We start from the raw sequence: 537,931 nt of genomic DNA on the forward strand, positions 1-537,931 counted from the left end.
GTTGCATGAGAAACTCTTATGAGAAGGGAATTGTTGGTGGAGACAGAAGTAAAGTGACTGCAATATTGTATACAGGTCAGATCTCCCTATGTAAGAAAGGATATACTTCCAGTAGATTGGGAGTGCAGCAAAGATTCACCAGATTGATTCCTGGGATGATGGGTTTGTTGTATGAGGGGAGATTACGTCTGGGTTTATACAGACTCTAAGCACAGCTTGATGCAACCACACACAAAGGCAACCATCTGGACGTTTTTCTTCACTTTCTCTGGAGACCTGTATATCATACCCCTACAGACATGGTCCAGTTTGAATTTCCCAATGAAATGGAAGAAGACTTGGATGAGTGCCTCAATGAAGGAGCTATGTAGTTTCTCTGAAATGATCAAATTTGGGCTTTCAAAAAAACCTCACAAATTTTCTTTGCTTGATGTTCAGTTCTATTCCAACTGAGGTCCTTGGCGTGTAAGGAATGAAGTTTGCTTTGCAGGTAAACAGCACTAGTTTCTGACAAGACAGATATCAGAGCCAAAGGGGACAGATTTTTGGCCAAAGAACCCAGCTGGGAAGTGAGCAGAGATTTCTCTGCACAGGGAGTTGTGATCCGGAACTGATGCAGACACAGCAGTCTTTGGAAATCTGAAATAGAAGAGAAAGATGGAAATACTCAGCAAATCAGGCAGCAACTGTGGAGGGGAAGAACTAAATTACCATTGCAGATGGATGACCTTAGAGCATACTTGGCCAAATCTGACATAAACTGGAAAGTCTGGTGATCTGAAATTGTTAAGTCCCATGGCAGTATTGTGCCTGGATCAGGATCAGAATCAGGTTTATTATCACTGATTTATATGACATGAAATTTGTTGTTTTGCAACAGCAGTACAGTGCAAAGACATAAAATTACTATAAATTACAAAATAAATAAATAGTGCAATGAAAGGAATCATTCGGTAGTGTTCATGAACCATTCAGAAATCTGATGGCGGAGGGGAAGAAGCTATTCTTAAATCGTTGATTGTGGGTCTCCAGGCTCTTGTACCTCCTCCCTGATGGTAGTAATGAGAAGAGGACAAGATGCTGCTCCTTAAGCATTGAAACAATGTAGGAGATAAAGACATAAGTCTTTGAGAATGCAACAAACAATAAACTGACAGGTGATTTGTGGCTGAGGGTCACTTTTGAACAGAAGTGTCCTGCAAAGCAATCACCCAATCTGCCTTTGGTTTCTCTAATGTAGAGGAGGCAACATCTTGAGCATCTAATTCAATGCATTAGGTTGGAAAAAGTGCATATGAACTGCTGTTTTACCTGAAAGGATAGTTAGGAGTCCTGGAGAGTGGGAAGGAATGAAGTACAAAGGCAGAACTTGCATCTCCCACAGTTACATGGAAAAGTACTGTGAGGAGGGGAGTGGTTGTTATCCTTGAAAAGGATAACTCCAGAGTTCATTTTCCAGGGCTGGAGGGGACTGGAACATTTCTGTGTCGTCTATGTTCTGCTCCCTTTTCTCTAGAACATAATACTTTCAGAATGCTGAAAGGAGAGGAAAGAGGAAGATGTGCCTGGTGATGGAATACCCTTGGAAATTATGGAGAATGATCCATAAAATGTGAAGGCTGGTGTGGTGGAAGGTGAGGTCAAGGGAAACTCTATCCTTGTTCTGGATAGGTGGAGAAGGGTGAGAGCAGAAGTGTAAGAAATAAAGTTGACAGCCCTGACAGAGGGTAAGCCATTGTTAAGGAAAAGGGAAGACATCTCATGAGCACTGTGGAAAGTCTTGTTATCAGACCAGAATAGATACAAAGGACATGGAGAAACTTCAAGAATGAACTGGTCTTTCCAGGAATTGTGGAGGAGGTATAGTCAAGATGGCAGTAGATGTCTGTGGGCTTGTAATGGATATCAGCGGTTAGCCTATCCCCTGAGATGGAGATAACAGATGTCAAGAGAGGGAAGAGAAGAGTCAGATATGGACCAAGTGAGTGGAGGATGGAAATTGACAGTAAAGGTAATTTCCTAATTCAACACAATAGTGTACCAAAAGAAGAGGCGTGGGAAAGGGCCTAGGCAGGACTGTAACAAAGATGGTTCCATGTATCCCACAGGAAAATGATTGGAGGCTGGTTTATATCTTGCAAGGTGCAAGGTGAAAGCATTAATTAATAATCTTGCTGTAAAGGGGAAAATGTGAGCATAATTTGACAGAATTTTTCACTAAATTTGAAAGTAATGTGGTTCATTTTGAAATCAGGGTATTCAATCTAACCAAAGGAAATTTCTCTACTTCTTAGGCATTCCCCTAGGACTGAGAATGACATGCTTCCACTCCATTTCCTGGGCTCTGAGGTCTCCACTGGGTTCTGAGGTGCTGATTGAGCTCAATGTGGGAACCAATAACTTTTCCTCAAATGGGGCAGGAGGTGCCTGACAGGGTGGGTGTTTAGTTTGTGAGGTAGTGTGTTCTTTCCGCTGTTTAATCTGGGCCTCCGTGTACTCTCAATGCATGGTATCAAAGTTATCAGTGCCATTCTGAATGCTCCCAAAATTCATGGGGATCTTGCATTTATTAAGGAAACTTTGAGAATATTCTTGAATATTTTCTTATGTCTGCCTGGTAGTCTCTTCCTGTGAGAGAATTCAGAATAGGGAGTCTGTAATGGGAGTCTGGTGTTGAGTTTGGAAGTAATACGCCCTGCCCAGTGAAGTGGAATGAATGTAATTAGACCTCTTTTCTGGGGATGTTGGTCTGAGAGAGGGCTGCTATGTTTATCCTTCCAGTGGATTTGGAGAAATTTGCAGGAACAACATTGGTGGGATCTTTCCAGTGCCTTGAAATGTCTGCTGTAAGTCACAGAAGTATATAGGAAGGCAGAGGTCATTGCTGCTCATGAGTTTTGGTCCAGCTTGAGGTGTGGACCAAAGGCTCTGCTGGTGCAATGAAGGTGATGTTGAATTTCATCACTGATGCTGCCTTCACCAATATATAGGAAGTGGGTCACATTTTCTCCATAAGAAAATATGGAATGCATACTGGCTGTGTTAGTTTCGGAATTGGAATTGGTTTATTATTGTCACTTATACCAAGGTACAGTGAAAAACTTGTATTGCATACCATTCATACAGATCAATTCATTATGTAGTGCATTGAGGTAGTGCAAGATAAAACAATAACAGAATGCAGAATAAAGTGTAACAGCAACAGAGAAAGTGCAGTGCAGGTAGACGATAAGGTGTAGGGTCATAACGACGCAGTTGAGTCAGTATCACTATAGCTCAGTATCAGCATCTGTGACCAATCTGAATTTGTCTCAGGAGCCAGAGTTAATCACAGCATGACTGAGGCCATGTTCTTTGACTAATGTTCTAGTTCAATTGATCCTTTGCTCCCTTCGCCATCACTGTCCAACTACCTGAAGGCGCTGGGAATCAGGTTTGGAGGACTCGGGCATGTGGTAAGAATTGACTAAAGCAGATAGCCAAGATGAAGCAGAATTTGGGAATTTGGGAGCTGTGCTTTCTCTTGATGGTGGAAAGAACCTGGTTATCAGGTGCGAGGTGCGAGGTGCTCTTGCTGTTGCTGTACATAGTGGAGGTGTGGCCCATACTGTGTCACTGGACCATCTTCAATTTCATCTGGAGATCAAAAATAAATCATGTCCAGATAGTCTCCAGAGACAGGGCAGAAAAAAAGTACCCAACATAGCCCTAAAGTTGTGCGTAGAATGCAGGTACTGAAACACTGAGTGTCACAGTGTGTTGAAGTTCTACCTGTCTCCAGTGTTGTGAAGAATGGGCCGGATCTCATTGCCAAAGAATATTCCATTCAGTTGGATCTTGCCACTCTACCTTATCCTTGTAAAAATGTTACTACAGAAAACACCAAAAGTCCAACAAGCAGTGGTCTGCACAGAATGTCCTGGAGGCCTTACAGGAGAGAGTGGATCCTATGGGAGGTTCAAAATCATTTCTTAGAATGCCTTATCACCAGAACTCACAAACAAGCACCAAGTTCTCACGTGACTGATGGTGACGGGGCCCTCCCCGTCAGATTCATCATGCCCGCCTTAGTCCCATCACACACTGCGCTCAAGGTGGCTGCTGTGCAGATGTGACGGTCAACCACCTCTTTGTGGACATCGTGTTTGACCAGAAAGTGAGGAAAGGGATGCAGCGGTCCTTGGTCTTCTCAAAATTTTTTACTCTTACAGTGTAAGGAGCGAACGGTGCTGACTGCACGTTCCAATGTGCAGGGATACATGCCGAGGGATGCACAGACTCAGTGCTGACACTGTAGAGGCTCTGTGGAAAAGGGCCACCATCTAGTGCCATTCTGGCACTAACACTGAGGAGCTGGGCCATCTCTTATTTGTTTTACTCATGGAATATTTGGAGATGAAAGGTAGTGACTCTGATCTATTGCAATTGAGAGCACTGAATTGCCTGGTACAGGGAATGAAGATGATTACACGTGCCTAATGTATTACTATATATTTTATGAATTAAGCATATTTTTTGGGGGAAAAAGCACATATCCTTGAACCTTGGAGTGTGCTGGGAACATGGTCCTGGATCAATTCTATCTGCATGTTCCCTTTTCTGTCATCTCTGAGGCATCTTGAGGAGCAAAACCCTTGCATCTGGATGAGGCAGACAGGAGCCCCCTGGGTTGTTGCAATATCACCCCAAACCAGCAGCAGCAAATGGATGAGTGGGAGCAATCTCAGGGAGGGGCAGTGAATTGAGGAGGTGAGAGGGATTGGGGCCAGAGGGGTTATGTAGAAGTCACTCTAGAGTCACATCGCTGGGGGGCTGGGGGGAGCATCAGGAGAGTAGTGAAGGTTAATGCGGCGTGGGATGAAATGCAGTAAGTGGGGCCGGGACAGTGAGAGACTGAGGTTACCGGGGCACGCGGTGCGAGTGGGACCAGGATCAATCCGGGACGGGAAGAAGCCAATTCTATGATAGCAATGCGCATGCGCGGCCGGCGATACGCGTCTCGGGAGTCGTAGTTTGTTTTACTGCGCAGACTCGTCGCTTCTCAGCGTCCCCAGGGACGAGACGTTATTACGTCATCGGTTAGCTCAGCGTTCGTGTTGCAGTGTCTTGTAGCGAGGCTCCGGGCAGGCCCTCGGCTCCTGAGTAGCTCGCCGTGATCGTATAGTGGTTAGTACTCTGCGTTGTGGCCGCAGCAACCTCGGTTCGAATCCGAGTCACGGCATTGCGGTGAGGCAATGGCACGGCATTGGGAGCCAACTCTTTTCATAATTTTTCAATGCAAAGGCATAATTTTAATTTACAATTTCAAAATAATTTTTTTCTAAGAAAATTTAATAAGAAAGAGAAGCGGTTTGACAATTTGAGGAGGAAGTGCCGATGATAAGTACTGAGCCTCTCCCATGGACAATCGAGCAGGATGAGGCCACTTGCCCCCTCGATTCTGCTCTGTCTGAATAAGATTATATCCGTCTTAAACAGGTAATTCTCTATTTTCAAACAGTGAGCCCAAATTAGAGATTTCCCACAAGACGAAACATCCTCTCCATCTCCACTCTGAGAAAATGTTTCTATATTTTTTGGGGGGAAAAACTGTCTCGTCAATTAATATCGTAGGTGGGTGGGTTAGTAAGTTCACAGGCAATACAAAGACTTGGTGGTGGTGTGGATAGCATAGAAGATTGCCAAAGGATACAGTGGGGTATAGATCAGCTGGCGATATGGGCGGGGAGATGGCAGATGGAATTTAATCTGGCCAAGTGTGAGGTGTTATACTTTGGGGAGATTAAATGTAAAGATCACTGTTAATGGCAGGACCTTTAACAGTGTTGATGTACACAGGGATCTTGGGGGTCCAACTCCACAGCTCCCTGAAAGTGACTGCACAGTTCGATAGGGTGGTAAAAAAGCTTGCTTGTCTTTATTAGTTGAGGCATTGGGTTCAAGAGTCAGGAATTTATGTTGCAGCTTTATAAAACTCTGGTTCAGCCACATGTAGAGAAAGCATTCAATTCTGGTCACCCCGTTACAAGAAGGATGTGGAGGCTTTGGAGAGGATAAAGAAGAGGTTTACCAGTATGTCACCTGAATTAGAGGGCATGTGCTATGAGGATAGGATGGACAAACTAGCGTTGTTTTCTCTGGAGCAGCGGAGGCTGAGGCGAGACCTGATAGAGGTTTATAAGATTATGAGAGGCATAGATAGAGTAGACAGCTGGTATCTTTTTCCCAGGGGCAAAATGTGTAATACTGGAGGACATGCATTTAAGGTGAGAGAGGGTAAGGAGATGTGCAGGGCAAGTTTTTTACCCAGAAGATGATGGTTGCCTGGAATGCACTGCCAGGGTTGGTAGTGGAGGCAAATACAATAGAGGCATATAGGAAGGTCTTAGATAGGCACATGAATGTGCAGAAAATGGAGGGATTATGGACATTGTGTAGGCAGAAGGGATTAGTTTAGCTAGGCATTTAACTACTTGTTTAATTAGTTTAGTACAGCATCGTGGGCCAAAGGGCCTGTTCCTGTGCTGTACTGTTCTATGTTCAGTTGTAGGGAGGCACAAGAGACTGCAGATACTGGAATCTGGAACAACAAACAATCTGCTGGAAGAACTCAGCTGGTCAAGTAGTATCTGTGAGGAGAAAGGAGTTGTTCACGTTTCGGGTCCTGATGTAGGGTTTTGACCTGAATCATCAACAATTCTTTTCCTCCCACAGATTCTACTTGACTCACTGAGTTCCTCCAGCAGATTGTCAGTTGTAGGGAGGCTGTTGAAAAAAATCTTCTTCAGTGAATCCCTCAGCACATACTCCTGAACCTTGGGAGGCGCCAGTCGGCAGTATTCCCTTATGGACATTATCTTGCACTGGATGACCAACAAGTTTTGGACAGACCAAAGTGCATCTTTCACCGAGTTGATGATCTTCCAGCAGCACTTGATGTCTGTCTTGATGCGAGTCGCTGGGAAAAGCCCATAAATCAGACAGTCCTCTGTCTCGCAGCTACTCTTGGTCTGTCCTAAATTCGTTGGTCTTCCAGTGCCACAAGATATCTGTGCGGGAATGGTGTTGACTGGCATATTCCAAAATGCAGGAATACGTGCTAAGGGATGCACTGAAGCTTGGTGAAGCCACCGCAAGGCTTTGTGGTGAAGGACAACAGTCTAAGGTTCTGCTGCCCCTGTGGGCCCAATAGGCAGTTGAAATCAAAGGATTTGGCAGGAGCAATCCCCACAACAATCTTTCCCTCCCTGCCTCTGAGACCTACCCAAAGACTTGTGGTTATCCCCACTCAGACACCTCTCTAAAATGGCATACAACACAAACTATTTTCTGTGTTTGCCTGCTGTAAGAAACTATGATTCTATGACTTGCCAGCAGGAAGCAGTGAGGAGAGAAGCACAGAGGCATGATTCTAGTGGACTAACGGTGAGTATTTAGGAAAAGAGATTCTGGACTACATTGACCAATTTGGTTTAGATCAGATGCATTGGCAAACTGCTCCATCTGCAGGGTTGCTGAAGGCATCGCAACACTTTGCCTCTAATTTTTCCAGTGAGGACTTTGGATGAGGCATTGAGTTTGATTAGATCCTGGAAACCTGAGTAAAAACAAATAATAACCAAAATAAACACCTGGAAACACTCAGCAAGTCAGGCAGCAACTGGGAAAAGATAAACAGTTAACCTTTTAGATCCTAAACCCTCCTGGACCTAAAATGCTTTCTGTTTTTTCTACTGAAAAACCTATTCAACCCTTGGTAGGTCACATCTCTCCTGCTAAGTAAGTATCTGCTAGATTGGATCGCAGGCAGGGTGTGAATGTGTGGCGCTGAATCCAAGGCCACCTCCAGCTGATGCAGCTGTCTTGCTGTAATACCAGCGGAAGCCAACAGATGTCTCCGGCCGGGAATTTCTTGTCGAACGGAACAGAGACAATTTATTTCTTTTCATGTGGCTGTAAATTCAGAAAGTTGATAGGAAGCGCGTCGCTTGCTTTTCTCGACTGTTACAAATAGATTAGATCCGGAAAACTGCCGGAATAATTTCGGATACAGAGCAACCAGTGGCTGGAGGCTGGTTGCTAATTTATGCAAATTTTTCATGCCTTCTGGGTAAAGTTTGAAGAATAGAAATAAAATTCCACCCCACACACACACTATTAGTAAGTTTAGAAAGGATGAAAAGAGATTTAACGCACTTTTCTTTAATTCCTTCTGGGAATTTGTAAATAGCTGAGGAGAAGGTCATGGGTCGTTGTAAGTTAAAAGTGTTTTGCTCGGATGGAGGGCAGCGCAGCGGCAATGCTGAAGTAAGACTATACTTTTAAGGATCATTTCTATAGTCAGTGACTGAGAATTGTGGCACTTAAAAGGTTCGGTCTAGTAACCATGATGAGGAGCTGCAGCGTTTTCTCCTGAGCGCGAAGCAGTCCCCGAGCTTTGCTTTATGCAATGGCTGGAGGACATTGATGACCGTTCCCCTCTCCTATTGCAGGAGGGGCGGAGGGAGAACACGCAGTCTGAATGGTTACTCTTTATTTTATAAAAACAGAAATCAGTGTTTTAGTTGTTTTCGAAGTGAGTTCGGAAAACCCGCGTAATACCGGATGCCAGCTTCAAACACACACGTGTTGAAATAACCGCAGCCCTGGGATTGATGTTATTTTCTCAGAATTTTCCTTCTCAGTCAGTCCATAACTGTCCAGCTTCTCTGTCCTCAAAATTAACTGGAAAGAATGTCTATATTAATTGTTCCAGCCTCTTCAAACTCCGTGGAACTTCTCTTCCTCCTTTCACTGTATCCTTTTTCCCCCAGTCCCATATCAACAACAAATTTCACATCATATGTCAGTGATAATAATTAAACACTCTGATGTCATCTACCCAACAATGTGCTCATCTGCATCATGGGCATCCAATCCTTCTACAGTTCGTGGATGGCCTGAGGGTCCTTCATTTCTGTCTTGGTTCGTGCCTTGTTGTGACTGATCTGAGTCACGTGAGAGGCACTGAAGCTGGCTATAAAGAAGTCTTTATTCATCACCACAAGCGTTCTCCTAGAGACCCTCTCAATAGTCTCACATTTTATGCCCTTAAGATCAAAGGTAACAGCAGGTGATCGAAGGTAACAATCTCAATAGTTACAATGACATCGTTTACTTCAATATTTTGAGTCTGATAAAAAGGTAACACTAATGAATGATCAGTACAAGAATGTAAAGGCTTGCACTGTTTTATAATTGTATATAGTTTGTCTTTTATTATGGAATAATAAAAAAAATTGAGTCTGACAATGCTGCCATTGAGTTACATATGGAGGTACCTCTGAATGTTCAAACAACTTTGCTGGGACAAAGTAATTGACATGGATGGTCTGAAAACGTCCGAGGACAGAGATACCAGACACCCAAAACTAATGTGAGGACTGACTCTCTAAATACACAAATATCCAAACTATTGATTCAGCAAATCTGCCTGTGACCATGTCTGATGTGCTGGGTGACAACATCAACCCGGTTTTGCCATAGTTGCCTGGTTTGCTGTCAGTCAATTAACACCATTGTCTGACGTTTGGCTGATGCAGAGGAGATCGTCTCATGGTTACTTCACCTTTGCAAACCATATCTCTTGAGCAGCCAGCCCCTGCTGTGGGCCTGCTCTGTGGACAGTGCTGTTTGTTTATAAGCTGTCCTTTTACCTTCAGACTGATTACTGCTCGCAGCTTACATTAACTGAAGACTGATTCTGGTTTGAATTAACTTCTGCTATATTCACAGTTCCATAACTCCTGAATCCCTAATGCACAGTGGTCCTCTGGTGTGGGCTTTAGTGAGCTTAGGGACTTTGGTCAAGAAGGGGGTGCTGGTGCTTGGGGTCCACAGAAGGATCAAAACAAAGCATTTGCTTTGACTTATCAGGTGCAAGTCAAGGAGTTGGGGTGGTGAGTATTTACGACATTTTTTGAAGGTAAGGCAGGACTGGCTGAGTCGAACACGCACCCTGTACCATGCGTACGTCTGCAGAAAGTGTATCCACCTGCAGCAGCTCAAGCTGCAGGTTCTGCAGTGGAGTAGCAGCTGGAATCACCGTGGCCGGATCTTCATGTTCAGCATGGGCCAGGGGGTGTCACCCCGCAGATTAAGACTGCAAAGGCAGGGAGGGAATGGGTGACTGCCAAGCAACTAAGAAGAGCAGGGAGGTTGTGCAGAGTCACTGTCAGATTTTCCTCTCTGGACTGCATTCAGACCATGACTGGTTCAGTTGCACAGGAGTGATAGAAGACAAGTGAGAGAACAACAGTGATCAGAGATTCAATAGCTAGAGGGTAGACAGGCATTTCTGTAGTTCCAGGGTCATCTGTTGCCTACCAGGTGCCAGGGTCAAGGATATCACTGAAGGGCTGCAGAGCATCCTGAAAGGTGTGGATGAACAGCCCAAGGTGTGGGATCTTCCCCGGGTGATGGGTTGCATCTCAGCAGGACTGGAGCCAAGATGTTTGTGGGGGGATTGCTAGTGCTCTCCGGGAGGGTTTAAACTAGTTTGGCAGTGGGATGGGAGCAAGAATTCAGGAAAGAGAAACAATACAGGAATTGTAAGATGGAAAAGTAGTTAGTAAAATAGATGGTAGAAACAAACATAAGTGGCAAATGAGGCCAAAGTAAGGAATGCTGTTAAAATGGCAAAGTTGAAGTTACCATATCTAAACACTTGCAGTATTTACACAAGATGGATGAGTTAACAGTATAAACGGGAACGATCTAATTTCCATTATGGAAACATGGCTGAAGGGTGACCAGAGATGGGAAATGAATCCGTCGCTCAACCCAACACGTCTATGCTGACCATATAGTACCCATCTGTACCAATCCCATGGCTGGGATTTGGTCCAGAGCCATCTATGCCTTGGTCGTTAGAGTGAATAAAATCTCCAGCTTGCTTTTTGCCCCTCAGTCAATTATGCCTGCACTACCATTTCCCCTTTTGTGGATTTCAATTTTGCTCCGATCTATTATATGGTACTTTGTCAAATGCTTTTTATCGTCTGTGTACACAATATGTATGCCCTATTCAACCATCTATTGCTTTTTATCTCCATTTGCAGATGAAAATAAGCATGGATCCAATTCCTTTCCATGCTCCTCGTTTCCAAACTCCTCCCGCTGCAAGGAATTCCCACCCTCTGGTTAACAGAATTCATTTTCTTAATACAACAAAGCAGTAGCACAGTAGCCTGAGGGGAACTGTGAAAGGCCAAGGTAACCCCCATCTCAGAATCGCAGGGAGTGTGGGGGGAGTGTTGGCAGCAGAGACAGACAAAAGCTTTAATTGAGGGTAAGAAACAGAGTGTTTGAAAGGACCATTAAAAACCATTTGTTGTTCTGAGAATTTGTATTGTCAATAAAACTAGGTCAAAGTCCTTACTTATCAACTTATCATTAAAATCTATTTTCCAGACACAGAGTGGTGGGTGCGTGGAACGCACTGCCGGCAGAGGTTGTGGGGGCAGATACATTAGGGACATTTGAGAGACTCTTACATAGCCACATGAATGATAGAAAAATGGAGGGCTATGTGGGACGGAACGGTTAGATAGATCTTAGAGCAGGATAAAATGTCAGCACAACATCATTGGCTGGCCTGTACGGTGCTGTAGTGTTCGATGTTCTTAACTCATGACAGATTGTCTCCTGCTACTGCAGGATCAGCAGATAAAGACATTGATTTCAAACAGGCAAATAGGGAGTTGTTTTCAATAATAGATTTAAACTTTACTTCCTTTTCAGCAAAAGGAAATGCCATTCCTCTCATTACAGATTCTAAAAATACTCGATAGTGAATCCAAGACAAACATTTTCTACAAACCTAAACCCTTTCACCTTCTGCCCAGAAAATAAATTATGTGCCATAAGATGCCACTGGATTTGAATCTTATTTTTCGCAGTCAGGGCTAGGGGTTTGGAGATGGGGTGGCGATGAGAAACCAAACATTGGTCCCACTCATACATGGAAAAGAATTAGCTGGGAAGTGGCTCTGGGGCACTCGTGCACCTCCTGTCATTGAGAAACATATCCTACTGTCCAGCAGCCTAGGCATCACTTTACAGGCTGATCCCCTGGCGAAGCAGTGGTGAAAAGACTAAAATATAAAACCTGCAGAAATAACATCAAAATAACCACACAGAAAAGCAACAGTTTTATGAATAATCTCATTCTTAGAGAAAACATGCAAACTCACAGAGAACCCTTTAGGTCAGGATAGAACCTGGATGTCTGGTGCTGTAAGGCAGTGGTTCTACTAGCTACTACCTTATTATTCCTCTTTTGCACTATCTATCTATCTATCTATCTATCTATCTATCTATCTATCTATCTATCTATCTATCTATCTATCTATCTATCTATCTATCTATCTATCTATCTATCTATCTATCTATCTATCTATCTATCTATCTATCTATCTATCTATCTATCTATCTATCTATCTATCTATCTATCTATCTATCTATCTATCTATAACTTATAGTAATTTTTATGTCTTGCTGCCACAGAACAACAAATTTCACAAGATATGTCAGTGATAATAAACCTGATTCTGAACTAATGAGACACTGTTCATCCTATAGTGCCTACACCTGGAACCAATGTTGCCCATGTCTCAGTAATCTAGCTGTAGCATACAGGTGACATTGTGTGTGCCTGGAGACTGAGCTCTAAGCCATTGACTCATTAACTGAAGCATACAAGAGAATAGGATTTCCACTCAGCGTCCGCGAGACAAAAGTCTTCTACCAGTTTGCCCTTTTTTTTCTTTTCAAAAATAAACTTTACTCATGAAAAATGTATACAAGGAATACAAAACGGAACATGATTTTCTTTACATTCACAGTGTTGTCCAGTCTATACCTTTGGAGGGATATAGGTCAAGTGCAGGTAGATAGATGTAGTTTAATGTGGCATCATGGTCAGCACAGACATTGTGGGCCAAAGGGACTGTCCCTGTGCTGCACTGTTCTGTAGTGTGATCAAGTTAGTACATTCTATGTACAAAGCACCAATGCCACTCATGGCCTCTTTGAACAATACAGTTTTCAAGTGTTTGCAAGGGGGTTGAGGTTAATCAACCTGTCCCTACTGCACAACCTCGTCCTGTGACAGCAAAGGTTCATGGTGCTAACTAGAAAATGTAGACTGCTTCCCATTTCTCTGGAGTCATCCCTCGGCAAAGACAGATATCAGTGGTGCAATTCACCATTGCTTTCAAATCACATTGATTGATGGGAATCCCTTCCCCATGGCTGCTCAGAGTAGAGAAGAAGCATTTGGGCTGCATTGGCAGCAGACAGAAGCCCTACACAAGGAGCGTACCACCCAACAATTTACCCAACTGCTGAGCATCTCCTCTCCAATCTGGAAGAATCTTCAGTTCCCATGTTCATTTTGTGGGTTCCCAAGGAACTGAAGATGTAAGTATAATATAATGAAAGTATAATGTTATAATAATTTGACATGTCCCCTTTGACACTCACCAATTTTTGACTGAAGTTCAAGCATCTCAGTGCATTTTCGTAAATACCTTTGCTCTGTGATGTGTTCAGGCTCTTAGCTCTCGAGTTTCTGATCATAAATTGAGCAAGATATTTTCCAGTAAATGTAATTGTTGAAAAGTCCTGTATTTGGCATCCTTTCAACTGTTGGTTTAATTGTAGTGCTGCACTTTTGGCCAAACATTTTGGAAGTATATTTTGCTAAAAATAGTAAGATATTGTTGTTAACTGAACAAAATGTGATAGCTTTTTTCTTTACGGCACACGGTGTAGTGTTCATGGGTTCATGGACTGTTCAGAAATCTGATTGCAGAGGGGAAGAAGCTGTTCCTGAAATGTTGAGTGTGTGTCTTCAGGCTCCTGTACCTCCTCCCCGATGGTAGTAACGCGAAGAGGGCACGTCCTGGGTGGTGAGGGTCCTTAACGATGGATGCTGCCTTCTTGACGCACCGCCTCTTGAAGATGTCCTTGATGATGGGGAGAGTTGTGCCCGTGATGGAGCTGGCTGAGTCTACAACCCCCTGCAGCCTCTTTCGATCCTGCACATTGGAATGTCCATACCAGGCAGTGATGCAACCAGTCAGAATGCTCTCCACCTGTACATCTGTAGAAATTTGCAAGAGTCTTTGGTGATGTACCAAATCTCCTCAGACTCCTAATGAAGTAGAGCCGCTGGCATGCCTTCTTCATGATTGCATCAATGTGTTGGGCCCAGAACCGATCCTCTGAGATATTGACGCCCAGGAACTTGAAGCTGTTCACCCTTTCCACCTCTGACCCCTCAATAAAGATTGGTGTGTGTTCTCATTAGTTCTGAAGATCAGCCCCACTCCTGTGGGAAGTTTGTTAGAGGTAAGGTGAACATTGAGGCAAGGAAGATTGAGAGAAGTGTTGTGACACCGTCTTCAGAGATCGGCTCTGTTGTAGACCCACTGGTTAGAATGGCAGTCTTACTTTACTGGTGGATTGCCAAGGCAGAATGAAAGGCTGGACTATCGAATAAAACCAATCTAAACTTTAGAAGAAACTGCACCATCTCTGAGAAACAACATAAATGTGACACATAGAACTAATTAAAAATAAACTAGATTTCTCAGAAAAAGATGAATAATTATCAAGTTACATAGGAAAGGAATTTAAGGTTACAAGGATAAATTTAGATCAATACCTCCCAGGTAAGTATTAATGTACAACACAAAGGACTTCTCGCAAACAATGACATAAGTATTGGTATTGGTTTATTATTGTCACTTGTACCGAGGTACAGTAAAGAACTTGTCTTGCATACCGATCGTACAGGTCAATTTATTACACAGTGCAGTTACATTGAGTTAGTACAGAGTGCATTGAGGTAGTACAGGTAAAAACAATAACAGTACAGAGTAAAGTGTCACAGCTACAGAGAAAGTGCACTGCAGTAAGTTGCAAGGTCACAATAAGGTAGATCGTGAAGTCGTAGTCCATCTCATTGTATAAGGGAACCGTTCAATAGTCTTATCACAGTGGGGTAGAAGCTGTCCTTAAGTCTGGTGGTACGTGCCCTCAGGCTCTTGTATCTTCTACCTGATGGAAGAGGAGAGAAGAGAGAATGACCCGGGTGGGTGGGGTCTACAATTATGCTGGTTGCTTCACCAAGACAGCGAGAGGTAAAGAGTCCAAGGAGGGGAGGCTGGTGTCCATGATGCGCTGGGCTGTATCCACAACTCTCTGCAGTTTCTTGCAGTCCTGGGCAAAGCAGTTGCCATACCAAGCCGTGATGCATCCAGATAGGATGCTTTCTATGGTGTATCGATAAAAGTTGGTGAGAGTCAAAGGGGACAAACAGAATTTCTTTAGCCTCCTAAGGAAGTAGAGGCGCTGGTGAGCTTTCTTGGCCGTCACATCTAAATGATTTGTCCAAGACAGATTGTTGGTGATGTTGACTCCCAGGAACTTGAAGCTCTCAACCTCAGCACCATTGAGGTAGACAGGTGCATGTACACTGCCACCTTTCCTGAAGTCAATGACCAGCTCTTTTGTTTTTGTTGACATTGAGAGAAAGGTTGTTGTCATGACACCATTCCACTAAGCTCTCTATCTCCTTCCTATACTCCGACTCATTGCTGTTTGAAGATACGGCCTACAACAGTGGTATCATCTGCAAACTTGTAGATGGAGTTAGAGCAGAATCTGGCCACACAGTCATGAGTGTATAGGGAGTAGAGAACGCAGCCTTGTGGGGCACCCGTGTTGAGAATAATCGTGCCAGAGGTATTGCTGCCTATCCTCAATGATTGTGTTAGAAAGTCAAGGATCCAATTACAGAGGGAGGTGTTGAGTCCTAGGTCTTGGAGTTTGGTGATGTTTGCTTGGAATTATTGTATTGAATGCAGAGCTATAGTCAATAAACAATAGTTTAACAGATGCTCCAGAGCTGAGTGTAGGGCCAGGGAGATCATGTCCGCTGTGGACCTGTTTTGGTGATAGGCAAATTGCAGTGGGTCAAGATTGTCTGGGAGGCTGGAGTTGATGCGTGCCATGACCAGCCTCTCAAAGCACTTCATGATGGTGGATGTCAGAGCCACTGGTCGGATGTCATTGAGGCATGTTACCTTGCTTTTCTTTGATACCAGGATGATAGTGGTCTTCTTAAAACAGGTGGGAACCTGAGATTGAAGCAGGGAGGTTAAATATGTCTGCAAATACCCCTGCCAGCTGATCAGCACAAGATCTGGGCACATGGCCAGGGACACCATCTGGGCCGGATGCTTTCATCATGTTCATTCTCCGGAAGACTGATCTTACGTCCTCAACGGCGATCTAAGGTTCAGTTGCATTGGAGGCTGTCAGGGTGGCTGTTGACAATCCACTTCCCTTCTGTTGTAAATAGAGTCGTGTTTGTTCCAAGTACCAATGGCAAACAGGGCTAGTATTACAGTATACTATCTGTTGTAATTACTTTACTATAATTGAAAGGACACAATGACAGTGACAGAAAACTGATTTCAAGTTGGCAGAAACCTAGTGACCTCAGGATTGAGGATGAAAATCAAGGATTTGGTTTGGATCAACAAGTTCTCCATTGGGTCCAATTGTTTTCGTCCTGTCCAGAAAGGGAGGGGAGGGGAGGGCTGCCTGTCAGCTGCCCTGAACCTTAATCACCACAGATACAAGGATCACCATGCACCACAATGAAGAACTGAGCAATTATCACCCGAATCTTTAAGTGTGCTGGATTATATTTGATAGTCACATTAGGTGAAGTGAGAAATGTCGTCATTACAGCCATTTTCTATTCTGCATTTAGAACTTAGGCACAGCCCATTAAATGGAACAAACTAACAATTAACCTTAAACTTAGTTATAACTTTGTTAGACAGAGTTAACCCATCTGTTAACGCTGTGCACAGAGTTTCCAGCATTTCTCAATGACGTGCAGTGAACTCAGTGATATAACAGGAGGAGGGAATACAGAACAAGGGAGGTCTGGGATCTACACGGGCAGGTGTTTAGGGCAAGGTCAGAGCTGGAATACAACACAGGGGAGGTCACTCAACTACTGGACAAGTAATTACAGTGAGGTCAGCAAAGTACAGAAGAACTCGCTTCACCTCCCTTGGTGGTTCAATATTTGTCCAGATGCTTCTTAGCTACAGAGAGAATTGACAGAAGGGGAGGAGAAGGACGAAGTGAAGGTACAACCCTTAATAACTAACAAAATTGAGGAATGACAGAACAAGAGCTGGAGCGATCTCAGGTAGTGTGTGATTAACTCTCAACCAGAGTTACAGGATATGGTGAAACAACATACAAAACTACAACAGAACCTTGGGACCAAGGGGTGGATGTGACTTATCTTACTAAAGAGCTGCAGAGGTTAGAAACTCTCTCCCTTTCTTTAGGCCCTATGATAAATCAGGGACACATACAGCTCCTATTGCTGCAATAGGGATAGGAACAGACAGGCTAGAAAGGTGTTTATTTGGAGTAAAGGGAAGGATGAGGCTCTCAGGCAGGAAATTGGAAGAATAAATTGGGAACAGATGTTCTCTGGGAAAAGTACAGAAGATATGTGGCAAATATTCAGGGGCTATTTGTGTGGAGCTCTGCATAGACATGTTCCGATGAGATGGGAGTCATGATAGGATACAGGAACCGTGGTGTACGAAGGCTATAATAAATCTAGTCAAAAGGAAAAGAAAAGCATACAAAAGGTACAGAGAGCTAGGTAATGTTAGCGACCTGGAGAAGTACAAGGCTAAAAGGAAGGAATTTAAGAAAGAGATTAGGAGAGCCAGAAGGGGACATGAGAAGGCCTTGGCAGGCAGGATTAAGGAAAACCCCAAGGCGTTCTACAAGTATGTGAAGAGTAAGAGGATGAAATGCGAAAGGATAGGGCCTATCAGGTGCAGCAGTGGGAAAGTGTGTATGGATCCGGAAGAAATAGCGGAGGTACTTAATGAATACTTTACGTCAGTATTCACCACGGAAAAAGATCTGGGGGATTGTAGTGGGGAGTTGCAGCGGCCTGAAAAGCTTGAGCATGTAGATATTAGGAAAGAGGTGGTGCTGAAACTTTTGGAAAGCATCAAGTTGGATAAGTCGCCGGGACCGGATGAGATGTACCCCGGGTTACTGTGGGAGGCGAGGGAGGAGATTGCGGAGCCTCTGACGATGATCTTTGCGTTGTCCATGGAGACAGGAGAGGTTCCGGAAGATTGGAGGGTTGCGGATGTTGTTCCCTTATTCAAGAAGGGGAGTAGGGATAGCCCAGGAAATTATAGACCGGTGAGTCTTACCTCAGTGGTTGGTAAGCTGATGGAGAAGATCCTGAGAGGCAGGATTTATGAACATTTGGAGAGGTATAATTTGATTAGGAATAGTCAGCATGGCTTTGTCAAGGGCAGGTCCTGCCTTACAAGCCTGATTGAATTTTTTGAGGATGTGACTAAGCACATCGATGAAGGGAGAGCAGTAGATGTAGTGTATATGGATTTCAGCCGTTTGATAAGGTACCCCATGTGAGGCTTACGGAGAAGGTGAGGAGACATGGGATCCAAGGGGACATTGCAGTTTGGATCCAGAACTGGCTGGCCCACAGAAGGCAAAGAGTGGTTGTTGAAGGGTCATATTCTGAGTGGAAGTCGGTGACCAGTGGTGTACCTCAGGGATCTGTAGTGGGACCCTTGCTACTTGTGATTTTTATAAACGACCTGGATGAGGAAGTGGAGGGGTGGGTTAGTAAGTTTGCAGATGACACGAAGGTTGGGGGTGTTGTGGATAGTTTGGAGGGCTGTCAGAGGTTACAGAGGGACATAGATAGGATGCAGAGTTGGGCTGAGAAGTGGCAGATGCAGCTCAACCCAGATAAGTGTGAAGTGGTTCATTTTGGTAGGTCAAATATGTTGGCGGAATATAGTATTAACGGTAGGACTCTTGGCAGTGTGGAGGATCAGAGGGATCTTGGGGTCCGAGTCCATAGGACATTCAAGGTGGCGGCGCAGGTTGACTCTGTGGTTAAGGCAGCATATGGTGTATTGTCCTTCATCAATCGTGGAATTGAATTTAGGAGCCGTGAGGTATTGTTGCAGCTATATAGGTCCCTGGTCAGACCCCACTTGGAGTACTGTGCTCAGTTCTGGTTGCCTCACTACAGGAAAGATGTGGAAGCCATAGAGTGGGTGCAGAGGACATTTACAAGGATGCTGCCTGGAATGCAGAGCATGCCTTATGAAAGCAGGTTGAGGGAACTCGGCCTTTTCTCCTTGGAGCGACGGAGGATGAGGGGGGACCTGATAGAGGTGTATAAGATGATGAGAGGTATCGATAAGGTAGATAGTCAGAGGCTTTTCCCCAGGGCTGAATTGGTGGCCACAAGAGGACATAGGTTTAAGGTGCTGGGAAGTAGATTTAGAGATGTCAGGGGTAAGTTTTTTTACTCACAGAGTGGTGAGTGCGTGTAATGGGCTGCCAGAAACGGTGGTGGAGGCGGATACGATAGGGTCTTTCAAGCAACTGTTAGATCGGTACATGGAGCTGAGTAAAATAGAGGGCTATGGGTAAGCCTAATAATTTCTAGGGTAGGGACATGTTCGGCACAGCTTTGTGGGCCGAAGGGTCTAAACTGTGCTGTAATTGTTCTATGTTCTATGATATGTATAGATATCCTGATGTTATGGGTTGGGATGAGGAATGTACCCCCTGTTGAATTAGGGCAAAGATAGCAACCCACAAAGGGATTTAAATGCAGCAGTTTCAGTGACCAGATGGAGTAGTCGTCTCCAACAGCACGAGCAGCTGTCTGATGCGACAATTAGGGGATGTGGAGGAAGGACACACAAGTGTTCCAACTGAGAGAAAAGGACAAAGGAAGTAAGTTTTCATTCATGCAAACAACCCACAGTAAATTACTGGGAGATGTTTCTTGCTGTTTTGAAAGCAGAAGTGGCTAAAGAAGAATGAGACAGCATTGCCCCTGCAGCAGGCATTCGATATACAAGGTCAGGGAATAGTACACTGTCTGCTCCTCTGTTAAATACACAAGTGAGGGAGACAGGATAGAGAATTTGTAACTCCATCTCTCAGGGGTGTGGCAGTGGTCCCAATAGATATGTAGTGAAGAGAGTCAAACCCAGAGACCCTAAGCCATGTGCACCATTGACCATCGATTGGGGTTCAGGGTACAGTGCTGGCTCTAATGGATACGGGACCCAAGCTTAAAATGTGTGATTTCACTCAGCCAGAGCTATAGTTCATGGTAATCCCAGGAAACATGAAGAAAAGATGAAGTTCCACGGCAGAGAGCAAATGAAAGACTTGAAGAGGATGTATAAAGATGGCAACAGCCTCTGAAGTAGCACGAGCAGTTCACTCGACTTGAGACAGAGCAACATTGGGCACTGTTGCTGGGAATGTGAAAGCTGGAGTGGGTGAACAAGTGTGTGAAGAGCTTGTTAAAACGTGGACAGCAGGGAACACAGCAACAACCTGCTGATTCGTTAGTTCAGCAAACAAATCTAGAATCAAGTACAGGCCCTCTCCAGGTTACGAACACCTGACCTACGAACAGTCTGTACATACCAAGGATTGTTTGGGACACCGGTGGGATGGATTTGCCAGCTGCTGTGGGACTGCACACATCATCCGCTGTGTGGCAAGTTGGTTTGCGGCTGCATTTCCAACTTGTGAACTGTTCGGGTTATGAACAGTTCACAGGATCGGAACCCTGTCATAACCTGGAGAGGACCTGTACCTTCGAAGGACCATGTTAGCATCGCGTGAGCCAGTGTGCATTTCATAGAGTCAGCCAGCACAGAAACAGGCCCTTCAGCCCATCACATCCAATGCTGATCATCAATCCCATTTACCAGCACTTGTTCCGTACCCTTTATGTATTGGTGATTTCAACTGCTTTTCCAGGTACTGTTTGAATGTTGTGACAGTACCTGCCTCCACCACCTCCTCAATCCATGCCTTCCAATTGCAACCACCCTTTGGGTGAAAAGATTCTTCCCCAGATCTCCTGTAAACCTCACCTCAAACATATGCCCTCTGATCTTAGACACTTCTGCCATGGGGGCATATTTACCCTATCTATGCCTTGTAATTTTGTAAAACTCTATCAGGTTCCCCTTTAGCCTCCTCTGCTCCAAAGAAAACAAACCCAGCTGTCCAGTTTCTCCTCATAACTGAAATGTTCCATCTCAGGCAACATTCTGGTGAACCTTCTCTGCATCCTCTCCAGTGCAATCACGTCTTTCCTCTCGTGTGGCGACCAAAACTACACATAATATTCCAGCTGCGGACGAACCAGCATATTACATAGTTGTACCAAGACCTCCTTTGCTCTTATACTCCACACTCCATGCCCCAGCTGCTGAAGGAAAGCATCCCATATGCCTTCTTCATTACTTGATCTAACTGTGCTCGCACTTTCAGGGATCATACACTGGCAAACATCTCATGCTTAACCTGCATGTTCAATATTTTGACTACTTCTCAACTGAGAGATTTTAGAGATAAAACTCACTCCAGAACCTGAGCTTTGTGCTGTCAGAGGTTTTTTCTTCTACACTGATATAAGTTGAGGGCTCTCTGCCTCTCTAGGTGAGTATAAAAGACCTAACAGCCTCATTAGAAGGTGGACATGGACTTCTGGTGGCCTGGTCAATATTTCTCCAAAATACCAGTGTTTGAGAACCACTGATTTCCTATATAAAACATATTGATTTGCACAAGTTAACTGCACTTCAAAAATTACTCATTAGCTGCAAAGTGATTTAGGAAGTCTGGGGATGTGAAAGGTGCTATTAAAATGAATTTTTTTTTTCTTTCTTAAGTAGCACTGTGATCTATTTGAAGCACGATCTTTGGTAGCAGTTTGGAAAAGCAACGGACAGGCTTTCAGAAATAACCTTCCAGCATGCTGCTGCTTGTCCAGGCTCACCGCAGTGAAAAACTGCCGCCCATTTTTGGAGATTAATCTGGAAACCAGTGGGTCTGACAATTCTATTTGGGATTAGAAAACCTCTCCAGGTTTTCTCCATCTAAGGAGGGCAGCTCTGTATAATGGGGAAAGGATATTGAAATAAAAAATAACGGGCTAAGAGAGAACCTGTAAATTACAAGATCATAAGACAAGGGAGCAGAAGCAGGCCATTCGGCCCATTGAGTCTGCTCCAAGGAAAGGGAAATAGAAATGAGAAATGGGGAATGGGGGAAGAAGAAGAAGAAGAAAAAAAACTATTCTAATCCCAATTACCGGCCTTATCCCCATATCCCTTGATATCCTGACTATTTAGATATCTATCTATCTCCTCCTTGAACGCCCCCACTGATCTGGCCTCCACTGCTGTACGTGGCAAGGAGTTCCACAAATTCACCACCCTCTGGCTGAAGAAATTTTTCCTCATCTCTGTTTTGAAACTGTACCCTCTAATTCTAAGATTGTGCCCTCTGGTCCTGGACTCACCCACCAAGGGAAACAGCCTAGCCACATCTACTCTGTCCTTTCCTATCAATATTTTAAATGTCGCTATGAGGTCCCCTCTCATTCTTCTGTACTCCAGCGAGTACAGTCCAAGAGCCGACAAACGCTCCTCATACGTAAGCCCTTTCATTCCTGGAATCATCCTCGTAAGTCTCCTCTGAACCCTCTCCAATGTCAACACATCCTTCCTTCCTAAGAATTAGGTATACCAAGAAAGAATTCAGTTGGAAATACTCAACCACAGATTTTCTGGTTGGGACAATCAAAAAGTAGGAGAAAATTCTTTTTTTTTAAATTTATTTTAATTTTTTTATAAATTAAATTAATTAAAAATAATTAAAAATTAGATTTCCATCTAATTTGTCAGTTGAAGGTATTTCTTGGGGCAGAAATAGTAATGATATGCAAAGCATTTCCAATGTTCTGGCAGGTAGGTTGATGATCTTAATATCCCAGATTATGAGGTGGAAGTAAGTACAAGTTGACATCTTTTAACGTTTCCATTTAATTCTTAGAATGGTAAACTTTCAGACCAAACTTACTTCTTTTTATTCTCAGCATCATTACTGCCTTCCTGATGGGAAAACCTCCAAGTGCCTGAAGAAGCACACAGAAGAAATTAGCAGGGTCTGTGACCGAGGCCAGATTTGGGGGCCATGGAAGGTGAGATAGCACAACAAGCCTGGTGCGAGGCTTAGTATTTTGTGTTAGAAATGGTTGAAATTGGAGCCTTGTTCAGGGAAGCTTGGGTAGGTCAGGGATGCCAATCAGGGCTCAGGGAGTTTGGGAGGGGTGGGAGGTCAATGATCAGGAGTTTCGGAGTTCTGGAGTTCAGGGAGTTAGAGAGCCAGTGATCAGGGTTGGAGGCACTGTGGAGGCATTGCCTCACAGCCCAGCACTATTGCCTGCTAGCCTCCAGTGCTGTCTGTGTGGAGCTTGTATGCTCCTCTGTGTCCATTGGGTTCCTCTGGTCTCCGATTTCCCCCCCCCATATTCCAAAGACATACCAGTAGATTAACTGTCTGCTGTAAATTACCCCTAGTGTAGGGGGATGCTATGAGAATTGAGTGGGTGGGGTGGTTATGAACATGAGAGAGAGACAGGGAAATTCAGTGGGGTAATGGGCTGAATGTGAATGCTTCGAGACCTGGACTAGATTAGCTTAATGGTCTCCATCTCTATTGCAATGTGAGATGTAGGAAATATGAGGGTGGGATTGGTGGGTGGTGGTCAGCAGTACAAGAGGATTAATGTCCAAAGGATAGAAGGTATGTAATGGACAGAGGACAACTAAAACCTAGTCACTAATTTTACCTGGCAGAGCTCCACAGGGATAAGTTCATGAGGAATGATGTCACTTGTTACATGTCAGATGTTCAAAGCACATCAGAAGGGCAAGCACAATCCAAACTGGGTGATGTCCAATCCAACTAACAGAATGAGGCAAAGTGACACAGAAAAGATTGTTATCAGATTTCACAAGGGAAAAGTCCACATTCAATTGAGTGGCACTGAAGTAAGCATTTCTTACTTTCAGCAAAAGTCTAGTTTCAAGGAGTTGAGTGTGATCACCAGCTACATCAACTGAAAGATTCAGTGTCTTAGACTGGAAATTCATTGACAGATCCCCAGTAAAAATGTGGTGCAATCAAAATTGGCTTAATCTGGAAGGGAGCAGTTTTGCATAAATTTCTGGGAACCCTATCATCTGTCAGGAAGCTCATCTCAATTTATTTTAAATGGGATTTTCATTCTCTCTGGAACCTTTTTTTCTGGCCTAAACTTCCCTCAAATGACTTCGATAGTCGTAGACAATGTAAAACTTATCTACAGTGAGAATCTGTCTGCCAAGCAAAAGTACATATTTATTCACAGTATAAACAGGTTTTACTAATCTCAAGGGTCAACACTCACACTTTGTCATTGTTGAGATCTGTGACCTCCTACAGCCTCAGATACAGCTTCATCTGCTCCTCTGCCTCGAATGCTTCGTCTGTCAGGTCAGGGTGACGGTCACTCAGGGTCAAGTCACCATCACTTTCAATTTCCTAGCCTCAGGCTGCTACTGCTGTTCCTCGTCACATCTCAATTTGCTGCACAAGGAGGTTACCCAAACCCCGCAAGCAAGGAGTGAAGACTTGGCCTACTTTTCCTTTAGCCCACAGATGAATGTGCTTATAGACTGATTCACATCCTGCAGAATCTTCCCTGGCAACCTCCTACCAGGAGCACCTGGTTGTAACCCTGGAAGATCTCTGTCACCCTGGAGATTCTTCGTGGTCCCCTTGCATAAACAAAAATACGCCACCTGAGGCACTATTCTTCACCAGCTTGCCCAGGTCCCCCTAAACCCTTAGGAGTTCTCACCTACTGCTGAACCCCTCCCACCACTACAGCATTCATTCATCCAGTAGCAACACTTCCCTGCACTGGTAGGACTGATGATTGCACTGTGGTCTGTCCCTCTGAGAGCTGGCTGTACCTGCTGGATTAAATGCTGACCACTGCAGGAACTGTGAGGACCAGAGTGGATAATTTCACCACGTCTGAACTGTTAAAGATGAAGATCTTTATCTGCAATTTCCCACAAGATAGCGGGAGACAACATTGTCACGTATTTGAAAGTGATCCAGTTATCCCTCAGAACCCAGAGATATTTGAAGACATTTTGTTTCAGTTGCTAAGCACATCCTGGGAAGGATGCAAGACCAGATGAATGCAGAACGATGGAGGTCAGTGGAAGGATTAATGGGAGCCTAGAGGAAACCTAGAAGACACTGGAAATTGTAAAAAAAAAATGTTAAAATGGTCAAGACTGGTGAGGTTGACCTATGAATGCCCAAATCATGAGAAAATTGCTTAGCCCCTGCATTGGAGAGCATTGAGAACATAAGAAGGAAGGAGCAGGAGTCTGTCACTCGAACCTGACCCACCAATCAACATGATGATGCTGATCTCCTCTTTTGTGCCAGTTCCCCAGAGGTCTCAACTCCCTGATCTTTTATAAACTTACCTACTTTCCCTTTAAATATCCCCAGTCATCCAGCCTCCCCATGAATTCCAGAGATTCACTACCCTCTGAGAAAAGATCAGCTTTAAATGATTACCCACAATCTTGTAACTGTGTTCTCTCTTTCAAGACTGTCCCACTAGCGGAAACATCTCAATATCTACCTTGTGCACCCCTTCATGATCACCCCTCATTCTTCTAAACAACAAAGAATGTAGATCCAATTTCTTTAGCCACTTACCCAAATTAAAACCCCTGTCCCTGGGACCTTCCAGAAAATTTCAACAGTCTGACATCTTTATTTAAAAAGTATGCTGCCAAGAATTAACACAATATCTCAGCTAAGATCTTATGCGATTTATAAAGCCTTTGCATAACTACTCACTAATGAATTCTGCTCATCTTTATAAACAGAAGGTGTCCTTATGCCTTTTTAGAAACCTTTCTATACTTGTTTCTCCTTACAACTCCAGGACTCTCCGTTCTTGTAATTCCCTACCATTGTACCGCTTAGTTCATATTTCCTTTCCCATTCTTGTTACTTGGATCCATCAATTCCTACTTTATTGCACAGTGGCACAGCTTGTAGAGCTACTGCCTCACACTCTGGTGACCCAGGTCTGATCCAGAGCTCAGATGCTGACTGTGTGGAATTTTCACATTCTCCTGTGACTACATGGGTTTCCTCCAGGTGTTCCAGTTTCCTCCTACTTTGTATGTGAGGGTTGAGAGGGTAATTGGTCATTATAAATTGCTCCTGTAGGTGACTGATGGAATCTGGGGACAGAGTTGATAGAAATATGGTGAGAATAGGTTACAGGGAAAATTAGTGGGAGAAGGATTGGAGCTGATGGGCAGAAAAAACCTCCTTCTATGTTGTATGAAAATGTGAAATTTGACATATATCTGCCATAAGGCAGCTCACTTCATCAAAGTCTTGCTGAAAACAGTTATCCTCTTCATTGTTTCATCTAGAAGCTTTGGCATTGTGTCTGGACATGCAGGTTCAGGTGATTTTATGTATTAGAAAGAGCAGAGGTCCTAATGTTGGGCCTAGGATGGGGAAACTGCTGTATATTTTTGCTCCTGTATGAATATAACCATTTACTACTGCTGTAAAGTTCTGTCCATTGCCAAATCTATATCAACTTTGCCCTGAAATTCCATGTTGCAATTTTTCTGTCACCAGAAGTGGACAAGAATGTGCTATCCTCATTAACTATAAGCTAAGACTGATAACGTCGAATTCCATATTAACATCAAAGGTGAGGGGAACAACATGTCTGTGACACAATCTGTGGTGCTACACAGTTTCTATGAGGACAGCGGGTCTTTTGAGAAATGATGATCTGGTTAGTTTGTCAATAAACCCTATTTTTATAGACACCCAGAAGTGTTCAATTCATCAAAATTAATTGCTCTGTGAACGTTATTTCTTAATAGTCCTGATTTCATACTTTACAACACTGGCTACACTTCAACAGTACCTGAGTGGAGCTAAAACATCCCAAGGCCATGGACAGAGCTGTAGAAGTGCAATCTCTTTAGTATGAGTGATACAGTCCATCAGTGGGAAGCCTGTCCTCAAGTGAGAGGGAGTTTGCTGTTCACCCCAGGCATGCCACACACAACAGCTGTTTCTGTGGAAGGTCCATTTTGGCCCACAGTAGGAACTGCTTTGTGCCTGGATTGTTGGTGGAAAAATCAAACAATAATTAATGAATTTGAAACAAACTTTAATAATATTCTTATTTTGGAACCAATGAGCAAAAATTAAATCTCATTGAGAAATAAACAATGTACTGGCAATTATGTAGTCTGAAAATCATTGTTAGTGCATTACATCAATTAAACAAGCATATAAAATATTAGAATAATGAATAGTATGTAAATTTCAACAATTGATGTCAGCCTAGTCACTGACCGAATTTAAATTGAATATTTGATTAATTATTGAAATGATAAAATCTCACTCATAAACCAGAAATTCTGAATTGATTAATTCTGTGTTTCCTGTATCACACACCACTGAACAGAGAAACCTCCAGTACAGATCCCCAACAGAACAGAACAATTCCAAGCAAATTATGCCAACTTTTCAGGTGAAAAGCTAAAACATTTTTTTAAAATCTCATACTGTTTTACTTAAACTGTCAAATGTAACTTCTTGTATTTTCAGTCAACTAACTTCTCCAAGGACAAATGTGCATTTTGCCAACAAGCATACAGTGTGATCTGATGTATATTCAATGCCCAGACCGAAGGCATGTGAAGTGCCCAACATCGATCTAATGCACACTTGGCACACAACACCAGAATAAATCCACATCAAGTACCCAACGACAGACCTACTGCAGCATAGTGCCTAGTGTACTGCAACCAACCTAATGTTAATGTGTGTACTGCCTTAAATCAAATTCATGATGGGACATTCAATGAAGTAAATAATGGTACATCTTTGGCATTAAAGACTTGATGTGGTGAGTTGGCTATTTTAATTACCACATCATTGGATAATATTTTAATTTTAACACAGTTGGTCTTGGGCACAGTTTTGCTGAGATTGTTAGATTTTTGTTGGGAAAGGATATTGAAGATTGTGGAGCAGAGGCAGATAGATGGTGTTAAGGTTCAAGTGCAGTTAAAGTCCAACTGAAGAGTCAAATTGACCAAGACTGATGACCTATTTCATCCTGTGCATCTGTAGTGAGACAAGAAGTTAGCTATTAAACATCAAATGTTATCAAAGCTATGCATAATATTTGCTCTTTTCCCTGCAGTAGTCTGATAAACACTAAAACAGCATCCAATCTCCAATTTCATTCAGTTAGATAAAGTGGATTTGGCAAAAAAAAAAATCACACTGTAAAATCCTCTTCAGTCAAGAGTTAATAGTGACACCTGCCTAATGAAACAAAGAACATGGAACACAATTACTGTGGAAATCTGGTTCCCACAAGTGACTGTAATTGGTGCCTAATCTAATGGCTGAAAGTCTTGGGACCAAGTGAAGCCAATGAACAGACAAACAATGGATCCCATGGTGCACACATAAAGCAATCCCAGACAGATGTGCAAACCTGAAATAGGCCAAGTACCCTCAGAGTTCCACAATGATCCTGGAAAAGGCTCAGTCCCACTTATTATTAAAATAGGAACAATTCTGCTGCTGACAGATCATTTGCAGTTCACTTTTCAAGCTTTATCCAATTCAAATCTAGACAAGAAATTATCCTAATTAGAATAAAATCTACCATTAAACTGCTGTGGTGTAACACCTTGCAAGAAACTGATTTTTACCAGAGATCCCCAGTGAGCTCTACATATCCACATATCTGCAACATTAATGAGTAAACAGTGAGTTGGAATTCACAAGTTGTGACTCTGTGTACAAGCACTACATCATCCGAGCACACCTTAACATGTTATCAGAGGAAAAAACATTCAGTTAGCACACCTTTGGTCTAAACCCACAATCAGCAGGTGATACTAGCAGTGCCACTCTCAATGGAATACCTACATAAGCAGTCTGTTCTGCGGCACTGTTCTGTGTACCCGCAATCAAAGGGGAAGTCTGGTTTAACAATGGCTTTGGCTTCCTTTTCAATGGTATGCACACCCCCAATGTGATTTCAGTTTCTTAATGCAGGTTTCTTAAAAACTGTGATTTGGCAATACTTGTTCTAATGAAGTCCAAATGCTGAAGAAACAATTCCGTGGACTTTGTAAATGCAGATGGTGTGATTCAGGTGCTGACAGCTCTCCAATGGCAGAGGATGTATGTGAACAAAAGCTGAAGTGTATTCCGCTGTTCTCTTCATTTCTGTTCCATTATGTTCTTCAGGCACAGTTTCATATGAGAGTTTTTATTGCTCATCTGGATGACACAGTCTCGCACAAGTTCAATGAAGATCTGTGGCCACAGCTTGTGTAGGGATTCATTTTTAACATCAATAAGGGCTGCATCTTTAACCAGTCCCTGCACGTATACTTGGCAGAACATCTTAGTTTCCTGATATTAAATAAGGGGAAAAAGTAAAGGATTACTGAATAAAAATTATTGTACAGATAAACATGACTTCTTTGACTGCACATTCCAAATCTTGTATCTTTGCTCTGAAATGTTAACTGTTTCTGTCTCCATAAAAGCAACCTGACTTGCTGAGTATTGTCAGCATTTTCCGTCTTTTCTCCTGACAGAATGGGTGAATCTTTGCCACTAGATCTGAGTCAGATTTAGAGATCACTGTTCAAAAATCTAAAAAAAAATGCAGCAAATTCACTTTAAGCTGTCCAATTGATGTGACATATTTGGACTTTCACAAAACCTTCAATAGGGGCTGCACAAGAGATACTTAAATAAGTGCATGCATTGGGGTAATATATTGGCATGAACTGCAGTTTGGTTAAAGAACAGAAAACAAAGGAGTAGGATTGAACGGGTCATTGTCAGATTGTGCCACAGGGATCAGTGCTAATATCTCAGTTGTTCGTAGTCTACATCAATTATTTAGATGAGAGAGTCAAGTATAATATATCCAAGTTTGCTGATGAAACAAAGCTGGGGGTGGGGGTGAGGGGCACTGTGAGCTGTGAGAAGGATACCAAATGGCTTTGGAAGGCTGAAGGAATAGGCAGGGCCAAAGGAATACAAAGTGGGAAAAAAATGAGGTAATCTATTTTGGAAGAAAAAATAGAAAGGTTGAATACTTTTTTAAAAGGCTAAGAGATAGAAAGTTGTTGGTGCCCAAAGGGGCAAGGGTGTCCTTAGGCAGGAATTGCTTGAGTGTTAACGCTCAGATACAGCAAGTAATTGGGAAAGGAAATGTCATGTTGGCTTTAATTGCAAGATGATTTGATTAACAGAGTAAACATGTTTTACTGCAATTATATAGGCCCTTGGTATCGGGAATACTGTGTGCAGGTCTGGTCTCTTTACGATCAGTAGAGGGATTACAGTGAAGGTTGACCAGATTGACTCCTTGATAGCAGGTAGGTCCCTATGAGCCAATACTCAGAAGAAAGGCAGATTTTTTTTTTATATATAGGTTTGATGCAGGGAGAAAAATCACATAAAATGCAGATGCTGAAAATCCGAAATATAAACAGAAAATGCTGGAAACACTCAGCATGCCTGTCAGCATCTGTGTGAAGATAAACAGAGTTAATATTCCAGGTTCGAGACCCTTCATCAGAACAGGATGCAAAAGGAGAATAATGATTGTGCACCAGCCTTGTAATGAGAATAAAAACACTGCTGCGTGACAAGGATTTTACTGATTAAAGAGAATAAAGAGTATGGGCGGTGTGATATGAATAAATAACATGCTCTATGCAATGAGAATAAACAATGATGGCCTTGCAACAAAATCTGCCAGAGAATAAGTACCTGTTTTCCAAGATCACTGAATTGCCATTTTATTTAATAACTTCAGAGTAAAGATTTTTGCATTAAAAATTTCATCTATTTCAGTCTAAACGTTCCAGTACAGCCCTCCAGTAAGCAGGCAGGATTTCATAATTCATGATGGAGCTTTAAGGATGAGAATACACTCCGTTCAAATGAGTTCAGACAGCAGCCGCAATAGCAACCCAAACCTTGGATTTTAATGAATGAAACACTTACTTTTGTAAAGTGCTAGAGGTTGACTAATTATTGGATTTGAAGGGAACCAAGGTACCAAAAACAGATGGGCACAGGTTTAGGGTGAGAGGAAGGAGTTTTAAAGGGGATTTGAGGGGCAAGTTTTGCTTTTACACAGAGAGTGGTTTATATCTGGAACATGGAGTCAGAGGAGGTGGTGGAATCAGATACAATTACTGTTAGGCATTTAGACAGATACTTAAATAGGCAAGATATCTAAGGATTTGGTCCCTATGCAGGTAAATGGGATTAGTGTAGATGGGCAAAGAGGTTGGCATGAATGTGGTGGGCTGAAGGGCCTGTTTCTGTGCTGTACAACTCTACGACTCTATTGATGTAGGAAAGTGGCCCCATAATGGTGAGCAGCCGTAATCTTACTGAGTGGCTGAGCAAATGTGAAAGGCCAAATGGCTTGCTCCTGCTTCCATTTCTTATGTTTCTTATCTGTCCTAGTGGCTGTTATATACATAGTATTTCCTTGCATTATGAACCTTAGTATATATTTCATCGCTCTCTTAATTTTAATGAATTATTAACCAGGCTGTGGTTTCCTTAAAATTGTAAAGGATCTGTTAATTCCCATTTTAAATTTCCTCTATCAGTAGACTCTGTAGTAGACAAACAAAACAGGTATTCTTCTTGTGATTGGCTTCCTGTTTTCTTAGGTATAAAGTTAATGCAGAAGTCTCTAACATTAGTTAACAATAGCTGTGAGATATAATCAAATCCGCAAGTAAAGCAACCCTTTCACAGTAATTAATTTTAAATATTCACTGTACTTCACTTTTCTATTAATCACTGCACTACAAAATGTGAATTTCAATATTGTTCAGATTCTACTGATGACTCTCTGGAGTCCTGTGCAGTTTTATTACAGTGTTAATACCACTTCAAACTTGGGTTGTGTCTGGTAGTGAGCATTCAGACTTTGACTCTGGGCTGCAGTATTGGTTGTTACAAGTGAATCACTGGGGGAAGCAGGAACTAGTGGGATGAAGCCTGAGCATTACCAAAAATCAGTATAATGTTTTTGCTGTGAGTCTCCCACAGTACAATAAGTGATACACACGGAGTGCACTAGCAAAAGGCAACAAAAACCCAATGGTTTGTAAGTCTGGGCTGCATTTACCTTTAATTGTTCTGTGGTGATGTCCTTATTGAAGTAATTCAGGACGGCACGACCTATGCTCTCGCCTCCAAGCTTTATGTTGTCCTTGCACTCATCCATCACAATGCCAGGTTTCTTTCCTTTCCCTTCCAGTATGAAATTCAGTTGCTTCTTTCTTGGAAGAAAAAATGTTACAATTTGAGGATTTCCTTTCCTGGGCTTTTGAACCACACACCTGTCATTGCAAAGTTTGTAATAAAGCACCTGGTCTGGAAACGCCAAAGTGATTCTGACAGGTGAAGTAGCAAGAATGGAGGTTATATTCCCTGAAGTGTGGGGCGATTTTGGTCTGGGAGGGGAGGGGGAAAGAGGTGTCTTTTGTAATTTGCGATGCTGGTAATTCACCTCATTTCACATCAATCTGCGCCATCATAAAGCACTCAACACCATCAGAATGTCTGAGCAATGGACTAATTAATCAAAGAATGAAATATACATGGTTGAAATATTGCAAGCTTTTAACCTTAGCAAAGTAAATATCAAGTTGCTACTACAGAGGCAGATGCTGGAAATCTAAAAACTGAAATGATCCTCAATCTGAAACTTTGAACTCAGTGGAGCAATAATATTGTTGAGGTTACGGCAAGATTGACAGTCCAATCTGATGATATCTCATATGAACATGGAAGTCCTGAAGTTCATGACAATTTTCACCACTGACCTTCTGATTGGATTCCTGCAGTGCAGCACCAACTTCCTGCAGCCTCCCAGCAGTTATCGAGTTAACTTAAATGCATTTACTTGTTTGAAGAATTTTCAACTGTAGTGCTTAATTATTTATCATAGTCTTCAAACCATTAATTGAAATTTAAATACTTAAGTATTTCTAACAGCATGATTAATATTTTAATGTTTTTAAACTACTTTTTAATATCTATGAGTGCCAGAGCCATTCAGAGTCTTCTGATATCAGGCAGTGAGCCAGGGAGAGAACAAGCAGCTGTCGAAGAATTTCTGGGAAGTGGATGGGACCTGCTATTTTCTATGAGAAATTCTTGGCTTCACCACTCAGATGCTGGCTCAGGGAACAGGTTACACAAAATGTAGGTGCAGGTAAGGGACTGGGCAGTCAGTCACAGGAGGGTCAACGCTCATGAGGAGGCCAGGTAGAAGCCTCCCATTGTACATTGAGCATCAGTTTTAATTGCTCACAGGATGAAGCCTGGCACTAACCTTTCCATTCCTCAGAACTGAATGTCTGGATGGTACATTTCAAAGTGGCATTAAGAGTCAGCTAAACTGATGGTATGGAATCACATACAGGGGCAGATTAAGTAAAGGCAGCAAGTTTCCTTCCCTAAAGAACACCAGTGAACTGAATGGAATTTCCATGATAATCCTGTAATTTCATGGTAATTACTGAGACCAGCTATTTATTCAAAATTTGTTGCTTGAATTTAGATTGTGCAGTTGCTGTGGTGTAATATGAAGAAATGTTTTTGGATCAACTGTACACGTCTCTGTACCACTGTACTCCTGACAACTATTTCCAGAACTTTCTGTGTTTGTATAAATTACTAAGATCCAGCTGCCTCTACTACCTCTCTCAGAATTTAACAGAGTTAATTGGCCCACCTGCCCCAACAGCCATCCTCCACACTCAGTAGAGGAACTGCTTCAATCATGGTGAAACAATCTGCTGCCATTGATTCTCTTACTGTGTCTAAATCTTCACCTATGAAGGGTCCCATCTGGGTCCTCTCCTACCCTTCATCTACATGCCTCACCCACAACACACTGTCCCATGCATACTGATGTTGCCTATTCTGCTGCACCATCTCTCAACCTCTCCACTATCTGTGTTGTCAAACTCAACAAGTTCCCAATTGCTGAAGATCAACCAAAGGTTCCCTCTGCTGTCTGCTGTATTCTTACTGATTAAAGCTTAATCATTTGTGTGTGATTTTTTTTCCCATTTATTTTGAAAATCAACCAACACAATGGCTCCATTCAGTCACTTTCTCAACAATGATCTGGATTACCCCAGATGGAATGGTGAATGATGAGTGATGTTGGGCTACTAAAATAGATCAGCCTCTTGTGATAAGTTTTTAGAATTCAGCTCTCATCACTGCCTGTAAAGTTGCATCAAGTCTTCTCTACTTTTGTGCTGCTTACTGTTGCAATGCAGGCCAAATTTCCATTAGCCTTTGAATTATTTCCTCATCTGCATGCCATCTTTTTGTGTTTCATGTACCAGGATCCTTAATCCCTTTATCCTGCTACATGTTAGAGTCTACTCCGTTCAAGTTATAATTTGATTCATCATTCTTCCTTGTAAAATGGTTAACCTCACAATTCCCCACGTTATATTCCATCTAACATCTTCTTGTCCACTCACTTATCTATATCCCTTTTCAGGCTCTTTGTGTCTTCCTCACAACTTGCCAACCAACTTTTCTGCTGCCTTGACAAGGAAGCCTGACTTTACAAAGACAGCACAGCCATACTCTCAATCGTAATTTCATCCCAGATATTTGTGGCCTATTGCTGTTTGTCCATTTGTATGCATCTTCCAAACAATAAACTGAATATTCATTTTCAGTGCACAACTTTGGATGTAACTGTTGTTTAACGATGGAGAGGGACTCAGTGTTGGCAGATACAAGAGTCAGTGCCAGCCCCAATACAGGCCCATAGGGCAACCCATGAGGCCATATTGGTCTTCAGGCTTGTTCAGTTATTGGAAGCTCAGTGAATGGTGATAGTCAGTCAGCAAGACTCCCAGGGCAGCAATGAGGATGCTCCCGCTGTAACTACTGAGAAATGTAAAGAAATAGAAGAACCTTGGAATACACACCCATAGATTCCTGAAGATAGCAGGACAGGTAGAGAGATAATTTGGGTGGCAGAGAGGACAAATGCATTTACTTGACGAGGCACAGCACAAAAGAGAACGGCTGTGTCCCATTCCAGTCATCTCCAGAATGGTGTGATAGCACTAGAGAGGAAATAGGGGAGATATACAAGGATATTGTCAGGATTAGTGAGCTTTAGCTACGAGAAGGGATTGGCTAGGTTGAGGTTGTTTTTTTGGAGACTCAGGGGAAAGACTCATTTCACTGGCAGAGAAGTTAAGGTTGTCACAGAACAGTTCCAAGGCGTGCTAAAGGGGAAAGGTAAGCAGCCAGAGTATATTGGTATGAACAACATAACTAAAAAGGGGGATGAGGTCCTGCACATTAAGTTAGGGTCCTTGATGGCAGATTAAAGAGCAGAGCCTTGAAAGTTGTTATCTCTGGATTACTTTTGGTGCTACTGAATATAGAAATAGGAGGATAGGTCAGATGAATGCGTGGCTAAAGGAATGATGTAGGAGGGAGGGCTTTAGTTTTCTGGATCACTTGGACTGTTTCAGGGGAAGGTAGGATTTGAAGAAGCTGGAGAGGTTGCACTAAACAACACCTTTATGGGAGGATTGTTGGTGATGTTAAGGAGCATTTAAACTAATTTGGCAGGTAAGTGGGACAGGAAAGGACCAGGCACATATAGAAGGAATAAGTCAGTTTAGCAATCAGAGTAGATATGGGTGTGATCGGGCTCATGGGAGGAATGAAAGAAAAAAATATATCTAAGTTAATGCAAGGAGTCTGACTACTCAGGCAGATGAAGTTAACGCATTGATCAGCAGATGGGAGAGTGATATTGTCAACATGGAGGCACAATTGAAAGAAGGGTGGGGCTGGCAACTCAACATTCCTGGCCTGACAGGGAGGGATGTAAAAGAAAAGGGGGGGGGGGGTGGAGAGAGGGGGTGGGGGAGAGAGGGTGGAGAGAGAGGGTGGGGGGAGGGGGGGAGAGAGAGGGGGGGAGAGAGAGGGGGGGAGAGAGAGGGGGGGAGAGAGAGGGGGGGAGAGAGAGGGGGGGAGAGAGAGGGGCAGAGTGGGGGGAGAGAGAGGGGGAGAGAGAGGGGGAGAGAGAGGGGGGGAGAGAGGGGGGGAGAGAGGGGGGGGAGAGAGGGGGGAGGGGGGAGAGAGGGGGGAGAGAGAGGGGGGGAGAGAGGGGGGGAGAGAGGGGGGGAGAGAGGGGGGGAGAGAGGGGGGGGAGAGAGGGGGGGAGAGAGGGGGGAGAGAGGGGGGAGAGAGGGGGGGAGAGAGGGGGGGAGAGAGGGGGGGAGAGAGGGGGGGAGGGTGGGGAGAGAGGGGGGGAGGGTGGGGAGAGAGGGTGGGGAGAGAGGGTGGGGAGAGAGGGTGGGGAGAGAGGGTGGGGAGAGAGAGGGGGTGAGAGAGGGGGTGAGAGAGGGGGTGAGAGAGGGGGGGAGAGAGGGGGGGAGAGAGGGGGGGAGAGAGAGAGAGGGGGGGTTTATAATATTGATTAAGGAGACCATTACTGCAGTAATGAGAGGATATCCTAGGCGGCTTTTCAAATGTTGCCATATGAATAGAGCATAGGAACAAAAAAAGGGAACAATCAATCACTTTGTTGGGGGTATACTACAGGCCTCTTAACATTCAGCAGGAGTTAGAGGAGCAGATTTGTAGACAAACCACAGAGAGTCATAAAAATAATAGGGTTATGGTAGTTGGGGATTTCAAGTTCTCCAGCACTGACCTCAGTTTTGCTAAGATTCCTCGGTGATTTACTCAGACAAGTACTGATATTAAGAGCAGCTACTCTTCCCCCTCCTGTGACATTCTGTTCTTCCATCTACGACTTTTCAAGGCTCTGAGGTTGGTGGAACCCTGAGTGGATTTATGTGGACACTGACGTTCAGCTCAGGGCAGAATTAGACAGCAAGATCGCACAAGGTTTTGTTGGATTTGATTGAACTTGAGTAACCACTGGAAAAATAAGAATGCTAATGGTTCAGTAGGCGTGCTGGGGAGTACAGACAAACAAAAGTAGCACTTGGGAGATGGGATGGGGGAAGGGAACACAGCAGGAGTAAAAGAGCTGAGAATGGCTCGAAAAAGGGGAATGGGAGACTTGGATCTGAAACAGCATCTAAAGAATATATCAGGACATACAAAAAGATGAAAACAAATCAAATTTTGAACATGGACTAGGGTAAGCATTAATGCAATATTAGATAAAAGAACGACTTATAAGGTGGTTTTAATGCCCCCAGGATGTTTCAAAGAACTTCACAGCCAAAACACTGTATTTGGTGACACAAGAAATTCTGCAGATGCTGGACTCTGGAGCAATACACAGAAAGTGCTGGAGGAACTCAGCAGGTCAGGCAGCATCCATGGAAGGAAACAGTCGATGTTTTGGGCCGAGACCCTTCATCAAGACTGGAAAAGGCATGGGGGGACTCATGGGCCAGTGAACGTGGCATCCAGCCAAGGAAACCGCTGAATTGTACTGGAATGTCAGCAGAATAATGTATTTGGACACACAAAGCAATGAAGAGTGGAATTTTCTTCTTGTTCCCCCTTTCTGCTTTCCCTCTCCTACTCCAGTCCTTTATCCTGCTCTTTGTTATTCCTCTGGTTCACCTGCATTTTCCAACATGCTGCTCCTTTTTTTCATTGCTCAAATCAGCTGACCTTGTGTGCAACGTCTTCCAGTGCATTCAGCTTTGGGACTTACATGTTTATTATGAGAATATAAAGATTAGTTTTAGAAAAAATAATAAAACTGCAGATGCTGGAGTCCAAAACAAATATAGAAATACTGGAAGTACTCAGCCAGCCATGGCATCTGGGGAAAGAGAAACCAGTTAGTGTTTTGGGGCAGTGACCCTTCCTCAGAACTGGGAAGAGTGAAGGGGTTACAGTTTAAAAACAGAGCTGGGGGGGGAGCGGTCAGCTGCAAGATATAAGACTGTTTGGAGATAGGTTAGAATACAGCAGCCTCCTATAGCAACCTGGGATATAACTCATCAGGCCCTGGAGATTTATCTTCCTTAATGCCTGCTTAGACATCTAATACCTCCTCTTTTTTGCATTTTAACACGCTGCACAGTTTCACAATTCCAACTGAAATCTCCAACTATGATGTCTTTCTCTTTGGTGAATACAGATGATTAGTAATCTAACCTGCTGGGCACAGGAATAGTTGTGCTGAACCAACTGCATTAGTAATAAAATTCCCAACTAAACTAATCCCTTCTGCCTGCACAATGTCCATATCCTACCATTTCCCTCACATTCATGTGCCCATCTAAGAGCTTCTTGAATGCCCCTATTGTATTCACCTCCACCACCACCCCAGGCAGTGCACTCCAGGCACCCACCACTCTCGTGTAAAAAAAAACTTGCCCCGCACATCTCCTTTGAACTTACACCCTATCACCTTAAATGCACGCTGACTGGTATCAGACATTTCAACCCTGGAGAAAAGATACTGGCTACTTATTCTATCTATGCCTCTCATAATCTTATAAACCTCTACCAGATCTCCCCTCAGCCTCTGCCACTCTGAGAGAACAACCCAAATTTGTCCAACCTATCCTCATAGCACATGCCCTCTAATCCAGGCAGCATCCTGGTAAACCTCTTCTGCACTCTCTCCAAAGCCCCGACATCCTTCCTACAATGGGGCAACCAAGACAGAATGCAATACTCCAGATGCAGCCTAACTAAAGTTTTATAAAGCTGCAACATAATTTCCCGACTCTTGAACTCAGTGCTTCAACTAATGAAGGCAAGCATACCATACGCCTTCTTTACCACCCAGTCAACCTGTGTAGCCACCATAAGGGAGCTATGAACTTGGACCCCAAGATCCCTCTGCTCATCAACACTGTTAAGGGTCTTGCCATTAACAGTGTACTGTCTCTTTACATTTGATCTCCCACAGTGCAACACTTTACATTTCGCCAGGCTGAACTCCATCTGCCATTTCTCTGCCCATATTTGCAACTGATCTACATCCCGCTGTATCCTTTGCCAGTCTTCTACGCTATCCACAACGCCACCAACCTTCGTATCATCTGCAAACTTACTAACCCACCCATCTACATTTTCATCCAAGTCATTTATATACGTCACAAACAGCAGAGGTCCCAGTACGGATCCCTGAGGAACACCACTAGTCACAGGCCTCCAGCTAGAATAAGTCCCATCGACCACTACCTTCTTTCTTCTACGGGCAAGCCAGTTCTGAATCCAAATGGCCAATTCACCGTGGAGCCCATGCGTCTTAATCTTCTGGATGAGCCTCCCATGTTGCACAACAATTGCTGTGAGGTTCTGACAGATAAGATGATAAGGAGCACGAGGACTGACTGTTAGTGAGGCATTTTAAAGAAATGGGTGAGAAGGGACCTAAGCAGGATAATGGGAAACAATGAGACAGCTGTTTACTTAAAGTTAGAAAAGTCAATGTTCATTCGATAGTGTTGCAAGGTGTTTAGATGGAAAATAAGATGTTGTTCTTCGAGTTTATGTTGGGCCTCACTACAGTCTTGATGGGGTAAATAAAAGAAACAGGTTGAATAATAATAATTGGGAAGTTGAACTGCTACTGGACCAGTGTTATAGCAATTCACAAAAGTTATCACAATATTGGTTGGAGTAATGGAGCCCTCTGTGCATCCATTAAACACGTTGTCCAGCAGCATATGTGCAGGAAACTTTGTTTCCTCGTGCTCATAGTCACAAGCTGCTCACAAGGTGAATGAGAATTGTTCTGATGAAACATCATTGACCTGAAATACTAATTCTCTCCACACAAATGTTGCATGGCCTGCGAAGGATTTCTAGCATTTTCTTATTTCATTTCAGATTTTTAGGATCCGTGATATTTTGCATTTGGACGACGGTGAACCAGAACCTGACCAGTTGTTTTTAAAGGAACTGAACAATGCAAACCAAATTGCTGTAACATTGGTGACAAATAATAGAAAGTCTGCACCTGTATCATCTGCTAATCCTCCTTGCCTCTTCACTTTCAAGAACATTAATTAGTAGTTCTAAGAGAACTATAAATTACAACAAATAACATACTAGCTAAATTAACAAGAAACAAAGTAAAACTATTGGATTAAGCTCATCTCTGATCAACCATCAGGGACCACAGCAGATTGTCTTAAAATAAAAAAGAACTATGCCAGCTCTTTCAATTGTAAGAAGCCCAATTCATTATCAGATAAATTTCACCATATGTCAGGTGCACTGTGGAAAAGCAGAATCTTATCTTGTTAAGAAATTTGAAATGCCTTAAATGCAAAATATTCCATTATACCTTAGACCTCCGAAAATGTTGGCCTCTGATACAAATATGATTATTCTCTTCTGTTAGCTCCACAGGAAAGGTTGTGAATTGAGCTGCTCATGCAAACAATGCTTCAGTGGAAAGCCAATTTATGGTTGAGATGGTTTGGAACTAGCCAATGACAGACTCTAAGTAGTGCTGTGTCTTCTATTGAGATAAGCACTCAATTCCTCAGGTAGAGTTGGCTTCCATGTCCAGGATGACCTGTACAGCTTTAAGAGAAATGCATGTTGTCTAAGCCTCTGACGACTGGATGCCTCCAGGCCCTATCACCCTGGCCTTCCCATGTTGCTGCTCCTGGGCAAAGCAATTTATCCTCAGTTGTTTTTACTAACCACACATATAAAGCAGTTGTTGTGCAAAATACACCCCAAACCCAGTTCCAACGATATCAATGGAACCAAACTTGGAAATAGAGTGCAACATACTGCTGTTACTGTATTATTGTACATGCAGGGTTAACAAAAGCAACTGCAGATAATTTCCAATCTCTTCAAAGAATAAAGGGATCCACGTGAAAACTGCCATCGTCTCCAATGACAAATGACAATGACAAATACTAAGGTGGAAAAAGAAAAAAAACCACAGCATCACAAGAAATTAGACACAAAAATAGTCTCAGCAACAAAGTAGAAACATCAGGTGGACCTTAACTCCATTTACCTGCAGCAACCAAGCAATTCAACACTGATATTCATCAGTGAGGTGAGTTACAGGCAGTCAGAGACACAGTGTGGAACATGGAAGTGTCCAGCTCCCAGTGACCAACATTTTGGTACCGGTGATATCATACACTAAGGAGGTTTTTAATGGATCAGGATTCAACAGCAAGCCTCCTCAGTCTATTTTTCCCTTTCAGCTATGCTAAATCACCAAACTAATGGAACACGCAAACAGACCCAAGTATTAGTAGCAATCATCCACAGATCAGCGATGAGGAAGAACCACATCTTTCAAATACTCAGAACATTCCAAAGGGCCAAGGCCAAAGAAGTTTTGGATGGCAGCCAATGTTGTTATGCAGGGAATGCAACACCTAATGTGCATAGGAAGCTCCCACAAACACCAATGAGATAAACACCAAATAAATATTCAACAGAAGACAAGAAAGTTCATGTGTTTTTTTTCAAATGGTTCCATGTTTTGTTTTATACCTACCAGGCAGGGCAGAGTGGTCCTCAGCCCATTCAAAGGACAACACCAAAAACATAGTGCCCCTAAATAATGAATAAGGTTAACAGACTGGATTTGGTGCTTCTCAGAAGTGAGATTTGAACTCACACTTTCGTACACATAGATTACTTGTAATGTATTCTTGAATATTTCTACAAATATAAGTAAACATGTCTATGGTATAGGAACCCATTGTTTAAATGAACCATCATTAAATTGAATTCTTACTTGATTTCTCCAAGTAATGAAAGTAGTCGAGGTTGGGGGAGATGTGAAGCAGCCACACGTGCTAATATCCCAAAGAGTCGTTCACCCATTACTACGTCCATGGGAGTTACCTGTTACAAATTATAAAACAAGTATTGTGCTTTAACCTGAGGATTTTAAGCCTTTGACAACAAATACTTTCACATCACAACAGAACAAGATACCACTGAAGGCTCCAGTGAATCTCATGGGAAGAAATTAACACAGGGGCAAACAGTTGTACACATTTCAGTCAACCTTGTATCCAAACAAGTGATGAGCAACATCCATAAATGGATGAAGTACTCTGTTGTATTACTTTGTCGTTGGTCACTAGTGTGATAGAGGCATGAGAGTGCCAGCTCCCCTTCTGAGATTCGATTCCGGTTACTTCAACAGAAAGAAATGGAACGCTCTAGTGTGGGAGGTTGTAGACTCAGACAGCTCCATCACCGGCACAGCCCTCTTGCCAGTGAGGACATCTTGAAGCCTCAAGGTGGTGGCATCCATCATTAAGGACCCTCACCGTCTGGGACATGCTCTCTTCACGGCACTACCATTGGGGTGGAGGTACAGGAGCCTGAAGACCCAAACTCAATGCTTCAGGAACAGCTTCTTCCCCTCTGCCATCAGATTTCTGAACGGTCCAGAAGCCATGAACACCACCTCATTATTCCTCTTTTGCACTATTTATTTATTTTTGTAACTTATAGTAATTTTATGTCTCGCACTGTACTGCTGCCGCAAAACAACACATTTCACGTCATATGTCAGTGATAATAAACCTGATTTTGATTCTATTCTCCATTAGTAACCCAATATATGTATGCACCGTTGAACATCAAAGTGCTAAATGAAGAGTCCAATATAACTCAAAAACAGAAGGATGGTAAACAAGTTAAGTTTATCTGGTTGGAGTTCGGGAGTCAGACTATAAGCTTGGTTCACAAGAAAGAAACTTTGTCCACCCAAAACACAAGAGATATCTACTCTAAGGAGAAAATAACATCAAAAACAATAAAAGCTAAGACACTGGATGTCTAGTTATCCATAATGAAATTTATGTAAATGGAACTGTTATTAACATAAGGGGAAGCAGTGAATTTGTCATAAAGGCATTTTCAGTGTGGTGTGATACACGAGGTCGTTACACAATATTCTGGCTCATGGGATTGGAGTATTATATTTGTGTGGGTTAGTCAATAAACAGGAGGGAGAGAATGTGAATTAGCATTTTATGGGTTGGCATCCTGTGACCATTCATGTACTACAAGGATCAGTGCTTGGATCTCAGTTATTCACAATCTATATCAACGAGTCTGAACAATACCTAACCGCTGCTGATACAAAAGCCTGGTGGAAAGGTCAGCTGTAACAAGAACACAAAGAGGCTACAATAAACTATAAACTGTGAAGGAATTAAAGAGAAAAAATACCAAAGGTGGAAATCTAAAACAAAAAAACAGAAAATGCTGGCGGCAGTCAGAAGGTCAAGCAGTATCAGTGACGTGAGGGGCAAGTTTTTTTTTACTGAGTGGTAGGTGCCTAGAATGGGTTACCATGGGTAGTATTGGAAGCAGGCAGTTTGGTAGAGTTTAAGAGGCTTTTATATAGACTCATGAATATGAAGGGAATGGAACACAAGATCACAAGACAAAGGAACAGAAGTAGACCATTCAGCCCATGCAGTCTGCTCCATGAGCTAAACTATTCTCCCATCTAGACCCAATTTCCGGCCTTATCTCCATATCCCTTGATACCTTGACTAATTAGATACCTATCAATGGAGGGATATGGATGATACACGAGGAGGACATTTAGTATAAATTGGCATCAAGATCGGCACAACATAATGGGCCAAATGGCCTGTCCCGTGCTGTACTGTTTTATGTTTATGTTTTAGTGAGGAGACAAAGAGTCAAAGATTCAGGTTAAGAACACTTCAACAAAACTGGAAAAGTGAGAAAGAAATCAAGTTCTATATAAAAAAAGAGGAGGAAGGTGGAGGGAAAAGGAGAGATCTCTGTGAAAGGTTGCAGACCAAAGTTATAAAGGCAACCATTACTTTAAAAAACAAGTTAGAGACAAAAAAGAAAGAAAGAGGAAATTGCCACTTCCATGGAGAGACAGGAAAAAAAGATTACTTGAAATTGTAAAATTTAATATCAAGTGGCATAGGTAAAAGATGAAGTACTGTTCATTGAGTTATGTTGGGTATCACAATTGGCTGAATCTTTTCCAGCCATAATGGAACAGATATAAATTGTGGCTCCATACTCAATCCTACCTACCCCCAGCTTTGCCTCTCATAATTTTAGATCTTCTGCTTCGAGGAAAACAAGCCTCATACCTGAAATGTTCCAACTGGTCAACATCCTAATGAATCTCCCCTCTCCAGTGCAATCATGTCCTTCCTATTGCGTGGCGATCAGAACTACACACAATATTCCAGTGGCATAACCAATGTTTTATTAAGTTGTATCAAGACCTCCCTGCTCTTATGCTCTATGCCCAAGCTAATGAAGGCAAGTATCCTAGCGCTTTCTGTATTGTTCCAAAGGCTGACTTGCTTACCTCTACACCATTTATTTTTTGAAGACCAAAATGATTGAGCCTGAAGAGGACATAATACTTCCAGAGACTGAAGTTCACCACTGGGTTCCCCTGAGGACTGACAGTGAGTTGGTCCAATCGGCGACCCAGTGCCAGTGCATTAAACTGCTGCAGTTTGTGAAGATTTGTATCTTGGAACTTGAAGTGCTGCAAAGAAATGACAAAGAAGTGTATTGGATGCAAACTGAAGTGAAAACCTCTCGGCTCAATTTTTTCATTAGGGTCACTAATGATAAAAGCTAACAATGTAGAATCGATAATAAAGAAACAAAAATCTGCACCAATAACTAAATGATTGTTATCACATTTAGGAGGAAAAAACACAATCAATAACGGACAATTTTTTCAAGAAAAACTATTGTTTTGATGTATTATTTCAGATGTTGATTGACATGTATCGTAGCCATCGATCATCATGAATGACTGAATACTCTATTTGTTCAAGATGACTTGTAGTGGAGTACAAATAAACTTTCTGAAAACAATCAGCAGGTGAGGGAAGATCAGTGGAGGAAGAAAGGTTGATGTTTCAGCTCAGTACTCTGCAAAATTACTAGTTCTGACTATGGGTCACCTGACCTGAAGCAAACCTTCAGATTCTGTCTGATCTGCTGAGTGCGCCCAGCAGCTTTTGATTATTATTTCATACTATCAGAATCCACAGGTTGGTGTTTTATAACAGGATGTCTATGGGCACAGAGAACTCCAGTGCCCATCCACAGAGAGAGCCGAGTCTTTTCAAGGGGACAAATTGAACCAAAAAAAAACTATCCTGTTGTGGGTCCATATTCAAAACTCAGTTTAATTCTGATCTACTCTCACTGAGACCATCTTCCAAGAGACCATCTTATTACACTGCATTCAGATGCTCCCTGGATCTGTCAGTATAAACTACCATTGCGGCAGGCAATTTCTATCACAATTCTTATCTTCTCCCCTAGAGAGAGCTAATTGCGGTTCATTTGACAGCAGCATTAACAGAAACCTGAGAGAAATAGTTAGACAACTAAAAGTTACTTTAAAACCCCCACAGGATTGCGTAACAAACTATAGAATGTGAATTCAAACTCCACCATAGATTAGCGTTTGGAAGACAAAATCGAGAAGGAATTACTGAGTACGTTGCAGGAACTGATCATCACTACAAAGTACACATATTCTCCTTATGCTAGTCTCATTCATTAACCCTTCCCCACTACCAATCTGGTAAATAAGGATGGAGCTTTAAATTTTTGATTTTGTCTTATTGCTCAGTGGGGATATATAAACACTGCAACTTTCTGCTGCTCGGTTCTCCTCCAAATTCTGGAGCAATATGGGTTATGTACAATAACAAGTAACACTGCACAACACATCCACAAAATGTCTCACTACCTACTAGAGCAAGGCCTAGGACTTCTAGGTGTTAAATGGGTTGAGCACTTCATGGTGCACACTGAATTCACAGTCAGTCAGCCTCTGTTAAGTGACCACAACTAAGTGATGAACTGCTGTAAGAGTGATCTTAACACAGAGTGATCACAAACAGAGTGGTCAAATAGCTTCTAGAATCACCTGTCATCCACAGATGTTTCCGAATCAGACACGTTTGTTAGTGCTCCATTTTTAATGGAAGGTGCTCCTTCCATTATCTGTTCCCAATATTACTTTAACTTCAAAATTCTTCCTATTGTCTCCTCTTTATTCCCTGTTTACCAGGACAATACCTACATCCTTGTAATTTCTCCATAAGCAGGCCTATGTAACCCCAGTGTCCAATCATTGGGACACTTTGGTTGTTGCTCTTGCCCAAAGCCCATCATTTCCACTCTTTCTCTGTATCACCCACAGACCCTCTCTTATCATTACATCTCCTTTCAATTTGACACCCTGCCCTCTCTCAATTCCTTAGCACCCAAAAATTCTTACCAAAATATTTGGGAATTTAATCCTTAAACGTGGTAACATGGGAATAATCTCATCGAAGTCAATAAACATGAAAGAGACTGTTGTGACAGCGGCAGCAGTCTGAACACCCCAGCTGCGTTCCAGGGATTCCAGAGCACCAAACCCATACAAGTGCAGCGTATCTCTTTCCAGCTCGGCCAGGTGAGATTCTGCAATCGATAGTCCTTGCACTCCAGAGATCAGCATCCCTTCAGGCGACCTACATAAAATACACAGCTTCAATTTCATTATTATTTTAACTTTTATCAATCACTTTTTTCTCTGAAGTGTGGAAAGGCAGCTTATAATATTTCATTGAGACTTTGGGATCTAAAATTTTTGCATCATTACTGATGCTTATTACTTAACTGTTCCCTGTTCAGAGAGGTGATTTCAAACAGCATTACTTTTCAAAGGAAGGAATATCCCATCCTACTCTCTGACAGACTGGAAACAGTTTCCTCCTTTTCAGTGGGAATCCAGAACAACTTCCTGCTAAATTTTCCAATTAGCACCGTTGTTCAGAGCACTCTTTAAAAAGTGATATTTTATCATCACATCAATGCTACGGAAGCTCTTCTAGGGTTACACCAAAGCCTTAGCTTTCGAATGAATCTAACAGGCAAGCAGCCAGAACAGTTCTGTTTGACTATCTTTACCCTTTTGTTCAATGTCCACACCTTGTTACCAGTGCATAAACTAACTAGAATCTTGGTAAGTGGCAGTGATTTCCCCATCCTCAATAGTAGTGGAGTCCAGTACCTGAATGCAAGAGGCAAATGTGAAGCAATTTCTAGCCAGAAATGGCTTGTGAACGACTTTCTCTGCTTTTTCCTGAGGCAGTCTTCAGCCAATTTGATACATTGCATCCTTTATTCAGTAAACAGCTGAGTGTACCGAATATGGTCCCTGACAACATTCCAGTTGTAATGTTTTGGTGTTCCTGAGCTAGCTGCACCTCCAGCCAAGCAGCTCATACAACTAAAATGGCACCCACCCAACAATGTGAACATTTACTGGGTATACTCTGTCTATAAAGCCAGTCAGGTTAATCACCAAGTTAAAAGTCTATGCATGTTATTAGCAAAAGGCTGAAAGTTACTGTTGACAGTGTCACTGTGCCACCGCTCACTCACCAATCACCTCGTCACCAGTGTAAGCTTCAGTTTCACCAGGAAAAATCATTTCCAGACCTGATTACAGCCTCGGTCCAAATGTGGACAAAGTGCTGAATTCCTGAGTAGATGTGAATGCCCTGTGTGATCCAGCTAAGTTAGGGGTCAGGCAGTACAAAGCACAGGGAAGACTTCCACAATGCTCTTTAATAAAATATCATCCTGGTGACACAAAATGGGAGTTAGCCAAGGTGCATTTATTGTTTGAGTTTCAAACACTTCCCAATACAATAACAGTATACAATTACTTCAAAGCAAATTGTGTGAACTAGCACACTTGCTGTTCTTAATTAGTCACCGATGTAAAATCTCAAATTAAACTCAAAAGCTTCATTTTTGTTTAAATCATTTCACCTTCATTTATCTTCCACCACAAGCACAATGGACTAGGACTTGAATCATATAACACACATACTTCAAGCACTACTTGATGATTTCTACCACAAAATTACTTGCAACATGTGAACTGCAAATAATAGGGCATGATAAGACTTCATCTGGGTGATATCAGGCACATGATGTGTCATAGATTCATACAGCACAGAAACAACCCCTTTAGCCCACCACATCCATGCCACTCACTGCAGCAATCTACACTAATCACATTAACCCTCATTACGTCCATAGCCTTGCCCTGGCATCTCAAGTGATCACCTTGATCCTTTTGAAATGTTGTGCGAGTCCCTGCCTCAACCACCCCCTCAGGCAGTATGTTCCTGATTCCAACCACTCTATGTGAGAAAAGATCCCCTCAGATCCCCTCTCACCTTAAACCCATGTCCTCTTGTTGTAGACACCAAGGGAAAAATATTCTTCTATCTATCCTTTCTATTTTCTTCATAATTTTGTGCCTGCAGATGAAGCCTGTACAACATACAGGTGAAATTACTCCCATGTACAATCCCCAATTGAAGGCCACCTGCTGAAACGTAATCAGGGACATGTGATTAGCACACCCACACAGGTTAGCAGGGTTTAATGACAGGGACCTGCCCTGCAATTGCACTGTTTGAAGGGATTATCAATCACTTGCAGGTTTGCTGGGGAGTCAGTTCCTGCTGAGCACACTGAACATTTCCAAAGAAACCCTTTACCATAGCTTGAGAAGCAATGGGCTTTGTTTGCCTCCTATTCCAGCTAAAATGACAAGTTCTCATTCTCGGCTTCTCATTCTTGATGGTGAGTCTCTCTCCATGAAGACAATGCTCCTCTTCCTGTTTGCCCCCTATAAGGAGGTGTACCCATCATTCTTTAAACTTGGCATAGATTTCCAACATGTGTCACCCAGTGTGGTGATGTCAACGTTAAGGCATCTGAGTTCCTGAGCTATGATATGATAGCAGAGCAGTGTTCAAGACTGGTGCTATTGGGATTATCCATTAGGGTCCTGGTGTTCCAGGACCCCAACCTCATACTGTAGAGTGGAAGATGTCAATGTGCCATTAACATTGAGTAGCTGTTGCACATCAGGTACCAAAGGGGCATACAGAACAAGGTATGACCCAGTGGTAAGGGGACAAAAGACCAGGATCTGCTGCATGAGTGTTAATGCTCATGTGTGGACACTTGATTAGGTACTGTCTGACATGTGCATACTTGCTTGTTCACAAAGGCACATGCACACATACACATGGGCTGAGGCAGAGTAGTCCTTGCTCACTTTTCACCCCGTTTATCACCTCCCCACCGGCCCCCCCACCCCAGCTCCCAATCCCGGAAGCACACCTGGTCCACATTCCCAACACCAGCCATACACCTGGCCCAGGTCGTTGACCCCCAACTCCAACTCTGTTAGTACATCCCTCGGACAGCACAGTACATCCGTACCACTCCACTGGTGTGTTAACCTCGAGTTTTTGATGTCAGGATGAACCCGCAACCTCTGGTTCAGAACGCAAGAACATGGGCAGGAGTAGGTTACCAGGCCCCTCCAGCCTGCCTACCATTCAATATGATCAGAGCTGATCCACTGCAGGTCTGAACTCCTCTGCTGTGTCAAATCCCCACAGACCTCAATCCCCGATCTATTAAAAATTTTTCTACCTCCACTTCAAATACTTCTAATGATGAAGCCTCCACAAGTCTGTGGGGATAGAAGATTTCAGCAATTCACTACCCTCTGTGGGGAGAAATTTCCCTGTATCTTGGTTTAAAATGACTGGCCCCTTGGTCTTGTAACTACCTCCCCTCATCTGAATCTCTTCCACTAGTGAAAATATCTTAACATCGGCCCTGTCAAGCCCACTCAGAATCTTCTAAGCTTCAATAAGATCAACCCTCATTCTTCTAAACTCCAAAAAAACTGCTTGAAGCAGCCTGCAGATGGGAATGCAAACCTCTAACCTGAATATATCTGCACACCGTCATCAAGTCTGCATCTAAGTTCTGGCAACTCTTTTGCTATCAATACTTAGATAGAACATAGAACAGTACAGCACAGACCCTTCAGCTCACAATGTTGTGCCGACCCAATTACATTAGTAATAAAATGCCCAACTAAACTAATCCCTTCTGCCTACACAATGTCCATACCCTACCAGTTCCCTCACATTCATGTACCTATTTAAGAGCTTCTTGAACGCACCTATCGTATTTGCTTCCACCACCACCCCAGGCAGCGCATTCCAGGCACCCACCGCTGTCTGTGTGAAAAAACTTGCCCTGCACATCTCCTTTGAACTTTCCCCCTCTCACCTTAAATACATGCCCTCTGGTATTAGAACATTTCAGCCCTGGGAAAAAGATACCGGCTGTCTACTCTATCTATGCGTCTCATAATCTTATAAACCTCTATCAGATCTCCCTTCAGCCTCCGCCGCTCCAGAGAAGAAAACCCAAGTTTGTCCAACCTATCCTTATAGCACATGCCCTCTAATCCATGCAGAATCTTGGTAACCCTCCTCTGCACCTTCTCCAAAGCCTTGACATCCTTTAGCCCACCACACCTGGCAACCAGAACTGAATGCAATACTCCAAATGCGGCCTAAAGTTTTATAAAGCTGCAGCATAACTTCCTGACTCTTGAACTCAGTGCCTCAACTAATGAAGGCAAGCATGCCATATGTCTTCTTTGCCACCTTATCAACCTGTGTAGCCACCATCAGGGAGCTATGAACTTGGACCCCGAGATCCCTCTGCTCATCAACACTGTTAAGGGTCTTGCCATTAACAGTGTAATGTCTCTTTACGTTTGATCTCCCAAGGGGCAACACTTCACATTTGGCCAGGTTGAGCTCCATCTGCCCATATCTGCAACTGATCTGTATCCCGCTGTATCCTTTGCCAGTCTTCTACACTATCCAAGACACCACCAATCTTTGTATCATCTGCAAACTTACTAACCCACCCATCTACATTTTTATCCAGGTCATTTATATAATTCACAAACAGCAGAGGTCCCAGTACGGATCTTAATCTTCTGGGTGAGCCTCCCATTAGGGACCTTGTCAAACGCCTTACTAAGATCCATGTAGACAACATCCACAGCTCGACCTTCATCTATCACCCTAGTCAGCTTGTCAAAAAACTCAATCAAGTTAGTAAGGCACGACTTGCCCTGCGCAAAGCCATGCTGACTGTCCCAAATTAGGCTATGGTTTTCCAAATGCTTATAAATCCTATCTCTAAGAATCTTCTCCAGTAAATTCCCTACCACTGATGTGAAACTCTCTGGTCTATAGTTACCAGGATTATCCCTGTTTCCCTTCTTGAATAATGGAACAACATTAGCTACTCACTAGTTCTCTGGGACCTCGCCTGTGGCTAGAGAGGACACGAAGATATTGGTCAAGGCCCCAGCAATCTCATATTTTGCCTTTCTCAATAACTTGGGGTATATCCCATCAGGGCCTGGGGATTTAGCCACCTTAGTGCTCTTTAAGAGACCCAACACTACCTCCTCCTTTATCTCAAAATGCCCCAGGCTGTTAGCACGCTCCGCACTGATCTCCTTATCCTCCTCCTTGGTAAATACTGATGCAAAGTACTCATTAAGGACCTCACCCACCTCCTCCGCTTCCAAGCGCATGTTCCCTCCTTTATCCTCGAGTGGTCCTACCCTTTCCCTAGTTATCCTCTTCCTCTTGATGTATGTATAGAATGCCTTGGGATTCTATTTAATCCTACTTGCCAAAGACTTTTCATGGCCCCTTCTGGCTTTCCTAATTCCCTTCTTGAGTTCCTTTCTGGCTTCTTTATAATCCTCAAGTGCACTGTTTGATCGGAGCTTCCTGAGCTTTACATACTTTTCCTTCTTCTTCTTGACTAAATTCACCACGTCTCTCGACATCCAAGGTTCTCTTCCCCTGCCATCCCTGTCCTTCCTTCTGACTGGAACGTCCCTGTCCTGTACTCTGTGCAGTTGGTCTTTAAACAACCTCTACATGTCAGATGTGGACTTGCCCAAAAACAGCTGTTCCTAAATAATTCTCCCTAGTTCCTGCTTAATGCTCCTGTAATTTGCCCTGCTCCAATTTAATACTCTACCGCAAAGTCCATACTTATCCTTATCTATAGCTATCTTAAAAATCAAGGGGTTGTGGTCACTGTTCCCTAACATTTCTCCCACTGAAAGGTCAGTCACCAGGCCGGGCTTGTTACCCAACACCAGATCCAGTACGGCCCCTCCTCTCGTTGGACTATCGACATATTGATTTAAGAAACCCGTCTGGATGCACCTAACAAATCCTGCCCCGTCTAAACCTCTTGCACTAAGGAGGTCCCAGTTTACAGTATATTAGGGAAGTCCCCCACGACAACAACCCTTTTAGTTTTACCCCTTTCCCTAATCTACCTGCATATCTGTTCCTCAATGTCCCGGTGGCTATCGGGCGGGGGGGGGGAGGGGTGGGGGCAGTGCGGGTTCTCAAGTATAATCCCATCTGAATGATGCACTTTTCTTAGTTTTGAGTTTTACCCATATAGACAGTGGATGAGCACTCCAAATGATTTACCAACACCAAATGAGTTGCAGAGATTCAAGAAAGTTTCTCACCAACAACTTCTCAAGAGCAAATAGGGATGGTTTTAACAGTAGTCAATGCATATAAATGGCAACATTTAAGGACCTGACAGATATAAAATTCCTGTGATGTAAAATAGGGAAGTTGGTCGTAAGTACGGTCTGTTTTTGGTGGTACATTGCTGTATTGGAGATCCAAATTTGTTTGTATTTCATTTTTCGAAATGTGGATGTTGCCAGAAAGACCAGTATTTATTGCCTATCCTTAATTGCCCCTGAGAAGATAGTGGTGAGCCAGCTTCTTGAACCACTGCAGTTCTGGTGTTCTTCCTCCCACAGTACTATTGAGTGGGGACTTCCAGGATTTAGACCTCAAAATGAAAGAACAGCAATATGTTTCCAAGGATGATATGCAGCTTGGAGCAAACCTGCAGGTGGTGATGCTCCCATACTTCTGAAGCCTTTGATCTTCTGGTGGTGCAGGTCATGGATTTGGGAGATGTTATTACAGTAGCCAAGGTAGGAAACTTCAGGGCATTTTGTAGGTGGTACACACAGCAGCCACTGTGCACTTTTAGTGCAGGGAATGAATGTTTAGGGAGGTGGATGGATACCATTCAAGTTGGATCTTTGCCCTGAATCAGACCGAAAACCTGTATATAACTGAAAAGTTGTCAGACAGCATTAACAATGCCAATGCAGCAGGGAGCCTAGTGATGAGACTATTCTACAACTAAATGACAGTGATAGTCACTTTCATGTACAAGAAGATATTACCTTACGTTATGGGGCTTTTCAGGTTTAGTGAATTCTTGTTTGTTGTTTTCTGCTCTTTCCTTTCTAATGCTGCTTTTGGGACTCAGTTGGCTGTTGGGAGACAAAATATAGTCCAGCACATGGCACTTATAACACAAGTATATCAAAGTAAAGACAAAAATTCTGAAATACAAGTCAACAGCTCACGGAGCATCTGTGAACAGGGGAACAAAGTTAATGCTTCAGGTCAAAGACCCTGTACCAGAACTGGGAAAGAAAGAAAATAAGTACATTTTAAATTGCAGAGATGGAGGGAGCGATGGATAGGACAAGGTAAAATCTCCAAAAGGGTGTGGTCATGGTTGTCAAGGAGTAAGCTGTAAAAGTCATCTATTGATAAATTAATGAGGGAGTTAGATAGAGAGACAGAACATGAATAAAAGAATGAGGTTCAGTTAGAAAGAAAGAATATGACAAAAGGAATATAAAAGCTGCAATCTGCAGAACTGGAGGAAGTGCCCAGCAGCTCAGGCTGTGCTCTTGGAGAGGGGAAAACTAAGCAAATAACATAGGTGGATGAAGAGTGAGCAGAACTACCCTTTGTTCAGGTTCACTCTCTGCATAATTTCCCTCACTAACACATCAACAATTGTTCAGAAAACTAATGAGAGAAAACTGACAATATCAAAACAACCAGCAAGAGTTTCTATGGATATTTAAAAACCAGGGTAACTAAGTAAATGTGAGACCTCAAGAGAGTGAAATTGGGGAATTCATAAAGGGAACCAAGGAAATGGCAGCTACGTTAAATCAATACTTTGCATCAGTCATCACGATGGAGGGCATTCCAAATATCCCACATATAACAGATGGGCAAATTTCAAATGGCACAGCAGAACTTATAACGATCTCTATCACAAGGGACAAAGTATTGGAAATGTTAATACAACTAAAGACAGACAAGTTGCCAGGACTTGATGGTCTGTGTCTGAAGATAATAACATTGTAGAGTCATTGGTTGAAATTTTTCCAAAACTCAGTGGATTGGAAAACCACAAATGTATCTCTCTTGTTCAAGAAGGGAGAGGGAGATTAATGCGGGAAACTATAGTGTAGTTAGTTTGACATTGGTTGTTTGCAAGATGCTGGAGTCTACAATCAAGGAAGGAACAATTATTCATTTAGAAAAGGTTAATGCAATCAAAGTCAATATGATTTATGAAAGGTAAATCATGCTTGACAAATTAGTTAAAGTTCTTTGAGGATGTAACAAACAGATGAGATAGAAGGGAATCTGTAACTGTAGTGTATTTGGGTTTCCAGAAGGTATTCAATAAGCCTGGTGCAGAAGAACTCACAGCATTGGGGGAAATGTGTTAACATGAGTTGAAGACTAGTTATCACATAAAAGACAGAGAGTCAGAAGAAATGGTCTTCAAATTGGAAAGATGTAATTATTGGAGTGCTCTAGAGATGGGTCTTGTGATATCTGCTATCATTATCAGTGAGTTGGAGGAGAAGGCAGAGTGCAAGATATACACATTTGATGACACAAAATAGGTGCAAGGCAGGCTGTGATGAGGATATTTGGACTCTGCAACAGAAACACACACACACACACACACACACACACACAGGTTAGGTGAATGGGTGAAACTTAGCAAGTGCAGTTTAATACAGGAATATACGAGGTCATGCACTTCGTAGGAGGGATCAAAAGGCAGACTATTATCTCAATGGACAGAGACTGGGTTAGGGTACAGAAAGATCCAGGAGCTCTTGAGCATGAAACACAACAAGGTAGCATACAGCTGGAGCAAATAGTTATAAGGCAAATGGCATATTTGCCTTTATTGCAAAAGGAAGTTTAAAAATTGTAATATTCTCTATTACAATTGTACAGGGTGTTGGGAAGGCTCACCTGGAAAACTGTATGGTTTTGGTCTCCTTATTTAAGAAAGAATACACCAGCACTGGAGGCAATCCTGAGGAGATTAAGAAGCAACATACGAAGGGGGCAAGACCATGTAGACATTTCCACAAGTGAGAGAGTCTCAAACAAGGGGACATAGTTACAAGATGAGGAGTGTCATTTAAAACTGAGATGCAAAGGAATTTCTTATCGGAAAGGATCGTGAATCTCAGGAATTCTCTAACCCGGAGGGTTGCCTTGGGCTGGACCACCAGAGGTACTTATGCTCCTATTCATGCAGGAGCACTCCTACTCATGCTCCTATTATGTTGCGTCCTGTCAACATGAAACATTAACCCTGTTTCTCTTTCCACAGAGTTTACCTGACCTGTAGACTGTTTCCAACATTTTCTGTTTTTATTTTGTATTTCCAGCATTTGCATTTTTTTTAAATTTTCATAATTAAAATTTGCTGTGTTTGGATCAATAGACTGACTTTCACAACCTATCAAAAGGTTGATAGGTTGTGAAAGTCAGTCTATTGATCCAACCATGTATATTTTCTTCACAATTCTCCAAATATACAAGACTTCAACCAAAATTAAAATCAATTCTGATGTCTTAAATGCAATAAGCTCACAACAAAGGAATGCTGACCATTTTTTCATGCTGCAGCATCAGGCACTCACTAAGGTTGCCCCGATCTAAATGATATGGAAAGTAATACCCACTCACCTTGTGTCAGGAGAGGAAAATCCAACATCCACAACATTTTCCCCAGAGTAAGTTATTCAGCTACTGTTCGGTCATTCAATGGAACCATGACTGACTGATGACCTAACACCTTGTCCTTTAATATGTTTGGTAAGCAGAGATCTATCAAGGTCAGAGATAATGACTGACCCACTTTGAACTGCCTTTTGTGGAAGACACTGACTTCTACAATAACAACTTTCATTTATATAGCTGTTTTAATACAGCAAAAAGTCCCAATGCACTTCACAGGAGCATTGTCAAATCAAAACTGACACCGAATAACAAGATTTTAGGGCATGTGACCAAAAGTTTGATCAAATAGGTGGTCTCAGAGAGTTTTCCTTCAAGATGCAGAGAAGTCAAAAGGTTTAGGGAGGGAATTTTGGAACTTAGGGTCATTCCACATCCACTGTTGGTGAAGCATTAACAGCGTTTCTTACAGGAATATATATGACTTGTTAGTCATTGATTATTGCTTTTATATATTTTAAAGTAGCTTCTCAATCTATCATAGACAATTCACACCTCATTCCTTTATACTTTGTATTTAAGATCCAGGTTTCTGACTGAAATAAATCAATTTCAATTTTTCAGTAAGATGCTGCCATACTGTAGTTAGGTCTCTTTCTCCTTGCTTTCTCCATTGTCGTCTTCTTCATCTCCTTCTTCTTAGGCTATCCCTCAGGATTGTTGTTCCCTAAAGGAACCTTAATGATCACATCCTCAGTTAAACTTCCTCATTACACAATACGAAATCTAAAACAGTCTGTTCCCTCACTGGTTCCTCAATATACTGATCTAAAAAATTTTTGATACATCCTATGAATTCATCTTCAGTTACTGGTGCTACTTGATTTACCCAGTCTATCTATAGTTCCCAATGATTATTGCACAGCCCTTGCACCTTATTGTACGTGCACCTCTAATTTCCTGACTTAGCCTATGCCCTGTTTTATACATGGTTTGAGGGCATATACACAACTTCCACTGTACTATTTCTTTGCTCCACCTAAACTGATTCTACTACTTGATTTCCTAAACTAAGATCCTTCCCCTCTACTGTCTCCATCCCATTGTTTAACCTCTGGGCGAAACCACCTCCTATTTAGTCCTTCACTCAAGGTACTGACCCTGAATCAAAGATTCTCATTAGATGAAATTACCTTGATTCATGTGGCCACAATTCATGTTCACACTCATTGAGGTGACATGGCTTGTGAATACTGATGTTACTGGCTGTGCAGGGAGGTTTCACTTGTGCTGGCTGTGCATCCTTGACTGTGGCAATGGTTTGCTGCATCTCCCACTGTCTGGCAGCGTTACTGATAGCCAAACGCCGTTTCTCCTGTTAAAAGGAACAAACATTTAGGAATTCTGTTTGAGGCAAGATAATGGTTATGAATCAAAAGCAAAATCTGAAAGCGTTTGAATGAGATGAATACCCATCAGCATGGAGTTGGGGAGTGGTTGGTGGAAAGAGAAAATGGAGAGCAATAGTTGTCCTGCAGGCAGGTTGTAGGGAGATAGGAAAGAGGTTAGAAGCTTGCACAGTTTGCACATTGGTGAAGGACCAATACGTACATATATTCTGGGGCGAAGTGGAGGGATTTGCAAGTGTTGCTGGAAAAGATTAAGATGTTTTGGCAGGGAAAAGGAACCTGGGGATAGAACTAGAAGGGAGAAAAGCTGACCTCGAAATGGAAGAAAAGAATTCAGAGGAAGGGTGAAGTAGTATTTGGAAAAGCAAAGTGAAAGGAGAAGGCAATAGTGCAGTGCAATAACTGAGGTAACAATAAACAGAGTGCAGCAAGAAGGAGCAGAGACAAAAAGCATAAGGATGTACCAGCAAGTTGAGTCAGAGAAAGGAAAAATAGTACAGTAAAATTAAAAATACTTTATTAATTGTTGCAGTGAGGAATGACATTGACTCAGAAGCTCAAGACCTAGAATCAGTCTGGGTGGAGATGTAAAGCTGCTAGTCAAGGAAACTGGGATTGAGATGAAAATCAAAAACTATAGGCCAGTTAGCCTGAGTAAATGCTGGAATCCATTAAAATGCAGGTAACAAAGGAACATTTAGAAAAGCATAAAATAATCTAGAGTCATCATGTCTTTAAGAAAGGGAAATCTTGTTTGACAGATCTGTTAGAGCTCCTTGAAGATTTAACAAACATGGGTAACTAGTAGACAGTGTACTGAGAATTCCAGAAGGCATTCAATAAGGTGCCACATAAAAGGTTACTGCACAAGGGGTTGGGGGTAATATATTGGCATGGATAGGGAATTTGCTAATGGAAAGAAAACAGAGTTGGGATAAATGGATCATTCTCGCATTAGCAATTATGAAGTAATGGGGGTGCACATGAATCAGTTCTGGGGCCTCAACTATCTACAATCTGTATTAATGATGGATGAAGGGAATGAGTGTGTTGTCATCAAGTTTAATGATGATGCAAAGAGAGATAGGTCAACAAGTTTGAGAAAGACACAAAGATCATACAAAGGGATAAAACGCATTTAGTTGCAAAAAGTATATTTAGGTCTACAATAACAAGGTTAATTTTAGATATTAGCTTTTATTTCTTTTATAAATCATTGCTCAGCCCACACTTGACATATCGTGACCCATTCTGCTCGCCATGCTATAGGAAAAATGCGATTAAGCTAGAGAGGGTGCAGAAAAGATTCACAGGAATGTTGCCTGGACTGGAGGGCTTAAGTTATCAGGAGAGATAGGATAGGCTGGGGCAAGGTTTTCCCTGGAACAATGGAGGCTGAGGGGTGATCTAAAAGAGGTTTACAAAATTATGAGGGACATAGATAAGGTGAATGGTCACAATCTTTTTCCCCCAAGGGAGGGGAGTCTAAAACTGGAGGGCATATGTTTAAGGTGAGAGGAGAAAGATTTAAAGGAGATCTGAGGGGCAAGTTTTCCATAAAGAGGGTGGTGGATTTATGGAACGAGCTCCCAGAGGAGATGGTAGAGGCAGGTACAATTGCAATGTTTAAAAGACATTTGGACAGGCACATGGACAGGGAAGGCTTAGAGGGTATGGGCCAAATGCAGGATTAGCACAACTAGGCACCTTGGTTGGCATGGATAAGTTGGGCCAAAGGACCTGTTTCCATGTTGCCTAACTCTAGAAATCTCTGTGAGAACAATCCTAGCCTATCCAATCTTTTTATTTCAAAAATAAACTTTATTTGTAATAATTATACAAAAGAATAAACAGATCAAAACACTTTACATTCATGGTCAACACATTCAGTGGCATTAACTTTTTTTTAAAAACCATAGCACCATGGCCACTTATGTGACCTCAAACATTGAAAGGGTGATGCACCCTTTCAATGTTTGAGGGGCTTCCCCACCTGACTCAATGTGCGGTAGCAGAAGGAGCCTAGACTGTGGTCCTTCCCCACAGAGCCTTTGCGTTGGCTGCACCGAGCTTCAGTGCGTCCCTCAGCACGTACTCCTGCAGCCTGGAATGTGCCAGTCGGCAGCATTCCCATCACAGACATATTGCTGTGTTGGAAGACAACAAGTTTCAGGCAGACCAAGGAGCATCTTTCACCAAGCTGATGATCTTCCAGCAGCACTTGATGTCTGTCCAATCTTTCTTTAGAATTAAAGCCCTCCATTTCAGGCAACATCCTGGTGAATCTCTTTTGCATTCTTTCTAGTGCTGCCACGTCCTTTCTATAGTGTGGTGACCAGAACTGCACAATTTCTTGCACAGAACAGAGAACAGCAAAGTACGGGCCCTTTAGCCTACAATGTTGTGCCGACCTATATAAACCTACTCCACCATGATCAATCTAACCCTAACATAGCCCATAACCCTCCATTTTTCTTACATCCCTGTGCCTATCTGATACAATATCCCTTTTATATCAGCCTCTATCACCATCTCTGGCAGTGCATTCCAGGCACCCACCACTTTCTGTGTGAAAATCCTACTTCTGACATCTCCCCTAAACTTTACTCCACACACCTTATATGAATGTCCTCTGGTTATGGCCATTACCACTGGGAAAATGTGCTGGCTGTCCACTCTTTCTACACCTCTCATAATCTTATACAGCTCTATTAAGTCACCTCTCATCCTGTGTCACTCCAAAGAGGAAAGCCCAAGTTCACTCAACTTTTCCTCATAAGACATATTTTCTAATCCAGGCTGCTTCCTGGTAAATCTCCTCTGCACCCTCTCTGAGGCTTCCACATCCTTCCTATAATGAGGCGACCAGAACTGAACACAATACTTCTAGTGTGGTAGAACCAGTTTTATCGAGCTGCAACATTACCTCGCAGCTCTTTAACTCAATCCCCAACTACTGAAGGCCGGTACACCACATGCCTTCTTAACCACCCTATCAACTTGCACGGCAGCTTTGAGGGATCTATGGACTTGGACCCTAAGATCCCTCTGTTCCTCCACACTGCTAAGAATCCTGCCATAACCTTGCACTCTGCCTTCATTTGATCTTTCAAAGTGTATCACCTCACACTTTTCCAGATTGAACGCCATCTGCCACTTCTCTGCCCAACTTTGCATCCTGTCCATATCCTGTTGTAATCTATGACAACTACAACACCATCCACAACACCTCCAGCCTTTGTGTTATCTGCAAACTTACTAACCCACCTTTCCACTTCCTCATCCAAGTCAATTATAAAAATCACAAAGAGCAGGGGTCCCAGAACAGATCCCTGCCAAACACCACCAGTCACCATCCTCCAAGCAGAATACACTCCATCTACTACCACCCTCTGCCTTCTATAGTCAAGCCAATTCCGAATCCATGCAGCCAAGTTTCCATGGACCCCATGCCTCATGACTTTCTGGATGAGCCTACCATGGGGAACCTTGTCAACACCTTACTAAAGTCCATATACATCACATCCACTGCTCTACCTTCATCAATTTGTTTTGTCACCTACTCAAAAAACTCAATTAGGCCTGTGAGGCACGACCTGCCCCTCACAAAGTCATGCTGATTATCCCTAATAAGACTATGCTTCTCCAAATGCTTGTAAATCCTGTCCCTAAGAGTCCTCTCCAATAGCTTGCCCACCACTAACTCAAGACTCACTGGTTTATAATTCCCAGCATTATTCCTATCACCTTTCTTGAACAATGGAACAACACTTGCTGTTCTCCAATCCTTTGGTACCACTCCTGTGGCCAGGGAGGACACAAATATCATCGTCAATGCCACAACAATCTCTTCCTTCACTTCCTATAGTAACCTGGAGTATATCCTGTCCGGCCCCAGGGACATCTATCCTAACATTTTTCAGAAGCTCCAACACTACCTCTTTCTCCAGCACATTAGCCTGTTCTATGCTGACCTCACATTTGTCAAAATCCCTCTCCCTGGTGAACAATGAAACAAAGTATTCATTAAGGACCTCCCCTACCTCCTCCATCTCCAGGCACGTTTCCTGCCTTATCCCTGAGCAGTCCTACTCTCACTCTAGGCATCCTCCTGTTCTTCACGTACATGTAGAATGCCTTGGGGTTTTCCTTAATCCTACTCACCAAGGCCTTCTCATGTTCCCTTCTAGCTCTCCTAAGTCCAGTCTTAAGCTCCTTCTTGACTACCTTATAATTCTCAAGAGCCCCACCTGATTTTTGTTTCCTAACCCTTAGTACAGAATGCTTCCTTCTTCCTCTCGACTAAATGCTCCACCTCCCTTGTCAACCATGGTTCCTTCATCCTATCATCCTTTTCCTTTCTCAGTGGGACAAACCTATCCAGAACCCCATGCAAATGGTTCCTAAGCAGCCTCCACATTTCAGCTATTCACTCGAGAATATCTGATCCCAATTTACGCTTCCAAGTTGGTACCATCGTGCCTAAAATCATCGTAATTAGCTCTCCCCCAATTAAATACTTTCCCATATCGTCTGCTCCTATTATAGTCCTTGGCTAAGCCGAAGGTCAGGGAGTTGTGGTCACTATCTCTGAAGTGCATGCCCACCGAGAGGTCTGTCATCTGACCAGGTTCATTGCCTAGTACTAGGTCCAGTATGGCCTCTCCTCTAGTTAGCCTGTCCACATACTGTGTCAGGAATCCTTCCTGGACACACCTAACAAATTCTGCCCCATCCAGACCTTTTGCACTAAGGAGCTGCCTATCAATATTAGGGAGGTTGAAATCACCCATGACAACAAGCCTGTTATTTTTGCACCTTTCCAAAATCTGCCTCCTGATCTGTTCCTCAGTGTCCCAGTGGCTATTGTGGGGTCTATAGAATACTCCCAAGAGTGATTGCTCCCCTCTTGTTTCTGACTTCCACCCACACTGACAATGTCCTCCCTTTTTACAGCTGTGAAACTATCCCTGATTAGCAATGCCACTCCCCTCCACTTTTACCTCCCTCCCTATCCCTTTTGAAACATCTAAATCCCAGAACATCAAGCAGCTAATCCTGCCCTTGCGACAGCCAAGTCTCTGTAATGGCCACAACATCGTATTAATCCATGCTCTAAGTTCATCACTCTTATTCCTAATACTTCTTGCATTAAACACATTTCAACCCATCCAACTGACAGCATTTATGCCCTGTCCACTGCCTATCCTTCCTCTCAGTCTCTCTGCACATCGCATCTATCTTTACACCAACTGCTCCATCATCTGACCCAACACTCTGGTTCCCATCCACCTGCCAACCTAGTTTAAACCCTCCCCAACAGCTCTAGAAAACCTACCTGCAAGGACATTGGTCCCTCTCGACTTCAGGTGTAACCCATCCCTCTTGTACGGGTCATACGTTCCCCAGAAGAGATCCCAATGATCCACAAATCTGAAACCCTGCCCCCATTCTTCAGCCACACATTTGTCCATCATATCTTCCTATTCTTACCCTCAGTGGCACAGGCAGCAATCCAGAGATTACCACCTTGAGGTCCTGTTTTTTAGCTTCCTTCCTAACTCCCTATATTCACTTTTCAGGACCTCATCCCTTTTCCTATGTCACTGGTACCAATGTGTACCATGACTTCTGGCTGCTCACCCTCCCCCTGTAGAATGCTGTGGACTCGATCCGAGACGTCTCTGACCCTGACACCTGGGAGGCAACGTACCATCTGGAAGTCTCAAGTCTCGCCCACAGAATCTCCTGTTTTTTCCCCTAACCAATGAATCCCCTATCACTATTGCCTTCCTCTTCTCCCCAATACTCTTCTGAGCCACAGAGCCAGACTCAGTGCCAGAGACCTGGCCGCTGTGGCTTTCCCCTGGTAGGCTGTCTCCCCCAACAGTATCCAAAGCAGTATACTTGTTATTGAGGGGCAACTCTGCACTGGCTGCCTATTCCCTTTCCTGACAGTCACCCACCTAGGTGTGACTGCCTCCCTGTAATTCCTGTCTATCAACCCCTCAGCCTCCCTAATGATCTGGAGTTCATCCAGCTCTAGCTCCCTAACGCAGTCTGTGAGGAGCTGCAGCCCGATGCACTTCTCGCAGGTGTAGTCATCAGGGATACTGGAGGTCTCCCTGATTTCCCACATTGTGCAAGATGATAAAGTTGTAACATGATGTCCCAACTCTTGTACTCCTTCCTCAGGTTGGCTGTTCAGAAATGAACATAATTCTGCAGCTGAGGCCTAACTAGTATTCTATAAAGGTTCTGCTTTTCTTTGCTTTATTACACTATGCCTTATTATAACAGACAATTGAGTCAAACTTTCCTTTTTATGAAACAATCCAGTCAGACTTTAGTCCACCGAATCACTAAGCAAATCCAGATGCTGCCTAGTGCTTTTCCCATTTGATGCCATTGGTTATTCCAAGGACTACCTTGTTAGCCATCCACCCTTGAGGGAAGGTTGGAGTGATGGGATAATTTAGCCTGCTTTGAACACTGTATAATGTGGGGTAGAACTTGTCATTTGCAGCTGAACAAATGAAAGAGAATCTGTATTTTTTCAAGCTTCCCAACACCTCTGACAACTTTTCAGGGACTGTTGCAGTGCTGCCATTAGACAAAATTTGAAACTGCACTTCAATTTCAGAGACTTCAATCATATGATATTTAATGTCACATACTACTACTCCATTTTATCTCTAACCACTATAAGAATTCTACTTACACAGGTAAAGAAAGTTCACTTTATAAATGGTGTTGATATAGCACAAACTCAACCACACAGTATAACCCTTTTAGGAAACAAATATATGCAAATTGCTTTGAACAACTTTCCATTCACCCAGCAGAGTTGATGCTTGTTTCCCAAACTGGCCAGAAATCTGGAAGCATGCAGTTCATTTACTGTAAACCTTAGGGGCTTCTGTTGCATGTGATTAAAACAAAACACACATCAATGACTAACGTGGAATCATTGTTTGCTTGAACCAAAACCTAAAAACTGTGGAGCTGAAAACAAAACCATGGTCCTGGAAATACTAGGTCAGGCAGCATCTTCACACACAGTTAATGTTTTAGGTTGGAGACACAAGAGACTGCACACGCTGGAAATCTGGAGCAACACACAAAATGCTGGAGGAACTCAGCGGGTCAGGCAGCATCTGTGGAGGGAAGTGACCCACTGAGTTCCTCCGGCATTTTGTATGCTGCTTAATGTTTTAGGTTCATGAGCTTTATCAGAATCATGTCAGCCTGAATTGTTGAGTATTTCCAGTATTTTCTGTTTTATTTTTCACTTGCTTGCTGGTTTAATTAAATTGTTTGCAAGGTATTAATCACTGTCTACGTACCTACATAAGGAACGGAATTCAATGAGAATGCCGGCTTCATCCTCACTCAATCCACTGCTCTGACTCTATATCGCTCAATGCCAAAGCCAGCAGATCTATCCCAGACTATTGTTAATTATACTAATGAACTATCATTGAGACTTCACCTTCAAGATAGCCTGTTTGTGGATTTCACGTTTTTTGTCGTCTTCTTTCCTGGCCATGACTGACGCCATTCGCCTCTCTTCTTCCTATGAAGAAATCAAACTTTTGAATAGAAATGCATACAATTAGCTTTAAGATATCAGCCACTACTTACTACAAACTGTAGCATGTCTATGAGCTGCTCAATGCTTACAAACGCATACAATTCCATCATCAGTTTGATTAAACAAAGACGCAATTAGAAATAAAAACTTGACGTATAAAATAAAACTGTTAACTGTTTCTCTTTCCATTAATGCTGCCTAATCTATTGAGTGTTTCCAGCAATTGTTTTTATTTCAGATTTTCAGCATCTGCAGTTTTTAGTTTTCAATTATTCAATACTTTTCAATGAATGTGAAATTAATGACAATGAAGGTTAGAGAAACCGAGCACAGTCATCTTAAGCAAGATGCTGCTTGTACACACACCAACTAATACGCTGGTCAATTTCACAAGTTAGATGTAGATTTGAAGCTGCCTCCAACATGTGCAACACAATTTATGCTGCCATGCAGCTTCATCAGACCAGGTACAGATATCAAGTTCATACAAATTAGCTGTCCATTTGTGAAACACTTCTTGGTAAGGTATTACCAGTTATATATAGTTAGTTGCAGGTACCACCTTACCCAGCCAGCAACTGCTTGATGTTCATATTAATGAGAAAATTGCAGTGCAGCCTTTTCAGCTTCTTGTTAGTCAAGAAAAATGGCAAAGCTGAACTGTGTAGACTGCTGTGGGATGGAGTCAAAAGCACCCACATGAAGGTCAGAGCCACGGTTGAAGTGGTCTTGGAAGTTTTTCTTCCAGTGGAAAGGACTTACTAGAAAGGCTAAGCTTGTTCTCCTTGGAGCAGAGAAGGCTGAGGAGGGACCTGATACAGCTATACAAAATAATGAGAGGCAAAGACAGAGTAGATAGTAAGAAACTTTTCCACATGGCAGATGTGTCCAAGACCAGAGGACAGAGTGTTAAGGTAAGGAGTAAGAGGTTTCAAGGGGATCTGAGGAAGAATATTTTCACCCAGAGTGTAGTTGTAACCTGGAGCACACTATCTGGGAAGGTGGTGGAGGCAGGTACTCTCACAACAGTTAAGAAACATCTGGACAAGCACTTGAATCGCTCAGGCATTGTAGTCTACAGATCAAGTGGTAAATAGGATATGTATAGATACTTGATAGTCAACATGGACATAATGGGCTGAAGGGCCTGTTTGCATGCTGCATGACTCTGACTTTAATACTGCGGAACCTGACATCTCCTCCTATTACATTCTTTTACTCTTACACCTCTCTGTGATTTGTCTACATATCTGCTCCTCTATCTCCTACTGACTGTAAGGCAGCCTGTAGCAAACCCCCAGAAAGCAAGCACCCCTTTTTGCTCCTATTTCAACCCATCTACTCTCATTTGTAGAGACATAGGATATCCTCCCTTTCTACAGTAAAACTCCAATAATCTGCTATCCCACCATTCAGAAACTGGTCCACGCAGCCCCCTGAGATTCACTGGTCCTCGGTTCCTACGCTTCCCTGAAACTTACTGGATTCACTGAAGGATTTATCATAATACTGTATAACATCTAAAAAAGAAACTAATTAAAAGTGTGTTGGGGCATTATTTTTTTTCCTTTAGAAGCAAAGGACTACAGATGCTGGAATCTAGATGAAAACATGATGATGCTGGAGGAATTCAGCAGATGGTCAACGTTTCAGGCAGCATCTGTGGAAAAAAGTAGGTGGTCAATGTTTTGGGTCAGGACCCTTCTTCAGGACTGAAGATAGAAAAAGGGGAAGCCCAATATATGGGGGGGGGGGGGGGGGGAAGCAGAGCAGTGATAGGTGGACAAAAGAGAGGTGGGTAGGTAGATGCAGGTAAGAGATAGCGATAGGCAGGTGTAGGGGAGGAGGGGAGAGCAGATCCACTAGGGGATGGGTCAAAGGTAAGGAAAGTGAAAAAAAGGGAGTAGAAAAAAAAGAGTGAAAGGCTAGGAAAGGGAAGAAAAGAAGGAGCATGGTTGGGGGGGGGAGTGGGGAAGAGTGTGGGGAAGGGGGGGGGTGGGGATTATTTAAAGTGGGAGAATTCAATGTTCCAAGGTTCCAAGACGGAAAATGAGGTGCTGTTCCTCCAGTTTGTGCTTGGACCTCCTGGCAGTGGAGGGGGCCGAGGACTGACACATATGTGATAGTGTGAGAGGGGGATTTGAAGTGACTGGCAATGGGGAGATGCAGATTGGGGTTACGGACAGAGTGCAGGTGTTCTGTGAAATGAAATGGTCACCTAGTCTGCGTTTGGTCTCACCAATGTTGAGGAGGCCACACTTAGAGCACTGAATGCACTAGATGATATTAGGGGAGGTGCAGGTGAATCTCTGTCTCACCTGAAAGGACTGTTTGGGTCCCTGGATGGAGGTGGTGTAGGGGCAGGTGTCACACCTATTGAGGGGGCAGTGGATAGTTCCCAGGGTGGGAGCGGGATGAGTGAGGGGGAGGAGTGAACTAGGAAGTCATGGAGAGCGCAGTCCCTGCGAAAGGCAGAAAGGGGTGGGGAGGGGAAGGTATGCTTGGTGGTGGGGTCCCATTCGAGATGGCAGAAGTGGTGGAGGATGATGTGTTGGATACTTAGGCTGGTGGGATGAAATGTGAGGACAAGGGGGACCATATCCCTGTTGGGTCTGGGAGGGGTGGGGGTGAGAGCAGAGCAGAGCTGTGGGAAGTGGCAGAGATATGGGTGAAAGCTCTCTCAACCACAGTCGGGGTGAAGCCCTAGTTAGAAAAGAAGTTGGGCACCTCAGATGTCCGGGAGTGGTTCAGGATATCCTTTTGGGGTGGTGGGGGGGGGAGGGGGGGTGCAGGGTAAGAGAGATAACATCCAATAGTGAGGAAAATCTGCCAATCTGGCAGCATTAATGTCCTGAGTGTTCCAGATTAATTGGATTTTTACTGTACTGCAGTAATGGATTCCTTAATATTGCAATGCCATCTCTTTTTTTTAAAACATCCCACCATCTAGACTGTACATCTAGTCTATGTCCCATTCCCTGCCAAATTAGTTTTAGACTTTTTCCCAACAGCACTGGCAAACATCCCTACAAGGATGTTGGCTCTGTCTGGTTCAGGTGCAACCTGTTCAGCTTATACAGGTAGCACCTTCCCTAGGAATGGTCCCAGTGATCTAGAAATCTAAAACCTACCCTCAAACACCATCCCATTGCCTGATCTATCCTCCTATTCCTGTATTCACTAGTATGTGGCACCAGAAGTAATCCAGAGATCACAACATTAGATGCCCTATTCTTTGTATATCCTGATGTAATTAAGCTTAAAATGCACCACAGTCTTGGAGTTGGTCATGCTTTTCTGTATTCCTATCTATGCTATAGTTGGTTTTCAATTTCCATTTCAATCAGATTTCTTATCCCTAATTCAACCGGTAAATCCCAAAGTCTCAAAAATATTAATCAGTTTAACTAGTGGGTCATCATAACTGAACATTCAATTCTTGAAGCACTGTTGCGAAGTACAAGTAGACAAATGGAAACTGATTGTTAATGGCACACAGCCCAACTAGTGCAGTGAGGGACTCACTGTGATTTTCTTCATGTCCAACTGTCGGAGCTGCACCATGTGTTGGAGAATTGTATGCTTGTACCATGACTCCTGAGCTATGGGATTGCCATCCAGGGTGACCTCAGAAAGCGATAAAGAGTCTGCCAGACAAGCAATGTTCTCAAATCTGGATTTAATACAAACAATCAATTAGAGAGGCTATTTCAGGAAAGGTATTAATCAAGCGAATGGAAGGACTACTGAATTAATTAAAATAAGAAATGCATTAATGGGTACAACCAGCTCTGAAGGTCATAAACAATTACTACCTGAAATATAATTACCAAGCAACGGAGGTAGAATTTCTCTGCCATTACTAACTACTGGCATAAACATGAACGCCATCCCAGTGTTTTATGGTAATTCTCTCTGCTACACAGCATTAATTTAGCCTGATTTCTGGTCTATTGTGGCAGTTTGCAAAACAGGATAAAATGAAGATTTTATTTAAATCGCTTCTCACAATCAATATATTCACTTCCAAATTAGAATCAGTGTCCTGAAGAGGAATCAAATATCAATCGAACATCCACTGAAGCAACGGTGCAAAGTGCTGCTACCTCACAGCTCAGCGACTCAAGGTTCAATCCCGACCTCCAGCACTGCCTGCCTGAAGTTTGCACCTTCTCCTGTGCAGGTTTGCCCTTGGTGCCTCAGCATCATCTTACATCCCAAAGTATTACATAAAAGGTAAGATTAGCTAAAGGTATATGTAATGTGGGTGCTTTAAAAACTGACACAGGAGAAATTATATTGGGAAAATAAGGAAATGGCAGCAAAATTTAACAAATCTTTTGCCCATCTTCACCAAAGACATAGAAATCCTTCTGAAAACAATGGAGCTTCAGAGTGAATAGAAGAGAGGGGTTTGGGCAGAGTCAACATAGATTTATGAAAGGGAAATCATATTTGATAAATTTATTAACTTTTTTTGGGCCTGTAATGAGCAGAACAGATAAGGCAAACCAGTCGATGTGGTATGACTTGATTTCAAGAAAGCATTTGAAAAGGTGCCATACAAGATATTATTAAGCAAAATTAAAGCCTGTGGTGTTGGGATCAATACTGGTATAAATGACCACTGAACAGGAATAAATGGGTTATTTTTGGGTTGGGAAGCTGTTGCTCACGTGGTGCCGAAGGGATAGGTGCTGGGGCACCAATGCTTCAGATGGGGGAATCATGCGTAATCTATCTAAGCTTGCTGATTATACAAAGTTTGGTGGCGGATTGGAGAGCAAAGAAGATGCAAAGAGGGTTCACGGAGACTATATTGCTTTTTAAAACAGAGAGCAGGATGTCTCTCTCTATAAACTGCCCAAGCTTCTTTGGTAGACTAAGTGGAACCTTGAACAAGATTCCCCAAATGAGTTGAATTTTCTCACGAAAAAGCAAAATAGGCAACCTCTCCCTACGTGTACAGTTTAAGGAATAATTTCTAAGTACAATTTCACTCTTCTTGTAAAAATTAACAATTCTGTTAGGGTTACAGGTACATAGTTCCCTGAAAGTGGAGACATAGGTAGACATGTTGGTGAAAAAGACATCTGACACACTTGCATTCCTCAGTCAGGGCACTGAGCACAAGTCACTGATGAGACCACAGTTGGAGTACTGTGCGCAGTTCTGCTCACCCAGTTACAGGGAGGATGTCATTAAGCTGGAAAGGGTGCAGAAAAGATTCACGAGGATGTTACCGGGAATGGAGGGCTTGAGTTATGAGGAGAGGCTGGATGGGCTGGGACATTTCCCCTGGAGTACAAAAAGCTGTGGGGTGACCTTACAGAGGTACATAAATTCATGAGGGGCCGGAGGGGAAATTTTTTTCACACAGAGGGTGGTGGGTATATGAAACTAGCTGCTAGAGGAAGCTGTAGAGGTGGGTACAATTACAATGTTTACAAAACATTTAGACAGGTACATGGATAGAGAAATACAAAGGGATATGGACCAAATGCAGGCAAATGGGACAAACTCATATAGACATCTTGGTCGGTGTAGATGAGTTGGGGCTGAAGGGCCTACTTCTATGTTGTATAACTCTATGCCCATATTTAAAGTAATTCATTTCTTAGGAACATCAAGTATTTTAAAAGAACAGGTGGCAAAGTAAAACACTAGTTAAGAGTCGTGGAAGTATATGAACTCAAGATATCCGTGAAACAACAAGGATTATTTAGACCACAGCACAGATGGCTTTAACCCACTGGAAATATTTTTTGTTCCGTGCAATGGATTAGTATAGATGGCACTTGAGGGTTGGCATGGTCAACCAATGGTTCCTGTGCTGGAGACATGAGGTATAGCATTAAGGAAGGCAAACAAAGGAATAACTAGTAAATGACACGTACTGAGAAAAGCAGAATAGAGAAACCTTGTAGTGCACATCCACAGATCCTTATAGGTCAAAGGAAAGCTGGTTAAGGTGGTTAAAGAGGTACATGGGACTCTTGTCTTCATCACCTGATGTAGAATACAAGAGCAGGGAGATAATAGGACTGTACAAGCTACTTAAGTCGTAGTTAGACAAGTGTGTACAACTGCAGTCAACACATAACAAGAGTGTGATAATACTTGAGGGGGTGCAAAGGAGCCTTACAAGGATGCTGCCGATGTTGAAGAATTATAATTATGAAGAAAAACTGATGAAGGAAGGGATGGAACTGAGAGGAGATTTAGATTAGGCATAAGAGGCCAAGAACAGAGTAAACTATAATGAACGATTTCCCCTAGCAATAAGGTCTTCAGGGACCACAGATTTAAGGGATAAGATTTATGCATATTTGGAAAGACAGGGAGTGATTAGGGATAGCCAGCATTGTGTGAGGGAAATCCTGTCTCACTGATTTGATTTGAGTTATTTTTGAAGAGGTAACAAAGGAGATTGACAAAAGTAAAGCAGCTTACCAACATTCTTCCCCTATAACATAGTCATGAACACATACTTTTCCCTCACTTTTGCCCTTTAATCTATAGCTTTTTCAATACTCAAGCTTGGGTCATCAAATTGCAATTTCTTGATGTACTCCAATTTGTCCCCTCAATATCACTGACATTGTAAACTTTGTGCTGAGCCTTCCCTGAAGTTTCTCCACAACAAAAGTAAAAGATTCCTTTATGGTGTTGATCACAGAACAGAAAGATGACTGTCCATGAAAGTAACTTATAAAACATAAGATGGCAATAACTGGGAACCATCCAGGAGTCTCTTAAATAGATAAAATAATTTCTGGTTCATGTGGCTGCAGGGATCCTAAACAATAAACAACAAGACTTCGAATACTATATTATTAGGTGTTAATATCAATGTACACATTTAAAATTTATTCTGTTTGATGGAAACATTTAGCAAAAATAATTTTGTTTCCAACAGAGATACTTATGCTAATTTGGTAATTTATAATGAATTCATATTCGCCCTCAAACAACAGTAATTTGGAATAAATTCTGTAGAATAATATACTCAACAATGAATAAATTTCACTTGACATCCATATTAGTCAATAAACATATTATAATAAATTTTTTAAAAATTGTGCAAAAGCTGTAAGCACTTTTCACTATTGAGAGTAAATAATGCTTAAAATTAGGTAACATAGAATTATGTGACAAAACACACAGCATTTGCCTGATACTTTTCAGTCTGTTGCTGCACAATTCCTGGTACATGGATGCCCTTCACTGAGCCACTATTAAATGGCTGCTGCAATTAAGCTCAGGCTTAAAATCGCTGCTTAGTACATGAGTCAGTAATGCTCTGAAATAAAATCAAGCTGACAAAATAAAATCATTAACTTTATTCAATATTGTCTCAGGTTAATATAAAAACTATTTCTTAATTACAGAAATTCAGCAAAGAAGGTAAATAGAGAAAAGGTCTGTGAAATTATTCTGCAGTTGATAATAAGCAAAGATTCTGGCCTTTAATAAAGTGAGCACCTAGGCCTTTGGGGAACTGCCTGTTTTTCTTAATAATAAAAGAATGCAGCTCTTACCTGGATATGTTGTTAAAGCTGAGGAAAAATCTTTGGAGACAAGGTAATGTGTCTGCATCTCTCTGTAAAGAAAAGATATGCAAGGAGTCATCAGCAATATTGTGCATAACATCCCAGCAGCCTTTGGAAGGATTCTTGCAGTTCCATTTCCTGCAGCCTCATCAAAGGCTTTTGCTCACAGCAAGCTGAGCCTCCTGGTTGTGATCAAACATTGCAGGAGGCTGCCACAGCGTAGATGACCACACAGACTGATGAATCTGCCAGTTAAGAGGCAGAGATGCAACTGCTTTCTTGTTGCATACACACAGCAGGATCACCCTGCTGCCTCAGCAATTCTATTGCAGAAGCCTGCGCAATCACTATACAGCATCACTGATTGGCTTTTAAAACTGCCACTCTCAAGCTGCTTCATTGTTAAGCTCATCATTAGAATTTGGCTGTCCCCAAAAAAGCTACAGAAACAAATTCTTTTAGAGCATTTTTATTAATCAGTGGAACTACTCAGTCTCTTTTCTTTCATTTAAGTGAAAACCAAATACTCTGGATCTGCCACCATTTGGCTAAATAACATTGATTAACAATAAACATAGAAAGTAAGAACTACTGTACACAAAACCACACAAAAATAAACTCTGTGAAGACAAGAACAAAATGGAGATTTCTGTTAAATATTAGAGTGCAGCCTGAGTGCTTTGGATAGACTTTGTGCTCTCTTGACACTGCCAAGAGAGTGCACATCAATACTCAGTAAAGTTGCAGCACTAGAAGCAACAGCTGAGCATTTAAAGGCACAGTATCACTCCAAATATGGATATGAACCCAGGAACACTACCTCATTATTCCTTTTTTTGCACTACTTATTTACTTCTGTTATTTATAGTAATTTTGTCTTTGCACTGTCGCTGTTGCTGCAAAACAACAAATTTCACATCACGTAAGTCAGTGATAATAAATCTGATTCTGGTAGGTAAGAGCTATTTGGCTCAACAAGTCTGTGTCAACACTTCCACTCCAAAAAATTATAGGAGGCAGGTCCAGTCATGACCAGCGCAAGACTGGAAATCACAAACAAACAGCAAGTGATAAGAACAGAAAATGCTGGAAGTTCTCAGCAGCATCGGTGAAATAGTTAATGTTTCAGGTTGCTAAATGCTCATCGTTGATAGGAAAAGGTAGAAATCAAACGTTTTAAGTTGCAGGTAAGTGGGAGGGATAAAGAAGGATCAAAGACAGAGACCAAGAATAACACAAATGGTGTTGGTGCCAGCTGAGAGAGGGTGGTGAAAACTTGATCCAATCAGAGGATGAGATGCCATTTCATAGGCTTTGCAGAATACTGTGTTCAATCTGCAAGGGTAACCTCAAGTTTAAAGTTGCTTTAATTCTTCTTCCTACTTCCATTCTGATTTCTGTGACACTATTCCAACAAAGTCTTGAAGAACATCAATATATGTGGGTTTGTTCCCAGAGCAAACAGTCCAAACCATCTGGCAGAATGCCTCATTGCCAGATCTGACCTTGCTTGGCTTGCAGTGAGAGGTGCGCTCCCAGTCAGAGCTTTCCTCTACAGATGATACATCACCCCCAATGTATGCTGCCCTCAGGACAGCAGCAATGGGGAAGAGATGGTCACTCATCTCTTTGTAGACTGTGGATTTGTTAAGAGGGTGTGGAGACGGATGCAAGTGTCCATGGCCCAGTTCATCCCCAGCAGCTGCGTGACAGAGGACTCTCTGATCTACGGGCTGTTCCCAGACACACACTGAGACAGACATCAAGTGCTGCTGGAAGGCATCAGCTTGGTGAGAGACGCCCTTTGGTCTGCCTGAAGCTTGTCGGTCTTCCAGCACAGCGAGATGTCTGTAAGAGAATGCTGCTGGCTGGCACATTCCAGGCTGCAGGAGTACATGCTGAGGGACACACTGAAGCTTGGTGCAGCCAATGCTAAGGCTCCGTGGGGAAGGACCACAGTCTAGGCTCCTTCCGCTACCGCACGTGGAGGGGCAGAGGTGGGTGGGGAAGCCCCCCAAACAATGAAAGGGGTATCATCTCAGGGGGCCACGTGAGTGGCAATGGTGCTATGTTTGCTAGTGTGTTTTTCTTCTCTTTAAAGTTTTACATTACTGAATGTAACAACCATGAACATTAAGGTTTTCTGTTTTTTTGCACTGATTCTTCCTTTGTATATATTTTTTATTATGAACAAAGTTTATTTTTGAAATAAAAAAATATTACACTTGAACAACAGCATTTCATCTTCCAACCAGACATGTTACAGTCTTCAGGACTCAATACTGAATTCAACAATTTCGGACTGGAGGCCCGTGACCAGTGGTGTTCCCCAGGGGTTGGTGCTGGGCCCATTGCAATTTGTCATCCATATCAATGATTTAGATGAGAACGTACAAGGGACAGTTAGTAAGTTTGCAGATGACACTACAGTAAGGTGGTGTCGTTGACAGTGAAGATGGTTATCAGGATTTACAGAGTGATCGTGATCAGCTGGGTAGGTGGGTTGAGGAGTTGCAAATGGATTTAATTCAGATTAGTGTGAGGTGTTGCATTCTGAAAAGACAAATCAGGGTAACATATTCACAGTCAATGGTAGGGCCCTGGGGACTGTTGTAGAACAGAGGAAACTAGGAGTACAAATACGTGGTTCCCTGAAAATGGCATTGCAGGTAGACAGGGTGGTGAAGAAGGCTTTTGGCACGCTGGCCTTCATCAGTCAGGGCATTGAGTATAGAAGTTGGGATGTAATGTTGCAGTTGTACAAGACGTTGGTGGGGCCACATTTGGAATATTGTGTTCAGTTCTGGTCACCCTGCTGTAGGAAAGATACCATTAATCTGGAAAGAGTGCAGCAGCGACTGATGAGGAATTTGCCGGGACTCGAGAGACTGAGTTATGGAGGGAGGTTTAGCAGGTTGGGTTTTTTTCATTGTAGTGTAGGAGAATGAGGGGTGAACTTACAGAGCTGTATAAAATCATGAGAGGCGTAGATAGGGTCAGTGTACAGAGTCTTTCTCCCCCAGAGTTGGGGAATCAAGAACAGATGTTTAGGGTGAGAAGGGAAAAATTTAAAAGGAACCTGAGGGGCAACTTTTTCACCCCGAGTGTGATCAGTACATGGAATGAGCTGCCAGAGGAAATGGCTGGGGCGGGTACATTAATGACATTTAAGACACTTGGACAGGTACATGGATAGGAAAGGTTTACAGGGATATGGGCCAAACACTGGCAAATGGGACTAGCTTAGAGGGGCATCTTGGTCAGCATGGACCGATTGGACCAAAGGGCCTTATTCCATGCTGTATGACTCTAAATTCATTTTTTTTGTTAGGAACCAGCATCACTAATAAGGCCAGCATTAATCATTCACCCCTAACTACCCTTTTAAAACAGTGGTGGTGAGCCACCTTCTTAAAGCACTGCAGTCCTTCCAGTGAAGGAACTCTCATAGTGCTGTTGCGTCAAGAGTTCAAGGATTAAGAACCAGTGAGAATGAAGGAATGGCAATACACCTTCAAGTCAGTGCGATGTGTGACTTAATCAGAAACCCGCATCGGGTGGTAATTCCATGCACCTACTGCCCTTGTTCTTTTTGGTAGAGGTGATCAGTTAGGAAGATGTGTTGGAGGAGCCTGGGTGATTAATTGCTGTAGATAGTACACATTGTGCGCCAGTGATGGAGGGAATGAATGCTTAGGGTGATGGATGGGGATGGGGGTGGGGGGGCAATCAACTGGGCTGCTTTGTCCTGGATGAAGCTAAGCTTCTTGAGAGCTGTTGGTGCTGCATTCATCCACGCATATATTCCAAGACTTTGGAATGTTTGGAGGTGAGTCACTCACTCCAGGGTTCTCAGCTTCTGTCCTGATCGCGTTGCCATGGTATTTATGTGGCTGTTCTTGTTGAGTTTCAGGTCAATGGTGACCACTGAGATAGTAATGGTGAAAGAGTTGGTAACGACTTTGAATGCTTAACCTCTCCTTTGTTGAATATATCATTGCCTGGTACTTTTGTGGCATGAATATTACTTGCCACTTACCAACCCTGAACATTGTCTTGGTCTTGCTGCATGCTGGCATGGGCTGCTTCTGACATGATAATGCAAAGATAACATTACAATTACATTACAGACTCAGCAGCAGGAGGAAAGCTTGGTTTACAAAGGGATAAGCAGGGTATGCAGGATCAGAAAAGTTATTTTAATGGAAATACATAAAAATACATTAACTAAGAAAAAATTGGGAAAACAAAGCCTTTCACAACAAGAGTTGGTAAACATTATGAACAATTAATTTGTGAATCAGTGCTTTGAGTAACCCATGTGTAAAGCTTACCACAGTTTCGATGCGGTTGCGTCTGAGATTGAGTTCTGTCAGTGAATCAAGGCCGTTCATATTTTCAGCATGAACAATGAGGTTTCCTGCAAGATTTAGCACTCGAAGTTCGGTCAGATGATTAATGTTTTCCATCCTAGAAATCTATAGGAAAAATAGTTTGAATACTAACTTAGATTTCCTCATCTGGAAAATAAAAGTGAGCAAATTAACAATCAAAAATGTCAGCATGAGGAAAACATCTTGATTTTCTAAAACAAAAAGGGGTTGCCCTTCCCCAAAACCAAAGTATAGCTCAGAACCTAATCAAAAGGTTATGCAAATAATTTGACCTTACAGAAACAGTCTGCACTCCAGATGGGCTGTCCAGAGTATTTTATTCAAACACATCGTTTCCTATGTGTTTATTATTCTGGGTTTATTCTCACCAGCTGGCAGCCTCTGACTCTCAGCAACAGGACTTTCCAATAATTATTACCAGGTGTTAAAAATATTCACTGATGGCAAAACTAGAAGTCCCAAATGAGGAAAGGCATAAGCAATATCAATTCTAGGCCTATTTTACTACTTAAAGACTTACATACATATATCTTTTATAATGTCTCTGAAGGGCTGAAGAACATTCTCAAGGGAGAGAGTGAGCAGCCAGAAGTCATTGTGCATATTGGCATAAATGATATAGGTAGAAAAAGGGATGAGATCCTGTGGAGTGAATACAGGGAGTTAGGCAAAAGGTTGAAAAGCGAGACCATGAAGGTAGTAATCTCTGGATTACTCCCAGTGCCATGTGCTAGTGAGAGCAGAAGTAGAAGGATACACCAAATTAAAGCGTAGCTGAAGAGTTGTGTAGAGGGCAGGGGTTCAGATTTTTATATACCATTGTGATCTTTTCAGGGCAGAGGTGACCCGTACAAGAGGGACGGGTTGTACTTGAACTGGAGGGGGACCAACATCCTGATGGACAGATTTGCTAGTGCTACTAGGGAGGGTTTGAACTGGATTGGCAGAGGGGTGGGATCCAAAGTAGTAGTGAGGCAGATGAGAGGCTGGAGCCAGAAGGCAGCCAGGATCAAGTGAATCCCTGGAGGTGTACAGGGGATGCAGGAGTATACCAAAGGAAAACAGGAAGGCAAAAAGGGCCATGAGATATCTTTAGCAGAGAAGATTTACAGATTTTATAACTACTTCACTTTCATTAGAAAAATGTCATAACAATTTTCATTATACCAGTCATTCTCCTTTCTCAGAGATTACATTCAAAGGTAATGTAATCTCTGAGAAAGGAGAATAACTGGTATTATGAAAAATATAAATGCAAATAAAGTGTTTAGGTGATATATACTGCAACTGTAGAACATTTCAATAATCTGCTATCCAATTATTTTGAAATACCAATAGTTTGGCATCTGGCACACCATTCTGTGCTCCCTTGAAACTCACTGGGGCCATTTCCCACACTCCCTTGAAACTTAGCAGGGCTCCGTTTCCTGTGTTACCTTGAAATTCACTAGGGCCCCATATCCCATTCCACCTAGAAACTAACTGGGTCCCCGTTTCACATTCTCCCTTGAAACTTACTGGGGACCCCTTTTCCAAAACCCCTCTTTAAACTAACAGGGCTCGATTTTCCTTATTCTAAACTCACCAAGACCCCCAATTTCTGTTCTCCCCTCAAACCCACTGGGTTCACTGAATTTTAATAGACTATTGTATAACATAAAAGAAAAAGTGAATTAATATTGTGTTGGGGTATTAATAGGAATAACATCCAATAGTCTGGAAGATCGACCTCTCCAGCACCACCAATATCTTGAGTGTGCCAGATTAACAGGGTTTCTGTATGTAGTGTCATGCTGCATTTACTATTTTTTCCAAGTATTAAGGTCTCAAATGAAATGCAAAGGTGAATTTTGACCAATCAATATCTGATCCATTCCAACTTACTTCAGCATATGAGTCATCAAAGTTCTACCTGGTGTTGAAATAACAAAATTATTGAATCCCTAATTCTGTACTCTCACATTTTGGTGATTCACAGAAACTAGGACACTTTAAAGCTCTAATCAGAAAAACTGCATCTGGTACTACTTTAAATTAGGGATCAGTAAAGAAATTCTCTGATGAATCGGCAGATACCAACCCATTTTTAAATGTTCAATTTGGGAAGAAAATGTGCTGCACTTTACCAGGCATCTTGAGCAACAAAAATTACAATCCATGTGTTTATTGATAAGGATATCTAAAGAATTTCCAGAAAACAGCCCAGCAGTGATGTTACATCATTAATAAAAAGGCAGCTGTCAGTCAATCGCACAGCATAGAAATCTTTACCTACACTATAAATGAGCAATATCACAACAATCTCCCTGACAAATGATTTGAAACCTGATCAAATCTGGTTGAATACTTGTGAACTATGACTGATTCTGTGTTACTTTTGACGTTACTATACCTGGTTTGCATGCAGATCTAGCACATCAAGGTCAGTCAGATTCTCCAGATTTGAAATATTCTTGATTCTGTAAAGTGATAAAAACATGTATTTACTACCTGAACTGGTTAAAAAAAATATAATTCTGGCACGTACATTTAGAGAAGCCCATCATATCTGACTTTTCACTTCTTCTTTGCTGAAGCATCATTGCCCCTAGCTGCCGGCCACTCCCGAGTCTTGCCCAAGTTTAAATCCGCATTTTGCACCTGGAGAGTGCCAGCAGGGTGTTTGCATCACTGGCACAAATATTGAAATCAAAGAAAAGACTCAGGAACACATTCTGAGAATGAAAATAAAGGTAACAACTGCTGGCATTAATTCCAGAAAAGTTAAACAAGAGTTGTCCACATCTCATTTAGGATTAACTAACCTATAGCTCTTTTATGAAACCTATTTTAGAAATGAAGAGCAAGCAACAAATTGCTGGAGGGACTCGGTAGGTCGAGCAGCATCTGTGGAGGGAAAGGAATTCTCACTGTTTCAGGTTGAGACCCTGTATTGGGGCAGAGTGGAGAGGGAAGGGAGCTGGTATAGAGGAGAGGGGGAAGGTTGAGACAGGCCAGTAGGCGACTGGTGGACCAAATAGGGGTGACGGATGATGGGCAGATAGAGCCAGCTGGGGGGACAGGGTAGAGTGGAATTGGGAGACAGAAGTAGAGGCAGGTGAAGCAGACAAAGGGAGGAAAAAGGGCAGATGGAACCAGGTGGGGGCAAGGGAGGGTGAAGGTGGAGACTGAGGCTGCAGCTGGATGGAATCAGGATGGGGGGGGGGGGGGAGAGCGCAAGAGGGGGACGGCGTGAGAGAGTGAGTGTGTGTTCCCCCAGCAGCTTGTTTATTGTTCCAGATTCCAGCATCCACCATCTCTTGTGTTTCCATTAGAAATGAAGAAGTGACCATATGGCTATAAATAACAAAGCCTGCTTCTTTTATCATAGTCCTGGGGATTGGCACAACGAGGAAGAGTTGTATAAAGTTCCAAGGTACCCTTTGAGCAGTGAATTGGATAACCAGGACTAGAAAGTTATAATCCTGTTAGCTCTACCTGAAGGTGATGACAGACAACCAGTGACTTCACTGTTCCACTTAATAACACAACATACAGTAGAACAGTACAGCACTGTACAAGCCATTCAGCCCATGATGTTGTGCCAAACTTAATGCCAATTTATACAAAATATCCTCCTTCTGTGTATCATCCATATCCCTCCACTCTATTCATATTCATGTGTTTATCTAAAAGCCTCTTAAACTCCACCAAACTGCCTGCTTCTACTACCCCTGATAACCTATCCCAGGCACCTACCACTCTCTGCATAAAAAACTTGCCCCTCACGTCCCCTTTAAACTCCACATCCCCAACTTTAAAAGCATGTCCTCTGGTGTTTGACATTTCTACCCTGGGGAAAGGATTCTGATTGTATACCCTATCTGTGCCTCTCAATTTTAAAAACCTCTATCAGGTTTTTAAAATTGAGAGGCACAGCCTCCGACACTCTAGGGAGAACAACACAAGTTTGTCCAACCTGTCCTTATAGCTCAAACCCTCTAATACAGGCAGCATCCTGGTGAACCTTTACTGCACCCTCTCCACAGTCTCCACATCCTTCTTATAATGAGGCAACCAGAACCGCATACAAGTGCAGTCTGACTAAAGTTTTACACAACTGCAGCATGACTTCCTTACTCTTATACTCAACACCCCTGCCAATGAAGGCAGGCATGCCATACGCCTTCTTTATCACCTTATCCACTTGCATAGCCACTTTCAGTAAACTATGGACTTGGAACCCAAGATCCCTCAGTATTCTCAATGCTATTAAGGGGCCTACCATTAACTGTATACTTTGTCCTTTCATTTGACCTCCCAAAGTGCAACACCTCACACTTGCCCAAATTAAACTCCATCTGCCACTTCTCTGCCCATATCTGTAACCGATCCATATCCTGCTGTATTCTTTGATAGTCCTTTACACTGCCCACAACTCTACCAGTCTTGGTGTCACCTGCAAACTTGCTAATCCTAAAATCTATAAATTTCAGACACTTCACATCATGATTAAAAATCTTAAAACAAATATAATGAATATTGAATTAATAAATTAGTTTTGCACTTCAAACTGTGCAACATTTACCTCAGCCTGTACAATCTCATGTAATTCCTAATTGCTTACTCTACAGAATCTTCACTCTGTATTTCTATCAGATTTACACTCCAGTTGCTCCAATTTCAACCAAATGTACCTTCAATTTTTAAAATTAGGTAGTCATGATCACAACATCAACTTAAGTATAGGGAAGAAGCATATTTTACAATTAACACAGAATTACTTCTTCCCCCTCTCCCCACCCCCGCCCTCCACCTCATTTGGAAACATGTATAAGAGATGAGGCCATAGGTTTAAAGAAAGAAGTACGAGAGATAGAGGGGATCTGCAGAAAAATTGTAATCACCCTCTGGATGAAAACTATTCAGAATGCACTACCTGAGAAGGTCATGGAGGCAGATACTGTCACGACATTTAAAATTAATCTGAATGAGCACTTGAATCACCCATGATAGAAGGCTATAGTCCAAGTGTTGGTAACTGGATGAGTATAGGTGGGTACTTGATGGTTGGTACAGACACGATGGGTCGAAGGGCCTGTTTCTGTGCTGTATGACTCTATAATACAAACTCCTTTTTACCAGTCTGATATACAATGGATGACCAGGCCTGGGAGCTCAATATTCCGGATGACAAAAAAAAAGGAAAGAAGGTGGGTAGCATTGTTAATCAAGGAAGGTAACAGTGCAGTGCTGAGTAGTAGTGGGCGTTATGGATAGCTCTGTGGAACCAGCTTGGGTGAAAATAATTAATAGCAGAGGATAGAAGATATAGGTGGAACCATTCTCTAGGACCCCAATAGGATAAAGCATAGCTAGTGAAATACCAAAGACATGCAAGAAGGGAACTTCAATTATCACGAGTGATTTTAAACTGCATAATTAAACTGGCAAGAATATTGTGGGAAAGGAATTTTTGGAGTGTGTCAGGGATCCATGGGCAGGCACGGTAGTGTAGCGGTTAGTGTAACGTTTTACAGTTCCAGTGACTGGGGTTCAATTCCCGCCGCTGTCTGTAAGGAGTTTGTACATTCTCCCCGTGTCTGTGTGGCTTTCCTTCGGGTGCTCTGGTTTCCTCCCACATTCCAAAAGACATACGGGTTAGGAAGTTGTGGGCATGCTATGTTGGCACCGGAAGCGTGGCGACACTTGCGGGCTACCCCCAGAACACACAATGCAAAAGATGTATTTCACTGTGTGTTTCGACGTACATGTGACTAATAAAGATATCTTATTTCTTGGAGCAGTACCTGGGAACAGGCTATTTTAGAATGGGTTGCATGTAATGTGGTAGCAATAATAGCAGATGCTATGGTTAAAGATCCCTTAGGGAGTAGTGATCACAATATATAGTAGAATTCCAGGTAGAGTTTGAGGGTGAACACCCAGGGTCATAAGAACATAAGAAATAGGAGCAGAAATAGGCCATCTGGCCCGTCGAGCCTACTCTGCCATTCAATAAGATCATGGCTGATCTGGCCATGGACTCAGCTCCACCTACCTGCCTTTTCCCCATAACCCTTAATTCCCCTACTATGCAAAAATCTATCTAACTGTGCCTTAAATATATTTAATAAGGCAGCCTCTACCGCTTCCCTGGGCAGAGAATTCCATAGATTCACTACTCTCTGGGAAAGGCAGTTCCTCCTCATCTCCATCCTAAATCTACTCCCCCAAATCTTGAGGCAATGCCCCCTAGTTCTAGCCTCACCTACCAGTGGAAACAACTTTCCTGCCTCTATCTTATCTATCCCTTTTATAATTTTATATGTTTCTATAAGATCCCCTCTCATTCTTCTGAATTCCAGTGAGTATAGTCCCAGGCGACTCAAACTCTCCTCATAGGCTAACCCCCTCATCTCCAGAATGAACCTGGTGAACCTCCTCTACATTGCCCCCAAAGCCAGTATATCTTTCCTCAAGTAAGAGACCAGAACTGCACACAGTACTCCAGGTGCAGCCTCACCAGTACCCTGTACAGTTGCAGCATAACCTCCCTGCTCTTAAATTCAATCCCTCCAGCAATGAAGGCCAACATTCCATTTGCCTTCTTGATAACCTGTTGCACCTGCAAACCAACCTTTTGCGATTCATGCACAAGCTCTCCCAAATCCCTCTGCACAACAGCATGCTGCAATCTTTCACCATTTAAATAATAATCTAATCTTCCATTTTTCCTTCCTAAATGGATGACCTCGCATTTACCAACATTGTACTCCATCTGCCAGACCCTTGCCCACTCACTTAATCTACCTATATCTCTCTGCAGACTCTACGCATCCTCTGCACAATTTGCTTTTCCACTCAATTTAGTGTCATCAGCAAACTTAGATACCCTACATTCGGTCCCATCTTCCAATTCGTTAATGTATATCATGAACAGTTGCAGGCACAGCACCAATCCCAGCGGCACCCCACTCACCATCGATTGCCAACGAGAGAAGCACCCATTTATCCCAATGCTCTGTCTTCTATTGGTTAACCAATCCTCTATCCATGCAAATACATTACTTCCAACTCCATGCATCCTTATCTTATGGATAAGTCTTTTATGCAGCACCTTATCAAATGCCTTCTGGAAATCCAAGTATATAACATCCATCTGTTCCCCTCTATCACTGCACTCATTATATCCTCCATACTAGTGTCCTCAATTTAAATAAAGGCAACTACAAAGCTACAAAAAGAGTTGTCTGGATGGAATAGACAAAGAGGCAGAAGGACAGGACAATGGATAAGCAGTGGCAGAAACGTGGCTGAGGAGTTGGTGCAGGGAACATGGTTTCAGATTTGTGAATCATTGGGATCTCTTCTGCCGAAGGTATGGCCTGTACAAAAGGGACGGGCTGCACCTGAACTGGAGGGGGCCAATATTCTTGTGGACAGGTTTGCTAGAAGTGTTGGGGAGGGTTTAAACTAGTTTGACAGGGGAATGGGAACCAGAGTGATAGGTCAGAGATTGGTTCATATAGTATACAAGTAGATGCAGCATGTAGAAAGACTGTGATGAAAGATGGGCAGTTGGAAGGGCAAAATTGCAGTCAGTTGGATGGGCTGAAGTGTGTCTACTTTAATGCGAGAAGTATCAGGAACAAGGGTGATGAACTTGAAGCACGGGTAAGCACATGGAACTGACATTGTGTCCATTACAAACAAGGTTCCTCAAGGAAGGCTCATTCAGAAAGTCAGGAGGCATGGAATCCAGGGAAACTTGGCTGTGTGGATTCAGAACTGGCTCACCCATAGAGGGTGGTTTAGATGGAGCGTATTCTGCCTGGAGGTCAGTGACCAGTGGTGTTCCGCTGGGATCTGTTCTGGGACCCCTGCTCTTTGTGATATTTATAAACAACGGATGAGGAAGTGGAAGGGTGGGTTAGAAGTTTACAGATGACACGAAGGTTGGTGGTGGTGTGGATAGTGTAGAAGGTTGCTGTAGGTTACAACAGGACATTGATAGGATGCAGAGCTGGGCTGAGAAGCGGCAGATGGAGTTCAACCCGGATAAGTGTGAAGTGATACACTTTAGAAGATTGAATTTGAAGGCAGAATACAAGGTTAATGGCAGGACTCTTAGCAGTGTGGAGGAATAGTGGGACCTTGGGGTCCACGTCCATAGACCCCTCAATGTTGCCGCGCAGGTTGATAGGGTTGTTAAGAAGGCGTTATGGTGTGCTGGCCTTCATTAGTCGGGGTATTGAGTTCAAGAGCCGTGAGGTAATGTTGCAGCTCTATGGAACTCTGGTTAGACCACACTTGGAGTATTGTGTTCAGTTCTGGTCGCCTCATTATAGGAAGGATGTGGAAGCTTCAGAGAGGGTTCAGAGGAATTTACTGGGATGCTGCCCAGATTGGAGAGCATGTCTTATGAGGATAGGTTGAGCGAGTGAGGGCTTTTCTCTCTGGAGTGAAGGAGGACGAAAGGTGACTTGATAGAGGTGTATAAGATGATGAGAAGCATAGATTGAATGGACAGTCCCAAAATGGCTAACATGAGGGGGCATAATCTTACAGAATCAGCCCAGGGAGACGTTGGAGCAGCAGGTCCCTCACAGGTACGGGCAAACTATTTAAAAGGCTTGTGTGTTTCCTGTGTTTTTGTGGGCTTTTTTGTTCTTGCAGAATTTAGAAGGGCCAATAAGAAGGAGGTCGTGTCAAGTGGAGTGGCCATTTTGGAGCGGCCATTGTCAGAGTAGACAGTGTCAGTTTGAGTGGCTTTGGCACAACAGGCTTCGGCAAGAGGCGGAGGCCATCTGCAACAACACTGGTGAGTAGCCGGTAAGTAAAGTTTTACTGTTATTGTTATAACTTTTAAGTAGACTACAGCTAGGTAAGAAAAAAATAGTTCAGATGGAGGGCAAGGCAATGTGCTGCAGCTGCATGATGTGGGAGCTAGTGGACCTTGCTGTGGTGCACGGTGACCACATCTGCAGTAAGTGCTTGAGGCTGGAGGAACTTTGGCTCTGAATTGATGAGCTGGAGTCACAGCTTCAAACACTGTGAAGCATCAGGGAGGGAGAGAGTTATGAAGATGCTGTGCATCGGGAGGCAGTCACCCCACTTAGAGCATGTACTTCTAGGGTCCAGGAGGCAGATAGATGGGTGACTGTCAGGGGAGAGAAAGAGAAAGGGAACAGGCAGTCAGAGCAGATGGCCCCGGAGGCTGTTCCCCTCAAAAAGAAATATTGCGCTTTGGATGCTTTTGAGGGGGATGACCTACAGGGATCAAGCGGCAGTAGCCAGGTCTCTAGCACTGGGACTGGTCCTGCTGCTCAGAAGGGAAGGGAGGAGAAGAGGAGGGCAATAGTGATAGGGGACACGATAGTCAGGGGAACAGACAGGAAATTCTGTGGACATGAGCGAGAATCCCGGATGGTATGTTGCCTCCCAGGTGCCAGGGTCCAGGTGGTCTCTGACCAGGACCACAGCATTCTTGTGTGGGAGGGAAAGTAGCCAGAAGTCGTGGTACATGGTACCAACGACATTGGTAGAAAGAGGGATTAAGTCCTGAAAAGTGAGTTTAGGGAGTTAGGCAGAAGAACAGGACCTCAAGGGTAGCAATCTCAGGATTGCTGCCAGTGCCACGTGATAGTGAAGGTAGGAATAGGAGGAGATGGCAGAGGAATGCGTGGCTGAGGAGTTGGTGCAGGGGGCAAGGTTTTAGATTTTTGGATCATTGGGATCTCTTCTGGGGAAGGTGGGACCTGTACAGATTGGATAGATTACACCTGAACTCAAGGGGGACCAATATCCTAGCTGGCAGGTTTGCCAGAGTGTTTCGGGAGGGTTTAAACTAGTTTACAAGGGGGATGGGAAGCAGAGGGATAGGTCAGTGCAAGAAGTGCATGAAGTAAAGCCAGATCTAACATATGGAAAGGGTTTGAGGAAGGAGAAGCAGAGTATAGGGTATAAAAGTAGAAAGGTGGATGGGCTAAAGTGCATTTACTTAAATGCAAGAAGCATCAGGAATAAGGGTGATGAATTGAGACCTTGGATAAATACACGGAACTATGACATTGTGGCTCTTACTTGGACTTGGCTGTCACCAGGGCAGGAATGGATACTGAATATTCCTGGATTTCAGTGTTTTAAAAGGGATGGGGGAGGGGGGAGGGAGAAGAGGAGGAGGGGTGGTGCCACTGGTCAGGGATACTATTACAGCTGCAGAAAGGGTAGCAGGATCCTTGCTAGTCAGTATGGGTGGAAGGAGCAGCTACTCTACGGGAGTATTCTATAGGTCCCCCGGTAGCAGCAAGGATACTGATGAGCAGATCGGGAGGCAGATTTTGGAAAGGTGCAAAAATAACAGGGTTGTTATTGTGGGAGACTTCAACTTCCCAAATATTGATTGGCACCCACTTAGTACCAAAGGTTTAGACAGGGCAGAGTTTGTTAAGTGTGTCCAGGACGGATTGCTGTCACAGTATGTTGACAGGTCAACTAGAGGGAATGCCATATTAGATCTAGTATTAGGTAATGAACCGGGTCAGGTGACAGATCACTCAGTAGGTGAGCATTTGGGGGACAGTGACCACCGCTCCCTAACCTTTAGCATTGTCATGGACAAGGATAGAAGCAAAGAGGACAGGAAAATATTTAATTGGAGAAGGGCAAATTATGAGGCTATAAGGCTAGAACTTGCGAGTGTGAATCGGGATGACATTTTTGAAGGGAAATATACTATGGAGATGTGGTCATTATTCAGGGATCTCTTGCAGGGTGTTAGGGATAAATTTGTCCCGGTGAGGCAGAGAAAGAATGGCAGGGTGAAGGAACCATGGGTGACAAGGGAGGTGGAACATCTAGTTAGGAGGAAGAAGGCAGCATATATAAGGTTTAGGCAGCAAGGATCAGATAGGTTTCTTGAGGAATATAGGGTAGTAAAGAAGAGAACAAGAAGGGGCTGAGGAGAGCAAGAAGGGGACATGAAAAGGCCTTGGCGAGTAGGGTTAAGGAAAACCCCAAGGCATTTTTCACTTATGTGAAAAGCAGAAGGATGACAGGAGTTAAGGTAGGACCGATTAGGGATAAAGGTGGGAAGATGTGCCTGGAAGCTGTGGAAGTGGGTGAGGTCCTCAATGAATACTTCTCTTCAGTATTCACCAAGGAGATGGGCCTTGATGACGCTGAGGACAGTGTTGGTAAGGGTCAAGAGCATGTTGATATCAAGAGAGAGGATGTGTTGGAGCTGTTGGAAAATATTAGGACAGTTAAATCCCCGGGGCCTGACAGAATATTCCTCACCTGCTTCGTGAGGCGAGGGAGGAGATGCTGAGCCTTTGGCTAGGATCTTTGAGTCCTCGTTGTCCATGGGAATGGTACCGGAGGATTGGAGAGTGGAAAATGTTGTCCCCTTATTCAAAAAAGGTAGTATGGATAGCCCAGGGAATTATAGACCAGTGAGCCTTATGTCTGTGGTGGGCAAGCTGTTGGAAGGATTCTTAGATATAGGACCTATGGGCATTTGGAGAATTAGGGTCTGATTAGGGACCGCCAGCATGGCTTTGTGAAGGGCAGATCATGTCTCACAAACCTGATAGTGTTCCTTGAGGAGGTGACCAGACAGATTGATGAGGGTAGTGCAGTAGATGTGATCTACATGGATCTTAATAAGGCATTTGACAAGGTTCCACATGGTAGGCTTCTTCAGAAGGTCAGAGGGCATGGGATCCAGGGAAGCTTGGCTGTGTGGATTCAGAATTGGCTTGCCTGTAGAAAGCAGAGGGTTGTGGTGGAGGGAGTGCATTCAGATTGGAGGGCTGTGACTAGCGGTGTCCCACAAGGATGGGTTCTGGGACCTCTGCTTTTCATGATTTTTATTAATGATTTGGATGAGGGGGTAGAAGGGTGGGTTGGCAAGTTTGCAGACAACACAAAAGGTTGGTGGTGTTGTGGATAATGTGGAGGACTGTCGAAGATTGCACAGGGACATTGATAGGATGCAGAGCTGGGCTGAGAAGTGGCAGATGGAGTTCAATCTGGAGAAGTGTGAGGTGGTACACTTTGGAAGGACAAACTCCAAGGCAGAGTACAAAGTTAATGGCAGGATTCTGGGTAGTGTGGAGGAGCAAAAGGATCTGGGGGTCCATATCCACAGATCCCTGAAAGTTGCCTCACAGGTGGATAGGGTAGTTAAGAAAGCTTATGGCGTGTTAGATTTCATAAGTCGTGGGATCAAGTTTAAGAGCTGTGAGGTAATGATGCAGCTCTATAAAACTCTGGTTAGACCACACTTAGAGTACTGTGTCCAGTTCTGGTCGCCTCATTATAGGAAGGATGTGGAGGCGTTGGAAAGGGTGCAGAGGAGATTTACCAGGATGCTGCCTGGTTTAGAGAGTGTGCATTATGAGGAGAGACTAAGGGACCTAGGGCTTTACTCTTTGGAGAGAAGAAGGATAAGAGGAGACGTGATAGAGGTATACAAAATATTAAGAGGAACAGATAGAGTGGACAACCAGTACCTCTTTCCTAGGGCACCAATGTTTATACAAGAGGGCATGGCTTTAAAGTAATGGGTGGGAAGTTCAAGGGAGATATCCGAGCAAGGTTTTTTACCCAGAGAGTGGTTGGGGAATGGAATGCGCTGCCTGGGGCGGTGGTGGAGGCAGGTACGTTGGTCAAATTCAAGAGATTACTAGATAAGAATATGGAGGAATTTAAAATAAGAGGGATATGTGGGAGGAAGGGGTTAGATAGTCTTAGGTGAGGTTTAAAGGTCAGCACAACATTGTGGGCCGAAGGGCCTGTATTGTGCTGTACTGTTCTATGTTTTATAATTTTAAGGTGGTTGGAGGAAAGTTAGGTGGGGTATGTCAGAGGTACATTTTTTTTTTACACAGAGACTAGGGGTGTGTGGAACACACTGCCCGCAGAGGTGATGAAGGCAGATACATTAGAGACATTTAAGAGACTCTTTAGATAGGCACATGAATGATAGAAAAATGGAGGGTTATGTGGGAGGGAAGGGTTAGATAGATCTTAGAGCAGGATAAAATGTCAGCACAACATCGTGGGCCAAAGGCCTGTACTGTGCTGTAATGTTCTATGGTTAAACAGCTAGTTCATAACATTCAGCAGAAATGTATTCCAATTGGAAAGAGAAATTCCACGAGAAAGATAAACTATCTACAGGGGTCAAAGAAAATATTAAATCAAAAACTACAGCATGCAAAATGGCAAGGGCTACTAGAAAGACTAGAAACTTTATAGGAAACAGCAGCAAGACACTAAAAAGTTAATGAGGGAGAAAATTGATCACAAGATGGCAAAACTAGGGAATTAATAATAGGAAACAAGGAAATGGCAGATAAAATAAATCAATACTTTGCATCAGGCTTCATGGTGGAGGACACTGCAAATGCCCAAAGATATCTGATTGGATAGTTTCTATTGAAGGGACAAAATTATTACAATCACTATGATAAGGGACAGGTATTGGAAAAGCTAATGGGACTAAAGGCAGATGAGTCACCAGGTCCAGATGGCCTGCACTTGAGAGCTAAAATAAAAGCAGTTGAAAAGATAGTGGAGCCACTGGTTGAAGTGTTTCAAAACTTACTAAGTTCCAAGAAGGTACCAATGGACTGGAAAACCATAAACGTGACTTCTTTTTTTAAGAAGGGAGCAAGGCAAAAGGTGGGAAAATACAGGTCTGTTAACATCTGTTGTTGGCCAGATGCTGGAGTCTATAATCAAGGAAGAAATAGGTAGTCATTAAGAGAAGCTTAATGTAATTAAATCAAGTCAACATGGTTTTATAAAAAGATCAACAAGTTTTCTAGAATTCTTTGATGATGTGACAAGCAGAGTTGATAGAGGGGAATCTTTAAACCTAGTGTATTTGTATTTCCAGAAGACATTTGACAAGGTGCCACATAAAAGGCTGCTGTACAGAAGCTCATGGTTTTGGGGGAAGTGCATTAGCATGGATTGAAGATTATCACATAGAAAACAGACAGTCAGAAAAAAAACATGTATTTTTCAGGCCAGAAGGACGTACAGCAAAACTCCAATAACCCATCATCCAGTTATTTGGAAATTCTGATGGTTCAGCATCCGGCTCACCAGGGCCCCAATTCCTACACTGCCTTCAAACTATCCTGGTTCCACTTCTCATGCTCCTTTGAAACTTACCAGGTTCACTGAAAAATTTACTATACCACTATACTGTGTAACATCTGAAAAAAGTAAATTAAAAGTGCTTGGAGTTTAATTGGAATAACATCCGATTGTGCAGAAAATCTGCCAGTCCGGCATTTATCCGAGACCTGTTTATTGGTCCTGGAGCCAAGTTCCTTGGCAATTAAAACACTGATATTCTTCCTCCCCATACATTTAACATCTAATTCAAGAAGCTTACTAACCTCATCCTCTGTCAAAATAGACAGAGGTCTTCCTTTTCTTCCCTTCTTGCTATTACACATGCAAGGATCAAGATTAACCAAACTGTCCTCTACAAATGTAAAGAACTGCCCTGTAACATGACTGGAGTAAGAAACTGAGAAGAGGATGATTCCACCACTCCAGTCACCAAAATCAAGGAAGTAGGATGAAGGGGAGCATCGATAATGAGTAGCTATCATTTAAGATCTTATGTCAATGAGATTTATGAATGGACTTAGCTGCTTCCCACTCTGTTCCAACCTCATCTTAAAGCATATTTGAAGATCTGTGTCTGTGATCGACAAGCTGTCAGTGTTTCAATGCTCATTGTGGGCACTATCCAGGGTGGGCTTCGACCACCAGCTAACATACGTCACTCCAATGGCGTGATGTTCTGGAATTCAACATAGATCTCCAATCACTCAAAAAGCTATGACCTTCAAAATAAATAATTATTATCAGTTAATCTGTCATCATTCCACTACTTTTTTTTAAACCACCCTGGGACTTGGCTTTTGGTTTTATATCAGATTTTTAAAAATGATTCAACTACAAAATTATCCACAATTCACAACAACTAAACAATTTTAAAGCATTTCCTCCAATTTATGTTTTCATTTTCGCATCCTTGTGATTTATTTCTACACCTTTCCAGATCAGCATGGGACTTGAGTTACCTCAGTATCTGTCACATTTAGTGATACTACACTGAATGATCAGTTGTCACCTAGCTAGGAGAGATTAAATATTCATAGGGGAAAGAGTCAAAGTCAGGGGCACTATTTCTTTCAGTGAAGTCAATAGCACTATTGTTATCTGGTAATTAATCATGCTAAATTCTGAAAATATTTTTTTAAATGATCAGTCAGAATACACATTAAATGTAGGTAGCATTTACACAATTCAAACCTCAGCAACTGTATCTTGAACTGTTCTAACAATAATAAGATTTGACACCCAGGATTTGTTAAATTATTCAATGCAGGATAGCTTGTTATAAAGATCCATTTTGTGATATCTTACTGACCTCTTGTGGGGAATACCGGAACGTTCTGGAACTTTTAACTTAATAGATAATTTAGAACTAGAACTAGGTTATAGTACAAGAATCTAATGAAAGTGAAGGCTGAAGGCTGTCAGCAATGGCAACTACACTCTCAAAGGATAGCTACCAACACAGACATCCTGTGATAGCCAAAATATCCCTCATCGGGAGGGTCTTAGGGTCCTCTGCTTCCTTCTGAAACAAAGATATAACCAGTTCTCCTCCACTAACACCCTCATACGCCAAGAGGAACAAAGGACTAGATGAAAAAACACCAAAATGCTGGAGGAACTCAGCAGGCCAGGCAGCATCCGTGGAGAAAAGCAGGCGGTCAACGTTTCAGGTCAGGACCCTTCTTCAGGACTGAAGATAGGAAAAGGGGAAGCCCAACATATAGGCGGGGGGGTGGGGGGGGGGGAAACAGAGCAGTGATAGGTGGACAAAAGAGGGGAGAAAGGGTGGGTACAGGTGTGATAGGTAGATGCAGGTAAGGGATAGTGATAGACAGATGCCGGGGAGGAGGGGAGATCCACCAGGGGATGGGTTAAAGGTATGGAGGCAGGTGCCCCATGGGGGGGAGGGGAGAATAAAAATAGGTGAGGAGAAAAGAGAGGTGAGGAAAGGGAAGAAAAGAGGCATGGTGGGGGGAGGGGGGGTTTGGTTTACTTAAAGTGGGAGAATTCAATGTTCATGCAGTTAGGCTGTAAGGTCCCAAGATGGAAAATGAGGTGCTGTTCCTCTAGTTTTCCCATTTGGACTTCTGGCAGTGGAGGCCGAGGACTGACATATCAGTGATGGAGTGGGAGGGAGACTTGGAAGTGACTGACAGCAGGGAGATGCAGGTCACAATTATAAACGGAGTGCAGGTGTTCTACGAAACGGTCACCTAGTCTGCATTTGGTCTTGCGGGTGTAGAGGAGGCCACACTTGGAGCACTGAATGCAGTAGGTGATATTAGGGAAGGTGCAGGTAAATCTCTGTCTCACCTGAAAGGACTGCCACCGACTTTCACTCTGCCCACAAATTCACCTGGACTACCTGACACTTCTCTTTCTTTTCTCAATGTCCCTGTCTCCATTTCAGAAGACAAACTAGCCATCGATATCTACTATAAACCCACCAACTCTCACAGCTACCCTGATTGCACTTCTCCCATCCTGCCTCCTGTGACCCCACCCCTTTTTCTCAGTTTCTCCATCTCTGCCCGATCTGTTCTAAATATGCGGCTTCCTGCTCTAGGATTTATGAAAAGTCCTCCTTTTCCTGCAAACGTGTCTTCCCCTCTGCCGTAGTTGATGGAGCCCTCACACACATTGCTTCCATCTCCTACACGTGTCCTCTCAACACCCCTCCCCACTATACGGAAGAGAGATGGAGTTCTTTTGGTCCTCACCTTTCACCCCACCAGCCTCCGCATCCAGCATATCATCCTTCGCCATTTCCACCAGCTCCAATGTGATCCCATCTCCAGTTACATCTTCCTCTCATCACCCACCACCCACCCCTCCATCCTTTCTACTTTCCACAGGGATGACTCTCTCTGTGTCCGCTCACCCCTTCCTCTCACTTTTCTCTGCACCACAGAAGGTGCAAAACTTGTCCCTTCACCTCCTTCCTCACCACCATCCAGGGACATAAACTGCCCTTCCCAAGTGAGGCAGAGATTCACCTGCACCTCCTCCAACCTGATCTATTAGATTTGGTGCTCATGTTGTGACCTCCTCTATGTAGGCGAGACCAAGCATAAACCAGGTTACTGTTTTACGGAAAACAAGCACTCTGTACGCAACGGTGAAGGGTCTCGATCTGAAACGTCGACTGTCCGTTTCCCACCACAGATGCTGCCTAACCCGCTGAGTTCCTCCAGCATTTTGTATGTTACCCTCTTCAACTTACGGCTGCATGTCATGTCAACTCCCCTGCTCATTCCTACACTGACTTGTCTGTCCTTGGCCTTCCCCACTGCCAAGGAGTGGCCAAACACAAACTAGATGAACAGCACCTCATATTCCACTTGAGTAACTTACAACACAGTATGAACATTGAATATTCCAGTTTCAGGTAGCCCACACCCACTGTATACCTTTCCCACTCCCCCAGTCCTCATAGGTTCTCTCTACCTTTGATCACCTTTTCCATCCATTCCCCCCCTCCCCCCGGCTCCATCTGGTCATCAATTCCCCCTCCCCCTTCAGCTGGTTCCACATCACCTGCCAGCTCCTGTCTTACCCCTCCTCCACACTGGCCTTCCTTCCTCTGCCTCCTCAGTCTGATACAGGGTTCTCAACCTGAAACTTCGACACGTCCCTTTTGCCTTCCCAGATGCTGCTTGACCCACTGAGTCCTCCCAGAAGTTTATTTTTTGCTTTGTTACATAACTTTTGTATAATTCAATCTTCCAGGTGAAAAGGAGGAAGCAGTAATTCTGTTTTGGAATGAAAAGCTGTGATTAAAATATCTTGGAGAGTGGTGTAAGAATACTGGTTTAATAATTTAGCAAAATGCCCCATGCCACTTCAGAAGCTTAATCTAAACAAACGGACAAAAATCAAAGGACAACAGTGGGACCAAACGCCTACCTAGGGTTGAATATGCTTGCCACTCTCCCATCCCACTCTGACCTACATCTCTGTGGCCTCCCCCACTGTTATAACAAGGCCCAAAGCAAGCTTGAAGATCAGAACCTCAGGTTGCTGCCTTCCAGACATAATACTGAAGTCTATAACTTACCACATTCGATGCTGCAACAGGGAACTTTTCCTCCCTGATGTCAAAGATCGCAACTCAAACAGCTCTTGAATTCGAATACTCTTCCTGACTACCTTCCACCACCCCCACAATTCTACCCTTTGCTGTTTTCACTATTCCTTCTGATCTTCTAACCTCTGATCAGTCCTCAGCCTCATGCCACCCTCCAGATACTCATCTCAATGAATTCTGAGCCCGACGTGACATTGAACTTCTTCTCTCCTCATTTCTTTAGCCAGAAGGCTGCACCCCAAATCCAAATCATTCCGCATTTTCAAAATCCCCAATCCACCTGAACCCCTTCCTCTGGCCTCTTACTTTTTGCAGATCTATTCAGTGTTAACTGATGTGATTTTTCTGCTACCCCTCACTCACTCCCTTTAACCTATCCCATTCTGAACTTGCAGCATTCTGCTCACTCAGAACTAAGTACTGTTCCTGCCCTGTACAGCCCACATCTACCTTCCATCCAAGATCCACAAGCAGGAACATACAGGCAGACCCATTGTTTCAGTCTACTCTTGTCCTACTGAACTTATTTCTTCCTACTATGACTCCATCCTTTCTGCCCTGGTCCAGTCCCTTCAAACTTACGTCTGCGATACTGCTGATGTCCTCTGCCAGTTTAACAGTTTACAATTCCCTGATTACAAGTGACTTACTAACAGAATCACTGTTGTGTTAAGAAATTGTACATAAACCCTGTATTGTGGGACTGAGGGCAGAGTGTACTTGGGAACTGCTCCCTAAGTGCCTCTCCCACACTGCGTGGTAAAGACATCTAATAAACCCAAGTTGTGTCACCAAATTTGGGACTAAAGACTCCTCATTTAAAGATTCCTCCAACAATATCACTATTTCTTCTTCACTGGTGGATCGAAATCCTGGAACTCCCCACTTAAGAGGATCTTCACCACATAGATTGTGTGGTTCAAGAAGGGGAAGGTGGGTTACCACCATCTTCTCAAGTACAACTTGGGAGGGCAATAAATGCCGGGTAGCCTACAACATACATCTTATCAACGAATCAAACATGCATGGCCTATAGACTCAACCACAGGAACACCAAGCACCTCATAAATCTGCGGCATCACACTCCGGGAGAAAGCAGCAAATTTATGTAGTTAGTTATTGCAAACTGCAATGAACCAGAGTTGACTCATAATAGGAAATACCTCTTAAAAAAAAAGGTACTTCTAACCAATTTGCCATTTTTGAGGACTCCACTCAACCATTTCAATTCACTTCCTCCCATTCCTACTCAGAGTGTTACGAAGTTTTATGAGGAGAGTTTATGCAGACCCTTTACCATCACAGAGGTTATTCTAATTGTGCAAAATTACATAAAAAAGCCATTCAAAAATTCACATTTTTCCTTCCATTATGTTTAATCACTTGCTCTCAAATTCTTATCTATTTAGTAGAGATCGCTTATCTGAAATCACATTTTGCATTACATACTATGTTCTACAATACTGGGGGGGGGGGGGGGGGGGAGGGGGTGCAAGAAGACACCATATAAATGAAGGTCTTCTTTTCTAGTCACCATCCTAGACAGAAGCTGTCATGATTACAGTAGCTTAGAAACTATCAAGGTTCAAACAGCTTTTGATCATCTGTACTCCAGATAATCTTTGAATCCTACATCCCATCTCTAAATAGATATCAAGAGACTGAGAGCTTTGCATTGTGATAAAGCAATCTACTGCCTATATATACTAACAAGTATTTTGTACCTGTTCTTGCCCAACATAAGGACACGAAGTGACTTCAGAGAAGAAAGGCCTGAGATTTCCTCAATCTGATTGTTGTATAGGTCCAAAAAGATAAGCCGATGAAGATTGGAAATGTGCTGTATCTGAGTGATGAGATTGTGCTGGAAATTTAACAAGCGAAGTTGTTGCTCGCCCTCCAATATCGGACAAACAGTTAGATTTCGCCTGGTCAAAAATTAGAGATATAAAATTGCTGATGCAAGGTAATGAATCTTAGGTATCCAGTAAGTAAAATACTGCCTAGAAGAATAACTTCCGTTTCAACAAAAACTAGGTATTTAAAATAAACTTAAAATTGAAAGCTTAAATAAGTGATTATGTTAGCTCAGCTATTTGCTACTGAACATGCTAGATCATGACAAGTGTAATTTAAGATACATATATCACTAAGTGTTTTCCAAGGCTCTTTTGTATATGCTCTTCGTTTAGTGTATGGATTAATTTGCATTTTGTCAATGAAACAGAAGCTAAGGATTCAGAGTTTAGTCTTTGTGGTGGTTTATTCAAAAACAGTGCATATTGATAGGCTTGGTCTGCTTTTGTAAAATACTCATGTAAAATACATTTACTGGCTTTAATCCATTGTAGCTCCAAGAGGTGACTCTGTGGTAATGAGGAGATCTAGCAGCAAATATATCAGACTTGGATTTCAGTCATCATTAAGACACAACACAGGTGGAGCTTATTCCACTCCTCTCAATTCAAACTTGCTTTATTTGAATTGTCTGTTAACTTAAATTGTTTTTCAAGCAGGTAATGTTTCCTGGACAATTTTGGCTGCATTATTTAATTCAAATTATTAGATAAATTGATTTTTAACCAAAATTATCAGCAAAACACCATCAATCTATATACTGTACATGCATTTTTAGCATTCTTTTATGGTCATGAAATTAATTACATTGATATAAAAGCAAACATTCACATGAACCTCTTATCCTTAAGCAAAGAGCAGCATTTACATGCCCCCTCAAAATAAGTATGCATTTTGATCAGCATCTACAGGAGAGGGATGATTGCAACTCCCCCAAATTTCCAAAGGGTAAATATTAGTTCAGAACATGACAGATTCAGTATTAGGATTCTGGCATAAACTGTCCCAAAAGTCAGAAAGTCATTCTGTTGTACAGCACAGGAGGACCCTTCAGCCCACCATGTCCATGCTGACCTTTCTACCCATCGACACTAATCCTATTTACCCACACTAGGACCAGAGCTGATTCCATTACCTTCTCTGGCAGCAAGTTTCAGATATCAACCACACTCTGTATAAAAATACTTTTGCCTCAAATCCCCTTTAAAACTCCTTCCTCTCATCTTAAACCTATGCCCTCTAGTTTTGATATTCCAACCCTGGAGAAAAGATTCTGACTACTTACCCTATTTGTAGCTCTTATAAATTTATACATCTCTATTAGGTCATCCCTCAGCCTCCTTCGATCCAGGAAAATCAAGCCTAGCATATCCAATCACTTCCCATAAATAAAGTCCTCTAACCTAATCCACATCCTAATGAATCTCCTCTGTACTTTCTCCAGTGCAACCACGTCCTTCCTTTAGTGTGGAAACCAGAACTATACACAGTACTTCAAGTGCAGTCCAACCAATGTTTTATGAAGTTCCAACAAAATATCCCAACGTTTACACTCACAATGGCATCTGACATAATTGTAATGCTCTTTTTTGCCTCACACCTTTACCCCTATCATCTTCTTCTATTGTCCAACTGAGATTGCCCTCACCTAGAACCCAACCTTACCCAACGGGTCAAAATGATGAACTGTCTGCAGGACTTCTCCAGCTTTCTAACCACCAGTCCACATGCTTACTGTTTCAGGCCAAACCTGACTGTTTTCAACCTCAATATCCTATTCTATTCTAGACTGTCAACTTATACCTCTGCAATATTACTGTCTCTGCTTTTACCATAGTCCATCTGCTGTTGATGCCATCATCCTCCATTGCCCAAATGCTAAGAAAAAAAACTTTCCATCTTCCAAAATTATACTCACCTGTCTAAATTTAGTCTATCCGAATACTCTGCCCGCTGCTCAGGTGTGCGGTATACAACAGGTATTCCAGGTGTTGAAGGAAGCTCAGAGAAAATGACATTATCACCTGGGAGATAATAATAGGGCTGATGATATAGAAACCCTCAGAATACAGAAATAATCATCACATCAAAGTACTCCAACTAAATAAATAACAAGGATTCCAGGAATTAAAAAAATCACAGACCCCTGTTATCTGCTTCTACCATTCTACAAAATCATGGCTGATCTGTACGTTCTATTCATTTATCCCTCTCACAACCTTGAATACCTGTGTTTAAGAAATATACATGCAACCCAAGTTTAAAATGTTCCATTTTATATCATCCCCATGGCCCATTCACCAGCACCCCAACCTCAACAATTTGTGGATAGATTTCCATCTCCTTTGTGTGAAGAAATGATTGGAGCAGCATCCTTGAACAAATAGAACACAAGGCAAGAACATAAAATATAAAAGCAGACAAGATAAGGGCAAATCATTTGAGGTGGTATGTTTGAACTTTCAGAAGATCTTTGTGAAGAGATGTTCAAATAAAATCAGAGTGTGTTTGTTCTGGAGAGTAATCCCCAAGCATGGACTAAGGATAGGTTAACAAACACTGTTTTCTGTTTTCAAAGAAATGGGTCATTTTCAGGTTGGAGCTAACTTGTGGGGTGTCACAGGGATCGGTGCTGGTGACTTGGCTGCTCACAATCAAACATCAATGACATGGAAGAGGGGATTAAGTGCAATTTGATCAAGTGCACAACCCTCCCCACCATCGGTAGTATCTACAGAAGGCAGCATCCAGCATCAAAGATCCCCACCATCAAGACTATGACATCTTCTCGTAGCTAACATCGGGCAGGAGGTAAAGAAGCCTGAAGTCCCACACCACCAGGTTCAAGAACAGGTACTTCCCTTCAACCATTCCATTCTTGAACCAATTTGAAAAACCTTAATCACTACAGTTTAGCAACACTATGACCACTTTGCACTAAAATGGTTTTTGGGTTTTTTCCCCTCTATTCTTTCTTGTAAAAATTGTGTATAATTTATGTTTAATTTATGTTTTTCTTGTAAATGCTGCTTATACTACTATGTGCCTGAGATGCTGCTGCAAGTAGGTTTTTCATTGCACCTGTGCATACAACAATAAACTCGACCCAACTTGACTTCAAAATTTGCTGATGACACAAAGTTGAATGGCAGTGACAGCTGAAAGGAGAATGCAAGGAGACTTCAGGGGGATATGGACAGGGCCGATGCAATGTAATGTGGAAAATCCACTTTAGTGGAGAAAATAAAAAGGTGGAGTATTTCTTCAGTGGTGAGAGATTGAAAACTATTGGTGCTGAAAGACATCTGGTGCCCTTATACACAAATCACTAAGTGTTAAGCTGCAGGTAGCACAAGCAATTGGGAAATCAAACAGCACATTGGCCTTTATTGTAAGAAGATTTGAGTACAAGAGTGAAGCCATTTTGCTCTAATTCTATAGGGCTCTGGTGAGACCACACCTGGAATATTATGTGCAGCTCTGGTCTCCCAATCCAAGCAAATATTACTTGAGATAAAGGAAATGTAGTGAACATCCACCAGATTGATTTGTGGGACTCAAGAAATAAAGCACACTGAGTCGATGATGTCCTTACTTTGGAGGAATGAGAGGTGATCTCATTCTTTTAATCACACAAGGTTCTTATGGGGCTTGACAGGGTAGATGCAGTGATGATATTTCCCTTGACTGGGGTATCTAGAATCAAGGGTCACAGCCTCAATTTGGTCATTCAGGACTGAGATAAGATTTCATCCCCCAGAGGATAGTGAATTTTTGGAATTCTCTATCCAAGGGGATAGATTCATAGAGAATTACAGCATGAAAACAGGCACTTCAACCCAACTCGTCCATTCCAACCAAGGTGCTTGCTGAGTTGGGTCCATTTGCCTGCTTTTGGCCCATATCCCTACAAACCTTTCCTATCCTTGAACCTGTCCAAGTGTCTCCACCACTTCCTCTGGCAGCTCATTCCAAATACCTACCAGCCTCTGTGTGAAAAACCTGCCCCTCAGGTCCCCTTCAACTCTTTCCCATCTCACTGTAAACCTATGCCCTTTAGCTTTAGACTCCCCAACACTGAGAAAAAGACAATGACCATACACCTTATCTATTCCCCTCATGGTTTTATATATCGCTATAAGGTCACCCTTCAGCCTCCTTCGTTCCAGGGAAAACAGTCCCAGCCTATTCAATCTCTCTGGTCTTGGCTATATCCTTGTGAATCTTTTCTGCACCTCTCTAGCTTAATCACATCCTTCCTATAGTATGGTGACCAGAACTGCACTGTTCCCTGCAGCACATCACTGGTCACAGGGCTCCAATCTGAAAAACAACTCTCCACTACCACCCTCCCTCTCCTTTCACCAAGCCAATTTTGTATCCAACCGGCTAGATCACCCTGGATCCCGTGATCTCAGCTTCTGGACCAACCTACCATGCATGACTTTGTCAAAAGCCTTTCTAAAGTCCATGAAGACAACGTCTACCATCCTGCCCTCATTAATCTTCTTGGTCACCTCTTCAAAAAAACTCAATTAAATTCGTGGGACACAATTTCCACGCTCAAAGCCATGTTGACTATCCCTAATCAGTCCTTGCCTTTCTAAATGCAGATAAATCCTGTCTCTCAGAATCCCCTCCAGTAACTTACCCATGTTAGGCTCACCAGCCTGTAGTTCCCTGGCTTGTCCTTGCAGTCCTTCTTAAATAAAGGCACAACATTAGCCACTTTCCAGTCTTCCAGTACCTCATCCTTGGCTAAAAAAAGATACCAATATCTCTGCCAGGGTCCCAGCAATTTCTCTCTCTTGCTTCCCCCAACATTCCACAGTGCATTTGGTCAGGCTACAGGGACTTTGGTGGAGGCTCAATTGTGAGTGTATTCAAGACAAATATTAATAGATCTCTATGGAGATTGAGGGAATTGATGGACGTGGATTTAGCACAGGAAAATGGTGTTGAAGTAAAAGATCTTATTGAGCAGGCACAAAGGGCCAATGTTCTACTCCTCTTATGTTCTACAGCGGGGCAGTCAGACAAGGGTACAGTTCAAGATGGGGTCAATTCATGGAGACACAAGAGACTGCATCTGCTGGAACCTGAAGGAACTCAGCGGATCAAGCAGCATCTATAGAGGTAAAGGAATTTTCAACATTTTAGGTCAAGATCTTGTATCAGGACTGAGAGTGGAGAGGGAAGAGTCTATTTATGGTTTTTGACAGCTGTAGCAAAACTTCCACTCCTAATTCAGCCCACTTGAGATAAAGACTGTTATTTCATTTGACCCTTTTAAAACAGGAACATAATATCTTACGAACATCAAGTACCTGGTAAGTACGGCAAGGTTCCTTGACCATGAGATGGGGAAGGCACAGCACTTTGAGAGCCCTGTCGAGACCTGCATTTTGTTGAACTGGGACTATGTGATAGCACATCCCCAGCTGTTGTTCCCTTCGATAATGGTTCCGAGGAGTGGCGAAGTGAATCATCATGGCATGTTACTTCTGCGAACAACAAAAATGCAAAGTAGCATCTGCACAAGTACAACCTTCCTCCCCATAACCTGCTTCTCTGGAGGTCCAACAACTTACATTCAAATAATGACAAAGTCCCACATGAGAGGCTGGTCCAGAAGGTTAAGTCGCTTGGATTCAGGCTGAAGTAGTCAACATTGGCTTAACAGGAGAAGCCAGTGAGTGGTAGTAGATGGTTATCTCTCTGACTGGAGGCCTGTGACCAGTGGTGTGCCTCAGGGATTGGTGCTGGGCCCATTGTTGTTTCTCATCTATGTTAATGATTTAGAAGATAATGTGGTAAACTGGATCAACAAATTTGCAGATGACACCAAGATTGGGGGCGTAGTGGATAGTGAGGAAGGCTATCAAAGCTTGCAGCATGATCTTAGGCAGCTGGGAAAATTGGCTGGAAAATGGCAGATGCAATTTAATGCAGACAAGTGTGAGGTGTTGCACTTTGGGACCGCAAACCAGGGTAAGACTTGCACAACGAATGATAGGGCTCTGAGGTGTGCGGTAGAACAAGGGTACCTGGGAATACAGATCCATAGTTCCTTGAAAGTGGCATCACAAGTAGATAGGGTTGTAAAGAGAGGTTTTGACACTTTGACCTTCATAAATCAGGGCATCAAGTACAGGAGTTGGGATGTTATGTTGAAATTTACAAGATATTGGTGAGGCCGAATTTAGAGGATTGTGTGCAGTTCTGGTCACCTACCTATAGGATAGATATCAATAAGCTTGAAAGAGTGCAGAGAAAATTTACAAGGATGTTGGTGGGACTTGAGGACCTGAGTTATAGGGAATGGTTGAATAGGTTAGGACTTTATTCCCTGGAGCGTAGGAGAATGAGGGGAGATCTTACAGAGGTACACAAAATTATGAGGGGTATAGATAGTGTGAATGTATGCAGGCTTTTTCCTCTAAGGGTGGGTGAGACTAGAACTAGAGGTAATATATTTAAGGTGAAAGGTGAAATATTTAATGGGAATCTGAGGGGAAACTTCTTCACTCAGAGGGTGGTGCAAGTGTGGAACGAGCTCCCAGCGGAAGTGGTAGATGTGGGTTCAATTGTAACATTTAAGAGAAGTTTGGATAGGTGTGTGGATGGGAGGGGTTTGGAAGCATATGGTCCGAGTGCAGGTAGATGGGACTAGGCAGATCAGGTCGGCATGGACTAGATGGGCCGAAGGGCCTGTTTCTGTGCTTAGTACTCTGTGACTCTATGATTATTAATTGAATTTAAAAAATGAGATCACTCTGATTTACTCTGCTTTCTCAGTTATTCTACAGAAATCCAGTTTCAAAAGTTCATAAGGACTGTTACACGGAGAGAAAAGAAATAGGCTGCATACTGCTGTAGAACTAGGGACAAATAAAAATGTGAAGATGTTTGAAGCACTTTGGAACAAGCACTGAACTGCTATCTCATCAATGGTAGCATGGAACCCAGAGTAAGAAATAAATGCTGCACATAATTACAGACCTGAAAGAAAGATGTGCATTTGTATAGCACCTTTCCTGTTGCAGAGCACATTATAAATTCTAAACTATAATCGATGATATAATGTAAGGATCACAGCAGCCAAGTTTTACGCAGCAAGCTTCCACCAAAGAGCAATATCCTAATGACTCATAACCTAATACAGTAATATCAAAGAATAAAAATGGTCATTGGTGATAATTCTCATGGTCTTCTCCGAAAAAGTGACATGGGATCTTTCACCTTCAGTCAAGAGAGCAATTGGGTGCCAGTTTAACATGTCTAAAAGGCGGCACCTCTGTCTGAGCAGCATTCCCTTAATACTGTGCTGGAGTATCAGACTAGAGTGTGCTCAGGTTTCTTGAGTGAGTCTTTCAACCCATAAAACTTTGAATCAAAGGCAAGTATGTTTCCCACCAGAGTCACATAGCATGGAAACAGGCCCTTCGGCCCAACTCATCCATGCCGACTGTGTTGCCCAGTGAGCTCGTCCCATCTGCCCACATTTGGCCCATAGACAAACCTCTCCTATCCATGTGCTTATCTAGCTAGCTTTTAAATGTTGCTAATTTGCCCACCTTAACCACTATTTCTGGTAGCTCATCCCAAATACACACCACCACATGCGTTAAGAAGCTGACCCTGATGTCCCTTTTAAATCTCTTGCCTCTGATGTTAAACCTATGCCCTCTTGTTTTTAGCATCCCCTTCCTGAGAAAAAGACTATCTGCTTTCACGCCTCATTATACCCCTCATGATCTCATATCAAATCACCCCTCAATCTCCTATGGTCCAGGGAATAAAGTCCAAGACTAAGCAACCTCTCTAACTAAACCATTTTTGAGGGCAGTCTGTTAAAAATTTGAGAAAGTTAACAGGAAAGCAACAAGGCTAGCAATGGGGAAACTACAGAGCAAAGGCATCTCCATAACTGTTCCTGAACAACAGCCAACAGTCCCCTGATAAGCCAGTCAAAGACAACCCAAAGGGGACCCTCTGTTCTAACTTAACATTCTCAAATATTTACTGCAAAACATTTTTCACATCTCTTCAGTATGTATATTCAGTTTGAATCACGTCTAATTGTAAACAGTAACATAATTGTTTAAACTGGGGAAAGGGTAGTCAACACTCATGGGTGCTGAAAATGCTGGAGAAAATGACAAATAGCAGAAATAGGCAGTGAGGCCCCTCAGGCCTGCTCTGCTTTTCAGTATAGCAGATAATCTGATCTTGGTCACCAGCTCCACAATCCTGACTGAACCCTATAATCCTTGATTCCCAAATATCTAACTCGGCCTTGAACATACATAATCACTCGAGGATATAAAATTCCATAAATTCACAATGCTCAAGAAATTGCTTCTCATTTTAGTCTGAAATAGGTAACTCTTATCCTCACACTATGGCCCTAGTTTTAGGCTCTGCACCAGGGAAACATCCTATCAAACCCCCTCAGAATCTTCTGTTTCAATGAGATCACTTCCTACTTTTCTTACTCCAGATGGTTTATTCAATTTTTCCTTGTAAGACACCCCTTTATCCTTGGAACAAATTAGTGAACCCTCAGTAAACTGTCGTCTCGAGGATATGTATATCCTTTCTTAAATAAGAGACTAAAATCAGTTTACAGAATTCCAGCTGTGGTCTCACCAAAGTCAGAGATTGGAAAACTTTCATGAGAAGTAATCGACTTCAAGTTTGTTTAATATCCAATTATCTCTTTAAAATATTGAACTTACAGATTTTCCTTTTTATAAATTCATTTTTATTATCTGGGCATCACGGGCAAGGCTCGTGTTTATTACCACCAGCAGTTGCCCTTGAACCACTGCAATCCTTCTGGTGCAGGTACTTCCAAAGGGTAGGGTTTGCCAGGATTCTGACCTAGCAACAATGAAGGGCCAGCAATACAGAGTCATGCAACATGGAAACAGGCCATTCAACCCACCATGTCCATACCAACCAATGGGCATCCATCCATATTAATCACATCTTCCAGTACTTAGCCTGTAGCCTTCTATGCCTAGATGATTCAAGTGTTCATCTACAGACCTCTTAAAGACCATTAGCGACTCTGCTTCCACCTCTCTCTCTGACAGTGTATTCCAGTTACTCACCACTCTTTGGGTGAAAAAGGTCCCCCTCAGATCCCCTCTAAATCTCTTACCCAAAACCCAGGTTCTTTATTTTTATCTACCTCTGACGGGGAAAAGTTTCCTGCTTTACCTTATCTATGTCCATCATAAATTTATATAGCTCAATCATATCCCTTCTTAACCAGCTCCACTTCAAGGAAAACAGATCTAGCCCCTCCAGTCGCTCCTTGTAACTGAAGCACTTCAACCCAGGCAACAACCTGGTAAATTTTCTCTGTGCTCTCTGCAGTGCTATCACATCTTTCCTATAGTGTGGCAACCAGAACTGTATGCAGTACTCCAGCTGAGGTCTGAACGATGTTTTATAAAGTTGGAGCATAACCTCCCTGCTCTTGTATTCAATGACCTGACTAATGAAAGCTAGCACCCCAATGCCTTCTTAACCTGTGCTGCCATCTTCAAGGATCTTTGAGCTTGTATACCAAGGTCGCTCTGTTTCTCAATTTTCCCCAGCACCCTACCATTTATGGTGCATGTCCCAGCCTAATTAATACCCCCAAATGTTCTGGATTAAACCCCATCTGCTGTTTGTCAGCCCAGTTCACCAACATATCGACATCACCCTATAGCCAAATGCTACCCTCCACACCATCAATAACTCTAACCTTTACGTAATTTGTGAATTTACTGATCAGCCTCCTACGTCCACATCCAAATCGAAATCTGAGATGAGGGGAAACTTCTCCAAATTATTCTGGATTTGGAGCTCAACGCTAGTGACCTACAAAGGACAAGTCATTAAGTATATTCAAGGCTGAGATAGATATATTTTTTGACTTTATAGGAACCACTCAGAAGACTGGAGATGAGGTCAAGATCATATCCACCATGATCTAATTGAATGACCACCCTCTCCGTGATGTAACAGGCCAAGCATTACAGCCTCCCCATGCTGTAACAAGCAGGTCATTACAGCCCCTCTGTGCTGTAACAGGCTGAGTCTTCTGGCCTCTCTGTGCTGTGTATCCTCCTCCCTCTCCATGATATACAGGTACAGTACCGTACCATCTCTCTGCTATATAGGTGATGTCCTCCACCTTCTTTTTGATATTATAAGCATTGACTTCTACTCTTCCCCACTGTGGGATCACAATGTCCTCTATCCTCAACCACACTCACGCTTGGCCATTCCTTGTAACTTCACAATGTTTAGAACCAGTCTGCATGCCATTATATCACGTGATCAGTCCCCATGTCCTCTCATTGTTTGCAAACAAGTGAATGCACGCAAATAACAGCTATCGGAGGTACTATACCTGGCTTGCCATGGAAATTCTTGTCACCATCTACACTTAAAAGCTTATGTGAAGAAAGGAGCTCCTTGTTTACTTTATAATCAAGCTGCAAAATAATAAAAGACAGATTTATACTTCTGTGATGCGAAATAAAAAAAAAACTTTAGCCCCCTGAATTCAGAATATCACAATTCTGGTCACTGAACAAAACCACAAACATCTGTAAGATATTAGGAAAATGAATAGAATTTCACCATATTAGGACATGTGATAAAAGTCCTTAGTATATTTATTCCAATGAGATACAAAACGCTCGTGATTCTAAAGTCAATTCTTGGCTCAATTATCATGCATTAGAAAAAAAGAAAGCAAGATTTGTTTTTGCAGGGTACGATCAGTCCACTACTGATCATCTCTTAGAAGGTGGTGAACCTTCTCCCAGAACTTTTCTGATTGGAAGTCTGTGACTGGTGGTGTACTGTAGGGAACAGTGCTGTGACCCTTGTTGTCTGTGATATATATTACTGACTTGGATGTGAATTTAAGAAGTATGATTAGTAAGTTTGTGGATGACACAAAGTTGGTGGTGTTGTGGATAGTGAGAAAGGTTGTCTAAGGCTACAGCAGGATATAACTCAGACGGAAAGTTGGGCAAAATGTTATTAGATGGAATTTAGAACATTTAGAACAAAACAGAAGGGGATGGAAATTAAAGTCAGAACCCCCAGAAGGTTCAAAAAGATAAAACAGGAAATAACAGGGGGAAAGGAAGGATATGAGAAAAGAAAACCAAAAAGAGAATCCAAAAATATTCTATGGGCATATAGGCAGTGAAAAGGCTGCGTAACAGAGATGAGGCCAATCAAAGACCAAAAGGGAAATCTACTCATGGAGACAAAGTGCAAATTTCTTCAGCAAGGAAGCAGATTCTGCTGCAATCTCAGGAAAGGAAGATGTAGTTGAGATAGAATGATTTTTTTAAAAAAAAGTACTACAAAGACTATTTATATTTAAAGTGGATAAATCAGATGGTCTAGGTTGGATGTATCCATGTGGAAGGGGAAATTTCAGAAGCCATAACCATGATCTTCTAAAAGTACAAGTGGTACCCAAAGAATGAACATTTGCAAATGTTACATCAGTGTTCAAAAATGGGTACAAGAATAAATCCTTCACGGTGAGGGAAGTTTTAGAAATATAATTAAGGACAGCATTAGTAGTCACTTGGACAAGGGAGGGTTGATTAGCAAAAGCCAGCATAGATTTGTTAAAGACAAATCAGATCTAGCCAAATTGGAATTTTCTGATGAAGCAATGGGAAGATGCAGTTGATATGATGCATGTGGACTTTCATAAGACATTTGATAAGGTGCCATATCATCAGTCTGTCATCAAGATTGAAGCCCATGAATTAAATGGAGAAGTAGCATGGACAGAAAACTGGCTAAATGACAGGAAACCAAGTGTAGTAATGAAAGGTCAGTAAGAAAAACAAAGAAAAATGTACAGTAAGGCTCCCCAACGAGTCAGTACTAGCACCACTGCTTCAACTAATATATATTAAAAACTGGAACCTGGGTCCACAGGAGACAATTTCCACAAACTTTGATGTGTAGTGAACTGTGATGAGGATAATATTAGAATTCAAGAATACATAGAGGGGCTGTTGGAATGAGCAAACACAGCGAGTTTTATGTGGAAGAATGCAAAGTTCTACAATTTGATCGGAAGACTGAGGAGGGACAATAAAAGCTAAAGGGCACAATTCTAAAGTGAGTATGAGAACAGGGAAATATGGGGGTACGTGCATTGCTGAAAGTGACAGGGGATGTTGAGAAAGTGGTTGAAAAAGATTATGAAATGCTAGGCTTAATAAACATAGGAATAAGTGCACAAAACAAGGAAGTCATGCTGAACCTTTATGAAATATTGGTTGGACCACAAATGGAGGATTGCGTTGTTCTGAAAACCTACTTTAGAAAAATCGTGACAGTATTAGAGAGGGTGCATAAAAGATTGATCAAAATGATTCTCCTGTAATGATGGATTTTACAGTAAAATTCTGATAATGCAGCACCCTCAGGACTTTCGCACACAAAATGCTGGATGAACTCAGCATCTAAGGAGGGAAATAAACAGTCAGTTTTTCGGGTCGAGACCCTTCATCAGGACAGGAAAGGAAGAGGGCAGAAGCCAGAATAAGGAGGTAGGGGAGGAGCACAGGCAAGTAGGTGATTGGTGAGTCCAGGTGAGAAGTGGAAGGTAGGTGGGTGGGCTAGGAAGGTAGATGAAAGGGAGTGATGTTACAAGCTGAGAGGTGATAGGTAGATTAGGCAAAGAACTGAAGGAGGAGGAATCTGGTAGACCATGGAAATAAGGGAAGGAGGTGGGAATACATGGGCTGATCATGAGGGCCGGGGAGGGGAAAGAGAAGGGATGAGTGGGTCAAAGGGATAAGGGAAAACAAATGGGGGAGGTGGAGGGGGGAGAGGGGGAGAGGGGGGAGGGGGGGAGGGGGGGAGAGGGGGGGAAGGGGGGGAGAGGGGGGAGGAGGGGGGGGGGGAGGGGAGGGGGGAGGGGAGGGGGGAGGGGAGGGGAGGGGGGGAGGGGAGGGGAGGGGGGGGAGGGGGAGGGGAGGGGGAGGGGGGAGGGGAGGGGGGAGGGAGGGGGGGAGGGGGAGGGGGGGGAGGGGAGGGGGGGGGGAGGGGGAGGGGGGGGAGGGAGTGGGGGGGGAAGAGAGTGGGGGGGGAAGAGAGTGGGGGGGAAGAGAGTGGGGGGGAAGAGAGTGGGGGGGAAGAGAGTGGGGGGGGAAGAGAGTGGGGGGGAAGAGAGTGGGGGGGGAAGAGAGTGGGGGGGGAAGAGTGGGGGGGGAAGAGAGTGGGGGGAAGAGAGTGGGGGGGGGAAGAGAGTGGGGGGGGAAGAGAGTGGGGGGGGGAAGAGAGTGGGGGGGGGGAAGAGAGTGGGGGGGGAAGGGGGGGGGGGGTTACCAGAAGTCAGAGAAATCATTGTTGAGGCCATCAGGTTGAAGACTATCAAGGCGGAATATGAGGTGCTCTTCCTCCATCCAGCGTCAGGCCTCAAGATGGCAGTAGAGAAGGCTATGGATTGATATGTCAGTATGGAGTGGGATGTGGAATTGAAGTGGGTGGCCACTGGGAGATCGTGGCTGTTGCGGCGGATGGATCGAAGGTGTTTGACGAAGCAGTCACCCAATCCTCGTCGGGTCTCACCGATGTAGAGGAGGCCATAACGGGAGTGCCGAATGCAATAAATAACACCCTTGGATTCACAGGTGAAGCGCTGCCTCACCTGAAAGGACTGTCCAGGGACCCCCCACCTACCTACCTTTACCCTCTCACCTGGACTCCCCTATCACCTGCTAGCCTGCGCTCCTCCTCCTCCCCCTCCCCTGACCTTCTTTTTCTGGCTTCTGCCCTCTTCCTTTCCAGTCCTGATGAAGGGTCTTGACCCGAAACATCAACTGTTTATTTCCCTCCATAGATGCTGCCTGACCTGCTGAGTTCCTCCAACATTTTGTGTGTGTTGCTCCAGATTCCAGCATCTGCAGAATCTCTTGTGTCACCTTCAGGACTTTGGTGGTTCCAGATCAGCAACTTTTCTGGACTACTGGATGTCATTCCTGTTAGGACATCAACACACCTTTAATTCACCTTTTTGTTTTAATGTTACACAGTGGTATAATAAACTTCACAGTGGAAAAAAAATTTTAAACTGCAGATGCTGAAAATCTGAAATAACAACAGAAAATGCTGAAACACTCACTAGGTCAGACAGCATCTGTGAAAAGAGAAACAGTTAATATTTCAAGGTCAGGACCCTTTGTCAGAACTCGAAAAGAGAGAAAAAACAAAGTTTTCAGTGGCAGATAAGATAGGGCAGGAGCAAGTCCAACAAAAAGAGCATCTTTGATGGGTTGTGTCTATCTTTGATAGGGCTAATGGGGGCAGTTACAAGAACATTAAGTTGCTTTGTCTGTTTAATGTGTTGTAAATGGGGAGGCTGTGGGACATGCCCAGCAAGCCAGACCATATGAATAGAATATGAAAAACTGATCAAAAATGACAACAAGCAGACATGGTCAGATCTCATGCAGACAGAGAGAAAGTATGTTAGCTAAAGCTGGAGAATTTAAGATTGTCCAGATTTACAGGGAACCTGGTGAACTTAAAGGGTTCATGAAAACAGGACCCTTGTGAATTTCAAGGTGCAGGAAATAGGAGGGTGGGCAGCGGGGGCCCAGTCAGTTTTAAAGGGAGTGCGGGAAACAGAAGCCAGTGAACTAAGTGCTGAACCATTGGGATTTCCAAACTATGGATAGCGGATTATCAGTGTTTTACTGTAGTTACAGACTGGAGAAAGTGAAGTTGCTCACATTGTAACATAGGAGATTGAATGGGATATTTAACACCAAATATTAATTTTTTAAAAATAGACCCCCTCGCATTAGTTGCTGATCTGACCACCACCTTTCTCTCAATGGTAGAACAGCAAAATTTTAACCCGACCTGTTGGATGTAGAATTGCTTAAGCCTGTCTAGAGTATGCTGCTATTGAATCAAGAACTGTGTAAAGTGATATTATATTAGAACATTTCATCAACCAGAAAATCAGCAACTTCAATCTAAAATGGAGTTAAGCCCTGATTACACAGGAAGAAAAAGCAATGGATTAAAAAACATTTCTATCCTCTCCATTATGTCAGTGATTTATGACCATCTAATCCTATGGGTGTACTCATTTAGAAAAACTCAAGTTTCTTCAGTGTAATTCCTACAACCTGTCACTCATTGATAAAGATCTTTTTACCTGCTGCTTCTGGGATAATCGATCCCCGACAGCTGAAGCTTGCACGGTTAATTGAAGACTACAAGTATTAATCTGCAAACAAAAGAGTGAAGTTACAATACCTGCAATAAATACCTTGTATTAATAAAATGTTGTGTGATCAGAAGCCTCACTTTCAATACAAACATGCAAACAGTTAAACTAGAGAGGGCAGGAAAGACTCAATGTTGGCAACTCATTTGTTTAAATAAAAAAGTCACATCTCAAAGAAATCACAGCCATTTTGTCACGATATGCCTATGCAAAACATGTCACAATACTTCTCTGCTTGCTAACCCATAAAGATTTGCTCCAGCAAGAAGTGCAGAGATCACACCTGAAATACTGTGGGCAGCCCTAAGCACCACACCTTGGGAAGGATGCACTGGCCTTAGTGGGACTACAATGTAGATTTACCAGAATAACAACTGGGTGCCAAGGGTTATATTACAAAGATTACATAAACTAGGGTTAAATTACCTGGAAATTTGAAGATTAAGGATTGATATGATTGATATTTTCAAGATGCAAAAAAAAATTATTTCAATGCACAAAATCCCAACATGAAAAGTGATCCATTTGTGGCTGACAGAAGAAATTAACTGTAATACTAAAATCATAAAAGGGACTTCAAAAGTTGCCAAATCTAGTAGTAGGTCTGATCATTGGGAGCATTTTGGAATTCAGCAAGAAACTGACAAAGAATGGAAAGATAACATGAGACTAAACTGGTAAGAAATATAAAAACAGACTGCAGGGTCTTCTACAGGGTATGTGTGAAGGAAAAGACTAGTGAGGGCAAATTAGGGCTTTAAAGTCAGAAGTAGGAGAATTTATAATGGTGAATAAGGAAACAGTAGAAAAATTAAATATTTGTGCATGTCTTAACTAAAGAAGAGGTCAAAGATAATTTCCCAGAAATAGGTGACGCACTGACACAGCGGTTAGCACTGTTGCCTCACAACTCCATAAACCCACATTTAATCCTGACCTTGGATGTTGCCTGTATGAAGTAGTTTACACATTCTCCTTGTGTCTACATAGGTTTCATCTGGGTGCTTCAGCCTTCTCCTGTATGCCAAAGAAACGCTGATTGGTGGGTTAGTTGGCTACTGAAAAATGTCCTTAGTGTGGGTGGGTGACAGGATACGATGGACTTCCAAAAGGAAAAATGGGATGAGTACAGATGAATCTTTACTGGTTGGTTAGAACACGGTGGGCTAAAAGGCCTGTTTCACTGCTCTATGACCTGATACTAAAGAACCAAGGGTTTGACAAGAATATGGAATTAGTGAAAAAAATAGCACTAGAGAATGGGAGACTGAAAGCCAACAAACCCAAGGATACGATATTAGAATGTCTAGAAAATGATAGGATTGAACAGAGTCAATTGTAATTCATTAAAGAGAAATCATGTTTAACTAATCAATTGGTTGTTTTGAGGATATGACTAGTAGAACAGATAAGGGGGAAATCAGTGGTGTGATGTGTTTAAATGCCCAGAAGGGTTTCAATAAGGTCCCAGATAGGAGGTTGGTCAACAAATTAGAGCAGGTGGAATTTAAGATAATGTACCGGCATGATCTGAGAAATGGTTAACAAACAGAAAGCAAAGAGTGAGAACAGATCTTTTTCAGGTTAACAGGCTGTGAATAGTGTCAAACTGTAAGAATTCACAATCTTTAGCAACAATTTGGTTGAGGGGACGAAACACCCCATTTTTAAGTTTGCTAACCCCTTTCCTGGCCTCCACACAACCGAGTCCACACAATTTTCTGGATATCTCTGAAGTCAGTTAATTAGAAAATAACAAGTTGGCAGATCTGGCACAGGTGTGAAGACAAATAAAATCTGAAATTACCAGAACAGAAAACTGAATTGTGGTTATGGTACAAAGGCTGGTTATTCTGAATATCTTAAAAGTTGAATTCAGTTTTGGATGTAGAAGATTCCTACGTGCTTAGTCCGAAGATAAGGTATTGTTTATCAAGTTTACAGAGGGTTAAGTGAAGCTCTGATGTGGCAGGTAGCTGAAGGAATTGGGAGAATGGAATTGTCCTTACAGGAAGCAGGAGTGGAGAAAGTCTAGTCAAGGTAGCTGTGGGCATGTATTCCTATGCCCTGAAATGGAGATAGAGAAGTTAAGGGTTCTGGGGATGAATCCAGTTGAAAATGATAGCAGAGTAGAAATTGCCAAGAAAAATGATGACATTTTCTAGATCAATGCAAGAGTAAGAAACAATACCATCATTAATGTACCAAAAGAGGAGGTAGGGGAGGAGGTCCAAATAAGACTGAGAAACAGAATATTTATTCCAAGTATTTCTCAAACAGATAAGCAATGTTTAGATCCAAGGGTTCCCATTGCTACAGTACAAGGTACTTGGACTAAAAGCAGTGTTCAATATAGAGAGACAAAACATGGAAATAGGCCCTTCAGTTCCCCCCAATCACACTGACCATCAAGCACTCATTTACATCAAACATCTCATTTTATTCTCACTGCACACTCATCAGAGACCCGTGTCCGGGGATTGGGGGGGGGAGACCCGTGTCCGGGGATTGGGAGGGGGAGGGGAGGGGAGGGGGGGAGGGGGGGAGGGAGACCCGTGTCCGGGGATTGGGAGGGGGGGGGGAGGGAGACCCGTGTCCGGGGATTGGGAGGGGAGGGGAGGGGGGGGGGAGGGAGACCCGTGTCCGGGGATTGGGAGGGGGGGGGGATGGGGGGAGGGAGACCCGTGTCCGGGGATTGGGGGGGTGGGGGGAGGGAGACCCGTGTCGGGGATTGGGAGGGGGGGGGAGGGAGACCCGTGTCCGGGGATTGGGAGGGGGGGGGGAGGGAGACCTGTGTCGGGGATTTGGAGTGGGGGGGGAGGGAGACCCGTGTCGGGGATTGGGAGGGGGGGGGAGGGAGACCGTGTCCGGGGGATTGGGAGGGGGGGGGAGGGAGACCCGTGTCCGGGGATTGGGAGGGGGGGGGAGGGAGACCCGTGTCCGGGGATTGGGAGGGGGGGGAGGGAGAGACCCGTGTCCGGGGATTGGGGAGGGGGGGGCAGGGAGACCCGTTGTCGGGAATTGGGGGGGGGGTGGGATGGAGACCCGTGTCCGGGGATTGGGGGGGGGGGGAAGACCCGTGTCTGGGGATTCTACCAATCACCTATAAAGCACGAACAATAGAGACTGGGACAATTAACAGACAACCAACCGAAACCAGAACACCCATAGGAAACTCATGCAGTCACAAGGAGAATGTGTAAACTCCATGGAGACAACACTGGATGTCAGGATTGAACCCAGGTTGCTGGAGCTGTGAGGCAACTGCTCTACCACTGCACCACTATGGAAGACACAAAGAGCCCTCAGGCTGACCTGCTGTAGAAGGAGCAGGCATTTGAGGTGAAGATCAGCAAGGAGCTGGAAAATGTTAAATGGTGGGGATTGCCAGAAGTGCCATGGATTTGGGAGGGAGGAACTGAACAAGGGGTAAAGGAAAATATCAGTCAGTCTTGATTTTGTAATTTCCAAGTGACATTCATTTCCTTTCTGGAAGAATGCTCCATGCAAATGCATTTCTTTCTGGAAAAGAACAAGTGGTGGCACAAGAGGCCCTGATAAAGGATTATACAAGGGCTGTGGGTAGAATAACTGCTGCCCAGAATAAGGGTGGGTGAGCTGAGAGAGACCAAGAGCTGGATTCACCAATGTTTTGGCCAGTATGGCTCAATAGTTCTTCTGTACTGTAAATCTCTCTGATTCTAAGGGTAAGAATATAACTACTGAGCAGGTAGGGAGGAATCAATGGATGTAGCTTCTCTGGATTTCCAAAAACCAAAAGTGGGAAAGGTGACACCTGCATCTGATGTCCTGTGTCCGGGGATTCGGGGGGGGGGGGGGGGGGAGAGAGACCCGTGTCCGGGGACTGGGGGGGGGGGGGTGGGGAGACACCCGTGTCCGGGGATTGGTGGGGGGGGGGGAGAGACCCGTGTCTGGGGATTGGGGGGGGGGGAGACCCGTGTCCGGGGATGGGGGGGAGACCCGTGTCCGGGGATTGGGGGGGGGGGGGAGACCCGTGTCCGGGGATTGGGGGGGGGGGGAGACCCGTGTCCGGGGATTGGGGGGGGGGAGACCCGTGTCCGGGGATTGGTGGGGGGGAGACCCGTGTCCGGGGATTGGGGGGGGGGTGGGGAGAGACCCGTGTCCGGGGATTGGTGGGGGGGGGGGAAGAGACCCATGTCTGGGGATTGGACCCGTGTCTGGGGATTGGGGGGGGGGAGACCTGTGTCCGGGGATGGGGGGGAGACCCGTGTCTGGGGATTGGGGGGGGGGAGACCCGTGTCCGGGGATTGGGGGGGGCGGGGAGACCCGTGTCTGGGGATTGGGGGGGGGGAGACCCGTGTCTGGGGATTGGGGGGGGGGGAGACCTGTGTCTGGGGATTGGGGGGGGGGAGACCCGTGTCTGGGGATTGGGGGCGGGGAGACCCGTGTCTGGGGATGGGGGGGGCGGGGAGACCCGTGTCTGGGGATGGGGGGGGCGGGGAGACCCGTGTCTGGGTTATTGGGGGGGGGGAAGACCCGTGTCTGGGGATTGGGGGGGGGGAGACCCGTGTCTGGGGATTGGGGGGGCGGGGAGACCCGTGTCTGGGGATTGGGGGGGGGAGACCCGTGTCTGGGGATTGGGGGGGCGGGGAGACCCGTGTCTGGGGATGGGGGGGGGGGGAGACCCGTGTCTGGGGATGGGGGGGGGCGGGGAGACCCGTGTCTGGGGATGGGGGGGGCGGGGAGACCCGTGTCTGGGGATGGGGGGGGGGCGGGGAGACCCGTGTCTGGGTATGGGGGGGGGCGGGGAGACCCGTGTCTGGGGATGGGGGGGAGACCCGTGTCTGGGGATGGGGGGGGCGGGGAGACCCGTGTCTGGGGATGGGGGGGGGGGGTGGTAAACCCGGGCACCTCAGACAGGACGAGGCGTGAGTTCGGTTGCCATGGATACCGCACAACACCTACCGCGTTTCCGAGCTGCCGTGCCCGGTACTTGCCGGGCAACATGTCCCGTCCTGGTCCCGCCGCCCCGCCCCGCCCCGCTCCGCTCCTGGTCCCACCGCCCCCTCCCCGCCAACGTGCTCACCCCACCCGTTCCCCCCGGCTACCTGACAACAGCCACTTCCGGTGCTCGCAGTACCCGCGCTTCACGTTCCCCGCACAACACAAGCCGCAAACATTCGACCCCGACGGGAATTCACTCGAAGACGAAGGCAACGGAAATTGTTAAATCACAGGGAAAACTAGTAACGGCGGCCAAAAGCTGCGAATTCGCTGCTTACAAGCTTATTATTAAAAGGATAGCCTGGGGCTGTTCGGTCCAGAGAGCCAAGTCCCCTGAAATGCCAGTAGTTCTGAGGGCATGAAGTGGGGAGTCAGTCGGGATGCAGTGACAGGCTTCAGGGATCCTTCACAAGACACACAATGGAAATGTCCCAACGACAAACATCGCATCAAACTTCAAAGCAGCATATAATTGCGCAAAATATAAAGCCTTTATAAATAAAGCCCAAAATATAAAGCCTTTTATAAATAAAATATAAAGCCTAAAATATAAAACCATATTAAGAGTGTCTATGGATTTTTTTAAAAATGAGGGTTAACAAAGTAAAGCTTGGTATTTTATAAAGCGAGTCTGGGGAATTAATAATGGAAACATGGATTTGGCAGATGAATTAAACGGGTATTTTGCATCATTCTTCAATATACAATTAATATCTCAGAAATAGGAGTACATCAGGGATTGGAAACTCAGGAAAACTGGATTTCCACAAGGCATTTGATCAGGCAACCCATCAAAAAAGAATGTTGAAAATAAAAGCTCATGGTGTGGAAGGTAACATATTTTTGTGAACACAAGCCTGATCGGTGAACAGAAAGAGTGAATAGGCATAAATTGGTAAATTGGTTTATTATTTTCACATGTAAAACTTTGTTTTGCACGCCATCCATACAGATCATTTCATTGAGGGAGTACAAGGGAAAACAATAACAGAATGTAGAATAAAGTGTTACAGTTACACAGAGGAAGTGCAGTGCAGGCAGACAATAAGGTGCAAGGCCATAACAAGGTAGATTGTGCAGTCAAGAGCCCATCTTATCGTACTAGGGGACCATTCAATGGTCTTGTAACAGCAGGATAGAAGCTGTCCTTGAGTCTGGTGGTATGTGCTTTCAGGCTTTTGTATCTTCTGCCTGTTGGGAGGAGGGAGGAAAGAATGTAGAGAGACAGAGGTTTAGGAAGAAAATTCAAGGGCTTAGGATCTCAGCAGCTGAACTCAGTCACCAATAGTGGATTGATCCAATTCAGATTAAACAAAGGGCCAGAAATAGACAATCTTGAAAATTGCAAGACTACGAGGTGTTATGGAGGTAGTGAGGTGTACCATTCAGGTATTTGAAAATGACAGAAAATGAAAGAAGAATGAAGAACCAGGCCTGGAGTGCATTCAAATCTTGAAGTAACAGAGGTACAAGGGTTTCAGAAGCTGGGACGGTTGTGTGAAGTCATGGAAGTGGAACTAGGTTTGGATATAAGGTTTTAAACTTACCTAAGAATCAGGGTCAAATGTGACACTGAGTTTGCAAACATTATTGTTCATTTTTAGATAGCTGATAAGATCTAACAAACAGAATTTGTTATGACAAGTGAAGATGATGGATTTGGAATTACCAACAGTTTGAAAAACTTTCTGCTCATCAAGCAGTGGGTTTCACCTAGTCTATCTATTCATGAAGAAGGCATGCCAGCAGCTCTACTTCATTAGGAGTTTGAGGAGTTTTGGTACGTCACCAAAGACTCTTGCAAATTTCTATAGATGTACGGGTGGAGAGCATTCTGACTGGTTGCATCACCACCTGGTATGGAGGCTCTAATGCGCAGGATCACCAGAGGCTTCAGAGGGTTGTAGACTCAACCAGTCCTCTTCTCATTACTACCGCCAGGGAGGAAGTACAGGAGCCTGAACACTGTTTTAGGAACAGCATCTTCCCTCCTGCCATCAGATTTCTGAACAGTCCATGAACACTACCTGATTATTCCTTTTTTGCACTATTTTGTTTTTTGGTAACTTATAGTAATTTTTATGTCTTGCACTGTACTGCTACCACAAAGCAACAAATTTCATGACATATTATTAGTGATAATAAACCTGATTCTGATAATGCAGGGGCAATGAGCACTCACAAATAAAATACAGCTATGCACCTTTGCACAACTAACACCACGTTTCTGGATGATCTTGCTGAGGTCTATGATGGGGCTGAGAATAAATTCTTGGTGGACATCAAAGGCAAATACAGTCATCTGGCATTGCAAGTGATTGTCTGCCTTTAGAAAGACTGTAACTGGAATGCTGTAACTTCAAATCCACAGAGAAAGAACAACATGTATAAAAAACTAAGAAAAAAAGGCCCTGTTTTGTAATAACTGAAGGAATTAAAGGATTACATATCAAAATCTTGTTATAGAAAAGTTTAAATTTATTAAATGTAGCTAGAAAGTAACATTTTGCAGAATTTCACAGATCAAGGCAGATGAAGATCAAGGTTTGATGAAAACGGCAGGCAATGGTATGAGGCTGCAGAGTTGGAATTCGTTATTGCAGTGGAGAGGATGTCAAGATCTAAGAATACATGAGATGGGCAGTTAAAGAGGAATTTGGCATCTGCAACAACACTGGGATTTAAAGTTTAAGAATTAGGATACTGGTTGTAGGTAAACATCAACAGGGATAAATTCAGCAGATTAAATCCTTTCCATGTTGTAATGTGTTTGTGTATTTACTGGTCCCCCCTCCTTGTACCCCATCAACCACACCCTTCCAACTACCCCATCACCCTCCCCTCCCTCCCCCACTCTCCTCCCCTCCCCCCCCACTCTCCTCATCATCCTCCCCTCCCTACCATGACCCTTACCTCCCCTCCCTCCCTATCACCCTCCCCAACCCCCCTCCCCTTACCCCTACCCCCTCCCTCACTCTCTCCCCTCCCCCCTCACCTCACCCCCTACCCCCACGCCCTCCCTCACCCTCTCCCCTCCCTCTCACCCACCCCCTCTCTCACCTCAACCCCCTCCTTCCCCCATCTTCACCCTCACCCTCCGCCTATCCCTTACCCCACCCCCCGTCCCCACCACTCCCACACTCCGGGGCCGGACTCTGCCTGATTGGGAGGCGGGGGCTTTGATAAGCGGCTCTGGGCTGCGGCTGGAGCCCCACCGCCTCCAATGTTCAACCTACAGAACGCCCTGCTGCGCTGGGCCGCCTTCCTGGCGCCACCGGCCCTCCGGGAGTCCCTGGCGCCAGCCCCGGGCGACTGGCTCTTTACACCGGCTCGCAGGCCCAGCCCCCACGGGCTGGCTCACGTCCAGCCCCCAGTCCCGCCCTGCGCTCCTCCTCCGGCCCAGGCTCGGCCTCGGGGCGCGGGCCAGGCTACTGCTCGCAGCCCCGGCCCGTCCTCGGTGCCGGAGTGGGCAGGTGGGCGGCTGATGGAGGGGACGGCGACCGGGAACGCGCTCCCTTCCTCCGGGGAGGCCCTGCCGCCTTCGCCGCTCGTCCGGATCCAGGTAGCGGCGGCCGAGGAGGAGCCCGCGGCCCAGCCGCCCGCCGGCAGCGGCACCGACGAGGAGGCGAGTCCGGGGCCGAAAAAAATAAGGTACCGAGGCCTGTGGTGGGCGGGGAGGGGGGTTGAGGGAGGCGGGGAGGGAGTGGCGGAGGGGGTTGAGGGGAGGCGGAGGGGGTTGCGGTGGGGGGAGGGGGGTGGGAGGGGGTAGGGAGTGGTTGCGGGGTGGGAGGGGGTGGGGTGGGAGGGGAGGGAGTGGGGGTGGCGGGGTGGGAGGGGGCTTGGAGGGGGCGGGGTGGGAGGGGGAGGGGGGGTGGCGGGGTGGGAGGGGGAGGGAGTGGGGGAGGGGGCTGGGAGGGGGGGGGGTGGCGGGCTGGGAGGGGGAGGGGGTGGGGGAGGGGGCTGGGAGGGGGAGGGGTGGACGGAGGGGATTGAGGGGTGGCGGGGTGGGAGGGGGAGGAGTGGTGGAGGGGGTTGAGGGTGGGGGAGGGGTGCTGTGGTGTGGGGAGGGGAGGGCGGTGGTGGGGAGAGGTGGTGAGGGGGAAGGGGCGGAAGTGGCAGGGACGGGGTGGGGGAAGGGACGGAGGATGGGGTGGGGGATGGGGGTGGGAGAGGTGGTGGGGGAGAGGGAGGGGGCAGGAGGGATGGGTAAGGGGCAGGTGGGGTGGTGGAGCTGGGGGAGGGAGGGATGGTGGGGGTGAAGGCATAGGGGTGCCAGGAGGGGAAAGGGGTGGGGTGGGATGGGAGTGGGGGGCTAGGAGAGGAAGGGAAGGGGTGGGAGGAGGCACGAGGGGGAGAGCACCAGTTCACCAGCTCCATGTTTACTGCAGTGAAGCCAAAGAAGAGGTGGGAAGTGAGTGGAGACCACCTGACCCTGAGCTGCTGCAGAAACTTGTTGCTCAGATTGAATATTATCTCTCCGATGACTATCTGGAAAATGATGCGTTTCTACTGAAGCACGTGAGAAGAAATAAGATGGGCTATGTCAGTGTTAAACTACTGACCTCTTTCAAAAAGGTAACGTTAAATTTTATTGTAGCTTGCATTGAGACTAATTAATTTCATTTAAACTTTTAGTATTACCACCAATGTAGAACGTATGATCTATTTGGCTCCTTTGCTGAATTATAGCATTTGTTGGATTCATTGGATTGCAGGAGATGAGGGATGCTTGCATTACCAAAGAACACTGATGTCCCAACTGATTATTTTCCACGGTAGTTGGATACTGTGTTGGCATGGTGCTCAAACTGCCAAACAAGTAATTCAGAGCTCAAATGAACAATGCCACCATGGAAACTGAGGAAGGATTTGGAAAAACAACTGGTTTTGCACTGATGACCACTGATTGCAGTAAAATCCCATCTGGTTCATTAATCACTTCTCCGAAGGAAATTTGTTATCCTTGACCTGAATTAATCCCATGTGGTTGACTCTTGAATACCCAGCAAACAACTTAATTTTATCTACTCCAGGACAACTGAGATGTTCTCCCTTTACAGAAAACAAGGTTCTCCCCCCACTGCTATTGATGGACCCCGCACCCCATTTCCCCTCCCCCAGGCAGAACAGGAATAGAGCTCCCCCAGTCCTCACTACCACTCCACCAGCTATGCATCCAACACATCGTTCTTCGCAACTTTCTGTGATCTACAACAGGATCCCACCGCCAGGCACATCTTCCCCTCCTCATCTGCTTTCCACTGGGATTACTCTCTGTTACTCCCTCGTCCACTCAACCTTCCTCACCTCTCTCCTCTCCCCCCAACCCCAAGGATCGGGAGATCGCTTCATCGAGCACCCTTGCTCCTTTTGCCGTGCCAGCTGGGATCTCCCGGTGACCATCCATTTTAATTCCACTTGCCATTCCCACACCAACATGTCTGTCCACTGCCAAGTCGAGGGTAAACACAAATTAGAGGAACAGAGGTCTCCAACTTGGCAGTATGAACATTGAATACTCAAACTTCTGGTAACCACTCCCCTTCTGTCCTTTTCTCATCCTCCTGATCCCACCGGCCCCCATCATCCTAACTCTCGCCTTCCCCACCCTCTTTATCTGCCCATCACCCACACACTCCTTCCACTGCTTCCCCTGCCCACCTTCCTCTCCTATCAGATTCCAGCTTCAGCCCTTTGTCATTTCCACCTACCACCTCCCAGCTTCTAACATCATTCCTGTTCCTTCATCTATCACCACCACCCCCCCTCACCTGGATTCGCCTATCATCTGCCAGCTCTTGCACCACCCCTTCCCTCCCTCACCTCTTTATACTGGCTATCTCTCCTCTTTCAGTCCAGATGAAGGGTCTCGACCCAAAACATCAACTGTTCATTTCCCTCTATAGATGCTGTCTGACCCACTGAATTTCTCCAGCACCTTGTGTGTTGTACTTAATCTTATTACCATTTATTCAAACAATAAAAACAATCACTCTGCCCAACAGCAACCTAGGCACTTAGTTCGGACACATCAAAATCATTCCCAGCACAGTTGCTCTTTCGTAGTTGTCCTCACAAACATCTGGGGATTAGGTTCTCAGTTGAGCAAACTGTCCCATTAACTAGTCAAACAATGTCCTGACCTAGTCATACTCACAAGCCATGCCCTGGACAATGTTCCAGTCTCCTCCATTACAATCCCTGTTCCATCGGCAGGGCAGAAGTGATGACACATACGTTAAGATAAAGTGATAGAATGCATTGTGTTGAAAAGCTCTGGTGTTTAATTGCACACAAGGCGCGGTCAAGGTGGGGCAAAGGGCCTGTTTCTGTGCTGCATGACTAGGACACTATGGGCAACACTGTGGAGCAGCTAGTTGCTGCTGCCTCACAGCTCTAGTGACATGTGGATCGGTATGTTAATTGCCCCTAGTATGGAGGTGAGTGGTAGAATTTGGGTGGGGAGGGGGTTGCTGAGATTACAGGGACAATAAAGTGGATTTAGTGTGAATGGGTGGTTGATAGTCAGTGCAGACCTGGTGGGCCGAATGGCCTGTTTCCATGTGGAATGACTCCATCACAAGTAGCTCTTGTACTCGTCACCAATGACCAGAGACATTGTCAAGTCTCATAGTATCAGGTCTTACATGGGTAAGGAAATGTCTTCCTGATTGCCACCTACTGTTTCTCCCTCAACAGTGAATCAGTGCACCTCCATGTTGAACAATACTTGGAAACACCGAAAGCAGCAAGGGTGCAGATGGTGCTCTAGTGGTGACTTCAATGTCCATAATCAGGAATTGCTTGATAATGCCACCAGTGACCAAGTTGTAGAGTCGTAGAGAGAGAGCATGGAAACAGGCCCTTTGGTCCACTAAGTTCTTGCCAAACATCATTCATTTATACTAACCCTACATTAATCAGTTTTTAATCTACCCACATTCTCATCAACTCCCACATGATTCTGTCACTCACCTACACACCAGGGGGAACTGCAGTGGCCAATTAACCTACAGACCCATAGGTCTTTGGGAGGAGACCAGAGTACCACATAGCACCCAAAGTCAGGACTGAAGCTGGTGCTATGAGGCAGTGGTTCTACTCGCTGCACCTCCGTGCCACTCCTAAGTTGGTTGAGTTCTGAAGGAAATGGCTACCAGCCTGGGTTTGCAGCAGTGACTACTTTACCTCGTCCTCTCTCTGCATCTCTCTATTAGAAGTGACCACTGCACAGTCCCTGCAGTGACAAGGTCCTACCTTCATACCTTGGATATTGTATAGCTAAATAGGATGAAACCTAAACCAACGTGGAAACTTAAAAACTGGGCATCCCAAGGTGTTTTGGACCATCAGCAGCAGTAGAAATGTATACCATGATCTTTTACCACATGGTATGCCATTTCCCTGACTCCTAAGTTACCATCAACCCTGGCTCAATGAAGAATGCAGAGGGACATTCTGAGGGTAGCTCAGAGAAACTAAATGGAGAAGGGGGTAGAATGGGCTTTGATAGATTTAAATTAGGATAATACATTAGTGTCCCTAAACTACCAAGTTGATGTGAAAACTTGTTCTTTGTTTAAGGAATTAATTACTGCTTGAATTTCATAATTTCCCAGGTTTTACCAGGCCATTGTTATGCAATCTATCTCTCCCATCCCCTTTAATTCTGTAACCAATTATTTAAAATATGACCTGATTACTATGGAATTACATTCTTCCTTCTCACTCCATCCAAAGGCTTCCATTAGGACCTTCCTCGAGGAGGTTTTATTGTCGTCACAATGATCGCAGCTTAACCCATTTCTCCAAATAACTTCAGTCATTTTCATAAACCAGAACTACACTCTCTGGGTAACATCTATATTGTGTAGTGCCCAGATGTTGAAGCAATATACTAGCTGAGGTCTAATCATTGACTTGTAAAGACTTGGCCTGATGACTTTGTTTATTTCTTCACTGCTTGCATGACCTATCAAGTTAAAAGACTGGTGAATATTCATCTCCAGATTACCTCTTCTCGTGGCCCATTCAAATACATACCGGCCTTCTGAGTTACTTTCAAGTGTATCCCTGACTTTACCTGCCCATTTTGCTAGTCCATTTGCCAACAGCAATATTTACACTGATGCTAACATTAGTGGTGGGGAAACAGAACACCCTAAAATAAAAATGAATTACATGGAGATAACATGGATTTATGGAGAGAAGATCATGTTTGATTAATGCTGTTGGAGTTCTGTAAGCATGTGAGGAGTGGAATAGATTGTGGATAACTGAAGTTTGTGGTATTTTAGAAAATGCTTAGTGATGTTCCACAGAGGAGTTTGGCCAACAAGGTTGGAGTACATGGAACTGTAGGAAATATACTGATGCGGAATGAGAATTAGCTATTGGACACGATGCAAAGAATAGAAATAAATCCTGTGGTTGGCAGGATGTGACCAGTACCTGGGGTATTGGTCTTTGGGGCTCTAGCTTTTCACAATCTATTTCAATGATTTGGCAGAGGGGACAAAATGTCATATTTCCAAGTTTGCTGACAACAATAAACAAGGTGAGCTTGAGTAATGATGATGTAAAGTGGGTTCAAGATAATGTGGACAACTGAGTGAGTGAGCAAGAACATAGCAGATGGATATAATGTGAGGTCACCACTTTAGTGCTCAAAACAGAAAAGCAAAGTATATTTTAAATACTGAGAAACTGGGTGGTATTGATGTTCAAAGAGCCTGAGGTTTGGTCACAAAGTCATTGTGCAGGTGCAGCAAGTGATTGGACTGATAGAATATATAGTTGTAGTGGAAGTGCAGCGAAGGTTCACTAAACTGTTCCAAAGATGATGGGTTTGCTGTAGGAGGAGAGAATGAGTAGACCAGATTATATTCTCAAATTTACGAGAATGGAAAGGAGATCTCAATCTCATCAAAACTTACAAAATTGTTGAAGTGCTTGACAAGCTAGGTGCAGAAAGGATCTTTCCTCTGGCTTAGAAATCCAAGGTTGGGGCATAGTTTCAGAAGAAGGGGTACCTTAAAACAGTGAATCTTTGGAATTCTCTACCCTGGGCCTGTATTCATTTGGGCATGATCGATTTCTGGATGTTGGAGGAATTGAGGGATAGTGCTATAAAATAAAGCTAAGGAAGGTGATCAACTTTGATCTTGATTAATGGCAGGGCAGGTCTGGATAGCCTATGCTCCTGTGCTAAATTTAAATCATAAAATATTTTGAACTTTTCCTTCTACTCGGGTCCACAGCTTTGTAACGTAACAATTAAAATGGTGGTCCTGATACCGAGCTATGTGGAGAACCTGTTTCATGCTCTGCTCTATTTAAGGAAAACATCAGTTCCTCATCACTGTCTGCTCTCCCATTGCCAATTATTACTTTAGTCCCATGCACTTCCATTTTCTGAGTGACTGTGGACCCGATCAAACACTTGTTTGAACTTGTGTAAATGCATTCATTTGCTACCTTTTATCAAGCTTTTGTTGCCCAAACAACTTAATCAGCTACTTGGATGCATTTTCCTGTTCATTCAGTTATATTGGCACTACAGGAGAGAATTGGCTTCTTCCTCAACAGTGCTTTAAGCTTTTCCATTCCTTCTCGCAGTTCACCAGTTTAACTCTCATGTCTGATATTGTAATCCTGCAGTCCCTGGCATCACTTCCACATCCGAGGGAAGCTTCTGGTCGATGCTCATGCCCATTCCTGCCTTTGCTTCCTTCGGTAACCTGGGATGCATCCAATCTAGACCAGGTGATTTTTGTTTTAATTTAGAAAGAACCTGGTCCTTCTCGCCCACCTACTTTCTGTTCCTTCCTCCTAACATTCCTCAAGGTGATTGATAACAGTCTTTTGCTCAGGGAAGGGGAGTCCAAAACAAGGGGGCATCGATTTAGGATGAGAGGGGAAAGATTTAAAAGGGACCGGAGGGGTGACTTTTTCACCCAGAGGGTGGTGCATATATGAAATGAACTGCCAGAGGATGTGGGTGAAACAGGTACAATAGTATCATTTAAGAAGTACTTAGATAGGTACTGTGCATGGAGGGGCGGGGTCTGGAGGGATATGGGCCAAACACAGGAAATTGGGACCAGCTGGGTGGCCACCATGGTCAGCAAGAGCTGGTTAGGCCGAATGACCTGTATCCGTGCTGTATTGCTCTATGACGGATATTTTCCTTCCACCCAAATCCATGGCACTGTGACTTGAAATAGGATGAAGTTAAATTGTAACGTGGTCATGGTATGATTTTCCCTAATTGGATAAATTGACTGTTAATTTTTCCTTAATCTCAAGTTTAAATCGGGGGTGGTATTAAAATTGGCTCATGCTTTTACCTTTGGTATTTTATTGCTATAATTGTGTTAGTGAATTGTACAGTTTCTCATTCCTGAATGTTTAGGTAAGGATAAGATTGATTTTTTTTTGTTCTAGGTGAAACACCTAACTCATGACTGGCAAACAACTGCCTTTGCTCTAAAGTACTCAGAGCTTTTGGAACTAAATGAAGAGGGGCGAAAAGTGAGAAGGAAGACAGCAGTTCCAGTTTTCCCCAGTGAACATCTTCCGAGTCGGATGCTGCTGGTATATGATATGCATTTGTGTCCAGAATTTCAAGTTTTAAATCATAATCTAGAATATGAAAACGCTGGTTTGCAAGAGAATATAATGGAGTATGTGTTGAAGGCATTTGGTGTGTTTGGTCCAGTCATCTCTGTTCGTGTTCTGAAGCCAGGGAAAGAGCTTCCTGCAGATGTGAAAAGACTGAGCAATCGCTACTCACAGCTGGGAACAAAAGACTGTGTCATTGTCGAGTTTGAAGATGTTGAATCGGCAATCAAGGCGCATGAATCACTAGGGAAAACCGATGAAAAGGGAATGAAGGTGGTGCTAATAGGAATGAAACCACCAAAGAAGAAAGTTGTCAGAGAGAAGAACAAAGAAGCTGAAGATGTTGGCAAGAACGAGGTGAAGAACAAGTCTGCCAATAAGCGAGTGGAAGAGTTGCAGTACACATGTGAAGATTCCTCAGCATGCAGCTCTTCAGAACCAGAGAGCAACCCAGCATCTCCTATGCTTAGCCGCAAGCCTAAACTCAATAATCAGCTGAGCCCCAACACCTATAAAAACAATCACCTGAGTCCTAACACTTCTCCCCGAGCTAGTCCGTGGAACAGCCCACGTTCCAGCCCATCAATGCAACGGAAAGACACGGCTCTGCAGAAATCCCCACTCACCGCAGATGCTAAGCTTTGTGCTGCTGCAAATACTGAGGTTGGAAATAAGTGGACTGACTATTCATCTGACAGCAGCACCACGCCATCGGGCAGCCCCTGGGTACAAAGACGAAAGCAAGCACAGGGAATATCACATGAGAATACGCCAGTTGGCAGCCCCATGCTTTCAAGAAAAATGCATAGTGCAGGTGGGCTGCCTGCAGGAGTGGTACGACTGCCCCGAGGCCCAGATGGTACAAAAGGATTCCAAACTCTTGTAGAGAGGAGTAAGCCACTTGTAATCTGAGTTTCTTTACTTTTGTAACCTTCCCTAGTTATCCTTTTGGAATTATGCTGGACTTTGTGGTAAATTGAAATTATTTCAGTTAAACCAGATACAATGTGATTTAAAGGTATCCATTTTACTATGCGTTCCATTGGTATTTCATGTAACTGCAGGAGTAAACTGCATTTTTTTAATTTCAAGTTTTTGGGTGAAATATCCTACCCTTTTTTTTTATTTTAGAGCTATTGTTTACAAGTGGGCAGTATCTTAACCCAACATTGACATTTTCACTAACCTGACAATGCTATGAAAGTACAGTTGGTTGTCAGGGGACCTGGAGTTGATTAGGTTGTGACTAAAGGTACAGAAAGGGATGTTGTTGTCCAGAGTGCTGAGCTGGTATTCACACTTGGACGAAAAGATGGTGTATATTGCTGTGATGTGAATAAATGCAGATTAAGCATTCTTGTACTGTTTTATGTTGAGTGATCCTTGCTTCCAAACAGTTTTTGCTCTGATTTTATGAGCATATTCCCCCTCTGCCTCCTTAGAAGGTAACTGCCTTTGTAAGCCAAGAGGGGTGAATCAGAAATACTGGTCCAGTTGATATTGTCAAGTTATGGGCCAGATCAGAAGCCAGTGTGTCTCTGGAATAGTGATCTGAGCTCCTGAATGCTTAACTACACTACAGGACCTGTACTTGAATAGGTTATAGTTTGTTTATTGATTTGCTTGCAAGTTAAATTGTTTGTTCCTGTTCTATGTAACTGGCATGACAAATCAACAGCAAATGGTTTTTAGCAAAATTCAAATTTGTGCAAGTTTTCTTCAAAGTCCCACAGCCATTTAGACAAATAAGGTGCTGGATTAAATAACTTAATGTTGGAGAAGATGAACTAGGTGATTGGCTCATAGCATACTGTAGCAAGGTTTTACTGAAACTGCAGCTAGTTACCATGGTCACATTGTACCTCAATAGCCAGTAGAGTATTTTGAAACTCACTTTGTGTGTACCATTTGGGCAAGCAACTGCTGCTGTTGTTTGCTTAGATTCGACACTTTTACCCTCCTAGCAATGAGGTAGTACAACAGTTGGCCAAGTCTGTGCCATGATTTCTCATTTCTGCCCACAGATGGGATAATACCCAGGATACAGCACTTGCTCAGTAATCACAGCCTAGATTGTACTGCTTCACTTCAAGGTGAACAAGAGAGCCACTGCTGCAGAAAATCACCAGTAGTATATTTCCTACTAGAGCAAATTGGCTAAAGGGGATATAGCAACATCAATCCCATTCTGGAGCCACAGACTGCAGATGCTGGAATTGAGTAACATCAAAAGTTCCTTTCTCACCACAGATGCTGCTCGACCTGCTGAGTTCCTCCAGCAGATTGTTGCTCAGCCCCTTTCTGGTTGGTCAATTAATGCAGATTATAATAGGAGAAATAGGTTCAAGAACAATAAATGGAAGCAAATCAAAAGTCAAGGCTCTATTTTCATTTGGATAACTACATGGATAGGAGGGGTTTAGAGGGATGTGGGCAAAATGTGGCAAATGGGACTAGCTTGGTGGGCACCATGGTCAGCTTGGATGAGTTGGACCAAAGGGCCTGTTTCCATGCTGTATGTCTCTATTAGTTGGGTTTCGGGAAAAAAAAACTTTGGCTCAAATCCATTCTGTTTGTGCCTTCCGTTTCTCTAAACATCCGAGGTATGTGGTTGCAAAGTGACCAAGGCTGGAAACTGAAAGGGAAGCAGAAAGGATATGATGGAGTGCAACAAGATATATTAGGTCAATAGTGAGAAATTTTTATGGTGGATGTATGGAAAAATGTGTGATTGAAGAAAGTGGGAATAATTTCTGGGAATTATTACAGAAGTCCCTTGGAAGCTGGGACAGGAACTAATATGGATATAACTGTCTTCTCAATAAAGACACTGCAATTGTAACAAAAAGGAGAGGAACTTGGAAACATTAACATCACTACAGGGAAAAGTAGCAGGGATTAAAGAATGAAAAGTTGACCTGATGACCTGCACCTTAGGATGCAGGAAGTGCAATAAAAGGGCCCAGTGGATGTGGTTCAATAAAGTGTGACAAAATTACTGTGCATAGGTTGAGAGAAACAGATTAATATGGATAGAATGGATACAGGATTAGTAACTTTAGCAAGAGTGAAAGTACTGAGTTGCAGCAGTCTACAGAAAGTAGGAGAGTGAGCAATGTATGGGAATTTGCCTTGGAGGTGTATTGTAACAAAGTAAAATGTGGTTGTTGGCATATCTGAATTCCAATTTCTGCATCCTGTATAGAGCTTACAGCTGTAATATGTTTAAGTCTTCTGAGCTTATAAGATTTATGTCACCAGTACTTAAGCATGTTTTACTTGAACTTGGATTGTGGTAAGGGATATTCAGTGTTGTTATTCAATAGAGAGGATGTGTAAAATAAGTACCATACACTTCCCCCTATGCTAATGTAATTTTTGACTGGGATAGGATGGATTTTTTAAAAAACTGGATTGGAAATAAATGGACATTGAAGCCAGTAAGGCCACCTGGAAAGCACTTAAAGATGCTTCTTGCAACAGCACCTGTTTTTTTCCCCCCAAGAGAAACATTTGAGAACATTGGGGTGGGGAAGGATACTTGCATTTTCCCTGCAACTCTGTTAACCAAAAAGTTAATTGAGATTGGTCAAGTACAGTGATTAGAACAAAATCAGAATGAACAGGACCTAGGAATACATGCCCTTGAATCCCAGAAAGTACAGTGCAGGTGACTGAGGTGAAGGATGTTATTATTGGCAGAGGCAATAATTACAAGAGCAGGGAGGTTATGCAAGGACGATGTAATAGTAATCAGGCAATACTGTGTAATTAGGAATACTGTGTTTAGTTCTGGTTGTGTTACAGGAAGGTAAGGGCAGGATAGATTTGTGAGAATGGCACCAAGGCTGGGGAACTAAAGAACAAGAGTTGACCATAGTTTTGTTTTCTTTTGAATGAGGGGGAGAGTTGAGGTAAAAATATGGGGCCTAAATAGAATGTCCAGGGAGGACCGGTATTGATCGGAACAATAATCTTGAAAGATCAGAAAGGAAACCAGATCATTAACAGAAGGAGCTGGAATAGGCCACATTTGTGCCACCATTCAATAGGATCCTGTTTGATCTGACATTCCTCAAGTTCACTTTCTTCCCCTTGATTCCCTTTCTGATTAGAAAACTCAGCTTTTATCTCCACCCCACAGCTCTGAGACAAGCAGTTCCAAATTCTCTCAACTCTCAGAAATCCCTCCTCATCTTGGTCTCAAATAGACAACCTTTAATCTCCTCTGCACCCTCTGGTGCAACAACATCCTTTCTATGCAGTAGTGGCCAGAAATGTATACAGCACTCCAGCTATGGACTGACAAATGTTTACATAGTTGTATCATAACTCCCTGCTCTTGCATCCTAATGCCCCTCTATATCTCTGCTCCTCCATCTCCTGCTATTAGGATGGCTGTTATACAGCACAAGTTGATCACCCCTTTTTGTTCTTGTACCTATTTACCCTCATTTGAAGAGCCTTCTAGAATATCCTCCCTCATCACTGCAGTAATGGGACTCCCTAATACAGCAATGCAACATTCTCCTTCACATTCTCTCTCTCTCTCTTCCCCCCTGCGCCCCCCCCCCCCCCCATATTGCCTGAAGAGAATATGCCCTGAAATGTTGTTAACGGTCCTGCCCTTTCAACCATGCCTGTGACAGCAACACACATCATCCCATTTACTGATCAAAGCTCTAGTTTGACCACACTAGATTTACCAGGATATTGCCTGGATAGGAGAGCATGTCATATGAGGATAGGTTGAGTGAGCTAGAGCTTTCCTCTTTAAAGAGAAAGGAGACGAGAGATGACTTGATAGAGGTGTACAAGATAATGAGAGGCATAGATTGAGTGAACAGTCAGACTTTTTCCCAGGGTGAAAATGGCTAACACGAGGGGGCATGATTTTAAGGTGATTGGAGGAAGATATAATGGCGAATGTCAGGGCTAAGTCCGCCCCTGATAAAATGTCAGCACAACATTGTGGGCTGAAGGGCCTGTTACTGTTATGTTCAAAAGCTCTAAGTCATCTATCTGCCTCGCTGGTCAGAATCCTTGAATCAAAATTTCTCTCCACTGAGTGTTATTACACCTATGCCTGCTCTGTCTACTGGACTGACTTTGTTTTCCCCTTTATGTTTGACTATACCTCTCCCATAACTACATATTCTGTCCCCCATTTCCCCACCAAATTAGTTTAAACCTTCCACAACAGCATGAGCAACTGACTCAAGGATGTGGACCCATTATGGTTCTGATGTTAGTAACACTTTCTGGTGCAAAGACTGATACAAAATACTCATTTAACTCCTTTGCTATTTCCTTTTTCCACTGTAACTATTTCTCAGGGGCACCTATTTACACCAATCCTATACGTTTTTTTAAAATAAATTCTCTCCACATTCCCTTAAACTCTGCAGATTCTACTATTTATTACACAATGGGCAAAATTTAGTGGTGGATTAACCTACCAACCTGGTTTCCTCCCAGACCCCAAGAAAACCCACTCATCACAGAGAGAATGTGAAAACTCCACACAGACAGCACCAGAGGTCAGGATCGAACCTGTGTCACTGGAACTGAGGCACAATTCTACTAACTGAGCCACTGTAATACAAGTTATCACCAATCCACCTCAGCAGATGCAACTGACTTTGATAGCAATGTAAAAGTGACAACTACACTATCCTTGTGGAGGAAAAATTCCATCTTCACAGCAAGGACATCTCAATTACATTAAATGGGATAGACTCAGACCAGGAGACACAAGAGACTCCAGATGCTGGAATCTGGAGCAAGACAAAAAATGCTGGAGGAACTCAGTGGATCAGGCAGCATCTACAGAGAGAAATGGACAGTTGACATTCTGGGTTGAGATCCTTCATCTGAACTGAAAGATAAAGGAGAGACAGCCAGTATAAAAAGGTGTAGGGAAATGGAGCAAGAGCTAGCAGACAGGAGAGTGGGAAGTAGCAGCTGGGAGGTGATGGGTGGAAGTGACAAAGGGCTGAAGATAAATGGAATCTGATCAGAGAGGAAGGTAGAGTATGGAATTGAGGGAGGGTGGGTAGATGGGGGCTGGGGGGAGCATAGGAAGCACCTTCACTAGGAGCGGTGCTGCTGTTGAAGGCAACACCTCCACCTTTGGGGGGCGGGGGTGGGTTAAGGATGGGCATTAAATGATGGCTTCACTGCCAATTCAAAAATAGCAAATAAATAAAAATGCAAGCTTCAAATCATAGAAATACTCAAACATGGAAGAGATGCCACAAAAGGGATGGGAGGCACATTTATAATCAGGGGACCGCAGAACAATCCATTGCATAGAAACAGATTGGTCTGGCCTCAGTAGCAAGGGTCAATCACAATACCAGTACTCTTGAACAGCTTTAACAAGTTTGGCCAAAAGACCAGCAGCAACATGAGTCAGGGGATTGAGATCTGGAATACACACTGCCTGAAAGAAGAGATTTTTTAAAAAAAAGACTCAATCTCAACCCAATGGCATGAACATTAAATTCTCCAATTTCAGGTAACCTGCCCGTCTCTTTCTCTCTCCTGATTTATCCAGGTCCTCCAACACACACCCAACCCTCCCAAGCCCCCTATCACCCAGGTTCTTTCCCCTACCCCCACCTACTCCATCTGCCCATCACCCGTACATGCCTCCCACTGTTCCCATCTGCCCATCCCACCTCTATTCAGTTCCATGCTCCACCTTCCTTTCTAGCTATTCCATCATCTGCAGACCTTTGTTGCCTCTGCTAGGCTGTCACTTATGTCTACCCCACCTGACTCAATCTGCCAATTAACCTTTCCTCACCTGGATCCACCCATCACCTGCCAGTTCTTACCCCACCCCTTTCCCTCACCTAGTTACTACTGGCTACCTCCCCTCTTCCAGTACAGGTCTCAAAACTGTCCATTTCCCTCCACAGATCCTGCCTGACCCACCAAGTTCCTCCATGCGATTCCATGTTTCCACAATCTACTATACCAAAACGGTCAGATTTACAGGCAGACATTACAGATTAGATAAAAACAGAATCTGCATAGTTATGCAGAAAAAGTAGGAGAATTTACTGTCATAAGAACATTTTGTGGGAAGGAAAACAAATAGCCGTCTAGGGTACGACAGACAACAGGGTCTCTTTCTTTGTCATATCATTTCAAATCTCATACTTTATTATGTAGTCTTCAGCAAAATTCACATTTTAATGGGCATATTCAGAATAGATGCAAAAACATCCAACCTACAAGGGCAGAAAAATTTGAAACAATTTACCTCAATCTTTCAGCAAGGTCACCTTCAATCATTTTGAATCATTTCCTTGCTGTATTCTGCTACATTAGCTTAATATAGATAAGTATTTACTTTACTGTATTCGTGTGGTTATAATGTAAGCAAAGCTCATCGATCTGAAACACTGTCCATCTCCACATGATTTGCTGGTTTTGCCAACATTTTCTGTTTTAATTATAGTGCAAACAACATTTGAATGCACTTATTTCAGGAATATACAGAAAAGAATATAAAGGATTGTAACCAACATGTCACGTAGCAAATTAAAGTTTATTAGAAATAAAGATGATTTGAATCTCAGATCATATTGATGTTTATTTTTGTAACAATGTACAGTAATTTCTACACATATCCAAAGCATTGAATCCAACCAGCTAGTCAAAAATGTCCTTGAACTCAAACCACAGATGGCAATAAACAAGCATTATTCACACAAAAAAAGTGAATGTCAGGTTTCACCTTAACCTCTATTGACTTCCTTGTGCAAGGTGGTTGGAAATACCTGCCAACATCTCCACCAGGCACCTGATGATGTATTAACATAGACCACAACTGTAGCATTAAATCTGTCATTCCAGCTCAGTAGACTGCAACCTGATAGAAGTATGGAGTGAATGATATAGCTGTGATGCCACTTACCTGCCAGCCTGCCCTGTCCTGCTCTCCCAACCTACGTTCCACAGCTGAAAGGTTGTTCAGACCACTGGTATTCAGTAATGGTACTTAGGAGCTGCCTGAGGACCAGAATCTTCCAATAAATCTCCCTGTGGGGCAACACCAGAACTAAAGAGCTGGCCCAGGTTGGACTGATCAGTTGTCAGCAGCACAAAGAATTTTGTCAGCTCACCATTTGCAGACTGAACTGCAATGGAAGGCTATCATCAATCCCAAGCCCTAATGTAAACTGCTGTTACTATAACCATGGAGTACAATCATAAGTTATACTTTCATCATGTCACTGGAAATACCAACAGTAAATTTACAGAGACAAGAAACCCTGCAAACATGGGTAATTTGTGGACCTGTTCGTGCACTCGTCTTGCTGCCAGCAGTCCAAAACCATTTATTTACTTGCCTCTCCCATCTTCTCTCATTCCTCAGTGAGAAAGCAAGGTTAATCAAACGGTGCAAATTTGCTGGATGTCAAGTATCCACGTGATTTCAATGTTTCCACAATTCACCATATAGAAGTGGTCAGGTTTGCAAGCAGACTTTATCAGCAAATAGGTCAAAAATTTCCCCATGAAAGGATGCAATCAGAGCAAGAGTCATGGGAAAAACCAGAATGTTACCACGGGGTCCCGAAGATGCCTTCATTGGTAGTTTCAATAATCACTAACACCGCTGTTGAACAACAAACCCAACAGGAACCAGGACAATTCAACTTAGTACAAGTCCTCAGCCTGATAAAGAAAGGCAAAAAAAGTGATTCCTGTACAGATACAGCATCCTCCCAAATATCACATCTCGTGTTCCATAGCTCCACATGGTGTTGACACAGGACAAGGTTCTCGTGCAGCTCAGATATACAGTGAGCCGTCAGCAGGCCCAACATAGCCAATCCCAATTAGCAGCACATCTATCAAGGTCCATATTCCAAGGCCTCCGAAGCTAAAGAGTTTACCAAGACCCTCCTTCCATTGGCCCAAATAGAAACGGTCTGCTCCAAACCCTCCCAAAGTGATGCTGAAAGTAAATTAAAACTTCAGTTAAGCAAGGAGGAAATATTAGCAAAGTATAAACAAATCTACATGATAGCAAACTAGAGAGGAGCAAGTCTGTGGTTCAACGCCTGGTCTTGGATAATAGTTGAACTAGCCACAGCAATAAAAAGTAAACAAATGAACCTGGAGTCCTGCTGCTGATCACTATCCAGTGTCCCTCCACTCTCAGCAGGCATTATATGGACATAGTCAGGCTTGTTGCACAAATGAATATTTTCCAATCAGCTGCTGAGGTTCTACATAATGAACTGCTGCTTGGAATGAGTTGAGGGTGACCACATTCCACAGGTAGAATGAGAAAGTCTTTTCATGGAAGTTCTATGCTTAAGTGGGGAAAAAACTCAATCATATTACACAGGTCTTGCTGCAAGTGTATTATTGATAATACAGAATACTGCCAGCCAAATGAAATACTTTTAAAATGTTTGTTCTGTCCACTTTGCAAAGAAACTGTCAAACTATTCTCTTGCCCCCAACCAGTCTCAGGTCAAACAAAATTAATCATATCAGCATTCGATTGGACCCAAGTAGAGCTGAATTGTGTCCAAATACTTTCAAATCTGTATCATCACTGTCCCATTTGCTCACCCGAAACCTTTTGTCAGTACCACACTGGATTTTTATTCACTTCTGCCAGTCTCCAATAAATTCATACACTCTCAACCTCTGCTGCCCATATATTAGGATATTCCATTCAGATAAATCACTCCGAAATGCTGGCATCAGTAATTATGATTATAGAACTTCATGTTATTGTAAAAAGCCATAGAAATGTCGAACATGTAAGGAAATCTACCATCCTTTGCCACTTAGCAGTGACTACTTGTAATGTCAGTGGCAAAGTCAGCATTTATTGTATAATATTAATTGCTGCTTGAAATGAGTGGCTTGCTAGACCACTCCAGACCAATGTAGCTGAAACTCTAGTTGGAAGTAATTGACTTCAGACATTATCTTTCTCATTTTGACTTGCTAAGTACTTCCAGCCTTTCCATTGCCTTCTGAAGTGGTCTAGCAAGCCACTCAGTTCAAGCAGCAATTAATGTTATACAATAAATGCTGACTTTGCCACTGACATTACAGGTAGTCACTGCTCTAGAAATAACCATCACATCTCCAACTTTACACAGTGTTCTACATTCAACACTCATTATAAGGGAACACGTCAATCTTTGCAGCCATTACTGCCAAGGTGATCAGTGATTATTGATAGGGACTGAGCAGGGACAGAGGGAAGCAAATATTCATAATGAAAAATGGCTTAGAGCAAATACATGTCATTCATACCACTGCAAGAAATAAAACATGGACTATCCTGTATAACCCTCAACAACCCTATTACCTTGAAGTCTATTAACTACTGAATACAAAAAAGATTAAAGACAAAAAATCTCATTCAAGAATCAAAATATATCCTCACCTCAGAGCCAATGCAGTTGACCACTTGTAACCTCCTGTCCAATTGCAATACATCTTCTTCTGAAATGTGCGATTACCTGACAAACAGAATAAAAATCTCAGACTGCCAGACATTTACATATGATGTTCTTTTTACATGTGTTTCCTGTGTCAGAAATCAATCACGACAATGAAATAAGAAGCCCAGATACAAACATAACAATTAAGTCACTAACTCACCGAGAACTTGTACAGAGGCAACACACCACAGTTCCCAAGAACCACAGACACAAGAGATTCTGCAGATGCTGGAATCTGGAGCAACATACACAAAATGCTGAAAGAACTCAGCAGCTCATATATATATATTTCTATGGAGGGAAATAAACAGTCGACATTTCAGCTCGAGACCTGAAACATCAATTGTTTATTTCCCTCCATATATGCTTCCTGACCTGCTGAATTCCTCCAGCATTGTGTGTGGGGGACAGTTCCCAGGAAGTCCAAGGAATAATGCATCACATCACAACAGCACTGTCAAGTTCAGCCAACTTTGATTCCTAATGTTTCCCAAACTGCCTGATCTCATCGAAACTGCAGCAACAGGGTTAGAACATCTCAACAACCTTGTGCAATCAGACAGGTTTTAACCAATGACACAATCAATAGTAGTTTGTAGAAGAAGGTCCAAACTTACACAATCCTCCTTGCAGTGCTTATGTTTATTCCTGAAAATCTTTGTGGTCTTAATTCTTCACTTCTGTGCCTTGTTTTTGAGTTGATTCTATTTACCCCAACAGTACTCCCTCACTTCTGATCCAGTTATTAAACCTTCTTACTACAAAAAATGCATGTTGAGTTTAGTTATATAGTTCTGGTAAATCAACACTGCATTCCCTCCAAGGTCAAGACAGAGTCATACAGCACGGAAACAGGCCCTTCACCCCAACTGGTTCATGCTGGCAAAGACATCCATCTAAGCTAGTCCCGTTTGCCTGCATTTGGCCCATTTCCCTCTAAGCCTTTCCTATCCATGTACCTGTCCAGAAGTCTTTTAAATGTTGTTAATGTACCTGCCCCTAACTCTAGCATCTCACACAGACCACCCTGTGGGTGAAAAAGTTGTCCCTAAGGTTTCTATTAAAAATCGCTCCCCTCTCACCCCAAACCTATGCTCTCTAGTTCTTGATTCCCAAGCCCTGGCAAAAAGACTAAATGCATTCACCCTATCTATGCTCCTGGAGTCTATTGGTGGCGCTGCATGGAGTGAGACATATGTTGGCTCTGCTCCATCTAACTTATGTAATACCCTTTAATAAGACTTTTATAATACTGTTACAAGATTAATTTTGATTTTTAACGGTCAAAATGAATACCAGATCCAAAGCTGGAGCTAATGGCAAGAATAATGGAGATCCTCAACCTACTTTGGAAGCTATTTGCCGATTTGGAAACACTTTTAAAGGACATGGAAGACAAACAAAATACACTCATTCAGGAACACGCTAAACTGCAGCAATTAATTGACGAGCTGGATCAAGCTGGTAAAAAGATTTCAGACTGAAATCACTTGAAAAATCTATGCTCCTCTTGATTTATACACCTCTACAAGATCATCCCTCATTCTTCTGCACTCCAATGAATCAAGTCTCAACCTTTCTCCATATCCTCCCTGGATGTATTGCTTAGAACTAGTCAAAGCACCTTACCCAGGCTTTTCCATAGGTACAGCATAATTTTAATCCTTTGTATTATAGTCCACGATATAATCAGCATTTTATTTTATATTCACCTGTCCATGGCATTTAAATGATTAATGCACGTGGACCCCACCAAGTCCCTTAAACCACTGCTCCCAGCTGGTGGGCCAAATAGCAACCCCTGCACACTAATAATTTGATGATAATTCTGTATCAAGTGGGAACTATATTTCATTTGAAGATAATGCTGTATTGTCATGAAGCTCCATTTCACTCTGACACAAACTACACAACAACAATGTTTGCCTCTCAAAGACCACTTACCAAGACAATGCACATGTTCCAGAGCTGTGCAGTTAGAAATAAAGTATTCACGTGGGCACCGCACTGTCTTGCATTTCGTGGTTTCCTTGCACTGGTACTTACTGGGTGGCATCTGCCAACAGAACTGACAGACCATTGTTATCCAAAATGTTTTCTGTTCTATCTTATTCTCATCCTGAGTAGACAAACAGAAACAAAAACACGAATGAAGAGTACTAAACAACTGATCATAAATAAATAAAGTTAGTCCAATGCCCCAGAAACCATTCCTGCTATATGCAACTATGCAGCTATTAAAGCTCCTGGAAGAGCAGGGCTGCAGTTTTCACCCCTGGTAAGCCACTGCAATCTCAACTCTACTGCCCTCCAAGGTTGTGAATGGTACAAAGTTAGGAGTAGGGTTAGAATGGCAGATCCCAGATGCTTTATCCCAAAAGGTCAAGAAATAGAAAAATGGGAATTGTTAATCTGTACTTCCTGCAAGGACGACAACAAATGGAGAAATATTCCAATGAACAGGTTATCTCTGTTCAGACAAAGGCAGAAAAAAACTTTCAAAATAGTTGATCAGCAAATTAAGAAATCAAAAGTTAAGGTACTGATTAAAGAGGAATTAAAGGGAGGTGGTGGTGGAGGATGGAACACTGCCAGTGCAGAGTAGCCTTGGCAAATAACTGCGGTGGATTCTGTACAGGGTGTAGACTGCAGCCTGTGTGCCAGTGATATAGATGATGAATGTTTATGGTGGTGGATGGGATTCCAATCAAACAGGCTGCCTTGCCCAGCAAGATGTTGAGCTTCCTGAAAATTGTTGGAGCTTCAACAGTATTTTCTTGCACTTTCTCCACAGCATCTCATTTCCTTTAATATCCAAAATTTAATTGAGCTCAATTTCAAATGAAGTCAATGACTGAACCTCCACAGTCCTCTAAGGTAGAGAATTCCAATGCTTTAGGGAAGAAATTTATCACTACTTTAGAACTAAATGACTTACTCCTCACATTGAGCATGATCCTCAGTTCTAGATCCTCAGCCAGGAAAACAGCTTCACTGCATCCACCTTACAATTCTGTACAATTTGTTTTGGTCATCTCTCATTCTTGTAAGCTCTAGTGAATGGTGGTCTAGCCCAATCAAAGCCTGTGACAGAATTATAAAACGATGAGGGGGACAGGGAAGATAATAAAAAACTTATCCCCACAGCAGAGGTGTCTAAAACAGAGGGCACAGGTTTTGACAAGTAGGAGTTTAGAGGGGACATGAAGAATTTTCACCCACGGGGTGGCTGGATATGAAATACATTGCTTCGAGTGGGGGATAAAGGCAGGAACTCCCACAAACCTGAAGTAGTTAGTCAATTATTTAATTCACCAAGGCACAGAAGACAAAAGGCCAAGTACTGAACAATTATGTTAGTAATAGACGGAGTCTGTTATATGTTGTATCAGCCCATGGCAGTACTGCCACCCCAGGAAGCAGTCTAGCATATCTTCTCTTCACTCCCTTAGAGCATAAATATCCTTCTAAGCTGAGAACTAGCACAAACTATTAGTGTTTTTTGTATCTTTGACCATATGATGTTTATTCCATATGTCAGTATACTGTAGATAGGATAAAATAATTCACCATCTTAGACAGACATGAGCAGACAGGGAAACATAATAGACTGCTGATGCTGGAAACTGGAGCAACACACAAACTGCAAAAGGAACTCAGCAGGACAGGCAGTATCAGTGGAGGGAAACGGACAATGTTTCGGATCGAAACCCTTCACCTAGATTCATCAAACAGTTGGTCTGTTGCTCCAGGGAAGAGAGGGAAACAGACCTTGACAAGTAAATGGCATTAGCTAGATTGGCATCATGGTTAACACAGACATGGTGGGCCGAAGGTCCTGTCGCTGTGCTGTTGTATGTTACACCGTTACTTACTGTGCACTGTACGCCGGGTTTGACTGTACAGTTGAACGATACTTCCTTCCCATAGACACAGTTTGAGTGCATGGAACAGTCGATGCAGAGCGGGGGCAGCCTGCTGCACGGCCCAGCGCTGGGGCACTTCGCCAGGTAAGCTGGCACCGTGGTCGGCGCTGCAAACAGACAGAGGCCGATTGGAGGGAGACCAGCCACGGTTCAAACGCACGTCGGCGGCACCGGCCGCCCGGCGAAACGAGTTCTCCGGCCCTCACCCCACATTCACTTACCGGCTTCGGGCGGGGCGCGGGTGCTGCCCAGGCCGCCGGTGGAGGGGAGCCCGGTGCCTCTGGGGTGGAGCAGACCGTCAGGAGCGCCGGTGCTCGGAGAGTCTGTGGACGAGAATCACACGGAGTCAGACCCGGGGACCGCCACATCCCGGCGGCGGCTCCTCACCCGAGGCCCCGGGGGCGGGCGGCTCCTCACCCGGGGAGGCGCCAGCATCCGTTCGGTGCGAGACCCGGACCCGGGAGCTGCCGGTCCCCGACCAGGCCTGAGCGCGCACCGGAGCCCAGACTCCCCGCCCCCGCGGCCCCGACCCTCCGACTCACCGCCCTCCAACCCGACTCCCCGCCCCCGCGGCCCCGACCCTCCGACTCACCGCCCTCCAACCCGACTCCCCGCCCCCGCGGCCCCGACCCTCCGACTCACCGCCCTCCAACCCCCGCCCCCCCTCCCCCGACTCACCGCCCCCCCCCCCCTCGACCTCACCGCCCTCCGACCCCCCCCCCGACTCACCGCCCTCCGACCCCCCCCCCCCGACTCACCGCCCTCCGACCCCCCCCCCGACTCACCGCCCTCCGACCCCCCCCCCCCGACTCACCGCCCACCCACCCCCCCCCCCGACTCACCGCCCTCCGACCCCCCCCCCCCGACTCACCGCCCTCCAACAGCCCCAACAAGGGCCACAGGACCAGCAGCCGATCCAGAACCTTCCACGACGCCATCGCACCCACCCGGGAACCAATGAGATCCAACATTAACGAGCCAATGAACAGCGCGCAGGAAAAAGCGACCAATCAGAGCCGAGGCACCGTGGTGACGCAGCAGAAAGAACGAAAACCCGCAGCCGCTGGAAAGGGGAACAGGAGCGACCGGGCGGCCCCCTCCCCGCGGGCCCCGGTCCCCGCCCGACCGGCTCCGCAGCCCCAGCGCCGGCACTATGGAAGGAGCCGCCCCCTCACATGCGAGCGCGCTTTGCCGGAGACGGGCGGGGCTGCGGGCACCTCCTGCCGGGTGGGAACAGGGTGTTTCCACGTCCCTCCCCCCTGCAGGGAGATGGGACCGGTTAGACTGACATTAGGGTTGGCACAGACCTGATGGGCCAAAGGGCCTGTTCCTGTGCTGTATTTTTCCATGTTGTAATTCTACTGATTCACACAAGTAATCAGCTGCCATGAAGGTGCACAGAATCAGCAATACTTTATTTAATAAATCAAACATTTTCATTGTATTTTTTTATATTAGTTTATTTTTATTTTAATATTACTTCCTGCATGTAAAGAACAGCTGCATTCCTCAACTAATATTTTTTAGCTTTCTATTGAATGGACCAATTTGTACATCAACCAAGTTTCACACAAGAAAATAGGAGCAGGTCATTCGTCCTTCAGTGCCAGTTCCCCAAACCCCCAATGTCACATCAGTTTTGCAATTCCAATTAATCAGCAATTTAATATTTCTAAACTATTCCCAGTTCTATAATTCTTAGTACTTCACGGTCTTTTATTCATTCAACCACTAGGATGGAAATCTAAAACTCCTCCTCAGCCCTCAGAACTTGATGCTCCTGCAGTTTCTTCAGTTTCTCCAGGGTTGCTGCCAGGGAATGCTCGCCGTGTACTTTGTTATCTCTTGTATGAACATTCACTGTGCCACTCACTTTCTCCTTCTCTCCTACCACTGCAGGCAAAAAAAGTGCAATAAATATTGACTCATGTTCAGTACAACTCACCAACAATGGAACAAAAACTTCAGCAAACTAAGGCAGTGCAGTAGTCAAACATTTGAGACACACTGGGTCACCCATGCTTACAGTAAATTGCTCTTTCAACATGAATGCTCATTCCAGTGGGATGGATAGGATATGCAAAGCCTCCACTGAGCTCAGCCCAAGTTTACCTCAGTGTTGGGTCCTGTTGTTGGCTGGTCAGATTCAATTAACAGCCTCTGTCTGTCTATCATGTCCATACTGACACTCTCACCTTCCACTCCATCTCCCTTCAAGCACATCTTCATGGTCAGGAAACAGCCTGGCATTGCAGGGCTCCCACTCTGTTGCTTCCCCAGCCCCACCATTCATCCCATGGCTTTCCCATTGCCCAACCAACCACTGCTCACCCACCCCATTGCCCCACAATCCTTCTCCCCCACTAACCCTGTCACTCCACAACTGCCACCCCCCCCCCCCCAACTCTTCTCTCCCACTCCAGTCCCACCCCTCTAATCCTGGCACCACACTGCACCCACCCTCCCCCACTCTCTCCTCCACCCTGGTATTTCATGGCTCTCCCTTCATGATGGGAACACTTTCTGTCCCTCTCCTCTTCCCTTGCTCCACCCTAAATATTCAACAATTTCCCCATCCTGGGAGTTCCACGATGGCACCAGACTGATTAATATTCATTTGCCACAGTAAATGTAAAACTTCAACTGTCTGGTCAAACTCAGTCCAAAGTGCATCATTACTTCCAGCCCTGGCTGGGTACTCCAGGAGGGACCAGGAAACTGGGTCTCCCAGAGCAAGGACAATGAGGGCCAGTGTAGGGAGGTCTCAGAGTAGAGTGCAGAAGTCTGGTTTGATTTACCGAGGATAAAATTATACAGAGCAAGTTGAGCATTCTGTATCTTCTTATTCAGCAAAGAGCCGGAGTCCAGGTCCACATCAGCCATGAAACCAGCCTCAACCAATTCTTGACAAACCTACAAGAGATAAGTGTCAGGACCTGTTTGTATAAGTGACACACATGACCTCTGAGGAAGTTACACTCTGCTCACCCTCTGGCCATACTCCTCACTGCCTGGGCCAACAGGGACCACCATAACCTGCCGGGGGGAAAGCCAGAACGGCCTAGATTTAATTAAAAAAACAGAAATGGTTGAAAACAAATCACACAAAATCAGCCTCAACAATTAAATGCTTTTCATTTCAACTGCTTTTCATTACATTTCATGGACAATGTGATCGGCATGGATTTATTGGACCGAAGGGCCTGTATCTATGCTGTATTGCTCTGTGACTATTTCACACAGCCGCTCCTACAGGTACCTCCCGTACTTTTTGACAAGTTTTGAGAACAAGCAGGAGAAAAAAACCAGTCACCGTCTGAAGCCGAGACACAAGAGATTCTGTGGATACTGGAACACACACAAAGTGCTGGAGGAACTCAGCAGGTCAGGCAGCATCTATGGAGGGAACAAAACAGTTGACATTTCAGGTCAAGACCCTTCATCAGGACAGAGTGCAAACATCTGGTGCCAGACACAGAGGGGGAGCAGCAACCTCCTTCCTTCCTCCACCAGCACTTTACAGATGGTGAGGGGAGCTGGCAGAGCAGTGAAAAGCCTGGTAAATTGTACTCCCTTAGTTGGAGGTGTATAGTTAGTCACAAGATCACACAGGCGATGTTCATCAGTCTGCTTTATCAAAATCTGTCAATCATTCAGGGAGAGTGGTGTCGCAACAACCACCTTGCACTCAACGTCAGCAAGACCAAGGAATTGATTGTGGACGTTAGGAAGAAGTCGGGAGAACACACACCAGTCTTCATCCCATGATTTCGTTGTTGACCAAGTGTAGACTAGTTGGATGGTGATTACCCTGAATGGATTTGTCTTGTTTTTTTGTGGACAGGACAAACCTGAGCAATTTTCCCGATGATCCAGTTAGATGTCAGTGTTGGAACAATTGGAACAGCTTGGCCAGAGGCACAGCTAGTTCTGGTCACAGGTCTTTGCTACTGAAGCTGGGATGTTATCTAGTCCAGTAGCCTGTGATGTATCTGGTGCTCTAAACTGTTACTCAACATCATGTGGAGTAAATTGAATTGGCTGGAGACTGGCTTCTGTGATGGAGCTAGGCACCTCAGCAGGAAGCTGAAATGATCATCTGTCTGAAAAGGATTCTTCTGGCTGAACCCAGTTGCAAATTACACTAGGGCAAATGAGTCCAATCCCAGGCCATTTTGAACAGGAATCCATTCCTGCCCTTCGGCCCACCACGTTGTTTCCTCTGGGTGCACCGGTTTCCTCCCACATTGGTATTGGTATATTATTGTCACTTGTACTGAGGTACAGTGAAAAGCTTGTCTTACAAACTGATCGTACAGATCAATTCATTACACAGTGCAGTTACATTGAGGTAGTACAGAGTGCATTGATGTAGTACAGGTAAAAACAATAAGTACAGAGTAAGGTGTCACAGCTACAGAGAAAGTGCAGTGCAATTAGGTGCAAGGTCACAACAAGGTAGATTGTGAGGTCATAGTCCATCTCATTGTATAAGGGAACCATTCAATAGTCTTATCATCAGTGGGTAAAAGCTGTCACTTAAGCCTGGTGGTACGTGCCTTCGGGCTCCTGTATCTTCTACCCGATGGAAGAGGAGAGAGAGAGATGTCCTGGTGGGTGGGGTCTTTCACATTCCAAAGACATACAGGTTAGGAGCTGTGGGCATGCTATGTTGGCGCCAAAAGAGTGGCGACACTTGCGGGCTGCCCCAGCACATTCTTAGCAATGCAAAAAGACATATTTCACTGTGTGTTTCGATGTACGTGACTAATAAATATTTTATATAAATATCATGCGCACATTGACAAAGCAACAAAACTGGTGAAGCACTCACCTGCATCACCACACAGAGGATTTAGGACAGGATTCCCCAAAGTTCAAACTGAGCTTGTAATGCAATGTCATGGTGCCCTAGAACACACAGCACAGTATCTGGGGGGAAGCTCGCTCTCCCTGCAGTGTTTTGGCATTGAAAACATTACCATTTCCCAGCATAGTTCTCAGCAAGGATCGCCACCATGCGTTCCAGGCGACCCCAGCACAGCGCGATGGATGATAACGGGACGGTTCCCATCCCTCCATCCTTGCTACAAAGAGAAAGTTGAATCAGCAACAGAGATAAGTGTTCACCATCCCTCCCACTCCATCCATGGTTTCACTGGTGAGTGGGATCCATCAGTCCCCATAGAGATCATCGTTCTTTATAGCACAACCCAAGCTAACTATCCAACCACGGCATGGCATTCTGTCAAACCCGAGCTGATCCCAACATGCTCTGTGACCTGCAAGGCAGAAATGGACAGTGACTACTTTCCTTCCTCCCTCATTCAGGTCCTCAATTACAACAAACACAATGACTGTCCACAACCTTCATCAATGTGCCTGCTGGTGTTATTTACCCACAGACTCATCTTTGCACATTCCTCTCCACCACCCACAAGCACAGGACAGGGGCAGGAAGGAGCACAGAAGATTTCCCAGACTTAATATTTAAACATAGGATTCCAAGAAGTCCCAGTAACAACTGGAAAACCACGCTCACCCAATGTAGGTCAAATTAAACCGAACGGGAAGCTGGAAGTCCAACTGGATGGTGGCACACTGATGATACCTGCCCAGAGCATCCTTCAGGTCAACATCAATCTGCAGTTAATTAGAGAATTTGAAAGCCTCTGGAGGTTCAGATCAACAGCAGTCTCACAAACCCAGATGCTCCCCACACTAACCTTTGGTCCATAGAAGGCTCCGTCTCCTGCACTCAGTCTCCAGGGCTCACCAAACGCATTCAACTGCACTTCAGCTGCTAAAACATAGGAGATAAAACAAGGGAACTCAGCTCTGACTGCTGATGATTGCTTCACTCTTACACTGTAAAAACTGGAATTAATAATTTTCACACTCATTCAAGTCCAGGTGTCATTCACTGGCAACCCAATATTTACCCTTTCCAGGTAACCTGAATGGGAATCAAACACTCCCTGGCTGGTGACACAAGAGACTACAAATGCTGGAATCTGGAGCAAAATACAAACTGCTGGAGGAGTATCTGTGGGGGGTGGGGGAACAGTTTACTTTGCAGGTTGAGACCCTTCATCTGGACCAGCTGTGACCTGCTGAGTTTCTCCCTGGCTGGTACAGCATGGTTAGATTCCAAAGAAATCTCTCTCCATATTTTCATGTCAAATGCTCCCAGAGCAGGTACAGTGCGGGCTGGAGACAGAATAAAGCTCTCTATGCACTGTTCTATCAAACAACCCAAGATATAGTGCAGAATAAACTCCTCTACATGGTCACAGGGATAACAGAGGTTGGATGTCATACATTTAGTACAAGTTAACCAACCTCAGACCTTTATTGGATCACTTAAGTGTTGGACTGAGATACTTGCTTTCCAGCAAGCTTGGACCCTGCTCTTCCAGCCATGACTAAGAGAGCCCAGTGCAGCCTCCTATTCATGTTAAGTCAGATCACTGTCCTACCACATTTAACTCACACAGCCAGTAATCACTCACCTCTTCTGCTGATTCCATGTGTTCACGTCTCCCATAAAACACCTCTGGCCGTGTGGAGAGTTTCAGTTGGAAAAGTGAAGCCAAGGACTCCATACACTGAGCGCAAGAAGTCAAGGCAACTCTTTATCTCCTCCTCAGTCCTGGAAGAAGAGCAAATCCTTCAAGACAAGTGAGCATTAAAGCCACCAATTACACTCCAGAAAAATCATACCTAAAACTCAGAATAATCCATATATTCTGTCTTCAACAGCAAACTTATATATGGAGCATGAGGTTCATTATCTGGTCACAGTTCTGCTCAAGTAATCTCAGCTGTGATGGCATCCTCAGGTACAAAAGGAAAACAGACTAAAATCTTGCATCTGAACAGCTTCCAGCAACATCCACAGGATCAGGCACAGATGCAAGGATCTGAAAAAGCATATTTCTCACCTCTTGATTCCACAGAATAAAGGCCCATAGCTTAGTAAGCAGCACCCTGTGCTATGAAGCTGCCCCAAACACTAGTGAGCACACCGATTCTGTACAACATCAAGGTATCCCAAAGTCAGCACCTTCAAGGACCGTGCCCCAGGAAGAGAGTCAGCACCTTCAGGGACAAATACAAGTAGTGCAAGGGAACTGGTTTAATTTCTGTTCACGTTTTAAGGAGCTACCAGCGATAGAGAACAAGCTGAGCTGCAAGACCAGGGAGCACCTCATCACCCACCTGCTCCATCATGCAGAAGATGTGGCCATCATCCTGCTCAAACCGTCGCACCCTGGTCAATTCCGGTCACGTCCCTGAAAGCTCGTTGCGGTGAGAACACCAAAGTCAACTAAGCGAAAAGGCAACTCTCGCCAGGATCGTGGGCGATGGTCATACATCAAACTGAAAGAAAGAAGTTACAGCAGAACTAGGAATCTGTTCTGATGAAGGGCCTTTGAATCTGAAGCATTAATTGTTCCTCTTCCCTCAGATACAGTCTGACCTGATAAGTATTTCGAGGCATTTTCTATTTACTTTAGATTTCCAACATTTGCAGTTTTTTTTACTTTCACTTAGATTCAGTTGATTGGGTTTTAACAACTTCAGCTATAGCTCAACACTGTGGGGTCTGTTGCACTTTGCAGCATTATTGCAAAAATTCTTGGGTTTTGAGGGAAAGGGGCCTTGGATTCCTGCTGAAAGGTGAATGTAGGTCCATGCTGAGAACCAATTGGTAACAAATACTGGCTCACTCTCAGGACAAAACTACAAGTTGACCCCTAATAATCATATGAATATCTACCGAGAATTTAAAAATAATCAATTTTCCAACAACAATCTTTTCATTTCATACATACCAGTGACCAGGGCAGTTTCATGGTGTTTCAGTGCAAACAGCTCCTTCTCCACATCAAAAACTGAACATGTTGTCAAAGTAGTGCTGCCAATGACCAGACACCTCCCACAGATGGCTGCTGTAGATATTTGGAGAGACCACTTCAGTGAATCCATGCCTTCGATACTCCAACTGTAACAGGTACAGACAGACAGTCAAACCTGACTTGCATCCCTGTCTTCCAAGAGGAAGAGGACTTCACTTAACGCCTCACAACTGATGAGTTGAAGAATAACGTGATACAACAGAAAATGCTGGAACTCAACAGCCAGGCAGCATCTGTAGACAAAGAACAAGAGTTCATGTTTCATGTCAAAGATTCTTCGGTCATCTTTGATCTGAAACGTTAGCTCTGCTTATCTTTCCACACTAGACTGCCTGACCTGCTGAATGTTTCCAGCATTTTCTGTTTTCATTTCTGAAGAGCAACATCTCCTGCAAAGCAAGACATGGGGCTGGCAGTTTACACAGAGCAAGCTCCCAACACAGCAGTGCAGAGTGACCAGGTGGTGCAGGAAACCTAGCACAAGATCAGGGTCAACTCCCCAACTCTTCTTTAAAACAGTGCCAGGAGTTATACCATCACACGTCAGAATATCGAGTGAATGACAGCACCTCTGACCACAGCACACTTGTTCAATGGTACACAAGCATCAGCAAAGACTTTGTGCTCAGCTCCCTGGACTGGACTTTCAATTCACAGCCATTAGAGTCAGTGACAGTAGTGCCCTGAGGGCTGCACCAGCACAGCACCAATACTTCAGCCATACGGCACAGGAACAGGCCCTTCGGCCTACCAAGTCCATACCATCAACCATCCATTTACACGAGTCCCATTTTATTCTCCCTACATTCCCATCAACTCCCCAGATTCTACCACTCACCTACACGCTAGGAGTAATTTACAGTGGCCAATTCATTTACCAATCCATAAGTTTTTTCGGATGAGGAAATTGGAGCACGTGGGGTAAATCAATGTTGTCACAGGGAGAATGTACAAACTCCACACACACGCACCCGAGGTCAGGATTGAACCAAGGTCTCTGGAGCTGCAAGGCAGTGGCTCTATCAGCTGCAACAATGTGCCACTGCTTTGCGAGGACTTGGTCATCATTTTCCTCCAACTCCTAGAAGATCAAAGCAATCTCACCCTTTGGTTGTAAAATCAAGCATCTCGCCGCTCCTCACTTGAGCCCGGCCAGAGTCTGCAGTCTATTCCCCTGAGAAGCATCACAGAACAAGCCCCATCTTGTTCCCACATAAACTTCGAGAATAGTCAGAATCAGCAATCTGTCCAGCTCTTCTCCTCCCTTCATTTCAAGGGGACGTGACCTTCAGAAACCGAGTGATGGAACATAGGACTACTTGATCCAAAACAAGGACAGCAACCAATGAGGGAGCAGAAAGATTAGGAAATGCCCTTTCCAACTGCCTGTACGCTGTTCACGAGCCCACTGCCCCAGTAAGTTCACTAAATAATCTGTGAATGAGCCCCCTACCTGTATAAATGCCATCAGCGTGTTGTAAATAAAAAGCTCCTCTGGGGAGAAAGAAACAGCTCCAGGGCTGAGCTCATGGAAGAAAAATAATTCCTGTTCCTGGAAAGCAAATGGAAGGGAAGTGGATGAGAAACAGTGCCAGTCACAAACCATCCCTAACTAGAGTCCAATCAACAGCAGAATACAGAAAACACATGGAGACTCGGTCAGTCTTACAAGGGCACTTTGTCCCCATCTACTGCTGCCCTCATCAGTTGGGTCTGGGCTCCTCCAAGCTTCCTAAGTCATAGAAACACAGGAGGCGGCTATCCAGCCCATCACACCTGCACTGGTCGAAGAATAGTTCTCCAGGCTTAGTCCACCTTTCAGCACTAAGTCTGTGGCCCTGCAGCTCACGATTCTTCAAGCACAGATCCATTTAAGTGTGTTCAGGCTTGCTGTCTCCATCACCCTTCCAGGCAATGGGTGAGAAACATTTTCCTCATCTCTCTTCTAAGCCTTCCAATTACTTTAAAATCTGTCCCAAGTTATTGACTCCATTGCCAAAGGAAATGTAACCGTCCTATTTACTGCATCCAGGACCCTCAGTTTTACACAACTTGATTAAGTCTTCCTTCAGCCTTCAACTCCAATCTGTTATTCATAGTTACAATTTCCCCAATACTGGCAACATTTTCGTAGATCTCCTCTGCAACCTCCCCTGTGCAATCGCAGCTTCCTGCCATATGGTGACCAGAACAATAGACAATTGTTAAGTTGTATTAATTATTCATTTACCTAGTTTTAGCATAACCTCCATACTCTTATATTCTATGTTAACTCATGAAGACCACCCTGTGTCACCATCTTATTAACCTGTCTTGTATCTTTACAGAACTGAGCACGTTCATTCCAATTCCCTTGGTTCCTTCACACCACTCAATATCCTGCCATCCATTCAATAAACCCTGGCCTATTACATGTACCCATTGCTGATGCAGAGTCTTGACCCTTTGCCTCACTGAGACACTGTCAATGAAAACCTAATGGTTAAGAAAATATAACACTAGAACTATATTAACTATATTAAAAAAATCACCAATTTATTCACCAAAGTCACCTCTGCAGGACACAGCATACTGTGCTGAAACACTGCTCCAATTCTGCACAAACGTCAATATTCTGCTCATTCTCCCCGCGGCCTTGGGTGTACTCTCCGCAGAAAGTGCAAACACAATGTGCCACATAAGACGGCTGAAAGCTTGCTCAAAGAGGTAGGTTCTGAGAAGCATCAAAAAAGGAATGCGTGATGGGAGGCAGAAAACTTTAGGGAGGGAATTCCAGAGGGTGACCCAGGCAGCTGAAGGTACAACCAATGATAGGGTCGAGCTGCACTGTAACAGACAATTCAGGCCCAATAAGTGCACACGGCCACCAACAACCCACTTACGCACATCCTACACTAATCCCATTTTATTCTCCTCACATTCCCATCAACTCCTCTCCACCACCCCCCCCCCCACAAGATTCTACCCCTCACTCACACACTAGGGGCAATTTACATTGGCCAATTAACCTACCAACCTGCACGTCTTTGAGATGAGGGAGAGCACCCAGGGGAATCCCATGCGATCACAGGGAAGAATGTGCAAACTTCACTCAAACAGCACTTGATATCAGGATTTAACCCAGGTCTCTGGAGCGGCACTACAAAGTTCTGGATGAGAAAGCGGCAAGAATTGGAGGAGTGCAGCTAGGTCAGAGAAGAGTTGGAAAAGACTAAGTGATAGAGGGAGCAAGGCAAGGAGTGGCTCCAATACAACGATGGCAACTTAACCAGGAGCCGACGCAGGTCACTGGGCATAGAGGCAATGTGTAAATGGGCCATCGCGAGGAATGGGCACAGGTAGTGTGGTTTTTGGATGATTACAAGCTCAAGGAGAGAAAAGGAAGGCTGGTGGGAATGTGTTGGAAGAGCCAAAATCAGAGCCACTTGTGACCGTCTCAGCAGCAGGTGAACTGATGAGGCAGAAACAGGTAACGTTACAGATTCTGATACAGGTGGCCTTAGCAATGGTGTGGATATATAGTCAGAAAAATTAAACAACTGTGAGAAACCTAGCTTCGGTTACAATAATCAGTTGTTGGAATTTACTGCTTATCCAGCTCTGCTTCGTCACAACGGTAGAGGTTGAGCACACAGAAACTAACACTGTGCTTGAGTACTTTTGCTGAGGAAGATGAGATACAGGAGGGGACAAAAGGTGTCGGGCAGTCACTGAGAGGCGGAAGGCGAGAACAATCAAATAGGTCGAGGAGGATCAGATTGTCTTTAGGATGCTATCATGACTTTGGTCATTCTCAGTCAAGTGGCAGAGCTGGAAAGCTGGTCGAAGGGATTCATACAAGGAGTCTGGCATAAAATAGATTATGAGGCAATAACACATCCAAGGACCAGGTTAAAGGGAGGGTGGAACTTGGACATTGGTTCGCTGGATCACTGAGCAGGAGGGGGTTGTGCCAAGGATTGTTTTGGAGGAGGCACTAGCAGGTCAGTGCTTAATGTCCATTCCTGAACAAAGGTTGCTAGCCCATTCTAGAAGGCGATCTGTAATAAACCAATTACATTTGTGGAAGAAGAATCAGAGTTAACATTTTAGGTCAATTACCTTTGTTCAGAGCAGGGATTTTATCACATTCGGGTAGTTCCTGGTAGCCAATTATTCTCAATTTATTCAACTAACTGTATTTAAAATTCTGCAGCTACTGCTGAAGGATTTAAACTCATGTTACTGGACCATGAGTCCAAACTTCCCTCTTGCTCCACCAGTAAACGTAATCTTTACAGATGAAAAAACAGAGATGCTGGAGGAACTCAGCAAGTCAGGCAGCATCCGTGGGAAAAAGCAACAGTCAACAATTCAGGTCAGGACCCTTCTTCAGGACTGAAAATAGAAAAAGGGGAAGCCCAATATATACGGTAGAAAAACAGCAGTGATAGGTGGACAAAAGAGGAGAGACAGGGGTGGGCACAAGGTGGTGATAGGTAGATGCGGGGGAGGAGGGGAGAGCCAATCTTTACAGACACCTATACCAGTGAGTTCAACAATTTAGATCACATCCACTGCCCCCATTTTTATTCCAAAAGGAAAATGCCAGTAATACTCTGCTATAAAAATTTAATCCTCTTCCAGACCTTCCTATTGCTTCTTCACTTGTCCAATTACCACCCTCTGACCCTGTAGAATCATCGCTTTAGTCACCTAACTCCTCTGGCCTTCCTCTTTTCACAGACCTTCCCATTTGTTCCCTCCCCACTTGCTCTATTTAAAAATATATTTTACCTTAACTTTCCTGTTCAAAAGGTCACAGACCCAGCCCATTAACTGTTCACACTCAACAGACATTGCCTGACCCGCTGGTTTTTCCAGAAGTGACTGTGTGGCCGGATTCTGCTCTAACTCCATCTACAAGTTTGCAGATGATACCACCGTTGTAGGCCGTATCTCAAATAACGACGAGTTGGAGTATAGGAAGGAGATAGAGAGCTTATGACATGGTGTCATACAACAACCTTTCCTCAATGTCAGCAAAACAAAGAGCTGGTCATTGACTTCAGGAAGGGGGACGGTGTACATGCTCCTGTCTAACATCAATGGAGGGGTTGAGAGCTTCAAATTCCCAGGAGTGAACATCACCAATAGCCTGTCCTCCTCCAACCATGTAGACGCCACGGCCAGGAAGTTCACCAGTGTCTCTACTTCCTCAGGAGGCTAAGAAATTTGGCATGTACCCTTAGACACTCACCAACTTTTATTAATGCACCATAGAAAGCATTCTGTCTGGATGCATCACAGGACTGCAAAAAACTGCATAGAGTTGTGGACACAGCTCAGCACATCACAGAAACCAGCCTCTTCTCCATGGACTCTGTCTATACTTCTCACTGCCTTGGTGAAGCAGCAAGATCCCACCCACCCCAGACATTCTTCTCCCCACTCCCACTGGGCAGAAAAAAAAAATCCTGAAAGCATATACCCCAGGCTCAAGGACCGCTTCTATCCCACTGTTATAAGACTATAGAACAGTTCCTTAGTATGATAAGATGGACTCTTGACCTCGCATTACCTCATTATGACTTTGCACATTATTGTCTACCTGCACGGCACTTCCGTTGCTGTGACACTTTACTGTATTATGTTATTGTTTTACCCTGTACTACTCAATGCACTGTGTAATGAATTGATCTCTATGAACGGTATGCAAGATAAGTTTTTCACTGTACCTTGGTACACGCGACAATAATAAACCAATTCCAGTGTGTCATATGTTATTTAATGAAGAGACTGACGAGAATCAGAAGAGAGCTTTTAAAATAGTCACACAACGCAATGTCCAGTGTTCTGTCTTGACCCTGTGAACTTGAAATGGACACTAGAACTGAACCACAGAACTTTTCTCATACCTGTCCAATCATTCTGTGATCCCGGTTCTTGGTTTCTTCTTGTGCTTGCTCCCATTCTTTCAGCATGTTGCTGTCAGGAAATGAGATCCCATAGATTCTTTGCAATGTCTCCATGTTGGACTTGCCTTCCCAATAAGTCGAGGAGTTCTTTGAATTTGTATATATAAACAAAATCACGTCAATTTTAAAACCAATACTGTGCCGTTTGATGAAAGTTATTGAAGCATTCTCCCACGTCTGAGATCAGAGACCACATGTTCCCTCACCTTATAAATTCTGAAGGCTTTAATTCTGCCAGTGTGTCTGACGTGGGGTCCCTTGCACAGATCAATCATGGCCACACCTACAACAGAGAGGCAGAATCAGCAGGGGTTAGGACCTGTGACATTAGCCTGTACACAGAGGAGCTACAATAACCCCAGGATCCTGCCTGGGATTAAGGGAATATAGCAGTCCCAGTCCGTGCTCCCAGTGATTCTTGGAGTGTCCTGCCTCGACCAACCATAGTCAGCTTACACAGCACATGCTGTGCAAATTCACACCAACACTGAGTAACAAATCTCAAACACCTCAGTACAGCCACACACGTTATTGTGACAGTTACCCATTTACCATAAGCAGAAGCAATGGATCAGTGCTGCCGCCTAATGGCCATAGTTAGTTATAACAGGCTCACTGGAGACAGACCACCAAGTGAGCAGAAACAGGGCACTTATTTGACTTACTGTTCCCCACCACCACCCTGCCTCCCCACCCCTGCTGCCATTATGAGTAAAAAAATTATGTAAGTCACAGCTCTTCCTAACCTGTAGACTGTGGTGGTCGCGTGTCAATCTTCTCATTTAATATCCGCACCTTAAATTTATTGTACTGGGAGAGAACAGAAAGTTTCATTAGCAACTTTAGCAGCTAATGATAATGAGGAACATGGCACAAACCTACAAAGTTAACACCTGATAAAAGAGGCCATTAAGCCCAAGGAGCTCATCCACTAAGAAATCTACATGCTGTGCACAGTCACCACTGTCCACACTCTATAACCCACTGGCCAGTGCGCAAAGGGTTTCTGGTCACTTTGTGCTTGGGGTCCATCAGGGAAACAAACAAGTTTTCAAACTATACAACACCATCCCACGTTTGGCTCCACTCCACACAAGGCCTCCAGAAATTAGGGGTCAGCCGGGCTGCCTCTCTCCCAGCAGGCCTCAGCCACTTCCCCAGGAGTGAGAATAGCGACAGCGCACAGCTTAGTCACATGGTGGAGTAGTGAATACAACAGGTGGGATGGAGCCCTGGGCCACACAATCCTTTCTCCAGGACTCAATTACAATGCAGGGCCTCAAGACACCAGCCATCCAATCATTCATCTCCTCAGAGAGCACTCAAAAGACACCAAAGGACAGGAAATGAATCATGATTATTACCTTAAACATTTCAAGCAAATTCTCCTTGCTCACTTCCAGTCTCTCAAATGTCTGACAATCCATCATGATCGATTTACAGATATTCTCCAAGTTTGGAAAGTCATTGCTGGACACACCTCTAAGAAAGGAAAAGACCAAGTGAGGCAGTGGAACCTCCTGTCGGGCTGCGAATGAGGAGGTCAGAAAGAGGAAGTCCCCACAGAGATGGAGAAAGAATGTGGAGTGAAATAACTGTCAAAACCCTTCTACGTATACCAATAAACTTAGGACTAATTTCCTTCCACTGAAGGGAGCACTGACATTGGAGCAGAGGGGCAATGGAAATGTGTGCAGATGTTGCTTGATAGGAGGTATGAGTGACTTTATCCAGTCTGTGCTGGGAAGGTTTCAATCAAATAACAGAGACACAAAAGATATCCCACAAGAGTGGGAAATAATACCCCTTCTCTTCAAACGTAGGGGGTGGGCAGCAGGGGGAGAGCAAATAGCCAGCAAGTCCGAGAAGACAGCGTCCCGCAGGAACATATGGCAGATTGTGGCAGGATGCCATTCAACTTGTGGGAAGGTGGGAGAGGGAATGATGAGTTCTACAAATTCCATAGAAAGACAGACTTTGTTCTTTCAGGTAGTCCTGGATTTGCTTAAACACAAACCTGAATGGGAGCCTGTTGTTCAGAAGGAGATTGTTCGACATAATACCTGTCTCCCAGGAACAAGTCATAATAGAATCCATTCTCTATAGGTGGGCCATAACACAGGTAGCCACCGTAATAACGCTCCATGGCTTCTCCCAAGATGTGGGCACTAGAGTGCCAGTATACCTGTGTTACAAACAGTAATAAGTGTGCAATAGTTACACACGCACACCACAGCTCAAACTACTTCAATTACATTAAATTGTACAGTTAGAGAGTCAATAGGTCAATGACTCTTAAGATGGAAACACTGAACTTTATCTATAGTTATTCCTGTTCGCAGATTTAGTTCTTGAATGACTTCACAATGGGCCAGTAATTAGACTTTGTAGCCTTGAAGAGTTAAAAGGCTGCAGCAATGATCTGCTACTGACAAATAGAAAATGATCCACCTCGCCTTGTGGTCCTCATCACCTCTGGAAACCAAACCAACATTTGAAGAACCCAGACTGTACATTCATTTCAAGTTGGGAGTTTCAACACAGACTACCCCCGTGTTTATATCCAGTAAAGAAGTGAAACTGCCAAACGTTGGCAGGTAACTTACAGCTCGTGCCTCAGGGTCTTCAAATGTCAACAGTTCAAGACTGGTGTCTCCTTCGAGGGGCCGATCCAGATCCCACAGCTCACCACCGACCTTGGCTACAAGCGAATTCTCTGCTAATTCCAGCTACAGTCAGGGGGTCAACCAACAAAACAAGTGTACAGGGTTTTCCGATCCTCAACATAAAATCAAATATGAGACCAAAATACAGACACAAAGCAGCTTTCAGCTCACAAAAACCAAAGGGGGTTATGCAGCGCGAAGGGAATTAAAGACTGGATGATCCTGGATTGTGGAGTGATGCTGGGTTATCCGGTGCAGAATTTCAGTATTATATCAATTACCTACAAGATGGCAGTTTCACCAACTCGCAGCATTGTCAGAAACACACACATACAGAATGCTGTTACAAATGAAGCTTTGATAGAGATCACAATATTTACTACTTGCAGGCTTCCCATGTGCTGTTCAGTCAACATTACCACCACATTTTTTTATAAATGAGAAACAAAGGACTGCAGATGCTGGAACCTAGATGAAAACGTGATGATGCTGGAGGAACTCAGCAGGCCAGGCAGCATCCGTGGGGAAAAGCAGGCGGTCAACGTTTTGGGTCAGGATCCTTCTTTAGGACTGAAGATAGGTGACGGAAAAGCCCACTATATAGGAGGAAAAGCAGAGCTGTGATAGGCGGACAAAAGAGGGACGGCAGGGTGGTTACAAGGTGGTGATAGGTAGATACAGGTAAGAGATAGTGATAGGCAGGTGCGGGGGAGGAGGGGAGAGCAGATCCACCAGGGGATGGGATGGGTCAAAGGTAAGGAGAGAGAAAGAAAAAGATAGGCTAGGAAAGGGAAGACAAGCATGGTGGTGGGGGGGGAGGGGGGGTGGGTGGGGGGGTTACTTAAAGTGGGAGAATTTAATGTTCATGCCATTAGGCTAAAAAGATAGGCTAGGAAAGGGAAGACAAGCATGGTGGTGGGGGGGAGGGGGGTGGTGGTGGGGTTACTTAAAGTGGGAGAATTTAATGTTCATAGCCATTAGGCTGCAAGGTTCCAAGATGGAAAATGAGACCAAATGCAGACTACACGACCGCTTCACAGAACACCCGAGCTCTGTTCGTAACCGCGATCTGCATCTCCCCATTATGTCATTTCAACTCCCCCTCCCACTCCACAGATATGTCAGTCCTTGGCCTCCTCCATTGCCAGGAGAATTCTGAGCGCAAACTGGAGGAACAGCTGCTCATTTTCCATCCTGCCGCCAGATGGTCCTCTGCTGCCCCCCCACCACACCATTCTTTGCTCCTCCCACCACCTTCCTGCCCGGGGCCTCCCTCTCTCCAGGCTTCACCTTCTGTTGCCTCTGCTCTGTTTCTTCCCCCATCTACGAATTCTGCATCCCACCTTGCACCTCCACCAGCCCACCTTATCCCCTCCCCTGACCTCTCCTCCTGCTCCCCGTTCCCTCCCTGACATCCATCTCCTATCCTATATTGCACTCTTCACCCCGTACCACTCCCAATCCCTCTCACCAGCCCAGCCCCCTGCCCCACCCTTCCTTCTCTAGACCCAACTCTTAACCCCTGCTGAGTCTTTACCATCCTCCCCCCCCCCCCCCCCCCCTCCCCCCCCCCCCCCCCATCTCCCCTCCCCCCCCCCCCTCCCCCCCCCTCCCCCCTCCCCTCCCCCCCCCCCCCCCCTCCCCCCCCCTCCCCCCTCCCCTCCCCCCCCCCCCCCCCCTCCCCCCTCCCCTCCCCCCCCCCCCCCCCCTCCCCTCCCCCCCCTCCCCCTCCCCTCCCCCCTCCCCTCCCCCCCCCCCCCCCCCCCCTCCCCCCCCCCCTCCCCCCCCCCCCCTCCCCCCCCTCCCCCCCCCCCTCCCCCCCCCCCCCTCCCCCCCCCCCCTCCCCCCCCTCCCCCCCCCCCTCCCCTCCCCCCCCGAGTCTGAGCGGTCTGTTCTCAGCAAAGACCTCACCTTTGTACCCCTGCGCCCCCACCTCAATGAATTCCAAGCCCGGCATGATGCCGAGTGCTTTTTCCACTGCCTCTGCACCTTCTTCTTCGGTAAGGAGTCCTCTCCCCCTTCTGATGACCCACTCTCCCGCCTCCAGTCCTCTTCTTCCACCTGGACTCCCCCAGCGGGCCTGTTACCTTCCCTGGATCTACTCATAGTCAACCGTCAGCGCGACATCAGCTGTCTTGATTTTTCTGCCCCCCTCGTGCACTCCAACCTCACCCCTTCTGAACACTCTGCCCCCCACTCCCTCAGCACCAATCCTGACATTGTCATCAAACCAGCCAACAGAGGTGGTACCATGGTAGTCTGGCGTACTGACCTTTACCTTGCAGAGGCCAGACGCCAACTCTAGGACACTTCCTCATACCCACCCCTGAACCATGACCCCACCGAGGACCACCAGGACACTATTTCCCGCACCTTCACTGACCTCATCACCTCGGGAGATCTCTCCCCCTCTCTCCCCCCTCCCCTCCAGAGCTACCAACATGATAGTCCTGCAACCTAGGACTGCCCATTTCTATCTCCTCCCCAAAATCCATAAGAACAATTGTCCCGGCAGACCTATTGTCTTCGCATGCTCTTCACCCATGGAGCTCGTATCCTCGTACCTGGACACTATCCTGTCCCCCTGGTCCATTCCCTTCCCACCTACATCCGGGACACACCACGTGCTTTCCAACTCTTCCATAGCTTTAAGTTCTCCAGCACGCACAACCTCATCTTTACCATGGACGTCCAGTCCCTATATACTTCCATTCACCATCATGACAGCCTCACCGCCCTCCGCTTCTTTCTTGACCAGAGGCAGAACTACTCACCACTAACATTCTCCTCCGCCTGGATGAACTTGTCCTCAACTTAAACAACTTCACTTTTGATTCCTCTCATTTCTACAGACCAAGGGTGTAGCTATGGACAGTCGCATGGGCCCCAGCTATGCCTGCCTCTTTGTTGGCTACATTGAACAGTCTCTGTTCCAAGCCTACTCCATCCCCATTCCTCAACTCTTTCTCTGCTATTTCGACGACTGCATTGGTGCCACCTCTTGTACCTGTGCGGAACTCAACAGTTTCATAAATTTCGCCACTAATTTTCACCCTACTCTCCAATTCACTTGGACTATCTCCAACACCTCTCTCTCCTCCCTCGATCTTTCCGTCTCCATATCAGGAGATTCTTTATCCACAGACATCTACAAACCCACTGATGCCCACAGCTACCTCGATTACAGCTCTTCCCACCCTCTCTCTTGCATGGATGCTATCCCTTCATTTCAATTTCTCCACCTCATCTGCTCCCATGATGAGGCTTTCCACTCCAGGACATCCGAGATGTCCAACTGCTTTTCTAACTGAGGCTTCCCCCGACTGTGGTCGACAGAGCTCGCACCCGTACCTCTGCCATTTCCCGCACCTCCACTTTCAACCCCACCCCTCCCAGACCCAACAGGGATAGGGTTCCCCTTGTCCTCACCAACCTACGTATCCAACACATCATTCACCACCACTTCTGCCATCTCCAAAGGAACCCAACTACCAAGCATTTCTTCCCCTTCCCACCTCTTTGCCTTCTGCAGAGACTGCTCTCTCTCTCTCTGTGACTCCCTAGTTCACTCAATGAAAAACACAATGATGCTGGAGGAAGTCAGCAGGTCAGGCAGCATCTCTGGAGAAAAGCAGGCAGTCAACATTTCAGGTCAGGGCCCTTCTTCAGGTCCTCCAGCATCATTGTGTTTTTCATCTAGATTCCAGCATCTGCAGATCTGCAGTCCTTTGTTTCCCTAGTTCACTCCTCCCCCCTCCGTCCCCACCTATCCCGCTCCCACCCCGAGAATTTTCCACTGCTCCCCACCATAGGTGCAACACCTGCCCCTACAGCACCTCCATCCAGGGACCCAAATAGTCTTTTCAGGTGAGACAGAGATTCACCTGCACCTCTGTGAAAGATAGCTGGGAACACAAGGGTTAATGACTAGCAGTGTAAGAGTTAATAGTATGCTTTTTAGTATGGTTCTCACTGTGAAAGGATTCTCAAGGTAAAGAGTGATCTCACTATGGTGTGATTTAGTTATGTCTCATTTTAATGGCAGGTGCAAGTGGGAAGTAGTAGTTTTTTACCTATATCTTGTTATGTTCGAAACTTTATGTAAACAATTGCCTGTGTAAGTGTAGTTTCTCACCTAGCGTTCCCACGAGAAAGGGTATAAAAATGTACTCTAACCAAGTCTCCTTTGAGTGGGTTTCGGTTTAGAGTTAGAGTTACATGGTTTACTCTGTCTCTGTATTTCCCCACTCCCGCTAGCGAAAGCTAATAAAGCATTTATTGTAAGTTCTTTGGTTCTGCTGTTGTCTGATTCTTTCCAGAAGCACAGTTCGACTTTAACACCTCCTTTACTATCATCTGCTGCATTCAGTGCTCAAAGTGTGGCTTCCTCTATACTTGCGAAACCAAACACAGGCTAGGTGATCGTTTTGCAGAACACCTGCACTCTGTCCGTAACTGCGATCTGCATCTCCCCATTGCCTGTCACTTCAACTCCCCCTCCCACATTATCACTGAAGCGCAAAGTGGAGGAACAGCACCTCATTTTGTCTTGGAAACTTGCAGCCTAATGGCATGAACATTGAATTCTCCCACTTTAAGTAACCCCCCCCCCCCCCCCCATGCTTCTTCTCTTCTTCCCTTTCCTAGCCTCTGTCTTTTTTCTCTCCTTTTCCTTTCTGTCCTTACCTTTGACCCATCCCCCAGTGGATCTACTCTCCCCTCCTCCCCCACACACACCTATCACTATCTCTTACCTGCATCTACCTATCACCACCTGTGCCCACTCCACCTCCCCTCTTTTGTCCACCTATCACTACTCTGCTTTCCCCCCTATACATTGGGCTTCCCCTTTTCCTACCTTCAGTCCTGAAGAAGGGTCCTGATATGTTGACTGCCTGCTTTTCTCCACAAATGCTCCCTGGCCTGCTGAGTTACTCCAGCATCATAACGCATTTTCATTCATTTTTTATAAAGGTGATGACAAATGTGATAAGAAAAACATTGTTGTGAGTGGTTGTAATATTTAAAAGCATTGATCACTTATTGCAAGGATTTTGACATACTGATAATTCTTCTTATCACACAGATCTCCTGGAGTAAGCAGCTCTTGGAAGCAGCAGAAAGAGGTACCAAGGAACCAGAGGAAGCAAAAGTGTGCAAGGTAAAGAACAGGTAGTCAGTAGGTGAATGATATATGCAGGAAATGGGCAGGTAGCAATTATTACCTGGGCCTTTGCCATAACATGTGGGACATGGTGTGCATGCAGTGCTGAATAAGCAGGAGTTGGGCAACAGACAGGAACACAGTTACCTGATTTGACAAGCAACCTGATACGGTGTTGTCTTCCAGGATTCCCCAGTAATCTTGGTGCCATCTGCCAGTGTGACAGTGATGACTCTACTGTGCTGTGCGGTCCATTGTCTTAGGATAGAGTCATGACCCCGCTTGAGATTCTCATACAGCTGTAATCGCTCCTCGATATAAGATGGCCACTCTGTCCACTGAAAGCACAACCAGTATAGTGTCAGCCACCTACCTCCCACTGCCAGTGCGTGCCAGTAGGGCAGGGTTTCACTCTGACAGTCTTCCATTGTCTCTTCGATGTTCCTCATTCATGTTGGTACCCTTCAATGCATCAGACAGCCTTTCCCTACTATGAACCTGTAAACTTACAAAAGAGGTGGTGGTGCTGGTAGTGTTCAGGCAAACAAAGGTGGATAAATTCCTGGGGCCAGACCAGGTGCATCCAAGGACATTGTGGAAAACAAGGGAAGAAATTGCTTGAGCCCTGGCAGAAATGTGTCATCTCTAGCCATGGGTGAAGTACTGGAACATCAGAGGGTGGCTTATGTTGTGCCTTTATTTAAGGTCTGCAAGAACAAGCCAGGGAACCTCCTCTGAGCATAACAGAGGTGAGAAAGATACTGGAGGGAATTCTGAGACAGGATCCATCTGTATTTGGAAAGGTAAGGACTGATTACGGATAGACAGCATAGCTTTGAGCATGGGAAATCGTGTGTCATGAACTTAATTGAGTTTTTTTAAGGGGTGATCAAGAGGATTGAAGAAGACAGAGCAATAGGTGCTGTCTACATGGACCTTAGCAAGGCTTTTGAAAAGGTCCTACGTGGTAGGCTGGTCCGGAAGGTTATATCACATGGGATCCGGGGGAGCTAGCCAATTCGATACAAATTAGCTTGGTGGAAGGAGTCAGAGGGCGGTAGTGGAGGGTTGTTTTACAGAGTGGAGACCTGTGACCAGTGGTGTGCTGCAGGGATCGTTGCTGGGTCCTCTGTTGTTTGTCATCTATATTAACAATTTGGATGAGAATGTAGGTGGTATGATTAATAAGTCTGCAGATGACACCAAAATTGGTGGTATAGTGGACAGTGAAGAAGGTGGTTATCTAAGATTACACCAGAATCTAGATCAACTGGGAAAGTGGACAAAGGAACGGCAAATGGAATTTAACTCTGACACGTGAAGTGTTGCATTTTACGACGTTAAATGAGGGCAGGACATCCACCATGAACGACAAGGCCCTGGGGAATATTATAGAACAGAGATCTAGTGCCACATGTACATAGTTCCCCGAAAGTGGCGACATCAGTAGACAAGGTAGCAAAGGCAGCATATGGCACACTTGCCTTCATCAGACAGGGCATGTAGTACAAGAGTTGGGATGTTATCATACAGCTGTTTAAGACATTGGTGAAACCACATCTGGAATATTGTGTACAGTTCTGGTCACCGTACTAAAGCAAGGATGTGATTAGGCCAGAGAGGGTGACTGTGACTATACAGGAAGGGTGTTACGTATCCAAGTCAGGATGGTGCACGAGTTGGAGAGCCTGAAGGCAGTATTGTTCCCATCAACTGCACCCTCGTCCTTGGTGGCGGAGGTCACAGAGTTGCAAAGTGCTGTCAGAATAGGCTTTGGGGTTAAATCTATTTTGTAGATGGCACAGCAGTCACAGTGCATCCGTGGTGGAATGAATGTGTTTGGGGTTTAGGATCAAGTACCAACCAAGCAGGCTGCTACGTCCTGAATAGTGTTGAGCTTTTGAGTATCGCTGGAGCTGCGCTAATCTCATCACGTGCAGAGTATTTTGTCGCACTCCAGACCTGTGACATTTAAGTGATACCCAGCCACTGATCTATTCCTGGAGCGACAGTATGTGACTGGTCTAATTCAGTTTCTGGTCAATGGTGAACTCCAGGATATTGACTGATGCAAGGCTAGAGATACCTATATAGGGTTCTGGTAAGACCATATCTTTAATATTGTGTACAGGTCTGGTCTCCCTTCCCAAGGAATATACTTGCAATTGAGGGAGTGCAGCCAAGGTTAGTTCCAGAGATGGTGTGTTTGCCATTTCAGGAAAAGTTAAGTAGACTGACTCCATACTCAAGAGTTTACAAGGAAAGATGATATTACGGAAATCTCAAGGCTCTTCACAATGTCCATAGTGGAAAACTTGCTCAAGGCCAGTCTCAAAATAAGAGGCCGAACACTCAGGACAGAAAAATAAGAAATTTCTTCACCCAGAGTGTGGTAAATATTTGGAACTCTCTACTCAAAAGGTCTGTGAAAGCTCCATCATGGAGTAGATGAAGAAAGAAATTGAGAGATTTTTGGATGTTAAGGTAATCCAGGGGTATGAGATTAGTGAGGTAGGAAATCAGCCACATTCTTATTGAATAGTAAAGCAGATATAACAGCTAAGTAGTATATTCCTGCTTCTATCTCTCTGACCTTATGCCAGAATGAGCTGTTATGAAGCAGCTAGAGATGGTTGAACTTAGGTCACCACCATTGAGCAACACCTACAGCAATGACTAACCTCAAACAATCACAATTATCTTTTGTACAAGCCATGACTCCAAATACTTTTTCCCCCAACATCCACTGGCTTCAGTTTAAAGAATCCTTGATGCTATACATGATCTAATTCTGCATCTATAATCCTAGTAAAAATCAAAGTGCTTAAGTATCATTAAGTCCCAAAGTGATTAAGTACCTTTGGTAAAACTTTCGACCGCACCTTCCTTCACTTTGCTGAAAATGGAAAGGGGACTGATTGTGGGGTAAGTAGATGGTTTGGATTGTCTTGTTTTCTGGGCAATTTTCCACATTGTCAGGTAGAGGTCAATGTTTTAACTGTAAAGGAGCAGACTGGCTACAGGCACTGATCATTCTGGAGCAGACATCTTTAATGTTGCAGCTTGGAAGATTTTTTTTGCTGTATTATGTGTTCTCATCTGTTACTTGATATGACAATGAAGTGAATCAGGATGGCTTTGGTGTTGTGGGAAACTCAGGAGGAAGTTGAGATGGATCATTCATGAACATGGCTGTGACTGCTTCAGCGCTCAAATGCTGGACCCGGCCATTGCTGAGGACAGATGGCTGTGGGCCTCCAACTCTCATCAGGCATTCAATTTTGCACCACAATTGAGAACTACAAGCAACAGGATTGCAGAGCTTTAATCTGATCTGTTGGTTGTGGGATCGCTCAGCTCTTTTCACTACATGCTGTTCTTGTAGTTTTTAGGTAACATGTCAGTTTTGATAAGTCTGAACTTCATTTCTAGGTACGCCAGCACAACTCAATTTGCCGATATGCATTTCTCTTTGAACCAGAGTTGATAGTTACAGAAGAATGATGATTAGGCCACAGCATAAGCTTACATATTGTGCTGGAGCACTTTTTGGATGCTACTGATGGTCCAGTATCTCATGCACAAGATCACAAGACAAGGGAGCAGAATCAGGCCATTTGGCCCATCGAGTCTGCTCCAAGGAAAAGGGAAAAAGAAATGGGGAATGGGGAGAAAAAAAAACAACCTATTCTAATCCCAATTTCCGGCCTTATCCCCATATCCCTTGATACCCTGACTATTTAGATATCTATCTATCTCTTCCTTGAATGCCCCCACCGATCTGGCCTCCACTGCTGTACGTGGCAAGGAGTTCCACAAATTCACCACCCTCTGGCTAAAGAAATTTCTCCTCATCTGTTTTGAAACTGTACCGTCTAATTCTAAGATTGTGCCCTCTGGTCCTGGACTCACCCACCAAAGGAAACAGCCTAGCCACATCTACTCTGTCCTTTCCTATCAACATTTTAAATGTCGCTATGAGGTCCCCTCTCATTCTTCTGTACTCCAGTGAGTACAGTCCAAGAGCCGACAAACGCTCCTCATACGCAAGCCCTTTCATTCCTGGAATCATCCTCGTAAATCTCCTCTGAACCCTCTCCAACGTCAGCACATCCTTCCTAAGATGTGGGGCCCAAAACTGCGCACAATATTCCAAATGAGGCCTCACTAGTGCCCCGTAGAGCCTCATGAACATTTCCTTACTTTTATACACTATACCTCTCGAAATGAATGCCAACACAGCATTCGCTTTCTTTACCACCGATCCGACCTGGTGGTTAACCTTTAAGGTATCCTGCACGAGTACCCCCATGTCCCTTTGTACTTCCGTACTTTGAATTTTTTTCTCCTTCTAGATAATAATCTGCCCGCTTATTTCTGCTTCCAAAGTGTACAACTGCACATTTCTCAACATTGAATCTCATCTGCCATTTCCTTGCCCATTCTCCTAAACTGTCTAGATCCCTCTGCAACCTTCCTATCTCCTCAATACTCCCTACTCCTCCACCTATCTCAGTGTCATCCGCAAACTTAGCCACGAAACCATTTATTCCATTATCCAAATCGTTGATGTACAAGGTAAAAAGGAGCGGTCCCAACACCAACCCCTGCGGCACACCACTAGCATGGCCAATTATCGCTGTCAGGTCTGTTGAATCAATCCCTTTCAGCACATTGTTGCACTAAATAACAGTGGAGGGAGACCCTACTGTGAAAGCAGAACTGTATCTTCACAAAAACTGTATAAGCATCATGGAGAGATCATCTGCAACAGATAGACTGGCAATGACAATAGGCTCATCACTGCTGTTGATTCACTTTCTGCAACCTACCTAGATTAGTAACTACATCCTTCAGAACTCACCCATCTATGTCAGCGGTAGTGTTACGCAACCACTTGAAGTGATGAATACCAAGTCCACTGCACAGATGACATACTTGCTGCATTGTGATCTTAATCAATATCATTGATTTTTATCCAAGGGATGACAGTAGGCCAGATAACAGTTCCATTGCACAAGTTTGACCTGATGCCAAGGCTTCCTAAGATCTGGAGTCATGACTGAGGACTACTCACTCCCACTTGTACACCACTGTGCTACAAACTCTGGTGAGTCCTGCCAGTGGGAATGGACAAACTCAGTGATACCAATGAAGGAGTTTGGCACACTACTTTAAGGCATGATTCTGTGAGTGGAGCTATTTCTAACTTGTTGTTCAACTACAATATGAGACAGCTCTCTCAACTTAGACACCAGTACCCAGATGTTTATGAAGCAGACTTTGCAAGATGTATTCCACTGGTAGTCATTTCATCAACTCCAAATTCAGTGCTTTGGTTGATGCCAGATGGTCTATCTGGTTTTATCCTTCTTCTGTATTGTTATAGCTATGATACAACTGAGAGGCCAGAGCAAACAAGGATGACAGATTTCCTCCACTAAATGACACTGGTGAACTGGGTGGATTTTTAGGACAATACAATAGCTTTGTGGTCATCATTACACTAGGACTACTGTGCACACTACTGGCCTCATTATTTATGGAGTAACGTTAACGCGTTGGAAGCAATTCAGAGAATGTTTACCAGATTAACACATGGAATGGGCAGGTTGCCTTATATAAATGTGTTGCAGAGATTAGTCTTCCATCCACCAGTGTGAAGTCAGTACTCCGCCAACACAGGGTCAGGGAAAGTGGCCGGTTGATCCCGGGATCTGGGATAGTCCCAGCAAGGTCTAACGGGTTCAGCCCCACCATCCTACCTGGGGCCCACGCCCAGAGCTGAGTGGGGCCTGGCCTCTCGCCAGCTCCGCCCGCAGGCTCCGCTGCAGGTGCAGTCGCCGGTATTTCAGCCTCTCGTTCTCCTCTCTAAGGCTCCGCAAATCCGGGCCGACGACCAGCTCCTCATCTCCACTCTGCAGTCGCTCCATCACTTGACTGAGCCGACGAACCTCAACTTCCTGCCTGGCTAGGAGCTGCGCTATCGCTGCGGCCGCCATCCCACCCACCTCCCGGTGCCACTGCGGCGACGGACTGCCAGCTCTGCGCAGGCGCAATAAGGAGTCCCAGGTGCTACGCATGCGCACTGAGCGATTGCCGGCCCTAAGTCCCGTTGCCACGGCAACTGTCAGAGACGAAACCCCTTCGGTTTGTCCTGAGGAACTGCAAGTTTATGGCGGGTGTTCAGTCACTTATCTTCGAACCAACCAACCAAATATGTCAATTTGAAGTTTTAAAGTAGTCGCTTGAAGCCCCGCTCCCACCATCTAAACAGGGTGTGGAAGAGTTCCAGACTCCCGCTGGCCTTCCAGCTTTCCCTGAAGGGCCCGTCGCCACAGCCCAACACTTGGGCCCTCTGTGTCATCAATCTCAAACCAATCATTTCATCAACAGCAGAAGGTGAGCTCCCGTTTCACACTTGAAAGACCTTCAGTGAGAATCCGTACCCCAGTGAGAATGAGTGTCTGCAGATCTCTACCCATTGAATGTCAATGTCTGTAGATCTGTAATTTAGTGAGAATTGGTGTCGATACCCCAGTGAAGGTCAGTGCCTGCAGACATTAGAAGGCAAGAAAGTGGAAGCAGTAGACCATTCAGTCCCTCAAGTCTACCCTACCATTCGATATGATCATGACCAATCTACCCCAGACCGTGTCTCCTACTCTGTGTCACTTCCCCATAGCCCAACATTCCCTGCTCTATCAAAAATTTATCCACTTCCTCTTTAAATACCCCAAATGATCTAGCCTCCACAACCCACTGGGGTAGAAAATTCGAGATTCACCACCTCTGTGAGAAGTTGTTCCCCAGCACCTCAGTTTTAAGTGGCTGCCCCCTAATCTTTCAGATTCTCCCACTAGTGCAAACATCTTGACATTTATCTTGTCAAGCCACCTAAGAATTTTATATCTTTCAAATAGATCACCCCTCGTTCTACTAAACTCCAAACAATTTAGATCATAGGGAACAAAGTACCGCAGATGCTGGAATCTAGATGAAAAACACCCTGATGCTGGAGGAACTCAGCAAGCCAGGCAGCATCTGTGGAGAAAAGCAGGCAATCAACATTTCGGGTCAGGCCCTTCTTCAGGACTGAAGATAGGAAAAGGGGAAGCCCAATATATGGGAGGGAAAAGCAGAGCAGTGATAGGTGGACAAAAGAAGAGAGGCGAGGTGGGCATAAGGTGGTGATAGGTAGATGCAGGTAAGAGATAGTGATAGGTAGGTGCGGGAGAGGAGGGGAGAGCAGATCCACTGGGAGATGGGTCAAAGGTAAGGATAAAAAAAATGGGAAAAAGAGAGAGGCTAAGAAAGGGAAGAAAAGAAGATGCATGGTTGGGGTGGGGGGGGGGGGGGGTGGTGTGTGGAGATTACTTAAAGTGGGAGAATTCAATGTTCATACCATTGGGCTGCAAGGTTCCAAGATGGAAAATGAGGTACTGTTCCTCCAGTTTGCACTTGGAATTCTCCTGGCAGTGGAGGAGGCTGATGACTGACAATACTGCGATGGAGTGGGAGGGGGAATTGAAGTGACAGGCAATGGGGAGATGCAGATCGCGGTTATGGACGGAGCACAGGTGTTCTGCAGAACGGTCACCTAGTCTGTGTTTGGTTTCGCAAATATAGAGGAGGCCACACTTTGAGCACCGAATGCAGTAGATGATATTAAGGGAGGTGCAGGTAAATGTCTGTCTCACCTGAAAGGACTGTTTGAGTCCCTGGATGGAGATGGTGTAGGGACAGGTGTTGCACCTATGGCAGAGGCAGTGGAAAGTTCCCGGGGTGGGAGTGGGATGGGTGTCGAGGGAGGAGTGAACTAGGGAGCTGCGGACAGAATGATCCCGGCAAAAGGCAGAAAGGGGTGGGGAGGGGAAGATATGGTTGGTGGTGGGGTCCCGTTGGATGTGGTGGAAGTGGCAGAGAATGATGTGTTGGATACGTAGGCTGGTGGGATGAAATGTGAGGACAAGGGGTCCCTATTCCAGTTGGGTCTGGGAAGGGTGGGGGTGAGAGCAGAAGTGCAGGAAATGGCAGAGATGCGGGCGCAAGCGCTCTCGACCATGGTAGGGGCGAAGCCACGGTTAGTAAAGAAGTTGGATATCCTAGATATCCCGGAGTGGAAAGCCTTATCATGGGAGCAGATGCGGTGGAGGTGGAGAAATTGATAAAAGGGAAAGCATCCTTGCAAGAGAGAGGGTGGGAGGAGCTGTAATCGAGGTAGCTGTGGGTGTCAGTGGGTTTGTAGAAGATGTTAGTGGATAAGGAATCTCCTGAGATGGAGAAGAAAAGATCAAGGAAGGAGAGAGCTGTGTCAGAGATAGTCCAAGTGAATTGGAGAGCAGGGTGAAAATTAATGGCGAAATTTATGAAACTGTCAAGTTCCGCACAGGTACAAGAGGTGGCACCAATACAGTCATCACCTCCATCCATGAACCCAAACAGTCCTTTCAGGTGAGACAGAGATTTACCTGCACCTCCCTAGATATCATCTACTGCATTTGGTGCTCCAAGTGTGGCCTCCTCTACATTGGTGAGACCAAACGCAGACTAGGTGACCGTTTCGCAGAACACCTGTGCTCCATCCATAACCGTGATCTGCATCTCCCTGTTGCCAGTCACTTCAACTCCCCCGCCCATTACATCAAAATATGTCAGTCCTTGGCCTCCCCCACTGCCAGGAGAATTCCAAGCACAAACTGGAGGAACAGCACCTCATTTTCCATCTTGGAACCTTGCAGCCTAACGGCATAAATGTGGAATTCTCCCACTTTAAGCAATCCCCTCAACCCTCGACCCCCACAAACCCGCCCCCCCAATCGACCATGCCTCTTCTTTTCTCCCCTTTCCAAGGGTCTCTTTTTTCTACCCTTTTTTCCTCCTTACTTTTGACCCATCCTCCGGTGGATCTGCTTTCCCCTCCTCCCCCACACCTGCCTATCACTATCTCTTACCTGCATCTACCTATTACCACCTTGTGCCCACTCCGCCTCCCCTCTTTTGTCCAACTATCACTGCTCTGCTTTTCCCTGCTATATGTTGGGCCTCAAATTTTCCTGTCTTCAGTCCTGAAGAAGGGCCCTGACCTGAAATGTTGACTGCCTGTTTTTCTCCACGGATGCAGCCTGGCCTGCTGAGTTCCTCCAGCATCCTAATATACAGTAGATCATAGAATTATGCTGCACAGAAATGGGCCCTTTCAGCCCACTTCATTTATGCCAACTGCATTGTGTATCTACACTAATCCATCTGCCTGAATTAGATCCGTATCCCTCTACCCCTTTCCTATCCAAGCACCTGCCCAAGTGCCTTTTAACATTCTAGTTGTATCCGCCACTACCACGTCCTCTGGCAGCCAGATAACCACCATCTTCTGTAAATAACTTTGTATTTCTCCACCCCACCTTAAACCTGTGCTCTCTAGCCTCTAGCTCTAGACTTCCCGCCCCGCCATGAGAAAAAAGACGACTATATTCTCCTCAATTTTATAGACCTCTATAATGTCACCCAATGTTCCAGTGAGAATAAACCCAGCCTGTCTAATAACTACAGACCTCCATTCCAAGCAATATCCGTGAATCTCTTCTACACTCTGTCTACTGCTACCACATCCCTCCAGTAGTGTGGTGACCAGAACTGTACACAATATTCCAAGAGTGGTTTAACCAATGCTTTGTACAACTGCAACATGATATCCTGTCTTATACTCAATGCCTTGGCCTATTAAAGCAAGCATCCACCTGTTTCAATACCTTCATGGAGTCATGGATTTGCACCCCAAGGTCTCTCTGTATATAAATACTCCTAAGATCCATTCCATTTATTCTCTGTGTTCTACAGAATTTGACTTCCCAAAGTGCAATACCTCATACTTGACTGGATTAAATTCCATTTGCCACCATTCTCCCCAACTTTCCAGCTGATCTATGTCCTGCTCTATCCTTAGATAACCTTTTTCATTATCTATCACCCACTAATTTTCATATCATCTGCAAACTTACTAATCAGAATGCCTACATTCTCATATATTACAAACAGCATAGGTCCCAGCACCAATCCCTATGGTACGCCACTTGTTACAGATTTCCAGTTAGAGAAACAAAATATAATTTCTTTAGCCAGAATGTGGTCCAGGATGAAAGACTGAAAATACAAAATGGACACATTCCAATAATTTACCCGATACCACAGACTGATCAGTTGCACAGATTTATTTGTTGACTTGAGTCTGACAATCAGTCAATGGCTTAATGGTAGGTGAGGACGCAAATCCCTAATTTGCCATAATCCTCTTAGCCAGTGAGTACAGAGAAAGCTCATTGCAGATCACAATCCCGTCATGCCACACACACCCGTTGGCCCAGACAGCATTTCACTGAGAGAAACATAGCTGGATGGATGGATTCCATAGGGTCTTCATTACTTTACAAGCTCTTCTCTGAATATTAATTGTTAATTGTTGCATTCAGAGAGTCTGGGAGGCCCCTAAGATTGAATGGAGGTTTACTGCAAATCAGTCACCCAATCTATGCTTAGTTTCCTCAATACAAATTACTAGCACTCTATGTATTGGAATAAATGCAAATAAATTGTTCATCAAAAAACTGCTGATGCTGGAAATCTGAAATAAAAACAGAAAATCTGCAAGCAATCAGCAGACCGGGCAGCATCTGTGGTAAGAGAAACAGAGTTAATGTTCCATGTCAATGACCCTACATCAGGTACTTTCCAAGGAGAGGATCTACCATTTGTGGTAAGCTAAAAAAATGTAAAAGTAGTAACAAACTTAAAGAAAAGGCATATAATTGCTCAAAGCTGAAATGCAAAAACTGAAAAAGAATAACTATAAGATTACTAAAGAAGGAAGAATTAGAGCTCAAGTTAAAACTAGCCAGTAATACTAAAACAGGCAGTAAGATTTTATAATATTTAGAAAAGATGAGTTAACAAAGTGTTGGTCTTATTGAAAACAAGTCTGGGGATTTAATAATGGAAGACAATGGGAAAGCAGATGAATTAAACAGGTATGTTCATCTGTCTTCACTATGGAGGATGCATACCAGAAATAGCTGCAAATGGGGAAATGAAGGGAGGAGGAACTCAGAAGAATTACAGTCACTAGGGAAATGGTGCTGACCAAATTGTCAGAGCCATTGCTGACAAGTCTCCGGGTCCTGATGGGACTTAAAAGATGTGCTAGTGGAAGAGTTGATGCATTGGTTTTCATTTTCCAGAATTTCCTCGATTCAGGGGAAGTTGCTTTGGACTGAAAGATAGCAAATGTAATTCTAAAGGGGAGGGAGACAGAAAGCAGGAACCTACAGGCTAGTTAGCTTAACACTTGTCACAGACAAAATTTCACAAAATCATTATAACAGGGGACTTCGAAAAAAATCAAGCTAATCAGGCAAAGTCAGCATGGATTTGTGAAGGGAAAATCATGTCTGACCAATGTACTAGAGCTCTTTGCAGAAATAGCTTTGTGCAGGGGAAGTAATGTCTTACAAACAATAAAGTTTTATGAGAAGGTAATGAAGATGATTGATGAGGGTAGGGCAGTAGATGCTGTCTACATGGCCTTAGTAAAGCATTCAACAGGGTAGGCTGATCCAGTAGATTAAGGCACATGGGATCCTTGTAGACTTGGTAGATAGGATTCAAAATTGGCTTGGCTACAGAAGGCAGAGGGTAGTGGTGGAGCGGTGTTATTCTGACTGGATGTCTGTAACCAGTGGTGTTCCACAGGGATCAGTGCTGGAACCTCTGTTGTTTGTGATATATTTCAATGGTTTGGACAAATATGTAGTTGGGCTGAATAGTAAGTCTGCAGACCACATGAAATTTGCCGGAGTTGTATAAGGGAACTGTTCAATAGTCTTATCACCATGGGATTGAAGCTGTCCTTGAGCCTGGTGGTATGTGCCCTCAGGATCCTGAAACTTTTGCCTGATGGGAGAGGAGAGAAGAGAGAGTGACCCAGGTGGGTGGGGTCTTTGATTATGCTGGCTGTTTCACCAAGGCAGCGAGAGATATAGACAGAGTCCATGGAGGGAAGGCTGGTTTCCGTGATGCGCTGAGCTATGTCCACAACTCTCTGCAGTTTCTTGCAGGATCTTTGGGTACAAGTCCATAGCTTCCTAAAAGAGGCAACGCAAGTAGGTAGAATGGTAAAGAAGATGGCTGATATACTTGCCTTCATCGGTCAGGGCATTGAGAATAAAAGTTGGAAAGTCATTTTGCAACTGTATAAAACTTTGGTTCAGCCACATTTAGAATATTGTGTGCAGGAAGGAATTGGAGGTTTTGGAGAGGGTGCAGAAGAGGTGCTGCCTGGATTAGAGAGCATTAGCTATGAGAGGTTGGACAAACTGGGATGATTTCTTTGGAGTGACAGAGGCAGAGAGGAGACCTGATAAAGATTTATAAAATTATGAGAGGCATAGATAGGATAGATAGGTCTGAGTCTTTTTCCCAGGGTAGAAATGTGAACTGCAAGAAGGCATAGCTTTAAGGGGAGAGGGGGAAAGTTTAAAGGAGATGGTCGAGGCAAGTTTTTTATACAGTGAGTGGTAGGTGCCTGGAACATACTACCAGGAGAGGTGGTGGAAACAGATATGATAGCAACATTTAAGAGGCATTTAGACAGCCACACGAACAGACAGGGAATGGAGGGATATAGATCATGTTCAGGCAGATGGGATTTATTTAAATTGACATCATGATCGACACAGACGTCATGGGACAAAGGGCCTGTTCCTGTGCTATACTGTTTAATGTTCTAAATAACATGTACTGTAGATAAAGATATACCATACTTCCATTTCATTTGATATGTGCCACATCAAAAGTTAATTGTGTAAAAATAAAATCTCATAGTGTAAAAGGTAACATTTAGTATGGATAGAAGATTGTGTGGCTCACAGGAAAGAGTAGAACATTGGTAAAGACACATCTGGAGTAGTGTGTATAATATTGGTCTCCTTATTTCAGGAAAGTTGTTACTATGTTGGAAACAGTTCAGAGAATGTTTACCAGTGTGATAGCTGGAATGGTGTGTTATAGAGTTATACAGCACGGAAACAGGCCCTTCAGCTCAATTGGTCCATGCTAACTAAGATAACCATCCAAGCTAGCCCCATTTGCCCATGTTTGGCCCATATCCTTAAAGGATTAGAAGGATTATCCATGTACCTGACCAACTGGCTTTTAAAAGTTGTTATTGTACCTGCTTCAATCATTTCGTCTGGGAACTTGTAGCATCCCCTGTGTAAAAAAAAAAGTTGCCCCTCAAGTTCCTACTAAATCTTTCGCCTCTCACTTTAAACCTACGCCTCTAGTTCTTGATTCTCCAACCCTGGGAAAAAAACTGAGTGCATTTACCCTATCTATGCCCCTCACGATTGTATACACCTCTAAAAGATCACCTCTCAGTCTACAGTCGAAGGAAAAAGGTCCTAGCCTGTACAACCTCTCCCTATAACTCAGTCCGTCAAATCCGGGCAACATCATTGTAAATCTTTTCTGCACTCTATTCTCATTCATTTAAGATCTCACTTATATACCTGGCTCCATGCATAGGTTACCCCTCTGGTCCCTGAGGGGATATATGCCTTCCTTGCTTCTGATATACTTAACATAGAACAGTACTGCACAGGAACAGGCCCTTCAGCCCACAATGTTGTGTTGTCTTATGAGGAAAGGTTGTACAGGCTAGGCTTGTGCCTACTGTAGTTTGGAAGAGTAAATGGTGATTCGATTAAAATATATAAAGTTCTGAGGGGGCTTCATCAGGTGGACATGAAGAGGATGTTTTCTTTTATGGGAGAATCTAGAAGGGGGGAGGTACGAGTCACTGTTTAAAAATAAGGGATGACACTTTTAATACAGCAACTAGGCAATCTTTTCCTCTCAGAAGCTTGTGAATCTTAGGTACTCTGTTCTTCAAAAGGCAATGGAAGCAGAGTTTTAGAATGTTTTTAAGGCAGAGATAGATGGATTCTTGATATACAAGGAGTGACAAGTTATCAGAAGTATGCACGTATCTGGAGTTGAGGTAACTGTCAGAGTAGTCATCACAGAGGGAATGATTCTTTTGGAACACTGAAAGGAGTGCAGAAGGAAAGATCTGTCTGTTGGGAGTATCACAGCAATAAAATGGACAGTGTGCTTATTAAGCCTGCATTTGTAAAAATTGCCTTAAGGCTGGGGATGTCATCCTGCTGGGAGAATGAACATAGAAGAGAGAACAGTACAGTACAGGAACAGGCCCTTCAGCCCACGATGTTGTGCCAAACTAATTAAATTAGTAATCAAATGCCCAACTAAACTAAACCCTTCTGCCTACACAATGTCCATATTCCTCCATTTCCTGCACATTCATGTGCCCATGTAAGAGCATCTTGAATGCCCCTATCTTATTTGCCTCCACCACCACCCCAGCAGCGCATTCCAGACATTCACCAGTCTCTGTGTGGAAAAAAAAACTTGCCCTGCACATCTCCTTTGAACTTAACCCCTCTCACCTTAAATGCACACCCTTTGGTATGAGACATTTCAACCCTAGGAAAAAGATACCGGCTGTCTACTCTATCTATACCCCTGATAATCTTATAAACCTCTATCACATCTCCCCTCAGCCTCCATCACTCCAGAGAAAACATCTCAGTTTGTACAACCTCTCCTTACAGCACATGCCCTCTAATCCAGGAAGCTTCCTGGTAAACCTCTTCTGCACTCTCTCCAATGCCTCCACATCCTTCCTTTAATGGGGAATCCAGAAATGAATGCAATACTCTGGATGAGGCATAATGACAGATTTATAAACCTGCAACATAACTTCCTGACTCTTGAACTCATTTCCTCGACTAATGAAGGCAAGCATGCCATATGCCTTCTTCACCACCCGATCAACCTATGTAGCCACTTTCAGGGAACTGTGGACTTGGACCCCAAGATCTCTCTGCACATCAACACTGTTAAGAGTCTTGCATTAACTGTTAAAGTCTTGCCATTAACAGTGTACTGTTCCTTTATATTTGATCTCCCAAAGTGCAACACTTCACATTTGACCAGGTTGAACTCCATCTGCCGTTCTCCGCTCATACCTGCAACCGATCTGTATCCCGCTGTATCCTTGAGCAGTCTTCTATGCAATCCATAACACCACCAATCTTTGTATCGTCTGCAAACGTACTAACCCACCCATCTATGTTTTCATCCAGGTCATTTGTAGATATCACAAACAGCAGAGGTCCCAGTACGGAACCCTGCGGAACACCACTAGTCACAGACCTCCAGCCAGAATAAGTCCCATTGACCACTAACCTCCTGTCTTCTAAGGGCAAGCCAATTCTGAATCCAAATGGCCAATTCACTGTGGATCCCCATGCATCTTAATCTTCTGGATGAGCCTCCATTGAGGGACCTTATCAAACACCTTATTAAGATCCATGTAGATGACATCCACAGCTCTACCTTCATCAATCACCTTCGTCACCTCCTTGAAAAACTCAGTCGTTAGTAAGACACGAATTGCCCCACACAAAGCCATGCCAACTGTTCCTAATTAGCCCATGGTTTTCATAAGTGCTCATAAATCCTATCCCTAAGAATCCTCTCTGTAAATTCCCTACCATCGACATGAGACTCACCAGTCTATAGTTTCCAGGATTATCCTTATTTCCCTTCTTGAATAATGGAACAACATTAGCTGCTCACCAGTCCTCCAGGACCTCACCTGTAGCTAGAGAGGACAAAAAGATATTGGTCAAGGCCCCAGCAATCTCATCTCTTGCTCTCTCAATAACTTGGGGCATATCCCATCAGGCCCTGGGGACTTATCCACCTTAATGTTCTTTAAGAGACCCAATACTACCTCCTTCTTTATCTCAAAATGCCCTAGCGTATTAGCACACTCCACACTGAACTCCCTATCCTCCATGTCCTTCTCCTTGGTAAATACTGATGCAAAGTTTCAAGCAATACAATGTCTTGTTAGTGTTATCGCCAAAAAGCAAAACTTAGTTAGAGGATGTGGAAGTGACAGCATATAACAGAAATGTCAGGGATCTGAAGTTTGTGGTTATCAGTGGATGACCTCATTATGTCGCATTTCATTAAGGGTTAATCACCTGATGAATTATTCATGCTTATAATTTGCACATAGTGTTTCAGTGTAGATCTGTAATCCATGTTCTGTGCACTGACCAGAAGATGCCAGATTCAATCCTTATATTGCAGTTAATTACCCTCAAACCCAGGGAACTCAGTATGGACCTGGAGAGTGCAAGAATTTACGTTCCTGGCATAAGCAGAGGGTGGTGACTGTTGCCAAATTAAATCTTTAATTACATCTTGAATATTTTAGTCTTAAATAATAAAAACTAAGAAAACAGCTCCAAAGGTCTACCTGGAAAATCAGGTTTTTTTTTACTTTGAACTGTATGCTAACAATATATATCAAAATGAATGTAAAATTTACATTTTTATTTGTTATTTTGTCAATATCATGCCTTGTATTTTCATTCATTTTTTGGGATGCAGATATCACTGGCAAATCCAGCATTTATTACCTGGTCCAAATTGCCTTAAAATGAAACCAAAGTACCGGAATTACTCAGCAGGTCAGACAATGTATGTGGTGAGTGAGAGACTAAGTTCTTCCATAGCAAAATGCTGCTGATAATGGATCATTGACCTAGAAAGTTAACTCTAATTCTGTGCTGGCTCTCTTTTATTAAAACAGACATCTTCAAGCATGATTGTGTATCTATACTGTATATACACACTGCTGTTCATTTGAGAGTTACTGCCTTAGATAACAAATGTTCTGTTTATAGCTCAGCCACTGTCTTTATGATTATTCTTGCAGCAACATAAAAGAAACTCTCAGAGAAGTGCATATCAATTTTTCCCCATTTATTGTTTCTAAAACTTCCTCGACTCGGAGATTAAACTGACTGACCTATTTTTGCCAGGCATGTTCTTCTACTTTTTTATGAACATTTGCAACTTTCTAATCAAGTGGTACCTCTCCTGTATTGAGGGAGGATTGAAAGATTACACTTCTGCAACCTGCAATACCTTCGCTCAATAACCTAGGAAGCATCTTTCTAATCCAGATGACTTGTCAACTCAAAGTATTGGCAGCTTTTCTTGTACTTCCTCATAATTTTTGGCTGATTTCCGTAAGTGTCAGTCAGGATTTCTACCAAGTGTTTATGCTGCCAGAGGCACACTGAACTTATTGCATTGACAGAGTTCCAATCAAACCTTCCTTCAAGTTCCCCAGGATTTAGGAAGAATGGAATGCCACTGCAACCTCTGTGTATAATCATTACCTGAGCATGAGATGTACGAGCAGCCAAGCATAAAAACAGATACTGACCTTCTGGAAGGACTCAACAGGTCAGACAGCACCTCTGGAATGAGAAACATAGTTAATGTTTGGGGTCAAGGATCTTTTTATCAGTTCTCTGATTGATGGCATAGGACAAGGCCTGCTCCCAGGATTTGTTTATTCGTAGAGTTATACAGCATGGAAACAAACTCTTTGGCCCAACTCATCCATGCCGACCAAGATGTCTATCTACGCTAATTCCATTTGCCTGCATTTGGCCCATATCCCTCAAAACATTTCTCATCCATGTACCTGTCAAAATATCTTTTAAATGTTGTAATTGTACCTACCTTTACCACCTCCTCTAGCAGCTTGTTCCAGAAACCCTCCACTGTGTGGAAAAACTTGCTTCTCAGATCCCCTTTAAATCTTTCCCCTTTCACATTAAACCTATGCCCTCTAGCTTTAGACTCCCCCACTCTAGGTAAAAGACTATGACTGTCTACCCTATCTATGCCCCTTATAATTTTACAATCCTCCATAAGGACACCCCTCAACTTCTGCCTCTCAATCTATCCAACCTCTCCTTATAACTTAGCCCTCTAGTCCAGGCAATGTTCCTGACAATCTTTGCTGCACCCTCTCTAGCTTAATCATATCCTTCCTACAGCACCGTGACCAGAAGTGCACATAATATTCCAGATGTGGTCTCACCAACATCTTATATAGCTGTAACATGACGTCCCAACTCTTGTACTCAGTGGCTTGTCCGATGAAGGCAAGCATGGCATATCTTCACCACCTCGCCTATCTGTGTTGCCACTTTCAGGGAACTATGTACTATGCACCCCTAGGGTCTCTCTGTTCTACAACACACCCCAGAGCCCTGTCATTCACTGTATATATCCTGCCCTGGTTTAACTTAGCAAAATACAATACTTCACACTTAATTAAATTCCATCTGCCATTTCTTTTCCCACTTTTCCAGTTGATCTAGGTCCTGTGTAACCTTGGACAACCTTCTCCACTGTCCACCACATCAACAATTTTGGTGTCATCTGCAAACTTACGAATCATGCCACCTACATTCTTTTCCAAATCATTAATATAGACAACAAACAATGAGGGACTCAGCACAGATCCCTGCAGTCCATCACCGGTCCTGGTCAATCTGAAGTGCAACCACCCATTACCACCCTCTGCCTCCTACCACCAGGCCAATTTTGTATGTAATTGGCTAGCTCACTCTGGATCCTAAGTATTCTAACTTCTGGACCAGTCTACCATGTGGGACCTCGCTGAAGGCCTTTCTATAGTCCATGGAGACAACATCCATTGGTCTGCCCTCTTCAATCCTCTTGATTACCTCCTCAAAAAACTCAATCAAATTTGTGAGATATGATCTCCCATGAAAAAAGCCATTCTGACTATCCCTAATCAGTCCTTGCCTTTCCAAATGCAAGTAAATCCTATCCCTCGGAATCCCTTCCAGTAACTTTCCCACCCCTGATGTAAGACTCTCCAGTCTGTAATTCCCTGGCTTGTCCTTGCAGCCCTTCATAAATAAAGGTTCTGGGATATCATCTTATCACCATATAAATCAATGACCTGGATGACAAAATAGAGAACAGAAAAAAAAGTTACATATCCAAGTATTTAAGGAAGAATGTAAATGCATGGAAGCAGTTTAGGGAAGATTTACTGGACATAATTGAAATGGAGGGCTGCCTAATATTGGACAACTTAGATCTGTATCGCTGGAGTTTAGAAGAGTGAGCAATGACTTGATTGAAACATTTTAGATCCTGAGGGGTCTTGACATGGTGAATGGAGGGAGAATGTTTTCTCTAATGGAAGAACCTAACCCCCAATCTATACACAGAAGGAGGTAATTCAGCTCATCAAGTCTCTGCCAGCTCTCAGAGCAAATGCATTATTGTTTAAAAATAAGGGCTCCCCAACTGGAGATGAGGCTTTATTTTCTGTTAGATGGTCATGTGCATTTGGAAACTCTTCCTCAAAGGGCAGTGAAAGCAGAGTCATTGAATAATTCTAAGGCAGAGGTAGATAGCTTCATGATAAGCAAAGGGTGCCAGGTTATTTGGCATAGGTGGATATGCAGAGTTGCGCAGAGTTACAATCAGATCATCCATGAGCTTATTAATTAGCGGAATGTGCTCATAGGGTTGGGTGGCATACTCCTGTTCCTAATTCATACTTTGATTGCATTAACTTGAAAAGCATAGTAAATGTAAATGAGAATGTGAAGTTACAAAGAGACATAAGCTAATTAAGTGAGTGGGCATATACAGGAACATTTGAGGTTATCTTTCTTGGTTTTGAAAAGAGAGAGCCAAGAATTTGTAAAGGAGCAAAGACTTGGGAGTCTAAATGCAAAAATAGTTAAAGGCTTGTGTACAGATACAAAAATGTGTTTACAGGGGAATTTTTTTTAACTCATGGGGATTGCATTACAAAGGTGCTTCAGTTAGTTTTGGTTAGATCTCATGTGAGGTATATTTTCGGACCATGCCTTATTGCCCTTGGTCCATCTAAGTTGCGTGAGCTGGCATAACATTGCCTGGCATTATCTTGGGTTTAAGAGGTTGAGGAGCAATCAAAGTGAGAAAAGGTTACAATGAGGAGTTATGATATTAGAGAATTTGAGCAGGAAAGTGAGAACACAAGGTGAGGTTCAAATGTGGTGTTGAGATTCTTAGCTTTTGCAATCGACTCCTTTCTCTGTTTAATGCTAAATCTGAGTTTTGAGAGTAAGGCTTTAAAAAAATTTATTTTGGTTTGTTTTAGCTTCATTCTTTGGCCACTCTGAAGCAACTCTGGCCAGGAAAAAAGACCATTGAAGAGAAACAGGAATGGAAACCACAAGCAGTGAGGTGCAGACCCAGCCAGGGGTGAAGTGCCAATTACCTGCAGGGAAGCTCTTCATTTACCTTCATGGATACCCGTAGGTCAAGTCTCAGCTCAATTAAACCCAGAGCCTCTGACAGGAAACTGACTACAATGAAATGGTGAACGGAGGTTAACTGACAGTATGCAAAATTTACTTAATGATCCAACATGCCAAATGGTGCAGTGCAAAGATTCTGTGTCGGGCTGTCCCCCAGCATATTGATAAAGGGGGCTATGGAATTATCCAGAGTCCACACTGATACTTAAGCAGTCAGAATAGCAGCCAGTCAGGCAAACTTGATAAACATTCAGCCAACACCTCAAAGCCCCTTGCAGCAATAAACATTTGGATTCAGGTGGGTTGGGAGTAATAGGGGAAATTGTAAAATAATTTACACCTCACTAACCTCCAGAATACAGAAGGAGTCATCTACTTTTCCATATTATTAAATATTCATAGGACTCCAGGGTATTTAGATTTTGCTTTTATTTATAAATTGCGATTTCCATCTTAATCAATGACTCCCACCTCGTTTTGCACAAACATGTTGTAGAATCATTCTGGGTTCTTAATCTAAGGAGAGGTTGATGATGAATGCTTCAGGCAGTCTAAGCGCTGTTCTGGGACTGACTGCTAATAGCTCAGGCCAGCTTACTGCTGTCCATTGCCTCTCTCAGCTTGACAATTCCTCAGAGAATTTCTGCCTGCGTCAATTTCATATCGAGGAATGGTTCTACAAAGACCAGAATCAACTAGTACAATGGCAGCTGCCCAGAGCTGAGAGGATCGTCTTGTCTCATCCTGTTGTATTGGATTTATTGCAACTTTACTGCAGCTACATTTGCGTTATCGAAGAAATGAAGTATCAGAAATATCTGAGTGTGTTGCAGCTCTCTCTGGGAGTGACTCCATCAAACAGGGGCTCAGTGCTGCCTCACAGAAGGGCCTTGTGGTGAGTGTCTCAATAATTACCATGTTGTACAGCAACCTCTATCTCTACAATGTCCATATCAGATGCAGCAATAATCATTAAAAATATTATTCTGATTTTGGGGATCCAGGGTGTTCAGTATTCTGAGATGAAAGAATGGATTTAATCCAGTAATATTTATCCACTGTGTCTCTGTTGTGTTTGATTGCTTGTCAGTATTTAAAAAAGTGAATTCTCTTTCATTTTATTTTTTGGCCTTTTATTTTCTGTCAGTCCAACCCCTCACTTGGCCTGCAGTCTGAATTATCTGATTGAAATCACTTCCTGCTGTAGTTTATGATAAAATATTCAAAGGGATTTTTTTGTACGTTAAGCACAAGCTTCTCAATAAGTGCAACATTTTACTCTAACCTCTGTTTACTTGTGCAACATGCAGTCAATTTGCACCAACTGATGACAATAATTCTCATACCCTTCTATATCAAGATCATTTTTTAAAAAGCAGAATATTCCTCTGTAACCATGAGATGTCAGTTATTAAATGTATTCCTATTCAAAAGGACAATTCAGCTGCACCTTGGGAAGACATACCCCAGGGATAATCAGTACTTTGAGGAACTGATGTTAAGAACCAAGCAATATTTTTACTGACTGATTTACACCCCACCTTCCCCACAGTTCAACCCCATAGCCAGTTATTGAGAACACGGGCAGCTCTCTCAGCTCCTGAATCTGGTCTACTGCAATATTCTGAGTTTAGCTTTGTTTCTCTACAGGTTGGTTCCAGACTCTACTCCATCACTTGGTCTAGTAGACACTCGTAAACAAGGGAATCCGAAACTATCATTGATATGTATCAAGACCCAAAGTCAATGCTGTGAAAACAATGGCTATAGGGAGTTGCCATTCTGTGTGAGTGCTTTTTTAAAATTCTAATTGCAGTACTCTCAGTTCAAAACAATGACTGTCTCAGAATACAAGTAGCTGGTCATTGGATTTAAATCTGCTTTACTTGGAGGTGTCCAAAAAGGCCAATGTCCACATAAGATTGGTATCCAAAGACTCAGGAGTCCAGAGAAACAGGTATCCAGGCAATCAAGTGTTCAGGGAGCACATGTCCAGGAGGCAGCTGCCTCAGTAGTCAGATGTCTGGGAAGCCACATGTCCACATAGGTGGTGTCCAGGAACTAGTTGTCCAAGAGGTACAGTGAGCCAGGTGCCCTGAGAACTATGAGTCTAAGGTGGCAGGTGACGAGGGAATCAGGTGTACAGGATGTCAGGCACCAAAAAAATAGGTATGGCTAGGTAGAAAGCTAGTGAGCCAGGTGTCCAGGGAGCCAAGTGTCCGGGATACCAGGTTTTCAGGAAGCTAATTGTCCCAAGGGGCATGTATCCAGGGGGTATATATCCAAGGACCTGGTGTCCAGGGAGGTAAGTATCTATGGAGTCAGCTGTGAAGGAGCTAAGTCTGCAAGGAACCAGTTGTCAATGGAGTCAATTAAGTAGGAGGCAGGTGTCCAAGGAGCTGGAAAGCAGCAATACCAATGCCCTATGAGACATGTGTTCAGTGTAATAGGTTTCCTTGGAGTCAGAAATCCAGCCAGACCGGCATCTTAGAAATCAGGGTTCCTGAGAGCCAGGTGTCGAAGGTGACAGGTATCCTGGAATAATTGGATTCTCAAAGCCAGGAATGCAGGGAACAGTCTGGAGGCTGATATAACAGAGACCAGGAACTCTGCAGTTGTCAATTATTTCACTATTGTCCCAACTTCATTAGAGGTAGCAATGGGTTTCTAAGAATGCTCCTCTCAGATACAGAGATGCTGAAGCTAGGTGCAAAGCAGACCCAGCTATCAGTCCCTGCTCATTCACATTTACAAACAGATGCACTCATGTGGATTTAGCATTGCACAATTAGAGTCAAAGAATCACAGCATCAAAACAGCCCATTTGGCCCACCATATCTATGCCATACAGTGGGCACCCATCCATATTAATTCCATCTTCCAGCGCTTGCCATAGCCTTCTATGCCTAGGTGATTTAAATGCTTTTCTAGACACCTCTTACATGCTGTTGGCAACTCTCTGGCAATGTATTCCATGTATTCACCAGTCTCTGGGTGAGAAAGGTCCCCCTCAGGTCTCCTCTAAATCTCTTACCCCTCATCCTAAATCTATGTCCTCTGGTTTTGTCTGTTTCTGATGTGGGGAAAAGTTTCCTGGAACCTATCCTATCTATGCCCCTCATAATTTTATATACCCCTACCATGTCCCCTCTTAACCTCCTGTGCTCCAGGGAAAACAGACCTAGCCTCTCCAATCTTTCCTCATAATGAAAATGTCCCATCCCAGGCAACATCCTGGTGAACCTCCTCTACACCCTCTCCAGTGCTATCACATCCTTCCTAGAGGGAGGTGACCAGAACTACAAACAGTACTCCAGCTGAGGTCTGACTAATGTTTTATAAAGTTGGAGCATAACCTCCCTGCTCTTGTATTCAATGATCTGACTAATGAAGGCCAGTATCCCTTGTACCTTCTTAACCATGTTATCTACCTGCCCTGCCACCTTCAAGCATCTTTGGACTTGCATACTAAGATCCCTCTGTTCCTCAATACTCCCTAGGACCCTACCATTCATGGTAAACGTCCTAGTCTCATGAGTATGCCCAAAATGCATCATCTCACATTTATCAGGATTAAACTCCATCTCAGGATCAGAATCAGATTTATTATCACTGACTTACATGACGTGAAATTTGTTGTTTTGCTGCAGCAGTACAGTGCCATTTCTCAGCCCATTTCACCAACACATCAATATCGCCCTGTAAACTCAGACCACCATCCACACTGTCAACAACTCCAGCAATCTTAGTGTAATCTGCAAATTTACTGATCATGCCACATCTACACCAAACTCATTGATCCCTGTGGAACACCACTAGTCATAGGCATCCAATCACAAAAAAACCCTCTACATTCACCCTGTCTTCTATTGTCAAGCCAATTTTGTATCCAATTTGCCCTGGAATCCATGGGCCCTAACCTTTTGGACCAGTCTCGCACATGGGACCTTATCAAAGGCCTTACTGAAGTCCATGTAAACCACACCTACTGCATTGCCCTCGTCAATATACTTTGTTACCTCCTCAAAAAATTCAACAGATTCGTAAGACAAGATCTGCCTTTGACAAAGCCACACAGCTATCTCTGGTTAGTCCCCGCCTTTCCAAGTGATCATAAATCCAGTCCATCAGAATTATTTTCAATAACTTCCCTACTACTGATGATAGGCTCACAGGTCTATAATTGCCAGGCTTTTCCCTGCTGTCCTTCCTGAAAAGGGCAAGGACATTTGGCACCCTCCAGTCATCTGGTACCTCACTTGTGGCCAGTGAAGATTTAAAAATCTCAGCCTGAGCCCTAACAATCTCTTCCCATGTATTCCATAGCAACCTGGGATAAATCTCATCTGGCCCTGGGGGTTTATCCAACTTTAAGCCCTCTGAGGCATCAAGTACCTCCTCCTTAATTGTGGAGATTTGCATGAGAATTTTACCTTCCCCATTGCTGAGTTCTCCAGCTACAAAGTCTACTTCCAATGTGAATACTGAGGAAAAGTATTCATCTGAGACCTCACCCATACCTTCTGGCTCCACACACAGATTGCCCCTGTTATCCCTAATGGGCCCTACTCTTTCCCTGATTATTATTTTTTCCTTAATATACTTACAAAATACCTTTGGATATACCTTTAATCTGTCTGCCAGTGATATTTGGTGACCTTTCTTTGCCTTCCTAATTTCTTTTTTAAGGATCTCCCGACATTTTTTCTACTGTTGACAGGCCTTTCCTTTTTTCTTTTTATCTAACCTTTGATATCCCTCAACATACAGGATCCCCTGTACTTGTCACTCTTGGCTTTTACCCTTACAGGAACATGATGGCCCTGAACTCTTGTTATTTCTTCTTTTACTGCTTCCCACTGTGCAGATGTAGACTTACCTCAAGTAGATGTTTCCAACTACCTTTGCCAGGTCCTGTCTTAATTTAACGAGATTAACCTTAGCATGTTTTAAGACCTTTACTTCTGGTCCATCTCTATCTTTTCCATAACCACTATGAAATATTCAGGGTTATGGTTGCAATCTTCAAAATTGTCCCAAGACAATTCCCAGCAATGCTCCTTGCTTTGTTGGTCTATCTACGTACTGTGTCAAAAAAATTTTTACCCTCTGTGCATTTTACACTAAGGCAATCCTAGTTAATATTTGGGAAATTGAAATTCCCTTGTACGATAACCCTCTCTGCTATTTTTATTACACCTCTCTGCTATTTGCCTACATGTCTGTTTCCTCTATCTCGTGTTGATGGTTAGTTCAGCAACATACCCCCAGCAAAGTGACAACACCCTTTTTGTTCCTAATCTGTATCCATATGGCCTCATTTGAGGAGCCTTCCAGAATATCTTCCCTCAACTGTACAGTTCAGGAGATAACTTGGCCCAAAGGTCCGTGCTGGGTTTTTGTAGGAGCTCTCCATTTAATCCCACTCACACAACATAGAGCATAAAACATTACAGCACAGTACAGGCCCTTCAGCCCACAGTGTTGTACCAACATTTTATCCTGCTCTAAGATCTATCTAACCCTCCCCTCCCCTCCCGTATTGCCCCCCGTTTTTCTATCATTCATGTGGCTATCTAAGAATCTCTTAAATGTCCCTAATGTATCTGCGTATCGCCTCGCCCTCCATTTTTCTATCATTCATGTGGCTATCTAAGAATCTCTTAAATGTCCCTAATGTATCTGCCTCCATCACCTCTGCTGGCAGTGTGTTCCACGCACCCACCATGCTCTGTGTACAAAAAAAAAACTTACCTCTGACATCCACCCTATACCTTCCTCCAATCACCTTAAAATTATGTCCCCTCGTGTTAGCCATTATTGCCCTGGGAAAAAGTCTCTGTCCACTCGATCTATGCCTCTTATCATCTTGTACACCTCTATTAAGTCACCTATCACCTTCTTTTGCTCCAAAGCGAAAAGCCCTAGCTTGCTCAACCTATACTCATAAGACATGCTCTCCAATCCAGGCAGCGTCATAGTAAATCTCCTCTGCACCCTCTCTAAACTTTCCACATCCTTCCTATAATGAGGCGACCAGAACTGAACACAATTCTCCAAGTGTGGTCTAACCAGAGTTTTATAGAGCTGCAACATTATCTCGGGGCTCTTGAACTCAATACCATGACTAATGAAGGCCAACACATTATATGCCTTCTTAACAACCCTATCGACCTGTGTGGCAACCTTGAGGGATCTATGGACGTGGATCCCAAGATCGCTCTGTCCCTCCACACTGCTAAGAGTCCTGCCATTAAATTTGTATTCTGCCTTCAAATTCAATCTCCCGAAGTGTATCACTTTACACTTTCCCAGGTTGAATTCCATCTGTCACTTCTCAGCCCAGGTCTGCATCCTATCAATATCCTGTTGTAACCTACAGCAACCTTCTACACTATCCACAACACCACCAACCTTCATGTCATCTGCAAACTTACTAACCCACCCTTCCACATCCTCATCCAAATCATTTATAAAAATCACAAAGAGCAGGGATCCCAGAACAGGTCCCTGCAGAACACCACCAGTCACTGACCTCCAGGCAGAATATGCTCCATCTAAACCACCCTCTGTCTTCTATGGGTGAGCCAATTCTGAATCCACACAGCCAAGTTTCCCTGGATCCTATCTTTCTGAATGAGCCTTCCATGAGGAACCTTATCAAACGCCTTACTAAAATCCATGTACACCACATCCACCGCTCGAACTTCATCAATGTGCTTTGTCACATTCTCAAAGAATTCATTCAGGCTTGTGAGGCAAGACCTGCCCCTCACAAAGCCATGCTGACTGTCCCTGATCAGACTATGCTTCTCCGAATGCCATAAATCCTGTCTCTAAGAATCTTCTCCAGTAATTTGCCCACCACTGAAGTAAAAATCACTGGCCTGTAATTTCCAGGGTTATCCCTACTCCCTTTCTTGAATAATGGAACAACATTTGCCACACTCCAATCATCTGGCACTACTCCTGTGGCCAGTGAGGATGCAAAGATCATCGCCAAAGGTGCAGCAATCTCTTCCCTCGCTTCCTATAATAACCTTGGATATATCCCATCTGGCCCTGGTGACTTATCTGTCCTAACGTTTTTCAAAAGTTCCAGCACATTCTCTTTCCTCATGTTGACATGCCCTAGTGTATCAGCCTGTTGTACGCCATCCTCACAAATGTCAAGGTCTCTCTCACTGGTGAATACTGAAGCAAAGTATTCATTAAGGACCTCCCCTACCTCTTCCGACTCCAGGCACATGTTTCCTCTTTTATCCCTGATCGGTCCTACCCTCATTCTAGTCGTCCTCCTATTCTTCACATATGTGTAGAACGCCTTGGGAGTTTTCCTTAATCCTATTCGCCAAGGCCTTCTCATGCCCCCTTCTAGCTCTCCTAATTCCCTCCTGGCTACCTTGTAACTCTCAAGAGCCCTATCTGAACCTTGCTTTCTAAATCTTAGGTAAGCTTCTTTCTTCCTCTTGGTAAGATATTCTATGTCTCTTGTCAACCATGGTTCCTTCACTCTACCATCCTTGCCCTGCCTCAATGGAACAATCCTATCCAGAATCCCATGCAAGTGTTCCTTAAGCAACCCGCACATTTCCATTGCGCACTTCCCCAAGAACATCTGTTTGCAATTTACACTTCCAAGTTCCTGCCTAATAGCATCATACTCCACCCTCCCCCAATTAAATACTTTCCCATATTGTCTGCTCCTATCCCTCTCCAAGGCTGTGGTAAAAGTCAAGAAGTTATGGTCACTGTCTCCAAACTGCTCTCCCACGAAGAGATCTGAAACCTGACCAGGTTCATTGCCTAGCACCAGGTCCAGTATGGCCTCTCCTCTAGTTGGTCTGTCCACATACTGTGTCAGGAATCCTTCTGGACACACATAACAAACTCTGACCTATCTATCACCTTTACACCAAGGAGGTGCCAATCAATATTAGGGAAGTGGAAATCACCCATGACAACAACCCTGTTATTTTTGCACCTTTCCAAAATCTACCTCCTGATCTGCTCCTCAGTGTCTCTGCTGCTATTGGGGGGTCTGCAGAATACTCCCAAAAGAGTGATTGCTCCCTTCTTGTTTCTGACTTCCACCCACACTGACTCAGTAGACAATCCCTCTAGGATGTCCTCCCTTTCTACAGCTATGATACTGTCCCTGATCAGCAAAGCCACTCCCCCACCTCTTTTACCTCCACCCCTGTCCCTTTTGAAACATCTGAACCCCAGAATATCCAGCAGCCATTCCTCGAAGTCTTTCTTCCTTTTAGTATTTCTCCAATTCACTTTTCAAAAGAACATAAGAACTTGAAGCAGAGGTTGGCCATTCAGCTTCTCACAGCTGCTCCTAAATTCAAGAAGACCGTGGCTGATCTTCTACCTCAGTAAAATTTTCCTGCATTAACCCTGTCCCTTGGTTCCACTTGTATCCAAAAATCTACCAATGGCTGTCCTGAATACATTCAGTGATTAAGCCTCCACTGTCTTCTTGGGTAGAGAATGCAAAAGATTCATTATCTTCCAGACAAAGAAATCTCTTCCTCCCTCAATTCTGAATAGCCGACCCTAGCCATTGAATCTGCTTCCACCACCCTTTTGGGCAGCACATTCCAGATCACAATGATTAGCTGTGAGTAAAGGATTATTCCTCTTTCCTTTGCCAGTAAATCTGTGCCCTATAGTTACCAATCCTTTATTTGCTCCATGAAGATTCTACTTAATTTTAAACACCTCTATCAAATCTTCCCTGCTCCAAGGAAACAACCCTGGCTTCTCCAGTCTCTCCATGTAAATAAAGTCCTCATTTTAGGATTATTGTAGTCATTCTCCTTTACATCCTTCCTAAGATGTTGACACACAAAGTGTGGTGCTCACAAATGGCTTCAGTCCTCAGCTGAGGCCCGTTGAGCTTTATGTGGCTGTTGAATAACTCCCTTGCCTTTTCTATATTGATCAAGCTTTTTGTCCTTTTTATCCAGCCTTCTAATTGTCCATCTGTCCAAAAGGTTTTGTGTACACACACTTCTGGATCTCTTAATTTCACCTCTACCTCTAAAATGGAGGCCAAGTGCAAGCAGCTGAAGGAGCACGTTAGAATCCCCCCACCCACCCAGCTTGCCAAGCTCCACCTGTGCTGCTTGCAGCCTGCAGCAGACTGTTGATCTTGCATGAATATCCTTATAACCCATCCAGCCATAATGGAAGCAAATCATTCTTGACCCCAAGGGGCAGCCTGAGAAGGCAATATGGAGGCCAGCAGAGGGCAGTGCCACACTGGGGAATGAAATCATATTGCAGGCATGAAAGTTTGTTTAATTCTTTGCAATGGATCTGACAATGTCACTGCCACTGTCTCTGCAAAATCCTTCAAGTCTACTGGCAGTGCACCAATATCAGCATCCTTTCCCAGGCAAATATCCCCAGAATTGAGGCCCTACTTGCACTCAGTTGCCTTCAATGTTCAGACTACAGGGTCTGCATGCCCACCACTAGACTCCTGATGTAGACGCTTCTACTCTGAGCTCCATCACAGCAGGAGATTACCAGGTGGACAGAGGAAATATGCAAGGATGTTCTCAAAGCATCCTTGAAGAAGTGCAGCATACCCAGTGGGAATCCCCATCCCACAACCACCCAAAAATGGAGTAGAAGCCTTTGGAATGGTATGGAAAATCTGGAATCCACTTGTTGAAAGCACATAGGAGCCCAATGTAAATGGCAGAAAGAGCATAACACCTTCCAACGACCTCTTCCCACCCAATCAATCTGTGGCAGTCTATTGTTTCTACAGTGGCCGCATCATCCACCTCAGAACAGACATAGCTGAAAGCAAGTTATCTGAGACTCCAAGGGACTGCCTGAGAGAAAATGAGAGAGGATCTCACTTCCACACACAGGGCACCAAACCCCTTAGTCCCCATGGTGTTACAAAGCTCATCCATCACATAGTTGTACACTGATACAGTTGTTTAGAATGAAAGAAATTATAGAATGTAGACTAATAGGCCCAACCAGCCCAGGTTGCTGCTTTGCCCCATATGAGCAGTGTCCGAATCCTATTTCCCAACTCTGCTTCATGCTTAATCCTCCTTTCATTCATCTCCAGTCTGGCCTCTTTGTCAGTGCTCTTTGCTCTCTCTGCTTGGCCCTCTGATTTAGTCAATAATTCTGGCTGCACATTCCACAACCTCAACTTTGTGGCAGAATTGTTCCTCCCATTGTCTGCCCTTAATTTCTCTATCAATGCACCCTTCACTTTTGGATTAACAGCCCTATTTTTAAACCAATGTTTGCATGATCCTGTGCAACCTTTCCTCCTCTGTTAGCTCAATGGTGACACAAATGACAAGTTAATTTCATTGCAGGTAAGATAGAGGATTAAAAAAAAATTAAGTTCAAGTAATTAAATCAGCATGGAATAAAAAGATAGTATCATTAATGATGCTACTGGATAAAAATCCATCTGGTTCACATGTCCTCTAGTGAAGGACATCTGCCAACTTTACTCTTTTTGGACTCTTTTTGTTCTAAATCTGACTCCACACCCACCAATGTGTTTAATTTTTAATAGAGGACAGTTAGAAATGGACAATACATGTTAATGTTGCCAAAAACATACAGATTTTATTGTATAAGCTGGTGCATTTTACTAGGAGGAATATAGAGCTTATATGGTCCTTTGGTAATTGTGGAAGAGGAAAGAGATCTCAAGGGACAGGTTCCCAAACTTACAAGCAAAACACGTTAGTGCTCTGGACTTCTCTGGAAACAGTGAGCGGCCACTCTCTTACCCACAAAATCCACACTTAGCTGGAGCAGATCTTCAAATAACAACTTCATCCATGAAGCCAGCTCTGACCTGCTTGGCAGGTGCTGCAAAGGCTGATCCTTCCAGTCATATACAGCAACAGGAGGCTAAGCCAAAAATAACTCTCCCACAGAAAGGCTTTGAGCCCCAGGCTGAAGCAGCTTCATACTTATTAGAGTTTGATTTTGTGAATCATTCAAAAACATTCAAAAAATTCCAGACCCATTAAAACTAATATAAAAGAAGCATATTATCTAAATGGTGAAAGCCAGGACAGCTCTGAGATGAAAGGGATCTGGGTGGCCTTGTACTTGATTTGCAAAAGGCTAATAGGCAGGTCCATCATGTAATTAGGACAGTTAACAGAACATTATCGTTTGTTGCCAGAATGCAGAAATAGTTCGGCTATACTTCAGTTATATATGACACTGGTGAGACCACATCTGGTGTTCTGTGTGCATTATTAGTTACCTTACTTAAGGAAGAATATTAATGTGTTGGAAACAGTTCAGAGAACACTGACGAGACAATATCAAGTGTACAGTAGCCAGGTGTGCCAATGATACAAAAATAGGTGAGCAAGTTGTGAGGAGGACACTGCAAAGGAATATAGATAGATTCAGTGAGTGGTCAAGAAGTTGGCACATGCAGTATAATGTGGGAAAATGTAATGTAGGAAGGAAGAATGAAACAGCAAATTATTACATAAAAGGAGTAAGGCTGCAAAAACAAACGAATCTGGAGCTCCTAGGGAATAAAATGCAAAAAATAGCCTGCAGGTACAGCAAATAACTGAGAACAAGATGACAATGTCTGATATCTGAAATTGTTTCAGAATCATAATCAAAATCAGGTTTATTATCACTGATATATATTGTGAAATTTGTTGTTTTACGGCAGCAGTACTGTGTAAGACATAAAGACATAAAAATTGCTCAAATTTATAAAAATAAATATAGTGCAATAGAGGAATAATGAGGCAGTGTTCATGGGTTCATGGACCGTTCAGAAATCTGATGGCGGAGGCGAAGAAGCTGCTCCTGAAGCATTGAGTGTGGGTCTTCAGGCTCCTGTACCTCCTCCCCAATGGTAGTAATGGATATGTTGAACTTCATTGGAACAATGTAGGAGCCAGATATAGAGAGGTCAGACTGGGAGTGGAAAGGAAGGTTAAAGCGACAGATAATTGGAAACTCAAGCGTCATCTTTGTGGACTGAACAGAGGTTTTCTGTGAAGTGGTGAGCCAACCTGCATTAGAGGAGACCACACAGTGAGCACAGAATTCAGCAAACTAAATTGGAAGAACTTCAGGTAAACTGCTGTTTCATGTGTGAATGTGTATTTGCAGAGATGGAAGAGTGAACCAGAACAGCAGAGAGGGAATGCTGAAAGGGGAGGGTGTGTTTGTTGGTGGCATCATGTTGAAGATGTTAGAAATTTCAGAAGATGATCTATTAAATGTGGATGTTGGTGAGGTCAAGGGGAATCCTAACCTTAGAAAAGGGAAGAGAATGGGATGGGAGCTGAAATGTGGAAAGTAACAGTTTCATCAATTAAGTTTATATTTCCCTCTGCTCCTTGCAGTGCCTTCATAATTATGTGCTACACCTGAACAATAACCTTCTGTGATCTGTGTACCAGGATAACCATACCTCTCAGTAGCACAGCATTCTGTAAAGATATTCAAGGAACAATATTCTGCTTTTCTATTGTTCCAACCAAAGTGGATTAACTTGCATTTCCCCACATTATGTTCTATCTTCCCATAACTTTATCACCCCATCTATATTCCTTTACAGATTCACAAGAATTATAGAATCATACAAATCGGAAACAGGCCCTTTGGTCTACTGCGTCTGTGCTCACCATTCAAGTGCCCATTAACATTAATCCCATACTAATCTCATTTTGTTTTCCCAGTATTCCGATCAACTCCCACCCCACCACCCCACCTCACTTCTACCACTCACCTACACACTAAAGACGACTTATGGTGGACAATTAGCTTTGCAGTCACTGCAGCAATCACCACTGAGCTTGTTAGCATCTGGCAATCTCCTGGATGGGGAGAGCTGGGCAGTCAAACAAAGAGACTGGGGAAACAGCAGCTGCCATCACATCCAACAGGAAGTGATGTGGGAGACTGTAGGATCCGGGTGGACTATCAACACATGGAGCAGGTGTTCCATTCCCCAGCTGTGGTCCACATTCACCATGCCTCAGTTTCACGTCTCAGCATCAAGCGGCCATACCATTAACCCCAGCCCACTCAACAACAGCTCTTACTGACAGCCTCTCCACATTGGGATATGGGGTGATTCATTGCTGTGGCAGCACACATTCCTGCCACGGTCCTGGTACTTTGGTTCCCAAAGTAATGCCCAACAACACAGAGCACAGGTGTCCAGCACAGCACATCATACAGAACACCAAGAATTTTATAGCAAGGAATACATAAGTATCCATTTAGTGCTGTTCCACAGAGCACTGATTCATTACAGCACTCTTCCTCCAATCCAAACACTCACAGGTACGTATGTAACTACTTTCACATATACAGCCCAGGTGGATGTCTATGTGAAAGTAGTTACATACATACCTGTGAGTGTCTGGATTGGAGGAACAAGAGTGCTGTAATGAATCAGTGCTCTGTGGAACAGCACTAAATGGATACTTATGTATTCCTTGCTATAAAATTCTTGGTGTTCTTCATGATCCTAAGTGAGAGGTGCTGCTTTTAACATAATGTCTTAACCTGTAAATCTTTTGTTCCTCTACTACATCTAGTCTTGATATTTTTCCTTGTTTAATTGTCAGATTTAATTTTTTCCACATCACATTGTTATCAATTTTTGCTTGCAGTTTACTTTGTTGTTCAGAATTATTGACTGCTTCTATTTTCTTATTGTCTGCAAACATGGGCAGCACTGACTGTTGCCCCTTATCCAGGTTGCTGACAATACACAAAAGAGAAATAGTCCATTACTTCCCACTCTGAATAACTGCTGTCAGCTCCTCTCTTTGTCCCTTCTACCTACGTTGTCCAAATTCTTCACCATTATTAATAGAAAAGTTATCATGCCATTGGCAAATGGAGTAGATGGAGTTTGTAGCAAAAAATCTGTAGATAAATTGGAGTGTCCTGCTATTTGCTGTTGCCATTTTTAAATTTTTCTCCAATTCTCTTAACGGACTGCTGCATCAGGCAGGCTCTGTCCAAGTGACCATCCTCATGTGTCAGCCTTGACAGTGAATGTCAGCAGCATATTCAGCTCTGAGGCCCCTTTGACCAGGATGCAATGGATAAGAACTTCAGTCTTCAACTCTCCACACGTCCAATTGACCTCAAGGTTACTCCCACATATTCTCAATTTTAAGCATGTTTTACCTCATTCTGGAAGTACTACCTATCCCAAGTCTTGAGTATCCTTCTCACTTTGCTCTCCCATGGACATGATAGAAAGAATCTCTTCTTATCTGTTGTTAGTTCAAACATAACCCAATGCCCCACCTCTTAGTGGTTTCATAACAAGCTTCCAACTTCTCTCTGTCAAATATTTCCTTTCTTTCACCAAAACCATGATTGCCCAAAATACTGAGAACTTTGTTCCATATCTTTGTTTGCCCCTAATCTCCCTCACCACTACCCTTCAAAACCCTTTTGTTTCAACTCAGATAAACCAATCATTCCCCTGGCATTCCACTTTCCTCAGTCTTTTTATCACCCAATAACCTGCTGGCTTCAAATACTTAAGTCTGGCATCACAACTTGTTCTGCTGATATACTCTTTTCTTTCTTCATTTGAACTGATTCCTATTCGGCTTATGAGTCGACAGTCACTTTGTGATTTGGAGCAGAAAAGTAGAAAGTTTAGTTGAATTTGATTCTGACCTTCAGCTGATGGCACGGTTGCCAAGTGGGAATGAGTGATAAAGCCATCTGTATCTGACCGGTTCCTTTATTTATACTTCCTGAACCTCTGTTTCCTAATGATCAGAGATCTGGGGCACACTAAAACGGGCTAACTTTGGATTCCTCCTGGGACTTTCCAATTGTTGCGATATTAATGAGATCAGGAAGTGTGTCCTTGGCCTTTCAGTCCATGTTCTTTCAGTTGATTTATGTGTTGAGCAGTGACCCAGCATTTGGCCGATTAGGCAGGAATGTAGCAGTAATTTCAGTAATGTGTGAAACACATATTCCAGCCCCTGGGTAGTGAGGCAGCATAAAACGGACACTCCACAGTCATGACTGCTCTTCTCAGCCACATGCACATGTAAGCAAACATACATGCATGTACAGAGATGCACACATGCACATATGAATATGTGTACAAATAGACAGGTGCACACACACAGACATGCATAATCACCTGAGCAGTGATAGATAGAACTGGGTGCAGACTCACAGATGTACATGCATGCTTATGCATACACATAGCACACAAACATCACCATCCCAACAGCCTAGTTTCTAGTGGGTGCTTCTCTTTAGACCTTCACTTCCTTTTGTAAACTCTTTACAGTGCCCTTTTCTATCTTTTTATGGGTTTAGCTCAATTTCATACAAAGCATCCATTTATAACAAGTAAATATGCAGCATATATAACTATCAAATAATTTATCATAGTCTGAGATACCTTGGCAAAATTGTTTGGGTTTATGATAAAGATTGTTGCAGTAACATGCAACGCTATAAATAGTCACTATGATATCAGTGACTCCCCACCTCTTGGGAACCCCTACAAGTTCAATCACAACTGATCTACTGCAGATTTTCTCTGCTGTTTTTCTGAAATCCTTCTGTCAGTGTCACAGGAAGGTCGTAACAATGGAGCTCATTGATGTTTCCTGATAAAAGACAATTGGAGAGTTTCCTGGTCAGTGTAACAGCTGCTGAACAAATGGAACCATAATTCTGTCTTACTGGATACTACGTAGGTAAAATTAAGAACATTACGAGAACAAAGAGGGTGCATTAAAATGTTTTTAGGTAAAATTGAAGAAAATACTAACATGTTCTATAAACTAGTGAAGGGAAAGATTAGGAAGGTAAAAGTGGGTCCTATTAGGGACCAATAAAAACATAAGAAGTAAGAGCTCAAGTAGGCCATTCAAACCCTTAGTGTCTGCTCCACCATTCAATAAGATCAAAACTGATCTTTTACCCAGTGTCACTTCCCTGCACTAACCCCATGACCTTTGATTCCCATAACATCCTAAAACCTATCAATCTCTGTCTTGAATATGCTCAGGGAATGATCATCCACAGCTGTCTGGATTAGAGAATTCCAAACATTCATTACCCCCATGGGAAGAAAATTCTTCTCATCCCTGTCCTGAATGCTTGACCTCTTATTCTGAAACTGTGATCTTTAGTTCTAGACACCTCAGTAAGGGAAAACTTCAACACCACATTTACCTTGTTTAACCCTTTAAGAAAGTTCTATGTTTCTATGGTTCAGTGAGTTCATCTCTCATTCTTCTAAGCTCCATTGAACTCTTCTTAAACTCTAGAGTACAGGCCTAGTCTGCAAAATATCTCCTCGTGCAAGAAACCTGTGTCCCAGGAATCAATCTGGTGAACTTTTGTTGCCCTCTTTCTATCTAAATATATCCTTCCCTAGTTAGGGATGGATATATTTAGATAGAAAATAGTCCACAAAATAATCCATAAGTGATTTCGCTCTGTATAACTAGAGCAGGACATCTCTGCTCTTATATTCAAATCCTCTTGCAACAAAGATCAACCTATAGTTTCCCTTCCTAATTGCCTGCTGTACCTGAATGTTAACTTTCAGTGATTTGTGTACAAGGACACGTAGATCCTTCTGAACACCAACACCTTTCAATCTCTAACAATTTAAAAATACCTTAACCTTCTATTTTTTCCACTAAAGTGGGAGACTTCGCATTCCACCACATTATCTCATCCGCCATGTCCTTGCCCATTTGTTTTGTCTTTATCCTCCTGAGGGCTCTCTACACCTTCCTCATAATCTATCCTGCCACGTAGCTTTGTATCACCAGCAAACTAATATACACCACACTCGTCCAAATTATTGATATAGATTGTGAACAGCTGGGGCCTCAACACTGACCCCTGCATTACCCCATTGGTCACAGCATCCCATTGATTCCCACTCTCTGATTCTCGACCATTAATGAATTCTCAATCCAGGCTATTATATTACCCTGAATATCCTGTACTAAGTCTGTTTAGTCACCTTTTATGTGGCCCTTATTGAAGGACTTCTGGAAGTCCAAATATACCATATCAACTGGTTTGCCCTTAACTCTTCTCCAAGTACAACCTCAAAAAAATTACAACAGATTTGTCAACCTTCTACAACCACACTTCTATTTTGGCTATTAGATCGTATCAATTTATTTTTATTGTGTCATCATTCATCTATCTTGTTATGGATGTTACCTGCATTCAAATAACAATCCTTAAAGTTTTCTCTTTATACCAGCATTCCCTGCTCTGATTCTGATTGGATGTGTACTCTTATGTTTTATGCTCTATCCCTTGGTAATTGGTTTATTATTGTCACATGTACCGAGATACAGTGAAAAGTTTTGTTTTGCATGCCATCCAGACAGATCATTCCAAACATGCACGTTGAAGTAGTACGAAAAGAAAAGCAATGACAGAATGCAGAATATAGGGTTACAGTTACAGAGAAAGTGCAGTTCAGGCAGACAAATAAAGTGTGAAGGACATGACGAGGTAAAGTGAGAGATCAAGAGTTCATCTTTATTGTACAAGAGGTCCATTCAAGAGTCTGATAACAGTGGGATAGAAGCTGTTCTTGAGCCTGGTGATGCATGCTTTCAAGCTTTTTTATCTTCTGCCTGATGGGAGGGGGAAGAACCTAGAATGACCAGGGTGGGTGGGGTCTTTGATTATGTTGGCTCTTTTCCCGAGGCAGCAGGAAGTGTAGACAGAGTCCATGGAGGGGAGGCTGGTTTTCGTGACAGACTAGGCTGTGTTCACAACTCTCTGCAATTTTTTGTGGTCTTGAGCAGAACAGCTGCCATACCAAGCTGTGATGCATCCAAATAGGATGCTTTCTATGGTGCATTTGTAAAAATTGCTGAGGGTCATCAGGGACATGCCAAATTTCCTTAGCCTTCTGAGGAAGTAGAGGCACTGGCCTTTCCTGACAAACTCTGGTTATTATTACCTCTTTTGCTACTCTACACTATTTCTTTGTCCTTTCTCTTTAACTTTCTAAATTTCCTCTCACCAGCCCCTGCTGTAGCCCCTTCCCCCAAACTCGCACCATTTAATTTAAATCGTTATCAACGGTGCAGTTATTCAATTCACTGCAACACTGCTCCCACTCAGTTTATGAAGCTTGTCTCAATGAAACAGCTACTTCTTTCCCCATGAATTGAAACCCATTTCTCCCACATTAATCATTGAGCCACGCAGTGAGTGACAAGTCCCTGGGGAGTGATGGACATGAAGACGTATGGCATGCTTGCCTTAAATGGATGGGGCATTGAGTATAAGAGTTGGGACCACATCTGGAATATTGTGTGCAGTTCTGGTCGCCATTCTATAGGAAGGATGTGATTAAACTAGAGAGGGTGCAGAGAAGATTCACAAGGATGCTGCTGGGACTGAAGGGCTTGAGTGATGAGAAGAGACTGGATAGGCTGGGACTATTACCCTTGAGTAAAGGAGGCTGAAGGATGACTTTATAGAGGTTTATAAAATCATGAGGGGCATGGATAAGATAGATTGTCACAGTCTTTTTCCCAGGGTAGGGGAGTGTAAAACTAGGGGGCATAGTTTAAGATGAGAGATGAAAGATTTAAAAGGGATCTAAAAGGCAAGTTTTTCACACAAGATGGTGGTGGGTATATGGAATAAGCTGCTAGAGGAAGTGGTAGAGTTGGGTACATTTACAATGTTTAAAAGACATTTGGACAGGTACATGGATAGGAGAGGTTTTGATGGATATGGCCGAACAGGGGAAATGGGACGAGCTCAGGAAGACACCTTGATGGATGAGTTGGGCTGAAGGGCCTGCTTCCATGCTGTATAACTCCATGACTGTTGACATTTAGTTCTCTGATCTTTGTTGCCCTATGTGAATTTGCCAAAAGGCAAACCATGTATGGAACATGAAGACATTTATGGAGCCTGAAGACAAGTTTTGAATGAATATTTTGTGTCAATTTTCACTGAAGAGAGGGACATAGGAAGAAAAATGTAAAGTATTAGAAAGGCTAAACATAGAAGGCGAGGACACATTAAGAAGTCCATCATCTTTAAAAGTGGATAAATCACCAGGAACAGATAAAATGTATCCCAGGCTCTTAAAAGGAAGGTGTAAATAATACAAACTCTATTATTTTCCATTGCTGTTTAACTTCTGGTGTGATTCAGAGGACACAGAAAAGAATACATTGAGTAGGTTCAGCACAGGCAGCATATGATCAGTAGTGGAAATATTGTTGGAAATAAATCTTTGTTTGGGCAATGTAAATTAGCATTTAAAGAAGCGCAGGCAAACCAAGCACAAGGCGCTGGTTTGTTAAGGGTAGGCTTTGAATGATTATTAACTGAGGAGGTAATGTGGAGGATTGATGAGAGGTGCTTATTTGATGAAACATACGTGGATTTTAAGAAGGAGTTTGGTCAATAAAGTAACAGATCATGGGATCCAAAAGAAGGTGACAAGCTGGATTCAAAACTTTCCCATTGGAAGAAAGCAAAGGACAGTGATTAATGGGGGTTTTAGTGACTGGAAGGGCTGCCTGCGGTGGATTTCCACAGAGCTCGGCATAAGGTGGGCTTAGGATAAACAAGCAAGGGCCCTTGCTTATTGTGACAAATTACAATGATTTGAACTTAAATGACACCTCTGTCTTAATGTCTTCTTATATGAGTTGCTGTTGATGTTTGTTTGATAATCACTCGAATGAAGAACTTTAGGTTGTTTAAGTTAGTATATAAGTTGTTCTCCAGGCTCACATATTTGATGGTTGCATGGATAAAGTCATTCAGGCATGAGGAAATTCTCCCCAAGCAAAAAAAATTGGAGAGATAGAATTGAATTTTGGTTATATTTTGGAATGAATTCAATCTTTAGTTTGATGGTAGACCTAATATTAGATGTTATTATCTGCTTATCTGTAAATATTAAATTCTCTGCAGCTAGTTTCATAAGTCATTGCCTACTTAGAGGTTTAACATCTTCCAGAAGCACTTGATACTGATTTTTCAGAGCTTCTACAAAACATAAGATGTAAATGATGGCTGGTTAATGGATATCTGTGAGAGGGGAAGGCAGGAAACCACAGGAAGTTGTATCTGAAACACTTGTGGTTTCAGAATTTCCTGCCACATTTCCTATGGTAACTGAGATTGGGTGCGTTAAGTGCAAGGCTCTTGGTCATAGTTTTGTGCAGGTTTGTATTTTTATTTTTCCCCTGTTTTCGTCATGGATTTTAATCCATCACATCAGCTGGAACCACTTGACAGTGCAGTGGCTTACAGCACTGCAGGTGAAGGGCAGCATTGCAGAAGCTGGGTAAACAAAAGAGGTAGTGCTGTAACAGCAGAGGGCATGTGGAGCAACATAGGCAACACTACAGCAGCAGAGCAACTAGCAGGGGCAACGCACAGCTGCAGAGGCAGAGTCAGGGGCTTTGCTGTTGGAGCAATGCTGCAAGAGCAGGGACAGTGTTCTGACAGCAGAGTCAAGGGCAATGCTGCAGGAACAGGGGCAGGGTAGTGCTGTAGCAGCAGAGTCAGGGCACTGGTGCAGCAGAAACTGTAACAGGAATTGTAACATCAAAAGCAAGAACATAGGAGGTCTATTGAAGAAAAGGGCATTTGAAGATCAAGGTTTATGAGCCAGCAGTGATCCCTGACCTTTGTTATGCTACTGAGACTGGAAAATGCCACCAATGCTGTCTCCACAAAATCCTCCAAGTTCACTGGGAGGATTAGTGAGCCAACATCTGCTTCCTTTCCTAGTTCAACTTCCCTAGTACTGAGACCCGTGTTACTCCTAGATGTTAATGTTAGACGAGCCATGTTGTTTGTATACCTAACACCAGATACCAAAGACAGACCCACTATTCCAAGCTCTGTTGTAGAAGGAGATTGTCAGGTGGATAGTAGAAAAGATTCAAGGAAGTGCTCCTTGAGAAAAAACAAAACATCCCCACTGACTCCTGGAATGTCTGGCACATGATTGCTCATAGGAGAGGAGCATTTGGGGTTTTAGGAGAGACTCATGGCTATGCTTTGGGAACACACAGAAGCCCTGTGTAAGCAACAGGAGTGCACCACCACACAAGCTATTGGCCCATCTGCCTGTCAGCCATCTTCTGTCCCCTCTGTGGAAGAACTGTGGTTCCCATTTTGGTCTTATTAGCCACCTCAGAACCCAGAGTTGAGGCAAGTTATCCTCGATCTTGATATACTGCCTCATGATAACATTGAAGAGTGGGAAATTGTGTATACTCCAGTATTCAGTGTGATCATTCACCACAATACCTTTTCCCCACATCAACGTATAATTATTTGTATAATGTCCAAAAATCTGTGGATCTCTGTTTGAATATATTAGGTGACTGAACCTCCACTGCATCTTGGATGGAGAATTACAAACATTCAAAACTATCTGGTGAAGACATTTCATCTTACCTCTACCCTGAATGGTCTACCCTATATTCCGAGTCTGAAGCCCTGGTTCTAGGCACCCTAGTCAGGGGACGTATCAACCCACCCCACCCCACCAATAATTTTTCAAGTTTCAGAGACCATCTTCAGAGGCGGGGGGAATGCTGCAGCAAGAACAGCAGCAGAGACTAGTCCAAAGAGAAACAAAGGACTGCAGATGCTGAAATCTAGATGAAAAACATGATGATGCTGGAGGAGCTCAGCAGGCCAGGCAGCACCCGTGGAGAAAAGCAGGCAGTCAACGTTTCGGGTCAGGACTCTTCTTCAGGACTTAAGATAGGAAAAGGGGAAGCCCAATATGTAGGAGGGAAAAACAGAGCAGTAATAGGTGGACAAAAGAGGGGAGGTGGGGTGGGCACAAGGTAGTGATAGGTAGATGCAGATAAGAGACAGTGATAGACAGGTATGGGGGAGGAGGGGAGAGCAGATCCACTGGGGGATGGGACAAAGGTAAGGAGGGGTAGAAAAAAGAGAGAGGCTAGGAAAGGGAAAAAAAGAAGAGGTATGTGGGTGTGGAGGGGGTGGGAATTACTTAAAGTGAGAGAATTCAACGTTCATGCCATTAGGCTGCAAGGTTCCAAGGCGGAAAATGAGGTGCTGTTCTTCCACTTTGCGCTAGGAATTCTCCTGGCAGTGTAGGAGGCCAAGGACTGACGTATCTGTGATAGAGTGGGAGGGGGAGTTGAAGTGACTGGCAATGGGGAGATGCAGATCACAGTTACGGACAGAGTGCAGGTGTTCTGTGAAACAGTCACCTAGTCTGCATTTGGTCTCACCAATGTAGAGGAGGCCACACTTGGAGCACTGAATGCACTAGATGATATTAAGGGAGATGCAGGTTAATCTCTGTCTCACCTGAAAGGACTGTTTGGGTCCCTGGATGAAGGTGGTGTAGGGGCAGGTGTTGCACCTATGGCGGGAGCAGTGGGAACTTCCTGGGGTGGGAGTGGGATGGGGGGGAGGTGGTGAGGTGTGAACTAGGAAGTCACGGAGAGCACAGTCTCTGCAAAAGGCAGAAAGGGGCGGGGGGGGGGAGGTGAACAAGTCCACTGCTGCAGCAGCTGAGCAAAAAGCGCAATGGGATAGGAGGAGCTTTAAAATGTACCTTTATCGACCCAGGAATCATATAGTCATCAACATAACTTCTGTTAAATGAACTGGTCAATGCTGCATAAAGCTCATCAAACTGAGATATAGTTTGTGCGTTGACGAGAGGTTCTTGTCGTTCGAGCCCAGATTATGCGGATTGGATCACAAAACTAAACTCAGCAGGGCGAGCAGCCACCACGAAGGCAGAACAACGGCGCAGACCCTGCATTAGCACTGAGAGCGCAGAGGGAAGGGAGGCAGGGCAGCGGTGAGGGGGAGGGGGAGGCAGAGACTGGCACGTGATAGGTGGAGCCAGATGATGGGCAGATGGAGCCAGGTTCGGATGCTGATTGGATATTGGAGCGAGGCTGTCAATCAGCACGGTTGCTGAGGTAGAGGGGCGCGGCATGGTCCTGTCAGTCAGCCGTGGTTGCCGGGTGACGGGCTTGTCCAGGGGTGTGCTGTTATTGGTTGATGGTCGAAGGCTCGGGGCCCTGTTGTTTTGCGCCGGTGAAGTGGGGCTGGAATTGACGGGAAGAGGTCGCAGTGAGCGGGGTAACGTGCGCCGGCGGTCCGTCGTGTGTCGGGGATGTTCGGCCGTGGTCTGTGAGGAGTGGCGGGGCCGGGACTTGTGTTTCAACTTCAGCCAGACCAGGAATACAAGATGTCCGCCCGAGCGGCCGGAGCAGCGGGCAAGGTCCGGGCCCGGGGTGGGGAGTGGGGGCCGGGGCAGCGGGCAAGGTCCGGGGCGGGGAGTGGGGGCCGGGGCAGCGGGCAAGGGGCGGGGAGTGGGGGCCGGGGCAGCGGGCAAGGTCTGGGGTCCGGAGTGGGGGCCGGGGCAGCGGGCAAGGTCCGGGCCCGGGGCGGGGAGGGGGGGCCGGGGCAGCGGGCAAGGGGCGGGGAGTGGGGGCCGGGGCAGCGGGCAAGGGGCGGGGAGTGGGGGCCGGGGCAGCGGGCAAGGTCTGGGGTCCGGAGTGGGGGCCGGGGCAGCGGGCAAGGTCCGGGCCCGGGGCGGGGAGTGGGGGCCGGGGCAGCGGGCAAGGTCCGGGCCCGGGGCGGGGAGTGGGGGCCGGGGCAGCGGGCAAGGGGCGGGGAGTGGGGGCCGGGGCGGCGGGCAAGGTCTGGGGTCCGGGGCGGGGAGTGGAGAACAGCTCAGGCGGCAGCCGCAGTTCCATCCGTCTCTTGGGTCTGGCGGAGTGAGCCCGGGGTGTGAGCTGTCCGGGAGACTGGGGTGGGGTGAATACCTTCAGATTGGCGCGGCGGCTGCAGTAGAGACGCCACTGGAGTTGCAAACTTTAACTCCGCAGCCACTGGAGTGAGTAACTCTCACACCACTGTGGTGCGATGAGATGGAGTTTAAGTGCGATGATGCAACGTTATGGTATGCCCTCGAAACCAAAGGAAGGGCGCGCTGAATGATTCTGCTGCGTAAGTATCTAATCGCCATGAAAGTAATAATCAGATTTGATAGTGGACTTCTCATTAACTTGTGGCAGAGAAAGCTAAGGTGAAGTGAATTGTGTGGCTCCGTGGCTCAGTGTAATCGTCGGCCTGGATTTATTGAGTCTCGTGAATTTGTCGAATTAAGTTACAGCAGGATGGAATTTATTGTTTACTATTGGAACGATAGCGCAGGCTCATTTACCCAAGGTGTAGACTGACGGGTTGATTTTAAACTGGGGTCTCCCGAGGTGAAAGACGATGGCTGGGTCAGTTGCATCCGTGCGCTGGCTTTCTGTTTTTATAAAGACCACAAGGGAGAGCAATATTCATTATTTCTTACAGCAAGGAAGACTAAAAAATATATAATATTTTGATGAAGCTTAACACTTTTGAAAGGTTGTAAATTTTCAGAAGTTGGCAACTTTGTGAAATCTTCAAGGCAACAAAGTAAACTAAATTTTTCTGATTCGGAAGCCATGATCAAAGAATGAGGTATCGGAAATTTAAAATCGGTTGCAAGTGTTCCTATGAGAAAGTTACTTGTTTTTATCGATCTAGTTTTTCGGTGATACTCTGCAGAAACGAATGTAAACTGTTCAGGTAATTTGAGGCAGATTCGGTGATGGAGGTTGGTCATCTTTATGAAGCGTTGACCCAAGTGCCACTTCACATTACAAGCACTTGAGTTTGAACGTGAAGTATAAATATGCAGGAACAAACGAGTGATTCCTTTGTACCCCTGAATATGTTGCACAAAGATGAATGTTATTCTGCTGATTTGAGAGTTATTGTCTGTGGGGATTCGGATGTAATTTGAGCCAGTCCCAATCTCAAGAATTATGGTGGGAAGAGTAGGGATGTGCTTTGGTGTTTCAGCAGTTTGATGAGTGAAGTTGTCTGTGTGTGGTAAGTATGCCCTATCTTGCTTGACAGTACTGTCTTTTTTTCTGCACTTATTTTTAGATTAGTTTCTTTGTTTTAAACAACCAGGTCTTGAACAGCCCCAGTTTACTAACCAATGCAGTAATGAATCATTCTCTTCAATGATAAACTGGATGACTATTACAGAATTAATGTTGACATTGCAATGCCAGTAATTTACTGTGCTTTGTTCCTGCACTGATGTTGATCTGAAGCAAGTGAGCCAGAATCAACAAAGTAGTTTGCTTGTGTGACTGGGGAGTGAACTTTTTTGATTTTTAGGTTCCTGTATGTGAAGGTGACAGTGCCCCGTCTTGATTTTATACAGTGACTTGAACTCTCTGGGTTTCTAGGAAACCATTATAGATTGTCAGCATTTTGTTGGACCTGATGCATTTCAGGGCTGGCCTGATTGTACATGGAATACTGCTTATGGTGGGACTGAGAGCTTTCAGCAAGTGTAAATATGCCCACATTCTGTAAAGCTGTGTGGGCTAGAAATTCCTTTGTGCAAACAGTTGAATACTGTGCAGTCACAAACCAATTAGAATTGTTGCAACATTTGGAGTAATTTCCTGGAATTGTTGAGAATGCATTGCACTTAAATAAGTGTCAATTTATATGCTGCCATTTAGGAAAAAAATTTGTATCCAGACAATAGTGGATGTGTAAATAAACTAATGTTACTCGCCGTGCTGATCAGGGTATGGACTAGAGAGAGATGGTGTTCCAAAGCACAGGGCCTACAGGGTGGGGTTCACAAAAGGTCTGAGTGAGAGGAGTGGATTGTTTGCTAATGGAGGAATTTGGAGACGGAAAGAAGGAAAAACAATGATGTAAATGGAGGGGCAGGAATTTTAACTTGTGAAATTTTGGGATCTAGTAGTTGGTGCTGATCACAAACAGTGGAATCTGGTATGAGATGGGTGCCTCGCCCTTTACTGAAATTACTGTACATGTTAACAAGTTAAGCAGGGTCATCGCTGCTGAGTTCAGTTCTCTTCTTATCTTTCAGAAATGCTCTTTTGACTAGCATGCTCTTTGTCTTTGGAATCAGGGAACATCTAACTGGGAAGTGTGGGGGGGGGGCAAATGTTTGATACGGTTGTAACAGTACTGAAGTTGGACTTTTGCCTCATTGCCTCTAATTATAGTTTGCTTGAGCCATCTGCAGTTGTACAATACAGTTTCTAAATTTTAGGGGTATGAGATGTGCTCTGTCAGATTTCTGAAAGGTGTGCTGTGTATTAAAGCGCTTACAGAATTCTGATTAGGGCAATTGTTGAATTTTAAGTTAGAAGTCGATTAGTGAAATGTTGGGGAAATTCTTTGTAGAGTAACCTTGGTGGCAAATTATTCACTGAAAAATAGAATTTAAAATGCTGACATTGAATTTTGCTTCACTGTTAGGCCGTGAAAAGTACTAAGAGATCCATTTTGGATTTACTGTTGCTATTCGTGTTCAGTAGATCTTAAGGACAAGGAGCATCTCTGCAGTTTGTGGGCAGTGAGAAGTGTATTAAATGTCACAAATTTAACTTATGTATTTGCATCCCAAGCTGTTTCGGTTGATAGATTTGTTCATTCAGATTCCATTTCAGAATTTAATTTATCTCTGGTCATTTCTTTTGGAATCATAAACTTGAATATTTACAACGGGTTCAGAATAAATTTTGAAGGAGTACGCAAGCATTCTGGTTCTTCATACCTGTTTAACCATATAAAACATGAAATATTTATCTGGAAGGTACAATATGTTCTGATAAACTTGAGGAAGAAATTAAGGTACAAATTGGTTGGACCTGGCATATTCTGTAGGGACACGAAGAAATTGAAAGTGCATTACTTGGTTGTGGATATGACTGAATCTTCTAAATATGAAGGTCGATCTTGAGATGCAGTTTAACTGAGGGCAACGACTTTGGCTTCCCCTCCAGTTATTTATCCTGAAGTATGCTGTAATGTTTGCCCTCAGCACAAAATTTTGTGATCTGTGTATTCTTCAAATTAGCCCCTACTTTGGAGCCAAGAGATAATGGGGGAGAATTTCATCTTGGCCACTGGTGCTAAACTTTAAGAATCGGTGAACATAAGGTCTGATGCATTCTAAATATTATATGCTAAGCATTAATATTGAGGTACAACTGAGCCATATGAAAAATGCATGAAGCATCAAAAACTCTTAAGCACTTCGAAGTTCAGCATGCCTGACATCTACCCTCAAGCTTAGCATGTATTTGTGCTCTTCATAGGTTGTTGGCTACTGGACTTTCTGGAGAGATTGTGCTAGCTGCTGCTACTCTGAGATATGACTAGGTGATTATGATGGGCTCCAATTCTGCAACTAACTCAGATATCCCTGGTGACTTTCAAAACTTGTGGAGATTCTGGTCAACCCTGCTGAATTCCCAGATATGTAAATGCAACACTGGAGATTGTATCAGTTCTCATGAAATCAGTGATGCTCTCTCCTTTTATTTTTTTTGTGTGTGCAGGTACAGTCTTTGGTTTAAATGTGTTGATCTGTGCCCAGTATCTATGATGGCCCACTCAATTTGGGTCAATTCCTCGGGTATTATTGTAGTGTTGTTAATATTTAAATTTGGAAGAGGGCCCAGAGCAGTGAGCTAAAGTGGAACATGGACAAATCCAAGGGGTTTTCAGGTGTGCCATCAAGTTGATGGGAAAATCAATTGCTCATCAGTTCTCTTGTACATATTGTTCACCAAATTACATGAAACTGAATAACACGAAGTCTGTTTATCCAATCAGATTTTTTGTTTAGAGTAGGAAGGGCTTGGGTTCAATCAGTGGTCCCTGCTGAGTTAATGGATCTCTGCTAAAAATTAGCCATGTTTCAAAAGATGGTTATCTAATAACTTCTGTGTGCATTGAATGAGGATAGTTTGATTTAGAATCACAAGACTGCGAATGCTGTAAACTGGGGTTAAAGAAAGAAACTGCTGGAGGAATTCGGTGGGTTGAGCAGCAGCTGTGGAGGAAAGGATTAGGCAACGTTTTGGTCCGAGACCCTGCGAGAGTCCTGATGCAGGATCTCAACCTGAAATGTCAACAATTCTTTTCCCTCCACAGATGTTGCTCAACCCACCGAGTTCCTCCAGCAGTTTGCTCTCTTTTAGAGTTTGATTTGACTGTGATTCTGAGATTGAATGGTTGTTAACCATCATTTCTCTCTGAAGGTTCTGTGGTAAATACCCATCCAAAACCATACCATCGAATACGTAGTACCCTCGAGTAAAACATTGATACAGAGAGCAATAATAAATCGTTGAGAAACTTAATTTTTGCTTTTGGTAGCCTGAGCTGTTTTCTACACTAGTTTTGGTCCTGGAAATGCTGAAGCTGGAGTTAGGAAACCTCACATATGCACATTCCTTTTTGAGACCCAGGTCTATTGGTGGGGTCTGTTTTGACACGAGGACAAAAATAATTGGGTCAATTGTTTCTTTGTGGCGTAGCTTGGATGCATTTTTGTGTATGCATCACAAAGCATGAGCTTGTGTGTCATTCACTTTTAGATGCTGTTTATTCTAACTAAATTAGTGTCCGTAACACTCCAAGCCTAATGTTTCTGAAATGTTCTCTGTATTTGGGTTTCTTACCTTCTTTACAGTGAAATAACTAGCTTTTTAACGAAGTTATAAAATCTCTGTTGGACCTGCTGAGGGCTGGAGTTGAATAATTTCTTGATCAATCAATGGATAAATTGCTGACCTGTTGAGCCACATAGAGACCCTGTTCTCTGCTTTGGGAGGAGTTCAGTGGTAGCATGTTTTTAAAAAAAAGTGAGTACTGTTTCTGTTTGTTACTTGATTAGATGTGCAAGTGTGTGACAATAGGATTGAAGTTAAGAAGATCTCCACACGCCATCGTAAAGTCGTGTACTAATACTTGCATATATGAACTTCTTGTGGCCTTTGTATCCAGAAGAGCTGGATTTTGGGATGTTGGTGGTGTTTAGGATTACAATAAAGCCTTGCCAAGTGATGAGCCTCCTCACTCACTTTTGGTTCTCTTGTGGTTTGCAGTGATTGAAGGTTTCCATCTGAGCAGCAGGATTTGTGCAGATGTGTATGTGATTTGAGATTGGTATCTTGTTGGCACCCTTCCAAGGTAGGCAGCACAGGCTTGAAATAAAAACCTAATTTAAGGATTGGAGTTCGACTGATAACTTAAAATCAGTTAAATTATCTATTAATTTGAGAATATGGAAATTGATTTTGAGTAGCCTATTTGGGTCATGGAACCTGCTCTGCTGTTTATCAAGATCATGGTTGATTTCTACTTTACCATTTTCCTGCACCGTGCCAATATCTTTCAATTCCCTTTTTATCCAGTAATTTATTGACCTCCTGTTCTGAATGAACTCAATGTCTGTGTTTCCACAGCCTCTGGGGTGGAGAATTCCAAACATTTACCATCCTCTAAAGAAATTTGTCCTCATCTCTGCTTTAACTGGCCTGGTCCTTATACTGAGATTGACCCTGCAGTTCTAGACACATCAGCCAGGGGAAACTTCCCCCTGCAACCAGCCTGTCAAGTTTTCTAAGGTCTCTCATTCTTCTGAACTCCAGAGAACATGGGCAGAATCTACTCGCTCTCTCCTCGGGTAGCAAAACCATTAGCTCTAGAACCAGTTTAGTGAATCTTTGCTGCATTCCTTCTGAGGCAAATGCTCTCTTTCAGATAAGGAGATAAAGATGTGCACAGTACTTGTGTGGCCATGGTGTTCCCAGCATGGTCTCACAAGGCCCTATTTGATTGGATTAAGACATCTTGCCTCCTGTACTCGAATCCTGTCATAATAACCCGCTGATTCCTTCATGCAGCCTGACCCCTTTAGTGTGACTAACCTGAATAGAGCAGCAAAAAGTGGCTCACTATGTCTGCACCAACCAGGATCCCAATCCAAACTAATCCCATCTACATGCACATTGTATGTATCCCTCAGTTCACTGCCTGACCACGTGCCCCTCCTAAAATGGTTACCTATTGAGCTGAGCTAGTTATCTGCATTTGGTCATGAGCAGAATTATACACCAGCCTGGTCATGGCTTTGCAGAATATCTAAATCAATGGTCACATACTGGATGGTGATCAAACACTGGAAGCCTTGATAGTTATCTCTGCCTTGGCAGTTGAGAGAGGAAATTCAGCTGGCTAAATTGAGACACTGTGGTCTGTTTGAGTGAATCATCCGTTTAGCTGCAGCCGAAACTTAAATACTTAAAATCACTTCAAGTGGATATGATTATAAAATCTGAGTAAAATAGTTAGCAATTTAGTCAGAGTTGTAGAGCATAGAAACAGGCCATTCAGCTCAACATATCTACGCTGACCATCATACTTATCTATACTAATTCTACTTCCATGCTTTAATTCCATATCCCTCTATGCCCTGCTCATTCAAGTACCTATCCAGATTTCTCATAAATTTTTTTGCTTTTCTTGCCACCACCACCTCTGGCAGCTCATTCCAGATACCAACTGGTTGGGGGGGGGGGGTGAAATTACCCCTCGGATTTCATTTAAACCTTATCCCTCCCACTTTAGAACAGTCCTTTAGTTTTAGACACCCCAGCCACGCTATTTACCCTATCTATGCTTCTCGTAATTTTATTTACCTCAGTCATTTCATCCCTTAGCCGCCTTTGCTCCAGGGAAAACTGGAGTATTTAGTCCTTAAAGTTGCTTGGTTTTACAATACAATCGATGATGTGACTCTAGGAGAATGCTGTTACTTTTCAACTTGTGTAATGCTAGGTTATTTACTCTGGCATGTAATCAACATAAGGATCTTGTGCAGGTGTGTAAAGTCCACATTTTCATTTTAACAACTTAATTTCTACCATAAAACTGTCTGAAACTGAGTTCCATCAAGATGTTACTGCATTTTGCATGTGCGTAGGATCATTAGGGAAACATATCCATTTTTCTTTTTAAAGACTTTCCTTGATCTTGCTAAAGCTGGTTGTCTTGTTTTATCACCAGTAACTGCTCAATTTGAGAACTTGGAAAAAAAAATCATGGCTTTTAATGTTTTTCTGCTGTTTTTCATAATGTAGAATGCTTAACAAGTTGCACGTGAAAGATGTAGCCCTGTTCTCTTTTGTAGTTGCATTAATGTAGCACCTGCTGTATCGGTAGAAGGCAACATGAGCTTCAATCTGCCCACCTATGTTTGCACGGAGCTGACAATGCATTTGAAACAAATGTAGGCTTGTGAACCTTTGGTTTATGATCAATGCCTGAGTTAAGTGTAGTATTATGCTGCTCCCATTAATACTGTTAAAATTTAGAAGTTTATTTGACTGATGCTACGAAAAATCACAAATCACGAAGAATATGAATCATGAAGAAGGCACGCCAGCAGCTCTACTTCATTTGGAGTTTGATGAGATTTGGTATGTCACCAAAGACTCTTGCAAATTTTCTATAGATGCATAGTGGAGAGCATTCTGGCTGGTTGCATCACCACCTGGTATGGAGGTTCTAATGTGCAGGATCAAAAGAGGCTGCAGAGGGTTTACAGACACAGCCAGCTCCATCATGGGCACAACCCTCCCTGCCATCAAGGACATATTTAAGAGGACATACCTGAAGAAGGTGGCATTAAGGACCCTCACCATCTGGGACATTCCCTCTTCAAGTTACAATGATCGGGGAGGAGGTATGGGGGCTTGAAGACCTACACTCAACGTTTTAGGGACAGTTTTTTCCCTTCTGCCATCAGGTTTCTGAATGGTTCACGAACACTACCTCGTTATTCCTCTTTTTGCACTATTTATTTATTTTTGTAACTTGTAGTAATTTTTATTGTACTGTACTGCTGCCGCAAAACAGCGAATTTCATGAGATACAAGTCAGTGATAATAAACCTGATTCTAAAAGGGCAGTGCTGTAAGAGATTTTCTCCCTAGGTCTGCATGTAGCTGACTTGACAAGGAACCTGCCTGTCCAACTTTGCCAGTGCTCTGAGTGCCTGCAGAAAGCACTTGAGACTGACAGACTGGCATTGTGCATGGGAATCGGGGATGGAGCAAATGGTAACTTGCAGGATCTCCCATCACAAGCAGTGTTTTTCTTTTGTATGATGATGACAATTGACATATTTCCATATCATTCTTTCAGTTTAAAATGACATGTTTTGCGGTAATGCTTAAAATGTGTTTGTTCAAATGAGCAGTGTTTTTAGAGCCAGTAAAGGTGTCCCTATGAGGTGTATTCCATAAAATAGCCCAGTTGGGAAATCATCTATCAATTAATTGATGTGGGAAAGGAGAAATCTATTGTGTTTGACTTGAAGTTCCAGTGCTCTCCCTCTGAAACCACATCTATGATTGTGGAAGTTGGTAAATAAAAGCATGGCTATTCATTCTTTGGCTACAATGAGATAAATTAGAAGGAAAAGAGAAGAGCCCTGGATGTTGTCTTTCTCAGCTGGAGGATGTTAATCTTCTGAAATAGATCCCTATTGTAAACTATTGGCAATTTGTAGGATGTTTACTCTTGACAATGGCTGTGAACTGTTTTTGTGACTTTGCTCGTTGTTAATGCTGGGAAATTGAGTATTTGCATTCAGGACAACGTCAAACCATCTTCTAAGAATGGTTAGGTGCACAGTAAGTTTCTTCTCTGCTGCAATGTCTCCCAGGTTATTACTGCAGGCAGTTTATATTTTGATTGCCAATTTAGTGTCATTTGGTTTTGAATTAATAATAGTTTAGTGCCATGGCTGTTCACTGGTGGGAGCTAGAGAGAGATTACCCAATCTCTCTAACCTCTGCAGTCAACAAAGGAAACATTTTATTCTGTAGTGCAGTAGAAAATGCTGGGAATGCAAAGTGGGCTTGTTGGCATTCAAATGATGAAAGACTGGTTGTAATGTTTGGAAGTTTAACCATTAATCAAAATGGCCAGAAGCTCTGTTATTGAACTAATTGCTACCTAGTCCTCTAGTAACTAATGCATACCGAGAAACAACAAGAACTTGTGTTGTGGTTCTCTGACAAACAATTATGGTTTATTGATCAGAATCAGCGCCCACCAATGGTATATATCCAAAAAAGCCAGTTTCTTCTGGACGAAGCAGCTAGCATCTCAGAAGATTTTTTTTTCTGACTTCCATAATGACACTGGAATTCAAATCCTTTTTCAGCAGCAGATTGATGGGAAATGAATTAGACTTTAAGTTCAGTAACATTTACTACTGTCAAATTAATATGAATTGGGTGTAACTTGCAAAACCCTGGTTTGGACTGAATGTTACTAAATTACCATCTTAGGCAATGGTTTCTTTGGAGCAACAAAGCATTAGAATTAGGATATGAAAACTCAAACTGATTCATAATACAATCCTATGTGGTTAGCCGCCTTAGTTTTTTAATGGCACTTTAAAATTGAAGTGTGCATATTTATAACTGCAGTGCCTGCACTTATTTATCAAGTGGATTAAACAAATGAGTGTTATAGATCAAAGCATCCCATAATTCTACTTCTTTGCTTTTAGCGAGCAAAGATGCATTGGTTTACAAGTGTAGTTGTCTAGATAAAAATGAGAACTCATCAATGCTGAAATTGATACTTTAACTTTTCCTCTTTGGTAATTATTAGCTTGTCAGAGTAGGTTTTAGCCAGTTTATTGGTTAGGGACTACTGGTTACGGGAGCTGATTCCTTCAAGTTGTACACATCATGATTTATTGATTGACATACTGATCGCCTAAGTTCATTGCACATAATTGCATAAAGAGCTTCAGCAAGTACTGCACTTAGTCCATAGTGTACCCTGCTTATTTATTATAGAGTTTATCCTCCACCCACAGCCAATAACCCAAATGACAATATAAGAAATTAAGCACCAAAAAAGACAAGTTTATACTTCTGTAGGAGGTTCCAGTCTTACTACAGAACTGGAGTTTGTTCCTCCACTCACATCTGCATTTTTCAGTTTCAAACATTAATGGTCAAGATAACAAAAATTTAAAGCTTCAAGAAATCTACATCACTGAAGATTAACATACAGTAATGGGTACCAAGAAGTAAACTGTGGAATTCGAGTGGTCTTGTAAGGTATGCAGTTCAATGGGCTTACAAATGCTCTCTGAATCCTGAGATGAGATCCATTTTAAAATAGGTCTTTCATGTTAAGTATGAGAGAGTCCTTCATACAACTGGAAGTACTGTTGTGGTTTATAAATGTATTTCCATTTGAACTGTTATCTATAACTACCCATTTACTGAATACTTGTTTGTTTTATGGGACTTTGTCTCCTATGCCTTAAGTGAATGGGTTTACTAGAGTGGAAATTTGTGTAATTATAAGCCTGACCAGACTTTGAGAACATAAACATATAAGAAAGAAAAGCAGGAATAGGCCACTCAGCCACTTGAGTCTGCCCTACCATCCAATACCATCCAATTTTCTCTGTAGCTGTGACACTTTACTCTGTATTGTTACTGTTTTTACCAGTACTACATCAATGCACTTTGTACTAACTCAGTGTAACTGCACTGTGTAATGAGTTGACCTGTACGATTGGTTTGTAAGACAAGCTTTTCACTGTACCTCAGTACAAGTGACAATAATAAACCAATACCAATATGATTATGGTTGATTTGCTGCAGGCCTAATCTCTTTTGTGCTAGTTCCACACAGCTATCAGTTCCCTGATCTTCCAAAAATTTATCTACCTCCTTTAAGATACTTATAATGATTCAGCCTCTATAACCCTATGGTTAGAAAATTTGAGAGATTTATCACCACTTGCTAGAAGAAATTCCTACGCACCTCAGTTTTAAAGGACTGCGCCAATCTTGTTCGTTTGTGACTCTCATACTAGTGGAAATGTCTCTATCTACTATGTCATAGCCCCTGAGGATCATGTGTTTCAATATGATCACTCATTCTTATAAACTCCAAATAACATAGATCCAATTTCCTTAGCTGCTCATGACAGAACAGCCCTCTCATCCCAGGAATTAACCTAGTGAATCTCTCTTGGACTGCCTTTAGTGCTACTATATCCTTTCTTGAGAGGACCAAAAGTGTGCCCAATACTCCCAGGTATGGCATCACCAATAACCTGTACAATTATAACAGTACTTCCCTATTTCTAAATTCCAATCCTCTTACGATAAGGCAATGTGCCATTTGCTTTCCAAAATGCCTGCTGCACCTGCTTACTGACTTTTTGGGATTTGTGCACAAGAACACCTAGGTCACTTTGTAGTTTACTCATCTACAAACTTTGTTTAGATAATCTGCATTTAGATTCCTCTTACTGAAGTGCCTGACTTCACTTTCCCATGTTAAACTTCATTTTTCCTCCCGGATATCCTTATGGCAGCATGCGCTCCCATCTAATTTTGTGTCATTGGCAAATGTGGATACATTATTCTCTGTTTGTGGCCTCTTTTTCTCTCTCCCCCCCCCCCCCCCCCCCACAATGTCATTAATATGAATAGTAAATAATTGATGACTAAGAACTTATCCTTGGAGCGATCCCCTAGTTACATCCTTCCAGCCTGAAAAGGACCTGTTCATTCTGTCTCTGTGATAACCAATCTCTAATCCATGCTGACATGCTTATCCAAACTCTCAATATCTTCAGATTCTCTCTATTCTACTTAGTGACATCCTTGAACTCCAACAAATTTGTCAAACATGATTTAACTTTCATAAAACTGACTTTATTTGATTACATTAAGATTCTGGAAATGACTAGCTATTTCTTCCCTAATTATAGAATCTAGTATTTAGCCAATAACAGATTTTAAGCTAATAGGCTTGTAGTTCCCTGCCTTTTGCCTTCAACTCTTCTTGAACAAGGATGTTGTTTGGTTTTTTAATCCTTTGGCACCTGCTGGAACTCTGAGTTTTGAAAAACTTCAACTGGTGACTCCACTATCTCTGCCGCAACACGCTTTTAAAGCCCTTAGGTGCTGGCTATGGGACCTGGTGACTTCCCTGTCATTAGTCCCATTAGTTTTTCCATTAACTTGTCCAATTTATTCCATACCATTTTTTTTAAACCTAGCCCATCATATCTTCAGGATGTTGGCAATGTCCTCCACTGTGAAGCCTGATGCAAGGTATTAATTTAACCTAGTTGCCATTTCTTTGTTTTCTGTTATTTCCCTATTCTTGACCTCTAGGGGCCCCATACTTGGCTATCTTCGCTCTTTTTATATCCATATTTTCTTGCCCTTTGTTTTGATATTACTTGAAGTTTTCTCAGATCAGTCTTGTCTATGTTAAATTTTTAGTTTCTGGTTGCTGATTCTTAAATTCTTAGTCCTCTGATATACCACTAGCCCTTGCCATTCTCTATCCTCCAGTTTTGGATTTAATATTTTCCGAGACCACCTTTGTTAATCATGGATGGTTCATCTTTCTCGTGGAATCCCCCTTTCCAATTGAGACATTTCTGGTAAGTTTTGTGAACTGTTTAATGTCTGTTACTGTTTGTTCATTGACCTAAACCTGAGCCTATTTTCCCATTCCACTCCATACAACCATCCCTTTGTAGTTGTCATCATTTAAGTTGAAGACATTGATTGCTATCTGGACTCTAGAATTCCACCATATTGTCATCGCAACTCCATAGGGAATTGTAACCACAATGTCTCTTATTAAACCCATCTCATTACACATCAAATCTAAAATAGCCTGTTCCCAGTTAGGTTCTGTAACATATTCCTCTATGAAACAATCCCTGAAATGTTTTCATCTAACCATGGTACTTTGATTAGTCGATGTAATTTAAAATTACCCATAATAGTTGTAGTTCTTTTCTTGCATGCCTTTAACATTTACCCACTTTTGCTTTGTCCTTATGAGAAGCAATATCTTGGACCCACAAATGACTTCCATCCATGTCTTCTAAATTATGTACTTGAAAGTTTGCAATTAACTTTAATTATCCAGACTTCTGCACAGTATTCCAGCAATTTAATGGACTCTTGCACTTCATGCCCCTGGATTGCATGCTGTATAATTGGTTTCTCAGAACAGACTGTTGGGCCAATTTCTTTAAAATGTGCATTAGGAGATGGTCGTGAAAATGTGTTTTGACTGAGTTCCTTTTGGGTGGTATTCAATATTTTCATTTTTAAATTCATTGAAGTGAATGTCCCTGACTGGAGCATTCATTGTCCATTCCCAACTACAACAAATGGTAGTGAGCTGTTGTTTTGAACCACTGCAGTCTGTGAAATGCTGGTGCTAATACAGTGCAGCTGGGTGGGGAGTTCCAATATTTTGGTCCAATTATATGATGGAGTGCCAATAAACTTCCATTATAGTATTTATTGATAATGTTTGTTAGCAGATTTCTCATGGTACAAATTAGTTTGGGACACTTGGAAGTAACATTTCCCAAGTTGTGGCCTTGTGTTTCCTTTTCCTTAAGGGTAGATGCTGGTATTTGTCCGTCCTCTTGCAGACTATGTAATTAAAAAAAAATAAAATTACCAAGGTGAACTATGACAATAGAAAAAAAGAGTTAATTCTGAGACTGGCCAATCATTGTGTTAACTTATACAGAACAGCTTGTCATTTGATTATTCTGGGTGATTGGTGTAATGTTTATTTATTAGAGTCTGGTGACCTTTATTTTCTAATTTGCCCTGTGTTCAAACTTCAAATCTGGAAAATTGCCATTTCTAACCAGAAAAATACTGTACAATCAGTTACTAGTGGATTATCCAATGAAGCACTGAGATTTCAAACATCCTAGTGAATAGTTTTACAAGCTGTTCAAAGAATATGACACCCCACTTCCACAACATTTTTGTGAAATAGAACCATATTGACCACACAACATTTGTTTGATCCATGTTGTTGGGAAGAGTGGACAAAGGTAATTGACCTGACAGATGAGGCAATATCCAATGCTCCCGAGTCTTTACACCTATCTTGAAGATCATGGGTTGACAATAGTACTTCACTGCTGCTGCCCCTAAACAGGTGCTGCTCAACCCGCTGAGTTCCTCCAGCAGATTGTTTGCTCCAGATTTCAGCATCTGCAGTCTTGTGTCTCCACTGAAGATCATTGTGTTCTGGGTGTGTAGGGGTTATCTACAACAATATTTTTGTTTCATTTTAAGATCTCATTTCATGCTCCTGGCTTTCTTGACTCCTTTAACTGATTATTACATTTTAAGATTTTTGAAATGATGTCACTACAGAATGCCCTTACAAAACATTACAAAATCTTATGTAGAGAATATAATTGATATTTTGCTTTATGAAAACACAGTGTGGAAATCTGAGTTTAGTGTGTTTTGTTAATGTTGACATATCAAAGTGTCCAGTAGTTTGCTTGAAATTGCATTTAAAACCATGGCTACTTCCAGTATCCTAATGTTATTTCTGAACAGGAAAAATCTGCTATACAATATTGAGTTAATTTCATAAGCCATAATAAGCATTAAAGGTGGTGTAGAGTTCTAAAGGGAAAAGTTGAAGTCGTCGTATTTATTGTTTCAGGAAACATATGCCATTAAGAAATGTACATCAACTTCACAAGACACAAACTTGACAGAAAATGTATTTCCCCTAAAGAATGCAATTTTGCCTGACTGAAAAATACACTGTGGTTAGGATAAATTTGGATGGCAAAGCAATCAATATTAGATTTAAGTACAACGATGTTTCAAGATAGTGACTGAAAATAATGCAGAATGCCAATGTTACTCTCCAAAATTAACACTAGCTTGAAAACTACTACAAGCTATGCTTTGCTGTCTCCAGATAATTTTGGGAGTGTCCTTCAACCCATATTGATCCAACCTACCACTGAAAATAGTTGAGATTAATCTAAGAGCAGATTTTCTTTGTCCTTTTTGTTTGGCGGCTTTTGTGTACATTTCTAATCCAAGCAATTTAATTGAAGTTTATGGTTGGCAACAAGTAGAAGAGCAGTCTGAAGATGATAAATCATCTGTGGAATGAAAAGTTGCAGAGGAGTGGAGAAAGTCAAGGGAATGTCTGTGCTAGGGCGGAAACAAGGGGCTAGATGACATGGTGTTGCTGCTGGCTGAGAGAAGATGGAGGCTTGTTATTGCCGTTAATTTGCCAATAAGAAATGTAGTTTGAAGATGGGAGAGGGAAAAAGAGAAGTCTGAAATTTTACTTGTTCTTGTACATTCTGACTTCTGAGGAAGTGATGTAAATGCAAAGGGTCTTATAATATCTTAACTATAATGAACTTTGCCAGCCAAAATAGGGATGGTTACTTCTTGGTGCCTGTGACAGTCTGCATATTGTTGCACTGCAGCAGTTGCAACAACTGTGTGTTGTCCTCGGTTGAAGGAGTGAACTCTCCTCGAGACTGAAGAGGACTAACTGTTGGTGGGCTAGTGTGATCTGCTTTTGACAAGTGAATACTTTACTTTGACATTGACCCAAGAAAATATATTGAAATGTCAATCATATAATTTTTCAGATGTTTTTGTTTACCCTGCAATTGGATCTGTTGTTGTGAAAATTATTCCACTTTTCAGTTCCAGTGGATCCACCTTACCACTTTCTATAGTTATTAATTCACAAGCTGACCTATCTTTATTGCACTAGGAATCTTGTTGATGAACCTTTCTCCATTGCTGAGATTACAAATCTCTGTTACAGTCTTCAATCCTCTAAGAGTAGAGTGGCTGAATTGCTGCATTTTCATGTTCAGCATCGTCTTCATTCATGTCAAAAAATCTTCAGTTAATACAAAAGTTCTTTCATCCCTCATTTAATCAACAGTTAGTACACTTCAGTCTTTTGATGTAGGTAGAAAAAGAGAAGAGGTCCTGAAGGAGGAATACAAGGAATTAGGGAGAAGGTTGAGAAGTAGGACCTCAAGGGTAGTAATCTCAGGACAACTACCCATGCCACGTGTCAATGACAGGAAGAATAGAAAGCTCTGGCAGTTAACTGCGTGGCTGAGTGACTGGTGCAAGGGGCAGGGCTTCAGATTCTTGGATACCTGGGACCTTTTTTGGGGGAGGCAAGACCTATTTGCTAAGGATGGGTTGCACCTAAACTCCAAAGGGTCCAATATCCTGGCGGGAATGTTTAATTTAGTTGTAGGGGAGGGTTTAAACTGATCTGGCAGGGGGATGGTAACCAGGATGCTAGGTTACAAGATGCTAAGGTGAGGGAGGAAGTGTATAGAAACGAATCCATTGAGGATGGCAGGAATGACAGGCAGGTGATAAGTCAGGATAATTTACTGAATAATAGAAGTACAACAAATCGGGATGTTAGGATACAGAATGTTAGGATCGGGGATGAGGATGTTAGGATACCGAATGTTAGGATAGGGGATGAGGTCTACAGGAACATGTCTAAGATAGTAGGTAGCGAAGATAGTAAGAAGGATGGACAGGTAGAAAGTCAGGATAATCTGCTGAACAATAGAAGTACAATAAAATCAATAGCAGATACCAGTCTAAACCTACTATATTTAAATGCACGTAGCATCAGGAATAAAATAGATGACCTAGTGGCACAACTACAGGTTAATAAATATGACATCGTTGCAATCACTGAGTCGTGGCTTCATGATAGATGTGATTGGGAACTGAATGTCAAGGGGTATACAGTGTATAGGAAGGATAGGCGGGTAGGCAGAGGGGGAGGTGTGGGCCATGATGGTTAGTAGTGATATAAAATCAATAGAAAGGAAGGACATTGGGTCAGAGGAGGTGGAATCCTTATGGGTGGAGCTAAGAAACAGCAAGGGTAAAAGGACAATAGTAGCAGTCATATATAGGCCCCCTAACAGCATTCAGGAAGTGGACCATAAGTTGCAGATTGAGATAGAAAAAGCGTGCCAGAGTGACAATGTGAAGATAATTATGGGGGATTTTAACATGAAGGTGGACTGGGAAATCCAGCAAGGCAGTAGTACTCAGGAGAGTGAGTTTGTGGAATGTCTAAGGGATGTTTTTCTGGAGCAACTTATTGAGGAGCCCACCAGGGGATCGGCTGTTTTGGATCGGGTGCTATGTAGTGAACCCGAGGTGATTAGGGAACTAAAGGTAAAGGAACCACTGGGAACAAGTGATCACAATATGATTGAGTTTAGTTTCAAGTTTGAGAAAGAGAAGCTGATAACTGGTGTATTGATAGTTCAGTGGAATAAGGGAAATTACAAGGGTATGAGAGAAGAGTTGGCCCAAATTGATTGGAGGAGTAAGTTAGCTGGAGGGACGGTGGAGGAGAAATAGAAGAAATTTCTACAGGAAATAAGGACAATGCAGGACAGATATATTCCAAGAAAAAAGGTTTTGAATGGAAAAAAGGCACAGATGTGGATAACGAGGGAGGTGAAGGATAAAATAAAAGCAAAAGGGGCGGCGTACAAAGTAGCAAAAATTAGTGGGAAAACAGAAGATTGGAAAGTTTTTAAAAAAATCTGCAGAGAGAAACTAAGAAGGTCATTAGGAAAGCAAAGATGAGTTATGAAAGGAAGCTGGCGGACAACATTCGGAAGGATTCTAAGAGCTTTTTTAAATACATAAGGAATAAAAGAGAGACACAGGTTGACATAGGACCAATTGATAACGGTGCAGGAGGTATTATAATGGACGATAGTGAGATGGCAAGGGAATTGAATGAATATTTTGCATCGGTCTTCACCGTGGAGGACATAAGCAATGTGCCCGTTAGTCAGGAGTCTCACGAATTGGAATTGAGTTCAGTTGAGATTAATAGGGAGAAAGTGCTAGGAAAACTAAAGGGGCTTAAGACTGATAAGTCTCCCGGACCGGATGAGGTGCATCCCTGGGTTCTGAAGGAGGTGGCTGTAGAGATAGCGGAGGCATTGGCGATTATTTTCCAGGAATCGATAGATTCTGGCATGGTTCCGGAGGACTGGAGGGTAGCGAATGTGGTTCCGTTGTATAAGAAAGGTGGGAGGCAGCACAAAGGCAATTAGAGACCTATTAGTCTGACGTCAGTGGTGGGAAAATTATTGGAATCTATCCTCAAGGAGGAGGTTACCAAATACCTAGAGGCGCAAGGCAAGATTGGACCTAGTCAACATGGTTTTGTGAAGGGGAGGTCCTGTCTGACCAACCTATTGGAGTTTTTTGAAGAAATCACAGGTAGGGTGGATAAGGGAGAGGCGGTAGACGTTGTGTATTTAGACTTTCAAAAGGCCTTCGATAAGGTGCCTCGCAAGAGACTGATTAATAAGCTGAGAGGTCATGGAATTATGGGTAGGATAGCAGAATGGGTGGAGCATTGGCTGGTTGGCAGGAAGCAAAGGGTGGAAATAAAAGGATCTCGTTCTGGTTGGTTACCGGTTACTAGTGGTGTGCCGCAGGGGTCGGTGTTGGGGCCGCTCCTTTTTACCTTGTTCATCAATGATTTGGATGATGGAATAAATGGTTGTGTGGCTAAGTTTGCGGATGACACCAAGATAGGTGGAGGAGTAGGGAGCATAGAGGAAATAGAAAGGATGCAGAGGGACCTAGACAGTTTAGGAGAATGGGCAAGGAAATGGCAGATGAGATTCGATGTTGAGAAATGTGCAGTTGTACACTTTGGAAGCAGAAATAAGCGGGTAGATTATTATCTAGAAGGAGAGAAGATTGAAAGTACGGTAGTACAAAGGGACTTGGGGGTACTCGTACAAGATATCTTAAGAGTTAACCACCAGGTTGGATCGGTGGTTAAGAAAGCGAATGCTATGTTGGCATTCATCTCGAGAGGTATAGTGTATAAAAGTAAGGAAGTGTTGATGAGGCTGTACGGGGCACTAGTGAGGCCTCATTTGGAATACTGTGCGCAGTTTTGGGCCCCACATCTTAGGAAGGATGTGCTGACGTTGGAGAGGGTTCAGAGGAGATTTACGAGAATGATTCCGGGAATGAAAGGGCTTACGTATGATGAGCGTTTGTCGGCTCTTGGACTGTACTCACTGGAGTACAGAAGGATGAGAGGGGACCCCGTAGCAACATTTAAAATGTTGACAGGAAAGGATAGAGTAGATGTGGCTAGGCTGTTTTCCTTGGTGGGCGAGTCCAGGACCAGAGGGCACAATCTTAGAATTAGAGGGTACAGAGATGAGGAGAAATTTCTTTAGCCAGAGGGTGGTGAAATTGTGGAACTCCTTGCCACGCACAGCAGTGGAGGCCAGATCAGTGGGGGTGTTCAAGGAGGAGATAGACAGATATCTAAATAGTCAGGGTATCAAGGGATATGGGGATAAGGCTGGAAAATGGGATTAGAATAGGTTTTTTTTTCCCACCCCATTTCTTTTTCCCTTTTCCTTGGAGCAGACTCGATGGGCCGAATGGCCTGCTTCTGCTCCCTTGTCTTGTGATCTTTTGTTCCTTAGTTTTTCTATTTGTTCCTTTCTCAGTCTTGCTATCTTGTGACTAAAATAAAGCTCTTTATGTTTAAAATTATCAAGTGGAAGTTTGTCAAGTACATTCTTCTGAACTTTTCGTAAAACCAAACATATCTAAGATTTCAATCTGTTTCCTTATCTGTGAAAGCTCTTGTGCTACTTTACTGAAGCAAGTGGGGAGGTGGGAGCCTGGTACATAATATGAGCAATTTTGTAGGTGCTAATGGCACTTGGCTATTTCTAATACATTGCCACCAATTTGAGTGTTCTCGATTAATGCTCTCCTTCCCGCTGTTGAAACTTTGGGTGCACCATCTTTTACTTGGTTTGTATTGTAGACCCATTGGTGTCGTACTTTGTCCTGGTACAGGGCCTTCCTCTTAAAGAATCAAACTTTTTGAAGATTTTACCTCATAGGGTAACAGTTTCTTGATTTGTTTAATTGTAGATTCTTTTTCAGTGTAAAAAAAAGTAGAATTTGAAGAGCTGCAGTGTAAAAGGGTGTGGAAAGCAGCTGTATGCAAGTTATTTCCCTCCATTGTTGCAGCTTTCCACTTTTAATAGCAACACTGTGTGACTATGGTGCGAAGGCCAGGAATGTACTTTATGTAAATTGCTGCAGACCCATTCTGAGGCTGCTTAACATTTTGACCTATATCTTTATTGATTATGCAAGCTTATTTTAGATTTAGTCATTGAGAGAAAGCTGGTGGGAGTTGCTGAATCGAAAAATATTGCTACAATTTACGGGTGACTTCACATTGCATTCAACAAACATGGGTTTTGTACAGTGTTCATTTTGGCAAAAGGGCTTTATGAAAATTGCATAGTCAGCGAATCCTGGATTATTTTGTTGGCCTAATCCTCTGTCTAACTGTTTTACATTCCTACTGCACTTGCTGGTCAGTGACCATCCTACATAATGAAATGCTTGTTTAAGTAATCAATTTCATGAGTGTCTGATTAAGTCTGAGGACTGCTTTCTCTTAAAATATAAAAAGAGCTGTGAAAAAGACAATTCTGTCCTGGAGCAATGATTCCTGTTTTGTGGAATGTGCATGCCAATCTTGTGATGAATGGATATGGTATGAACCCAATCAAGAATCACCTTTTTAGACTAGCATAGGTAGTTGGGAAAATGCTAGAACTTGTGAAGGAAGATATCATGTCAAGTCACTTTGATAATTGAGCAGAGTCAAAATGGACTTGTGAAATCCTGTTTGATGATGAAGCTGGATTCTTTGAAGATGTATCTGGTAGAGTAGATCAAAGGGAAATGGTGGATATACACACAAAATGCTGGAGGAACTTCGCAGGTCAGGCAGCATCTATGGAGGGGAAATGAACAGTCAATGTTTTGGGCGAAGACCTGATGAAGGGTTGCATACATGGACTTCTGCAAAGCTTTGACAAGATCCCTCATTCGGCTGATCACAAGGAGATTGGACTTAAAATTGGCTTGGTCATAGAAGTTGTGGGTAGTGGTGAAGGGTTTTACTCTGGAAGTCTGTGAACAGTGCTGTTCTGTAGGGATCAGTGCTGGGATCTCTGTGCTTTGGATAAAAATGTAGGTGGGCTGATGAGTAAGTTTTTTTGTTGCTGACACAAAAGTTGGCAGAGTTGTGGAAAGTGAAGAAGCTTGTCAAAAGTTTCAGTGGAATATAGACCAGTTGAAAATGTGGACAGAAGTTGCAGATGGAGTCTAATCCAGACAAATGAAAGGTGTTGCACTTTGGGAGGTCAAATGCAAGAGGACAGAGTACAGTAAATGGTAGCTTCCTTGGGAGCTTTGATGTACAGAGGGATCTTTGGGTGTAAGCCAATAACTCCATAAAAGTGGCAGCACAAGTAGATAGGGTGGTAATGATGGCATACAGCATATCTACCCTCATCGGTTGGGGAGTTGTGACATTCATGTTACATTTGTATAAAACTTTGATTGGGCAACATTTGGAGTATGGGATACAGTTCTGGTCATTGCATTATAGGAAGGATATGGGTGCTTTGGAGAGGGTGCAGAAGAGGTTCACCAGGTTGCCTGGATTGCGGAGTATTAGCTATAAGGAGAGGTTGGACAAATTTGGAATGTTTTCTCTGGAGTGTCAGAGGCTGAGGGGCAACCTGATAGAAGTATGTAAAATTATGAAATGCATAGATGGGGTAGATAGAATCTTCTTCCCCCCCCCCCCGGTCAAAATGTCAAATATTAGGGGGAAGGTTTTAAAATATTTTTGAAGCAAGTGTTTTATTTTTACACAGTGGTAGATGGCTGGAATGTGCTGCCAGGGGAGATGATGGAAGCAGATGAATGGCCTTTTCCTTCTATATTTATACTATACATATACTCACCTCCCAGGAATATTGGAGATTGGCAGCTTGGTCACACCCAGAAAATTTAGAGTAACATTTTCAAAGTATGGATTTTGTCGTATTCCATGTATTTTTTTCCATTAAACAGTGCAGTATGTGGGCCTCATTAGTTATCCTTTGTTTTGAGACTTTCTCAGCTGGTGAGACCTAGAGTTAAGTGCTGATTGCTTAATCTTTTGACTTCATTACCAGAGGGCAAAATTGGTGGAGACAAATTCAATATTGTGGAAATCGGTCTTCAGTTTTTTGCTTCCATGCCTGAAAAGGATGTGTTTTACAAGGCATTGGTAATGGTAACAGAACAATAGCAATACTTCATTTAGTCAGTGGACCTTTGCTAAATTTGCAAGCATGAAGGCCTTGCTATTGAGTCTGATATTTGCACTGACTTCCACACTTTGTCAGTAGTTGAAAACCAGTAACAGAAATGCAGACTGATCCTTCCTCTCAGTGATTTGCTGGACTGTTTCAGAGGGCATTACCAAATTGATATGAGCCTGAGTTAAGGTTGACCCTAGGTCAAGCCAGGTAAGGATGACAAATGTTCTTCCCTAAGGAAAAAAAGGACTGCCTTTTGGCATTGTTTCCTCCTTTTTTTTATTTTGAAGGTACCGAAGTCAACCACAAGACCCAGCCACTCATGATGGTCATAACTGATTATACTGCTTTGAGAAGCTGTTGCATTGGTTGATGGAAACTGCATAATTGCATTGATGGTTTTTAGTGGGTGAATAATTTGTGTGTGGTAATATGAGGGAGTTTTCTAATGTGTGGGATCTGATGTCCACGAGTTAGAGCACCAATAGCTCCTTAATCCTCATTGAGGTGAATGGTGCATAAATGTAACCTAAAGAGTAGTTTGCCATAGTTGTGGGCAGCACAGTGGTGTAGCTAGTAGAGCTGCTACCTTGTAGCTCCAGTGACATGGATTCAGTTCTGACCTCCAACTCCCCCCAGATTTTACCACTAATCTACACTCTTGAGTTAATTTACAGTAGCCAATTAAGCTACCAAATTTGCAAATGTTTGGGATGTGGGAGGAGACCAAAGCATCCAGAGGAAACCCATTAGTCAGGGGGAATGTGCAAATTCAACACAAACATGTGCAAAGAGGATAATACTGTAAATGGTATTTGAACTTGGTGGGCTGATGGGCCTGTTTCTGTGGTACGTCTCTCCGACTTTATAATTAATGCTCAAACCATGACTGTACAATCTGCTTCCTTTGTACTTTAGTGCTGCTGCTTTGCTATACTATCTGGATGCAAACTATTTTGTATTTAAATCCCCTTCCATCTTGGTTATTTTAAATCATTGACCTTCAGTTTTCTGTGCTTTAAAAATAAATTTATCTGGTGTGTCTGTTTTGCTAGACTTGGGTAAATTGTCAGAACTTGTCAAGAAATAAAATGCAGAGAATGCAACATTCAAATCCTCTTCATCCAATTTGTTAAAGTTTCACATTTAATCCATTAGTTTTGCCTCCTTTTGTTAAACATTTCCATGAATAACGGAAGCTATCTACTTGTAATCTTGGATTATCTTTAATCTTGACAGTATCTAGTTAGCTGTAAACATAGTTTAAAAAAAGACAAATCCAAATAACACATCCTTGATTCTGACTGCATGCTTGCAATTCTCTGCATAAACTTTAGTTACTTGATTTCCCACTAATGGTTCCCATGACAATGTACACAATCCATTGTTAACCTCAAAGGTCATCAATAGATGAGTCTGTTAAATGACAGACTTTTCCCAATATCTACAGGTATAGAGCAAAACCAAGAAAATAATGAACGTATAAATTTGTCAAACCCTTCACTGTTGTGTGGCCCAATAGAAATTTACATGTTGCCATGTTTGCCTTCTAGTCGGTCTATTTTACCTATTTTATTTGGGTTTGTTCATGGAAAACACTATTTGAATGCAGTTTTTAAAATTTAAACTTCAGGGTGTTTTGCCCAGCAGTCCTTGGCTCACCAGCTGGCTAATAAAAATAAAATTCAGAAAATTATACATTTGGTGCAGCAGAATATTTTGAAAACTCTAGTATTGTCAACAGAATACTGAAACTGTTAGTAGTGCTAATGGAAACTGATAGGCAGAGTGAGAGTCAAATTAAAGGAAACTCTGGAGAGTAGTTTCTCCAGTTGTTCATAAATCATTCTTGATAAAAGAATGCAATTCTGGTCAGAGAAAAATTATTCTATCTGCCTGTTACTGATAGCATGCAGGAGGTACAGTGGAAACATTGATTGTTTCTGTTTAAATGGAATGGTGGTGAATGTTCTGTAGGGATCTAATTTTTTTTTCTCTCTGCTGTATGGATAATGTGTGCTAGTAATTAAGGTTACAGAAAGAATTTGATACAGATCCACAAACGGATAAAGAACTGGTAAAGGCCAGGGTTTCTGTCATTCAGCAGACCTTTGACTGAACTCTGGTTCCAGCAGTTTTGCATCTCTGTACCTTTTTTGCTTACAGAAATCAATCACTCAGATTTAAAATTATCAATTGACCATCAATTAGCATTTTTAGAAGCAAGTTCCAAGCTTCTATCAATTTACTCCACTCCTAAAAAGCCTGGCTCTAATGTTTAGACAATGAACCAAGCAGGCATTAATAGCTACTAGCTTAACCTCAATTGAGCTCATCATTCCAACAGAAATCCCCTAGGTTTCATCCACATTTTGCTGAAACCAAGCCTCTTTCTCCCTTGGGTTTGATGAAAGTCTATCTGAAATGTTAACAGTTCCTCATTCCGCTGCCTGACCAGTTTAACTTTTCCAGCACTTTCTAATTGCTGCTTTTTTTTAAAAATCATGTGGCTCAGTTTTCCTTATCCTACACGTTAAGTTTAGCCTGCCAGGCAGGTCCCACTACCTGATCATTAACAACTCATTACACAGACCCAGTTAACGTGTTGGCAACTACAGGAAGTCCCTGGATTACGAATGAGTTCCATTTTTGTCCGTTCGTAAATTGAATTTTTAAGTAAGTTGGAACAGTATGTAAATCAGTACAGTATTTATAATTGTTATTTATTAAAGTTAAACAGACCCATTTCAACGGTTTTCGTTACGTTTTTATTCCGTGCGGGATGCAGTGAGTTAAGGTTCAGTGAGTCGCGGATGATGTTAACCGAACACGGAGCAGTTATTAGCATTTCTTTACTTTGAAGTACCTGGCATGAATCCTTGTCCTCCACGGGTGTTCTCCCCAGGATGAATTGCTTTATAGCTCAGTATAGGGAGGCTACTTGTGAGGGCTGGTGCCGGACAGGCCGTGTCAAGCAGTGCGATCATTCAGCATTGAATGTGGGCCATTACTGGGGACTGGGAGCATCTGCTTCACATGTTAATGTACTAGGAGATACCTTTATGGTAACAACACAACATTGATTGCTGGCCAGTGAGCTTGCACCATAAAGAAATCTCTGGGCTGGGGAAAGCTGAGCAGCAACTTCCATGATATTTAAGTAGAGCGCACTGAAGCCTGCGCCCACTCTCCTCACCCCCCGGCCCAGTGCTTCCTTCTGTACTTGGGCAGAAATCTTTTGTTTGGTGAGTCCAGTGCTGACAAAATATCAAACAGTATGCCAGTGGTTTGACAACATTCCTCAAAAATAAAACTGTTACATAATGTCTGGATCCAGTGTTCACAGCCTCTGTTCTAAGACACGGTTGGATGTTCAGAAAGCATCTAATTCAAATTATTGTGCAAGCAAATTGATTCTTCTACAATGTTTTACGAATGAACATTAAAATTTTTCACAATCAGATGAGAATATGGACAACCATTGCTTTAAACCATACATGTAAATATTTACAGTTCGTTCCATTCGTCCCGTACTAACGAATTGCCCGCTCGTTAGTACGAACCATTGTGTGTAACTTTTTTTAAATAATAGGCTTCAGGGAGGTTGGTTCGTAAATCGGGCGTTCGTAACCCAGGAACTTCCTATACAGCTATTAAGTCATTTCAGCTAATCCAATTGCAGATAATCCCTCTGTTTTACACGTCCCTCCTGCACCTTCTCTCCTTCTGAAAACCAACTTGTATCTCTTTCCTATTTCTGACGAAGAGAAGCATTGACTGTTTCCCTTTCCACAGGTGCTGCATGACTTGGAGATTTTCCAGCACTTTCAGTTTTTTTGTTTCCGATTTCCAGCATTACAGTTTTTGATTTTCACTTACTTTCTCCTCTGTTCGTGCTAATGAGTTGGTATGTCCCCAACTTGCTGCCCACTTATACCAACCAATCCTCCACACCTGAGTACCAACTTGGGAGATGAACTAAAAACAAACTACTGGAGGCACTTGGTGAGTCAGGCAGCATATGTGGAGGTAAAGGGATAGTTGACATTTTGGGTTGAGACTCTGCATCAGGACAGGGATGCAGAGCCTTAACTAGGAACCATACTGAAGCAGACCTCTAGATCCTGTATCCCCCAACCTTGGAATGCCCTGATGGCCAAGCTGTCAAAGGCTTTTGGAACTGTTTCCAATGTTTTGATAGTCATGAAAGTTTAAACATGTTGTAGTAAATTTAAATGAAAAAAAAAGAAAATATTTACCTTTAGTCTTTAAAAATAACAAATTTTAAAATTGCTACTTTTCTGCAGTCAGTGACCCCATTATATAGGTTTCTGGTTCTTACGCCAGGCATCTCTTAGTGTCTGACCGTCTAACCAGCATGTGAGTACTTGCCCATGTTCCAGTGCCTGATATCTGGCTCAGAGCGGACTTGCACATTTGACCATATATGGCTGGCAGCCTGAGAAACGCTGAGCAGCTGATTGAAATGTTGGTCATAGGTAAACTTAAAGCTGTCCATGTATCCCAGTTAAATCAATCCTGGTCTATGAGTTCAACCCTGCATTATGTAATTTTATGTCATTTGATTTCTGGTGAGCTGGCATCTCTCTTGTGAATCAACATTGCTCCTCCCTTGAAGGTCATTATATCCCTCTGAAGGTGTGGTGCTGAAACCGCTCTGTGCTATAGGTGTAGTTATAACCAGACTTTACATCATTGTATAATGTATACACCCTCTTATGTAAAGCTCAAGATTTAAATGTCAGCAATCCATTAGTCCGACTTAACATTTTTGTACCTACCCAAGAAGTTGTAATATATATGCACTTAAAATTTGTGTAGTGCCTCAAACTGAGTGTTCCACCTTAGTATTGACACTTCATCTCTGTAAGGACTCCTGTAATCAAGACCTGTTGATCTACATCTTGTACTCAATGCATCGTATAATGACACTTAATAATTTAAAGCATGTTATTGCATGGGTTTAATTTTGAGTTTTATTATTTGCATAATTTGACCTCACATTTACCAACAGTGTACTCCATCTGCCAGACCCTTGCCCACTCACTTAACCTACCTGTATCCCTCTGCAGACTCTCCGCATCCTCTGCACAATTTGCTTTTCTGCTCAATTTAGTGTTATCGGCAAACTTGGACACTCCACACTGTCCCCTCTTCCAAATCGCTTGTGTATATTGTGAGCAGCACAAACAAGACGCTGGAGGAACTCAGCAGGTCACCATCTCTCGGTCCTGATGAAAGGTCTCAGTCCCGAAACGTGGACTGCGTATTTCCCTCCATAGATGCTGTCTGTTATTCAGTTGCCTGCAGACAATTCCCACCGGTTATTATTTTTTCCCTTTAATATTCCTCAGGGCAGGCACGATAGTGTAGCAGTTAGCGTCACGCTATTACAGCGCCAGCGACCCGGGTTCAATTCCGGCCGCTGTCTGTAAGGAGTTTGTATGTTCTTTCCCCCACCGTGTCTCTGTGCGTTTCCTCCGGGAGCTCCAGTTCCCTCCCACATTCCAAAGACGTACAAGGCTAGTAAGTTGCGGGCGTGCTATGTTGGCACAGGAAGGGTGGCGACACTTGCGGGCTGCCCCCAGAACACTCTACGCAAAAAGATGCATTTCACTGTTTCGATGTACATGTGACTAATAATAAAGATGTCTTGAGGTGATTAGCTGGTGCCTGAGTGTGCTCTGAAATAGACTACTGTATGGTATTATAAATGATCAGTCATTTTGCATGTTTATTCTACATGAATTAAGATAGTCCATGCACAACCTATTTTGACAGTACGAAGTACATGTTTAAAAACTTTAAGCAATTTGTTGATTTGCATTTAGCATTTACTGGTTAAAAACAAATGTAATTAGACAGTTATTAAGTAGGTGTCCTTGATGGAAGTGATTTGAGCACTTTCCATCCACTGGTCTATGTCATACTTGGTCTCTGTTAGGAGGAAGTTCCAATTGTCAAATGACAAATAATTGGCTTCCTTTGTAATTACCTGTCTGAAATTCACTAAATTCAGTGTCAGTTGAGTCTTTTCCTCTCTTTTGTATGAGTCACTTCAATGAATCTCACTGGTAAGTGCTTGCCTTTCAGCAGGTAGCATTGTTTGCTGGACAAACTGATTTGTTCTACTTCGCAGTAATTCAGTGGTTGGGTTGAAATATAACTGCCAAATGAGGCAAACCATTTTGACCAGCAGCCGCTGATTGCCTGAGGTTATCAGCTGTGAATTTAGTGTCTGGTGGATGAATATACAGTTTTATCTGAGAGTTCATAATGGTTTCAGAAACCAAGAAACCTGCATATTTGTCACTGCATAATTGAAGACTCTGCCAATCAACAAGATCATGGCTGATGTTTTGTTTTTGGGACCACTTTTCTGCATTAACCCTATATCTCTATTCTTTGTTTTCAAAGCTCTATTAGTCTCCAGTGACCGAGCCTCCTCAACCTTTTGAGGTAGAAAATGCCAAAGTTAAACTGTCCTCTGGGTGAAGAAATTTCTTATTTGTCCTGACAGTTGACCCTTATTTTGAAATTAACCCAAGATCCAGACATGGAAGCGGGGGGAAATATCTTTGGATCTCCCCTGTCCAGATCTAAAAGAATTTAGTACATTTCAAGTGATGGCTGAATGTTGTATGTTTCTTGGCTGTTGATGCCTCCCATGTGAAGCAGCTTCCTGTGGAGAAGTAAGGAAATGCTTTGGGGAAATGAAAGAGCACTGATAAGCAAATCTGTTATTGTTACAAAAATACTTTATTGCACTAAACATCTTCAAAGTTTAAAAACTAGACTTGGAGTGGCTGGTTAATACTTTCCATGTTCCTAATGTAAATATTTTAAATTTGCCTAGTTTGGGCGATCCATAATCTCTTCCCTTTAGAATCATAAAACACTGAGTACATTGTTGTCAGGACATTCCTTCAAGGCTGCAGATAACTTTGCTAATTGTTGTTTGGTATCGGTTACAATGATGCAAGAGCCATGACTTTACAAAGCAGTTTAAACTCCATCTAGTCTGTAGACCAGGTGAATATAGAGTTTCCTTCATGTCCTCCTTGCCAGAAATTTGCTGTAAATTAATTTCCTTATTTTTCAATGATTATTTACTACATTGTCACTCTGAAGCTAGTGCTAGAAAAAAAATGACTAAAGTTGTTGAAAGATTTTTTTCAAAATATAAGATCCTGAGGGATCTTCACAAAGTGGATGTGGAGAGGATATTTCCTCTTGTGGGAGAATCTAAAACTGGAGGTCACTGATTAACAATAAGTGGGGACACATTTAAGAGGTGAGTTTTTTTTCTGAGAATCTTGCAACATTTAAGAAGCATCCATTCAAGCACTTGAATTACAAAGGCATAGAAGGTTATGGACTAAATGCAGATACATGGGGCTAGTATAGATAAGTTCTCTAGTCAACATGGACATGGTGGGCTGAAGAGCCTGTTTCTGTGCTGTATATTTGTGAGCCTTTGGAACACTTTGCTCAAGGGGCAGTGGAAGCAGAGTCTGAATGTTTTAAAGCAGATAAATTCTTGATAAGCAAGGGGGTGAAAGGTTACTTGGAAGGCTGGAATGCACAGTTGAGCTTAGTCAGATCAGTTGTGATATTTGTGTGGTGAAACCTTCTCATGGGACCAAGGGACCTATTGGTTCTCCAAATTTCTTTGTTCCCATTGATGCTATTTAGGAATCTGAGGGTTCACAATCAGCCTGCATGTCAAGAGTAAAATTAAGACATAATGTTCTTAAAAATGAACCTTTCTTATTATCTGAACAACTTAACATGTTTAATAACCAAATCAGTTTTTATGATTAAAAATGCTTATGTTGTATCTTTCATAACCTAGGGTTGTGTCATACTGAATTTGACCAGATAACATTTGCTTTTTGATACTGATGGAAGATAAGTATTGATAGAGCAAGGTAACTCCCTGTTCTTCAAAATATGTTTGTTAGATCTTCTGTCATTTGAAAGACTACACCTGTGGCAGTCTAGCTGTCCTGAAGTACTGCACTGGAATATCAGTCCAGATTTCTAGTGTCACTTGAACACCAAATCTCTCTCTCAGAATTCAAAATGCTACCCCTTCACCTGTGTAGGCATCTCCAACTACCAAAAGAAAACTAGCACTGTTTCCTTTTAGTAGTTTAAAGAATGATTGCATCCATGTGTGCAAGTGGCACAGTGAGGTGCCAGAAATCATAACTGTAACACATTCTTAGCTTTATTTTGCAGCTACTGTGTTTCTTTTAACAGAGATAAAGACAAGCTGGTTGGTAGGTTAACTGGCCATTGTAACTTGTGTAGCTGGGTGGAGAGTTGATAGGCACACGAGAGTCAATAAGTTACAGGGAAATAAGTGAGGGAACGGAACTGCTCCGAGGGCTATTATAAACTTGATGGGTTCCCTTGCACATTATAAGGGAATATGAGACACAAGAAATTCTGGAGATGCTGGAATCTGAAGCGATACACAAAGTGCTGGGGGAACTCAGCAGGTCAGGTAGCATCTATGGGGAAAATAAACAGTGGACGTTTTGGGCCAAGACCCTTCATCAGGACCGGAAAGGAAGAGAGCATAAGAAGATGGGGGGAGGGGGAGAAGCACACGTAGATAGGGGAGTTCAGATGATAGGTGAGTCCAGGTGGTTGGGGGGGGGGGTGTGGCGAAGATGTAATAAGCTGAGAGGTGACAGGTAGAAGAGGCAAAGAGCTGAAGAAGGAGGAATCCTGTATTCCATGGTCCACTGTCCTCTCCTAAAGGATGGAGGAGATGAGATGGGCAGGTCATCAAGGTGGCGGAAGGGAGCCACAGGGATAAGGGAGGACAAAGGAGTTTGGGGGGGGGAGGAGAAGGAAAAGGGGTGGGGTTATTGGAAGTTAGAGAACTCAATGTTGAGGCCATCAGGTTGGAGACTTCCAAGGTGGAATATGAGGTGTTGTTCCTCCAACCTGCATCTGGCCTCAACGTGGCAGTAGAGGAGGCCATGGGTGGACATGTCAGTATGGGAATGGGATGTGGAATTGAAGTGGGTGGCCACCAGGAGGTTCTGGCTGTTGCGGCTAGGGGATGAGTGGACAAGCGACTCCTTTGCCCACTAGTCCCTCCCTACGGATAACCCCCGGCACGTATGCCTGCAACCACACCAAGTGCTACACCTGTCCCACACCTTCTCCCTCACCACCATTCGGGGTCACAGACAATCCTTCCAGTGAGGCAGCACTTCACCTGTGAGTCTGAGGGTGTTGTTTATTGCATCCAGTGCTCCTGGTGTGGCCTCCTGTACATCGGTGAGACCTGCCACAACAGCCAGGATCTCTTAAGTGGCTACGCACTTCAATTCCACATCCCACTCCCATACTGACATATCTATCCATGACCTCCTCTACTGCCATGATAAAGGGTCTTGGCCTGAACCGTCGACTGCTTGTTTCACTCCATAGATGCTGCCTGGCCTGCTGAGTTCCTCCAGCACTTTTTGTGTTCCTTTAACAGATGGCATGCTAGTTGCATATTAATATTTCAGTTTCTTTTCATGTTAACACCAAGTGCTGTGAAAAATATTCTGTATTGAGATAGTGAAGAGCTGATGAGTTTCATGTTGAGTATTTTAACCCTGTTACTCATCTAGATGGAAACTATTTGCTATATATAGCAACTGTATGTGTGGGGAGTTGGAGCAGGCTTTTTTCACATTATGCAGTGATTAAAAGGTAAACCTCTCAGCATTTTGATAAGGAATCTGATAAGACTAATGGTGGAGTGAAATTAAGGAGACTTGAGGAACACCAAAATTTGTGCAATTGGCTGCAAGTAATCAAACAAATGAGGGAATTTAAAAGTACAAACTCCTTGATGGCTCTGACCTTAGTCTCGTGCATCATTTGGGTTGTCACTTTTCTCTCCAACTATGCCTCACTGGAGGGCCTTGGCATAATTTGTCATTGTTGCTCTGCTGTAACAAACTTGTGTATCAGATTTGCAGAAAGGCTGGGAAGTATCTGAACCTGAGTATTTAAAGCAATGAGAGCTCAACACTTTTTGAATGTCGCACTATAGTTGGGGTATTTAGTGAACCCTGTAGAAGTACCTGTTCAGAATTTTGCATGAGTCATTTCTGTTGATGATGAATCCCTAAATAAACCAAGAGCTAGCCACTCAATGTTTAGCTGGAATTGCCCTCAAAAATTGCACTCTGTACTACCTCAATGTACTCTGCACTAACCCAATGTAACTGCACTGTGTAATGAAATGATCTGTATGATCGGCATGCAAGACAAGTTTTTCACTACCTCGGTACAAGTGACAATAATATAACAAGTGGTTATATTAAGTTTTAAGCACAGAAACATGCTTTTTAGCCCACAATTTCCATGCTGACTGTAATCTTTCTTCTCTAATCCAATTTAGCTGTATTTATAACCACTTCTGCCATGGCAATTCAAGCACCTCTCTGGATGCCCCTTAAATGAGAGTAATCTCACTCCACCACCACAGGCAGTGCATTTCAGACTCCAACAACCTTTTGCATGGATGAAAAAAATTCCCCCTTGTGTTCCTTCTACACCTTCTACACCTCCTGCTTCCAGCCTCGATCATCCATCGCTCCATCTACCATGCCCTGAGCTTGAAATTCCCTCCATTAAGGTGTTCCTTAAGGCCCTGCTCATTGATGCAGTCATCAGTCCCTAGTAACATGATGAAGGTGCTTTTCCAGTGCTGTTATATATGGTCTAAAGGGCTATCTGACCAAGTGAAGATCAAGAAATGGTGGTATATTTCCAAACTGGCATGGTTTGAGACTGGGAGGAACTTTCAGATTGTGACTTTCCCATGAAGATGTTGCTCTTATTGTTCAGATGACCTTTGAAATCTCATTGATCTGAAACATAAACTCTATTTCTCCAAGGATGTTATGTAACCAAGTGAACTTTAAACATTTTGTATTTATTTCAGTAGTAATTTCTATTTACTAATGCAATAATTTGTTTTCATTTATCATGATGGAGAAGCTCGTTTAGAGCTCCTATGGTAAGGAACCTGTGTATTACAACAGTCCATGCCCTTCAGCATAAAGACTGGTGACAGTAGCTTTAAGTCTTCCAGGTCTTTGTGTATGTGTGTGGACTGGTTCATTACCCGAGGACTAAAAAATGGCAATAATGTTGATTAGCACTCTATGTTTAATGTGAATTTGAAATGTAATTTGCAGCATAATTTATGAAAAAAGCATCAAAGTGCCTTATCTAGATGTGTAATTAGTCATAGAGACAGGCCCTTCAGCCCACTGTGCCTCTGCCAATCATCTATCTACACTTATCCCACTTGTCCATATTAATTCCATAAAGCTCTATGCCTTGCTCATTCAAATACCTGTGCAGATACCTTTCAAACGTTGTTACTGTTCCTGCTCTATCACTTCCTTTGTCAGCTCATTCCGTTGGTCAAGTTCAAGAGATAGTTAGATAAGCATATGGAGGAATTTAAAATAGGTGGATATGTGGGAGGAAGGGGTTGGGTAGTCAGGTTTAAAGGTCAGCACAACATGGTGGGCCGAAGGACCTGTATTGTGCTGTATTGTTCTATGGTTCTATTCCAATACCAGATCTGTGTGAAAAATTTAGCCCTCAGATCCACGTTAAACCTCATCTCTCTTGCCTTAAATCTATGCCCCTAGACACTCCTGCAATTGGAAAGAGACCCTGGTTATCTTCCCTCTCTATGCTGCTTGTTATTTTATATAACTATTATTTCACCTCTCAGCCTTCTTCACTCCAGGGGAAACATACCCAGCCTATCCAGTCCTTATAACTCAAGCCCTCCAATCCAGGCAACATCCATGTGAATCTCTTCTGCACAGTCTCTCGCTTAATCACATTTTTCCTGTAGTCTGGCAAGCAGAACAGCATACAATACTGTGGCCTAACCAATGTTTTCGACAACATTAATGTGATGTCCCAACTGTTGTACTTGATGCCTTGGCTGATGAAGGCAAGTATGCCATACACCTTCCTTACTACCCTATCTGCCTGTGCCACTTCTGGGGAACTATGTATGTGTATCCCGAGGTGTTTCAGTTCAACAGCTCTCCCTAGGGCTCTGTGATTCACTGTGTATGTCCTGGCCTGGTTTAACTTCTCAAAATGCATTACTTTGCACCTGACTGAGCTAAATTTCATCTATCATTCCTTTGCTCGCTTTCCCACTTGATCAATATCCCATTGTAACTTTAGAAAACCATTTTCACTGTCCACTGTGCCATCAGTTTTGGTGTCATCTGCAAACTTGCTAATCATGCCACCTACATTCGCTTCCAAATGTCATTTATATATGACAAACAGTAGACCCAGCACCAATCTCTGTTGCACACCTCTGTTCACAGACCTCCAATCTGAATAACAACCCTCCACTACCACCCTCTTTCCTCCTACCACAAAGTCAATTTTGTAACTAATTGGCTAGCTCAGCCTGGATCCTACGTGTTCTGACCTTCCAGACCAGCCTACCATGTGGGATCTTGTCAAAGGCCTTGCTTAAAGTCTGCGTAGACAATATCTATGGCCCAGCCCTTGTCAATCCTCTTGGTCACCGTTTCAAAAAAAACTCAAATTCACGATGTGAATTTTTTTCATGCACAAAGCTATGTGAAGATATAACTTTGCCCAGTTTCCTTCACAGCACTGAGTATTCCTGTTTCGATTAGGAAGCTTTTAGTGTAGATAGGTCCTGAGAGTCTCGTCTCACTTTGATTTGCAGAGGGCATAGGATCAACACTTCAGGTCGAGGCCTGGCATCAGGACTGAGAGTGTAAAGGGGAGGTAGTTAGTGTATGGAAGTGAGGAGGAGGGGTTAGGCAGGAGCTGACAAGTGATAGGTGGATCCAGGTGAGGAGGGATTGAGGGGCAGATGGAGCCAGATGGAGAAGGGGGGGGGGGGTGGTATAACGACAGAGGCTGAGAGGTGAAAGTGGAGGTGACAAAGGCTGCAGATTATGGAAGGCACGGTAGTGTAGCAGTTAGTGCACCAGCAACCCGGGTTCAATTCTGGCCACTGTCTGTAAGGAGTTTGTACGTTCTCCCCATGTCTGCATGGGTTTTCTCTGGGTGCTCCGGTTTCCTCCCACATTCCAAAGATAGAGGTTAGGAAGTTGTGGGCATGCTATGTTGGCGCTGGAAGCATGGCAACACTTGTGGGCTGCCCCCAAAACACTATGCAAAAGATGCATTTCACTGTTTTGATGTATATGTGACTAATAAAGATATCTTAATCTGATGAGAAAAAGTGGGACCAGATAAAGGAGGTGTGTAAAGGGAAGATGGCCAGTATAAAGAGGTGAGGCATGAGCTGGGAAGTGAAGGCATTTATATAGGTATTTGGATAAGAAAATCATAGGGGGATCTGGGCCTAATGCAGGCAAATGGGATTAGTGTAGATGGGCATCACAGATGGCATGGATGAGGTGGGCTGAAAGGGCCCATTTCTGTGTAGTACGAATCTGTTATTAATCAAGAGTTATTGAATGAAAATTGAAGCCAGTGGCATTGATTTAAAAACATCTCTTTTTGTTTACTAATGGCACTTCTAGTATGAAGTTACCTCAGTTGTCAGTTAATTGTAATAGAGGTGGCATGGCACTGTTGTACTTAAACTCTTAGCTGTGCAAATTAGAAGTAATTTCTGTATTAAATTCCATCCAATATCAGGAGAGCATTTTACAATGTTCAGTGAATTAACAGGGTTGCTTGTAGTTGACAGTAATTTAAGATTGCACAAGAAATGACATGGGCTAAATTAATTTTTTTTATCTTCTGTGGTCTTCATAACAATATACTAATAGTGACAGTATAATGCATAGAAAAAGTAATGGCTCTATTAGCTTGTCATATCGTTTTATTAAAATGACAAACTAGTAGAGCCATTACTTTTTATATGGTTAGGTTTATGATTAGTGAATCAGCCATGAAACTTCCAAAACAAAAAATGCTGGGTAAAACTAAGCAGGTCAGGTAGCATCTTCAGAAACAAATAGTTCATGTTTCAGGTGAGGGACCCTTCATCAGACTTGAGAGAGAAATAAGTTAAATTTTCATAAAATTTCAAAATGCTGGTGCATTGTTGTATCTGGTCCTATCATGATACCCAAGTGGCAGTTTCCTGACTGCTGTTTTCGGTACAGTCCATCCTAGGTAATGACTGGGTTCTGTTTTTACAGTTATCCATAAACTATTTTGTCTGTAACTGGGAAAATACATAAATCACTCTGATAACCAGACCTCCACAGTATCGTAATGAATGACGTCAAAAGCACATAAGATTTATAACTGTCACTAAAAGTGGATAAAGAGCAGAAACTATTTCTGCCATGTGTTGGACTTTTGAATCTAATACTGTTATGGGAACTCCATGTGTAGGGATGTCTATAAGTTGGGTGTTTGTAGCCTGGGGACAGCTTGTAGTGGCCTGCCTATGTAGGATTGACTGAGCTGTCCCAACGTTACTTGCACGTGTTTGGCAGTTATTGTATATAATCTAATTGCATCTTGTGCTCCTGTCACCGTTTATGGTGCCCACTGTAGAATATGTATTTAAGATTTGAGACCTGTGTGGAGTTTATGCATTCTTCAGTGAACATGTCGTTTTTTACAAGGTGTTCCTGTTTACTCCTGCATTTCAATGATGTGCTGTTAGGATATTTGGCTACTGTACGATTCTCCACAAATGACAATACAGTTGGAGTTGATGTGCCTGTGAGAGGGAATATGTTAGTGCTATGGGGGAATGGGATTGGTCTGGGACCTGGCATGGACCCAGTGGGCCAATTGGCAGCCTCCTGTATCATCATAAGTATAGGTAACAACTTTTAATATGTATTCCTGGGACTATGGGTAACATAAACAGGGCTTTTCTTGGAGTATTATCTTGTTTCATGTATTCTGTATCTTTCAGTTGTTGCCTTTTTGTTTTTGAAAACTCCATCCTGATTTCTCTGGGCTTTATCATTGTTTATCACAATTCCGTCAGCAGAAAGTTGCTGAAAAAGACTCTGATGCAATTAACTTACAGCATGGTTACGGAATGTAACACTACAAGGAACACTGTTTCCTTGCTCTGTGATTTGTATAAACGACCTGGATGAGGAAGTGGAGGGATGGGTTAGTAAGTCTGCTGATGATGCAAAGGTTGGAGGTGTTGTGAATAGTGTGGAGGGCTGTCAGAGGTTACAGTGGGGTGTAGGATGCAAGACTGGGCTGAGAAGTGGCAGATGGAGTTCAACCCAGATGTGTGAAGTGGTTCATTTTGGTAGGTCAAATATGATGGCAGAATATAGTATTAATGGTAAGACTCTTGGCAGCGTGGAGGATCAGATGGATCTTGGGGTCTGAGTTTATAGGACACTCAAAGCAGCTGCATGGGTTGACTCTGTGGTTAAGAAGGCATACGGTGTATTGTCCTTCATCGATCGGGGAATTGAATTTAGGAGCCGAGAGGTAATGTTGCAGCTATACAGGACCCTGGTCAGACACCATGGAGTACTGTGCTCAGTTCTGGTCACCTGACTACAGGAAGGATGTGGAAGCCATAGAAAGGGTGCAGAGGAGATTTACAAGGATGCTGCCTGGATTGGGGAGCATGCCTTATGAAAACGGGTTGAATGAACTCAGCCTTTTCTCCTTGGAGCTACGGAGGATGAGGGGTGACCTGATAGAGGTATATAAGATGATGAGAGGCATTGATCGTGTGGATAGTCAGAGGCCTTTTCCCAGGGCTGAAATGGTTGTCACAAGAGGCCACAGGTTTAGGGTGCTGGGGAGTAGGTATAGAGGAGATGTCAGGGGTAAGTTTTTTTTACTCAGAGTGGTGAATGCGTGGAATGGGCTGCCAGCAATGGTGGTGGAGGCAGATACAATAGGGTCTTTCAAGAGACTTTTGGATAGGTACATGGAGCTGAGAAAAATAGAGGGCTATGGGTAAGCCTAGTAATTTCTAAGGTAGGGACATGTTCAGCACAGCTTGGTGGGCCGAAGGGCCTGAATTGTGCTGTAGGTTTTCTATGTTTCATTGACTGGCAACTTCCAGTGCAATTTGTATTGCAGGCATGTGTACTGTGCATGTTCAACAATATCTGCACAATATTGTAATGTCATTGATCTCCCTCCATCTGGAAAGCCCTGGCTCGCGTGCAGGTAAGTTCCCTTTGTGTCGTCCTCTACTGGTCATGTATGAATCAGATTCATTCTGGGTTGGGAAAGTATAGGCAACTGGGATCGTACTTGGTTTCACCTGAAAATTTAAAATTTGTGAGTCACTTGGTGTTTGGAGGCCAAATGTGAGTTGCTATAATGACAGGAGTACTGGAAGGTAATAGAGGATGAAAGAATGATTTGGTATAAAGCTGCACTAAGATGTCAAAATTAATTTTGTTCTACAAGTATTGCATGAAAGGAGGAGAGTAATGGTGAGGAGGAGCTGTGATCAGTCTGTTTGAAGTCAAGCGGAGAAATGCAAATCAGAAAATAAAGTATCCATCTGCAGACTGACTTCTGTCCTTGGTTATTTGATAGTGCTACCAAGGCTATCTACTTATCTCTGGATGTTAAGAGACACATGCTTTGCTAATTTAGATACATAAGATTTATAATTTTTTGTTTCAGCTGCACCTGTTTTCTTCATTCTTTCTGAAACTTGGGATCTGTTGGGAGACAATAACTATACAGCAGAGGTCAAGTACCCATGACTACAATTGTGTCATCAATTATGGTTGTGGGAGTACAAGATGTGATGGACTGAGGCTTGTATACAAAATGCAAAAATGTATTGGATTAGTTGTAATTACTTTGAAGCAATGAACTGTTATTTTAGCCTAATGAGAATTCTGCTATAGTTAAGAGTTCTAACCCTAGTAAAAGGCAATACCCATTGTTTCTGTAGAATTCATCTCAGGTCGTGGATTGTTTAAATTAAAAATCAGTAACCATATTACAGAATATTAACATACAAGATTTGTGCATTGAAACATGCAGGCTCAAATTTTCTCTTCACTTGAATTTACTAAAAATCTCTTTTGGAGTAGACAGAAACTGATGTGTTTTTATAAAATTGCACGTGGTGTAGGCGCAAACCAAGCACTTTAATTTATCAGATTGGAAGGTAGTGTAATGTTACTTTTTGCTTCACACTCCAGTGGTATTTATAAACCTCCCGATGTGTTCCTTTACATGCCATTCTGACTGCATCAATCTCCACAGGCAAACAAATTGAATACCATGGTTCACACCCAGTGGAGGCTTTTCATTCCTTTGAATTCTTATTCCATTTGTTCAATATAAATGAAACAAGATCGTGAATTCTATGTGATTAGTCATAACTTAACATTGAAACATCTTAATGTGAAGTCTCCTATGTATTCACTCCTACCATTTGCTTTTCCTTTTGCCACTCTTTTCCTTCTCCACCTTAAAAGCCAGTAATCTGGACATGAAATACCAGAGGTTTCATCCTGGTCATTGGGTGGAGCTGATCTGGGAACAGTTGCATTGCAGTGAAACTGGTTGCTCAATACTTGCTGCACCTATTGAGTTTCCTCCCAGTCACATGACTTGTGAGTATGTGTGAAGTTAGATACACTAAAGTGTACTTCGGTTGACCAAGATAAGAAGTATTATCCTGATGGGCATGCTGGTTTAATTGGCACGTATGAGGGCCAGTAACTAGAACTTCCAGGGTACACAAAACCAAGAAAGCAAATTCCATTTCATTGTTAAATATATCCAGGTGTTTTCCATGTACTAGCTTTATTGGAATGTTTATGATTACAAAATCTGGTTTTCCAGCTGTAAATTATTGAGTACATGTGTGTTGAGTCATTTTTTTTGTACTGGAGAACAACAGATCTTCAAACAGAGGGAAATATTGCTTTTTTTTCTCAATATTAACTAAATAAATTTTGGGAAGATGCTTGTCCATGTCCAAGATAAAGTTCAAGTAACATAGCTTCTATAAAATGAAAAATTCATCATTGGTTTCCACAGTATTTTGATTTGTATACAAAAAAGCACCTCTGTTGATTTGTTCTTTGCTGTTATTTGGTGAAATGTAAATAACTAATGAAAGCAGAATTTAATGTAGAATGAGATGGATTCTTGAAGCAAGGAGGTGAAAGATTACTGTGGGTAGGCAGGAATGTGGATCAGAGGTTTCCGTCATCGGCCATGACCTTAGTAAATGGTGAAGCAGGTGCGAGGGACTAAGCAGCTTGCATCTGTTCCTGATCTGTTTCTCTATCACCCTAGTAGAATGTTAGACCAATAGTGCAGCAGTTAGTGCTGCTACTTCCCAGCTCAAGAGACCCAGGTTTGATCCTAGCCTTGGGTGCTGTCTGTGTGGAGTTTGCTCATTCTCCTTGTGACTGTGTGGGTTTCCTCCAGGTGCTCTGGTTTCCTACATCCTAAAAATGTGCTGTTACATTAATTAACAATTGTAAATTACCCCTAGAACATAATTGGCAAAACAATCAAAAGGGATTGATGGGTATGTGAGAGGGAACAAGTTGCAGACCTTCAGGTAAACAAGAGGGAATGGTACTGATTCCTCTGTTGAGGACTGTTATATACTGGCAATGAGTCAAATGCCCTTCCATGTCCAAATAAAGAAATTAAGCTTTAAAATTCTAAGTTTTATATATGACATTGGAACATAGAACAGTACAGCACAGAACAGGCCCTTCGGCCCACGATGTTGTGCTGACATAGCTAATCCCTTCTATCAACAGAATGCCCATATCCCTCCATTTTTCCCTCATTCATGTGCCCATCTAAGACCTCTTAAAAGCCGCCAGTGAATTTGCCTCCACCCTATTAGGGAACGCATTCCAGGCATCCACCACTCTGATTTAAAACAAAACACTTACCCCTCATGTCTCTTCTGAGCCTACCCCCTCTCACCTTAAATGCATGCCCTCTGGTCTTGGATCACTCAATAATGGGAAAGAGATATTGTTTGTCCACCTTATCTATGCCCCTCATAATTTTATATACTTCCAACAGATCACCCCTCAGCCTCTGCCACTCCAGAGAAAAGAGCTCAAGTTTGTCCAGCCTCTCCTGATAGCACATGCCCTCTAATCCAGGCAGCATCCTAATAAACATCCTCTGCACTCTCTAAAGCCTCGACATCTTTCCTTTAGTGAGGTGACCAGAATTGCACACGATACTCTAAATGCAGCCTAACCAGAGTTCTATAGAGATGCATCATAACTTGACTCCTATACTCAATACCTCGATTAATGAAAGCAAGCATTCCATAAGCTGTGTTAACCACCTATCCACCTGTGTAGCCACTTTCAGTGAGCCATGGACTTGCACCCCAAGGTCTCTCTGATCTTCAACACTGTTAAAGGTCTTGCCCTTAAGAGTGTACTGCCTCTTGATATTAGTCCTACCAAGGTGCAACACCTCACATTTACCAGAGTTGAACTCCATCTGCCATTTTTCTGCCCACATCTGCAACTGATCTATATCATGCTGTATCTGTCGCCAGTCTTCTATACTATTCACAACTCACCAGTCTTGGTATCATCTGCAAACTTACTAAACCATCCATCAACATACTCATCTGGGTCATTTATGTACATCACAAACAGCAGAGGTCCCAGTACAGACCCCTGCGGAACACTACTCACAAGCTTCTAGCCCAAATAAGTCCCTTCGACCACCACCCTTTTGTCTTCTATGGGCAAGTCAGTTCTAGATCTATGCAGCCAATTCTCCACTGACTCCATTGAATCTAACATTTCTTGATTTCCCTATTATGTGGGACCTTGTCAAATGTCTTACTGAAGTCCATGTAGATGACATCCACAGCTCTACCTCTGTCAATCTCTTGTCACCTTGTCAAAAAATTCAACCTGGTTATTAAGACATGACTTGCCCTACACAAAGCCATGCTGGCTTTCCCTAATCAAGCCATTGGATTCCAGATGCTCATATATCCTATCTCTAAGAATTTTCTCCAGCAATTTCTCTATGACGTGAGATTCACCAATCTATAGTTCCCTAGATTTCCCTTGTTTCTTTCTTAAATAGAGGAACAACATTAGCCACTCGCCAGTCCTCCGGGACCTCTCTGATGGTCAAAGAGGACACAAAGATACTGGTCAAGGTCCCAGCAATTTCCCTTCTTGCCTTCCTCCCATTGGGCCCCGGGGACTTATCCACCTTAATACAGTTTAGGAGACCTAACACTACCTTCTCCTTGACCTCAAAATGCCCTAACATGTTTATGCCCTTAATTCCAATTTCTGCGTCCTGCATGTCCCTTTCCTGGGTAAATACTGGAGAGAAAAAGTCATTCAGAACCGTACCCACATCCTCTGCATCCAAACATAGATTACCTTCTTTATCTTTAAGTGGTCCTACCTTTTCACTTGTTATCCTCTTATCCCTTATGTGGGTATAGAATGCCTTTGGATTCTCCTTAATCGAACTTGCTAAGGACTTTTCAGGCCCCTCCTGGCTTTTCTAATTCGTTTCTTGAGTTCATTTCTAGTTTCTTTATATTTCTCACGTGCTCTGTCTGATTCTAACTTCTGAAGCTCGACATACTTTTCCTTTTCCTTTTTCTTGATTAACATCCGAGGTTCCCTTATTTTGCCATTCATGTCCTTCTAATCAGGGCATACCTATCCTGTACCCGATGTATTTGATCCTTGAATACTTTCTACATGTTCGACCTGGACTTGCCAGCAAAAAGGTGTTCCAAGTTTACTCTACCTAGTTCCTGCCTTATGCCTTCATTATTAGCCCTGCTCCAATTTAAAACCCTCCTGCTAGCCCCATACCTATTATCTATAGCTATCCTGAAAGTTAATGAGCTGTTGTCACTGTTCTCCAATTGCTCACCCACTGATAGGCGAGTCACCTGGCCAGACTCATTACCCAACACCAGGTCCAGAATAGCGTCTCCCCTTGTTGGACTGTCAACGTATTGATTTAAGAACCCCTCCTGGGTACACCTAACAAATTGTGCCCCATCTAACCCTTTTAAACTAAAAAGGTCCCAGTTTGTATTAGGGAAGTTGAAGTCTCCCATGACGCTGTAATTTTTACACATTTCCCTAATCTGTTTGCATATCTGTTCCTCAGTGTCCTGGTGGTTATTGGGAGGTCTATAGTACACCCCCAAGAGTGATTGCACCCTTCCTATTCCTGAATTCTACCCATATAGACTCTGTCCGAGCCCTCCATCATGCTTCATTGTAAGAATCGTCTAGTGAGTGGTACTTTTTTAGATTTATCAAGCATTAGTCATCTTTATTTTTAGTTTCTGTTAACTGATTGTTTGAAGATGGTTCTCCAGTTTGAATTGAATTATTTAGGTTGAATTTCACGGACCAACAATATTCTTCATGGTCTTGTGATGCTGTGTCCTGACTAGATGTGAACTTTTGTGAAAGCAGTCTAGCAAAGATCATTGGAAATTCAACTTCTGTTTAAAAGTATGTGCGACATTTTATAGTTTCAGAGTTGCAGTTGAATAAAAGTGATACCTTGGCAGATTTAGAACATAAATTCACATATCTGCACTAAAATTATTAGTGGACCTGTTGCTCTGATTGCGTTGTGATTGACATAAAGCATGTGCTGAGATAGCATTGAAGTCCATTCCAAATGTGACAAGGTATGTTTAGTCAGTCATGTGTAAACCTTGAAGCTTGGGTTTTGAACTTCAAATCCTAGATGCTACTTTGGTGTTTAATGTATTGATGGGAGAATTTCAATTCCTTACCATAGCTGCAAAACACAGACCTCAACCCACAAGTGTTTTGGCAATGTCAGTTGATGCTTCAGAGATCTTTAGCAGTTGAAAACCCAGATTGACTGACACTTCACGATGGACCACAGTGCCCTGGGACATTCTGTTAAGTTAAAAGTATGGAATACATTGAACAAGTCTTTGTGTATTTACTGCCTATAATAAATTCCTGTGTTCTTATTTATAAGGTACACAGCTACTGTGAATAGAATCTTTCATTGCATACTTTCCTACCCTCCTGGAGTGAAACAAAATCTCGCAGCCCCACTTTGTGCATTGAAGGGAGACTTTTATGCTTCTGCTAATTCTGCTGGCCAAATATAGTCATAGATTTACAGTGGAGAATGGCATGGAAGCTAGACAGTTCAGGGCAGGGAACAGTGATTTTCTGGAGAATATCAAGATTACAACAGAGGAGGTGTCTTCAGAAATAAGAACAGAAGGTGATATAGCAGGCTAACTGTTTCCTCTTTCAGTTGCTGCCTGACCTGAATGTTTCTAACATTTTCTGTTTTTATTACCTGTTTAATATTTTAACTTTTGTCTTGAGTTGAATAAATATCAATGTTGCATCTTTAGAATTATAACCAAGTTTCTCTCAAATGATCATATAGATAAGGGCAACACAAACTGGCACTAAAGAATGGACTCTTGTCTGCACTTTTAATCAACCTTCATGATTAAAGGAATTTCAGACTCTCTGATTGTAGACTGAGTGGAGTAGTACAGCTTGTAGATACATTTTCATTCAGGAGTGGTTTCTTTATGTTCATCTGGGCACTCAGCCAAGGTCTTGTACTTGAGAAAAGCCCTGAATGACTCCCCAAGACACACAATTTAATTAGCAGCTTGCATCTGCATGAAGCTTTTAATGCAAGGCAGGTCCACTCTATCTCTGCCAATACTGACCCATGCTTACAGCACTTCCCTGTGCAACACCTGTCCTATTACCACTTTCTTTCTTATCATCAATGCCCCAAATACACCCCTGTGAAGCTGTAATTTACACTCAGCATCACCTCATTTTTCTAAACTTCAAAGCTGTTACTTTAGAAGCGTTAGATTTGACTGTTTTTGTAGACATGAATCTGGCTGTGTAATTTAGATTTCTTGACTGATTTGAGATGCAATATATAATTTATATTAAACTAATATGTTTAAGCATTGAGAATCTTGGATGTGCAGAATGCTAGCTCTCCAATCTGTCAACTGTTCATGGCTGAGTGGTATTTGGTTATCAGTTGCTTGAGTGTGATTAAATAGGGATGCATGCTTGGTGGAAAAGGGAGTCAAGATCATAGTTCTGGACAAAAAGAATGGAAATACTGCGTAAAGCCAAAATTTTGAGTTTATGAATTGGGGGTACCTTTTTAAAAAAAATATCAAACCAGGAGACAATGCTGGAGATACTCAGCAGGTAAGTCAGCACCTGTGGGGAGTGGGGGGGGAAGAGAGTTAACGTGCTAGGTTGATGACTTTTCACTAGATCTGGAAAAGTGTTTCTGTGCTTAAGTTTCAGAGAAAGGGAAGGAGTGGTAAGGACAAAGGGAATATCTACCATAGGTTGGAGACTAAGGTTGTCTGGCTGATGCCAAAGGATGTTGTTATATGCCTATGAGAAAGAAAATGCTGGGAACCTATAGGTTGGTTTTAAGTTGCAGAAAGGTGGTGGGAGAGATGGATACGACAAAAGAAATGCAGTAAAACTGATCTGCTGTCCAGCTATTTAGAAATCCCGATAGCTCAGCAAGTAATGTTTCTCATGCTCCCTCTCCACTCATCGGGGCCCTGTTTCCCAAGTTCTCCCTCTACTCACCAGAAAACGTTGCCTGCTATGGAGGGCTTTACTTGTAAGGAGAGATGTGGACAGGATGGGTTCATTCTCACTGGAACATAGTGGGCTGAGGGGCGTAGATAGGGAACATGGTCTTTTTTTTTACGGTGGGATTGTCTAGAACTAGACGGGACAGGTTTAAGATGAGAAATTTAAAGGGCAAGTTTTCCACAGGTTAGATTTAGTGAATCTCAATTGTCAGCAAATCAAATCGTATATACATAGTTGATAGCAGTAATTGGCCAACAATAGGCAAAGATTTGTTCACTATTAAAACTAGAGGGAACGTTGTTCAGCTTGAATGCTTCAAAATTGTGCTTAAACTATTGAGAAAGCATGCAAGAATGTTCAAGGATACCCACATGGGTATTGCACATAATGTCTATATTCCTAGCTATCTAAGTGCTGAACCAATCAACTGTAAGCCTAAACCTGTGTCACGTGCATTGAACAAGCAGGTGGAGGAAGAGTTAGATAAATTCGAACAAAATGAGTTTGTGAAGATGAGCATGACTGGGCAGTGTGACTTAAAAGCTAAAGTGGATAAAGTAGATCAGTACAAGATGACCTTGAACTAAGCAGTTCATGACCAGCAATACCCATTATTTACTTCACAGAATTTATATAGTTATCAGGAGACAAAGTTCTCAGCAAACTAGATCTGTGATAAGCACATGTTAAGTTGAATGTGGGTGTCAGTGATATTTGATAATTACTGAATCTGCAGCAGTTGTATTCAGAATTCTCTTTAGGATGTACATTCATCACTGAAGATCTTTTTGGGTCACTGTATACAAGATAAAAGTTTAGAATGTTGTCTGTGCAATCTGATTGCCACACTATAGGAAAGATGTGATAGCTTTACAAAGACTATAGAAGAGATTGGCCTGGATGTTGTCTGGAATGGAGGGTTTTACTTATAGGAGAGATTGGTTAGGCTGGGTTTATTCTCACTGGAACGTAGGAGTCTGAGGGGTGACCTTGAGATATATAGGGGGACAAAAAAATTATGCAGGTGTGGCGATTCACCATCTAGTCGGGCGAACCGGCTCGGCAGTCGGGTCGCGCGGCGTCAGAGCGATGAGGCCCAAGATGGCGGCGGGCCTAGTCTTTCCGAGCGACGGGGAGAACCCGCGCGCGGGAAAGTCCTGATGACATAGGACTTACGTCATTGCTGTTTGTTTTGGGCGGGAACATTCTCCCTTAAAGGGCCCACGCAAGGCGGGAAAATAAACCAGTTCTGTTTGGCAATCCTCTGAGTAGAGTCTTGTTTTATTCCGCGGTAGCAACCGCTACATTGGTGACCCCGATGGTCCAAACGGCTTTTGGACCCGCGAAATGGACGACAGCGCAGCAGCCAACGCAGTGGCCCTCAAGCTGCCCACCTTTTGGACACTTCGGCCCAGTGTCTGGTTTGACCAGGCCGAAGCGCAATTCCACCTTCGGCAGATCACCTCCGACTCCATGAAGTACTACCACGTGGTTAGCTCTCTGGACCAGGAGACAGCCGCCCAGGTTGGAGACTTCATCCAGTCGCCTCCGGAGGAAGATAAGTACCCAGCTTTCAAAGACCTTTTGATCCGGACCTTCGGCCTCTCCCGTCGTGAGCGCGCCACCCGCCTGCTTCATCTGGATGGCCTGGGGGACAGATCCCCATCTGCTCTAATGAATGAGATGCTGGCATTGGCCGAGGGACACAAGCCATGCCTGATGTTCGAGCAGGCCTTCCTCGAACAGCTCCCCGATGACATCCACTTGTTGTTAGCTGACGCCGACTTCAGCAACCCCCGTGAGGTGGCCGCCCGGGCAGATGTCCTGTGGAGGGCCAAGCGCGAGAGCGGTCCGTCCGTCAAATCACCAGGCCGCGAACCCAACGCCCGCCTCACCCGGCCCCAGCAACTGAGCAGCCACGCCCCAGGAACGCAGACGACGACACGGGTGACCAGCTGTGCTTCTACCATCAGAGGTGGGGTGCGGAGGCCCGTCGATGCCGCCCACCCTGCAAGTTTCAGGGAAACGCCAGGGCCAGCCGCCACTGATGGCTATGGCGGCTGGCCGCCGACAGAGCCTCCTATTCGTTCAGGACAAGAAATCTGGATGGCGTTTCCTCGTTGATACTGGAGCGGAGGTCAGTATTTTGCCCCCGACAGGCCGCGACACTCGTGACAGGCCACCAGGTCCTCTACTCAATGCCGCCAACGGTACAACGATACGGTCTTTCGGCACCCGTACGCTGCAATTACACTTTGGCGGCAGCCATTTTACCTGGACCTTTACCCTTGCCACCGTCGCCCGACCACTCCTAGGAGCCGATTTCCTTCGGGCCCACAACCTGTTAGTCGACCTGCGAAGGAAGTGGTTAGTCCACTCTAGCACTCTCCGGACCTATCCCCTGGGAGAAATCAGCCCACCAGCCCCGCACCTGGACTCCATTTCCCTTTCTGGCGACGATTTCGCCAAGTTCCTAGCTGACTTCCCATCGATTTTGGCACCTTCGTTTACAAATTCTAGGCCCACACACGGGGTACGACACCACATCATTACCACAGGGCCACCCCTTCATGCCCGAGCACGACGATTACCTCCAGACAAGCTCCGCCTGGCAAAGGAAGAGTTCCGTCACATGGAGGAGCTGGGGATTGTTCGCAGGTCAGACAGCCCCTGGGCCTCCCCCCTGCACATGGTCCCCAAAGCCACCGGAGGGTGGAGGCCCTGCGGCGACTACCGCAGGCTGAATGACGCCACCACCCCAGACCACTATCCCATCCCTCACATCCAAGACTTCGCAGCGAACTTACACGGGGCCCGCATCTTTTCCAAAGTGGACCTCGTTAGGGTGTACCACCAAATCCCGGTCCATCCGGATGACGTCCCCAAAACTGCGATTATCACCCCATTCGGCCTGTTCAAATTCCTTCGGATGCCGTTCGGCCTTAAGAACACCGCGCAGACCTTCCAGCGGCTGATGGACGCGGTAGGCCGAGACCTGGACTTGGTGTTCATTTACTTGGACGACATACTGATCGCCAGCTGTAACCGCCAGGAACACCTTTCCCACCTCCGCCAGCTGTATTCCCGCCTCCGCGATTTCGGCCTCACGATTAACCCGACCAAGTGCCAATTCGGACTTGACTCTATCGATTTCCTCGGCCACAAAATCACCAGCGACGGGGCAACACCCCTACCCACCAAGGTGGATGCTATCCGCCATTTTGCCTGCCCCGACACAGTCAAAGGCCTACAGGAATTCCTTGGGATGGTCAACTTTTACCGTCGTTTCATCCCTGCAGCAGCCCGTATCATGCGCCCTCTGTTCTCGCTGCTGGCTGGTAAGGGCAAGGACATCACCTGGACTGACGAGGCTGCGGCTGCTTTCGTTAAGGCCAAAGACGCCCTGGCAGATGCCACGATGCTGGTACACCCCAGGACTGACGTCCCGACTGCCCTCACGGTAGACGCATCCAACACTGCGGTGGGTGGGGTACTGGAACAGCTACTCGAAGGCCGCTGGCAACCCTTGGCATTTTTCAGCAAGCACCTTAGACCGCCCGAACTGAAGTACAGCGCTTTTGATCGGGAACTTCTAGCGTTGTATCTGGCGGTGCAGCATTTCCGACACTTTCTAGAAGGCAGGCCTTTCACCGCTTATAAGCCTCTGTCCTTTGCCTTGTCTAAAGTCTCCGATCCCTGGTCAGCTCGTCAGCAGAGACATTTATCCTACATTTCCGAGTTCACAACTGACATCCAACATGTCTCCGGAAAGGATAATGTCGTTGCTGATGCACTTTCCAGACCAACCATCCACAACCTATCCTTGGGTGTCGACTACACGGCCCTAGCTGACGCACAGCAAGCCGACGACGAACTGCCCAGCTACAGAACCGCAGTCTCGGGTCTGCAGCTCCGAGATTTCTTGGTTGGTCCAGGTCAGCGGACCCTACTTTGCGACGTTGCGACTGGTCAGCTCCGCCCTATAGTCCCTGCAGCCTGGCGGAGACGCGTTTTTGACTCGGTACGTGGGTTGGCGCACCCGTCCATCAGATCTACTGTCCGACTGGTTGCCAGCAAGTTTGTCTGGCATGGCCTGCGCAAACAGGTCAGTGACTGGGTCAGGACTTGTCCGCACTGCCAGACGTCAAAAATCCAGCGACACACCAAGGTCCCACCACAGCAGTTCGAGCCTACCCGTAGGAGGTTCGACCACATACACGTCGACCTCGTGGGCCCTCTGCCGGTTTCAAGAGGAGCCCGGTACCTCCTTACCATCGTGGACCGGTTCACGAGGTGGCCTGAGGCAACCCCCCTGTCTGACATCACAACTGATTCCTGCGCCCGGGCGCTGCTCACAACTTGGGTCTCACGTTTTGGCGTTCCGGCCCACATCACTTCAGACAGAGGCACCCAATTCCAGTCTCTGGGCTGCATTAGCGAACCTGCTAGGGACGCTGCTGCACTCCACCACGGCCTACCATCCTCAATCAAACGGGTTGGTGGAACGTTTTCACCGCCATCTGAAATCGGCCTTGATGGCCCGCCTGAAGGGTCCTAACTGGGTTGACGAGCTGCTTTGGGTCCTGCTCGGCATACGCACTGCCCCCAAAGAAGACCTCCGCACTTTGTCAGCTGAGCTTGTATACAGGGCGCCACTAGTTGTCCCCAGGGATTTCATACCTGCCCTTCGGGACCAAGGGGAACAACCCTCAGCAGTCCTACAAAGACTGCGCGAGAAGCTTGGCGCCTTGGCCCCGATTCCCACCTCACGGCACGGTCAAGCCCCATCCTGCCAGCCCAAGGAACTACGGGACTGTAAGTTTGTTTTCGTTCGCAGGGGCACACCTCGGGCGCCATTGCAACGACCATATGAGGGACCGTTCCGAGTCATACGGAATAACGGATCCACTTTTATTTTGGACATTGGAGGCAGGGAACAGGTTTTCACGGCGGACCGCCTCAAACTGGCCCATTTGGATCTGCAACAGCCTGCCGAGGTTGCCCCCCCCCCCCCCCAAGCGGTAGCTGGCACAGCCCACGAACCTTGGGGACTGTCTCGCCGGTTCGGGGGGGGGGGGGGGGTTGTGTGGCGACTCACCGTCTAGTCGGGCGAACCGGCTCGGCAGTCAGGTCGCGCGGCGTCGGAGCGACGAGGCCCAAGATGGCGGCGGGCCTCGTCTTTCCCAGCGACGGGGAGAACCCGCGCGTGGGAAAGTCCTGATATTGCCGGTTGTTTTGGACGGGAACATTCTCCCTTAAAGGGCCCGCGCAAGGTGGGAAAATAAACCAGTTCTGTTTGGCAATCCTCCGAGCAGAGTCTTGTTTTATTCCGCGGTAGCAACCGCTACACAGGACATAAATAGGATACATGGTCTTTTACCTAGGGTGGAAGAAATCTTGAACTAGAGGGCATAGCTTTAAGATGACAGCAGAAATTGAAAGGAAATCTGAGGGGCATGTTTTTCAGAGGAAAATGGTTACATTGAATGAGCTGCCAGAGGAAGTGGCAGATAAAATTACAATGTACTTGGAGAGAAAAGGAATGGAGGGATACAGGCCTAATGTGTGCAAATGGAATTAGTGTAGATAGGCATCATAGTCTGCTTGGATGAGTTAGGTCAAGGACCCATTTCTGTGCTGTATGACCTTGACTCTATGAAATACTGAAGAATAATCTCTTCAATTGGTGTTTAGACAACTAAATGCAGTGTAAAACTCAAGAAGCATCTCTTCTGCATTCATGCAAAAAAATAATTTAACTTGGGCTCAAAGAACATAAAGTAAGAGTAGGTTTCAGTCACACAGCCCCTGCCAGTTAGTGGCTAATCTGCCCCAGCAATCATCTCTTCTGGGCCACTTCCCTATAGACCATGATTCCCAGATCCTTCCAAAATTTATTTTCTACTTCAAGTAGATGTTAATGGATTGCTGCAAATTAAAACAAAAGAAAGCAATTGTGAATTGAAGGAATCCTGAAACACAAGTTATTTTTTGCTATGGTAGAATATTGTACTAGATTTTTACCAGATCTTGCAATGGGATTAATGTCATTGCATCACTTAGGAAAAAGAAAAATAGAATTGGAGTGAAGTATCAAAAGACATGACTTTATATAAAAGTCTTGGAAGTTAGTCTTTTCATTCATTATTAATGTGCAAGTTGAATTGGAGTTGGAATTTTCGAGTATGGATAATAGAGAATCGTCAAGAAAACATGTTTGCATGTACATTAATGGAGACACGAGCTGTTCAACTTCACTAAGGCATGAGCGATTGTCATTGGAGTGCAAAATACTCATCTTATTGTCAGACCTTTACTTTGGTTTGTGACCATAAGGGTTGCAATGATTTTTGATCTGAAGCTGACAACACTAGCAATGGGTTTACTGAGAATGCAGCAAAGGACCATTCTCTTAACTAGGCATGATTACATGATCAAATATAAAGTTGGAAGCCAAATGTGATTGCAGATGCAATTTTAACATCACCTAATGACAATTCAGTCTTGGCACATGAAAGCATGATCTTCACATTGATGAAAGTACATGATTTCTGATTGTAACAATAGAGATTACCAAGATATTGTTCTCAAGCAGGTACATGGAATAACTTAAAGAATGGATTGAATCAGACAAATATCCAGGTAAAGACATAAGACCATATTCAACATTGTCAGTAGGAAAATTGTTAAATGGGGCCACATAGTTGTCAAACTAAGTATGTTGCAACATGAGAGCTTCACCACTGGGAATTCTGGTACCGTGAACATGAAGGCAAATGTCAGTAGTTTTGTTTATTGGTCTGGTTTAAATGAAGAGCTTGAAGTGCTTGGAGCATCTGTCAGGATTGCAGAGCCAAGTTGGTGACGACATTGCTACAGAATTGGGAGTGATCACGAAAAGCACCACAGAGTATTCATTGGTTATATTAAGAGGGAATTGATAACTGCTAAGTATTCATTGTCAAACAAAATGAATGTGTTGGGTCATACCCTGAAGCAGAGCATTCCATTAAAGAATTGAGACCCATTTTTCATTTCAGCACTTAAGTCATAGGCCATTGTTGCCTCCATTTCTATTTGAGCTCTTAGAGACAAAATGAGATGAAGCAGATGCTTATTTTACCATAACATTGTCAAATGGTGTAGTAGAGAAATCAGTGAAAATTGTTGAAGCAGTGAAGGAACAGACATTACAGGGAACTCATTTAACATTGAGACGTTGAGCAAACTTTTGACTGAATTTCAGACCATTGTATAAGTTATACTTCTGTCCTAATGTGGAGAAGAATGAAAATATAATTGAGCTACTCAAATTCTGAGGTGGAGAATAAAAGAAGCAGTTGTGCCAAATGAAATCATGGCTCAAGCCGTAGAGAGAAACATTCTAAACAACATTTGAAAGTTAAAATAAAAATATACTCAGGAAATACTCAGGTCAGCCAGCATCTGTAGAGAGAAACAGTGGAACTGCCGTCATTCTTGAAGATTTTCATTGATAGTACCTCAATTTCTGTCCACGGAGCCTGATGTCTTGAATATTTCCAGCATAATGTGAGAGTATTTGCACATTAACACCACTTAAATCCAATATTCACAACCATTCTGCCAACCAGAAAAGGTCCCATTTATGAATACTATTTCCTGTGAGCCAGTTGGTCTTCCATCTGTGCCAACATGTTTCCAACACCATCCCCCCCCCAACTATGAGCTTTTGTTCTGCAATAACCTTTAACGTGACACCTTATGAAATGCCTTTTGGAGATCGAAGTATACTAAGTGCACCATTTCACATGTTATTTCTTCACAGAACTAGCCACTTTGTAGTGAGAGTGAAACCCTATAAAAGTTTTGCCACCCTGCAGTGAAATTGGCACACAGAATTTGCACATTCCCTCCATTGCTAGTTTCTGATGGTTACTCTGACAGCAGCTCGATACAATTTGGATATTTTGCTGGCAGTGCTGAATCCTCTACAGTTATACAGCCTGTGCTCTGTGGCTAAGATATGTACTAAGGCTTTGGATTTGTACTATTAAATAGTAATAAAAAATTAAATAAGTTTAAATAGGTTTCTAATTTAGAGTTGTCAAGTTTTCGGCATGGAAACAGGCCCTTTGGCTCAACTTTGATGACAAGGGTGTCTTCCTGGTCTAGTCCCATTTGCCTGCATTTGGCCCATGTCCCTCTAAACATTTTGTTGTTGTTCAGAAGTCTTTTCAAATGTTGTAATTCAGATTTGGTCCAAGAATTGATTTGGACTATTCATTGTGCTCAAATCCTGAGTCCAGTTTTCATTGGGAGTGGTTCTCCCATGACACGGTCTATCTGGAATCTAGCACAAGGAGGTTGTTTGGAGGATATGACTTTTGCTGTGTTGGCTTGCTTTCCTTAGTGATATCTTGAAATTGGTGGTAATTACTTTAAAATCTTGTTTATGCAGTGTTCTGCACAATCTGCCCCATGGTGTCCAAGGATGCTGAGTGCCAGTGTTGATCAGTGATGTTTACAGTTTTAAATCCTCATGTACTAGTCTGTCTGACTCCACTGATTTATGACAAAGATTGTAGTTGATCACATGAGCCAGTCAGAAACACAACAAATGGAGTCTCTCAGCAGCTTTTTAGTGCTGGCTGAGTGGGTGTGTAACAATTAAAGCAAACCCTGTAGTATCTTGTACCAAATCCACATGTTAAATTGTAATTTAAGTAATATACATGAACTACACTGTGATTGTTGACCTTTAGCTTGCAAGCAGTATGTGAAAATAGAGGTGCAATCAATCTCTGTACAGGGTGTTTTATCACTGCAGGAGGGAAATGCAGTGCACTGCTTCCCAGGTGGCTTGTGACTTTCTCCTGTTTGGGCTGTTGAGGGGACAGGTGTGGAATTGAAGCTTTTATTTGTGCTGTCTTCCTTGTCAAAAGTGTAAAGAATTTGTGGTCGCAAAGGAGTTGACTGCTAATGACATATCTAATTGATACAGAATGAATGATCAGTGTGGGAGTGTAAAATCTTGTACTATATCTCAAGGCTATAACATGAATTTTTAATCTTTTTCTGAATCATTCAACTGTTTTTCTGATAAATGCAAAGATGTGAAGTTAATGATCATGTTTCATAGACATTTAAACACCAGATTAACTGATGTTTATGTGTCTGCTTCAAAGTTGTGGAGAAAGTTGAAAGTAGTTATTGTATTCTTTGCTGATTGTGAGCTGTGCTGCTGACAGTGTTGTCTCGCATGGGCATGACTCCACTAGTACCAGTTTCTTGGCAAACTGTCATTATTTGTGTATGATACGTCACTTTGCTGATCGATCAGCCTTTGGCAGCACACATCTAAGACCGATTCTTGTTTCATGTCATGTTGATACTTGCAGCCAAGTTGCTATATAATCATTATTGAGGATCATTGCCATTTCACTTCACTCAGGCGCAGTTACTGCTTTTCCAGCTAGCTCAGCACGGCAACAATTAAAACTGCATGTATTCTGCTTGTTAGTGGGTAGACTAGGGATTAATGGTGTGTGCTTGGAAAAAGTGCACAGATAACATTGAGAATATTTTGTATTGTTTGGCTGAAGAGGGATGAAAATTGTGTATAGTTAGAGGAGATTGGAATGAAGCAAATTTGAGCATCTTGTCAATGTTTTTGCAGCTTTCACTGGGTCACAAGTTTCAGAAAAAAACTAAAAACGCTTTATTTGAATAGGAAGCAAACAGCTATAGGACTAAAGCTAAGCAGTCTTCTAAGGTACTTTACAAAGGTTGCTGTTGTCGTCTCTCAGCATGGTTGAAGCTTTGTATTTATTAGCTGTAGTTTGGCTGAAATTGTTTCTTGATAAAACTAAAACAGGAGAAATTGGGGAACAAGAAAATGGCAGAGAAAGTATGAAAATATTTTTCATCTGTTTTTGTAGAGAAAGAAACAAAACCAGAAATAGTGGAAGACTATGGGTCTAGGGTGAAGTGGAGCTTGACCTCACAATCTACCTCATTATGACCTTGCGCCTTGTCTGCCTACACTGCACTTTCTCTGTAGCTGTTACACTTTATTCTGCATTCTGTTATTGTTTTACCTTGTTCTACTTCAGTGCACTGTGTAATGAATTGGTCTGTACGAACAATATGCAAGACAAGTTTTTCCACTGTACCTTGGTATATGTTACAATGAACCATAGAACAATACGGCACAATACAGGCCCTTCAGCCCACCATGTTGTGCTGCCCTTCAAACCACACCTAAAGACTATCTAACTCCTTCCTCCCACATATCTCTCTAACTTAAATTCCTCCATATGCTTATCTAAGAATCTCTTGAACTTGTCCAATGTATCAGCCTCCACCACCACCCCAGGCAGCGCATTCCATGCACCAACCACTCTCTGGGTGAAAAACCTCCCTCTGACATCACCCTTGAACTTCCCACCCAATACCTTAAAGCCATGTCCTCTTGTTTTGAACATTGGTGCCCTGGGAAAGAGGCGCTGGCTGTCCACTCTATCTTTTCCTCTCAATATCTTGTATACCTATTTCACTTCCAATAAAAAAAAAGCTTGTATTTGAGAAATTAATGGAACTTGAAGGCAATAAATCTCCTACACCACCTGAGATGAATGCCAGTGTTTAAGGTGCTGGCTATGGAAATAATGAAGGGACTTCAGTAAGACCTTTGACAAAGTCCCATGTGGAAGACTGGTTCCCAAGGTTTGGGACCTTCAGATCAAAGGCAAATTGGATCCAAAATCAGTTTGTTAACAGATACTAGAAGGCATCACTGCTGTTTATGGAGTCATAGAGTTAAACAGCATGGAAACGGGCCCTTTGGTCCAACCTGTTCTGGTTGACTGAGCTAGTCCCATTTGCCTGTTTTCTCTAAACCTTTTCTATCCATGCACCTCTTCAAATGTCTTTTAAACATTTAAAAGCGGCCTCTGCCACTTCCTCTGGCAGCTTGTTCCATATATCCACCACCGTCTGGAAAAGTTGACCCTCAGGCCCTCTTTAAATATTTTCTCTGTCACCTTAAATCTGTCTTCTAGCTTTAGACTCTCCTGCCCTGGATAAAGCAAGTTCCTGTCTAGTGACATCAAAATTAACCTTGCCTCAATTTAGCACTTTAACTTGTGGACCAGTCCTATCTCTTTCCATAACTATTTTAAAACTGATATTATAATCACTGGTCCCAAAGTGCCAACCCACTGATTCTTCAGTCACTTGCAAGATTTGTGTTGTCTAATATAGATTCTACTGCTCCTCAAGTTGGCTATATATTTGAACGTTAATATTGTGCAGATATGACCAGCTATCAGATTAAAAAGCAAATGTAGCGGGTTAATATTTGAACTGGGGACACCATTGTGCTGCCTCTTGTAACATCTGCCTCTGTTTGCTTCTGACCCCATTAGCTGAATATGCATCATGTAAAGGATGCTGATAAAAGAGAAAACATATCATGTTATGCTGCTTGAGATGGCCATGTTTGGCACTTGTGATGTGACTATTACTTCCATATCATCCCAAGGCCAATTGTTGAAGTAGCTTTGATCCATGCAGGAATGCACTGCTTCAATTCTTGCAGAATAGAAAATGTAAATGAAATTGAACATTATGCAATTGGTAAACATTCTTACTGTCCGACCTGATGATGGAAGGTCATTCTTGAAGCAGCCAATAAATGTTTAGGCCTAGGACACTGTCCTGTAACACCACTCAAGAACTGAAATGATTTAACATCTGATGTCATGTGGGAAAGCTTTCTTTACTTTTCTAGTTTAAAAGTACAGCTGGTTCTGACTGACTAATTTCACCATTTGTTAAACTTGGTTCCTCCAGTACCAAAGTCTGTTTGTGTTCATTTCTGTTCTTCATGCCCTAATTACATCAGTAACTTCTTAAATGACTTCTTCAAATGATCATCTTACAGTATTCTTGGTTCTAGAAGCAAATATATATATTGACTATCTGAACATGTAATTCACACCAGTGTTCTTTGATCAACCCTAAACATGGGGCTTCATTCAAAGATTATTTTTGGCATTTCCCATAAAATTGCTTCCTGACCTGATTCATTGTGATTAACCCATTTTCTAATGAAGCACATGAAGCTGCCAGTTAAAGGCAAAACACTTTAGATAAATATTGCTTGTATGAATTTTAATTTGTATAATGGGTTTGCCATATGCTTTGAATACTTCTTGAGCAAAGGATCACTCTTAGAAACTGCAGGATTTTAACACCTGATGTCCAAGATTATTGTTGTGGGTTTCCTGCTGAATCACGAGGTTTCAGAAAATACAAGGAGTTTTCCTTTGTCTAGCCCATATATAGAGCCACACAGTAAAATCCTTCATTTCCACCCCTTATCTCTGCTAATTTTTTAATCTGAGATGGATATGATTTTATTTGAACAGAGATTTTGCACTTGTGCAGCATCTTTACGATGGGAAGAAAACACTTTACAACCAATTGAAGTACCTTAGTGTATGAATGCAGTTGTATTACAAGGCCTGAAAGTGGTTGATATGATCTTGCAAGACTGACATTGAATGGTGTGCTCCACGTAAACTCGCCTTGTACACTTGAGGGAGAGAAGCCAAGGTAATGTTGGAGAAATGTCTATTGTATGAAGGAGCAAGACTTTTTAGTGAAGACAAATAGAACATATGCAAATTTAATCTAATTGTTTCCCCTTTTATTTTTTTGGATTTTGTAATGTTTGCTCAGTGGGGTTGGCCACCAAAGAAAGTGAGAAGCATGAGATCAGTGGAGGAGTTGTACAGATCATAACTTCGCTTTTAAGCCATCTGTCATTGGTAGTTTAAGCAGTGGACTTATCCTGAAATTCTGTCCCCATCTTTTGTGTGTTTGTCCACCTGTACGTGTGTGATATTGTAGAGAAAGCAGCATTTTTTTTTTTTGCAGGCCTGAATCTAAGTTCAAGGATGGAATTTTCAAAGTTCTTGGTTCTTTGACTACATATGCTAGATGTACATTTATTTTCTACTTCTGAATTTATGGAAACTGGCAAGACTTGCTAAACTTGTTGGTACTTTTTTGTATTCTAGAATACAGTCATGGAGGAGACGGTGATATGGGAACAACAGACAGTCACACTTCACAGGGTGAGTCATTGGGATCATCTCATTATCCAGCAAACTCTTAGTTATTGAGGACGTGTCCAAGAGATCAGGATCAGGTGGTGGGAAATAGCAAAAGGAAACGTGTTTTATCTTTAAACTTAAACCCATTGTGAATCCATCTGATGATGGAGAACTGTGTGTAAATGTTTCAGTAAGCAAGCCATTTCAACCAAGTTCAGTCCAGGCTCCACTGAGTTCATAGATGGCAGAAAGAAGGTAGCGACTGATTTCCATTCCTTCTGAAGTACAGGTGGGGAAAAACCAGCCAAAATTCTCTTGGATAGTATCCAATAATCCCTGCTTAAAATTGTATGTGCATATGAGTAGGATTGTTAGCTTGGATGTTGTGACAGTTTATTTTTCTGCTTAGTTGAGTCTGGTGGTGGTACAGTGCTTTGACTGCAGTGGCCTTGCCTTACCTTCCTTTTCCCCACTCCAAAAATCTATCTGAGTCCTCTCCTCAGCTTAAAAACCCATCAGCAGTAATGTTAAAATAAATCAATTTCCGTATGTATGCAGATAGAGCTTAATTGAATCTCTGGAAAGCCTTTTGATACCTTTTTATTTCTAAATCGATTGGGGCACATGCAATACATGAAAAGAACATTTGCTGCATTAAGTTATTGGTAACATCACAACTGTTGTTTTTGGATGCCATCACAGACTCCAGCCCCTTGTCACCAATTCTACCTTGTGCTGAATCTGAAAGGGACCATTTACAATCATGCTTCGCTCTGCAGTAAGCTTATGGCAACTTGTGCCTGTCTATTTCCACAACTGTAGTACCACCTTCAGATTCAGCTGTTGCCTTTGCTCATCTGCTGTGGGGGAAAACCTCAATCCATACTGGGATCTAGAAAATCTAAAGTTTCTGCCTGGCCTCCAGTATTCTACCCTGCAATAACTTGAGATCATTTGAAGCACTGCTTTCAATGTCCAAACTTGCATTGGCCCAAAAATTCATTGCACTCCCCCACTTCCCGTGCCATCTCAGAATTTACAAAACCAGAGTAGAACTAAGTAATCCTCAATCCCAATAGACTGCCTAAGGAGAGTAAACATAAATGCAAGAACATAGTGAATAAACCAGATGAGTTGAGGGCACTGATGCCACATGACAGTATGATATTTTAGTTATTATGGAAACCTGGCTGCAACATTTTCTGCTGAGATAGAACAGGGTGAAGAAAAAGTGTGGGTGTCAGTGTATGTTAGGAAACAATCATAGTTATGAGACAGGGTGAATTACAAGACAGATCATCAAATGAGGCTCTGATTGAACTAAAGAACTAAGGAGCAGTTAGTGTTGGGAATATACCGTAGACCTATAAGTAATCCAAGGGGAAAAGAGCAAAAATACTGCCCTGTGCTTTTGCATCGGTGAGGGTAATGGGGGATTTCAGTAACCAGAATATTATCTCAAGTGGAATCTATGCAGAGGGCATGGAACTTCTGTTTTGCATTCAGAAGAATTTTTGTTACCCAATCCATAGCAAACCAAACAAGAAGGATAGGGCCATTTTTAGTTTGTTTATTATGGAATGAAGCTAGGCAGATGGCAGGAGATTTGATGGGGAAGTATTTTGTAGTAGGGATTGTAATTCAGTTAGATTTAACCTAGTTATGGAAAAAGATAAAATTAGAGTACAAGTTCTAAATTGGGATGCAGCCAGTTTTACTAGGCTGAGAAATGACTTGGCAAAAGTGTATTGGAAACTACTACTAGAAGGTTAATCAGTCTTGAAGCATTGGTAAGCATTGAAGGATTTTCAGATGGTTCAGGGTGAATATGGTTGCACAAAGGAAAAGAATGGGACTGCCAAATTTAGAGCACCCTGAATGATGTGCTTAGAAGTAGGTTAAGGCACTAAAGGGAAACTAGGAGCTTAATATAGCAGAAAGCCAAGAAGAGTATACAAAGTATAGTATTGAAAATGGGAGGGAAATTAAAGTAAAGAGCAAAGGAAAAAAATATTGGGGGGGGGGGGGTGGGGGAGGTCAAATCAAAATCTCGGAATGTTGAATAAATATATAAAAGATCAAGAGAATAAAGCAGGGAAGAGCAGGACCTATTAGGGACCAAAACGTTGTATTGTGTTCGGAGGTGGAAGATGTGGGTGAGGATTCTAGTGAAAACTTTGTAGCTGTCTTTATGACGAGGGGGGGAATGGTTGATATTGTAGTTAGAAAAATACACGGGTGTTAAAAGGAGGAAATTGTAGGGTCTCTAACTAAAACTTTTCAGTCTACCTTGGTTACAGGTGGTGATAGGATACCATTATTTAAACTGGGAATAAGGGCTAAACTGGGCAATTACAAATGATGGTGGGAAGTTATTGGAATCTATCCTAAGGGAAAGTATGAAGCATCATTTCTAAAGGCACAGATTAATTGGGACAGTCAGTAGAATTTTTATGGAAAGCTTGTATCAGTAATATTAATTCTTTGAGGAAATGATGAGGGTCAGTATTTTATAGATTTTATCAAGATCTTTGACAAGGTCCCATATAGCAGGTTGGTCAAACAGATAAGAACTTATTGCATAAGTGGTAGAGTTACAAATTAGATCCATAACCGGCTCAAAGATGAGAGGCAAAGAGTAATGATCAGCCTGTGTGGTTGACGGGAGGAAATCTTTAGAGTACAGAATGACGTGGATGGTCTGGTCAGTTGAGGAATAAAGGAGAAATCGGAATTTAATCCAGAGAGATGTAATATAAGACAGTTAAAGTGAAACAAGGCTAGGGGATATACAGTCAATAGTGGGATATTAAGCAGTGTAAAGGAACAGGATGATCTTGGAATGAATATCCATTCACCCTTGAAAGTAGCAGGACAAGTCAATAAATTGGTTAAAAAGGCATGTGGGATGTATTCATTATTTGAGACATAGCATACAAGAGCAGGTTGGTTATGCCAGGGCTATTTCTGACACTAGTTAGACCACAGCCTTGAGTATTGTAAACGAATCTGGACAATGCATTGTAGGAAAGATGTGATTACACTTGTGAAGGAGCATAATTGGAGACTGAATTGAAGTGTGTAAAATAATGAGCTATCTTGAGAGAGTAAAGAAGGAAGGACCCATTTCTCTTGGCAGAGAGATCAAAAATAAGAAGGCATAAATTTCAAGTGATTGGTAGAAGCATTGAAGGGAATTTGAAGTAAAACATTTTTTGCCCAGAGTGGTACAGATCTGGAGCTCACTGCCTGATAGTGGTGGTGGCAGAAACTTGACTCTTAAAGGTACTTGCAGGGCTACAGACAGGGCTGATCTCTGTTCTAACTAGTTCAGATGATGGGCAAAATGGCTGGCTCTAAGTTATCTGTAATTCTAATTTGCTACATCCTGTTGTATATGCTTCAATGAACTTCATCCTTGTTAAAATGGGAGAAGTTAAGTACATGTGACTTGTTATGCCTTCTTGGGCCAACTGCAATTGCTTCTATTACGTATCCAGTGTAAGAAATTTTTGATATTTTTCAGTTTGGTGTGCACAGCAATTTCTATACTAAAAGTTTTTGTCATATTTAAATGAGTTGTTTTTGCTGCTGGTTTATCTGCTAAGTACAGTTTCTGTTTTCCTTGTGAAGTCCTTGTTCAATGTTTCTGCTTGCACATTGTGTCAAATAGTTTTAAGCCTATGTACTGCTGGGTGAATGGATAATGACTGTAGCATGAACCATTACTATAGTAACTGACAATAAGAGAATTGCTTGAACAATCACACCATCTTGAAAGACTGAAGTTGGTCATTAACTAATTCCCTTCTATTCTTATTTCTTTGGAGACATGATCATTGAGCCCTCACTATAGCAGTATATAATCTGGGCCATTCCTCCGGAGGACTGCAGTGAAAGCCTTGGCTTGCTCTCAAGCTTCTAACTCTGAGCAGATAGTGTATGGCTGTAATTGCTGTTAACTTAAGCAATATAATTGAGAAAGCCAGTCCTTGGTCAATGCTGTACTGAAGTCTTAAACTGAAGAGAGATGCTGACATGGAGGTGCCTTACACCTGAAGTCTGCATTTAAATCTTGCTGCTTTCAGAGTTGCATCAGTGCTTAACATTTGTGGTTAATGAATAGTTTTAAAAAATGTAATGGAAACAAGTTTTGAAAAAGTAAATATGAAGGTTAAACCCCCAAAACCCCTCTCCACGCCCCCGAGCAAAATAATGAAAACAGGGTTTGTGATGTTATTAATGTAGCTGGAGTACTTGAAGCTGTTTCTGGCACATCACACTATACTTGGTGTTTGGCAATTCTATCAACAAGATAATGCAGTAACGTTGACAGATTCAGTCGCTTCTCCAATTTTCTGAGCATACAGATGGGGTTCCTCTTGTCTTCAACTTCTACCCCACCAGCTTCATTCAACAGAATCTCTATAATTTCCACCATGCCCAATGGGGATGTGACCACAAGTAATGTTTTCCCCCTTCCCCTTTCAGTGCACTGAAGGGATTATTACCTCTGCAACTCCCTGATCTGCTCTTCTATCTCCAGAAACACTCCTTAATATGCTGCAGGGCAAAGTACCATGCGATACCTGCCCTTTCACCTCTTGCTGTCATCTAGGGACCAAACAGACCTTCCAAATAAAACAGCGATTTACCTGCACTGCTTTTAATTTAGCATATTGTTGCCACCTTTACACTGGGGAAACAAATTGCATGGATTGGGTCAGAGGATTGTAGACTGCACATGTTCAGTCCACAAAGGCATCCCCTGACTTCGTGGACCTGCTACGTTAATTCTCCATCCCACTCTGACCTCGGTCTCAGTGCTACATTGCTTCAGTGATGCCCATGGTAAACTCAAGAAACATTTAAATCAACTTTCGTCTAGGTACATTAACACTCTTGAATTGATAGTGAAATTAACATTTCAGGAATTACTTCTTCCTTTCCAAGGATATGGCTATACCTTTAATTTTTATTCCCAACTGTTGTAGTTTGTGAAGTGACTGTAGTGAGTGGGCAGCAAGTTGGTGGCTGGAGTATAATCAATGAAAAACTGAGTATCCACTTAAGGAAGAATAAAAAGGCAAGTTATTAATCTGACTGACACTACAATATGTTGGAATACAAAGGGATCTGGGACTCGGTACTTGAAAGTTCCAGACAGGTACAGAAATTAATCAGGAAGGATAATGGAATATTGGCCTGTTTTGAAAGGGGATATGGAATATTGAGTAGGGAAAATCAAAAATAAAAACTCCAGATACTGGAAATCCAAAACACAAAATGCTGAAAGCACTCAGCAGGGCAAGCCACATCTACAGGTAGAGAAATAGTTAATGTTTCAGGTTGAAGACCGTTTATCAGAACTTGGAAGGAGAGAAAAGAAGCTCGAAGTTGCAGGGAGGGCTGGAGAGGGGAATATCTCTAAAGTAAAACTGAGATGACCATTGGGCTAAGCTGTAAACAAAGTTATCTAGTCAATGAGTGAATGGGAACAGTTAGAGAGTGAGAACATGGTCAGAAGAATGCAGGAGACACAAGAGGCTGCAGATGTTGGAATCTGGAGTAACAATCAGTCTGCTGGAGGAACTCATTGGGTCGAGCAGCATCTTTTGGGGGGGGGGGGAGAGAGAGAGACAGGAATTGTCGACATTTTGGGTCAAAATCCTGCATCGGACGATTCCTACGGTGTTGGGGTTTAAATATGAAGAAAGGTTGAGCTGGTTGTGCCTGTACTGAAGAGTGATCTTACTGAAACATTACAGGTCCTGATAGGGATTGACAAGGTGGTGGCTAAAGGATGTTTTCCACTTGTGTGGGTATTTAGAACTAGGGATATAGTTTCAGAATAGGGAATCACCTGTTTAAGATGGAGCTGAGAGGAGAAATTTCATGACCCAGAGGGTAGAATGAGAACTTTTGGAGTTCTTTAGCCTAGAAAGTGGGATAAGGGGAGAGAATGGGGAAGTGATGGCACCAAGTCCAACTGGTTGACTGCATTTGTACCTTGTGGCCTTGTGTTACCTTCACAACTTTAGTCTGCATCTATCAGACTTTCCCTTTGCTCTTCCCCTCTTGCAACTTAACATGCCTGTTTATTAATTTTTCAATCTGAAATGTCAAATCTGACCCAAGATGTCCAATCTGTTTCTTCTTCCATTGATGCTGCTTGATCTGCTGAGTGCTTCCAGGATCTCTGTTTTGAATGCAGCAAGTATTATGTTCATTCAGTCAGACCACCAAGAACAATTAATTATATTTGGGTTAGTTGATTGTGTAGACACTTTAGTTTATTTACCATCAAGTTTTTATCAGTTGCAGTGAGTAATGTCTTTAAATTTCAGGCTCCTGGATTTGGATTTGGAATTGCAATATCAGGAGGAAAGGATAACCCACACTTTCAGAGTGGAGAAACCTCCATTGTCATTTCTGATGTTTTGAAAGGAGGACCTGCTGAAGGATTGTTACAGTAAGTGCACAAAACTATTCTTTGATACCATCTAATGAATGCGTCACTTCAATTGATATTAAGAATGAGAGATGGCAGCTATGGAATTTAAATTCAGTTTTTATTCATTTTCCAGGATTAACAATAGTAAGGCCAGTGTTTAATATCCATCTCAAACTGTCCTTGAGTTAGTGGTGATTGTTCATTTAGAACAGTTAACCAGTCTCTAATGATAGCTACAGTAAATAACATTGTTGTAAAAACTCATCTGGTTCACTGACTTCCTCCATGGGAGGAAATCTGTAATCCTTTTCTAGTTTGGCCTAAATGTGGCTCCAGGTTGCCATGTGGTTAACTCTTGACTGCCCACTGAGGCAACCCAGCAAGCTACTCGGTTGTACCATTCTGTTCAAAACCACTTTCTCAAGGGCTGTTAGGGATGGGCAATAAATGCTTGCCAACATTGCCCAGATCCCAAAGCAGAATACAGAAAGGAAACTACATAACATTCTAACCCTGCCCTCCAGCTTCTCTGCCATAGTTGACATGCTCGTATGCATTTCCTCCATTACCTGTGTGTCTGTTCTCGCCAACCTCTTCCCAGGCAGAACAGGCAATAGGGTTCCCTTGGTCCTTGGCTTTCGCTCTACCTGTGTCCATACTCAATATAATTTCTGCCAGCTCGAATGTGATTCCAGCATCAATCATATCTCTCCTCTCCCCAACATTTCCTGCTTTGCACAAGACCACTTCTTTTTGTGACTCCTGGTCCACATCCTGCCCCCAGCACTTTCTCCCTTGCAACTGAAAGAGGTGTAACATTTGTCCCTTCACCACCTCCCTCACCACTGTCCAGGGACTAAACATTCCTTCCAGGTGAGGTAGACGTTCACCTGCACCTCTTCCAACCTGATCTACATTCAGTGCTCACAATGTGGCCCCTCCCTTATCGATAAAACCAAGCGTAGACTAGGTGACCATTTTGCGGAGAACCTGTACTCTGTTGGCAATGGCCAGCTGAACGTCAATTTAACTCTCCTTCACCCTCTCACACCAACTTGTCTGTCCTCTGCCTTCTCCATTGCTACAGAAAGGCCAAATACAAATTATAAGAATAACTTCTCATATTCCACTTACAATCCAGGGGTATGAACATTTGAATTTTCCAATTTCACTAACGCACACACCCCTACCTGGTTTTCTTCTCCCTTTCCCATCCACTCACCCCCACCCACCTAACCTGGTTTGATCGGCCCCACTAGTTCTACATCTATCCTGCCCTGTACTGCTGCTATATACTGGCAGCTTTTCCTCTTCTCCCTCAGTTCTGAAGCAGGGCCTTGACCTGAAATGTTAACTTAAACCTTTGGCCTCCTCAGATGCTGCTTGACCCTCTGAGTTCTTCCAACATTCTGTTTTTTGTTCTAGATTCTAGCACCTGCAGTCTCTTTTGTCTGCAGAACACTCCTTTAATCATTCTATAACACATTTTCTCTTCTCCCGCACAGCAAGGGCTTGCATATTAAACTGCTTTGTGCTTAAAGGAAAGGGGCATTATGAACTGGAGTTTAGAAATTTGTTAGGCCAGAAGGTCCTGCTCTTCCCATATATGAAGGAAGGGGATATTTCTTCATTCTGGTTGTTGGTTGTTAATTGTTACCAAACAGATTGGATTTTATAATAAACTGTATACAATAATATTTTAAACTATAATTTTTGGGTTAAAGGGGAGAGTCTTGTTTCATCCATGACTCTTAACATTTGAATATGGATCTAAAAATTCCATTAAACTGAACAGAAGTTGAATTTTCTGTCTTTTCCAGAAAAAACTTTTAAATATCCATTGTTCAAAGCACTTGTTTATAGGGATATTGTTCTGCTTAATTAAACCCAGAATCTCATCTATAAATAAAAATTAATGCTGAAGAGGTGGAGCATATTCTTTGCCATCTATAAATTTGTTAGCACAGAGAAACACCATTTTCATCAGCTATTTTTTTCTCTCCTAGTGAGAATGACCGGGTTGCCATGGTTAATGGAGTTTCAATGGATAACGTGGAACATGCATTTGCTGTCCAGCAGCTGAGGAAGAGTGGAAAGAATGCAAAGATTGTAAGTGGATTCACAAAGTTTTATGTTATTCAAACTATCTGAGGTAAAACTTCTCTCTTCTGTTAAAAGATAACATGGGCCAACTTGGAACAATAATCAATCCATGGCTACAAAATGGGCATATTGCATTTAGAACCATAGAAAACTACAGCACAGAAAACAGGCCATTCGGCCCTTCTAGTCTGTGCCGAAACATTCTGCTAGTCCCACTTAACTTTTGATGACCTCAGGATGATGGATCAAAAGTTGTGCTTTTTATTTGTTTTGTTAAAATGTAAGAAATTACAGTTTGTTCAATGAACAATTGTTTCTATCAGTAGTATGGAGATTTGGAAGTTATGCACAATCCTGTATTCAATCAACCCGATGTTCATATTCAAGTTTCCTTATGATATAGGAGGCCAATTAGCCCATTGAGTCCACACCAGCTTTTAGAGCAATCCATTCCCCCACTAGCCTATTCTCTCTAACATCCATGAAAGTTCTCCCTGATTCTCCTATACTGGTGTAATTTGCTGTAGCCAATTAACCTATCAACCAGCATGTCTTTAAGATGTGGAAAGAAACTGGAAACATCACATCGTCACAGAGAGAACATGTGCACTCCACACATACAGCATCAGAACAGGTTGCTGGAGCTGTGGAACATCACCAAAGTATATTGCTCTACTAAACAATCAGTATAGACAAGGAATGTTGAAAGTTAAGTTGTTGGTCTTCAACTAAATGAGATTAAGTGTGAAAAATGCATATCATCTGTAATATGGGCTATGGAACTGTTCCTCTCAGTTAAAAACCATGTTGGACCTGGTATTTGAGTTAATGCAAATGTTGATGTATTTTTGTCCACAGCTGTTAAGCAACAATTGATCAATGTCATTATGTGACATTCTGTCTTAATGTGCTCTCATCAATGACGTTATCCACCACACATTATTTTATGGCGATTTTTCATATTTCATTGAATGCATTTCCTCATTGTATTTCATCACAAGGTTGGCACGTATTGCAGCATTTACTTTTTGGATTTTTTTTCTCAGTAACTTCAGAATTCTTCAGATTTCACTTTCATTTTTCCATAAAGCCATGGTAGCTGCCTGCTGATAGAACTGTCGCCTCACCTTGGAGGGGTGCTTACCAATCTAGCTCAGGTGCATGTGAACATTTTGCATGAATAATTTGCTCACTTGTGTCCAATAATCATGGACGCAAGCACCGAACTTGCATAGGATATAATAATATGTAAGGCACAAAGATGTGTCATTTGGTCCAAACAGTCCTTGCATCTGTGCTCTTCTTGAGCCTCCCCTTGAATGAACTTGCATAGGATATAATAATATGTAAGGCACAAAGATGTGTCATTTGGTCCAAACAGTCCTTGCGTCTGTGCTCTTCTTGAGCCTCCCCTTGAATGTATCCCTAATGTGATAGTGAGTTCCACATTCTCACCCCTCTGGTTAATGAAGGTTGTTTAAATTTAATGGATTGGGTGACTCTGATAGCCCCTAGTTAAATTTTTGGGAGCATTCTCTCTGTATTCACTCTTATCAAAAAGTTTTTGTCATTTTAAAAACTCCATTTGAGTTGCCTTTTTCTCAACAGTCCAGGTCTGTTCATCCTTTCCCGATGAAGGAACCCTCGCATTTCTGATATCATTCTTGTAATTCTTTGCACTCTTCCTGGTGCTTTGATAGGTTTATTTTATTACCATTAGGACTGTAAGCAGTGCTCAGTATGATCTAAGGTTCAATACATGTTTAACATCTCCATTCAGTTATGTCTTGATTTAAATAACCCTAAATGATTGGTTTGCTTTCTTTTACCGTCTTGCTACCTTTACCACAAACTTTAGTAATGGTGTGCATTGCTTTTTGAAATCCCTTTGTTACTGCTGTATCTCCCATCAAGCTGGTGCTCATCATCCATTGTTTGATGCTTCTCTAGTCTCCTCACTCTCTTGCTCTTTGCCCTTGATTTGTCACTGTGACAGTCCAGCTTGGAAAGATGCAAGGTGTGGCAAAGGGAAACAATCTGCTATTCTAGCACTGGTAGGTCATTGAGAGTAATGTGAGCTTTTCTTTCTGTTGTATCCAACCATGATTCTGACACAGGACGCCTGAGAAATTGACTAGATAACTTCTGAGGTAGATGACCCACACCAAGAACCAGATGTTATGAATCTTCCCATTGCTCCCCCACACTGTGCATCCCAGGGGAAAAACTCATTTCAACACAAATGTTATGCTAGTCTCATCCTTTGATATGGGAATCCATTATAAAGTTAATAAAGAACTAGTATAGTCTATTTTACTTGGGATGTTCCAAAACCCTTGATGGGCAATAAATTAGTTTGAAGTGGTCACTCTTAAAATGTTGCAAATAACAAAGCAAGATCCTGCAGTAGCATTAGAGCATCTGTGCTTGTGTTGATTGAGAGGGAAATGTTGATTAGAACATAGGGTGAACTATCTGCACTTTGAAAATGCAGTATCATGTGTTGTACCTACAAGAAAGGGCAGATGGGGCTTTGGTCTCATGCTTTGAATGAAAGATGGTATCTCTGATAATGTAGCACTGCATGAATACTCCACTGGAGTGAAAGGTTGGATTGTTTGCACAAGTCTTTGGAGTAGGACTTGACCCACAACTTAATGACTTGGGTGAGAGTACTTGGAACAGTGGCTCTCGGAATTTCAAAGCAAGTCAGGAGAAAAAAAATGCTGAAACTCTGACGGCTCATGTTTTTGTTTAATTCTTTCAGACAATCAGGAGGAAAAGGAAAATTCAGATGCCAGTAACGAGAGCAGAGCCAGATCGACAGCCTGTTTCGGAACCTGAGGATGATAGTTATGAAGAAGAAGAAGTTTATGATCGTAAAAGTGGACGAAGTGGGCCGAGTCCTTATGGTGGGAGGAGAAGTGAGAGGAACGTTGGGAGGCATGAAGATAGAGAGAGAAGCTTGTCACCAAGATCGGAGCGAAGATCAGTCTCTTCAAATCTCCCACCAAAGCCTATAAAAGTGACGTTGGTAAAGTCAAGGAAGAGTGAAGGTGTGTACATCAGAAAAATTGTAGCTGCATAGCTATCCAAAAGTGTCAAGATCAAGCAGCTTTTTGTGGAGGATTTGGTACATTGATCTGAATGAAAATATTACCCATGTTGGCAATAGAACAAAAGTAACACCACTACTGTGTGAATTCTGTCTGATCTTTAGACAGGATTTTCTTGTGGCTGTTTAAGACGATTGCCAACAAGATGAGTTGAAATTCTGAACATCTATTTTAGAACTGAAGCACAGTTAGGGTGGTTCTAATTATCCTCCAGAGTGTTCACCTGGACTCAGAAAATGAAGCTGGAAGAAGACATCGTGCTTGATGGCCTCGGTCACTGGACCAGGAGCAGTAAATGGTTTTTGCAAAACAGGCAAGACTAGGGTTATGGAGACACAAGAGACTGCAGGTGCTGGAATCTCTAAGATCAGCATTATTGCCTCACTTTGATATCCCCAAAGATGTATATCATGTTGGTATTCGCCATCGTAGTTAATTCACTCTGATTATCTTCCAGGGCATAGTATCAAAGCCTCTTGTTTACACCTGCAGATCCAATCCCCAGCTCGTGCTTTCTTGACAAGATGTTATTATGGGGTGTGGTAATGGTAGTTTGATATATTGGCTGATCAGTGTGTTTTGGAGACAGTAATTAAATTTAAGCAAGACTACGGGCACCCGACATGGGTTCTTTAGGTGGAGCAAGGATTCAGCTATATGGAAGATTGTACTGCAAGCAATAGATGTGTGGTGAGGTAGTAGTGGTCAGCTTACAGTAATGAGAGTTTTTGCTTCATTGCTCTCTGGTCAGAGTATTAACTATCCTCTGGTTTTGATGATTAACATTAAAAAAATTGCTTTGTCAGCATGATGTCACTTTGTTCATACTGGAGCTCTGTAATTGGGTATGAATAAAGTGTCTGCATGCTTGATGAGGAAGGGAAATGCAAATTTTTGCAACATCTGGCCTTGCAGTGAAAGTGTTGTTGACTGGGTTCAGTCAGCTTACACAGGTGTGAATAGATATTTCTCATGTTGGTAACAGTTCCATCACAAGGAAAAGACTGGAACGTGAGCTTGAATCTACGTTAAAAATTACAAAAATCTTTGCTTTTCCCTCCTATATATTGGGCTTCTCCTTTTCCTATCTTCAGTCCTGAAGAAGGGTCCTGACCCAAAACACTAACCGCCTGCTTTTCTCCACAGATGCTGCCTGGCCTGCTGAGTTCCTCCAGCATCATCGTGTTTTTCATCTAGATTGCAGTATCTGCACTCCTTTGTTTCTCTAAAAATTTCAGTTGTTGGGCTATTACAATTCCATCTCTCATTTAGTGGGAGTTCCACACTGTCTTTCTGTTTCGTATATTTTGTTCTACATTGCTATCTCCAGGATCTGTGGCCACTGATTAGTTCATCATTTAGTGAGCTGAGGTGGCAAATTTTATATTGTATTCAACAATAATAAAACTGTTCTTTTTCTACCAAAATATTGCATGTAAATTGAAATAACTGGTTTAAAGCTGTAACCAAAACATTAATTATTTGAATCCCTTGGTCTGTCCAGTGGGGTGCGGGTTGCATTTAATGACCTGCAGACCCAGAATGGTCAGTTGCTGGAGACACACATGGTGTAATTGTTACTCAGATGAATTGTTGATGTTTTTCCAAATTCGAGATTATTAATCAGAATTTAAATTTCACAGCTTCTGTGGTGGAAATTCAACTTGGTCCTTTGAATTGTTAGTATAAGCCTCTGGGATGTTACTTGGATAATTTAGTTGGAAGGGAGGTTGGCTTATGGGTCAAAGGTTTGTGCTTAACTTCTCACCTGGAGCAAACTTATTGTTGAAGTGAAAGCCAAAAGATCTGTTTGAAATCTGGGGAGAGAAGGCACACGGAAATGCCTCGTTCCTACCTGGCAGAAGGTGCCTTCAGCCCCACAGCAGCCAGCAAATCCATCCCCATTCATTCCGCCTGTCTTTCACTGCTTGTTCGTACATATGGGATGTCTGTAAGTCAGGCTTTAGCAAGCTGTACATTTGAGCTATTTCCCCAACAAATTTACACCACTCTGCTGCACCTTGCCCACCCAGTTACAACACCAGTAGCAAGTGCGAATGTGGAAGAAGTCTTAATTGGAACAGATACTGAGAATTTTGTGGTAATAAATTGGATTTTGGTGCTGTTCTTGTTTTTTCCTCTGAAGGAATTTTAAATTTTCCTCCATTTTAGCTTTCCATGTTCCATGGAATGATACGAACATCATTGCTTTTAGAGTTAATCTTTTTTTTATCCCACAGAGTATGGTCTGCGATTGGCAAGTCACATTTTTGTGAAAGAGATCTCTTCAGAAGGGTTGGCAGCCAAGGATGGTAACATACATGAGGGGGATGTAGTGTTGAAGGTCAGTCACTTTTGGTTTCTGTCTTAAAATTTTGAACTTGTCTCTCAAGGGTTTCTTTCTCATCACTTTCTTCCATTCAATTTTGAACGAGCTAAACATGGACTGCGACATTGGAATGGTTCTGTAAGGAAATATTAATGGTCTTTAACCGATATCCACACACAATCAATCTATCCCATTAAGCACTATTTTTTTAAAAATTCAGGGTTGAGGACTTTGCAGGCTGAGCCAGCATTTAATTGCCATCCCTTATTGCCCTGGATAAGGTGGTGGTGAGGTGCTGCCTTGCACTGCTGCAATCCTTGAAGTGTGGGTATACCCACAATGCTACCCAACACATTGGAGGGTACCTTTGATTTTAACAGGACTTGATCTCCACTAGGGCTTGGTGGGGTCACTTATACCAATGCTTTTGTGGACAGTTTCATATGCCACAGGCAGATTGGTGAAGATAAGATGAAGTATTGTTTCACTCTCTACCTACTGCAGACTCAGAACAGCAGCTTTGTCCTTCAGAATCTGGCCAGCTTTGTAAGTGGTAGTAGTGCCAAGCCACTCTTGGGGATGGATGTTAACGACCCTAACCAGAGTAAGTTCTGTGCCCTTGCTACTTCAGCTGAGGGAGGATGGAAGATGGTAATCAGGAAACTGTTCCCTTGGCCATGTCTGACCAGATGTCATGTGATTTCATGGGGTCAGGACTCAATGCTGAGGGTTGATCCCTCTTGCCTGTATACCGTAACAATACAGGAGGAGTAGGACACTGGGCCCCTCAGGCCTGCCCCATCATTGAATACGATCATGGCTGATTGATATTGGCCTCAACTCCTCTCCTGTGCCCATTCCCATAATCGTCAATCCTTGTTCTTCCAAATATCTATCTCTGCCTTAAAGATATTTAGTGATCTGGCCTCCACCACCCTGGGGGGCAGGGAATCTACCCTCAAGAAATTCCTGTCCAACTTCATCTTAAATGACTGGCCCATTGGTTTGTAGCTCTGTCCCTCGTTTATACTCTTCCACTGGTGAAAACATCTCAACAGCTACACTGCTAAGCCCCCTTAGGATCTTGTATGTTTGAATCAATTCACCCTTTATTCTTCTAAACTCCAAGGAATACAGGCCCAAGCTGTATAGCCTCTTGATAGGGCAACCCTCTCATCCCAGGAATTGGCCTGATAAATCTCCTTGGACTGCCCCCAGTGTTACTGTAACTACTGCATTCCAACTCTGGTGGCTCTAACCCGCTGAGTGGACAGGAGACATCCAACGAGTGTGATGGAGGAGACCTGTGCCTGATTTCTGAATTGCACTTGGTTCATTGATTCAATCTCGGGCTGAATTCCAGGGGTCACAACATGCCTCTGTTCTGACTTGGAGTAAAAATATGCTCATAATGACTATTGTGTCACTTAAGATTACATGCAACCATGCATGTTGACAACAGAACTGGGTTAATTTATGCATAAGCGTCTGCCACTGCAATCTTGTTTGAAAGATGGCCAATTGAATAAGATCTTGATATCTTTAAAAATTAAGCAGTCACACTGTCCATCGCTGTTTCAAAATATCAGTTTGATATCTATGCAATCCATTTTGGTGACTCGGCATTGGCTGGAAGTTTTGTCTTGTGCTTTGGGTTTAATATAATATCTATCTATATAATCTTGGTTTGTTCTTAAAATTAATTCAATAAATAATTTTGGAATTCTAACCCTGACAAAGAGCTGCTCTGGGGGAGAGTGTGTTGCGTTACTGTGATTACAGTTTTGTGCTGTTGCTGATGAAGGAAAATGTTCTGCTCTTTCAGTAGAATGAATGCTTTCTATACAAATGCAGAAACCAAGCTGTAATAGCATTGTTTTAACAATGTGTCATAGAGCATGCTATTGTCTTCCTGTGACTGCTGCTTTTAGATAAGGCCTGTGCTATTTGTGGTTAGGCTCCAAACTCTGCATTACTGTGATTCTTTTGTTCCATTACAGATCAATGGCACTGTTACAGAAAACATGTCATTGGGAGATGCAAAGAAACTAATAGAAAGATCAAAGGGCAAGCTTAAAATGGTGGTACAGAGAGATGAGAGAGCCACTCTCCTAAATGTGCCTGATTTGGATGACAGTATTCCTTCTGCAAATGCTTCTGAAAGAGATGGTAAGTATTTGAACTGATGATCGTTTAGGGACAGGATTGTGGTTCCTTCTGCTCCTGGCTTTGGAATACAAGTGACACATTACATTAAATTTCTGCTCTGTTAGTGCTTATCAGATTGATAAAGAGCAGGCAATGTGAAATCTGCTGTAGACTTCAGTCAGTTTGTGATAAGCCAGTCTTAGATGGACACACTATTAAATAGGTTCACTGAAGGACTTTAACAATTCCTGTGTGCACCATGTGATACTGTCCCACACAACACTGGCTGCAGACTAATTGTAAATCAATGGAGGTTCATTTGTTTTTTGCATTTTGAGTTTTGTTTTGAATAACAGCACAAGAACTGGTGAATTTTGTTAGATATTTCAGAGATCCATTCACTGGTGTCTGATCATTCCAACCATTCAAATGAGAGGCCACGACTGCGCAGCCGTTCTCGATCACCTGACAAGCGATCCGACTGGTCTGACCAATCACACCATTCTCCACAGCCGATCAGCAATGGAAGGTAGACCATAGCCTTTGCTCTGGGCTTGTGTTGTCAAAGGTTGTACTGAACTCAGACTCTTGGAACTTTTGTAGATTGCATTATTTTTGGAAAATTGAGTTGTATGACCTCGTAATCTCTTGTACATGAGGGATGTTGATCATTTTGGTTTACTTTTGATTATTTGACAGCCTAACAGGAAAAATATTCTGACATTCAATCATACAAATTTCAATGCAGAAGATGCTGAAGCCCCTTGTGCCTATGCAGCCTAGTCTGGAAACAGCCGCTATAATCCTTTGCATCAGAGCACTGCCCTGACATTCCTCCCTTTGTCTAACTGGGTGCCACTTATACTGCAAATGGGCAAAATGACATCAGATTTTTCATTAGGTTTGAGATCTGCATATGGTATGGTGGCGGAGCCGGCTATCACTTCAGTAATTTGTGCTGGAGTATTGGGAAACATTGACAATGGCTTAGGTTCCATGATCCAAAATGGTGAATACTTTAAGATCATTTTCCCTTAGACAATATATAGAAGGAGAACAGAATTTTACTGTGTATTTTGAATACATGAGTATTCATCTTTGAAAAAAATTTGGGTTAGTGGATAGTGGATAAGAGGCAGCTAGGTGTAACTTCTCAGCTTCCTACAGAGACGGTAGGAAGTTTACTATCCAGTTTTCCTGTATTTGCCTTCATCTCACACTTCTCAAATTCCTTAAATCTCATTCTACTGGAAAATCTGTTAATTGTTAAAGTTTCTAAAATTCAGCAGCTGACTTGTTTTGCTGTCTGACTCCAGTAGTGAGTCCTGCTCTACAGGATTGACATGTGCTGCCTACAGATGTACTGTTGCATTTAGAGTCCTGCAGATTTTTCACGCTGATGTGTGAATTCATGCTTTTCACTGTGTACAAAAGGTTAATTTTTAAACCTTGTGCCTCAGTTTCCTGCCTTTGTTCAGGACAAGAGCTGTTGGGCTGTAAGTTCTGTGCCTTGAGCATGGGAAATGCTTTATTTTTGGCTCAGTTGCTCAGGATGACATTAGTGTATAAAGGATAACTGAAACTGAGTTGACTATAGTTTGAGAGGAGGTTGAAGAATGTAGTTCTGCTGGTATTTCAGGACTCTGTAAGTTGGTGAATGCCGTTTTCTGTTCATTCTGCATCTAGGCAAGATACAAGTGTTAAAAACACAGCTGGAGAAACTTGTTTGGTCAGGCAGTGAGGGTAAAGAATTGTTGACGATTCAGGTTGAGACCCTGCATCAGGAGCCTGGTCTTGACCTGAAACATCAATTCCTTTGCCCCCACAGATGCTGCTCGACTCAGTTCTTCCAGCTGTTTGTTTTTTTTTTGCTCCAGATTCCAGCAGCTGGAGTCTCATGTCTCCAAGATACAAGAGTATTCTGAAAGTGCTGTTATGTGAAATTGTGCTTGTTGGTATTCTTCTGCCTAATATTTAAGAATACAGAAGTTGAACATAAATATGTGCAGTGTCTGACAATAGTCAGACTGATGTGATTGTTTTGCCCTATGTGTATCGTGGTGTCAAACCATGTAAGCCAGCAGAGGATAGTGATTGAGCTGCTACCTGTAAAAGGGACATTAGTCCAGGAGTTAAGTTGTTCCCTAGGTATTTGCTGTTTGTGTTGCTAGTTTTCAACAAGCATGTCTCTCATGTAGTGATTGGCAATTTGTTTCTGAATCCATTTTGTTGCTTATTGTGATTCCATGTGTCCAACCTTTGTTTGAGCTTCCCCTTCCAAGGCGTGTGGGCTTTCTTGTAGTTCTAAGGCTGTACAAATTTCTGAAATAACTTGTTTGGGTGTGGATGACTTTTTAAATATTACTGCATTTCCCCACTTCTGAACTTACTGAATCAGGATGGGATCTGCTCCTATGCTGCTGCCAATACTCAGTTTTCATATACTGGGGAATTGGGTTATCTCCTGACAGTGCCTTGCCTCCCTTCCCTAACCGTGCACGAGCTGCTTCACCGCACTTCCTGCCCACTGATCAGAATCAAACTGATTCTCCAGGTCAAGGACATAAACCAGCTGTAATATTTCTGCCATTTAAGGAGGAAAATTAAAGTAACAGACTACTTTTAAAAATTAAAATCCAATTTATTTTTTCAAAGTTGGAAGTTCTCCATGAAAGTTCCTGTTAACTTGACCTGTGGACATTGGGGTTTGAATGAGTAGCTCCCCCTTGTGGTAGGAAATGTCACTGAGACTGCAGGAAAAAGGCTTTCTCATTGCAGTTCTGATGTTTAAATGTGTCGTTCATCTGATGTGTAGTTCTTGTTGGCTTGGCAACATTAAAGTCCCTTTTCAGAAGCTACGGATTCAAAAGCACTAAATATTTCTGGCAAGTGTTATTTCCTGGCGTGCACACTGTTGCATTGACAAAGCTAAATTAACCTTGCATCTTGGGGAAATGGCAATGCCTTCATTTGTCCTTGCTTTCTGTTCATTCAAAGTAAAGTTGTCCAAATCATTTAAACCTTGCCTCCTATTAGGTTCTTCTGTAATATGAACTATTTTGTATTTGGTGTGGTTTCATTGTCACTAATTGGAAATCAAAAAACTGCAGATGCTGCAAAGTGAGTGTGGGATTAATTTGACCTGTGGACATTGGGGTTCAGACCACCATTCGTTGGTGGCCTATTTGCCACATTATGACTGTTTCCTTCTATGCCATACCTATGTATGCGTCACACTATGTGCCATAATTAGACGTCTTAATTGTATTTTATTCAACCTCTGGCAGCATGTTCAACTTATCACTCCCTTGGACCTCCTTTAAAACTTCTGCCTCTCACCCTAAACCTACGCTCTCTTGTTTCTGATACCTACCATGGCAAAACGACTTTGACAATCCATGCCTATCATCTTGTATACTTCAGGTCACCCTCCCCAGCCTCCTTTGCTCCAGGAAAAAACAAGTCCAGCCTATCCAATCTCTCCCCATATATAAAGCCATCTAATCTAGGCATCATTGTGGTAAATTTCCTCTGTACTATGTTGGATCTTGCTGAACATAGGTCACCTGTCACATTTCTCTAAATTAGAGCAGTGGCTATGCTTCAAGTATTGCACTGCAAGGTATTTTTGTGTGTGACTAATTTAATCATTGTGCCTTTGCTGGAGGTTTGTATTCACTGAGTGCACACTATTCAGTCCAGTAACTTAACGCATGTGGTTAGTGAGAGCAGTGGTGGGGTTTTGCTGCGGAAGCAAAGAAAAAGTAGACTACTGAAGGCAGATTTTGTATTTATTTTCTTAGTCAAAGGTCCCGTGAAGATGATGTGAACAGAGGACCCAAACCAGGAGCAGTCTCAACACCAGTGAAGAACACTGAAGAGGCTTTTGTAGTTAAAGGTGTTGAAGAACCAGTCGCTACAGTTACTGATGAGAGAACAGAGAAACAAGCTCCTCCATTGCCAGGTCTGCTGAGAACAATTATTGTTTTTGAAAGGAGTGTTACTTTTTCAAGGGCAAGTAGTTGGGATGGATTCCGTTAGAGAGTTCAATGGGTATAACTAATCAAACTACATAACTAAAACTGAAAAAGGGGATTAATGTTGGATTAGTGTAAATGAGTAGTGACTAGTTGGCTCAGACTCAGTGAACCAAAGGGCCTTTTTCTGTACTGTGAATTTCTATGACTCTGGCCTGTTTATTCTGGTATCTGGCACGAGTGTTAAATCTTTGCTGTTATAAAGTTATATTTCTTAAGCATTAGATACATATTGAGAGACATACACTGCATGTTTCTAAATTCACACAACATTTTTAGTTGCTCACCTTTTAAAATGGGAATGCGATTGATTAACCTATTAAACCACAGAATGAGAGACTTATTTATATTGGAGAAACTACTTTCCAAATGGCATCTAACTTGACCTATGTCTGCAGAGCCAAAGCCAGTGTATGCTCAGCCTGGCCAGCCTGATGTAGATTTGCCAGTCAGTCCATCTGATGCACCAATTCCAAACTCGACACATGACGATGGAATGTTGAGGTAATTCAGCTAAGATGCATTGATCTGCAATGTACTACTACTCATGTTGACTCCATTGGCTGTGATTTGAATCCTGTTCATACTTCCCCAGTGTGTTAGCTTTTTAGAATGGAGCTTTTATGTAATGTTCTGTGGGTGATTGAATCTGGGATTTTCACATATCAAAAATGTGTCAATAGCGTGAATTTGTTAACTGGGTAAGTATTGGAAATGAAAATTTGGGGCGTGCACTTATTCCAACATTGGCATTCATTTAGAATGAAAGAGACCAAGACAGATTTCCATGCAGGAGTTAATTGTGTCCACCTTCAGCTGGATGCATTGTTGAAGTAAGCGGCATTGATTTATTTAAGGGAAGGCTTGATCTGCATAGGGGAGGTATGCAGGAACGTGTGGGGATATGCGTGTGTGAGGCATTAACAAAGACACAGGGCAAGTGAGTGAACAGTCTGTATATGTGCTGTAGAAAATGGAATGTAAATGTAGAAAGGACTTTTGGAAGAAAAGCTGTAAACTTAACTTCAAAGCATGTATTAGGTTTCTCCGCCTGTTATTTGGACAGAAAAATATTGGAAAATTGTCTGAAATTGATCTGAATTCATTGGATGAAGATATCTTGTACACAGTTCAGGGCACAAAATGATGACAGGATTTTGAATATCGCATTCTCCAGGTGAACTTGGAGAGGAACATCTAGTTATGTGAGGACGTTGATGGTTAATTATTCCATTTTTGGAAAGGAGTGAATTTAGTGAAAGTCCACACAGGTCACTACAATTTCTGTAAACAAATGTGTGTATTTTATGGGTGGAGAGTTAACTTCAATGATGGTTTCATTTTAAGTAATCTTTTTCAGGCCAACTATGAAGCTTGTTAAGTTTAAGAAGGGTGAAAGTGTCGGACTCCGGCTGGCAGGTGGGAATGATGTGGGAATATTTGTTGCTGGAGTATTGGAAGATAGTCCTGCAGCCAAAGAAGGTCTCGAGGAAGGAGATCAGATCCTCAGGGTGAGGCAAAATATTGTCAATGAATTAATTTGATTGACTGTTTAACTAAGACCCAACACAAATTAATTTCTGTACTTCAAGAATACGGTGTTTCATCAGCATAAATTTTGATTAGCTGGAGTATTTTCTGATATCTTGTCAAAAGCCAGCAGCTACACCCTTCAGTGAGGTAAAAGAAAAACTATGAAAACTGTAGCTTAAACCTTACATTTTTTTAAAGTCAGAAATGCAACATTTTCAATTATCTATTACTCAGAATAGGAACAGAAACTCTAATTGGTGGAATTGTGAAATCTCATTGAAGGGTGCTGATACATCCAAGCTTTGCAAAATGGAATGCCAAAATCTGTTGGGAGTGGGGCTAGTCTTAGCACGTGTTACTGTGTAACTAACATCTCTCACCACAGGTGAATAATGTGGATTTTGCAAATATCATACGGGAGGAGGCAGTACTATTTCTGCTTGACCTTCCAAAAGGCGAGGAGGTTACCATCCTGGCACAGCAGAAGAAAGATGGTGAGTTGCTTCCCTATAGCTATAAGCAAAAGTACTAAAATGGTTCACTATCCAGAGATGTAACCACTTGTTGAAAGGGTCTTGCAGATGTTTAGAAAAAGAACCCTGGTGAAAATATGAAAAAGCTGTGTTACGTACCAGCAACAAAAGAAACACACCGAGTCATGTATAAGTGTTAGAAACTATTTTATTAATAACTAATGATAAGAAAGGGAAAAAAAATGTTAGATAGTAAACATTAACCCCAAAAACTAAACTCGTCGTGTGTGTGTGTGTGGCAAATTCCCAAACTCCAAGTCCAGGAATAGTTCTCAAAGTTCAGTTCAGCAAGCCATAAGGTGAAACGTGAGCAAAGGCTTTTGCAAAACCACCGTTGACTCAAGAGGAAATGTAGAGAGAGAATAGAGAGAAATTACGAAATCCAAATGTTCCACGATGGAACCCATACGACACCTCGGTCACTGATCTCCACTGCTTTGTTCCAAAGTACCTGCCACCCCGAAAGGCATTCGAGACGTGGCCATCCACAGAAATACCTGTTTCCTTCTACAGGTTAATGACAAAGTGGACTCCACTGGATTATTCCAAAAATCCATACGTGGATTGTAGTGACCGACACAGTTATTGTTTATCATCCATCGATACAGAGGCCAGCAGGCAGTGTCTGTCTCTTCCCCTCTCTCTTTTCTGACTGAACCAAAACATCAGTCTGTCATTATCTTCTGCTGTTGTCATAATGATGCCACACACACTACTATGTCTTAAAGGGACATTCACCAAATAGTAACCTAATCTGTAATAGCTGGAACTACTCAGAACATTGGTCAACATCTGTGGAGAGAGGAAAACGATAAACATTTTCTATTTTTGACAAAAGCTATAGATATGAAGCATTAATTTTCTCTCTCTCCACAGTATTTCCAGCATTTTCTGTTTTTATTCCTGCAGATGATGAATAGAAACCATAATTTTGATAAACATGTTGGCAAGATGGAGGGTCTGAATGAACTATAATTTCTATTATTGTTGATATTTGCAATCTAGTCCTTTAATGCAGCACAGTCCATTATATTCATCATAAAATATTTCCTGTTCTAGTCTATCGACGTATTGTGGAATCTGATGTGGGTGATTCTTTCTATATCCGGACTCACTTTGACTATGAAAAGGAATCTCCGTATGGCTTGAGCTTTAACCGAGGTGAGGTGTTCCGGGTAGTGGACACACTCTATAATGGGAAGCTGGGCTCCTGGCTCGCCATTCGAATTGGCAAAAATCATAAGGAGGTGGAGAGGGGTATCATTCCGAACAAAAACAGGTGGGTGATGAGAACTTCCACTCAGTTGTGTTTCTCCTTTAGAATTCTGTGATTGGTTCTGTATGTTTAGGAAATTGTTGCTCAAACTAACACTGTTATAACACTTTGGTAAAAGGTTTAAATAGGAGCCACTGCTCAAACTAAGTTGAAAGTACAGCTGTTGAGAGATGGCATTCCAGCACCACGCTTTATATCTGATTCTCATGAAACCATTACAGAATATTAGAAAACTGTTTTATGGAAATCTTAACTTTTGGAAAAGGTAGTTAAGGAAAAATACAGCTTAGTTCCTTAATTTGGTCACTGGTTAGTGTTGAAATGTCTGTGTTGTTATCAGAGCTGAGCAGTTGTCCAGTGTGCAGTACACACTTCCCAAAACTGCTGGTGGCGATCGGGCTGACTTCTGGCGCTTCCGTGGACTTCGTAGCTCAAAGAGAAATCTGAGGAAAAGCAGGGAAGACCTTTCTGCTCAACCAGTTCACACCAAGTTTCCAGCTTATGAGAGGGTTGTGCTTCGTGAAGGTATTGATGAAAATGGATGATACTCCTTCCCTGTCCATCACTTGTTCTCAGTGGTAACATTCTACTTCAGAATTCAGAATGCTTCACAATTTTCTTTGGAAAGATCATTTGTATAACTGGTTGTGAAATGGCGTCAATCCATGATAAGTGTAAATAACATATAGGTGGTGCTCTAGGGAGTGGAGCAAGTATCCGTCTAAAGCATCGTGGAACACAAATGTTTTGAGGTATTAGCACTGGTATTGACTTTACTGGAATAAGTGTCCAGCACAGGTGTGGGTGGCTGAGGGTAGTATCAGCTGTGCAGGCACATCTTTGTAAACTTAATTGTGGAAGGTCGGTTGCAATTGATCTTTACTTGCAACAAGCTTCCTGACCCCATGAAGAGTTGAAGTTGTTTTTCAGTTAACATTATGTTAAGTTATTTATTTGAATGGGGATTTTTAAAAATGTTTTTCAATACCTTACCCTATGTACACTCAGATTTGGGAGGAGTAGCTGGTCTAAGTTTTTGCAGTGACAGAGCCTGGATGCTGGCACTAGGACCCTGCCGGTCATCCAGCCTGTGTGCATAGAATCAGACCCTTCCTGTCACCCAGCCAGAGACAGTAGGCCAAGAGTTCATAGCTGTCATCATGCCAGTAATATATATACATAAACTACTGACAAAATTATTTAAACGAATATACTTGAAGGCCTCCTTAGTCTGGAGTCAGTGCAACACTGTGCCAAAATAAATCCTGACATGATCTTGTATCTGCACACCTTTGGTTTAATTTTGGCCAATTGCCCTTGGACTTGTTGGTGATGTGTCTATGGATTGGATTAGCCCCATAATTCCTTCTCATGCTATCACTTCATCCTTTGTGCACAGGATATGGCCCTTGGCCTGAATTCTCTAAACTGATCTGAAAGGGTGTTAAAATGAAGTGTGCATGATTTTTTAAAAATTTATCTGTACAGTGTACTGTAATTAACTGTTTTGCATTGTCTTTTTAAAGCTGGGTTCCTGAGGCCAGTGGTCATCTTTGGACCCCTTGCTGATATTGCTCGAGAGAAGCTTGCCAGAGAGGAGCCAGATTTGTACGAAATTGCAAGTAAGTTTTTATTTTCTTCAGCTATGTTTCTGGGTCATGATTCAAGATGGAAGACTGTTCATAAGGTACAGTTGCTGTGACTCGATGTCACAGAGTCATAGGGCAGTACAGCACAGATAGAGGCTCTTTGGCCCAACCAGTCCATGCTGACCATGGTGTCCACCCATCTACTTCCAATTTCCTGCGTTCGGCCCATATCCCTCTCAGCCCGCCCCTCCATGTACCTACCCAAGTGCTGCTTAAATGATACTATTGTACCTGCCTCAACCACTTCCTCTGGCAGCTCATTCCATATACTCACCACCCCTGGGTGGAAAAATTTGCCCCTTGGGTCCCTTTTAAATCTTTCCCCTCACCCTAAATCAATGCCCCCTCATTTTGGGCTCCTGACCCTGGGGGGGAGAAAACTTACCGTCCACCTTATCTATGCCCCTCATGATTTCATAAACCTCATTCTCCTACACCCCAAGGAGTAAAGACCTAGCCTGGCCAACCTCTCCCTATAACTCAGGCCCTCTAGTCCTGGCAACATCCTTGTAAACTTTTCTGCACTCTTTCCAGTTTAACCATATCTTTCCTATAACAGGGAGAGTCATAGTCACTGCAGAGCCACAACTAATGTCACAGTGCATGAGCTGCACACATTTCTGCCGTGTCAGCAGTAAAATCAGTTGTACAGCACAGCCCATGGTGTCTGTGCCAACATTTTGCCCATTAACACTAATCGTCTTTATCTCCATCCCCCTTCTGCCTTGCCTACTTAAGTGTCTTTCTAAATGTCTCATAAACGTAGAGATTAAATCTGATTCCACCACATTCTCTGGCAGTGAATTCCTCTTTTTTTTTAAAAATAACTTTCAAATCTCCTTTAAACCTCTTTCCTCACTTTAAACTTGTGTCCTCTTGCTTTTGATATCCCTACAATGGGGAAAAGCATTCTATCAACCCTCTCACAGCCTCTCATAATCTTTCTTACTTCTATCAGGTTATTCCTCAGCCTCTCTTGTTCTGGAGAAAACAAGACCAGCCTACCCAATCTCTCTTCGTAACTAAAGTCCTTCAGTCTGGGCAACATCCTGGTGAATCTCCTCTGCACTCTCCAGTGCAACCACATCCTTCCTATAGTGTGGCGACAAGAACGGCACACAATACTCCAAGTGTGACGTGACTGGTGTTTTGTAAAGTTGCAGCATATTATCCTAACTTGTATTCCGCAAAGACAAGCATTCCATATACCACCTTCACCACCCTATCCACTTGTGCTGCCACTTTGACCCCTAGGTCTCTCTGTTCATCAACATTCCTTAATGCCCCACCATTTACTGCACATGTCCTACCCTTATCTGACTTCCCAAAATGTATTACCTTGCACTTATCAAGATTAGGTTCTATCTGCCAATGCTCAATCCAATTTTCCATATGATTTGTACCCTGCTGTAGCCTTGGGCAACCTACCTTGCTGTCCATAACAGCACCAATTTTCATGCCATCCACAGACTTACTAATCATACCTTCTACATTCAACACCCAAGTTAAGATACCGTATATCACAAACAGCAAAGGTCCCAGCACTGATCCCTGTAATACACCACTAGTCACAGACGTCCAGTCAGAAAAACATCCTCCATCACCCTCTGCCTCCTATCATCAAGCTAATTGTGAATCCTTTAAAATATGCATTTAAGATCAGGACCCTGCCTTATCAGATCATCCTCTCATTCCATTTGGGTGAAATTTGACAACACAATATTCTGCAGATTCACTTCAGAGTGAACTGAACTCATAAAAGTGTATAAAACCAGGAAATGCTGGAAACGCTCAGCTGGTTAGGCAGTATCCGTGGAAAGAGAGTTAACGTTTCAAATCAAAGACTTGAATCCTCGCCTGGAAACTCTTGGTGCTTTAACTTTGTGTTCCCAACATGCATTTCTTAAACCAAAATCAGCCCACATTTTCACATAGGAGTTGAATAAATGAGAATTCAAATAATTTGCTCTGTGAATAAGTGTGTTTTGTGAATCATTTGTGGAGAGCTGTGCCTGGGAGGAGGATGGACGGGAAAGCTATATTGAGGTTAGGGGGCAATGGTGTGATTGGTCTGTGACAGAGGGATAATACATGTGTCATGGGAGTGGAAATGAGTTCCTGTTGAAGAGCTGTCTCGTGGTTAAGGAAGATGATGTGGGGAGTGTTGGGGGGTGGGGGTACAGATATAGGGGACTGAATGAGTTCTGGCTGGAAGGTGCAGGGGTGGGCATGATTGGAGACAGCTGTGACCAGCTAGGTGAGGGTTGTGATGGGTATGTGAGAGCTGGCTAGGGGTGGGGTTGTGGTCTGGGGGAGCTGTGGCCTGGCTGGGGAGGTTGGGAGCAGGGGACCTGTCACCCAGGTGGGAGGAGCTGTGACTCCCCTGGGGAGGGGTTGGGGGTGGAATATGGTGGGGGAGCTGTGACCTAGCTGGGCAGGAGGGTGGTGGGGGAGCTGTAACCAATCAGTCCCCCTGCAGAGCATGCCCTTGCACCGATGGACTTTGAATTTACTCAATTACTGTTTGTTGATGCTCATGATTAAGCAAACAGTATTCAAAGAGCGAAGAAATGGTGAATTAATTAGTGATGAGACATAATTTAGTCTTTGCTTTAAATGTTTAGCTACTGTTTTCTTCTGTCCCAGGGAGTGAGCCCAGAGATGCCGGCACTGATCAACGCAGTTCTGGTATTATCCGACTACACACAATCAAACAAGTCATTGACCGAGTAAGGCTTCTTTCTGTCTCTACTGATGGAGCAATTTGTGATTGAGTCTGAAGTCAATTACATATTTCCAACTGCCTTTCTGCCATTTTAGGATAAGCATGCAGTGTTAGACATTACTCCAAATGCAGTGGATCGGTTGAATTATGCACAGTGGTACCCAATTGTAATCTTTCTAAACCCGGATTCCAAGCAAGGCGTTAAAACAATGCGGCAAAGACTCTGCCCTGAGTCTCGAAAAAGTGCGAGGAAGTTGTTTGAGCGTGCCATGAAACTGCGTAAGAACAATCATCATCTGTTCACGTGTGAGTATATATTACCAATCCTGACAAGTATGGCTTGCCTGTAAATTTGAACATGGCACAAGTAATGTCGATATTTTGTGTATATTATTCCAAGGTATTGAGGCTACCTTTAGACAAAGTTAATATTGTAAAAGACCTGACATGAATAGTTTGCAAGTTGAGAAGTTCTTGGTCAGCAAGCATAAGAATGAGACTTGGTGTAATTTAGAACTTGAGCTGAAAATTTTGGGTAAGCTCTGGTTCATGGAGAATGTGGAGTGGGAGGCTGTCTGGAGGTGTCAGAGATGTGGATAATGGTTTCTCTGCAACATTTGTTAACGCAGGTGAGAGATGGGTGACGTTACAGAGGAGATGGTTGGTGATAGTGAAGAAATGATTTATGAAACTTGTGGTTAAATAGAATGTGACAAATATAAATAGTCTGAGTGTCAGGAAATTGCCAAGAATAAGGTAAAGTTTGTGGGCAAAACTATGGCTTTACTTTTTGGTAATTGCAGCTAATTTTTGCTCATCTAAAACTGAATGTGGATAGACGTGACGATGGCAAGAGGTATCGAGAAGTGGTGATGAGGTGGTGTTGGATGTGCTCAGTATGCATGTTAAAATGAGCATGTGTTTTGAGATGAGAAATAGGGAGAGGCAATGAACAGACTGGGTCCAGATACCCAAAATAAAATCAAGCTACTCAGAACAGATGTGGGTTGTGATGCATCATCACTGCATTACCTCGTACGCCAAATGAAGTAGATCTTTGTCGGTGCTGTTTGTGTGTTAGCATTGTTCCTTTTTGTTTCACTTTAGCCAAGGTTGTTTGATCCCCAGAATAATTATGAGCTTGTGTTTGTGTTTTTACAGTTGTGTTGTAGGATTCTGGGTTAGTCAGGATCCCAGAGTGCTATAGTTCAAACTTTTTTTAAAAAAAGTTATCAATGGTCTGTTGTTCAACTTTTAAAAGTGCTGGGGTGAAATTGTGCATTGTTCCTATATCCATTTATTCTTCAGAATTTGATCATTCAGTGAATTTGTTTAGATGTGGTACTCTTTCACTGGTATTTCCTGCTGATTTTGGAAAGATCAGAAGGACATGCTGAGTGTACGTTGCAGCAGGAGCAGTTCACTGTTCATCTTCATGCCATGGCATCCACGATTCTTTGCACACAAACTCTGGTTCAGTGTGTAGGAAGTGTCTGGGCATTCTTTCTTTTAGAGCACAAAGGGTTTTTGGGGAAAAAGAAACACATTGTAACAGTTTTCTTGACTTCTTTTACAGCTAACATCAATTTAAATTCAATGAATGATGGCTGGTATGGGGCATTGAAAGAATCTGTCCAGCAGCAACAGAACCAGTTAGTTTGGGTATCAGAGGGAAAGGTATGAAAATTTCATTTGAGTCAAAATTGTGTACACTGTTATGCTTTTTAAAATGTCCCTTTTTTTTCCTCCTTCCCACCAAGCAGGAACTTGTGCCTGCCGAGCTCCTGCATTAACAGTTTGCAAAGCAGTTTGGGTAATGTGGATTGCCTGTTAATGTAGGGAAGTTCATCCTTCAATATTCCTTATTCATTGCAAAACAAACGTTTGTGATAATCTGCATCTGTTGTCTCTAGAGAAACATGTAATGAAATTGATCAAACCCTTGGTCTTTTAGTGATTGAAATGTGTGAATTTGAGATTCTGAAATATTCTAAAAGTGTAAGTAGCTGCAGAAATCCTCTTATTCGTATCATTTAGAAGGACAGAGTAAAAATGAAGCCATTCCAGTCAGAACCCAAATTTGAACATAGCAAGGACTAAATCAGCCAGGGGTCCTATGCCTGATGACTGCCCAGTGTCCATTTATGGAATTTGCTTTGTGAAGATTAACCTCTTGAACATTGTACTTGATCATTGCATTTCTCTGTCTCCTGATCCTAATAAAGTTCATAAACTAGAAGAAAAGCAATGGGCTTTTCCCAGGGCAACAATGGCTAACACAAGGGGACATAATTTTAAGGTGATTGGAGGGAGGTATAAGGGGGATGTCTTTTACACAAAGTGGTGGGTGTGTGGAATGCACTGCCAGCAGAGGTTGTGGGGGCAGATACATTAGGGACATTTAAAAGACTCTTAGATAGACGCATGAATGATAGAGAAATGGGGGGGGCTATGTGGGAGGGAAGGGTTAGATAGAGCAGGATAAAATGTTGGCACAACATTGTGGGCTGAAGGGCCTGTACTGTGCTGTAGTGTTCTATGTTAATGAAGGGGTTAAAGGTTAGCAACAAATTTGGTTAAAAAGCACTTCAGTTTGTTAATCTAGCAGATTCATAAATCCTGAAATGTTTCATTTAACTGACATGAAGTTTAATTGCCTGATGGTGCGCTCAGATTTTGGCTTATTTTTTGTGTAGGCTGATGGTACAGCAGATGATGACCTGGACTTGCATGATGACCGTTTGTCATACCTTTCGGCTCCAGGCAGTGAGTACTCTATGTACAGCACAGACAGTAGGCACACTTCAGATTATGATGATACAGACACAGAAGGTGGTGCCTACACTGACCAAGAACTGGATGAGACTCTCAATGATGATATTGGACCCACAGAATCTGCCATAACTAGATCCTCGGAGCCAGTAAGGGAAGATTCCTCCATGATGCATCCAGAATCTATGCCGCGAGCATTCCCATCTTTTCCGGCACAAATGCACAAAGTAGATCCTTCTGTCTATAAACCTTTACCTAATCAACCGGTGAGTTCAGCCTGAGACCAAAGCAGCAGGATTGAAATTTCATGAAAAATTTATTAAATGTATAGTATTCTATGTTAAGGAACATAGTTTGGAATAGGACATCTTGGAAAGTTTAAAACCTGATTTAAAGAGCAGCTTAAGTCTAGAAAATCATCCCAAGGTTGCGAAAATGGACACCAAGCCAAGTGAGGGCACCAATAGCTTAGTCAGAGAAGGCAAGGAGATTTGCACTGAGAATTCTGAACTATGTGGTGAGGCATTGAGCTTGCATGGGAGTCTGGAGTCGGGCATGTATTGTTCATGTTCGTTGAGGGTTGTTGGATTGGAGAAGAGGAAGAAAGATTGGGGTTGAGTCGTGAGAAGATAAAATCAAATGGAGAATGTATTTTTGTACTGTTGGAGTGACTAGCAGCCAGTATAAATCAGTAGTGACCTTGGCACTGTTTTCTTGTGCTATTTCATATCCCTTAATATCTAAAAAAAAATCTTAAGTTTCTGTCTTGAATGCTCATTAACCACAGGTGAGGTGCCAGAATACTGGAGGATAGCTAATGTTCCTTTATTTAAGACTTGCGTAAGGCATTTAACAAGGTCCTGCAGGGTAGGTTGTTCCAGAAGGTTAAGGCACATGGGATCCAAGGCAAGATGGCTAATTGGATCCAAAATAGGCTGGTGATAGGAGACAGAGGATAGTGGAGGATTGGAAACCTGTGACTCGTGGTGTATCACAGGGATCAGTGCTAGGAGTTTTTGCTGCTTGTGATGTATATTAACAACTTGGCTGTGAAGTAGGAGGTATGATTGGTAAGTTGTGGATGACATGAAAATTAGTGGCTTTGTGGATAGTGAGGAAGGTTGTGCAAAGCTACAGCACGATACAAATCAGATGGAAAGTTGGGGGGGGGGGGGGCGGGGACATTGGCAAGGGAATTTAATCCCCACAAATGTGTGATGCGTTTTGAGAAGTTGTATAGGGCTGGAACGTATACAGTAAAGATTAGGGCACTAAGGGATGTTGATGAACAGAGACCAAGGGGTCCAAGTTCCTTGAAAGTGTCCGCATGGGTAAAGAAGAAGTATGGCATATTGCCTTCATAAGTTGGAGCATAGATATGAGTTAGGATGTTTTGTTGCAAATGATAAAGCATGAATTTAAATTCCCTGGCTGCCATGGTGGGATTTGGACACGTCCAGTCCTCAGTATGCTGGTTTAGTAACAATGAATGTAACCATTCAGTACTGCACAGATCTTTTGATGTGAAATAAGGTTCTGGCATGCACCCAATTGATCCTTTGTGTTGCTGTCAATAAAGAATAAGCTTTCTGTCAGCCCATAATATACTGCCAGTGAGGTGAGACTGGCCGTGGTGTGTAGATGCAGAGATGTGCAACTTCCATTTACTGATTGATGAACTCCCTCCAGTAGTTGTAATTGATGGCAACAATCTGATCTTCAGGGAACTGGAATTGGTTTCATTGTCACTTGTACTGAGGCACAGTGGAAAAACTAGTCTTGCATTCCGTTCATTCAGATCAATCCATTACACAATGCATTGAGGTAGTACAAGGTAAAGCAATAACAGAATGCAGAGTAAAATGTCACAGCTACAAGAGAGAGTGCAGGTAGACAATAAGGTGCAAGGTCATAATGAAGTAGAGATCAAGAGTCCATCTTATTGTACTAGTTCAATAGTCTTTTAACAGTGGGGTAGAAGCTGTCCTTGAGCCTGGTGGTACGTGCTTTCAGGCTTTTGTATCTTCTGCCCGATGGGAGAAGAGAGAATGTCCTGGGTGGGTGGGGTCTTTGATTATGTTGGCTGCTTTACCGAGGCAGCGAGAAGTATAGACAGAGTTCATGGAAGGGAAGCTGGTTCCTGTAATGTGCTGAGCTGTATCCACAACTCTGTGCAGTTTCTTGCGGTCCTGGGCAGAGCAGTTGCCGTACCAAGAGTGATGCATCCAGATAAAAGTTGGTGAGTGTCAGAGGGGACATGCCAGATTTCTTTAGCCTCCTGAGGAAGCAGAGGTGCTGGTGAGCTTTCTTGGTCATGGTGTCTACGTAGTTGGACCAGGACAGGTTGTTGATGTTCACTCCCAGGAACTTTGATTCCTCTCAATCCTCTCCCCTTAGCACCATTGATGTAGACAGGAGCGTGTGCACTGCCCCCCTTCCTGAAGTCAATGACCAGCTCTTTGTTTTGCTGACATTGAGGGAAAGGTTGTTGTTATGACACCATGTCACTAAGCTCTCTATCTCCTTCCTGTACTCTGACTCATCGTTATTTGAGATACGGCCTACTACAGTGGTATCATCTGCAAACTTGTAGATGGAGTTAGTGCAGAATCTGGCTACATAGACATGAGTGAATAAGGAGTAGAGTTGGGGGCTGAGGACGCAGCCTTGTGGGGCACCAGTGTTGAGAATAATTGTGCTGGAGGTATTGCTGCCTGTCCTTACTGATTGCAGTCTGATAGTCAGGAAGTCAAAGATCCAGTTGCAGAGGGAGGTGTTGAGTCCTGGTCTTGGAGCTTGGTGATGAGTTTGCTTGGAATTGATAAATATTATGCATGCAAGTCTACAAATGTGCTGCTGCATTCTGATAGTTTTCCTCTTAATTGTGGGATCCAATCCTGACATTTGTGGTCCTCAAACAATGGAGACAGGAACAGTGTTCACAAGTCAGTGATACAACTTTGACAAGTCGGTTTAAGAACTTGAAATCTGCATGTGTGCGCGCGTGCACATGCATGCATGCCAATATGCTGTCAGTGTGTGCGTGTGCACCTGTGTGGTTAAACCCCTAGCTTAACAGACTTGTCCAAAGTTTAATTTCCCACAAATTCTATACTTCTGACCTCAGTTATGCTAGAGACGAGGAATTTCATTTTTCTCCGGTGTGTTAATAGTTTTCCTTATCTTTGATTGGAATGTAATTATAACTTTATAATGTGGTTAAGAATGAAAAGGTACAATTATAAAGATGTTATCAGATTAAGTAGTTGGATGATGTAAATTTGTGAATTTTTTATTAACTTCAGTTGCAGATTAATTTCTATTTTAATTTTAAGATTATTTTGATAAATCTGACTTGCATTGTGTGAATTATTTAAGAACAGTGCTGTAGTTAATCTTTCCCCTGAGGATGCACCTTGCAGGTAACACGAATTAAATTAAACTATCTAATTTTATCTTGGACGTTTCACAGAAAACAGATATTCTTCCTGCAGTACTCAATTCATCCCAGCAGCTTGAATCTATTCCTGTGGTGACTATGCCCTCTGCAGTCAATACCACAGTAGATCTAAACAATGTAAGACTCGAGGAGATGGCATCTCCTCCCCACAGCAGCCCTGAACCCCAGATCGATTCCTACAGCAAACCCAGTCCTGAGCCTTCTCGTGTCATTCATTCTGTCAGTCCTAAGGGGCTGACAGATCCAGAACCGACAGCGGCTCGAACTGCAGAACCAACAAAGGTACCACTTGCTGCAAACACTTTGCATGCCTACTGCACAGATCTTCTGCTTGCTAATGTTCAACCACCTGCTCTCGCTTTGGAGCTAATCACATTGCTGAAGTTAGAGGCCAGACCAAGTGTGTGGTAAGCAAAGTAACAATCTTTTATGATGGAGAGGAGGAGTTTGTGGTGCCCAAGCTGCTCAAAAGATGGTACTGACCTGCTTAATTACTATGCAATGGAGATTCTAATGAATATTACACAGGCACTAACTGGATTAACATTAAGCCTATTCTAAGTTTTCCTTTCTAACAGCAAAGTGCTTTCTAAAGTATTAAATTTTAAAACCTAATAAAAGTTGATCCAACTGAGAGTAACATCAGCCTCTCAATATTCCAGTGGATTAAGAAATTTTAACAGGGTTTTAACACTGATATAGTTGGTTTGGCCTATACCTTGAATGTTCTGCTTGTGCACCTTCCCTGCGATTGCTTATTTGCTTCACTTACAAAACTCTCTGCTGGGCTGGCACCTGTACCGATTGTGGACTGCAAGTAGCATTGTTGTGGCATGGTTGTAGGGGATCCTGCTCTCATTGAAGACATCAGCATTGTTTTTGGACAATTTATTTCACTTAATCCTCACAGATCTATTTCTGAATGAGTGTTTGGTCTGTTAACTGACTATCTCAAAATGTAGCCTTGAATTAGAGTTGTGTAGGTTCAGCACTTGGTCTGAATTGCATTCAAGTATAATCTTTCTATTTTTTGCTTCTGTTAATATCGAAGCTTTAAGTATTCTGTGCTGTGGGGAGAAAGTTGCATTGTCCTGAAACAACTGCATTTATAATCCAGTTCTATTCACAGACATTACTTTGATTTGAAAGAATATTTTGTAGATCATTGCATGAATACAACTCATTACAACTGTATAACTTCGAGTCACTGTTTAAAATTATACATTTAAAGTTCTTGATCTATGATTGTGAGATTGTGGTAGTTGAAAGGAGTTCCTGGTACACAAAGTACACGTGCAGCCATTGTTTTGTGGAACGTAAACTGCTAGGCCATGGCCTACGTCATACCTGCATCAAAGTTGAGGCCAAGCCTTTCCGCTACCTTGAGATCTCAGAATAGTTGTTCATGTTCCCTCGTGTAGGTGGCCACTGTTTAGATAGGAAAATTTGTTGTGAAGAGGTCAGTTTCCTCTTTCACTTTTTGATAGTGTATATATACGTATTAAAGAAAGAAATTGCACCAATTCAAAGCTTTCTTTGAAAACAAAAAGGCAGTTTTGCCTGCTTAATTGTTAATCTGATAAATTCATACATCTAACATATATTAGATGGCTTTTTAGTCTAATACTTGGGATAGTATTTTCTCTTGCTTTTTGTGTAAAGACTATAATTATAATCAGCTATGGGCAGTCATCAATGTTAACGTCTTAAAAGGTAAGTGACAATTTATTCTCCCCACAAGCAGGCTTAGCTTAATTCATCATCATAGTGATCAGGCCAGAACTTTGAGAGGGCCAGATATCAAATAGATAGTTTCCAAAGAACTTTTCAATCCTCATTTCCCAGTACATTCTGGACCAGATTTGGATGCAATTCACTGCTATGTTTTGTATACTAACCAGTTGAAATTCATCTATAATTTAGAACATAGAATTTGCTGGTTTGGGAGCTGAAATTTCATTTCATTTTCCTTTTTGATCATGTCAGCCGTGAGTTTCCACTCTGAAATTCATATTCCAGCATATCAATCTCTTTTTCAATCCAGTAATTCCTAAGGTACATCTTAAAACATGTCCATGTTACCTAATAAACTTACCAGCCAAATTAAAGTGCAATTGAAGCCAATCTTGTTTCATTGGCAAAATAACTTGTAGGAAGCAAGTTAAAAATTCAACAATAAAAATGCAAATATTGGAATTGAGAATAGAAAAGGATGGAAGCACACAGAGGCCTATCCACCTGTGCAAAGATGCTGTGTAATATTGATTCTGGATCTGCAGTTGGATCTTATGTTTAGACAAAGGATTTCGAGTCCATGTTCAGTTTTCTGTTCTGCAGGTGGTGATGGGGCCGCTGTGTATTTCCAGTCATATGTTTTGTTTTTTTGCACAAATACTTGCATACTGCTACAGAGTTTGATCCTTTTTGTTGTGTAGATATACCAGAAGGACTTGTACAATGATGAACTTCCAGGGCACAATTATGACATCATGCAGCCAGGAGGCAACCATTCTGTACTGAGAACTGATAAAGAACCTCCACAGCAAAACAGAGGACATGAGCAACAGCAGCATTTTGAGGAGCAACCTTACAGACACGAATCGCAAGCAAAATACGAGCAGGTTCCTCCAAGTTATGGTTCTGGTTTGCATTATGATGAAAATCTGCCCAGTTACAATGACAAGTGGCCACATTATAATGAAAAACACACTCCATACCAACCTCCTTACTTTCAGGACCAGGATCCACAAGACCATGAGCCAAAGCATCAAGAACATTATCCAGATCGTGCCTACCAACCACATCACGAAGAGCCACCACCTTCAAGCCACGAGAACAGACTGCCACGTTATGATAAGCCACTTAAAAATTACAAGCCACCTCAGCCGCAGTTCAGTGATCCACACCTTCATGGCTTTGATCCTCGTCCTCGATATGAACGTGGTCCACAGGTTTTTCACCCACCAGCCCCCAGATCTCCAGAACCTCAGCAACAGTATTTTGACCCCCAAGTCCGGACCTATGACCAGGGCCCATCTCAAGGCTACAACTCCCTCCCCCGGCAGTTTGAAATGGTCCATAACACGGATGCCTCCTTTCCTCCTCCTCCACCTCCTCACACTAAACCTGCTGAATCCCTACATTCTGTCAGTAAACCACACCCTCCACCACCAGGAAAACCACAGGTGGAGGATGACGTGGATCCAGCAATGAAGCCCCAATCAGTTCTCACCCGGGTAAAACTCTTTGAAAGCAAGAAATCTTCTTCAATGAAGAGCAAGGACCCAACTGAAATGGCACCACTAAGGGTAGGTTTTAAAATTTATTTTATGCAGTATTGTTTACACTGCTTTTGGTGGGTACCATGGTGTTAAAGATGAGCTTTAGACCTTTTTAAGGTAAGCTGGAATGTTTGCACTAATTTCTACCCTCATTTGATTTTATACCCAATATTGCCGTAAGGATTCAGTATGAGGGGACATTGTTAATGTAACTCATCCCCGGCTACTATTTTAAAGCATTTTGGCAGACTACACCACTGCTGTATCTAAAAATTTCAGATGATTACATTTTGATGTACTGACCACTTTCTTTGGGGTAAGTTATTTTATCTATATTTTTAAATGTGTTAAATGCCATAAACGTGACTTTTCCTGACATTTTCACATCAAGTATTTGTACAAAAGTGGGTTTCACTGGTTAGGTGAAATAGTTTTTTCAAGCCTGCTGCTTTGACTGATCTAGTTTTGGTGTTGGATTTCTGAAGAGCATGCCTATTGGCTGAGTGCATTATTAAATGATCCATTATTCCGTAAATGCTAGAATTTGGAACAAAATCAAAAGAACCTTTTTTGTATACATTAGAGCAAATCTGACAGCACCTGGAACAACAGGCTGATCTGGGGAAAGAGGCTGATGGAATGTCTTCCTATTTTTCAAAACTGACATATCTACATATTCCTAACATTTTCTGACGAACATAGAGTAGTACAGCACAGTATGGGCCCTTCAGCCCATGTTGTTCTGACCTATATAAACCTACTCTTATAATCAGTCTAACCCTTCCCTCCTACACAGCCCATAATTCTCTATTTTTCTTACATCCATGTGCCTATCTACAGTAAGTCTCTTAAATGTCCCTATTGTATCAGCCTCTGCCACCATCCCTGGCAGTGTGTTTCCAGGCACCCACCACTGTTTCAAAAAAAAAAACTACTTCTGACATCTCCCCTAAACTTTCCTCCTCTGACCTTAAATTGATGTCCTCTGGTATTGGCCATTGCCGTCCTGGGGAAAAGGTGCTGGCTATCCACTGTATCTACGTCCCTCATAATCTTTTGCACCCCTATCAAGTCCAGCTCTCATCTTGCATCGCTCCAAAGAGAAAAGCCCTAGCTCACGCAACCTTTCCTCATAAGACATTTGTTCTCTAATCCAGGCATCATCCTGGTAAATCTCCTCTGCACCCCCTCTAAAGCTTCCACATCCTTCCTATAATGAGGTGACCAGAACTGAACATAATACTCCAAGTGTGATCTAACCAGAGTTTTATAGAACTGCAACATAACTTCACAGCTCTTGAACTCAATCCCCCAACAACTGAAGGCCAGGACACCATACACCTTCTTAACCATCCTATCAAAGCAACTTTGAGGGATCTATGGACTTGGACCCCAAGATCCCTCTGTTCCTCCACACTGCTAAGAAACCTGCCATTAACCTTGTACTCCACCTTAAGTTCGATCTTCCAAAGTGTCTGGATTGAACTCCATCTGCCACTTCCCTGCCTAACTCTGCATCCTGTCTATGTCCTGTTGTAACCTATGACAATCTTCTACACTATCTGCCACATCTCCAACTTTTGTTATCTGCAAACTTACTAACCCATCCTTCCACTTCCTCATCTAAGTCATTTATAAAAATCACGAGCAGGGGTTCCAGAACAGATCCCTGTGGAATGCCGCTAGTCACTGTCTTCCAGCAGAATACTCTCCATCTACTACCACCCTCTGCCTTCTGTGGGCAAGCCAATTCTGAAACCGCGCAGCCAAGTCTCCGTGGATCCCATGCCTCGTGATTTTTCTGGATGAGCCTACCATGGTAAACCTTGTCAAACACCTTACTGAAGTCCATATACACCACATCCACCACTTACCTTCAATTTGTTTCGTTACGTCCTTGATAAACTCATTTAGGCTTGTGAGGCATGACATGCTCATCCAAAGCTATGCTGATTATCCCTAATAAGACTATGCTTCTCCAAATGCTCATAAATCCTGTCCCTAAGCATCCTCTCCAATAGTTTGACCTCCACTGATGTAAGACTAACTGGTCTAGAATTCCTGTGATTATCCTTATTACCTTTCTTGAACAAGAGAACAGCATTTGCCATCCTCCAATCCTCTGGTATCACTCTTGCAGCCATGGAGGACGCAAATATCGTCAATGGCCAGCAATCTCTTCCCTCGCTTCCCATAGTAACCTGAGGTATATCCTGTCTGGCCCGAGGGACTTATCTATCTTAATGTTTTCAGAAGCTCTGACAGTGCCTCTTTCTTAACCTCAACATGCTCCAGCACATTAACCTGTTCTGCACTGATCTCACATTCACCCTGGTGAACACAGAAGCGAAGTATTCATTAAGGATCTCCCCTACCTCCTCCGCCTCCAGGCTCATGTTTCCCCCTTTATCTCTGAATGGTCTTACCCTCACTCTTGTCATCCTCCTCTTGGTATTGGTATTGGTTTATTATTGTCACTTGTACCGAGGTACAGTGAAAAGCTTGTCTTACAAACCAATTGTACAGGTCAATTCATTACACAGTGCAGTTACATTGAGTTAGTACAAAGTACATTGATGTAGTACAGGTAAAAATAGTAACAGTACAGAGTAAGGTGTCACAGCTACAGAGAGTGCAGTGCAATAAGATGCAAGGTCACAACAAGATAGATCGTGAGGTCATAGTCCACCTCATTGTATAAAGGAACCATTCAATAGTCTTATCACAGTGGGGTAGAAGCTGTCCTTAAGTCTGGCAGAGCAGTTGCCGTACCAAGCTGTGATACGTCCAGATAGGATGCTTTCTATAGTATGTCAATAAAAGTTGGTGAGTGTCAGAGGGGACAAACAGAATTTGTTTAGCCTCCTGAGGAAGTAGAAGCGCTGGTGAGCTTTCTTGGCCGTGGCATCTACATGATTTGACCAGGACAGACTGTTGGTGATGTTCACTCCCAGGAACTTGAAGCTCTCAACCCTCTTGACCTTGGCACCATTGATGTAGATAGGTACATGTACACCACCCCCTTTCCTGAAGTCAATGACCAGCTCTTGTTTTGTTGACATTGTGGGAAAGGTTGTTATCATGACACCATTCCACTAAGCTCTCTATCTCCTTGCTGTACTCCGACTCCTTGCTGTTTGAAGATGCTGGCTACAATGGTGATATCATCTGCAAACTTGTAGATGGAGTTAGAGCAGAATCTGGCCACAGTCATGAGTGTATAGGGAGTAGAGGGCTGAGGATGCAGCCTTGTGGGGCACCAGTGTTGAGAATAATTGTGCTGGAGGTATTGCTGCCTATCCTCACTGATTGCGGTCTGTTTGTTAGAAAGTCAAGGATCCAGTTGCGGAGGGAGGCGTTGAGTCCTAGGTCTTGAGTTTGGTGACAAGCTTGCTTGGGATTATTGTATTGAAGGCAGAGCTGTAGTCAATAAACAATAGTCTAACATAGGTGTCTTTACTGTCCAGATGCTCCAGAGCTGAGTGTAGGGGCAGGGAGATAGCATCTGCTGTAGACCTGTTTCAGTGATAGGTGAATTGCAATGGGTCCAGGTTGTCTGGTAGGCTGGAGTTGATGCGAGCCATGACCAACCTCTCAAAGCACTTCTTCATGTATGTGTAGAATGCCTTGGTGTTTTCCTTAATTCTACTCGCCAAAAGCTTCTCATGCCCCCTTCTAGCTCTTCTAAGTCCCTTCTTAAGCTCCTTCCTGGTTACCTTAATTCTCAAGAGCCCTGCCTGACTTTTGCTTCCTGACCTGTAAGTATGCTTCCTCCTTCCTCTTGACTAAATATTCCTTCTCTCTTGTCAACCATGGTTCCTTTACTTACCATAGTCTCCCTGTCTCAGTGGGACAAACCTATCCAGAACCCCATGAAAGTGTTCCCTAAGTAACCTCCACATTTCTTTAGTGCATTTCCCTGAGAACATCTGTTCCCAATTTGTACTTCTAAGTTCCTGCCTAATACCAGTGTAATTACCCCTCCTCCTCCAATTAAAAAAGGAGCCCATATTGTCTGCTCTTATCCTTGTCCGTGGGTATGCTAAGGGTCAGAGTTGTGGTCACTATCTCCGAAATGCTCATCCACAGAGGTGTGTCACCTGACCAGGTTCATTGCCTACTGCTAGATCCAGTGTGGTCTCTCCTTTAGTCGGCCTGTCCATATACTGTGTCAGGAATCCTTCCTGGGCATGCCTAACAAATTCTGCCCCATCTAAACCTTTTGCACTAAGGAGCTGCCTATCAATATTAGGGAAGTTCCCCATGATGACCCTGCTAATTTTTTTTTTGCACCTTTCCAAAATCTGCTTACTTATCTGCTCCTCAGTGTCCTGATGGTTATTGGGGGCCTATAGAATACTCCCAATAGGGTTGTTGTTGTCAAGGCCCCACTCAAACACTGACCACTCCAAAATGGCCATTCTGCTTGACCCTGATTATTTTTATTGGCTGCTGCTAATTAGCCAATCAATTATTAACCAACAATTTGCAAGTGTGCCTCTTTTTAGAGTCCTGTTCAGTGAAACTCCCACAAGTCCCGAGATTTACCTCCTTTATACTTGTACTAAATTGCATTGTCACAGGCCTTTTGAGCTAAAATATTTCAAAACAAAATTGTTTACTTTTTGATCAATGTCAAATGGTTTGATTTGGTCAGTTTCCATTCGGGAAAACTTGTTCTCTGCTGTTTGAGCTGTGTTCCCAATGGTGATGTCAGATCCATTGACTGCACTGGAGATTTGTCACTCTGGTGATAGACTGTTTTCAACTGTCTTATTGTTTAGCCGAATCATCATTGCTGTTGTATAATTGCAAATAATTTCACCTGTTCATAGTTACACAGTACGGAAACGGGCCCTTCAGCTTAACGGGCCCATGTTGACCAAGATGCCCCATTCAAGCTAGACCCATTTACCAGCATTTGGCCCATATCCTTTTAAGCCTTTCCAATCCACGTACTTGTCCAACTGTCTTTTAAAAGTAATTGTTATTGTACCTGCCTCAATCACTTGCTCTGGCAGCTCATTCCACATACCACCCTTTTGTGCAAAAAAGAAAAAGTGCCTCTCAAGTTCCTTTTTCCCCTCTCACCTTAAACCTGTGCCCTCTAGTTCTTGATTTCTCCCAACCCTGGGAAAAAGACTGAGTGCATTCACCCTATCTATGCCCCTCATGGTTTTGTACACCTCTGTAAGATCACCTTTTAGTCTCCTATGTTCTAAGAAATAAAGTCCTAGCCTGTCCAACCTCTCCCTGTAACTCAGTCCCTCAAAATGACAACGTCCTTGTAAATCTTTTCTGCATTTTTTCTAGTTTAATAACATCTTTCTTATAGAAGACCAAACCAGAGTATTGTGTTCAACCAAAATTGAACACAATACTCCCAAGTGCAGCCTCACCAATATCGTGTCCAACCACACCATGACCTCTCAACTTAATGCCCTGACTGAAGAAGGCCAGCATGCCAAAAGCCGCCTTCACCACCCTGTCTACCTATGACTCCACTTTCAGGGAACCATGTACTTGTACTCCAAGATCCCTCTGTTCCACAACACTCCCTGGGGCCCTGCTATTCACTGAGGGTCCTAACTTGATTTGACTTTCCAAAATGCACCTCGCACCTGTGCACTGTTGATTGCACAATATATGTTGCTGTTGTTCTTTTTTGTAGTGGTTAATAACCGGTACCTTCTGCAGGAGTTGTATGGTTAAACTCATTCTCTTGATAAATAGTTGCCACTTGAAACACCTATTTCTCAACTTTGTATATCATGCTGTGTGTGGCTTGACTTTTGGGGGTAGTAAATGAAATGTTAAATTAATGCAGATGTTGAAAATGTGATTCCAGCGATGCTCAATGCCATTTAAATTTGTCTCATTTCAGTCTCCTGAAGTAGCTCCTAAGCCTGTATTAGTTCCGGTCTCCGCTTCCAAACTGGTCTTTCAGCCAACACCAGAGCAGGAAAAGCCTCCGCATGTATATAGGTACAGCTGTTGTATTTAATCTTTGGTTGATGAAGTTATCTTGCTGAAAGGACAGGAATGATCTGACCATCTCCATATTCTTGGCCTTTGGTCTTTTCCATATAAACCTCCTATTCTGGGATTCTCTGTCCTGCATCTAAGATGCTGGGACTGTTCTGTTCCTGGCTTTTCAGTGACCATATTACTACTGCCTAAATGGAAACTGAGTACCTGAAGGTTCTGTCCATGCTTTGGTATTGAACAGATTCAGATGTTAAAACAAGATGTGTCTGGTTGGGAGGTCTTGGCTAAAATTGCAGCCGATCGCCACAACCTGTGGTAGCTGTTTTTGCCTCTATTTGAAGATGCTGGTACTATTTGCATTTCTCATTTGGAGCAGCCCAAAGCTGTGGTTGGTACTCCCACTTACTGTGGCTCCCTGATTCAATAAAATATTAAGTTTTGAGTACAGTGTACAATTCAAATATTTGTACTGAATGAAATGTCTAACACTGACATAAAGGGAGCAGTAGTCCATTCCTCCCCTTGTGTCTATTCTGCCATTCAGTAAAGTAATGGTTATCTTTTAACTTGGTGCCACTTTCCTGCACTAAATCCTTAACTCATTCCCCTAGCATCTAAAAATCTATTTAGTATACTCAATGATTCCACCTCCAACTATCAGGTAATTCCAAAGATTGTTGTCCTCTGGGTGATATTTCTTCTGCTCCATCCTGAAGGGCTGATCCGTTATTGACCATGATGCCTGGTTATGGATCCCCAAGCCAGAGGAAACACCAACACACCTGCTTGACCTTTGTATATTTCAGTGAAATCACCTTGTATTGCACTAAACTTGAGTATCAGTCAGATCACTTGCAAGTAACTCCTTTTTTGGGTAGGAAGACTAGACTTGTAAGCAATATTCCAAATGCACCCTCACCAGCACCCTGTATTATTGAAATAAGATGTTTTTGCTGTTATGCTCAAATCCCCTTCCAATTAAGGCCTTTTGAATGTTGTACCTGCATGCAAATCTTCAGTGATTTGTGTACAAGGACAACAAGTCCCCCTGAACACCAACACATTTTAGTTTCTCATTCTATTCTTACTGTAAGGGTTTGTTGTCAGATTACAACCCAATTTAGGCTGAACATAAATACAGCTCTTTTATTTCGTGATGGGATTATCTTTAATGTATTATATTTGAATCATACGGTAATTGACTTTCTTTTCCTGCAGGAGCCCTGAACCTCAAGTGAAAATTCTAGAAGAAGCGCCACGAACAAACAACTACAGTGCAGATGAGGATGAGGAAGATTATCGGAAGCAATTGTCTTATTTTGGCCGCAGAAACGTAGATCTGAAGCCTGTAACTCAGCTCCCTCCCAGCAGCTTCCCTGAACCACCAAAATCATCAGAGTTTACACTTCAGCCCAACTACCCTGGATACCTGTCTAGGTAAGCAGAAGCTGGAAAAGTAGAGGCTGAAATTATTGGAGGATGCTATCAGATTTCCTCAGTCTGGTCCTGACATCTACAGTTGCAGTGACTGCAGATACAGTTGAGATATTTCTGACCAGGGTAAAGATTATGGATTGAGTTCTTCACTGCTATTTCAGTGGCTTGACTGTAGAGATGTACATCAGACATGCCCCTTTCACTGTTATTGGTGGACTGCTGTAAAGTGGACAATTGATTCAATGGATAGCAGGGGTATGGGAACCAGAGCATCAGGTCAGAAAGTGGAGGGATTGGGAGGAAGGTAGATGTCATGGTCAGTAAGTCTGTAAAGAAGGACAGGCAGGAGCAAGATAATAGACATGATGGGATGGACAGGTTGAGGTGTTTAATTTAATGCTAGGAATATTAAGAGTAAGGGTGGTAAACTTAGAGCATGGATCAGTACGTAGAACTATGATGTTGTGGCCATTAGAGGCTTGGTTGAGAGAGAGACAAGACTGGATGCTTAATGTTACAGGGTTTTGATTCTTTAGAAAAGATAGGGAGGTAAAAAGTGTGTGGGGGGGAGGGGAGGGGCTTCACTATTATTCAGGGACAATATCGCAGCTGCACTCGGGACACGGGCCCATCCACTGAGTCCATATGGGTAGAACTCAAAAATAAGAAAAGTGCAATCACTCTGGGATTATACTACAGAACCCCAGTAGCTACTGGGACTTTGAGGAACAACTATCAGGCAGATTAAGGAAAAGTATAAAATCAGCAGAGTTTTGTCATGGGTGACGTCAACTTCCCTAATATAGACGAGGACCTCCTTAGTGCAAGAGGTTTGGGTGGAGCAGAATGTGTTAGGTGCATCCAGGAAGGCTCCTTAAATCAACAACTAGATAGTCCAACTAGACGAAGAGCCATTCTGGACCTGGTGTTGGGAAATAAGCCTGGCCAGTTAACTGACCATTCAGTGGGATAACATTTGGGGAACAGTGGTCACAACTCAAGTTTTAAGATGGCTATGAATAAGGATAAGTATGGATCTTGCAGGAGAGTATTAAATTGGAGCGAGGCAAATTATGAGAGCATTAGGCAGGAACTAGGGAGAGTTAATTGAGAACAGCTGTTTTTAGGCAAGTCCACATTTGACAAGTGGAGGGTGTTTAATGACTAACTACACAGTACAGAACAGGCATGTTACAGTTAGAAGGAAGGACAAGGATGGCAAGGTCAGGGAACCTTGGATGATGATAAGAGAGTTGGTGAATTTAGTCAAGAAGGAAAAGGAAGCATACATAAGGTTTAGGAAGCTGAAATTAAACACAGCCTTTAAGGATTGTAAAGAAGCTAGAACAGAAGAGCCAGGAAGTGTCATGAAAATTTCTTCGCAAGTAGAATTAAAGAGAATCCCAAGGCATTCCATACATACATCAAGAGCAAGAGGATAACTAGGGAGAGGTTAGGACCACTGAAGGATAAAGGAGGGAACATGTGCTTGGAGGTGGAGAATGTGGGCGAGATCCTTAATGAGTACTTTGCATCAGTATTTACCAAGGAGAAGGACATGGAGGATTGTGAGATCAGTGTGAAGTGTGCTAATTTGCTAGGGCATTTTGAGATAGAGGTAGTGTTGAGAGGCAAGAGATGAGATGCAGGGACCTTGACCAAGATCTTTGTGTCCTTTCTAGCTACAGGTGAGGTTCCGGAGGACTGGTGAACAGCTAATGTTCCATTATTTAAGAAAGGAAATGGGGATAATCCTGGAAACTATAGACTAGTGAATCTCATGTCAGTGGTAGCGAAGTTACTGGAGAGGATTCTTAGGGATAAGATTTATGAGCATTTTTGGTTTAAACCATGGCCTAATTATGGACAGTCAGCATGGCTTGTGCAGGGCAAGTCACATCTTACTAACTTGATTGAGTTTTTCAAGGAGGTGATGAAGGTAGAGCTCTAAATGTTGTCTATGTGGATTTTAGTAAGGTGTTTAATGAGGTCCCTGATGGTAGGCTTATCCAGAGGATTAAGATGCATGGGATCCATGGTGACTTTGCTGTTTGGATTCTGAATTGGCTTGCCCATGGAAGAAGATGGGTCTTGTTCTGGCTGGAGGTCTGTGACTAGTGGTATTTCACAGGGGTCTTATTGGGACCTCCTGCTGTTGTGATGTATATAAATGACTTGGATGAAAATGTGAATGGGTGGGTTAGTAAGTTTGCAGGTGATACAAAGATTGGTGGTATTGTGGATAGTGTAGAAGAGTGCCAAAGGATACTACAGGTTGTGGATTAGTTGCAGATGTGGGCAGAGAAATGGCAGATAGCATTTAATCTGGCCAAATTGCACTTTGGGAGATCAAATGTAAAGGAACAGTACACTGTTAATTGCAAGACCCTTAATGTTGTTGATGTACAGAGGGGTCTTTGGATGCAAGTCCATAGCTCCCTGAAAGTGGCCGCACAGAGTGATAGGGTGGTGAGGTGAAGGTGTACTTGCCTTAATTAGTCAAGGTATTGAGTTTGAGTCAGAAAGTTATGTTGCAGCTTTATAAACTCTGGTTAGGCCGCATCTAGAGTATTGCATTCATTTCTGGTCACCTAATTATACGAAGAATGTGGAGGCTTTGGAGAGGGTACAGAAGAGGTTTACCAGGATGCTGCCTGGATTAGAGGCCATGTGCTGTAGAGAGGTTGGACAAACTTGGGTGGTTTTCTCTGGAGTGGCAGAGACTGAGGGGAGACTTGATCGAAGTTTATAAGACTGAGGGGCACAGAGTAGACAGTCAGTATCTTTCTCCCAGGGTCGAAGTATCTAAAACTAGAGGGCATGCATTTTAGGTGAGATGGGGAAAGTTCAAAGGAGATGTGTCAGGCATGTTTTGTTTCTGCACAGTGTGCTGGGTGCCTGGAATGCACTGCCAGGGGTGGTAGTGGAGGCAAATACAATAGAAATATTTAAGAGGCTGTTAGATGGGCATATGAATGTGCAGAGAATGGAGGGATATGGATATTGTGTAGGCAGAAGGAATTAGTTTAGTTAGGAGTGTAATTACTAGTTTAATTAGTTCAGCACAACGTGGTGGGCCGAAAGGCCTGTTCCTGTGCTGTACTGCTGTGTTCAGTGAATGATGACTGCTTAGAACTGAGGCTGCCCAAAATTCAATTTGTGAAGGAACCTATCAGCCAGTCAATGGGCATTAATGTAGTGCTTTGCCGTACTGAATCCTACTGCAGGATTTGCTCATTTCTGTTGGGTGTAGATTATTTGGGGAAAGATTTATGACTGTTCGTCAAAACTTTCAATGAAGTATCTCTTTTTGTTCTGTAAATGATTTTGTTGTGGCTCCAACACTCCCAGTGTCTTCTAATTTTAAATGTCTTGTAAGAACTAATATTCCCCGTCTCTGATGTTCTAGCCACCTGAGCTGGGCTTGTCCTCCACTGTACAGAAAATACAGTGCAAGTTGCTGATGATTCTTTCAAAGATTCAAATACACAAAGTAAGAGAGGCAGTGCTATCAAGCACTACTTATCCTCCAAAAACTGGGAATAAAATCCATACGAGAGCTCTCAGATTAAAGTTGGGTAACATAAATGATTAGTTCAGTAGTTCTGGAGAAACCTAATTCTTTAGCAGTTTGGGTTTTACCAGGACCACTTGGCACCAGACCCCATTACAGCCTTGGTTTAAATATGAACCAACAAATTCCAGAGGTGAAATGAGAGTTACTCCCTTTGACATCGACAGCATTTGATGGTGTGTGGTATCAAGGAACCTAATTAAAACTGAAATCAGTGGGCATCAAAGGGAAACATTTCCGATGGCTGGAGTCCAACCTTGCAAAAAGAAAGATGGCTATGGTTGTTGGACGTCAACCATTCCAATCCTTGGTTATGGTGTCAGGATGTCGCTGGAATTCCTCACAAACCCAATCACTTCTGCTAATTCATCAATGACCCTTATTGCATAATAGAGTTATACAGCACAGAATCGGGCCCTTTGGCCCAACTCATCCTTGGTGACCAAGTTGTCTACTTGAGCTAGTTCCATTTGACTGTGTTTGGACCATGTCCCCCTAAACATTTCCTATCTATGTACCTGTCCAAATGTATTTTCAAAATTGTAATTGTACCACGGAGAAGGTCATGGAGCTTTCGTATAATGTGGAGGTGGGGTGTTTGCTGATTGCACAAATTCTAGTTATATTCTCAACTCAGCACAAGAAACTCGGCACAAGATGGCGGACGCCATCTCCCTGGCCCTCCACTCAGTTCTGGAGCATCTGGACAGTAAAGACACCTACTTTAGACAATTGTTTATTGACTACAGCTCTGCCTTCAGTACAATAATCCCAAACAAACTTGTCACCAAACTCCGAGACCTAGGACTCAACACCTCCCTCTGTAACTGGATCCTTGACTTTCTAACCAACAGACCGCAATCAGTGAGGATTGGCAGCAATACCTCCGGCACGATTATTCTCAACACTGGTACCCTTCAAGGCTGCGTCCTCAGCCCTCTACTCCCTATACACTCATGACTGTGTGGCCAGATTCTGCTCTAACTCCATCTACAAGTTTGCAGATGATACCACCGTTGTAGGTTGTATCTCAAACAGTGATGAGTCAGAGTACAGGAAGGAGATAGAGAGCTTAGTAGAATGGTGTCATGACAACAACCTTTCCCTCAATGTCGACAAAACAAAAGAGCTGGTCATTGACTTCAGGAAAGGGGGTGGTGTACATGCACCTGTCTACATCAATGGTGTTGAGGTTGAGAGCTTCAAGTTCCTGGGAGTGAACATCACCAACAGCCTGTCCTGGTCAAATCACGTAGATCCCACGGCCAAGAAAGCTCACCAATGCCTCTACTTCCTCAGGAGGCTAAAGAAGTACTGTTTGTCCCCTTTTGACTCTCTCCAACTTTTATCGATGCACCATAGAAAGCATCCTATCTGGATGTATCATGGCTTGGTACAGCAACTGCTCTGCCCAGGACTGCAAGAAATTGCAGAGAGTTGTGGACACAGCCCAGTGCATCACGGACATCAGCCTCCTCTCCTTGGACTCTGTCTTTACCTCTCGCTGTCTAGGTGAAGCAGCCAGCATAACCAAAGACCCCACCCACCCTGCTCATTCCCTCCTCTCCTCTTCCATCGGGTAGAAGATACAGGAGCCTGAGGGCATGTACCACCAGACAAGGACAGCTTCTACCCCACTGTGATAAGACTATTGAACGGTTCCCGTATACGATGAGATGGACTCTGACCTCATGATCTACCTTTTTGTGACCTTGCACCTTATTGCACTTCACTTTCTCTGTAGCTGTGACACTTTACTGTTATTGTTTTTACCTGTACTACCTCAATACACTCTGTACTATGTAATGAATTGATCTGTACAATCGGTATGCAAGATAAGTTTTTCACTGTATCTTGGTACAAATGACAATAACAAACCAATACCAGAAACAGTGCATGCAGCCAAACCTGAACAACATTCAGCCATGAGCTGATAAGTGACAAATAACCATTGGCTGGCACTTTTGAGGCATAAATGTTATCTTCAACAAGAGGGAGTCTAACTACCTCCTCTTGGTATTCAATGGCATTACCATCACCTGGCCCCCTAATTATCAACAAGCTGAGGTGTGGGAGGCCAGAAACTCATCTAGACCAGCCATATAAATATTGCAGCTGCTAGAATGGGTCAGAGGCTGGATATCGTCCTGGGAGTGACTTAACTCCTGATAGCACAAAGCTTTTCCTCTGCAGATCACGAGTGTTATAGAAAACTTTCTACTTGTCTGGGTGATTGCCTGGATTACCCTCTAGAAGTTTATACCAACAGGACAAAGCAGCACATTGATGGCACCCCAGCCACCAGCATAAACACCCCTTCCTCCATCAGTGCACCATGGCTATCCAGGACAGCCTCTCTCTATGATCTCGACTAATGAAGAAGGATGAGCAGGGGCTCATGGGAACCTACAGCTTCCCCCATCGAGTAATGCCACCTGATTTGGAAAGATATTGCTCATTCTTTGTTACTGGGTCTAAATCCTGGAATTCGCTACCCAACAGCACTGTGGGATTACTTTCATTCTAACGACCACCAGTGGTTCAAGAAATTGGTTCACCATCACCTTGAGGGCGATTGGGAAGTAAATGGTGACCTTGCCAGTGACCTCCATATCTCAAAAGGAGTAGATTTTTAAAAAAAAAAAGAAACTTCTAAAAATGGTCTGTCAACTGTGCTTGTAGATTTTCTGTGGGTGCCAGTTTAGACTTGACATTGTTCAACAGGATTTGGGACTGCAGAATGAAAAAACATCTGAATCTTTGTAACATGCTGAGTGAACTGATAAATTTGGTGCTGAGAGCACTGCAGGAGGAGACTCTGAATTCCTTTTGGAGGCACCAAAGGGTGACTGGAGGAAAGGGGCTGCTGCTGGGAGCATGCATTGTTGGGGGAGGGATCTGTGGTGGAGGATGCTGCCGGCAAGGACCGCATGTTTGGGGGGGGTGGAGGAACACTTGGAAGTGGGTTTGGGTGGGCAGGGTGGTAATTTGCCCTTTTCATAACATGGACAATGTACACCTTTTTGAAATTAATCAGATGATTGGAAATTGTAGACTTGAATTCAAAGTAATAGCTCAACAGTTCTATGCAGAAGCTTGATCTTGTCATTACTAAGTGATCTGTAGGTTTCTCCAGAATTGTTTGATCATTTATGTTATCTGACTTGGTTTAAGAGCTCTAGTATAGATTTTATTCCCAATAGAATGGGTTGATCTCTGCAGTGATGAGCAGCACACCAGTAAAACCAAGGACTGCAGATGCTGGAATCTAAATGAAAAACACGATGCTGGAGGAACTCAGCAGGCCAGGCAGCATCTGTGGAGAAAAGCAGATGGTCAACGTTTCAGGTCAGGACCCTTCCTCAGGACTGAAGAAGGTTCCTGACTTGAAACGTTGAGTGCTTGCTTTTCTCTACGGATGCTGCCTGGCCTGCTGAGTTCCTCCAGCATCATAATAGCACACCAGTGTTAAGTAGCTTAGTGGAGAGTGGCTTGTATGGGCTTCGGAGGTGGTGATGCTTGCGTGAGGTGCAGGTATGAGATATTAAATGTATTCAGGGGAAGGAGCTCTAATTATATCAACGATTTAACTAGAACAGGCCCCTCGGCCCACTGAATCCATGCCATCAAGCGCCTATTCAGATTATACCATGCTCATCCCTTTCATAATTCTCGCATTCCAGTCACTAGCCAGGAGGTTCTACCACTCAGCTACACAATTGGGGTAATTTACAGTGGCCAAATAACCTCCAAACCCTACGTCATTGGGAGAAAACCGGAGGAAACTCATTGAGAACTTGCAAACATCATGCTGTCAGCATCGGAAGTCAGGGTTGAACCCCGGTCCTGGAGCAGTTGAGGCAGCTTCTCCACTTGTTGTGTCAGCATGCCACCCAGAATTCAACCCATGGAGTGTATGCTGTCACTCAGCAATCCCATCAGTCTCATTCCCCCACTTTTGCTGTAATGCATTCTGTCTTGTAGCCTATAAACTCTCCTCTGATTCTCATTTTTGAATGACCACTAGCTAATGTGATGGGCTGCAGTAGGCATGTTTGTTCTGGTGAGAACAGATTGACTTGAGTCCTACATTAAACTGTGTTCATTAAGTGGATGTGTCTTTAAAAACAATCTATTCACAAATGAAATCACAGCAGGTTGGTCAGGAGAGAATTAGGGTGCCCTTTCACTCATGGCTATATCCTGTCCCCTATTCACCAGTCAAAAGATTTGTACTTTTGTAGTCTGAAAGTTTGTTTACTTCACTTGAAATTAGCAAAAGGTTGAGTGCTGCTGCCCCTCCGGCAGTGCATACTCATGTTGGTTTTAATGTTGCAGCCAGAACAGTGAGTGTGCTATTTATTGATTTTTCGTTGTTTTTATTTGAACTGTTGCACACAGTTGTTGGCTTGTACACAAGTGAAAGCTTTAGAAGGCGCCTGAAATGGTGAGATTCATTGGTACCACTGGTTGTTTGCTTTGCATGAATTGAGCTTTTGCTTGGTCCTGTTTGAGGAGTAAAGGACAAAGCCATGAATGTAGAACAAATGCAGTCATTGAAATTGTGAAGGTTCTTTATCCTGTGTGTACTTATTAGCAATTCAGTCTGATTCAGCTCCGCTTGTTTTTTGCCAATAGACAGTTGATTCACACACGGCACCTTGACAAACGTTTTTATAAATGGCCCAAACAATGATGCTTTAAATGTGCCAAGATGTCCCAAGTCCAGTCTCATAATATAATGGACAGGGTCGTGCATTGTGCTGGGAAAATTTTTGCATTACCCCTAATCAATTATAATGCTTTCTCAAAAGCCTCATTGAATGCATCTTATGCAGAGCTATGGCCATTTTTGTTGGATTCATGACTGTGTTCAGTTGTGTGTTGAATGAACTGCACCACATTGCTGGATGTAGGTATTAGCACATTTTTAATGTTGGCACATACCATTTTGTTTCTGAAGTATACTTTGTGTACTTTTCTAAGAGATGTATTGTTATTTACAGGAGTACACCAGCAGACTTTGACCATGTGGTCAAACCCAGCAACACTGAGAAGAGATATGATTCTGCATCCCAGTTGCCTGGCCTTCAGTCACGTTATGGACCTCCTCAACTGAGTTTGAACTCTTCAGTGCATCCCAAGGCTTCTCCATCTGAAGGTAGAGTTGTGGTTCTCCATGTTTTTGAATGTGTTGGGTCTGTGCTTCAAAGTACCAACACAGCCAATAGCTGCTTATCTAATGTTGAGTGCCTTTTTATTCGCTGTGTTTGAAACACAATGCAAACTTGCAGAATTAACTTAATAGTTGAAATTACAAACCCACTATTGATGCTTCAGTTGTGTTGTTTCAACAAACGATATGTTAAAATACACAGGAAAGAGCAAACTTGTAAGATAACTTACTGGGTGTTGGGTATCACAAATCACTTCACAGCCAGTGAAAGGAGATGGGATCTTGCTTTGTGCAAATTACAATTGTGAGGCATCTTCAGAGACACCCCTGAAGTTGTGAAAAGTGCTATAAAACTGCAAGTCTTTCCTCTGTGGCAAAAACTCTCAAGCATAAATGAGATTCCTCACTTTTTAATCTTCCTCAAAAAGAAACTTGATCAAAGAGGATTTGCCCACACAAAGTCATGCTAACTATCCCTGCCTTTCAAAAATGTATATAAATGCTATCCCTTGGTATTTTCTCCAATAATTTACCTACCACTGATGTAAGGTTCACTGGTCTGCAGTTACTTGGCTTATTCCTGCTGCTCTTAAATAAAGAAATAAATTTAGCTCTCCTCCAATCTTCCGGAACTTCACCTGTGGTTAACAAAGATGCAAAAATCTCTGCTGGAGGAACTTGGTGGCTTGACCAGCATCTGCGTGTGGGCAGTGGGGGAGAAGAATTGTTAACTGCTGATGCTGCTTGATCCACTGAGTTCCTACCGCAGATAGTTTGTTGCTCCAGATTCCAGCATGTGCAGTCTCCTGTGATTTGTTTAAAAAAAATCTGTCAGGGTCCCAGCAATCTGCTTACTTCCCATTGCAACTTGAGATAGATCTCATCCAGTCCTGGGGATTTATCAACCCTTGTGTGTTCCATGACATGTAACACCTCCACCTTCTTAATACTGACTTGCTTCAGATTATCCACGTAGCCCTCCTTTAATTCTCTATCTTCCACATTTCTCCTTTGAATACAGATGAGAAGTATTCACTTAGATCCTTGCTTGGCTTCACATCCCCTCAGGGAACCCACACTTTTCCTTGCTATGCTCTTGCTCCTGATATACTAACAGAATGTATTGGAATTCTCGATCTTGCCAAGGATATTTCATGGTTAATTTTTTTTTGCCTTCCTGATTTCTTTAAATTCTCTCCTACACATTCTATATTCCTCAAGAGACTCCCTCAGTACCAGCTGTCTATACCTGCCTTATGTTTTACTCACTCATGTGATTGCTTGTACACAATCCTTGCAATTAAAATTATGAATAAAACTAAATAATCTTTCACCACTTGCTGCGTGACTTTAATATAAATAAAAATTGGTGCAAGACTTTGATAAACGTACTCGAGTTCACTCACCACAAAGTGCCAGTGCTTAGAATGTTGGTGAGATCTTGAGGATGGGCTGTGACGATTTGATAGTTGAGATGTTAGGGGACTTTAGCTGTGTGGGTATGTTTGTCCAGCACTCACCAGTGAGCAGCTTGAAATGCCAGTGGGGAGAGAGTTAGCACAGGCACGAGAGGCTGAATGGCCTCCTATGCATTATCATTTTGATTCTTCATGAGCTGTGGTTTACTAAGCCCTTTTTTTGCTCTTCTTTGCAGTGAGCTCAATGCCACAGGATATACCCAGTGTCCTACAAATGAAGCCAGAAATACCTCAAAGTAAACCCCAGGCTTTGAGACCTACTGCTCGAGAGGAAACTGTTCATTCAAATTATTATCTTCAGAAAAATTTCCCAGTTTCAGAAAGGGCCCCTGTGAATGGAATGGAGCAGCCCCAGAAACAAGCTGCCACAGCGTATAACCGCTTTGCCCCGAAGCCATACACAAGTGCTGCACGGCCCTTTGAACGCAAATTTGAGAGTCCAAAATTTGATCACAACCTCCTGCCGAGTGAACCTCAGCTACAGCCCAAACCTGAGCCCTTGGTGAAAGCACACAGCTCTCCACAGCCTCCAGACTTCGACAGTGGCACTGACACATTCCCCAGACCATCAGACCACAGACCCAAATATCAGGCAAATAATATCCATGCTGTCCCTAAAGCTGTTCCTGTAAGGTAAGTGGGTTCAATTCACATGAAGGATTGAGTGCTCTCAAGCGTTTGAAAGTCTTTTGATGGAACCTCAGGATTTTTGCTGTAGTGTCCATATTAAAGTTTTGGGTCATTAGGTGGACTCCACTGTTGAAATACCTGGCTTCAGCACATCACTAGAAAAGGAGTATTTCAAGAAATAATTAACCGTTTTCTTTCAGTTGTCTATTGGTTACTTGCATGGAAATTCAGATCAGGCTTAAATTTCAATCTTGCATATCAAATGAAGAATGCAGGTGGAGGGATTTTGGGGATTAACCTTCTAAGTGAACTGGAGGACATCATGGGTTTGTAACATCTCAAAAGGAGCGCAAGTGAGATACGGATTTTAAATTAGGATGTGGCCAATTTTTACGAGATTGAGAAATTACTTAGTAAAATTGCAGATGAAACAAGGTAGTTGAAAGTAAATCACTAACAAAGCAATGAGAGGCATTTCCTGAGGAGATCCAAGGGCTTCAGGGTAAAAACATGTGGAACTGCCAAATCCAGAGGGCTTTGATGGCAGCATGGGTAAGGTTGTGTGAGATGCTGAGACCTTAATTTTGGTTTTGGTACTGGGTTATTATTGTCACTTGTACTGAGGTACAATGAAAAACTTGTCTTGCATACAGTTTGTTCAGATCAATTCATTACACAGTGCATTGAGGTAGTGCAGAGTGCATTAAGGTGGTACAGGGTAAAAACAATAGAATACAGAGTAATGTCTCATAGCTACAGGGAAGTGCATTGCAGGTAGACAATAAGCTACAAGGTCAAGAGTCCATCTCATCGTATAAGGGAACCATTCAATAGTCTCATGACTGTGGATAGAAGCTGCCCTTGAGCCGGGTGGTACGTGCCCTCATCCTGTATCTGTCTGATGGGAGAGGAGAGAGAATGACCCGGGTGGGTGGGGTCTTTGATTATGCTGCTCGCTTCACCAAGGCAGCGAGAGGTAGACAAGAGTCCATGGGGGGGGAGGCTGGTTTCTGTGATGTGCTGAGCTGTGCCCACAACTCTCTGCAGTTTGTTGTGGTGCTGGTCAGAGCAGTTGCTATGCCAAGCTGTGATGCATCCAGATAGGATGCTTTCTATGGTGTATCGATAAAGTTGGTGAGAATCAAAGGGGACAAACAGAATTTCTTTAGCCCCCTGAGGAAGTAGAGGCGGTGGTGAGCTTTCTTGGCCGTGGCGTCTGCGTGGTTGGACCAGGAAAGAACGTTGAGATATGTATAAACATTAAAAGAATAATTACAAAAGCAAAGAGGGGAACAAAGAAGTATTGGCATGTAAAATCAAAGAATTGTTTCATTAGTACTCAAAGCCAAAGAACCTAATGGACGAAAGGATGGGGCCTATTAGGAACCAAATGAGTAATCTTTATGCGGAGGCAGAGGATTTGGTAAAGTTCTTAATATTTTGCAACTCTTCCCAAAAGAGAGGTTGATAGTATTGTAGTCCAAGCAAAATATTGAATGGAATAAACTTAGCAAAAAGGGAAGTATAAGGTGCAGTATTATCCTTGGAAGTAAATAACTTATCAGGCCTGAAGAAAGTATATGCCAGGCAGTTAAAAGAATCGAGAGGAAATTGCTCACCAGTCCTCCCTGGCTACAGGAGTGAATGTCGAGGATGGAAGACTGCTGATGTTGTACTGTTGTTTGAAGAGGGAGGAAGGAATAAACAAAATAGTACGGCCTACTAGTTAATGTGCAAATTACTTGAATCCATTCTAACAAACTGTATTCAGTTATGAGGTCAGAGATTAATCAAGAATGTTTAACATAGCTTAAGAAAAGGTTGCGTCTCATCAACAATTAGAATTTCTGGATCTAGTAGCAAGTAGAGGTTGAATGCCGTGCATTTGACATAGGCTACAAGGCTTTTGATGGGACCTTTTGACCAGGCCCTGCCTGACCATCTGGTGATGGAACAGGGCCTTCAGCCACACTGCCCTGAATGCCAAATTAAACTACTCCCATCTGCCTGCACATGGTCCGTATCCCTCTTCCCTGCCTGTCTAAATGCCTCGTAAACATTACGATAGTACCTGTCTCTACCACCTGCCCTGGCAGCACGTTTGAGGATCTACCACTCTGTTTATATTTGTTTAAAAATTGCCTCAAGTGTCTTTAAACTCTTTTCCTCTCTTCACCCCCCCCCCCCACCCCAAATCCCCCTCCACCTTTAGACCTATTACCATTAGTTTTTGACATTTCCACCCTGGGGAAAATTATCCACCCTATCTATGCCTCTCATAATTTTATATACTGCTATCAGGTTGCCCTTCCGTCTCAACATTCCAGAGAAAACAATCCAAGTTTGTTCAACCTCTCCTGATAGGGAAAACACTCAAATCCAGTCACTATCCTGGCAAGTCTCTTCTGCACCCTCTCTGAAGCCTCCACACCCTTCCTATAGTGTGGTGACCAGAACTTCACACAATACCTCAAATGTGGCCTAACCAAAGTTTTATACAGTTGCAACATGACTTCCCAACTTTTATACTTTAATGTCTCAATTGATGAAGGTAGGCATACTGTACAGCTGTGCAGTCCCAAATTCTTGGGAAAGTGGCAACTTGGATTCAAAATTTTGGTCTTCTCCCATGAAAGTCCATCAACCTCCTTTAGCCCTTCAGCCAGTCTTGTTTCCATAGTGCCACGGTTTCTTTCAATCCACAGGTTTCATTTCTGCTGAAGTCTTTTAGGCAGTACTTAAAGGCAGAATACAGATGAGCTGTGCTACCTTCATCAATCTGTCACACTCAAATGTGTGCTGGCTTTCACTGATTTAATCCACAGCAACCCAGGTGTGAATAAATACCATACTGGATTATTGCCTGAAAATGTCCCCACCATCATTGGCCTATCTAAGTTGTATTATTATTCCTTCCCCTTTTGTCGGGCTGAAGGGGGACTTCAAAAATTCTATGGAACCTGCCCCATCCCAATATTAGTTTGCTCTCACTGTTCACTGGCCCTGTACCCCACTATACTGAGTGAGCAGCAACAAAGGACAAGTTAAGCCCACATCCAAAAGCAAAATACTGTAAATGTTGAAAATAATCTGGTTGGGCAGCATCCGTAGCGAGAGAAAAGGTCAATGACTTCACAGAACTGACTGTGTCACTAAAATACAAATAATGCATCTTCTCTCTATATGGTGACTGTTCTAGAAAATCTGGTAACTGTTTGTGGTGATTGACTGGTAAGTTGTGGAACTGACCGACTTGCACTCTCTCAGTCCCAGTGCATTAGAAGATGACGACGATGATGATGGGCACACAGTGGTGGCAACAGCCCGTGGAATTTTTGACAGCAATGGTGGCGTGCTGAGTTCTGTTGAGACTGGTGTTAGCATCATCATTCCAAAGGGAGCCATTTCTGAGGGTGTGGAGCAGGAAATCTACTTCAAGGTTTGCAGAGATAACAGCATCCTCCCTCCTCTGGACAAGGAGAAAGGTTTGGACCCACTTCCCTCCTTGAGATAGTTAACTAATCTTTAACACCTTGTGCCCTGTCTTGAACAATTTGAAGTAACTCAGCAGTTTCTTAAAGCTTGCTCTTCTATCACTATCTTTGGGTTATTTGACAGACAGTGTAATCAAAGATAAAGCAATTTGTTGAGCTGCTTTAGGAATATTCCAATAGCACTGGCAACTATCAAAATCTAATAGATTAGTATGAACCAGATGTCCTGATTTTTCGGTATCAGACATCACTCTTTCCACTGTAGCTTTCCATGTTGTTGGATGGGTGCTGGTCTTGTACTAGAGGGGAGGGAGGTTTTGGAGCACAAGTCTTCAGTACTGCATACATCTGGACTTTTGTCTGGACTCATAGCATTCACTGTATCTAGAGCTCTCAGCCACGTCCTTGTAGCTTGAATCAAATTGCTGAACACTTGATTATGAAATGAAAAAACATCAAGATGCTGGAGGAACTCAGCAGGCCAGGCAGCACCCGTGGAGTAAAGCAGGCAGTCAACATTTTGGGTCAGGACCCTTCAGGACTGAAAATAGGAAAGGGGAAGCCCAATATATAGGAGGGAAAAGCAGAGCAGTGATAGGTAGACAAAAGAGGGGAGGCGGGGTGGGCACAAGGTGGTGATAGGTAGATGCAGGTAAGAGATGGTGATAGGCAGGAGGAGGGGAGAACAGATCCACCGGGGGGATGGGTCAAAGGTATGGAGGCAGGAGGAAAAAGGAAGGAGATATTGGGCAACTTGGGGAGCTGAGATGGATCATCACTGGGCACTTCAGCTGAACGTGGTTGCAAATGTTTCAGTAATGTCACTGTCACATTATCTCCCTCTCCCAGTGCCTCTGATGTGCATAACCTCACTGTACTTCACTGTTTATTTTGGATTTGGGCCATTGTGTTCTGTGCCAGTTCAGCTGTGCTAATTGTCCTTTCTACTCTATTTAGGTGAAACACTTCTGAGCCCGCTGGTAATGTGTGGACCCCACGGCTTGAAGTTCCTGAAGCCTGTGGAGCTGCGGCTGCCTCATTGTGCGTCTATGACTCCAGATGGTTGGTCTTTTGCTCTAAAATCCTCTGACTCCTCGTCGGGTATGCTTCCCTCGCTTTTTCTCCTCCCAGTATCCCCTCTTCCCTTTTTGGCTCTCTCTCTCTCTCTCCCCCACCTCTCTCTCTCTCACTCCCCCACCTCTCTCTCTCTCTCTCCCCCCCACCTCTCTCTCTCTCTCTCCCCCCCACCTCTCTCTCTCTCTCTCCCCCCCACCTCTCTCTCTCTCTCTCCCCCCCACCTCTCTCTCTCTCTCTCTCTCTCCCCCCACCTCTCTCTCTCTCTCTCTCCCCCCACCTCTCTCTCTCTCTCCCCCCCACCTCTCTCTCTCTCTCCCCCCCACCTCTCTCTCTCTCTCTCTCCCCCCCACCTCTCTCTCTCTCTCTCTCCCTCTCTCCCCCCACCTCTCTCTCTCTCTCCCTCTCTCCCCCCACCTCTCTCTCTCTCTCCCTCTCTCCCCCCACCTCTCTCTCTCTCCCCCCACCTCTCTCTCTCTCTCCCCCCCACCTCTCTCTCTCTCTCTCCCCCCCACCTCTCTCTCTCTCCCCCCCACCTCTCTCTCTCTCCCCCCCCCCTCTCTCTCTCTCCCCCCACCTCTCTCTCTCTCCCCCCCACCTCTCTCTCTCTCCCCCCCACCTCTCTCTCTCTCTCCCCCCCACCTCTCTCTCTCTCCCCCCCACCTCTCTCTCTCTCTCCCCCCCACCTCTCTCTCTCTCTCCCCCCACCTCTCTCTCTCTCTCCCCCCACCTCTCTCTCTCTCTCCCCCCACCTCTCTCTCTCTCCCCCCCACCTCTCTCTCTCTCCCCCCCACCTCTCTCTCTCTCCCCCCCACCTCTCTCTCTCTCTCCCCCCCACCTCTCTCTCTCTCCCCCCCCACCTCTCTCTCTCTCCTCCCCCCACCTCTCTCTCTCTCCCCCCCACCTCTCTCTCTCTCCCCCCCACCTCTCTCTCTCTCCCCCCCACCTCTCTCTCTCCCCCCCACCTCTCTCTCTCTCTCCCCCCCACCTCTCTCTCTCTCTCCCCCCCCACCTCTCTCTCTCTCTCCCCCCCACCTCTCTCTCTCTCTCTCTCCCCCCACCTCTCTCTCTCTCTCCCCCCCCCCTCTCTCTCTCCCCCCCACCTCTCTCTCTCTCTCCCCCCCACCTCTCTCTCTCTCTCTCCCCCCACCTCTCTCTCTCTCTCTCCCCCCCCCCTCTCTCTCTCTCTCTCCCCCCCACCTCTCTCTCTCTCTCCCCCCCACCTCTCTCTCTCTCTCCCCCCCACCTCTCTCTCTCTCTCTCTCTCCCCCCACCTCTCTCTCTCTCCCCCCCACCTCTCTCTCTCTCTCTCTCTCCCCCCCACCTCTCTCTCTCTCTCTCTCTCCCCCCACCTCTCTCTCTCTCTCCCCCCCACCTCTCTCTCTCTCTCCCCCCACCTCTCTCTCTCTCCCCCCCACCTCTCTCTCTCTCCCCCCACCTCTCTCTCTCTCTCCCCCCACCTCTCTCTCTCTCCCCCCCACCTCTCTCTCTCTCTCCCCCCCACCTCTCTCTCTCTCCCCCCCACCTCTCTCTCTCTCCCCCCACCTCTCTCTCTCTCCCCCCCACCTCTCTCTCTCTCTCTCCCCCCACCTCTCTCTCTCTCTCCCCCCCACCTCTCTCTCTCTCCCCCCCCACCTCTCTCTCTCTCCCCCCCACCTCTCTCTCTCTCCCCCCCACCTCTCTCTCTCTCCCCCCCCACCTCTCTCTCTCTCTCCCCCCCACCTCTCTCTCTCTCTCCCCCCCACCTCTCTCTCTCTCTCCCCCCACCTCTCTCTCTCTCTCTCTCCCCCCCACCTCTCTCTCTCTCCCCCCACCTCTCTCTCTCCCCCCCACCTCTCTCTCTCTCCCCCCCCCACCTCTCTCTCTCTCTCTCCCCCCCACCTCTCTCTCTCTCTCTCCCCCCACCTCTCTCTCTCTCTCTCCCCCCCACCTCTCTCTCTCTCTCCCCCCCACCTCTCTCTCTCTCTCCCCCCCACCTCTCTCTCTCTCTCTCTCCCCCCACCTCTCTCTCTCTCTCCCCCCCACCTCTCTCTCTCTCTCTCTCCCCCCCACCTCTCTCTCTCTCTCTCTCCCCCCCCACCTCTCTCTCTCTCTCCCCCCCACCTCTCTCTCTCTCATCCCCCCCCACCTCTCTCTCTCTCCCCCCCACCTCTCTCTCTCTCTCCCCCCCACCTCTCTCTCTCTCTCCCCCCCACCTCTCTCTCTCTCCCCCCCACCTCTCTCTCTCTCTCCCCCCCACCTCTCTCTCTCTCCCCCCCACCTCTCTCTCTCTCCCCCCCACCTCTCTCTCTCTCCCCCCCACCTCTCTCTCTCTCTCCCCCCCACCTCTCTCTCTCTCTCCCCCCCACCTCTCTCTCTCTCTCCCCCCCACCTCTCTCTCTCTCCCCCCCCACCTCTCTCTCTCTCTCCCCCCCCACCTCTCTCTCTCTCCCCCCCCACCTCTCTCTCTCTCCCCCCCCACCTCTCTCTCTCTCCCCCCCCCACCTCTCTCTCTCTCCCCCCCCACCTCTCTCTCTCTCCCCCCCACCTCTCTCTCTCTCCCCCCCACCTCTCTCTCTCTCCCCCCCACTCTCTCTCTCTCTCCCCCCCACCTCTCTCTCTCTCTCCCCCCCACCTCTCTCTCTCTCTCCCCCCCACCTCTCTCTCTCTCTCCCCCCACCTCTCTCTCTCTCCCCCCCACCTCTCTCTCTCTCCCCCCCCACCTCTCTCTCTCTCTCCCCCCACCTCTCTCTCTCTCTCCCCCCCCACCTCTCTCTCTCTCTCTCCCCCCCCACCTCTCTCTCTCTCTCCCCCCCACCTCTCTCTCTCTCCCCCCCACCTCTCTCTCTCTCTCCCCCCACCTCTCTCTCTCTCTCCCCCCCACCTCTCTCTCTCTCTCCCCCCCACCTCTCTCTCTCTCTCCCCCCACCTCTCTCTCTCTCCTCCCCCCCACCTCTCTCTCTCTCTCCCCCCCACCTCTCTCTCTCTCTCCCCCCCACCTCTCTCTCTCTCTCCCCCCCACCTCTCTCTCTCTCTCCCCCCACCTCTCTCTCTCTCTCCCCCCCACCTCTCTCTCTCTCTCCCCCCCACCTCTCTCTCTGCTCCCCCCCCACCTCTCTCTCTCTCCCCCCCACCTCTCTCGCTCCCCCCCCACCTCTCTCTCTCCCCCCCCCCTCTCTCTCCCCCCCTCCACCTCTCTCTCCCCCCCCACCTCCTCTCTCCCCCCCCTCTCTCTCACCCCCCCCTCTCTCTCCCCCCCACCTCCTCTCTCTCTCCCCCCCACCTCTCTCTCTCCCCCCCACCTCTCTCTCTCCCCCCCCACACTCTCTCTCTCCCCCCACTCTCTCTCCCCCACCTCCTCTCTCTCCCCCCCCACCTCTCTCTCTCCCCCCCCACCTCTCTCTCTCCCCCCCCCACCTCTCTCTCTCTCCCCCCCCACCTCTCTCTCTCTCCCCCCCCCCCTCTCTCTCTCCCCCCCCACCTCTCTCTCTCCCCCCCCCACCTCTCTCTCTCCCCCCCCCACCTCTCTCTCTCCCCCCCCCCACCTCCTCTCTCCCCCCCCCCCACCTCTCTCTCTCCCCCCACCCACCTCTCTCTCTCTCCCCCCCCCACCTCCTCTCTCTCTCCCCCCCCTCCCCCACCTCCTCTCTCTCTCCCCCCCCCCACCTCTCTCTCTCCCCCCCCCCCTCTCTCTCCCCCCCCCCCACCTCTCTCTCTCCCCCCCCCCACCTCTCTCTCTCTCTCCCCCCCCCCACCTCTCTCTCTCTCCCCCCCCCACCTCTCTCTCTCTCTCTCTCCCCCCCCCCTCTCTCTCTCTCTCTCCCCCCCACCTCTCTCTCTCTCTCTCCCCCCCACCTCTCTCTCTCTCTCCCCCCCCACCTCTCTCTCTCTCTCCCCCCCCACCTCTCTCTCTCTCTCCCCCCCCACCTCTCTCTCTCTCTCCCCCCACCCTCTCTCTCTCTCTCCCCCCCCCACCTCTCTCTCTCTCTCCCCCCCCACCTCTCTCTCTCTCTCCCCCCCACCTCTCTCTCTCCTCTCTCCCCCCCCACCTCTCTCTCTCTCTCTCCCCCCCACCTCTCTCTCTCCCCCCCCACCTCTCTCTCTCTCCCCCCCCACCTCTCTCTCTCTCCCCCCCACCTCTCTCTCTCTCTCCCCCCCACCTCTCTCTCTCTCTCTCCCCCCCACCTCTCTCTCTCTCTCCCCCCCCACCTCTCTCTCTCTCTCCCCCCCACCTCTCTCTCTCTCTCCCCCCCACCTCTCTCTCTCTCCCCCCCACCTCTCTCTCTCTCTCCCCCCCACCTCTCTCTCTCTCTCTCCCCCCCACCTCTCTCTCTCTCTCTCCCCCCCACCTCTCTCTCTCTCTCTCCCCCCCACCTCTCTCTCTCCCCCCCCACCTCTCTCTCTCTCCCCCCCACCTCTCTCTCTCTCCCCCCCACCTCTCTCTCTCTCTCCCCCCCCACCTCTCTCTCTCTCTCTCCCCCCACCTCTCTCTCTCTCTCTCTCCCCCCACCTCTCTCTCTCTCTCTCTCCCCCCCCACCTCTCTCTCTCTCTCTCTCCCCCCCCACCTCTCTCTCTCTCTCTCCCCCCCACCTCTCTCTCTCTCTCTCTCCCCCCCACCTCTCTCTCTCTCTCCCCCCCACCTCTCTCTCTCTCTCTCCCCCCCCACCTCTCTCTCTCTCTCTCTCTCCCCCCCACCTCTCTCTCTCTCTCTCTCTCCCCCCCCACCTCTCTCTCTCTCTCTCTCTCTCCCCCCCCACCTCTCTCTCTCTCTCTCTCTCTCTCTCCCCCCCCCCACCTCTACCCAGAGAAGTTTGAGAAATGTAATCAAGTGATGCTTTGCCTTTCCCGACTCTTGCCTCATTTGGAGTGTAGTTATTTCACACTGCTTAATTCCATTCACTTTGGAGACAAAATACATTCCACTGGTAAATGTTGTTCTCCTGTTATTATTTAAAGATATCTTCATGTAGAAGCTCAAGTAGTCAGTGTCTCTTGATTTTAAAGAGCACACAGAAACTGATTCATGGGATAGAGGAGATATTAAACAGAATGAGCCTAAAACCTCGTTCAGAAGAATAGGAGATGATCGCATTGAAATGTAAAAGCCCTTAAAAGGCCTAACAGGGTAGATGCAGGAATGACATTTCCCTGGTTGGGGATGTCTTGAACTGGGATTAATATCTCAAAATGAGTGATCAACCATTCCGGACTGAGATAACAAGGAATGTCTTCACCCAGAGGATAATGAATGTTTGGAGATTCAGTCATTGTATATTCATGCAGGGATTGTGGATTTATGGATATTGAGGGAATCGAGAGCCATGGGCTTTGTGCAGAAAGAGGAGCTGGGGTAAAGGATCAGCCACAACCTTTTCAGAATGATTGAGCACACAGAATCAAATAGCTCATTGCTACTGCAAAATTTAGCATCTGAATGTTCCTGCGATTAAACTCTGCTTTTGTCTGTTTATAATCCAAAGGATGAGAGATGCACAGTAAATGTGAGGATTCTGAGGGGTGTAGAGGAACAGAGGGACTTTGGAGTGCCTATCCACAGATCAGTATAGGTAGCAGACTGTTCAGTAAGTTAGTTAAAAAGACACATGGGATGTTTCCTTTTATCCAAGCCATAGAATATAGGAGCAGGGCGATTATGCTGTAACTATCCACAATTCTAGTTGGGTGATAAATTGAGTACTGTGCATACCTCCAGTTACCACATTACAGACACTGGAAGGACTGCAAAGCTTTACGAGGATGTTATTCGGCTGAAAATGTGTAGCTTGGAGAAAAGATAGGATAAGCTTGGTGGTTTTCTTTGGAATAGAGCAGGCTGAGGGAAGATTTAATTGAATGTATAAAATTGAGTGATCTGAATCAAGGAAATGGGAAGAACCTATTTTTCTTCAGGGAATTTTAGAAAAAACAGAAGGCAGAGATTTGAAGTCCTTGCTGTCTAGATTAGAGGGAAGATGAGAAACCACCTTCACCCAGGGGTGGTAATGGTTTGGAAGTCACTGTCTGAAACACTAAACACACACTTGCCAGTACTGTGGTGTGTCCTTGAGGACCTGAGACCTGCAAAGCTACGGATCCAGTGGTACAGGATGGGATTGGGCCTCTCGCTCGGTTTCCACTAGCAGGCACGATAGGCCAAATGGCTGCGCCCCATGTCAGAAATGTTCCACGATTCTGTGACCCCTCAGCCCCAACTCTCCTGTTCATTCATGGAAATGTATTTAGTTTTCAAATAAGTTGTAACCACCATGCAATGTTTCTTAAATAGTAACATACCTATACATTGAATTTACAGTTTCACTTTATGGATGATTTCACTTTTCTGGTACTGTCAAGCCACAAGGAAAAGTCTTTAATCTGGTTTTAGTTTGTGGATGAACTGAGAAGTTCTTGGAGTTGGGAAATCAGTTTAATGCTGACTAAACTTTTATTAGGATCTAGTCATGGGTATAGGTGGGAGCTCTGCAATGTTTGCTACATCTAATGAAGAAATATTTCATTGCTCAGTGCTCAACCAGTGATGCTGCTGATGAACAAAGGTGTCTATTTCTTTTTTTTCTAGGTGATCCTAAGAGCTGGCAGAACAAATCTCTCCCAGGAGACCCTAATTATCATGTGGGAACAAACTGTGTTTCAGTCCTGATTGACCACTTTTAAATGTGCAAATGGGTGACTGATGGTAATGCCAGGATACCTTGGCAGTGGGTGGAGCACAGATTTAAGCAATAACCTCCTTTCACACAGTTGGATATGGTTGTGTGATAGCCTAAAATGCAAATACTCACATTCTAAGTGCAGTGAATGGAATTGCAGGTGAGCTTGCAATGAAACAGCAAATCTGAACTGTAAAGTTTCCCCAGTTTCTGTGTTAACCAGCAGAGATGCCTTGGCATTTATAGCTATCATTTACAATACTAAATAGATTTTTCTATAACTTTACAGCCTTTACATGTTTATATGGATAACCATTTCTCAGTTTAAATGTAGAAGTTACATTTCTATGACCTTTAGTTATAAAGAGCTATTTGACTTTGTCTGAATTACCTGGCTGGCAGGGGCGTTCCAGTGAGCTACAATCGGACAACCTGCTGTGCTGTGGGATTGGGAGATGTCATTGAGGTCTGTGGCTGTACATAAACCCCAATATCACCTTGGAGCTCTGTTTGTAAATTAACATTTTTTATGTCTTATTTTGTATAAAACAAACTGAAAACACTTTCTAAAGAGGATCTTTATATTCTGCCGTTGTGGGGCCTTTTGAGCAGTTGTAAAATTTGCAGCAATAAAATCAATACTTAAGTTTAAAACAAAATCACTGAAGTTTTTGCAGCTTTGCATTAATGTTGCTGTGTTCTTTGAGAATGACTTGTCTGTGTAAAGGCATAGGTCCTTTATATTTTAAGGTAATGTTTGAGAATGTTGGCGTGCAGTGAGTGGGATCTATGAAATCTATCTTTGGATAAAGTGACAGGTCACTGTACTGTGTGTCCCAAAGTGTATTTTTGTACTAATAGACAATATTTTCTGGCACAGCAGTACGTGGTTTGCTGGGGATTCTAGCACGGCATCTGTTAATCACTTCACATTGACGTGTGGCTGACTTGTTTCCTGAAGTTACTCAAACTACATCTTTCTAAATATACCACTATTATTGAATAAAAGCATTTTTAAGATATTAAGTCGTTGTCCTTTTGTTTGTCTGATGCTCCATTCATGTGTTTCCTCCTGAAGGCACAGACTGTCCCTAGAGTACATTCTTGTGTGAAGAGCCCAGACAGTGCACTGCAACTGGAACTTCTGGCTGTCTAGTCGAAGAGAGCTGGACCCAGAAAATCATCCACGAGTAAATCCAGGCAGAGAGTGACAGCTGTTACTTCAACAGGAAAGGTGTAGTCGCTCAGTCCAGCTTCAGTTTTGGCAGCAGTCAGGAGCTCTGACTGTCTTTATTCCCTTTCGCCTAATCCAGGACAAACTGGGAACCAAACCCAGGATATGGTGTATTTTACTCTTGTCCTTCACTCATTAGGATTTTGGAGTTCAACCTGTTCTTCCTCTGATTACACAGATGAGGTCAAGTTCCTGTGGAATTTATTCCCTGTACAGCTCATTTACCAGCAACATCAGCTACGCTGGTGAGGAGATGGCAGTTCAAACAAGAAAAAGAAAAAGGTGATTATTTGTAATGAACTAGTAGAGCATTACACTGCTCTGTGCCTGGTGGGAATCAGCTTTGTCTCTGTGATTTGAAGGACCCTCCACTGGCCAAGGGCAGTTCCTGCACTCGCATCATTAATATCAGATGAAGTCGTCATTGACCATTGGAACAGTGGGACGTTGAGGCTAAACTTCAGCACCTGCACAAAATGGGATTTTCTTCCCTCTATCCCTGGTACTGCTTCTGAACAAAAACTGATATATTGTCTGCTAATTCCCTCTTTTTTTTTGTCAGCAAACCCTATCTTTCACTTGGTGTTAGGTAACAGGAAAAATGTAGAGTCTCAAAGCAATTCCCAACCTGGGATGTGTTAACCCATTGGATGGGATTTACCAAAGATCACAGGCTTGGTAGCACTTTAAAAGATAATTGAGAAGTATCGCAAAAAGAGCAGGGATGTTTTTGGTGTGAGAGTTGTCTGGCCTTGGCTGCTGGCAGTTCCTGGGACGTCCCCAACTCTGAAAGGAGTGGTCTGTGCCATCATGATGCATGGGTGTGTATTTTACCAAGAGAGAACTAAGTGATGTTTTTATTTAATAGGTTAGGGAACCACTGGTTTAAATCAGTGGAGATAATTGAAATGCATCTTAGTGAGTAGCCAGCTTGTACTGTCGTCTCGTCCTGATGGTCTTGACCTGAAACATCGACTGTTTATTTCTCTCCATAGATGCTGCCTGACCTGCTGAGTTCCTCCAGCAGTTTGTGTGTGTTGATCTACAAATAATAAGTGTTAGAGCCACTCTTCTGGTGCGCAATGCAACAATGTGCAGAGGGTAAAGATATATCAGATCCCAGCTGAAATGGTACGAAGCTATGTTAAGCTGGGTTCAGTTTGGACAGTGACCCTTTGCTGTGCTGAGACACTGATCAGGGCTTGACAAGAATTGGCCCACCCTCACACCTTGCATTGCCTTTCCCAGGAAAGTAGCTGAGTGAACAAAGCCTCCAGCTTGTACACAATTATTCATCTTCTGTGGCATCAGTCTAAAACTTACTTTCTATCGGTTCATTAAAAGATATGCAAGTGAAACCCCAGAGGCGAAAAAAATTGCCAACTTTTTTGCAGTTCTGTGGAATCGCTTCCGCTTGGGTATTGTAGGTTCTGAGATGCCTGATGAGACCAGCACAGGAACTGCACCTGTGTGCACGTGGATGGGACTTGAGGTCACTGGGGGGTGCTCCTTGTGCACCGCATGCATGACTCCTTTCTTAATGCACTTTGAGTGGTTGTGGCCCAGAGATTCCCAAGTCGGTGGGATGTAGCTTTTTTCCCCCAACTGGCCTAGAGCACATCGTCTAATCTTTTCCTATGTCTGGTTATCTCTTCCCGTGACAAGATTTGGAATAGTGTCTGTTCTAGGAGTCTGGTGTCCGTATGCAAAAGATCTCCCTAAAGGAGCCAATGGAATGTAAACTACTTCATGCCTGGAGGGAACTGGAAGCTTTCTGTAATTGCTGAGAAGAACCTGCTCTCCTGGGAGTTTGGTTTGGAAACTCCACCCACAGCAGTGACGTCGAGATGCTAGAATCGTTGATTGCTGGGAAATAGTGGAATGTTGAAATGTGTTTTTATTCATTCAAGGGATATGGGCTTTGCTGCTGAGGCAGCATTTAATTACCTGTCCCTAATTGCCCTTGAGGTGAGGGAAAACACACACCTTTCCATGTTCAGGTTGTCATAAAGCATGTCACATCTAAGAAATGCTTTTTAAATGCAATTATTATTGTAACATGGGAAATGCAGCAGTTTGAAAAGTGCAATTAGTTCATTAGATATTAATATAATGGAAATAAACGGATAAGCAGCCTCTGAAGAGATATTTATATCAGACTTCCGGCATCTGGAGTGTTTGCTTTATGACCAAATTATTTTTAGAAATGTTGATAGGATAAGTAATGAATAATCCTATGACATCAAGCTAACAGGCGGAGGTGGTGGCCAACTGAGGGTGCTGGGCAAACAATTAACCATCAGCAAGATTGTACGGTCATTTAGAAGAGCATGCAGATACTGGAAACCTGAAATTGCGGGAATTACTTGGTAGGTAAGGCAGCATCTGTGGAGAGAAATGTTTCAGCTCAATGATCGTTATCAGAACTAACCTGACGACTTGCGGAGAATTGGGAGGGATAGAGAGAAAAATGATGTCTGTGATAGGGTGGAGACCAAGAGTCACAATGACAGTGGTGGTGGGAGTACTGGCTGAGAGTATTCATTGCATCTTTTAAAAAAAATAGTTTGTTTTTATTTCAGATTTCTAGTAGCTGCAGTTTTTAATTTTCACTTACTATTGGATTCACTATCCGCGCACCACCCCCCTCCCCCCCGGCTGCTCCAGGCCCCGCCCTCCGGCACAGACCCCGCCCCCCTGGTTTCCCGGTGTTCGCTTGCACCCGGTGTCGGGCTGGCGGGAGGTTGGGCGCGGGTTGCTGGACGCCCGTCTCCCGTCTCCCGTCTCCCGCTGAGGTGATGCCCGGCGGCCGCTGCTTGCACTGGCTGGGCCCCGCCGTGTCCCGGGGCCGGGGCCGCCGCCTCCTCGCTCTCGGCGCTGCCCAGATGGCGCTCGGATGCCTGATCGTCGCCGCCAGCTTCGCCGCCCTGGCGCTCACCTCGTCGGCCCGCGTCCGCCACTCGAGCCCCTTCTGGGCCGGATTCTCGGTGAGTGAGAGGCCCCTCCACCCGCTCCTTCTCCCCGCTTGAGTCCGGCCGTTGGGTCCCGGGGCTGATTTCCGCTGCCCCGACCCTCTCTCCGGGACCCCAACAACAGAGGGGGCCCTCCACCCTTGGGAGAACCAAACCCCACCCTGGGGCAACTGACCCCCACCCCTGGGTGAACCAAACCTCATCCCTGGGGCAAGATCCCCCATCCCCTTGGGTAATTGACCCCCCCAACTCTGGGAGAACTACCACATAGGGGAACCCCCATATCTGGGGGAGCTGAATCCTGAGGAAAAGCACCCAACTCCAGAGGAAGTCCCCACCCTGACCCCTGGTGTAAGTCCCATCCCTGGGATAATTGCCCCCCCACCCCGGGGTACCTAACCCAACTGCAGGGGGAACAACCACCCCGATCCCCTGGGGAATCTCCTGGAAGAGACTTCCCTGACTCCTGAGGTATCCTCCCTGACCCTTGGGGGAAGCCCCCATCCCTGGGGTAACTGAAACTCGGGGAGCCCCTGCTCCTGGGGAACGACTGTAGATGCCATGGTTCACTGGTGGATTCAGGTGAGCAGGTCTGAGGCTGATCCACAATGACAAATCCTTGAATGGGCACAACACACAATTAGGCCTGGGGGGTGGGGAAGGAGGAAAGGATCAGTCACTGACTGATTAAACCCCATTGGATTGTCAGTTCTGGCACTGGAGGAAATGTTCATTTTGGTGACGCAAACCTCAGTGGGAGTGGTTATGTGGATGCAAAGATGCTTCAACGGGATATGGGCAAGCTGAGTGAATGAACTAGATCATGCCAGAGGAGTACAGTGTGGAAAAATGTGGTCAACCACTTTAGTGTTGAAAAATTGAAATGCTGAGAATATTTTAAATGATGCAGGATTAGGAAATATTGATATTAAAATCAGCTGGTTGTCATCATACACAAGTAACTGAAAGCTAGCATACAGGTGGATCAGGCAATTTGGATGATCTTTATTCCAAGAGGAATAAATATGTCTTGCTATAATTGTATTGGGCCTTGGTGAGACTGCACCTGGAGAATTATGCGCCGTTTTAGTCTCCTTACCCAAAGGAGATATATTTCCATTCCAAAAATGTAGCAAAGATTCAGCAGACTGGATCTGGGGATGGTGGGTCTATCACATGTTGAGAGATTGACAAGGCCACGATGCCATACTTTTTTTAAGTTTAGAAGAATTAGAACAAAATTCGCAGCAGCTTGACGGGTTAGATATAGATATTTGCACCTTGTAACTTGACGCTCTCAACCCTCTGCACCTCAGCACCATTGATGCATACAATGGATATGGAGATAGAGCAAAAGAATGGTGTTGTGACTGATCTTCTGCCTCAATCTTGATGAATTGCTGAGTAGGTGTTTGGGGCTGAATGGTCTCCTCGTTTGGAGGTAATACAGCTGGGTGACAGAGATTCACCAGAGTGACCACACCTTTCTACCAAATGAAACCTAGTGTGACTAGGTTTCATTTTTCTATTTTCTCACACTCTTATGAAGGGTCATGGTTTTTTTTTGCTTACTGTATGTTTACTGTGCTATTGAAGTGGTTGTTGCTGGTTTACACATTTACCATGAACTGTGATAGAATCAAAATGATTTCACACAGAAAGACCTGACTCTGTTCATTGTAACTCTGCAGAATTTTGAAGGAGGAATCAAATTATTCCCACTGCTGTTTTCCTTTGGCCTTTGATCCATCCTTGCCATAGCTCATTTTAATTATCAAATATGTTGTTAAATCAGTTGTATGTGATCCAGTCCATCTGCCCAGATGCTACATTTTTAAGCAAATGGATGTATTTATTGGGTGGAGATTGGTAATTGCTGTGGTTAGCGAGTTGGAACAAATTTTCTTTAAAACTGATATGTAATGATTACATATGATAGATATGTAAAATCTTCATCAAGGCCAGGGAACGTGGTCAAGGGAGATGGTTGTCCTTCATCACATTTGTGTTGGAAATAAATTCCCATCACTTAATTCTCTGAGTGATTAATCTTTCTCTGAGGGTTACACCAACGTAATAAAAAAACAAAGTGCTGGAAACACTCAGCAAGCCAGGCAGCATCTGTGGAGAGAGAAAAAGAATTAATATTTCAGGTTGATGACCTTTCACCAGAACTAGGAAATGATAGAAATCAAAGTTGTAATAAAAGGAGAGGAGTGGAGAAACCTCAGGGAGTGTCTGTGATAGGTGGAGACCAGGAGAGAGGGAGCTGGATGCTGGTTAATCCCAGCTGAGCTGCCTGCAGGAGATGTAAATAGAAGAAAATGAATGAGAATGGAGGAGACAAAAACACAGCACTGGAACTGTGAGATACAAAGCTGCTGATGCTGGAGATCTGAAATAAATGAGAATGCTGGAATTACTCAGCAAGTTAGTTAGTGAGCATGGCGAGCGAGAGATGAAGTTAATGACCAATTCTGACACAACTGGAAAGGCAAGTTATCTTCTTTTAAAGTTGTTGAATTTCACAGTTTTCATCTCAGTATTCTGCATTTAGTCCTAACAATAGATGGTCTTCTCTACATTGGAGAAATCTCTCATGAATTAAGCGACTGGTTTGAAGAACACCTCTGTTGTGTCCGCAAGGGTGACCCTGGTTTCCAGGTACCTTACATCTCCACCCCACTCAGCTTCTGACTACTTTGTCTTTGGCCTTTTGTACTGTTCTGGCTCTGGGAACAGCACCTCATCTTCTGACTAGTTATGTCAGATAGGTACTACCAGGAGTTACAGGAGCCTGAAGACCCACACTCAACGTTTCAGGAGCAGCTTCTTCTCCACCGTCAGATTTCTGAACGGTCCCTGAACCCGTGAACACTACCTCGTTATTCCTCTTTTGCATTACTTACTTATTTTTGTAAATTATAGAAATTTTTATGTCTTTATGTCTTGCATTGTACTGCTGCCGCAAAACAACAAATTTCATGACATATGTCAGTGATAATAAATCTGATTCTGTTACACTCCTTCAACAGTTTCAGATAAACAGTGTTTCCAGCTGTATCAGAACTGGGCACTTCCTATGAAAAGTCACTAACCTATAAAGTTAAATCCATTTTCCTCTTGCTACAGATGCTGCTTGATCTGCTTGGTGTTTCCAACACACTTTTATTTCAGATCTCCAGCTATTGCTGTCTTTTGTATTTCAGGGTTTCAGTATTTCCATTTACCTGTTCTCATACATCTCTTATTTTCATTGCTGCAGCCAGATTAACTACAAATAATGTATTCACCACTCTGGTAGCACCAATAGTTGTGTCGTTCAGTCTCTCCTGGTCTCCTATGACAGACATTCTGTCTTCTCTCCACCTGCTCCTATCTCTGCAACTTAAAACGTGTTTGATTTCTAGCTTTTTCCCAATCTGATGAGGGGTTGTTAACCTGAAGCATTCACTCTCTCAGGTACCTCCTGACCTGCTGAATATTTCCATCATTTTCTGTTTTTATTTCAGAGTTCCAGTATCTGCAGCCCTGTGGGGTTTTGGTGAGAAGACAGTTTCAGTGGAATCACATGTTTACAATGAGGTTACATTTTTAGGTGGGAAAATACAAACTTTTAAAGTTCTCCTCTTGCTTTTCCTTTGTTGAATTGCGATGACCACTTATTGACATTATTGATTGGCACCTCCTTAGTGCAAAAGGTTTAGATGGGGCAGAATTTGTTAAGTGTGTCCAGGAAGGATTCCTGACACAATATGTGGACGGGCCGACTAGAGGAGAGGCCATACTGGATCAAGTGCTAGGCAATGAACCTGATCAGGTGACAGATCTCTTGGTGGGCAAGCATTTCGGAGATAATGACCACAATGCTCTGACCTTCAGCATAGCCATGGACAAGGATAGGAGCAGATGATATGGGAAAGTTTTTAATTGGGGAAGGGCTAATTACGATGGTATTAGGCAGGAAGTTGGGAGTCTATATTGGGAACAAATGTTCTTGGGCAAATGCACAGCAGAAATGTGGAGGCTGTTTAGCATACACTTGCATGAGGTTCTGGATAGTTTTGTCTCACTGAGACTGTGAGATGGTAGGTAGAGGAACCATAGTTGACGGGAGAGGTGGAACATGTAGTCAAGAGGAAGAAGAAAGCATACTTAAGGTTTAGGAAGCGAAAATCAGACCGGGCTCTTGAGAATTATGTGGCCAGGAAGGAGCTTAAGAAGAGACAGGAGAGCTAGAAGGGGACATGAGAAGGCCTTGGTGAGTAGAATTAAGGAAAACCCTAAGGCGTTCTCCATGTATGTGAAGAACAGGAGGATGACCAGAGTGAGGGTAGGACCGCTCAGGGATGAAGGGGGAAACATGTGCCTGGAGGCGGAGGAGGTAGGGGAGGTCCTTAATGAATACTTTGCCTCAGTGTTCACCAGGGAGAGGGATTTTGACAAACGTGGGGTCAGCATGGAATAGGTTCATGTGCTGGAACATGTCGAGGTTAAGAAAGAGGTAGTGTTGGAGCTTCTGAAAAACATTAGGGTAGATAAGTCCCTGGGGCCGGATGGGATATACCCCAGGTTACTACGGGAAGTGAGGGAAGAGATTTCTGGGCATTGATGATGATCTTTGTGTCTTCCTTGGTCACAGGAGTGATACCAGAGGATTGGAGGGTGGCAAGTGTTGTTCAAGAAAGGTAATAGGGATACTGCTGAAAATTATAGACCAATGAGTCTTACACCAGTGGTGGGCAAGCTATTGGAGAGGATTCTTAGGGACAGGATTTACAAGCATTTGGAGAAGCACAGTCTTATTAGGGATAGTCAGCATGGCTTTGTGAGGGGCAGGTCGTGCCTCATGAGCCTAATTAAGTTTTTCGAGGAGGTGACAACACAGATTAATGAAGGTAGAGCGGTAGATGTGGTGTATATGGATTTTAGTTTGACGAGGTTCCCCTGGGTAGGCCCATCCAGAAAGTCATGAGGCATGAGATTCATGGAGACTTGGCTGCGTGGATGCAGAATTGCTTGCCCACAGAAGGCAGAGGGTAGTAGTAGATGGAGAGTATTCTGCCTGGAGGGTCAGTGACTAGAAGTATTCTTCAGGGATCTGTTCTGGGACCTGTGTTCTTGGTGATTTTTATAAATGACTTGGATGAGGAAGTGGAGGGATGGGTTAGTAAGTTTGCAGATGTCATAAAGGTTGGAGGTGTTGTGGATGGTGTGTCTTAGGTTACAATGGGGTATAGACAGGATGCAGAGTTGGGCGGAGAAGTAGCAGATGGAGTTCAATCTGGAAAAATGTGAAGATTGAACTTGAAGGCAGAGTACAAGGTTATTCTCAGAAGTGTGGAGGAACAGAGGAATCTTAGGGTCCAAGTCCAGTGACCCCTCAAAGTTGCCACAAAAGTTGATAGGGTGGTTAAGAAGACGTATGGTGTGCTGGCCTTCATTAGGGTATTGAATTCAAGAGCCATGAAGTATTGTGGCAGCTTTATAAGACTCTGGTTAGACCACACTTAGACTATTGTGTTTAGTTCTGGTTGCCTCATTATAGGAAGGATGTGGAAGCTTTAGAGACGGTGCAGAGGAGATTTACCAGGATGCTGCCTGGATTAGAGAACATGTCTTATGAGGAAAGGTTGAGCGAGCTAGGGCTTTTCTCTTTGAAGTGACGGAGGATGAGAGGTGACTTGATAGAGGTGTATAAGATTTTGAGAGGCATAGATAGAGTAGACAGCCAGCACCTTTTCCCCAGGGTGGCAATGGCCAATACTAGAGGTCATCTGTTTAAGGTCAGAGGAAGAAAGTTTAGAGTGGTGGGTGCCTGGAATGCACTGCCGGGAGTGGTGGTAGAAGGAGAGGCTGATACAATAGGGATATTTAAAAGTCTCTAAGGTAGGCACATGGATGTAAGAAAAATGGAGAGTTATGGGCTGTGTTGGAGGGAAGGGTTAGATTGATCGTGGAGGAGATTTATATTGGTCGGCACAACATGGTGGGCTGAAGGGCCCGTACTGTGCTGTACTGTTCTATGTTCCATGTAAACTGCCATATGTGAACAAACAAGTCCTTCAGACACACAGCAGAGTTCCAGTATAGTACCTCCTTGTTTGCAAAGCCAGAAGATTCTTTTTAACAGTTTTTAACAGCAGCTTCTGACTCTTAGCATTTACAAAGGCTCTGGGTACAGAACTCAGACATATGAGCTTTTATTTATGGCAATATACTGAATATATAAACCTATGGACTTCAGCAAATACAAATCCTTCCCCCTCCCCCTCCCTCTTCCCCACCCCCCACCTTGTTTACCTCCAGAGCTGTGGTTCTCTCAGGTATACCTTTGGTCAATTTCCTGATAGATGCTGCCTCTCCACTACAATTGCCTGGTCCCATTTCTGTAGATACAATGAGCCACTCTTCCTCGCAGATATGGCAACTCTGTGATTATCCGGGCTAGTTCTGTTTCCATATTTGAGAACGCTTGCTACTTTGGCCTAAGACATATCAACTGCTTCCATTAAATGCTGAAATATAACCTCTAGTGATGCCACTGTTCCTTCTTCCTTTCTACCAGGAACCTTGATTCTGAGGCCTGCAGATTACAGTTGATCTGAGCTTCCCCGTTGGAACTGAGTGGAGGGAACTTGGCTCTGTATCTGGTGTGTTTTGTTTGACCTGAGAGAGCTCAATTCCTGAAAATGTAACGATAATTCACACATTAAAATTGTTAAAAATGAGCCTGTTGCTGACTGCCTTGAACTGAATCTTTAAGGCCATATCATTTACAGCCAATAACAACCTTAATAACTTTGTATCCCTCTCCATATTGCTGTTTTGTGTTAATTAAAAAGATTTGTTGAGCTAGTGGCTGGTCAGCAGCAGCCAAAGCTGAAAGTGAAATCAAAGTTTATTGGTTTTCTGCAATAAAATAAGTTCTTCAATCTGCTGGTGTTTGTTTTGGTCTGTCAGAACCTGTGCAGACTTGGAGTGTCCTGACTGTCGCTGAGGAACTTGAGGTGGTGAGGGTGTAACTTGATTCAAAATGGCTAAGGCTTTTCCAGATGTAATCAAGGAACAGAAAGGCAAACAATCCACCATCTGTTTCAAATACTTTTAAAATTTTCAGGATTTCATGACTTACGTTGTATATTTTAATCAAAAAGACTGCAGATGCTGGAAATCTGAAATAAAAACAGAAAAATCTGGTACAGAGATGAGGAGGAATTTCTTTAGCCAGAGGGTGGTGAATCTGTGGAATTCATTGCCACAGACAGCTGTGGAGGCCAAGTCATTGGGTGTATTTAAAGCAGAGGTTGATAGGTTCTTGATTAGTAAGGGTGTCAAAGGTTACGGCGAGAAGGCAGGAGAATGGGGTTGAGAGGGAAAAATAAATCAGCCATGATTGAATGGTGGAGCAGACTCGATGGACTGAATGGCCTAATTCTGCTCCTATATCTTATGGTCACTCAGCAGGTCAGACAGCAGCTGTTGAGAGAGGAACAGTTAAGGTTTAGGTTAAAGGCCCTTCATCAGAACCTGAAGCTTTAACTGTTTCTATTTCCACAGATGCTGCCTGACTTGCTGAGTGTGTGCAGCATTTCTGTTTTTATTAGGGCTCGTGAGGAATATAGAGTAGCAAAGAAGGAACTTAAGAAAGGGCTGAGGAGAGCGAGAAGGGGACATGAAAAGGCTTTGGCGAGTAAGGTTAAGGAGAATCCCAAGGCTTTTTTCTCCTACGTGAAGAGCATAAGGATGGCTAGAGTAAAGGTAGGTCCGATTAAAGACAAAGGTGGGAGGATGTGCCTGGAAGCTGTGGAAGTGGGTGAGGTTCTCAATGAATACTTCAGTGTTGACCAAGGAGAGGGGTCTTGATAATACTGAGGACAGTGTTGGTAAGGGTAATGTTCTAGAGTATGTAGATATCAAGAGAGGATGTTTTGGAGTTGTTAGAAAATATTAGGACAGGTAAGTCTCCGGGGCCTGACGAAATATTCCCCAGGCTGCTTCGTGAGGTGAGAGAGGAGATTGCTGAACTGTTGGTTAGGATCTTTGAGTTCTCGTTGTCCACGGGGATGGTACCGGAGGATTGGAGGGTGGCGAATGTTGTCCCCTTATTCAAAAAAGGTAGTAGGGATAGTCCAGGGAATTACAGACCAGTGAGCCTTACATCTGTGGTGGGTAAGCTGTTAGAAAGGATTCTAAGAGATAGGATCTGTGAACATTTAGAGAATCATGGACTGATTAGGGACAGCCAACATAGCTTTGTGAAGGGAAGATCTTGCCTGATGAGCCTGATAGGGTTCTTTGAGGAGGTGACCAGGAAGATTGATGAGGGTAGTGCAGTGGATGTGGTCTACATGGATTTTAGTAAGGCGTTTGATAAGGTTCTGCATGGTAGGCTTCTTCAGAAGGTCAGAGGCCAAGGGATCCAGGGAGGCTTGGCAATGTGGATTCAGAATTGGCTTGCCTGTAAAAAGTAGAGGGCTGTGGTGGATGGAGTGTATTCGGATTGGAGGGCTGTGACTAGTCCCGCAGGGATAGGTTCTGGGACCTCTACTTTTTGTGATATTTATTAATGACTTAGATGAGGGGGTGGAAGGGTGGGTGAGCAAGTTTGCACATGACACAAAGATCGGTGGTGTTGTGGATAGTGTGGAGGGCTGTCGAAGCTTACAGAGGAATATTGATAGGATACAGAGCTGGGCTGACAAGTGGCAGATGGAGTTCAATCCAGAGAAGTGTGAGGTAGTACACTTTGGAAGGACAAACTCCAAGGCAGAGTACAAGGTAAATGCAGGATTCTGGGCAGTGTAGAGGAGCAGAGGGATCTGGGGGTTCATATCCACAGATCACTGAAAGTCACCTCACAGGTAGATAGGGTAGTTAAGAAAGTTTATGGGATGTTAGCTTTCATAAGTCGTGGGATCGAGTTTAAGAGCCGCGAAGTAATGATGCAGCTTTACAAAACTCTAGTTAGGCCACACTTAGAGTACTGTGTCCAGTTCTGGTCACCTCATTATAGGAAGGATGTGGAAGCATTGGAAAGGGTGCAGAGGAGATTTACCAGGATGCTGCCTGGATTAGAGAGTATGGATTATGAGGAGAGACTAAAGGAGCTAGGGCTTTACTCATTGGAGAGAAGAAGGATGAGGGGAGACATGATAGAGGTATACAAGATATTAAGAGGAATAGTCGACATCCAGCGCCTCTCTCCCGGGGCACCAATGCTCAAAACAAGAGGACATGGCTTTAAGGTAATGGGTTGGAAGTTCAAGGGAAATGTCAGAGGGAGGTTTTTCACCCAGAGAGTGGTTGGTGCATGGAATGCGCTGCCTGGGGTGGTGGTGGAGGCTGATACGTTGGTCAAGTTCAAGAGATTGTTAGATAAGCATATGGAGGAATTTAAGATAGAGGGATATGTGGGAGGAAGGGGTTAGATAGTCTTAGGTGTGGTTTGAAGGTCGGCATAACATGGTGGGCCAAAGGGCCTGTATTGTGCTGTATTGTTCTGTGGTTCTATTACATAGTATATCCCTCTGAGAGTGTGTCCTGGTACAGGAGCACCATCTGAGAGCAAGAGCAGTGTGCCTGGGATTGTATATCAGCATTGTGTATTCCTTGAATGGTGAATCTGAGTTTGTTTGTGGGTAATGTGCATCACTTGGGAAGTGTAATTACCAGCACACTCTGTGTTACTCCCAGCTCATGTCATCAAAGCAAGTTAGCTGGTGGCAGTGAGTTACCGGTGATAAATTGCTTGTTGTTTGTGTATTTTCTGTCCTTTTGTTCAGCTTGCATAAAGGCAGGAAGTGCGAATTGCCTCTCCGATAATGTCTTAGGTTAGCAGAGTGCCATAACTCTTCCCCCTCACCGTCCCCACCCCCGTCTCTCCCTTCTACTTCTCTCTCTCTTTACTCTCATGTCCTTGTCCATTCTTGTTGCTTCATTTCCCCCTTCCCCACCCTCCCTACCTTTGTCCTCTATCACCCCCAATACCTTGAAATATTCTCTCCTCAGTGTTCCCCCATAATCTCCTCCCAGCCTCCAACTTTTCCTTATATCCCTCTCCACTCTCTCCTCCCTCCCTCCCCACCGGTCTCTCTCTTGCACCCTGCTGCTTGGTCCACAGAAGTGCTGGTAGCAGGGAGTTGCTTCGATGTGGCTGGGCTCAGTCACAGTGCACCCGACTGTGGGTCTCCTCCCAGTCATTGTTTCTACGTTAGTCGGTAACTGGTGTTCATTCTCACAGTAACGAGTTCCTTATTCCGTGGCACATCTCAATCTCACTTCCCATCGGAAGGATGTGTGCTTGGGCAGGAAACTTACACCAGGAAACTGGACTGGAATCACATTCCTCCAGCTCTTTGTTCTCTCTTAAGAGTCGGCTTTGGTGACTGATGTTCCACGTAAGACTGACATATATTTAGAGTATATTGTGTGTAGGGTGGGAACCCTTTCACTGATCTCATCACACGACTGATCTTGCCAACATTTGCCTCCTCTCTGCCATTCCTCCACACTCCTATACTCGACTCACCTCACCCTCTACACCCTGCCAACACCGACACGCACGCCAACACCGACACGCACGCCAGCACACACATGCACGCCAACACACGTGCACGCCAACACAGATGCTCGCGCACACCAACACCAACATACACCAACCAACACACACACCAACACACACACTAAGGAATAGTTACATCAGCATTTCTTAATGGTTTTGAGATTCTAAAAGATTATTGATCTGGCAAAAGAAAACAATAAGCCATTCAGAATTTTATAGAATTACACATCTGACAGTGTAAACACTGTGTCAGATCGTCCTACCAGCTAACCCCAGGATTTACTAACGTGCTTCCCATTTGAGAAACGTTGAAGATCACAAGTGTATGGGGAAGGTGAAGCAGGTGTCAACTTGTCTCTGGGAGAGGAGAGTGGAGAGTGATTTCCAAGATGCCTTCACTCCAGGAGTGATTTGGAGAGTGATTTGTGACTTCTCTCTTAAAAGGTGTGTTAGTGATGTCCTCACTTGTTTACAGGGGGAGTGGTAATGTCCTTGGCTCACAGTCTTCCTTATGCTGATGGTTCTGTTGATTAGAGATCACCAGAATATCGAATAAATTGACAGTGTTGACGGAGCGAACTGGGACCCATTAACTTGGGACACTAAATGATAGATGCCGGGTGCAGGCAGCGTGACAATGATTGTCATTTCAAAAATGTTCTCAAAGTTTCTTTGGAAGAAATAATGTAATATTCTCATCCACCTGTGGAATCCCTGATCCATAACAACTGGGAATCTTTCTTTGGGAGCATGGAAGCCCAGGAAAATTGGTAGGATGCATGCACCATTTCCCACATGCCCCACCCGCGCCCGTGTCTCACTCACCCACTAGGTATCAAGCACCTCCTATCCAGGTGGTAGAGTCTGTGGGTCACCCCGTGGACTCATCAAACGTCTCAAAATCCACAGAACTGGAGTGGAAACAAGTTACTCTCAATTCCAAGGGATTGCCTAACACCAAGGGAGTCAAAGTCAGGGTCGAGTTTATTGTCATATGCACAAGTCCATGTGTGCACAGGTGCAATGAAAAACTTACTTGCAGCAGCGGACAAGAAAAACATAAACACAATTTTTACAAGAAAACACAAGTAGAACAAAAAAAAAGTCCAATTTAATCCAAAGTGGGCATAGTGTTGCAAAACTGTAGTGATTAGGGTTTTGCTGGTTGGTTCAAAAACTGAGTGGTTGAAGGGAAGTAGCTGTTGTTGAACCTGGTGATGTGGGACTTCAGGCTTCTGTACCTCCTGCAAGAAGATGTCATGGCCTGATAATGGGGATCTTTGATGATAGATATTGCCACCTTGAGGCAGCACCTCCTGTAGATACTACCGATGGTGGGGAAAGGATGTATTGGGGAAACATCAGGGTGAGCTAACTTCATGGGTAAATGGAATTAACTTTCTCAGCCTCGGTGTGTTTCTGGCAGTGGCTGACTGTAAGTATTCAGAAATTTATTTTGGGCATTGATTGAAAGAGTTGCATTTCTAAAGAACCTTAGGACATCCCAAAGATCTCCCTCACTGAAGTACTTGTCGAATATAGGCACTGTTGTAGGAAGTGTGTCAGACAGTGGGATCTCCCATGAACAGCAATGTAACAGTGGTCACACAGTTTGTCTTTTGTGATTTCGACCAGGGAATAAAAGTCAGTACAGGAAATTGAGAGAATTGCCTCTTCTGAGAGTGGAATATTTTACATTCACCTGAGAGATCAGACAGTGCCTCAGTTTAACACCCCAGCTGAAACTCTCCAACTCCCTCAATGATGCATTATGAGATTCAGCCTAAGTTCTGTGCCCATGACTCAGGGCTGGCACTTGAACCCATTGCCTTCTGACTCATTCCAAATCTGTTGAGAGTTTGTCACTTGTTTTTAATTCCATCGGCAGATTCTAAGTATGGATGCAATAGAAAATGAAAACAGTTTGAAAATATCTTTAAAATCTGAGTGACTAGCAATTCCCAGTCAGTGTTGAGGTGATGTACTGAGTGATCCACCGGTCACCAGGAGCCATGATCTGCAAATCCACCCATCTCAAAAGAAGCTGCATTTCTGGGCTGTGCATTTTCTGGTTACTTTGATACAAAAGAGACATGGTTCATTGACTGGCATCAGATACAGGAGCTGCAATGGTGTGTGTTATATTGCAGTGTGGGAGGTATGTTGTATATATGTATGTAACATGTATAGGAGGGAGGATTGTACAGCTTGGAAGTCTCTAGACACCATTTCTGTGGTCCAGCAAATCCCGTGGTCTGGGATGTTTTGAATCTGTAGTACAGATCAGTAACTAATTAACTAATTCTAACTAAGATCTAAAATTAACTAAGATCTGTACTAATCTATAGTTAATTTTGCAACTTTTGCAATCTCAGCTGACAACATTTCTGACACACCAACTTTGGGCTATGTACAGTTCTCAGAACCCACGTGTAACCCGTTAAGTCTGTACTTATGTGCTCATATACCTTACCTTACCTTACCTTACTTGAGAACCCTTATGTGTCCTGGATAGTCTATACTTACCTTTTGTGCTTACTATATATACCTAATAAACTTTATATACTTACCTTGCGTCAGAACCCTTACATGACCTGGTAAGTCTATACTTAAAACGAACAGTTCTCATCCTCAGAGGATGGTGATTGGGAGCAATTTCTATTTTCTGGATTCTCTGTGGTCTGGCACCAGTTAAGACCCAAAGGTGCCAGACTAGAGTTTCAACCTGTGTTGTTGCTCATTGGATGCCACACTGCCTTTGATAACTCTACTCTTTCCTTGCCTGTAGGTTCTCCTATCTGGGTTAATTGGCGTGGTTTCCTGGAGGAGGCCCATTTCCCTCGTGGTAAGCTCAGGTCCTGCATCCAAACAAGTGCCATTGTGTGGTGGGAGCAGTGTCAGCTTTGTCAATAATGGCCATATGAGCAGCAAAATGCTCTGCTGTTGTCCAGTTGTTGCAGCTAATGCTGAAAGCAAAGGGGTTCATGCTCTCTCTCTAAACTCGACTATGTAGGACCTGGTCATGACGGTGCTGTCCGTGGGTAAATGGGACTAGCTTAGATGGGAATCTCGGTTGGCATGGACAAGTTGGGCTGAAGGGCTGGTTTCCGTGCTATAGGACTATGACGCTCCAGTAGAAAGCTGCTGAATGGGAGTAGTTATTGGACTGTGGGGGAATCGCAGATGAGTTGATCCATCCTCATTTGTACAGCCAATGCACTCTCAGATGGATAATAATCAGGTCACTGTTTGCATGATCTCCTGACTTGACACAAAGGGACACCCAAACTAGTTAGGACTATTTAACTCATCAACATGGTAACTAATAATTAAATCAAACTCCATTTTCTGCAGAGAAAGAGTAGGAGAAGGAGCCCAGGGTCACCTGCAAGTAATGGAAGCCAGGGAGCAACAGCCCAGGTTGAGCTTCTGATCACTCTGCTGTGATAGGATGCAGAGCTGGGCTGAGAAGTGGCAGATGGAGTTCAATCCGGAGAAGTGGGAGGTGGTACACCTCGGAAGGACAAATTCCAAGGCAAAGTTAATGGCAGAATTCTTGGTAGTGTGGAGGAGTAGAGGGATATGGGGGTCCATATCCACAGATCCCTGAAAGTTGCCTCACAGGTGGATAGGGTAGTTAAGAAAGCTTATGGGGTGTTAGCTTTCATAAGTCGAGAGATCACGTTTAAGAGCCGCGAGGCAATGATGCAGTTCTATAAAATTCTGGTTAGACCACACTTAGAGTACTGTGTCCAGTTCTGGTTGCCTCATTATAGGAAGGATGTGGAAGTGTTGGAAAGGGTGCAGAGGAGATGCTGCCTGGTTTAGAGAGTATGGATTATGAGGAGAGACTAAGGGAGCTAGGGCTTTACTCTTTGGAGAGAAGGATGATGAGAGGAGACATGATAGAGGTGTACAAAATGTTAAGAGGAATAGATAGAGTGGACAGCCAGCGCCTCTTTCCCAGGGCACCAATGCTCAATAAAGGAGGGCATGGCTTTAAAATAATGGGTGGGAAGTTCAAGGGAGATACCATAGAACAGCACAGTAAACAGGCCATTCAGCCCTTCTAGTCTGTGCCAAAACTTTTATTCCACTAGTCCCATTGACCTGCACCCAGTCAATAACCCTTCAGACCTCTCCCATCTATGTATCTATCCAATTTATTCTTAAAACTTGAGAGTGAGCCCGCATTTACCACGTCAGATGGCAGCTCATTCCACACTTCCACCACTCTGAGTGAAGAAGTTCCCCCTAAATCTTTCCCCTTTCACCCTAAAGCCATGTTCCCTCGTACTTATCTCTCCTAATCTAGGTGGAAAGAGCCTACTCGCATTTACTTTGTCTATACCCCCTCATAATCAAATCTCCCCTCATTCTTCTGCGCTTTAAGGAATAAAGTCCTAACCTGTTCAATCTTTCCCTGTACCTCAACTCTTGAAGACCCGGCAACATTCTAGTAAATCTTCTCTGCACTCTTTCAATCCTTCCTATAGTTAGGTGACTAGAACTGCACACAATACTCCAAATTTGACCTCACCAATGTCTTATACAACCTCACCATAACATCCCAACTCCTATACTCAATACTTTGACTTATGAATGCCAGGATGCCAAAAGCCTTCTTTACAACCCTGTCTGCCTGTGACACCACTTTCAGGGAATTATGTATCTGAACTCCCAGACCCCTTTGTTCCTCCACACTCCTCAGTGCCCTACCATTTACTGTGTGTGTCCTACCTTGATTTGTCCTTCCAAAATGCAACACCTCACACTTGTCTGCATTAAGTTCCATCTGCCATTTTCTGGCCCATTTTTCCAGTTGGTCCAGATCCCTCTGCAAGCCTTGAAAACCTTCCTCGCTGTCCACAACGCTTCCAATCTTAGTATCATCAGCAAACTTGCTGATCCAATTTACCACATTATCATCTAGATCACTGATATAGACAACAAACAACAATGGATCCAGCACAGATCCCTGAGGCACACCACTAGTCACAGGCCTCCAGTCTGAGAAACAATCATCCACTACCACGCTCTGTCTTCTCCCACACAGCCAATTTCAAATCCAGTTTACAACCTCTCCATGGATACCTATTGTCTGAACCTTCTGAACTAACCTCCCAAGTGGGACCTTGTCAAAGGCCTTACTAAAGTCCATGTAGACAACATCCACAGCCTTTCCTTCATCTACTTTCTTGGTAACCTCCTCGAAAAACTCTACAAGATTCGTTAAACACGATCTACCACGCACAAAGCCATGCTGACTATCCTTAATCAGCCCTTGGCTGTCCAAATAATTGTAAACCCGATTTCTCAGATCACATTCCAATAATTTACCTACTACTGATATCAGGCTCACCGGCCTGTGATTACCTGGTTTACTTTTAGAGGATTTGTTAAACTATGGAACAACATGAGCTACCCTCCAGTTCTCTGGCACTGCACCTGTGGCTAAGGACATTTTAAATATATCTGCCAGGGTCCCTGCAATTTCTACACTAGTCTCTCTCAAGGTCCGAGGAAATATCATGTCAGGCCCTGGGGATTTATTTACCTTTATTTGCTGTAAGGCAGCAAGCACCTCCTCCTCTTTAATCTCTATGTTCCATGACACTACTGCTTGTTTCCCTTCCTTCCATATCCACGATGCCAGTTTCCTGAGTAAATACTGGTGCAAAAAAACTGTTTAAGATCTCCCCCATCTCCTAAGGCTCCACACATAGCCCACCACTCTGATCTTCTAGGGGACCAATTTTGTCCCTTACTATCCTTTTACTCTTAAAATACTTCTAGAAACCCTTCGGGTTTACCTTCATATTATCTGCCAGAGCAACCTCATGTCTTTTTTTTGCCTTCCTGATTTCCTTCTTTAGTATTTTCTTACATTTTCTATACCCTTCAAGTACCTCATTTGTTCCGCTATACACCTCTCTCTTTTTCTTAACCAGATCGCCAATATCCCTTGAAAACCAAGGTTGCCTATGCTTGTTATCTTTGCCTTTAATCCTGGCAAGAACGTGCAAACTCTGCACTCTCAAAATTTCACCTTTGAAAGCCTTCCATTTACTGAGCACATCCTTGCCAGAAAACAATTTCTCCCAATCCACTCTTACTAGATCCTTTCTCATTTCCACAAAATTGGCCTTTCTCCAATTTAGAACCTCAACTCGAGGACCAGACCTATCCTTATCCATAATTAACTTGAAACTAATGACATTATGGTCACTGGACCCAAAATGTTCACCTACACATATTTCTGTCACCTGACCTGTCTGGTTCCCTAATAGGAGATTAAGTATTGCATTCTCTCTCATTGGTACCTGTATATATTGATTTAGAAATCTTTCCTGAACACATTTGATAAACTCCAAGCCATCCAGCCCTTTCACAGTGTGGGAGTCCCAGTCAATATGTGTAAAGTTAAAATCCCCTGCTATTACAACTTTCTGTTTCTTACATCGGTCTGCTATCTCACCACAGATTTGCACCTCCCATTCTCTAATGAGTATTGGGCGGTCTGTAATACAACCCTATTAGTGTGGCCACACCTCTCCCATTCCTCAGCTCCACCCATATGGCCTCTGTAGACAAGCCTTCTGGGCTGTCCTGTCTATGCACAGCTGTGATATTTTCCCTGACTGGTAACACCACACCTCCCCCTTCCACCTCTCCCCCTCTATCACGTCTGAAACAACAGAACCCCGGAACATTAAGCTGCCAGTCCTACCCCTCCTGCAACCAAGTCTCACTAATAGCAATAATGTCGTAATCCCATGTGCCTCAGTGAATGAGTGGGATGGAACAGGACGTTTGAGTGCAAACTAGTTCAGAAATGGGAGATGCTAAAAGCTTGCAGGGAGGAAGGTGATATTTCTGCTGAACAAAATGTACTTTCGCCATTACTGGAACTGAAAGGCTGTTGCTCCGTGACACACCTGGTGATCACGCTCTGTCTGCACCTCACTGGCTGCCATGGAACTCTGAGTCTCCCACTGTGTGCATTCACGCATCGAGCCCATGCCATGCGTTGTGTGCCAGTGTGGAGGCACATCTGCATTTCTCCCCGGGACAGAGTGAGGGCAACTGCAGCCTTGGTGCCCATTCCTGTGGCTGCAGACAACTGAAGTTTGGTGTGTGTCCTTCCCACAGGTTACGTTCTTCATGCTGCTGAGTGCTGTGTGTGTGTTGCTGAATCTGGCGGGATCCATCCTTTCCTGTCAGAACGGTCAGATGGTGATCTCCCTGCAGCAGTGCCGACTGGTACGTCAGAGATGAGGGCGATGTGCAGTGGGAGGGCATCCAGTGCTCAGTCCCCACCGCCACTTGGTCCTGGGCTGGGTGTGGGGGCAAGGATGTTGGAGTCAGGGTCTGGAATCGGTTTCAGTGAGGGACTGTGAGACTTGGGGAGGTGCGTTATTGACCAGTTTGTGGGTTAGGTTCGGTTTGATGAGGGCAAGGGCAGGATCTGAAGGGGGAGGGGGTCTTACTGGGCAACGGTTCCCTGGTCACTGGGTGAGCTTTGGTCTCTCTTTAAGACGATGGTGCTTTGATTTGATACTGTTCAAATTATGACAACAGTGACACTGGGGAGAGTTCAGAAACCACTCAGTGAGCTGGGTAACGTTTGTAACCAGTGAGGAAGATGGCAAATGAACGTTGCTGCAGAATGTAGAGATGATAACTTCACCTGCCTCCCTATGTTGTGATTTCTTTGCAGTACATGTTTGACCGTGATGGGGTTTGTATTTGCTGTGAGATCCAGGAACCGGGGACAGGCTGCAGTGCCTTCAGTGAGACATTGAAGCTCAAACCAGTGCGAGAATGCAGCGCTGTGCGTCTGGCACTAAAGGTAAGATGCTGCCTAATCCCACCCTGGCATGGAGTGCTGTGAAAGGGAAGAGCTGGTATATTGAGGCAGTGCCACCAGGCTCGGACCAAAGTCCAGGTGAATCAAATAACAGAAACATAGAAAACCTACAGCACAATTCAGGCCCTTCGGCCCCCAAAGCTGTGCCGAACATGTCATGAGTGGTAATTAGGACTGGAAATTAGAACGAGGTCCTTGGATATCGGGGTGGGTGGTGCTGAGGTTATGGGAAGGGAAAGGTTTACAACTAAACAGAACCCAAGTCCACAAAGTAACAAACTGGTGCATGACAAGCAGAGCGAGACAAGAAAGACAAGTTAATGGTCACAATTAACAAAGTCATATCAAGCGTAAATGGTAAAATTAAAGACTTTGTATCTGAATTCATGAACTATTCATAACAAAATGAGCAAACTAATGGTGTGAATGGAAGTAAATGGCTTTGACTTAAGATATATCACTGAGTCACATTTGTATGATGCTCAAACTAAATATTTTGTGATGCAGCAATTCAGAAGAGTGGCTGTGGATGGAAAGAGGGAAGTGATGGGAAATGAGCCCTGGAAGAGGAGGGTGGGGCTGCTGATTGAGGTTCTGGAGCGAGGGTTTTATCGGGGTGGTTCTGGGGGATGTGTACTGACTGGACCAATATCCTCTCACATGGATTTGCTGGTACTGTTGGCATGGAGATAGAAGGGTGAGCCTAGATTCAGAAAGGAGCAAAGTGAAACTGGGAAAGAAAGACAGAAAATTAGGGAGTTTGAAGGGCAAAGAAAACAAAGGCTAGAAAATAGACGGTGTCCAGCTGCGCTTAATGAGATGTATCTCTTGTAAAAGGAGTGTAGTGAACATGAGTGGATTGATGGAGTGGATCACAGCATCCTTTGGAGACCTCACATGGTTTTCTTTGTCCTTCCTAAATTACTCCAGAGACTCGGGTGTTGGAGTAAAGGAACTGGGAGCGGGTGGTTATTTAGGATCAGTGGGCCATTAAATTGTTTAAGCTGCCCTTGTGCCTGCTGTTTTTTGGAGATCTGAACAGACTAACTCCTATCTCTCTCCCCACAGGATCTTTTGTTCAGTATATGTGCTCTGAATGTTATTTCCACCATTGTGTGTGCTCTGTCTTCTGCTCTTTGCTGTATGCAGATGGTCACAGCTGATGTTATACAGTTGGTAAGTGTCTGTGTAAAATGGAGAGGCAACATTCTAACCAGCATCCTATCTATATATTATACCGGAGGGAGAGGAAGCTGTGGCCTTAGGATCCATTGTATGTAAACAGTGAGCACAGAGGTCTTCGTACTAAGAACCAAACCCCTCAAATGTTGTGCATAGTCGGAACTTCTCCTGCAAAAGATGCTAAAGAAAAAGAAAGGAAGAGCTGATTTTTCAGCAAGGGTCGTTTGGGGAACTGAGAAAGATAGCAGGAGATAAGAAGTTTCATTGAAAAGCAAAATGCTGCAGATGTTGGAAATCCAAAATAAAAACAAGAAAATGCTAGAAATACTCCAGAGACCAGGCTCCAACTGTGAAGAGAATTTATATTTCAAGTCAGCGGTCTTCTATCAGAACTGCAGGTAGTGCAAATAAAGCAAGGTTAAAGTCACAGAGAAAGTGTGAAGGTGGTGTATGATAGGGTGGGACCAGGTGAGATTAAACAGCACAGGTGGTGGTGGCTGAGAGATGGTGGGAAAGGCCGGTGAAAAATTAAAGGAATAACTGGAAATAAGATTCTAAACACCAGGTGAGGAGGGGAAAGAAAGGTAACTTATTTCTCCAGCTGTTCAAGTTTCCTCCCATATCTCAAGCCATGCGGGCTGGTAAGTTAATTGGCCACTGTAAATTGTTCCTAGTGTACAGGTGAGTGGGAGGATCTGAGGGAAGTTGATGGGACTGTGGGAAGAATCAAATGGTTTTGGTGTAAGTGGGTGTTTGATGGTGGGGCTGATGGGATTGGCAGCACCTGTTCCACCGTTTCCTTCCTCCGTCCCACACCTTTGGTGCTGTTATTTTCTGGTAATCTATCGATCTCAGTTGTGACACAGTCAATGACCGAGCCTCAACAACACTCTTCTCTGAGAGTCCCACACTTTCAGTGAAGACAGTTCTCTATTTCAGTACTAACTGGCCTACTCTTTGTTTGGGACTGTGATTCCTGGTCCTAGACATCTTGGCAGGGAAAAAGCATCTTCGTCACATCTATCCTGTTCAGATCTGTAATAATTTTATACATTCCAATATACACAACCCCAGGTGTGGTCTCACCATGGTCCCACATGTACACAGCCCCAGGTGTGGTCTCACCACTGTCCCACATGTGCACAACCCTAGGTGTGGTCTCACCAAGGCCCTTGTATGGCTGCAGCAAGACATCACTACTTCTCAACTCAAACATTCTTGAAATAAAGGCTGCTGTACTGTGTTCCTTCTCATTGCCTGTTGCACCTTCATGTTGATTTTTAGTGACTTGTGTACAAGGTCACCCAAGTCCCTTTGAGCGCGATTAGTTCCCAATCTCTCACATTGTTGTCTCCTCCCATTTATCACATGCTTCTCCATCCACCATTTAACTTGTCTACACCCCCTCGAAGCTCCTTTCCATTCTCCTTATCATTCACATTCCCATGTAGTTTCTTATCATTAGAAACCTGGAAATATTTCATTTGGTTGCTACAGTCAAAACGTCGATGGTGAATAGCTGGGGCCAAAGCACTGATCCCAGCAGTGCTCCCAGTCACAGCCTGCCAGCCCATGAAAGATCCATTATTATTCTTGCTCTCTTTTTTCTATCCAACAACCAACTTTTTATGTAGACTGGTATATTAACCTCACTTCAGTGGGCTCTAACCTTATTCACCAACTTCCTGTGTGAGACCTTACCAAAAACCTCAGAATCTAAACACACATTTCTATTAGTTCCTAATCTATTGGACTAGATACATTCTCAGAGAGCACCAACAGATTAGTTAAATGTGATTTCCCCTTCATGTCCATGTTGGCTACGCTCGATCATATTACTATTTTCTAAATGTCTTTTGGGACCTCATCCTTTGTTATAGATTCTAGCATCTTCTCATCTACCGATATCAGGATAACCGGATGGTAGTGCCAAGTTTTACCTTCCCTTCCTTTCTTAAATAGTAAGGTGTCATTTGTCAAGCTGCAATCTGCAGGGACCATCCAAGAACCTATTGGATTTGGGAAGAAGAAAACCAGAGCATCCAGTGTAGACACATCTTTCCAAACTCTGGGATATGCTGGTGCATTTTCTCTGCTGGTGCATTTTCTCTGCTGGTGCATTGATTCATGGGTGTGTGGTGCTCCTGTTGATAACACAGCATAGAAGCATTGAAAGGGCCATATTTAGCTTCCACCTCCTGCATTGTAACCAGCTGGATCAGCTTGTAGAATGGTCCAGTCATCAGCAGGTTGATTTCAAGTGAACAAAACATTCAGAGGTTTCTGACATGAATGTATTATGGTAGACATACTCCACTAGACCACTACCCAGGTGCTAAAGTTAAAAGTTTCCCTGTGTATTTTGAGCAGTGATCATCAACCATTCTTCCAAAATGTTTGAATTGTTATATTGCAATTTCTATATAGAACCATAGAACACTACAGCACAGAAAACAGGCCATTTGGCTCTTCTAGTCTGTGCTGAAACTTTATTCCACTAGTCCCATTAACCTGCACCCAGTCCATAACCCTCCAGACCTCTCCCATCCATGTATTATTAAAACTTGAGAGTGAGCCCGCATTTACCATGTCAGATGGCTGCCCGTTCCACACTCCCAACACTGAGTGAAGAAGTTCCCCTAAACCTTTCCCCTTTCACCCTAAAGCCATGTCCTCTCGTACTTATCTCTCCTAATCTAGGTGGAAAGAGCCTACTCGCATTTACTCTGTCTATATCCCTCATAATTTTGTAAACCTCTATCAAATCTCCCCTCATTCTTCTACGCTCCAAGGGGTAAAGTCCTAACCTGTTCAATCTTTCCCTGTAACTCAATTCCTGAAAACCCGGCAACATTCTAGTAAATCTTCTCTGCACTCTTTCAATCTTACTGATATCCTTCCTATAGTTAGGTGACCAGAACTGCACACAATACTCTAAATTTGGCCTTACCAATGTCTTATACAATCTCACTATAACATCCCAACTCCTATACTCAATACTTTGATTTATGAATGCCAGGCTGCCAAAAGCCTTCTTTACAACCCTGTCTACCTGTGACATCACTTTCAGGGAATTGTGTATCTGAAATCCCAGATCCCTTTGTTCCTCCGCACTACCCATTGCCCTACCGTTTACTGTGTATGTCCTACCTTGATTTGTCCTTCCAAAATGCAACACCTCACACTTGTCTGCATTAAATTCCATCTGCCATTTTCTGGCCCATTCTTCCAGTTGGTCCAGATCCCTTTGCAAGCTTTGAAAACCTTCCTCGCTGTCCACAACGCCTCGAATCTTAGTATCATCAGCAGACTTGCTGATCCAATTTACCACATTATCATCTAGATCATTGATATAGACAACAAACAACAACGGATCCAGCACAGATCCCTGAGGCACACCACTAGTCACAGGCCTCCAGTCTGTGAAACAATCATCCACTACCACGCTCTGTCTTCTCCCACACAGCCAATTTCAAATCCAGTTTACAACCTCTCCATGGATACCTATTGTCTGAACCTTCTGAACTAACCTCCCAATTGGGACCTTGTCAAAGGCCTTACTAAAGTCCATGTAGACAACATCCACAGCCTTTCCTTCATCTACTTTCTTGGTAACCTCCTCAAAAAACTCTACAAGATTCGTTAAACACAACCACCACACACAAAGCCATACTGACTATCCTTAATCAGCCCTTGGCTGTCCAAATACTTGTATATCTGATCTCTCAGAACATCTTCCAATAATTTACCTACTACTGATGTCAGGCTCACCAGCCTGTAATTACCTGGTTGACTTTTAGAGCCTCTTTTAAACAATGAAGCAGCATGAGCTACCCTCCAGTCCTCCAGCACCGCACCCGTGGCTGAGGACGTTTTTAATATATCTGCCAGGGCCCCTTCAATTTCTACACTAGTCTCTCTCAAGGTCCGAAGAAATATCATGTCAGGCTCTGGGGATTTATCTACCTTTATTCGCTGTAAGGCAGCAAGCACCTCCTCCTCTTTAATCTCTATATGTTCCATGACACTACTGCTTGTTTCCTTCCTTCCATATCCACTATGCCAGTTGCCTGAGTAAATACTGGTGCAAAAAAACTGTTTAAGATCTCCCCCATCTCCTGAGGCCCCACACATAGACGACCACTCTGATCTTCTAGGGGACCAATTTTGTCCCTTACTATCCTTTTACTCTTAATACTTGTAGAAACCCTTTAGGTTTACCTTCACATTATCTGCCAGAACAACCTCGTCTTCTTTTTGCCTTCCTGATTTCCTCCCTTAGTATTTTCTTACTTTTTCTATAGTCTTCAAGTACGTCATTTGTTCCTAGTTGCCTATACCTGCTATATATCTCTCTCTTTTTCTTAACCAGATTGCCAATATCCCTTGAAAACCAAGGTTCTGTATGCCTGTTAACTTTAATCCTGGCAGGAACATGCAAACTCTGCACTCTCAAAATTTTGCCTTTGAAGGCCTTCCACTTACTGACCACATCCTTGCCAGAAAACAACTTATCCCAATCCACTCTTCCTAGATCCTTTCTCATTTCCACAAGATTGGCCTTTCCCCAGTATAGTTGCAACAAACGTCTTGTGCTGCAATTGCATTGTTAACATTAATTTTTCTCTCATTTTTGTCTCTGTCAAACTCTCTAATTTTGCAGGCAGTGTTTCAGAGTGGAAAATTGTAGCTATTATATAGTGAGAATTCACCGCTCCTGCAAATCTAATTTGCCATGTTAAAATAAGCTATTGCATCAAACCATTTGACAAGTCGCCTATGCCTAGATTAACTGATTCGGAGAACCATAAAAATTAAGTGTGCAAAGATCCTGTATAACTGATGATTTACTTAATAAATTGTGATACCATGTTAATTTTATGAATGTTCTGTATATAATTTTTTGTCACACCATAAACTGCTGGAAGAATAGGAAAAGTGGGTATAATGCTACATAGAGTAGCTACATAAACAGGTATGAGGTGAGAAGTATTTCAAACTTAAAGATTTCTAAACTGTTAGCAGTGCAGATGTGTGTTGATCGAAGAGAGAGCAAAGTGGAAACTGGTCTAGGGGAAGATGTGCAATCATTTTGTTGGATCAAACAGAAACTGATGTTGTTCTTTGTGAAATGTTTCAAATATCTGAAATTTGTATTAATGTCTAATGAGTACATGCTACTTTTTCTTCAGTAAATTTAATAAACAAATGTTTAAAAAAAGTTAAGAATATAACTGGGTCTTGCGGGAAGGTACTGAGTTGGTGGAGGGCAACTTACGACAGGATAAGACAGGAGCTAAGGGGCGTTGATTGGGAGCAGCTGCTGTCAGACAAGTCCACGTCTGACGTGGGAGTTGTTTAAAGACCAGCTGATCAGAGTTCAGGATCGGCATGTTCCAGTAACGACAAGGATGGGAAGGTAAAGGAACCTTGGATGACCCGAGAGATCCTAAATTTAGTCAGGAAGAAGGAATCATATGTAAGGTTTAGGAAGCTAAAATCAGACTGGGCCCTTGTGGAATATAAAGATAGCAGGAAAGTGCTCAAGCAGGTGATTAGGAAGGCCAAACAGAGCCATTGAATGTCCTTGGTGAGCAGGGTCAAGGAGAATCCTGAGGCATTTTATACTTGTATTGAGAAAAAGAGGATAACTAAGGAGAGGATAGGTCCACTCAGGGATAAAGGAGGGAATTTGCGCTTGGAGTCAAAGAGAGTGGCTGAGGTACTAAGTGAGTACTTTGTGTTGGTATTTACCGAGGAGAAAGATTTGGGGAATAGTGAAAACAGAGTGCAGTATGTAATGTGCTGGGAAATTTTGAGATTAAGGAGGAGGTAGTGCTGGGTCTTCTGAAAAGCATTAAGGTGGATAAGTCCCCAGGGCCTGATGGCAAATATCCCAGAATATTAAAAGAAGCAAGTGAGGAGATTGCTGGGGCTTTGTCAAAGATCTTTGTGTCCTCACGAACAACAGGTGAGGTCCCGGAGGACTGGAGAGTAGCAAATGTTGTGCGTTTGTTCAAGAAGGGAAATAGGGACAATCCAGGTAAATATAGGCCAGTGAGCCTCACGTCAGTACTAGGGAAGCTATTGGAGAGGATGCTGAAGGATAGGATCTGAGCACATTTGGAAAGGCATGACTTAGGGTCAGTCAGCATGGCTTTGGGGCAGGTCATGCCTTACAAACTTGATTGAGTTTTTTGACGAGGTGACAAAGGTGCTTGATGAGGGTAAGGCAGTGGACATTATCTACATGGACTTCAGAAAGGCATTTGATAAGGTCCCTCATGATAGGTTGATTCAGAAGATAAAGATGCATGGGATCCAGGGTGAATTGCAAGTTTGGATTGGGAACTGGTTTGCCCATAGAAGACAGAGAGTAGGGGTGGAAGGCTGTTACTCTGGCTGGAGGTCCCTGACCAGTGGTGTTCTGCATGGATTGGTGCAGGGACCTCTGTTGTTTGTGATATATATCAATGATTTGGATGAAAATGTAGATGGGTGGATTAACAAGTTTTCAGGTGACACCAAGATTGGTGAAGTTGTGGACAGTGTAAAGGACTATCAAAGAATACAGTGGGGTATACATCAGTTACCGATAATGGCAGAAAAGTGGCAGATGGAGTTTAATCTGGGCAAATGTGAGGTGTTGCACTTTGGGAGGTGTTGCACTTTGGGAGATGAAATGAAAGGAGAAAGTATACAGTTAATGGTAGGCTCCTTAATAACATTAAGGTAAAGAGGGATCCTGGGGTCCAAGTCCATAGTTCACTGAAAGTGGCTACACAAGTGGATAAGGTGGTAAAGGAGGCGTATGGCACACTTGCCTTCATTGGTAGGGGTGTTGAGTATAAGAGCAGGGAAGTCATCCTGCAGCTGTATAAAACTTTAGTCAGACCACACCTGGACTATTGTGTGCAGTTCTGGTCACCCCATTATAGGAAGGATGTGGAGAGGGTGCAGAAGAGGCTCACCAGGTTGATGCCTGGATTAGAGAGTATGAGCTATAAGGAAAGGTTGGACAAACTTGGGTTGTTTTCCTTGGACCATCAGAGGCTGAGGGGAGACCTGATAGAGGTTTTCAAAATTATGAGAGGCATAGATAGGGTAGACAGACAGTGTCTTTTCCCCAGGGTAGAAATGTCAAACACCAGAGGACATGCTTTCAAGGTTAGAGGGGGGAAGTTTAAAGGCGATGAGAGGGAAAAGTTTTTTATGCAGAGAATGGTTGGTGCCTGGAATGGGTTACCAGGGGTAGTAGTGGAAGTAGGCAGTTTGGTGGTGTTTGTGGCTTTTAGATAGAGACATGAATATGAATGGAATGGAGGGACGTGGATGATACACAGGAAGAGGACATTTAGTATAAATTGGGATCAAGATCAGCACAACGTCATGGGCCAAATGGCCTGGCCAGTGCTGGACTGTTCTATGGATCATCAGGGCCTTGGGATTTACCAGACTTTGGGCTCATTGATTCCTTTGTACTATTTCTTTACATTTATAAACCAGCACCTCCGATAATTTCAGATCTCATGTGTATGGGTCAGGGACACAGCTGTGTCCTCATTATTGTGCTACTAACTTAACATTGCTCATAGTTTATTCCACAGAGACGGAGAGCTGCAGACTCTGAGTGTGTTGCATCCCCTGGGACATTCCTGCAGCAGCCTCTGGATTTTGATGAGTTTATCTCCCCGATTCCTCCCCCTCCGTACTATCCTCCAGAGTACACCCACAGCCCGGAAAATGAGTCCCAGAGGTGAGTTCTTCTTCACTTCACATTACACTTTACTCACCAGCTGCAGCTCTGTTTATAATTCCTAGTCTCCTCTCTTGTCCAGAAGGTGTTGCCTCTTTATGGGGCAATCTCCATGGGCACAGACAGATTCAATTATTTGACTGTGTGGGAATCATAAACAGGGCTTAGTCTGAGGGCCACAGGTACCACTTCCAATCCTAATCACTGGATAATGCTCAGTACATGTCACCTTAAGGTCAGTTAGTCATAGACTGGTACAGCACAGAAACAGGCCCTTCGGCCCACCATATCCATGCTGACCGATTTGCCCATCTGCACTAATCCCATTTGCCTGCATGAGGTTCCTATCCTTCTATGCCTTGCCTGTTTAAGTATCTATCTACATGTAGGGATCGTATCTGATTTCACCACCTGTGGCTGTATATCCCTCTCTGTCTAAAAATAACATCCTTAGGAAAAAGATTCTATCTACCCTATCTATGCTGCTCATAATTTTATAAACCTCTATCAGGTCACCCCTCAGCCTCCTTTGCTCCAGGGAAAACAGTCCCAGCCTATCCATTTTCTCCTTTTAACAGAAGTGCTCCAATCCTGGTGAATCTCCTCTGCACTCTGTCCAGTGCAGTCACAGTGTGTTCACCAGAACTGCACACAATTCTCCAAGTGCAGCCTAACCAGTGTTTTGTATAGTTGCAACGTGACATCCCCACTCTTATATTCTATGCCCCAACCTACGAAGGCAAGCATGCCACATGCTGTCTTCACCACCCTATCTACCTGTGTGGCCACTTTCAGGGAACTATGACTTTGAATCCCCAGACCTCTCTCTTCATCAGCGGATCTGAGTGCCCGACCATATGTCCTTCTGCTACTCAACTTGCCAAGATGCACCACCCTGCTCTTGTCATTACATTCCACCTCCCACTGCTCCACCCAACCTTCCATCTGATCTATATCCTGCTGTGGCCTTGGACAATTTTCCTCGCTGTCCACAACACCAACCACTTTCATGTCATCTGCAAACTTACTAATTCTACATTCATAGCCAAGTCATTAATATGTACCATGAACAGCAAAGATCCCAGCAACAATCCCTGTGGTACATCACTGGTTACAGGCTTCCAATCAGAGAAGTAAACTTCCTCCCCCACTCTCTGCCTCCTGCTGCCAAGCCAATTATGGATCCAGTTAGCCAGCTCACCTTGCCTTAACCTTTTGGACTAGCCTACCAAGTGGGACCTTGTCAAATGTCTCACCAAAGTCCTACAGGTAACATGTACCACCCTGCCTTCATCAATTTTCTTTGTTATCTCCTCAAAAAACTCATTCAAATTAGGGAGACAGGATTTCCCCTGCACAAAGCCATGCCGACAATCCCTGATCAGCCCTTGCCTTTTCAGATGTACATAAATGCTAGCTCTTGGACTTTCTCCAATAATTTCCCTTCCACCAATGCAAGGCTCATTGGCCTGTGGTTACCCGGCTCATCCCTACTGCCCTTCTTGTTAGTTTTACTTTTGATGTATTACTGCTGGGGGCTACGTCCATTGCTCACTACCCCACTTCAGGGTGGGTATGAGTCAATCATCGTGCAGTTGTGGTTATTCACAGGCCTCGTGCATAAGGGATGGGATTCCTTCCTAAAGGGTGTCAGTGGTGCAGTATGGACTCGTAACAGTCTGACAGGCTTGCCGTCTCTCTGGTTCATTCCCAACCCCTCACCGGTTTACTTGCAGTGTCACAGTTTCTCCACAAAGTGCCTCCAGAGTCAGGCTACACCCCACACAACATTCCTCACAAGAGCACAGAAACAGGCCCTTCAGCCCACCCAGTCCATACTAGCCATCAAGCACCTATTCATACTAATCACATTTTATTCTCCCCACATTCCCATCAACTTTCTCCAGATTCTGTCCCTCTCACACACTAGGGGCAAAGTGTACCTACCGACCTGCACATCTTTGGGATGTGGGAGGAAACCGGAACACCAGGGGGAAATCCACACGGTCACAGGGAGAACATGCAAACTCCACACAGATAGCACCGGAGGTTGGGATTGAACCTGGGTCTCTGGAGCTGTGAGCCAGCGGCTCTACCAATGCGTCACTCTGCTGTACTGAATGCACCTTCTGCCCATTTGACTTGCTGGGACTCCCCTTTCCCTATCCTCCACCAGTACGTTCCCCAGGAGTTCTCTCCCAATCCTTCCAGACTGTTTTGCCAGAAGGAACCTTGGCAGCAGTCCCAAGGGATCTGGTGAGGGGATTGCTGTGCCAGGAATCAGATGTGGGCACAATGACTGTGAGGCCGCTAGCAGTGGGTTGATGGCTGAGGGGGCTCGCTGGTTATGGGTGTGGTAGATGAGGATTCGATGTGGACTGGGTCACTGGTGAGAAGCACAATGGAGTGAGGTTGTTATTTCTCACAATACTTCCTGTTGTTTTTTAGAGGCCTGTGCTTGGATCCCCCTCACCCATCCATCTCTGCCAGGTACAGTGTGGCTATTAACAGCCCCAGCTCCCTCTTCCCAGCCGAGCTGCCTCCCCCGTATGAAGCTGTGGCTCGTCAGACATCAGCAAGTCAGGTGGGAGAATGAAACCTGAACTGTTATTGATTTCATGTTGAAGTGTCTTTCATCAGCCTCCAGTATCAGCTGAACAGGGTCCGAGGAGTTTGGTCAAAGGATAGCTCGCCCCATTGTTGCAGTTGTCCACTTCTTGGGATGTGAATGGATATAGAGAATTTTTTCCTCTTGATTTCACCCCAGGGTGCTGCTGCTCCTGTTACCTCAACCCCTGTTCACCTGTTAAAGTGGACAGTGAGTTTGGGGAGGTCTGCATCCATGGGGCCATGACATCTGTGGACAATCTTCCCCACCAGACGACCACAGAGGTCACTAGACTGTGAGCAGGTGCAGGAATTCTATGGATTTCTCCTGTCCCAATTCGGGGACTGTGATTGAGGCAGAAACCTGGCAGACCATCGTCCACCTTAGTCCGATAAGGTGCTGGCTGCGCAGACGGTGAATGTTTTGGGTCAAAAGCAGCTTTTTGTTTGGCTTTGTGTGAAAATAGCTGAATATTGGATATCTGTGACTCTTAACATTACGTCCTTTCAAAGTAAAATAGACGTTTAATGTATCTGAAGCACTGTGCCCTTCAATAAATACAATTTAAATAATAAATAACAACTGGTAGGACTGTGCTGGTTTTCAGTGGTCAGTCTGTTTGGGTCTCTTGTGGAATCAGAGAAATGAGCAAGGTGCAGACAAACTAAACTTAGTCTGCAGGTTGGAGTGAGGATCGTTTTAGACTTTTAACTTCTAGACGTTTGTTCTAAGCTCCTGTTGACTCATTTCACTTTCCTTGAGTTTGGAGCTTGAGTAACTCAGTATAAATTTATAAGTACTATAGATGCAAGCTTGCTGCATTCAAGAGAGGAGCCCATTAACTAACTGACCCATCAACACTCCTAACTTCAACAGGGAACAGTCCACCTTTCAGTAGAATGTCACCAGCTCTCTGCCACTAAGTTTGTGCATTTATTTCAAGAACACTTGTATCAGAGCATAAACACAATAACTTCTATCTGTGTGGTGCCTTTAATGAACAAAATACCCCAGGGTGCTTCACAGGAACATCATCAGCCTACACATGGTACTGGGCCACATTGGGGCAAAAGATCAAAACATTGGTCAAAAGAGGTAGGTTTTAAGGACTAAGAAACAAACGGCTGGAGGAACTCAATGGGTCAAGCTGCGTCTATGGAGGGAAAGGGTTGGTTGATGTATCAGGCTGAAGCCCTGCATTAGGGATAGTCGACTGATGCAGGGCCTTGACTTGAAACGTCAACTGTCCCTTTCCCTCCACAGATGCAGCTCGACCCACCGAGTTCCTCCAGCAGTTTGTCTTTTACTCCAGATTCTGCAGTCTCTTGTGTCTAGGTTTTAAGGAGTGCCTTAAAGGAGAAAAGGGAAACAGAGAGCTGGAGAGGTTTAGGGAGAGAATTCCAGAGCTCCAAGCCTGGGCAGTGACTTCATGGTATGTGGTGGTGGAGCAATTAAAATCAGAGATGCTTAAGTGGCTGGAGTTAGTGCAGTGACCTTGGGGCTTCTAGGGTTAGATAAGATTGTAGAAAGAGGGAGTGGTGAGACCTGGAGGGGTTTGAAAGCAAGGATAGAATTTGAAAATCGTGGCGTTAGTTACTAGGAGCCAGTGTGGGTCAGCAAGCACAGAGTGAATGGCACAGTGCAGGTCAGGTCACAGATGGCAGGGTTATGGAGAATAGACCAGGAGAGAGTGGCAAGAATAGTTAAGTTCACAGATGAGGACTAGGGGTTGTGGGGGTGGGTGGTGTTGACAAGGGGCAAGCATTGGGAGATGGTGGGGTACTGTGCAGAGACATAGATAGGATGCATTTGTTTGGAGGTCCCATGCCAGAGCCAATGGTGAAAGCTGCTTATTACCATTTTCTCTCTTCACTGTCCCTTGCTGAGGCAAGCATTTCATAATGCTCTCTGCCTCCTCCCTCTCCTCCCCTGTGCTTGTCCAGAGAACATGTGTTTTCTGACCTTGAGATGCTTTACGACCATCCCTGATCTTACGATCGAAGCCCGTGCGGTGACTGATGCTGATGAGTAGGAAGTGACTGCACGGGACAAAGGGTCCGGGGGGCAATGGTATTTAGATGGAGGAGGAGCCCAGGAGAGCCGGTGCCGATGTGCCTTATGTCCTGAGCCCCTCTGTGTTGTGTGAACAGGCTGGACTCTGGCAAGCTCCATTGGTGTTTGGTTATGTGCTGAAGTACTCAGGGACTGTGCTCTTGTGTCCATGTTCAGGGGAGTCTGCTAAGTTACCACAGCTTGGAGACTTCACACATGTCCACTTCCCATCAGAGCGAGAGGAAGACCTCAGCTGCCTTCGGTACACGAGGTACGTGTTATAAATGACAGATTAGTTAAAATAGAAGTTAGTTGTCTTTGCAGCAGGCAGTTCTGGATTTGGAGATTGACCAGGGTACACAGGGCGCCTTGGATAGAGTTTGGAAGAGTCAAAGAGTAGCTTCAGAACCTGGAGCAACAACGTGTTTACACCAAAGGTTAGTTGCTGAGCTGACAGCATGGTCCCTCAGGCAGTGTGTTTATTTCCTGCTGCTGAGACCTCTGTGGTGTGTCACGTCCTCGGGAAAGAACCACGTTCCTCAGCTTTTGAGAGGCCCCTGTGCCAGCTTCCAACCACAGTGTCTGTTCAACCTGGGTTCCTGTTCCTGATTCCCAGCTGGCAATGCTGTGCGTCAGGATCAACTGTGGTTGGATCTGCTGCCTGTCCCCACTCCCCAACGGGTTGGATCTGCTGCCTGTCACCACTCCCCAACAGTAGTTAACCATCGGTGTTTGAACTTGTACCTGGTGAATAGCATGAAGTGTAAGAATGGGGATCCCAAAGCAACAGGAGAGAGTGGGGGGTGGAGACATCCTCTCTCAGCAAGTTTGAAGGTTGATCCATCCATAGCTAATTAATGCACAGCATTGCATAGAGGTAAGGCCAGAAAACTTCAGGAAGCAGCAAAGGATGACGGAAAAATAATCATGAAGGAGAAAATAGATTATCTGAAGAAGCTAGCAAGAAACGTAAAAAAGAGACAGGAAGGGCTTCTACAGGTAGAGAGAGAGGTAGAGAGTAATAATGGGAGGTGTGCAAATCAAAGTGACAAATATTATCTTTATCTGTCCTATGAGACCAGAAACAACCCAATTATAGAAAATCTGGGGGCAGAAGAGAGGGGAACTTAAAATAGTTACTGTCACTAGAGGAAAGTACTAGGTAAACTAATGGGATTAAAGGCTGACATCTGGACCTGGTGGCTTCATCCAGCATCTTAATAAAACAGACTGCAAAGATAGTGGATGCGTTGGTTAAGATTTTCCAAAATTTCCTGGATGTTACAGGCCCATTCAAGAAAGGAGGGAGATAGAAAACAGGAATCTAGGTCAGTTAGCCTAAGATCTGTCATTGGGAAAGCCTTGGAATCCATAATTAAGACATCGGTGGGTGTGTAGAAAATGATAGTACAGTTAGTCAGAGTCCATGTGGGTTTATGAAAGAGAAGTGGAGTCGACAAATTTATTAGAGTTCTATGAGGATGTAACAAAGGGGACCCAGTAGATGTGATGTATTTAGATTTCCAAAGGCATTCGATAAGGTGCAACATAAAGGTTACTGTACAAGGTAAGAGTTCGAGGCACTGGGGGTAATGTGTTAGTGTGGTTTGACTGTCAGAGAACAGAATTGGGATAAGTGGGTTATTTTCAGGTTGGTGAGCTCTGATAAATGTGGTACCACAGAGATCAGTGCTTGGGTTTTAATGATTTATAATTCACGTTAATTACATGAATGAAGAGACCCCTAGTCTATTGTAGCCTGTTCTTTCTAGTTTCTATAACACTATTTGCATTTGGCAAATGAAGGATAATTTAGGATCGTTCACTTCTGTAGAATGAGGGGAAGTATAGATCAGCCTCGATCTTCTCAAATGGTGGAGGAGGCTCGAGGGGCAAACCCCCTCTTGCTCCTGCTTCTTACATTCTTGTGAATGTGTGTAAATGTTCTGCTTCCCTTCACATTGCCAGTGGATAGTGGCTTACTACTGCTATCTGAAGCTGCAGATGTTCCGGAGAACAGCGGTTCGCCTGGGGAGTGTTACTGGGCAGATGGTTGTCCAGGCAATACAAGAGCCATGATTGTCACGTGCCAGTGTGGTACCTGTCCGGAGCCTGCAGCCTGCAGGAATTACAGGACCTTCCTCCAGAGCCCCCACAAGGAAGAGGATGTCACAGCTCCAACACACAGGTGTCCAGGTTGGCATGAGCACCGATTGACCGAGAGAGTCAACACAGTAGTGAGGAAAGTCCAACCACCAGTCCAAGAGCAGGCAACCATTTCATCTCTCAAACAAATTAAAAGCTGCTGTGGATTCTTCAGGCAGTTTCCTTCCCTGCACATCAGTGGGTCTGCCAGAAATGGACAGCAAGCTCGAAGGAAAAGTGGCCAAATATTCCGATCCAGGAGTGATCCTTCCCTCTGTTCCTCCAGAGAAGGTGAACACTTTTATTTAAATAAGTTTAATTCCACCTCTGTTACCGTAAAGGTCATTGATGTTTCATATTGACCTCTGAACGTGCCCAGATCTAAGTTTAGAAATGTCCAATTGACCTCCAGGCTTGACAGCTCTTGAGGAAGAGTCCCAGATTTCCAATATCCCTGGAAAGGCAGGCTGTCATTTCACACTCGTTCCCCGTGTGTTCTGAACCTTCCCCTAAACACAAGAAGTCATTTTTCTCTATTAGCTACCAAATTCTTCATTCACCTAAAAAGGCTCAATAGAATGGAAATAAAATGGGGTGGTGATGTGGAATGGTGGCTCATGAGCATTACTTTCACGTTGTGAATTCACAATCATACCCACAGTGAAAAGCACCCCTGACTTCTCTCTAAAGAAGGAAATCAGGAGGGGCAAAAAGAGGGTACAAGACGGATCTGGCAGGCAGGATTAAGGAAAATTTTGAGAGATTCTATAGGTATATTAAAAGGGAGAAAATGGGTCCCCTTGAAGATCAGCTGGCCATCTGTGTGTGGAGCCACAGGAGATGGGTGGTATTTTTAATGATTAGTTCTCATCAATTTTTACTGTGGAGAAAATGATGGGTGCTAAAGAAATGAGGGAAATGAGCAGTGTTGTCTTAGACCACATATGAATTACCAGGGAGGAGAATTGGTGGCCTTAAAGCACATAAAGGTGGATAAATCCCCAGAGCCTGTCTGAGTGCATCCTTGGACCTTGTGGGAAGCTAGAGAAGAAATTGTGGAGGCCCATGCAGAGATATCTCTTTCATCTTTAGCCACAGGTGAAGTTCCAGAAGACTGGAGGGTGGCTAATATTGTACCATTATTTAAGAAGCCAGGGAACGAAAGGCTGGGTGAGCCTGATTATCAGTGGTGTGTAAGTCACTGGATGTTGTCTATATAGATTTTAGCAAGACCTTTGACAAGGTCCTGCATGGTAGGCTAGTCTGGAAGGTTAGACCACTTGAGATCCAGGGGGAGATAGTGGATCGGATTCATAATTGGCTTGATGGTAGGAAGCAGAGGGTGATGGTCGAAGGTTCTTTCTCGGACTGTAGGCCTGTGACCAGTGGTGTGCCACAGGGGTCAGTGCTGGGACCTTTGTTGTTCATTGTTTATATAAATGATTTGGATGTGAATATACATGGTTAGTAAGTTTGCGGATGAAACTAAAATAGGCGGTGTTGTCGACAGTGAAGAAGGTTATGAAAAGTGACATGGGGATCTTGAGCAGCTGGGTAAGTGAGCTCAGAAATGGCTTTCAAGTCAGATAATTGTGAAATGTTGTATTTTGGGAAGTCAAACCAGGGTAGGACTTGTACAGTGAATGGTCAGGCCCTGGGGAATGTTGTGGAACAGAGGGACCGAGGAGTACAAGCACGAAGTTCACTGAAAGTATCGTCACAGGTAGACAGGGTGGTGAAGAAGGCGTTTGGTATGCTGGCCTTCATCAGTTATGTTGCAGTTGTATAAGATGTTGGTGAGACCGCACTTGGAGTGTTGTGCACAGTTGTGGTTGTTCTGTTATAGGAAAGACAACATTAAACTGGAAAAAGTACAGAGAAGAGTTATAAGGATGCTGCCAGGACTCAAGGGCCTCAGTTATAGGGAGAGTTTGGACAGGCTAGGACTTTATTCCTTGGAATATAGGAGATTAAAGGATGACCTTATAAAGGTGCGTAAAATCATGAGGGGCATAGATAGGGTGAATGCACATAGTCTTTTACCCAGGGAAGGGGAACTAAAAGCTAGAGGGCATGTTTAAGGTGAGGGGGAAAGATTTTAAAGGAACTTGAGGGGCATCTTCTTCATTGCAGAGGGTTGTGAGTATGTGGAATGAGCTGCCAGAGGAAGAGGTTGAGGCAGGTACAATAACAACATTCAAGACATTTGGATAAATACATGGATAGGAGGGGTTTAGAGGGATATGGGCCAAATACGGGCAAATTGCACTAGCTCGGTGGGCACCTTGGTCAGCATGGATGAGTTGGGCCGAAGGGCCTATTTCTATGCTGTATTATTCTGTGACTATACCTGCACACTCCACCTGTTTACCCTGTGTTGTGGAGACAGTGCTGCCTGCTAGGCTGACAGGGCTTCCTTCAGTAGCAAGGTCAGCACGGACAGCATTTACTGACGGTCAGAATATAACAGCCCATTCCGTGACTCGATGGAAATAAGCTGCATGGTCACATCATTGCTGGGGATAAAAATGTGCCAGGGCACAGCACCTGGTGACAACTTCCTCTTGAATAAGTACACACCTCTCCATTGCATTCTCAGGACAGATGCAGAGTAAAGTTCTCTCCCAACTCTCCTGTGAAACTCTCCAAGGGCCTGTTCAGATACAGAGTAAGACTCTCTCTCTCTGCACCAGTCCCAACCTGCAAAGGGCTCTGGTACTGAAACAGTTTGATATTTTTCCACCTCAGCTCCTCCTTGTCTAAGTAATTTTTTTGTGTAAACTTATACTTTATACATCGTGTGTTCAAGATCATTTGACATTTCTTTGGTGTTCAAGGTGAGAAGTATCTTGGTGCAGCCCCAGGAGATGCAGCACAGTCGGTGGTTCCTGGATCACAGACCTCATGTAATGCTGGTAAACATTCAGTCTCATAATCTTCAGCGTGTCTCTGCTGCACCTTGCCCGGGATCTCAGAACAATAAGTGCACAGAGTTTACTGAGCCCATTGTTTTTGTGTAAACACTTTGGAAGAGCTAGAGATATCTCCTTACAGAGGTTGCGGGGAGACATGATGTTCCAAATCATGATGGTGGAAGGATTTTAATAAGAAGATACTGTTCTTCCATTCTGGTAAATCTCTCCTTTGCCTCTTTGAAGGCATTAACACTCGTATAAAATAATATGTTTGGTGAGAGAGTAACTCTCTCTCCAAGGTAACAATTTTGTCTGGTTTGATTGAATAGGGTGTTGGGAGAGAGAAAGGAGCAGAGAATGGGTAAAGACAGAAGGGCCATGGAGAGGCAGAGCTATAGATTGGGTAGTTTATTTGGAATTCTACACCCTGCCCAGAGAAGGAATCCTTTACATGCAACCACTGAGGCAATCAAATCATTTGGATCCTTTCCTCTGTCGTGACTTAGATTGATGTCTGAAATGGGGATGTCCTATGGATGTTCCTAGGGTCACAGGAGGTGGGGGGGGGGGGGGGGGTGGGGGTGGTTGGTGAGGGAGTGGCAGTGACTCATTGTGTAAGGAATATCTGTCCAAACACCAATGGTGACTATTGCTCCATGTCTGACTGTGAGGAAGTGGCAGGTGATTGTTGTGCAATCAAAGACAAAACCAGGAGGGTTGCCCCGGGTCCTACGTAACGCTGGCTGAGAGTCATAGAGATCAAGGGTCATTCTCTGTCTCTGATGGAGAAGACTGCGGGACGGACAGGGGTCACATTTACCACTCGTGTGAAACCTTTAGCCAGGGCTTGTTCTACTTGTGCTGAGCAGAGAATCTCCATTCCCTCCATGCTGGGGCCAGGACCGGCGATCACAGCTCAAATGAAGGTTATGTTTGTGCCTATGGGTGGTTTGCTCACGGACTGTTTCTCCTCGTCCCTCAGCTGCACCCCCTGGACCTTGTTCCCTCACTTGCAGCTGCTCCAAACATTTCCATCCTGTGAACCAGCAGAAGGATGAAGAGAAGGTGGGCAAGTGGATGAAGCAGCAAACCCTGTGGGAAGTCCCCAGCCAGCGACCACATTCCTTCCTCGACTTAACAACCTACAAGGACACAAAAATCCTGGTGGCTAAATTCTTGGAGCATTCAGACTGCAGCCTGCCCCCTGAGGTACAACATGTGGTCAACAGCATCAGGTCTGTCATTAACTTGGATGAGTGGCACATGGAGGAGGCCATTTACAGTGCCAGTGTCAACGATCAGGTGCGTGAGGAACAGCACTTGATGCTTTTTATTGTTCTCGGTCTCTGGTAATTCCTGAATGATCAGAGAATGTTTGCTGTTGATGGTGGCAGGTCTCTTCCTGTCAGTTTGCAGGGATCCCCAGTCAGCAGGCATTTCCCCGGCTTTAAGATGCTAACGTTCCCTGCCATTGCTGAGTTCCCCTGCAGCACAAGTGCGAGGTGCACTGGAATTTTTTGGTGGTGGGGTGGTGAGGCGTGGAGTTCCCCCAGGGGTTACAGGGTTTCTTTGTGTCACACCAGTTCTCTAGTCATAGTCACACAGCACAGAAACAGGCCCTTTGGCCCATCATGTCCGTGCTGACCATCAACTACCATCTGTTTCCTAGTTACTAGCACTTCTTGGCGGTTGTTTGTCAGGACACAAATATTATGAGTATCTGGCTCCACCCCCCTGAGGCAGGGTGCTTCGGATTCTGAACCTCATAGGAGAAAAAAATTCCCCTCAGATTCCCTGTAAATCTTTGCCCTCTAGTGTTAGACACCTCTACAACAGGGAAAAGTTTCCTACTGTATCCCCTCTTGGTCTTCTCTGCTTCAAGGAAAACAAGCCCAGTGTCTCCAGTCTCTCCTCTTAGCATCCAGGCAATCTGCATGGGTAACTCTCCTCTGCACTTTCTCTAGTGTCATGACCAGAACTGTACACAGTGCTCCAGCTGTGACCTAACCAATGTTATATGAAGTTGTACAATGTCACCCTCTGCTCTTGTATTTTGTACCCCCGCTAATCAAGGCAGGTATCCCATATGCCGTCTTCACCACATTATCTGCCTGTGCTGTCACCTTCAGAGATCCTGGAATGTATGACGAGGTCCCGTGGTACTTCGCAGAGCCCTACTATATATATCCAACCTTTATTGGTCCTCCCCAAGTGCATCACCTCGCACCTATCTGGATTAAATGCCACCTCCCATTATTCTGCTTAACTGTATCATCCTGTAGCCAATGACTATCCTTCTCACTATTAGCAGCACAAACAATTGTCACCTCCAAACTACTAATCACAGCTCCTACATTCATAACCAAATCATGTATAGAACAGGGTCAAGGGGCTGCATGAACTCTGAGTTTGCAGTGAGACGTGTCTGCACCGTACCACAGGAGTCAGGTCTGGACCTGGAGTCTGAGGATTTCACGTGGCTTTAACGATCTCTGTATCCCATTAGGTAATGACAAGCTCTCATGATCTGGTGGCTGCGCCGAGACTGCACTTACAGGAAGACCCACATCTCCAGAGCTATGGTGACCTTGGCTCCTCGTCAGTCTCGTGCTACAATCTGCACGGCCGCAGGATTGAAGCAGAGCAGCCTCATGGTTTGATAGGAGTGAGCAGAGAAACCATTCTGTGAGGACATGGGATGGAGGAGACACTGGCCAGGATGGACCCTGGAGCCTTTACAGGAACATGTCTGCTCCTTCAAAATTACCTTGAGTTTATGGTGGTCTGGAACTCAGGATGGATTCTTTCCCAGACTGATGATGCTATCAGAAATACCTCGAACCATTAGTTATGGAGGACGAGTTCTAACCTCTGTGCAGTCTGGGATGGTTCTGCTGCTTGACCCTGTTTCCAAGTGTCATGACCCACCAGGGCTCCACTCTGCTCCTCCCACTGATGTTCAGCACACTGTTTCTGGAGTGGGAGGCAATGAGGATATTCTACATCTCCAGGCCAAGAAGTGTGAGCGCAGTGAATGAGAGGGTCAGTCAACAGTGTAGAGATTACTCCTGAACATTACCGGCAGCTCTTCAAACTGCAACAAAAGTATTAACAATCTGTGCCTGTGAATTAGTCAGTGCCAAAGCTCAAAGTGGGCTGGACCAGTTGACCGTAGTTTCTCCCAGGAGGAACTGAGATAGCCCGTCGTCCAACCAGCCTACAGCCACTTGGTGGCTATGTCCTGCCACTGCCAGCCCCAGAACAGGCGGAAATGACTGATAGAGTTTTCATAATCATAAATCGAATAAAACACCAGCCTGTTGTAACATCCTCTGTTGTGCGCAAGGGAGCAATACTGCAGTTCTGTGCTGCTGCTGGGTGTATTAAATATTACAGGTGACACCCCCCCCCCCCCCCCCCCCGTGTAATGGGGGGAGGGGGTTGCGTTCCTAGAAAATGATCTGTATCAGAATCTTCTGTAACACCAAACTGCATCCTCTGCACACGTGTCAGGAAATGAGTCGGAAAAAAATGGTATTATTTACTTTGTTTAACAAATTCCGTAAATGAATTTTATTCAGTATCTCAAATTTTTGGATAGTGATTTGTGAATTCTGTAAGGGTGAATTTTTGTGAGCCGAACAGCTGTAACACCAGGGTCGCCTGTATTAATACATTTTAGCATTTGCAAAGAAAAAAAATGTAAATTATTAGTTAACCTAATGGCAAATGAATACAAAGCCTTGTGAGCGAGCTCAGTCTGTACAGTTTGACTCTTAGAATATTAAATAAGCTGATTTATTTTTATGCATCTTTCAAATTGTATTGAATCCTGTGGATTAAAGATTAACTTTTGTATGTTATTCCAAACAAACAAATTTGTTGGCATTGGCTCTTCAAAGAATTTTATGCTCAGTGTTCTTACTTCTACTCAGCCTCTCTTTCTGTTCTGTCAACATCACCCCAACCACCCCCTCCGCCCCAATCCCTGGTCCTCTTGTCCCCTCCCTTCCCCTCTGCCAGTAATCATTTCTGGATTTGTTCCATTGATATTTCAACATCAACTGTCATTAACATCTTTTATTTCAAATTCTGTTACTCTACCTTCAGCTTCATACAACAGTCACTAAAACAACTGACTACAGAATCTGCCCTCTTCCAACTGGACCAACAAGGAGGAAAAACAACTAAAATCGAGCCTCTAATGGCAGCTACAACGTTTCAAAATATAAATGGCAGAGACTCTTAAGGTAGCCAACTTGCCCAGCAGCAACAACACACTGCACAAACGAAGGCCAGACCGTGCCTCGTGTCACTGGCGATATACAGCTGAACTGTTGCACACTAACGAGGATAAATATACAAAGGAATCTCCCTGTAAAGAACGAGAGGAGCCAAGAGCTCAGTGTTAACTGGCTGTCAGGTATCTGTGTTCCCATTGCTAACGGTAACAGATTGTCACTGAATGCTCCTCTTTATCGGACACTCAGTTATTTATTGCACATCCACAGCATGTGGCAGTGACATTTGTCTTCATCAATAACTTTGGAAAGAAACTGGGTCTGATTTTATAAAATGCAAAGAATTTTCTTATTTTCCAGCAGAGGGCAGGTGCCGTACAATGCCTCAATGGCAGCGGCCACAGCGTGGTGGGGAGGGAGGGTAGTGACATGCAGACACACAGACTGACAAGACAGAGACACAAGGGACACGCACCGCACACGCACAGGACACGGGAGGAACTGTCATAGTCTTCATTCCACTGATCATCTCATCCTCAAAGAAGTTTCGACAGGTTTCCTGGAAGCTCTTGTTCACTGAGGATGGGGCGGTCCACTCTCAGATGTATAATGGTGTTTCCTGCCCAGTCAAGAGCCTGAACATGGCAGCTGGCATCGTCTTCATGTGAATCTACGGTTATTTAAAATTAAGCAATTAAAATCTGCAATTTTTTTTCAAATTCATTCACCCATCTGAAATGTGGGGAGGGACGGGGAGAGGAATCAAGGAGGTGGAAGAAGAAAAGGAGCTGGGAGGGAAGGGAATCAAGGATGAGGAAATGGAAGAGGGGATATCAAAGTTACCTTCAACCAGGGGTTCTTACCTCACCCACTGAATTGGACAGGGCCTGGACAATCTTCTCATGGGCTGTAGCCACAACACTCTGCCCATTGATCTCGATGATGCGATGACCCACTCTGACTCCACCGCGTTCCGCGATACCACCTCGCATCAAGCTACAAATCTGTAACAATAACAGTCATCAATCACTGCCAAGGCCATCCCTGCTCAGACAGTTCCACCTAATGTTCCCAGCTGTGCGAGGAGGACCAAACACACTGCTGTACACATCCTGATCTCTCCAGCCCCTCAGTTCCTAATCACAGAGATTGGAGTTACCTTGCATTGCGGTGAATGACATACACAGAGGAACATCCACGGGAGAAGGTTCAGCACAGGCTGACTGGTGCCCAAGTGGAGATCTTTCTGCAGCTGAGTTCAATTAATGGAACAGTCAGTGTTGGAGTCTGAAGCTAGGAGAAAATGAATTTCTCCATCTACTGAAGAGAGGGAGGTACTTCTAAACTGTGAGAACACGTGGTTGAGATCTTGGATTCTGCGAGAGCTCAGATAATTTTTTTTTGAACTGTCATGAGGGGAAGAAAGGGCCAGAAGACCCAGGGCAGGGTTGGCTAATTCTGTAAAGAGCACTTGTGTTTATTTCATTGTACCAGTGAAGCTCCCTCCTCTGCCATCTGTCTAGTCCAGAAGAGGTAGAGATGTCCAGGGAGTAGGATAGTTTTGTTTGTATCAATCAGAAGCAGAGCTTGGATGAGATGGAAACAGCAAGTCCAAGGAGAACAAGAACCAAAGACACTGTTTCTGGTACTCTAGCTCCACCCACCTTGGTGACCATTTCCCCCACACCCAGCCTCCTCTCCTCCCCTAAATATCTATTTAGGAAACCAGGTTACATTTTACAGACCCTGCTGAAGTGCTGGGCTTTGAACTAGGGTGGCATAAGTTCCTGGACCCCCTAGCCAACCCAGTTTCTCTGTGGACAACACCCTCTTGCACTGGTAGAACAGCCGCCGCTTGCTGCTCCTTCACTTCTTAAAACTGTGAACATCAAAGCACGGCCACAAGTGTTACATCCACTCAATGTGGTAGCGGAGGCCTGTCAGGCAACATTCATCTCTCCAGATCTGTCCTGTCAGGACGCAGCAGATTTATGGTAGGACAACCAAATGGCTTACGAACTGACATTGACCACCACCAGCTCTCAACAGGCAGATCCCTGGGGACTTTGCGAGCTCACTATGGAGCTCCTGTGGAAACTGTGATGACCTTCCATCAGGACCTTTCGCCCTAACTCTTATCCAATGAAAGGTCATCAACCTGCAACCTTGTGTGTCTTCCATCAGATGCTGCCTGATCTGCTGAGTGTTTTAGTACTGTAGAACTAATAAGAAACTGTTCAACCTGTGGCACCTACATTCCAGCATGAAGGTCACCCCAGCCTCAGTAGTCAAGCTTCAGTATGCAGACACTATTTGGTTTGTGTGCACTCAGAGGCTAAGCCGTCATCAAGTTGTCCAGTGAGGCATTCAAGAGGATGGTCCTGACACTCAACATGCGCATGGCAAAGCCTTTCTACCAACCTGTCCCAGCTGCACTACTCTGTTCTCCGACAACAAAGGGTCAGGGTGAGACTCCGGAAAATGTGGCTATCAAGGACCACTTCCCAGCAGAGGCAAGCATCAATAAAAGTGACGACTGCTTTCACTGCACCAGCACAGCCATTGGCCGATTGAGTAAAAGAGTGATGAAGATCAAGACCTCAAATTTCACAAAACTCATGGTCTACTGGGCGGCAGGAATCTCTCTCCCCCAATGCCCTTCTGAGACCTGACTACATACAGTGGCGTGCAAAAGTTTGGGCACCCCTGGTCAAAATTTCTGTTACTGTGAATAGCTAAGCGAGTAAAAGATGACCTGATTTCCAAAAGGCATAAAATTAAAGATGACATATTTCTTTAATATTTTAAGCAAGATTACTTTTTATTTCTATCTTTTATGGTTTCAAAATAACAAAAAAGGAAAAGGGCCCAATGCAAAAGTTTGGGCACCCTGCATGGTCAATACTTAGTAACACCCCCTTTGGAAAGTATCACAGCTTGTAAATGCTTTCTGCAGCCAGCTAAGAGTCTTTCAATTCTTGTTTGGGGGATTTTTGCCCATTCTTCCTTGCAAAAGGCTTCTAGTTCTGTGAGATCCTTGGGCCGTCTTGCATACACTGCTCTTTTGAGGTCTATCCACAGATTTCCTATGATTTTTAGGTCGGGGGACTGTGAGGGCCGTGGCAAAACCTTCAGCTTGTGCCTCTTGAGGTAGTCCATCGTGGATTTTGAGGTGTGTTTAGGATTGTTATCCTGTTGTAGAAGCCATCCTTTTTTCATCTTCAGCTTTTTTTTTTTACAGACTGTGTGATGTTTGCTTCCAGAATTTGCTGGTATTTAATTGAATTCATTTTTCCCTCTACCAGTGAAATGTTTCCCATGCCACTGGCTGCAACACAAGCCCAAAGCATGACTGAATCACCCCCATGGTTAACAGTTGGAGAGGTGTTCTTTTCATGAAATTCTGCACCCTTTTTTCTCCAAACTTTCCTGCATCCTCACCACAAAATTCAGCATCAGAAGTTTGCAAAGGAACATCTAAACAAGCCTGATGCATTTTAGAAACAAGTCCTGTGGACGGATGAAGTTAAAATAGAAGTTTTTGGCCGCAATGCGCAAAGGTATGTTTGGAGAAAAACGGGTGCAGATTTCTGATGAAAAGAACACTTCTCCAACTGTTAAGCATGGGGGTGGAATGATCATGCTTTGGGCTTGTGTTGCAGCCAGTGGCAAGAATATTAAAGAAACATCTCATCTTTAACTTCATGCCTTTTGGAAATCAGGTCATCTTTTACTCGCTTATCTATTCACAGTAACAGAAATTTTGACCAGGGGTGCCCAAACGTTTGCATGCCACTGTATATCAGGCACTAGAAAGATGCAATCACATTGTCCCCATAAAATCCCCTTCACTGGGAAGGTCTACGAACCGATGTCCATGCTGAGGACACCACCCCCAGCATCAAGGCCCTGATTACAATCAGACAGCTCCGTTGAGCAGGCCACATTGCTCAGGCGCCTGACATCAGACTCCCCGAGCAGACAACCATTCTGAGCTCTGACACAGGAACCGATTACAGAATCAACAGAGGAAGAGATTCAAGGACATGCTCAAACCCTCCTTGAAGAAATGCCACATCCCCTCTGGCCCACACCCACTCAAGGTGAAGGAGCGTTTGGCACTGAGAACCTTCATGTCACCAAGTTCATGCATAAGCAGTGGAAGGAGCCACTGCCTCACAAACTGCCCACCCACCACCTTGTCAACCACCTCCTGCCCAACTTGTGGAAGAAACTGAAGTAGAAACAAGTCATCTTCAACCCTGATGGACAGTCTAAGAAGAATTTCCAGCATTTTCTATTCCAATCGCAGATTACAAAAATCTTCGCTTAAACTATGTCTTCTCCCCTGGACATCATACTGGCCCACGTGATCCACTCTAAGTTGTCCTGGCCGGTCCATTCAGGACAATATCCATCTGGTCTGATACCTAATCAGCCATTTACAGTGGGTTGGTCTGTCTTTCCATCCCTTGACCAAGAGCAGGCGTTTGACAAGATGGGTCATGAACACCTCTCCAGGACTGTGCAAGTGTTTGCATTTGCACCACATTTTGTGGCCCTGGTCTGACATCTGCACACTGCCACAGAGTGTCTCAATGCAGTTGACAGGTTCTTGACAGCTCTCCTTTGCTTTGAGAGAGAACTCCCGTCCAATTAATTCCATCTGCGTGGAGCCATTCCTGTTGTAGGAGGAGGAGGTTGGCAGGTGTCTCCGCATGGACAGGTGGTCCTCCAGCTTACACCAATAACGTGCTTCTCATAGTCACAGATCCCGGTGACCAGCAGAGGATGAGTAAATACCAGCAGGTCTTTTCCATCACATCCTCCACAAAGGTCAACTGGGAGAAATATTCCGGACTCTCAGCAGGGCCACACCCCTCTCTGTCTGCTGGTTTACCCGAGCCCCATCCAGGAACCTAGCTGGCAAACTTGCAGGAGTTGGAGGCGAGAGCCACTACACAACTCGGGTGCTGGTCAGGACTACTGAGTGCTTTCCTGCAGGAACTGAGTGCCCATCATAAACCAAGGAACGCAGGAATATAAGAAAAGGAGCAGTAGGCCACTTGGCCCCTCAAGCCTGTCCCATTGTTCAATATGATCATGGCTGATCTGCTCCAGGCTGCAACCCTTCTGTCCCAGTTCACCAAAACGCTGAATTCCCTGAGCTTTCAAACATGAAAGATCATTCCTATCTCCTCTTTAAATCCCCCCAGTAATCCAGCCTCCACAACCCTCCAGCAGAGAGTCTCAGAGATTCACCACCTTCTGCCAGAAAAAATTCCTACTCACCTCAGTGTGACTGCCCCGTTATCTTGTAGCCATGGCCCTCATTTGAGACTCTCTCACTAGTGGAAACCGGTGACCCTAATGCTGTGATACCAGTTGGTTACTTTGGCCCCACCCTTATTTTAGATCCAGAGAAAGCTGGTAGATTTCTGCGAGACAAGAGGAATCAGTAGGTCTCTGCCTAAGTTTCTCAATGGATGGCAGTCAGTTGCTGCTGTAAGCCCCTACCTGGGTTGTCTTTCAGTCTTCAGACCCTGAAGTTCCACAGATGTTGATACTTCTCTGCCACAGCAATGTCTCCAAGATGACACACAGCTCCCACTGGCAGCTCTCTGAGGGAGTTGTCCTTCCAGAGTTGTGCTCCCCCACTGACAGAGGACAGACCAAACCACTCAACCACAGGGTTTGTGGCCAAAGCTTCCAGGAGCCCTCAAGTTGGTCCCACACACTAAGCCATCTCTCAGAAATGCGCCCTGTGCTATTCCACACCGCATAGCGAGGTTTCCTGTAGGGGCTCCCACACTGTTCCTCGCCCTCATCCACCAGCTGATAGAGAGGGGGTCACCAGTGGATGGCTCTTCATGGAGGACTCCTCCCCCTCTGGGGCCGGGGGTGGGGGGTGAGTGTGGCACAAAGCCATCAAAAGCAGAGTCATAGATCCTGGACGAGACCAGCTGTGATTCCAGCCTGTATGTGTTCGTATATTTGGAATGTGGAAGGTTGATTATTTAACGGGCGGGGGGGGGTTACTCCTCGAGTTCCAGTTGCTTCTGACCTGGTTATGATAGAACTTTATAAAACACTGGTCAGGCCACAGCTGGAGCACAGTGGGCAGTTCTGGTCACCACACTACAGGAAGGATGTGACTGCACTGGAGAAGGTGCAGAGGGAACTCACCAGGGTGTTGCCTGGGATGCAGCATTTCAGTTATGAGGAGAGACTGGAGAGGCCGAGTCTGTTTTTCTTAGAGCGGAGGAGGTGGGGGGGATCTGATAGAGACTCACAAAACTATGAGGGACACAGTTGAAACTGAGAGTAGGAAACTTTTCCCCATAGTAGAGGTGTCTAAAACTAGAGAGCATAGGCTTAGGGTCAGAGGTAAAAGGGTTAAATGGGATACGAGGAAGTACTTTTAACCCAGAGAGTGGTTGGAATACATTGCTTGAGGCAGAGATTCCCACAGATGAGCACCAATTGCCACAGAAGGCTACAAACCAAGTGTTGGTAAATGAGATCAGTACAGATGAGTAGTGGGTGGTCAAAGGGCTCTGTGCTCTGTGATAAAGAGATTGGGATTGCAAAGTAACAAACCTCTTGTGTTGCTTCTGCTCATGGTACCAACTTCGTACTTCCTATAGTATCCTTACCTTGTCCCACACTGTAGATCCAATCTGCTCACACAATGGTGCAGCCTACCACTGCCACTTCCTGGTCATTTACTACAATACAGACAGGCTGAAACAACTTCATCACTCAGTCCTGAAGGGTCTCGACCCAAAACATCGACTGACCATTTCCCTCCATAGATGCTGCCTGCAGTTTGTTCCTCCAGCAGTTAGTGCATGATGTGTCCCCACAAATATCATTTAGAGATATCATGCATTCCTGACAACCATCACACAGATTGATCAATAGGAAATAAATCAGTCACAACAGCACTTACTGTCAGGATAGAAACACCCACACTATTCGGGAACCACAGAGAGTCAGGAACAGCACAGGATGGTTTGGGAAAAATGTTGTTACAGAGGAGAACAGAGGGAGCAGCTCACTGAGCGAGAGGCTGCTCGGAGGGAGTCACTGAGGGAGCGTCGCATTGTGGGAGGGGCAGTACAGAGAAGCACTGTACAATCAGGGAGAACTGTTGGAAAGGCTGCACTGCGGGAGTGCCTCACTCTTAGAGAGGAAGTATCTTTTGAAGGGAGATCAGTTGTGGGCTTTTATTTTTGGGAGCTTACAGTCAGGGTATGGGTCCTCAGCCATGGCAGGGGCATGTTATCTGGTCACGAAGCTGTACAGCACAGAAACAAACACTTCAGCCCACCCCATCTAGGCTAACCATAAGCCTCTCCATGCCAATCCCATTTGCCTGCATTAGGCCTGTATCCCTCTACACCTTTCCTATCCAAGTACCTGCTCCAATATCTTTTAATACCAGAGTGGTGGGTGCCTGGAATGTGCTGCCAGGGGTGGGGGTGGAGGCAGATACAATAGAGGTGTTTAAGATGCTCTTAGACAGGCACATGGATGTGCAGAGAATGGAGGGAGATGGACAATAATGCAGGAGGGATTAGTTTAGTGAGGCGTTTAACTACTAAGTGTAATTAGTTTGGCACAACATTGTGGGCTGAAGTGTCTGTTACTGTGCTGTACTGTTCTATAAACATTGTAATTGTATACGCCTCCACCTCAGCTCGTTCCAGATAACCAGCACACTCTGTGTGAAAAACTTACCCTTACGATCTTTGCATTTCTCCCCTCACCTTAAACCTGTGCCCTCTATGGTTCTGGACTCCCCTGCCCTGGGAAAAAGATTCTGATTTTCTATATTATTCATGCCCCACATCATTTTATACATCTCCAAAAAGTCATCCCTCAGCCTCGTACGTTCCAGTGAAAATAAACCCAACCTATCCAATCTCTCCTTGGAACTATAGCCCTCCATTCCAGGCAACATCCTGCTGAATCTCTCCAGCACTCTCTCTACATCCTTCCTTTCTCTACACCACATCCTTCCTGTAGTGCGGTGACCAGAACTGTATACAATACTCTGTGCGGCCTGACCAACGATTTGTACAGCTGCAACGTGAGGTCCGATGGGAGTCATGACCCAGGTGAGATTTGCTGCAGGGAGTTGTAGAGCAAAACAGCACAGAAACATCTCCCTATAACTCAGTCCAGAGTCCTGGCACCATCCTCATAAATCTTCTCTGACATCTTGTACAACTGCAACATAACATCCCAATTCCTGTACTCAGTGCCCTAACTGATGAAGGCCAGTGTGCCAGACGCCCTCACCGCCCAGTCTACCTGTGACGGCACTTTGCAGGGTGATTCCCTGATACTCACAATGCCGTTCTGGACGCTGAAGCCCAGCTGGTACTTGAGATCGGGCCGTTTTATCAGCACGGTGGTGACTGGAGGGCAGCTCACAATGTTCAGCTTCACCTGAACCTGGTTCTTCAATCCCTGCGAACAAGACACCTTATTAAAGCTCACACACCGTGGCACCAACCGGGGTGAAGCAGCACGAGTTACATACCACCCTGTCCGCACCTAGGAAGCAACATGTCTTGCCTGTGTCTGGCAGCAAGCAGGTGGGTGCATGCGTGAGGGAGCACACGTTCAGGTGTGTGAGAGTGGGAAGTGTGTGGGACTGTGGAGTGAGCTGTATACCAGCAGTGTTTTAGTGTGTTGGGGGTGTGAACAGGATTAAATTCAATGTGGGTGCCATACAGATGGGAGCAAGGAGCTGGGAACACTCCAGACCTGGGGCACTGGGCAGGTGGAGCTCAGCCCATGTCAAGGACCAGGGTACCTGTGACAGATGATGCCACATCACCCCGCGGCCCAGACTGCACTCTCCGACCGCAGGGAGCACTACAACCATCACCGTGCTGGCGCAGCTCGTACCTTGATTATTCCCTGACAGGTGGCGAGAGGGAGCCCCACCAGGCTGGTGCCATTGATGGACATGATCTGGTCTCCGATGCTGAGCTTCCCCGAGCGAGCAGCTGGGCCTCCGTTCATCATGTTCGCCAGGATGACGGTTGGGAGAATCGAGCCCCACCCCGACTCCACAATCACCACCCCAAAGATCTCGCCCTTCAGTTTCTCAACGTGCAGCTGTCAAAACCCACAAGGCAAAAGCAAAAGTGTCAAGAGCAGAAAACCGTGACGAGTTGCATCTTTGTCAAATCACCAAACAGCAAAATCATTTCGGCCGAGTAGGAGTGATTCCAGAACTCAGGAAAACCTCTGGCAGCATGGAGAGAGAGTCTCCACTGAGGTCAGGGGTGTTGGGTGTGACCCAGACACACAGTAATCAGTACTGCCTGTGTGTACAAACACAACCTTCACATTACATGTTTCCTCTCCCATTCCTCCCCTCTGAATTTGTTCAGAAGCCTGCAACATCCCTAAATCCTTCTGTTCTGCTTCAAACATTAACTGTTTCTCTCTCCACAGATGCTGCCTGATCTGCTGAATATCCCAGCATTTTTTGTTTGAGTTTGACTTTGCCTTCAGTCTGTGATTGATCAAAGGGAGTAGGAACGTCTCTGGATCTGGGGGGACCAGTGCCTTGAGTACGGGTTGGGGTCTTCAATGCCAGGAAGTACACATAGGAAGTAAGGCGTGACCTCGGGGGAGTAAGCACGGGAAGGAAGGCCTGACCTCGGGGGAGTAAACATGGGAAGTAAGGGTTGTGTCTCTGAAGGTGGTCATCCATGGGTGAGGACAAGGGGTGGACGAGTTTCAGGAGGAGTTGGGTGGGGAGGGAATGTTGGGGGGGGCTGCGGATGGAGGGAGTGTGTCTTGGGGAGTGGGAGGCGCAGGGTCCCGTGGATGGGGAGGGTCACATCATACAAACCTCCTTGCAGTTGGCCGAGTTGGAGTAGTGGATAAGGTCGTCGTTGTACATCTCCTGTGTGTTGATAATGTCACTGTACTCCTTCTGGCTAAGGTCCTCGGGATTAATGCCATTGGCTCGCAGAAATTCTTGGTAGGCTACGCTAAACGCCTGTCCGATGGACTGAGCAATCAGCTGTGCCTGCAATGGACAAGGATGTTACTGAACACAGCAACGGTTGAAACAAAAGCCACACAGGCTGCTTTAACACCAGCCCATACACTCAGCCACTCACACGTCAAGTGTTTAAACAAACCCACAGTTCTCAATTAATTCCTCAAATGCTGTACAAAGCATTAGGACCTCTCTCCCACAGATGCAGAAGCTTAATTTAAAGCCTTCCGGTTTAATCCTTAAAACCAACAAGGAATCCTCCATCGCATCACCGTGAGGTCAAGGTAAGGTCGAGACCTATCACCATGAGGTCGGGACCTCACCATTATCCTGCCAGGTATGGCAAGATCCCAATCTGCATGCTGTGGGATGAGGTAGGGGCCCATGAATACCTCCGCCCCCACAATGGTCTCACTCTCTAGTTGTAACCGAGCAACAGATTGGGATGGGGAAATCAGGAAGTGCCTTCTTATACTCACATCCTCTGACTCAAACACATGGCACACCATCTTGTACTGTTTCTTGCCTTCCTGGGTCCCGGGAGTGGTCTCGATACAATCCTGGGAGGCTGCTCGTGGGACCCGTCTCCGTGCCATCAGAACCACAATGTTGCCAATATCCGCGATGTAGGAGATAGTACGGAGGGCGTGATCCATCATTGGCTCCTGGAACAGACGTTACAACATCAGCAGCTGGTGACAGACTTCATTCACTGCTAGACACCACAACTCTCCACCACTGGCTCAAGAAACACAGAACACCTCAACCCACTGCAGAGAGGACCCGGCAACAGGACAGTGGCCAGTGTAGAACTACTGGCCGCTTCAATCGTTTGACAACAGTTAGTTCCAGCTCAGTAAGGAGCAGTCTCGCCTCCATGGCAGGTGATTCAGCAGCCAATAGTCTAGGTCAGCACTTCCATACCCGGGGTGCAATTACTCTCAGAGGGAGGGCAGGATGGACAGAGTGCTGCACTGTCAGAGCAGCAGGACTGAGGGTGGGTAACACTCTCAAGAGGGATAGTACTGAGGGAGGAGCATAGAACTGTCAGAGGGACAATACTGAGGGGGTGTCACACTGTGGGAGGGGTGGTACTGAGGGTCACATTGAGGGTCACACTGTGGGAGGGGCAGTGAGGGAGGGTCACACTGTAGGAGAGGCAGTACTGAGGGTCACATTGAGGGAGAGTCACACTGAGTGAGCTCTCTTGTCCAGCTGGATGTTCTGGTTGTGAAAATCCAGAAGTGCAGTTGTGGAGAACACTGGAAGGTGGGAGTGTGGAGTTCATCTTTAGCAGTGGACTGTAGCAGTTTTTCTTCCCAGAAGGATTCTGTTTTCCAAAGTTTTCTGAGTCTGTTTCGAGCGCTGTGGGAGCAGCAGTGGCTGGCAGATTGCCAGGGTTCACTTCTGAAATTTATTGGGAGCTGGGACGGAATTTATTCTGGCCGTTAACATCGGTGAGCTCCCTCCCACCCAAGAACTTGGCCCAGGGTGACTGGGTGAAGAGTTTTCTCGGCGACTCCTTGGACTTTCGTGCGGCTAGAGGAACACCAGGACTGGCCCGGAGGTGGACGTTCCTCACTCTGCAGCGAGAGGGACAGCACTGGCTCCATCACACAGGCAGTCCTGGTTATCTGAAGAAGTCTCCCACCTTCTCTGCACTGCTCTTTTGAGAGACTAATTAATGGTATGCTCTGCTGGTTGTAGAACAGTTTATCACACCAGCAGCGTGCTGTAATTACTGACTGCGTGGTGCGTATCATGGGGGGCTGCAGCTCTGAGATGGCAGGGCCTCCGTCCTATGCAGCAGTTGTAGCTCCTGGAGGCACGGCCCCTGCAAAGGCCTCAGCCTTCAGGCTAGTGGCTCCAAACACCATAAGACGTACTGTTCCTTCATCAGTCGGTCTGGATGGCGGTTTAACAGCTGTGTCTCAGACTGTGGGAGGTACGGCGGGTGTTGCTGCGGTCACCAGGTTGTAAGGGAGGACTGTGTTTTTCCTGCAGTCTGATGCAGACGTGTCCCTGGCCCTGAGTAGGGGACTGATGTCGGGGGAGGCCTTCATGCCAGTGGAGCCAGTGGGGTCCCGGGGCAGCGGGTTGTCCTTTCCAACGACTTTCCCCATGTAGCTGATGAGGTCCTCCTCCCCCACCGTGAGGTGCCACGTCTGTAAGGCGTTTGGGCATGTCCGTAGGCACTGCCCTGCCGCCAGACTTCTGGATCCGGGGGTGGTGGGGTCTCCCTCGACCTTTGATCCTGGGGGTGGGGTTGTGCCTGAGGTGGAACCTCCCGACGGGACTGCCACATGGTGTGGGGTGGGCGTGTTGCCCAGTGGCAGCGACTGCTCGGAGGAGGGCAAGGAGGACTGCCTCATCTCCAGCGCCGGGTCGCGGCGTTCCTGGTGGACACCCGGGGGAGATCTGGGAGTTCCTGGTGGACACCCGGGGGAGACAGTACAAGGCCCAGCTGGCCACCTGCCGCTGGGCGGATCTGCCAGGGGTTGTGCAGTCCATCTGCAACATCCTTAAGGAGAAGGGAAAGGAGACAGGCGTGGTTTGAGAGGAGAGGTGCCACTTCAAGAAGTCTTGAGGGCCCCAGTAGCTAGGTGTAGGGTGAAGGGGAGCTCGGGAGGGGGCCCTGCGTCCTTAAGTCCTGTCAGTTCATTTGCCAGGACCCCTCAGTGGAACACAGGTAAACCCCCAGAGAGAGGAGGTGTGTGCTCCACTCAAAGGGCAGCAACTCCTCTGGCAGGGAGTCCACCAAAAGACCCGAGCACTTCGCCCAGTTGACCCTGGCGGAGGACGCGGCCTGGTGGGTCTTCTCCTGGACCTGGCTAAGCTGGCCATCCATGGGTTCAGGCGGTGGGCAGTCGAGGGTTCTGGCTGAGCCAACTACCTGCCCCTCTTCCAGGCTTATGTCCGCACCTGGGGTCCTTGGAGAGGGAGAACCCTATATCCAGGATCAGTGGACCCTCCAGGGGATCGCGTGTCGTAGACGGTGTCAATGGTATTTTCATTTGAAGTAGTGCGTTTAGCAGTAACTTAGTTAGCGTCTGATGTGTAGTTCTTTTTGTTGTAGTGCCAATTGTAATAGTTGCTGTAGTTTTTGACTCTGTGTGTCATTTTCTAGTGCTTTTAGTGAATAAACTTTTGTATATTAAAAAAAGGGGACAGTACTGAGGGAGTGCTGCACTGTGGGAGGGGTGGTTCTGTGGGAGTGCTGCACTGTCAAAGGTCTATTGTTCAGATGGCACATTAAACCCAGGGCCCACAGCTCCTTAAATGGTTATAAAATTTCTGATCATATTACTTTGAAAAGACAGGAGGGTATTCCTGGTGTCAACATTTAACTCTCAATCATTTAAACAAATTATCCGGCCAATATCACTGCTGTTCATGGGTTCTTATTGGATGCAAATTGTCTGCAGTGATTTCTACATTATAACAGTGGCTGCCATTCACCAGCTGGGACTGGTCCAAGGCTGTGAAAGATGCTCTGGAAATGCAAGTCTATTTTCTGTTATTTCTTATCTTAATTCTTTGCCCACAAGATTGGTCTCCCTGTGGGCCCAGGGATCCCCCCTCTCCCCGCGGGCCCCAGGGTTCCCCGCACTCCCCGCGGGCCCCAGGGTTCCCCCCTCTCCCCGCGGGCCCCAGGGTTCCCCACACTCCTTCGCCACATCCACAAGTCTCAGTGAAGAGCAAACTCTGGCCCAGACCTCCCTCCCTCCCTCCCTCTCACTTCATTCCCATTCCCTCTACTCTATTCAATCCCCATCACTTCTGGCCACCCTCACTCCCTACCATTCAGTCACCTCTGGCCCCCACTCACCCTCCTCCCAACCCCTTTCTCTCCTCACTATCCCTCCTTTCTCCTCCATCTTTCCCTCACTCCCCCAATCTCTCCCCATCCCCCTCCTTCACTGCTTCCCTTATTCCTCTTTCCCTCACTGACCCCTCACTCCCTTTTCCCTCACTGACCCCTCACTCCCTTTTCCCTACACCATCCCCCTCTCTACTCATTCACGTTTCCCACCCACAAATGGACACAGTTCCAGGGTTTTGGCAGTCAGATCTCAGAGATACACCGTTACCTGCGAGTCTGCATTTAGAACTTTAATCCTCTGTGTGGAAATGAAGAGATCTACTTCGGTCATTGGCTGAGAGTTCCCGTCCGCAGCCTGAGGACAGAAGAGGTGAGGATTAACATGGACGGGTGCCCAGTGGTTGGTGTGGATGAGTTGGTCCGATTGGCCTGGTTCCGTGCTGTACGATTCCATGACTCTAAAGGCCACGAGCATGGAGACCAGGAATCGGCTGTCACCCATAGCACTCACATGCCTATTACACACACCAGCTCCAGAGCTAAAAAACCAACATTCCAAACACGGAGAAAACCAGGTCTTCAGAGACACACACCACTCACGTGGAGGCACTCACCACTTTCTTCTTGGGTTTTGACGTTTTCTGTACCCTCTGGTGGCAAAAATATTAAAGAAAACAAGGTTAGAGACAGAGATAAAGCAAGAGAGTCGTAGATTTTAGGGGAGAGGAGGGTGTTAAACGTGGACAGATAGTGGGATGACAGGGAGAAGATAGTGGGAGAGAGGGAGGAGGCACAGGAGGTGGGAAGAGGGCAGGAGGAGGGGGCAGGGAGAGGTGGGAAGGGAAAGGAGTTGAGGGAGTAAACAGATGAGAGAGAATAAAGGTGAAGGTCTGAGGGAAAGGGTGGGGGGAACGGGATTGTGTGAGGGGAAAGGACATGTCTGGTGGGGAGAGTGGAGACATTAGGGGAAGGGATGGTGGGCTGTGGCTGCAGTGAGTACAATCCATAAACCGACCTGTGGCAGTTCACCATGACTTCATTGGAATTGGTTTATTATTGTCACATGTACTGAGGTACAGTGAAAAACTTGTATTACATCACCGCCTGGTATGGAGGCTCCAATGTGCAAGATCGAAAGAGGCTGCAGAGGGTTGTAAACTCAGCCAGCTCCATCACAGGCACAATCCTCCCCACCATCGAGGACATCTTCAACAGGTGGTGTTTCAAGAGGGCGGCATCCATCACTAAGGACCATCACCACCCGGGACATGCCCTCTTCTCGTTACTACCATCGGGGAGGAGGCACAGGAGCCTGAAGACCCATACTCAATGTTTCAGGAACAGCTTCTTCCCCTCCACCATCAGATTTCTGAACGGTCCATGAACCCACAAACACTACCTCATTATTCTCCGCTTTTGCACTATCCTATTTATTTAGTAACTTGTACTAATTTTTACGTCTTTGTCTTGCACTGTACTGCTACTGCAAAACAACAAATTTTACGACACGTCAGTGATAACAAACCTGATTCTGATTCATAGAGATCAATTCATTACAAGAGTGCATTGAGGTAGTACAAGGTAAAACAGTAACAGGATGCAGAATAAAGTGTTACAGTTACAAAAAAGTGCAGTGCAGGCAGACAATAAGGTGCAAGGTCATAACAAGGTAAATTGTGAAGTCAAGAGTCCATCTTATTGTACTAGGGAACTGTTCAATAGTCATAACAGCAGGACAGAAGCTGTCCTTGAGCCTGATGGTACGTGCTTTTAGGCCTTTGTATCTTCTGCCTGATGGGAGAGGGGAGAAGAGAGAATGCCTGGGGTGGGTGGGGTCTTTGATTATGCTGGCTGCTTTACCAAGGCAGCGAGAAGCATAGACAGAGTCCATGGAAGAGGAACTGGTTTTGGTGATGTGCTGAGCTGTGTCCACAGCTCTCTGCAGTTTCTTGCAGACATGCGCAGCGCAGTTGCCATACCAAGCCGTGATGCATCCAGACAGGATGCTTTCTATGGTGCATCGATAAAAGTTGGTGAGTGTCAAATGGGACATGCCAAAGTTCTTTAGCCTCCTGAGGAAGTAGAGGCACTGGTAAGTTTACTTGGCCATGGCATCTACGTGGTTAGACCAGGACAGGCTATTGGTGACGTTCACTCCTAGCAACTTGATGTGCACCACCCCACCCCCTTCCTGTAATCAATGACCAGCTCTTTTGTTTTGCTGATATTGACGGAAAGGTTGTTGTCATGACACCATGTCACTAAGCTCTCTATCTCCTTCCTGTACTCCAACTCATCATTATTTGAAATAAGGCCCATTATGGTAGTACCATCTGCAAACTTGTAGATGGAGTTAGAGCAGAATCTGGCCATGCAGTCATGAGTGTATAGGGAGTAGAGGGCTGAGGACACAGCCTTGTGGGGCACCAGTGTTGAGAATAATCGTGCTGGAGGTGTTGCTGCCTATCCTCACTGATTGCGGTCTGTCAGTCAGGAAGTCAAGGATCCAGTTGCAGAGGGAGGTGTTGAGTCCCAGGTCTCGGAGTTTGGTGATGAGTTTACTTGGAATTATAGTATTGAAGGTGGAGCTGTAGTCAATAAAAAATAGTCTAATATAGGTGTCTTTACCGTCCAGATGCTCCAGAGCTGAGTGTAGGGAGATGGCATTTACCGTAGACTTGTTTTGGCAGTAGGTGAACTGCAGTGGGTCAAGGTTGTCTGGGAGGCTGGAGTTGATGCGTGCCATGACCAACCTCTTGAAGCACTTCATGATGGTGGATATCAGAGCCACCGGTCAGTAGTCATTAAGGCACGTTACCTTGTTTTTCTTAAGTACCGGGATGATAGTGGTCTTTTTAAAGCAGGTGGGAACCTCAGATTGAAGCAGGGAGAGGTTAAAAATGTCTGCAAGTACCTCCTCCAGCTGATCTGCACAGGATCTAAGGACACAGCCAGGGACACCATTCAGGCCAGATGCTTTCCATGGGTTCACTCTCCGGGAGACTGATCTTATGTCCTTGACAGTGACCATGGGTTCAGGTTCATTGGAGGCTGTCGGGGTGGGTGGTGACAAACCAATCCCCTTCTGTTCAAAACGTGCACAGAATGCGTTAAGGTCATCGGGAAGGGATGTGCTGTTGTCAGCGCTGCTGCCTGATTTCGTTTTGTAGCCCGTTATAGCAGCCCTGCCACAACTGACAGCTGGTCTGGGACTCGATTTTGGACTGACAGTGTCTCTTGGCATCTCTGATAGCTTTACATATCTTGATTTCTTGGAATAGTCAGGGTCACCTGATTTGAATGCTGCAGTTGCATATCCATGACCCCCAGGACAAGCTGCACAAACATACCATGCTGTTTCATTGTTCCGGGTTGTAGTTATAATGGAAGAGACTGTGACATGGTCAGCCCCTGTGGGGGAGAGGAGGATATAGGGAAATATATCACAGTAATGCAGTGACTGGGGATTCTGATGGGATGCTGTAGATTAACAATGGACTTTTTGTGTGCTATTTTAACAATGTGTCTGTGAGATTATAAAGCAGCAGCACACTGGCCATCTGCTGACTGGCAGTTTAAAGCACGTGAAGCCAAGCTGAGCTGAGCTGAACACGGTACCTTAATGCGAGCTACTGCCTCCTGGGCCTGCATCATACGGATGTTTTTAGAAGGATTCCGCTCTGACAGCAGCTGTGTCGAGCCTAGGTAGTTGGCTGCAAAAATTATCCCATCAATCAAGTCTTCTGGCTCACAAGGACCTGGAACTTAACCAGAAACAGTATGGATTAAAGAGTCCCAGTGCCAGTATCACAAGCAGCAAGCTCCTCACTCACAGCCAGACAGAAGATATTAACCAATAACGGCAAAATAAACAGGCTCAATAGCCAGTGGTTACAGTGATAACGTGGTATACCATTCATTGATCTCACACTCTGGGTCCTGTGGTTCGTCAGCATGAGAATGTTTTGATGTCTGTCATTGATATTTGCAATATTCCTCCATATAATTTTAAGATAACTATAGATAAGGACAAGTATGGACCTTGCGGGAGAGTATTAAATTGGAGCAGGGCAAGTTTCGAGGGAATTAGGCAGGAACCAGGAGAGTTAATTGGGAACAGCTGTTTCTGTGCAAGTTCACATCTGACATGTGAAGGGTGTTTAAAGACCAACTGCACAGAGTACAGGACAGGGATGTTCCAGTAAGAAGGAAGGACAAGGATGGCAAGGTAAGGGAACCTTGGATGACGAAAGAGGTAGGTGCATTTAGTGAAAAAGAAGGAAGCACATGTAAGGTTTTGGAAGCTAAAATCAAACGGAGCCCTTGAGGATTATAAAGAAATCAGAAAAGAACTCAAGAAGGGAATTGGGAGAACCAGGAGGGGGCCATGAAAAGTCTTTGGCAAGTATGATTAAAGAGAATCCCAAGGCATTCTATACATACATCAAGAGTAAGAGGATAACTAGGGAGAGGTTAGGATGACTTAAGGATAAAGGAAGGAATATGTGCTTGGAGGTGGAAGGTGTGGGAGAGGTCCTAATGAATACTTTGCGTCAGTAGTTACCAAGGAGAAGGATGTGGTGGATAGGAGATCATTGAGGAGCATGCTAATATGCTAGGGCATTTTGAGATAAAGAAGGAGGTAGTGTTGGGTCTCTTAAAGAACATTAAGGTGAATGTCCCCAGGGCCTGATGGGATATACCCCAGGTTATTGACAAGAGGCAAGAGATGAGATTGCTGGGGCCATGACCAATATCTTTGTGTCCTCTCTAGCCACAGGCGAGGTCCCAGAGGACTGGAGAGTAGCTCAAGTTGTGGACTGGAGCATAGCTAAAGTTGTTCCATTATTCAAGGAGGGAAATAGGGATAATCCTCAAAACTATAGACCGGTGAGCTCATGTCAGTGGTAGGGAAGTTACTGGAGAGGATTCCTAGGGATAAGATTTATGAGCATTTGGAAAACCATGATCTAATTAGGGACAGTCAGCATGGCTTTGTGCAGGGCAAGTTGTATCTTACTCATTTGACTGAATTTTCAAGGCGGTGACAAAGGTGATTGAAGAAGGTAGAACTGTGGATGTTGTCTACATGGATTTTAGTAAGGCTTTCGATAATGTCCCTCATGGGAGGCTCATCCGGAAGGTTGAGATGCATGGGGATCCAGGGTGACTTGGCCATTTGGATTCAGAACTGGCTTGCCCATAGAAGACCAGGTAGTGGTCAATGGGACTTATTCTGGCTGGAGGTCTGTGACTAGTGGTGTGCCACGGGGATCCGTACTGGGACCTTTGCTATTTGTGAGGTATATAAATGACCTAGATGAAAATGTAGATGGGTGGGTTAGTAAGTTTGCAGACGATATGAAAATTGTGGATAGCGAGGAAGTCTGCCAAGGGATACAGAGGGATATAGATCAGTTGCAGATATGGGCAGAGAAATAGCAGATGGAGTTTAACCTGGCCAAATGTGAAGTGTTGCACTTTGGGAGATCAAATGGAAAAGAGACAGTACACTGTTAATGGCAAGACCCTTAACAGTGTTGATGTGCAGAGGGATCTTGGGATCCGAGTCCATAGCTCCCTAAAAGTGGCTACACAGGTTGATAGGGTGGTAAAGAAGGCGTAGGACATGCTTGCCTTCATTAGTCAAGGAACTGAGTTCAAGAGTCAGGAAGTTATGTTGCAGCTTTATAAAACTCTAGTTAGGCCACATCCAGAGTATTGCATTCAATTCCGGTCATCCCATTCCAGCAAGAATGTGGAGGCTTTGGAGAGGGTGCAGAAGAGGTTTGCCAGGATCCTGCCTGGATTAGAGGGCTTGTACAAAAGGAGAGGTTGGACAAACTTGGGTTGTTTTCTCTGGAGCGGCGGAGGCTGAGGGGAGATCTGATAGAGGTTTATAAGATTATGAGAGGCATAGATAGAGTAGACAGCCGGTATCTTTTTCCCAGGGTTGAAATGTCTAATACCAGAGGGCATGTATTTAAGGTGAGAGGGGATAAGTTCAAAGGAGATGTGTGGGACAAGTTTTGTTTTACACAGAGAGTGGTGGGTGCCTGGAATACACTGCCAGGGATGGTAATGGAGGCACATATGATAGAGGCGTTCAAGAGGCTCTTAGGTAGGCACGTGAACATGCAGGAAATGGAGAGATTATGGATATTGTGTAGGCAGAAGGAAATAGTTTAGTTGGGCAGTTGATTACTAATTTAATTAGTTCGGCACTACATCATGGGCTGAAGGGCCTGTTCCTGAGCTGTACTGTTTGCTTCCGACTTTGCTTCTCATGGGGTTAACAGGGTATGGGAGTCAGAGGGACAATAAAATATCAAATTTACAGCAAACTACAAACGTCTCCTCACACAGAACCCAGGATTATGCAAATCATTCATTGATGTTCCACTGGATATTAGACAATGAATCTTTCATTAATCCATTCTCCTGAGCACAAGGAGTAGCCTTTAAAATAAGGCCTTCTATTCTAAGTGGACCCCAGGATCTAACAAATGCCATCTGGCGATAGTTCAGGAACACTCACCATCCACAAAGTTGGGAAAGGAGGATGGCATCTTTGTTTGCTGCAAGAGAAACCAGATGTTGACAGCTGTCCTCACATACAGTAAACAGAAATTAAACGTAACAGATGGAATAACAAGTTTTGATTGCATTCCCTGAATAACTTTGACAAGGTGAGCAAAATTGTGCAAAAGGGCCTTTGAAACTCACTTCCTCAACTGGCAGTGGAAGCAGGGTCATTGAATAGGGCAGAGATAGATAGATAATTGATAAGCAACAGGATGAAAGATTAGTAGGGGCAGGTGGGAATGCCAAGTCAAGGTCACAATCGGATCAGCCGTGACCTTACTGAATGGCAGAGCAGGTTGAAGCAGCTCCTGCTCCTAATTTGGATGCTCATGCATAACCTTGCAACAATTCACTCCCCATTGTGCGACTGGCTCCAACCAATGCCACCTAATTCACTGGTCTATCAGGATTAGGTGGACAATCAGATGAAGAGGCAGAAAGGTAGTTCATTGGGTGTTCAGACCATCGGGCAGGCAACTGGAAAGTTAGATGGGGCTTTTGACAGTGGAGGAGATGCTCCCACTTGATTGCACAAAGGAACAGACCAGCAAAAGACATGACTATGTCTGTATCACCTGATTTTCTCCTACGGACAATAATCCAACTAGGGTACAGGTCCCATAGCCATCAACATACTGGACCCACTAACTCTCACTGGGTTATGGGTACCACGGATACACTCATGGCCCAAGACTCATAATTCAAATGGCCTTTCATTATATGTGAGTTGAGATGGTCAATGAGAATCTGATTGTTAAGGCAATAATTCAGACAAGCTTGCAATTCAGTCCCATTCTGTTGGGTATTACTTCAAAGTGATTAGGAGCAAGAACCCTACCCGAATTTCCCTTCTATTCACCACTGTCCTGAAACTAATTGAATCTCAACTAATACTGGTTTCTCCCAACAAATTCCAGCCAGTTTGTCAGTGAACATGGACTTAAAACTGAGATATTCCTGTCTGCTGATTAAGTATCACATCGAATAATATTATTCCCGCTCTGTATTGGGCTCAGCATTCACAATCACAATAAAAGTGGCTAAACTCACCTCACAGACATAGTTGTTGTTGACCGGGCCATTGAGGTCGGAGCGCTGCTGTTTCCGTGGCTGCTCTGTGTCTGCAACTACCTGTCAACAGGCCAAAACACCTCTTTACAACTGGAACCTGAGATTTCTCCTTTCTATCAGTCTATACTGTCTCTACTGTAAATATACATCCATTGGACTACCTACCAAGCCTCTGTTCAGCTCCCTCAAATTCATCCATCTTTATCTTTGGCTATTTGTCATCCATGGATTCATTGGTGCAGATATTTAGATACAGAATAAAGCACTGCCTACACTGTCCCATTGAATGCTCCCAGAGCAGGGATAGCACAGGTTAGAAGTAAGTAAAGCTCCCCTTACATATATCCTTTTTGAGGAGAGGACAAGATTGTAAATCTGAAACACTTCTGAGAGCTACTTGTACAAGGAAGTCCCAGACTTACTGACAGATCCTACCTGCTGCCATTCTGACTGTGGCCAGTGTTGGACTCCTGAAGGATCACCACCTTCCTGTAGTTTCCCAGCAGGTAGGCTGGGAAATCCAGATGCTGCTCACCAGATTAGACCTGGCACAGGTTTGCCAACTGTGTCATTTCAATGCAGAAGAAATGGCTCCAAGGGAGAGAGGCAGGTTTCAGGTAACTTGCATCTTCTTTTAATTTACAAGTTTACTTGCAATATGCTTTGAACTGTTTTAACTTAAATGTTTTTGGTTATTTAAGTATTTCCAGTGTTTAAATGCTTTATTATTATTGATTCTTTTAGAAAGAATCATTTAAAAACTGCCAATGAATCTGAAATTAAGGTTAGCTGGCTGGAAAGAAATACTGGGGCAAGGGCTCTCTATTTAAGTCAGGAAGGTCCCGTACTAAACACAGAGCTCAAGTACCTCCACCTTCTTCCAGGTGTCTGTTTTAATTTCCATGATGAGTGATTGGCTCGATACCTTCCTCAGAACCACCCCTCCCACCCTGCCAACACCCATCCACCTCCAGGCTGCAACCTGCCCAACACTACTCCAAATCGTCTTCTTGACACCTCCCACAATTACCTGCCTACCCCTACAATCATTTCCCTGAGCCCAGTAATCGTCTGCCCAATCCACCCCAGGCCATCTGTCCAATACCTCCCCCTACTCTTTGAACCGCTCAGCCATGTCTTATAGTAACCCAGTATTAGCAGCCCAGTAACAATTAGAACCCTAAATTAACCTGGGTGTGACAAGTGGTTAATATACTAATTGCATTCCAAACCTATAACCCTTATCAAATTAGAAATCTGATGTTACTTCATAAAACCTATAATAATACATTTGCTGATCTCTCCAAATTCTCTGATGTACAGCTCCAATGTTCAAAGGAAACTTAATCATCTTTCATAAGAACATAAGAAAATAGGAGCAGGTGTAGGCTGTTGAGGCTCTTGAGCCTGCCCCGCCATTTAATACGATCATAGTTGATCTGCCCCAGGCCTCGTCTCCTCTTCTGTGCCAGTTCCTCATAGCCCTCAATTCCCCGACATTTCAAAAATCTACTTGCTTTTTAAAAACCCTCAATGATCGTGCTCCACGATTCTCTGGGATAGAGGATTTCAGAGATTCTTCATTCTCTGTGAGACGATGTTCCTATGCACCTAAGTGTTAAATGACTGCCTCCTAAATGTGTAACTATGTCCCTCATTTATTCTCCCAGTTAGTGAAAACATCTCCACATCTACCCTTCATTTCCTGCAAGGGTTATATGCGTTTCAGTAAGATCACCCTCATTCTTCTAAACTCCAAAGAATATAGATCTAATTTCTTTAGCCACTTTTGAAAGGACAAGGCACCAGTTAGGAGAACGAAGGGACCCCTCCCCTCGCATGGACGAGTTCAATTTCCGGAACATTCTTGATTCTCAACATTACCCAGGACATAGCAGCTCACTTGACTGGTACCCATCCAACACTGCAAATATTCATTGCCTCCACTACACAAACGTGCATCATCCATAAGATGCATGTCAGGTACCTGTCATGACCCCTTGCACAGCACCTCCCAAGCCTTTGACCTGCACTACCAATGATAGGAGGTTCAGGCATAAGAGTACTCCATTCCGTGCAGATTCCCCTCCAAGTCTCACGCCTTCCTGACTTGGAAGTAATTTGCCTATCTTCAATGTTGTTGGGTCTAAATCCTCGAACTCCTTCCTCTACAGCACCATGGGGGTGCCTTCTGAACTACTGCAGCAGTTCAAGAAGGCTGCTCACCAGCACCCTCCAGTGGACAGTTGTGGAGGGATGCAGTACTCATTCCCACCAATACTTTCATGGACAAATGCCTCTGATACAGGAAAATTAATTCAGGCAAAGTCAAATAGATTTTTCTCCTCATGTTGACTCTCACTACCTGTCTTACACTCAGTCTGGCAGCAGGACTCAGGTGACTTGGTCAATGGTGTAGTTATTATGCAACTCTCAGTGACTGCCATTGAAGCCTTTGCCACTCTAATGCTTCTTCCAAGTTCAACATGTTGAGGGAACATTGTAGATGGTAATCAGCTGGCAGTTTGTCCTGGTGCCACAATGGTTCACATGGAGTCAGTGTTATGGACTCCCAGAGTAACTTCTTCCTGAAGCTGCACCACTACGTCACCACCTCCACTCTCCCACTGACCAATGGATTAGAGAAGGCTCCTGTTCTCCCTGGGTAAAACAGGGCTCCTGCTTCTGCTCCCACTCCCGTTCCTGTGCCCTTTGCTGCAAATAGTGCAAGTTGTGGAGCCAAGTATTGGATCAGACTCTCCAGAACTCAAGTCTCACTATCTCCCAGTTACCCAACAATTCACCAGTCGGGGCAAGTTGGGCAAAAAGCAAAGTCACCTTGAAGGAAAATCAAATGTTAGTAACTTCAGGGTTGGGTGGTAGGAGGACCTGGAAAGGGAAAAACACTACCTTTGTATTGTGGAGAGCTGTTGACTGGGGCAATGCCTACCTGTCCAGAGCTTCGCTGTTTCCATTGATCTGAGCCCCTTGCTCCAGGTTTTTCACTGAACGGAGCCTCCCCATTGTTCCCTTCGGTGGGTGACGTCAGGCACAGTCGTGGCCACCCCTCTTCTTTCACATGAGAACTGTGAAGGTCTGTGTCTGACTTACTACTGGAACCCTTCTCTCCTGGACCCTGCTCACCAACACTGTTTAAGCTGCTTGTACTCATGCTCATTTTGATTTCAGCTACAATCTGGTCGATGTCCTCCTCCACGTCCTCTGGATCTGCTTCTGATTTGATGTGGTATTGGGATGGCTGTGGGGACTGAGGGTTGGGCCGTGAGGGAGAGTAACCCCAGGGGGTTCCTTCACTGCTGCCAATTCCTTCACTGCCCACTTCTGATTGGGCTGCTGCAGGGTCCACGTCCTCTGGCCCTTGGACACAAACATGTTCTTCAGGCCCCTCTGCCACAGCTTGGCAGACACCGTCAGATTCTGCCCAAGTCTCCTCCACAGCTTGTTGGCTGTCATCACCCTCGGCTGCAACGGTCTGAGTCCCACAGCTCCCTCCAGTGCATCCAATGTCTTCCAGGTAACTGTCTTCCTCAGGACAATACCTGATGTAATAGGTCACTCCTTCCTCCTCAGGCACTCCTTCATCATAGTCTTCTTCCTCCGACGTGTTGTTCACGTATTCGGAGCTCGAGTCGCCATCGCCCAGGTTGACATGGAGATCAGTATCCAGGGTGATGGGACAGGTCTCCCTGCCATCCTGCTGCCAGTCTTCGGATGGCAGGTGCTTCAACTCCTCCAGGTGACGAGGAGGGCTGGAACACACACTCAACCCCGGCTCCACCGAGCTGTTTGCCATCATCAGCAGCACCAGCCAGCGACAATCACTAGTATTTCACATTCCAGGCCTGACTCCCAGAGGCAACCTGTCACAAAGATAAAACATCCAGAGTCTTTTATAGAGTAAAGCACATTAACCATGAATCAGGAAATGAGGGGTACATCAGCAAGAACTACTGGCACCTCGTACAGACAGCAATGTTCATAATCAGGATGGCCAGAGCAATCGTTCACATCAGTATACAGCCAATAGCCCAGTGACAGAAACATCTCCCTCTTAGGATGACTCCCACTGGGGTGCTGGGCTCTCAGTAGAGTTGGGGGGTGGGTTTACACAGTCACAAATCTCATTGGGGTACAGTCGTACACACACACCAACCCTCAACGTCGTATACATCCCACAAACACTGGCTCACAAACTGTTCATTTCCGAAAGAGGTGAACTCTCACTGGGGGACTGGATGCACAGACATTGACTCTCCCTGGGGTATTCACTTTACCTACAAGACTGGAAGAGGACACTCAACCTCTGGCTCTCAGAACTCCCGTCAGTGCCGCTCCTCAACCTCTCTCTCACTTGCCCATCAATCCTCTTTCATTTTCCTGCCATCCACCTCCACTTGGAATAATTTAGAGCAGTCAATTAACCTACTAGCATGTCCTTGGGATTTGGGAGGAAACTGGAGCACCCGGGAAACCCATGCAGTCACAGGGAGAACGTATGAACTTGACACAGACAGTACTCAAGATCAGATCAAACCTGAGTCACTGGAACTGTGCTGCAGCTGCACTACTACACCACCCTCACAGTGGTCCCACACATACACACACACCGACCCTCACTGGGGGGGGGGGGGGGGACAGGTCTCTCTCACTCACACACACACACACACTGACCCTCACTGGGGGATGGGTCCCACACACTCATACACTGACCCTCACTGGGGGACGGGTCCCACACACAGACCCTCACTACTGGGGGACGGGTCCCACACACAGACCCTCACTACTGGGGGACGGGTCCCACAGATGCTCTCAGGAGGAGTTGTAAAATTCATTTCTGAAATTAGTTCCAAATTTTATTGATTTCATTCACCATTCATCAATGTATTGTAGGGTGAGCAGGGAAACTACAGACACCTTCCCATCAGATGACTGGCGGCTTCACAACCAGGCATGCTTCTCCCTGCTAGCCGGAAAGTATCCGGTCCCCCTGGCCGCATTCACCCACCATGGGGAATCATCACACTGCCCTGGCAATGGAAACCAAGAAACCTTAATGTCCAGCTTCCACACATCTGCTTGCTTCACAACTCTCTCCAACACTGCCCACCGACCCTCCCCCACACACCCTCCCCAAACCCACTGAACCTCCCCCATACACAATGCCCTCCCCACGTCCACTGACCCCACACCCGCCAACCCTCTTGCCTCAAGGTACCATGTCATAATGTTGTACAGATTCTATAGAAACTGCCTGATCCTCCCTACATCGCTTCCCTAGTGCTGCTCTGCGGACAGTGCAGTGCTCCCCCGACAGTGCAATTCCTTTGGACTGCACTGGATTATTAGCCGAGATTTGTTTTAAGATGGGTGAAAGGGAGCATCTCTCCAAGTAAAACTGTTCTCTGGCAAGGGCTGAGGTGAAAATTCTGTATAATACTTGCAGCCTAAAATAATGACTATACTAGCTAGCTGGTGACTATGGAAACAAACATGGCTTTGATCTGTCTATTGTGCATTCCTGAGCCAAGGCACACCGTCAAGCTCAGCCGAGAATGACAGTACCACCATTTTCAGCCTGTGTTTAATCTCTACAACTGTGGACAAATGGCTTAAGGAGCTCTTAAATGCAAACTAATTGTGGTCGGAGTGAGAGTCTCTAACACTTCTCCAGTGACTGCAGCCTCACTGACAAAGTTCAATGCCTGTGCTCACGACGAGATATACCAGTCTTAACACAAACACACACACACGACACAAATGATTCCCATACCAAGAAAAACGTCACTTTCACCTCTTCCCGAATGGCTGGACTTTTGGGGCTGGTGTCAGGGATCAGTGTCCTGGAGGGATTTGAGGGAGAATGTGGATGATTCAGCACCGAATCTCTGTCAGGAACAAGCTTCCACAGCAGACACCAAAAGCTGCAGTCAGGCCCAAATGGAAGCCCTGATAAATAATTCATGGCCCTCGCTCTCAAACAAATTTCATGATAAGCAGCTGTGAGGATCTCATCGTCGGTCTCTACTTGAGCTTTATTTTAACACTCAATGATTGGGCACTTCACTGACAGGATTGATAGTGTACCAGTAATTCAGTCGAGGTAGACCAAGCACCAACCCCAGGCAGAGACTGGTCAGCTGAGTGCTTTCACCACCTTTAGTTTTATTTCACATTTCTCTCCATCATAGTAAGAATCAGTCTTAATATTTACTGAATAAAATACAACATAGAAAGCATTGACAACATAATACACAGAACGGGTCATATGGAAAAGATAGCAGCTGGTGAGTGGAACCAGGACGGATGGTGGGGTGGGGGTGGGGAGGCGCGAGGCGGAGGCGTGAAGCCGGTGGGGGGGGGGGGGGGGGGGGGAGGTGGAAGAGAGGGACCTAGCGAGTCTGGTGTGAGCAGGATTGGAAACAGAGCTCACGGACCAGGAAGAAACTATGAGCAGGCGAGAGCAAGCAGCTTGAGCCAGGGTGGGCTTTGATTCTGCAAGCTGGGAGCATGGCTCTTGTAATTGGGATGTCTTTTGGCTCATGTTCCTGTGCAGAGTCTGCATAAAGAAAGATAATCCTGGAAATTATAGACTGGTGAGTCTCATGTCAGGGGTAGGGAAACTATTGGAGAGCATCTTTAGGGGCAGGATTTATGAGTATTTGGAAAAGCATGGGCTCATTAAGAACAGTTAGCATGGCTTTGTGTAGGGCAAGTCGTGTCCTACTAAGTTGATTGAGTTTTTTGAGGAGGTGACAAAAGTGATTGATGAAGGTTAAGCAGTGGATGTTGTCTGCATGGATCCGAGTAAGGCATTCAACAAGGTCCCTCACGGTAGGCTTATCCAGAAGATTAAATGCATGTGATACATGGTGGTTTGGCCATGTGGATTCAGAATTGGCTTGCCCATAGAGGGTAGTAGTCGATAGGACTTATTCTGGCTGGAGGTCTGGAACGGTGTTCTGCAGGAATCCGTACTGGGACCTCTGCTGTGGTGATATATATCCTCTGCTTGGATGTAAACATGGATGGGTGGGTTAGTGAATTTGCAGATGACACAAGATTGGTGGCGTTGTGGAGTGTAGAAGACTGCCAAAGGAGAGAGCAGGATATAGATCAGTTGCAGATATGGGCGGAGAAAAAGCAGATGGAGTTTAATCCAGTCAAGTGTGAAGTGTTGCACTTTGGGAGAGCAAATGTAAAGGGAAAGTATACTGCTAATGGCTGGACCCTTAACAGTGTTGATGTACAGAGGGATCTTGGGATCCAAGTCCATAGCTCCCTGAAAATGGATGCACAAGTTAAGAAGGCATATGGCATGCTTGCCATTATTAGTCGAGGCACTGAGTTCAAGAGTCAGGAAGTTATGTTGCAGCTTTATAAAACTCTGGTTAGGCCGCATCTGGAGTATTGCATTCATTTCTGGTCACCTGATTATACAAAGGATATGGAAGTTTTGGAGAGGATGCAAAATAGGTTTGCCGGGATGTTGCCTGAATTAGAGAATATGTGCTATAAAGAGAGGCTGGACAAACTAGAGTTGTTTTCTCTGGAGTGGCAGAAGCTGAGGGGAGAATCAGAAGTTTATAAAATTATGAGAGGCATAGATAGATAGCCGGTATCTCTTTCCCATGATCCAAATGTCAATTACTAGAGGGTATACATTTAAGGCGAGAGGAGGAAAGTTCAAAGGAGATCTGGGGGGGCAAATTTTTTCTTAAACAGAGAGAGTGGTGGGAGCCTGGAATGCACTGCCTAGTGTTGATGGAGACAGATACGGTAGAGGCATTTAAGAGGCTCTTAGATAGATATATAAATATGCAGAGAATGGAGGGATATGGAGCAGGTGCAGGCTGAAGGGATTAGTTTAATTAGGTGTCATTAGTTTAATTAGTTCGGCACAACATCATGGGCCAAAGGGCCTGTACCCATGCTATACTGACCTATGTTCTATGAATAACATATATAAAGGACACATTGGTCCTGGAAATGAGAGGTTTGAGGACGTTAAGGGATGGATTGTTCGAAGGCCAACGTTACCTTTGTTGTGCTATAAAGTCAGGAGATAATCATGATCCCATTATCAGAAACACCTTCCATTTCACGAGTTCTACTCAATTTCCAGTGCAAACACAAAATCATAAATGAAGTAGAAAATCACAGAATTTTAAGCTCTATCCAGATCACAGACTAAAATATAGGGATATTTGGAAGTGCAGATTCTGGGTAGTTTCTCCACTAATCCATAGATATATATTGACAGTCAGAGACTTTTTCCCAGGGCGACAATGGCTAATATGAGGGGACATAATTTTAAGGTGATTGGAGGAAGATATAAGGGGCATGTCAGGGGTAAGTTTTTTTTTTACACAGAGAGTGGTGGGTGCATGGAACGCACTGCCAGCAGAGGTTGTGGTGGCAGATATATTAGGGACGTTTAAGGGACTCTTTAGATAGACACATGAATGATAGAGAAATGGGGGGCTATGTGGGAGGGAAGGGTTAGATAGATCTTAGAGCAGGATAAAATGTTGGTACAACATTGTGGGACGAAGGGCCTGTACTGTGCTATAATGTTCTATGAAACATACAATGTCCTGATGGTAAATTTGGAGAGGGCGTTTCCTTAAATGGGAGAATCTAGAACTGAGGGCACTATTTAAAAATAAGGTTTCACCCATTTTTGAGAGAGAGAGAGCGTGAGAGAGAGCGCGCGCGATGGGACTTTTTTTCCCTCAAAGGGTTATGCTTTGAATGTTTTTAAGACAGAAGTAGATGGATTCTTGATCAGCATAAGGATGCAATCCTGAGGGCCTACTCTTGCTCCTTCTTCATATGTTCATAACCCAACACTAAGACAAATTAAACAGAACTCTGTCTCTGGGGAAGAAGACAGAAAACCTGCCTGAAATTTAGAGAACTAAGGGTGTAGCGAGGATGAAGAACTGAGGGAAATAAATATTAATCAAAAGGTAGTACCAGAGAGGTAGGTGAGCTTAAAAGCTGATAAATCCCAGGAACCAAATGATCTATACCCCAGAATTTTGAAAGAGGTGGCTTTATAGATAGTGGATGCTCTGGTCAACATCTCCCAAAATTCAATAAATTCTGGAACTGTTCCTGCAGATTGGAGGATAGCACATGTGATCCCACCATTTAAGAAAGGAGGGGAAAAAAAAAGAAAGAAAACAAAGGAGAAAAAATGATGGAACCTATAACATTTGATTGAGTTTTTTGAAGAGGTGACGAAAAGAACTGATGAGGGCAGGGCTTTGACAAGGTCCCGCATAGTGATGTGGAGAAACTTCTCACTCAGCATGAAGTAGTTTTTGGAATTCTCTGCTCTGGAGGTTACATCGCTGAATTTGTTTAAAATAGAAATGAGTAGACTTCTGGATACAAAAGGAATATGGGCTCAGTGCAGGACAATGGCAGAAGAATCAGGTAGAAGATCGGCCATGAGCTTGATGAATGGCAGAAGAGGGTCAGAAGTAGATAGCCTACTACTGCTCCTATTTCTTATGTTCTTTGTGTACATGGGAAGTGAACACTGGGAGGCTAACCTCCTCACTCTAGTCTATTTCTAACTGTGGTACTGTTGCTACGGTGCTGTGTGATCCTCCGAGATGTCCTCTCTCAACACTCCACAACCTCTCCTCCCTGTACTTTCACTGTGTTCATGCCACTAATGCCAGCACTACAATCAATCCCTCTTAAAGCTAAGCTCCACAGACTCCCTGCCATCTGCTGGGTGTTAAGCTCAAGACTTTGGATCATTTTCCTTGTTTGATTTCATCTCTTCCAATATGGGTATTGCTTAGTCTTGAACTTTCACCTCAATCACTCAGTAACAATACAAGAGGCCCTTTGGCACCTCAGTTAGACCATGGTTGATCCAGATTTTCATTATTCACTTGCTTCTGTTGCACATTTCTAGATGGTCCACTTATTGTTTAACTTTTAGAAACACATTTGATCTCCAGTGTCCACAAGGTTTCCAGAGAAAAGATTGCAGATTTCCCCTCTACCTAAAGTACCTCTAATTTGAAAACTGTCCCCCTTTCTTCTGGACCGCTCCACAGGAGGTAGTGCCTCTCCATCCTATCAATTTATGCTATGTTCTATCTCCCCTGAGAGCCAGAGTCTCCCTATGCTCTGCCAATATCTCTCATTTAACCAACATCAGTTGAAACCATTCAATTGTCTCATTGTCAATTGTGTTGACATTAAAGAATAGGGCCACCATTCTTATCATCAGTCACAGGCTCAAAACAGCACTGGTCACAGAACAATGACCCAAACAATTAAGGCCTCAATGATTACAAAAACATAGGAATGCTTCCAGAATATTTTTAAAATTCATTTATTCCTGTTAACATAATTCATAATATCATAAAGTGTCAGGCTGCTAAGGTTCCTCCAGATGCTCTTAAACACGGCAACTGAAGGCCAACAGCTTTCACAGACGTGTACACCGCTCATCTGAGAGATCCGTCATTATTTGTACACCAGTCAAATACTAGCAAAACTATCCCAGCTCCCCCCTCCCCCAGCCCCTGGTCTCCCAGCTTCCGCACAACCACACTTCTGTCCTCCACTTCCATCCTCCCACTTTCCACTCTCTTACTCCCCTCCTACATTACTTCAACACACCTACAGGCTCTCCAAGCCCTTTCCCACCACTCTCCTCTCTCTAATCACCTCTGCCCCCACAACTTCTCAGCACTCCCACTATCCTTCTGTCTACACCCTCCTGTCCAGATTCTCCATCCTGCCACCCACCTTCACCCGTCACCACTTAACTCCCAATTTCCTCCCAAGCCCATTCTCTAAAACTCCCGGCCCAATCAACCCCACCATTCTGCACTCTCCAACCTCACCTCCTCTCCCACTCCCCATCTCTGAGCACATTGAGCCAGGCAGAAACAAGGGTGGGGGCAGGAGGCTGTACATTCTTTGTGTTCTTTCCTGAAGTTGCAGATTCTAGGCTGGATCAAGTCCTGCTCCATTTCTGACTGAGGAGCTTGCCCCAGGCAATGGTGAGCAGAGAGTTGGTGGGGCATGTAACCCGAAACAACAGCCTCATTCAATTTGGAGTAAGAACACTGGTGAATTTCTCACCTCTCCTCACATCATCTGTACTATTTATCTGAGGGTTTCCAATAATAGTATTGGGCAGAATCTGCAGAAATTAAATTATGAGTGACTATTTGGGGGTAAATCCACATCTGACATATGGGAGTCTCTTAAAAGCCAACCAGTTAGAGTTCAGGAGCAGCATGTTTCTGTGAGGATGAAAGGTAAGGATGGCAAGGTTGGGAACCTTGGATGACAAGAGATATTATGTTTAGTCAAAATGAAAAAGGAAGCATATTGTAAAGTTGGATGTAAAATTGGTTTGGTCAAAGAAGACAGAGGGTAGTGGTGGACCTGTGCTTTACTGATCTGAGGTCTGTGACCAATAATGTTCTGCAAGGATCAGCGCTGGAAGCTAAACGATTTGGATGTAAATGTAAGTGGTCTGATTAGTAAGTTTGCAGACAACATGAAAAATGGTGCAGTTTTGGATAGTGAGGAAGGTTGTCAAAGGATATGGCAGGATACAAATCAGTTGGAAATTTTGGCAGAGAAATTAGGAGGTCAAATGAAAGAGAAAAGTATACAGGACCCTTATGAGCACTGATATGCAGAAGGGTCTTGGGGTGCACGTCTATAGGTCACTGAAAGGGGCAAAATAAGTGGATAGCTTGGTGAAGAAGGGGTACAGCATGCTTGCCTTCATCAGTCGGGGCAGTGAGTATTTTAAAGTATACAACTTTGGTTAGTCCACATCTGAAGTACTGTGTGCACTTCTGGTCACCACACTATAGGAAGATGTGGAGGCTTTGGAGTGGGTGCAGAAGAGGCTCACCAGCATGTTGCCTGTATTAGCTAAGGAGGGGTTGGACAAACTTGGACTGTTTTCTTTGGAGCATCGGAGGATGAGGGGAGATCTGATAGAAGTTTAAAATTATGAGAGGCATAGATTGGATAGATAGTCAGCGTCTGTTTCTCCAGGGGACAGCTTTAAGGTGAGAGGGGAAAAGTTTAAAGGGGATGTGTGAATCAAGTTTTTTTTAAACAGAGAGCAGTAGGTGCCTGGAACACACTGTCAGGAGAGGTAGTAGAAGCAGATACAGTAGCAATGTTTAACAGGCATTTAGGGCCTATTCTAGTGATGTACAGTTCTTGTGTTCTGTTCTGTGTAATAGTTATCTCACCATGTAGTCTGACCTCCTCGTAATTGGTGATGCCACATACAGACCAGAGATCCGAGTTAGGCTCTGATCATTAGTGATTCTCTGCTGGATATCACAGTGAATAATTAGAAACATTACAACCATGTACTGCATCCAGGACAACTTAGTGTGGATTGCACATATCTACTTGACCTTCTGTTAGTTATGCATAGATTCTGTCGCCAACCAAATGAACAATCCTCAACACAATGACACAGTGACAAGACCTGTTATATCCCCTCATTTACTGGCTGAGATATGAACACATTTTCCTCTTCCTCTCTAGTTACACATAGTTTGATCTGCTTCACAGCTGTCATTGGGACTGGAAAGTCACTGGTGAACATAAAGTTCTGGTACTCTGGTTAAACACCAGCAGTGTACATAACTGAAGCCATCATACTACAAGTCAGTATATTTATAATAATGGCTACTGATCTGGTGGGTACCAGTCTTGTCATTAAATTACACTGAGAAACAGTACCGATAGGTACGAATCTCACTATGTAACAATGAGGTACAAACATTGATGTGTACAGTTCTGTTGCTACCTAACTCTGGGTATAGTACTGGTGGGTACAGATCTCTCTCTATAATAACAGTGAGCTACAGGATGGATGGGGCAGGTCTGTCACTATATAACCCTGGGATACAGGACAGATTGGGATGGATCATTACTGTATAATGCTGAAGTACAGGACAGGTGGGAACAAGTCAGCAACTGTATGACATACTGGAATACAATTCAGGTATGGATGAGTGTATCAGTGTAAAAACAAGGGTACAGCATGAGGACATATTTGTCACTGTATAGTATCAGGATACAATTCAGGTTAGGACAGACATATCCACTGTATGATCATGGAGTATAGTACTGGTAGGCACAGGTAAATCACTGTATAACATTGGTATACAATTCAGGTAGGGATAGATGTGTCACTGTATAGCCCTCCCGAGGATATGAACCTGACTTATGGTCACCCATACATAGGATCGAGCTCCAACAAATATTATTAAATTCAAAGGAGAAATGAAGAACAAAATATGTAACTTCCCGCAGTAATCAGATACCATTGCCCCTTAAGACCACAAGCAGCCAGTTCCACTGTGGGAGGCCACTTAAAAGAGTTGCTTTGCAAACTGACAAGCAATCACTTCTATTGATACTTGTGTAACAATACTATACTAAACAATGTAGTGTGACTGATACTTCAAGCCCATCAAAACCAGTTATTGAACATAGGACATCCTGATTCTGCACCATCGTAACTAGGTTGGGGAAGGCAATAAATGTTCATGTTACTTAGCCCTCATCAACACTGTTCATTACAACAGTATTGAGGTGTGGTTACCACATCAAGTGTTTTAGTGCACTTTCCAACTTATGGACAAAATCAACTATGGACACTGTAAAAATGGAACCTGTTCATAAAACGGGGACAGCCTGTGTCACCCTGAAGCACAAAACACACAGGAATGTCTATCAACTGCTGGAGACCTCTCAAGTTGAATTTCTTAATCTTCTACCAAAACCAAAAAGATCAATTCTCTTTCCCCAACAAGGGGCAGTGCAATATCTGGGGCCCAGTTGTTTCTCTCTCGAACCTGCTGTTCACTTAAGAATTATAAAAAAAAAGTTATAGAGAGCACAGATGCTGCCCCACATTCAAACAGTAACACTTTCTCTGACTCACTCTGGGAACATTGAGCTCTGCAAAGTTTTCGATTCTGTTTGCAAATTATTCACTGTAAAGAAAGCATTCTGAATTTTGCTCCTCACATCTCACTGTGTATTTGTTGATAACAGATGGTTGGTTTGTCGCTTCCTCAGAGGTGTACAGATAACAAACTGTGAGAAGCACGTGGCAGGGGTAGTGTTGGAACAGAGACACAGCACTACCTGGTGTGGCACTCACAACAGAAGATGCCAGATTCGATTCCAGTCTCTGCTGCAGGGAGGGGAACCAAATTCACTCAGGTCGTGGTCCCAATTACCATGCTGGAAATTCTCCTCTTCATCCTGACTCATCTTTATCCATCCAAAGCTGAAACATTGTTACTGGAGGTCCTACAGTCAAAAGAAACCAACTCAAGGCACAGAAGTGGACCTACTCATCTCTGCAGCTGGGTAGCCAGCCATCAGTAGTCACCAGCACAGTAACTAATGCAACAAACTATGGCTTGAAAAAAAGACTACAGATGCTGGAATCTAGAACAAAGAACAGAACGCTGCAAGAACTCAGTGGATCAAGCAACATCTGTGGAGGCAAAAGGTGCAAGTCAATGTCTTGGGTTGAGACACTTCATCAGGATTGAGGGGGAAGATGCAATATTGTCAGCATATAGTAGTACGGGAGGGTTCGAGGCTGGTAGGTGATAGGTGAGCCAGATGGTGGGGGGAGATGACAGGCAGATTTTAGGCATCCCACACCCCCAGTATTCTTCTCCCTTTGTTCACCTCTCCCATCGCCCCTCCTCCCCCACCTGCCCATCATCCCCTCCTCCCCCACCTGCCCATCATCCCCTCCTCCCCCACCTGGTCCCACCTGCCCATCATCCCCTCCTCCCCCACCTGCCCATCATCCCCTCCTCCCCCACCTGGTCCCACCTGCCCATCATCCCCTCCTCCCCCACCTGGTCCCACCTGCCCATCATCCCCTCCTCCCCCACCTGGTCCCACCTGCCCATCATCCCCTCCTCCCCCACCTGGTCCCACCTGCCCATCATCCCCTCCTCCCCCACCTGGTCCCACCTGCCCATCATCCCCTCCTCCCCCACCTGGTCCCACCTGCCCATCATTCCCTCCTCCCCCACCTGGCTTCACCTATCACCTACCAGCCTCTATCCCATCTCTCCCTCATACTGCTATACACTAGCAATCTCTCCTCTTCCCTCTCAGTCCCAATACAGGGTCTTCACCCAAAATGTCAACTTGCACCTTTTGCCTCCACAGATGCTGCCTGACCCACTGAATTCTTCCACTGTTTTGTTTTTGTTCCAATAATGGCATTAAAGCACAGTCCAATACTGTAACTAATGATCAAAGTGGCTAGCAGTTAAAACCACATTTTAAAAGAACTAAATTTCCCTGCAGAGAAAGTAACTAGTAGCATAACCAAGTGATCTAGCAGAGAAATCAGTATAATAGGTCTGAAACACTTGTCATCAGCTCCCCATCACCTACTGCTACTTGGTTAAGTGCAGACAAGGACAGACAAGGTCCTCGCCTCGGATCCCATCCAGAACCACAACTATTTCCTCAAGAAACCTTCAGCACTCATTGAAAGCTTGTCTGTGAACACAACAGCTGCCTGAATGACTATAAATGATGCACCTAACTGGCAATAGGTCATGATTACTGATACAGATAATCAGATGTGCTACCAACATTGGGAAGCCATTGCTCCACATTCAACGATGTAGCCCTGTTTCACAGTCTGAGCTTGGCTAGAGTATAAAAAGAACTGCATACAACATTCCTGAGTCCATCAGATAGGTTAAGAGTACAACTTCCAAATTTCAGATTAAGCCTTCTCAGTTTAAGGAACAATGACTTGGATTATTTGCAATTCTTACGTGCAATACATTGGAACCCCAACCCCATTGTTTAATACAATGTGAACAAACTACATACAGCAGGAGTAATCACAGGAACATTTCTGGAAGAGAGATTTCTGCATCAGTTATGTTGGTAGTGGCCCGGACAAAATGGGCTTCCAGTTAGAGGCAGTTCCCCTTCAGCGTCCTTGGCTCTGCCTGTTATTCTGTCAGACTGTGAGGTATTTTAATTAGAAATAATCAGCAGGAAGTTATTGCAGAAACTCAGCCTTATTAAAACCTTGCACTGCCTTTGTAACTCTGCTTCAATTTATCATTCCAACTTGTTGTTTGGGCCCTCGCAAGAGCTCAAAGATTCACCATCTGGAATCATGGCAAAAACTGTTGAGTCCACCTGCGCAAGACAATCACCACACAAGTTGCAATTAGATGAACCCATCTGCAACTTGGCTCAGATTGAAAGCCACTCGCAATGTGTGAGAGAAATGCAGATCCCTCAATTTGTCCTGGATGTTTCAGGTTCTTAATGAAGGTTCTACAGCATTCCAGATTGGTGTCCACCAAGACCCAACCCCAGGAGATTACACCCTATGGGCGTGGGGAGGAGAGAGCAAGTCACTGCTGGCTCCTCCCATCATCTCTCCTACATCCCAGCAAGTATTATTCAAAGTGTTGGCAGAATGGTGTCCAGGACAGGAGAGCACTACAAGATGGGTAACATTCCATAAAAATATCTTCCAGCTGCAAACAAACAAGACAATGAACTAACTTCTAACTGACCACTCCCTCATCCTTGTCTACCCCAAATAAATCCTGCTGAACCTTGGCACAAGGAGCCGATTAGAAACCCAATGGAAAAATATGAGATTAAAGCTTAGGCAGAGGAAAAATTCAGCGGATGTAATGATGCAGGACCTGCTCGTGGCAAATAGCACATATTTCAAATACAGAAACAACTTGCCTCAGCTTGAAAATTTCCAGACGACAAAGTTCAAGGGCTTCAGCTCAGACAGCAACTAAACCATCAACCTCAGAAAATTCCAGCTCCTCCTAGGCTCCATGCAGAGAAAGAAAAATGGCATGTCCATAGGCATGTCATCCCAGAGATACCAAGACAAAATGCTCACCAAGTACACTGGACACAGGTAGGGGGGCAAAGCACTTCTGATTTTCTATTAATCCTTCCTCCTTCCAGGAACCTTCAATTACCGTGGGGCCAAAAATGCCCGAATGTTTCTTTTAAAATAAAGTTAATCATCAACACTCTTGCTTCTGATATGTTATAGTAAATATTCAGGCACCTTGAACAAATGAAAGTGGGAGGGACAGAGAGGTCTATGACAGAGGAAGATGAAGGACAAGATGCTGAGAGGATGACAAGTTTCTGTGTGCCTAGCATGGCTACATTCACTCTCTGGAGACATAGCCGAATCAGATTCTATGGGAAATATTGGCAAGGCTCCGGAAACCCCAGAAAAAAAAACAGAAATGCTGTACAAACTCAGCCAGTCAAGATGTGTTTGTAGAAAGAGGAAGCAGTCAGTGAGTCTTCCTCAAAATCCCAGTATATGCTGGAAATTAAATCAGGCACAGCTTAGAGAAACTTCCCAATGCCATGAGATCCAAGAGAACACTACCCACAAGAGCATCTGTTTGTAGGGTAACTTGTAATGAAGAGTTCCAGGTCCCAGGTGACAGTTCCAAGGGGCAGGTCTGCAGACCCTGGTCCTGGGTGAGGAGAGAAGGCAGTGGTCAAGACCACCAGCCCCAGTCCGGAGCAGCAGATCCACAGAGCCCGGTCCCTGGAGGCTGGCTTGATGCTGATATGGTTCAGGTATTTGATCCCACAGAGACTTCAGTTAGTTCCAATCACCGGACCCATCACTCAGTTTCTTAAATGGAGTTTATTCATCCATGTTAGAAGAATACACACAAGCACAAACTGAAGCCTTACAGCATCATCACTGGTAGGTGAGTAAATCTCACTGCTGCTCACAATAGCAGCACTACATCGTTGCAAGAAAGCTGAGCATCAATCCACGGATCTCCAGCAACCACGACCCGCTACCTGCTGGGTCTGATCACTGCCCTGCCTCAGTAACCTGTACTCCTGAGCAGTACTAGATGTGTGCTGCAGAGTCAGGGACACTGTCTTTCAGATGAGATGTTAGATTAAGGCTTTGTTTGCTCCCTCGGGTAAATGATCCCATAAAACCGTTTTGAAGAACTGCGCACATGTCCCTGTGTCTTAACCAACATTTAACTGGTCATTACATAATGCTGCTCATCGGGGTTTACACATTTCCTAAATTACAGCAATGTTACAGTTCAATGACACTTTTTGGCTGTCAGTACTTCGGGTGGTCCTGGTGTTGTGAAAGGTGCTTTAGAAACACACCCTTCCTGGGGTTAAATAGGCCAGTTTGCGTCTCATGCAGCCGCATCCCCCAGACCTGAACTCCTCACAATAAAACACAAACTCTCCGGGGATAGTCAACGTTCCCACCACGGGGGTTGCGCCTCTGTGATTGGAGGGAGATCACTTCTGTGAACCCACCCATCCTTGGCCGGATCCTCTCCCCCATGAGCAACTCTTCATCCAATGAAGCACCTTTTGAAATGCAGTCACTGTTGCAATGTAGAACCACAATATTCGTCTGTATACACGACATGCGAGATCACAATATTCTCCCTCACAAAAATTTCCTGCTCGTAATTTTTTAGCAACGTCTTATCAGTAAACATGACCCCCTTCATTGTCCCGATATAAGTGCCTGTGAGTGTCTTTGTGGTAGATCCTGACGGTGCAGTTTGCATCAAATTCATTGCACCGAGCCCTCTATCAATTCCAAGTCTGCATCGGTCTCATTGCAACAGATTGATTGCACCGAGCCGGACGCGGCACCGGATTCAGTGGTTGCACCGAGCAAGACTCGGCACCGGATTCAGTGGTTGCACCGAGCAGGACTCGGCACCGGATTCAGTGGTTGCACCGAGCAGGACTCGGCACCGGATTCAGTAGTTGCATCGAGCCAGACTCGGCACCGAGCGCATCTCTTATTATTGCATCGGGAGCCGACCGTTCGTTACCCGGGGGAGGGGGGTGAGGGCAGAGCTGCTGCTCGGACTCAGGGCGCCACCAATTCAGCAGCTTTCAGTGGGCTTCGCTGCAGGTATTACCCCCGGAGCTCCTGCCCCGGGCTGCTCCCCTTACCTGTCCGGCCGACTCAGGGCCGCCTCTCAGCCTGTTTTCCTTTGTGTTCCCTCCCGACTCGCCAGTGCATGGAGCCCCCTACCCTGGATAGGGTATACACATCGCCACCCGGCAATCTGAATAGAGCACTAACATTGCACATTCAGATTCTGGGGTAGCCTTTACATGGCGCGGTGTCACTGTTAAAACCCAGGGTCCTGAATAGAAACAATACGTCTCGAGCCCAGGTTGGTGCATAGTTTATCATCAGATTGGGCTCTGCATTTTAACGTCGAGCGAGCAGCTCTCTTGAAGGTTCCTACCAACCATAAGCATAGACCCTCTGCCACAGCTACACTCGTTTTAAAATGCATCTGCGGAAATGGGGTATGTGGACATTTATTGCATCAACGACAATGCACAGGACATCTGCTGGGGTCGGTGCTCTAAAGGGTCATGTACCACGAGAGGCAAGTCAAAAATCACATTACAAACCTGGAAGGATCCTGGGTGGGTCAGGGTATCTGTCCAGCTTTTATTCTCTCCTACTGGTCCACATTTCAACACAGCTGATTGTAATAATTCTGTTGTTACAAGTGACATTTCCTCAAGATCTGCCTTTCATTTCATGACCGGGTCGTCACATCGCGGTTCCAAATCCTTTATCTTTAACTCTGTCCTCCACCTTATCACAGACTTTCCCCCTCCCACTTTACCTGACTTAAATCCTCTGTTACATCGGTAACTTTTCTCAGTTCTGACGCGAGGTCGCCAACCTAAAACATTAACTTTATTTCTCTCCACAAGTGCTGCCAGATCTCCTGAACATTTTTATTGTTTTTAATTACTTCAGATTTCCAGCATCTGTAATATATTGACATTTTCCCATCTTATGCATCAATAGAAGTGTTTCCAGCACAGAGGCCTTTTCAGTCCTTTGACATTTTGTAAGAGCAATCTCGTTAGTGTCAACCATTGCCAATTTCCCCCAAGCCCTGCAATTCTTTATCTTTAAATGAGTTATCCAATTCCTTTGTAACAGCCATTTATTGAATCTGCTTCCACAGTCCTTTCAGGTAAATTTGAAATTATAACTACTATGTGAAGAAGATTTTTGTAATGTAATTATCCAAATTCTGTGAATTCCAGTGCTGAACTTCTGCCCATCCACTCCATCCAGACCCATCATGATCCTCAACACTTCCATTTAATCCACTTTCTGACCTGCAGCCCCAGGAACAGATACCAAGTCTCTCCATCCTTTCATCATAAGTTCAATATTATACTTTACTTAGTTAAATAGCAATATCAATAGTAATTTAGGAAATAACATTGATTGGAACTGTGGAAATTTTTTATACAGTCAAGGCTGAGGAACTGGATAATGATAAATGGACTTTAGCAAGGACTGTATGGTGAGCCGGTCCAGAAGGTGAGATCACATGGGATCCAGGGTGAGCTAGCCAAGTGGACACAAAATTAGCTTGGTGGAAGGAGGCAGAGGGTGATAGTAGAGAGTTGGTTTTCAGATTGGAGGCCTGTGACCAGTGGTGCGCTGCAGGGGCATGCACTGAATCTACTGTTGTTTGTCATACATCTTAATGATTTGGATGAGAATATAGGTGGCATGATTAGCAGTTGACACCAAAATTGGTGGCGTGGTGGACAGTGAAGAAGGTTGTCTAAGATTACAACTGTGAAAATGAGCAAGGGAATAGCCGATGGAATTTAACTCAGAAGTGACGCATTTTGGGAAGTTAAACCAGGGCAGGACATACACAGCGAATGGCAGGGCCCTGGGGAGTGTTGTTGAACAGAGAGACTTGGAGGTACAAGTACATAGTTCCCAAAAGTGCAACACAAGTAGACGGTGATGAAAAAGGTATGTAGCATGCTTGCCTTCATCAGCCAATGTACATGTTGTTGGTTAGGTCGCCCTTGGAGTATTGTATGCAGTTCTGGTTGCCGCTCTACAAGAAAGAGGTGATCAAGTTAGACATGGTGCAATAAAGCTTCACAAGGATGTTGTCTGGATCGGAGGGCTTGAGCTATAAGGAAAGATTGGATAGGCTGGGTCTGTTTTCCCTGGACCAAAGGAAGCTGAGGGGTGACATGATAGAGGTATATAAAATTAAAAGAGGCATAGATAGGGTACATAGTCAGAATCTTTTCCCATGGTAGGAGTGTCTAAAATTAGAGACCATAGGTTTAAGGTGAAAGGAAGGAGGTTGAAAGGGGTAAATTTTTCACAAAAAGCATAGTTGGTATCTGGAATGAGTTGGTGAAGGCAGGAATAGTTAAAAACATTTAAGAGGCATCTCGACTGGTACTTGAATGAGCAGAGCATAGAGGGACGTGGAATTAATGCAGGCAAGTGGGATTGGTATAGGCAGGCATGACATTCTGCATAGACGCAGTGGATCGAAGGCTGTACAACTCGATGACTCTATAAATGAAGTATGGCCGGAAAAGTGTCACAGGAAATATGTGCAAACTTACAGGATAAGTGTACTACAGACAGATGCACCATAGAAAGTATCCTATCTGGATGCATCATGGCTTGGTATGGCTACTGCTCTGCCCAGGACTACAAGAAACTGCAGAGAGTTGTGGACACAGCCCAGCGCATCACGGAAACCAGCCTCCCCTCCTTGGACTCTGTCTTTACCTCTCGCTACATTGGTGAAGCAGCCAGCATAACCAAAGACCCCACCCATCTGGGTCATTCTCTCTTCTCTCCTCTTCCATCAGGCAGAAGATACAGGAGCCAGAGGGGACATACCACCAGGCTCAAGGACAGCTTCTATCCCACTGTGATTAGACTATTGAATGGGGAGATGGACTCTGACCTCACGATCTACCTTGTTGTAACCTTGCACCTTACTGCACTGCACTTTCTCTGTAGCTGTGACACTTTACTCTGTACTGTTATTGTTTTCACCTGTACTTTGGTACAAGTGACAATAATAAACCAATACCAATTTCAGATATATTTGCAAATATGTGATTATTCTTTTTGCAAATGTTAGTAGGATATTCAAATTTAGGAGAACTTCTCAGCCAAGTAATCAAGAGTAACTGAACAACAGAATAGAGGAGGGGCAGGGTGGAGCTGGTGGTAACTGGACAGTCATTAGCACTGATTGACTCTCTTTCTTCTCCTACACATGTGCAATGGCCATAAAACACACATTTCTATAGGCAGGAAAACTATGTATAATTTTATGACTTAAGAAAGATTAGAGAGGAATACCAAGAAATTATATTAGAAGGATAAATGTTGGCACAACATTGTGGTCCCAAAGGGCCTGTGCTGTAATGTTCTATGTTAACGTCTGTTGTTAGGAAATTATTAGAAAATAAGAAATCAAAGTAGGATTAAGCCACTTGACCCCTTGTGTCTATTCCACCATTATTAAGATCATGACTGAACCACCTCAGCAGCACTTTTCTGCATAAATCTCACAAACCTTGATTCCCTTAACATATAAAAATCTATTGATTTCTGTCTTGAATATACTCAGTAAATAAGCTTCCAAAGTCCTCTCGATTGGAGGCTTCTAAAGATTCATTTCACTCTCATAGAATCAGTCATACAGCACAGAAACAGGCCCTTCAGCCCAACTGGTCCATACTGACCCAGATTCCCATCTAAGCTAATCCCTCTGTTTGAGGAATTTTTTTCTTCTCGCTGTCCTGAATGCTAGCCCCTTATACTGAGTCTGTGACTGGTGGTGCTACACATGCCAACCAGGGAAACAACCACATCTCTGTGAATTTTGCATGTTTCAATTAGATTACTTCTCATTCTTCTAAACTCGAGAGAACGTAGGCCTAGCCTATTTAATTCCTCCTCATATGTCAAACTTGCCATCCAGGGAGTCAATCCGGTGAACCTTTGATGCAAGTATATCCTTCCTTGTGTATAGAAAGCAAACCTGAACATAATAATTCAATGTACAGCCACACCAGAGATCTATCTATTTGAGTAAGATATCCCTGCTCTTGTACTCAAATCCTCTTTCAATAAAGGCCAACACACCATTTCCTTCATAACTAGGTGCAAAGCCTGCATAGTAACTTTCAACAATTTATGTACAAGGACACTCAGGTCCCTCTTTATACCAACAACTATCGATCTCTCACTATTTAAGAATATTCCCTTTCCATTCTTTTCCATCAAAGTGGATGACCTCACATTTTCCAAATTACATTCCATCTGCATGTCCTTGAACTTAGCCTATCTGTACTTTGCAAATTCTGCATTTTCCTCACAACCCATCCTGACACCAAGCTTTGTACAGTCATAGAGTCATACAGCACGGAAACAAGCCCTTCAGCCCAACTGGTCCATGCTGACCAAGATGCCCATCCAAGCTAGTTCCATTTGCCAGTGTTTGGCCCATAACCCTCTAAACCTTTCCTATCCATTACTTGTTCAACTGTCTTTTAAAGGTTGTTATTGTATCTGCCTCAACCACTTCCTCTGGCAGCTCATTCTACATACATACCACCCTTCGTGCAAAAAAATTGCCCCTCAAGTTCCTATTAAATCTCTCCCTTCTCACCTTAAACCTATGCCATCTAGTTCTTGATTCCCCAACCCTGGGAGAAAGACTGAGTGCATTCACCCTCTCTATGCCCCTCATGATCTTATACACCTCTATAAGATCACCTCACAGTCTCCTGCACTCCAAGGAATAAAGTCCTAGCCAATCCAACTTCTCCCTACAACACAGTCCCTCAAGTCTTGGCAACATCCTTGTAAATCTTTTCTGCACTCTTTCCAGTTTAATAACATCTTTCCTATATCAGGGTGACCAAAACTGAACACAATACTCCCAAGTACGGCCTCACCAGCATCTTATACAACTGCAAAATGACCTCTCAACCTTTATACTCAGTGCCCTGACTGATGATGGCCAGCGTGCCAAAAGCCCTCTTCACCACCCCGTCTACTTGTGACTCCACTTTCAGGGAACCATGCACTTGAACTCCAGGGTCCCTCTGTTCTACAACACTCCCCAGGGTCCTGCCGTTCACTGTGAAAGTCCTACCTTGATTTGACTTTCCAAAATGCAACACCTCGCACTTATCTGAATTAAACTCCATTTGCCATTCCTCAGCCCACTTACTCAGTTGATCAAGATCTCCTTGTAACTTTGATAATTATCATTTTTTGTATATAAACTAATATGGATATATTACACACGATCCCATCATCCAGATTGTGAACACCTGGGACCCCAGCACCGAACCCTATGGCACCCCCACTGATCCTAGACTCCCAACTCGAAACTGACCTGTTTATATCTACTCTGTTTTCTGACATTACCCAAGCCCCAATTCATGCCATTATATTAAAAATACATGCTGACTCTGCCAAATCCCATTATTGTTTACCAAATGCCTTGTTATCATTTCCTTAAAAAAGATTCCAGCATTTTCCCTACTGATGTCAGGCAAACAGGTCTATAGTTCCTGTTCCTCTCTCCCTTCATCATAAATAGTAGGATTATATTTGCTACATTCTAATATGTGCCAACCATTCTAGAATCAAGGGAATTTTGGAAAACAAGAACTAGTGTATTCAAAACCTTAGGAAACACATCAGTTTCTGGAGTTCTGGGGTTTCTAGGGTTGGGGTTAACCCATGACTGTGTGGGCAAATACAGCGCCAACTTGATCTTTAAGTTCGCCAATAACACCACCGTTATAGACTGGATCAACAGGGATGAGACGGAGTATAGGAAAGAGATTGTGAACCTTATGACATGGTGTTAGAACAACAACCTAGCCCTTAACATCAGCAAGAGGAAAGAGCTGGTTATTGACCTAAGGTACTTGGGGGGAGGGGGGTTGGTTAGGGAAGAACACAACCTTGTCCTCAACAATGGAGTTGCTGTAGAGATGGTCGACAACTTCAAGTCCTAGGCATCCATTTCACCAGCAACCTCTCCTGGTCCCTCTGTACAGATGTGGTGATCAAGAAAGCACATCAGTATATGTACTTTCTGAGGTGTCTAAGAAGATTCAGTGTGACCATGAGGGTTCTCTCAAACTTTTACAGATGCACTACAGAAAGTACCCTGACGGGTTGCATCTCAGCCTGGGATCACAACTGCTCTGCTCTGGACCGAAGGAGACTGCAGAGAGTGGTAAACACTGCCCAGTCATCAAGGATTGTCACTTCCTTCCAGTTCAGGCCATCTTCCACAGGAAGGCTAACTGTATCGTTAAGGATGCCTGCCACCCTGGCTGTTCCCTTACCTCTGTTCCATCTTCTCAGAGAAGGTACAGGAAGCTCGAAAAACCCGGAAGACCAGACTCAAGAACAGCTTCTTCCCCACTGCTATCACACTTACCAGTCACCCCTTTCAGATCCCTTTCCTGGTGGTCCTGCCACATTCTCGAACCCTTAATTCTACCTTTATCGTTATATCACATTTCTTTTTGCACTGCCTCACTTTGCACTACTATGCTCTACAACATCCCATTGTTTTTGCATTTGTTGGTGTATTTATTGTTGTATTTATTACCATGTACACTATTAACACTGTGAGCTTCATGTGAGCAAGGAATTTCATTGCACCCTGGTGTATTTGACAATAAACTTATCTGAATCTGGGGATTTATCAACTTTCAGCACCATTAATTTCCCCAATGTTGGTTTTTATTTTAATAATGCTAATTTCTTTGAACTCCTCATTTACCCTAGTCCTATAGTCCCCTGGGAGGTTTTTAATGTCATTTTTTGTGAAAACAGATGCGAAATATTTGTTTAATTTATGTGCCTTTTCCTTATTCCCCAGTATAACCTCATATCTCAGTCTGTAATAACCCATATTACATCTTGCCAATCTTTGATCAGGAAAAAGGAAGTGCATGTTATGTATAAACAGTTAGTATCAAATGGGTCCTTTGAAGTTTATAGGGGATATAGGAGAGAACTTAAGAAAGTTATGAGGGCAAAAAGCAGACGTGAAACAGCCTTGGCAAACAAGATTAAGAAGAATCCTAAAACCTTTTAGAGACATATTAGAAGCACATTAGAAGGCAGCATACTTAAGGTGTAAGCAGCAAGGATCAGACAGGGCTCATGAGGAATATAGAGTAGCAAGGAAGGAACTTAAGAAAGGGCTGAGGAGAGCGAGAAGGGGACATGAAAAGGCTTTGGCGAGTAGGGTTAAGGAGAATCCCAAGGCTTTTTTCTCGTACGTGAAGAGCAGAAGGATGGCTAGAGTAAAGGTAGGTCCGATTAAAGACAAAGGTGGGAGGATGTGCCTGGAAGCTGTGGAAGTGGGTGAGGTTCTCAATGAATACTTCAGTATTCACCAAGGAGAGGGGTCTTGATAATACTGAGGACAGTGTTGGTAAGGGTAATGTTCTAGAGTATGTAGATATCAAGAGAGAGGATGTTTTGGAGTTGTTAGAAAATATTAGGACAGGTAAGTCTCCGGGGCCTGATGAAATATTCCCCAGGCTGCTTCGTGAGGCGAGAGAGGAGATTGCTGAACTGTTGGTTAGGATCTTTGAGTTCTCGTTGTCCACGGGGATGGTACCGGAGGATTGGAGGGTGGCGAATGTTGTCCCCTTATTCAAAAAAGGTAGTAGGGATAGTCCAGGGAATTACAGACCAGTGAGCCTTACGTCTGTGGTGGGTAAGCTGTTAGAAAGGATTCTAAGAGATAGGATCTATGAACATTTAGAGAATCATGGACTGATTAGGGACAGCCAGGAGTCTGGGCAGTGTAGAGGAGCAGAGGGATTTGAGGGTTCATATCCACAGATCACTGAAAGTCACCTCACAGGTAGATACGGTAGATAAGAAAGCTTATGGGATGTTAGCTTTCATAAGTCGTGGGATCAAGTTTAAGAGCCGCGAAGTAATGGTGCAGCTTTACAAAACTCTGGTTAGGCCACACTTAGAGTACTGGGTCCAGTTCTGGTTGCCTCATTATAGGAAGGATGTGGAGGCGTTGGAAACGGTGCAGAGGAGATTTACCAGGATGCTGCCTGGATTAGAGAGTATGGATTATGAGGAGACTAAAGGAGCTAGGGCTTTACTCACTGGAGAGAAGAAGGATGAGGGAAGACATGATAGAGGTATACAAGATATTAAGAGGAATAGATAGAGTGGACAGCCAGCACCTCTTTCCCAGGGCACCAATGCTCAAAACAAGAGGACATGGCTTTAAGGTAATGGGTGGGAAGTTCAAGGGAGAAGTCAGAGAGTGGTTGGTGCATGGAATGCGCTTCCTGGGGTGGTGGTGGAAACTGATACGTTGGTCAAGTTCAAGAGATTTTTAGATAAGCATATGGAGGAATTTAAGATAGAGGGATATGTGGGAGGAAGGGGTTAGATAGTCTTAGGTGTGGTTTGAAGGGCGGCACAACATGGTGGGCCGAAGGGCCTATATTGTACTGTATTGTTCTATGGTTCTAAGTGGTACCTGGGGAAAGAGTAGGGCTCCTCAAGGACCAAAGAGGAAATCTGTGTGGAACCAAGGGATGTGGATGGGGTCCTAAGTGAATACTTCTCATAGATATTCACCAGGGAAAAGGACGTGGCAGATGGAGAGTTAGGGAAGGGGTACTGATATTCTGGAACATCTTTGTATCAGAAGGGAGGACATGTTGACACACATCCTGATGGAATCTATTCCAGGATCCTATGGGAAGCAAAGGAGGAGATTGCTGGGGCCCTGATGAAGATTTCTGCATCTTCATTAGCCTCAGGTGATGTACCAGAAGACTAGAGGAGAGCAAACGTTGTTCCTTTATTCAAAAAGGGCAGTAGGGATTAGCCAGAAAACTATAGGCCAGTGAGCCTCAAATAAGTAGTAGGGAAATTATTCAAAAAAATTCTAAGGATAGGATTTATGTTCACTGCAAAGGCCGGGGTTGATTAGGGGGAGTCAGCATGGTTTTGCGGAGGGGAAATATGAGTTTTTTGAGGAGGTAACCAATAAAACTGATGAAGGCAGGATGGTAGATTTGGTATATGTGGATTCTAGCAAGGCTTTTGACAAGGTCCTACATGGTAGGCTGATCCATGTTAAATCACATGGGATCTGAGGTGCGTTGGCAAACTGGATCCAAAGTTGGCCTGGTGGTAGGAGGCAGAGGGTGGTGCTGGATGGTTGTTTTTCTGACTGGAAGTTTGCAACTAGTGCTGTACTGCAGGGATCAGTGCTAGGATCTTTGTTGTTTGTCATATGTACATAAATGATTTGGATGAGGATGTAGGTAGTCTGATTAGTAAGTTTACTGATGACACAAAAATTGGTGAAGCTGTAGATAGCAAAGAAGGTTGTCTAAGGATACAGTGGGATCAGCTGGAAAGTTGGATGGAGTGGTAGTCGATGGAATTTAATCCAGGCAAGTGTGAGGGACATCAAAAATTGGCATCAAGAAACTCAGGAGCATTAAAGTACAGAGTGACATAGTTCCCTAAAAATAGCGACACAGGCGGCTAGGGCAGTGAAGAAGGCATTTGGTATGCTTGCCTTCATAGGCTGAGGTACCGAGAATAAGGGTTGGGACTTTGTGTTGCAGTTGTGCAAAACATTGATCAGAAACACTTGAAGTATTGTGTACTGTCCTGATCGCCACACTACAGGAAGGATTTGGTAGCAACAGAGAGAGTGCAGAAGAGATTCCCCAGGCTGTTGCCTGAAATGAAGGGCTTAAATTACAAGGAGAGATTGGGTAGCCTGGAATATTTTGGAGCATAGGAGGCTGATCTTATGGAGGTTTGTAAGATTATAACATATACAGTAAATGGATGGGCACTAAGGAATGTTGATGAGCAGATAGACCTAGGGGCCCAAGTCCATAGTTCATTGAAAATGGCAACACAGGTCAGTAGGGTGGTGAAGATGGCATGTGGCATACTTATCTTCATAGGTCAGGGCATAAAATATAGGAATTGGGATGTTATATTGCAACTTTACAAAACACTGGTCCAGCCACACTTGGGGTATCATGTGCGCAGTTCTGGTTGCAACACTATAGAAATGATGAAATTGTGCTAGAGAGAGTGAAGAGGAGATTCAGCAGGATGTTGCCTGGATTGGAGGACTTTAGTCATGGGGAGAGATTGGATAGGCTGGGCTTGTTTTCTCTGGAGTAAAGGAGATTGATGATAGAAGTAATATAAAATTACGAGATTCATAGAAAGGGTAGACAAATCTCCTTCCCATGGTAGTGGTATCAAGAACAAAGAGCATAGGTTTAAGGTGAGAGGAAAAAGTTTTAAAGGGGATCTGAGGAGTAAGTTTTTTCACTCAGAGAGCAGTTGATATCTGGAACTCGTTGCCAGAGGTGGTGGTGGATTCAGATATAATCACTGTGTTTAGAAGGCATTTAGATACTTAAATAGGCAAGGCATAGAAGGATATAGTCCTAATGCAGGCAAATGGGATTAGTTTAGATACTAAAAAGGTCAGTATGGACGAAGGGCCCATTCTGTTCCCTGCTGTATGACTGTGATGCTCTGCAGTCTCTGCTCTTAGAGAGAACTGCATATTATGGGGCAAGTGTGTGGGTTGAAGGTGCTGCAAAGCTACCTTCTGAATCTCAGTATCTGACACACTCATAGTTAAAGCTTCTTGACCCTCTTGACTGACCAGTTCTACAGTACTTAATCTAAAGGGTATGACCACCTCCTGTAATAAAGTATCCAGGTAACCCTCCCCACTTCACTCCAGTTCCTCAGCTCTGAGCAGAGGTTCCTCAAGCTTAATACACTGATGTGGTTGCCATGATTCCCAATCCATTGCATCAACTCCTGTATACCACAGGTGCCACACATCACCTGCCCTGCCAGGCTTCCCTTAGGATATTTGTTTAGTTGAATCAATTGACTTAATTCTGATACTTCACTCTTATCTCACTAAAGTCTCTTATTCATCAAAGTACACACTCTGTTCACTGCCCTCGGAGGACTCTTGTACTAAAACGTCTGCATTTAAGGAGATAGTAACTGAACTAAAATTTTAATGATCAGAGAAGAACCAACTTGGATTTGTGAAGGATGGGTCATGTTTGGCAAACCTCATGGAATATCTTGAAGAGAATGACTGCACTGGCAGGGCAACATATGTGTGGATGGTCCTTAAATGTAGTTCCACAAGGCGAAGGATAAAGTTCGTCACATTAGCTAAAGGTGACAGACTCAGTACAATGGGTAGATGTTAAAAGTGGGATCCCACAAGTATCCCTGTTGAAGCCTTATTTCTAAATCCATAGTTGACAAAGTGGGGGTTGCAAACTTGGGTGGTTTGTGGGATATTAAAAAAATAGATCAGGCAAGGGGCAGTGGTGTGGAGCCTGAAGAATGTAGAAGATTTTGGAAAGCATCACCCTGCAGTTCAGAGAATTGCATTTCCTGCCCCTACCCTACTTACTCTGAACCTGCCCACACTAGTGATATATAAAATATACAAAACATACATATCATTTTCTTATGCCATTGTCTTTTATGGTTTAACCAAAGTGATTTGATTGCATCTATGGCTAAATTTATAGTCAGTTATTTATCATTGCTGGTCTATACGGGCAATCCATTTGTTTAAAGTGGCTAGCCTGAAAAATGATTAAAAACCACTGATTGAGATGATTGGATAGAAAGCCACATATTCAAGTTTGCCAAGAAGGCCCCAATTGCATTAAGGATATTGGTAGGTCATGTGGATGGACAAAACTGTAGCAAATATATTTCAATGCAAGCAACACCTTGGGCCTAAAAGAAAACTTTCTAAATTTTGTGAAGCTAAACCAGAACAAGTGGAAAGTGATTTTAGATCTAGATACAAGTATCATTAAAATTTCATGGACAGGTATCAAAAAATCTAGCCTACATATAGAGCAGACTAGAACACAATGCTTCAGAGGCTATGCTACAGCAATATAAAACCATGCTTAGACAACATTTGGAGCAACATGTTCAGATCAGGAAACACACTTTAGAAAAGTATATATTGGCCTTGGAAGGAATGCAGCTTAGATACCAGAATGATACCTGGACTCCTTGAATTACATGACGAGGAGACACTACACAAATTGGTGTTGTATTCCAATATGGTAATGAAATAAAGAACTCAGATAGGTTTTGGGAACTGGAATTCATCACAATGAATACACGCATATGTGCGTATGACAATAAACTTGACTTTGAGAGTTGAAGCAAATAGCAGAGATGCCTTTAAAGAGAAGTAATGGGTACATAGTGCTTAATAAAATAGGGTGACAGTAACACTTTGTGGAGCAGTTACACTTGCATAAGCCATTTGGGGTAAATGATCTGATTAGTAAATTCAGTGGAAATGTTCAATTTTCATTTGATCTGCAGGGGTATGCCCAATTCATTCAGTAATTTCTAAACTGCTTTCTCCAACCTCATTGAACCTCTCAGCTTGGTATCACTTCCAAATATATCCAATCTTCATTGGATTCCGACACTGCTGTAAATGGAAAAAAAAATCAGAGTTAGAACCACGTAAATTTATTGCACAGAAGGAGGCCAATCAGCCCATTGTGTCCGGACTGAAGGGCGATCCGGCGGATGCTCCTGCCTGGGTCTCCGTCCAGCCGAGGGTTAAAGCTGCTCAGGGTGGGGACCTGTGGCGTCCCTCCCTGTACACATGGTGACCACCTGCCCCACACTCCGTCACCTTTCACACACAACAAGCACCGTGTGTCAGCCTCACCACAACCTACCTGCTCTAGTCTGAGGGCAGCTCTTCAACAGCTGGACCGAAGGGCCAGCTCAGGTTAACTAAGGGACAGGGCCGGGCCCTCGGCCGCACCTCTCCGGACACCCGCACTCGTTCAAACGGCGGGAAACCGGTCGGAGATTTTAGCCGCGAGCACCAGTGGCCGGAACTTTGTGCTGCCGTTCTTGTGTTCCGGGGACCCCTGTCGCTGTGACCCCGGGAAGATGGCGGCGTTGGGAGGCTGCGTGCAGCGGCTGGTGAGCGCGGTGGAGCGGCCTGAACTGTTGCTGAGGTAACGGGGGGAGATGGGGTGGTTGGGGGGGATAGGATCGGGGAGATGGGCTGGTTGGGGGGGATGGGATCGGGGAGATGGGCTGGTTGGGGGGGATGGGATCGGGGAGATGGGCTGGTTGGGGGGGATGGGATCGGGGAGGTGGGCTGGTTGGGGGGGATGGGATCGGGGGGAGATGGGCTGGTTGGGGGGATGGGATCGGGGAGATGGGCTGGTTGGGGGGGATGGGATCGGGGGGAGATGGGGTTTGGGGGGGATGGGATCAGGGAGATGGGCTGGTTGGGGGGGATGGGATCGGGGGGAGATGGGGTGGTTGGGGGGGATGGGATCGGGGGAGATGGGCTGGTTGGGGGGATGGGATCGGGGAGATGGGCTGGTTGGGGGGGATGGGATCGGGGAGATGGGCTGGTTGGGGGGGATGGGATCGGGGAGATGGGCTGGTTGGGGGGATGGGATCGGGGAGATGGGCTGGTTGGGGGGGATGGGATCGGGGAGATGGGCTGGTTGGGGGGGATGGGATCGGGGAGATGGGCTGGTTGGGGGGGGATGGGATCGGGGAGATGGGCTGGTTGGGGGGGATGGGATCGGGGGGAGATGGGGTGGTTGGGGGGGATGGGATCGGGGGAGATGGGCTGGTTGGGGGGGATGGGATCGGGGAGATGGGCTGGTTGGGGGGGATGGGATCGGGGAGATGGGCTGGTTGGGGGGGATGGGATCGGGGATGGGCTGGTTGGGGGGGATGGGATCGGGAGATGGGCTGGTTGGAGGGGATGGGATCGGGGGAGATGGGCTGGTTGGGGGGATGGGATCGGGGAGATGGGGTGGTTGGGGGGGATGGGATCGGGGAGATGGGTGGTTGGGGGGATGGGATCGGGGAGATGGGGTGGTTGGGGGGGATGGGATCGGGGAGATGGGGTGGTTGGGGGGGATGGGATCGGGGAGATGGGCTGGTTGGGGGGGATGGGATCGGGGAGATGGGCTGGTTGGGGGGGATGGGATCGGGGAGATGGGCTGGTTGGGGGGGATGGGATCGGGGGGAGAGGGGGTGGTTGGGGGGATGGGATCGGGGAGATGGGGTGGGTGGGGGGGGATGGGATCGGGGAGATGGGCTGGTTGGGGGGGATGGGATCGGGAGATGGGCTGGTTGGGGGGGATGGGATCGGGGGAGATGGGCTGGTTGGGGGGGATGGGATCGGGGAGATGGGCTGGTTGGGGGGGATGGGATCGGGAGATGGGCTGGTTGGGGGGGGATGGGATCGGGGAGATGGGCTGGTTGGGGGGGATGGGATCGGGGAGATGGGCTGGTTGGGGAGGATGAGATCCGGGAGATGGGCTGGTTGGGGGGTTGGGATCGGGGGAGATGGGCTGGTTGGGGGGGATGGGATCGGGGGAGATGGGGTGGTTGGGGGGGATGGGATCGGGGGAGATGGGCTGGTTGGGGGGATGGGATCGGGGAGGGGCTGGTTGGGGGGATGGGATCGGGGGGGATGGGATGGGGGAGATGGGCTGGTTGGGGGGGATGGGGCGGCGGTGGTGGTGGTTGGGGGGGTGTGGGGGGTGGTGGTGGTTGGGGGGGTGTGGGGGGTGTGTGGTGGTGGTTGGGGGGTGTGGGGGGTGGTGGTGGTTGGGTGGGTGTGGGGTGGTGGTGGTTGGGGTGTGGGGTGGTGGTTGGGGGGTGTGGAGTGGTGGTGGTTGGGGGGGTGGGGTGGTGGTGGTGGTTGGGGGGGTTTGGGGTGGTGGTGCTTGAGGGGGTTTGGGGGTGGTGGTGGTTGAGGGGGTTTGGGTTGGTGGTGGTGGTTGGGGGGTTTGGGGTCGTGGTGGTGGTTGGGGGGTTTGGAGTGGTGGTTGGGGGGTTTGGGGTGGTGGTGGGGGAGGGTTTGGGGGGTGGTGGTGGTGTGGGGGGGGTTTGGGGTGGTGGTGGGTTGGGGGGTTTGGGGTGGTGGTGGGGTTGGGGGGTGTGGGGGTGGTGGTGGTGGTTGGGGGGTTTGTGGTGGTGGTGGTTGGGGGGGTTTGGGTTGGTGGTGGTGGTTGAGGGGGTTTGGGTTGGTGGTGGTGGTTGAGGGGGTTTGGGTTGGTGGTGGTTGGGGGGTTTGGGGTCGTGGTGGTGGTTGGGGGGTTTGGAGTGGTGGTTGGGGGGTTTGGAGTGGTGGTTGGGGGGGTTTGGGGTGGTGGTGGTTGGGGGGGTTTGGGGTGGTGGTGGTTGGGAGGGTTTGGGGTGGTGGTGGTGGTTGGGGGGTTGGGGTGGTGGTGGTTGGGGGGGTTTGGGTGGTGGTGGTTGGGGGGGTGTGGGGTGGTGGTGGGTTGGGGGGTTTGTGGTGGTGGTGGTTGGGGGGGGTTTGGGGTGGTGGTGGTTCGGGGGGTGTGTGGGGCGGTGGTTGGTGGGGGGGGGGATTTAGGATGGAAACTGAAACACTGCAATGTGGGGAGGATCGAGATCATGGCCTCTGAAATACTTTACTGCACCACTCCCATGTCCCTTGATTCTTTTAATCCCTACAAATCTATCCATCTCTGTCTTGAATACTCTCAATTTTCATTCCCCGTTTGGCTGTGAATGCCAAAGATTCACCACTCTCTGAATAGCTGACTCCTTATTTTGAGACACTGACTCCTGGTTGTAGCACTTCAGCCAAGGAAACATAACCCTGCATCTACTCTGTTAAGTTCCGTTTTCAACATTTCATTGTGATCTCCTCTCATTTACACTGATACTTGGAATAGGTAGTTTGTTGCATGAGGAAAGGTGCACAAACACAACTTGTATCAGTTGGAGTTTAGAAGAATGAAAGGTGACTTGATTAAAATATAAGGTCCTGAGGGGTCTTGACCAGGTGGGAAGATGGGGAGGGGATATTTCTTCTTGTGGAAGAATGTGCAGAGGAATGCAGATTATTGACGGAGGTGTAGGAGTGAAAGGTTCCTGGGTTAGGCGGGATTGTAAAATTGAAGTTCCTGTCACATCAGCCATGATCTTGTTGAGTGACGGAGCAGGCTAGGTGGGCCAAGAGGTCTGAGTAGATATCTACTCCTAACCCTTGTGTTCATAATTTTCTAAATTTGAAAGTGAAGGTCTAGTTTACTTAATCCCCCCTCTTATTGACAATCCCAGGAATCAATCTGGTGAACCATTATTGCAGTACTTCTGTTAAAAGTATCCCTCCTTGGGTAGGGAGATCAGACCTGCACACTATATTCCATGTGTGGTCTCATCAGCGCACTGTATAAGCAAGGCAGTGCTCTGGTACTAAAATTCTTTTCCACTAAAGACCCAAAGTTGTTCATTTTCATTATTATTTGCTGAACTGCATGCTAAATTTAGGTTATTTGTATACAAAGACACACTGATCATCAATTTTCATGGCAATTATACCCTATGTATGCCTGTGGGAACAATAAATAACTTGATTTGAACACCTTTCTATCTATCACCATTTATACAAAAAAACTCTGCCTTTCCAATACCAAAGTGGATAATCTCATAATTTTCCACATAATATTCCATCTGCAATGACTTGCCCATTTACTTGGCATCTCTATATCCTCCTGAAGCCTCTCTGCATCCTTTTCACAGCTCTCACAATGCATATTGTCACTTAGTATCATCAGCAAATTTGAGTATATTACATTTGATTCCAGCATCCAGATCATTAATATAGATTGCAAGCAACTATGAAAATACTCGGGTATCAGTTGGGGGATGGTGTGGTGGTGATGTGCTAGGGTGGTAAGGAGTGAGGTACTGAGATGGTGTGGCTGAAGTAGTGGGTACAGGGAGATGCGCCCAAGATAACAGGTAGGGTGGGGGCAGATCGTGGGGTGTGGGTGCCGAGGCACCAGATTGTGTGTTTGGGAATTGGGTGGGTGGGGCAGTAGTTGAGGGAATTTGTGGCCAAGGTACCAGCGTGTGGGGGTTGGCTGAACTACTTGGGGGAGCAATGGGGGTGGGGTATGATTGGGATTCAAGACTGGGGAAGGTCATTGGATCTCTAAGGGAAAGGTGAATTATTGAGAGGGAAGGGGGATGGTGATCCATCTTTGACTGGGATTGGGCTACAATTGCAGGATTTCACAATCCTGTTAGAATCTCATGAATTTGTCAGTCTAAACTGTGTTACACTGACCACAAGCGCACCATCTGGTGTGTGCCTGAAACAAAAAGTGTTAACACCTGAGAAATCATGAATGGAATCTGTAATATATGGATCCTGACTGTTAATAGTGAGAAACTGTGATTAACACTATCTTCTCTTTGACTCCCAGTGTACAGGACAGGTTGGCGTCAGAGTTCACTGCTCTCACTAAGGAGCTGTATGACTTCCAGAAGACACAGGAGGCAGATGGGGCTGCTGGAAGCCCATTAAAAGAGTTGGTTGTGGAACATTTTGATGAAGAACAGATCTGGCAGGAGATTGAATTGCAGAACCGTTCGGTCCTAAACTATTTCAAAGGGGCAGTGGCTTTCCTACGTCATGACAGTCTCAGCAGACTGAATAGTACGGAAGAGGCAGAGATTGATTCTCCTGCAGAAGAGTTTGAAATGGAAGATGATTATGAACCAGAGGAGAGCAGTGATGAGGAGAAAGAGTTAAAAAAGCAGAAAGTCAGTGGAAAAAAAGATCATTCTGAAAAGCTTAGTGATGAGGACTCTGACATCAACTTCAACATTGATGAGCTGGTGAAAAGGACTAAGTTGCAGAAGAAAAGCCCCAAACTCCCAAGCTCTGAGCTGGATGATAAGTTTTTCAAACTTTCAGAAATGGAAGCTTTTTTAGAGAAAGCGGAAAAAGAAGAAGCAAATTTGGAGAATTATGATGATGAAATCAATTATTTTGAAGATATACCCTCTGAGGATGAAGAAATTATGAAAACAAAGATTAAGAAAAAGGTAACGATCTTCTGACAGTCTACACCCTGCTCTCTGTTAGAGCTGATCTTTGCGATGTGATGCTTTTGTTGGCACTCAGTGAATCTTATTTTTTGGCTGTTCTTTGGCTGTGAGTTTTTTCATTAAGTACTAACCTGAGTCCCTGATTCCATGGGTAGAATGGCTTCCAGATACCACTGAATGTATGTCTTTGGTCTCTGGTGCAGCTTGGCTTGTGTGTCAGGAGGGGTGTGTCAAAAGAGGTATCTGCTTGGTTTCCTTGCACCTATTTCCTGCATTCCCTTTGAGTGCCCCTTAAAATATTGAGGCAGTGATTGCCAGTTGTTTGGACGTGGTCTTTGCCTCCTCTCCATACATTCGCTCATGGTGAGCAATGCTAGTTGATACTTTTTTCCTTTCAACCCCAGGGTCGCTGGTAAATTCAGCACCCTGGATAGTTTCCTGACTGTGATTTGCCCAGCTCAAAACAGAATAGGGATTTGGGCTTCTGAAATGCAGCTTCGGCCCACACTAGTTCCTGCGTTTACCCACTGACCCCTATGGAAGAGTTGGTAAGTGGAATATTACAAGCTCATCCTGTGTGAAGGTACTCTTTTTGCCCTTGTGCTTTTCTTCCAGTCTGTCCATCTTCATTCATTTGCACCAAAGGCACATTTCAGAATCAGATTTATTATCACTCTTTTGACGTGAAATTTGTTGTTTTGTGACGGCAGTACAGTGCAAACATAAAATTGCTATAAATTACAAAATAGTACAAAAAATTTCTGTAATTTATAGCAATATTTTATTGTATATTAGTAAAGAAGCTGAAATCTGGGATACATTCCCTGGAGGCCAGGAATCGGAGTTCATACTGCTATGTCAGTGAATCCAATAACAGAGGCCGTTTTGGGATAACCCTTCCATGGGGATCAGTGGATGCTCGAGCTGTGATTTGCGCAGTGGAATCGCTCACTTGTGCTCCAGTACTTTCCATTCTAGCAAAGTCTTACATTTGCAAGTGACTGACTGACCTGCTGGGTGAAGTGGAGTGATCTGTAGGGGTCTACCAGATGGCTGCACAGTGATGTCTGGAGAGGAACTATAGATTACATAGTATCCATGCTCCCACCATATTCCAGGGAGATTTGGACAGGTCAGATTTTCCCCAGTAGATGATGTTTGGAAAAGAGTGAATTCGACTGGTTAAAGTACAATAGAACTCTTGTGGAGTTCTGAAGCCTTTCCTGCTAGGACGTGCATGGGCTCTGGATTTGGTCAAGTTGGAAATGTCCTTCTGGAGAGACAGTGGTGAACAGGAACTCTGCCACTGTTTCTGAATAGTTATATTTCAGAGACCACTTGGAGAAGGGAGGTCAGGAAGAAAAGGCACCATGTTTCATATTAAATATTTGCTTTGTAATACAGAAAAGTATCCCTTCAATAAATATCATTGGTATGGATTGTAGAGCCATGGTGGGAAAAGATGCTGTTAGACAGTTGAACTCCTATAGTCCAATGTGCCTTTAAGCTTAGCCTTGGGTTGGACATTCTATTTCATTGACAGCAGACTCTACTGAAGTGAGCTGGCAATACTGTGACAATGTATTGCACGTTGTCTGATGTAAATTGCGAATAGGGAGCTCTGTAATAATGCTTTTACATATTTGAATTTTGTTTGTTGTTGGTCAGACTAAGAGTTCCAGGAACCTACAGTACAAAGACTACTTTGACCCAATTGAGTCAAGTGAAGAACCTGCAATAGAAGATGGCAAAGCAGCAAAATGGAAACTAAAGCTGAAAGAATTTGGGGACGACCAGAATCTGGATGAGTACGTTTCCAAGTTACTTTCTCCATTTCTTCTCCCACTCCATAAGACAGACACCTCCAGTCAATATTCCTTTGATACCTCATCCATATGATATAGGAGCAGAATTAGGCCATTTGGCCCATCAAGTCTGCTCTGCCATTCAATCATAGCTGATTTTTTTTTCAACCCCATTGTCCCACTTTTTCCCTGTAACCCTTAACCCCCTTACCAATCAAAAACCTATCAGTCTCTGCCTTAAATACATCCAGTGATTTGGCCTCCACAGCCTTCTGTGGCAATGAATTCCTCAGATTCACCACCTGGCTGAAGAAATTCCTTCTCATCTCAATTTTAAAGAGACTTCCCTTTATTCTGAGGCTGTGTCCTTGGATCCTAGACTCCTACTGATGGGAACATCCTCTCAACGTCCACTCTATCCGGGTCTTTCAGTATGTAGTAGGTTTCAATGAGATACCCCCTCATCCTTCTGAGCTCCACCAAGTAAGGGCCCAGAGACAATAAATGCTCCTCATATGTTAAGCCTTTCATTCTTGGGATCATTCTTGTGAACATCTTCTGGATCCTCTCCAGGGCCAGCACATCCTTCCTTAGATATGAGGCCCAAAATTGCTCACAATATTTCCCTGTGATAAAGCTAACAACCCAAGTGACCTTTTCTCGTGTATCTATGCTGCTTTTGAATGATATATACCTGCATCTGTGCACCTCTTTTCATGTGCAGTTCAGCTCAAACCATTCTCAAGCTGAGATCAGTGATCAGGAAGGTGGCTGCCTGAGGTAAAAGGACCAGGTCCTCAGAGCCTGCGACGTTAGGGTGAAAAAAATGCTGGTAATACTCTGCTGACCAGGCAGCATTTGAGGAGAGGGAAACAGACCTAAAATATGAACTCTATTTTTCCCTTCACAGGTGCCATCTGACCTGCTGAATATTTCCAGTTTCTTCTGTTCTTATTTCAAATTTCCAACATCTTCAGTATTTTGCTTTTTGTTTCTTGTGCCATTGGAGTCTAGCAGGAGGTGTTGAAAGAAGTTATAAGCTGCGCTGTTGCTGCACAGGTCAGTTTCACATTGCCTGCCATGTGTTCTCTAGGAATCTGAATTGAAGCAACATGCTGGATTGGAAGGAACTTCGGCAGTTGGATCTGAAAAGAGATGATCAATGTACCCTATTACAAAAAAGGATATAGATTCCATTTTGCTGTGTTGTATTAATTTGAGTTTCTTCTGTGACTCAGAGACCGGAAGGAGATGAGGAGTGGCAGAGTGGCCAAGGGGGCTTATAAGAAAGTTAGCTTTGATCTATCCGATGACAATGAGGAAGCTGACCTGGCCAGTGTGATAGAAGAGAAGAATCTGGAAGAGGAAAAATCAAACTTTGAAAAACGCCAAGAAAAGGTAATTACTAGAATTCCAACATATGGGCACATAGCTTGACATCAATTAAGCTTGTAATCAAATTGTGCAAAACTGTTCACTCAAATGTTGAAAAATAAGGATGTTAAGCTCTTAGTGGATACTTGGGGGGGGCAGGGATGAGGAGGGTGTAGTGACTAAAAGTTAGGTCAAAGAGATGAGTTTCATGGAAGTAGGTTTGGGAAAGAGGTTCAGGGACGAATTTCAGCCCTTGGAGCCTTGGCAGCTGACAGAGCTGGAGAAAATCTAATGGAGGAGACACCAGATACTGGAGTCAGAAGAACAAGCTATTTGTAGTTTTGGGATGTCAGACAGAAGGTTGCAGAGCTGGAGAGAGAATCAGCTGTGCAGGCATTTAAATTGGATGTGGAGTATTTTACATTTTGAGGGCAGTAGCAAGGAGATGGGTGGGATTCAGGTGAGGAAGAAGGCATAGAACAGTTAGGAGGCATAGAACGATGAAAAATCTATTTTTGTTATTACAGGTTAAAGATTGAAGGACAGAAACAGGTTAAAGATTGAAGGACAGAAACAGGCTGCTCATTGTGATGAAGGGGAGATGCAGGTCAGAATAGGGGCATTAGTTTTACTCGGGGTTGAGGCAGTAAAATATACTACTGGAGTTATACTAGACCTTCCCTATCCATGAACCTGTACAAACATCTTTTAGACATTGTAATTGTACCCGCCTCTACAGCTTCCTCTGGCAGCTTGTTCCACGTACCCACCACCCTCTGTGTGGAAAAGTTTCCCCTCAGGTCCCTTTTAAATCTTTCCTCTCTCACCTTAAATCTGTGTTCTCTAGTTTTATACTCCCCTACCCTGGGGAAAGACTATGATCATCCACCTATCTATGTGCCTCATGATTTTATGTACTTCCATAAGGTCACCCCTCCACCTCCTACACTCCAGGGAAAAATGCCCCAGTACAAGGAGTGCTCTAGTCCCAGTAACGTCCTCATGAATCTTTTCTGTATCCTTTCCAGCTTAATGACATCCTTCTTATAGCTGGGCGAGCAAAACTGCACACAATACTCCAAATGTGGTCTCACCAATGATTTGTACTGTTGCAACACGATCTCAGTTGTGACATGGGATTAGGATCCAGCTTGTATGGAGAGTAAGCACCAACATGGGTTTAACTGGACTGGAACAGCCATAGTCAAGTCTATGCTTTCTGTGTAATTCAATTGGTAACCTGTAGTGTGTTTTTATTTCCCCTATAGTTGAGAGCACAGATCCAGCAGCTAGAGAAATCTGCCCTGGAGCAGAAACCATGGCAACTCCTGGGAGAAGTCACAGCTCAGAAAAGGCCTGAGAACAGCTTGCTGGAAGAGGACCTTCTGTTTGATCATACAGTTAGGAAGGGTGAGTTCTACTCTGCATAATCATAGAACATAGCTCAGCACAGGAACAGGCTCTTGGGTCCACAACGTCTGTGCTGATCATGGCAATCTAACTAATCGCATCTGCCTTCACAAGGTCTGTATCCTTATAGTTCCTGCCTGTTTATATGCCTGTCCAAATGCCTCTTAAACAATACTATCATATCTGCTTCAGTTGTAAATAACTCGAGCACACCAACTGTTAACAGCGAAATCCTTCTTTTATTACCTTGCTAGCAAAGGAGCAGTTAAGGGAAAGCACCATGGTCTCAACCAAAAACTGATTCAATCCCCTTTCTTACAATTCCTTTTTATATAGTTTTTATTCTTGTTCAGTGTCTTTCCACGACTTATGCTAGGTCATATAGAGGTCAGTTGCAGACAGGCAAAGAAAATGACATAAAACAGACTCAACCCTAACTGTACAAGGCTTAATTCATTCAAGCAATTATAGGTGGTTGGTGAATTTGGTCGTGCTATAGCAAGGATGTGTGCAGCTAATCATTAACCCTTTTGCAGCCATGTTGTTCATATTCTTCCACACAAACTCCACACTTCTACCACCTCCTTTGGCAGCTTGTTCCAGGAACCTACCACTCTCAGTGTAATAAAAAAAATTACCTCGTAAATCTCCTTTAAACTTTCCCCCCTCTCACCTTAAAGCTATTCCCTCTAGTATTTGGTATTTCCATCCCGGGAAAAAGACTCTGTCCATCTACCCTATGCCTCCCATAATTTTGTAAACTTCAGTCGGGTCTCCACTAAGCCTCCAGTGCTCTAGAGAAAACTATCCAAGTCTGTCCAACCTCTCGTTATAGTTAATACTCTCAAATCCAGGCAACATCCTAATGAACCTTCTCTGCACCCTCTCCAAAGACCACATCCTTCCTGTAATGCAGTGGCTAAAACTGCACACAATACTCCAAATGTGGCCTAACCAATGCAACATGACTTCCCAACTTTTATACTCGACAACCTGACCGAAAAAAGCAAGTGTGCCATATGCTGCCTTTACCACTCTATCTACTTGTGTTGCCACTTTCAGTGAGCTATGGACTTGCACCCTGGGATTCCTCTGTACCTCAGTGCTCCTAAGGGCCCTACCATTTCCTCTTGTATTTGTCCTCCCAATGTGCAACACCTCACACTTGTCCAGATTAAGCTCCATCTGCCTTTTCTCTGCCCACATTTCCAACTAGTTTACATCCTACTGAATCCTTTGACAACCTTTCACAACTCTGCCAAATTACGTGTCATCTGCAAAATTGCTAATCAGCCCACCTACATTTTCATCCAAATCATTTATGTATAAATCACAAACAACAGAGGTCCCAGCACTGATGTCTGTGGAGCACCACTGATCACAGACCTCCAGTCAGGAAAAACTCCCCTCCACCACTACCCTCTGTCTTCTATGGCCATGCCAATTTTGAATCCGATCTACCAAATCTCCCTGCATCCCTTGTGCCTTAATCTTCTGGATCAGCCTACCATAAGGGACCTTGTCAAAAGCTTTACTAAAGTCCATGTATACAACATCCACTGCCTTGCCCTCATCAATCATCTTCATTACTTCCTCAAATAAACTCAATCAAGTTTGAAAGACGTGACCTCCTCCATGCAAAGCTTTGCTGACTATCCCTAATAAGTCCATGCTTTTCCAGATGTGAGTACATTCTATCCCTAAGAATCTTCTCCTACTACTTCTGCAAGGCTCACCAGCCCATAATTTCCTGGTTTGTCTCTATTGCCTTTATTAAACAGAGGAACACATCTCCAATTCTCTGGGACCTCGCCTGTGGCTAAAGAGAACACAAAGATCTCCGTCAAGGCCTCAGGCCAAGGAATTCTTCTCTCACCTCTCTCAATAACCTGGGGATAGATCCCATCAGGCCCTGGGGGCTTATCCACCTTAATGTTCTTCAGAGCCCCAGTACCACCACCTCCTTGATATCAATGTGCCCTAGGATATCAGCATACCCCTCCCTGATCTCGCTATCCTTCACGCCCTTTTCCTTGGTGAATACTGATACAAAGTACTCATTTAGTACCCTGCCATTTCCTCTGGTTCCAGACAGAAATTCCTTCCTTTGTCCTTGAGTGGTCCTACCCTCTTCCACTGAGGAAATAGCGGCAAAGTGTTTACTCATTCTGATGGCAGCAAATCCTGGGAATGTCTGGGTGCATGGGACAATGAATTTGACAGGGAAGCAGCAAATTATGTTATTTTATACTGAGTCTGTGCCAATGTCTGTTCCCAGCACCTGTCATTACTGAGGAAACAACACTTCAACTGGAGGATGTCATTATCCAGAGGATTAAGGACCAGGTCAGTTTATGATTTTGCTGTTAAGCCTGAACCAGTTTGTCTGATGTAGATTACTAGGATTTGTTGGTGGACTGGGCTCAAGAGATATCCTCCTCCATCTCCATCTCCTCCTCCTCCATCTCCATAAAACAGTTTGAAGGAGAGTGATTCATTCTAGAGCTGTTTTTGAAAAGCAGACTGTGAATTGAACCTTGGTCCACTAGCTGCAGTACCCATACTGAGCTGTGGGACCAAGGAAGTCAAGGCCTCAAGTTGTTTGGATTTGCAATTTTGGCTTGGGGTTGTGGGAGCAGAATGGAATAAATTGAGTGGTGGGGTGTGTGGGAGGCGCAGCCCAACACTGTCCTCCCGATTAATCAGAGGTGCAGGTCTTGCCCACTTGTTCATTGTTCCTAACTTCTAGTACCTGGTGTATAGTAAAACTGACTGATATGGATAAAATAGCTTGAATGATCCTGCCAGAATTTTTCACTGATATACAAGAACTGAGAAGACAAATTGGGAATGGTGGTCTTTGCGCTGTCCAAGATGATAATCGGATAAACAAGGGAGCTGGAGAAAGATTGCACACTTGCTAGAGAGTGAATGTGTGGATACAGGTGACCATCAGCATTTAGAACGTGACCAGCTATGAATGACAAAGAAAATGGGACTGCAAAAAATGGGGTCTCCATGGAAAACTGACTCTGGTGATGAGGGTTGAAATTATCCATAAACAATAAAATATTAAGATTTAAGATTTCTTTATTAGTCACATGTACATTGAAACGCACAGTGAAATGCATCTTTATGCATAGAATGTTCTGGGGCCAGCCCACAAGTGTCGCCACGCTTCCGGTGCCCACAACTTCCTAACCCGTACGTCTTTGGAATGTGGGAGGAAACCAGAGGAAACCCACGCAGACAGGGGAGAACGTACAACCTCCTTACAGACAATTTACTCAAAGATACCCTGGATGTCTGTGGCACTGATGGAACCTGTGGAGTCTAGGGTTCTTTACCTTCTGTTTTGTAGACTTCAGCAGTTGATGGTTGATTATGAATCAAGTGCTGATGGCTAAGTGACATGTGCTCTGTGTCACAGGCCTGGGATGATGTCTTACGCAAGGAGAAACCAAAAGAAGAGACTTTTGAGTACAAAAAAAGACTCACCTTGGACCATGAGAAAAGTAAACTGAGTCTGGCTGAGGTCTATGAGCAGGAATATCAAAAGCAAACTGAGGTAAGAAACTGCTCATCAAAGCAAGCTTCTCATCTTAGACTCGTTTAGTATGGATTATATTCAGTGGAAAGACCATGGCTAGTTTTGGTGATCTGGGATACGTAAAGAAAATCAGATCTGGATTCTGTTCATTGCCAATCATTCTTTGGTGGAATAGATGGACAACACTAAGTGATTGGCTTTGAACAGAGAAAATGATTTGCAAGTGAAACAGTGTCCCAGGGAGAGTTAGCAATTTTGGGGAGCTGTACCCCAGGGAGAGTCAACACCTTTGGGAACTGTACCCAGGGAGAGTCGGCACTTTCAGTTTTAAGATATTATTGGCTAAAATTTAGAAAAGAGAAACAGAATGGAGGTGAAAATGTATTACTTTATTAACAGTGATTTAGTTTTGCTAAGGATTAAATTAAAATGGGTGAAGAAGAGGTTGGTCTAGAGGTAGAATATGGATCTTGGCCTTGCTGTATAGGTATGGTGTGCAGCTGTTTAATGGCACTGATCCTGTATCAGTGAAGTGACACTTAAGCTTTTATTTAAATTCTCTTAAATTCTCATTACTGCAGCAAAAATCTGAAGTGGAGGAAAACCAGCAGTACACAGAGATCCAGAAAATGATGGATTCTCTTTTCCTCAAATTGGATGCTCTCTCCAACTTCCACTTCACCCCCAAACCGGTGAGTAAAGAAATAATGTAACACCAAAGAATGTCTGGAGGATGTGTTAGAGGCACAGCTCCACTGCGATTGACAGCATTATAACATGTTAATTCTCTCCTGGGCCTGATACAGTCACAGTGACCCAGCTGATTCCTGCTTAGTTGCACTGACATTATGTAATGGGACACAACCATCTCTTGGGTGTTCTGACAAATATGCTTTATGTGCCTTATGCTGGCTGCTGGAGTGATAGAGATTTCAAAGTTTCTATACTCTTTCCAGTCTGGTTTAGATCACTGCCTTCAGCAGTGAACAGCATTGTGCTTCAGTGCTCCTGGAAATCAATTCCTGTCCCTACTATGCATTGCTGTATTATATGTGGACATGTATGGGCAAGTTGTATTTTGCTATAATGCTCCTGTGGTTGGATATTTCAGAATGCAAGTTAACACACGAAGTGTGGTCACTTGGGTAAGCTCTAATGTAGCCAATACCTGTGTGAGTGAAGAGAGTTTGTTTTTTCAGTAAGTTAGAAGAGAGATTTCAGACTGAGCTGATAAAATCTTCATTTTTGTTGGAATGGAATTGTGTTTCAGATGGGTGCTGTAGAAATTCACTGATTCCAGCACCTAAACCCTACATTTCAAATCCTTGGTGTATACTTTGACTTTATTTTTCCGTAGATGATTGTACCACCTCTTTGTGATCCTACAGACACTGCCCCATTCCTGCAGTTCACAGCATCTTGACCTTCTGATCCTTGTACCATGAGCAACTTAATCACTTACAGAAACCAAGAATGGGTCTTTGTGAACACCTCATGCACTATATACTGAGAATGTGAATGTGAATACTGCCATATTGTGACATATTGTAAGATAGAATACTAGTCTGAGCCTGCCCATGTGTTGAGGGGGGTTGGTAGTCATAAACTCTGTCATCCTGGAGCATGCTTTTAACAGTACTTGTTTGTTTTACCAGCCTGTGCCTGAGCTGAAGGTAGTCTCCAACTTGCCATCCATCAACATGGAGGAGGTAGCACCAGTGAATGTCAGTGATGCCACTTTGTTGGCACCGGAAGAAATCAAGGTAAGAGATTAAATGAAAGACAGTGCAAGGACAAATGGTTAATAGGATAAGCTCTTCCTGGGGTGACACTAAGCTCTGCAGTACCCTCATCCGCTGAGCTGGTGCAGGGCTGGCTGCATCAGCCTCTGGCCATTGATTAATGTGAGCTCAATGAGTGACCCATACTCAGACCCTGCCTTTGAGTTCAGTGGCTCCATGCTGGAAAGTGATTCAGTGCATATTGGGTGAGATTGGGATTGAGCTCGGCTTTGAAGCGTCTTGTGTTTGAGGTTCGTGCTTTGATTTACTCTGCTGCCTCTGCAAGGCTCTACTGGGGAAAGGGCAACTGACCAGGCTGGTTCATACGAACACCGGTGAGGAGTGCAATGATGAGAGTGAGACCTGTGTGGTGCCTGAGCTATGCTGACTGCTGATAATTACAGGAGAAGGGCCGAGCTGGAGTTCTGCAGGGAGAAAATGAAAAGACGCCAACAGACAAAAAGCGGGAAAGGAGGAGGAAGAAGAAGCTGAAACGTCTGCGAATACGGGCAAAAGAAGTGCGTCAGAAAGGCCTGGAAAAGCAGAATGTGAAGTTGAGCAATAAACAAGAGAAGGAAATGAATTCTCAGAAAGCAAAGAAACTAGCTCAGCAGGGAAAGGTGATGCTGCTGAAGGTGGGTGCAGACACACAGTGATTAACTTCAGGGAAGTGCGGTATAATCGGACTCGTTAGTGTACCTTGTGCTGATTGAAGAAAGGAAGTGAAATTCATTTTGCAGTGTTTTCTTTCCTTTGTGTAATTGTTCCCCTGTGGCAGTAAATTACCATGAACCCCAGAGTAAGAATCAATTGAATTAACTCTCTGCAAATTTTCATTTGTCCAGTCCAGCTAGTTCCATGGTCTAATACATTGTAATTTCAAACAACCCCTCTCTTGGCTTCATTTAACTTTGCATCAAAGGTTAAAAATAAATTTCCCTTACCAGAAAATATTGGGAATAAATACAACGTTTATCAGTATCTGAGAGAAAAGATGGTTAATATTATGATGAGGTCCTTCAATAGCTGAAATGTGAACTGTTGTTGTGTCTCCACCATTTGTTATACTATATAGTTGCTGGATCAGTTTACTTGCCTAATTAGTTTGTACCTCTTTGTATTACCTGCTTGTACTCCCATTCAATCTCCCTCTTAACTTTGCATGCATTCCTGACTCCTGAACCATTGGCACGCTGATAGCAATTTACTTCATTACAGTAAATCCTAGCACTGTCTAGCATTGTGTGGTACAATCTGTGTTCCCCATTGTAATTCACCACAAGGATGTAAAAGCAGCCTCTATTTTAAAAAAGACTAATAACAGTTTTTTTTTATTACAAAAAGGATGAAGGTAAAGACAAAAATCTGCATTCATCAAAGGCCTTCTTCTCCCATCTACAAGATCAAGTGAAAGTTGAACTCAGTGGAGTCAAAATTGGAGCCAAGAAGAAGAAGGAGAAGCACGGGAAACTTTCAGCAAACAAGTTGAAACTTTAATACAGACTCCTTCATATGATCTACATGGTGACAATCCCACTTCTGTACTCACTGTTATGGAACATTGTATTCCAAAACCTATTCTTATTCAAAACTGGCTGCTTCCTAAAAAAGTACTATTTTCTGTTTATCGTGGAGAGCTACTTGTTGGCCCCCTGGGTCCGTGAAAGATGTTTACCAGGCATAGACACAATGGAAAATCTGAACTAAAAAAACAAATACTGAGCATGTTGGACAGCTTCTGTGCAGTGAATCAGAGGTATTTCAAGTTGTTGACCTTTCAGCAGAACTAAAAGATGTTGGAGATGCAATGAAATGGGGAGGAAAGAACAAAAACATGGTCTAGGATGAGGTGGAAAGCAAATAGAAATGGAACATCTACTAAACTTGGCGGTACACACCAATGTGACACAAAGAAGTTTTGTTTTCTGTATTGGATTGTAGCTTCCTGGTTACCACACAAATGTGGTAGCAATTTCTGCAGAGTGTGCACATCTTGGACTGATTGTGTAAATTGATGAATGGAAACCTGTCCAACAGATCATGTGTTTGGAACTGTTTGCTTGGCTAACTGCATTTAAATACACATTCATTTTGTCCAGCCACAGCATCTTTATATTGGATAACCCATCAGTATGTGTAAATGCCACTCGGAATGCTGAAATTCAGAGAGATATCTTTTAAAGTTTATCTTTTAGTATCATTGAGAGAATTTGAAGTTGTATCTCACCTACTAACAATCAAGATTTATTAATCAGAATGTCGTACCACTTTTTCCTTTTGAAATAGAAACAGAACCAGGCCATTAGGCTTCTCAAGCCTGACCTTCACTGAATAAGATAATGGCTGATGTTCTACCTCAGTGCCACTTTCCTACACTGTCCTGATTCCCTTGATTTCTTTAATATATAAAAATTTATCATTCTGTCTTGAATATAGTTGTGACAGAGCATATAGATCCCCTTGGGTAGTGAATTTCAAAGATTCACTAACCTCTGCACCAAGAAATTTCTTCTCATCTTTGTAATGAATGACCATCACCTTATTTGGAGACCCTGACCACTGGTTCTAGAAATTCCAACCTGGGGAAACATCATCTCCACATGTACCCTGTCAAATCACATAAAAGTTTTTTAAGTTTCAGTTGGATCATCTCTCACTCTTGTAAACTCAGGAGTACAGGTCTTGTCTATCAAATCTCTCCTTGTACAGCAAATCCTAGGAATTAATCTAGTGGACCTTTACTGCACTTCCTCCATCACAAGTACATCCTTCCTTGTATAGTGAGACCAGACCTGTCTGCAATATTCCAGATACAGTCTCTAAAGGGTTCCATATAATGGGAGCAAGAAGTCTCTACTTTTGTACTCAAATCCTCTTGCAATAAAGCCCAACTTACTGTTTGTTTTCCTAATTTCTTGCTGAATTTGCATGTTAATTTTCAGTGATTTCCTGCACAAGGACACCCAGATATGTCTGAGCATAAGCACCAATCTCTCACCATAATAAAAAAAAGCTATTTTTTTCAATTAATGTGAATGACCTCTACATTGCATTCTATCTACTATGTCCTTGCCCATTCATTTTGCCTGTCTATAACCCCCTGAAGTCTCTTTGCATCCTCTTCACAGCCCACAGGAGCTACCTAGCTCTTTTATCATGGCAATTTGGATATTTTACATTTGATTCCTATATGTAAATTATTGATAATAGATTGGGTTCTGCTGAGGCCCAACATTGATTTCTGCAACACTCCATTGTCATACTCACCCAACCTGTAAATGGTCTAGTTATTTCTACCAGAATAAAAAGAAAAAATACTTGTCAGGCAGAATCTGTGGAAAGTGAACTGTTAACATTTAAGGTCCAACACCCTTTCACAGAACTGCAAAAGAGAAAACGAGCTAGTTTTCAGTAGCAGAGAAGTTGGGGTGTGATAGGTAGAACAAAGGGACCATGTCTGAAAGGGTGAGACCAAATGACATCATGGCAGTTAGAGCATGGCAATTATGTTTTAACAGCAGAGGTGTGGGACATACTGGAAACTATAGATCGGTGAGTCTCTCATCAGTGATAGGGAAGTTACTGGAGAGGAATCTTAGGGATAGGATTTTTGAGCATTTGGAAAACCATGGCCTAATTAGGGACAGTCAGCATGACTTTGTGCAGGGCAAGTCGTGTCTTACTAACTTGATTTAGTTTTTCGATGAAGTGACGAAGGTGACTGGTGAAAGTAGAGCTGTGGATATTGTCTACATGGATTTTAGTAAGGCACTTGACAAGGTCCCTCACGGGAGGCTCATCCAGAAGATTAATGTGCATGGGGTCCATGGTGAAATGGCCATTTGGATTCAGAATTGGCTTGTCCATAGAAGACAGGGTAGTGGTTGATGGGAATCAGTAAGTTTGCAGGTGATATGAAGATTGGTGGTGGTGTGGATAGTGCAGAAGACTGGCAAAGGATACAGCGAGATATAGATTGGTTATGGGTGAAGAAATGGCAGATAGAGTTTAACCCGGCCAAATGTGAAGCGTTACAACCTTGGGAGATCAAATGTAAAAAGACAGTACACTGTTAGTGGCAAGACCCTTACCGGTGTTGATGAACAGAGGGATCTTGAGGTCCAAGTTCATAGCTCCCTGAAAGTGGCTACACAGGTGGTAAAGAAGGCGTATGACATGCTTGCCTTCATTTGTCGAGGCATTGAGTTCAAGAGTCAGGAAGTTATGTTGCAGCTTTATAAAAAACTAGTTAAACCGCATAGAACCATAGATAACTACAGCACAGAAAACAGGCCATTCGGCCCTTCTAGTCTGTGCTGAAACATTATTCTGTTAGTCCCATTTACCTGCCCCCAGCCCATACCCCTCCAGACCTCTCTCGTCCATGTATCTATCCAATTTACTCTTAAAAGTTAAGAGCGAGCCCGCATTTACCACATCAGATGGCAGCCCATTCCACACTCCCACCACTCTTTGAGTGAAGAAGTTCCCTCTAATGTTCCCCCTAAACCTTTCACCCTAAAGCCATGTCCTCTCGTACTTATCTCTCCTACTCTAGGTGGAAAGAGCCTACTTACATTAACTCTGTCTATGCCCCTCATCATTTTATAAACCTCTATCATATCTCCCCTCATTCTTCTCTGCTCCAAGCAATAAAGTCCTAACATGCTCAGTCTTTCCCTGTAACTCAACTCCTGAAGACCCGGCAACATTCTTGTAAATTTTACTGACATCCTTCCTGTAGTTCGGTGACCAGAACTGCACACAATATTCTAAATTTAGTCTCACCAATGACTTATACAACCTCACCAAAACATTCCAACTCCTATACTCAATACTTTGATTTATAAATGCCAGAATGCCAAAAGCCTTTTTTACAACCCTGTCTACCTGTGACTCTACTTTCAGGGAATTGTGTATCTGAACTCCCAGATCCCTTTGTTCCTCTGCACTCCTCAGTGCCCTACCATTTACTGCGTACGTCCTCCCTTGATTTGTCCTTCCAAAATGCAACACCTCACACTTGTCTGCATTAAATTCCATTTTCTGGACCATTTTCCCATTTGGTCCAGATCCCTCTGCAAGTTTTGAAAGCCTTCCTTGCTGTCCACTACACCTCCAATCTTAGTGTCATCCGCAAACTTACTAATCCAATTTACCACATTATCTTCTAGATCATTGATATTTATAACAAACAACAATGGCCCCAACACAGATCCCTGAGGCACACCACTAGTCACAGGCCTCCAATCTGAGAAACAACCATCCACAACCACTCTCTGTCTTCTCCCACTCAGCCAATTTCGAATCCAGTTTACAACCTTTCCATGGATACCCATTGACTGAACCTTCTGAACTAATCTCCCATGTGGGACCTTGTCAAAGGCCTTACTAAAGTCCATGTAGACAACATCCACAGCCTTACCTTCATCTACTTTTTTAGTGACCTCCTCAAAAAAACTACAAGATTTGTTAAACATGATCTACCATGCACAAAGCCATGCTGACTATCCTTAATCAACCCTTGGCTGTCCAAATACTTATATGTCCTATCTCTCAGAACACCTTCCAATAATTTACCCACTACTGATGTCAGGCTCACTGGCCTGTAATTACCTGGTTTACTCTTCGAGCCTTTCTTAAACAACATGAGCTATCCTCCAGTCCTCCGGCACGCTAAGGACATTTTAAATATATCTGCCAGGGCCCCTGCAATTTCTACACTTGGAATATTGCAGTCAGTTTTAATTGCACCATTATAGGAAGAATGTGGAGTCTTTGGAGAGGGTGCAGTAGAGGGTTATCAGGATGCTGTTTAGATTAGAGGGCATGTGCTATAAGGAGTTGTTTTCTCTGGAGCAGTGGAGGCTGAGGGGAGATCTGATAGAGTTTTATCAAATTATGAGAGGCATAGATAGAGTAGACATCTTTTTTCCATGGTTTAAATGTCTAATACCAGAGGGCTTACATTTAAGGTGAGAGGGGGTAAGTTCAAAGGAGATGTGCAGGGCAAGTTTTTATTTTAGAGTGGTGGGTGCCTGGAATGTGCTGCCTGGGGTGGTGGTGGAGGCAGATATGATAGGGGCATTCAAGAGGATCTTAGGCACGTGACTGTGCGGGAAATGGAAGGATATGAGCATTGTGTAGGCAGAAGGGATTAGTTTAGTTAGGCATTTGATTACTAATTTAGTTAGTTCGGCACAACATTGTGGGCCAAAGGACCTGCTCTTGTGCTGTTCTGTTTTATGTCCAGCAGGCTAGATTCCTAGTCATCTGTATTCACCAAGGAGAAAGACGTCATAGTTGTAGATTTCAGTTGGAATTGTGAAACTGTGCAGCTTGTTAAAGTGAAAAAAAGAGGTATTAGATGTCTAAGCAGGCATTAAGGTAGATAAATCCCCAGGGCCTGATGAGATGTATCCCTGGCTGCTATGGGAGGCAAGGGAGGAGATTGTTGGGGTCCTGACAGAGACATTTAACTCTGCTGGCCACGGGTAGGTGCCAGATGATTGGAAGACATCAAATGTGTACCTATGTTCAAGAAGGACAGCAGGGATAAACCACGTAATTAGTGTAAAGTCATTGGAATGGAAATTACTGGAAAAAATTGAGAGTCAGGATTAAATTACATTTGGAAAGGGAAGGATTGATTGGGGAATTGTTAGCAAGGATTTGTTGGTGGGAGATCCTGTGTGACTGAGATTGGTATTGGTTTATTATTGTCACTTGTACTGAGATACAGTGAAAAACTTGTCTTACAAACCGATCTTACAGGTCAATCCATTACACAGTGTAGTTACATCAAGTTAGTACAGAGTGCATTGATGTAGTACAGGTAAAAAAAACAATAACACTACAGAGTAAAGTGTCACAGCTACAGAGAAAGTGCAGTGCAATAAGGTGCAAGGTCACAACAAAGTAGATCATGAGGTCATAGGTTATAGTCCATCTCATTGTATGAGGGAACTGTTTAATAGTCTTATCACAGTGGGGTAGAAGCTGTCCTTAAGTCTGGTGGTACGTGCCCTCAGGCTCCTGTATCTTCTACCCGATGGAAGAGTAGAGAAGAGAGAATGTCCCAGGTGGGTGGGGTCTTTGATTATGCTGGCTGCTACACCAAGACAACGAGAGATAAAGACAGAGTCCAAGGAGGGGAGACTGGTGTCTGTAATGCGCTGGGCTGTGTCCACAACTCTGCAGCTTCTTGTGGTCTTGGGCAGAGCAGTTGCCATACCAAGCCGTGATACATCCTGATAGGATGCTTTCTATGGTGCATTGGTAAAAATTGGTGCGAGTCAAAGGGGCCAAACCAAACTTCTTTAGCCTCCTCAGGAAGTAGAGGTGCTGGTGAGCTTTCTTGGCCATGGCATTCACGTGGTTTGTCCAGGACAGGTTGTTGGTGATGTTTGCTCCCAGGAACTTGAAGCTGTCAACCCTCTCAACCTCAGCACCATTGATGTAGGCAGGTGTATGTACACTGTCCCCTTTCCTGAAATTAATGACCAGCTCTTTAGTTTGAGATTTTTGAAGAGGTAACTAAATATATTCATGAGGGCAGTGCAGTTGAAGTTTACATTGACTTTAGTAAGGCCTTTGACAAGGTCAGATGTGGAAGGCTGTTCCAAAAGATTAAAACCCATAGAATCCAAGGCAAGTTTGCAAAATGGCTCCAAACTTGGCCAGATAATAGAAAACAGAGGGTGATGAAAATTCAGAAGAGAAATCGAAAGGCAGATTATTTTCTAAAAAAAGAGACTGCATTTTTGGGTGTTCTAGTGCACGATCACAAAATGCTAGCAGGCAGGTCCAGCAAGTAGTTTTAAAAAAGCACATGGAATTTTGGCCTTCATTGCAAAGGGGTTGGAGTTTTAAAATAGGTTAAAAATTTGTTGCAATTTTACAGTGATTAGGTGAGGCCTTGTGTGGACCAGATAGGTGGTGAGGTGGACCTGACAAAGGGATGGACAATTATGAGAGGCAGAGATGGATGGTAGGAAATTTCTCCCCTTGGCAGAGATATCTAAGGCTAGAGGGCATAGGTTTAAGGTAAGAAGTTTAGTGGAGATCTGAGGAATTTTTTTCACTCAGAGTGGTTGAAGTCTGGAATACTTGAGAAGATTGTGGAAGCAGGTACTTTCACGAAATTTATGGAGCACATGAATCGCCAAGCACAATAGGCAAATTGGATTAGATAGGTACAAAAACAATATTAGAAGAACTCAGCAGGTCAAGTATCTGTGGAAAGAAACATTAATATTTCCAGTTAATCATCCTTCCTCAGAACTACTGAGATTAGAGATGGGATTAGATGGGTACTTGATGGTCTGTGCTCCATGACTCTAATAGAAACGGAAAAACTGAGCCAATATGATGATAGGCAGGTGGAAGTGGTAAGTTACCTAAAAGAGGAGATTTTGATATTGAGTGCAGAGGGTGAGGTGTTGTTCCTCCATCCTGCTTTGGGCTTCAGTGTAAGGGTGCAGGAGGCTACGGACCCACAGATCAGTGTGGGGGTGATCATTCCCTCGCTCACTCTTCCGTCCACACCAACCATCCCGTGCAAATGCAGGAGTTAAAGCTTGGTCTTGCACCTCTTCCCACCATCTAGGGACGCGAGGTGAAGCAGCAATTCCCACGCACTTTCATGCTGGGGCACTGCATTCGTGTTCACAGTGTGGGCTCGTCCACCTGGAGAAACCTGAAGGAACAGCTTCTTTCATTGAGCGGACGAAAGTGGGAGGATGATTGGTTAAACGGCGTGGGGGCGGGGCTCGGCTGCAGGTCGAAGCTATGATTGGCGGGGCCCTTGAATGAATATCTGCGATCACCGGGTTGGTGGAAAGGGCGGGAGAGCAGGGCTGGGGGACATGTGATTGGTGGATAAGGCAGGGCCGGTCGGCTATGAAGAGCTGTGATTGGAGAATGAGATAGGGCTGGTTCGCTGTGATGATTAGTGATTGGTGGATGTGAAGGGGTTGGTCCGCTGTGGTGATCAGTGATTGGTGGATGGGATGGGGTTGGTCCGCTGTGATTGGTGGCCAGTGGAAGCCGCGGTTGTGATTGGCGGATTGGGCGGGCCCTCGTTGTCATGCCGCCTCCCGCTCCGAAGAGATCGCGATGTCGCCTCTCGCTCCGGGAGCGAAGGCCTCGCGTTTCGGCCGCGAACGAAGGGGAATCAGCAGTCGGTCCTCCGGGGGCAGAGGCGACAGAAGCCCAGGCCTTATTCCGGGATGACGCGGCGTCGCGGCCCAGCCTCGTGAACAAGTTGTCGCGGCGGCATCGGCGGGCGAAGGCCGGCGGCGAGGGAGCGGCCCCCAGAGCCCCCGGGACCGGCGAGGGAGTGCCGTCCGGGACCGGCGAGGGAGCGGCCCCCGGAGCCCCCGGGACCGGCGAGGGAGCGCCGTCCGGGACCGGTGAGGGAGCGGCCCCCGGAGCCCCCGGGACCGGCGAGGGAGCGCCGTCCGGGACCGGCGAGGGAGCGGCCCCCGGAGCCGGATGGCGGGACGCGGGGTCCCCGCCCTACTACCTGGCGAACTTCCTGACGGTGTTGGACGCGGTGCTGCGGAGCCCGGACGCCGAGCTGTTGAGTGAGGAGGACGGGCACTGGATCCGGGTGTTCCGGCGCCTCTCGGGTATGGAGCTGAACGTGAGCCCGGGGCTGGTGGTCCCAGGGAGCCCCCAGCGCTTGTCTCTGCCCAGCTCGGTGTGAAGCAGCACGGGAGACGATCCTTCAGTTCATCGGGGCTTTGGAGAAGCTCTTAGTAACTAACTAAATCTTTGTTCAATTTCACCCTTTTGCAACTGCCTGTTGACTCTGCTCCTACCTTAACCTTTGCATTCCGGGTCCCATCAATTCACAGAATAAAAAAGTTCCTATAGCCCCTCTTTTTTTCCCCCGTCACTAGTCCTCCTCCAGTGGAAAGAAGGTTTTATTTTCATCCTATCAAAACCCTTCATGATTTGAACCCCACCATCAAATCTCACCTTTCAAACTTCTCCGAGGAAACAGACCAGATCCCAATTCTAAGAATCCGATCCATCATCTCTGGTGCTACCTGTTACATCTGGATAAACCAGGGAATACAGGCGGGTGAGCCTAAATTCAGTGGTGGGAAAGTTATAGGAATTCTGAAGGACAGTATTTACCAGCATCTGGATGGGGCAAGGACTGAGTAGGGGTAGTTAACATAGGTTTGTGTGTGAGAAATCATGTCTCACAAACTTGACTGAGTATTTAGAAGCAGTAACAAAGAAGACTGAAGAGGGCATGGTGGGTGTTGTTTACGTGCACTGCAGCAAGGTTTTTCACCGGGTCCTACATGGTAGGCTTGTCTGGAAAATTAGATCATATGGGATCCAGGGTGAGCTAGCCAATTGGATACAAAAGTTGGCTTGGTGCTTGGGGGCAGTGGGAGATGGTGGAGGATTCAAGTCATCTGCCCAACTCATCCACATCAACTGTGTTGCCCAGAGAGCTAGTCCCATCTGCCCTCATTTGGCACATTGCCCTCTAAACCTCTCTTATCCATGTACTTACCTAGACGGCTTTTAAACATTGCTAATGTGCCCACCTCAACCACTATTTCTGGCAGCTCATTCCAAATACACACCACCCCTTGCGTGAAGAAGCTGCCCCTGATGTCCCTTTTAAATCTTTTGCCTCTGATCTTAAACCTATGCCCTCTTATTTTTAGCACCCCCTCCCTAGGAAAAAAACTGTGCTTTCACCCTGTCTATGCCCCTCATGATCTTGTACACCTCTATCAGATTAGCCCTCATTCCTACGTTCCAGGGAATAAAGTCTTAGTCCACACAACCTTTCCTTGTAACTCAGGCCCCCAAGTCCAGGCAACGTCCTTGTTAATCTTTTCTGCGCTCTTTAATAACATCTTTCCAATAACAGGGTGACCAGAACTGTACACAGTACTCCAAGTGAGTCCTCACCAACATCTTTTATAACTGCAACATAACTTCCCAAATGATGAAGGCCAGTGTGCTAAATGCATTCTTCACCACCCTATCTACTTGAGACATCACTTTCAGCAAACTGTGCACTTGCACTTCTAGATCCCTCTGTTCCATAACACCCCTCAGGGTTCTACCATTCACTGTACAAGTCCTACCCTGGTTAGATGTCCTTGTCTCTATGATTAATCATTATGATTTTTCCTCTCTATCCTTAAAGTTTTGGGATACAATTTCACTGGCAGCAAACTCACAGGTACGTTGCCTAAGAGACCATACTATGAGCCAGGTTGACTACTGAGGGCATTACAGCACATCAAGCCTGTCTTCACCCAACATTCCCAAATACACATTTTCCTTTCTCCAAGCCCAGGGTCTGGAATTTCTTCCCTCAAATCCAAGGGAATTAGAAGATTCATTTAGCAGAAAACAACTTTATGTAACAGGAGTGAAACTAATAAGGTAACAAATTGGGGGAATTGTATGGAGAAACAGTTAAACTGTCAAGGTACATGGAACATTGATCTAATTATGGAACTGTAGTTCTTCTGTGTTCACATAATGCAGAACATGTGAAGAATGCAAGACAAAGGGACTTGCTTGCCATGAAGGACCTTGTCAAGGGCCTTGCTAAAGTCCATATAGACAATATCCACTGCCTTGCCCTCATCTACCCTCTTGGTTACCTCTTTGAAGAACTCCAAGAGACTTGTCAGTCACGACTTCCCACGCACAAAGCCACGCTGCCTGTCCCGAGTCAGACCCTGTCTTTCCAAATGTTGGTAGATCCTATCCCTCAGAGTATCCACCAGCAATTTACCCACCACTGATTGTTATTCAGATTGGAGGCCTGTGACCAGTGGTGTGCCACAGGAACCAATGCCGGGTCCACTGTTGTTTTTCATCTATATTAATGATTTGGATGACAATGTTAACATATAACTTTGTGGATGACACTAAAATTGGTGGACATTGAAGAATGTTTTCTAAGATTACAATAGGATCTAGATGAAGTGGGGAAGTGGGCCAAGGAGTGGCAGATGGAGTATAAATCGACAAGTGCGAAGTGTTGCATTTTGATCAGTTAAACCAGGACAGGACTTGCACAGTAAATTGTATGGCCCTGGAAAGTGTTGTAGAGCAGAGAGACTTAAGGGTACAGGTACATAGTTCCCTGAAAATGGCAACACGGGCTGATAGGGTGGTGAAGAAGGCACTTGACATGCTTGCCTTCATCATTCAGGACATTGAGTACAGGATTTGGGATGTCATGTTAAAACCATACAAGTCATTGGTGAGACCACACTTGGAGTATTGTGCACACTTTTGATTGCCCAGTTATAGGAAGGATGTCATTAAGCTGGAAAGGGTGCAGAAAAGATCCACGAGGATGTTACTGGGACTGGAGGGCTTGAGTTATGAGGAGAGACTGGATAGGCTGTGGCTGGTTTCCCTGGAGCATAGGAGGCTGAATGGTGACCTTATAGGATGTATAAAATCATGAGGGGTGTAGATAAGGTGAATGCTCATACCTTTTTCCCAGGACAGGGGAGGGTCTAAAACTAGAGGACGTAGGCTTAAGGTGAGGGGGGAAGGATTTAAAGGGGACCTGAGAGATGACTTTTTTCACACACAGGGTGGTGGGTTTGTGGAACAAGTTTCCAGAGGAAACCTTAAAAGACAAGGTTCAGAGGAATATAGATCCAATAGAACTAGCTTGAATAGGCATCTAGGTTGGTATGGACGATTTAGGCTGAAGGTCTTGTTTCTGTGCTGTAGAACTCAGACTCTTTCCGTGCATTCTAGAATCATGAAACTGACCCTGTGCCCACCGTGTCTACACCAGCACTTGGCCTCTAGCCTTCTACGCCTTGGCGTTTCAAGTGCTCATCTAAATACTCCTTAAAAGTTGTGAGGGTACCTGCTTTCACCAGTCCCTCAGGCAGTAAGTTCCAGATTGCCACCACCTTCTGGATGAAAAAATATTTCCCTTCTGATTATAGACACCTCTGCTAAAGGGAATTTTTTTGTTGCCATCTATGCTCCTCATAATTCTGTACACCTCGGCCTCCTCTGTTCTAAGGAAAACAAACTCGACCTGTCCAGTGTCTTGTAGTGGAAACGTTCCATCCCAGGCAACATTCATGGTGAATCTCCTCTGCACCCTTTCCAGTGCAATCACATCCTTCAGCTGAGGAGAAACTGTTAATGCTTCAGGCTGAAGACCCTTCATCAGAACCCATCTGAACTACATCAGACTAATTTTTATTAATGTTTTATACAGTTATATCAAAACCTCCTTGTTCTTGTATTCTATGGCCCAGCTAATGAAGGAAAGTATCCCCATTGCTTTATTAACCACCTCATCTGAATATGCTGCTGCCTTCAGAAATCCTTGGTCCTGTTATTTGCTAAGACCTCATGATCTATGGCCACTGACTCTTTACCCTCCCCCTTTAGAATGCCCTGCAAGCACTCTGTGATGTTCTTGACCCTGTCACCAGGGAGGTAACACATTCACAACTGCAGTAGTGCCTGTCCTCCCACAATTGCCCTTGAACTTTTGCTCCTCCCCCCCCCTCATGTGCTGCTGAGCCACCCACACGGCTGTGATCCTGGCTCTGGTTGCAGGGCTACCATTTTCCAACATGGACAGAGCAGTTCTGGACTGAGCTGCACTCTGAGTCTTCCTGACTTCCTGCCTCCCTCCCTCAGCCTGGTGGTTACCCATTACCTCTGACTCCATTTCCTTATGCTGCAGGGTGACCATCTCTTATAAATGTGCTGCCTACATAACTTTCAGCCCTATAGCCCCTGTGATGCCTCCAGCTAGCGCCCAAGCTCTAAAACCCCTCTGCTCAAGCTGGTCATATGGAGGCAGTTCCTGCAGATCTGGTTGTCCAGCCTGCAAGGAGCATCTACAAACTCCCAAATGCTGCAGGCCACACAAAGTACTGGACTGAACTCCCTGCTGTATTTTAATTTAATAAAAACACCCTTTACTTAAAATGTAATCCAAGTAAAAAATAATTACCTTTTGATTAAGCTCCTGTTGCGTCCCTTTAATTCAGGTATGAAAGAGACACACAGCATGGAAACAGGCCCTTCAGCCCAACTCGTCCATGCTAACCATGGTGCCCACCAAGCTAGTACCATTTGGCCCATATCCCTCTAAACCCCTCCTATCCATGTACTTATCCAAATGTCTTTTTAATGTTGTTACTATACCTGCCTCAATCACTTTCTCTGGCAGCTCATTCCGTATACATACCACCCACTGCATGAAGAAGTTGCCCCTCAAGTCCCTTTTGAATCTTTCACCTCCCATTTTAAACCCATGCCCTCTAGTTTTAAGTTCCCCTTCGCTAGGAAAAAGACCATGTGCGTTGCCCCTATCCACGCCCCTCATGGTTTTACACATTTCTGTGTGGTCACCCCTCAATCTCCTACATTGCAAGTAATAAAGTCCTAGCCTGGCCAACCTCTCCTTATAACTCAAGTCCTCGAGTACTGGCAGCATCCTCATAGACCACCTCTGCACTTTCTCCAGTTTAATGATGTCTTTCTTATAAAAGGGCAACTAAAACTGTACACAATACTCCAAGTGCAGACTCACCTATGTCTTGTACAACTGTGACGTAAGGTCTCAACTCCTATACCACTCATTGCTACTAATCACCTACCTTTATTTTAGCTTATACTCTGAAAATATTAAAGTAGAGGAAATTCAGCATGTCGCATTCTAAAACATGGCATCACCTCCATCTGTGCCAGTGATCTCAGTGGGGTAGTGTGCTCTCACAGGTTGTGCCTCCTCTCCCTCGGCACTGCTGCTGACTGTGGCCTCTCTGAAGACTTGATATCTTTCCTAAAGTATGGGCCCAGAAGTGGTTTCTGTATATCAAGTTGGACATAGTAGTATTCTATAAAGATTTAACATAACTCACTAGATTTTGTACTCTATGCCCCTAGGACATAGGATTATAAGTAAGATCATGGCTCATCCTCTTCCTCAAACACAATTTCCTTGCACTATCCTCACATTCCTTAATGTCTTTCATATCCAGAAGTGTACTGACTTCTGATGTAAACACAATCCACAGCCTACTGAGTTTGAGAATTCTAAAGATTCACCACTCTTCGAGTGAAGAAATTTCTCCTTATTTTCAGTCTTAAATGCCTACCACTCATTCTCACATTATAATCCCTGGTTCTATATTCCTTAGCCAGGGAAAACATCATCCCTGCACATCCCATATCAAAATTTTATACATTTCCAATGAGGTCACCTCTCATTCTTCTAAACTGCAGAGAATAGAAGCTTAGCCTCCTCACTGCCTTCTTGTATGACAGCTCTACCTTCCCAGTCTGGGGAATCTTTACTCTACACTCTTATGGCAAATATATCTTTTAAGTAAGGAGTCCAAAACTGAGCTCAGTACTTCAGGTGTGATCTCACCAAGACCCCGTATAATCGTAGTAGGAAATAATTACTTGTCCTAGAAAAGGCCATGATGTCATTTGCCTTTCTTAACTGGCTGGTGCATCCAGCTTTCAGTGACTTGTGTTAAGACAGCCAGGCCCCTTAAACATCAACATTTCCCTTTTTCTCAGTATTGCTGTTTTTTCTACTGAAATGAATAACATCACATTCACTGATGACCCCTTACCGACTCCACAAGATGCATCCTCAAACAACTCCAAATTGATTTCCTATTCATAAATCCACATTGACTCTGTTTAATTAAATTATTTTCTAAGTTTCTTTATATTATATCTTTTATTGTAGTTTTTAGCATTTTTCTCTTCCACTGATAACAGGCTAACAGGTCACTGGTTTCTGGTTTCTTACTGCCTCCTTTCAAAAATAGCAAAGTCACCTTTGCTACCCTCCAATCTGCAGGAACCACTCCTGAATCTGTGGAATTTTAGGAGATGATAACTGGAGCATCTACTATCTCTGCAGCCACCGCTTTTAAATTTTTGAGTATAGATCATCAGGCCCTTGTGATTTATCAGTTTTCAGCCTCATTAATTTCACAAGTAGTTTTTTTTTCTAATACTTATTTCTTTTATTTCCATATTTGCACTGAATTCTTGGTTCCTGGATATTTCTTGGAGTTTTTGTCATCTCTGTGAAGACACACACATCATATTTGTTTAGTTCCTCTGCCAGTTCTTTGTACCCTGGCTTTTGTGGACTTCTTGACTGGGTCTGCCACTAGTTTGAGTCTGTCACTCTTGTTGAAGTCACTGTGTGTTGCCTTTTGTCCTTAGCTGCTGGCCAGAAACTCTATGTGAGGCTTTTCCAACGGAAGCTTAATTGGCTGAAGGTGAACCGGCTGGATTATGCTGAAATTGGCCAGGATCTGAGGCCCGTCATCAGTGAGCTAGCCCTCGCTGGTTTGGTTCAGACAGGTATGGTCCCCTCAAGAAGGAGAGGACTTCTATTAATCAGAAAATTAGAGATTTGCCTTTTACTGAATTTAAAATCCTTTTTGTCTTTGAATGTCCTTACCCCACCTCCTTTACCTGCTCTGGCACTCTTTGATCTACCTACTCTGGCTTGACCCCAACATCTCCCTGGGCCTCCAGCCATCTCAGCAAACTCTCTAAAATTGTTTGGTGAACTTGTCTGTGTATAAAATTGCCTTCTCTCTGGCCCACCTTGCTAAAGGGTCTTGAGACCTTTGCTCTGAATTGGTCGTATGGAATGTGAACCAGTCACACTGATAACGTCTGGCATGGGTAACATGGGATCACTTGGCTTCCATCCCCAGTTATTGAGTGTTACTTCTAACAATGACCTTTCCCTTCCCCAGGCACTGAGCTGCATGATGTCTCTGATGCCCTGGACCTGCTGTCGGCCCCCGAGCTCAAACTGTTGGCTAAACACTTTCATTTGCGACCCCAGGGTCAGAGGTCAGAGGTCCTCGGGTCCTTGCTACGACTGGCCAAGCAGCAGTTAATCTTCAGCTCGAACCGGAGTCTTGGCCCTGCCATCCTGAACAGGTTCTCCGATGCACAGCTGCCACAGGGAGGGAATGGGATGGGGAAAAGATGGTATTCCTGTTCCCCAGGTGTTATGACAAGGATGCACGCAGAGTTCTGGAGAGTTCCTGCGATCATGTCTCTTGTTGAATTAGGCTGGGGACGCGATGTTGGTGTGTGCTTAATGACTGCACGGGTGCTCATCATGCTGTTCCTGGCCAAGGGAGTGCAGGGGCTGAAACCCTAGAAGTTGCAGCATTGGCTGTTCACGGGCAGCCTACCAGGTTGTCAGTCGTTCTAACTTTACTACTGTCCTGCTCAGTGCCCCCTGCATGTCTCTTCAGTCAAGGATGACCCTATGGTAAATGGTTGAGCATCATGTTTCATCTCTGTCCAACTACTGTGGTATTTTGTTCCCTCGGTCTTGGAATGGTGGAGATGGGAAGTGCTGGGCTTGTAGCGTCGGGTCCTTCAGTGATCAGCTAGCATTTGCAGCAGCTTAACTCATGTCTTCCCCAGCGCGCAGAAAGCTGCCTCAGGGTTGGGGCTGGAACAGGGAAAAAGTAAGGGTTGCATGGAGAGCAGAGCACCCTCACAGGTCAGGGGTGGGGGCTGGTGTCTATGGTACTAATACTTCGATTGTGAGTGTGTTTCTGGGGCTTTGTGTTATCAGGGTGAAGGAGATGGTCGGACAGTGTGTGAGAGTCACTGTGGTTGCTCGTGCTGTGTTCTCACGAGTGTTGCTACTTTTCTCTCTGACGGAGCCAACAGATGATGAAGATGCAGCCTGTGCGGGTCAGAACCAACTGTCCACGGTGCTCATGGTCAACATGGGCCGGATCACGTTCCCCAGATACACTGTCCTCAGGGAGGCCAGAATCTTCCAGAACAGAGATGACTTGCTCAGGTAATGGCAAACTCTAATCAGTTAACAGAGAAAACCCTCGGGTAGATAGGACAGGACAGGACAGGAACCTTGTCTGCTGGGACTGAGGTCAGGGGCCCTCTACACTATTTAATGGCAGATAAATGACTCTTGTAGCTGAATGTATGGGCTGATTATTGGATCTGTAGGTGGTGGAGCTTCTTGGAATCATTATACTTCTTGTTTAATTCTCACTTCTGAAGTGTGTGTGTCATATTTTTTTTTAATCGCTTCCTGAACTTGGAGCACAGACTATTTACAGATGGATAATGCACTGGGGAAGGTGCAAGGGAGTATACAAGCAATGGGAGTGGGGTTAGAAGATCAGAGAACTTGGAGTGTACATCAACAGAAAGTTAGCAGGGTCAATAGGTAGTTAAAAAGACCCACAGGATGCTTTTCTTTATTAGCCAAGGCTAATAAAGGAAAGCAGAAGAACAGAGAAGTTTTGCTATCCAAATCTAGTTAGACCATAGCTTGACCAGTGAGTACAGTTCTGGGCACCATATTACAGGGTGTGATTGTACTGAAGTGGGGTTCAAGATGATTTTCTCAGGACTGGAGAATTGTAGCCATGTAGAAAGATTGAATAAACTAGGATTGTTTTCTTTGGAACGGAGGAAGCTGAGGAGAGACTTGGTTGAGGTGTATAAAGTCATAAGGGGCCCGGTTAAATTATGTAATTTACCAGAGGGGTCAAAAGCCTAGACTATAGTAAGTGGAGTGGAGGGGATCCTTACACACAAAATGCTGGAGGAACTCAGCAGGTCAGGCAGCATCTATGAAGGAAAATAAACAGTCGACATTTTGGGCTGAGACCTTTAATCAGGACTGGAAAGGAAGAGGGCAGAAGCCAGAATAAAAAGGTCAGGGGAGGGGGAGGAGCAAAGGCTGGCAGATGATAGATGAGTCCAGGTGATAGGGGAAAGGTAGGTGGGTGGGGAAGGGGAGAATGAAAGGGAGTAATGTAACAAGCTGGGAGGTGATAGGTTGGAGAGCCAAAAGGCCGAAGAAGGAGAAATCCAGCAGGAGAGGACAGTAGACCATGGAATAAAGGGAAGGAGGTGGGGAATAGGTAGTGGGCAGGTCATGAGGGCGGGGTAGGGGAAAGAAGGGGTGAGGCGGCCACAGGAATGAGGGAAAACAAAGGGGGGGGGGAGGAGGAAAAAAGAGGGGAGGGGTCACCAGAAGTTAGAAATCGATGTTGATGCCGTCAGGTTGGAGACTATCAAGGCAGAATATGAGGTGTTGTTCCTCCAACCTGCATGTGGCCTCAACATGGCAGCAGAGGAGGCCGTGGATAGACATGTCAGTATGGGAGTGAGATATGGAATTGAAGTGGGTGGCCACCGGGAGGTCCTGGCTGTTGCGGTGGATGGAGTGAGGGTGCTCGAAGCAGTCACACAATCTGCGTCAGGTCTCACTGATGTAGAGGAGGCCTGGATGCAATAAATGATATCCTTGGGTTCACGGGTGAAGCGCTGCCTCACCTGGAAGAACTGTCTAGGGCCCTGAATGGTGATGAGGTTGGAGGTGTAGAGGCAGGTGTAGCACTTAATGCAGTTGCAGGGATAAGTACTGGGAGATCATCAGTGGGGAGGGATGAGTAGACAAGGGAGTCACAGGGAGAGTGATCCCTGCGGAAAGCAAAGGGGGGAGGGGAAGGTGGGAAGATGTGCCTGGTGGTGGGATCCCGTGGGAGGTGGCAGAAGATGTGGAGAATGATGTGTTGGATGCGGAGGCTCGTGGGGTGGTAGGTGAGAACAAGGGGACCCCTGTCCCTGTTATGTTGGGGGGTGGGTGGGAGAGGGTGAGGGCAGACGTGTGGGAAATGGAGATGCACATGATGGCAGCATTGATGGTGGTGGAAGGGAAACCCCGTTTATTGAAAAAAGAGGACATCTCGGATGTCCTGGAATGGAAAGCCTCATCATGGGAACAGATACAGCGGAGGAACTGGGAGAAGGGGATAGCATCCTTACAAGTGACAGGGTGGGAAGAGGTGTAGTCAAGGTAGCTGTGGAGTCGATGGATTTGTAAAGGATCTCAGTGAATAATCTGTCTCCGGAGATGGAGACAGAGAGATCCAGAAAGGGAAGAGAGGTGTCTGAAATGGACCAAGTAAATTTGAAGGCAGGGTGGAAGTTGGAGGCAAAGTTGATGAAATTGATGAACTCAACACGGGTGCAGGAAGCAGCACCAATGCAGTCGTCAGTGTAGCAGAGAAAGAGTTGGGGAGCGTTACCGGTATAGACTTGGAATGTGGACTGTTCCATGTAGCTGATAAAAATGCAGGCATAGCTGGGCCCATGTGAGTGCTCATGGCTACACCTTTGGTCTGGAGAAAGTGGGAGGAGCCGAAAGAGAAGTTGTCACGGGTGAGCACCAGTTCTGCCAGACGGTGGCAGTGGAGGGGGACTGGTTGGGTCTGTTGTCGAGAAAGAAGTGGAGAACCTTAAGGATCCAGTTGAAATTCAACCATCTCAGGATATGGGATAAGGCCTTTAGGATTGAGGTTGAGGAGAAATTTCTTCACTTGGATGGCTGGAGAGGCAAGTTGCTGAATATATTTAAGAAGGTTTTGAGATAAAAAGGAATCAAGGAGTATAGGGAGAGAGCAGGACTCTTATTTTGTGTTACGTGATCAGCCATGATTGTATTGAATGACGGAGCAAATGCGGATAGCCTACTCCTGTTCGTATTTTCCTGTTTCTATGATTAGAGGAAAAATGCTTTAACTCCGAGGGTGGTGGAGTGTCACTTCACTGCCTGAGTGGAGGCAGAAGCCATCGTTATATTTAATCACTACTTGATTGTGTACTTGAAGAGCTGTGCCCAGCGGGGTTTAGACCCGGTACTGGTTAGGATCAGATGGTGTTGCTCTTTTTCATCTGGTACAATGTGACGGCTGAATGGCCTACTTCTATGATTCAGATAAGGGTTGATTATATGTGATTATATGTTGTACGGCAGGTATGATGCGGCTTGTCACACTCTGGCTGAGGTGGGAACAGCAATGGCCAACAGGGCCTGGAGAGACGCTCTTAAGATTTATAAAGCTGCCAAAAAGACGTGGAACAAACTGGAGAACAGCAGTGACATCAGGTAATGGAAGAGCTCAACACATTTGCGCCTGGTATCTCTGCAGTCCGTGGTAACACCATTTAAAGGGGGAGGTAAACCCATCCAGCTGACACTAGCACCCACTCACCACCCTGTCCCTGCACTGGCATTGGTCACATAAATACCCATTGCTGTGCAAGTGGAAGAACTTTGTTAATCCATGAAGAGTGACTGTGGACCAGGCATTTCAGGGAAGGGAAATGTTTCTTTCTATTTTCTGGAGATGGTGGGTTGGAGGAATGGTTCCAAATAACAGCTCCTCTCGTTCATTTATTTGGAAGGTCTAATCGTTCATTCCACAGAACAAAATTGACATAACTAGAGCCCTGCATTTATGTGAAGCTCTCAATGTCCCAAAGAGAAAGTGCAGGAGTAACAGAATTGGATATTTGACCAATTCGTGTTAGATAGATGTTGGGGAATGAAGTGTCAGGGAAAAGTTGCAAAGTGTGGAGACAAAACTAAACATTGTCCATCAAAGGTGCATGTTGGTATCAGGAAATAGGAAGTGCTAGGAATATTGAGTGGATGAATCCCCAGGGCCAAATGGGATCTATTCCATGATACTGAGGTAACCAAGGGAGGAGATTGCTGGGGCTCTGATGGAAATTCTTGCATCTTCATTAGGCACGGCTGATGTGCCAGAATACAGGATAGCTAATATTGTCCCTTTGTTCAGAAAGGGATGAGGGATAAGCATGGAAGCTACAGTGGTAGGGAAGTTGTTGGAGAAGATTCTGAGGGACAGGATTTATGTTCACTTGGAAAGACAGGGAATGACTAGGAGTCAGCGATGTTTTGTGCAGGGGAGATCATGTCACACAAATCTGATTGAGTTTTTTGAGGAGGTAGACCTGGTTTACATAGACTTTACTAAGGCTTTTGACAAGGTCCTGGATGGTAGGCTGGTCCAGAAAATTAAGGCAGAAGGGATCCAACGCATATTGGCAAACTGGATCCAAAATTATCTGGGTGATAGGAAGCAGAGGGTAGTGGTGGATGGGTGTTTCTCTGACTGGAAATCTGTAACAAGTGGTATACTGAAGGGTGGGTGCTAGGACTTTGTTGTTTGTAATATATAAAAATAACTTGGTTGCGAATGTAGGTGATTTAATTAGTAAGTTTGCAGACGACACAAAAATTGGTGGGTTTGTAGATTATAAGGAAGGTGATATAAGGATACAGCGGGACATAGATCAGCTGGAAAGTTGGGTGGAGCGGTGGCAGATGGAATTTAATCTGGAAAAGTGAGAAGTCTCTGACCTTTGGGAGGTCATATTCTAGCACGACATACAGAGAAATGGCAGGGACTTTCAAAGCATTGATGTACAGAGAGACCTTCAGGTGCAAGTCCATAGCTCACTGAAAGTGGTGACACAGGTGTCGAGAGGTGACTTGATAGGGGTGTACAAGATGATAAGAGGCATAGATCTAGTGGACAGTCAGACTTTTTCCCAGGGCAAAAGTGGCTAACATGAGGGGGCACAATTTTAAGGTGATCGAAGGAAGGTATCGGGGGATGTCAAAGGCAAGCTTTTTATACAGAGTGGTGGGTCCATGGAACGCACCACTGGCAGAGGTGGTGGAGGCAGACACATTAGGGACATTTAAGAGACTCTTAGCTGAATGAATGGTAGAAAATTGGAGGGTTATGTGGGAGGGAAGGATTAGATAGATATTAGAACAGGATAAGATGTCGGCACAACATCGTGGGCCGAAGGGCCTGTACTGTGCTGTTATGTTCTATGTTCTAAGTGAAAAAGACATCTGGTGTGCTTGCCTTCATAGGCTTGAAGCACTGAGTATGAGAGTTGGGACATTGTGTTGCAGCTGTACAAAATATTGGTTAGACTCACTTGGAGTATTGTCTAGAGTTCTGGTCACCACACTACAGGAAGGATGTGGTAGCATTAGGGAGATTCACCAGGATGTTACCTGGAATGGAGGGCTGTGGTTATAGGGAGAGATTGGAGGCTGGGTGTATTCTTACTGGAATGTGGGAGGCTGAGGGATGACCTTATAGAGGTTTATAAAATTGAGGGGCGTTGATAGAATTTTATTCCTGGGACAGGGGAGTGTAGAGCTAGAGAAACAAAGGACTGCAGATGCTGGAACGTAGATGAAAAACACGATGATGCTGGAGGAACTCAGCAGGCCAGGCAGCATCTGTGGAGAAAAGCAGGCGGTCAACGTTTAGGGTCAGGACCCTTCTTCAGGACTGAAGCTAGGAAAAGGGGAAGCCCAATATATAGGAGGGAAAAGCAGAGCAGTGATAGGTGGACAAAAGAGGGGAGGTGAGGTGGGCACAGGGTGGTGATAGGCAGATGCAAGTAAGAGATAGTGATAGGTGGGTGCGGGGGAGGATAGAGTAGATACACCGGGGGATGGGTCAAAGATAAGAAGAGAGAGGAGAAAAAAGGGCTAGGAAATGGAAGAAGAGAAGAAGCATGGTGGGGGGGGTTACCTAAAGTGGGAGAATTCAATGTTCGTGCCGTTGGGCTGCAAGGTTCCAAGACAGAAAATGAGGTGCTGTTCCTCCAGTTTGCGCTTGGAATTCTCCTGGCAGAGTAGGGGGCTGAGGACTGTCATATCTGGGATAGTGTGGGAGGGGGAGTTGAAGTGACTGGCAATGGGGAGATGCAGATCGCAGTTACGGACAGAGCTCAGGTATTCTGCGAAACAGTCACCTAGTCTGCATTTGGTCTCACCAATGTAGAGGAGGCCACACTTGGAGCACCAAATGCAGTAGATGATATTAAGGGAGGTGCAGGTGAATCTCTGCCTCACCTGAAAAGACTGTTTGGGTCTGTTTGAGGTGGTGGAGGGGGTGTAGGGGCAGGTGTTGCACCTATTGCGGGGGCAGTGGAAAGTTCCTGGGATGGGAGCCGGATGGATGGGGCGAAGGCATAAACGAGGGAATCATGGAGAGAGCGGTCCCTGCGAAAGGCAGAAAGGGGTGCGGAGGGGAAGATGTGCTTGGTGGTGGGGTCCTGTTGGAGATGGCAGAAGTGGCGGAGAATAATGTGTTGGATACTTAGGCTGGTGGGATGAAATATGAGGACAAGGGGGACCCTATCCCTGTTGGGTCTGGGAGGGGTGGGGGTGAGAGCGGAGGTGCAGGAAATGGCAGAGATACGGGTGCGAGCTAGAGGTTTAAAGCGAGAGGGGAGAAAGTTAAAAGAGATCTGAGGGATAGGTTCACACAGGTGGTTATCTGGAATGAGCTGCCAGAGGAGGTGGTAGCAGCAGATACAATTACAACATTTAAAATGTGTTTGGACGGGTACTTGGATAGGAAAGTCACAGAGGTATGCGGGCCTAATGCAGGCATATGGGATTAACGTGGACAGGCATCGAGGTTGGCATGGATGAAGTGGGCTGAAGGGCCCATTTCTGTGCCGTATGATTCTATGAAAGCTGAGGAGGAGGCAAATTCAGAGGAGACTTGGTGGTTCAGGAAGCTGGAGTGGAGCTGAGGCCACTTAAGGTTGCAGGGGGCTCGACCAGGTGGATGAACTCAGCAGGAGAGGTTTGCACAGTGTGTGGCATTTGAAGTATGATGAGGGTGTTGATGTATTTCAGTGGCTATGGAGTCCTCGGTAAGTACTGAATAGGATGGGGATTTGTAGAGTGAAGCTGCTTGCATACTGTTCCACCAATACACCTTGCTTATACTCTAATTGCTGCTGTTGTCAGTGAGGCTGTGTCTGCTGGTGCTGCAGCCTTGGGTTCAGCAGGGGCAGGGTTGAGACTGGCCTGGGATGGTAACATTGACCGACCAGGTGGGTTTGAGCCCAGGTTTGTGATTGCTTGTTCTCAGTATTCCTGAGCAATGATTCTTCCTCAGTGGCAGGTGAGCAGTGTTGGTTAATTTCAGGTTCTGTCAGGAGCTGCCGGTCTACCTGAGATGTTTCACTGCAGGATGGGTCTACACGAGGATCCGCTTCAGAGGGGTTGAAATTCTACAGCGGCTTCATATGTACAAGGTAAAAAAAAACAAAGCTGTAAAAACCCAGGGTTTGTTGGGGGTCAGGGTGATCTGGGGCAGGGACAGGAGTTCACATGCAAGGCAGGGAGTAGAGCTGGCATCGAGGCTGGGCTGCAGTGGGTCTGGTTTAATGAGGCCATGTGGGTACAATTTGGGAATAACAGAGGGGCAACCATGTTGCTGGGATTATACTATAGGCCTCTCAATCGTCAGCATTGGAAGAACAGATATTTAAGCAAATCACAAAAAAGTGTGAGAACAATAGGATTACAGTAGTGGAGGAGTTTAACTTTCCCAAAATTGATAGGAATTGCCTTAGTACAAGGGGTTTAGATGGGGCAGAATTTGTTAAATGTGTCCAAGAAAATCTTTTGGAGTCGGTTTATTATTGTCACATGAACTGAGGTACAGTGAAAAGCTTGACTTGCATACCGTTCATACAAATCAATTCATTACACAGTGCATTGAGGAAGTACAAGGTAAAAACAATACAGAATGTGTAACAGCTACAGAGAAAGTGCAGTGCAGGTAGACAAAGGTGCAAGGCCATAACGTGGTAGATTATGAGGTCAAGAGTCCATTTTAGTGTACCAGGGAACTGTTCAATAGTTTTATAACAGCGGGATAGAAACTGTCCTTGAGCTTGGTGGTACATGCTTTCAGGCTTTTGTATCTTCTGCCCAATGGGAGGGTGGGGAGGGGGGTGGAGAGAGAATGTCTAGTGTGGGTGGGGTCTTTGATTACTGAGGCAGCGAGAAGTGTAGACAGAGTCCATAGAGGGGAGGCTGGTTTCTGTGATGTGCTGAGCTGTGTCTGCAACTCTTTGCAGTTTTTTTGCAGTCCCGGGCAGAACAGTTACCGTACCAAGCCGCGATGCATCCAGATAGGATGCTTTCTATGGTGCATCAAGATAGGATGTAAAGAGTTGTAGAGAGTTCTCCCAGAGATGGAGCTGTACTCAACCGTCTCTTAGGAAATGAAACTGGGCAGGTGGTTGAAGTGTCAGAGAAATAAAGGACTGCAGATGCTGGAATGTAGATGAAAAAACAGGAGGCTGCTGGAGGAACTCAGCAGGTCAGGCAGCATCCGCGGAGAAAAGCAGACAGTCAATGTTTCGGGTCAGGACCCTTCTTCAGGATTGAAGATAGGAAAAGGGGAAGCCCAATATATAGGAGGGAAAAGCAGAGCGGTGATAGGTGGACAAAAGGGGGAGGCAGGGTGGGCACAGGGTGGTGATAGGTAGATGCAGGTAAGAGATAATGATAGGCAGGTGAGGGGAGGAAGGGAGAGCAGATCCACCAGGGGATGGGTCAACCGTACGGAGGCAGGTGGCATGGGGGGAGGGGGGAAAAGGAGAGAAACAAAAAGCAAGGAGATAAAAGAGAGAGAGGCTAGGAAAGGGAAGAAAAGAAGCATGGTGGTGGGGGGGGTGATGGTGGTGGGGGGGGTGGTGGTGGTGGGGGGGGTGGTTGGGGGGGGTGGTGGTGGTGGGGGGGGTGGTGGGGGGGGGTGTGGTTTGGTTTACTTAAAGTGGGAGAATTTGATGTTCATGCTATTAGGCTGTAAGGTCCCAAGACAGAAAATGAGGTGCTGTTCCTCCAGTTTGTGTTTGGATTTCTCCCGGCAGTGGAGGAGGCCGAGGACTGACATATCACTGATGGAGTGGGAGGGGGAATTGAAGTGACTGGCAACGGGGAGATGCAGATCGCGGTTATGGACGGAGCGCAGGTGTTCTACGAGACAGTCACCTAATCTGCGTTTGGTCTCACCAATGTAGAGGAGGCCACACTTAGAGCACCGAATGCAGTAGGTGATATTAGGGGAAGTGCAGGTAAATCTCTGCCTCACCTGAAATGGAGGCGATATTCACGGAGAGAGCAGTCCCTACGAAAGGCAGAAAGGGGTAGGGAGGAGAAGATATGCTTGGTAGTGGGGTCCCATTGGAGATGGTGGAAGTGGTGGAGAATGATGTGTTGGATACGTAGGCTGGTGGGATGAAATGTGAGGACAAGGGGGACCTTGTCCCTGTTGGGTCTGGGAGGGGTGGGGGTGAGAGCAGAGGTGTGGGTGCGAGCTCTCTCAACCATAATAGGGAGGAACCCACAGTTAATAAAGAAGTTGGACATCTCTGATGTCCTGGAGTGGAAAGCCTCATCATGGGAGCAGATGCGGCAGAGGCGGAGAAATTGAGAGAAAAAGATAGCGTGCTTGAAAGAAACAGGGTGAGAGGAGCTGTAATCGAGGTAGCTGTGGGCGTCGGTGGGTTTGTAGAAGATGTCAGTGGATAAGGAATCTCATGAGATGGAGATGTAGAGATCAAGAAAGGAGAGAGAGTGTCAGAGATAGTCCAAGTGAATTGGAAAGCCGGGTGAAAATTAGTGGCGATATTTATAAAACTGGCGAGTTCCACCCCACCTCCCCTCTTCTGTCCACCTATCACTGCTCTGTTTTCCCCTCCTATATATTGGGCTTTCCCTTTTCCTATCTTCAGTCCTGAAGAAGGGTCCTGACCCGAAACGTTGACTGCCTGCTATTCTCTATGGATGCTGCCTGGCCTGCTGATTTCCTCCAGCATCTGGTTGGTGTGTCAGCAGGGAACATTTTGGGAACAGTGATCTTGACATCAGTTTCGAGGTCTTTATGGAAAGAGATAAAGTTGGTCCTCAGTTTAAAATCTGGAAATGGGGAAAAGCTGATTTCAATAGTATACGAGAGGACCTGGTGAACATAGATTGGGAGCAGATGTTTGAGGGTAAAAATGGCAGCGGACAAGTGGGATGTTTTTTTTAGAAGAGAGACAGTGAGAGTCCAGTGCACTTTCTGGTAAGGGTGAAAGGCTGAGATGACAAAATTAGGGAATCTTGGATGACAAAGAAATTTTAAAGTTTGATCTGGAAAAAATGGAAACATATGGCAGGTGTAAACAACTATTTCAAGGGAACATGTAGCAAAGAACTCAAGAAGGGAATTAGGGCGTAAACAGGCCACGAAATAACCTTGGCAAGGAAGATTAAGGAGCTTCCCAAGGCATTCTGCAGGTATATGGAAGCATTTGAAGGAGAAATAACAAGAGTTCTGGGCCAACACGTTCCTGTAAAAGTGAAAACCAAGGGTAACATGTACAGAGAAGCCTGGAGGTTGAGGGTTGTTAAAGAGAAGAATCTTATGGCAGATGTAAGGAACTAATAACATGGGAGGACTGTCAAGAGTATAAAAGTGCAGGGAGGTGCTTAAAAAGGAAATGGGGAAGATGAGAGGTCACGAAATATCACTGCCAGACAGGATCAAGGTAAATCTGAAGACTTCCTGTAAGTATATTAAGCACAAAAGAATAACTAGGGAAAAAATAGGACCCATTAGGGACAAGAGCGGCAATCTGTGTGAGGAGCCAGGAGGTACAGATGAGGTACTAAATGAATGCTTTTTATTGGAATTCACAAAGGAAACCAACTTTGTAGCTGGAAAACTCAGGGAAGGTGAAATTCTAGTGCAAGTCTCCATAAATAAATAGATAGCTGATGCCTAGTGAGCTTAATGGTGGTTAAATCCCCAGGCCCAGATGAGATTTATCCCAGGCTGCTAAGGGAGGCAAGGGAAGAGTTTGCTGCAGCTCAGGCTGAGATTTTTACATCTTTGCTGGCCACGAGTGAGGTACTAGGTGACCAGAGGACAGCAAATGTGGTCGTCCTTTTCAAGAAGGGCAGCAGGGAAAGGCCTGGTAATGACACCTGTGAGCATCAGTGTTAGGGAAGTTATTGGAAAAATTCTGGGGGACAGGATTAATGATCAATTGGAAAGCAGGGGCTAATCAGAGATAGCCAACATGGCTTTGTCAAGGGCAGATCTTGTCTGACCGATCTGATTGAATTTTTTGAGGAGGAAATAAAGTGTATTGATGAGGTCAGCGCTGTAGATGTAGGTTACATGGACTTCACTAAAGCCTTTGACAACATCCCATATGGGCCTAATAGATTAGGGCCCATGGGTCCAAAACTGGCTGGCAATAGGAGGTGGAGAGTTGTTTTTGTGATTGGATGCCTGTGGCTAGTGGTGTTCCACAGGGATCTGTGCTGGGACCCTTGCTGTTCATAATATACATGAACGAGTGGGACGTGGATGTAGGAGGCATGATCAGTAAGTTTGGAGATGACAGGAGGATTGGTGGAGTTGTTGACAGTGTGGAGGGTAGTTGTAGGCTACGGAGTGATATAAATGTGTTGGTGAAGTAAGCTGAGAAATGGCAGGTGGACTGTTTCCTTGCTGTATGACCCTGTGATTCTATATCAGGAGCAAGGGGATAGCCAGGGAAAGAGTGGGTCTCCTTGGGGACCAAGGGGTAATCGATGTGTGGAGCAAGGGGATGTGGGTGAGCTCTTAAATGAACACTTCTAATTTATTTTCCATATCTTTCTCCTTGGTGAGTACAGTGAATTCAGGGAGGGCTACGTGGATAATCTGGAGCAGATCAGTATTAGGAAGGAGGAGGTGTTAGATGTCATGGGACACAAAGGTTGATTAAACTTTAGGGATGGATGAGATCTACCCCAGCCTGCTATGGGAAGCAAGGGAGGAGATAGCTGGGGCGCTGGTGAAGATTTTTGAATCTTTGTTAGTCACAGGCGAGGTACCAGAAGACTGGAGGATAGCTACAATTATTCCTTTATTTAAGAAAGGAAGCAGGGACATGCCAGATAACCACAGGCCAGTGAGAAGCTTACATCAGCAGTAGGGAAATTATTGGAGAAAATTTTAAGGGACAGGATTTGTGCTAATTTACAAAGGCAGGGACTGATTAGGGACAGTCAGCATGACTTTGTACAAGGGAAGTCCTGTCTCACTAATTTGATTGAGTTTTTTTTTAGGAGGTAACAAAGGAGATTGATGAAGTCAGGGCAGTAGATGTTGTCTATATGGACTTTAGTAAGGCCTTTGACAAGGTTCTGCATGGTAGGCTGGTCCAGAAGGATGCTTTTCTGATTAGAAGTCTGTGACCAGTGGTGTACCACAGGGAATGGTGCTGGGACCCTTGTTGTTCATGATATAAATGACTTGGATGTGGTGCAGGAGGTATGAATAGTAAATTCACAGATGATGCTAAAGTTGGTGGTGGTGTTGATAGCGAGGAAGGTTGTCTAAGGCTACAGCAGGATATAGATATTGAGCAGAGTGTTGGCAGATGGAATGTATTTGAGGTAATGCATTTTGTGAAGTTAAATGGGGGTAGACCGTACAAGTAAATGGTACGGCACTAAGGAATGTTGGTGAACAGAGGCACCAATGGTCCATAGTTCGCTGAAAGTGGCAACACATGATGATGAAGGTGGCATATAACATGCTCGCCTTCATAGGTCAGGATATAGAATATAAAAAATTGGGATGTTGTATAACAACCTTATGAAGCAGTGGTTAGAGTGCACTTGGAGTATTATGTACAGTTCTGGTGGCTGCACTAGAGAAGGATGTGGTTGCACTGGAGAGGGTGCAGAGAACATTCACCAGGATGTTGCCTGGATTGGAGGGCTTTAGTGATGGGGATAGACTGGGTTTGTGTTCCCTGGAGGAAGGGAGGCTGAGGGCGTGACCTGACAGAGTCAGAATCTTTTTCTCATGGTAGGGATATCAAAAACTAACAAGCATAAGCTTAAGGTGAGAGGAAGGAGTTTTAAAGGGGATCTGAGGCGTAAGATTTTTTCACAGAGTGGTTGATATCTGGAACACACTGCCGGAGGAGGTGGTGGAATCGGATACAATCACTGTGTTTAAGAGGTATTTAGACAGACACTTAAATAGGCAAAATGTAGAAGAATATGGACCCAGCACGAGTAAATGAGATTGGTGTAAATGGGCACAAAGATCAGCATGATGTGGTGGACAGAAGGGCCTGTTTCTGTGCAGTACAACTCTGTCACGAGCTGAGTGCTGGAGCTAGGAGTCCCACTGTTAAAAGCCATCCTTGAATCTTGTTGTCAGGAGGCTGTGGAGGAATTGAGGAGCCTCCTGGACCAGAGCGCCTTTTGTCCAGAGAGTCGTGGCCGCTGGTGGGATCGACTGACTCTGAATCTCCAGCAACATCTGAAACAGACGGATCAGGTAACACTGACTAAGGGAGCAGGACCCTGTGGCTCCCCCCGAGTGTTTCATCAGGTGGGTGACAGCGGGAAGATCCCATCACTGGTCATGCCCTGTGGTAGGTTATCGCTCACAGGATCCCCAGATCCCACACTAGCCAACTGCTGTCTGGTGCTGCCCAGCTTCACTGGGTTGAAGTGGCGGCCTGGTTGAGTGGTAGCTGATCCAGACTCAAACGTTTCCTTGGATTGTTCGTTGGAATTGACTCCTGTTTTGACTTTGGTTGCAGGCAATCCACTGTTTGCGGGAGGGTCTGGCTGATGCACGTGTGCACACAGGACATCGGCTGGCACTACAGCAGCGAGCGCAGCGGATACGTGACTCTCCGACCTGCAGGAAATGGCATCACCTTCTTCAGGACCTGCCTGTGATGCAAGTGGATAAAGTGCCACATGTGAGTGGTGTGAGAGTGGGAGCCCTGCTTGATCTGCTCCTGTCTAATGATTGGTGCCGTCACATTATCAGTCACCGAGATACTGCATTAGGCAACATGACGGGACGCCATGGTACAGCTGTACAAAATGTTAGTGAGACCACACTTGGAATTGTAGTTTGCCACACTATAGGAAGGATATGATTGAGGTAGAACGGGTGCGGAAGATATTCACAAGGATGTTGCCAGGACTGGAGGGCTTGAGTCATAAGGAGAGACTGGATAGGCTGGGACTGTTTTACCTGGCTTATAGGCCTCCTTACTGTATAAACCTCAACCTTATAGAGGTTTATACAGTCATGAGGGGCGTAGATAAGGTTGATGGTCACGGTCTTTTTCCCAGGGTAGGGGAGTCTAAAACTAAAGAACCCGTTTCAGGTGAGAGGGGAAAGATTTAAAGGGGATCTGAGGGGCAAGTTTTTCACGTGGATAGTGGTGGGTAAATGGAATGAGCTGCCAGAGGAAGTTGTAGAGTTGGGACCAGTTACAATGTTTAAGACATTTGTACATGGATAGGAAAGATTTAGAGGGATATGGGCCAAATGCAGGCAAATGGGTCTAACTCAAGTAAGCAGCTTGGTCGGCATGGATGAGTTGGGCCGAAGGGCCTGTTTCTGTGCTGTATAACTACAGTATGGCTGTAGGAGCTCTCCTCACACACACTCTGGCGTAATCCAGGAGCCACAACGAAGACTGAGCCACTTTCCCCAGTGTAGATTGGGTCCAGTTGGAGCCACTCTCCCAAGGCTAAACCCAGAGCTGGAAGCTGCCCCACCCAGGGTTGGACTGCCAGCAGTCCTTCCTTACCCACCTCTTGTGGGATGGGCACTGCTGGGCAGTGGGAGCTCTCCCTGAGACTTTGTCAGTGCAGTCTGCAGCTCAGAGCGGAGTTCAGAATTTATTTTGTTCTTTCCAGGTGACAATAAAGGGCAGGACCTGCCCAGGGATGGGTAACGCCTTCTTTCTGATGGAGGAGCAATCTCATTCTACAGTCATCTGTTCCGTGGAGGCAGTGTCCCTGGCCCACTACCAGCAGCAAGGCTTTGATCAGGGTAATGGCCGCAGCAACCCGCTGGCTTTTATTGTTGGTGAAATGTCAGGATAGTCGCAGTGATCTGTTGCTCTGTCTGTACCAGGGATCCATGGTGAAGGAGCCACATTTTTAACACTATTTGGACTTCTCTTCTGGGAAATCATCTTCCTACCTGGAATCCCTGATGTTTTCCGGAGTCCATTTCAGGTACTTGGCTGAAGTGTTGTTGTTCTGGGCTGGACCTGGCATGCTTGTCTGTGAGGTTCGTGTAGCAGGTGTATTGATTCATTCAAATTGTTTATGAGGCATATTGAGGGTGTATGTCAGGTATAGGCAGCTGGGATCAAGTAAATCCCTTGGAGTTTTAGAGAGATGGGAGAACACTTAAGATGGAAATCAGGAGGGTAAAAAGCGCACATGAGAGAGCTTTAGCAGGAGAATACCAAGAGCTTCTACAAGTATATTAAGAGCAACAGGGTAATTATTGGAAAGAATAGGGCCCCTGAAGGATCAATGTGGCTGCCTATGTGAGGAGCCACGGGAGATGGGCAAGGTGTTAAACGAATAGTACTTGTATGTATTTACCGTGGGGTCATGGAAGCTAGGGAATTCAGGGAAGTGAATAGTGATGTCTTTGGAACATATTCTCATTACAACAGAGGAAATCTTAAGGCATATTAAGGTGGATAAATCCCCAGGGCCTGACCAAGGGAATCCTAGGAAATTGTGGGAAGCATGGGAAGAAATTGTAGGGGCCCTGGCAGAGATATTTGTGTCATCTTTAGCCACGGGAGACTAGAGGGTGGCAGATGTTGTGCCCTTATTTAAGAAGAGCTACAAGGACAAGCCAGAGAACTGCAGGCTGGTGAGCCTAACATCAGTGGCGGAAAGGTTACTGGAAGGGATTCTGAGGGACGTGATCTACGTGCATTTGGAAAGGCAAGGACTGATGAAGGATAGTCAGCATGGCTTTGTGCATGGGCTATCGAGCCTCAGCAATTTGATTGTTTTTTTGGAGAGGTACTGAAGAAGAGTGATGAGGGCAGGGCAGAAGATGTGGTCTACGTGGACTTTAATACAGCCTTTGACAAGGTCCCGCTTGGTAGACTAGTCTGGAAGGTGAGATCACATGGGATCCAGGGTGAGCTAGCCAGTTGGATACAAAATTGTCTTGGTGGAAGGAGAGAGAGGTGGTAGTGGAGGGTTGTATTCAGATCAGAGGCATGTGACCAGTGGTGTGCCACAGAATTGGTGCTGGGGCCACTGGTGTTTGTCATCTATATTAATGATATGGATGACAATGTTGTTAACTAGGTTAGTAAGTTTATGGATGACACCAAAATTGGTGGTGTAGTGGACAGTAAAGAAGGTTATCTAAGATTACAACAGGATCTAGATGAACTGGGAAAGTGGGCCAAGGAGTGGCAGATGGAATTTAACTCCAACAAATGTGAGGTGTTGTATTTTGCTAAGTTAAACCAGGGCAGGACCTGCACAGTAAATGGCAGGTCCCTGGAGAGTGCTGTAGAACAGAGAGAGCTAGGGGTACAGGTACAAAATTCCCTGAAAGCAGTGACACAGGTAGACAGGGTGGTGAAGAAGATGTTTGGCGTTCTGGCCTTCATTGGTCAGGACACTGAGTACAGGAGTTGGGACATCATGTTACAACTGTACAAGTTGTTGGTGAGACCAGACTTTGAGTATTGTGTGCAGTATGGGAAGGATGTGATTAAGCTGGAGAGGGTGCAGGAAAGATTTGCAAGGATGTTGCAGGGACTGGAGGGCTTGAGTTACAAGGAGAGACTGGATAGCCTGGGAGCTTTTTTCCCCTGGAGTGTAAGAGACTGAGGGGTGACTTTATATAAGTATATAAGATAAGGTGGATGGTTACAGTTCTTCCTGGGGTAGGGGAGTCTAAAACTAGAGGACATAGATTTAAAGTGAGAGGGAAAAGATTTGAAAGGATCTGAGGGGTAAGTTTTTCACAGAGGATGTTGGGTATATGGAACGAGCTGTCAGAGGAAGCTTGAGGCGGGTACAATTACAATGTTTAAAGACATTTGGATAGGTACATGGATAGAAGAAGTTTTGAGGGATATGGGCCAAATGCTGGCAAAGGGGACTAGCTTGGACAGATGTCTTGGTCTGCATGGACGTTGGGCTGAAGGGCCTGTTCCCTGCTGTATAACTCTAACTCTAAATGTGAATTGCAGCTGTTTTCAAGAGAAGTTATTTTGAGATTTAGTATTTGAATAGTAAAATTCAAAAGCAAATTAGATAAATACTTAAAATTGCAGGTTTAGGGTAAGAGGGCTTCATCAACTTGTCCCACGAAGAGGCTGCACCCTTCATTGGCGTGTGTAATTCTTGGGAGCAGGTGACTAGATCTCAGTTGAAAATCTTTCCTCCTATCATATTCAGTGTGCAGACAGATGGAGTGCTCATGCTAGATTTAGTCACCAGCTCCAGCATTGTGTCAGGACATTACAGCATGGACCAGCTGTGCTTTGGTCCAGTTGGAGATTGGCTGTAATGATTACATGTAACCATGTTTGTGCCCCAGACTTGTCCATTGGATCTGTACACAGACTATTTCTATCAACACCGGAAGGAACACATTGAATCGAGGCTCAGGTTCCTGCAAGGTACCTCCACAGAGACCCTCCACACACTCATCGCTGATGTGTGGAACAGTTACAAAGACACAGCTGCTGCATTAATTAACTGGGAGATCTTCAGCTCTCTTCAGCAGGCTCAGGTACACTGCTTCCAATCCCTGCGCGGTGACAGAACCATACACAGTAGGGTACACAGAGACACACGAGATTCTGCAGATGCTGGAGTACACACACACACACAAAGTGCTGGAGGAACTCAGCAGGTCAGGCAGTGTCTATGAAGAGAAATAAACAGTCAACTTTTCGGGTCGAGACCTTTCATTTTGTGTGTATTACATCAGTAGGGTACCTGTGTTATGTTCCAGAGCCATACTCACAGAACTATACTCTTGTTATACAGTCATAGATTCCTACCCGCAAGTACAGCATCTATTATAGTGCCATCACAGTTCAGAAACAATAGGCACGTGGAGAAGTTTGGGACTGTTCTCAGAATAAAGTGAGTGAGAGATTTGATTTTACAAGACCTGTTCCCATCACAAGTGGCTTAAGGAGCAATGAACCCAAATTAAAAATTTTGCTCAAAAGGTACAAGTGGAGCATGGATAAAAGCTTTTTGCATAGAGTGGTTATGACCTGGAACCCACTGCATGTGAGAAAGTTTCTGTACCATCAGCCAGTGAGAACTCTGTGCTGAATGGTCTCCTGAGCCAAGTTATGATTGCTCCTGTACTCCAAGGCTGCAGAGAGATGGATCACGATGCTCTAGTCAGATAGATGATAGAATCTTGATACGAGGGCTGTACTGACAGATTGTGGAAACGCTGCACATTGGGTCATGAAGTGACATGTTTGTGGGGATGTTTTCAGAGCCTCGTGAGCTGCCTTGGTGGTCTGTTCCTGAGCGGCATTTGTAAGATTCTAGCTGAGGACCTGAGGCATTGCCGTGGGGGTCTTCCTGATCTTGTGGTATGGAACAGCCGGAGCCTCCAGTACAAGGTGAGCTGTGGGAGAGGGAGGCAAACTCACTGGTGCAGTGGCAGATACCAGCTTCTCCAGGGTGGCACTAAAGCACATTCTTACAGGCATCGTTCATGAATGTCAAAGTCTTGCTTGAGATGATTTCCTAGCTAAGTGCTTCCTATCTGAATTTTCACTTTCTCTTTGGCTCCCAGCTGGCAGAAGTGAAGGGACCGAACGACCACCTGTCCCACAAGCAGATCATCTGGTTGGATCGGCTGCGCAAACTTGGGGCTGCCGTTGAAGTTTGCTACGTTAGTGCAGTTGGAGCACGCGGACAGCAACTCAGCTGAACCCTGTGCAAGTGTGACTTGTCCCTGAACTCCTGTACCCTACATCCTTGCACTCACCACCAGCCCTGTTAAGTTTCAGATAATTATCTGATGAACAGGGTTTTTAAAGTTGGTACACAGGATACTGCGTTATAAAAGTGAGGTCTGTGTTTGAATGGCTCAGTTCCTTGGAGCTGTTACTCTGAGGGACAGGGTGGCTGTGACGAAAGCTCAGGGCTTGAATGAAGAGAGCTGGTGCCTGCAGGACCCAGTGCAGTCAGGGGGACTCAGCCTCTTAAGACAAGCAGCTGGAGTTGGTACAGCTTCTGATCAATGTATGAACATCTCCAGCTTTACAAAGTGCATCAACGTGCAAACAGAATTTGTCATGATTACCAGGTCAGTCCTATTCATGCAATACATTCATTGAAATGGCTGTAGTACTCATTAAAGCTTTTAAATGCCTAAATAAAAATTAACACCAGTAATATAACCTAAAGGCTTTATATAGCTCACTGCTTTAATTCTCTTGTTTCTTTCACATTGGACTTTTGTATAAAATCTGGAACATTACTACACACTCACTTGCTTTGAACATGTACTTCCCCCTGATTTTAGGTCCTCCTCCTGGTGAAACTAGCCTGTGGGGCAATTACTTGTTCTCTGACCCTGAATTCACTTTTACAAAGGTCCAAATTGATCCCAAATCCAGGTTTGATGTTTGGATTATTAATCATATATTTTGTAACCCCCTAGCTATCGAGCTTTGGTGACTAGGGTGAGTAGTGACAAGGTAAGGATTTTTTTTTCTCCTCTATCTTACTGCCTTAGTCGAAGGGAATAGTCATAAAAGTTATGGAGGTTAGGGCAGTGGGATGCTCCTCCTGCAGGATGTGAGAGATCGGGGGCATTTCCAGTGTCCCTGGTGACTACACCTGCAGGAAGTGTATCCAGCTGCAGCTCCTGATTGCCTAGAGCAGCTGGAGCTGTGGATGAACTCCCGTGGAGCAGCTAGGGTGCAGAGAAGGTAGAAGACAGTACATTTAGTGAGTTAGTCACTTCGCAGGTGCAGAGAGATGGGTGGCCACCAGGAAGGGCAGTCAGGTAGTGCAGGACTCCCCCGTGGTCATTTCCTTCAGTAACAAGTATACAGTGTTGGATGGAGACAGCCTCCCAAAGGAGAACAGCAGCAACTGCCCAGTTCATGGCACTATGGGGGACAGGACTGGGAGAGCGATAGTGGGAGGGCATTCTATTGTAAGGGGGCAGAGAGGTGTTTCTGTGGCCAACAGTGAGACTCCAGGTTGATATGTTCCCTCCCTTGTGCCAGGGTCAAGGATATCTCAGGGTGACTGCAGGACATTTGGAAAGGGGAGGATGAACAGCCAGAGGTCACTGGTACTAGTGACAGAGGTTAGAAAAGAGATGAGGTCCTGTTGGGAGCTGGGAAGCCATTTAAAGAGCAACACCTGTAATCTCTGGATAGTTCCGGTGCCACGAGCAAGTGAGTACAGGAACAGAAGGATGGGCCAGATGTCTGTGTGGCTGAAGAGATGGTGGAGGAGGAGGGGCCTCAAGTTCCTTGATCACTGGGACCATTTCTGGGGGAGGTGGGAACTGTACAAGCAGAATGGGGTTGCACCTTGACTGGAGTGGGACCAGCACCCTTGCTGGGAGGTTTGCTGGTAGTTGTTCAGATGGAAACAGACAGTCACAGTCACCTGGAGGAAAAGTAGTAAGTCCAGAGGCAGAACAAGTGAATGAGTGCACATCAAAGGGAATTTAAAGCTCATCTGCATCTATTTTAATGCATGGGGTATCACTAGTAAAGCAGATGAACTCGAAGTTTTAACACGGGGGTCTATGATATTGTTGCAATCACTGAGCCATGGTTGAAGGATGGACCCCATCTGCCAGAGTGCAGAATTTTCAGGCGAGACAGAGGGGAGAGTGAAAGGGGAGGAAGTGAGTCAAAGATTACATTACTTCAGTAATGAGGGAGAAGTAGACAATGTAGCAATGAGTTGGCCTGGGGTAGTGCACTGCTGAGGCCCCAAACCTCAGAACTACCTTTGCCTGGAGACAGAACTATGTCTGTGTCAAAGCTGTCAAGTCTTTGTAATAAATTTTAAATGTCCTTGATATTCAAAGAAATTTAAAAACCGTTGAGATTGCTTTTCTGAGAAACACCATTAAAACATTAACTAAATTCATTACAACAAAATAAAAAACAGCAAGAATAAAATCTTGAGAGACAAGAGACTGCAGATGCTGGAACCTGAAGCAACACACAAAACGCTGGAGAAACTCAGCGGATCTCAGGCAGCATCTATGGAGGGAAATGGACAGTCAACATTTTGGGTTGTGACCCTTTGTCTTGACTGGTCATTCAGATGAAGGGTCTCAACCCAAAACATTGACTGGCCAGTTCCCTCCATAGGTGAAGAATAAAATGCTCTCACTGTTCTGTACTGCTCATTATCCAATAGAAGGCTAGGTAAGTAAATGGACTCCATTAAGAAATATTTACACCAATATATTTATTGCTTCACTTAAGGCACACTGGATGAAGTGATAAACACGATGGAAAGACTTTGTGATACATACAATGCAACAGCCAAAAGGCACCCTCCCTTTCCATATCCACTCAGAGAAACACCTGCTAAACCTGTAATTAAATAAAAGCAGGCATTGAATAAATAGCAGAATGCAGAAATAAACAAGCAAACAGAAGTACAAACTGACAAAATCTACCAGGGATATTTCATGTACTGGTCAGGATGGGGAAATCTGCAGATTCTGTACTGGAGTTAATGTGTCTAAACTGCAGCAGCGTTTAAATTGATCAGTCACGCTACTGCCCAAGGGTTTGCACAGTTCCTGGTTCTTTGCATCTGAGCTTCTGCAAATGGTCCAGATATTTACGAATAGTTCCCCTGTGTCTAAGAGTCAAGTTATAGAATTTGAAATGCTGCAATAATTGATCGAAGCAAGTGGATTTCATAATGAACAGACTTCTGCTTCTTGCAGAGACACGTTATACACATTCCCTATTCATAAGTTCATGGTAGTTTTGTTTTTAAAAAATTACTATGGGAACTCTTCTGGCTAAAGGCAACTGTGTCTCTCAGAGTGACTTTTCCAGAATAGATCTTGCTGGAGATTTTATCTCAAGGACTGTTACAGGATGAGGATACAATTGCTTTGTGTACCTTAAATAATATATCCCCACGTGCACCATAAATAACACTGAACAAACTGTCTGCAAATAAATCAGTGGAAGGAGACTTATCAGAGACACAAGACAGGATTGGCAAAGCTGCAGATGAACACTGTGCTCAGAGTGATTTAACTTAAAGGCAGAGCTATTTCCTACAGTCTGGTGGAAACACTTAAACTAAAGTCATAACTAAGACAAAAACCAGTTCCTTACAGTGCTGGAGACTGATCAGAGTTCAACACAATTTTTGGTGATTTTTGCTGTTGTTTGGCAAAGAGTGGGCAGACCCAAATTCACCATGCTCTCCACTTAAGCTGAGCTTGTTTCAAATTTTCAGAACATGGATCCCACAGCGAGAATATCTGGAGGAGAATCCATCTTCCACACAAGCTCGCTGGGGCTTCCAGTCACCTACAGCTTCTCGTGAGGGTATGGAGGATTATAAAAAAAGACCACAGCAATTATCAGAGCACAAAGTCACATTCCAACAATGTTCTTGCTTATTCAAGGGTTAAAAGCTGGTAAAATGGACCCAATTAGTAAGGATAAAGTGCAAATTCTGGTAAACAGCAGATCACCAGCATTTGAAAGAGAAAAACCTAGTTAATGTTTGGGTCAGGACTCCAATCTTTGACTCCTGCCCAGAGCCAAACATAGTGTCAACCTTTCAGAGGCTGACTGACCTGCTTTGTAAATGCTGCATTTAATGAACATGAGATTTCCCAATTAATTGCTTTCCTTTCTCCAGATCTAAGCAGCTTTTAGTACCCAATACTGCTGCATTTAAGGCAAAACCCAAGGAATTAAATAAATATTTGTGCGATTTCAGCTAGTGAGCAGTCAATGGGAATCTGTGCAATCCAGGATTCATACCATACTGGAGACATGCGGAGCCAACAGCTCAGTGATACAAGCTGAGCTTCTGGATCCTTCCTCACAGTTGCTTCACCTCGAACTCCACAGCCTTCCCACTCATGATTCTAGGTGCATGTTTCCACCTTGACTCCACTGAGGATAACTAAATGCAGACTGCCATTAATCCTAAACTGCTCTCAGTGTGCTGCCAGGGATGACCAGACAATGCAAAAGAACCTCCTGTGTCAATAAAGTTAAACAATGCTCATTTTGTGGAAAAGCAGCCGGATTATTCTCAGCACAAAGGTCGGGCTGATCTCACTGCTTTAACTTAAAAAGGAGACAGCTTTAAAACCTAGTTTAAGATACCAACTCCCTGTGTGAGGTCCTAAGTTTAGCCACTCACACAGGAATTATTTCAGTGGTCAGTTAAAGAGTTGCATAGCTGGGAGCAGCCTTCCCACTCACATTGTTACAATGCAACACAGGAAAAATTACATCAACCATCATCAGGAGTGTGTTTACAACAGTCAGAGCTGGTCACACTCCAGAATTACAAAAGTCAGGCACTTAAAGTTTCACAAGTCAAGCTTCAAATAATTATAGGTGTGAGGAGTCAGCAACTTCAGGGGCCGTACCCCGGGGAGAGTCAGTACCTCCGGGGACCATACCCCAGGGAGAGTCAGCACCTCCGGGGACCATACCCCGGGGAGAGTCAGCACCTCCGGGGACTGTGTTATATCAGAGTACGTAGGGCAGTGAGAACAATGGACCGAGTGCTTAAGCTTTGATGTTAAATGGTCAATGTTCAGTATTTGAGGTACCACTCGTTAGCTGATGTTAACGTGCCAGTACGCACTGTGATGTATCATGAGCTGCTGAGAGATGAAACTGTGAGAGGCACTTCTGGCTACAGTAATGTCGAGGTGAACATTCCTCCACTCTCTATAATCCCAAATGCAGAGCCTGTGTCTCCAGGCTGTGGAGGTTCAGGGGCCACCACAGACAATCTCAACACAGAGCTGCTGGAATTCAACCTGATCAGAAATTGTCCCTCTTTCAATGTACAGAAATAATTTATACAGGAATAGCTTTTTTAAAAATTTATGTAAACTCTACAGGCACACTTGGCCATTAAGGAGAGGGTATTAGTGCTGCAGAATGCTTTGCATTTCAGCCACCCAGTGAGATAACAATTAGTGCAAGATTTCTGCTGTTGAGAAACTAATTCCAGCCAGGGTCATACAGCAGGCAGACTTCCAACCTGTTAGACTGGGCCCAGAGTTAAACCTAGTGCTTAACCCACTGTATCACCCAATATCTCACACTAGGATGTCAGACTTAAAGGAGGCAATCCTGGCAGCTTATGCTTGCAATTGTGCTTAGAGGAAAGACAGGGTTGCTTCAGCAGATGTGTTTACAAAACCCTGGGAGATGTCATATCTTTACAGTAAGTGGTTTCTCCCTCATCCCTTTCCTCTTAAAAATACCTGTGCAAATCTCTAAGTTAATTATCTTCATGCATGTTCATTACACGTCAGTCTCAGTCTGATTAGATTTAGCTTTTGGCCTTTGGTGGGACATCAGTTCTTAGTGTCCATCACCCTTGGATCCTCAGTCTTCATTGGCCAGAGTTTCTGTGGAAGGCCACATTTTGGCACCAGTTAGCAGGAATTTGCTTAGTGGTGTTCCCAGAATGCTCCGTCGACAGAGATTCCCAATGGGAGAGAAGGGAAAGGATGAGGAGAAATAGTCAGGCATCCCGGGAGTGTCGGTGAAATCCTCAGCCCGGAAATACATCCTGCGCTTGCTGAGCTGTGGTGAGCCCGACAGCAGGGGGTCACCTTGGTACTGACGGAGACGCTGTTGCAGTTTTTCTATGTCATTAGCCAGTAACGAGATCTGGTGAAATGCACTGATGAACCCTCCATTCGTGATCTGGGCCTCAGGAATCCAGCGCAAATAGCACTGCCTCCAGAGCTGGGTATGTGGGTTGCTGAGGTACGGCAAGATTAGTCCATGTAGGTCCAAGGGCTTTGAGAGCCAGTCCCTGAAGTAGCGCTCCATGTGTCGATCGTGGCTCTCGTTCAACTCTGCCAAGTCAAGGCTTGGTCTTCGTATTGTCGAGTTCTTGCGCGGAAAGAAGTCAGGCTGGTCACTGAGCCGCCCATTCTTCATGGTGTACACGGAGTAGATGGAGGATGAGGAATTTTTCTGATAAGAATTAAGCATAAAATAAAAAAATTACTTCTGTGCATTCCTGCACAGAGTAGCTTGCAAAGACTACAGTCATTCCCCCTCCAATCTCACTCACACTCCTCCCTTCTCCCTGACGTTGTACACATGGCCTCCTGCAGCTTTCACTTCTCACCACCAACACACCATAATACCTTCTGCTGACTGAATCCACTTACCTTTCCTTCCTCCAACAATCTACATGCTTCTCAACCTCATGTGGCCACTTTATTTCCACTTCATCTGTATCCCTTTCCATTAACCAGCCTGCCTTAATCTTCAGCAGGTTACCAGTTATAGTCATAGAGTTATACAGCATGGAAACAGGCCCTTCGGCCCAACTTGTCCATGCCGACCAAGATGCCCATCCAAGCTAGACCCATTTGCCTGTGTTTGGTCCATATGCCTCTAAGCTTCCCTATCTATGTACCTGTCAAAATGTAATTCAAACTTTGTAATTGTACACATCTCAAAAGCTTCCTCTGGGAGCTCGTCCCTCAGAAACTCCTCCAGTAACTTTCCCACCACTCACCGGCCTGTAGTTCCCTGGCTTGTCCTTGCAGCCCTTCTTAAATAAAGGCACAGCATTTGCCATCCTCTAGTCTTCTGGTATCTCACCCGTGGCTAAAGGTGATACAAATATCTGTCAGGGCCCCTGCAAAATCTTCCTAGTTTCCCACAATGTCCTAGGATACACTTGGTCAGACCCCGGGGATTTATCCACCTTAATATGCCTGAAGACCTCCTCTGTCGTAATGTGGATATGTTCCAATACATCACTATTCTTCTCCCTGAATTCCTCAGCTTCCATTACCTCCATAGTAAATACAGACAAGAAATATTCATTTAACACCTTGCCCATCTCCTGTGGCTCCACACATAGATGACCACATTGGAGACCTATTCTTTCCCTAGTTACCCTTTTGCTCTTAAATAAACTTTTAGAACCTCTTAGGATTCTCCTTTACCTGATCTGCCGAAGCTACCTCATGTTCTCTTTTTGCCCTCCTGATTTCCCCCTTGTGTACTCCTACATATCTTATACTCCTCAACGGACTTGCTTGATCTCAGCTGCCTATACCTGACATGTGCCTCCTCCTTTTCCTTGACCTGAGCCTCACTATCTCTCATCAACCTGTGTTCCCTACTCCTGCCAGCCTTGCCCTTCACTCTAACAGGAACATGCTGTCCAGTTAAGTCATCGACAAAGGAACCTGACTTCTTGTGCCCTCTGGTCCTGAATACATTCATATTTTAACAACAATGACAACCTCCATTGCCATAGAACTTTTACGTTGCAAACCAGCCCATATCAGGAATGATCTGCAAACAAAATCAACAGTGAGGCACGGTGACACAACAGGGCAAGCAGCTACAAGCTTGGTTAAAGACAGAGGTTTTAAGAAGCATCTTGAAGGAAGAAAGGGGGCAGAGAGATTTAGGGAGGGATTTCCTGTGAAGCTGGCAACTGAATGCCTGGCAACCAATGGTGGAGCAATGGCAAAGGACTGTAGGGCTGGAGGGGTCACAGAGGTAGTGAGGGGCAAGAGTACGTGAGATCAGTCATTATACAAGGGCCAGTGTTCATCAATAATTCCAGGGATAATGGACGAAGGAACAGGCAGCAGACTTTTGAACAACATTCAGAAGATAGAATGAAGTGGTTGAGAACATATGGAAATAACTGAAGCTTAGAACAAAGCCATGGATACAGACTTTGGCATCAGACAGAGAGAGAGGCAGGAGTGGAGCCTAGTAATGCCATGGAGGTAGAGGGATTGTCTTAATGAAAGCATAAAACTCTTAGGGGTCAAATATGGCACCACAAAGATGTGAAAGTCTGTTTAGTTTAAGCAGCTAATCAAACACAACCCAAGTTGATAACACTGGGCAAAACAAAATCCTCCCCAGGAGAAAAGGAAGGAGCATCCAGTGTTGAGAAGTGATCTCAGAGCAACCACAGAACATTGAAAGGCAGGTACAAACTTCTGAAAGCTCTCAGGCTCTCTCACCTTTGCTCTTTTGAAGGATTTGATTGTCCCATTCTGCACGCAGCTCACACTTTTGCCAATGTACAGAGGGTTATTGAAGAGCGTCAGATCCTTGGCTGTGAACTGCAGTGACCAGTTCCACACAGAAGGAAGCTCCAGACACTTCCCTTCGCACTGAAGGTTCCCATTAGTAGCAAAATCCTGCAGAGTAGGAAAATAAATCTAATGATCACACTGCAAACACAATTACTGCAGATCCAGCACATTTACAAATATAAATACTTGATATTCTAACAGTCAGTCAGGAATTTCTCCAGAGAAGGGGATGTACTTGACCTTATCTTCGGAAATGAAACCAGGTAGTGGTACAGGTATTAGTGGGGGCAAGTGTGACCATAATTCTGTAAGATTCAAGGTGGTTACGGTGTTCACAAGATCACAAGACAAGGGAGCAGAAGCAGGCCATTTGGCCCATCGAGTCTGCTCCAAGGAAAAGGGAAAAAAAGAAATGGGGAATTGGGGGGTGGGGGGAAGTTAAGGTCTTAAATTAGAAGAAGGCTTATTTTGACAGTGCGAGGGAGGACCTGGTGAAAGTAAATTAGGAGCAGAAGCTTGTGGGTAAACGACAGAGGGTCAGCAGGAGTTCAGGCCAGAAGGTTCTGCTAGGGGTGAAAAGCAAAAATGGCAAGATTAGGGAACCTTGGATGACAAAGTTTGTTGAAAATTCAATAAGGCAAAAGAAAGGAAGCACATGACAGGTAAAGGCAATGACAACCAAGCAAATCCCTTGAGGAATACAGAGACCATATTAGAGTACGTAAGAAATAAATTAGGAGGGCAAAAACAGGCCATGAAATATCCTTAGCAGGTAAGATTAAGAAGAATTCCCAAATGATTCTAAAAGTACATCAGAAGCAAGAGGGTATCTGGGGAAAGAGTGGGTCCCTTTAAGGACTAAAGGAGTTATGTGTGGAGCCAGGGGGTGTGGGCAAGGTCCTAAAGGAATACTTCTCATCTGTATTCACTGAGGAGAAGGATATAGAGGATTGTGGGTTAAGGGAGGAATACATTGATAGTCTGGAGCAGGTTAATATTTAGAAACTGGAGGTGTTAGATGTAGGTTAGATAAGGGTTGATAATTCCCCACGGCCAGGTGAGATCTATCCCAGAACACTATGTGAAGCAAGTGAAGAGATAGCTGGGGCTCTGACGGAGATTTTTGCACCTTCATTAGCCACAGGTGTGGTGCCAGAAGACTGGAGGACAGCTAATGTTGTTCCTTTATTTAAGGACGACAGCAGGGATAAACAAAGTAACTACAAGACAGTGAACGTTATGTTGGTGGCAGGGAAATTACTGGAGAAAATTCTAAGGAACGGGAAGTACAGAGACTCGAGATTCTGCAGATGCTGGAATCTGGAGCAACACACACAAAATGCTGGAGGAACTCGTCAGGCAGCATCTATGGAGGGAAATAAACAGTTGATGTTTCAGGTCGAGACCCTTCATCAGGACTGGAAAGGAAGAGGCAGAAGCTGGAGTAAGAAGACTGGGGGGAGGAGTCCACGCAGGCAGGGGAGAGGCGAGTCCAGGGGAGAGGGGGAAGGTAGGAGGATGGGGGTGGGGCAGGGGGAGAAGTAACAAGCTGAGAGGTGATAGAAGAGGCAAAGGACTGAAGGAGGAGGAATCCGGTAGGAAAGGGCAGTGGACTCTGGAATAAAGGGAAGGAAGTGGGGAATAGATGGGCAGGTCATGAGGGCAGGTGAAGGGGAAAGGGGGCCACAGGAGTGAGGGAAGACAAAGGAGAAAAAAAAGGGGTAGGAGAGATTACTGGAAAGTTATAGAAATCGATGTTGAGGACATCTGGTTGGAGACTACCATGAGATGTTCCTTCAACGTACATCTGGCCTCAACGTGACAGTAGAGGAGGCCATGGATAGACATGTCAGTATGGGAGTGGGATGTGGAATTGAAGTGGATGGCCACTGGGAGATCCTTGCTTTTGTGGCAGAGAGAACGAAGACGCTCGATGAAGCGGTCACCCAATCTGCGTCGGGTCTCATTGATGTAGAGGAGGCCGCACTTCACTCCCAGGAGCAGGGTTATCTCAACAACAGTCAGTACCTAAAGGAAAGCTTCACGAGAGTCAGCAACAACAGTCCTCCCAGAAGTAGTGGGTGCTGGCACACCCAGTTCACTCACCTGGCTCTGTTGCACCCGTTGGTGTTGGCTGTTGAAAAGGAAGGTGCCAAACAGGGATATCCTTGAGCTGTCATATAAGACAGTCAGATAGGTCTCAGTGAACTCAAAGGCAGCTGGGAACTGCTGCAGTAACTGCCACACACAATCCAGGAAGAGCAGGAACAGAGGACACTGTTGGTACATAAACAACTTTAACCTTAATACAGTTGCACTGTTACAAGGAGATCGACAGCATTAATTGTCTCACCTCACAGCTCAACCAAAGGCAAATGGTGTTCAAACATTGATATTTTAATGAGTTTAATAAATCCAAAACAACACAGGATCAGTAATAATTTACATTCAGCCATCTCTTCCTTTTCCTTATGGCCCGTCCATTGTTCTTTTAGTTTTGTCCGCCAAATTTCGGCTCCAATTTACCAGGGTCAGATTCACCCTCATTCTACTGATTGGCCTTTGTCCAATCAATCGTTTTACTTTGGATTATCCCTGCTCCTTTCCTGTAGCTAACTTGAACCTTATGATGTTATGATCGCCATCTCCTCAATGTTCCCCTCTCAGAACTTGGTGCTCTTGATTCATCCCATTTCCCAGAACCAGATCTAGCAATGCTTCCTTCCTTGCTGGGCCAGAAACATACTGCTCCTCAACACAATGTAGAAACTTCATCCTCTTTAACCTTAATATCATTACCAGCACAGATTATGTTGGGACAATTGAAGTCCTCCATTATAACTACCCTACAGGTCTTGTATTTCTTCATAACCTCCCTGCAGGTTTCCCTTTCTACACCTCTCCCATTTGGTGACCTTTAGAATGCACCAGCAGTCTAATACTCCTCTACTGTTTCACTTTTGGTTTTTTTGCCAATCACAGACTCCTCTGTACCGAGCATAACCCCAGCTTCTCCAGTCTCGCTACATAAATAAAATCTCTCACCCTCGAACCATTTTGTTAACTCTTTACAACCTTCTAAAGATGTTGCCCAGTGCTCCAGTTCTGTTCAAATCAGAATCTTATAAAAGTTCCCCTGACTTCCTCGCTCTTGTCCTCTAACCAGGATCCCTGTGAGCTTTTTATTACCATATTCTCATCCCACAGTTCATGCCACATGAACTGTTCGCAGTACCCACAGATCTTTGTCACTGACCCTCCCCACTACATTACCTCTTTCTTCCTCACATTTTTCAGCATTAACTTTCATCTGCCCTTTCCACCACTCTGTCTATTGAACTCTATTGCTATTGTCCTCTCAGTACATTAAGTCTCCAAGTTTTTTGTCATCTGCTAATTGGGAAATCGTGCACTGTGCACCAGAGTCCAAATCGTTAAATATATATTAACAAAAGTAGTGGTCTGAGTACTGACCTCTGGGGAACGGCCCTGCACTCTGAAAAGTAACCTCTCCCTAATCTGTGTCCTATTCGAGCTAGGTTTCCATCTGTGTTGCTACCGCTCCTTTTATTCCATTACCTTCAATTTTGACAAGTCTTTCAAGTGACAATTTATCAAATGATTTCTGGAAGTCCAAATATATCATATCAGCTTCATTTCATCTTCACCAAAAAATTCTATCAAAGTTAGTTAGACACTAGAGAGCCACAAGAGACTGCAGATGTTGGAATTTGGAGCAACAAACGATCTGCTGGAGGAACTCAGTGGGTTGAGCAGCATCTGTGGGAGGAAGGAACTGTCGATGCTATGGGTCGAAACCCTGTATCAGGACTCTGCAGTTAGACATAACTTGCCTTCATCAAATCTACCCTGGTTTTCTCCAATCAATCCACACCTGTCCAAGTGACTGATAATTTTTATCCTGATGATCCTAGAATTTTCCCTACTACCAAGATTGAACAGACTGATCTGTAGCAATTGGGTTTACAGTTATTCCATTCTTAAACAAGGGGTTAACATTTGCTATTCTCCAGTCAGGGTCCTCTGCACCTGCAGACATTTGGGAGATCACAAGCCGGGCCCCTACAATTCCCTCCCTCACATCTCTCAGCAACCGAGGATGCCTCCCATCCAAACAGGTGATTTATCCACTTCAGTAGTCTTTCTGGTACCTCTTCCTTATCAAACTTTAGCCTGTCCATCACATCTTCCTTTGCTCAACTCCAGCAGCATCTTCTTCCTTGGTGAAGACTGATGTGAAGTATCTTTTAGAACCTCAGCCCCACCCTTTGCCTCCATGAATAAATTTCCTTTTGGGTCTCTGATCAACCTCATCTTCCCCCTGACCACTCTATTCCTGGTGTTTTCTTGTGCTCTCTTATTCCCTTCTTATTTCCCCACAGAACTTTCTGTAAATTATCCCCCAGTCGATTAGTGGGGGGTGGGAAGGGGGTGAAAACGGCAACCAGAACAAGTGAGCAGATGTAACTTGCTCTCACATGCTCCTCAGTCTTGGTAGGGCCACATACAACACAAGAGTTTGATCCAAGCCAGATCGGTTGTTTGCTTCAGGAAGATTAACACTACTCATTCCGTGCCTGCAGTCTCTCCATTTCCCAGCCTCATCCTTACTGTGCTGTGCTGTACTCAGAAGTAAACACTAAGTTTAAGGTAACCACTGACACGTGATGCTCACCTCATCCTTCTCTGACTCATGGAGATGGTTACATCGGTCCAGGAAACGGTAACCAGCTGCAACCCACTCCTTCTGGATCAGACTCTGAAATCCTAGGGTGGAGCGGAAGTGAGGATCCAGCATCAGCTGCATGATGGAGGCAATCACACAGCTCAGGTCTCGTCCCTCCTCCTCTGGTGAAGGAACACAAAGTCTTCATGGATGAAAAGCTTTGTAACAAGCACTGAGCTCCATTTAATATTTACTATGACTGGAGGCCCATACCAGCTTCCAATACATCAATCTCATCAGCTCCCTTCCTTATTTCGCTGAACCCCAAAACTTATTGGTATTGTTATTGGTTTATTATTGTCATCTGTACTGAGGTACAGTGAAAAGCTTATCTTAAAAACCGATCGTACAGGTCAATTCATTACACAGTGCAGTTACATTGAGTTAGTACAGAGTGCATTGTAGTAGTACAGGTAAAAACAATAACAGTACAGAGTAAAGTGTCACAGCTAAAGAGAAAGTGAAGTGCAATAACGTGCAAGGTCACAACAAGGTAGATCGTGAGGTCATAGTCTATCTCATTGTATAAGGGAACTGCTTAATAGTCTTATCACAGTGGGGTAGAAGCTGTCCTTAAGTCTGGTGGTACGTGCCCTCAGGCTCCTGTATCTCCTACCCAATGGAAGAGGAGAGAAGAGAGAGTGTCCCAGGTGAGTGGGGTCTTTGATTATGCTGGCTGCTACACCAAGACAACGAGAGGCAAAGACAGAGTCCAAGGAGGGCAGGCTGGTGTCCGTGATGCGCTGGGCTGTGTCTACTACTCTCTGCATCTTCCTGCGGTCCTGGGCGGAGCAGGTGCCATACCAAGCCATGATACATCCAGACAGGATGCTTTCTATGGTGCATCGGTAAAAGTTGGTGAGAGTCAAAGGGGACAAACCAAATTTCTTTAGCCTCCTGAGGAAGTAGAGGCACTGGTGAGCTTTCTTGGCCGTGGCATCTACATGATTTGACCAGGACAGGCTGTTGGTGATGTTCACTCCCAGGAACTTGAAGCTCTCAACCCTCTCGACCTCAACACCATTGACATAAACAGGTGCATGTACACCGCCCCCTTTCCCAACGTCAATGACCAGCTCTTTTGTTTTGTTGACATTGAGGGAAAGGTTGTTGTCATGACACCATTCCAGTAAGCTCTCTATCTCCTTCCTGTACTCCAACTCATTGCTGTTTGAGATATGGCCTACAACAGTGGTATCATCTGCAAACTTGTAGATGGAGTTAGAGCAGAATCTGGCCACATAGTCATGAGTATATAGGGAGTAGAGTAGAGGGCTGAGGACGCAGCCTTGTGGGGCACCAGTGTTGAGAATAATCGTGTCGGAGGTGTTGCTGCCTATCCTCACTGATTGCGGTCTGTTGGTCAGAAAGTCAAGGATGCAGTTACAGAGGGAGGTGCTGAGTCCTAGGTCTTGGAGTTTGGTGACAAGCTTGCTTGGAATTATTGTATTGAAGGCAGAGCTGTAGTCAATAAACAATAGTCTAACGTAGGTGTCTTTACTGTCCAGATGCTCCAGAGATGAGTGTAGGGCCAGGGAGATGGCATCCGCTGTAGACCTGTTTCGCAGATAGGCAAATTGCAATGGGTCCAGGTTGTCTGGGAGGCTGGAGTTGATGAGTGCCATGACCAACCTCTCAAAGCACTTCATGATGGTGGATGTCAGAGCCACTGGTCGGTCGTCATTGAGGCATGTTACCTTGCTTTTCTTTGGTACCAGGATGATAGTGGTCTTCTTAAAACAGGAATTCTCTCTTACATGCCCATTAATTCCGCTTTAATTTTTTTTTGCCACTTAACCACACTAAGGCCAATTAAGCAACCAGCATCTCTTTGGGATGGGGGAGGAAACCAGAGGGAAACCCACACGGGGCAACAAGCAAAAACCACAGAGAGAGCCACTGACATTAGGGTCAAACCCAGAACACTGAACCTGTGAGACAGCAGCACTAACTGCTGCATCACAGAAGTTTAGGTCAGAGGAAAGCAGATGTGGTCCATCTGTGGCTAACAATTCCTTTCACAGCTGCCAATGTTGTTAGTTACTGTGCTGAGAAACCAGTAGATTTTAATGAGTTAATAACTGCCCCTCATATACAAGTGATGCATAACCTCCACATCAACCCCTCTGAACTAACTGAAGGAGCTTCAGCTTCCCTGAACATTGCTCTGTACACTTCAATGCCGTGCTGATGTAAACACACATTACCGTAAACACACAGTTATAAAAGCAGCTACTTTTTCTATACTGTACAAGTCATAGAGTTGTACAGCATAGAAAAAGGCCCTTCGGCCGACTGTGTCTACGCCAACTATCATGCACATCTATACTAATCCCACCATAGTCCCTCTATGCTCTGCTCATTCAAGTACCTGTGCAAAGGCTTCTTAAATGCTGTTATTGTTCCTGCCTCTACTACCTCATCTGTCACTTTTAACTTTACAACATCTAAAAAAACATTTGGATAAGTACATGGATAAGAAAGTTTAGAGGTATGGGCCACACACAGGCTAATGGGACTAGCGTAGATAGGCACCTTGGTTGGCATGGACAATTTGCGCTAAGGGACCTGCTTCCATGCTGTACTTGTACCCCAAGGTCTCACTGTTCAACAACACACCCCAGGCCCTACCATTCACTGTGCATACCCTGTACTAGTTCAACCTCCAAAACAAAATGCATCACTTCACACTAGTCCGAGTTAAATTCCATCTGCCATTCCTTTGCCCACTTTCCCAATTGATCTACATCCTGTTGTAACCTTAGACTGTCCACCACACCACCAATTTTGGTGTCATCTGTAAACTTACTAATCACATCACCTACATTCTTATCCAATTCATTAATATACGTGACAAACAACAGGAGACCCAGTACTGATCCCTGCAGCACACCATGGGTTACAGGCCTCCAACAACCCTCCACCTCCTACAACCAAGTCAATTTGTGTCCAATTGGCTAGCTCACATATTCCCATGTGTTCTAACCTTTCACACCAGCCTACCATCTGGGACCTCAAAGGCCTTGCTAAAGTCCACATAAACAGTGTCTACCACCCTGCCCTCAACAATCCTCTTGGTCATCTCTTCAAAAACTTCAATCAAATTTGTGAAATGTGATCTCCCACACCCATCCACCATCAGATTTCTGAACGGTCCCTGAACCCATGAACACTACCTCATCATTCCTCTTTTGCACTATTTATTTACTTTTGTAACTTATCGTAATTTTTATGTCTTTATGTCTTGCACTGTACTGCTGCCACAAAACAACAAATTTCACGACATACGTCAGTGGTAATAAACCTGATTCTGATTAATCACTCCTTGCCTTTCTAAATACAAATTAATCCTGTCTCTCAGAATCCCCTCATAACTTTCCCACCACTGACGTTAGGCTCACTGACCTGTAATATCCTGGCTTATCCTTGCTGCCCTCAAATAAAGGTACAACATTAGCGAGCCTCTAGTCTTCTATACATCACCTGTGGCTAACGAAGATACAAAAATCTCTGCCAAGACCAAAGTACTCTCCTCCCTTGCTTCCCATTATATCCTTGGATACACCTGGTCAGGACTCAAGGATTTATCCACATTTATGTATTTCAGGACTTCCAACACCTCCCCCTTTTGTAAAGTTGATACGCTCCAGGATATCACTGTTCCCTCCCCTGAACTCACTATCTTCCATGTCCTTCACTGTAAATACAGACAAGAAATATTCATTTTAAGACCTTGCCCATTTCCTGTGGCTCCACACATAGGTTACCACACTGATGCTTAAGGGAACCTACTCTCTCTCCCTAGCCACCCTTTTCCTGTGAATATACTGTACTTCTACAATCTTTTAGGATTCTTCTTTATCTTATCATGGATACCTCATGGCCCCTTTTTGCTCTCCTAATTTGCTTCTTATACTCCCACTGTGTTCCTCGCTTGATCCCAGCTGCCTGTCTCAGACCCGTGCCTCAGAGTCATAGAGTAATACAGCACAGAAACAGACCCTTCGGCCCAACTGGTCCATGCCGACCGCAGCATCTTCCTTGCTAGTCCCAGTTGCCAGCGTTTGGCCCATAACCCTCAAAGCCCCTCCCTTCCATGTATCTATCCAAATGCCTCTTAAATGTTGCAATCGTACCCGCCTCGACCACTTCCTCTGACAGCTCATTCCAGGTACTCACTACCCTCTTGTGTAAAGAGATTACCTCTCAGGTCTCCTTTAAATCTCTCCTCTCTTATTTTGTATTTCTGCCCTTTAATTTTGGACTCCCCAACCTTGGGGAAAAGACTATGACCCACCTTATCCATACCCCTCATGATTTTATAAATTTCTGAGGTCACCCCTCATTCTCCTACACTGCAAGGAATAAAGATCCAGTGTAGCCAACCTCTCCTTATAACTCAGGCCCTCTAGTCCAGGCAGCATCCTCGTAAATCTCTTCTGCACCCTCTCCAGCTTGTCAATATCTTTCCTATAACAGGGTGACCAAAACTGTACACAATACTCCAAATGCAATGCAGCATCACCATCTGCAAGTCACATATCCTTCTCCTTTTTCCTGACCAAAGCCTCAATATCCCTCACAAACTAGGATTCCCCAATTCTTCCAGCCTTGTCCGTCACTCTAACAGGAACATGTTGGCTCCGAACTCTCCCTATCTCAGTTGGAAAAGCCTCCCACTTGCCAAGTGTTCCTTTACCTGCACGTCTGATGTCATCAAAATTAGCCTTCCCCCAATTTAGGACTTCAATACGAGGACCAGTTCTATCTTTTTCCATAACAATTCCATATTTACCGTAAAATACTTAAAACTCACCTTGAAGGATGACAGAAATATTCTTGCTGTACATCCACTGTGTGAGCTCTGCTGAGTGCTTCAGGAACAGTCTGTGGACACAGGAAGGCATTACTTGTGCAATAAAAATAAACATTTAATTCAGTCTTGCTGAAAGCTCCTTTAGCACCGGGGGTGACCAGTACCAGGGGCGACCGGTGCCAAGGGTCACCTAACAATGACCCGGTGGCCTGGCTGCTGAATCATGGGGAGTTCACGGTCACTTTCAATACCCTAGTGTGTACTGAACGTACAAAGTGATCTGAGCTTTGGAAAATCCTCCCATTACCGGGGAATCTTCCGCAGATGTGACAGAGACCCAGCTCCAGTTAATCTTGGCTCCACAAGTACCCACGGATGGAGAACAGGATTAGTGGAACTCAATGGAAGGCATCGAGTGCTGCCTGGAACACAATGCGCTGTTGGGTCAGCGAGAGCCGACACCCAGCAGTTTCTACCCCAAAGCCATTGACCAGGAGCCCCCGCTTTCCCTCTGGACTTGAAGCGTACAACAGAATGTCCACCATGGACCAGGAGAAGTGAACAGCCCTTCTCTCTCTCACTGTGCTCACCTGACATACTCCAACCACCGAGTGTTCTCCAACAAGGACAGCCACTTCTCATCAGTTTCTTCAAATGAATCTAGTGGGACAGATTATATTTTATATGATTACATCTCTCAACGAGAAGATGCAAATGATGGAAGCAGTGCTCCCAGCAGGGAGAACTGCACGCATCTACATGACTGATGGTAACAGGTGCAGTTGGCTGAGACCTGGGACTGGCCGGGAAGTGACCAAAGGATTGACAGAAACCAACAGTCAGTTTTCAAAATGCAGAGACTGCAACTTCAGCCCAAACCCCATTTTCTACACATACTCATTAGGGAATTGACTCCTCAGAAAGATACAGGGATTATCTTTTGCCTCACATCTCAGTGGTCACTGAGAATAAACCAGTAAACCCAGTACCAACAGCGAGCTGTGGCTGGCTTTACTCTGGTGGAGGGGATTTAATGGTAGCACAATTCTGAACTGGCTCAACAACCATCCTCCAGCGCTGAGTACAAATGGCTAATCGTTGGAGGTAATTATTCCTAGGCCCAACCATCTTCAGCTGCTTCATCAATTACTTTCCTTCTACCATAAGGTCAGAAGTGGGGATGTTTGCTGATGATTGTACAAAGTTCAATTCCACTTGCAATTCCTCAGCAAATGAAGTAGCCCATACCTACATGCAGGAAGGGTGGCCAACATTCAAATGTGGGCTGAGAAGTGACAACCAACGTTTGCACCACAGAAGTCCCAGGGAATGACCATCTCCAAGCAGAGTCCAACCACCAACCTTTGACATTCAATGGCATTGTCATCACTGAGTTCCCCACCATCAACATCCTAGGGAGTCACCACTGACCAGAAACTCAACTGGAACAGCCACATAAATACAACAGCAGGTCTGAGCCTGGGTGCCCTGTAGTGAGTGACTCACCTTCTGACACTCCAAAGCCTTTCCACTATCTACAAGGCACAGGTCACCACCGTGATCAAATACTCACCCCTGTCCTGGAAGCATGTAGCTCCAACAATCCTCAAGCAGTTAGACACCACCCAGGACAAACCAGCAATTGGCAGGCCATCTGTCATCCTGAACATTCAATCAGCCATTGATGCACAGTGACTGAAGTGTACACCATCTATAAATGCACTTCAGTTACTTATCCTCGTTACTCCATCAGCACCTCCCAAACCCACAATCTCTTTCACCAAAAAGGAAAAGGGCAACAGGCGAAGGGGAACACCATCACCTACAGGTTCCTGCAAGTTGCACGCCACCCTACCTTGCAAGCATGTTGCTGGTCCTGCGTCACTGCTAGCTCCAAACCCTGAAGCCTCCTGCCCAACGGATTTCCTTCACCACAAGGACCATCACCTTCTCAGAGGCAAGTAGGGATGAGCAATAAATGGTGGCCTTTTAATGACTTGGATGAGGGGGTGGAAGGGTGGGTTAGCAAGTTTGCAGATGACACGAAGATCAGTGGTGTGGATAGTGTTGAGGGCTGTCGAAGCTTACAGAGGAATATTGATAGGATGCAGAGCTGGGCTGACAAATGGCAGGTGGAGTTCAATCTGGCGAAGTGTGAGGTGGTACACTTTGGAAGGACAAACTCCCAGGCGGAAAACAAGGTAAATGGCAGGATTCTGGGCAGTGTAGAGGAGCAGAGGGATCCGGGGGTTCATATCCACAGATCACTGGAAGTTGCCACACAGGTGGATAGGGTAGTTAAGAAAGCTTATGGGATGTTAGCTTTCATAAGTCGTGGGATCGAGTTTAAGAGCTGTGAAGTAATGATGCAGCTTTACAAAACTCTGGTTAGACCACACTTAGAGTACTGTGTCCAGTTCTGGTCACCTCATTATAGGAAGGATGTGGAGGCATTGGAGAGGGTGCAGAGGAGATTTACCAGGATGCTGCCTGGATTACAGAGTATGGATTATGAGGAGAGACTAAAGGAGCTACGGCTTTACTCATTGGAGAGAAGGAGGACGAGGGGAGACGTGATAGAGGTATACAAGATATTAAGATGAGTACATAGAGTGGACAGCCAGCCCCTCTTTCCCAGGGCACCAATGCTCAATACAAGAGGACATGGCTTTAAGGTAATGGGTGGGAAGTTCAAGGGAGACGTCAGAGGGAGGTTTTTCACCCAGAGAGTGGTTGGTGCATGGAATGCGCTGCCTGGGGTGATGGTGGAGGCTGATACGTTGGTCAAGTTCGTTAGATAAGCATATGGAGGAATTTAAGATAGAGGGATATGTGGGAGGAAGGGGTTAGATAGTCTTAGGAGTGGTTTGAGGGTTGACACAACATGGTGGGCCGAAGGGCCTGTATTGTGCTGTATTGTTCTATGGTTCTATGGTTCCAGTAATGAATAAAAATAAATGGATAGCAGCGACAGAGATGCTGATTGCGCATTTCTCCAACACTGAGTGCAACTGCAGGAATTCAATGAATGGGCTGGACAGATAGGAAAGCCACGACACATTCCTGAGGGACACAAGGGCAAGCAACCATATGCAGAATACAAGGGCACACCGATCACTGCAACAAGGGCAAGCAACCATATGCAGAATACAAGGGCACACCGATCACTGCAACAAGGGCAAGCAACCATATGCAGAATACAAGGGCACACCGATCACTGCAACAAGTGCAAGACACACAGACAAACCAATCACTCCATGTTTCAAAAATACAACAAGAGAACTTATGTAGAATTGGGTAACATTAAACAGAGGCGGAGAATGTGAGGAGAAGCCCTGAATCGCACCTCACCATTAATACACAGCTGCTTTAGTCTGACCAGTGCTGCCTGCACTTCCGATACTTTTGGTAAACTTTTATCTAGGTCAGATTTAAAGACCTCGCTCTTCTCCGGATGACTCTGTGCGATCGCCTTAAGGATCCTAACAAAAAAGAATAAAGATTCATTGAGAAACTACAATGTAAAATACGATTGTGCTGTCAGTCAATGCGTTCCTTCACGTTCAGACAGCTGAATAACATATCACTGTTGAAATTATTGGAATCTCAGCACCTTCAGAGACCGTACCCCGGTGAGAGTCGGTACCTCCAGGGACCGTACCCCGGGGAGAGTCGGTACCTCCAGGGACTTTACCCTGGGGAGAGTCATTGAATCAGGAAATGTTGACCATCCCTTGGCCTCCACAGATGCTGCTTGACCCGCTTTCAGCAGTTTATCTTTTTGCTCCAGATTACAGCATCTGCAGTCTCTTGTGTCTGAATCACCAGCTCATGTTGAAGATCACTATTCTGTTAACTGGAGACAGACAAGGGTGGGTGGGGATGGGTTGGGACACACAAGGAACAATGGTGATACCATCTCCTTACCTTCTATCATGTTTTCTCAGCTGTATCCCGGGTTTAATATTGGCCATACGCACCAGGGCGCTGCCTGTCCAATGATGCCAGCACCACATCTAGAACAGAAGCAAGCGGAAACGTAAACCTTTCACTCGATCACAAACTCTGCACCCTTTGATAAACGTAGTCTCATCAAAGTAACCAGTATTGTACAGATTGACCTCATTCCAGCTGAAAGGTTTTACTATTTCAATAATTACTTTGTAAACAAGGTAGAATCAAGGGCTCACACCAGTAGAGTCATCAGGACCAAAACGGATCCATACCAGGTGCTGCCCTCATCACACTTTGCTCAACACCCACTTCATACTGTAACCCCACGTACATTTTCATTTTTCATATTCCTCAAATGACATAGAAAGCCACTCGGCCCATCTAGTCTATGCCAGTTCTACCGACTTCCCACCAGTCCCATTCCACAGTGATCTTCCTGTAACCTATTCTCTCTCACACGCCCATCAACTCTTCTGATTCTTCTGACATCCACCTACACCAGAGGTAAATTACAGCGACCAATTAACTAACAAACCTGTATGTCTTTGGGATGTGGGAGGAAACTGGAACACCCGGAAGAAATCCACCATCACAGGGAAACACCAAAGGTCAGGATCAAACCTAGGTCTCTGAAGCTGTGAGGCAGCAGCACTACCTGCTGCACTACTGTTTAGGATCCAAGAGATAGGACTAATTTCTGCCTCTGTGAATCTGGCTCCACTCTCAGACTGTTCTGTCCGGGAGCAGAAACAGCAATGACGGTTTTCAGTTTGTTAAAGAAAGAAGACCCAAGGATAATGGAAGTAGTGATGTTGCTCCAGGATTCCAACAATCCAATTCAAGGCCAGTCACCGGAACTGGATGCCTGGGGTGAACTGACGCTTTAATTATGGAACTTGTTCACCAACTCCCAAACTATGTGACTAAAGATCAACACTCACTGGGATCCGTGCACCGTTGAAAGAAGGAGCCAGTTGCTTCAAGTCTTCGTCTGCCAAGGATGATGGAACAACAAAGTATTCTGGAAGGCTGGAAGTCACAAGAGAATGTTAGAGAATACAGAAAACCCTTACAATAAGGCATTTGTATCGTCAAACTCTGCACACACGGCTGGCCACCATCTCATGCCATGACCCTGCCCTCAGCTAAAACTCCATCTCCAGCTACTCTCAAAGCCAGCCCCCCAATCCCAACCCACCATCCTATCCCCATCTACCTCGCTAGCTCCACCTGCAACTTACCTGTCCTCCACATGACTGCCTCGTTACCCTCTCCACTCCTCGTCAGTGTTGGCTAGTTCATCTACCCAGGCCTGGCACTCTCCCTCACAGCTTGCCACACCTGACCCAACAACTCTGCTTCCCTTGGGTCCCAGCTTACTGTGCTCCTGAGATAATTAAACTAATTGCAGTAATCACACATCAAACACCACTGGATGTTCCAACACCGCTGCGGTTTTCCTACCTGGTGGAAGTGGTGTAGTGCTCGTTGACAGACGAGACTCTCCACTCCGAAGCCCCAGTTCGCTTTATCTCCCTGTCCCAGTCTGCGTAGGTTTCAAACAGTGGTGTCTGCCAACTGGAGTCTGCTCCATTCACTCTGCCAACTAAAGAGGAGCATGGCTTAGAGATCCCTCCATACACTCACACACCAAGGCACAGGCAGAAAACTGAGTATGATCAAGGCACAGCAACAGTCTGCAAGGTTCCAGCCTGTGCTCCCCCACACCCCATCATTGTGTCTCGCGCACACTCATTCTCACACCATGAGTTACAGCATTTCCCTCTTCGCCATATCCATTAGTGGCCAGTTCCCGATCGCATTCAGTGAATTACAGCTTCTGTTCATCTACCGAATGCGTGCACTGCTCTCTACCAGAGCAACTCTGATTCCACCCCCAGCCCTTTTGATGCAGCCTTGCAAATTTTTCTTTTCTCTGTTTATCTAATTCCCTCTTGAAGACCACAATGGACCCTGCCACATCTGCAGGCACTGCATTCTAGTTCCCAACCACACGCTGCGTAACCAAGGGGGATCAAGCAAACCACCAATCTGCTCGTGGCACCGGAATTCCCACCATATTACCTGAATTCTGGCACTGCTCCCTGGCATATGCAAACCCAAACAGCAGCTGGAGATCTTTAGGCTGTGAGTAATGTGCAATCACGAGGCAGATCTAGAACAAAGTGGAAAGCCACAGTTATGGGCAAGCTGTGGAATCCTAAAAGCTGAATAATGAGCAACCTCTGCTCTCCATCTAGGATGGTGGGGTTTATGGGCACAACCTTACCGTATGGCCCAAAATCTTTGGTGAACCAGTGAAACTCCTGTAGACCAGCTAGAAGGCACTGCTCCCACTCTACAATTCTGACCCATTTACTGAGATCACATAATGGCCCAATGGGCTGCCAAAGGGTTATTCTCAAAGCTTTACCATAGTCTGCACCCTCCCTTGTGTCTAGTGACCTTGGCCTCCTAACATCATTTTCACCCATCAACCCTTTACTCACCGGTTCCCAATTAAGCAATGCCAGCCCCACTCTACCCACCACACCCACCCACCGCTCCCCATCCCACCCACTGCTCCCCCCGTCTCACCGCACCACTCCCTACACTGTCCCACCACTCCCCCCACTCCCCTTCCCACTCCACTACTCCCCATCCTGCCCCACTACTCCCCTCCCCACCCCACTGCATCACACTTCTAAATGGTTAGACATTTGTTTAAGGTCCATTAAAGAACAGGCAGAAATTTCTTTCAGCTTGGGCAGACTGAAGCCATCCTTTCCTGTCCCTCCACAGTCTCCTTTCTCTGACCATTGGCTCCAACCCTCACACAGAAACTAGTTAAAAGTGAAACAGACTTGTTTGAAACTTGGTATCAGATTCCACCCCAAAATGAACTTTGGACCTTACATCATTGAATCACAGCACCAAAAGTGGCCCTTCAGCCCAACTGCTGACCAAGATTCCCATTCCTCGGCTCACTTATCCAGTTGATCAAGATCCCTCTGTAAATCCTGATAACCATCTTCACTGTCTACAACACAACCTATTGTAGTCTCTTCATCAAAACCATCTACTTCCTACAGCGGCTGAAAAGTACATCTTTTTAACCTAGCTCTCCTGCCCAGTCTCCCAATGGCCCCTAATTAAGGAATATTTCAATTTTAGAGTTTTATCATGTTTTCAAATCTCTCCAAACTCTCATCTCTGTAATCTCCTCTAGCCCTACAGCCCTTGGATATCTCTAACACAACCTGAATGTACTGGTTGAATTTGAGCCAAGGATGAATAAAGTTGTGGTCAAGTTTGGATTGACTGTGGTCAGGTCAACTTCAGGTCAGATTTTAATTTTATAGCAAAGCAGGTCTCAGCTTTTCTCAAATTCTGACTTCTCTATTATAGAACAGGGAACAGGCCAGCACAGGAACAGGCCTTTTGGCCCACAATGTTGTGCCGAACTCATTAAATTAAACTCTATCTATGCCTCTCATAATCTTATATACCTCTATAAGGTCTCCCCTCAGCTTCCAGAGAAAACAACCCGAGTTTGTCCAACCTCTCCTTATAACACATCCCCTCTAATCCAGGCAGCATCCTGGTGAACCTCTTCTGCACCCTCTCCAAAGCCTCCACATTCTTCCTGTAACGGGGCAATCAGAATTGAATGCAATACTCCAGGTACAGCCTAACTAGAGTTTTATACAGCTGTAACATAACCTCCTGATTCTTGAACTCATTTCCTTGACTAATAAAGGCAATAATGCCATACGCCTTCTTTACCACCCTATCAACCTTTGTAGCCATTTTCAGGGAGCTGTGGACTTGGACCCCAAGATTCCTCTGCGCATCAACATTGTTAAGGGCATTGCCATTAACAGCATACTGTCCCTCTACATACGATCTCCCAAAGTGCAACAATTCACATTTGGATGGGTTAAATTGCATCTGCCATTTCTCCGCCCATATCTGCAACTGATCTATATCCCGCTGTATCCTTTTGGCAATCTTCTACACTATCCACAACAGCACCAATCTTCATATCATCTGTAAGCTTACTAACCCACCCATCTTCATTTTCATCCAAGTCATTTATGTATATCACACACATCAGAGGTCCCAGTATGGAGTCTTGCAGAACACTACTAGTCACAGACCTCCAAATAATCCCTAAATAAAGTTCCTCCACACTGGCAGCTTTGCCTTCAGGTGCCAAGGCCCAAAGTTCTGGAATCCCTACCTAAATATCTCCATCATGCACAATGCATTCCATAAAAACTATCCCGTTACCCAAGGCCTAATCACCTTACAAAACTGTCAGATTTTATCTGCTCATACTGCTAAAAATCACATTACAATGCTGTGTGTTACAAGAACAATAAAACTGTTGCAAGGACAGCCAACCTGTTAGAACTTGATGCTTCACATCCCATCAATACTGGCATGAGATGTGAACCTCTCGCCAATACAAATTCACACCTGCTCTCCTGCTATCTACTGCTAACCTTCAACATTCTGAGAGGCTTGACCCCAGTGCAATGGTTACCCCTCCAAACAGCCAGACTCTCAGCATCCAACAACACAGGGCAATGCCACTGTTCATCGTGTGTACCTGTTCTTCAGCAGAGCTGGTCAAAACCAGGTGTGAAGGCAGCTGAACAGCTGGCAATTTGCTCAGAGACAAAGCAGGCAGTGGCCCAGATGGAACTTGGCACTCTGAGTACCCAGACGCTGAGTTTTGGCTTTTAAATAGAAAGCAGCCAAGGTCCAGACTAACTCACATCCGACAGCAGCAGCCCTCTGCCACCACTGTGGACACTAGAGGTGAGAAACCAGGGGCTTTCGACCACAGAGACAGCGAACCTGCACCCGATCTGGTCGTTCTAACAGCACAACCAAAGCAGAAGCCATTTAGCCCCCACACATCAGTTCTGCCATTCAATATAATCATGGCTAATCTTTTACCTCAGCACCACTTTCCTGCACTAACTACATATCCTTCAAATCCTTTACTATCTAAAAAAACATCTATTGATCCAACATCACAGGGCATTCTTGCAGATGTAGCTAGAATTATGTTCCTGTACATCTCGTGGTACTGACACCCAACAGAACTTGCTCCTGCCCAGACAGCCAGAGATTTAAAGAAGAGACACAAGACACTGCAGAAGCTGGAATCTGGAGCAAAGAACAAACTGCTGGATGAACTCAGTGGGTCTGACAGCATCTGTGGAGGGAAATGGACAGTCGATGTTTTGGGTCAAGCCCCTTCTTCTGAACTGAGAGATTTAAAGAAGTTACATTTACAAAAGTTCTCCAAAGAGCAGGAGACCCAGGGGATTTTGAAAAACACTGCCAACTTTACAGCACGTGTTTTATTTACAATATTTTCTTGGGCAGCCGTCCATGCCAGGACAGTCACAAGGGAGAAAAGTCCCTGAGTCACAGCATGTAGTAAGTGTGCCCTGGGGAGGAGGCTGCATTTTACTGGAATCATTCCTACCTCACACAAAGACAATTCTATGAACAGCATAAGACCAGTCCCACACAGCTACAGCCCTTTCAGTTGTATTCGACACACAATACAATTGCTGCCATTCATCAACGGAGGAGCAACATAGCGCAGGCTGAAGACCTGCATCACACGGCCGGTCTCCTCAACTCTGCAGTCATCACCTTCAACAAACTGCTCTGGACATGCACAGCGCCCCTCCTACCCAGGTGCACTTTAACTGCGCTACACTAACCCCCCCCCCCACCCACCATACTCCACCCCTCCCACCCGGGTCCACTTTAACTGAGCTCCACTTTAACTGAGCTCCACTAACCCTCCCCTCCCCGCAACCCCCCCCACCATACTCCACCCCTCCCACCTGGGTCCACTTTAACCCTCCCATCCTCCATTTTCACCTTTCTGGCAGATTCTGGATCAGACTCATCGAAGCGGAATCGAATAATGCGGAAATCCTTACAATAAATGATCAGTTCTGTGGGTTTAAACTTCAGGTGCTGGTTGGGTCCCAGAACCTTCCTCTTCTTCTTCGCATCGTTCACTATAGCCAAAGGAAATCAGAAACATTATCCACAGTTGGTCAAATACGATCCTTGGAAAACCTCTGTCACAGGAAGACAGACAGGTCAATAGTGAAATGAATGCGCACTCACGTACATGCACAGTCTCGTGCCCTATTGCTGCACATGCACACAAAGCCTCAATTACACCAAAGAGCACCAAACTTTCAAAAAGGCAACACCTATGGAAAGAAAACAGATTCTCTGCAAACATTTCAGGTTGAAGAGTCTTTGGCAAAACTGGGAAACAAAGAAAAACAAGTTGGTTTTGAGTTGTAGAGAAAGCAGGGGACAGGATAAAGCAAATATCTAAGACCAGGGTTTCTGTGGGAGTAGGACACTGACCTGTCTGTCTGTGGCTCCTTGCACTGTCATAATGAAGGCCAACACAAGCTTGAGGGACAATTCCTCACCTTTGCTGGGACACTGCAAAGTTCCATATAACAGTGAATCCTACAACTTCAGGTCAGTCATGTTCTCTGTCCATACCAGAACCGGCCATTTCTGCTGTGAAGCACCCACCTATGATATTGGCTCAGTTTTCTCTCTCCAACAGCACAGTCTGACCTGCGAGGCGTGTCCCACAGCCCTGCATTTCACACTTTTTATGCTCCTTTGTTTGTCTTCTCACTCTCTAACTGTCCCCATTAATTCATCAACTGGACAAGCTCTTCAACTTATTCCCACAGCAACCCTGGCATCACCCTGCCACAGATATTTCCTTTGTCACACCCACCCCCCACATTTCTGCAACTCAAAACCAACTTTTTTCTCTTTCTTTTCAATTTCTGATAAAGAGTCTTCAACTTGAGATGTTAACTCATTCTTTTTCCACAGATGTTGCCTGACCTGCTGAGTGTTTCCAGCATTTTCTGTTTTATCTTGCCACCTCCACTTTGTCAAGACCTTAAACATTTCAATCAAGTCACCTCTCACTCTTCTAAAGTGGGGTAGAGTTTTGTGTCTTAAACAAATAAAAATTTGTTGTAAATAACATACAAACTCTTTAGGTGCTAGTCACTGTGTCTACTGTCATATATCCAACCCACCATGGCTGTCCCAAGCCTCAGTTAGTTTTGTGTAGATTTTGGATTGAACCAGATTACTTTGAATCTTAATATAAAATTCTCTCATATCATGATTACTTTTCCATAAAGACCCCTGAAATGCAGAATATTAGTTAATCCATTTTCATTGCACAATATTAGATCTAAAATAGCCTGTTCCTTCATTGGTTCCTTAACATACTTAAAAACCATCACACATACACTCCATGAATTCATCCTCCACATATTTCTTGGTTTGCCTAGTTAATATGCAGATTAAAGTCCGCTGGGACTGCTGTATTACTCTCATTACATGCACTTCTAAGTTCCTGAGTTATACAATGCCCTGCATTACCATTACTGTTTAGGAATCTATAGATAATTCTGAGAAATGTTTTTCACCCTTTGCTGTTTCCACCAAAACTGATTCTACTCAATTTTCCATTTGAAGGTCCATTACCTCCGCTGCCTTTGGAACATACTTTATTTCCAGGGCTACCCTTCTGCCTTTTCTACTTTGTCTGTGTTTTCTAAAAGTTACTTATTCATAATCTTGGTTATTTTGCACCGTCTCTGTATCAGAGTCATAGAATCAGAGTTCGACAGCAAAGAAACAGGCCCTTTGTCCCACTGCTTCTGTGCTGACCTTTTTTTGCCCATCTATACTAATCCCATTTGCCTGCACTAGGTCTGTATCCTTTTATGCCTTGCCTATTTAAATGCCTGCTAAATGTCTCTTAAACATAGTGATCATATCTGAATTCACCACCTCCCCTGACATCAGGTTCCAGATACTAACCATCCTTTATGTAAAAATCATTCCCATCAAATCCCTTTTAACATTCCTTCCTCTCACCTTAATGTAAGCCCTCTTGTTTTGATATCGCTAACATGGGAAAAAAAATTCTCCAGCCCTGAGGAAGTTCCTTCAACACAACCTTCAGGATTCTCACTGCAGAGTAAAAATCTGTCCCCTAACTGTACTGTTCCTGTTACCACAATATTCCCTTTCACTCAGCTAACTCAACCGGTTCATCCTTACCATGGAGCTGCTGGCTCATCCTCTCTCAGTCTCTATTGTCTACACAGGCTGCAAGGATCTCTTATCTATTGGACAGGCTGAAGACCGAGGCTCTTGTAACACCACTTACTGGATCCCCATACCTGTCTCACATTTGGGTCCTCCTGCCCCTGCTGAATTTCCAGTTCTGCAATACTTTATCCAAAGGTTGTGGTTACCTCCTGGAACAAAGGGTCCCAGCAACATTCCCCCTCCTTGATGGACTGGAGTGTCTGAATTTTCCTCCAGCTCATCAACACTGAGCTGAAGTTCTTTTGAACTACAGACACTGCAGATGTCACCTCAGTGGTTTCCTGCAGATTCCATGCGCTACAGCTGTCACACATCACCTGTCCTGTCATACTCGACTCAGTTGAGTTATTTAATTAGATAATAATGATGATGAAAGAGGACATAAAAATGGTGCTGAGAGAGGGGGAAATCACCCAGTGAGGCCGTATGGGTAGAACTTAGAAACAGAAAGGGGAGGGTCACTCTAATGGGATTGTTATAGGCCCCCCAATAGTCAGCAGGAATTGGAGGAGCAGATATGTAGAGAGATTGCAGCTAGTTGTAAACATAATAGGATAGTATTAGTGGAAGATTTTAACTTCACTAATATTCACTGGGCCAACCATAGTGTAAAAGCCTTGGACAGAGTGGAATTTGTGAAATATGTCCAAGAAAGCTTCCTTTATCAATATATAGAGGGAGCTACTAAAGATGGTGCATCACTGTATCTCCTCCTGGGAAGCGAGGTAGGGCAAGTGGCTGAAGTGTCTGTTCCTGAGCACTTTGAGTCCAGTAACCATAATTCTATTAGTTTTAAAATAGTTATGGAGAAGGATAGGACTGGTTCACAGGTTAAGGTCCTGAACTGGGGCAGAACAAACTTTGAAGTCATTAGGCAGGATCTTGCAGAGTTCAGGACCTGCATGCTCCTGTTCAGGTGAAGGGCAAGGCTGGCAGGTTTAGGGAACCCTGGCTGACAAAAGATATTGAGGCTCTGGTTAAGTAAAAGAGGGAGGCATACACTGTGCATAAGCAATTGTGAACTAGTGCATCTCTTGATGACTACAAGAAGTGTAGAAGTGCACTTAAGAGAGAAATTAGGAGGGCAAAAAGGGTATGAGAAGGATCTGGCAGGCAAGTTGAAACAAAATCCCAAGAGATTAGGACATAGAACATTGAACAATTACAGCACAATTCAGGCCCTTTGGCCCACAAAGCTGTGCCGAACATGTCCCTACCCTAGGGATTACTAGGCTTACCCATAGCCCTCTATTTTACTCAGCTCCACGTACCTATCTAACAGTCTCTTGAAAGACCCTATCGTATCCGCCTCCACCACTGTTTCCGGCAGCCCACTCCATGCACTCACCACTCTCTGAGTAAAAAACTTACCCCTGACATCTCCTCTATATCTACTCCCTAGCACCTTAAACCTATATCCTCTTGTGGCCACCAATTCAGCCCTGGGGAAAAGCCTCTGACTATCTACCCTATCAATACCTCTCATCATCTTATACACCTCTATCAGGTCCCCCCTCATCCTCCGTCTCTCCAAGGAAAAAAGGCCGAGTTCCCTCAACCTGCATTCATAAGGCATGCTCCACATTCCAGGCAGCATCCTTGTAAATCTCCTCTGCACCCTCTCTATGGCTTCCACATCTTTCCTGTAGTGAGGTGACCAGACTGAGCACAATACTCCAAGTGGGGTCTGACCAGGGACTTACAATAGCTGCAACAAAACCTCACGGCTCCTAAATTCAATTCCACGATTGATGAAGGACAATACACCATATGCCTTCTTAACCACAGAGTCAACCTGCGCCCCCACTTTGAGCGTCCTATGGACTCGGACCCCAAGATCCCTCTGATCCTCCACACTGCCAAGAATCCTACCATTGAGACTATATTCCGCCAACATATTTGACCTACCAAAATGAACCACTTCACACTTATCTGGGTTGAACTCCATCTGCCACTTCTCAGCCCAACTCTGCATCCTATCTATGTCCCTCTGTAACCTCTGACAGCCCTCCAAACTATCCACAACACCCCCAACCTTTGTGTCATCCGCAAACTTACTAACCCACCCCTCCACTTCCTCATCCAGGTCATTTATAAAAATCACAAATAGTAAGGGTCCCAGTACAGATCCCTGAGGTACACCACTGGTCACAGACCTCCACTCAGAATACGACCCTTCAACAACCACTCTTTGCCTTCTGTGGGCCAGCCAGTTCTGGATCCACACTACAATGTCCCCTTGGATCCCATGTCTCCTCACCTTCTCCGTAAGCCTCGCATGGGGTACCTTATCAAACACCTTGCTGAAATCCATATACACTACATCTACTGCTCTCCCTTCAGCGATGTGTTTAATCACATACACAAAAAATTCAATCAGGCTCGTAAGGCAGGACCTGCCCTTAACAAAGCCATGCTGACTATTCCTAATCATATTATACCTCTCCAAATGTTCATAAATCCTGCCTCCCAGGGTCTTCTCCATCAGCTTACCAACCACTGAGGTAAGACTCACCGGTCTATAATTGCCTGGGCTATCCCTACTCCCCTTCTTGAATAAGGGAAAACCATCTGCAACCCTCCAATCTTCCGGAACCTCTCCCGTCTCCATGGACGACACAAAGATCATCGTCAGAGGCGCCACAATCTCCTCCCTTGCCTCCCACAGCAGCCTGGGGTACATCTCATCCGGTCCCGGCGACTTATCTAACTTGATGCTGTCCAAAAGTTTCAGCACCACCTCTTTTCTAATATCAACATGCTCAAGCTTTTCAGGCCACTGCAAGTCCCCACTACAATCCCCCAGATCTTTTTCCGTGGTGAATACTGACGTAAAGTATTCATTAAGTACCTCCGCTATTTCTTCCAGATCCATACACACTTTCCCACTGCTGCACTTGATAGGCCCTATCTTTTCGCATTTCATCCTCTTACTCTTCACATACTTGTAGAACGCCTTGGGGTTTTCCTTAATCCTGCCTGCCAAGGCCTTCTCATGTCCCCTTCTGGCTCTCCTAATCTCTTTCTTAAATTCCTTCCTTTCAGCCTTGTACTCCTCCAGATCTCTAACATCACCTAGCTCTCTGTACCTTTTGTATGCTTTTCTTTTCCTTTTGACTAGAATTATTTTAGCCTTTGTACACCACGGTTCCTGTATCCTATCATGACTCCCCTGTCTCATCATAATTCTATAAGTGTATGAAGAGTAAAAGGGTGGCTAAGGAGAAAATAGGTTCCCTTAACGACCAGCATGGCCATCTGTGTGTGGAACCAAAGGAAATGAGAGAGATTTTTGATGAATATTTCTCTTCACTTTTTACTGTGGAGAAAACGATGGAAGCCAAGGAAATGGGGGAAATAAGTGGTGATGTCTGGGACCACATACAAATTAGCCGGGAGGATTGGAGGCCTTAAAGTGCATTCAGTTAGATGAATCCCCAGGGCCTGACCTGGTGCATTCTTGGACCTTGTGGGAAGCTAGAGAAGAGATTGCAGAGGCCCTTGCAGAGATTTTTGCTTCATCTCTGGCCACAGGTGATGTTCCTGAGGACTGGAGAGTGGCTAATGTGGTACCATTGTGTAAAAAGGGAAGCAAAACCAAGCCAGGAAACTACAGGCCGGTGAGTCTGACATTGGCGGTGGATAAATTGCTGGAGGGGATTCTGAGGGACACGATCTACCAACATTTGGAGAGACAGGGTCTGATTCGGGACAGTCAGCACAGCTTTATGTGTGGGAAGTCGTGACTGACAAATCTCTTGGAGTTCTTCCAGGAGGTAACCAAGAGGGTAGATGAGGGTAGGGCAGTGGATGTTGTCTCTATGGATTGACAAGGTCCCTCGTAGCAGGCTGGTCTGAAAGGTTGGATCACATGGGATCCAGGGGGAGATAGTGGATTGGATTCATAATCGGCTCAGTGGTAGGAAGCAGAGGGTGATGGTCGAGGGTTGTTTCTCAGACTGGAGGCCTGTGTCTAGTGGTGTGCCACAGGGGTCGGTGCTGGGACCTTTGTTGTTTGTAATTTATATAAACGATTTGAATGTGAATGTACCAGGTATGGTTAGTAAGTTTGTGGATGATACTAAAATAGGTGGTGATGTAGATACTGTCAAAGGTTATGAAAAATTACAAGGGGATCTTGATCAGCTGGGTATGGGGTCTGAGGATTGGCAAATGGCTTTCAATCCAGATAAATGTGAGGTACTGCATTTTGGGAGATCAAACTAAGGTAGGACTTATACAGTGAATAGTAGGGCCCTGGGTAGTGTTATGGAACAGAGGGACCTCAGAGTATAAGTGCACAGGAAAGTGGCATCACAGGTAGACAGGGTGGTCAAAAAGGCGTTTGGCACACCAGCCTTCATCAGTCAGGGCACTGAGTATAGGAGTTGGGAACTTATGATGCAGTTATATAAGACATTGGTGAGGCCACACTTAATACTCCATTATGTACAGTTTTGGTTGTCCTGAAAGATGTTATTAAACCAGAAAGAGTCCTGAAAAGATTTACCAGAATGTTGTTGGATTTGGGGGCCTGAGTTACAAGGAGAGGGTGTGTAGACTAGGACTTTATTCCCTAGAACATAGGAGATTGAGGGGTGATTTGATAGAGGTGTACAAGAGCATGAGGGGCACTCTAGACAGGGTGAAAAGCACATAGTTTTTTTTTCCCCAGGAGGGGGTGCTAAAAACAAGAGGGCATAGGTTTAAGATCAGGGGCGAGAGATTTAAAAGGGACATCAGGGGCAACTTCTTCATGCAAAGTGTGTTGTGTATTTGGAATGAGCTGCCAGAAATAGTGATTGACAGGGACACATTAGCAACATTTGAAAGCCATCTAGATAAGTACATGGATGGGAGGAGTTTAGAAGGCTATGGGCCAAATGTGGGCAGATGGGACTAGCTCACCAGACAACACAGTTGGCATGGATAAGTTGGGCTGAAGGGCCTGTTTCCATGCTGTATGTCTCCATGACTCTATAATAAGTAGCTATGTTTATTAATTATACACTTGTCCAGTCATTGATCTAGTTTCAAGGGACCAGTTTTAGTTAAATATAATGCAGTGAATTATAGTTTAGAGTGAATCCCTTTAAGATAAAGAAAACTACAACCTCACCAGCCAGATCATAGAACAGTACAGCACAGGAACAGGCCCTTCGGCCCACCATGTCTGTGCCAAGGATGGTGCCAAATTAAACTAATCCCTTCTGGTTGCACTCAGACTCATCATCAGATTAAGTCATTGAAGAAAAATAAATACTTTTAATCCTTTAGCATTTTCTTAGAACATAAACCTCACCTATGCCCATGTCTCACTTAAATTCATACTTTGTAGGCACTATGCTTAGTGGATTCGTGATTCAGTTGAACCTAGATGTACATTCCCAGTTACCACAATTCCTGAGTCCTGGCAGTAACTTCAGTTAAACAATTCTAACCTGCGTTTCCCGATACATAACTAACAACCATCCAATGTGTTCAGCTGACTAGAGACACATCTGTAATGCAGAAACTCGGTCCTCCAGGATACTGACTGAAGATCCACAACTCAGACATTGCCCTATGAGAGCTCACCGTTGCCTCACTGCTGTATTGATACTGAGCACACACCAGGTTTCATTCCTTAATACCAGCAGATTTGTTGGTTCTGTCCCAGTGTTTTTCTCCTGCCCAAAGGACTGGACCATGATCATTTGAGTATAAATGTTGAAAGCACCAGAGGGACTTCCATCCAAATGTATGGAAGGTCATTTACTATGGATAGGGACTGTCCAGCAAAGCTCAGGAGCAAATACTACAGACAGTTTATTATCAGAATCCATACACTAAAACAAAAGCCTTTTGATCCTTTCCCACACTGCCCTACAATGAACAAGGCTCCAATAGCCCATGAAAAGCTAAACTGAAATTAATTTTGTTGCACTGAAATTCAAAAATTAATGTAAGCATCTGACTATATCTTGAAATCCAAAATCACACCAGGGTTTGACAGATCAGGACCCACTATAAGGAACAACGTGGTAAATATGGAGGAAGTTCTTTGATCACAGCCAACTTGAGATTTCAAAGCCTATGACTGAGGAGAAAGGGAGTACTGGGGGAAGTACACAGTTTTGTGGATATGGTGTCAAATGGTTAAGTTACTGGTCCAGCTAAAGGGTTGGTATGGTAATCCAGTGACAAGAGTTGAAATTCTAAAAATCATAACATCAGTAGTGAGTGACTGCTGCAATCTCAAACTGCTGTGAAATAGGATTTATTAAAGATTTTTATGGAAGGAAATCTGCCATCCTACCTGGTCTGGCCTACGTGTGACTCCAAATTCCCAGCAATGAATCAACTTCTTTCTGAAAAGCCACTCAGTTCAAGGAAAATTAAGGAAGGGCACAAAAAAGATTAGAGGTTCTGAAAACGAGTAAGAAACTGAGAAAATGGAAAATAAGACAGAGGATGTGTGAACAAGTGTGTTGAGGCAGAATTGTGAAATAAAGCTGAATAAAGACAGTCATTAACAGTCTGAAGCATAACTTGAGAAAACCACACTTCCCCATAGTGGCCAGTGACTCCCAGCCTGTGGCACCAGCAATAGATCCTGAAACTTTCATAAAACCTGCACTCTTACATCGTGTAACAAAGAAAGGTGTAATCAGCAATATTGCCTGCATGAAGAGGAAAGTTCGATAAAATCTTTGACACAAAGGATCATGAGAACAAGGAATCCACTTAATGGTGGCAGAATCTAAATCTACTACCGAAGCTCCTGTAACAGCCCTACAGTCAATAGCTGCAGTAACAAGGCCCATTAACAAATTCACAACCCAGCAACCCAGTCACAAAAGATACTTCAGATCCAGGCCTGAGCATTAAGCTCTGGTTCATCCTTTCATTTACTATTCTCCAGGACTGTTTATATTTTAGACTTTGAGGACTGGCAAGTTTTGATTTAACAAACCTGTAAGAAAGGACAAGAGGTTGGTCTGTATGAAACATGATGGATGAGTGAAATCACCATACCTGCCACAACCTGCTCCACACAGGTCAGGGAGATGTCGTGTTCCTCCAACAGCAGGTTTCTGTACTGAAATTTCTGTGGTTGAACAGTTAAAAGCTAGAATTAAAATTCAACCTTTCACAGAAGAACGTGGACCATTAACAAGAACTGCAATAGCCTTACATAGCTTTGTGGTTTAAAGTGTAAACTTAACAACAATATAATAACAATAACATAAACTGCTGCAGATTGAGAATGTATGAGATTACACAAGAACATAAGGAGAAGCTGGAGTAAGCTGTTCCACAATTCAATAACTTCCTTCTCATCTCTGCCCTGGGTGGCTCATCCCCTATGGCCCTGGTTCTCGACAACCCAGCCAGGGAAACATCATCCCTGCATCTTACCCCTTGTAAGAAGTTTGTACTTTTTAATGAGATCACCTCTCATTCTTCTCAACTCAAGACAACAGACTGCTTAATCTCCTCTCGAAGGACAAAGTACATATTCCAGGAGCAATATCCCAGGAAACCTTCACTGAATTCCTCTATTCTTCCAGGTGGGGAGACCAGACCAATATTCCAGGTGCAGTCTCACCCAGTCCTTATATCATTGCAGTGAAATGCCTTACACTGCATTCAAATCCTCCTGCAATAAAAGTCAACATAACATTTGCCTTCCTAATTCACTATTTCTGGGAGGTTTTCAGTGTCCTTTTCCTTGAAGATTTCATTTAATTTCTCTGCCAGATCCTTATTTCCCAACATAATTTTTCCTGTCTCTGTCTGTAGGAGACCCACTGTTAACTTTTGCTTTTCACATATCTTTTGAAGCTTTTTCAGTCTGTTTTTACGTTCCTTGCTAGATTACTCAGTTCTTCTGCTTTCCTTTTCCTTACCGATGACTTGGTTCTCTTTTGCTGAATTCTGACATAGTCAAAGAACCTTACACATGGAAATAGGCCATTCGGCCCAACATCCATACTAACCAGTGGGCACCCCACAGTATTAGGCCTTCTATGTCTAGACAATTCAAGTGCATGTCTAGACACTTCTCTGTTGTCAATGACCAGCTTTAGCCACTTCCTTGGGCAGTGTGTTCCAGGTTCTCACCACTCTCTGTGTGAGAAAGGTTCCCCTCAGATCCCCTCTAAACCTCTTCCCCCTTACTCTAAATCTACGTCCTCTAGTTTCATCTACCTGTGATATGCGGAATTGTTTCCTGCAGTCTACCCTACCTACATCCCTCATAAGTTTTCATACCTCTATCATGTCCCTCTTAACCTCCGTCTCAGGGAGAAAAACCCAGCTTCCCCAGTACTTCCTCATAACCAGTCAACATCCAGGGGAATCTCCTCTGCACCCTCTCCAGGGCTATCACATCCTGCCTTTACCTTGGTGACTAGAAATGCACACAGTACTCCAGCTATGGGATAACTGAGGTTTTATAAAGTTGGAGCATAACCTTCCCACTTCTGTATTTGATGCCCCGACTAATGAAGGCCAGTATCCCATATGCCTTCCTAACCATGTTATCTACCTGTGCTGTCACCTTCAAGGATCTATGGACTTGTATTCCAAGATCCCTCTGTTCCTCAGTACTCCTTAAGACCCTATCATTCATGGTGCATGTCCTAACCTCATTAGTACTCCCAAAATGCATCACCTCACATTTCTCTGGATTAAGCACCATCTGTCATTTTTCAGCCCATTTCACCAACGCATCATTATCTCTCTACAGCCTAAGACTATATTCCACACAGTCATCAATTCCATCAATCTTCGTGTCATCCATGAACTTACTGACCATGCCTCCCACATCCAAGTCATTCACGTATATTACAAACAAGGGTCAAAGCACCGATCCCTTGGGACACCAATAGTCACAGACATCCCTCTACCATCACCCCGTCTCCTATTGAATGATAGAGAAATGGGGGGCTATGCGGGACGGAAGGGTTAGATAGATCTTAGAGCAGGATAAAATGTCGGCACAACATTGTGGGCCGAAGGGCCTGTACTGCGCTGTAATGTTCTATGTTCTATTGACTTCTCTTTGTTGGTACTGATTCCCTGAATGCAGGTCTCTGCCAAATAAGTTAAAGGAACCAGTTTGAGATGGTTGTACCTGCCGCCTCTCCACCCCTCACCCCCTCTCTGCAAAACTTCCCAACTGAACTGGTACTTGTGGGCCCCTGGTTCTTTCTCTTCTGCCTGCTGCTCGTTGATGCGCCTCAACTTACACCCAGCAATCCGCAGGCGATCAGGGTGTTCCCCTCGTCCCATTCACTCCCACTGTACACAATCCCAATGAAGCCAACCCCTCATCAGTTCTTCAACATACTGATCTAGAAAACCATCACATATACAGTCCATGAATTCATCCCCCACACTTTTACTGCCAAATTGATTTACTCAGCCTATACATAGCTTTAAGTACCCCATGACTTTGTATTATCCCAGGTACCAGTGCTTTGAATTTCATGCTCCACATTACTACTACTGTTTGGGAGCCCAAAGACATCTCCCACCAATGTTTCATACCTTTTGCTGTTTCTTAGCTCCACCCAAGCTGATCCTACTATTTAATTTTCTGATGCGAGGTCCTTCTGCCTTTACCCCATCCTTTATTATCAGATTTTGTCTATCTCTTCTAAAAGTTTAGCCTCTTGGAATTTTTCATTCATAAGCTTTTTCACTTTGCAACCACATCTTACTATGGCTATTAGATCTTATCCATTTACTTAAACATCTGCCATTAATTCACCCATGTTGTCATGAGTATCCCATACATACAGATAATGAGTCTTCAACCAAGAGGAAATCATTCACATTTTCCTCGATGTTTCTGTCAGCCTCACTCAGTTGGCCAGAACTGGTTACACCGATAAACTGACAGCAAATAGACTTAGACTTTCCACTCTAATTGCTACACTACCCAACGTGAACTTTTTTGGTTGCATCCTTCATCTTAGACACCTTAATATTATCTTCATAAACCTTTCTGCCTGGAAAAGAGACAGAAAGCAATGAGTGGGAACAAAGAGATCTCTCTCAGGTTGGCAGACTGTGACAGTGGGATACGAGGATTGATAATCGGGCTCCAGATGTTCACAATCGTATCAATCAGCTGACCAAGGGTTCTAATGTTCTATGTTCTAAATGTAACATTTCTAAATTTGCTGATGATATAAAACTAGGTGGTGTGTAGTGCTTTTAAATGGCGACAGAGGTTGAGTTTCAAAGGGACTGGGTGTCCTTGTACACACATCATTGAAAGCTAACATCAAAATGGAGCAAGCAGTTAGAAAGGCAAATGGTTGTTGATCTTTGTATTCGACTATAGGAGTAAAGATTTCTTTCTGGAGCACATAGAAGAGTGAGGGGGACGACTGAAACACAAGATCCCGAGAGGCTTGACGGAGTCAATGTGAAGAGGATGTTTCTTCTAGTCGGAGGATCTAAAGCTATGGTCACTGTTTAAAGATAATCCATCACCCATTTAAACAGAGATGAGATGATTTTTCTTATCCCCCAGAGATCATGGCTCTTTTGAACTCTCTTCCTCAAAGGCCGCTGTAAGCAGAGTGTGAATACTTCTAAGGCAAAGGTAGATTCTTGATAAGCAAGGGGCTGAAAGGGAATGGGAGACGAGATTACAGCTGTGATCTTATTAAATGGCTCCTATTACAAGTCTTTGGCAAGATCTTGCTTGGAACAGTGTGTGTAGGTTCAGCTTCCTTACCTCAAAAAGGACATAGATGGTATAGAGGGAGTGCAATTCACTAGCCTAGTTCAGGAATGGCAGGTTTGTTGTAAGAGGAGCGACTCAGCCTGCGTTCTATGTAGTGTAGAAGATCAAGAAGTAATCACACTGAAACTGACAAAATCCTTACAGGACTAGAGAGTGTGAATTCAGGGAGGATGTCTTCCTGGCCAAAGAGTCTAGAACAGGTCTGAGTAAGGGGTAGGCCGTTTAGGACCGAGATGCGGAGAAATTTCTTCACTCAGCGAATCTCTAACCTGGATGGCTGTAGAGGGCCAGTCACTGATATTACTAGGTTTTTGAATATTAGGGAATCACAGGATATGGGGTGTTACGGACTAGGTGAATGTCCCTTTAAGATAGAGCATAGTGGTGTGTGTGTGTGTGTGTGTGTGTGTGTGTGTGTGTGTGTGTGTGTGTGTGTGTGTGTGTGTGTGTGTGTGTGTGTGGCGTGCTTACGTCAACAGAAGATAAACAACGTAATGACGTTGTTGAAGAAGTCAGTCAAAGTCAAAGAGGAGAGAGAGAGAAAAAAGGGAGAGAGACACCAGCCTGCTAGTTTCTCTATCGATGGATGAGAAACAATAACTGTGTCTGTTACTACAATCCACGTATGGAAATTGGGAGTAATCCGGTGGAGTTCACTTTGTTGCTGACCTGTAGAGGGAAACAGGTATTTGTGTGGACGGCCACGATTGGGATGCTTTTCGGGGTGAGGAAGTCGCTACCGAGTAAACATTGAGGTGTCGTTTGGGTTCCATCGTGGAACATTTGGATTTCGTAATTACTCTCTATGTTCTCTCTACATCTACGTTTTATCTTCAGACAACGGTGGTTGTTGAAGAAGCCTTTGCTCATGTTTCACCTTATGGCTTGCTAAACTGAACCTTAATAACCATTCCTGGACTTGGAGTTTGGGACTTTGCCACACACACACGACGAGTTTAGTTTTGGGGTTAATGTTCAAGGTCTAACATTTTTCTTTCTAACATTCTAACATTTTTATTTTTCTTATTATCAAAAGCTGTTATTAATAAAGTAGTTTTTAACACTTATCACATGACTTGGAGTGTTTCTTTTGTTGCTGGTTCGTAACAGGGGATAGGGCAAGAAAATGGAGATTTAGATCAGCCACAATCTTAGTCAACAGTGGAGCTGCTCAAGAGGCCAAATCGCCCACTCCTGCTCCTAATTCTTATATTTTTAGTTAAAAAACCTAAAAAAAGGCCAATGATCATGAACAAGCCAAATGAAGCAGTTATTTCCTCATGCCCCTATCTACCAGGAGAGGGCCATAAAATGTACACCTCCCCATTATGGATTACCATTTATAACACCCACCTCATTATTGTCTGACACACTGTGCATCACTCAGAGAAACACTTGTCTTTTTAATTACACACTGTGCATTACCTTGCAAAAGTTTCTCATTTTGGGCCATCCATTGTGTCTCACTTTCTTTCCCAAAATTCCCCTGGACCTCACATCTTCAGGTCTGTCCCTTAATGCTGCCACCTCCCTTGCATCCTGATGCACCCTCAACAGTCTCACCACTTACCAGACAACCCTTCCATCTTGTCTTTTGTCAAACAGCCAATTGGCCCAATTTACGACCACTTCTTTGATGGCTCAATGCCTCCACAGAGAAAACAGTTCACATTCACAGTTCAGTTGAGCAGCAGGAGGAAGAGGAGGTGGTAACAAGCTACTATGGGATGCACAGAGGATAGCAGGGGCATCAAGAAGCTTGTGTGCTCGGATGTTGCGAACATCCAAGGGTTACACTGCTGACCTGATTTTGGTCAGTTTCCTGACGTTGGTATTTTATACTGCAATACCCCCAGCTTTTCTGGGCAGTTACATTCAAAGGTTACAACTATTCTCACCTTTGGCTTTCACAATACAATGCCAAATCAGCTGATGAATGGCCAACTCCAGCAATGGTGCAACAAAGCCAATGGTGAGCCAGAATAAGGCAGCATAAAATGAAGTAATCAGTCCACCAAACCCAGGTCTGCACTTTGAAAGAGCTCTCGAAATAGGTTCACTCCCTTGCTCTATCATCACAACTCTTAAAATGTATCCTTTTTTATGGTTTTATCTGTTGAAAGTCATTACTGATCCATCACAATCCAAATCACAACAACATGTTTCAAAAAAAATTCTCAGCTTCCAACTGAAAAACACAATGATGCTGGAGGAACTCAGCAGGCGAGGTTGCATCCATGGAGAAAAGCAGGCAGTCAATGTTTCGGGTCAGGACTGAAGATAGGAAAAGGGGAAGCCCAATATATAGGAGGGAAAAGCAGAGCAGCGATAGGTGGACAAAAGAGGGCAGGCGGTGTGGTGACAAGGTGGTGATAGGTAGATGCAGGTAAGAGATAGTGATAGGCACATGTGGGGGGGGGAGGGGAGAGCAGATCCACCAGGGGATGGGGATGGGTCAAAGGTAAGGAGAGAAAGGAAAAAAAGGGGTAGAATAAATAAAGATAGGCTGCGAAAGGGAAGAAGCATGGTGGGGGGGGGGTGGGGGTGGGGGTTGGGTGTGAAGAAATGGGTGGTGGGGATTACTTAAAGTGGAAGAATTCAATGTTCCAAGGTTCCAAGACGGAGAATGAGGTGCTGTTCCTTCAGTTTGCACTAGGAATTCTCCTGGCAGTGAAGGAGGCCAAGGACTGGCATATCAATGATAGTGTGGGAGGGGGAGTTGAAGTGACTGGCAACAGGGAGATGCAGATCGCGGTTCTGGACGGAGCACAGGTGTTCTATGAAATGGTCACCCAGTCTGTGTTTGGTCTCACCAATGTAGAGGAGGCCACACTTGGAGCACCAAATGCAGTAGATGATATTAAGGAAGGTGCAGGTTAATCTCTTCTCACCTGAAAGGACTGTTTGGGTCCCTGGATGGAGGTGATGGAGGGGCAGGTGTTGCACCTATGGCGGGGCAGTGGAAAGTTCCCAGGGTGGGAGCGGGATGGTTGAGGGGGGAGGAGTGAACTAGCAAGTTGTGGAGACTGTGGTTGCTGCGAAAGGCAGAAAGGGGTGGGGAGGGGAAGATGTGCTTGGTGGTTAGGTCCCGTTGGAGATGGCGGAAGTGACGGAGAATGGTGTGTTGGATACCTAGGCTGGTGGGATGAATTGTGAGGACAAGGGGGACCCTATCCCTGTTGGGTCTGGGAGGGGTAGAGGTGAGAGCGGAGGTGCAGGAAATGACAGAGATACAAGTGCCTCTCTCTTTTTTTCTACCCCACTTTTTTTCCCCCAATTTCTCTCCTTACCCATCCCCCCGGGTGCCCTCCCCTCCTCCCCCACACCTGCCTATCACTATCTCTTACCTGCATCGACCAATCACCACCTTGTGCCCACCTCACCTCTCCTCTTTTGTCCACCTCTCACTGCTCTGCTTTTCCCTCCTATATATTGGGCTTCCCCTTTTCCTGTCTTCAGTCCTGAAGAAGAGTCCTCTGACCCGAAACACTAACCGCCTGCTTTTCTCCACGGATGCTGCCTGGCCTGCTGAGTTCCTCCAGCATCATAATGTTTTTCATCTGGATTCCAGCATCTGCAGTCCTTTGTTTCTCAGCTTCCCATTGGTTCTTTTACTGATCCCCTTAATTCTGTGTTCCTGGTTACCTAGTTTCTCTTTATTTACTCTTTCAAAGTCTATCATGATCTGAACACCTCAGTTAAATCTCCCTTGACAGCTCTTCCTGTCTAGGTTTTATGAAACAGAGGTTATAGTCTGCTTACACTTTTGATAAAAGACATTTTAGTAAAGTGCTCAAGGTTCACAAACCCGAAAAGGTGTCACATCCTTTGTAATAAAAGAGATCTTGAAGTTGGTGCAGAGTAGGGTTCCATAGAGATCATGCGCACTTGTGTCTGTAGCAATGCATTTTCTGACATTGCTGGTCTCGCTCACCACAAGTTCCCCTGAAATAAACCAGACGTATATCAGAATTACCTCACTGCCCAATTTAGTGCCTGACACAAACTGTTCTCCAGAAGCAACATTTCATAATTTCTACTATTCCAACTGATTCCAGGTTATACTTCATTTGGGTTAGTGGATAAAGGATGCTAGGGAAGGACTTTGTGGGAAAGGTAAAACTGGCTGTGTCATCCTTCATAAATTTCTCATTATTCTGGTAATTTGGACAACTGTAAATTAAAAGAGCAAATCTTAGTTTCCAAAAACATTCACCCACTATACGAGTAGCCTGGGGAGTGGAGCGGTGGATGATCCTAACCCTATTATTTACTGGCATCTGACATATTACCACCACTCAAGGCTATTGTCAATGCACCAGAATTCCAACAAACCTTTCTTTCATCCCTTGCATCTTTCCAGTGTTGGTCCATTAGTAATCTCACAATTAATCAGCAGATATAGATCACAACAGCATTTGTACAACTTATTTCTAAGCCAAATCTTTTTTTGGAAGAGCAAGAAATCCTGTGCGAACCAAACAAATAAATGCTGACAACATGTCTACAGTTTAGACAATAAGGCATAGGAGCAGAATTAGGCCATTTGGTTCATTGAGCCTGCTCCGCCATTCGATCATGGCTGATTTATTCTTCTCTCTCAACTCCATTCTCCTGCCTTCTCCCCGTAATCTTTGACACCATTACTAATAAAGAACCTATCAACATCTGCTTTAAATATACCCAACAACTTGGCAATGAATTCCACAGATTCACTACCTCTGGCTAAAGAAATTCATAGACATAGACATAGAACAATACAGCCCCACCACATTGTGCCAACCTTTAAACCATGCCTAAGACTAACTAACCCCTTCCTCCCACATATCCCCTTATTTTAAATTCCTCCATATGCTTATCTAACAATCTCTTGAACTTGACCGATGTATCAGCCTCCACCACAACCCCAGGCAGCGCATTCCATGCACCAACCACTCTCTGGGTGAAAAACCTCCCTCTGATATCTCCCTTGAACTTCCCACCCATTACCTTAAAGCCATGCCCTGTTCTGTTGAGCATTGGTGCCCTGGAAAAGAGGTACTGGCTGTCCACTCTATCTATTCCTCTTAATACTTTGTATACCTCTATCAAGTCTCCCCTCATTCCTCCACATCTCTGTTCTAAAGAGACATCCTTCTATCCTGAGGCTGTGCCCTCTGGTCCAGACTCTCCCACTACTGGAAACATCCTCTCCATGTCCACTCTATCCAGGCCTTTCAATATTCCGTAGCTTTCAATGAGATCCGCCTTCTGAACCCCAGTAAGTACAGGCCCAGAGCCATCAAATGCTGCTCATACATTAACTCTTTCATTCACGGAATCATTCTCGTAAACCTCCTCTGGACCCTCTCCAATGCCAGCACATCCTTCCTTAGATGTGGGACCCAGAACTGCTCACAATACTACAAATGTGATCTGACCAACACCTTATAAAGCCTCAGCATTACATCCTTGCTTTTATATTCTAGTCCTCTTGAAATGAATGTGAACATTGAATTTGCCTTCCTTACTACCGGATTCAACCTGCAAGTTAACCTTCAGGGAATCCCGCACTAGGACTCCCAAGTACCTTTGCACCTCCGATATCTGAATTCGCTCCCTGTTTAGAAAACAGTCAACGCCTTTATTCCTTCTACCAAAGAGCATGACCGTACATTTCCCTACGCTGTATTCCACCTGCCACTTCTTTGCCCATTCTCCCAACCTGTCCAAGTCCTTCTGCAGACTCCCTGCTTCCTCAACACTACCTGCCCCTCCACCTATCTTTGTATCATCCGTAAACTTGGCCACAAAGCCATCAATTCCGTCATCCAGATCATTAACATATAATGTGAAAAGCGGCGGACCTAACATCTAACCCTGCAGAACACCATTAGTCACCGGCAGCCAACCAGAGAAGGCCCCCTTTATTCCCACTCTTTGCCTTCTGCCAGTCAGCCAATCTTCTATCCACGCTAGTACCTTTCCTATAATACCATGGGCTCCTATCTTGTTTTACAGCCTCATGTGTGGCACCTTGTCAAAGGCCTTCTGAAAATACAAGTAAACAACATCCACTGACTCTCCTTTGTCTATCCTGCCTGGTACTTCCTCAAAGAATTCCAACAGATTTGTCAGGCAAGATCTCCTCTTAAGGAAACCAAGCTGACTTTGGCCTATTTTTTCATGTGCTTTCAGGTGTCCTGAAACCTCATCCTTAATAATGGACTCTAACATCTTACCAAACACTGAAGTCAGGCTAACCACCCTATAATTTCCTGTCTTTTGCCTCCCCACCCCCTTCTTAAATAGTGGAGTGACAGTCACGATTTTCCAGTCATCCAGAACCATTCCTGAATCTAAAGATTCTTGAAAGATCAGTACTAATACCTCCACAATCTCTTCAGCTACCTCTTTCAGAAGCCTAGGGTATAGTCCATCCGGTCCAGTTGACTTATCTTCCTTCAGACCTTTCAGCTTCCCAAGCACCTTCTCCTTAGTAATAGCGACTACACTCGCTTCTGCCCCGACTCTCTCGAATTTCTGGCACATTGCTGGTGTCTTCCACAGTGAAGACTGACGCAAAATACTTATTCAGTTCGACCGCCATTTCTTTGTTCCCCATCACTACCTCTCCTGCGTCATTTTCCAGTGGTCCGATGTCCACTCTTGCCTCTCTTTTACTCTTTATATATCTGAAAAAACTTTTGGTATCCTCTTTCACATTATTGGCTAGCTTACCTTCATATTTCATCTTTTCTCCCCTTATTGCTTTCTTAGTTGCCTTCTGTTGGTTTTTAAAAACTTCCCAATCCTCTAGCTTGCCACTAATTTTTGCAATATTGTATGCCCTCTCTTTTGTTTTTATGCTGTCTGACTTCCCTTGTGAGCCATGGTCGCCTTTAGAATGCTTCTTCTTCTTTGGGATGAACTGATCCTGCGTCTTCCAAATTACTTCCAGAAACTCCTGCCATTGCTGCTGTACCGTCATCCCTGCTAGGGTCACCTTCCAATCAACTTTTCCCAGTTCTTCTCTAAGCCTCTGTAGTTAGCTTTACTCAACTGTAATACCGATACATCCAATTTTAGCTTCTCCCTCTCAAACTGCAGGGTGAATTCTATCATATTATGATCACTGCCTCCTCAGGGTTCCTTTACCTTAAACTTCCTAATCAAATCTGGTTCATTGCATAACACCAAATCCAGAATTGTCTTTTCCCTAGTGGGCTCAAGCATAAGCTGCTCTAAAAAGCCATCTTGTAGGCTTTCTACAAATTCCTTCTCTTGGGATCCAGTGCCAACCTGATTTTCCCAGTCTACAGTATCTGCATACTGAAGTCCCCCATGACCACTGTAACATTGCCCTTTTTACATGCCTTTTCTATCTCCTGTTGTAATTTGTACCCCACATCCTGGCTACTATTTGGAGGCCTGCATATAATTCCCGTCAGAGTCTTTTTACCCTTGCAGTTTCTTAACTCTACCCACAAGGATCCTTCATCTTCAGATCCTATGTCACTTCTTCCTAAGGATTTGACTTCAGTTTTTAACCAACAGAACCACCTCACCCCCTCTGCCCACCTGCCTGTCTTTTCGATAGGATGTGTATCCTTGAATGTTTAGCTCCCAGCTGTGATCTTCTTTCAACCAAGACTCTGAGATGCCCACATCATACCTGCTAATTTCTAACTGCACTATAAACTCATCTACCTTTTTATGTATACTGCGTGCATTCAAATATAACACCTTCAGTCCTGTATTCCACCCTGCTTCTTAAATTTGTCTCCATGTTGCCTGAAGTTAAATTCTTATCCATTTCTAAACTTTGTCTTATTCTTTATTCTGGAGACTTCAGTAACCTCTCCTGCACACTCCGTCCCTTTTACTTTACCCATACTTTTCCAATCTTTTGAACCCACCCCCCCTACTATTTAGTTTAAAGCCCTACCCACAGCCCTATTTATGTGATTTGCCAGGACCCTGGTCCCAGCATGGTTCTGGTGGAGCCTGTCCCATCAGAACAGCTTCCTCCTTCCCCAATTCTGGCACCAGTGTCCCATGAATTTAAACTGACTTCTTCCACACCAATCTTTGAGTCATGCATTTAACTCTCTCATCTTATTGACCCTGTGCCAATTTGCATGTGGCTCAGGTAGCAATCCAGAGATTATTACCTTTTTGGTTCTGCTTTTTAATTTAGTCCCTAGCTGCTCAAATTCCCTCAGCAGAACCTCTTTCAGACACGGTAGTGTAGCGGTTAGTGTAACGCTATTACAACGCCAGCGACCTGGGTTAATTCCTGTAAGGAGTTTGTACGTTCTCCAGCACTACCTCTCGGATCCCCCTACCTGCCTCACTCGCAGTCACGCCCTCTTATCCCTTTAAGAAATAATATGTACTGATTTTGGGCCATGTTTAAAAATGAAAAGAGACAAAAAATTCGTGTCGAGCGGGGGGGAGAAGGGGCAGGAAAGGGGAGAATCTGGCTATAAGCTGCATTTGTTTCTTTTGGACCACTTTTGGTCACTTGGCCTCAAAGTTCACTGAGCAAGTGCGGCTGTAATTAAGTAATTCATTAGTTGTAGACGACAACCATGAATCTGGCCTCTTCCTATGACTCAGTAGGTGGTAGCTTTGGTCCTAGTTGTAAACAAAACTGCAACATCAGCAATTCCTTTCCTCCCACAGATGCTACTTGACTTACTGAGTTCCACCAGCAGTTTGTTTTTTGCTCCAGATTCCAGCACCTGCAGTGCCTTGTGTTTCAGTAAATATCGCCTTTTTTTGGGCTTACCACTTCTTCGGCAAAGTGGCTAGTTTTAACACTCCAGCTTAAGTATTCATTTTTATGAAGCAGAACTTCATAGATCTGATTTCATTTCATTTCTGTAGTCTATGATTACTGGGGAAATGTACACATACTCTGAGTGGATGACAAACAAAGCTCAGGCAAATGGTCCCCTGAATAAAGGCCTTGATCCCAGAGGTTGGACAGTGACCTGGGTTAAATTGTGAACCACATGCTGACCGGAAGACTTCTACCGAATGTACCAGCCCTAATTCACTGAACTGCATCTGAAGGAGGGCACAGAGAACTGTGTTTAGACAGCACATCCACAGCAGTAATATAACTTGTTTCCAACTAAAAGGACAGTATACAAAAGGCTGTTAATAGCTCATTTTTTGGTGTGCTGTACTGGAAATTCACCAATCAGAAAACAGCAACATTTCCAGTTCAATGAAGTGGAGTGAATTTATAACAAGGCAATAAATCAAAATAAAATCACACCCTCTCCCCAGGAAAATATTTCTGAGCTAAAATTTCTCTAAAACTGGTTAATGGCCGCATGGGTCTCTTGAACTCTCTGCAAAGACCAGACTAGAACCACACAAACTGCATCAGGCACCACTCCAATAGAGTCACTCCAAGAGTACCCAGTCACTCCCACACAACTTCCCCAATTCTGGCTCCTGCTGCATATTAACTGTCTGTCTACTCCCCCCATGAGACAAATGTTGGCAAGGTGAGAGGGGCAGGAGTGTTACCAAATACAGCCGCTGACCCTCACACCATCCACCTTCTCCTTTACTCAATGACGAGAATTCCTGGTTAAGCAAATATTGCAGGCCAGACTGTTCTAACTCCCTGAACACCCACCTGGCTCTGCTCCACAAAGCCAGGGAGGCTTAACTTGGTTTGTAAGCTACAACAGGTACTTGTTAACCACAATCCTAACTCTAATACATGTTAACATTATTAGTTCTGGTAAAACCTGCTCAGACTAAGAATTCTGGATCACAAGACTAGGATGTTTGCAGCTTCCTGTGCAATGGTTCAGTCGGGTGCATGGAGTAAGCAGGCGTTTTCCTATTTTGTTCTGGCAGACATCTGCTCAACAAGCAAAGAAACCCAGAGAGATGTTAAAATGGCAAAAGACTAAAACACTCCAACACCTGCTGCCATACTCCTACACTGTGTTTGATTTCAAGGAAAAGCCTTGCTGAGCAGTACCTCGCTGGCAGGTTTAATTAGCAGCTGACACCACATCACTCTACTCTGGAATTTACTGCATTCTCAACTGCTCCTAGTTAACAAACCTGATGGTTATAAATTGGTCTCGGCGTGCAAGGGGCTTGTGCATTCACAGCCATCTAAATATCATCTGCTTCACGTCGAACACATTAACAAAGTGCTGGTTGGAAAACTGCCTTTTTGTAGATGTCCAGGAATGTAGGCCAGTTGCGCATTCAATGGGGTGAGACAACCTTTCCACACACTATAAAAGCTGACACTGTCTTCGATTCCAATCCAAGGGCAGGTTATCTGCACCTCAGACTTATCAAAACTGTACAAAGTCTGGAGCAACAAACAGTCTGCTGGAGTAACTCAGCAGGTCGAGCAGCATCTGTTGGGGGAAAGGAATTGTTGAAATTTCAGGTTGAAACTCTGCAGCGAGACTGAGATAGGAGAGGGAAGATAGCAAATATAAAGAGGAGAAGGGGAGTGATGAGGTAGAGGCGATTGGTGGACCAAGGAGGAGTGAAGGATAATGGCAGATGGGGAAGGGGTGGGGTGGGGGGTGGAGTTGGGAGACGGAGGCAGGTGGATGTTTGGTGGAGGCAAAAGGAGATGGAGCCTTGTTGGGGGGTTGGGGGGGTGAAAGTGGAGACAGCTAGCAGGGTGATATACAGGAACACAAAAGGTTACCAGTGCTGGAATCTGATAAGGAAGAAAGGCTGTACAAAGTCTGCTCTTTCTACCACTTCTGAGTTACACATAATAAACCAGTAAAGCTCATTCCAAATAAATTATCTTTACATCCATTTGATATTTTTACAACAATTTTCACTGAGCGTTTCCTAGATTCTAAAATTATTCTGAAGCAGTTTTGATTTAAGACGATTTCTCTATGACCCTGAATCCCTGTGGATTTTGGGAGTTTTATGAGATCCCATTCTGTCTGGAAATCTTTTCTCTGGAACAACAAATAAACACTCTTGATGTGAGCTTATATAAATAATGGACAAGATTGGACTCAACCCCCACATGGAATAAATCTCAAAACTAACAGAACTTCACAGGGGAAGGGAACTTGGGTACTAATGTAAAGATCTGTTGGATCTGACGGTTAATTGAAAATTTCAAAACCAATTAATGGATGTTTGTACATTAAGAATGAAGGAACTGAAGTAGGTAGATGGAGTTAGATGCTTATCATCCATAATCTGATTGCACATCTTTTTCCCAGGGTAGAAATGTCAAATACTAGAGGACACACATTTAAGGAGGGGGAAAACTTAAAGGAAATGTGCAGGGCAAGTTTTTTTTTACAGAGAGTGGTGGATGCCTGGAATGAGCTGCTAGGGTTAGTGGTGGAACCAGATATGATAATGGAGCTTAATAGAATTTTAGATAGACACATGAATATGCAGGGAATGGAGGGATGCGAATCACATGCAGGCAGAAGAGATTTAGTTTAATTTAGCATTGTATTCAGCAGAGACATCGTGCGCCGAAGGGCTGCTCCTGTGCTGTACTGTTCAATGTTCTTTAAACTTGGGGCTATTCTCAGCACTGGGACTAGAGGAAAATGGGTGTTGTGATGTAGTCATAGAATTACAGACATTTAGTTATCATCTAATAGACAGAAAAGACAATTCACTGATGCATCTGAGATAGAGCATGGAAGCAAGCCCTTTAGCTCACACAGTCCATGCTCGCTGACCATTAACCACCCATTTACACTAATCCTACCTTATTCCCAGTTTTATACTCCCCATGTTTTCATCAAATCCCCCCAGAATCGCCTGCTCACCTACACACCAGGGGCAATTAACCTACCAATCCGCATGTTTTTTGGGATGTGGGAGGAAACCGGAGCATCCAGGTGAAATCCATGCAGTCACAGGAAGAATGAGCAAACTCCACACAGACCGCACCCAAGGTCAGGATTGAACTTGGGTCTCTGGCACTATGAAACTGCAACTTTACATGCTGAGCCACTGTGCTGCTCAAATACATAATCACTCACCTGCACTGAGATAAAACCACTAGGAGGGGTTTGAGGAGGAAAGTCAAAATTAACTCTCCATTCTATCTCAGCAAAAGTAATCCACAATAAACTCCATCTAGGCAAACTAGGCATCAGATAGGACATGCCTATCAACCATCCATCACAGTGCACTGAGCCACAAGCCTGATGGTCCCTCTGCTTCTCACTATTCACACTGCAAAAGATATATTTATTCTGATAAACAATAACTTTTCTGTTGGAATAATAAATCCCTTTGCCATATGAAGAAGTCATGCCACCAGTGCTGTTGCTGACTGCAGAACAAGTACAGTATTCCAACACAATTCTAAATAAAGAGACACTGGAAAAGGCTTTGGTGGGGGTGTGAAAGAAGGGAAGGGAAGTATTCAGTGAAGTTCCTCTCATACTATGGCCCTTGCAGTACCATCACTGAGAGGAACAATATGACCAAATGCCACTGACTTCTGTAAAACCAGCTCTGCACAATCTGCATGTAACCTCACCGCTCACTTTATCAGTCCAATGGCATGGTCAAAAATGTGCAAGCTTAAAAACAGCTAT

At 44.3% G+C, this 537,931-nt stretch overlaps 9 protein-coding genes and 2 non-coding genes across 28 annotated transcripts in view; 7 read left to right on the plus strand and 4 right to left on the minus strand.

The window, feature by feature from the left end:
- Positions 1-5,149: 5,149 nt before the first annotated feature.
- On the plus strand, positions 5,150-5,221 carry trnah-gug (transfer RNA histidin (anticodon GUG)). The gene has a single exon. It is a non-coding gene; the product is annotated as a tRNA-His (tRNA).
- A 3,088-nt stretch (positions 5,222-8,309) lies between these two features.
- On the plus strand, positions 8,310-8,526 carry LOC127585361 (small nucleolar RNA U3). The gene has a single exon (XR_007958505.1). It is a non-coding gene; the product is annotated as a small nucleolar RNA U3 (small nucleolar RNA).
- Positions 8,527-27,240: 18,714 nt separating this feature from the next.
- Positions 27,241-117,406, minus strand: LOC127585322 (leucine-rich repeat-containing protein 49). 3 transcript variants are annotated; one of them, XM_052042694.1, is made up of 18 exons: positions 117,252-117,321; positions 112,233-112,304; positions 107,427-107,511; positions 102,340-102,516; positions 98,931-99,036; positions 96,880-97,083; positions 79,325-79,391; positions 76,873-77,016; positions 72,527-72,588; positions 68,511-68,658; positions 64,884-64,967; positions 57,176-57,357; positions 53,366-53,455; positions 46,436-46,673; positions 44,489-44,674; positions 41,897-42,006; positions 32,294-32,447; positions 27,302-29,532 (listed from the first exon to the last, which is right to left on the minus strand). In XM_052042694.1, the coding sequence occupies exons 1-18, from the start codon at positions 117,291-117,293 to the stop codon at positions 29,338-29,340; spliced, it is 2,346 nt and encodes a 781-aa protein (XP_051898654.1). In that variant the 5' UTR covers positions 117,294-117,321; the 3' UTR covers positions 27,302-29,337. The 3 variants fall into 3 exon arrangements, with proteins under 3 accessions (XP_051898655.1, XP_051898654.1, XP_051898656.1); XM_052042695.1 differs by lacking the exon at positions 96,880-97,083 and having other exon boundaries at positions 27,241-29,532; positions 117,252-117,406; XM_052042696.1 differs by lacking the exons at positions 96,880-97,083; positions 98,931-99,036; positions 102,340-102,516; ... (1 more) ...; positions 112,233-112,304; positions 117,252-117,321 and adding an exon at positions 91,332-91,365.
- A 3,050-nt stretch (positions 117,407-120,456) lies between these two features.
- larp6a (La ribonucleoprotein 6, translational regulator a) lies at positions 120,457-129,281 on the plus strand. Of its 2 annotated transcripts, XM_052042464.1 has the most exons (4): positions 120,457-120,941; positions 121,679-121,865; positions 126,951-127,055; positions 127,737-129,281. In XM_052042464.1, exons 1-4 carry the CDS (start codon positions 120,514-120,516, stop codon positions 128,823-128,825), a joined length of 1,809 nt encoding a protein of 602 aa, XP_051898424.1. In that variant the 5' UTR covers positions 120,457-120,513; the 3' UTR covers positions 128,826-129,281. The 2 variants fall into 2 exon arrangements, with proteins under 2 accessions (XP_051898424.1, XP_051898425.1); XM_052042465.1 differs by lacking the exon at positions 126,951-127,055.
- A 6,174-nt stretch (positions 129,282-135,455) lies between these two features.
- Positions 135,456-143,571, minus strand: tm2d3 (TM2 domain containing 3). 2 transcript variants are annotated; one of them, XM_052042467.1, is made up of 6 exons: positions 143,204-143,571; positions 142,554-142,655; positions 142,282-142,439; positions 140,453-140,525; positions 138,349-138,424; positions 135,456-136,890 (listed from the first exon to the last, which is right to left on the minus strand). In XM_052042467.1, the coding sequence occupies exons 1-6, from the start codon at positions 143,301-143,303 to the stop codon at positions 136,725-136,727; spliced, it is 675 nt and encodes a 224-aa protein (XP_051898427.1). In that variant the 5' UTR covers positions 143,304-143,571; the 3' UTR covers positions 135,456-136,724. The 2 variants fall into 2 exon arrangements, with proteins under 2 accessions (XP_051898427.1, XP_051898426.1); XM_052042466.1 differs by having other exon boundaries at positions 140,351-140,525.
- A 63,736-nt stretch (positions 143,572-207,307) lies between these two features.
- Positions 207,308-335,089, plus strand: tjp1a (tight junction protein 1a). 7 transcript variants are annotated; one of them, XM_052042449.1, is made up of 28 exons: positions 207,403-207,652; positions 267,114-267,170; positions 273,497-273,621; positions 275,610-275,712; positions 278,474-278,762; positions 281,063-281,166; positions 283,152-283,320; positions 283,681-283,828; positions 287,103-287,263; positions 287,735-287,840; positions 288,697-288,847; positions 289,255-289,363; positions 290,462-290,681; positions 291,019-291,203; positions 292,205-292,300; positions 294,974-295,056; positions 295,148-295,358; positions 296,629-296,729; positions 297,749-298,090; positions 301,297-301,566; positions 303,720-304,592; positions 310,450-310,550; positions 311,772-311,990; positions 320,571-320,725; positions 322,395-322,851; positions 326,116-326,333; positions 327,300-327,443; positions 333,977-335,089. In XM_052042449.1, exons 1-28 carry the CDS (start codon positions 207,620-207,622, stop codon positions 334,069-334,071), a joined length of 5,325 nt encoding a protein of 1,774 aa, XP_051898409.1. In that variant the 5' UTR covers positions 207,403-207,619; the 3' UTR covers positions 334,072-335,089. The 7 variants fall into 7 exon arrangements, with proteins under 7 accessions (XP_051898415.1, XP_051898409.1, XP_051898410.1 ...); XM_052042450.1 differs by having other exon boundaries at positions 327,300-327,404; XM_052042453.1 differs by having other exon boundaries at positions 327,300-327,383.
- Positions 335,090-338,004: 2,915 nt separating this feature from the next.
- Positions 338,005-379,167, plus strand: fam189a1 (family with sequence similarity 189 member A1). Of its 2 annotated transcripts, XM_052042477.1 has the most exons (13): positions 338,171-338,288; positions 341,786-341,871; positions 351,626-351,682; positions 355,990-356,100; positions 356,558-356,689; positions 357,776-357,883; positions 365,485-365,645; positions 368,094-368,229; positions 370,483-370,576; positions 372,274-372,741; positions 375,288-375,365; positions 376,348-376,667; positions 377,872-379,167. In XM_052042477.1, exons 4-13 carry the CDS (start codon positions 356,002-356,004, stop codon positions 378,052-378,054), a joined length of 1,779 nt encoding a protein of 592 aa, XP_051898437.1. In that variant the 5' UTR covers positions 338,171-338,288; positions 341,786-341,871; positions 351,626-351,682; positions 355,990-356,001; the 3' UTR covers positions 378,055-379,167. The 2 variants fall into 2 exon arrangements, with proteins under 2 accessions (XP_051898436.1, XP_051898437.1); XM_052042476.1 differs by lacking the exon at positions 341,786-341,871 and having other exon boundaries at positions 338,005-338,288.
- A 192-nt stretch (positions 379,168-379,359) lies between these two features.
- Positions 379,360-433,031, minus strand: apba2b (amyloid beta (A4) precursor protein-binding, family A, member 2b). Of its 6 annotated transcripts, XM_052042472.1 has the most exons (14): positions 432,889-433,031; positions 422,065-422,135; positions 404,069-404,999; positions 401,098-401,178; positions 400,001-400,040; positions 397,081-397,226; positions 394,077-394,112; positions 393,731-393,817; positions 390,119-390,304; positions 389,487-389,666; positions 388,529-388,741; positions 387,965-388,084; positions 380,470-380,610; positions 379,363-380,276 (listed from the first exon to the last, which is right to left on the minus strand). In XM_052042472.1, exons 3-14 carry the CDS (start codon positions 404,933-404,935, stop codon positions 380,205-380,207), a joined length of 2,169 nt encoding a protein of 722 aa, XP_051898432.1. In that variant the 5' UTR covers positions 404,936-404,999; positions 422,065-422,135; positions 432,889-433,031; the 3' UTR covers positions 379,363-380,204. The 6 variants fall into 6 exon arrangements, with proteins under 6 accessions (XP_051898433.1, XP_051898434.1, XP_051898432.1 ...); XM_052042473.1 differs by lacking the exons at positions 422,065-422,135; positions 432,889-433,031 and adding an exon at positions 420,187-420,307 and having other exon boundaries at positions 379,360-380,276; positions 397,081-397,220; XM_052042470.1 differs by lacking the exon at positions 422,065-422,135 and having other exon boundaries at positions 432,889-433,024.
- Positions 432,999-450,088, plus strand: mphosph10 (M-phase phosphoprotein 10 (U3 small nucleolar ribonucleoprotein)). Its single transcript, XM_052042478.1, has 11 exons — positions 432,999-433,176; positions 437,437-438,061; positions 439,733-439,872; positions 441,108-441,267; positions 442,512-442,653; positions 444,932-444,999; positions 446,084-446,221; positions 446,785-446,895; positions 447,859-447,966; positions 448,389-448,619; positions 449,329-450,088. The coding sequence occupies exons 1-11, from the start codon at positions 433,109-433,111 to the stop codon at positions 449,479-449,481; spliced, it is 1,944 nt and encodes a 647-aa protein (XP_051898438.1). The 5' UTR covers positions 432,999-433,108; the 3' UTR covers positions 449,482-450,088.
- A 6,981-nt stretch (positions 450,089-457,069) lies between these two features.
- fan1 (FANCD2 and FANCI associated nuclease 1) lies at positions 457,070-484,960 on the plus strand. The gene is made up of 13 exons (XM_052042541.1): positions 457,070-457,616; positions 464,227-464,367; positions 464,772-464,961; positions 465,614-465,847; positions 468,839-468,970; positions 472,866-472,974; positions 478,947-479,066; positions 479,335-479,499; positions 480,455-480,590; positions 480,675-480,778; positions 483,135-483,329; positions 484,060-484,188; positions 484,365-484,960. The coding sequence occupies exons 1-13, from the start codon at positions 457,073-457,075 to the stop codon at positions 484,500-484,502; spliced, it is 2,337 nt and encodes a 778-aa protein (XP_051898501.1). The 5' UTR covers positions 457,070-457,072; the 3' UTR covers positions 484,503-484,960.
- Positions 484,961-487,009: 2,049 nt separating this feature from the next.
- The window catches only part of mtmr10 (myotubularin related protein 10), a 51,794-nt gene continuing 872 nt past the window's right edge, over positions 487,010-537,931 (minus strand). Inside the window, exons 3-17 of one of the 2 annotated variants that reach the window (XR_007958495.1) lie at positions 529,165-529,301; positions 521,627-521,699; positions 512,309-512,451; positions 508,481-508,571; positions 507,860-508,001; positions 507,337-507,424; positions 506,369-506,457; positions 505,793-505,923; positions 503,032-503,101; positions 502,442-502,512; positions 497,575-497,747; positions 494,985-495,155; positions 492,804-492,983; positions 489,279-490,770; positions 487,023-489,245 (exon numbers count right to left, since the gene is read on the minus strand). Coding sequence is in view for 1 of the 2 variants with exons in the window: in XM_052042702.1 (XP_051898662.1) it covers positions 490,171-490,770; positions 492,804-492,983; positions 494,985-495,155; positions 497,575-497,747; positions 502,442-502,512; positions 503,032-503,101; positions 505,793-505,923; positions 506,369-506,457; positions 507,337-507,424; positions 507,860-508,001; positions 508,481-508,571; positions 512,309-512,451; positions 521,627-521,699; positions 529,165-529,301 (2,159 nt within the window). In the remaining variant the exon portion in view is untranslated. Of the gene's footprint in view, positions 490,771-492,803; positions 492,984-494,984; positions 495,156-497,574; positions 497,748-502,441; positions 502,513-503,031; positions 503,102-505,792; positions 505,924-506,368; positions 506,458-507,336; positions 507,425-507,859; positions 508,002-508,480; positions 508,572-512,308; positions 512,452-521,626; positions 521,700-529,164; positions 529,302-537,931 lie in introns of both variants that reach the window. The other variant, XM_052042702.1, reaches the window with a different exon arrangement.

Source organism: Pristis pectinata, chromosome 32 (assembly GCF_009764475.1).
Source record: "Pristis pectinata isolate sPriPec2 chromosome 32, sPriPec2.1.pri, whole genome shotgun sequence".
In the NCBI taxonomy this organism is placed as follows: Eukaryota; Metazoa; Chordata; class Chondrichthyes; order Rhinopristiformes; family Pristidae; genus Pristis; species Pristis pectinata.

Excerpts from the sequence above, each read along its gene's own strand:
- LOC127585322 (XM_052042694.1), bottom strand. The coding sequence starts at position 117,293 with ATGTTGCCCGGCAAGTACCGGGCACGGCAGCTCGGAAACGCG. Across the intron at positions 42,007-44,488 it reads AAAAAATAAATGGTGTAGAG|GTAACTCCCATGGACGTAGT; the intron begins GTAAGCAAGTCA and ends AATTTGTAACAG. Across the intron at positions 32,448-41,896 it reads TCATTACTTGGAGAAATCAA|AAAGAAGCAACTGAATTTCA; the intron begins GTAAGAATTCAA and ends TTTTCTTCCAAG.
- larp6a (XM_052042464.1), top strand. The coding sequence starts at position 120,514 with ATGTTCAACCTACAGAACGCCCTGCTGCGCTGGGCCGCCTTCCTGGCG. Across the intron at positions 120,942-121,678 it reads CCGGGGCCGAAAAAAATAAG|TGAAGCCAAAGAAGAGGTGG; the intron begins GTACCGAGGCCT and ends TGTTTACTGCAG. Across the intron at positions 121,866-126,950 it reads TACTGACCTCTTTCAAAAAG|TCCCTGGCATCACTTCCACA; the intron begins GTAACGTTAAAT and ends GTAATCCTGCAG.
- tm2d3 (XM_052042466.1), bottom strand. The coding sequence starts at position 143,303 with ATGTTGGATCTCATTGGTTCCCGGGTGGGTGCGATGGCGTCGTGGAAG. Across the intron at positions 142,656-143,203 it reads GTTGGGGCTGTTGGAGGGCG|ACTCTCCGAGCACCGGCGCT; the intron begins GTGAGTCGGGGG and ends TCTCGTCCACAG. Across the intron at positions 136,891-138,348 it reads TCAACTGCATTGGCTCTGAG|CATCACTTTGGGAGGGTTTG; the intron begins GTGAGGATATAT and ends ATTTACTTTCAG.
- tjp1a (XM_052042449.1), top strand. The coding sequence starts at position 207,620 with ATGTCCGCCCGAGCGGCCGGAGCAGCGGGCAAG. Across the intron at positions 273,622-275,609 it reads CCTGCTGAAGGATTGTTACA|TGAGAATGACCGGGTTGCCA; the intron begins GTAAGTGCACAA and ends TTTCTCTCCTAG. Across the intron at positions 278,763-281,062 it reads AAAGTCAAGGAAGAGTGAAG|AGTATGGTCTGCGATTGGCA; the intron begins GTGTGTACATCA and ends TTTATCCCACAG.
- fam189a1 (XM_052042476.1), top strand. The coding sequence starts at position 338,100 with ATGCCCGGCGGCCGCTGCTTGCACTGGCTGGGCCCCGCCGTGTCCCGG. Across the intron at positions 372,742-375,287 it reads CCTCTGTTCCTCCAGAGAAG|GTGAGAAGTATCTTGGTGCA; the intron begins GTGAACACTTTT and ends TTGGTGTTCAAG. Across the intron at positions 375,366-376,347 it reads ACAGACCTCATGTAATGCTG|CTGCACCCCCTGGACCTTGT; the intron begins GTAAACATTCAG and ends CTCGTCCCTCAG.
- apba2b (XM_052042472.1), bottom strand. The coding sequence starts at position 404,935 with ATGATGGCAAACAGCTCGGTGGAGCCGGGGTTGAGTGTGTGTTCCAGC. Across the intron at positions 401,179-404,068 it reads AACAGCGAAGCTCTGGACAG|GTAGTTGCAGACACAGAGCA; the intron begins GTAGGCATTGCC and ends GCCTGTTGACAG. Across the intron at positions 400,041-401,097 it reads ACAACAACTATGTCTGTGAG|CAAACAAAGATGCCATCCTC; the intron begins GTGAGTTTAGCC and ends TTTCTCTTGCAG.
- mphosph10 (XM_052042478.1), top strand. The coding sequence starts at position 433,109 with ATGGCGGCGTTGGGAGGCTGCGTGCAGCGGCTGGTGAGCGCGGTGGAG. Across the intron at positions 433,177-437,436 it reads CGGCCTGAACTGTTGCTGAG|TGTACAGGACAGGTTGGCGT; the intron begins GTAACGGGGGGA and ends TTTGACTCCCAG. Across the intron at positions 438,062-439,732 it reads AAACAAAGATTAAGAAAAAG|ACTAAGAGTTCCAGGAACCT; the intron begins GTAACGATCTTC and ends GTTGTTGGTCAG.
- fan1 (XM_052042541.1), top strand. The coding sequence starts at position 457,073 with ATGCCGCCTCCCGCTCCGAAGAGATCGCGATGTCGCCTCTCGCTCCGG. Across the intron at positions 468,971-472,865 it reads GAGAACAGCAGTGACATCAG|GTTCTGTCAGGAGCTGCCGG; the intron begins GTAATGGAAGAG and ends GGTTAATTTCAG. Across the intron at positions 484,189-484,364 it reads GCCGGAGCCTCCAGTACAAG|CTGGCAGAAGTGAAGGGACC; the intron begins GTGAGCTGTGGG and ends TTTGGCTCCCAG.